This window comes from Lissotriton helveticus, chromosome 7 (assembly GCF_964261635.1).
Source record: "Lissotriton helveticus chromosome 7, aLisHel1.1, whole genome shotgun sequence".
NCBI classification, from domain to species: domain Eukaryota; kingdom Metazoa; phylum Chordata; class Amphibia; order Caudata; family Salamandridae; genus Lissotriton; species Lissotriton helveticus.
The window spans coordinates 1,691,171,111-1,691,747,826 of NC_136068.1; the positions used below are offsets into that span (position 1 = coordinate 1,691,171,111).

At 46.2% G+C, this 576,716-nt stretch overlaps 1 protein-coding gene and 1 non-coding gene across 3 annotated transcripts; both read left to right on the top strand.

The window, feature by feature from the left end:
• Window positions 1-39,742: 39,742 nt before the first annotated feature.
• On the top strand, window positions 39,743-389,485 carry LOC144770668 (phospholemman-like). Of its 2 annotated transcripts, none has more exons than XM_078655381.1 (8): window positions 39,743-39,968; window positions 228,170-228,234; window positions 291,595-291,633; window positions 294,538-294,612; window positions 296,170-296,206; window positions 340,038-340,087; window positions 361,433-361,477; window positions 384,393-389,485. In XM_078655381.1, exons 2-7 carry the CDS (start codon window positions 228,177-228,179, stop codon window positions 361,453-361,455), a joined length of 282 nt encoding a protein of 93 aa, XP_078511507.1. In that variant the 5' UTR covers window positions 39,743-39,968; window positions 228,170-228,176; the 3' UTR covers window positions 361,456-361,477; window positions 384,393-389,485. The 2 variants fall into 2 exon arrangements, with proteins under 2 accessions (XP_078511507.1, XP_078511508.1); XM_078655382.1 differs by having other exon boundaries at window positions 361,433-361,473.
• Window positions 389,486-573,890: 184,405 nt separating this feature from the next.
• On the top strand, window positions 573,891-573,963 carry TRNAR-ACG (transfer RNA arginine (anticodon ACG)). The gene has a single exon. It is a non-coding gene; the product is annotated as a tRNA-Arg (tRNA).
• The last annotated feature ends 2,753 nt before the right edge of the window (window positions 573,964-576,716 follow it).

Below are 576,716 nucleotides of genomic sequence, written 5' to 3' on the forward strand. Positions count from 1 at the left end.
GTGCGTCTGCCATTGGATGTTCCTACCTTCCTTCCAAGTGGGTCTCCCGAGTAAGGGTGGCATATGGTGTGGCATGAAGTGGTGCTGTTGTTTCTTAACTGGTACCCCCCTCCCTCCCCAATTCCCTTGTTCCCCCAACTTGCACGTGCAGAAAAACCATCCCCTCCCTTCCACCCCCTCCCCACCTCCCCCCCTTCCAGTTGCGTCCCAACCAGGGACCGAACCATCCGCGGGAGAAGGCCTGTCGCCCTCCCACTTAACCTCCCCATCACACACCTAACAACTGTATAAACAAGGCAAACAACATAAGAGGGCGTGTCAACTTGCGTGGTCCCGGGAACCGGGCTGCTATCTCATTGTCCCTCGGAGTTCTGTGCTCATGAATGTGAGTCCTGAGTGTCCGTTGCGGGACCCCTTCCCGACGAGTCCTGCTCCAGAAGCTGTATTTCAGTTACTAGAGGGTGGATTGAGTCTCCCCTACCACCTTCACCTTCCCTTCCGGATTCCTGTTCCTCTGAGTCGTCCTCCTCATCACCTTCAGAACGGATGCCATTTCTCAGGCTGCTGAACCTGGAGCCCGCCACCGAGGCGTTACTCGGGGACGTCGATCTGCCCCCTCTCCTTTCGTTGGTACCCCGTGTCTGATAAGGCGTCGCCGGCTTGTGCCCTCTAGACCTTCCAGATCGCCTACGTTGTGGTTTCGGCTGTTCCCAGCGCGTTTTTTCCCTTAGTGATCTGTCCACGGCTTCTCTTCCGGCTGACTCCCTACTGTTCAGGATAGGCCGTTCTTCAAGCCATTGCCAGGCGTCGTCTGGACATGTGAAAAAGATGGTTTTGTCCTTATAAATTACTTTGAGTTTTGCCGGAAACAGGAGCATGTAGGCTATATTCAAGGATCGCAGCTTCATCTTCACAGAGTCAAAGGAACGGCGCTGTTTGGACACTTCCTGGCTATAATCAGGGAAGATCATGATCGTGGTATTTTCGAAGCGGATTTCCCCCAGTTTCCTGGCTTCTCGAAGTATGAGGTCCCTATCAGCATAGTTCAGGAATCTCGCTATGACTGGTCTCGGTCGTGCCCCCTCCGGTGGCTTTGCCAGGAGCGCTCTGTGTGCCCTTTCGATGACAAAGCATGCTGAGAACTGTGTCGTTGGGAAGGTGGTCTTCAGCCAAGTATGTAGGAAGGAGGCCATGTCTCTCCCCTCGAGTCCCTCTCTAAAACCCACAAAGCGAAGGTTATTGCGTCGAGATCTGTTTTCGGCATCATCAACTTTCCATTGCAGGTGGCGATGTGAAGCCTGGAGCTCTGCCATGTCCCTTTTTAATGCAGTGATCGATGCCTCATTATCCGTGACTCGAGTTTCGGCCACTGTAACTCTCTCTGTTAGATTCCGAAAGTCCTGGCGCAGCAATGTTATCTCGGAACCTACTTCTCCGATTTTTACTTCCAGTGCCGCCCGCGATTCCTGAATATCACTCCGGGATGCTTGGATGGCCGCCAGCAGCATTGCCGTTTCTGTAAGTGGTCCAGGTGTTTCCGAACGCTGTTCCGTAACTGGTCTTGTTGTCGCGAAATTATCCATTGGACCCTGTTTCGGTGTCTTCGGCACTGTGTCTCTCTTCCCCATAGTAATGCTCGTGGCGGGGCTGGCTGCGCCACTGAGGTGCCGCCTGTTGCGTTCGAAGCTCTGTGAGCATAGAGGGCTATACTCCTGTTGTCCCCGCTCTTGCGTTCGTCCCCACTCCACCCTCGGCGGCTATGTGGCAGTATCTTCAGGGGTGGGTGGGTCGTGGCACACTCTGGCTAGTCTGGGTATACACCCTCCACAGGGCTCCGTGCGGGGCGACTCTGCCACTCCACCTCGTTGTCTCCAGGTGTCTTTCTATCCTGCACCCAGTCCCCAGCTGCTCCGAGGCCCATTTATCGGGACTGTCCCAGGCGCGTGTCCGGTACCAGGGGGGTATTGAGCGAGTTTGCGGAGGCCACCACCGTGTGGTCCCCGAGGTCAGGGTTGTCTGAGGTGGCTATCTCCTCTCCTCCTCCTCTCACCCGAGTCGCGGTCCCAACCCGGTCCTCCCCCCTGCAGCTCCCCACCACAGCGGTCCCTAGTGTAGGGGCAGTGATGATTGCCTCTGTTTTCAGTGCGAAGTATCCCCAGGAGTGTTGTAGGGTCTTCACCCCCGATTGGCTGTGATCAGTGATAGGTGCTGGTGGGAGCCATGGTCGAAATCTCGCCCCCCGCCATTCTCGTGGCCACGCCTCTATCCCGTTCCGTGCGGGCCAGGTTCCTTACGAATGCCTCCACTAGTGGGGGGGTCTGCTTCTACTGTTGGCAACCCCCTCGTGCTGCCGTCCGCCTCTGTGCCCCGGGGGGTCCGCTCTTCAGCGCAGTGGTGTTTACTGGCGGGAGAAGGGGGGAGGGGGGGAGAGGGCACCTCCGCCAATGTGAGTGGCACTGCTGGGGGGACAAGGTAGTTATCGGCCCCAAGGCCGCTACAACAAGGCCGTTCCCTTTTCTGTCACTTCCTCAGATGTGGCTCACCTCCCCCGCCGGTTGTCTGTGCTGTCTGCGGGCGCTTACCGGCTCCTCCGAGTTCGCCGCTCGCCTCCTTAGTCGTTTGGGGGGGGGGGCAAAGTGATCCCCCCCGCTCTCCGCTCCCGGGTACCTCCTCCGCAAAGTGCCGGGACTCGCTGGGTGGGAACCGCTCCGCTCCTCACCTGGACTCCGTGGCGGCTTACCGGCTCAGTCCTGAATTGGCCGCCATCTTGGTAAAGGCTGCCGATTCACGCTCTGGATCTGCCTCCGCTGCGCCGGTCCCGCTCACTGCACCAGCAGGGTTCCGGGTCCGGTCTCGGTCGCGCTGCGGTCCTGGCTCCGCCACGGCGCTCAGGCAGACTCACCGGTCAGGATCGCTTCACCATTACGGCCGCTCAGTCCCTCGGCGCCATTTTGACCTTCACAGGTGCTCCCGGTTTGTTGTCGATTCAGCTGGTGTTGGGTAGGTTCACGTATGTGTCTGTGTTCCAAAAACGGACCTCTGCTGCCGAGTGTGTTTGCTCACCTCCTGGTGCAAGGTGCTTTCTCCGGGATAGTGTTTAATGACGGATTAGTGTGCAGTCCGGCCGGAGCTCCGGCAAGACACGTCCTAGCCGGCCATGCTGCTGGCCACGCCCCCGGGAATAGTAATTTTTACCCCTACGCTATCCAACGCTTTCCCTACTGTTGCACCCACTGGAGTGGGAATAGTAATTTTTACCCCTACGCTATCCAACGCTTTCCCTACTCTTGCACCCACTGGAGGGGGAATAGTAATTTTTACCCCTACGCTGTCCAACGCTTTCCCTACTGTTGCACCCACTGGAGTGGGAATAGTAATTTTTACCCCTACGCTATCCAACGCTTTCCCTACTCTTGCACCCACTGGAGTGGGAATAGTAATTTTTACCCCTACGCTATCCAATGATCTCCCTAATTTAGCACCCACTGGAGTGGTTACATTAAATTTAAACCTTTTGCTATGCTACAGTAAATTTATTATATATGTTTTATTAATTAATATGTATTTATATATATATATGTATTAATTTTTTTATATATATTTTTTAAAGTTACGTTAATTATTTAATAATGTTACATGTATTTAATAATGTTAATAATGTTTATATTAAATATATTTATTAATATATTAGTTGTAATTTAATTTAAAGGCATATAAATATGTATTTATATATATATATATATATGTATTATATTTTTTTTAAAATTTTTAAAGTTACATTAAATATTTAATAATGTTACATTTCTTTAATAATTTTAATAATGTTTATATTAAATATATTTATTATTATAATACTTTTCAAATTATTTTAAAGACATATAAAAAACGATATTTTGACAGTCTATATTTTTAATACTCGATATTTTTGTACTTACCTTTGTAAAGATAGGAACTCGATATTATGTCCCTCGATATTTTTTACTCGATATTTTAGGTACTCGATATTTTGGTAGTCGATATAATTTCAGTGATCCACCTATATCTTATTGCCAGGCAGTCTTCACACGGTTTCCAGACTTAGCTTTGCTTTGCCATTACTTCGTCTCTCTTCTCTCCACAATATACTCCCATATGCTCAAGATCCCTGCCTAGACATGCACCAACTTTGAATTGCCATTAGCAACAAACTCTTTGAATGTAGAACCGTGCACATGTTTGATGGACATCAACCGAACAATGATGGCCAGGAGAACATACTATAGCACAGACTCGTGTAGTTTAAATCTTCCAAAATAACACAGAAACTAGTATGAAGTTGCCCACCTTAGATTATGGTTTGCCACGAATAAACCACAAATATTAAACATCAAACAAAAACTCTAAGAGGCAACATAAACAAGCAATTAAAGTATGAACAACACAAACCAAACACAAGCAATTAGGAAGAGAGGAAGTCTTTGAATTTTTAGATCCTTTATTTCAAATGATTAAGAGAAAAGCCAATACGGCTGTATTGTTCATACTTTGATTGCTTGTTTATGTTGCCTCTTAGAGTATTTGTTTGATGTTTGATGGACATGGTGTATACTGTGTCTATAACATATCATATATTGATTTCTATTCCCTGTGAAGAACAGTGCCCTTTCAGAAAAAACAATCCAACGTTTCCAAAACAGTGGCTGCTTGGAGGTTACATCAGAGAACCTTTCCACAGGCGCAAAACAAATAATAAGGCACATCTGCAAGTATCATTGTAGGTACTTGTGCTCTACACAAAGGTTTAAATGTTATTTAAATTTGGGAAATGCATTGCGCAAACCTCCCCTCAGCCTATTTGGCTGATTTTATGATAGCAATCTGGAATATTGGCTAGACTCCACAGTGCCGTATTATAACGCTGGCACTCGTGACAATCATACACGAGTGGTTCTAATCTCCAGACTTTCCTTATCCTGCTGCGAGCCGTGCAAGAATACACGCAGTTCTACAGTAGGCCGGAGGAAAGGGGGATGGGACCAGAGGGAAAGATAACAGACACCGGATAGCTTCACTCTGCCTGTTATTACAGCTGGGCTTAATCTGCACCGCAGATGCAAACAAATCTTACCAAAATCGCTCTCTGTAGCTGGTTGAAACAGTGTGACTTCAAAGAACGTCAGTGGTTCGTAAATAAAATCTATGATACAAATGATTTTCACAAAAAAATGAATTACCTCACAACCATACATGATTCAAAATGAATATATAAGTATATATAGAATATAAAAAATATTTTTAAAAAGTTATAGTGCATAATGCTTCCAAGGGTGACTCCATAAATAGTGCCTGATAGCAAAGTTATATTAATGACTTCAAGTATAGTTCCAGAATACTTTCTGTGTACAATAAATTGCTGGTGGAAATTATGCTCCATGACTCCAAGATGGCTGCCAGCATTTCACATCTTGTGAGAGTCCCATGGCACTCTGGGACATGTACTTTATCTTGACTCCACTTAAGTGTTTTGTGTAGTGCAAGTGTAACAGACACAATGTTCACACTCTGTGGACATGGCTGACCTCCTTTGCTACCAAAGACTCAAATACCTTATACATAGGAACGGGTACATCCCCCCTCATCTGTGGTGCACAGAGGTGAGTGCATGCCGTGGATCATGACAATTAGACCCAATTATTTTGTGAACGCCTGGCAGTATACTCGAGAACCCCACTCTGTGAGCAGAGGATTGGAATTGTACCAAGCTGTAACAAGTTACTGTCAGCAAAGACTGGTTAAACAACACAAGTAGGAATATTTCATGGGATAAGAGTACCCCGGAGAGTGGTTTGAAACTTTGATGACTTTTTTAGGGAATTAAGTTTAAAAAGAATTGTCAATGTCTATAACTTACATTCAGAGGGAGGACTGGAGGGGTCTGCTCACAGAATGTGGCAGTGCACTGACATGGTGTGAACAGTGTGACAGACATCCAAGATTTGAATGTCAAGGAAAGAGAGACTATCATGTTTCATTACTCCTGAGCTGGTGTAAGCACTCAATGGGTGTAAGTGTTTGATTGATTCAGATGCTCCGTCCATCACCACCCCCTTTTGTACCGCTTTTGCCCGCCATAAGTTGGCAGGGTATGCTCAGACGTGAGTCCCTTTCTCACTTTGCCACTGGATTCAAGCAAGCCGGGCTGAAGACGGCTGGAATGCAAGAAACCGGTCCTCGGAAGCTTGTTTCCGGTCCAGGGAAGACATGGCTTGGCAGTTCGGGCTGGACTGTTCCAATGAGGCACAGGGTCAGACTGATTTGCATATAGCCATGTCTGAACTGGGGTGGCAGAGTGGGCTAAAGAACAGTGATGGATTAAACCCAGATCTTTTGACTGGGTGTGAGTGTTTGATTGATTCAGATGCTCCGTCCATCACCACCCCCTTTTGTACCGCTTTTGACCGCCATAAGTGTGGCAGGGTATGCTCAGACGTGAGTCCCTTGCTCACTTTGCCACTGGATTCAAGCAAGCCGGGCTGAAGACGGCTGGAATGCCAGAAATCGGTCCTCGGAAGCTTGTTTCCGGTCCAGGGAAGACATGGCTTGGCAGTTCGGGCTGGACTGTTCCCATGAGGCACAGGGTCAGACTGATTTGCATATAGCCATGTCTAAACTGGGGTGGCAGAGTGGGCTAAAGAACGGTAATGGATTAAACCCAGATCTTTTGACTGGGTGTGAGTGTTTGATTGATTCAGATGCTCCGTCCATCAGCACCCACTTTTGTACCGTAAGCTCTCAATGGGCATTTTTAGGTCGAGGGACAATCGCACTGCGAAGCACTGGGCGGAGTCCCGAAGAATTAATGTTTTGGAGTAAGGGGGTTTGAACCCGCCTCTCTCCTCCATTCTACTCCATTGGCTGGCTTCCTAAACGGAGGCCAGCCATTGGAGGAGAAGGGAGTCACTCCAATAAAGCCCCATCTCTTTCGGATTCGGGGGCGTGTTTTTTGCGTTCTTTAGCCCTGTGACGTCATCTGTCACTCAGAGCGCAAAAAACACGCCCCCGAATCCGACATTTTTGGACCTTGGCGGCCGCCATCTTGGTTAAATCCCGGTTACTAAATGCTGCGTTTCTGCTGCTGTTGTGCGTCCCTTGTTTAGGAAACTGGTGAAGTAGCACAATAGAGCATGGTTCGGCTGCTTTTGAGCGACATGTTTCTAAATGCGTCCTCGTGTTTCCTTGGCAGATGCACGGAGCGCTGCGCCGTCGCCTCTGCTGCCGCTCACTCAGTATCTGTGCCTGGGCGGGTTCCTGGAAGCCTCTGCGAACGGGCCACAATAGAGCATGGTTCGGCTGCTTTTGAGCGACATGTTTCTAAATGCGTCCTCATGTTTCATTGGCAGCTGCACGGAGAGCTGCGCCGTCGCCTCTGCTGCCGCCCACTCGGTATCTGTGCCTGGGCGGGTTCCTGGAAGCCTCTGCGAACGGGCTCCACCGTTGCCTCTCCTTGGCCTTCTGCACTATAGAATCCATCTCCCGTAGGTGTTGTCGTTTGTGATCTGGGCTCAGGAAGGCATTCGCCATTCTAGGAACGGCTGTTACACCCCCCCCCGCCTTAGCTGTGTGGTGAAGGAAGATTGCAACCAGTGGGTAGGTCGGAGGTGGCTTTGGCCAGGGCTCTGGCCAGGGCTGGAACTCGATGCCGGAGCCAAGGGAGACCTCGGGGTGGGTGGGAGAGGGAGCTGGAGCCAACGGAGACCTCGTGGGTGGGTGAGGGGTGGGGGTTTAGTTTACCTCAGGGCTGTAGCCGAAAGCAGTAGCACTAAGGACTCTTTAAGGCCCCCGCTGCCAGTGTAAAGTCTGGCTTCCCGTAAGCAGCCTCAGGTCTCTTTCTCTCCTGTCAAGCAGACGATCCAACACGAGCTGACATCCCACACAGAGGGACTCGGCTCGCGCTGCCTGCATCCCTCTACTAAGGAAACAGCCCTTGAAATTATCATTCAGAATGTTTACATCCGGAGCAGCCTCTGTGGCACTCCTCCGAGCCCACCTGCCAGGGAAACAGTTATTCTCATTAACATCACCGATCGCCACGGACCATTGGCATCCTGTCACTAATCTCTGTTTTTCAGGAAAATGCGCCTCACTGCAGTGCATTTAGCATCAACTTGAGCAAGGAATGATAGGGGGTTTTGTGATGAACGCAGGTAGCCCTTGTGTGCCTTCTTTGAGAACGACCCGCTCTTAATTATGTGGAACACTCGTCCTCCGCAGCTGCCCGCATGTCATCTGTGACACTTCAGGAACCTCCGGCTCTCCCGCCACCTGAGCGTTGCATTCTGGGATGGGCATCGGCGCCCGGAGCCCCGCAGGCCGGCCGCGCCTTCCTCCGGAGTGGGTGAGTCCAGCTGTGTGTCATGTGTGTGCCATGTGTATGCCATGTTTCCACCCTCCATGGGCTCAGCGGCTCCTCAAGGCATTGCTGCTGCGGAAACTGATGCCCCTGGGCCCGTGAACCCTGGCCCACTGCAGCCTGTCAGTGCCCGGGGCGTGTTGGCAGTCAGGGTCATTGTTATGGGTTATTGCTTTGGATTTATAAGTCAGCATCGCGGCACTGAGGTACTTGGACTGTGAGGTAGGAGGCAGCAGTGTTGTCAGTCCATGTGTGTGCTGCCAGTCTGTTCCTGTCTGTCATTTCAGTCTGTGTGTGTTGTGTTCATTCTGTGTTTTGCTGTCAGAGTCTATCTTGTGTTGTCAGTCTGTGAAGGTGCCTCTGTCAGCCTTTGTCCCTCGTGTGTTGACAGGCCTTTCCTTTCTGTGTTGTCAGTCTGTGATATTATCCTGTGGGTGTCAGGTACGTCTGCTTTTGTCAGTCTGTGACTGGTCTGTGAGTCTGTGTTGTCACCCGTTGTATCTCGTCATAGATTGCCTCTCCCGTATCACCAGTCTGTCTGCCTTGGTTTGTCAGTTCGTTTCTCTGCTGTGTTGTTCGCCCCTGTCTCTTGTTGTTCTGTCTTGTGCAGTGTTGTTGGCCTGTCCGTTTGTGTGCGCATCAGCCTCTGTCTCTCTGGTGTTGTCAGCCTGTCCCTCTTGTGTCACTCTGTATTTGTCTAATGCTGTCTGTCTGCTTGTATTGCTCATCAGCCTCTGTATGTATGTATGTCTGTCCTTTGTGTCGGTCTCTCTTGCCTCCTGACTGTCGTACTGTGCATGTCTGCATCTTTGGCCAGCTTGTGTTTTTGCTTGTTAGTCACTCGCTGTGTGTCAGCATCTCTTGTGTGTCAGTCTGCCTTTCTGGCACTCTGTCTTCCCGACAGGTGCAGTGCACTCTTCACCCCCCCTTTCTCTTAACCCTCACCGAAACCCCCTCTCTCAAGGCGCCCTGGCTCTTCTATTTACCTTTGTGATCCGTTTTAGGTCTGGCGGTAGCCATACCACATGAACTTACCAAACTTAAGTAATTTAAAGGGACTTGTGACCTGCTATCTTCATCCATTGGTCTGTTTTTGTGTCATTTACATTTTTGTTCTGCCCACTACAGCGTGGGGCAATGGGTCAGCCCACTCCAGGCATTGGATAACTTCGCTTTGGATGACAGGGTTCTTTTCTTCGTGCCAGGGGCAATATGGCAGTGTGTGTTTTTTGAGACAAACTGCTTTGCGTTAAGCCATTTTTTTAAAATAATTTTTTTTATTAAGGGCAAATGCCCCCACCTCACCCAACAATAAAGTTTTACAAGAACAATAATGGAACATAACAAATAATTAAAAGCACAAGGCTGGTAGCCAATGTTAGACCGTCCGGCTTTGCCAATGCTTGTCTAGGTCTGGCTTGATGGTGCAGCTCATCGGAGACCTTTTGTTAACAATTATTTGGAATGCAAATGGGGATGGAGTTGGCTCCGTCCAGAGGAGTTCTTTCCAGTATTTTCATGCTATGTGGCTGTTTCATATATCATTCCGCCTCCAATGCAGCGCTTGCATTGCAATGCACGAGGGAATATTTTACATCTGAATAATACAATGAATCTTGGCATTAAATCATTTACCTTTATAGATGCACTGATTACAGAAATAACCATTTTTTGTTCCTTTTTTCACAGTAGCAGACTTAAAAAAGTATTTGAGTCGGTATTGAATTTGCAAGCCAGAACTATTCGCTTTGTAAATTGCATTTCTGTTCCTCTTCAAGTGCTGGGTGTGGGTAGCTCTGTCTGTATGAGGGTGGCGCTGTGTAGGTGGCTCCATGTGAATGACTCTGTGTGGGTGGCTCTGTGTGGGTGGCTTTGTGTGTGTGGCTCTGTGTGGGTGTAAATGCAATAGGTCATGCATTTGCGAGTGATTAAGCTATTGGCATTGTAAATGACAATGCCATTTATTTAACGATTAAGCTATTGGCAATGTAAATGACAATGCCATTTATTTATGATTTAAAATAAAAAAAGTCATGAGCAATGCCAATAGCTCTACCTTTAATAATGTAGAGACCATTGCATTGTGAATGCTTGTTGTTTGTGCTACTAGTTCCCAGGTAGTCCTGCACGGTCATGCATGCACAGGCGTCATCACCAAATAGCTCAATAGAATGGGAAGCTGACAGTCGCGTAGCTAGAGCTTGTTCTGATCGGGCGGTCCCTGAGTTTGCCGCCCGTTGACAGCAGTCCGACGAGGGAAAATAAAATTTATAAAAATGAAAACATACTTTGCTTTTGCCCCGTCCACAAAAAAGTACCGGCTGGGTTGTATGGTCCCCCCAGTCCCTCAGCTACGCCTCTGCAAGCCGACCAGCACAATAGACACGGTAACAGAGCTCTTACCTGGTACGCGGAGTCATAGTGAGTGACCACAGTCCAGCATGATTACCAGACAGCAGATCCTGGACAAAAAAAGGGACCTGAGTATAGAACAGTCTTGCAGATCAACAAAGATAGAACCCAAAACCTGAGTATTGTATTTGCACGGGTTGGCTAATAAGTGCATACTGTTTAACTACAGTGTGCCTTCACAAACTGATATGCACATACTCTTTAGATGCTGGTAAAGTAACAAAAAGTAAATATTCATCTAGTACTTCAGTGCCACATTTGTGTAAGATCATGATTCTTGTTTGTGAGCCAAATGACAGAAATCCTCAGAGCACAAGAAAACAGCGGAATATCCACAGACCATGATTCCTGGGAGTTGCAAGACCTAGCTTTTCGAGTATAAACCCCAAGATCAAGCAGAACTTTATAAGCCTTATGTTGGAAGTAGAGTTAGAAGTAGGTCAAGTTGGCACCAAATGAAGGCATAAAGGTACTGAAATGTGAGCATTCATCCCATTGGAGCAGGTCTCGGGCCCACCTCTCGCCATGCCGCTCTATCGCTCTTGTTGTCCCCTTGCCTTGTGGATGATTTGCCGCGCTTTATAAATCCTTGATTGATAGAAAAGGGAACATATTGAGACGACGAGGCTCTGTATATTTGCAGTAGTGACTTAGGGGTAATTAATTTGACATTGCATTGGCCAAGACGTTGCATTGGCCTACACACTCACTTTTAAAGAGATAAAAAAATAGTCAGAATTATTTATGCATGAATTGTTACTCTACCGCCATAAACAATGCTCATTTATATATAAGATAGAGGTCACACGCAGGGCCGGGAGATCTGATACACTTGTGCAGAGAATCGTCTCATCACTGCAAATGTGTCACTGTTGATGAAGTGTGCTGTGTCAAGGTGTGCTCTGTGCATTCCACAACAGGGAGCACTTGGCTAGCAGCTTGTGCTACTTGCATAATCGCTGTAATGCAAAAAGATTGTCTGCATATTATTGAGGATTTACTATTGCACTTGAGCAGTGAGAAAAATTCTGCTTGCCTCTGTCCACATATGAGCTCCAAACGTGGGGTACACAGCAAAAATAGATGGTGCATGGAGTGACTTTACCACCAGAATTATTGCTGAGGCAGTATTGTTGCAGATACAGTAGAAGGTTCAAATAATTCTAAATATATTATATGCCTCAACGTTTGCAGAACAATCATCTGGGGTGATTACTAATCAATGAAGTTGAACCACTAAGATTTAGTTGAAAATTGCACCCCCCATGACATTCTCCTATTCTGCACCCGAGTCCAAAAGTGGGCATCCTTTTCTTAACGGAGATCTGGTTCACACCTACTCTGCCCCAGATATGTCTGTGGCCATTGTGGAAGGCTAATCAGTCACTCACTCTGATGGTACCACAGGAGTGGGCGGTGGGATTGCCATCATATGTCATTCTAATTTCAGCATCACCTTCACGAAAATCGCAGGCGTAGACCTTATTGAGGGACTAGCCTTTTTGCTCCAGATATCTCCTAATTTCTCTCTCCAAGGAGCCCTAATTGTCCACCAACCCAAAGCCTCTGCCTCTGCCCTTGATGCTCTTATGACTGTACTTACCCCATTCGATCTACAATATTAAAACTTTGTAGTCCTTGGAGACTTCAATGTACACATAGATATCCCTAACTTCAGCTCAGCAAGGCAATTCAGAGAGGCAATGTATGACCTTAACGTTTCTCAACTGGTAACGGGTGCCACTCATAGTGGTGGATTTACCCTCCACCCGATATCCTCTAACTACCCTTCCTTTACGGTTGGCTCCCCCTTTTAACAAGTCTAGACAGATCACTTTCTTGCGCCCTTCCACGTAACTCTTCCTGTAGCCCAATCAGGTTCCACCAAATCCATGAACATCTCCAGACCCTGGTGGAATATCCCTGAGTCCAGCCTCTCACTGATGTTTTCCCAAATGTTAGAAACGACCTCAGAATAAATAGAGGATGCAATCAATTCCTTCAACAAATCCCTAGCACAAGGCTAGCACACACTGCCTCCTCCCAAATCTTTATCCAGTATGCGAACCACACCCTCCTTTAACTGGTTCACACCTGGTCTTCAGGAAGAAAAACTGAAACGCGAACAAATGGAAGGGAAGTGGTGCAGGAACTGACATTGAGGACAAGTGGGCTTATAGCACTGCCCTCAAACAGTTCCGGAGAAATATCAAGAAGGTAAAAATTGCTTTCTTTTCTTTGCAAATTGCAGCCACCGACAAAACCCGACAAAACCCCCAAAATCGTCAAAAGTTCTTGCAGCCAAAGGCCTGCAAACAAAGAATGCCTGCATTTCAGTCTCTAGCAGAGGACCTTTCCTTCTTCTTCCTCACAAAAGTGGAAATATCTATTCTAAGTTTAACAAGTGGTCTGACCTTCACAGCCAGCGTTAACCTCCACCACCCTCCAGTCAAGACCGCAGCATATTTTTGATAATTCGATCCAACCTCACTAGCTGACTCAGAACAAATAATTAATCAAATCAAATCTGTCCCCCCTTCATAGTTGCCAAAACGACACCTGTTATTAATCCACAAATCAATACCCTTTTTAACGTGTCCTTAGATTGTGGTGAGGTGCCTCTTAGCAGGAAAAATGCACTTGTGATTCCTCGGTTAAAAAAAGCAACCCCCACCCCTTGCACCGTGAGTAATTACAGGTCCATCTCTCTCCTTCCACACCGTGGCAAGATGTCAGAGTCCCTGCTGAACTGTCAGATCACCAGATTCTGCGCTGGGTTCAGCATAGACCTAAGCCTTCTTGGAGTCACTGAAAATGTCAGAAGCAACTTCGACGTAGGGCAGAAGGTGGAGGCCATCCTATTCGATCTCTCCTCTGCCTTCGACACAGTGTTGCACAAGATCCTGTTACAAAGGTTGGAGCAGACGAGTGCCATGGGCAGCGCTCTGATTTTGCTCCGCTCCTATCTTGCTGATAGACAACAAGCGGTCTTCCTCTCCCCTTTCTCTCCCTATCTAGGGCAATAGGTTGTGGTGTTCCCCTGCGATTGTCACTGAGCCCAACTCTGTTTAACATCTATCTGGCTCCTTTAGCTTTTGTTGCACAAAGTTGGTGCATGAACATCATCTCTTACCCCGATGACACTCACTAATGTTCTCCTTCCATCAGCTCAATGATACTGTAATTGGAGACTTACAGGGCTCTCTCGTCTATTACTCAATGTATTCACAACAGCTGCTTATGACTCAATTTAGACAAAACTGACATTTTGATGTTTGGGTCATCCTCCCCACTTCACACACTCTGACCTTCTGAAGGGGTCATGAAGGACATTGATTTTTCCTTCAAACCTAATGTCAACACTACTGCAGCTACCTGCTTTGGTCTGTTAAAATCGTTGAGTATGCTTTAAAAATATTTGCACCTTGACACACAAGAGTATTGTACATGCACTAATCACCTCCAGGATGGATTATGCCAACGTCCTCTATCTAGGTGCCCCCCAGAATCTGCTGTCTCGACTATAACGTGTTCAAAATGCCACAGCCAGGCTCATACTGAATATCCCCATTGCCTATTCCATCAGACTAGGGCTCAAAGAATTACACTGGCTACCAATCAATTCTAGGATTACATTTAAGGCACTTCTCATCACTCGCAGAGCCCACCACCAGAAGGGTCCTAGCTACATCCAAGGTAAGCTTAAACACTACTCACCCATTAGGGCATGTTGCTCTGCCAATCACAACCTTTTGTTCATATGAAGATTTCAAAAAGCCATATCTGGGGGCAGGTCTTTCTCCGTTCTGCCTCACAGTCTCTGGAATGCCCTCCCACCCCCCAAAGTCATATGTAGCGAAAGCCTGTTCAAGGCAAAGTTAAAAACAGTGCTGTTTGTTGAGCTGTTACCTTTCGATATTACCTGACATGTGCTAGCACCAGGACGCTTCTTCGGAAGGAGCAGTTGCTCTCTATAAATATCTTTTCATTCATTCATGTCAAACCACTATCTGAAATGGAAAGCTATGAAAATAGAATTCCTAATTATTTTACCTAAGAATTTGAGGCTCTCAGGTCAGGAGTGGATGGAATCCTTCCCGCTCTTTACCTGCAAATCAGTTCTTGCAGCGCAAAATGGCTGGGCTACATCATCAACAGCCAGCTCAAGCTCCAGAGTCTAATTTCAGCCACGGCCAAGAGTGCCCCCTCCAACGTACACTACTCTGCGGCATCAGGACATTCATTCCAGACCAGGAATTAGAGTCTGTAGTCAAAGCACTGGTCCTCTCAAGATTAGACTATGGGAATGCACTCCTCGCTGGGATCCCAAAAATGCACCTCATGGGAGTACTGCACTCTTGGCCACAAGAACTCTGAACACAACACTCCTGTCCTCCTAACATTGTTATGGCTCCCCCACACCCCCTTCCCCCCGGAAGCAGGAGCTCAAGTCCAGATTGCCTGCATCACCCACAAAGCCCTCCACTGCTCCTCCTCCGCCTACCAATAAACTGATAATCTCTGGCACCCATGAGCAATCCAGCAATGCAGAATGGTTTCTCCTGCAGACTCGCACCTTCAAGCACGAACCTTACAAGAAACAGACCGCTCTTCGCTCCACCCCCATCTCAACATAGAACTAAAAATCTTCCCCTTGCAAAGACACCTTGACCAACTCCTTGATTACCTCTTTAGCTGTTCGGTGTCTCGCTCAGTTATCCAGACTCAGGGCTTTAAGTGGGATGAAAAAACTGGGGGGTCTCTCAAAGGAGCGTGGCCAGTGTAATTAGGGGTGTGGCTTAAAAACACGCTGAAAATCTGTGTTTAGCAAAGACTTGTATTTTGCTGTTTCTGTCATTGCATCCAGATAAATGATATAACAAGTAATATCATACCTACAACAAGTGAGGAATATTGGCTTTGTCAATGGTTATTAATTGCATAAGATAAATAAGCTGCAACTATGGCTTGTTTCATATAATATTTAAAAAGCTTCCAATTAAAAGCCCTGGTGACACCTCGACAATGTTGCTGCTCTTGCGTTTCAGAAAGAGAGGGAACTCCAGAAAGAAAATGACTCTTTAAAGGATTTCTCTTCCCCTACAACGCTCACCGGGCATGACGTCATGTGGTAACTTCTCCACTAGTGAGAAGTGAGCAGTGTGAGCAGCACACATCGATGTGCTTGGTGTCTCGAAACGGGTCTCTATCGGGCTGTTTTGCGTCCTGGCACTTTTTTCTGGACTGCAATGACAGAAAACTTCTGTCACTTCAGGCCAGAAAAAAACGGACCGCCTCTGCCAGGGTTCAAAACAGAGACCGATAGAGACCCGTTTCGAGGCCCCATTTAAAAAACTGCCAGCGCTCAGACCTCTTGAGACCCGGCTCACTTAAAGCCCTGTCCAGACTGTTTTAATGTGATCGTTGTTATGATTTGTCTGTTGTTTATTCATTGATCCACGTGATTATCATACTCAGGTTGATTTGTAAAGCGCTCTAATGTCCTATTCGTACTATTTAAAACCGTCGCAAGTAAGTACCAAGTGCACACCTCAAGCAATGCACAGCGACTATGTGGAATGCTTGGTAGTTTAATGAAGTTGCATCACTGGTATCTATATCATGAATGAAAACACACACACTCACTTACTTTAGTGATACACAAATAAATAAAGGTTTTAGAGAGTTATTTGCCAATGTACAAAGTACAAAGTGCTGCCCATAAAAGAAGCACACAGACAATACAATCTCAAATCTTCAGTATTTAAAAAGAACAGTGGGGGCTGTGAAGTCACCTTAGATCAGGCGTAGAAAAACAGCTGCAATGACCTCCTTGTTTGCCGTAGTGTTTGCACACGTATTAAACTACTTCTCGGAGTTTCTGTTGACAACCCCTCCATAAGCTGTCATTATTCTTCTGCGCCCCAGGCAGATGCAGATATGCCCTCGTAAATGGTGATGCAGGTGGGAATCTGCCATTGCTCCCATCCCCCACAAAGTGAATTTTCCCCAACAATTATTAGATCAGGTGTTTTGACACACACAACAGTTTTACACCACCACCTACAAGTAACAACCCAAAGGCAGCAGATACAATGTGGGGCAAAAAAATCTACAATTAGTGGGTGTCGGCTTGTGTGGGCGACTCATAGCTGCCATTAGGCTTTTTCAAGAAAGGTTCACAAACTGACAGCCACCCCAAACAAAGAGCAGTGAGGGGGCCCAGGGGGGATAGCAAGGGGTGGTTGTAATAATATATATATATATTAAAGAACTTACCATGTAAACACGTATACATATGTATCTATGCAGGTATACAGTATTTCTTTAGCATGAACCTAGCCAAAAGGCAACAGAGTGATGCACTTGGTCAAAAGTAAGATTCATATATTTTTTTTCTTTTTTTTAAACTTTATTTTCATTTTATCAACCATACAATAGGCAGTCAAAGAATTCTCGATTATATCATGCAAATATAGAAAATACACTGGTACGGTTAGTATTACATATTCCAATGTTACATGGGAACAAGAATAAGGTCCCACACTCCCGGGGGTTTCATGTGGCATCCCTGGCCCCCAGTCAAGACAGTCCCATGTGCAATCATTTGGAAATACTAGCTTGTCTCTCCCCAATGTCGTGATGTTCAACCTCCCCAATAAAGGGCGTGCATCTTGGTCTGTCGTCTCCCTATAGGCGGGGCTAGGAGCTCATCCGTCAGAGCACGCCACGTGGTTATTACATCTTCAAGTTTGTCATCCTTTCTGCTCCTCAGCTAGGGCCCATCTTTGTGCCAAAGCTCTGTCGTTGGGTGGCGTTGAGACAGCCACGCGATAGCAACTCTAGGGCGAGCCAAATTTGTAAGTTGTCTTCCGGCCCCATCGACATCTAAATAGTCCTAACAGGCAGCATTGGGGAGTCAGTTCAATGCGTAGCCGCGTGGCACACACCAATTACTGGAGACTATGTCAGTGAGTTTGCATGCTCGCACCCAATCTGCATCCTCGATCGAGTGTCACTAGATTCCAGGCCACTAGCTCTTGCTAAGGAGCATCAATTGTGTCTGAACGCATTGCCCTTTAAAGATGCATGTTTAAGTGGCTGCTTGTGCCACATGTGAGGGGGATCTCGAGAGCGTGAGTAGATGGCAGAGCTGCTGGATAGCATTGCCAGGTGTGCTTGGCCATTTCTATCAAACCAGTGTGTTGTAGAAATTGTCCCTGGCCCAGACCAAACTCATCTTGAACGGTCTCAAAGGAGATGAAACACTCATCTGGGTATAGAGCGCCCCATTGTTCGCAACCCCCCTCCTTCCAGGTTTGGAAGGGCATATTAAATGCCATATGTTTGACTGGCTTGAGAATCCAGATTGGGAGCACCCTATGGAGTGGGCGCGACCATGGACAGTCACCACGAACCGCTGCCATCGCCCGGCTGTCTGTCCTACAATGCGTGGAGTGTCCCTTGGTGTGCCCTTCCCCTCCATTAAAAACTGGGAAGAGATGCCCTGCGTCCACCCTACCTTCCAGTAGCCGTGTTTCCTAGCTAAGGTCTGTGTTGAACCATTCAGCTGCGTGTTGCAGCTGAGCAGCATAATAACAGAGGTCCAGAGACGAACCATCCAACCCTACCGATGCATAGGGCCTGGCCAGCGTGGCCAGTGTCACTCTACTGTGCCCACCGGCCGGCAAGAGTGATGTAAGGAGTGAATCTAGTTGGCGAAACATTGATGTCGGGATACGGCACAGGGTATTTTGCAGTATGTACAGACATCTTGACAGGAGTACCATCTTGGAGATGGCCAGCCTACACATAAAGGACAGGGGTACTGTGTTCCAGAAAGCTATTGATTTCTTAAGAGAGTGCAATACTCTGCCCATATTAAGTCGCAATTGTTGTGCCCGATCGTGAGCAATCTGTATTCCCAGGTACCTAAATGACACCAGTTCCCAGTGTAGACCCGGGGGTGGGAAACAGCCGGCCGGGGTGCCAATCAGAGGAATAGGCAGGAATATAAGTGATTTTGGATTTTGATTGATTAATTCGGAGATCCGATATGTTGCCAAAGACCTCCCGGGGATGCAGGAGCTTAGGCATTGCTGTACGGGGCTACAAGATACAGAATAGCATGTTGTCTGCATACAAAGATATGACATGATGGACATTGCCTAGAAGTATGCTATATCGCCGCAAGGGTTGTCTGGCCTTGATGGGTAACGGTTCAATCGCCAGGGTGAACAAGAGTGGGGACAGGGAGCAACCTTGTCTGGTGCCACGGCCCAATGTCCAGGCCTCCGAGCGGACCTGACTCACTCAGACCCTGGCATCTGGGTCCGAGTAAAGCAGCTTGATCCATTTCCAGATTTGTGGGCCAAAACCGATTACTCTGAGAACCTCCAATAGGTATCCCAAGTCGACCGTGTCAAACTCTTTCGCTAGGTCGATAGAGACCTGCGCCATCTAAACACCTCGACCCTGGGTTTCGTGTAGTACATGTGTGTGTCTTCTAAGATTCATGCCTGTGTGTCTGCCTGGAATGAAGATGTACTGCTCCTCGTGGACCAGGGTCGAGGTGTGAGGGGCTACTCCATTTGCCAGCAAGTTACATAATATTTTACGTCCAAATTGATTATTTTTATTGGCCGATACGCAGCTGGGTTTGACTTGTCTCCTCCTGGGTATTGGAGCATACATATCTCCCCCTCCCGCATAGTTGGTAGGGGAAGCCCAGCATCTCTTGCTTCAAGAAAGACTTCAAGCAAGCGCTGAGTCATCTCCACCGGGCAGGTCTGCTAGAATTCGTCTGGAAACCCTTGTTCCATCCTCCCCCGGGGACTGCCTCCTGCTCAGAATCCATGCCAAGAGGCGGCCCATTTTGTCTATTTCCTGTGTAGTCGCTGCTTGTACTGTTTTAGGGTGTATTTGTCGAGATAGACCCAGAAGTCCTCTATGCGCCTACGTACTTCCTGTTCCGCTATCTGTATGTCCAGGTATGTCAAGTCCCCGGATTGTACTGTGGCTAACCATGTTTCCTCAGGATGTAGTTCTAGTTGTAGTTGCAGGCGTACGCAACAAGTTAATCCTATACAGGTCCCCCTCAGTACTGACTTTAGGGCCTCCCACTCAGAAGCCCTACACGTTGTGGAGCCCTAGTTTATAGTCATGGCCTGGATTAACGTTTCCCGTCCTACTGGATCAGTTAATACCTCTGCCCACAATCTCCAATGTCTGCACCCCTGCTGCTGATTGCCCCAGCTCTATTCACAACTGACAGGGGGGTGGTCAGAGAGGAAGCGTCCCAGGTGTGTTACTTGCATATCTTCCAATGTTCCATAGCCGAAGCATAGTGTTATATCTAGACTAGTAAAGGTGTTATGTGTTGTGGAATGGCATGTGTACACTCTCCGTGTTGGGTGCCTCTGTCTCCATATATCTGTGAGTACCGGGTTATGCATAACGTCCTGTAGTGTGGCTATAATAAGCGTCTTGGTGCCTGCTTTAGGGGGTGACCTGTCTAGGTCACCATCTAGGATACGATTAAAGTCCCCCATCCTTAGCATGGGAGTTTCCGTCTCCTGCATAACCAGGTCCTGCATATTCTGAAAGAATGTCAGGTCATCAGTGTTAGGGGCATAGGTGTTGAGGAGTGTGATCACTCTACCATCAATGGAGCCCTGCAAAAGTATGTATCATCCACCTACATCTGCTTCCAAATATGTCAGTGGAAACGGGACGCCAGGTGCCACCGATATCAGTGTTATCCGTTCATAAGTGAAATATGAGGAATGGTATATTTGACCTCGCCATTTCTTTGCCGTCCACGATGCACCTGCATCATCGAGGTGTGTTTCCTGTAAGAGTGCTATACTAATCTAGTGCATTTTGAGAAACAAACGCACCCTGTATCACTTCTTGTACGTGCCCAGACCCCTTAAGTTCCAGGTCAGGAACCTACAGGCACTCTCCATTGTACCTGAAATGTTGTTGTGTCATTTCCCCCCACCACATATAGCTCAGCATGTTTCCTGACTGCCTTGAGTAAAAACTTGCAACTAAACAACCTAAACAACAACAATAAACAATCCCCCTGGGACGGCGACTACCAAACAAAGTACTGACTCCCAGCCCGCACTCCTGTAGCAGCTCCGCCCTATTTAACCTTCACCATTCAGTATCAAGAATGCTGCGACAGTCTTGCTAAGTGAATATTTTAACTGTTAGAGCGGCACCCCCTGCAGTACTCAGTCCAAGAAGGAGGGCATACCCCCATTACTGAGTCCTCTCTGTGCTTGCACGGCCCCAAGCCCGCACCCAGAAGCAAGATTAAAGTTGACGAGGAATAGGAAACGAATCTGAGTTGTGGATGGTTAATGCATTGTAATGTAGTGTTTTTTAAAGGGTTGAATCTTCAACTCTTTCCTAAATTAGAGCAGCAGTGGGGCAGTCCTGGTGGATACAAGTATGTTGTTCCAGATCCTGGGTGCATAGATGGAAAGGGCCTGTTGTGTTGTATTTTTATTTTTTATACTTCTTAGTCTGCAGCCTGATGGTGTCTGGACTGAGGATGTGCAGAGAAGCACTGGAGATGGTGAGCTTGCCTGCAAGATTTGTGGCGGTGTCGCTTGTAATGGCTTTGTAAATTAGGTCACTGGTTTTGGAGATGGTGCTGGCTGGCAAAGGGAGGCAATGGAGTTCCATCAGGGTAGAGGTGATGTGATCATATTTCTTAAGACCCTGAATGAGTTGTGCTCCAGTATGTAGGACGCCTCTAAGGGGGTGCCAGTGTGCAATCTGGGAGGCCATGGAGTTGAGCATTACCACCATCCTGTTGAAAGAGTACAAGGGCTTAAACAGCAGTTCTGAAGTCACTTTCTGGAATAACCGGTGTAGGAGAGTAGGGTATGCTTTCCTATGGTCACCCCATTTTTTGCTTTTTGCTTCACTGGTTTTCGACTTAATGTGGCTGTGGGCCTGCTAATCAGACCCACAGCCCTGCTGTTCTCTCTCCAAATTTCACACCATGTACTTAAGGTACATCACCACTTGGGATTTGGGTCACTCTTATGGGTCCCTGTACAGTGTACTATAGGTACCCAGGGCATAGGTGCACCCAAGGCCTACCAGGGGCTGCAGCATATCTTATGCCACCCCTGGCTGGCCATCCAAACTGACACAACTGGCTGATCACTCAGCTGGGGCAGGGTCGTGTAATCACCCCTTGCTTAGGTATAGTATTCCTATAGCTACCCTTATATATAGACACATATACACCTATAAGTCACTCCTATGACAGGCCTTAACAATCCTGGAGGCAGAGTGCTTGGTTTTATGTGAGATGGTGCTCTAGCATGAGCTGAGCCTGTCTGCAGCTTTCGGAACCATGTACTTATAGCTGTTCTATGATATAGCCATACCATATACTCTTAAGTGCACTATGAACCTCACGGTTAAATGCTATCTTTGGTTTGGCTTTATTAAAACATGTCGTGTAAGGTGTCATATGCTTTGGAATACTACCCCTTCACCAGTTCTGGTGACGGGGGTAGCATTACACCCTTCTAGGGGGAGAAGACATGTTACTTCCATTAATCCCTGTTAAAGTTAACCAGAGCCTCAGCATCACAAAATGGATGCTGCTGCCACAGACACAAGTCTGACCTCCTGCTGCTGGGAGTCCTTCCAGCGAAGGAGGCTTGGACAATAGGTTTCCTGTCACAGGGAGGTGCTAGCACCACCCCAGACAGGCTATAGTGTATTGGGGCAGGGAGGGCTGAATGAAATGAGACACTGCCTCGGGCACACAAGGTGTCCCATGCATAGTCCAGTTCAAACCGGTGCTGGGGCACTCCAGCCCCAGCTCTGGTGCGAATCTGGACAAAGGGAAAGGGGTGTAACCACCCCCTTCCTGGGTCCCACCCATAGGAGGGACCTAGCAGGTAATCCAGCCCCTAGATTTGGTATATAGGTAGGAGCTGAGTCCCAAGACTTTAGATTTATCCTGACTGAAACTCTGATACAAAACTCTGGACCTTCGACATCCTACTCGACGTAGAAGACTGAAGAATCTCCCTTGTGGTCAAGGAGTAACCACCCTGCACAAGCAGGCACCGTCAAGCGATCAACGGTTTGCTTTGTCAACGCTCCTGCCGGAGCCCGAGCACAGAGCCTGACAAGACCCAGACTTCCAGACTTCCTTCAGCCCGATCCACAGCCACAGCAAAGCTGAGACCCGTGGAGGCGACGCGAGACAAGGGACCGGCCATCCTAGAAAGCCAGCTAATTTCTTTCCGTGCAACTTCTGAGGCACCCTCGAAGTTGTGCATTGGGGATTGAGAAGCCCCAGCCCCGAGCACCAACTGCACCGAAGATCAGCCCTCCACACTCCACGAGTTCTGCGTGGGGCCCTTCTGCATTTTCCTGCTCGACGCGTCTGTCCGGTCACTTGCCCGTTGGCTAGTGGCCTCTGTGACGACGAACCTTTGAATTTCCAATGCTGGTCTGGTTGCTCCAGACTGGCCCTTGCTCCCCTGAAAAGGAGCAGCCCATCAGACCTTGCTGGTCTGATTAAGAAGCCATCTTCCTTTTCTGCGTGGGTTGCCTTTGCCAAGGCTTGCTGACTCCAATCTGGAAGCCGACACCGTCGACAGCGAAATTCTTTGTGAGAAAGTCCGTATCCAGCTCCTGGTTGTCGTCGACATCTCCTGGTCCATGTGGCTACAGAGACAAGCTTCACGACATCACCTGATTGCTTCGCGACATTGCCTGGTTCCTTCCTGGTTCCATCCTGGTCACTGGCTAGTGACCCAGACTCTGTCCCCTCTGCTTTCAGGTACTCTTCATCCTTGATCCGCCCTTGGATCCACCTGGACACTTCTCTCCTGGTCGCCTGCAGCATCTTTCTCCAAGGCTCCATAGGAATCAGAAACGAAACGCGACACACTTTGACACCTATGCACCCGCTTCCTGAGGGTGAGGTAACGCGAGTATTTCGGTACTCCTGTGGGTATTGACTATCCTAGTGTCCTAGTTTCAAGTAGCTTTTCCCTAGTCCATCCGGAAGTGCCCTAAAAGAACTAGTTTCCATTTCTTTTGTTCCCATTCTAACTCTATGGTAACTTGCATCCCGTGGGCCTCCTGCTCTCCATCCATTGGTAGTACAGTGTAGCCCCAGCGATTCTCCAGGCCCTAGGCCTTTCCTTTGTTCGTGACGTGGTTCTTATACCACTATTTTAGTATATGGTTCGAAGTGCCCCTAGGGCATTACTGTATTTTGTGCAACTTATTGTATTTTAATTAAGTATCTTGTACTGTGCTGGTGCCTCTGACCTCATAAAGTGTTCAGAGGATTGTGTTAGAAATAAATACATATATATTTTGATAATACAACCTGTGTGGTGTCCTTTCACTTGGTATTAAAGGGATTGCATATGGTAAAACAGCTGGCTTCACATGCCCTCTTGAGTTTAGCCTAAGACTGCTTTGTCCATGCTACCACTAGGATAGCTGGTCTATAAGGTTGACTTTACAACCATCACCATAAGGTTTGTTTGGACTGGTGCAAGGTGCTCACTAGAATAGTGAACATCATATACCAGGCCAACTTCTCACAACCGGTACGACTTTCTTGAGAAGAGAGAGTTGGTACTGGGCCAACTTTGTTTTCTGGTAATGGCTTCCTTGAGGAAGAGGTTAGTTCTGGCATTCGGTGAGAGTGGAGTATAGAAGCCATCAAGGTTCAGGTCACGGAACCAGGTTTGTGCTGCATCTTATTGGTTTTTTGTTAAAAATGGGTTTTCTGGCTGGATAGGTAAAGGACCTAATCCTGGCAGAATCCACCACTCTAACTTGGACTTTGAGGTTTCCAGCCGATCCTCATCAAAAACCAATTCTAAGAATGTAACTGATAATTCTTTGTGACTGAGACATGATGAAGCAGTAGTTCAAGTTCAAAACAGGGAAAGACAAAAATAGACCAAAAAGGAAAAACCGAGTATGTGGTACGTAGTGGTCTGCGATATGGTAGTAGTGTACACCAATCATTGTAGGGCAAGTGGAAATGTAAGCCCTATCCTCACGGCTGACAACCAATGCTAGTAATGGGTTTTCTGGCTGGCTAGGGTATGCACCTAAGCCAGGCAGAAATCACAACTCTAGTCAAGATAAGGGGATGACACGTCTAAATAAATCCCGCTCACCCCCTTGGTAGCTGGTCAGGAGCAGCCAGGCTTATTTCAGAGGCAGTGTGTTAAGCATTTGCTCATAACCAACAGTAATACAGTTAAAACATTATAAAAGGATACCACACCAGTTTTAAAAACCATCCAATATGTATCTGTGTAAAACAAGACCAAAATGATAATAATCCAACATACAGTCATCAAAATGCTAATTAAGCAAAAATAGACTCTAAAGTCTTTGAAGCCGACAGCTCCATCCGGGGCTATCACAGCGGTGTATACACCCAAATCCATCGGTTCCGGCCGACCATGGCGCTGCGGGCAGGCTGCGGTGTCAGAAGATCCTCAAAACAGTATCTTTGTATTTTGGATGACCGTGGTGGTTCGAGACGGCTGTGGTGGGCATTGAGGCTGTGGTGTGAAGCGGAGCGGTGTGGCATGCTGTGCTCTCAGGTTGCAGTTCAGGGAGCAGCTCAGTGGTGGTCATCGAGGGGCGTCGGTGAGACCAGGGCTGTGGTTCGCAGTAGGGCAGTGCTCATCGCAGTGAGAGGTCAGGTGCAAGCCTCGGCACCAGTTGAGGATCTGGAGTCGTTGGGGCTGACATTGGTGGGCTAAGCCTGCGGTGTGGGACAGGGCGATACATTGTGTAACGTACGAGCCGTACCCCAAACCACGATGTAGGCGGTGGCGGGGATGTCAGCTTACAGCAGCATCGTCGGTGAGACCAGGGCAGTGGAGTGAAGCGAGGCGGTGCAGAGTGCAGTGCCACAGGTCAGGGTGCTAGCAGAGGCTCGTTAGCTGCAGCGGACGTTGGAGTCAGTATTCCAGTTTGAAGTAGCGGTCTTGGTGACGACGTCAGACTGTGGTTTCCCTCTGTGGCCAATGAAACACACAGTCTATGAGGCGGTACCCATAAGATATTGAAGTCTTTGATTTCCCTAAGACTTCCAACAGGAGGCAAGCTCTACAGCAAGCCCTGGGCGATACTTTGGCTGCAGAAAGAATAATCAAGTTCTTTCTCTGCCCAAAACAAAAGCAGTGACTGCCGGTCAACCCAACTATGCAACACCAACAAAGGGGCAATAATCATACTGACAGCTCTTCGAGCTCTTCTTCCTGGCTGGATCCTTAGTCCAGCAGTAATCTAAAGTTCTGGGGTCAGGGCTCCAATATTTATACCACATTTTCTTTTGAATTTGATATAAACAAATTTCCTCTTAAACACATAAACCAGTTCAGCCTGGCTCTGGCCAGGTTCTCGACAGGAAGTGGAGACAGCTATGTGAGAGGCAGCCAAAGTCTATTCAGGTGCAAGCAACGACTCCTCCCACTACTCTAAATGCAGCCTAGTCTATTCAGCCTGGTTATGAGTCACCCAGTAAAGGAAGGGCACTCTGCAACCCCCCTCCCTTGTGTCTGTCTAGTGTAAATGCTCATGTCCTGCTCCTGTCACTCTAAACCCAGACAGGGAATACACAAAAGGCAGAGGTACACTGGAAGGTTAAGCAAGAAAATGTCCACTTTCTAAAAGTGGCCTTTTCAAATACATAATATAAAAATCATCTTTACTAAAAGACATATCTTCAAATTCTGAGTTCAGGAAGCCTACACTCAATTTTTCTATCTTGTCTCAATAGAAAGTTATGCTTGTAAGATGTTACAAAGCTACTCCCATGTAAGCCTATAAGACAGATAGCCTTGCAATAGTGAAAAACGAAATGCATAGTATTTCACTTTCAGGACAAGTAATAAACACCAGTACATTTCCTACATTTCCTACACACTTCACTCTGCCCACAGGGGTACCTTGGGCCTACCGTAGGGGTGTCATATATGTGATAAAAGGGACAACCAAAGTGTGTGCACTTCCAGGTCAACATGGCAGTACAAACTGCATGCAGACACTGCAGTGGCAGGTCTGAGAACCCTTTGAAAGGCTACTTATGTGGGTGGCACAATCAGTGCTGCTGGATCACTAGCAGTATTTGATGTACAGGCCATGGGCACAGACAGTGCACAGTACTTGGGACTTTGTAGTATATCAAATAAGTCAATCATTGAAACCTAATCATAACACAATTTACTTGGAGAACATATGCACTTTAGCACTGAATAGCAGTGGAAAAGTGCCCAGAGTCTAAAAATAAAAAGCCAAAAAGCAAAAAGTCAGAGGGTGAACGTGATGAAAAAGCCAAGTCTAACATTGTTCATGGCAAATATTAGAAATTCTGTCTTACTTTGGTTGAGCTTTATGTGTGATGTACAACAGTCTTTGAGGTATTAGATGTATGATGCAGATGAGATTTTATTACTGGACGCTCTAAGGGTGAGAGAGGGGATGTGGTCTAATGGCCAGAGCTGGGCACCTTGGACTTTGGGCCGCAGGTTCGAGTCCCTTCCTCCACTCAACATCCTGTGATTCTGGGCAAATTACTTAATTTCCCTGTGCCTAAAGAAATTGTAATATAATTGTGTGCTCATGTAAACCCAAGTTTGTGCTATACAGAAATAAAAGAAAAAATGGCTATACACAGTAAGGTGCAGCCCTTGGCATTATCTGCTTGCCTTTACCCCTTCATCGAAGTTCTCTCTGGAGATGATTTCTTCCCCCTTCTTACCATTTTCAATGCTTCCCTCAATCAAGGTATCTTCCCAGCATACTGGTCAGATCCTCCCACTCCTAAATGAACCTACACTGATGACCTTGTCAAATATCTGTCCATCACTCACCTATCATTCATCAGTAAGATAATTGAAACCGCAGTCTATGTTCATCTCCAAGATCACATTAATGCTAATTATCTCCTCTATGGTTACCAGTCTGGCTTCAGATTGCACTGTAGCATTGAAACCATAATCGTACGTATCGTAGATGATGCCCTCTTTATCACAGATAAAGACGACTTCTGCCTCCTGATAATGCTGGACCTCTCAGCTGCCTTTGACACTGTCAACCATCCCGCCCTCATACGCACCTTCTAGTCGCAAATAGGATTTACAGGAAATATCCTTCAATGGTTCTCCTACCTTTCCAACCAACACCAGTTTAATCAAATGGACACCTCCAGCTCACAAAAGATCTCTGTCACATGTGGAGTCCCCCAGGGTTCCATACTGTCTCCTGTCATCTTCAATGTTTACATGGAGCCTGTTGGTGCTCTACTCATACATAACAGAATCAAGATTAGGGCTCACGATTTTATGGTATTTATTTGTTTAACATTTCTGTCTGTATTTATCCATATTTATTTTTGGGCCATTTTTTCTGTATTTATCCATATTTATGTCTTGTTTTGCGTATAAATCACGTTAAAAAACTGTACATTTCCATATTTATTTAACTGATAGACACGCACTCTTACTTTGATGTCTGTCATGTTTTAACTATTGAAGCTGTCAAATTTTACATAACAATACATCCACTGGTGAATACTAGCATTATACCATAAATGTATGTTGACAAATGCCATTATTTAAATACATTTCATCCTGTTTTTTAATTTCCCATACTGTCCATATGCTCAGCTGCTGGCCTATAATTAATCAAAGACTGCAGGGAGAGTCACTAAAAATGAGCACAATTTTCTGTATATATCCACTTTTAAAAATAAATGCAGACAGAAAACAAATTGTTTTCGGTCTGTATTTATCTGTAAAAATCAGTAACAATTGAAAACAGGGAGCCTTAATCAAGATTCACCTATATGCCCAACTTACACAACTCTAGTTGAAAATCAACAATATGAACCTCAGCATAGGTTTTAAAACCAGGTTATGCTCAGAATGAGTTGGCCCACCAGAGAAGGGAGTAGACCTGTGAACCGCCAGTAGAATTACAATTCATCACATTTTAAGCTCATCTTCCCGCTCACTATGAATTGTCAGATGTCATTAGCGAGGTGAGTGCAAGAGAGAAAGAGGAAAAGGAGGAAGGAGCCTCAATGTAGAGACATATTGAAATGCTTGACCAAGGCTGAAGTTAATTGAACAAAAACAGCGAGACACAAACATCAAAACAGACTTGGTAAGTTGATGTTTAAGTGGCCCTGACCTTCATCCTCCAGATAGCACAAATTCGCTGTAGACTGTTGTTTCATTTCTGGAACAAAGAGAGAGGGAGTAGAGACAGGATGCTTGGGACAACTGAAACATAAATGGAAACAATGTGCCAAATGTATATATGTTTTTTAACTAATCCATAATAAAACAATTGCAGATTAAATTCACCCCACCTACCTGGTGTTCTGGTAAGAACTTAGTAACAGAAGTCTGAAATTCGCACCAAGTCCTGTTGAGCGACACTGTCTCTGGGGTGTGTATGTCAACCACCATTGAAGTGTGATGCACCACAGGTAGGGTTGTAATGCAGGCCCCTGCGGTTCAGAGGGGTCTCTCAAACCTTCAGGGGTACTTCACTCAGCCGAAGAATAATGATCAAATGTGAGATATCTGGTATCAAAGCGACCACACGGAGGAGCAACGAAGGGGGTAAAGAGACGGCCTCACTTGGGACGTTTTAGAAAGCCCTCACTCACCACCTGGTGATGACATGCTTCATCATCGGGCCCCACTAAAGAGGCCGAGTGCCTCTTTAGTGTGCTTCAACACCAGATTTACTGCGGAGCAGGATTTGTGAGTTCAAGGCGTGCAGTGAAAAATAACAATTAGTGGTGAGAAGATTAAAAATGTCTTCAGTGTATCAAAAATGATTTATTATGTGATCACTTAGGACATGTTAATAAAATAGTGTGTAGGAAAGCAGTCCACATTTAATTGTATGGTTATTTCCTTAATTGTCAGTCAACATGTTTCTGCCTCTGAAATGGTGTAAAGTTACCAGGCATTCATCAGGACTCTATGAGTGTACTAAACCCTGGCAGTATGGGCACACTAAGGCCCACCCTTACTCAGGGACGTGCGAGTGAAAAAGGAAAAGTGAAAAAAGTGCAAATATTAGGAAGAAAAACTGTCTTCCTAATAACTCCTGGTTTAGGAGGCTTCTTGCGTTAGGTTTCTGCACTTTTGTGGTGTAACGGGGGTACACAGTGGGTCACAGGAGGGGGGTGGTAGCGTAATAGGCACACCGCCCTCGACGCTCGGCACCCTCAGTATACCTGCATTACCCTCAAACCGGACCCCAAAGGGGTCCGGTTTGAGGGTGTACCCATGGTGTACCCCCGTTACACCACAACAGTGCACCAATTCACCAACATGCCATGATAGCAGAAATGACATGATTCACCACATGAACCACATGACTTTGAATAATATCCTAGGGTTTCATTTTTTTTAGTATACCTCGTTTTTAAGTTGAGCCTAGTGGCAGTCCGCCTGCACTTCTCGCTATGCGAGATATGCTGTAGTAGAGTTGGCAGTGGAAGCCCCGTCCATATTTTTGATTGCCTGGTGTCGTTGTCCTTCGTAAATGCTGGATTCTGATTCATTAAGAGGCTTGTTAGTCCTTCCTGGGTACCGCCTAGTCTTCATTTGTTACCTCCCATAAAGACTGGACCTTTTACTGGTGGTGTTACACGGTCTGCATTATAAGTCGGTGAGGAGTATTTTATTTAATGCTTTTCCCCTATTCCACCCATGACCCTGCAGCACCCGCCTGCTTATATTATTAATGTATTTTTTACTTTACAGCATGGTCCGCTTCAACTGCGCTTATTTATTCATTTAATTTACGGCACGGTCTGCTTTCAAGCACCCATGCGCCTTTAATAGTTTTTTTATTTAATTTGCGGCGCGGTCCGCTTTCACGTAGCCACGCACCTGTAATAGTTTTTTATTTACTTTACGATGCGTCCGCTTTCAAGGGCTTGCATAACATTTTTCGCAGAATATGGGCTGGCCCATTCCCTTTATGGCCAGTTAAGTGGCAGAGGTTGATGGGTGAGTGGCTCCCCGAGGTGTGCGCGTTTATCAGGATTCAGTTGTCGCTCATTGAGGGGCTACACATAACACACGTACGCAGCACAGCTATTTGCAGCTGGAGGTGTGTCTCAATGGCGTGTCTGTGGTGAGGATTGACATTGTGCATAAACAGGAAATGATTGATTGGTAAATGTACAAATCTAGCAGCTAATCTCATAAATAAATTGCCACCAAAGACTTAACGAGTTCATCATAAGACAGGCAACAAGCATTTGCAATGCGTCTCGCATTTACACGAGTTTAAACTCTTGGCATTGTAAATAACAATGCCTTTTATTTATGTTTTAAAAACCAAAACATAAATAAAAGGCATTGCCATTTACAATGCCAATAGCTCAAACTCGCTTAAATGCGAGACCTATTGCATTGCAAATGCTTGTTTCTAAAGCTGTGTATTATTCCAGATGATTTACAGTGCTTTACCTATGAAAAATTCTTCTATAGCTTCACCCTAACTTGGATGGGTATGCCCAGACGTGGGTCCCTTGCTCACTATGCCACTGGATTCAAGCTAGCCTGGCTGAAGAAGGGTGACATACTGTGAAACTGGTCCCAGGATGCTTGTTTCCGTTCTGGACTGTTCCCATGGGACACAGGGTCAAGACTGATTTGCATATGGCTGGGTCCAAACTGGGTTGGCGTAGTGGGCAAAAGAACGATGGATTTAACCCAGATCTTTTGACTGGGGGAGAATGCATTGTCAGCATTCCGTCCTTCATTTATTTGCTGTATACCACTATGTAACATGAGAAATTGAGTACATAATCTCAAATTGAAGTGCTAGGTGAACGAATAAATCCATTTCTCCCTCTCATATGTAACATGAGTATAACACATATAGGTAGATTCACATGAGGAGAAATATTTGAAGACATTCTTTTATGTAGGCGTTTGTATATGCAGCACTTTATGAGATGTAGGAATCACGTTTAGTCGAAGTGAGAGTAGGTTGTGGGCTGTAGCAGAGCCAACAGTGCATTGGTGGGATTCTGCTCTGACCGACCTGGGTGTTTTGCTGTCAAACACGCCGATTTCCAGTGACTTGGCCTCCCTGTGTCCCTGGTGGGATTGACCGCCTCTGCCGCTGCTTGTTTACTGCTTGCAGCACTGCGCGGCGTGAGGTGTGGGGTCGAGGCTCAAGGAGGACTGCCCTGCGTGAGAGAGGAGGAGGGTGCTTCGTGAGGCTGAGGCGAGCGCGCGCCGCAGGGACTCAGAATACCAGGAGTCCCTGCGCAGCACAGGTGTGCTCGGCCGCGCCCCCAGCAGGACACACCCCCCGCCCGACCAGTTGATTAAAAGAAGGAGCTTGCTAACTGGCAGTGGGATTCTGCTCTGACCGACCTGGGTGTTTTGCTGTCAAACACGCCGATTTCCAGTGACTTGGCCTCCCTGTGTCCCTGGTGGGATTGACCGCCTCTGCCGCTGCTTGTTTACTGCTTGGAGCACCCGCTTCGCGGGTGCCGCTGCGCGGCGTGAGGTGTGGGGTCGAGGCTCAAGGAGGACTGCCCTGCGTGAGAGAGGAGGAGGGTGCTTCGTGAGGCTGAGGCGAGCGCGCGCCGCAGGTACTCAGAATACCAGGAGTCCCTGCGCATCACAGGTGTGCTCGGCCGCGCCCCCAGCAGGACACACCCCCCGCCCGCAACGTCTCTCTGAAAATCAGCGGCCTGACGCTCAGCGGGACGCCGAGCGAAGCCCGAGCAAAGGGCGGGCCGTCTGTGGCCGTCCGGGGCAGGAGGAGGCAGGGCTGGGCCACATCTGTCATCCATCCCCGAGTACAGGCGGGTTGCGTGGCTCACTAGGGTTTTCTGCCCTTCATCATGTCTACCCGCTCAGGTAAATTACTCAGGAGCGAGTGCGAAAGGGGAGTTGCCGGTGGGAGCCCAGTAATTGGAACCATGGACCGCTTCATAACTAGAGTGGCGGCAGTCATAGACAAGGAAATTGCTATCTCCGAACGTCGTCTCTCTGAGGTCTATCTTCCTCCTAGACGCTCATCCTTGGGGGCCTTAGCACAGGCATTGACACCGGCTTGTGTGCGAGACCAACGTGCCCTCCATCTTGCTGTCCAGAGTTGCCCCATTGACCCCCCTTCGCTGCACGAATTAGGGCAAAACACAGACGGGTTGGAGTATTCGGCCACGCTTCCTCCTAGTGGCATTGAGGAGGAGGGTAGCTTATTTGTACCACCGTTACCTGTATCACCTATGCCTCCAAATAATGGTGCAACCCAGTCACCGTTATCCATAGCCCCAGTCCCTACCACAGTAAATTTAGAAGTGGCGCAATTGACGCACAAGGCAAGTAAGCAAAAGAAAAGGGACAAAACTAAAAAGACAGCCAATTCTAATAAGAAGAGGCAGGTGAGACAGGCCGTGTTCTTTAAACAAACAAAAAAGCCTTCTGGTCAGGGTGGGAACAATGCAATGGGGCTGGTGCAAGAGGATAAGACAGAGGTGGGTGGGGATACTGTAGCCTCTCAAATGGGTTCAAATAACTGCACGCCCCCTTGCAATAGTACTGATAATGCCCCTGCAGATATTGTCTCCATGACTATTGATTCCATTCTGGAGAGGGTAAATAGTCTCTTGATGCCCTTGCTGACTCAGGTTAAGGGCTTGGGGGCTAGAATAGACAAGCTGGAGCAATCAACCCTAGATGGTTTTCACTCACTTAAAACCACTTTCAAACATCTAAATAGAGTAAGTAACAGCGAGGATATTGGCCTAGAGGGGAGTGCGCCCCAGGTAGTTCCTCTAGCTTCCTCGTCACCACAGGTAGACTCTAATTCCCTTACCAGGTCAAATAAGTCTGAACCTAGCAGAGTGCGAGCCCAAGTCCCTAAAATTTCTACCCCACCTGTAGTAGGGCCTCACCCTAAGGGAAAGACAACGCCCATAGTGGTTGCAAAATCTACACCTAAGCAAACTCCACAAAGGCAGCCCTTGGCAAGTAAGGATAAACCTAAAGAAAGTCAAATACATGGTAAACAAGACAAAATTAAGGGATCAGTGTCAGGAATGGTTGCCAAAACTGCCCCCTTAATTACAACCCCAGCTGTTACCACAGCGGTCCGCCCTAACTCACGACGACAGATCCCCCCCATAAACCTCCCCCCAGATTGCCAACCTTTTGTTGCAGTACTGGTAAATGTTCCCCCACTGAAGGAAGGTCAACTGGAAAACCACCAGTCACTTAAAAACAAGTGCATCCACTGGTTAAAATTAAACAAGCCTATTTCGACTGGAGTGGATGGGCTTATTTTAAGTGTTCGCAGAGTGGGGTGGATAGGGCAAGGGAAAAAAACACAGGAGGGGGACTGTGTAATAATAAACTTCCAAGATTCTAGAGTAGTGAGCTCAATCTGTGGCCCTATAAAAAGCATGGATTCTCAAGGGGTCAAAGTAGTGGACTTAACTTTTTTCTACCCCAGGCAAATTGCCACGCCGCCTTGGGAGGGTCCTAGTACCTTTGGCTTTTGCCAAATTTTGGACCCACAAAGGGCTGGGGGTCCTGGTGCCAACGGGTTGAACCCGCAGGGCCCAGGAAGCTGTTGACTGCAGGAGGGCGACATGAGGGTAATTGCAGTTACAGATGTGGTATCAGTTAACAGAATAGGCCCTAGGGTAGGGTCACCACCACGAACACCCTTTCCCTCATTAGTAAGCGACAGTGGGTCGGTAGTCTCTCTGCCAACCCCTCTTGAGTGTAATTTGCATGTTCCTTCTGTGAGGTCCCCGGCCAGTAGTGTTCTTGCGACCGGCGATATACCAACTGTGACGGACCAGGTCTTTAAGGTTCTCAGCTGGAATATCGCAGGGATCGCAAGAAAGTTGGCCCTTCCAGATTGGAATGCCCTGGTGGATGAGCATTCCTTATGCATTTTTCAAGAGACCTGGAGTTTGGAGCCGGTACATAGGGTGGGATTCTCTTCCCATTATGTGCCTGCCCTATCCTCTGAATCAGGGATAGGACGTCCTTCGGGTGGTCTGCTCATATGGGTAGCAGCCTCCCTAGACTGCAAAATAGAGGAAACACAGACAGGTTCCCCGGACATTCAAAATATTAGTTTAAGAGACCGTAGGGGACGAATTATAATGAATGTCTACAATGTGTATGCTAGAGGAACTAAGGGCGGGAGGAAGTCCTCTGTATTATCTCTCCTGGAGTCACTATTGAACATAACTCCACACAAGTCATGTATCCTCGTAGCGGGAGACATGAACTGCACGTTCGAGCCTCTGGGCTCGGATGTCGCCCTAGACCAGGACGAGGAGGATGCTAGACTAGGGATCCCTGTTTTAGAGATTCCACCAATCAGGAGATGGACAGAAGTGGCGCTACAATTATACTCCCTGACCCTAGAATCAAATCTAAGAGCAGTGAACGGAAGGACAGCTTCAGACAGGGTGGGGGCTCATACATACAATAGACCAGGTCACACCTCTAGAATAGATTATATCTTACTAGAGGTGTATCTCTGGAGCCAAGCGAGGGACATGGTGGTGGTCCCAACGATTGATAGTGACCACAACCCACTTTCCTTGACCTTGGCCCAGTGGTGGTGCTCTCTTAAAAAGGGTCCCTTTAATGCCGCAGTAGCTCCCCCTGACGAGTCTGTGGTCTCTCTCTGTGGTAGGCGCCTAAAATGGGCTAAACTGGTCCTCTCCGAGGAAAAAGTTGGAGAAATCTCAACCCTCTTAAATCAAGCTGAGTCAAATCTGGGGTCCTTCCCGACAGGGGTGGGTATGGCTAGTGGGGTTTTTGTCTCATTAGTAGAGGCCTTGACCAATGTGTTTACTATCCCCTCTGTTAAGTTAGGAAATAAACGAGGAAAAAAGCAGGGTAATGGATGGTACACGCAAACATGTAGGTTACACAAAACATTGCTCGTAGAGGCACTGAAACATAAATCCCACAGTGCTATACTGGAAGCAAGGAAGGCTTACAATAGTTCCCTTAAAAGTGCCAGGATGGAGTGGGAAGAGAAATTTTGGGAGGACCTACTCCGTGCTAGCAAAAGTAAAGACTCTAGGGAATTCTGGAACCTAGTAGGCTCCCGGAACAGGCCAGAGGAATCTATGAGACCATGTAGTATTCCCCCTCAAAGCTGGGTAAACCATTTTGGGGCTTTATACCTCCCGGCGGATGGGGAATTAAGTGAAAGGGCAACCTTCCCAGTGGTATCTGGTCCCCATACCTATAACCTCTTTACACCTTTAGAGATTGAAAAGGTAATAGGGTCGGTAGCCCCCCTCAAGGCAGCAGGCCCAGATGGTCTACCGGGGGATCTTATGCGGGCAAATCCAGTGGTATGGGGAAGGGTTATTGCAGCACTCCTCAATGACATTATGATGGGAGGGTCAGTGCCCGATTCCTGGAAGGGGGCGGTGGTGGTCCCGATTTATAAAAAAGGATGCAGAGAAATCCCGGGAAACTACCGCCCCATTAGCCTTATAGACTCCACCCAAAAGATAGCAGGAAAAGCCATACTTGGGAGGATCCTTCATTGGGTGGAGGAAAATAAAATATTATCAGACTTTCAGGCAGGTTTCAGGGCAGGAATGGGGACGATTGAGCAGGCGTTTAGGTTGGCACTCCTTGGGTGGAAGGTGGTGGAACTAGGCAAGGGCAGCCTATATCTGGCCTTTATAGACCTGAGGACTGCCTTTGACCTAGTTCCCCGGGAGGAGCTATGTAGGGTGCTTCATGGGCTGGGATTGCCTCCTTACATCCTGTCCCTCCTCATAAGCTTTCATGCTCATACCTTTGCTCAGGTCCGCTGGGGAAGAAATGGAGAACTAACAGAGAAAATCCCCGTGTCTAGGGGTGTGAGACAGGGATGTGTTTTGGCCCCCACCCTTTTCTCCTTATATGTGAATGGGGTGGTGGAATATCTCCAGCAAGAACCAGCCGACGCCCCCTGTCTCGGAGGAGTGAGGATCCCCACCCTGCTCTTTGCGGATGACACGCTCTTGATATCAAAGACTCCGCAAGGCCTGCAGAAACTGTTAACTCGTTTCCAGGACTTCTGCGGTGCAAAAGGCTTAGTAATCAACGTGGACAAAACTAAGTTTCTAGTTCTAAATCCTCCAAGGAAACTGGGCCGCCCCCCCACTCTCAACTCTGTCGCCTTGGAAAAAGTATCCGAATTTGACTACCTTGGAATTCGGATCACGGACAGCATGAACTGGACGCCCCACATTGCTAAGATGGTATTGAACCATAAAAGAGTGGGAGGTGCCCTCCTGAGGGAATTCCGGGCATCACCCAGGAGGTCGCTTGCCCCAGTAATCGACATCTACAAGGCTAAGGTAGTAACATCAGCCTTGTATGGGGCTGAACTGTGGGGGAATTGCTGTCTGGACTCCTTGGCAACAGCAGAGAGTAAGCTCCTGAAATCCCTAATTCCCATCCCATCAAGTACGCCAACAGTGCCTGTGCTGCTGGACACAGGATGTAAGAATATAAAAGACCAAGCCCGCCTTCGCCCACTGCTCTTATGGGCACGCATCTGGAGGGGCGAAGAGTTAAAATCGTATGCTGAAGGGTTGGCTGAGATTATGAGCTTGGGTGGTTGGGCAAAAATCAAGTGGCTGAGAGACGTTAAAAAAAATTTGGAGGATCTGTGTCTGGGGAATTGTTGGTTGTCTAGATCGGCTCCACCTAAAGAGGTCCTGAAAAGACTGTATTGGAATTGGGTTAAGGACCAGCTAGTTACAAACTCTGGACATTGTAAATCCACAGCTGCCTTTTTAATAGTAAAGGATACTGTGGTTTACGAGCCGTATCTGGACCTTATTACTCTACCATTTGATCGAGCATTGTATTTTAAATTTAGAGTGGGCTCCCTCCCAGTCGGTGCACTGGTGTCTAAGTGGAAATCATGTGCTCACACGTCTCCTTTTTGTGCATGCTGTCCCACCAGGATAGAATCCATTACGCATATCCTGTTCGAGTGTCCCGACTATGCTAAGTCTAGGAGTTTTTGGCTTAAACCCCTTTGTCGCAATATGGGCACGAGTAGTTATCTGGTAGCCATGCGCATCCTAATGACGGACACATCCCCCCCCATTGTTTGCGGTGTAGCTAAATTTTTAAAGCAGTCTTGGCTGATCCGATGCAAGAGATTGTCAATTGCGGTTTAATTCATTTTTAGCTAATTTATCTTGACATTACACGTCCTTTTATCTATTTTAAAGGTACATCTAAATACTGTTTTTTTTTTTAAATGTTCTTTTATTCTTGTATTTACTGTATTTTGTGTACGCTTATAAGATATCTTGCATATCGAATAAAAGCTTCTTGACTGACAAATAAAAGGCATTGCCATTTACAATGCCAATAGCTCAAACTCGCTTAAATGCGAGACCTATTGCATTGCAAATGCTTGTTTCTAAAGCTGTGTATTATTCCAGATGATTTACAGTGCTTTACCTATGAAAAATTCTTCTATAGCTTCACCCTAACTTGGATGGGTATGCCCAGACGTGGGTCCCTTGCTCACTATGCCACTGGATTCAAGCTAGCCTGGCTGAAGAAGGGTGACATACTGTGAAACTGGTCCCAGGATGCTTGTTTCCGTTCTGGACTGTTCCCATGGGACACAGGGTCAAGACTGATTTGCATATGGCTGGGTCCAAACTGGGTTGGCGTAGTGGGCAAAAGAACGATGGATTTAACCCAGATCTTTTGACTGGGGGAGAATGCATTGTCAGCATTCCGTCCTTCATTTATTTGCTGTATACCACTATGTAACATGAGAAATTGAGTACATAATCTCAAATTGAAGTGCTAGGTGAACGAATAAATCCATTTCTCCCTCTCATATGTAACATGAGTATAACACATATAGGTAGATTCACATGAGGAGAAATATTTGAAGACATTCTTTTATGTAGGCGTTTGTATATGCAGCACTTTACGAGATGTAGGAATCACGTTTAGTCGAAGTGAGAGTAGGTTGTGGGCTGTAGCAGAGCCAACAGTGCATTGGTGTAGAATGTTTCACACGCTGCATTAGGGTCTGTGGAGAGGTACAGGTCTGTTGGGGTATTTTCACGGATATGCTGTGGGTCCCGTCTGGAGCATCATTAGAGTGACCTGTGAACTTAATGTGAGGGTATAACATGTTGTAGAGTTATATGAGTTTATTGGCGATCTCATGAGGATATATTGTGAAGGTGTGTGTTAGGGACTCTTTTAGGTTCAGTTGACAAGTAGACACACATCTTTAAGGAGCGTGTTAGAGTTCTACTGCCTGCTATGTGAGCTGTGACTAGCACGGGGGCATGTGGCCCTAAAGGGAAGAAGTCAAATGGGCTCATCAGTCCAGCTGGGGAGTAAAAAAATAGCATAGCAACTAAGATACAGACAACCCCTAGACTCTGGCCCCGGGGTCACTATACTTGCTGCACCGACAGCAATGCCCCTGGGTGTGGGGGTCTGGGGTGCGCTATGGAGGCTAGGAGAACGTAGCACTTTTAATTCATAGCACACTTTTCCACATCTTGCATCGCTCAGGGTATTTTTGCACAGAATTCCAGGGCAGGACAAGCCGGGGATGCATGGACTACAAAAACACGAGCTTCCCATCCAGGCCTCATCTCTCTGGGCCTTGGCGTCCCGAGGCAGAGGGTGTCACTGGAGCCTGGCCTGTCTCCCGCCATTGTCCTCGGGCGGGCACCGCCACTAAGGGCCCTAAACTTTGATGGTGGTCGGAGGGGAGCGCGCTCTCTCCCTCCTCACCACCCTGCCACGCCCTCCGGCCTGCCCTCTCCCCCCTCCCCCTCCTCCATGGACTATATCCAGCAGTGGGGCCTGATTACGCACAGCACAGCTGCCTGCGAGGAGCGATAGAGCGGGAGAGGGCGGCAGATAAAGTCTGAAGTAAACACGGTCTGTTTAAATAGCCAGCCAGCTCTCCGAGGCGCCGGGAAGCAGCAGAGCCAGCAGCCCGCAGCAGCTCCCAGCACCCCCGGGCCACGCAGGCAGCGCACCCTCGGCTCCCGGGCACCGCGGTGGCACCTTGGCAGAGGGGGACTTTACACAGTGGGGTAAGACGGGCGCTTTCTGCACTTTCTGGGCTCTGGGACGGGGCCAGAGGCAGGCGCTGGAAACCGTTATGTCTGCGCAGGCAGCTGTGGGAAGCGTTGACCTTCTCGTCAAGTGATGGGGGTGGCTGTCGCCACACAGCTGGAGGGAGGGGGCGGTGCCCATAACTTAGTGGGTCAACGCTGCGGGTGCAGAGATGCGTGACATTATCCAGTTCTGCGTTAAACCTTTTCATGCTAAGCAGAAGTTTGCTACTGGAACAGAGCAGGCGTGTATACATGTTGCTTTTCCCATTACAAGTGCAAGAAGCAGAATTAAAAGGACAGAACGGGGCAGGAAGAGCCACTCACAGCGAACATGGGGAACATTGGTGTCTCTGATAGAAATACTTTTATGTAGCGCCGGGCCTCGAAACTGTTATTAGGCGCTACACGAAAACCAATGTGATTTTCCTAGGTTTACTTCAGAATGAGAAAACTAGTCACAGAAGTAAGAACGTTACAGGCTCGCCCAGTGGGTCGTGGTGGGTGGCAGGGAGGCGCAGTGGCTTGGGTTTACATTTCTATCGTTTTGTATCGTAATTGCATCTAGCGCGTACTCCCCTGAGAAGGTGTCGAAGCGCTTTTCGGAGCGTAGCACGCTACTCCGGGACCCAAAAAGGATTAGTAGTGGATTAGTATTAGTTATCTCTACAAACTTTAAGTGTGTTTCAGCAATCAAGCCCAGTGAGAATCATAGCTCAACATGAACACCAGAAAACGTATTAAGTTATGTATCCATTATGCATTTAAGTATCTAAACATTACCCACCTAGTATCAAGAGAACAGAATGGTGCACGTTAGTAACACAGTGGAGAATTAACAATTCGGACAGAGTCAAGCTCGGCAGTTTAAAAGCGCAGCATGCATGCAGTCTTTTAAGGCACAGCTATCGCTTCTGCCTGGGAGAGGCCAGTTTCAAGCAGGGGTTGATGGCTGCAAACAAGAAGTCTTCCGCCTGTGGTGTCCTACCCGTGTACCCCCAGCAGGTGGTACCTTAGAGTGTGTGACTTTGTATCATGCCGCACAACTCTCTCTTTCATCTGGATTATCAAGCTGAGTGTGTCACTCAGTGTTTTATAATTTCCAATAATTCGCACACATTTTCTGTGCCAGTGCGTGCCTTGCTTAGTGTCTGCTCTCGAGTCCTCTGAAATCGTGTGGTCGGTACTTGCGAGCATTTGATATAAAAGGGGTTACGTGGCTTGCTTGGCTCCACCGCCCGCAGGGGAAAGGAATGTCAAACTACACGCATGCGCAATATTCCTAGCAAAGGCAAAAACTAAACTCGCATATAACGTCGCAACCTTCGTGCATTTGTAGTAAATTATGTGAAGTTTGCTAGAAAAAAAACTGTATTCACTTCGCACACGAGACAGGGTATAGCTTACCCCTTCCCTGGCAAACAGGGCTGACAGACTTACTTCTCTCCTCTTTCCTCTCCTTACTCTTTTCACAAGTCCCAAACCATTTGTTACCAAAAATTATTCACCGTCTTATTAAACAGAGAGTCCTTGCCAAGACCCACGTATCTCCCTCACAAGCATTTTCCATGTTAAAGACCCCAACAGCAGCGCTTTTTCTGTTGTATAATTTTGCATAATTTAAAACAATTTTGGAAGCTTGTGTTTTGTATGGAGAAATGCACATTTACATATGTTTTTTTAGTAACTAAGTTAACTAAAAAGATAAATAGAGCGGGGCGCTGCACTAGCATAGGGGCGTGCCAATCCCTCATCATGTCAACTAGTCACTGGGGCCAGCTAGTGCAGCACTTGGGGAGAAGATTGTCCCAGTTAGTGGGGGAAAGGGGAGGGCAGAGGTTACCCTTATGTCCCTGGGTGACAGAGAGATGGGGCAGAGAACTCACATGTCTAGTAATACCAGAAATACAGGTAGTGGGTCACCATCAATTGGCAAAGGGTGGAGGCTCTGAGAGACACTGGAGTTAGTATGGCAACCGTCAGATGTCATTTGGGGACTTCAGAGTAGGTAGTCCCTAATGCATTCCCCTAAGTTGGTGCAGGCAACATTAATGCGTCACTATCCAGTGGCTCTAGTTCCCTTAGAGTGGGGGCAGGGTGGGGTGAGTGTTTCAGGTTTCTTGAGGGTAGCTGCAAGTCTGTCCGAGGTCTGTGGATTGTCTGCGTGGCAGTGACCTGAAGCACACCATCTGGAAGATGGTGGAGCTCAGGTCGCACTTGGAGATGTTAGGGTTGCCTGAGTGGGTGTGCCTGACCACAAAGTCCATGGCTGCCCAAGAGGGTAGTCAGGAGGACTTGGAGCCTGGGAGAGTGGCCAGCCAAAAAGAGGAAGGGGTGCGAAACCCGCTGCTGAAACTCCCACGGTCCGGGAGGAGGCTGAACCTGAGGGGGATGCCCCGGAGCCTTAAAGGGAGGATGTTGCCGCTCTGAGGAACCCACCTTAACTGGCCAACTGCCAACAGGAAGCGGGTCCCACCAGGGAGGAGTTCTGCAAGGCTCAAATGGAGTGTCCCACTCTTGAGGGACTATAGCGGCAGACAGACACCCAGGCAGCTGGTGAAACGGTGATCACTTGATCTACTGGGAGAATGGACTTAAGGCTAGCGAGCCTAAGGTTCCTGAGCCTGGTGCAACCCATGTGTTGGTGGTCCCCCAGTGCTATAGGGCTTCCTACTGAAGCAGGCTCACAATGTTGCCTTGGCAGGTCATCTAGGGCATGTCAAGACATTTGATATGCTTGCCACTAACTTTTATTGGCCGCAGATGACATGGCCCTCAGCCCCTTTGAGCTTTTGTATGGGCACCTGGTGTGAGGACCTCTCAATCTAGTAAAGGAGGGGTGGGAGCAAGCTCCCAGGAAGTCCCCCCATGATGTGGTCAGCTACATTCTTTCAATCTGTACCCAGATGAAGTGCTGCTGGAAGCAAGCTAAGACGAATCGAAAAGCCAGCCAGGAGGTCATGAAACAGTGGTATCACCAGAAGTCTACACTGGTCGAGTTTTAGCCTGGCAAAAAGTGTAGGTGATGGAGCTTGTGGAGCCCCGGGCCCTGCAAGACTCCTGGTCTGGGCCCTGTGAGGTGAAAAACCGCAAGTGTGAGATCACCTACCTGGAGGTCCTCAAAAATCCAGGAACCCTTTAAAGGTTTAGCACGTCAGCTGCCTTAAACCCCACTTCAAGAGGTTTGAGGTAACCATGCTCCTGGTCATGGGTGATATAGTGGAGGAGGAAAGTGAACCTTTCCTCAACCTTCTTTCCTTCAAGGACCAGGATGGGTCAGTGGAGGGTGTCAGTCTTTCCCCTACACTGACCGTACAGCAACATAGAGACTGCTGCCAGTTGTTGGGCAGTTCACCTCTTTATTCTCCCTTACCCCATGACTCACTTCATGGTGTAGCGATGATATTGACAGTGAGGACAGCATTTCTGCCAAAAGTAAAATATACAGGTTGTCTGATAAGTTGAGATCCAGCATCAAGGAGGAGGAATACAAGATGCTGGATGTTGAGTCCTCAAACAGTCCTTGGTCTGGCCCGGTGGTGTTGATCTCAAAGGCTGCCCCTCCAGGTGCCTTCCATGAACTCCGGTTCTGCGTGGATTACCGGGGGTTCAATGCAGTCATACCCAGAGCTGATAAGATCATAGAGTGGCTAAGAGCTGCCAAGTTCCTCAGTATGCTTGACTTAACAGACAAAATGCCTTGACCGAGGGGTGTGTTTTCTTTCCCAGAAGGACACTGCAGAATCTGGGTAATGCCCTTAAGGTTAAAGAACGCCCCTGCCACCTTCGAGAGGTTGATCAACCAGGTCCTGGCTGGATTGGAGAATGTTGTAATGGCTTGACATGTATTACATTCCACCTCGTGCCTTGTTCGAGACTGGGAGACCGACGAGCTGGCAGTGTTTGTTGGTGGTGCGACTAAATTGCATTAAACTCTTTCAAACTGTTCCACTGTATGTCATTTTAACACTGGTGACGAGTAAGGCTTGTGGGAGACAAGCGCTCATCACCAACTCCTCTGCGAACCCACGGATTTCAGATGAATTTCTACTTCAACATGTTTCTGCAGCAATCTAGAATAATCTACGTCTATTCAACTGATCCACTGGACGTCCTGCTGACATTCTATGCTACGGCTGGATGGTGGTGTAAATTGGTAAATTTTTACCTTGTTACGATCTCAGGGTGCTGTTAATGTCTTTCTTGTGGCACGCGCTCGCACTTGCACAGTCTCTCGTGCTTTGGACTCACACACGAGTCATCAAGCGTCATCATGCTGTGCACACTGTATCATGTAGGCCGCCATCTTTGTTTCCTTCACGTCGGGTTTCCATGGTAACGACTACATACAAAACGAAGCAAAAGCTCTGTTTTTCACAGCATTTTCACACAATTGGATGTTATGGATTTTCCTTCAACTTTTGGAAACAAAATTAACAAGTAAACAATTGCATGTATTTATTGGTTCAAATTCCAAGTATTTTATTTTGTTTAAATAACTGTTTTATTCTGCCAACATGTCTCCAACCTCTTGGGTCAACCTCAAGCAATTATATGTGAGAAAGGTAAACCTTTACTTCCATGCAAAAGATGGAAGAAGTTATTTGATACCTACCTAGCGGCAATAGGTGGTGAACAATTCTCTGCACATGGAAGACAAGCCATATTACTTCACAATTTGGGAATTGAAGGCCGCAGTATCTATGATTTAATTTGGCTCCTTATTTTTCAGGTGATATGTCGCTCTCTGCTCTTTGTGAGCCTATGTGCCCAATCCCTACCTTGGAAATCAACGCCATTTATTAGGCGCACCCTTGGTAATTATTTGCGATTCCTTACAATTTAGCCTGAATAGTTGTCTTCAATTAGCTAATATCAATTTTTATCTACTCTACGTGCCCCTATCACCCCCTCCACCACCCAAGTCCTGATGAGGACCCAGTCGTAAGGGAAATGTACCTACAACAAGCAGGGGTCGGAACGTCATGACCTATCCATGAACAACAGACTATTATTACTGTGTTCTATTGTATGGCCTAGGTTCAAAACTGTACATTGATGGTGCTAAGTAAACAAGTCATAGTGATGTCAACTATGCATTCTGTGACCTCACTGGATCTTTAAAACACCTATCACCAACCCCAATCCTCACCAAACCACTTACCTACCCCACCCTTTTATCCCCCTTTTCCTCTGGGCACAATTTTCGTCTATATTAAGAGATAGACTGTATGTCATACATGTGCTTTAATGAGGATGTGATAAAATACCATCTCTCTTTCCATGTTTGTTATTGCTTTCTGCTATAAATGTAGTACAATTATCTGTGTTTCTGAAAAGCATATATACTGGGGCAACTTTTCCTGTAACAGCAGTATCTATGAGAGCATTGATGTAGTACCTATGGTGAGGGTGATGGTGAACCTGGAGATGTCTTTGAAATGTCCATAAAAATGCTAGAAGCTTACTTTGGCCCACAAATTAATGTTGTGCTTAAACGGCACAAGTTTTTTAATGCGAGTCAGAGAACCTAACAAAAAAGGTTGGGACTTATATCGCTTCTTTGAAAACACTTGCCCGCACTTGTGAATTTGGTGACGTAATAGACTCTTTAATACGTGACCAGTTGGTCAGGAGAAGCTTCTATCAAGAAATCCCACACTTAAAGAAGCCATTGCCATTGTGGAGGGTGTAGAGAACACTTCTGGCTGGGTCAAAGAAATGAAGACGCATAAATCTGTAACTGAGGATGTTCCCACTCCCAGTAGCATTCACAGAGTGATCAATCAATCAATCAATCATTTGTAAAGCGCACTACATACCTGCGAGGGTCTAGGGGGCTGGGGGGAGGGGCGCTACTGATCGAACAGCTAGGTCTTCAGGATCCCCCTGAAGGTCAGCAGGTCTTGGGTCTGTCGTAGGCTCAGTGGGAGGGTGTTCCATGTCTTGGTGGCGAGGTGGAAGAAGGATCTCCCACCGGTGGTTGTTTTTCGGATGCGCGGGACGGTGGCGTGTGAGATGTCGGCGGAGCGTAGCTGGCGGTTGGGGATGTAAAAGGAGAGCCGCCTGTTGAGGTAGGCTGGGCCGGTCTTGTGGAGTGCCTTGTGTGCGTGGGTGAGGATCTTGAAGGATATCTTCTTGTTGAAGGGGAGCCAGTGCAGGTTTCTCAGGTGGGGTGATGTGGCCGTGGCGTGGTACGTCGAGGATCAGTCGTGCAGAGGCGTTTTGGATACATTGTAGTCATTTGATGAGCTTGGTCGTGGCTCCCGCGTAGAGGGCATTTCCGTAGTTGAGTCTGCTGCTGACGAGGGCCTGGGTGACTGTCTTTCTTGTATCTGTCGGGATCCATCTGTAGATCTTGCGGAGCATGTGGAGGGTGTTGAAGCAGGAGGAGGAGACGGCGTTGACTTGCCTGGTCATTGAAAGCATTGAGTCGAGGATGATTCCTAGGTTGCGTGCATGGTCGGTGGGTGTCGGGGCTGCCCCCAGTGGCGTCGGCCACCAGGAGTCGTCCCAGGCTGATGGGTTGGGGCAGAGGATGAGGACCTCCGTCTTGTCTGAGTTCAGCTTCAGACGGCTGGTCTTCATCCAGTCGGCGACTGCCTTCATTCCTTCGTGGAGGTTGGCTTTTGCGGTGATGGGGTCCTTGGTGAGGGAGAGGATCAGCTGAGTGTCGTTAGCGTAGGAGATTATGTTGAGGTCGTGCTGCCGGGCTACGTGTGCGAGCGGGGCCATGTAATCCTGGGGTTTTACATTTTTTTCGCCCCATCTCACTGCTCCCGGCTCCCGCGAAGATGTTAGAAGCTCACTTAAATAAACATCTTGCTGCCTTCGTGGAGAGTTCGGGCTGCTTGGATCCTTCCCAGCATGGGTTTAGGAGGGAACATAGCACCGAGTCTGCCCTCACCTTGGTGCTTGATTCTATCCGCACGTGTGTGGATGGGGGCCAGACCTCCCTCCTAGTCCTTCTAGACCTCACGGCTGCCTTCGATACCCTTTCCCCCCTAGTTCTAACATCTCGACTGGGTGAGATTGGGGTTCAGGGGGCAGGCCTATCTCCATCCCTGTCTGTGCAATGTGGGGTCCCTCAGGGGTCGGCGCTCAGCCCCACCCTTTTTAACATCTATGTGACCCCCCTTGCCAGACTAATTAGATCTTTTGGGATGGAGGTAGTTTCCTATGCGGATGATACCCAGATCCTCGTCTCTCTCTCCCAGTCAGCTACGTCGACTGCCTCCAATTTTAGATCTTGTATGGAGGCAGTCGGCCAGTGGATGATTTACAATTCACTGAAACTGAACGGGGAGAAGACCGAGGTGATGGTGTTTGGAGGAAAGGAAGAGATCTGGTCAGTGGAGTGGTGGCCAGATCCACTGGGTGCCTGCCCTGATCCTACCCCTTTGGCTAAAAATCTTGGGGTCATGATTGATCCCACCCTTAGTATGTGCCAACAGGTTAACAGGACTGATCAACCTGTTGGGGTATCATCCACATACTAAGGAAAATCAGGCACTATCTTTCTTTGCAGGCAAGAAAGCAACTTGCTGTTGCTCTCCTGGGCTCCCGCCTGGACTATTGCAATGCGCTGTATGCAGGACTGAATAAAAGCCAGCTGCAGCGCTTGCAGGTAGTCCAGAATGCGGCAGCCAGATTTGTCCTCGATCTACCTCGACGTGCCTCGGCCACTTTGGCCAGGAAGCAGCTTCATTGGCTTCCGATGGAGGATCGGATAGTCTTTAAAACCATGTGTATGGTCTATAAGGCTCTGGCTAAAAGTAGCCCTACGGGCGTTGGATCCATTGTGTCTCACTATAATCCTGGCAGGAACCTTCGCTCCTCAAACAGACTTCTTCTCTGTGTTCCGCGTATTCGGAAAACCAGATGGGGTGGGAAGGCTTTTTCTTACTTGGCTCCAAAGTGGTGGAACGCTCTTCCGCTTGAACTAAGGTCTCTCTCCTCCCTACTGTCATTTAGATCTGCCCTGAAGACCTGTCTCTTTGTACGCGCGTACTTGTAGTTGTGCCCTGCATTTTGATCTTTTTGGTAGGCGCCTTGATACCTTCGGGTTTAGTCTGCGCGGTATAAATTGCATAATAAATAAATGTTGAACAGCGTCGGACTGAGGGAGGATCCCTGGGGTACGCCGCAGATGATCTCAGAGGCTTTGGAACAGAATGGGGGGAGGCGGACGCTCTGGGTTCTGCAGGAGAGAAAGGAGGTGGTCTAATCCAGAGCCTTGTCTCGGATCCCTGCGGCGTGGAGGTGTGCGCATAGTGTGCGGTGGCAGACGGTGTCGAAGGTGGCAGAGAGGTCTAGGAGGATGAGTGCTGCGGTCTCGCCGTTGTCCAGCAGGGTCCTGATGTCGTCGGTGGCGACGATGAGGGCAGTCTAAGTGCTGTGGTTGCTGCAGAACCCTGACTGGGAAGGGTCCAGGATTCTGTTTTCTTCAAGTTATCGGGTTAGCTGTCTGTTGACGTTTTTCTCGATGATCTTGGCCGGGTAGGGAAGCAGAGAGATGGGCCGGAATTCTTGAGGTCTCTTGGGTCTGCCTTAGGTTTTTTGAGTAGGGCGTTGATCTCGCCGTGTTTCCAAATCTCTGGGAAGGTCGCGGTCTCGAGGGAGAGATTGATGATGTTGCGCAGGTGGGGTGCGATGGAGCTGCTTGCTCTTTTGAAGACGTGGTGCGGGAATAGGTCTGACGGAGAGCCGGAGTGGATTGTGCGCATGGTCTTGATGGTGTCATGGATGCTCATGCTGGCCAAGGCTAGCAGGGTTTCGTGGTCGATGGTGATGCTTAAAGAAGTCCTGCAAGACTCTCTTGACAATGTCTATAAAGTGGTCCAAACTCCAAGGGCCAAGGTTTCTAATGAATCATCTAAAGTCAAATGTTATCATTGTGGGAGTCTCAACCATACTTCCAATAACCCAAATTGTTATGCTAAAAACTCCACTTGTCACAAGTGTGGGATTAAGGGTCACTACACCAAGGTTTGTAGATCTGGGGGGAAGGTGCGCACTCTGGAGAATGTGGAAACCATAAAGGACAACCCAAGAACGGTGATGTTGAATGTGAGAAGTGATGGTGTGGTGGATGATGGCTCCTTTAGTATGCCTGAGTGTGAAATTGAGATTGGTGGTACATTTATGGTTGTGTTAGCAGATTCAGGTTCTCCCATCACAATGGTAGGCAATGAATTGTGGAAAAGGACGTTTCCTGATGTCCAACTTCTCTCTCCTGATATTAAACCAGTAAGTTATGGGGAGCGCATATTGATGTTATTGGTTATACTGTTATGAGGATACATTTTAAGGGCAGGGAAACCATTGTCAAAATTTATGTAGCAAAGTCAGGCGACAATCTCTTGGGTTGGAGGCACCACAGAGACTTGGGTATAATACTCAATCCAAATGCACCTACTCCCTCTGACCAGGTCATGTTAGTAGATGACTGTTCTAGCTCTAATAAATTCTTTGATGAATTTCCTCAAGTGTTTCGTGACAAACTTGGATTGTTGAAAGAGCAATGTGTGCATAAAGCGAGGAAGGTTCCCAATATGATGTTGGGGCCCCTGAAAGTTGAGCTTGATAGGCTGCTGGCTCTGAATCTCATTGAGGAGATTGAGTCCTCGGAATGGTTGGCCCCAGTGGTTTAGGCTTCTAACAATGGTGGGAAAAATATCAGGATGTGTGTGGACTTAAGAAGTCTGAACAAGTGGATATGGGTGGATCGTCAGCCTCTTCCTAACACTACTGAATCTTTTACAATGCTGAGTGGGGCAAACGTTTTTACCATGTTGGATGTGTCCTCAGCATATCACCAGGTACCCCTCCACCAAGATCCCAAACTTCTGACATCCTTCGTGATGCCGCTGGGTACTTTTTGTTTTGTCAGGATGCGTTTGGGTTAGCCTTGGCAGCTGCTAGTTTCCAGCGCGTCATGAAGATGTTTCTTGGTGCTATGTCTAACATCTTGCTCTTTCAAGATGACATCTTGATTTATGGTAAGAATGACACAGAACATGACAATGTACTGAAAAATGTTCTCAAGAGATTGTCTGACAGGGGACTTACTGTCAACAAAATGAAATGTAAGATTGGTGTATCATCTGTCACTTATCTGGAACATGTAATCTCTGGAGAGGGCATTCAACCGAAACTGGAATTAGCTAAGAGTATTTTCAACGCTCCTGCTCCAACTGACAAAGAACAAGTAAGGGCCTTTCTTGGGCTTGCTGAGTTTTACTCAGAGTTTATCAAGGGCTTTGCAGCTGTTGTTGAACCAATTAGGGTCCTACTCAAGAAAGGTACTCAATTTGCTTGGGCGGACGATTGCAATGCAGCTGTCATTTCTGTTAAGCACGCTATTGGAGAGATGCCCACCGTTGGTCATTTTGATGCAAATAAGAAAACTATCCTTACCACTGATGCCAGTCATTGTGGACTTGGTGCAATTCTTACACAGTTGGATGGTGGTGGTGAGAAAGTTGTTGCATTTGCGTCAACGGTGCTGAAGAAAGCGCAGCAACAATATTCTTGTATTGAGAGGGAGGCGTTTGCCATTACCTGGGCAATTAAGCATTACAAGTTCTACCTGTAGGGACTACCGTATGTGGTAAGGTCTGACCATCATCCCTGGTGCATGGGTTTTCCTGTATGGAGAGTGAGAGGTTAACGCCTAGGTTGAAGCGTTGGAGTGAAGGCTTAGAAGAATTCAATTTTCAAGTGCAATATCTTCCTGGTCTTGCAAATAAGGCTGTGGACTGTTTATCCAGGTTGCCAATTAAGGGCAGCTGTGAGGTTTGTGATGTTGAACCTATGGGAGTTTGTTGGGTCAAAGAACCTGCCATCACAGAGGATGAATGGGTGGAAGCAAAGTCTAAAGATGTGTTACAACCCGTTGTTTCTGACTTTGTAGGCAAGGGTTGGCTTGTGTGTAAAAATATTGAGTGTGTAACCACAAAACCCAGATCGTATCTGGGATGAGGGAACTAGAGGCATGGGGTACTGGGAGTCAGCAGCCTCCAACAATACTGTTAAAACACAACAGAGCTGCTCCCAGTGGGGGGAACTAGGTGCAAATGTTTCCTAGTTCGTGAGAGCAGACATCTCACAAAAAGAGAAGGACTGGTCTCACACACCTCCTGATGTCATGCTTCATCATAGACCAGTCCTCGCCCTCTAAAATCTCATTTTTATAGAGGGCATGTATACACCTGAAGACAGGGATGCACTTCTAAACTAAGTGGAGGCCCTTACAGAAAAAAGTGAGTTAAAAAGCCATTAGAGATGTCAAATTAAATTTAATATTGCTATCATCTATTTGGTGTTTAAAAAAAGGTTATGAATCTGTTGGGGATATAATTGTCCCCCCACCAATTTGAAAGGGTTGACATGTTTCTGCCAGGTGGCCCAGTAGGGTCCGTGGCATTCATCAGGACCTATGTGAGAAATATTACGGGCTCCGCTCTTACCAAACTGTGGTGGGATGATATCCTACTTCGAGGAGAGGAGGAGCACACACATAGGCGTAGCAGTGGAGATCACATCACGTAACACTATGAACCAAAGGGGTCTCCTGCCCTCACCCTCCTTTGGGGCACTCTGTCCCATCCCCAGGGCTTTAGATATTGAGGCCATTTCGCAGTGGAGTGCGATCCTGTTCACCCCACACAGTGGATACCCTCTCACCACAGTTTGGTAAGAGCGTAGCCCGTAATATTTCTCACATAGGGCCACCTGGCAGAAACATGTTGACCCTTTGACATCGGTGGGGGGACAATTACATCCCCAACACACCGATAACCTTTTTTTAAACACCATATAGATGCCAGCAATATTAAATTCAATTTGACACCTGTAATGGCTTTTTAACTCACTTTTTTCTGTTACGGACCCCCACTTATTTCAGAAGTGCATCCCTGTCATCAAGTGTATGCCCATCCTCTATCAAATCGAGTTTTTACAGGGCGAGAATTGGTCTATGATGAAGCATGACACCAGGTGGTGTGTACAAATATTGACTCTGATCTGTTGCCTTTGTGGTCTATCAGGGATGAATTCACTTTGCTTCATAATGAATTGATGCGGGGTGAAAGGGTTGTACCTCCCTGTAATTTGAGGCCCAAACTTGTAAATCTTGCTCATGAGGGACACTTGGGCTGAAGCCTTACTATGGCTCGGCTCCCAGAGAGGTATTGGTGGCCTGGGATGGACCGCCAGGTGGAAGAGGTGGTCAAAGAGTGTTATCAAAGTGCTATGAATGATAAGTCTCTTGTCACCAGCTCTGCTCCACTGTCCCCAGTGGAGGTTCCGCGTGAGCCTTGAACCAAATTGGGTTTAGATCCATTTGAGTTGTTGGAGCCTTCTGAGAAGTTTGTCATTCTCCTGGTGGATTACTCGTCAACGTGGGTTTCACAACGCGTGTGAGCACTGTCAGTACTAACGTGGTTTTGGATTTCCTCAAAGATGACTTTGCGAGTGAAGGTATTCCAATATTCCTGTCTACTTACAATGCAATGCATTTCCCTTCTCAAGAGATGCAAGACTTTTTTAGAGATTTTGGCATAATCATTCAAAGAACAGCCCTTTATGCGCCGCAGGCCAATGGTCTTGTGGAGGGTATGAATAGGCTGGTTAAAGCTTGTGTTCAGAGAGCCCTGGAAGCACGGGCTTCTCTTAAGGAAGTTTTGAGGGACACCTGGTGGGCACATCATACCACACTAAATTTTGTTATGCAGAGTTCTCCGTTTTAACTGTTGAGGTGTAGGTTTGCACTGTCTAAGCTGAACAAGGGTATTTCTTTGGATAAGGAGGAGGTTGATGCCAGGATTCAATCTTATCAAAGGAGATATAAGGAAAGGTACGATTCCATAAGATCAGTGAAGGAAAGGTCATGGTATGTTGGTGAGTGGGTGCTTATGAAGAAACCCAAGTGGCAAAAGAAGGGTGTTACTAAGTTTATGGCCCCCTTTGCTATAACTTCCGTTAAGATGAATGTAGTAAAGGTGCACAATGGTGGCATGTGGAGCATGTCTCGACTTGTGAAGTTCAAGGCTGATAAATTGTTACACCCTTCATGTTCTGGTGCTGGATTGCCTGGATCCAACGTATCAAAAGCTAATTCTTCTGGTTTACAGGCGAGGGGTTTTTCTTCCATGTTTCGCCATCTGCCAGGACATTTCAAGAATTATGAAATGTATTGATGTTATGACGTTTTGTTTTGCTTCTACCTGCAATTCTCTCCTGTGTTTTTCTTGTGTACTTTTGTTTTCATTTTCTCACTTGTCTTTCTTCTTGTTATCTTTCTTCTTTCCTCTTTCTTTTCATGTTCATTTTCTTCTCCAAGCTTTTGAATTTTTGGTAAGGGGGATGTGTTGTAATGGCTTGACATGTATTACATTCCAGCTCATGCTGTGTGATCTAGGTCTCCTTGGTAATGTCTCTGCTGAGACAGTTGGAGACTGGGGGACTGACGAGCCGGCAGTGTTTGTTGGTGATGCGACTAAATGGCATTAAACTATTGCAAACCTTTCCAGTGTATGTCATTTTAACTTCAGTTCCTCCTATCTAGACAACATTGCGGTCTTCAGCTCCAGCTGGGAGGACCATTTATGCCACCTCAGGAGTTGCTTCAGGCTCTGCAGAGGACAGGCCTGACTATCAGGAGGCCATGTGCCCAGCAACTATGATCAAGGCTCCTGACTTCTCCAAGGAGTTCATTGTATAGACATACGCCTCGGAGCATGTCATAGGGGCGGTGATCTTACAGCTAAATAAAGAGGGCCTGGGTCAACCTGTTGCCCTCATCAGTAAGAGGTTACTTCCCGGGAACAGAGGTGGAGTGTAATAGAGAGGGAAGCCTTTGCCGTAGCCTTGACATTGAAGAAGCTGAGACCATACCTGTTTGGTGCTTACTTCCGAGTTCAGACAGACCACAGGCCCCTGAGATGATGACTGCAGATGAGGGGTGATAATCCAAAATTGTTGAGGGGGTCCATCTCCTTACCGTGAATAGACTTTACTGTGGAACACTGTCCTGGAAAAGATCACACCAATGCTGATGGTCTCTCCAGGATTTTCTGCCTTAGTAAAGAGAACTCCCAAGGGGTTGGGTAGTACTCCTCACGTTCAGTTGGGGGGACACGTCTTAGACCTGGCATCCATGGCGTGGCTTCCCTCTAACCCTTTACCCTCAGACCTCCTGCTTTTGCTAACTACATTTTTGCTGACCATAGGACTCTGCACACTTTACCATGGCTAACCAGTGTAAAGTACTTATGCCCTCTCCTTCAAACATGTTAGATTGGCTTATTCCCAATTGGCATATTTAATTTACTTGTAAGTCCCTAGCAAGGTGGCACTACCTTTGCGAGGGCCTGTAAATAAATAGCTGCGAGTGGACCTGCAGCACTGATTGTGCCACCCATTTAAGTAGCACTTTAAACATGTATCAGGCCTACCATTGCAGCCTCTGTGTTTTAAACTGCCATTTGATCTGGCAAAGAAAATGTTTGAACAGGCCTAAACCTTCCTTTTCAATGCATATACGTCACTCCTATGGTAGGCCCTGGGCAGCACACAGGGCAGGGTTGCAATGTATTTAAAAGAATGACATGTACTTTCAAGTTTTTCATTTCCTGGTAGTGAAAAACTCTTGAATTTGTTTTTCACTACTGTAAGGCCTGCCTTTCCCATTGGAGAACATTGAAGTTACCTTATTATATTTAATACGTGATATCTTTAAATTGAGAGTAGGTAGGAATATTAAGTTTGGTCTCTAAAGAATTGTACTTTAAAACCCTTCTTAATAGTAAAGCTGACTTTGAAATCACAATTCTGGAAATGCCACTTTTGGAGCATTGGCATTTGGTGCCTGTATCCTGGGTCACATGACTAGGTGTAGCTGGCCTTTGTGTATTACTCCCAAACAGTGAGAGAAAGGGGGAATATGTTGTGGCCGGATGGGCCATATCTGACTTAATAGAGGGGCAGAGCTGTCAATTACCACACTTGCACATCACAATGGCTCTGCCTTAGCACACTCACAAAGCGTTTCACACTAGTCTTTTGTGCCACCAGAAAAGCTGGGGACAAGAAAGAGAGGCAGAAAATTCCAAATACCTCTAGGGGTGGAAACCTCCAGAAACTTCCCCTACTTCAAAGCTGGCACCAAGGAAAATTAGTGGACTCTCAGAACCAAGTCTTCAGTACACCTCTAGACCTGTGGAAGACTCAGAAAGTCTATTGTGCTGCTCTGCGTCAAGAAGGACTGCTACTTGGTTTCCCTGCTATTCTGCTGTCCTGTTGCCTAAGTGAGAAGGACTGGAACTGCATCTTGAACCCAGGACCACCATAGTGACTCCAAGGGCTAGTTGTCTGGCCTCTTGATCAGAGCCTCACAGACAGACAAGGTTCCAACCACCTTAAACCCATCACCTGGACTCTGTCTGCTGTGAGTCTTGCCCCCCAAGTGGTGCCACCCCGACGTTGACCATTAGAAGTGGGCCTGAAGGTGCTCTGCCAGTCCAAGCATAACCGACACACCGCGACAGATCATCTCGGAGCCTCGCATCGCAACAACCACTGTGCGATGCATCCCTGTCACAGGACTACGCAGTTCCTTGGAACTGCCTCTGCGGGAACGCATCCTTGATGCAGAACCTTGCATTTCAGCCCAGCAGCTCCTTGGAAATGCTGCTGCACTACACATCCTCAATGCTGGACCTTGCATCGCCGCCCAAAACACCACTGCGTGACGCATCCTCGCAAAAGGACTCGCCACAGGATCTTGCAATGCTTTGCAATTAGAATTTGAGGTAATTTGTTCAGCGAGCCTGACTTAGTCCCTGTATTTGGCTTGCAGCCTGAACTTGTGAATTTGTCCCGGTCCAGGGGAACCGATAACCACAGTTGGCGCTTTCTGCTTTTAAGCACTATTTGCGTCTGAATGTTTAAAATTGCATATTGCCAGTCCTACTGACTGTATTTTTGTCTGGTGTCAAGTATTTTATTACATTTTACGCTATTTTTCTAATTTGGTGTGGGGGTTTTCTTGCATTGTGTTTTCCCTTTATTTCTGTTTGTGTGCTGCATACATAATTTATACATTACCTCTAAGTTAAGCCTGGCTGCTTTTGTGTCAAGCTACTGTGGGGTTAAGCACAGATTAATGTGGGGTTTGCTTGTGTTTCACCCTGACAAGAATTGTGGTTACTGCTTGAGTAGGGTTTTAACCCCTCAACCAATATCCCCATTTCCTACACCACCCTCTCTCCCTCTTTTATTTCTATTGTTTTCTATTTTTTTTAATAATGTTGCTTCTGTGCGAAGGCATGGGAGATGTGCATTGATGCTGAGTTGCTTCCAATCCATTGCTCTCTACTTCTCCCCTTAACTCGGCTGATTTTTTTTTAATTAAGACTCTTTTTTTTAAATTTCTGTAACGTCCTTGTGGTTACCTTCTGCTCGTTCCGGAGTCCAGGGTACATGTGAACCTTGACCACCCCCAACATTCCAACCAAGGATGTCAGAATCAAAGAACCCTAGATGTAATCTAAAAATGTATTTATTGATTTATTTAGTAGATTTATATAGTGCCAGGTCACTGACCAGTATTCAAGCGCTTTAGTAGAACAATAGCCTGAGTACAGCAAACATTTCTTTGAACAGCTAGGGGTCTTCTGGAGGGCGGGGGGTGAAAAGTGGATGGGAACACTACGATGGGGAGCAGGGATGGAACAATGGAGAAAGACAGTAACTTCACAAGTAAAACATAACGATTTTTGCATCAATGAATGGGTACTGCAATAGGGTGATTGCAGCCACGGCCCGTTCAGGTAAGAGTTGTGGGGCAGGTTGGGGAGGGGGGGTTCCACAGATGATGACCAGGGAAAATTAATTATTTATAAAATTTTCCCTCCTGGTCATCTGTCGAATCCCCCCCAACCCGGCCTCACGGCCCTGCCTCTCTTACCTGCATGGGCCACTCCTGGGTGATTGGCCTGAGCAGTATCTACGGTCACCCTCATTCAGGGCTTAAGATCTGAGGGTCCATGGTCTCTGAAGTAGGTTATGAAGAGGTAAGTGTTGAAACCTTCTCTGTAGGAAAGGATGGTTTGCTCTAATCTCATGTGCATAGGTAAAGAGGTCCAAGTGCATTGAGCCGAAGCTGCAAAGGATTGTGTCAGGGCTAGATAGGGCTGACTTTTGGCGTTTCCAGGTAGAGAGAGTTTTCACTTCTGGAATATCCACCTCCTGGGAAGAGAAGTAAATCCGATAGGGAGGCGAGTTTGTGTTGCTGAAGTGCCGTTAATATGAGGCAACATGTTTTAAACTTTATCCTGGCCTCTAGAAGGAGCCAATGGAGATTTCTTAGGATTGGGGAGATGTGGTCATATCTCTTTTTTCTCCTTTATGAGTCGCGCTGTGGCATGTAAATTGGCTTTTAGAGGGGATAGTGTGACCACTGGAAGAACAGCCAGGATTACATTACCTAAGTTGATTCTGGATACAATCAAAGTATGCACTTCATTTATCAATTGGTTGTTAGACAATATTTCTTTTTTAGGTCGAAGCCTACCAGCACAAATGTCTAATTTTCTAAAGGCATCTTGGACAGTCGGCAAACTTCTGTGGAAATATATTCCGCCCACTGCTTGCCATTAACTTTGTGGTGTGTAACTCACATGTGCTTGCTTTCTATTTGCTGGCTTTATTTGTTTTAGGCTGTCCAGCTTCAGTTTATCCCTCTCGTGGAGCATACCCTATTTACTGTATTCTTCCAACTAGTGCTCCCTTTCTGTAAACAGGCATTTAAATCTTGTTCTTATCTTGTCATATTTGCTGTGCAATCAAAGGTGATGGTCAAATGACCGGCTCTCTCTTCCCAGAGAGCTTGATGTTTACTTTCCTTTCGCTGACTGAGAGCATTTATGTGACAATCTTGCTGTGAAAGAAAGGTTTTTTTCTAACACACAACATTTAAATGTCTGTAAATGAATTGTGCATATATTTCACAATGTATCAGAATTTGGATAGCACAAATAAAGCAATTTTTTATGTAATTCTGAATTCTGGTGGAAACAAATATTTTAATACAATCAAAACAAATCAATACACAGGTAATGACATTTCCACACGTTATCGTTTGTGCGCTGTGTACTTTAACCCCTTCCATGCTGATGACGAACCCCAGCCGTCACGCTCCACGGTGCTCGTGTGCGGATGACGGCTGGGGTTCGTCACGGCCCCGCCCTGTTCTTTTGTTTACCGCACAGCGGCGGAATCGGCCCAGCATGGAAGGTGTTAAAACTGTATGTCTGTGCAGATGTAATGGGCATTTCAATTGAAAATGTGTTGTCTGTAATAATAGTGTGCTACCACACCAGGCACACTCCACTTTACGCCACTCCACCCTGCGCCACTCCACTCTATGCCACACCTTTCTGCATCACTGCACTCTACTCTGCACAAGTCCACTTTACTCCACTATTTTTACCCCACTTCACTCTATGCCTCTCTACTCTAATATGCTCCACTCTACTTTATACCAATGCACTCGACGCCACTCTGCTCTACACCACTGAACTCTTTGCCACGGCTCTCTACACTTCTCCAGTCAAGGCCACTCCACTCTACTCTGCACCATTCCACTCAATGTCACTCCACTATACACCACTCTTCTCTACGCCACTCTACTCTATACCACTCTTCTTTACAACACTGCACTCTATCCCACTCCATTCTGCACCAATACACTCTACTCTATACTACACCATTCTATGTGACTGCACTCTACGCAGCTCTAATCTTCACTGTAAAGTAAATGTCAGTTCCGTAGTGTACTTTTTGAGATACATGATCCATACCTCTCAAACTTTTGAGCTTCCTGTGAGAGTGAGGTGACTAAACTTGTATCCTTGTAGTAGCTAAACTCTAGGGATGTGCAAGTTTCTGCCATCTCTGAAAACTTTTTTTTTCCTATGTGCGCCATCTCATTTTTTTTAATCAACTGCATTCAAGATTTCTATTAACAATGCCTTTTGCTCATTCTTGCATTGATTATGTCAATGTCATCCTACTCAGCTCTGGTAGAGAAAACCTTGCCAAACCTCAGATATTCAGAATGCATTAGCGAGGTTTTTGGCCTCTCCAAATTTTTCATGTTTCTAGGAAGATCGGATCATTGCATTGACTGTCCCATAGGACTGTCTTTAAATCCAAATTCTTATTCATGAACATTTAAACAACAGCCTCACTTGGTGCTTGGCTTTGAATCCCACGCACCATAATAGGCCTGTTTATAATTTGCATTTGGCTTCCCATAGACGCTTGTTAGTCCTTAAATTCAACTGTGCCTCCTTTAATGGCAAATCTTTAAGACGTCTTGAATCGACACTGTCGAGCATGCTTCCTCAATCTATCAGAGATGAAGAAAATCCTCCAAATTGCAGGAAGTTGTTAAAAACCTGTTTTTCTGATTCCGTTTTGCTACAGCCTCTGCTTTCTTGAGTTTTGACCTCTCCTTTTAAGTAGAGTTTCGGTGCTGAGAAGCTTCTTTTGGGTGTATATTTAGCGCTCAATGAATAGCTTTATGGATAAATAAGTCAAGTGGATTTGAAGGTCGACCCCTTTGAAATTCATCACCTTTTTAGGTCGAGCTGACGTTAGCATTCATGCGAAGCATGAATGCTGTCAGGTCGACAACTAATGCTATCCGTATTTGGGAGAGTGGACACCAAAGTGTCACGAGCTTTCCCAGTGTCGGATTTCACCGCGGGAGCGAGCGCGCTTGCGCAGACCGCAGGGCTTGCATGCAAACACGGCGCGCACACAGGCAGGCCCCATCCCCTGCACGCACAGGCACACGCGCGCGCGCGCGCACACACACACACGCAGACAGGCACAATACACGCAGGCACATACAAGCGTGCGCACCCCCTCTCCCCTGTTACAAACCCGCACACACACACTCCCAACCCCGCTCACCGGGCACAAGCAGGGCTTCCATCACGGGGGGGCGGGCACCGTCAATGTGCCCCGACGCCCCCCCTCACCGGCTCCTCTCGTCCTGTCCCTCCGTGTCAGACCAGACTCCGCAGCCCGCTCCGTTGTTTCTCCGCCCCTTCAGTGCGTGTCACGCCTCTCCTTTCTCCCGGCCGGAAATCCCTTTTGCGTGTCAGGCCTCGTTTTCGAAACTGAACTGTCCCGCAGCAGTGTATATAATATCGGCAGTCGTTCTGCGCACTTGGTATTGCGGTCCTCGGCATTTGCAACTTTACACCCTATTATGTGTCTGTTATGGTCGCTCATTATATGTGTATGTGTTACACATATTGTAAAAAGGTTCCTATATACATGTACGCGGCATTTGGGCAGGCCGTATTTCTGGGTTGCACGCTTAAGACAAAAACATTTTGATGAACAGAGAGATGGTAAACTTATTAGTGAAAACGGGTGTGCACTTGGACAACCCCTTGTTGAACTCACTGTATGTATTTACTGCCCTCCTTCCAAGTTGCACACATTGAGAAGTGTTAAAAAAGAGATTACTATGGAGGAAGTCACATGTGCGATGGCAAACTCAACAACTCGTCCCAGGAGAAGAAAACATCATGACAGATAGTTTTTCGGATCGGACTTTGTAGGAATATTCACGCAGCAACAGCGCTATGCACATACTCCTATGTACTGTGCCCTGCAGTGTGCCCCCCTCAGATGCAGTGTGTGCTCCCCGAGCTCCGGTGGCCTAGTCAGACTGCACTAGCAACACCTCACAAGCAGACACCCATGCACACGCTCCATGCTCTCCTTGCCTCTAGTGCCGCCACCTCCCTCCTGTATCTTTCAGTGAACAACGGAAACCCGAGCGGGGTGAAAACCTCCACCGGGCCGGACGCAGCACACCTTGAGGGGGGCCGCTGCGGCCCCTCCGCTCTCACTCGACATGGCACAGCTGGTGTGGCCGGCGGCCCTGCTGCTGCTCCTGGCCTCCACGTACACAGGTAAGGCGGATCAATGAATGTTGTTAGCAATGCCAGGCCGCGAGCGAGCCTCCAGGCAGCTGTGCACGACTCCGTGATAGCCCGACAGGTTAATGCACCTTTCGTGTTCATGCTTGTGGTCGGTAGCTAGCCTGGGGGCCATAATGTGGAATGCCCGACTTGGGCTTTCAGCAACCCAAAGCTGAAGAACTGCTTTTGTTATCCACCACCCTTCCGCAACAATATCTGCCTCTACACATGCTCTTTAGCACTAGCGCACGCAGCACAGTAACACAGTGACACATAAGCTAACATGCAGGTGTGTATGCATGTGTTTTAATGCGGGTATAAGCCCCAGGCACCTGCTTAAATTCTAACCATCAGAGATGTTTAAATAAATCGCAGATCACATCGAAAGTCCGGGACGACAGCTAATTTAGTTTGCGTGCTGTCTTCATCATTGTGTAACCTGCAGACATAGTTCGAATCTGAGTAAAACAGCTCGGTTGGTTGACTTGTTTTCTACAGTGGTGTAACTGTCCTGTCATATAGTTTAGTTGCAGGGTTGAACATTCTCGGCTCATGAAGTCACTAATTGAATCTTTGCCAACTTCACACTTCCGTTTTTGTTTAGTAGATTTTTGCTAAACAATTTCTCAGTTGCTTAAAAATAAATCCATGACAAGTTTAAAATATTAATGTTAATAGTTACAACCACCTTTTTAGCTGTATCATTTAGTCCATGATCAAATATTGGATTAGGGCTGCGTTGCTGCCATACTTTTCCTATCCACAAGCGTCGTTGCTTATTTTCCGAAACTATTTATACAGTCATTACAATGGCCTTTCTTGAATAGAATAAAACACTCCTTTCAACCACCTGGGATGTGTTTTTGGATCAGTGCTTCTTACCACATGGTTTCACATTTTGCACTGCTGTAACTGATGGTTTGTACAGACATGCATTCTTGTGGTAAAGCCCAATAGTGAAAATGGGTGAAAACGTGCTTCAGATAGTTATTGGCAAGAGTCCTTCATAAATATAAAAATATATTTCAGAACAAACACATTTAGGCACTGTGGTAATATGAGATTGCTTTGTTACATTTTTTTTTAACTAAACGACAAACGCTTTATTTTCTTCTTTGTATTCATTGTTATCATGCCACAGAGCTGCGTAGCAAGTCAAATGGAGCCAGTGTACTGTGTATCACAAGCTCAGATCACGTTTCAGACCGATTATAAATGTAGTACTCGTGAGTGCAAGCAATTAACTCTTGAGTACAGTGTGATAGAAGCAGTAGACTGTTGTTGCATTGATTCCACTTGACATTTGAGGCACACTTCCCAAGGTCATACTGAGTGGCTTGGCAATGCTTGTTTGTTTTAGCTAAATATATCTCTTAGCTATCTGTTGTCGAAGACCTATTGTGGACAGTATCCATATGAAGAATGGGCTTTGGGCTTACCAACTGCTCTTAATTTTTTGGCTTTCTAGTGAACTTCCTTTGTTTGCTTTGTATTCTTCTTTTTGTGTTTGTCCCTTCCCCGGAGCATAGCTTCTTTACTGTCTTTTTGATTGGATGACTTGTATCCTTCCACAGCTCACATTCAAGGAACAACTTATTTATTTTTCTTTCACCATTTCATGCGAGTGCATGTTGTTGGGACGGTATAGTCCTCTGCATGGGAAAGGATGTGTACCCCAGCCCTGAGTACCCAAATGTACTGTTGTCTGGATCCTTAATGGCAGATGTTTGGTTAAGATAGATAAACTCGGATCATGAGTGTGTGCGATGACATAGGTCTGTCTCATGGATTGCGGTCTATCTATCCATCCATCAATCTATCGCCCTCACTCTATCTATCTTTAGCCCTCCCTCTATCTATTGCCCTCTATCTATCGCCCTCCCTCTATCTATCGCCCTCCTTCTATCTATCGCCCTCCTTCTATCTATCGCCCTCACTCTATCTATCGCCCTCCCTCTATCTATCGCCCTCCCTCTATCTATCGCCCTCCCTCTATCTATCGCCCTCCCTCTATCTATCGCCCTCCCTCTATCTATCGCCCTCCCTCTATCTATCGCCCTCCCTCTATCTATCGCACCACCACAGCATCACTCAGGGGCACCACAACATCACTATGCGCTGCCACAGCATCACTGAACGCCACAGCATCACTGAACGCCACAGCATCACTGAACGCCACTACAGCATCACTGAACGCCACTACAGCATCACTGGTCGCCACTACAGCATCACTGGTCGCCACTACAGCATCACTGGTCGCCACTACAGCATCACTGGTCGCCACTACAGCATCACTGGTCGCCACTACAGCATCACTGGTCGCCACTACAGCATCACTGGTCGCCACTACAGCATCACTGGTCGCCACTACAACCTCACTGGTCGCCACTACAACCTCACTCGTCGCCACTACAACCTCACTCGTCGCCACTACAACCTCACTCGTCGCCACTACAACCTCACTCGTCGCCACTACAACCTCACTCGTCGCCACTACAACCTCACTCGTCGCCACTACAACCTCACTCGTCGCCACTACAATCTCACTCGTCGCCACTACAACCTCACTCGTCGCCACTACAACCTCACTCGTCGCCACTACAACCTCACTCAGCGCCACCACTGCATCAATCTGTGCAACCATTCAACAACAACTGGTTCAAATATGTTCTCTCAATGTTTCAAGCTGTATTACAAATGTCACAAAAAAAGTTAATATTTCCCTTCTGTTCTTGGATTTGTCACAATAAAATACACTGAACATAATCTTCACAAAATTTATTTACAAAAGTTTAAGCTATTGCCATTATAAATTACAATAACTTATTTAAGCATTAATTATTAAAAAAAAACATTAAAACATTTTTTTTTAAATATATTTTTATTGCAGAAAAGTGCAGTATACATCTAGTGCGATCAACAATCCAAACACTGGCATGCATAACGCACCCACCATTACAGTTTAGCACACGGCCATTCAACCCACAACCCGGAGGTCGGGCGGCTTAAATCAGGAGAGCAATGGCAGTCTGTATATCATAGAAAGGCAATTGTGATCAATCCACAAGATTCTTTGCATCCGCATTTCCTTTTTCTCCCAACCCCCCGCCCCCCAACCCTCAAACATCAACTCCTCCCATAATACCGAAAGTAGGTTAACTCCGCAGCTACTATCCATGTACGTATGAAAAAAATTAAAACATTGTTATTTGTAATATCAATACATCTAAGTCACGTAAATACAACACATATTGCATTAAAAATGCTATAGGTTTCACATTTGCAGAAGTTAAAACTATTGGCATTGTAAATGACAAAGCTATTAATTTCACTATTTTCAAAACCAACACATAAATAAAACATTTGTCATTTACAATACCAATAGCTCAAACTTTCCTAATGCGAGACCTATTGCATTGCAAATGCTTGTTTGGATGATGTGGTAGGTTTTCAGGGTAGATGATCCCACTAAAGTCCATTGGAGGCCTTGCTCTAATGGAGAGTGAAGTTGACTCCACAGAATGTAACCCTTTCCAAATTTGGATAGTTTCAGAGGTACCATGATTCCAACCTGTTCCCATGGCTAATAATTGACCAAAATGCTTGAGATACCTTGAAATACGATACAGGATGTTAAGCTGTTGAACTCAGAAGGATAATTCTGTGTCCATTACTCAGCCACTCACAGCCTCCTATCTGTGGCAGGGTGGCAGAGGAAGGACAATGAGTGTAAATCTCAGAAAATAAACATATGTTTGCTTTCTGTTAATATTGAACCACTCATTGTTTCAGAGACCAGAGGTACCAAGGGCAGGCTCAGGTGGGCCAAAGGGCAAGCCAGTGGTAGCATGTCACCCTTGGCAACCAGTAACTGACCTCAGTGCCTGCTCCCCCATCACAACCTGGCTTTTGTATCCTGCTCTTAACTGCAACCAACACACTATGAAGATCCAAAAAATGAGAACTATGTTGTATAAAATAAATAAAATATATCGAGGAGCCTAATTAGGTCTTTGAGGGAAGGGGTAGGTGTAATATGTGTGTGTGTGTGTGTGTGTGTGTGCACGTGTTTGTGTGTGTTTGTGTGTGTGTAAGTCAGAGGTTGTTCTAGCCCCGGCCTATGGTGTACACTGAAAGCCAGAACCAACTGGATGAATAGGGTCATTTCTTATTTCACAGCCTAGAGGTGACTCACTGCTGTTAACCTAACACATGCTCCAATGAGTCCGGTGTTTCTAAAAATATAAATATGTGTTTTTGTCGGGAATGGTGTGCCATGCTCCTGCAACCTTCTTCAGTACCACCTGTTTCATATATTCTATTTGCCAGTGCAGGAGGGTACAAAGTAACCGGAAGATCGAGCAGTTATGTACCACATTTAACAATCTGCACAGTTTGTTGTTTTGTACAGCTCTAATTACAATAACTCTCCTGGACCCCTCAAGCTGAACTGTTCTGTTTACTTGGTTATTCACCCTATAATCTTACCTTCGTACAGTGTAATATCCCCGGCTGCCAAGGCGCCTAGAAATGCCCCCCGGGGATGATTTGTGCGTCTTAATAAATAAATACATATATGACCTTGTGCTTCAGATGCTCCTGCTACAATCAACATGTTAAAAGTATTTTTTGTAAAACTCACTCACGCTGGAGCTAGGCCCACACTTTCCAAAATATCTTAAAATAAATGAATAAACTGACCCATCATAAGTGCTCCTGATGACGAAGCTCTCAATAATAGATCCTTTCATCCATACTAGTGACCTCACTCTCATATCCTGTGGGTATAGGCAGTTACATCCTAGAATGAACCAGTATCAAAACATTTTTTTTTCCACCCACATTGCATTCCAGACTCTTGCCAGCCAGGGCCCTTTCTGAAAGTGACGTATCCAGACCACGAAGCATTCTGTGCATCAACTTTGCCCATTATAAAAACTGAGACAATGACATTTCCATCCTGCAGGCCCGACTGTGTTCAGATGGCTGATGGCCGCCATTGGGGTGTTAGAACATGGTCCCAATGCCTCCCGCCAAAAGCGGCCCTAAATTATACCAAAGTCCAATTCAGTGTCCAGGCTCGAAATTAAGGCACAAGAAGATCGTATACAATTAGCTTTGGAGCTAAACTCCACTTTTAGTGAAATTATTGTTCCCTTGCTTCTGCTGACCCAAATAAGGGACAGGTGTAGCCCTGTGAGATTGTGCTACCATATTTGACTTTGATTCAGCATTTAATCGAAAGTAATGCCTGCATATTTATCTTATTTATGAATAACCCCACTTAACGAAGAAGTATTCGCTTCCACTCTTGAGCTGCTCAGACCACCCCAGTGTTGAAAACCCACAGTGCAGAGCCCGACAACTCACAAAACCTAAGAACAGTTTTCAAACTACTGTTCTTTGAAAACAATTATAGAAAATGCAATCATCATTCACCTCCAAACACACATCATGGGCAATGATCTAGTAAACATGTACTAATCTAGTTTCTGCCCTCCCTGCAACACACGGAGAGTTACCCTAAATGACACCCCATGCTCGCTAGATGGTAGAGATGCGTGCTCACCGGTGCTGCGGTATATATCAGCAGGGTTCAACACCATGCAGGAAGGTACACCACTGGAGCCACTCTCCACTACAGGTAAAAACTAGGAAAAAATATAGCACAGCCGTAAAATGTTTCAAATCGGTAATCACTTCCAGATCTCAATTTGCTAAGGTGCAGAACCACTTACCTCACCATCGACCTGAGGTTAGACCCTTTCCCTCTTTCTGTTCATGTACTTGCATGTAGCCGCCCTCATGGTCAAATGCTACATGTGGAAGGGATAGGAATGCACCGATAAACCAAAGATACTCATGTGCATGACGATCTATTACTAAGTTTCAGACATTGAAACCCCAAACATTTTTAAGGGAACATCTCTTGACCTAGATAAACACTTTAGTAAAACTTAATTTCTCCTTCACACGTTCACTACCCCCCTCCTGTACAGACTGGTTCTAAGCGACCTGGGCTTTACCCCAGCCTTGGCCCCGTCAAAAAAATCTCTAGGATTCACAATATTGCCCTGTCAGCACATATCTCTAAATCCTGGTTAAATCTGCTCAAATTCAGCTAATTTATCCAAGGAACCGTTGTTCGTCCATCCACCTAAAGATTTAGAACCACTGATCAGTTAATGTTCCTCTCACACTCAGTCTAGTGCCTTACTTGCTGGTCTGTCAAGAAATGCTCTATTTCCACTCAGTACCACAGAGCCACCTCGCTTATTGGAGGAGCTAACACGATGGACCACATCACTCCCATCTTGAGAGACCTCCATTCTCATCCTCAGGGGGCCAGAATCTGATCCATGAGAGCAAGCTCAAACTACAAAGCTCTTTAGGTCTATTGTCCTATCTTAATGATAGACTGTTGCTCATAGAAGGAGAAAATGCATCAGAAATACATCTCAACTACTGATGAGGATCCTAAAAGTAAGGAAAACAAAAGAAAACTCGGAATCAAGTCTACTCCTGTTTGGCCCCTGGATTTTGGCACTGTACTGCCACCCAAGATCTAGGATCAAATGACTTCCTACTTCAGAAGAATCTTCAGCACCCTATGTTCCAAACCTATCTAGAAGACACTAATGATTACATGTGTTCTCTCAACACTGTGTTTTCTATATCTTTCATCGCTACTCCACTTACAACTGCATACTACCCTCCAATGGGGTAGTGACGCTCTTAGCTTATTACATTGATTTCTTGTTGAATGTAAAGCCTTCAGTTGCACATATTGTTATATGAATATAGTTAATAGAAAAAATCAATAAGTATGGAAGAGGAAAAGGCAATGAGGTCCCAAGGAATAAGGCTTAGTACTGCTGGGATCTTTCCCCAAATTGTATTTTGTTGATGGCAGTGATAAGTTGTTCTGGGTAGGCGGCCCTATTTATCTTATAACACACTAGAGCTGCTCCCAGTGTTAAAAATGTGCACTTAATTCACATTTGTGAGTGTTGGCATCTCACAAAATGTAAAAGACTGGTCTCACACACCACCTGGTGTCATGCTTCATCATTGAGGGCGGGCATACACCTGACGACAGGGATGCACTTCTAAAATAAGTGGGGGCCCAAAGAAAACAAAAAATGTGTGAGTTAAAAGGCCATTACAGATGTCTCATTATTTTTAATATTACTGACAACTGTATGGTACTTTAAAATCATGAGTGGTGTATGGAGGAAATAATGTTCCTCTCACCAAGGTCAAAGGGTCAACATGTTTCTGCCTAGTGGCCCAGATGGGTCCATGGCATTCATCAGGACCTATGTGTAAGGGCTCCACTCTCACCGAACTGCGGAGGGAGAAGATCCTCTAGGTGGGGTGTAAGGACACACTCCACAGAAATGATAACTAAGGTTTCCAGAATCTGAAATGAAATGTAAAGGTTTTAAAAGAAAATGCACATGCTAGCCCATTATACAAAACGTTAGTTGTACAATGCTGTATATGTGCTCAGATGGTAAGTATATACATCTGTGCACAATGGTAAAATTGTTGCTTACCCTAAAGAAGGAGCTGATTGCCCCATTGGAGGGTGAGGGCACGGACCCCTTTGGTCCAAAGCTAGACTGTAAGTGAGGAGAAAGGAAAAAAGGCCTTATTTATCTCCCTGGCTGATAAGGGGTAAAGAATTTGGAGAGATACTCTGGAGATTTGATTTTATCTATGAAGTTTGACCACATCATCCCCATTTTGGGAGTCATTGATTGAAACAAACAAACAAAAAAAGCGATCATTTGCTTGTCAGATGCCAGTGCAGTGGTTTTAGTGCTGCTAATATGCGAGCCATTCTTTTTAAGCAGCGATTGAGTTTACCTGCAAGTTTTGGGTTTTGTAAAGTTTAGAACATTTTGTTGGGAAACCTTCCATACCAGCCATCGCAGAGTGCCATCTGTGAAAGGACCCAAGCAAGCATAGGAGCAGTGCAGCAATGAGTAGGGAGCATCCTACACATTTGATGGAGCAGAAAGAATACACACTTAGTGACACTGCTTGTGTGATGAAGGATAGCTCTTCACTGAAGAGGACCCCAGGATTTCTGGCAGGGCACGCTGAGTATGACTCAGCATTCCAGGAAGTGTGGTGGTGGCGGTGGGAGGAGGCGCTTTAAGCCTATGGACAGAAGCACAAATAGAGAGGGCAGGGGCGGAGGCCCTTCTGGTTAAATCTGTTCACAACTGTGTAATGCCATTGGATACCACCACTGATTGACAACCAAGTCAGACACTGCCTAAAGCCAGCTGAACCACAGGAGCCAATGGTCAAAAGGGGCATTCTAAAAGCCCCTTTTTGAATCTATATGCGTAGGTATGTGTGTGCATGTGTATGTTGTGTGATGACATTATCCCTCACCCAACAGCAAAAGCTTTTTGTAGGCCAGACGGACCTAAAAATAGAGAAGAAATGGAGTGTCAGAAGAGGAAACAACGATTCCACTTTGTGGGGATCATAGAACTGCTTGACTTTCTTGTCCTAGCATCCATGGATATATGGGATTAGGAGTACATGGGTTTTTGTTTACATTTTAATTTATAAGATGCAAGGGGGGGGGGTTAAGTGAGACATAATATGGAGTTACCACGCAGTTTTTGGGTACCAGTTTGCCTTGAAAAATGGGCACCTGCCTTTGCAATATATGCCAGCGTTTGTTGTGAAATGTTCTCAAAGAGGCAGGGCTGGACTTGTTATTCTCCCACTCTGGCAAGCTCCTGGTGGGCTGCAGGCTAAGGCCTAAGGGGGTGCTTTCATGGCTGGAAGTCTGCGATAACCTAACCATGAAAGCTCCAGTGGCCCAGTCCTTGGCATGACTTGCTGCAGTGGGGCTGTTTTGTACTTCCTTGTCAGGGTTGGCTTTCCAAACCAGCCCTGCAGAAAGGAGTGTAGCATTATTTAATTATATAGCTATGGGGGATAGCAGGCAACCCCAAATTCTATTTGGGGGATGATAGATTCCGGTGTGTCGAAGAGCTCAGATCATGCCATAGGGGAGGGGGAGGTGTATATCATGGTGGGTGGGTGGACATTGACCCATGGCTGCCTTGGGCAGCACTAACCAGAGAGATAGCAGTTCGACAGGTGTGCAGTGGTTTACCAGTGACACAGCAAAGCTTTCTCTGCCGCCCTCTGGCAGGTGAGGCATCCTGGGCTCCCACTAAATGTTTATGTGAAAGAACTCCTCACCATGTTGTTGAATTCTCAAGGTGAAAGAGCAGACATGCCCAAATGTAAAGATACAGCTGACTGTAGAATGGACCATATCCTGAAACCGGTCCCAGGAAGCTTGTTTCCAGTCGAGGGAGGATCTGGCTTGGCAGTTCAGTCTGGACTGTTCCCATGGGGCACAGGGTCAAGACTGATTTGCATATGGCTGGGTCCAAACTGGGGTGTCGTAGAGGGCAAAAGAACAATAGAATTAACCCAGATCTTTTGACTGGGGGAGAATGTTTGCATTGTCAGCATTCCGTCCATCATTTGTTTGCTGTAACAAGTAGAATGGACCAGGCTACGCGTTATGGAGAGGGGAGAGGGGTAAGGGATGGTGCATTATCCGGTTAGGGTAAGAAGGATAATGTCATGGCTGTCTGATGACTTATATGGACAGTGTGGGGAGGACGGATATGCGTTTATACTTCAGGATTGTAGATTGCTGTGGTCCCGTGTGCTGACCTCAGCATTCCCACCCAAGCACCACGTGAATACGAGCCAGCTAAGGAGCCCAGAAAATACAAATAATACTACGAAGAGTTGGGAGGTGGCCAGAAAACTTACTATAATAGAATAGGACTCAGAGACACCTACTATAGGAAAATAAAACATGGGTTACGCAAACAGAGACAGTAAGTATGCATATTTACAGTAGAGAAAATAAAGTTGATTTTTAGACACATTCTGCGGTATATTCAGAAGCCAGTGGCTCTGTTTCCTTTATCTGATTTTGCAATGTTTTAAGTGTCCATCTGTTTTGCAGCTTTTCTCGCGTTCATGACTCCTCCAACGATTTGGTTTTCTGTGTGATTTGTTTAGAGTAACCGTCTAAAGGGAAAGCATTTTCGTTTCAGCAAAGGTCGAAAGGGGAGCAGAGCTGTAATGCGCTGTTAGATTGCCACAGGGCTTTCTGTTTTTGGTTTTAACGGGTTATAATTTTGTATCATAAATAATTATTTCATCCCCATCTTTAAAGCAAATTCAGGACAGGGAGACTTATGTTCTAGAGGGATGTTGTTTTACATTCTAGGGGCTTTTTGATTGTTTTATTTATTTCTAAACTTCGCTATTCTTTGTTTGTTGAGTTTCTGTACACAGCGGATGGAGCCGAGACCCGCCAGCCCGCGCTGGCATGTTCGCTTAGGTTTGGTTAGTCTACTACGATGCTTTTGGGTGCATATCTTAAATCTGTGTGCCATACGTATGTAGAGAATTGTAGATTGGAACATACACATTTGCTTCTGTACATTACCCTGTGACTTAGGCCACACCTATAGTATTGCTCCGTCACTTTGTACATTCCAGACACGTCCAGTTATGCCAATCACACCCCTCCCCCCGCGACCCCCTCCCCCGTGAATGATGGACACCACTATCACCCATTAGGTCTGCTGGCATCGAGGAGCTATAGCGTATACTCATAAACATGTGTGGAAAGAAATGTGTGCACACTGTGAATGAAGTCCTGGAGGGAAGATGTCTGATGCTGCGATGTGCAGGAATGCACACTGTTCACTTCTGCTACTCGTTTAGTGACTGGAAGCACAGACTCAGGCCAGACAGGAATGTGCGATGTTTTATTCCACTAAGGAGCCCAACCCGTGGCCAATGAGAAAAGACCAGATGTACACACCTTTGTTGAGGAAGCAAACCCTCGAAATCAGAGTTAACATCTGCAAAATAGTTTTTGCCCCGGTACCAGGCCCATTTTAGGAGGTGGTAAAGTTTTACTGAGACCCAAAATAGGCCTGTGACTGGACGCCGAATGTTTGGGCCTCCCTTCCAAATTGTAATCCGGTCCCAGATGTATCAGTGACTTGTGTCCAGGATTCCGCGTACTGTTGGCAGGCACGAGAGACTCATTTACAGGCTTACTGACCAAACAGCAACCTTGAATGCACCCTAGGACTGCTCTCAGTAGAAGCTTTCTTGATCAACACAGACAGACACACGGACTACAGACACAGCTCAAGACACGTGGAAAAAGTAATGTTGTCCTTCGTGAAAGAGGGTTACTCCCACCATTAGACTGAATGTTGCCCATGGTGACTGAGTTAGCAGATCCGGGACCCCTCCGGTACAGGTTTGTAGTAACCCTATATTCTGGACCTCTCACACTCTTGACAGCAGCATCTATATCACTAACAGCGGTCTAGATGGGGTTTTAGATACTTAAATACACCGTGACTGTCATCAAAGGCCTCCTGATAACGCATCTATACATATATAGGGAGAATATTCCCCCTTCCATGTTCAAGGGTAGACGTTCACTGGTCCTAACCTATGCCCCATAAGCTCCTCTTAAAACCTGTAGTACAATATAGATCTTACCTTCCAATGTTTCTTCTTCCCTTCTTTTGTTTTCTTTTTCTCTTTGTGTGCTCACTGTCCTTGACTTCATTCAAGCCTGTGTTGCTACAAACTAATACACATTATTATGAAGCAGTAGCCAGGTTGGCACACAAGATATTAGGTGGCCGATTACGATGTGGTCAGAAACTCCGAGCCTCGGTTGGAGCCTTGCCGACCACATTGTAATATGCCGGTCTGATTCCTTTCCAACCGCCTCATTACGATGGAGGCGGTGGAAAGGAATCTGACCGGTCATGATGGCTGGCTTATGATGGGCTTGGAGAGCCCGTGGGCCAGTCGAAATGCGGCCAGTAATCCCAAGGGCAGCTCTTTCAGCCTTAGGAAATACTATGTCGGGTTTCGGGAGCTTTTTTGTGCCGGACTTTCCGACACAGAAAGGCTGTTGGAACGTTCATTTGGGGGCCCCCAGCAGGGCCCCCTTTGGGGAACAGCCTCCGGTTGGAACCTAGGGGCACCTATGGTTCCCCCTGTTGATCCCTGCACCCCATGGCAGGCACCTTAAGGTGCCTGTCACGGGGTGCAGGGATGAACTGCACCTCCAATTTCACAATGAGAGCATGCATTCCGGTCGGTGTACAGCCGGAATACATGCTCCCATTGTAAAATGTAGGAATGCGACCGAACAGCATTCAGTCGCATCCTAATGGGCCGGTCAGGACCGCGGACTGGGTGTCGGTCGGTCCCATGACCGAGACGATGCCAGGCGGAGGCAACTCCCCCCGACATGGTAATCAGCCCTTAAATGTCATGTTGTGTTAAAGTGTAGTGGAGTGAGAAATAGTGATACACAAGTTGTTAAAAAGTTATTTTTTATAAGCTTCTGCACTTACTGGTGTATGACGGTTGATTAAAATAAATTATTAAAACAAATAAAGCTCTATAAATGAGTATGGGCATAATCAAAATTCTGTAACCGTCGCCAGCTGTGCTATTCTGGAAAGGGAATTTGTGAGATTTTGTTCACGAATTTCTGCCACACTTACACTTTGTGCAGCACAACTTTTTATATTTAAAAAAGTGAATGATACAAAGAGTAAACAATTATAAAACACAGCATTCGTTTTATTTAGTGTTTTTGTGCAGCTCTATCGAAATTGAAAAGTTGTTTCAAAGTTGTCAAGGGAAGAAGGAGAGGGGGAAAGGAGGAATGGCAAGTCTTTAGGGAGAGCGAACTGATTGGAACACGTAAGCAGTAGGGAAGGAGGGAGTCTACAGGTGTGTACATTACACCAGCCCAGTCCTTCCATACAATAGTAAGTGCTGTGTGGGAATCCTCTTGGGAAGTCTAAACAGCTCTGAACATTTGTACCTCGGATTGGACATGGAGCATCCTAACCCAAGCCTGATCAGGAACAAGTTAAAAACCAGTTAATGAGGCTTTGGAGCCAAGTTCAGTGATTTACTGCAGGAAGACTAATCCACTGTGACCAGTGGGGGACAGCAAAGGGCACTGGAATTCAGCTTTTCTCTTAAGGCTCTCATCACAGTCGAACCCAAAGATAAACAAGCATTTGCAATGCAATCCGTCTCGCCTTTGGGACCTTATATGTATTTAGCTATGCAGCACATTAGCCTGGGTGCTGAAACATCTACTGTTCTTTAACATGGAGGTAAAGTAAGCAACAAACTGCGTGACATGCCAGGTATGGGAACGTATGGAGAGAAATATTGCCTTTCAGTGGGAAATGGTATAGTCCAAAGCTCTGTTTTTAATATAAAATCAGGGCCTTCAGAGGTCATATCACTAAAAATACAAGATTAAAAAAAAATATTATTGTCTACAGGTGCTTGTGGAAGACAATTTCTATGGACTGGAATCTAGAGAATGCTAAAGTGATTCTGGTATTTTACTGACCTCTGCTGGTCATTTTCTATCACAAAAGTTAAATAGAGGCAGTTGAACAGAAAAAAAAGTCCCTAAGCTGAAGCAGACAAGTCCTTGGGTTGATCTCCAGAGCCCACAGAATGCATACACATATAAGTATATAATAAAGTATATACAAGAGGTCTCGAATGCTCGACCTAAAAATTAAGTAACTATAAAAAATATGTCTGGATTTTCTTGTTAGACGGTTTACTTTGTCTTCAAATATGGATAAATAACAAAAGACTGTCCTACCATTGGAGCCTGCAGTACATTATGAACCACACAAGGTCTAATCTACACACTCTCAACAGAGTTAATTTATTTTGGCCATTGTCCAAAGTGCCACTGTGCCTCAACAGTTGCTGGACGAGTCGATTGTTTTATGAAACCATACATTAATTGGCTTTAAAAATCATAAACCTTATTTAGGCAAACATTTAATTGATAGGCGTGCAAAACATTTTCAATTCACCTAAAACCGTGCACACATTTAACAACCATTCCCATCAATCAGGTATAGAAGAGCTTAAAGTAGTACACTGCATTAGGTTCAGTCCATGCTATTGTCAAATACCTCTGAAAAATAACAATAGCAGTGGGGCTGAAAAAAGCCTACTTGGTCTGATGTCTTCGGAAAAAGAAACAAGTCTGAATACATTCAAGACTCATTGGGAGGTTGTGAATATTTGACCCAGATACATATCTTGATCTGGCCTTTTGCATGACAAACATATATTTAAGAGAACATAAAAGAGACCAATCCAAATTTACATAGCATCTGTATCTGAAATCTTAGAGTGCAGATATAAAAATGCACAAGTTAGCTTAAAAGTGGCACACATGAACCACATGATTAGTATAGTTTCGTAACAGAACCCTCTTTATCTGCTTCCTGATGGTAAATAAAAGCAGCAGGAAAAAATGATGAAATGCCTGCTGTGGAGGGAGTGTGGCCAGATGTTCCAAATAGTTACAATTCCACAAAATTAGATGAAGTTGAATCGACATCACAAGGAAACGAGAGCCTGCAAAAGCGTGCTAATAGTTGTACATAGAACCGCCAGGCTAAAGCTGCTGATCAGCAAATAACCTATGAAAATTACGCCCTCTATTGTAGGACATTACATCACACGAAGAAGACCCTCTTCATGGTGTGCAGCTGTGGGAGCCCATTGTCTACATATGTCTGTTCATAGGGAACCAGATGGCTAGAAGCTGAAAACCACTGGCATGCTCATCCAGAGCAGAACACGACACACCTATGGGTAGACAACCACTTAAGCTGTGCTCTTAAAAGCAATTGCTGATCACCTATAGGCAACTATAGTTACAAGTCTGGGTTCTAGAAAAGGTCATGGTCATTATGCTTGAGCTTGTATAATAATTATTAATGTATGCTCAGTTCCAAGACTCTCCTATGGTAAGTGTCTTCATGCCACAACAACGGGTGCAAAAATTCATACTATCTGGTTAACTTTAGAAAAGTCAACGTCATCCTTATGGCATATAGCCTTATTTTTCACAACCTTAAATCTGTTTGTATTCGTCATGACAAACTCGAATTCCAGATGCATTGACTCTGCTTTTGTAATCCTTACCTGTCAGTAAACTAGGTACAAGTGAGCTGGCTATTATTAACAACTGTTCTTTACAGTGCTGAAAAATTATAACACCAAGTTTGTTTCTACATGATAAAGTTATTAATTTCTCAGCCAGACAATAGCTAATCTAACCTGTCTTCTGTCGCAGAGCAAAACTCCTTCAAGGATAACCTTTCTCTGAACTGAAGCAATTGCATGGCTAATAAAACACAGAAGCCTATATTCTTCCTTTCCCCGTAACACTTATTCTAACCCCTCTTCTAAGAACATTTTCAAGGTAATGTATTTTAGGCTGTGATCAATGGAGTTGTAAACTAATTTCTTGAAAGTCCACATTGCCTTCACCCTATACAGGTTAACCCTCTTTGGTGAATAGAGCTGATTTCCAAGACCGGAGACTGTTGTATCTGTGTGTTGCCAGTCAGCCTTTAGGCCCTCTTCAGGTAGGATACAGCACTAACATACATATTTGAAGACCTCCTCACCTCCCTTGACAAGGTCCATCCGTTAGCATTGATCCCCCTCAACCCCTCTGCAGCCAATGACATGGCAGAGCATAGAAGCAGTTGAAATAGCTGCAAAAATGATGGTGGTTAACGGTCCCACCATGAGTGGATCAAGTCCCTTCTGACAGTGGTGTCAGTTCACCAAAAGTTGACATAACTTTTCAGGTGTTGTCATATAACTGTAAGACTAATGGCATCATGCAAATAAAATGTGGATGGCAACACCATTTGGCAGATCACCCTTCCCTTGGAAGGAGCACCGTTTCCTTGTAGAACACTTGGTGGACTTTAGAGCGCACGAGGTTACTTTGATGAAATATACTACCTCAACCCTTTATGCTCAGCACTCGCACATGCGAAACATTAGTGCTCTTTACATGTGTGCTAAAGTACCAGCCTTGGGGCCCACCAGTAGGAGGGGGGGAGGGGTACTGACCACAGACACAGTAATGGTGTAATAAAGGCCGCTTTATTGGAATCAGGTGCACCCTGCCTACTCCCAACCTTGGCCTGCGCCAAACTAAACTATGCCTCGCTAAATAAATGAATGCCTAACAACCCCCCACCCCTAAATGGATCCCCAACATTGCAAACTCATACAACATCATAGAACATCCCGTCCGCAACATACCCCCTGCCTACCAACTGTAAAAGACCTCAGTGTCCCCCACCGCCTACCAAAATCCAGCCCAGGCCTCTTCCAATACCCCCAACTACCCCCCTTTCTTAACTAGGAGAAGCGCCACTCGAAAGCCGCATTAGCGTCTTTCGACCCCCCCATAGGACTCCAACCTCCTCGGATACCTGAACACCCCCAAGGCCGCATCCAGCGCCTCCTTCAACTGAACGATGTATAACTCCATCCCATACCGAGAAAGGTGGACCCCATCCTCCCTAAAGAAATACACCGCCCCGTACCTAAGCTCGGGATGCTCCATCCTGCCTATCCCTTCTCTGGCACAGAAATCCTTCATCGCCCTGTTGATCTTTCTCCTCGTCCTGTCAATAGGTCCCGGGCGCTCAGCTCCCCTCCAACACCGTCTGGGAATAAAATTCGACCAAATCAAATGACAACCTGACCAATGCCTCTTAATCTCTAACAGATCTCGTTTCATCTGTTTGACCAGTGCCAAACCTTTACATTACACTAGGTCATTTTCACCCAGATGGATAACTAAAACATCCGGGCACAACCCCCCCCCCCCCGACCACATTATTCAGCAAGGGCATCAACTCGTGCCAACGTATTCCCCCCTTACCCCTCCAGTGACATCTAAACAATCTGTCATCCAATTCCAAGTTGAGCTTCCAGTGTTTGTCCCATTCAGCCCTCCAGCCCGCTTGACAAATGAGTGTCCCACAATGTAAATGTTCAGAAGCGCCGCCTCTGGCCCCGCCACAGCACCTGAAAAGACACACATGTAAGAGGGCGAAACACCAGGCTCAGAGCGTCCCTTCTACCCCCGCATTCTGACATATCACCTGTAGCAATCAGACTTCCACCGCCCCAGCCGCTTGATCTCTTCCGTCCCCCACCCACACCGCGCTGCCTCCGTCGCCGCCCCGATTCGAAAAGAATGCGTCCCAAACGCCTTCGGGTCCTCACCCATATTCCGCAGGGCGTGCCGCAGAACCCACAAAGCCTGAGCCGGCGTCACCCTGCCGCCTTCCTTTCGACCAAAGACCACGTCATCCATTGCACTCCGACCCGCTGCCAGCCGCCGACCCCACATCGCCGGACACACCCCTTCCCGTCCCCCAGGGCCCAACACCACCCACGTCCCCACCCCCCTTTGATCTGTCTTCGAGCGCCGCAAGCGCACCACCACCTCCCGGGCCTGCATCTCCACGTCCTCCCACAAGAGTCCCCGCCCCCCTCTCGCACCCACCAGCTCTGACACCCGAAAAGCTCCGAAGAACAGCCAGGACATAAGTGTGGAAAACAATACCTTCTCCTCCCCGTTCTGAAACACCGACGGCAATGCGGCAATCAAGTCCACCAGCAAAATCCCCGTGATTGGCTGACGCTGTACCACGCCCGCTCCCCTCTCCCTCGCCCACCCTTCCAGTAATCGAGTCCCGAACTCACCCGCCGATGGGGGATACCCCCACCACAAGTTCCCCATGAACGCCACCCCCGCCAGCTTGCCCGCAATCGTTACCCGCGACAAACCTTTGTCCATCAAGCTCAACATGAATCGCACCACTTTCTCCTCCCGCCGCCAGGGATCCCCCTGCCTTACCGCACCAGAGTGCCGAAACTCTTCCCATGCCTGTGCATAGGCCTTCCACGTGGACGCAGCCACCGACGCCCTCACCAGCTGAACGAACCACCGTCTCCCACCGACCAGAGCTCCCCCGTGACCGGCGCCTTGACCATCTCCACAACCGTGGCTAGCCCATGGAACCTCTGCCACTGTGAACGAGACAAGGCATCCACACTGTCATTGTCCACTACTGGAACGTGGCGAGCATGAAACATAATGTCATTCTCCAAACAGCGCAGCACAGAAACTCTCATCAGCTTCAAAACCTGGGGGTCCCGCGCCGACTGCCTGTTCACCACATGTACCACAGACATGTTATCCACCCGGAACAACACCCGCTTGTGTGCCAACTCTGCCACCCACACCATGACGGCCACCAACAATGGGAACAACTCCAGGAAAGCAATGCTCTGTCCCCCCGCCTGCCAATGAGTCGGCCATTGCTCCATGCACCATCTCCAGTCCCAATACAGTCCAAAACCACCGACACCCGCCGCATCGGAGTACAGCGTCACATCCCACTCCCAGTACTCCGACGGCACCATCGGCACACCATTGAACCGTTCCAGGAAAGTCCGCCACATCCGCAAATCCTCCTTCACCCCCACCGAGAGACACACGTGGTGATAGGGGAGTGCCAAGCCCGACAGCGCCAAACCCAACCGCCGACAGAAGGTACGACCCGCTCGCACCACGCGACATGCAAAGTTAAGATGCCCCAATAGCACTTGGACCTCCCGAACCAACACCTTATGTTTGCTTAACATGTCGCCCACCAAATACAACATGACCGACCTCTTGTCCTCCGGCAGGCGTGCTTCCATAGCCGCTGAGTCGAGCTCTATACCGAGAAAGGACAACACCGTACTGGGACCGTGTGTCTTCTCTGGCGCCAGGGGGACCCCAAATTCCTCCATCATCCCCGCCAAACTGTCCAGCAGCCGCTGGCAGTCTGTCGCACCGGGTCGCCCAACCAGGAAGAAGTCATCCAGGTAGTGCGTCACCGTCTCAGAGCCTGTGCGCCTGGAAAAAGCCCACTGCAAAAAGGAACTGAAGCGCTCACACAGCGCGCAGGAGATGGAACACCCCATCGGCAGTGCCTTGTCCACAAAAATGCCACCGTCAAACTGGATCCCTAGTAACTGGTGGTCCTCCGGGTGTACCGGGAGCAAGCGGAACGCTGACTTAATGTCAAACTTTGCCATCATAGCGCCCCGTCCCATCCCCGACACGAGCCTCCGCGCCACGTCCACCGACGAGTAGGACACCGACGCCACATCCACCAAGATGAAATCGTTGACTGACCCACCTGCCGGCCACGACAGGTGCTGTATCAGCCGGAATTGCCCCGGCTCCTTTTTGGGCACCACCCCGATTGGGGAGATGATCAACCCCGGCAGTGGCGGTTCCTCAAATGGGCCCACCATACGGCCCTCCTTGACCTCTTTAAACAGCTTCGTTCTCACAATGCCCTTGTGGGCCTGCACCGACTTCAGATTGTCCGCCCAGCGCACAATCCGCGGGCCCTCATTGCCCAGACGAAAACCAACCCGAAACCCTTGTCGCAACACGGCCGCATCGTCCGCCCGCGGATACGACGCCAGCCAGGGTTCCATCTGCGCCAGTCTAACCGGCGTACGAACCTTTTCCCAAAGCCCCAGACCCCCCCGGCCAACTCCCCTCTCCCCACTCTGCGACCCCCTGCCCTGCACTCCGCCTTGTGTGGGATGCTGTCCCGGCGGCCCCATGACACCCCAGCAGCGTACCACTGGGTGTCGCCGCCCACATTTTGAGCCCTCGTGCCAGAAACGGCACACCTGCCGGCCACACGCCCCCCTGTTGAAATCCCAGCAGGCCCCAACCGTGATCTGACCGGTGGGCTCACTCCACCCCACCCCCCGCGGGTGGGGCAGGCCGAAAAGGGGGCCGGCACGAGCAGCAAACCGCTGGCCGTATAGATGGTGCGACCAAACTTCGCACCACCCATCGTCTGCTGGTAAAGGCCAGAATCCAGCTCCCCCACTTTGCCTCTGGGTCGGCCGCCATCCGCGCCCAGAATTGCTTGTCATAGTGGGACCAGGCGTACCCGCCATACGTCACCTGCGCCCTTTGCACCACGTCCATGTACTTATATAGCGCGATGGACCGATCCGGAAATTTTTTGCAATATACGCTGGCATATATTAGGAAAGCCGCTGACCAATTGTCTATCATTAAGGGGACCTTGGGGTGCCGCGCCAACTCTTGCTCCTCCTCCTTGGACCCCTCCTTCGAAGTCAACTCCCTATGCAACAGCTTTAAAAGGTTAATGTACTCCACCTTCCAGATCTTTTCCTTCGTCGCCATCGACAAGTGCGCCCCCAGCGGCTTGGTCACCCCCATGTATGGAAGCTTGCGCACCATCACCACGCAACTCTCCTTCCCCCCAGCCGCGGCCGCCCCCGCCTCCGCGCCCCCCGACGCCGTCCCACCGCCAGCGCTCGACCAGACCACGCTCGCCAGTGCCCCGCCATCCGTACCCACCCCCGTGTCTTTCACATACCGGCCCTTCACCAGCCGCCCCCCCTTCATCCCCCTCAGTATCCGTCCCCACCGACACCTGCACACAGCGCCTCTTGCCCGCACCACTCCCCACTCCGTCTCCAACCTTACCCGGCGTCAGGGTCGGCGTCCGAACCGGATCCCGCCGCCTAACCAGTGGAACTGAGGGGGCCGTCACTCTGGGCGCGTCTTGCTGCGGCCGTACCTGTAACACACTGCCAACAATATTACTTGATCCCCCCTCCCGTATCTCCCCGTCTTCCTCAGACTCCCCCGCTCCAACATCCTGCAGCCCCCGGCCGTCCCCAATGGACTCCAGCCGGCTCAACCCCGCCTTCTTCCTGCACACTCGCATCAAATCCCCCAGGTCCATGCACTCGCCCCTTCCCTCCGCTGCACTCGCACCAACAGTCAAAGAAACTGGAGCCACATGTACCCCCCTACCCCCGGCGGCCGATGTGACCCTTCGGGTGGGGCTGGCGGTGACTCGTCCTGTCGCCGCCCAAAGCTGTCTCATGCATGTTCCACGTTGGAGCACGACCGCCCGTACCAGGCAGAGCCGGCCCATCCCCTCGGTGGAAGGGAGCCGCATGCTGCTCACCCAAGTCTCTCGCCAACATGTCCTGCCAATGAAAAAAGGTGGAGTCCAGCATGCCGGGGAAAAATAGCCCCTTCTGCCCCCCCACGGGCTGCCCCCGCTCCAACCCCGCTGTGCCCCCCGACCCCACCCTGCAGAGTGCCCCCCCGCCATGCCGGGTACCCCAAGCTCCCACCCCATCCCCCTGCCCCCCACCTATCCACCCGTCCTGGCCACCCCGGCCCCACCCCACCCCCCACCCTCCGTACCCCCATCCCGGTACTGCACCCCCAACCCGGCCCCCACCCCCACTCCCCTCCGCCTCCCCTCCGATCCTGCCCACAACCGAGTCCCCCCGCAACCTCTGCACCCCAGCTCACCTTCCCTCGGCGTCCAGCCCCCCCCGCCGCCCACCCTCTCCCTCCCCCTCCCTGGTGACGGAGACCTGCTCGGGCCCACCACGATTGCCCCTCCACGGAAGAAGACCCCCAGTCTAGCTCTCTCTCCGCCCCCCCAGGGCCGGCCTTAGGTATGTGCAAAGTGTGCACCTGCACAGGGCCGCCAAACCCCAGGGGCCGCCACCCACGACGAGGATCGGATCCGCGACGAGGATCGAAATCATACATATTCGTGGCACTGGCGGCCCCTGGCAGGATTTGGCGGCCCCTGGCAGGATTTGGCGGCCTCCGACCCCGGCTACCACTTTTACTGACTTCCGACCAGTTCCTAGCCCTGACAGTGAGTCACCTCCCCCCCTCCTCCCTTTCACATCCCTGGCCTCTGGCTCCGCAGACCGCACCGACCTCTTTCCTGATTGGGCAGCAGGGGCGCCGCTGCGCAGCAGCACGCAGACTCAACCTAACCTGCTTCCCGCGCGTGCGTAACTTGTGGCGTATGTGAGTCTCTCTGCAGCCATTTCTGTGGTGGTGGTGGTCGTCGGACTAAAGCTGAGCCTGAGCTCAGAGAATAAAGTGAAGAACGCACTTGGCGTGGGTAAGGGCAGATTTCAATGTTGATTGATATTTCTACAGCAGTGTTGGATTGTGGCACTATCGCGTCATGGCAAGCGACTCATATGAAGATAGCCGTGGCGCTGTTAATGCTTGAGGAGGGCGGCAGGGCGAATTTACTGCAGCCGGGAGTTTTGGAACGGACATGGGTGCCGCATCGAGGTAGGCCGCTGTCTGTCTTCCAGTGGCAGCGCCGCGGCCTCACATGTAAACTGATTTCCTTTAGGCCCCTCCGCCTGTGCGTGTCTTTGTAATAAATGTGGAGAGAAAGGGGGCTGTATTTGCATTAAGCGGCAGTGGATGAAATATGTCTCCTAGCGGAAGGCCTAATGCCGAGTAACCACATTTCAGAATCACTTTCTCCGAGGGGGGCCCGCCGCATTCAATTTGCCGGGGAACACAGGAAGAGGGATGTGTTTCTTCCATACACAAACACGAACAGAGATAATTCGATTCTGTGCTATTAGGCAATAAGACCGGATATTGAGAGACCTATGTTCTGTTACTCTAATAATAACTCGGAGTAATTGTACAGTGCACATTGCCGAATTTAGGCGCACAAATACCACGCGGGTCTTTAATGGCAGCTAAGTTGGAGACCATGATATTGGGCGTTTTTGCTATTACACACCAGCCCCAACAAATTATGCTAAATCCCCTTTAAAAGCAGTAAAGAAAATATTGCTGTAGTGTACCTCGATTTTAGGGCAACCAATACAGTGCAGGTAGCGCAGCCAACCAGGGCTGTGAATGCACAATAAGCATGGTCTGTTCATAGCGCTGTCGCACACTACAGGCACCAAGCCACAATAATGAATGTGTTTCTATCGCCAATCAAGAGCCCGCATTTATGAGTCTACAAGACCTGCTATTGGCTTAATGGTCACTAGAACCTCCATTACCAGGTTGTTATGTTCTATTTCCATTCCACATCCCTCCACCTGCCTCTCCCAGAAGCTGCTTTAATGAATATATTACTTACTAGTGATTTACATTTCCAGAAACCATTGTCCTCCCCATCGAAGAGGTGTCCTGACTTCTGAACAGACAACACGTTACCACTAGGCTGACCTCTTCTGTATCCATTCCTCTTGATATTTACCTTGTTTACTAAGCAGCCTTGAAACACATCTCACCCTCCCAGTCCCTCAAGAAAGTTTCCTTCTTGTTGTTCTTGGTACATTTTTATGTGTTAGAAAACGATGCCTAATTTAAACGTGTTTTAGTTAGCCTGACTAGGCCGCAGTCAGCTTGCATTGACAGCTATATATATTAGCAGAATAAGAACGCACGTTTATTGTATGGGAGTGGCCCTTTCACTCTTTCTATGTGCTTTTGTGTGTTTCCATTTCAGGAAAATCATCTAAAATGAAGTTCCCCATGTGGTGTCTGAATGAGCATACATTATTTTATACTTTCTTTTGTAACTTTCCAAGGTAGATTGCCAATGTTTTTTGAATGACCCTTAGCTGAACAAACCATTGTGATTGCTGACTTACATCAAATATCAATTTGTTTCCTTAATTGGTTACACATAACCTAGCCAATGAAATGCATTATGCATTAGGAAGTAGGTGCCTCTATAAGTATCATGCTTACCAGAATATTGATTGATTACGGTGTTTGAAACATTGTTAGTCCAACCCTGATATGGCACTTCATGCCATGAAACAAGCGTGGCTTCTGTACCGTGAAACATTATAAAAGCTGCTAGACCTATTGTTATTATAATTTTGTGGACTGTTGGAGGGGGCGATGAGGAAGAGTTTCCATTTTAATAGCCCGTTTGCCTGTTGTTGCACTAAATGATGGCCAATCCTGTCCATTTAGTGTTTACTGCTAGGTTCTATGTTTTTCTTTGGTTGTTGTGTAAATACCTTATGTGGGTCGTCATCACTATTAATGTCTGGTACATTCTGCAATTTCCCTGAGTCGTTGCTGTTTCTGCTTCCCTATACATGGTGCTTTGTTGTAATCATCTGCATTCCCGTGTAGAAGAGCGAATATCGAGGTATAGACGATGGACCATAGTAAATGTCATCTTACATTTCTAGACTAAAAGGGTAGAGAAAGATGACGTCGAGATATTGAGAGGTCAGGTAGACACATGTGAGATACATAGACAGGGAGGTTAAAGGTACATGGAGAAGTAGAACTAGAGTCAGGTTAAGAGAGAGGGTGAAGGTGTAAGTGAAGTAAGGAAATAAGGAAATCCCATAGAGTATTTTTTAAATTTAATTGCCACCAACTGCCGGAGAGTGCTAGGGTTAAGGCTAGATTGGGCACGCCAGGCATGCACACCAAGGGGCAGATTTTCTTTATCGCAATGCAGCACAGCAACAAAACACATTCCTGAGCTCCGCCCCGCCCGGACCCCCTCTTCCGGGGCCCCCACCTACGCTCCCTGCACAGGGCCACCATGAGCCTAGAGCCGCCCCTGGCCCCCCCAGTCCCCTCCTCCCCTCCCCACCCATTTCCTCCTCCATATCAGATTCCTCTATCAATAAAGGAGACCCCGCCCCCGCGTCCTGGCCAGCCCCCACTGTCCACCATCACCCCCACCCTCCAGCTCTTGAAACACCCCCGCACCCCTCCCGAGGCCCTCCCCCTCTCCTACTGCTCAGCTATCACTCCCCACTACTGGCTCCCCCCCGTTATCCCCCGTAGCCCCCACCCCCCTGCCCGGGACCTCACTGCTGTCTCCCCCAACCCCTTCCCGCCCCCCGGCCTCGCCTATGAACTGCAACGCAGGGCGCCCCCTCGGCCCCTTAGACCTCTCGCGCTCCTCCTCACACCCCTCCTCACACCCTTCTGCCTCGCAGCCTGACCCCGCTGGCCTCCTCCTCCCGCCTCCCCTCCACCCCTCCCGCCTCCCGGAGCCCTCCGCGGCCGAGACCGCAGAGGCCCACACGCCACTACCGCTGCCGCGGCGCCATTGGCAGCGCTCCTCGGCGGCCTTACCTGGAGGTCGGGCCGCACTATGTCCATGCGGCCCGCTTCCCCCAGCAGCCTCAACGCCTCCTGCACGCGGCGGTCCCCGAGCGCCACCATACCTCACTGCCCAAGTCACAGACCGTCCAAAGCACCGTGAAACCACCACTAGCAGCCGCGACGTCACTAAACCGCCTAAAATCGCCAAACAATAACACGTCCCCAACTTCCTGGTCCAGGCTGCTGTGTCACTGCACACCAAAATGGTGGACAGTGACACAAGATGTCCGGCTTTGTTTCCCCCCAGCCCAAAATCAGCCCAAAAGGCGCCCAACTGCCCTCCCACAGCCCAAAACAGCCCAAAACCCTTCCTGCTGTCGTGTGAGCCCCCTTCCCCTCCTACCGGCCCCAAAACTACCTGTGGGGGCAAGCCTCCCGCTGGTCGGCTGCCCCCCAAATCCCCATTTTAAAACTGGCTTCTTTTATTATCCAGATGCGTATTTGAATGATCTAATCCACCCCTTTTTAGCAGAAGCTGGAACAGTGCGTGTGGCAAGGCAGCGGAATCAATTTAATGATGCAAACAATGCACGTAGCACAGGGATCAAACGTTTTCTAGATTTTCCTAAAAAACAGAAATCGGATTAGTAGAATGCCTGGCACAGAGAACTCAGTCAGTGTGCCAACTCAAATAATAAAAACAATTGTACTGCAACCACGTCATACACCGTTGAGCAATGCATGAGTGAGATTTGTGTCAGGTCGTGAACAATCCCGTGAGTCATTAAGAGGATAGTTAGTGCATGCCTAAACTCGCTTTCGTCAAGGAATTACACACTCAAGAACACGAATGATACATTTTAAAGATGGATTTTTAAATCAAAATCCTACTCTAGTGCACACAATATGAACCGCAACCATAAAGAAGACAAAATGGATGCAGCAATGTTTACTAAAACATGAGTAAGAGGAACCATACCAACATGACTGCTGTTACACAATTTATCAATTCTATCTTTATTCTGCTACTTGAAAACTCTAATCTAATACTAGCACAGCTGAAAATGAAACCTATTTCTGATTTCAGAGTTGGTACAAAACTGCTTGTGTTCAATGGAACGGCAATTCTCATCTCGCAAGACCAGCTGCACTGATAAATCAGAGATTAAAGGCTACGGGCCAGATGTATCAAAGGGTTTTACCCATTCTGTGTCTATGGGAAAATGTGTTCGGTCGTATGGCCCTAAGTGTCTCCTGTCTCGGTACCAGAGATCTGATTTGGAACAGCCTGTTCCAGTGTTGCCTGCCATGAAGATTCCCCACTACCCTTCACTCTCTGTTCTCGTTTTTTTTATAACCTCATTGCTTTGTTGTTAAAATCTCTTAGCATAACCAGCAATTAATAGAAAGTGATCTGACGCCCTTGCATTTATTTGCATTTTGTTAGACTGCTCTCTCAAATAACAACAATAAATTCAAAACATAGTTGTCAACCCTCTAGGAACTCTTAGAATCCATAACAAACTAATGCAAAATATAGCATTTAGATTTAGATTAAATACTGCAACTATATTCACATAAGCAAAACATAACATTATAAACTAAATGTGTGTCATGTTAATCACACGTTTTCACTTTTGATTTATTGACTGGCACATATAACTCAAGCAGGGGAATACCCAGAATAGAACAGACATAATATACATAAGATCCCAGAAAGGAGAACAAGATATACATGATGAATATATTTGTAGATCAATGTACAGCTATATGCTTAAATATTAAGGAAGCTAGGTGATTATATTAACTTTCTAATTAATGCGTCTGGGTACAAAATTGTATATTGGCAAAAACTAAACGGTCCCTTTGACTGTACCTTTGTGGACTTTTTCTTCATGTAATTTCATAAGAAGATGAAATGTTACTTGCACATTGTGATGCAATTTTGTACTTGTCACTTTCTCCCAGATGCAGGGATCGACATGGATCTTCAAGGAATGTGGATTTTTAACTAGTAGATGGCAATATATTCATTGATTATAATACAGGGGCTGTAACAGCTTGCAGAACAGCATCAGTTGAGTTTGACAGCATTGGTCAGGTTGTTGACATTGAAGAAAGGGTGCACACATATTAGATTGCTGCATCATAGGACTCCAATGATGAAGACAATGTCTGCGGTGTAACTCATGCCAGAGCAGGTGTTGTGGGTACATCATATACTCCATTTTTCAAGATTGACAGGTGCATGACAGTGCAGTATGACTGGTGCAATCGTATTGGTTGAATCACTTCTCCATTGTGATAGGCACTATCAGTGGTAATTCCAATGGAATATCCAGGCAAATTCTTTCAAAACAGTTCATGCACAAAAATGAAGATCTCACGCAGGGTGCTTGGAACTTGTTGAATGATACAGTCCAATTTGTTCATATTACATATATTACATATTACATTCAATAATTCTCCCTCGAAGTAAAATGTCATATTTTCTTGCCACAGCTTGGATAGATGTCAGTTATGCCTCTTGTATTTGGTAAATGTAAAATGGTGTACAATAGGTCAGCAATGTAGGTGGGAAACTTTCTCTGGGGGAGCCTTTCAATTTCTGATGCAGTATGGACTGTTTGCAAGGCAAACGTTTTTGTCACAGAGGTTAAAGATACCTCTTTCTGTATTAATATTGTAACAAGCCTATTTAGCCTATCAAAGCCCATATTTATCCTGTCTATGTATGGCCATAGAACACTTTCAAACATTTGTTTGGAGGAAGATACAATGTAATATTACAGCATTTCAGTTTTTTGAAAAATTAACAAAAAGGAGAACCTGGGAAACATCCCATCAGAGCTTTCATTTGTTCTTCTTATTAAGAATTCATTTCCAAGTAGAGTGTGTCAAAAAGGAATTAATGGAGCATGTGCAGCCAACAATTTGCAGGTGGAACCTGGCATCAATGGGTTACAAACACCTTGCAGAGTGATGGAATCACCCACCTTGCAGAGTGATGGAATCACCCACCTTGCAGAGTGATGGAATCACCCACCTTGCAGTGTGATGGAATCACAGAGGAGTGCCCTAGATGATTGGTGGGTGCAGATGTGCTTATGAACGCCACCATGTCTTTTGTCTGACAATGGAATCCAAGCAGGAATTTCCATTCATTATAAAGGAGGGCATTGTGTACTTTTCATACCAAACTAAGGATGTATGTTTTTGACACTCAAAAACATTGAAAACAGTGCTTGGCAAGGATATTGCTTCTTTTAAAATGATATGTGGCTCTTCTGTTACAGAGAATGAGATGCTTCACATTTTTTCTTCAAGACTTAAAGGAGTATATGGTGCCTCTTTTTAGCCATTATTCTCTGGGCTGAGGTCCTTGGTAAAGTTAAAATACAGCACTTTCATTTATACGCTTCAGTATACTTAAAAAGCTTTTAAAATGTATAATACCCAACTGGATTGTATTATATAAAGTGATCAGCAACTTCAGAAAGAAACCTGTTCATGCCCACATCAGTAATTGACTGGCAGTAGGAAGCTGGTTCTATATAATATACCAAAATAAGGTTTAGTGTGCAGTGGAACCCCAAAGGTAGGCAGAGGTAAAAGTAGATAGCACCTTACTTTCTATTTGTGGTAGTGTGGGCGAGTAGTAAGGCTTTATCAGAGGGTAGTGTTAAGCATTTGTTGTAAACACTATATCAGCAAATGATGTCACACACTCACTGAACTCAGACCAATTTGATTTGCATAAAAATATTATTTAATTATATTTATTTTCTAGCACCAAGCAAGCCTGGTATAGGTGAGGGTAAGTGGTACTTTTCAAGGCAGGTTGAACAAAACAAGTAAGCTGAATGAAAATGTATTTGTTACAAGTTTGTAAATCTTTTCAATACAGTGGAAATTACTGTTAGATTACTTTTGATTACTTTGCCGATTACTTTATGGATTACTTTTCCTACTCAGTGTGATATGCCTAGATATCAAACTGGGACATTTCCTAGAGAAAAGGTAAGTAAAGCAGTTTTTAGTTATTTGCAGTTTTTCAAGTTCTTATACAAAGCCAACTCCACACACAACAAGTTTCAAGGAAAAACAGTCAATGTATTCCTATGGAGAAAATGTGGTTATTGGTTAACAGGTAAGTACTTGGTTGTGGGATTTGGTATTCTGGGGTTAGAACCAGGATTCCCTGTGGGTCAAGGATGCACTCTCAAAGCACCCTCAGCAGCACTAGGGCGGCCGGCAGCAGAGTGCTGAGGTCCAAAGTTATCCAATGGGAATAGGGGTCCTCTGCTTGGTGGCTGCTCACGAGTGGTCCACAAGGTTGTGGGAGCAAAGCTCCTGGTGTTAGGCTCAGGGCAAAGGGGAATCCGAGTTAGCCCACAAGGTGCACCTGCAGGAGCGGCTGGGTGCAGGGTGCTGTTTTGGCGTTGGGTGCCCTGTTGTTTTCGATGGAAGTTACCGGTTTGGGATTTTAGCTGCAGGCTCGGTCCAGATAGACTTCTGGGAGAAGCCAACAGCCGGGCAGGTAAGCTGGAGGGCTCGGGGACATGGGTGCACCTCAGGTTCCTTTCTCCAGGGAGCAGGGTGGCTGGATGCTGGGGTGTCTTTTGAGGTCCGATTTCAGCTTACCGGGCCACTCGCGTTTGGGGGTGTCTCCGTGCAGAGGCTGCAGGCAACTTCGGGGAGTCCTGGAGGGGTCAACCCATAGTGGAATGAGACTCTGGTGCCCTGGGGGACCTCGCTGGGACTGGTGGGCCACTCGGACTTGGGCCTTAGGCGTCGGGTGCAGTGGTGGTTCCAGGCATCAGGTTTCTTTGTCCTCAGCAGGCTCGGAGTATTTCTTGGCTGTTTCTTTTCAACTGAGCTGCTGTTCACAGGAGATCTACTCTTTGTTGAAGGCAGTCAGTCCTCCCAGGGGTTCTGGAGGTCGCTGGCTGCAGGACAAGGTGACTTTTGGCATAGGATCTCTGGAAATTGCAGACGGGTCTTCTTCGTAGGTTGACGGAATCTGTCTTCTTGGTTCAGGGCTGCCCCCTAATTACTGTATTTAGGTGACATATTTGGGGTCTCGAGGTCAGTAGCCAATGGGCTACTGATCTTAGGTGACTACGCCCTTTGTGCGCTCACCCCATGTGGGGGAGTGGGAACAATCCCTAATCCTGATTGAAGAGTGCCTGCTATCTGCAAGATGGCAGGCACTGAAGAGTGGGCTTCACCCCGCCTCCCCCACCTGAGGGGTGGGGTTGGCAGAGGTGGGCACACATCTTCTGGCCTGTGTTAATTTTTCTCACCTGTCTTCCTGCCAAAAAGCAGGAAGGGAGCCTGCTCCCGATAGCAAAAGAGGCTGGGGGTCACAAAGTCGTCAAGGCTTTTGAAGCTCCCCTGCCACAGATGGCTCTTTCTAGCTTGCGGGAGTTGTTACCACCTCCGCCCAGGAAAGTCTTTGTTCCTGGGCTCAGGGAGCGAAGGCTCCCACCCCAGGGGTCTAGAAACATGTCTCGTGGTGGTAGGCTGGTGTGTAACAGTCAGGTAACCCATCAGAGGCTAGTTATTTTTTAGGAGACATCTCTAAGAGGCCCTCAGAGTGCATTTTTCATTAAATCCCACACTGGCATCAGTGAGGGTTTAATGTGCTCAGAAGTTTGATACTAAACTTCCCAGTTTTCCGTAAAGCAATTATGGTGCTGTGGAGTTCATAATGACAAACTCCCAGCACCACATATTCTTAATGGCATTACTGCACTCACAATGTCTAGGGATTGGTCTAGACACTGTAGGGGTACAGGGCTCATGCACCTGTACAGTCAGCACTGCAATAGTGCACCCAGCTTGAGGGGTGGCTGACCTATGCCAGGGCAGTGGGTTTTAGGCATGGCACACAGGGATGTGTGCCATCTGGACTCTTCACTTTGTTCTGCACCAAAACACGCCGCCTGCAATGGCAGTGTGTGTGTGTAAAGGTACAGGCCCTCTAAGGGTGGCACAGTAAGTGCTGCAGTCCTTAGAGGCCTTCCCTGGTCGCAGTGCCCTTGGAACCCATGGTACCTTTTACAAGGGACTGACATGTGGCCAGAGAGGTGCTAGTTGGGGGTACAAGGTACAGTTTTGGGAAAGAACACAGGCCCTAGGAACCTGATTGGCAGGGACCCAGGGCAAATAGAGTCAAAGAGCATCAGCAGTCCGGCAAAAAGTGGGTGGGGGGGTTAAAGCAACAGAAACACAGCTTCCTACATTGGCTATAGGGAAATTCTATCTGGATCAAATACAGTCAGATTACAAATACCATTTAAATCCATAGTATTTCTCTCAGCATCAGTAATGTCCAACCCCAAGATTCTATACCTTTAATATGCCAAAACATGGTACTGCAGATACCTATTTCATTTATATTTTCCATCCAATATTTATAGTCTTGATCCTCGAGTGTTTCAATAACATGCGAAAAGTATATGAACCTGTGATTGGTAATTATATTTTTCTGAAATCTTTCTGATTTTGGTAAACAATAAAAAGCAGATGGATCTGACCTGTTGTTACTTTTAAAATAAGGGAATCGTTTCTGGAAATTCTGGGTACTGTTCATGGGCAGAGCCCAACACACACATATATATATATATATATATATATATATATATATATATATATATATATATATATATATATATATATATATATATATATATATATATATATATATATATATATATATATATATATATATATATATATATATATATATATATATATATATATATATATATATAAATGAGCAAAGCCCTTGAGCTGTGAGAGGGAACACTGCTCGCCACCTGCCCTCCGGCTCTGAACGCCTGTAGCTGCTCGCATTCTTGAGCTTCCTTGTTTAAAATCGATTCCGACGCATTTCAAGGCGATACACGCCCCTTAATCATGGATTTCAGCAACCAAGGGGAAACAGTAACTTCACCGCTTCTCTCTAACGGCCATTTATTGCTGTAGAGTATACCACGTGGTCGTGGCACATGCTGGTGCATGCTGGTGATGGTAGTCCTTTAGACGCGGTAGAAGAAAAAGTAGTAGAACCCTTAGTGGGCTGAGTCCCTTGGTAATATCTGCTTTCATTTATTGACAAACCTTGAGTAGGTTGAAGTTCAATTCTGCGTGCTTAGTTCGCTTGCGGTGGTGAGCATTCAGTGAAGCTTGCGAATCGTTTCGCCTTCTGTGCCCTTCTTTCCCCGGCTGCATTTCCTCCTGGGTAGAAAGAAGTGGTTCCCCTCTCCACGGCCAAGGAAGCCGTGTAAAATGTAAATGAGCAAAGCCCTTGAGCTGTGAGAGGGAACACTGCTCGCCACCTGCCCTCCGGCTCTGAACGCCTAGAGTGACGCATAAATTATGCAAAAAAGAAGAAGAGAACTCTGGGTAGGTCTCAGTTTAGGTGGAAAGCAGCTCCTGTTAGAGCACTCTCAACACCAGCGACACTCTAGATCTGCTCACCTCAAATGTCTGTTTTTCTATCAAAGTTTTTCAGCATAGGATTAGACAGTGCTATCCATGCCGAGATAGAAAATGACAAAGTCTTTCGCCATTTAAACAGCAAAGTCTTTAAGCATAGGACTAGTACAGTGCAGTCCTTGCCGAGCTGTCAAATAACAAAAGCCATTTATCACTCCAGGCACAATATTACAGCTTTGAATTGGTAAAATACCAACTCAAGCCAACCTGAAATGATTAAAAGCAACCCCTGACACAGTGTTTCGCTCTAATTAGAGCTCTTCAGAGAGGTATAGCTTTGTCCAGACACAAGGGAGCACCCAGTATTAAGTCAAAACAAAACCCTTTCAGGCATAGAGTGACGCATAAATTATGCAAAAAAGAAGAAGAGAACTCTGGGTAGGTCTCAGTTTAGGTGGAAAGCAGCTCCTGTTAGAGCACTCTCAACACCAGCGACACTCTAGATCTGCTCACCTCAAATGTCTGTTTTTCTATCAAAGTTTTTCAGCATAGGATTAGACAGTGCTATCCATGCCGAGATAGAAAATGACAAAGTCTTTCGCCATTTAAACAGCAAAGTCTTTAAGCATAGGACTAGTACAGTGCAGTCCTTGCCGAGCTGTCAAATAACAAAAGCCATTTATCACTCCAGGCACAATATTACAGCTTTGAATTGGTAAAATACCAACTCAAGCCAACCTGAAATGATTAAAAGCAACCCCTGACACAGTGTTTCGCTCTAATTAGAGCTCTTCAGAGAGGTATAGCTTTGTCCAGACACAAGGGAGCACCCAGTATTAAGTCAAAACAAAACCCTTTCAGGCATAGAGTGACGCATAAATTATGCAAAAAAGAAGAAGAGAACTCTGGGTAGGTCTCAGTTTAGGTGGAAAGCAGCTCCTGTTAGAGCACTCTCAACACCAGCGACACTCTAGATCTGCTCACCTCAAATGTCTGTTTTTCTATCAAAGTTTTTCAGCATAGGATTAGACAGTGCTATCCATGCCGAGATAGAAAATGACAAAGTCTTTCGCCATTTAAACAGCAAAGTCTTTAAGCATAGGACTAGTACAGTGCAGTCCTTGCCGAGCTGTCAAATAACAAAAGCCATTTATCACTCCAGGCACAATATTACAGCTTTGAATTGGTAAAATACCAACTCAAGCCAACCTGAAATGATTAAAAGCAACCCCTGACACAGTGTTTCGCTCTAATTAGAGCTCTTCAGAGAGGTATAGCTTTGTCCAGACACAAGGGAGCACCCAGTATTAAGTCAAAACAAAACCCTTTCAGGCATAGAGTGACGCATAAATTATGCAAAAAAGAAGAAGAGAACTCTGGGTAGGTCTCAGTTTAGGTGGAAAGCAGCTCCTGTTAGAGCACTCTCAACACCAGCGACACTCTAGATCTGCTCACCTCAAATGTCTGTTTTTCTATCAAAGTTTTTCAGCATAGGATTAGACAGTGCTATCCATGCCGAGATAGAAAATGACAAAGTCTTTCGCCATTTAAACAGCAAAGTCTTTAAGCATAGGACTAGTACAGTGCAGTCCTTGCCGAGCTGTCAAATAACAAAAGCCATTTATCACTCCAGGCACAATATTACAGCTTTGAATTGGTAAAATACCAACTCAAGCCAACCTGAAATGATTAAAAGCAACCCCTGACACAGTGTTTCGCTCTAATTAGAGCTCTTCAGAGAGGTATAGCTTTGTCCAGACACAAGGGAGCACCCAGTATTAAGTCAAAACAAAACCCTTTCAGGCATAGAGTGACGCATAAATTATGCAAAAAAGAAGAAGAGAACTCTGGGTAGGTCTCAGTTTAGGTGGAAAGCAGCTCCTGTTAGAGCACTCTCAACACCAGCGACACTCTAGATCTGCTCACCTCAAATGTCTGTTTTTCTATCAAAGTTTTTCAGCATAGGATTAGACAGTGCTATCCATGCCGAGATAGAAAATGACAAAGTCTTTCGCCATTTAAACAGCAAAGTCTTTAAGCATAGGACTAGTACAGTGCAGTCCTTGCCGAGCTGTCAAATAACAAAAGCCATTTATCACTCCAGGCACAATATTACAGCTTTGAATTGGTAAAATACCAACTCAAGCCAACCTGAAATGATTAAAAGCAACCCCTGACACAGTGTTTCGCTCTAATTAGAGCTCTTCAGAGAGGTATAGCTTTGTCCAGACACAAGGGAGCACCCAGTATTAAGTCAAAACAAAACCCTTTCAGGCATAGAGTGACGCATAAATTATGCAAAAAAGAAGAAGAGAACTCTGGGTAGGTCTCAGTTTAGGTGGAAAGCAGCTCCTGTTAGAGCACTCTCAACACCAGCGACACTCTAGATCTGCTCACCTCAAATGTCTGTTTTTCTATCAAAGTTTTTCAGCATAGGATTAGACAGTGCTATCCATGCCGAGATAGAAAATGACAAAGTCTTTCGCCATTTAAACAGCAAAGTCTTTAAGCATAGGACTAGTACAGTGCAGTCCTTGCCGAGCTGTCAAATAACAAAAGCCATTTATCACTCCAGGCACAATATTACAGCTTTGAATTGGTAAAATACCAACTCAAGCCAACCTGAAATGATTAAAAGCAACCCCTGACACAGTGTTTCGCTCTAATTAGAGCTCTTCAGAGAGGTATAGCTTTGTCCAGACACAAGGGAGCACCCAGTATTAAGTCAAAACAAAACCCTTTCAGGCATAGAGTGACGCATAAATTATGCAAAAAAGAAGAAGAGAACTCTGGGTAGGTCTCAGTTTAGGTGGAAAGCAGCTCCTGTTAGAGCACTCTCAACACCAGCGACACTCTAGATCTGCTCACCTCAAATGTCTGTTTTTCTATCAAAGTTTTTCAGCATAGGATTAGACAGTGCTATCCATGCCGAGATAGAAAATGACAAAGTCTTTCGCCATTTAAACAGCAAAGTCTTTAAGCATAGGACTAGTACAGTGCAGTCCTTGCCGAGCTGTCAAATAACAAAAGCCATTTATCACTCCAGGCACAATATTACAGCTTTGAATTGGTAAAATACCAACTCAAGCCAACCTGAAATGATTAAAAGCAACCCCTGACACAGTGTTTCGCTCTAATTAGAGCTCTTCAGAGAGGTATAGCTTTGTCCAGACACAAGGGAGCACCCAGTATTAAGTCAAAACAAAACCCTTTCAGGCATAGAGTGACGCATAAATTATGCAAAAAAGAAGAAAAGAACTCTGGGTAGGTCTCAGTTTAGGTGGAAAGCAGCTCCTGTTAGAGCACTCTCAACACCAGCGACACTCTAGATCTGCTCACCTCAAATGTCTGTTTTTCTATCAAAGTTTTTCAGCATAGGATTAGACAGTGCTATCCATGCCGAGATAGAAAATGACAAAGTCTTTCGCCATTTAAACAGCAAATATTCACTGAACTATATAGTTAGGAATTAGCATTTAGAAAACCTTATTTTACTCACACAAAACCATTGAAATTCCATATATAGTTAGTTGCACTAACTATATATGGAATTATATATCGCGCACCCGCAATCCACTGCTGATGATGTCACATATTACATCATTCATGACATGGTCAGTGACATCACTGATGACATCACTGATGACATCTCAAATGACATCACTGATGACATCACTGATAACAACATCCAGTGATTTTATGTTTCTGTAAAGTTTAAATATGTCTTACATATTGAAGAATGAGTGGATGTATAAGTGTCTGGACGAAGGATTTAGTAGGTGCATGACTGACTGTATGAGTGAGTGATTAAATGTGTCTCACTGAGTGCATGGGTTAGTGACTAAACTGTCTTAATTTGTGCATCATTATGTCTGTTGTTCTGTAAACTGTTGCATGTGTTGATCAATAGCTATATGAGTAACTATATGGGTTATTGATTGATTGTCCAAGTATTTGTATGGGAGACTGAGTGTGTGTGTGGCTGGCTGGGAGGTGTGTGACTCTGTGCAGATCAATGTGTACTTATATCAATGATTGTATAACAAGGTAAGTATGTGTTAGTATATGTTTGAAAATATAAGGTGCTCTATGTTTAACTATATAGACAAGAAAATGGAAGTGTGATTGATTCTTTACAGGACTGACTAGGTGTGTGAGTAACTCCATGGATGAGTGGCAGAGTGTGAGTGTCTGTATAGGTGTATGAGTGCATATGATAGTGTTGTAAAGATGAGTGATTGTATGTATGAATGATTGTATGGGTGAATGAGTGAATGTGTGTGTAGACGTAGGAATCAGTGAGTACATATGTAGTAACTAGTATTGGTGTGTCAATGGTTTCAAAAATTATACTCTGTATTTAACACTGGGTGAAACAGAGGTTATATTAAAATATGAGGAGATGCATTGTATTGTCACATGAATGATATCATCAGTGATGTGGTCATTGATGTCAAATGAGATGTCATCAGTGATGTCATCAGTGATGTCATTTGAGATGTCATCAGTGATGTCACTGACCATGTCATGAATGATGTTATATGTGACATCATCAGCAGTGGATTGCGGGTGCGCGATATATAGTTAGTGCAACTAACTATATATGGAATTTCAATGGTTTTGTGTGAGTAAAATAAGGTTTTCTAAATGCTAATTCCTAACTATATATGGTCTATAACCTATGGTTTTTTCAGTGAATTTTCAAGGTTTTGTAAATGCTAATTCCTAACTATATATGGTCTATAACCTATGGTTTTTTCAGTGAATTTCATTGGTTTTTTAACAGCTAATATCTGTAGCTGTAAAATGTATTCTTCTTTAAATCCAAAAATATATTTTATATGTTTATTAATAATTTTTTTTTAAAATATTTTTTTTTCTTCGTTCCCGCTTCGCGAATCGGGAAGCTTCCCGTTAGCTGACCTTGATGCCGCGAAATAGACCGCGAGCCGGTAAACGTTTCTTTACCGCAACTGCCGCGTTAGAAAACAACATCGTGACGCCTCCCGTCCGCATGACGTTTCGCGTTGTCGCGTGATACGTCATATGACGTGCTACGTTAGCGAACTGGTACGCTTACCGAGTCGCAAAGCACAGGTTTCTGGAAGCAAACCGGGAGGCCCTGCAAAGCGCTTAACGTAAACACAGCAGGTCATGTGACTTGGTAATAACACTTTTCATTGGTTCATTTCACTTTTGGTTTCCTAATGATGTAAGACTAGGTCATATAATCTAAAATGAACACTTTTCATTGGTTGAGAACTATTGTTTTTCCCAAATGATGAAAATCCCTCCTTCTTTCCTCACTCTGACTTTCATCATTGTGAGAGAAAGACCCTTTGTTACCAGTGAGCAATGGCTTCTTTAGTAGCTTCAGCTGGTGCTTCCCCACCACCTCCACCACATCCAAGGAAGAGTGGACCACCTGCTGAAGTTATAATTCAGCAAGAAGAGGAAGAAGAGGAACAGGACGACGAGCACGAAGAGAGGCACTTTTTGCCTGAGGAGCCCAGGACGTCTCACCGGAAAGAAAACTTAATTTGGCAATTTTTTTAAATTCCCAAAGGTCAGAAAAAAGTAAATGCAAGATACGTAACTTGCCTTATATGTCAAGATAGACTGTCCAGAGGGACCGACAAAAAATACAGTTTCGGAAACTACACAATGCATCGCCATATGACTAGGTGGCATCCTAACAACTACAGTGCTGCACAGTTTCGTAACGACCTAGATAATTCCCTATTATGGCCAGAAGATCTATTGTACCGGAAATAACGGGACCAGAGGGCAGGGAGATGGTGCCAAATATTCAAACGAGATTTCATGAAGTAAAACACGTCTGCGTACATTGCAATGGATTCATTTGCTACGGAGAAAGAAGCATCACTCTGATCAACAGAGCTATTGACTATCATATGCAAGTTTGTACGAAACGCCCCAAATAATAAATACTTTTTTTTTGTTTTGTTGCTCCTGTTGAGCCCTTTACAATGAATCGTTTTCATTGCCCCCTGCAAGAAAAACCCAAAAAAATATAAAACTGTTCAGAAAAATTCAAAAAAAGTAAAAAAATGTTCAGAAAAATAATTAAAAAAAATATAAAACAACAAAAACAATAAAAAAAAAAGTTCTTTTTAGAACTACCTCCCCGTTATTAAAAAATTGGTACAATATTTGGAACTGTGCCAACCTCTATTTCTCGTAGTTCGCTTCCCAGTTCGCTCGCCGGTACGCGAACCGGAAGTGAACCAAAAATTTTTTTTAAAAAAAAGAACAGTAAGTATAAGGGAAGGAAACAGACACTTATGTTAAAAGAAAGACAGCTATAGGGGAGTAAACTAGAGATACTATTACCCGTAATCCACTGCTGATGATGTCACATATTACATCATTCATGACATGCTCAGTGACATCATCAGCAGAGGATTGCGGGTTTTTTGGCAACGTGCCTTATCCACGGTTTAATAACGCTGCCTTTTGCTTTATATAAGTTTTCAAATTGTATGAAATATATACCAATAGGTCGTTATGAACCTTTAGGTAGTGCTTTTCTTCATGAGGTCTGGTCGCTTCCATACACATACAGATGTTTCAAAGATGATCAAGAAGTTTATCTGAATGGAGAGGAATGCACTGAGACGCCAGATCATTCACTAATGTGTAGGCACATACAGTTACACGGTTCATGCAACAAACACCGACCAAATATGGCTTGCGTGTTGCAAGGCACGCCAGTTCCTGCTATCATCCCCACGTTCAAGTTGTTGGAAAATGGTAGTTATTTGATGCTCAATAATGAAGATTGTTCTGGGTTAATTAAAAGTATTCCTTTTATCGTAACAGTAAGTGAACGGGTTATTTGCTGCAGAAATGTTCTATTTCCTCCCACACATGAACATAGGGAGTTTTCAATCTGGCCACAAATACCAACCTTGGGAGCATATTTCAACGGCATGGCAAGAATAAGAGCTCTTTTGTCTCAGAGAGGTGGCCTTGAGTTCGGCCCGTGAAACTTTCGTGCTTCACATAGCGAACACCCGTACAGAGGTGCAGACCCTTTTAAATACTGATTCGCCTTTGCATTTCAGCGACATGGTTCGGACTATCTTTAACGCGTCCTCCACAAAGGCCCTGGCGCACTTTTTTAAAGTTGTTACCAGTGGTCTCGTGACTTCATTTGAGAAAATCTTTGGATTCATCCCTGCTTTCTTTCATTCTATTTTTTCCACTCTGCTTCGTGGATTCCCATTTTTACTTGCATTACCAGCGGACGCTCTTGTGCTTTTTTACATTTTTAAATATGGATGTCCCTCCTGTGCAAGCTCCCGCCCTGCAGCTGCTGACACTGTTCCGCAATCGCATGCTAGAATATTATGGCACAATGCCGTTGGCGATATTAAGCACGGCATATGGATTATCTTTTCGATTCTCCTACTTCACCTGTGTCCAGCCTGTATTTCACTGCCTGACCTGTGATTTCGATTGGGCCATTGATTTGTGTCTCTGCGGACCGGTTTCTCCTGACGTCGACTTTAATCAGCTGATGACTCCTATCATTACTCACGAGTTGGTTTGTCCTGGCGAAAGGATTATAGCTGTGGCATTGATGCATGGACTAATTGGTCCCTGGAATTTACTGGCGGCAACACAGTCTTTCTTGGAACAGAGCTTTCTTGAAAACCCACCGAGCTGTCCTCTGATGGTGATAGAGGATCCGGTGCTGGGAGAGCACGTATGTTCTTTTCCGCTTTTAAATTGGATGGCTGAACTCTTTTCGGATGAAGACGGTGACTTCCTATTGGAGGCTGTTGCAGCTTATTTTGCATACACAGTTATGTCATAGACCTTTTTCATGTTTGATATGCTGAGTACTAGCATTTCATTGACAATTCATTGACTTATTTGTCAAGTTTTTATTATTTAGCTTGCCTATTGGCTTAAGACTCGATAAAGTACTTGGCTGTTTTATTTTTCTTTAGCATTAAATTTTCCTAGTTTTTAATGTTTTACCTTGCGGACCGTCCACATATAAAGTTGCAATCTGCTCTCATGAGATGGCACTTCTATTATCTTATTCAGTTCGTTTCCGGATCATGGGGAGGTGTCATCTAGGTCCTGGATATCTTTACACCGTGTTAAGTTAGCATGGGCTCATTACCGGTTTAAACGCCATTTTTCCTTTTTTGTAACTTCTGCACACGACACTTAGTTGTTGCTTTAGCTTTCAACCTAGTAGTTCATTGTGGTTTACATGAGAATAATATGTTATTGCTCTACTATCTGCTTTGCTTGTTAAACTATATCTGTACAGCGAGTGCTGAAGTTTCAAGAACAACACGATACAGAATTGTTATGAGGTCTGATCTCCACGACTTCATACTCATAACATAAGTGCAGCTTCTGCCAATTCTGGGCATGAGGCGGGTTTTATATTGCTTTGCCGAACACACATACACAACAGTTGATGCGGTTCACATGAAGAGAGAGCTGGTGTATGCTGATGTGATTCCTTCAAATCTAAGACACTAAAGTATGGGCACGCCCTAAACCAACACAAACAGACCTTCTTAGCAAATAATATAATATGTGTATTAGGGAGGGTGAGATATAAGCAGCCGCGGGCCGTCGAGGGAGTTACGGTGGGGCAGGGAGGCGGGGAGGGGGAGGGGCAGGGTGGAGCCCTCTCCACCCTTCCCCTCCCCCTCCCCGCCTCCCTGCCCCACCGTAACTCCCTCCACGGCCCGTGGCTGCTTATAAGTGTTGCTAACTCTTATTCATTTACAGCATGTTAACATACTGTCACCATTCGCTTTTTATGTACTAGTAACTATGCTGGTAATTTTGCTACTGATAATATGTGTACTTGTATTATCTAAGATACTACGCCTGAGAAGACGGCATTAGTAAATAAACATTTCAAATACACATGTGTTCTTCTTAACTCCATGTTCTGGTTTCTAAGAAATATATAACGACCGACTGTTCATGAGTTCCACGTATCCTGAGGTACTATAAGTTCATATTCTGGATTGTCTAAACATTGAGAGTTTGTTATATCCAATGTGACACTGTACCTAGCTTGCTAAGGGGTTTTTGATTACTAAGGTGAGTTTTGGGACACCCTAATTTGCCGAGGTTCCAATCCTCTGTCCACAGTTCTGTGTGAGAACAGAAACCCTGCGACAGGGGCACCCCGACCCTTGCTGGAGCTTCATCACACTTGCGATACAACTCCAGCAATGCGCCACCTTTACGGCACAGATACATCACGCATCTGTGCTGTTTTTGCCCCATGATGCGCCGCATTGTAAATGCAGCACACCATAGGTGACGGAACAGCGGCACAGAATGACTAACACATCCCTGGTGATGCGCCAGTCATCATAAATCTATCCCTATGCTTCTTATCTTGTTAGAGATGAACCGCCATATGTATCATCAAAGTTTTTTGCATTTCCTAAATAGCGAACTTTAAGGAATAAATAGCGATTCTTTACCATTCCTAGTTTGCGATGAGCTATTTGCTAATTACAAATTACCCATTCATTTCCTTCATTTCCATAGGGCGGTTGGACTCACTTTTAGCTCGAACGGCTGAATGGATTTCCACGAAACTTGGCAAAATTGTAGGGACTGGTAGCCCGATGTGCCTTTGCTATGTCTCAAGATATATGCTCCAGTGGTCTTTACGAAAATTAACTTTGAAAAATATATATTGGGCTACATTGGCCTATATATATGTTGGAGCCCAAATGTAGCCCAATGTAGCCCAATGAAGCCCAATGAAGCCCAATGTAGCCCAATGTAGCCCAAAGATGGCCGCCAGAGACAAAAAAAACAAATGTAGCCCAAATATCAGCCAGATGTAGCCCAACTATAGCCCAGTGACAGAATGACCAATCAGCTTCGCAAACCTCCGTTACGCGAAGCGGAGCGCTGTTACAGATATATATCTTTTTTTGAACGTTAATTTCTCAAAATCCACTGGAGCACATATATTGAGACCTAGCAAAGGCACATCGGGCTACCAGTCCCTAATATTTTACCAAGTTTCGTGCAAATCCATTCAGCCGTTCGATTATTATAATTATTTTTTTTTTTTGCCCCGCGGGGCCCTTTTAAAACCTCCACATCACACCTAGGGGGTCAGCGAGGATCTACTATGCCCCCTTATGGTCATTTGCCCCTTCGCTTTGGCCTCCTCTTGTCTCTCGATCCTACCGAGAGACAAGATGGCGGCCGCTACGGACTGTTTGGAATGTTTACAGACGCCGGAGAACAAAGCTCCGTTGCGCGAAAAGTACGCGTCCTGGAGCGCTGCCCGGTCCGCTGTTACAGATATATATCTTTTTTTGAACGTCAATTTCTCAAAATCCACTGTAGCACATATATTGAGACCTACAAAAGGCACATCGGGCTACCAGTCCCTACAATTTTGCCAAGTTTCGTGCAAATCCATTCAGCCGTTCGGGCTAAAAGTGAGGCCAACCGCCCTATGGAAAACTCAATGTTAAAAACACGTTTTGGGACCCCCCTTTTTTCTCGGCCCCCCTTGACGAACCCCCCCCCAAATTTCCAGGGGCTGCTCAGAAACAAAATGTTCCATTTTCCAGAAAATTTCAGCCAATTCCGTCAACAAACGCCAAAGTTATTAGACATAGAATTTTCAAAAATCCCATAGGGAAAAAATCCTAACTATATATACCTACTGGCGACCGCCAGTAGGTAATATATATATATATATATATATGGGAAACATCCTTTACAACAAAACTTTTACAACGCACTACCATTACAACGCAACTTTTACAACGCAAACCATTACAACGCATAGCGCTGGGGGCACTCTAGGATAGGGAATGTATTTAATATACTATCCAACACCTTCCCTACTATCCACGGGGACTGGAGTTGGAATAGTAAATTAAATAAATCACTAACCAGCGCCTAAAAGCATTATGCGTTGTAATGGTATGCGATGTAAAAACCGCGTTGTAAAGGCATGCGATGTAAAAGTATGCGTTGTAACGTCATATATCCGTATATATATATATATATATTCACTGAAAAAACCATAGGTTATAGACCATATATAGTTAGGAATTAGCATTTACAAAACCTTGAAAATTCACTGAAAAAACCATAGGGTATAGACCATATATAGTTAGGAATTAGCATTTACAAAACCTTATTTTACTCACACAAAACCATTGAAATTCCATATATAGTTAGTTGCACTAACTATATATCGCGCACCCGCAATCCACTGCTGATGATGTCACATATTACATCATTCATGACATGGTCAGTGACATCACTGATGACATCACTGATGACATCTCAAATGACATCACTGATGACATCACTGATGACATCATCCAGTGACTGTGTGTTTCTGTAAAGTTAAAATGTGTCTTACATATTGAAGAATGAGTGGAAGTATAAGTGTCTGGACAAAGGATTTAGTAGGTGCATGACTGAATGTATGAGTGAGTGATTAAATGTGTCTCACTGAGTGCATGGGTTAGTGACTAAACTATCTTAATTTGAGCATCATTATGTCTGTTGTTCTGTAAACTGCTGCACGTGTTGATCAGTAGCTGTATGATTAACTATATGGGTTACTGATTGATTGTCCAAGTATTTGTATGGGAGACTGAGTGTGTGTGTGGCTGGCTGGCTGGGAGGTGTGTGACTCTGTGCAGATCAATGTGTACTTGTATCAATGATTCTATAAGAAGGTAAGTATGTGTTAGTATATGTTTGAAAATGTAAGGTGCTCTATGTTTAACTGTATAGACAAGAAAATGGAAGTGTCATTGATTCTTTAACAGGACTGACTACGTGTGTGAGTAACTCCATGGATGAGTGGCAGACTGTGAGTGTCTGTATAGGTGTATGAGTGCATATGATAGTGTTGTAAAGATGAGTGATTGTATGTATGAATGATTGTATGGGTGAATGAGTGAATGTGTGTGTAGACATAGGAATCAGTGAGTGCGTATGTAGTAACTAGTATTGGTGTGTCAATGGTTTCAAAAATTATACTCTGTATTTAACACTGGGTAAACAGAGGTTATATTAAAATGTGAGGAGATACATTGTATTGTCACATGAATGATATCATCAGTGATGTGGTCATTGATGTCAAATCACATGTCATCAGTGATGTCATCAGTGATGTCATTTGAGATGTCATCAGTGATGTCATCAGTGATGTCACTGACCATGTCATGAAGGATGTAATATGTGACATCATCAGCAGTGGATTGCGGGTGCGCGATATATAGTTAGTGCAACTAACTATATATGGAATTTCAATGGTTTTGTGTGAGTAAAATAAGGTTTTGTAAATGCTAATTCCTAACTATATATGGTCTATAACCTATGGTTTTTTCAGTGAATTTTCAAGGTTTTGTAAATGCTAATTCCTAACTATATATGGTCTATAACCTATGGTTTTTTCAGTGAATTTCATTGGTTTTTTAACAGCTAATATCTGTAGCTGTAAAATGTATTCTTCTTTAAATCCAAAAATATATTTTATATGTTTATGAATAATTTTTTTTAAAAAATATTTTATTTTTCTTCGTTCCCGCTTCGCGAATCGGGAAGCTTCCCGTTAGCTGACCTTGATGCCGCGAAATAGACCGCGAGCCGGTAAACGTTTCTTTACCGCAACTGCCGCGTTACAAAACAACATCGTGACGCCTCCCGTCCGCATGACGTTTCACGTTGTCGCGTGATACGTCATATGACGTGCTACGTTAGCGAACTGGTACGCGAAGCGAGTCGCAAAGCGCAGGTTTCTGGAAGCAAACCGGGAGGCCCTGCAAAGCGCTTAACGTAAACACAGCAGGTCATGTGACTTGGTAATAACACTTTTCATTGGTTCATTTCACTTTTGGTTTCCTAATGATGTAAGACTAGGTCATATAATCTAAAATGAACACTTTTCATTGGTTGAGAACTCTTGTTTTTCCCAAATGATGAAAATCCCTCCTTCTTTCCTCACTCTGACTTTCATCATTGTGAGAGAAAGACCCTTTGTGATCACTGAGCAATGGCTTCTTTAGTAGCTTCAGCTGGTGCTTCCCCACCACCTCCACCACATCCAAGGAAGAGTGGACCACCTGCTCAAGTTATAATTCAACAAGAAGAGGAAGAAGAGGAACAGGACGACGAGCACGAAGAGAGGCAGTTTTTGCCTGAGGAGCCCAGGACGTCTCACCGGAAAGAAAACTTCATTTGGCAATTTTTTAAAATTCCCAAAGGTCAGAAAAAAGTAAATGCAAGATACGTAACTTGCCTTATATGTCAAGATAGACTGTCCAGAGGAACCGAGAAAAAATACAGTTTCGGAAACTACACAATGCATCGCCATATGACTAGGTGGCATCCTAACAACTACAGTGCTGCACAGTTTCGGAACGACCTAGATAATCTCCCTATTATGGCCAGAAGATCTGTTGTACCGGAAGTAACGGGACCAGAGGGCAGGGAGATGGTGCCAAATATACAAATGAGATTTGGTGAAGTAAAACACACCTGCGTATTTTGCGATGGATTCATTTGCTACGGAGAAAGAAGCATCACTCTGATCAACAGAGCTATTGACTATCATATGCAAGTTTGTACGAAACGCCCAAAATAATAAATACTTTTTTTTTGTTTTGTTGCTCCTGTTGAGCCCTTTACAATGAATCGTTTTCATTGCCCCCTCCAAGAAAAACCCAAAAAAATATAAAACTGTTCAGAAAAATTCAAAAAAAGTAAAAAACAATTCCGAAAAATAATAAAAAAGATATAAAACAACAAAAACAATAACAAAAAAGTTCTTTTCAGAACTACCTCCCCGTTATTAAAAAATTGGTACAATATTTGGAACTGTGCCAACCTCTATTTCTCTTAGTTCGCTTCCCAGTTCGCTCGCCGGTACGCGAACCGGAAGCGAACCAAAAACAGTAAGTATAAGGGAAGGAAACAGACACTTATGTTAAAAGAAAGACAGCTATAGGGGAGTAAACTAGAGATACTATTACCCGTAATCCACTGCTGATGATGTCACATATTACATCATTCATGACATGCTCAGTGACATCATCAGCAGAGGATTGCGGGTTTTTTGGCAACGTGCCTTATCCACGGTTTAATAACGCTGCCTTTTGCTTTATATAAGTTTTCAAATTGTATGAAATATATACCAATAGGTCGTTATGAACCTTTAGGTAGTGCTTTTCTTCATGAGGTCTGGTCGCTTCCATACACATACAGATGTTTCAAAGATGATCAAGAAGTTTATCTGAATGGAGAGGAATGCACTGAGACGCCAGATCATTCACTAATGTGTAGGCACATACAGTTACACGGTTCATGCAACAAACACCGACCAAATATGGCTTGCGTGTTGCAAGGCACGCCAGTTCCTGCTATCATCCCCACGTTCAAGTTGTTGGAAAATGGTAGTTATTTGATGCTCGATAATGAAGATTGTTCTGGGTTAATTAAAAGTATTCCTTTTATCGTAACAGTAAGTGAACGGGTTATTTGCCGCAGAAATGTTCTATTTCCTCCCACACATGAACATAAGGAGTTTTCAATCTCGCCACAAATACCAACCTTGGGAGCAGATTTCAACGGCATGGCAAGAATAAGAGCTCTTTTGTCTCAGAGAGAGGTGGCCTTGAGTTCGGCCCGTGAAACTTTCGTGCTTCACATAGCGAACACCCGTACAGAGGTGCAGACCCTTTTCAATTCAGATTTGCCTTTCCATTTCAGCAAGATGGTTCGGACTATCTTTAACGCATCCTCCACAAAGGCCCTGGCGCACTTTTTTAAAGTTGTTACCAGTGGTCTCGTGACTTCATTTGAGAAAATCTTTGGAGTCATCCCTGCTTTCTTTCATTCTATTTTTTCCACTCTGCTTCGTGGATTGCCATTTTTACTTGCATTACCAGCGGACGCTCTTGTGCTTTTTTACATTTTTAAATATGGATGTCCCTCCTATGCAACCTCCCGCCCTGCAGCTGCTGACACTGTTCGGCAATCGCATGCCAGAATATTATGGCACAATGCCGTTGGCGATATTAAGCACGGCATATGGATTATCTTTTCGATTCTCCTACTTCACCTGTGTCCAGCCTGTATTTCACTGCCTGACCTGTGATTTCGATTGGGCCATTGATTTGTGTCTCTGCGGACCGGTTTCTCCTGACGTCGACTTTAATCAGCTGATGACTCCTATCATTACTCACGAGTTGGTTTGTCCTGGCGAAAGGATTATGGCTGTGGCATTGATGCATGGACTAATTGGTCCCTGGAATTTACTGGCGGCAACACAGTCTTTCTTGGAACAGAGCTTTCTTGAAAACCCACCGAGCTGTCCTCTGATGGTGATAGAGGATCCGGTGCTGGGAGAGCACGTATGTTCTTTTCTGCTTTTAAATTGGATGGCTGAACTGTTTTCGGATGAAGACGGTGACTTCCTATTGGAGGCTGTTGCAGCTTATTTTGCATACACAGTTATGTCATAGACCTTTTTCATGTTTGATATGCTGAGTACTAGCATTTCATTGACAATTCATTGACTTATTTGTCAAGTTTTTATTATTTACCTTGCCTATTGGCTTAAGACTCGATAAAGTACTTGGCTGTTTTATTTTTCTTTAGCATTAAATTTTCCTAGTTTTTAATGCTTTACCTTGCGGACCGTCCACATATAAACTTGCAATCTGCTCTCATGAGATGGCACTTCTATTATCTTATTCAGTTCGTTTCCGGATCATGGGGAGGTGTCATCTAGGTCCTGGATATCTTTACACCGTGTTAAGTTAGCATGGGCTCATTACCGGTTTAAACGCCATTTTTCCTTTTTTGCAACTTCTGCACACGACACTTAGTTGTTGCTTTAGCTTTCAACCTAGTAGTTCATCGTGGTTTACATGAGAATAATATGTTATTGCTCTACTATCTGCTTTGCTTGTTAAACTATATCTGTACAGCGAGTGCTAAAGTTTCAAGAACAACACGATACAGAATTGTTATGAGGTCTGATTTCCACGACTTCATACTCATAACATAAGTGCAACTTCTGCCAATTCTGGGCATGAGGCGGGTTTTATATTGCTTTGCCGAACACACATACACAACACTTGATGCGGTTCACATGAAGAGAGAGCTGGTGTATGCTGATGTGATTCCTTCAAATCTAAGACACTAAAGTATGGGCACGCCCTAAACCAACACAAAGAGACCTTCTTAGCAAATAATATAATATGTGTATTAGGGAGGGTGAGATATAAGCAGCCGCGGGCCGTGGAGGGAGTTACGGTGAGGCAGGGAGGCGGGGAGGGGGAGAAGCAGGGTGGAGCCCTCTCCACCCTGCCCCTCCCCCTCCCCGCCTCCCTGCCCCACCGTAACTCCCTCCACGGCCCGCGGCTGCTTATAAGTGTTGCTAACTCTTATTCATTTACAGCATGTTAACATACTGTCACCATTCGCTTTTTATGTACTAGTAACTATGCTGGTAATTTTGCTACTGATAATATGTGTACTTGTATTATCTAAGATACTACGCCTGAGAAGACGGCATTAGTAAATAAACATTTCAAATACACATGTGTTCTTCTTAACTCCATGTTCTGGTTTCTAAGAAATATATAACGACCGACTGTTCATGAGTTCCACGTATCCTGAGGTACTATAAGTTCATATTCTGGATTGTCTAAACATTGAGAGTTTGTTATATCCAATGTGACACTGTACCTAGCTTGCTAAGGGGTTTTTGATTACTAAGGTGAGTTTTGGGACACCCTAATTCGCCGAGGTTCCAATCCTCTGTCCACAGTTCTGTGTGAGAACAGAAACCCTGCGACAGGGGCACCCCCGACCCTTGCTGGAGCTTCATCACACTTGCGATACAACTCCAGCAATGCGCCACCTTTACGGCACAGATACATCACGCATCTGTGCTGTTTTTGCCCCATGATGCGCCGCATTGTAAATGCAGCACACCATAGGTGACGGAACAGCGGCACAGAATGACTAACACATCCCTGGTGATGCGCCAGTCATCATAAATCTATCCCTATGCTTCTTATCTTGTTAGAGATGAACCGCCATATGTATCATCAAAGTTTTTTGCATTTCCTAAATAGCGAACTTTAAGGAATAAATAGCGATTCTTTACCATTCCTAGTTTGCGATGAGCTATTTGCTAATTACAAATTACCCATTCATTTCCTTCATTTCCATAGGGCGGTTGGACTCACTTTTAGCTCGAACGGCTGAATGGATTTCCACGAAACTTGGCAAAATTGTAGGGACTGGTAGCCCGATGTGCCTTTGCTATGTCTCAAGATATATGCTCCAGTGGTTTTTACGAAAATTAACTTTGAAAAATATATATTGGGCTACATTGGCCTATATATATGTTGGAGCCCAAATGTAGCCCAATGTAGCCCAATGTAGCCCAAAGATGGCCGCCAGAGACGAAAAAAAACAAATGTAGCCCAAATATCAGCCAGATGTAGCCCAACTATAGCCCAGTGACAGAATGACCAATCAGCTTCGCAAACCTCCGTTACGCGAAGCGGAGCGCTGTTACAGATATATATCTTTTTTTGAACGTTAATTTCTCAAAATCCACTGGAGCACACATATTGAGACCTAGCAAAGGCACATGGGGCTACCAGTCCCTAATATTTTACCAAGTTTCGTGCAAATCCATTCAGCCGTTCGATTATTATTATTATTTTATTTTTTTGCCCCGCGGGGCCCTTTTAAAACCTCCACATCAATCCTAGGGGGTCAGCGAGGATCTACTATTCCCCCTTATGGTCATTTGCCCCTTCGCTTTCGCCTCCTCTTGTCTCTCGATCCTACTGAGAGACAAGATGGCGGCCGCTACGGACTGTTTGGAATGTTGACAGACGCCGGAGAACCAATCAGCTTCGCTTCACAAAGCTCCGTTGCGCGAAAAGTACGCGTCCTGGAGCGCTGCCCGGTCCGCTGTTACAGATATATATCTTTTTTTAAACGTTAATTTCTCAAAATCCACTGTAGCACATATATTGAGACCTACAAAAGGCACATCGGGCTACCAGTCCCTACAATTTTGCCAAGTTTCGTGCAAATCCATTCAGCCGTTCGGGCTAAAAGTGAGGCCAACCGCCCTATGGAAAACTCAATGTTAAAAACACGTTTTGGGACCCCCCTTTTTTCTCGGCCCCCCCTTGACAAACCCCCCCCAAATTTTCAAGGGCTGCTCAGAAACAAAATGTGCCATTTTCCTGAAAATTTCAGCCAATTCCGTCCACAAACGCCAAAGTTATTAGACATAGAATTTTCAAAAATCCCATAGAGAAAAAATCCTAACTATATATACCTACTGGCGACCGCCAGTAGGTAATATATATATATATATATATATATATATATATATATATATATATGTATATATATATATATATATATATATATATATATATATATATATAGGCTTCTCAGAGTGATAATGTGGCAAGGAAGAGACTCAGAACTCAAGCAGTCAAGCAGAAGACACACAAACTTACTGACCAACCCACCACTCAGCTAAATAAAAAGAAAAGTACTCTAATCTCACATTAATGAGAATTCAGCTACAAGGTTCTAAATCCTGTCTTTTGGTCTCTAGCCAAATAAAGCATTGCCCACACCAATCACAGTGCCCAGAATTGCTAAAGTTCCTGCAGCACCACAACATTTGAGTACCGTTGCTGAAGCTCTGAAACTGCTATAGTGTTCCAGCAGCAAAGTAAAGATCAAGGGTGAAAATTGGCACAGACATGAGTTCACTATTTGGCTTATCTGAGTAGTTGCTAGATTTGGTGACCCATATCTCACTTCAATTCTTAGTTCAAAAGCATTCTTACTGGATATTGTTACTTCCTCTGACATGTAGATCCACCGTTTTAGTGCAAGACACAGTCCCCAGTCTTTAGCCTGTGTTACCTGTTTATGGTATGTGGCTCAGTACAGAGGTTGTTACGTTGCGCCCTTCAGAGATTCATACCCAGCATCTTTTCTCCACCAGCACAGGATAGTGGTCCTGACTCTGAGATCTTCCTCTGAACAGAAGTAGCATGGTGACTCCTCACAGCTCAAGCTGGAGTCGGTCACACTCCTGGTTCAAGTTGGCTTTTCTGGGAGCTCCGCATACTGGAAACCTGGCACTCTCTTTCCCTTTCTGAGCAGGCTGGCAGGCTTCTAAGCACCTGGCAGACCATACCTTCTTTAACATGTTTCACAGACTTCATGTGTTGTTCGTCCCTCTGGGAGACTGACTATCATGCATACACCAGCCATGGATCACAGCAGATCTTCGAGTGCTCTGTGGAACCCTCCCTTCCTTGGTCAAGATTAATTTGGAATTGGTACAGAGTGGGGTGTTTTGGGTCCAACCTTTACATCCATTTACCAGTCAGGGGATTTTGAGCCACTGTCTAAAGCACAGGAACCGGCTTGGGGTGCTTCGTTTTCAAATTCCATTAGCTGACTGCAGTGCAGACAGAGCCTATGAGCAATGTGATGGCTCTCACAATAGTTAGTGATGATTCTACTCCCAAGCAGGAGTATCAAAATGTGAGCATAGTGAAAGGCTGAATGTTCTGCACCTGGTAGTCATCAACCCTCGTGAAGAAGCAGTTAGGCAAGGACAAAATAAAAACTCTGCTCCGCTCCCTACCACCAACTAAATGGCAGTGCTCAGGAGGAACTAATCAGCGCTCCCCTGCTAAAATATCCTCATAGAATTTTTGAGCATTGTCTTGTCTACATAATCCCACACATCGGTGTGGGAGGATGTGGGATGTGGGAGCACTGGACGTTTTCACTGTCCAGTGCCTGGAGAAGTTGTATCGCTGCCTTCATCTTGAGCCATGTCAAAACAGGAGAAATCAAAAATGGATCCTACTGTTCCCAGCAACCACACTTTCACCACAACGTGGAGTCTTGCCGCCATCCATACCAGAAACACTTGCACTTGACAGGCACATGGAATGTCTGTGTATGGATCTGGGTGTCAGATCCAAGTGGAAGTTTACATGAGCGGGGCAGTAGAACAAAGGTCTGTTCAGTATCATGAATCCACAAAAATCAGTGCTCTGCCACTACCGATTTATGTCAACAGCCCAGGGCATGAACAATAGTTCAATGTCAACAAAGAAGGTACACTTTGTTTGCCCCTCCAGGTCGCAGAAAGGTTTCTGGACGTTAGACTCATCATGGACAGGCCAGGCACATGCTATATTAGTATGTCAGCTGCAGCGGCGGTCGCCATAAACAAAGGTTGGTGGGTGGGTCGGGTCATGCGGGAGGCGGTGCACACAGGTGGAATACAATATTTAAAAACAAAACGTACCTTTTGCCATCGGCTGACTCCAGCATCGCGTCTTGTCGCGCCGCTTTAGCACTTCTTCCTGGGTCCCAGCTGCCTCTGGGACAGATTCCCTGGCCAATCAACAGGAAAGACGCCCTTCTCAGACCAGGGAGTCTGAGGGGTTTCTCCAGCCCGGCTGCTCAATGCAGCTGGGGAGGAGAAAACCTAAGTGCGCATGTGTGTTTTGATCGGCCTGAGACGGCCGGCCAAACGCACAAGAGCTCTTAAGGAGTGGAGTGCACTGGATGTATGACGTTACACCGCATACTTTTACATCGCATGCCTTTACAACACGGTTTTTACATCGCATACCATTACAACGCATAATGCTTTTAGGCGCTGGATAGTGATTTATTTAATTTACTATTCCAACTCCAGTCCCCGTGGATAGTAGGGAAGGTGTTGGATAGTATATTAAATACATTCCCTATCCTAGAGCGCCCCCCAGCGCTATGCGTTGTAATGGTTAGCGTTGTAAAAGTTGCGTCGTAATGGTAGTGCGTTGTAAAAGTTTCGTTGTAAAGGATGTTTCCCAGTGCACTAGCACTCCTCCTCCCTCCTCCCATGCCTTTGCCCGCTCCTACCAACGCCACTGGCTAAGAGCCGCCAAATGTAAAATAAAACGATGCAAGAACATTTGCTGACTCTGAGTCAGGCAGTGGGGCGACGCTCCTACACCACTGCGGAGGAGCCACCACTGGTCAACTGGACCAACAAAATAATCAGGATAATAGCTTTACATGCAGTTAGGGCACTCAGGTCAGGGGGAAGCAGCCTTTTACCATGAAGTGACATTCTCATCTCAACAAAACACATTAGAAAGGTACTATCTGTACTAGAGGAGCATAGTTTCTGATAAATCCAAAAAAGGCATATCTAGCATCATAATAGGACCAAGCCTTCATTAGAGCAAGATTTAGGACTGACAAGGGTTTGGTGTCCCTTCCAGAAAGCAGTGAGGACAACATAACTGTGAAGTCCTATAACAACAGACAGTGAGGGACAATGTCTCCAGCCCTGTCTTAGATATTTGATCAGATTTTTGTCTGGACGGCGAACAGGATCAGCTCTTTAAGGGCAATTTACACTTAAGCCTTAGCAAATGTGGTGGCAGGCAGGCAGATTCCTTCCTAACATACATTTTTCCTGAATCTGCAGGTCTTTGCTCAGATATGTTGGAAAAGGGAACTTCCAGTGTTTGCATCGAGCCAGAATTCCTTGCTCCTGCATTTTTGTACAATAGGGAGAGCAGTTCTTGTGCCCTGGATGCACTCTCATACCCTTAGACGGCCGTCTCCTTTGTGTCATTCCTTCCTTTCATCCATTTCCTCAGCCTTCTGGTCAAAGTAAAGAGGGAGGGATGACAGTGTTTCTAATAGCACCAGCATGTCCCTGCTCATCCTGGTTTCCTCTCCTAGAAGTAATGAAGACCAACCAGGAATGGTGCCTTCCAATCATTCCATCTCCTCTGTCTGTCTAATTGCTCCAGGCCAAAACGTTAACGAGACTAACAACATGGAATTTAAAAGGGTACGGTTAGTTAGGGAGTGGTAGGTCAGAGCAGTTAGCTTCTTCCATTCAGGAGTCCAGAAGAGTTTCTTCTCTTTCTTCATATAAAGGCACTGGCTACCTTTAGAAAATGGTGCACAACAAAGCAGCTAGTGCCGCAGACTATGGATTTAGTATATGCAAAGAACTGATATCAAATTAAGGTATCTTTGAGCCGTGACTTGCAGTTGTCCTGGTTTTTTGTTGGTTGGGTATATCTCAAACTGTAATTAAGAAAAGTCAGAGGGACACGACAGTAATGCTGCGAATATTTACCGAGAATTGCATACTCAGAGTCTGTCTCTTGCTTTTATTAATTATCCCTTCTGATTTCGCCTGGCCAGCTGTACAGTCGACTCTTGAGTCAACTGAAGGTGTTTTGGACAGGGCCGGACTGGGAACCACAACCAGCCCTGGCAAAGTGCTCGGCCGGCCCCCCCTCCCCACTCGGGGGTGTTGGAGGTGCCGCCGAGCTCTTTGCCGGGCCGGTTTTTGGACGATTTTGGTACAGGGCTATGCTGCAAAAACGGCCCTGTATCAAAAAGGGCCCCCAGGGGCCCAAAACCGGGCCCCACCAGTGCGGCGGACTGGGGGATTGCCCGGTGCTCGTTATGGGCAGTCCGGCCCTGGTTGTGGATGGGGTGGAACAGGGTTTTATGGGGTTGGGGGACATTCATTAGAGGGGTGGGTCTAGGAGGCCCAGCAGCTTCTCTTATTGCAATTAAAGCGACGGACAGATAACTTACTTTGTTGTCCTCTACAGCAGAAGTTCTCTTGACTCTGGAGCTTCAGGGATTCAAAGGGCACTTTCCTTTAAATGTCAGAGCGTGCATAAAGTTACGAAATTCCAGTTGCTCAATAGTAACTAGTTTATTGTAAAATGTGCCCCAGAATGCAAATGTCTACTTGATTTCTCCACTCTGTTGTAGCAGGTGCCCCTCGCACTCAGAGCCGGACTGGGACCCACAACCGGCCCTGACAAAGTGCTCGGCCGGTCCCCTCTCCCCACTGGAGGTGCAGCCGAGCTCTTTGCCGGGGCCGGGTTTCGGCCGATTTTGGTACAGGGCCGATTTTGCAGCTATGCTGCAAAAACGGCCCTGTAACAAAAACGTCCCCCAGGGGCCCAAAACCGGCTCCCACCCGTGCGGCGCACCGGGGATTGCCCAGTGCCCGCTATGGCCAGTCCGGCCCTCCTCGCACATCTTCACCACACAAAGATCACAAGAACAGCAGCACACCTCCCAGCAGCTCCTGTGCAAGCAGCCCTCCTCGGTGCCACACAGGAGATAAGCACGGCTCACCCTGTAGACCTTGAAAACATAGAGAAAGCAGCGTCCTCTCAACAGGAAGTCATGTGTTTGATGTTGAGTACATCCGTGTCATTCCACAGCTGGCAAAGCTGTACTACAGCTCCTCCTTTTAATCAATGATTGTGGCCCTGAGACAGGTTTTCTTTCCACTCCTAAAGTTGCAGCTTCACATCTATTTGCAGTAGCTTAGTTTTGTTCCTCAAGTCAGTGAAAACACTTTTCTTTTCTCTAACCAGGCTTCATTATTTCGAAATATAGCTGGGTGGCAGGGAACTACCAGGATGTTATCCACCGACGGGGCCCTGAGTTATATCAAATAGACAAGGAGAGCAAAGCTCAAGTTATCAATATTGTCACATAAAACTCGGAGATGAAAAACATCTTCATAATTCCTTTTTTTATCTATCTATAATTTATGCTATGAATGTCCTCAAAATCATCTGCCCCTGCTTTCAACCAGGGCCGTACTGGCAATAGCGGGCATCAGGTGTTTTCCCGGTGGGCCGGAAGGGTGGGGGCCAGTTTTCAAGTGCTGGGGGCCGGGTTTGCAGCAGTGCAGCAATATTGGCCCCCTATTAAAAAAGTGGCCGGTGGCAGAAAGTGCTTCTCACTAGCAGCAAGAACCCCCCCACCTCCACCCCTGGCCCTGTTTTCAACTGTTATGCAGTGGAAGAGAAGTAATGGGGGAGCCATCCATAAAATAGCCTCTCCTCCCTGTCTTAAATGTTAACAAGCATTTACAATGCAACGGTCTCGCCTTTGCAAAAGTTAGAGTATTGGCATTGTTAACGACACATTTTTTATTTATGTGTTGGTTTTGTAAACAGATAAATAAATGGCATTGTCATTTACAATGCCAATAGCTTAATCTCTCGCAAATGCGAGACCTATTGCATTTGCACCCACACACACACACACAGAGCCACACACACGCAGAGCCACACACACACACAGAGCCACACACACAGAGCCACACACACAGAGCCACACACACACACACAGAGCCACACACACACACACACAGAGCCACACACACACAGAGCCACACACACACACAGCGTGAGTAGTAGAGAGCAGTAGAGAGTGAGTAGTAGAGAGTGAGTAGCAGAGAGTAGAGTAGTAGAGAGTGTGTTTAGAGAGTAGAGTAGCAGAGAGTGAGTAGTTGAGAGAGTGAGTAGTAGAGAGTGAGTAGTAGAGAGTAGTAAAGAGTGAGTAGGAGAGAGTGAGTAGTAGAGAGTGAGTAGTAAAGTGAGTAGTAGAGAATGAGTAGAGAGTAGAACATGCAAATTACATTTAAGGAGACGTCACCAATAGTAGGATTTTTTAATATAGACAATTAAGAATAATATAAGTCAGACAGTGATGGGGGATGTTTATTAAATAGATTAGTTTTGAGATCTTTTTGAACCTAGTAAAAAGATGGGCTTGTTTGCAAAATATACATTTTCCACTCTTACTGTGAGAAAATTAGAAGTGCTGCTGAATCACATTTGTGTCAACATTTGTTAGAGAATCTTCTCTAAAGTCTCATAAAAAATGCTGCCTAGATAGTACTGTTTTACATTACACAATTTTATTGTGAGTTATATAAAAAAACACCCCTGCACATCAATGCGCCTTAGACTTTTATAAAGGATCCTCAACCACGTCCTCATCCAATTTTATGTAGCTTGTTTGGAATATCTGACAATTGTATATGACTTGTGAGAAAATGGAAGCTGCTTTGCATTCAGAAGAGTTGGGGCGCAAACAATCATTGTTTCTGATCAAAGGGGTGGGGTTCAGCATCAAATGTCTAAAGATAGCTGGTAGAATAGATTTGCATCTTACAGCTTCCGAGGTTCTTTCTGATACACTTGGGTAAATCCTCACTAGAATAAACCATGGACGAGCACATTTTACAATGTCACGAAGTTAGGAGACTACATAAATAGAGCTTTAGTGATGAAGAAGGAAACAAAGTTTTATATGTGAAATCTCTCAAGTAAGAGAATAAAGCATGCTGGACTGGTTTGTTTTTGGTTCTATCAATCTAGTGTCTGAGTAAGCATCGCTACTCAGAACTGTCAGTAATGCTCTAGTATAACACTCAATCAGCTGTTTCAGTCATTAAACCATTAGTGTTCAGTGTTCAGAAGCAGCCTGGGCGGCCATCAGCTATTGGGTATGGACCTGTGCACATAATTTTCTCGCAGATCAAGTGAAAGATTAAGCATATTACAAGCTTGTATGATTTTAACTCAAAGCTTCCATTTAACTGAACCACAAATGTGCCATCCGCAATTTAACAAATAAGACGGCAGAACAAGAAATTGGAAGAGTACAGTTACATGGTTGCCGCTTGATATCAGTGCTCATGTCTATGTGCAAAAGGTGTATGCCACCTCTCCTCCTATTTGTAAACATGATTGAAGGAATGCATATACTGGCAAAACAGGTGGCTAAAGGTCAAAAACTAAGGTGCTACATATCCTGCAATTCTGCAAGCTTTACTAGAAAATTATTAATACTGTACACACTTTATTGGACGCTGGTACATTAGAGCGTTTATATACATATATAAATATTCACTGATTCAAGGGCCCACACTTGTCCACTGTCACCACAAATTGCGCTAGAATGCTATTTGACAAAGAGCTTAAATAAAAACAAGGGCCCGTGGCCAATTAACATTGGTTTACACTTTACAAATGCACCCTAGGTTATCATTTAGTTCAAGTCCAAATACCTATTTATTGGCCAACACTTTTTTAATACCAATATGACATCCCAAATACTTTTATAACGAGACCTAGGAGGTCTGTTCAATGAATATCTTTTAAAAGTCTGCAAATCAAAAGGCTTATCCCAACTGATGAGCCATTTATAAAAGAAAAAGACCTGCTGCAACTACCTGCCTGTAACAATTTACAGTCTGGTATGAAAAACCTTTTGTAAACTAATCTGCCAATAAATTACCTCATTGGCTTCCACGGGATCTAAATCCCTCTCCAATCACTACATACCCAGACATCCAAGCTCTTTTATATCTGTTCCTAGATCCTGGCGCACATGACTCAAGTTCTGAAGCTCATTCTCAAAGTCCTCCAAATCTTTCTAATCTCCTGACATTCTCCAAACTAGCAGGTTGACCATACCCGACTCCACCAAAGGATATTCCTCTCCTCCTGCACCTTGCAACACTTCCTTGCAAGGCGGGATTAAACAAAGCACTGCCACTGTAAATTCCATCATTGATGGGAACCAAAGCTCAGTCACCCAAAAAGATTTTAATAAAACTGTCTGACTGTTCTGCTTTCTCATCTGAACCAGAACTATCGGTTTCATTGCAAACGGTGGAAAGCATACCCTCTCAGATGTAACCAATTCTGGGTAAATGCACCCATCGCCATTGTTCCCAGATGGTTACCAACTGAACTGCCTCTCCTTTTAAAAGGTCAAACAGGACACAATCATATCCACATCTATTGGTCCCAGACAACCCTCTGATTTCAGGAATAAAACCTTCCTCAACTTCCAGTCGCTGCAATCTGTCAAATTGTGAGAATTCCAACCCACTGCTAAATTCTCCTTCCCAGGAAAATACTGAGGTCTCACTTAAAATCTTGTGTTCCTAACAAAATTCCCAAAACTCTATTGCGAGTTTTGACAGTTTCTTTAACTTGCTGCCTCGCAGGGTTTTTATAAATGTCACAGCTATAACATAGTCCATTTTCAATAATACTGATACTCCCTATAAGTGGTTCTTTAAGCTGCGAAGAGAAAATAGGCCTGCAGACATTTCTAAACAATTTATATGCTCCTCCCTTGCCTTCTAATTCCATCTCCCTCCAGTTTCTAGGCCCATTCACATCCCCCCATCTGAAAACTGCTCTTATACAATTCCGCTACAAAATCTGGTATCATTCCAAAAATTGCTCGATCATTCCACACATCCAAATTCTCTAACGACCATTCCAATTCTAATATCACTACCTCTGTCAACTCTATTTTGTCTCCATACCATAAACCATTTGCTAAACCAACGGTTTTCAGGCACTGCATAGCTCCGCAATGCTACGGACCAGGAAAGATGGCTGGTATCGATGATGACAGAAGCTAGTTTTCTCAAAGTTATCTTTTTCTTTCCCTACAAATGATGAACCTTTTACTTTATCATCTTTATTTTTTTCCTGGTTATTGAAGTTGTATCTTTTCTGTATAAATAATAAATAATGAAACCTAAAAACTGCATCCTTTGTGATGGCTGAAGAATTGATGTTTCCTGATTGTAAATAAAACCCAACCTCTCTCACAAATCCTCACCATAGTCAGTTGTTTTCTCAAAATCTCCACTTCCTGATTCATTATAAGAATGTAAGCTAAATACACAATCATTCTCACACCTAGTTCCCATAGATAACCTATTAGTGGTTTTAAGTCTTTCGTGAAGCACCATGGTGCTGATGAAAGTCCAAAGGAAAGACACTGGAACTGACACTAAAACTGATAAACTGGCTTTCCCCCTGAATTTAAGAAACAACTGACTTTCCTTATTTACTGGAATTACAAAATAGACATCTTTTAGATCCAACCAAACCATCCAATCCCTTTCTTGCAAAATGTCTCGTAACATATAAACACCCTCCATTCTGAAGTGTCTGTAGAGTATAAATCAATTTAATTGCCTTAGATTTTTCACTCGCGTCCAACTTTAGTCTTTCTTCTCCACTAGAAACAGTGGTCTAACAAATTGTCTTGCCTTGTCTGGAGCTCTTACAATTGCCTCTTTTTCAATCATTAATATGATTTCTGTGTCACTATCCCCTTTTGATCATGCCTGAATACAACCCCTTGGTTCCTTTTCCTGAAATGGCTCTTCCCTGAACTCTATGACATAGCCTTTTATGGTTGCAATTACCCAAAGGTTGTGAGTTTTCACTTTCCATTCTTCTGAAAAAAGTCTCAGCCTGTGACAAGCCTTAACCTGGGTAAAATCAGTCTAAATCCTCATAGTCGCCTTGGGTAGCTGCAGACTGCTGACCTCTTCCTCTTGAGGCCCTTTCTCTTCCATCTACAACTTTGAGGATAAAAGCCTCATCCTGCTTGATACCCTCTATATGCTACTCTTCCCTGATTATATTGGGTTCCTGCTGTTCTTTGGCCGAAGGTTTGCCCTCTCCTTCTGTCCCTGCCATACAAATTGTTTCCGCCAAACACTTTCCTCATAGAAGCTTGCGCTTTATCTAAAGCTGTGAAAGTACAGACGTACTTCCCAAGCAATCTGACCATCCCATTTCCAAATATAAGGCCTTTCACCTCCTCCAAAGACACGTTACGTGCCATATCACCCAATTTCAGGTTTGTTTTCAACAGATTTGCATTCCTGTTTTTAGAATCAAGCTGGCATTTTCAATTCCAAGAAAGCAAATAGCCTTCTGATTACAACCAAGTATACATTCTATATATACCTTGTTTCCATTTGTTAGAACTGAGGTCTCTAGTTGGCAGAGGTAGGTACCTTTTACCAAATAAGGACCCTTACTTCTAGTCAGGGTAAGGGGGATGCACTCTTTAGATAACCCCAGCTCACCCTCTTGGGAATTGGCACGAGCAGACAAGCTTATCCTAAAGGCAATGTGTAAAGTACTTGTACCAACACTCACAGTAACACAGTGAAAACACTACAAATGGACACCACACCAGTTTAGAAAAATAAAGTATAATTATCTAAACTACCCAAGACCAAACCAAAACAACAAAAAATTCAACATACACAATTTAAAAATATGACTTTAAAAAAGGTTTCAAGAACTTGTACCATAGAAATCTATGGATGCGTGACTTTGCACCAAAGTACCTGAAGATGCGACAAAAGTTCCCAAGCCAAACAGCTGCAGCGTCGAAAAACAGAGATGCGTCACTCCTGAGACCCTGAGAAGGCGATGCGACAGCCCTGCACACAGCTGGCGGGTTGCATCGAGTCCGGTCTGTAGGGGAAGCAATGCGTTGAGTCTTTTGCCGGTTCCAGTTCGCAGGTGATGCGTTGGGAAAGCGTCTCGCACAGGTACGATGCGTAGATCTTCGGGATGCAACAGCGATCGAAGCGGAGGCGTTGCGCGGTGTTGGTCCTCTTCCGCCGCGATCCCTCGGTGCGTCAGTTCTTGCAGCGGCGACAGGCACTGCCACGATCTTCGCAGCGGCATGGCGATGCAATGGAAATCTTCTTGCACCGGCGAGATGCCGGTGAAACGAGCCGCAAGAAGAGCGATGTGACGGGTTTTGCAATTCTTTTCACGCTTCTTCTTCTTCCAGCTCCCAAACAGCAGCAACAACCTCCAGAGGCCCCACAACTGGATCAAGCACTCTAGGCAGGTCAGAACTCACACAGCAGAGTTCAGGGGGAGCTGGGGGTGAAATCCGTTTGTTCCTTGGACTTCAAATCAGGAGGCCAGCTCTCTCCAGGCCCTTGGAGATCTTCTTCAAGCAGGGGACACAGCACACAGCAACGTCCTTCTCTTTTCCTTGGCAACTGCAGGTTAGCCCCAAAACACACAGCAAGGGCAGTCCTTCTCTTCATTTTCTCCAACTCTTCTCCTCGGCAAAGGTTCCTCTTGAATTCCAGGATGATCTAAAATTGAGGGGTTTCAGCTCTCATATCTATACCCCGAATGTCTTTGTTCTCTAGGTGTAAGGGGTCCTGGACCCAGTCCAAACCAGTTCTGGGTGCACTCTGCCAGTGCACAACTTCTTCCTTTGTGAATGTGGGCCAGGGTCTTCAGATGCACCGCGGGAGGTGGAGCCAGCATTGTGGAAGGCAGGCACAGCCCTATTCAGGCCCAAGTGCTACTCCTCCCACCACTCCAAACGCAGATCAGTCGCTTCAGCCTAGGGCTGACTCACCCAGACTCCTGGAGCCACCTCAGCTCCATTCACTCTCAAACCAGACAGTCAATCCATAAACCGGCAGATGCACACAGAAATGTGGAACAAAAAAATAGCCACTTTCTAAAAGTGCTATTTTCAACCACAGAATTTAAAAACCATCCTTACTAAAAGATGTGTTATTAAATTATGAGTTCAGGGATACCAGACTCCAATTTGCTATCCCACTCCTATGGGAAGATATGCAGGTAAACAGGTTACACAGCATTCCCCATTCTGGCCTATGGGCAAGATGGCCTTTCAATAGTGAAAAACGAAATTGGCAGTATTTCGCTATCAGGACATGTTACACACACTAGTACATGTTCTACCTCTCACCTACACTGCACCCTCCCAGGGGGGTACCTTGGGCCTATCACAGGGGTGTCCTATGTGTAAGAAAAGGGAAGAGTAAGGCCTGGCAAGTGGGTGCACTGGCCAGGTCAACATGGCAGTTAACAAACTGCACACAGGCACTGCGGTGACAGGCCTGAGACATCTTTTCAGGGCTACGTATGTGGGTGGTATAATCAGTGCTGCAAGCCCACTAGTAGCATTTGAGTTACCAGCCCTGGCACACTCAGGGCACTTTACTAGGGACCTACTGGTAAGACAAATATGCCAATCATGGATAACCAATCACAATAACAATTTACACAGAGAGGATATGCACTTAAGCACTGATCAGCAGTGGTAAAGGGCCCAGAGTCCACTAGCCAACAACCACAGGTCAGGAAAAACATAGGCAGAAGAAGCAAAACGTTTGGGGATAACCCTGCAAAAAGGACCATTTCCAACACCATTAATATAGACTTCTTCAAAAAAGTCAACAATCCTTGCTAAAGACCCCAACACATCCAATAGCTTACCCAAACTCTTTCTGAGGTATCTTCCCTGCTTAAAGGAATACCTTATTAAATCTGCGTTCAAATTTGAAGTCAATGTTTCTTTCTCACCCACAACTGGTCTTGAGCATTCAACTCTCATTAGATTCTTCTATTCCTTCTCTAGCAGTTTCCTAATCTGCTGTTTAATGTAATCCACCATATGTCTCAATGGCCACCAATCCGAACTTCTCGTATGTCTAACTTCTTTTGGGTCAAATAATGGACCTATCTGCAACCTCCTTGACCTCTTCTATCTCTCCAAACTAATTTCCTGAACTATTATCAATATCTAAATCAAAAATGTATTAATCCCGATATATCTGTATAGGTACGTTCAATTACCCCATCACCTACAGGGTTAACCCACCTTTTGGTCATGCTGCTACGGACACTTTCTCTCTGCAAGTCACTTGTGACTCCACTTCCAGAAACCTCAGCATTTTCCTCCACTGTAATATCATCTGTATTTTTAAAGGTTCTCCAATAATATATGTAATTTGGTCCATATTTGAACCCTTAAATAAATAGTGATTCGCACCAAATTCCACTTTTGTAATTTGAATTGTTAGACAGTGCTGAAATCACCAACTCCTAGGCTATGGGTTTCACCCCTTAACTGCCATTTCTTTTTACCTCTAACACTCACCTCAGTGCATTATTTTACCTGAATCCAAACTTCTTTCCTTTTAAGTCTTTTCAACCTTTAAGAATAGAGGCCTATTCCCTTTAAAAGCACATTCATATGCTTTTTGAAATGGCCGTTCGCAAGCTGTATCTATTGAATTCTGTTTTATCCGGGGTGCATGCCACTTTCAAACATGGCCGCCCGCGTTGTTATTTTGTGTGCACTCTTCCTGAACTTATTGCGCATTTCAAAGCCATGAGAGGGGCTCACATTCAAACGCCGCAGGACCAGCGTGTGCCACGCTCTTCCAACGCAGAGTTTTACCTGAACTGAAATTTACATGTTAGTAAATCTTATCTTTCACCCATCTCTAACTTTTTTAACAGATTCTTTATCCATTTTATAAAGTTTGTTCTCAACCTTCTTTAGAAACATGAATCTATTGACCTGTTTATAAAATATTTACCAAATTTAGCAACAAACACTTCAAATCAAACACAATCTCCTTAAACAACCAATAAAGTGGATTGATCCCTAGAATTTCTTAAACATAACATCCAACTTAAATACATAAATATGATAACAAAAAGTAGTATATTTATCTGCGCAGAAAAAGGAAGAAAAGAAAAGGGAGAAGATAGAATGTTGTGGGGTTTTATAGACAGAATGTTCTAAAGTTCATTATGAGTTATGCAATTTTCTTTTTATGGAACTTTGAAGCGTTTGCTGCCTGGAAGTGGCAAATAAAAGATAATGCATATTGCTAGGCTCCTGTTTTACCAAAAATCACGTGAGAGATTTGCCTTGAAATATTTTTGTCAAGTCGGATGTAACCTGCAAAGGACTTTAGAAAACCTCCCTTGCAACAAAGCAATCTCACACAGCAGGGTAGTGTCTAGCTCAGAACTGGATTGGGGTGCCTATTTTTGATATGCTAGTTTGACCAGTTAGAATTACTACTCAACCCACTGGACATTTGAAATAAGCTCAGGAGTGCAATAAGAAAGTGAGACCTTTGTACCTGCTGCCAAGAAGAATCAGTGTTGGCTTGCTGCTACAGAACTGGAAGAACTGCTTCAACCCCCTGCCTAAGTCCCTGTGCAAGGACTTGCTTTTCATTTTTCGATGACAATTTCTACTTTGACCCCAGATACAGAAGAGTCCAGGTCAAAAAAGTTCAAACCAGCCCCAGTCTTCTCTGGCTCCCTCTTTCCTCTTAATATCCCAAGGGTCTCCAGCATGTTGATTAGGAACCACAATTAGCTCCCAGCCTGTGTTGGAGTAGCTCGCATGTCTGTCAGACTGATCATCTGTTAATTATACCCTGTAAAACAGTGCACAATGGACCGAGGCTGGGAAAGTTGGCCATGCATAGGCAGCGCGCAGCACTGTGTTTGTTAAATACACAATGTGGTGCTGCTGCCTGGAAAAACGCCTGGCAATAAATAAACATCTGAGCTAAATAGATATCTATGTCATAAAAGACAATGGAAGTAAAATGTCTGGAGCGTTATTAGGATACAAACAAAGATGCATTTTTGACAGCCGCACTGTCTTTACATCTTTTTTTTCTTTCTGTTTCTTTCCTTCTGTCTCTTTCATATCTCTTTCTTGCTCTTTTTCTTTTTCCCTTTCTTTTTTCCATTGTTCCATTGATTTTCCTTGTCTTGCAGTCTTCTTCTTGCTACCTCTTTCTTTTTCTATTTTCTTGTTTTAAAATCCTCTTCTCTCTCTCCTATTCTAGCTTTTAATCTTTGTTTCTCTTCAAGCATTTTCTTCTTTGTTGCTTTCTTTCCACCGTCATTCCTTTTACCATCTCCTGTATTCCTTCTCCCTTTCTCTTCTGTTCCTTCTTTTATGTCTGTTTCAATTTCTTTCTTTTCCTTCTCTTTGCCTCATTCATTACTGCTTTTCCTTCTCTTTCCTTTCATTGCTTTCTCTTTCCTCCACTTCTTTCATGTCTTTCTCCCTCATTCACTCTTTCTCTTTCTTTCTTTCTTTTTCTCTCTTGTATCATTTATTTCTTCATATTCTTTAATATTGCTCAACTTTCTAAAATTATTCTTTCCATTCATAAAACTTTGTGGCATTTTTGCCTCAGAGGTGTGTTCAGAGTCATGGGATTGTAGAGATATCTTTACTTGTAGGAGTCTATTAGGTCTGCAAGTGATTATCCTTGTATACCATTCCTGCCACTAGTGCACATTAATATTGAATTATTTTGAAATATTTCTGGACATCAACCATTGGACTTTACACAATTAGTCAGTTTGGAGAAGTATTTCTGGCCCTCACAGACCCAACAAGAGTGCTGTCAACCAATGTTTTGCATGACCATGAGATCATAAACTTCAGGGAGACACTCACCCCTCATACGTGGCTCATTAACAAAAAGAAAAAGGAACACAAATGGGCATTTGTGACCCCACAGGAAACCCTATCTTGATATACCTTATATGCCATTAATGGTAGGTGCATAATGCAGCAGCACAGGGTAGAGTAGGTACATCGATTAAGTTGCTTGGCCTTTGGGCATCCTTAGCTAATCCACATATTTAGCAGTAGCTCAGGATGTTTTTTCTTGATTAGAAGTAGCTCTCCTACTGAAAAGGTTGGCATATCTCTCTCTCTTGCTCTCTCTCTCTCTTTCTCTCTCTCTCTCTTTCTCTCTCTCTGTCTCTCTCTCCCTCCTCCCCCACCCTCCCAAAAGCATCCTAAAGCCTGCTATAATTAAAGTAGGGGACCTGGAGAAAGTGGCAGAGTCCCTTTACCTTCAACAGCTCCAGCCCCCCAGTGAGGTGCCAGATGGAGTGAAAGAGCAGTATGGCCTTGGAGCTGTCTTGTTCTGCTGTGTCTAGACTCGCTCTGCTGGAGCTCTTTACTCCTATGAGGCGTGGGAGCCTGTGATATACACATACATTTAGAATGCCTTCTCTCCCATAATATTTATTAGTTACTTTTTTGACTGGAACCGATTCTTTTATGGTGTTGCTGGAGATGAGATGATCCTGTAAATATGAAAAACACTTGCTGAGCAGTACAACATTCCTTGTTAATTAGTGAAGTGCTGGGAAGATCTTGTAAATCTGTTGTGGTTGCTGGGAACCAGAGGAGGCTGTGTCAACTGAGGGCCCTTTGAAGTTCTACTCAGAAGTTGCATTGCCGCTGGCTTTTTCTACCTATCAATATGAACAGGGGAACCCGAATAACCCAAAGGCATCTGGGATTAAAGCAAAAAGTAAGAACAACGAGGCCCACGGTGCAATTTGTTTTGTATATATTAATTGTAGGACAGATACCACTAATTATCTTTACTTGACACAATATGTTATTTTATGAATTAAATCAATCTTGCATTTTGAATAAACTTCATTCCTATACATGCATGTTCATCAAATTAATGACTCAGAGAAAATTCCAAATGTTGGTTTTTTTGTAATGTTTATCTTTCTCCTTTTTCTCTTATTTTTGAAAACACATATATATATACAAACATTTAAAAAATATATCTACACATATATACAATATTTATACAAAATCACAAATTACAAACATAGAAAAAATTCAACCATGAATCAAGAACCTTACTTTTGGTTCAAATGCCCACAATCAATTCAAGTAAGGGATGTTTACCTATCATTATGTCAATATATTCCCTGTACTTAGGTCACCAACAAAAAGTATAATGGAACTTAAGGGGGTCTAATCTTTTCACCCTCCATTTGTATCCAGCTCCTTTCCTGTAATTTCATATACTTTATATCAATTATCTTATGCTGATGCCGTAAACAAGCAGTTGATGCGTTCAGCCTCTCTTTTGTTTCAGGCGTCTTCAGGACTTTAGGGCAAATCAAACAAATACTTCCTAGATTCCATCTCTCCCTGCGTGTACTATTCCATCATATTCTGTTCATCGTAGGTTAGATAACACCGCAATTTAATGTCTTGTTATCGGCTGCCGGGTTTCTCGAATCCACAAGCGATGCTTCTTAATTGTGCTAATCAAACAACGGGAGTCGCATTACACCCCTTCCCGCTTTCGCAGTTTCAAAAGGCTTTTTCTACCTATGCACTATTAATCGGTGGAGTCAGAGGATTTGGTAGACCTGTGCTGATTGTGGCGTATCCCTGCAACGTTTTCAAGAATGGCTGCCTTGAATGGGGCCAACCAAGAAGGAACTTACTTCTTGAGTCTACTCACGGCTGCAACATCACAGAGATACCATGTGCATCAAATCACGTAATAACTTGAATGTCCAATCAGTGCTAGATGTTCAAAGAGCAACATACCTTTTATTTACAGGAGGTAAAATAGTAGTTAAAAATAGGACACATACAGAAAGCCAGAAGGAGTTAGGATTATCAGGGCAGAGAAATTACCTCAGATGTCTGAATAGCTCCTTACAGTCAGCTGCAAGATTTTCTATGACTTGACCATATGGCCTATGTTATCCTAAAGGGGTGCTCTGAAAAGTTCTGAGAACTTTCTAACTCATCAGGTCTCTGTTTATACGTGGAGATATTTTCTCACAGGCGATTCATGTTTGCCCTCGTGCTACAGAGGTAGGGTTTGTCATGCCTTCCTGAACAACTCAGTAGGTGGAAGCCCCAGGTGAGGAGTTTCTAGCATTCAAAATAAGAATGATCCAAATATGCAAGAATTTTCCAGAGGTGCCGGCACTGGAGTACTCTTTTAGTGCAATTTCTACACCACTTGGAACTTGACTTAAGGATTAGGTCTCCAAAGCAACTTCAAATGAAGGCTCATACTGCTTTTAATTCTTCTCCGAGCATGCAGGTTGAGGGGCTCATGTTGCTGATGGGAGACGTTGGTCCATTGATATGTCCTCCACGGAATCAGCTGGATCTGGTACAAATCTTCCAGTTACCGTGACACTTCTCAGCCTCTGAGGCACATTCCAGCCCCTCATGCAGGCAGGTATGTTCTCTGTCGCTCTACAGGACAGAGCAGGTAGGACTACATGCATGAATCAAGACTTGATCCCAACAACCCAGGCTTCTGGTCTTGGAGGGATGTTAACTCTTCACTGTAAAGATACCCTAGATGCTCAAATGGGTATGAGTTTCTGTATCAAGAGCCCACTATATATCCCACTTTGTTGGGCAAATAGGGAAGCAAGAGCTAACCTAACTACTGTTATTTTGAAACGTCCACGCATGCCTCCAGTTGTGTAGAGTGTGCCTGCCCTTTGTTATCCATGTTTCTAAAGCAACAGGGGAAACAAGACACTGACCAGTCTGGTTTGGACTGCTGCTGAATTATTATTTGATGAGGACAAGTTTCCACCTCAAAGGATAAGGTCATCACCTACAAAATGTCACACAAACTAAACAAAATACACCTGTGTTTAATACCCTGTAACGTGGTACAAAGCAATCATGCTTAAATCAAAGCCAACGTGTGACGTATTTCAGAAGTGCATATCAGTATAAAAAGTCACATAAAATCCAATAAAATTCCACAACCAATTTCAAGAATAAAATAAGACCAAAACAACAAAAATCCAATAAGGGGAGCAATGATATACTTTAAAAATGTTTTAGGTGAAAAAGATAGTCTGTGAATGAGGTAGACCTGGACCTGTGCGCGATTTTAGGCTGACAGAGATGGAGCCCTAGTCAGATTTAACAAGTGTATGGGGGAAAGTGTGAAAGTCAAAAAAGTTTCTGAGTCCTAATGCAGAAAGAGACTTTGTCAATTTTTGAGAAGAAAAATCTTCCATGAGCGGGCTTTAGCGGAAATAATATAACAAAGCACATGTATTTGTAATGCGCACGTTTACCCAAGGGTATCTTGGCGCTGAATAGCAGATGTTTATTGTAGCTGACACCATGGAACTGAAGACTGTATACCTGGAACAGGTTGGTCCTGCTGGAGCCCTTGGGCTTTGGAGATTTCTTGCAGAAAATGTTCTCAGTCCCAATAAAGAATCGGACTTAGTTGTTTTTCAGGATGATGAGTACCTTGACTGGGACAAAGCTGAAATTCTATTGGATGCCATGGAACTGCCAGACGGATATTTTTTCCAAAAGGTCCACGAGAAGTTCTAGAGCTCTGAAGTTATTCAAAGTTTCCAAACTTTCTTCATGTCAACCACAGGAGTACACGTCTGTGGTCCCTAGAGAACCTCAGAGAAAGTCACTCAGAGACTCTCAGGGTGTCAGGCAGAGGTCAACAGCGAAGTCCAGGCCAGGTACAGTTGCCACTGGTCAGCTGGCACTTCTGGAAAAGGCGCCTTACAGCTTACCATGTCCATGTACCCTCACAGGAGGTCAGTCAGCCCGCCCCTGGAGCCCACTTCTTTGTCCCTAGCACAAGAGCGAGTAGATTTAGTCCTTGAAGTCACCTCGTAGGCTGCAGACGGCAGCTCCAGTCCTCTTCTGATCTTCTGTGAGTCCAGTAAGTGTTTTGAGGAGGTATCTTGGGGTGCCCCATGTAGCACTGGTACCAGGTAGTGGGTGGGGAAAGACTCCTCGGTAAACCCTAATCAATGGGGTAAAGGTTCCGGGGCTCAACCCTACCCACTGTTTCAGCTGTTCCTGGTTGCCCTATTGCAAACTATTACGCAGTGCCTCTCACTCTAAAAATCCAAGATAAGGAAGCCCTTCTCCCCGTGTGCAGAGCCTGTGTCCATCCAGAGGTGTGGCTAGGGTACTGAGCATTTCCTTCCTTTGTAGTCACTCAAAACCTGTTCTGGCAGTAGTTTTCCTCCATCTGAGTTCAGTGGCAGCCGAACTAGGATGTGAGGACAAAAGCTGGGGCCTTTGGTGTCACCTAACATTTACTGGTGACAGGGAAGGCCCTTTTTAAGTAAGTTAGGTAGGCTAACTGAACATGCCATTTCTAATGTCACACATGTGCCACTCTTAAATATTACAGTGCAAACAAACAAGGGAGCCCAAGGATGCATACAGACCATGGGTATGCGCTGTTTTAATGGAACACTGGTCCCAAAAAAAAATTGTTATTATTACAGATGCCAGAATCTCAGTTTCTTTTTTAAGAATTTGTTTTATTTTATAATCAAAAGATACTGGTTAGTGCCAAAGGTAAACGTTTTCCTTTTATAACTCAGGCAATTACTTACAAGTAACATAAAAACACAATAATCCTTATATGTCACAATATCATAAACCAGTTCTATCTCATTACATATACTTTACAGGGTCAATGTATGCAGTTGATAATGTTTCACTCCTCTTGCAATACAGAGATCTTCATCAGGACATTACAATTGAAATACCTGAGACACAACTGTTTAAAACCTTGCATGACAGCCAGAAGGAGGGTGGCACCCTCCTTAGCAGCCATCAACTGCAATGGATGCTCCTTATCTTCAATGAAGAGGGAATTTACAGATCAGGAAGATGGTAACAAGAGAAACAACCATCACATATATGGATTACCAGACGATATCTAAAAAATTGCGCGCTCTATGACCAACTTCCTAACTTCATGGATGCCAGAATTCCTTCAAATCTCGTTTATTAAAGCCTTGGAAATTGAAAGAGCCCACAGGGTACCAACATTTAGACAAATATACATGTCCTCTCCAAGACCTCTTATCTTTACACTACGTCATCAGCACACTGCACAAATCCTGGCTCAAAAGAGGAAATTTAGAACAATTAAATCAGGCCTGCCAAGTGTTCCCGCAACACCGCACTGAAATGCATTGTCACGCATTTGGGCACTAACTGGCACTTGCCAGACAGGGCTGAAACTGGCTGGCTATGCCAGCCTGGTGCTAGCGCGCGAGCCGGCACCTCTGACTCTGTGTGCCTTGCGCCGCGCCCGGTCCGCAGCAGACTTCACTTGCGGCTGCCAGCAGGCTCAGAAACCGTTAAAAATCATTGTGCCCTGCTACAATGTTATAATCTTATAGGCTGACTTGGCCTAGCGCCGTGGGGGGATGTGACCTCACACCGTAACAGGAAGGAAGTGGAGTGAGGTCCCGGTCAGAAGCAGCGGGGCCGGGGACTCAAGGAGTGCTTGTGCTGTTTCATCGGACCCACGCGGCGCGGCTTCAGTCCCTGCCCTCTCTCCCCGAGTCTGAGACTGTGGCAAATCATGGCAGTGCTGGTGCGCGTGGTGGTAAATTCAAAGCAATGATGACACCCAGCGACCGCCGGACACAACCCCACGGGACCCGAGGCGGCCAAATGGTAAGAGCATAAAATCTCGACTTCTCAGGAGTATGCGGGAGGAAAAGTCATACATCATAGAGGCTTCCTATCGCTTAGATAACAAGCTCACTGACCCGATTATTTTTGGAACCTTCAGAGCTAGCAACTTTCCTAGATAATAAATCGGAGCTGTAATAGTTATAAAGAAACTTAGTATGTTGTTTTTAACCATACTTTGTTTAGCATGTGTACTTTTGATTTTTTACTGACAAAGTTGTAAAAGCGTGGCAAGGTGCAGCACCATGCTGTGGGATGAAAATCATTTTATAAGTTATCTTTTTTGCTATAATTGTGGCGATTAGGAAAATATGTTGTACTGCGCCTCCTGTCCCAGTGTTCTCAGCTGAGGTACTACACCATGTGCTCTCGACTTGCGGGTGCCCAGGGGGGAGTTCTGTACTCAGGCCTCCATTTTTATTTGGCTGCAAATATCCGGGTGAATATATTTCTTTACAACGAATACACTACAAAACATTCTATTACAACGTGGTCGTTACACCAACCGCGTTGTTACGACGCAAACCATTACATCACAAGTTGTTACAATGACTTGCTGGAAGGGGTTTGCGCTAGACTTATGAATATTATAATTTACTAATCCTACTCCAGTTTGTGCAACAGCAGGGAAGCCTTCTGCCCCCTACAGCAATTCGTTGTAACGATTTGCAATGTAATGGTTTGCGTTGTAACAACGCGGTCATTGTAACGACCGCATTGTAACAAAACGGTTGTTGTAAAGCCCGCTTTGTAATGGAATGCGTTGTAGCGCATTCGTTCTAAACAATGTCTCCCATCCAAGCACAGTCGCCCACCCACTGAGGCAATTTCTATCTCTAGGTGTCTGCTTGCATGATTAGAGCCAAGTAAAACGTGTAATGAATTTTGCAAACTGCACAACACTCTAAGTTGCACACCTCGGAATGGCTAAAACAACACCCTGATTTAGTGAATACGCCACCATTCCGAAGTACGCCCCTTGTAAATACTCTGCAAGCAGTCACTGTATTCGTATTTACAAGGAGGTGCACCTTTGTATAAGCAATTCATGGGGATTATAATGAGACCCTTGGGAAATTCTTCGAGGGGGGAGTGGTGGGGGGAGGTGGCGGTGTATCTGTATGCTTTATCAAGGGCCTGAATGTTAAATGTTTCTGTGAAAGAGTCTGTACAGTAGAAGAGACGTTCTAAAATGAAACAAATAATAATAATAAACGTGAGAAAATGTTGATTTTAATTTATTAAGTGAATTATAAGAAGCAGTGGAGGAGCATGTAAAAGAGACTCGAGAAACAGCTGTCCAAAAATATGCACAACTAAGAAACACAAATTCTGCCCTTCTCCCGATCCACGTCCACAGTGAACCCTATTGTTTCACTTATGCCTTTCAGGATCCTCTTTGTGTGCTTTTATGTGCACAAACATTGTCATGTTTTGAGAGACAGACAAAGGGTCTATTTTCGAGGCAGAAGAAGAGGGAAGCTGTTATATGGGGTATGTGTTCTCGACAAGGGCATTTTTGTTTCCCTGGAGGAAGTAAGGAACTCAAACCTGCAGCTACAGGCAGGGGTAGCAGTCAGTCAGTGAAAACGTTTTTCTCCTCCAATTCAGAAGTAAACGAAGAAAGCACATGGACTCTAAGATTGGAAATGTTGTAGAAAGTAGTACAACATCCTCTTGAAGAGTGTGGCTGGTGTCTCCCCCCCTCCCTCAGCTACCGTGAGGCACTGAGATTGGACTTAAGGGCTCACTCACCTTGCACTCACTCCTCTTGCTCTACTCTCTTACTGTCGCATAGCTCACAGTGCACTCACCTGGACACTCCTGCCGCTCACACAGCCCAGAGGATTAATGTGCCTGCTACAAAGAACATGTACCATGCAGATCACAGAACTGAGTGTGAGTAAACTGTATCTCTTTACTTACTGGTAATCTTCATTACCCCGATTAAGGTCCTTCTCGTCCCAGTCCTTACGATGTGAGGCAATCCTGCCTCACACAGTCCAATCAAAACATCAGTGTTTCTTTTATGTTTACTATTTAAGCCCCTCCCAGCTACTGCCATACCTGTTATTAACTAGTCTGGACACAAACACAGCAGAAGGGAGAGAGGGAGGGAACAGGACTGTGATGAGGAGGACCTTAATTGGGTAACAAGACATTACCCCTCATATGTCCTCCTCATCCTAGTCCTTACTATCTGAGGACCTCACAAGCAGAAAAAACATGAAGAGAAATGCAGGACACAAGGAATCCATGAAAAAGTACAAAATGTTTAATCAAACAAACGATTAAGGTACAGCAGCGTTCAAGACGCCAACAGCAAAATTGTCCACAGAGGCATGCAAAACAACATGGTGATAATGCCGCACAAACATATGATGAGACTGCCAAGTAGCTGCCCTACAAATCTCCTGGATAGAAACCCCGCCACCTCAGCCCAGGAAGCGGACACAGAACATGTCGAACGTCCCTGCACCAGATATGGAGGAGGCAGACCCACAGACTTATAGAATTGGCAGACCGCCAAACATTTTAGGCAAAACAAAAACAAACTCACAGTACCGTGGCCCCCCTGCACAAACCGGCAGAAAACAGGAACAAAATACGGCACAGCAAACACCAACTTTCCGACGCCATGTCAGACAGTAAAAAAATAAATTCTTGGCCGTGGGTAGGAGGGGATTAAATGGTAAACATAAAAGAAACACTAACGTTTTGATTGGACTGTTGTGAGGCAGGATTGCCTCACATAGTAATGACTGGGACGAGGAGGATATATGAGGGGGGTATGACTAGCGCTATAAAAAACTTAAAATGTTTGTCAGGAAGGTGCTATAGAGAGATGAGGTGCATTGTTGGTGAGTGGTAGTGAGGGAATTAATGGAGGTGGAGGAAATGGGAAGGGAGCACCAAAAAAGACTGTTGCACCATGTGCGACCAGTGCTAGGGCCACCTATGGCTGGGAGTGTTACCCCTCCGCCCCGAAGTTCGGGTCTATTTGCGCCCCTGGCTGAAGCTACAGGATGGATTACTCAGCAACGCATCTGGCTGCTACGTCACACTTAAAAAATGTTCACAGGTACATTCGCTGTGTTTGCTTAAGGAATGTAATTTCCCATTTTCAGTGAGGCACTGCCTTCATTATTGTTTGCCCCAAACGCAAGCCTGCAATGACGGATGTATTCCAAGAGTCTGGTATTAGCTGTGAACGTTTTTTTTTATCTCATACCTTTCCCATTAACCAAAAAAATCTAAACCAAAGAGTCATATGATAAAGCAGCTACAATAAAACACACAGTGCTAGCCCCACCAGTCTGTAACAGAGACAGAGAAAGTAAATGTGGCGATGAATATCTGGCAATGAGTTTGCCATCACAAAAAAGTAAATTAACGTATTATGAAATTATAACATGTTTTAGTAATGTTTTTTTATATTTCGTAGTGCTGAGAGACCTTTCAGAACTTGCTAAGTTATTTTATTTGAAAATAAGAAAGGAAATGTTGTACTGCGACATCTGTTTAAATAATGTTTGTTATTTTATTTAACACCTCATACCACGATTCTGACTTTTCTAAGTGCTGGTGCAGGTGCTACTAAGACGCAATTTAATGCTCCTCAATTTACCTGCCGTAGAAGGATGAAAGGCTGATCCTGCCTTGCGGAAATCAACTTTTAGCCTCACAGTAACATTATATTTATGTAGAAAACATTCATCTGTAGGTGGTGTCAGTCATTCTACTTAATGCACTTGCTAAGTATGTGTAGATGTGTGTGCATACGGGTGGATCTCTAGGGTAGGCATATGTGTCGGTTCTGTACTGTCTGCTGAATTTCTATGCGATCTCCAGCGTTCGGTTAGAACCCAGCAGGGCATCTCAGCCTTTCATCTTCCTTAGACTGACAACACAGGTATCACCTAGTTAACTATGGGGCACTTGTTAATCACAGTGCGGTAAATCCTTAAACAAGTCGCATATATGTATAACACAAGGTAAACTGTATTTGTTAAATAAAATCAAAGTTGCAAATAAGAGCTAAGGTTACAATGAATACAGACTGAAAACCCAAAAAGAAACAGTACTGAAACACTTGTGGCAAGGTGACTTTTTTCTTTAAAATCAAGATAGTACTATATAAATAATCTTACTTTCCTGGAACAATATATATAGTCATGTGGTGAGTTATGAATTAATTGTGGTAATTCTGAATTGGACAAGGGTTTTGAAAAATTCTATAATCAGTGTTAGTGAAACACATCTTCACTGTTCTGCAGTTGCCTTATTGTGCTACCAGCAGGGGCAGCATACCACTGCAATAAAGGTGTGAGGTGCAAATGTGGCCACTTCACTCACGTCAAGTCAGGCAGACAGGGCTGCAGAGAAAAATATATTTTTTGCCCACAGCATTGATTATTCTCGCACTATTCCTGCTTGTGCTCATTGCACCCTTAACTCTAATTGGAAATATCATATTGTGCTGTTTGTGTTTATTGTCTGTTTTTATTAATTTCCAACAAACAGAAACAAAAACATTTAACAGTATATGTGTTAGGTTGTATACAAGGCCACTGGAATTATGTGTCAGAGGAGGAACAAATTATGCGGCTGCGTTGACTAAATTGCGCAGCTCTAAAAGGCACATTTTATGGCATAATGCAGCACATTTTGTGATAGTCCCAGTGGTAAAGATACTACTAGTAAAATACATTTATGGATAGCACACAATTGTAAAGTTTACCATTGTGAATCCGGCCCTCTATTGCAATATGCCTCAACTCGAGGTCAGTCATGCATTGCATGTAGGCCTGCATCGCCATAGACACTCACCTAGTATGATCTTTGCAAAATGTACAAGTTGTATGTGAGTACATTAGAGCTAATGCGGGGAAACATCCTTTACAACGAAACTTTTACAACGCACTACCATTACGACGCAACTTTTACAACGCAAACCATTACAACGCATAGCGCTGGGGGGCGCTCTAGGATAGGGAATGTATTTAATATACTATCCAACACCTTCCCTACTATCCACGGGGACTGGAGTTGGAATAGTAAATTAAATAAATCACTATCCAGCGCCTAAAAGCACTATGCGTTGTAATGGTATGCGATGTAAAAACCGCGTTGTAAAGGTAGGCGTTGTAAAAGTATGCGTTGTAACGTCATACATCCCTAATGCGTGATCTTTAATTGGACCAATCTGAACAACTCTTGTATTGCTACCTCTGAGGGATGTTTACATGCTTCTCCCCAATCTACATCTTCCGGTGCATCAGCATACCTTTCCCATTTTTCTCAGGCTCCCTAGTACCAGTGGTGTTGTAGAGTGATGCTTATTTAGTGCTTTTGATATTGCTTTAGACAGTAGTAATTTTAGAACATCCTGTATTTAAGTGAAGAACTATCCTAATGGCCTATCTACTTATCTTTATACCCTTGCAGGACTTGCCTCAAAATATAAATATATATATATAGATTTTGGAATTCTGGAAGAGAATATTCTGCATTCATGGTTTCAAAGAATTTAATCTCTCTGTCCCACACATCCTCTCTATACCTATAGTGTCCCATTTCCTAAGACAAGACATATGCCTCCTGAAGCAGAGCAATATCCCAGGAGTGTCCCTGCAGTAATTCTGCCTTCTGAAGCATTACATTTCATGGCCCACCTCCAAACCCAGAGAACCTCTACCGTGAGTCCTAGGAGAGCTCCCACTATATTCTCTAACCTCCACCGCATGTCTAGCAGTACACAGTTGGCTGATGCTGTGGAGAGAAGGCCTAATTTGCTACCTCCAACTGCGATGCCCAGTAATATTTTCTCATATCCAGAAATGCAGTTCCCCTTTTGTGTGGCTCCTATAGATTGCGGTCAATTATATTTGACCCAGGCCTCTATCCCAGAGCAATGAACAAAGTGCTGTGCCTACCGTTTTGAGTAAGTCTTCTGCTACACAATTATAGAAATTGTTGGTCATTTTGCACAATGTATAACCATTATAAGTCAGGAAATAGTTTTATACAAAACAGCCTTGCCTATTGAGGAATAATGGTAACCTTCCCTAGTGGGTCTCTTTCATTTGAAATCTCCTAAGAACAAACTCCAGTTTATTTTCAGCACGTGATGATGTCATCATTAGTAAAAATAGATGCCCAACTATAGACTTACCTGGTTACTTGCAGCATGCAATAACAGGTAAAGGGGGTAGGGTTCTGCTTAGTCAACAGTTTATTTTAATCTCTGAGTATGGACCAAACAGTTTATATATCTAACAACCTCAGAATCCATTAATCATTCTCAGCCACATATAATGATAAAGCATCCACATATAGGGAGATTCTTTTTTTGCATTGTGTACCTCCCTCCCACCCCCCCAAGTCCACTAACTAGCACATCTTTGCTCACCAAGCATTGCATTGGTTCACGTAGTGGTATAAATAGTAGCTGAGACAAGTGACAGGCTTGTCATAGCCTATGAACCAAACTAAAAGGGGGTAAGTGGCAGCATACCGTTAACCTTCACCCTCGCTTTTGAGGTAGTATACAGGATACTTTGAGCATAGTCCCATATATCAAATCAAAAGCCTTTTGGGCATATAGTGATAAAAGAACAATATATTCCCATACTCATTTAGCATATTTCAGAAAGCACTGCAATCTACACAGGCACAGTCTTGCTGACCAATAAGGCATACATTTAGACTAATCTGGATGCATGAGTCCATTTTACCATTGACATCCTAAATAATCGGTTGGCTGCAACCTTTGCCACAATGTTAATTTCAGTATTTTGTGGGGATGTGGCCTATACATGGTGCATTTCCCCGGTGCTTTCATGTCTTTATGCATTAAAGTTATTGTGACCATTCATGGCCACACTTAAGTCTGCTGGCACACGTCCCACCAGTCTAGCCTCTTCAAACAAGATATGTGCTGACATTTTACTAGAACAACCTACACATTTCAGCAGGGAACTTATTTGGACTCAGGACATTCCCGCCCTTACTTCCAGCCTTTTCCTGTCTTCTGTGCTCATTTGTAGAATTGGTTCCTGCAGAATCGTTCTTTGAAATCTGAAATACCTGGTCAGCACTCACTAAACTCATTATATGTATTTTCACAAGCTACTAAGGGTTAGTGACTTTCAATCAAAATTCATAAATTAGAACATTTACAAAAGTAGAATATTTATCCCAGTATATACCTGATTACTTTGTATTGTGGTCCTATATATTTCTATAATGCTGCTATATCTTAGTAGATGTAAAGTCAACTTTACGAATAGCAAGAGAAATACAACACAAGAGAGAGAATTTATGGAAACTGGGGGAGCAGATCTGGGAAGACAGATATAATCAGGTTTGGAGATGTAAGGTCTTTAAACAAGGTATACGAGGATGGGAAGAAAATTGTCCATTTAAGGGGAAGGGCAGTGCATGAATTTGAAAATATCATGTGTATGTTTTTGCTAACTTGTAGTAACTACTTCCTTACAGGAGATCACAAATCTGAAAATCAAATAAGGTTTGGGTTAGGATTGCCGGTGTGCCTACCTCATGCCTGCTACAAAACAACAGTTAAAAGAATAATTGCACATAACTCTTATCTTCCTATTACAATTGCTCCTGATTGGCCAGAATCTTTTTAAATGTAATTTCTACTTAGCTCTACCAATCCTGCTAGTTGGCAGGTGCATGCACTTACAATTCTTTCTGCAAGGACCTTGTTTTTTGCTAATACTTTGCCGCACACAACTTCTCAGAAATATCCTAGAATTTTTTACTCTTATAAAGAGTTTTTCTTTAGGCACAGTTTCCAAAAATGTTCATAATACTATAACGTAGTCTGCTGCTAACCAAAGTTCATGGCTATACGTCAAGTCTGGGTATCAAGTCCCTGCTGTGGGGGGACATTGGATAATGCACTCTGTGTCTGTGTTCCATGTGTGTTATTGTTAGTACAGCAGTATCTGTCAAAATGTATTTGAGTCTGTGGGAGTGCCCAAGTAAGTCCCAGCCCAAAAAACGTAATGGGAAAGCAAAACTCAAATATAGCTATTATGTATAACCATGTAGTACTGTGTGTTATAGTTATAGAGCCTTGACATGAGGAGCCCACTCCCCCAAGACTGCAAGAGAATTGTCTCCTTTATAAATCTCTGTCTTAAAATCGGTGAAGGTAGTGTATGCTGGGAAATGTAGTATGAACAAAATATATTAAGACATGTGCTTAAGTAGCACCATCCACTTTTCGGAAACTTGATTATGGGCCAGAGTACACAAATATCTCCTAAAGGTCTTTTCTATTTAGCCCTTTTAGGGCGTGCTGTGTGTTAGGGATTGCTGCTTGGCGCTCTACTGCTATAACAAATAAACATTCCCAAATGTTCAAATACCACTGAAAGTTTCTTTGTCTCTTCAAAAGTTTGGAGTTTGCTGTGATGTTGTCGTATGTCCATATGCTGAGGGGATTAGAAGTGCTTCTTCGTTGGCCCACCAAAGGGGGTCTTGGAGCTGTAACAGTTCTTCCTTGGGCATTCCTAGTTCCCTCTGCATTTGCGTATCATTCCATGTGATATAATCCTCTTCATGCTCTCTTTAACCTGAAAGAGACTATTCTGAACAGGGACATAATCCAATGGTGACTGTTTCACCTCCTCTCTCTGTGGAGATCATGGTCCCTTTTCGGTCTATCACTGTCCATGGTGGTCATCCTTATGGCTGCCGGACTTTGTTACTGGGCTGCCAATCTTTCACGAACACATGATCGCCAACAGGTGTGTCTGGACCCATTGCTCATCTTTTGCTAGAGGCGTCATCATTGTTCGACTGCTGTCTCCTCTGACTGATTTCAGTGATCTACTTTGTGGGGTCACCTTCACGAAGCTCTAGGAAATGTGTACCTCAGAGCTTTCTTTTCTGACACTACTGTTTGCAAGCATCTCGTTGTGCATTGTCTAGTGTTTCTATAAGCTCACTGGAATTTGTGAAGGGCCCACTCGACGTTATCGCCCCGCTTCATGGCTATCCATAGTGTTGTGTTCAGCATGCACAGGAAATGCTCAATTTCACTGTTGGCTTGAGACCAGCGGGGTGTTATCTTGTGGGGTTGAATGTTCAGTTCTTGCATGTACCCTCGAAATCCCTGCCCGTTGAATAGTGATATGCAACAACAGTGGTCAAATCAGAGAGGCCAACAGAAAGGACAAAGCTAAACAAATTGGCTCATCCTAATTTCATTTATCCAAATCAGCCTCTTCCACTTTGAGGTAGGGTGTGCAATATTGCTTCTATCAATATGCAAGAGTGTATATAACAGTACCAGTTCTTATCACACATAAGGAAGTAAATGCATGAATTCTAAACATACAAATTACCAGTATAAAAACATTATTATCACACTTTCTCCAGACAGAAAAATAAGACAAAAGAAGGTGCTCAAAAAGAGGACCCGTATGTGAAATTTCAATAGAGAACGAAAGGAGGAAATAGACTGCATACATATAATCATAATCATTACAGGGAAGCCTGTCCATTACATTCTTTTTACAGCATAAATGTGATCTCATAGAAAAAGGGTAATTGTCTAGATCATAATTGCCCCTTTATGGACCAACTATCTAATCCAGGCTTTGTAAAGTGTCGATGTTTCGACCTGGCGAAAGGGAGAAGGGCCAGTTTAAGCCTCATCAGCCGGTCTTCCTCAGGACTCGGTGACAGAATAGAGGGGGAGCAACCTGGAAATTTGATGTTTCTGTAAGGTTATCAATTTGTGGAAACCACACTTTCTACAGAAAACGGGCTTTAAACTTGACTATGCCTTAATGGGCAAGGGTAACTGTACAGTTCTGTATGGTTCTCAGAATGACTACTTTGTCACCATGCAGGAGGGCCGCGCCCCCAGTGAGACTCAGTTCATGACTGATTTTCCATGTATCAAATAGTTCCTGTGTGGCATTGCCCCTTGCAGCATGAAGGAAATGTTTTCCAGCAGTTGTCCTTCAACACTATTTTTGCAAGTAGCATACACGGTCAATGTCCTCTAGGGTAAGAGCGTTGGGACAAGCCCCATGGGAAATCCTTGCAGATTCGGTAAAGCGATGATCTTTTGGGCCAAACTCTGTAGGGTGCAAGGTCAGGTAGTTGGTAAGACTGTCCAAACCAGGTTTGTACTTGACGGCAAAGTTGTATCGGTGCAGCAGGATTACAGACTTTTTATTCTTGGTGGGGAAAACTGAGATGTTCCTCTGAACAGAGGCACCAAAGGCTTGTGATATGCAAGAACAGTAAAGTTTCTCAAAAATAGATGCATGTGAAAATGTTTACATGCACATCGGATTGCCAGGACTTTACACTCTGTTTGGGAGTACATATTCTTAGTGTCATCTGGACCTTGCTAGCGAATACCATAGGGTTCCATTGATATTGCTTGGGTTTTTCGAATATGACTTCCCTTACAATGAAGGGTTCTGGCTTCCACAATGAGCTGTGCATTGGCTTTTGTATCAAAGTAATGCATAGTGATGTCTTTCAAACTGGTTGATTTAATGGCATTGAATGATGCTTTGGGATCTGGCTGCCACTTCCATATGGCGCAGAATTGGTGAGGTTGCCAAGTGGCTACAAAGTGGTAACCAAGTTTGGGATGAAGTGATCACCGTCATTTATCATGTATACAAATCTATGGACTTTCTGTTATTGTGTGATTTCTTGATATCTTCCACTTTTTTGGATCTATCCTAAGCCATTCCGTAGAGAATGTATATACCAAGAATTTGATACTACTTTTTAGGAATGCACATTTATCTTTGTGGAGGGTCAACCCTGCTTCTCTCAGCCCTTGAATGGTGTCATGGAGTTGTTTGTTGTGCTCTGCAAGTGTCAAACCCTTGGCCGTGGCGCTGGGGTGGTGAGGCTCCGCGCGGTGCCGCCATGCTCGTGACGGAACCACTCCGTCACGAGCCACGGGCGCGCTGTGCTTGTGACCGAGTGGTTCCGTCACGGCCCCACCCTCTCAATAGAACGCCCACGCAGGCATGGAATTCCTGCAGCGTGGGAGGGGCGGCCTCCCCCTGACGGAACCACTCCGTCACCAGCACAGCGCGTCCGTGGCTCGTGACGGAGTGGTTCCGTCATGAGCACGGAAGAGGTTAAAGAATAAATGAGGCTATCATCAACATTCAGGTTGATGACACCTGCAGGTCCATTCAGAGTTTCTCTTGTAGTATCCTGGAAGACCTTGACAGCCAGTGACACCCAGAAACCCAGCCTTTTATTGTGTCAGAGTGTAAAATGGGTGGAGAAAGTGGTAATGTAGCAGCTGTCTTTAGAGAGTGCTGCTTGTGTTATCCAGCATCCAGTTTGGAAGACCAACTTGCACCATTTAAACCTGCCAAGATGTACTTGAAAATGATGTGCCGCTCCCATTTGGTTGTGGCATTTGACATTCTCATGTCAATTCAGATTCTAATGGCAGTAGGCTAATTGTGTTTTGTGGCTATCACCATGGAGTAGACCATGGTGTGAGAGCGGTAACCGTCTTGACTACTCCTATGTCTTCCAGCCGTTTTAATTTGGCCTCTGCTTTCTTTGGGAAGTGAAATGGGATCCTTCTATACCAGAGGATGATGGGTGGTGTCATTGACATTGAGGGTTATGGGTTTTGCCTGGAGGCCATTATCTACATAGACTCACTCAACTTCATATACATCCCCCTTACTATTTTTTTCGGGCCTCCCAGTTGCGTTTCTTTTTCTTAATCCAGCACGGTCTACATAGATGTTATTTCTTGACGCCGCGACCAGTTTGCAATTCAACGCTGCAGCTGTGTTTTCTCCAAACAAACGGACGATTTACTCTTTTTCCGCACGGAGGAACAAAACAACGGAGAAAGAAGCAACAGGAAGTATACCCAACTCCACGCCGCAATGCAGATGGAGATTAGTTGTTGAGACACTATTTGTGACTTCGTGGCGACCAATGCGCCCAAGGAAAGAATAAGGACATTGGGGGAGGTCTTTAGAATCACTGGTGAAGAACATTTAGAAATAAAGCCTTTGTTGTTCTCTGAGACACTGATCTTTTGTGGTCCTGAAGAGAATCCCAAGACTTTAGGGATTCGAAACGCGTAGACCATTGGTTCTGCCAAAATAGTTTGTTTTCTATTGAGTTGTGACAGAGCCACACTAAATTTAGAAGAGGATTTTTTGTTTAGAATTGTCAAGTTGTATTGATGCACATCTGTTATACATATGATGGAATTCTGTTGTTAATTCAGTGGTTTTGGCAGACCATGCGCTCTTCCATTGGTTTATTTTAACTACCTTTGCTGTGTGTGTGTACCTTCAAGGTTGGATGTGAGTGGTATGTTGTGTAACAGTAAATGTGATTGAATGTACGAGTGGTTGTGTGATTTTTCTATCGGTCCCCTTGTCTTCAATTTACCCCATTTTTTGGTGTTGTCTTTTTTATAAAGTGAAAACTATGTTGAATCCTTTATGAGATGAAAATATCAAATATTTGAAAAATAAAAAAGCTACTAATGAGCTTCCAAATGTGTATGGTCTATGCATTTTGGGTAAATAGTTTCTGAACAGCAATCAGTACTGCCACTATCTTTGTTGTAGCTTGTGTTATCCGGCATCCAGTTTGGAAGACCAACTTGCACCATTTAAACCTGCCAAGATGTACTTGAAAATGATGTGCCGCTCCCATTTGGTTTTGGCATTTGACATTCTCATGTCAATTCAGATTCTAATGGCAGTAGGCTAATTGTGTTTTGTGGCTATCACCATGGAGTAGACCATGGTGTGAGAGCGGTAACCTTCTTGACTACTCCTATGTCTTCCAGCCGTTTTAATTTGGCCTCTGCTTTCTTTGGGAAGTGAAATGGGATCCTTCTATACCAGAGGATGATGGGTGGTGTCATTGACATGGAGGGTTATGGGTTTTGCCAGGAGGCCATCATCTACATAGACTCACTCAACTTCATATACATCCCCCTTACTATTTTTTTCGGGCCTCCCAGTTGCGTTTCTTTTTCTTAATCCAGCACGGTCTACATAGATGTTATTTCTTGACGACGCGACCAGTTTGCAATTCAACGCTGCGGCTGTGTTTTCTCCAAACAAACGGACGATTTACTCTTTTTCCGCACGGAGGAACAAAACAACGGAGAAAGAAGCAACAGGAAGTATACCCAACTCCACGCCGCTATGCAGATGGAGATTAGTTGTTGAGACACTATTTGTGACTTCGTGGCGACCAATGCGCCCAAGGAAAGAATAAGGACATTGGGGGAGGTCTTTAGAATCACTGGTGAAGAACATTTAGAAATAAAGTCTTTGTTGTTCTCTGAGACACTGATCTTTTGTGGTCCTGAAGAGATCCCAAGACTTTAGGGATTCGAAACGCGTAGACCATTGGTTCTGCCAAAATAGTTTGTTTTCTATTGAGTTGTGACAGAGCCACACTAAATTTAGAAGAGGATTTTTTGTTTAGAATTGTCAAGTTGTATTGATGCACATCTGTTATACATATGATGGAATTCTGTTGTTAATTCAGTGGTTTTGGCAGACCATGCGCTCTTCCATTGGTTTATTTTAACTACCTTTGCTGTGTGTGTGTACCTTCAAGGTTGGATGTGAGTGGTATGTTGTGTAACAGTAAATGTGATTGAATGTACGAGTGGTTGTGTGATTTTCTATCGGTCCCCTTGTCTTCAATTTACCCCATTTTTTGGTGTTGTCTTTTTTATAAAGTGAAAACTATGTTGAATCCTTTATGAGATGAAAATATCAAATATTTGAAAAATAAAAAAGCTACTAATGAGCTTCCAAATGTGTATGGTCTATGCATTTTGGGTAAATAGTTTCTGAACAGCAATCAGTACTGGCACTATCTTTGTTGTAGCTTGTGTTATCCGGCATCCAGTTTGGAAGACCAACTTGCACCATTTAAACCTGCCAAGATGTACTTGAGAATGATGTGCCGCTCCCGTTTGGTTGTGGCATTTGACATTCTCATTTCAATTCAGATTCTAATGGCAGTAGGCTAATTGTGTTTTGTGGCTATCACCATGGAGTAGACCATGGTGTGAGAGCGGTAACCTTCTTGACTACCCCTATGTCTTCCAGCCATTTTAATTTGGCCTCTGCTTTGTTTGGGAAGTGAAATGGGATCCTTCTATACCAGAGGATTATGGGCGGTGTCATTGACATGGAGGGTTATGGGTTTCGCCCGGAGGCCATCATCTACATAGACTCACTCAACTGAATATACATTCCCCTTACTATTTTTTTCTGGCCTCCCAGTTGCGTTCCTTTTTCTTAATCCAGCACGGTCTACATAGGTGTCATTAATTGCTCGCCAGCATTCAAGTCCTGAGCAGGCCTCAGAATTCCTCTCCCTCAACTAATGATGTTAGCTGATAGAATAATCCTGGGGGTAAACGTCGTTTACACCGCGGTGTTTACACCGCACGACCTTTACCACGCTGCCATTACAACGTAAGTCATTACTACGACTTGCGCTGGATGGCGCTGTTGGTTAAGGAATATTGTGATTTTCTATTCCAACACCTTCCCTACTGTTACGTGGGCTGGAGTTGGAATAGAAAATTATAATAATCCTCAATCCGCGCCCTCCAACGCAAGTCGTTGTAACGACTTGCGTGGTAAAATCCGCGATGTAAAGTACCGCAATCAAAATGATCACGTTGTACTATCATACATCCATCCTGGGGATTTCATTACTGGTTGTAGAAATATTAAATGCAAGCCATTCAAACCACTAGAGAGCATTGTATCCCTCCTCAATATTGTCCAGCATTCATCCAAACCCTCTGCACAAAATAAGGCTGCTGGACCTCATCAAAGTTGTTTTAGGGATGATAATATATTGTACCTTCTTGAAACTGATTGGTCCGATCATTCCCCCCGCGTTCATACTCCTATTCACACCCCAAATTGCATGACAGTTGAAATGAAATGCAAATATGTTTTATAAAGCGCTTGAATGCCCTGGGGCATCTTGGAGCACACCAGATAGATGATATATAACAGCTACATACGAAGCATTGTGTTTTAAAAAAAACAGGGTCTCAAGATTCTTCCTAAAAACCATCAAGGAGGAGCAGGTCCTTAATTTGGTGGGTAGGGCGTTCCACCATTTGGCTGTGTGATCCATTAAGCTTCTACCCCCTGAACTTGGGCACTTTCAAGTTAACTGCTGAGGATGATCGCAGTGGCAGAGTAGGAATATATCTGGTCAATTTATTTTTAAAGTAGGTAGTCTGGGCCTTCTCCATGCAACGCCTTAAAGGCGATACACAACGCCTTACAGTCTATCCTCTTGACAACTGGTAGGCAATAAAGTTCTGCAAGAGTCTTAACTGCTGAGCTTTGTCTTGGTATCCCCAGCAATAGGCGGGCTGTCGAATTTTGCAGAATTTGTAGCTTGCCTAAGAGACGTTTCGGTATATTAATAAATAGGCCATTACAATCATCTATTTTAAATAAAGTAAGGGCAGTTACCACTAGTTTCTTCAGCTCTAAAGGGATAAAAGGTCAAATCTTTATCATGATTTTTAGCCTAAGGAATGCGCTTGTAGTAATGGCATTCACCTGTTTGTCAAACACCAGCTGGCTATCAAATATCACCCCCAGGTTTTTCACCTGGGTGACTGGGGTTGGAAGGGACCAGAGTTCCTCATGCCACCAGAATGAGGTATTATTTCCCAATAGCAGCACTTCGGTTTTATCGGTGTTCAATCTCAGACAGTTACACGACATCCAGTTGTTGGCTTGTTGTATGCAGTTGCTGAAAATAGCCGCTGACTCTTTGTGGTTTCCAGCAACTGAGATGGTAATTTGCGTGTCGTCAGAATAACAGACTACCGAAAAACCCAAACTTCTAATCGATGTGGCCAAAGGAGCCACCTAAAGATTAAACAGGGTCGGGCTTAGCGATGAGCCCTGCGGAACTCCACATGGGAGAGAAAAAGAGTCTGAGCGATAGCCATCCAAAGACAATGACTGAACTCTGTCTGTGAGAAAGGAAGCTAGTAGTTATAGAGCTACGCTACGGATGCCCAGAGATTCGACACAGTCGGTCAGACTTTTGTGACTGACCGTGTCGAATGCTACTGAAAGGTCAAGGAGGATAAGCACTGCAGAATTCCCACCATCAACGATGCCCTTAATTCCTCCGTGGACATAATTAGAGCCAGGTAATGGCTCTAACGATGAAATGATGATGATGAAATCCGAACTGTGCATGATCCAATAAAATGTTTGATTCCAAGAATGAAGTAAGCTCATTATTGATTGTCTTTTCTGCAATTTTGGCAATGAAGGGTAGCCTGGAAGTAGGGCAATAATTATTGGCAACAGAAGGATCTAAAACTGTTTTTTTTTTAAAGAGTGAGAGCACCGAGGCCACCGAGGCCACCTTCATTTTTGATGGAAAGGAACCCTGCCTAAACATTTTGTTAATAATTTGGTGTTAAAACACCCGTTATAGTTCTAGAAACCAGATGTAAACTCTCTGGAGGACAGGGATCCCATGGGGACCCAGAAACCAGATGTAAAGTCTCTGGAGGACAGGGATCCCATGGGGACCCAGAAACCAGATGTAAACTCTCTGGAGGACAGGGATCCAATGGGGACCCAGAGCGAGAGTTGAGGATTAGTTCCTGCACTTGTTCCATCAGTAAAGATGAAAAAGCCACGAGAGATGGAGAAGTATCCTTAACAGTACTGAGTGGTGGAGTCATCAAATGTATCTGCCCCATTCCGCCCATTTCAGTGGTGATGCTAGTAAAAGAGTTAAATATATCAATTACTTTTTTTGTAATGCCAACGCAATCTCATCGCACAACGACTGATTGCTTTCCGCTTTCTATTGGTTGTTACAGTTAGCCCGTTTTTTAATTGTAGAATACAATTCTTTACTAGAGTTTTTTGCTGCCACAATTTTCTGTGACAAATATGCCGATTTTTTCATCAGAATCTGACACCTTCTGCTTACAAGTAACCTTCCTTCCTAGACTTAACTAGATCACCCTTCAACTGAGATGGACATCACACAAAAAAGAATGCAAAAATACCATCTAAGTGGTATTTGACATTATTTCCCTACTACAATTGAAATGGCAGGGGGGAAACAAGCTAACCATAGTTCATGGACTTCCTTCATAAGAAAAGGACAATTATTAACCTAGAAAGAAGCATAGAACTCAAAGTCCTCTCTCTTTGTTACAAATCAGACTACTAGCAATAAAATGAGACCAAACTTACTATCCTCACCACCCAATCAAATTTAATACCGGAACAAATTACCACCTCACTCAACCATGCCAGGTCTTCATTCCACTGCATCTGTTCTAGCACCACTCCTCCTACTAGTGCTTCAGCACACTCTTCAGTCTTCGAGTGTAGCAAATTCCTCCATAATTTACTGACAAAAACAACTCTACAGAATGAAACCAATGCAAATGCATATTAGGGCGCATCACTCCTACCCAAAACCAACAATACCTAATAAGGTTTTCCATGATTGGTTGCAATAAGTTACCTGGATAGCCTTTACACTTACTCAGTTAAGAACAATTTCCCATGATTGAGCATAAAGTTACTTGATCGTGATTTGCTGTCCAACAGAGGCCTCCCTAAACAGGTAAATACTGAGTAAATCGCCTCGAAATTAAACAACAAATGTAACCTCTGCCTCAAACTCCTCTTCCAGTTCAGATCTATCTCCAACCCTCTGCGTAAAGTTAAACCAATAAACAAGTGTGCCTGCACTCTCAAGAGAGAAAATCTATTGATGAAATATGAAGCTAGCTTTTATGCTGGCCACAGTAGGGACCTTGCTGCTGTAAAAATATTAAAAGGCCTTGACACGTGCTGGACGACTATTGTCCGCTTGTTATTCTGGATCTTTCTGGAGCCTTTGATATAACTGATCATCACAGGCTAATACTAACCCTCGAGAAAGACATAAGCTTCTGTGGACTAGTCTTAAACATTCAGTTTCACCTCATTTCCAACTGATTATAATCAATTGGGCAAAATTGGCCATCACATTGTCAATAAACTAGCAGTTTTGTGCGGTGTGCCTCAAGGCTCTATGGGCCCGATGTAGGTAATCCTGATTTACCGACTCTAAAATACCGAATTTTACCGAATTGGTATTCTAGATTCGGTAAATGAGATGTAGCTAAAAATTCGGTATTTTTTACCGAATCGGTAGGATTCGGTAATTACCGAATCGGTATTTACCGATTCGGTAATTGCCATTGATTCCTATGGGCCTTGAGGCCCATAGGAATCAATGGCAATTACCGAATCGGTAAATACCGATTCGGTAAAAATACCGAATTGTCAAGGGGAACAGGGTGTCACTTTGACACCCTGTTGCACCCCTGATTTTGGCTTGTGTGCCATGTGACACACATACATGCCCTTGGCACATGGCACAGGTGTACATGCACAAATGCACAGATGTGCATGTACACAGGAATTCGTTATATACCATGCAATAGTATTACATGGTAAATAACGAATCGGTAAGGGCCTGTGGCACTGTTTGATGTGCCACCTACATCTGTATATACCGATTCGGTAAATTTACCGATTCGGTATTTTACAGAATCGGTAAATTTACCGAATCGGTAAATATACCGATTCTGTAAATATAAGGCCCCCTACATGTCAAACACCAAATACCGGTCGGTAACGGCCGAAATCGGCCGTTACCGACCGGAATTTGGTGTCCTACATCTGGCCCTATGTTGGCTCCCATTCAAGGTGTATCTTGAGCCTCTGAATCAGTGTTCAAATGGATGGAAGTGCCCATCCTTCTATAAACAGAGAGCACTCAACTCCACATAATGTAATTCATACTGGACATTCACACCCTCTACCACAGCCTTCTTCAGCTAGAAGTTTGACTCCTTTTTTTGCTTAGTCCCTTAAAACTCATTTTCTTATGCGCCCCAAAGAAACAAACTCAGCTCAGAATGGTATTGTTCCATCACTCTCAACATCTGAAAAATGGTTGGAATTTACAGTCAATCACTTATCCCAAGAATAACAAAGCAGCCAATTTTCATCACAAGTCGCCCAAAATGGTCAAACCTCTACTCTCACTGAACATCTGAAAACTGCTGCACAGGCTGCATCTTGGTGAGGCTCCTCAAACCTCACGTATCCCTATTAAAATAGTCCTTCCTTCAACAACCAAACTACTGATATGCACTAGCAATTTAACATCTCACCCATTCTTGTGGAAATACACTGCCTTCCCATCAAAGTGTATCTTGCACTTAAGATATTCTGCCTCACATGATCACTCCCAACTTTTTGGACTGATACTGCTCATTTTTTGTCACTGACACTGCACTGAGTCCAGCAAAACAGGCCTCAGTGCCAGTGCTTTTACCCTCAAAACATGTACGTCTAATTGGTTCATCCACAAGTGGCATAAATGAATGTACTTATATGTCCCTAGTATAAGGTACGAGGCGTACCCAGGGCCTGTGAGTTAAGATGCCCGTCGAGGACTGCAGCAATTATTGTGCTACCACAAGTGCGACAAAGCAAAGCTTGACTACCAGCCCATCATTGCAGTCAAGCAGAGCAGTTTTTCAACTGTTAACTCGGCTTTGTCATTTGAAGTAGCAGCAAAGGTCAAGCCTTTCTTATTAATATTTATATGTCACTCCTAAGGCAGTTTTATTGAGTCATAAAGACAGGGTGCATTATATTAAAAAGTTGAACATGTGTTTCCTAACTTTACATGTCCTGGTAGTAAAACCCCTGCATTGTTGTTTTTCCTTAAGCAGAGTTGTGTAGCCCCATTGGTGGGTACAGAGTTAAACGCTGTAAATTCAGCAGTGCTCACATTTGAATGGGACTACTACATATGGTACTTTGTGGTATCAAACAAATTGTTGCATTAAACCTGACTTAATGCCTAGGTCGAAGTATCTTGTGCACAAATGGCAACTTTAGAAAGTTGCCACTTTTTTGCCCAAAGGTTTTCCTGTGACCATTTACAGTTGCTGACCTCCAGACAGCTTTGTGTCCTCCTAGACGGGGGAGTGTGAATAGCTCTGAGGAAGGAACACAAAGGGGCTACCTTTGGAAGAGGTATGGTCTGCTCCTGGCAGGATGGCCGAGCATGGTGTGAACTCAAAAGGCAATCTTTAAAGATACTTTTGACGGACAAGTGGAAGTCACTCTAGAGAAGGGCTGCTCTTTTGTTTTTGCAGACAGGCTGGCAGCAGAACCAGAATGGAGGCAGCTGTGGCTAGGGAGCTCAGCATGACAAGAGAAGGGCTCTGCCATGCTGGGATGGCCGAAATGGTGCAATTCGAGCTGACTAGATGCCACACTTGCTGTCACTAGACGGGAAGGAAACTAATAGCCCATTGCCCAGTAGTCACCACATTCTCAGAGGGCTGGAACTGGGCATAAAAAGGGCACCTCTGGCACTCAGACCTCAGTTTATATCTGAACTTGAGGGAGGACCAAAAAAGGACTGCCCTCCTGTACCCAGCAAGGACAGGCTGAAGCAGAAGACTGGACTACACCTTCTGCTTCTTGGAGTACCTATGACAGGCTATGCTTGTGGTGCCCTACTTGAGAAAAATTAGTCCTTGACCGAGGGCTGTCGCCAGAAAGGCCTCCATCAGTGGCTCAGCCTACTCAGTATCCTTGAGCATCTTCAGCCTCTTGTATCCCTTGCCTGTGGACCACAGCATGACAAGAGAAGGGCTCTGCCATGCTGGGATGGCCGAAATGGTGCAATTCGAGCTGACTAGATGCCACACTTGCTGTCACTAGACGGGAAGGAAACTAATAGCCCATTGCCCAGTAGTCACCACATTCTCAGAGGGCTGGAACTGGGCATAAAAAGGGCACCTCTGGCACTCAGACCTCAGTTTATATCTGAACTTGAGGGAGGACCAAAAAAGGACTGCCCTCCTGTACCCAGCAAGGACAGGCTGAAGCAGAAGACTGGACTACACCTTCTGCTTCTTGGAGTACCTATGACAGGCTATGCTTGTGGTGCCCTACTTGAGAAAAATTAGTCCTTGACCGAGGGCTGTCGCCAGAAAGGCCTCCATCAGTGGCTCAGCCTACTCAGCATCCTTGAGCATCTTCAGCCTCTTGTATCCCTTGCCTGTGGACCACTCTAGGTATATGGCAATTCACCAATAGAGTCTCAACTGGCCTGGAGACTAATTTGACTGTGAGGAAACTATTCTACTCGAACTTACTTATTGGTCTAAATGACAGGCTCCCTGTCGCAGTCCATCACCACAAGTGAGCCCTTATAGCTGTTAATTGTCGTGGCTAACCCAAACCGCGAGTCATGTTTGTTTACAATGATTTATTGTGCTAAGTGAAAATCTGTGATTTATTATTTCCTTCAATATTCATATCTACGGAAACCTCTGGATGATTTTTGTTCTTGAGTTGTCTATTAAAGCTAAAAATACAGGGGAACATCCTTTTCGACGCGGATTTTACACCGCAGTACTTTTAGAACGCGTCCATTACAACGCAAGTCATAACCACGACTTGCGCTGGAGGGCGCTAGAGGATAAAGAATAGTACATTTACTATTCCAACACCTTCCCTAGTATCCACGGGGACTCGTGTTGGAATAGTAAATTATATTATTTACTATCCGCGCCCCCAACGCAAGTCGTGGTTATGACTTGCGTTGTAAAAGACGCGTTGTAAAAGCACGCGTTGTGACGGTACGCGTCGTACCGTCATACATCCAAAAATACAACCTATTTTTATAAATTGCTGTTGGATTTTTACTATGTAGGCATTTTCTTCTCATTCAGCTGTTTTGGTACTTTTTAATGCTTCACACTTTGATAAAGTCAGACTGTTCAAAGTCACAGTTACCCAGGGTTGAGCTAAGGTTTTTCAGACAACCTGACTGGACCCAATATAGATTTCTGCCTTTAATACACAGTGAGGTCGCACAGCCACACCATCAAATAAACCACTTTCCTCACACTCACTTATAAACCATTCAACTAAACTTAACACCTTTTTTATTGAACATACTAAACATCCCAGGTAAAAAAAGAGGGCACAGGAGGAAACATTATTTATATCTGGAAACACCTGGACTCACAACCTTCCAAGTACTGAACAAACCGTTCTCAGTAAATCCCTTCCAGCAGACATAAGAACTGAACATATGCTCCTGTTGTTGAAGTAGCAACCAAACTTCCACTTTTAACATACCGTGATGAGCATGTTTACCATTGGACCATCTTTTCATCAAAGTTACTGTTCTATGTTAAACTTTATTGAACACAAAGATGTGAACAACTAGCTCGGGCTACTGACTTTGGAACTGGGAAACCATACATAAGAAAAATGCATACCTTGTGGAAATGCTGGGTCCTAGCTGTCTTGATGGCACCTCAGGACATAATAATGGCTGGGCATTTTATGGGTACCATTGCTCTATTGAGTATCTGCTACTTTGGAATTCCGGAGGCTAGGCATAACATAATGATGACCCAGCCAAATTGAGGTAATTTTTGGCATACAGTATTCATCACGATGGCCCTTGCAAATTGTGTCCATCATTCACATGGTGGATTATGGTGGGCAAGCATTTCAGGGGTACTGGTGGCACATTGCTGGCCCAAGATAAAGGTGGTCCTTTCCTATTGGGGGCATCTTTTGGGTATTGTGACCCCCTTAGCATTATGTAAGCGTGCATTTGTTTGCATGCCTGTCTGTGAGGTTGTTCCGTAGGTGTCATATCCCAGTCGTATCAAGTCATTTTAGTGGTCATATGTGATCATTGTGATCTTAGCATATTTGTAGGTATCATTAGCATATTCTGCCTGACTTGGTGTTATGGTTGGTCTTGTTCCATGACGGGCTTAGCACATGGTGGTATTTTGGCAACTGTAGTCATGATGTTGGAAACTGTTGCCATAATGGTGACCCTAACCTCTTGAGGACCTCATTGACATATTGCGCTCAAATAGCATTATGGTAACCATCTGTATTATAAAATGTGACGGTTAAGATTGATAGTATTTTTGGAAAATTATGGTCCTTATGGTGGCCACTAATTTAATAATGGTAAAACAATAATATAGTAGGTCTCATAGTTTTATGCATCCTTGCATTATAGTGATCATCTAAGGCATAAGGGGGGCAATGCTGTTGGCATTATAGCGGCTTTGACATATAGTCATGCTTAGTTGAATGTGCCACATTTGGCATTATGGTGGCCACCCGTGGCAGAATCTGGCACCACCTACGTAAGGGGGGTGTCACATTTAAGATGTGTTAAAACTCCTAATAATGAATGTTCAATGGTGTTTTGACAATTTTGGCAAACAAATTTGTAAATAATGGCATATTGTGATACCGTAATAAAATGTGTTCCTACATAGGGCAATGTGACATGGCAGTGTTCGTCTAACTGGAGCAAATTAAAATGGCATGATAAAAAGAAGCTGTCACATACACACTCCGACCATCACAGCAACCCAACACCATCACGTCACAACACAGTTTATTAGGAATAAAGTACCCCCCTGCTGTACATTATAAGGATATTGGAGATCTCTGAGGTGCTCAATAACCATATAGAGGAACGAGGCCGAAGACTGAGTTCCATATGGTTATGGAACTCCTCAGAGACTTGCAATATTCTTATCATGTACACCAGGGGTACTTTATCCCATACAATGCATGGTCACACCATCACCTTTCCCACAAACCATAGCTTTCATTCGAAAGATTGAGCATGTTTGTAAACATGAAGAATAAAAATAAAACCTCTTGTGCAAAATTAAACACATCAAAAACCTGTTAGATATTTGATGCAAACAGATATTAGAAAGAGTTCAACAAAAGTTAGTTTAAGAAAGTAAAAGCTGTAGTAGCTCAGAATGTGTAGAAAAATACAGAAAGATTCTAGCTTTTCTCTAAGGAGTGCGAAAAATAAACATATATTCTCTGCTATTAAAATAGAGTAGGAAAAAGAAAAGCAAATGTATTTATTTATATAATTATTTGAAGAGTTTTATATAGCGCTGGCTAGACCTGGAGGTATCAGCTTTACATGAGGATAATGTAAAAATATAAAACAGAGTTACCTTAATTACATCAATAACTAGAGCATAGCAAAACACATAGACAAGTCCATGGAGAATCGAAGGCAGTGGGGGAGAATCTGGGGGCTGGAAAGTCGATCAGGTCTGGCAGACCGGCAGTGGAAGATAGAACTTCAGGGAAACATCAAAAAAAGACAGAGTTAAAGAGTCATTAAATTGGTTGGGGTCAAGTGGACACAAACATCCAGTGCCGGACTCCCTCATTGCATCGTATCACATAGGATATGGAGCGGGTCTGAGGGTGGGGGAAAAAAGGGTGCATCGCAGTGACTAAAGAAGATGAGCGGGGTGTAGCCGTCTCAGGGAGGGGTCGACTTGAGTCAAAGGTCAGTCAAACGACACAGGGAGCAGACCAGCGGCATGCATCAGTCAGAGAATCGGTCGAAGCAGCCAAGATGGAGGACCCAGGTCACGGACACCGGTCACTTCATCACAAGATGGCGGGATTGCAGATAAACAACAGATCCAATCCAACAGCCAAAAGGAAACCAACTCCACAGAGCAGGACTGGGTGAGGGAGGCAGCCACAGGATCAATGCGGGAGGAAGGTTGGAGATTGCCAATCTCAATCGGGTCGTCACATACAAGCACTCTGGCTACAGAGGCAGCAGTATCTTCATTCAGCATGTTGTAATGTCAGGGAAAGTCGGCTCGGGCGCCCAGGTAGCAACCCCGGAAGAGGGAGACAGCAGCGGTATCAGGAGGGTGTGCTACCTCATACTCAAAAAGTGAAAACAAGCTCGGGGGCACAGGCCAGCAGCGTTGCGGCATTCTCATTGCTGCATTGTCGGGGAGGAAAACAAGACTTGTGTGTCCCAGCCGCCGATTCTGGAAAGCGAAGTAGTAGGTCAATCAACCGTTTGTGCTTTAAACAGCTGCTTCAATTAAGCTCCATGACCTAACACTGCCTTTCCTCTGGCTGCTGGCTCTGGCAGTTAATCAATTTTATTGAACTGGAGGATCTATTTCATGAGATCTGTAGGAAGCTGGCTCTGTGTATATATACTAAAGTAAGGTATTGTGTGCACAAAGCCCAGGGAGTCCCCAGAGGTATAGCAGAGGCTAAATTAGGTAAGTACTAACAGCTCACTTTGTGGTGGTGTGGGCGTGCAGACAGGCTTATCCAGCGGGTGTGTTAAGCATTTATTGCATTCACTCAATCAAGGACTGATACACACACTCAGAGGCAGAATCCAAACCAATGAGTTAAGTATAAAAAATATATACTTATGTTTTATTTTATAACCAAGCAGGACTTTGCGCAGGTGAGTAAAATATGCTTTCAAATCCACGACTGTTCAGGGAAATGCAGCTGTGTTCGAAATTACAATTCTTGCAGGGTTGTATCACTTTTTCAATGCAGTTTATATTATACAGTAAATGCTTTTAGATTACTTTTGAGTTACTTTGGATTACTTTGAGTAGTGGGGTGGTATGCCTAGATACCACACCCTAAGAGTTCTACATACAAGGAAATTACAACTTTTTATACTTTGCAATTGAATTCACTTTTCTCCATACATTAGCAGTTCCACACTTGGAAATATTTTAGGCCAAAATCTTATAACTTTGGCTCCTATGGGAGAAAAATGGTTATCAGTTTTGGAGGTAAGTACTCAACTCATGGGGGTGAGCTTTGGGGGCTAGGACTAAGGTTCACCAAGGTCTAAGGGGGCACTCAAGTTGCACCACCAGTGGTACTGGGGCAGCCAGATGAAGAGTACAGGGGCCGAATGTTATCCAGTGGGGCAAAGGGGGGCTTTGGTTAGGGTCTGCTGACGAGCAGGCCACTCAGTTGTGGGAGCCAAGCTCCTGGAGTTAAGGTCAGCACTGCAGGGGCCAACGATCAGCACAGGAGCAGCACCACCAGCGGCACGCGGACAGCCAAGTGCAGGGTGCAAAATGGACGTCGGGGACCCTGTGTTTTCCAAAAGACAAGTTCTGTTTTGGAAATATGCTGCAGGCTCAGGCAGGGAGACTTCCTGGAGGTGGCCACCAGCTGGAGAGGTGAGTTGGGATCTTGGAGGATACCTGGATGGTGGTTGGTTGGGCCACACAAGGTCGTGGGGCGTCGGGTGCAGGGGTGTCTTCTGGCATCAGGTTTTTCTTACCAGCTCCAGTTGCGGTCGGGGGACCCTTCAAGTTGGGGCTGCAGGCATCATCTGGAGTCTAGAGGGAGGTCAGGGATAACCAGATCCCAGGTCAGGATTGCTGGGGAGACCTTCTTGGGTTGTTGGCCCACTCGAACTCAGGCCGTGGGCATTGGGTGCAGAATCACAAAGTCAACGGAATCTGGATTCTGAAGGTGAGCAAGTCCGGTGCTCACGAGAGACAGAGTCCGTGGGAAGACCGATGGGCAGGTCCTCCAGGCTCTGGGGGTTGCTGGCTATTGGACTCACCAGGATTCTTGCTGTAGGCAGGTCGTAGATGGGACAGGCTGGTAGGGCTGGGGCCAAGGCAGTTGGTGTCCTCTTCTTCTTCCTGGGTCAGCACAGCTCTTCGGCCCTTCTTCTTTCTTCCTTGAATCTGAGGAGGCATGGTTCAGGGTTGCCCCTAAATACTAAATGTATGGGTGTTAAAGAGGTGTGCAGGTCGGGACCAATGGGTTCCTTCCTTGCAGTGGGTACACCCCCTAGTATGCCACCCTCCAGTGGGAGGGGGCATTAGCCTCTTTCTAATTGGCTGAGTCACCTCATCTTCAGGATGGAGGGGACTGAGGACAAGGCAGACTGGCTAAACTTCAGAGAGTGCAGAATGCTGCTGCATGGCTGCTGCTTAACAACCTGAGGCAGGCGTCCATTAGATCTGCTTTTGACAATTTACACTGGCTCCCTGTGAGGAAGAGAGTTCCTTTCAGGGATCTGTGTTTGTGTCAAAAAATCCTGAATGGGAAGGGTCCCAGATACTTACACACTTTGGCAAAATTGTATGTTACGAGCAGAAATCTCACATCTGCTGGGGTCTCACTTATTGCTACTCCCAGGGCAATAAAGGCTTGACTAGGACGACGCTCTTTTGGCATTTTGGCCCCTAAAGTATGGAATTCTTTGCCTCTGTATCTGAGACAGGTGGGCTCGGAATTAACTTTCCATAGGAAACTTAAGACGTGGGTCGCTAGCAAACCATAGGGGCGAACTGGCCACTTTTTGGTTTGGAGATGGACACTGTTCATTGATATATATGGCAGCATGGATTGTGACACAAGAACTTAACTGTAATAACTTCTAATCAGCGACGTCGCTTCAGGAGGGGTGTTTGGGGTGTTAATAAATGTGTTTTCCGGGATATAGCTGGGTATAGGGGCTTTTAGACAAAGCGATGTGCCGATCCATAATGTGGCAAGGCTGCTGTGGGAGGTCCTTTAAAAGCCATTGTCGAGGATTCTGCCAACGAGGCTTGCAATGTGGTGCATAGCTGGTGATACGTCAGTCCCGAGGAGCTGCGATGCAGAGTCTGTCATCGTCATCGATGCTGACGTCGACTAGAGATGCGTAGACCTGGGCTGTGGATGTGCTGTGCCATGGGGGTGATGTGGGTTTTTGCAACATGTCCAACCCAAACAGCAGTGGCAAACTGTTGGTTCTGCTCAGGGATGCGCCGCTCAGCAGAGGAAATGCATCGATTCTGCTGGAAAGCACCTTAGTCCCACTTCCAGGAGTCCCGCACTGGGATAGTAACACTTGGCAGGGCAAGCAGTGATCAGGAAAGGCAAGAACACCCTATGGAACAACGAATGGTGGCCACCTGAGTTTGGCCCAAGCCACAATAACTCCTGTAACCTCTGCATCGTCCTCAACAGCCAGCTATCCATGAAGAAGCAGGTCAGCAGCATCTCCTTCACTTGCTTCCTCGACCTCCAAATGCTCTGGAAGGTTTTCAGTTGCCACCCACCCAACTACTGGTGAACTGTCACACAAGCTCTTGTCACCAGCAGACTCTACTATGGCAACACCCTTCACATAGGAATCACTGCCCAGCTCATGGGGAAACTCCAGACCATCCAGGACAACGCAGCCAGACACACTTTTAACCTCCCCAGACAGAGTCAAATCACCCCTCACCTCAGGTAACTCCATTGCCTACCAGTCGCAAAGTGATGCCGGTTTAAACTGCTCATTTCCGCTTACAAGGCACTATACAACGAAGGACCAGAGTACCTAAAAAACAAGTGACTTTCCACCAACCTACCAGGGAACTCTGTTCCAGATCCCTCTCCCTGGTAGCCACCCAATGCATCAACAGGGCAAACAGAGAAGGCTGCTCTTTCTTCCATGTGGCGGCTAGGACATGGAACACCCTCCCCCTGCACCTCAAAGCCCCACCATTGCTCCAACAGTTCAGGAACAACCTCAAGACCTGGATGTTCAACCATTAAGTACAGGCAGAATGATCCAGCAGCAGGACCCTACAGTGCCTCTAGACCCTCAAGTTGAAGCAGCCTTGTTCTACAAATCCTGACTGATTGATTGATAGACTCACAGCTGTCAGGTGCAGGTGCAAAGTGGTTGGAAGCCTGTTGTGTACCAAAGGCTTCAGCTCAGGGGGCCAGTCAATTAGCCCTTGGAGTCACTCTGGGGTACTGGTTCAAGAGATGCAAGTTAATTCACAACCAGGCAAGAGGGCAGCAGGTCAGCACAGCAGAAATCCAGCAGAGTGCAGTCCAGCAGAGTGGCTGTCCTTCAGCAGCACAGCAGCCTTTCTTCCTGGCAGAGTATTCACAAGTCCAGAAGTGTACTTAATAGGTGGAGTGTGATGTCCTTCTTTTGTACACAGCTGTGACTTTGAAGTGGGGAGAAGCTTCTAGATGCATGCCTTTGAAGTCCACATATGCTTTGCCTTCCATGCCCTGACTTCAGGCTAACTACAGGGGGTACGCAGCACTTTGTGTGTAGACTGGACACAGCCTAATCAGGTGTAAGTGAGGCTTGCCCCAGCTCCTTCCTCCCATCCTGTCAGTGATGGCCCAATCAGTCACACCTACGCTCCTATTGGGTGTGGCTGTCTAAGAGGAATACACAAAACCCAACTGCCAATTACACCCAGTCATGTGACCATAGCCAGGCTGCAGGCACTAAATGGCTAAGGCAGGAAAATGCCAACTTTCTAAAAGTAAACACACAGAGATGATAGAAGTAGCGCTGAAACTTTTCAGACACTCACTCCCAGTCACAGATCTGGGTTGAATCCATCATCGTTCTTTATTGCAACCCCAGTTCAGAGCCAGCTATATGCAAATCAGTCTTGACCCTATGCCTCATGGGAAAATCCCAGCCCGAACTGCCAAGCCAGGTCATCACTGGACCGAAAACAAACATTCTGGGACCGGTTTCAGGGTAACACACATTATCAGCCAGGCTAGCTTGAACCCCGTGGCAAAGTGAGCAAGGGACCGATGTCTGGGCATGCCCTGCCAACTTAGGGCAAACAAAGCAAACACCAGGAGATGATGAAAGGAGCAATGAAACTTTTCACACTCAACCCCAGTCACAGATCTGGGTTGAATCTGTCATCATTCTTTAGCTCACTTTGCCACAACAGTTCAAACCCAGCTATATGCAAATCAGTCTTGACCCTGTGCATCATGGGAACAGTCCAGTCCGAACTGCCAAGCCAGGTCATCACTGGACCGGAAACAAGCATCCTGGGACTGACTGGGCGCAGAGTCAAGACTGATTTGCATATGGCTGGGTTCAAACTGGAATGACATGGGGAGAAGAAAAATTATGGATTTAAGCCCAAATCTCTGTACTGGGGTGAATGTATGACTTTGTTCTGCCTTCTGTCCATCAATTGTTATTTTTACTTATTAAAAGTGGCGTTTTTGGAATTGTATTTTAAAATTCGACTTCACCAAATGTTAGTATTTTTAAATTCGGATTTCAGAGATAATAAACTTGAACTATTTATATCTTTCCATTGGATCTTACACTTATATAATACGCTCATACACACAAAACCCTCAGTAACATAATTTCACCTTCACACCCTGATACGTTCAAAATCATGAACAATATCACACATGCCCTCGCACAAACACCCAAAGACGCTTTAACTGCTACTGCACATGCTGTGCCCGATCTGCGTGTGTATAAACAGTGCACTACACCAGAATATGGGATAATATATCCGTAGCTGTGGGCAGGATTTTAAGTGTGCGGCGTCCTGCCGTGCTCAAAACCGGCAGTTCTTAAAGGCAGGTGCCGAGACGGATCCCTACATATTTGTTGTTAGAATCACAGCTCGAAAGTGGGCAGCTCTAGCCTTAGCCACAACCTTGCCCACAAGAACTGTGGCATTTTCAATATTATATACAACGAAGTTATAGTTGCTGCTTATTTATCTTATGCACTTTACAACCATTGACAAAGCCAATAGTCCTGGCTTGTTGTATGTGTAACGTTACTTGTGTTATATATCAGGATGGATGAACAGAAGCAGCAAAATAGCAATGGGGCAGCACACTATGCTAAGTACAGATGTTTAGATTGAGTGTTTTAAGTCACGCTCTTTATTACATCGGCCACGCCCCTATGGGAGACCCCCCCAGTTTTTTCATCCCACTGAAAGCGTGGGGTAAGCGTGAAATGCTTACAAATGCAGGACTGTCGCGTGCGCCTTTGCATTGTGCTGCCACGTGCCCCGCCATGCTCGTTTTCTAAGGGAGCATGGCACCCTGGCAAGCAATGTGCCAGTGACGCTTGGTAAAAAAACAAAACAAATACAGGATTAACTGTTGAACGCTAATACAATTAGGTTACCAAGACTGGTATTTGGGGGGGGGGGGGGGGTGGGGAGGGGGGCGAGAGAGCGGCGGTGGGGTACGGCAGAGTGTTTTCTGATCTTTTTATATTTTGCAACTTCTTGGATAGTGTGTGGGACACTCACAGATAGTATGAAGACAGGCCTGTCTGTGACAGCCCAGGGGAACACAGGGGGCACAGTACTTGACGTTTGTTCTTGAGATGTGGCTACCTTGGCATTGATGGGCCCCGCAACTCAACTTACTTTAAAAAAATGCCTCGGCATTGATAAATGAGTCAGATGCGTAATAGAACATTTTAATTTCATAAATTGTGGCAGAAATGTAAGGTAACGTGAAAGCTGTACGTGGCCACGCGGTGCCGGTGGTTTCCCAGCCGAAAGAGGCCTTCCAGGAGAGTGGAATTAAAGGTCACGGGGGAATGCTTCACCGGTCACTTCAGATAAGAACATGCCGCTCTTAGACCCTATTTATAGCCCGGCCTCGGAACAGGACCCCGGTAGCGCGGGCCTGCAGCGTGCGCCCGGGCCCTGCCCGCTGGCACGGGGTCTGGACCACGTCCCGCCTCGCCTCAGGCCCCTTCCCCGTGCGTGGCTAGAAGGGGCGCTGGGGCTGCGCGCGCCCTGCGCGTCACTGCGGGAGGCGGCGCGTGGACCAATGATTCAGGGCCAAAGGTCAGGGAAAGATCAAGGTCACGGGAGCCTGAGGCCTTGACAGAGCTGATTGTTCAGCAAGCAGTTCACAGAGGGGGCTCGCGCGACCTGATCAGGTGCAGCACCACGCGGCCAGGATCAGCGTAACGCGCAGCACGTGCACAGCGGCTTATCAAAGGGCCTCTGCTGTGATATATTTATTTGTATTAAGTTTTCCACTTTTTTCATAATATTTTCATAGATCGATTAGTTTTATTGCAAGAGAGGCAACATAAAGCCATTTCTGCTTTAGAAATCCGGAGCTTCCAGTATGAATCGGGCCCCTTGGCATGTATGCCCCTGCCCCAACAACTTTTTTCCACTGCTTTACTTGTTACAATTCGACAAGCAAGGTCACACGGGAGCTTAACATGGACAAAGCTACCGAGCATGCAAGAACCGTTGTGAAGTCACGAAGAACAAAAGTAAAGCATTAGTTTGTAGAACGATATTTGTGTCTAGAAATCAATGCCTCCCAGAAGCGCCCGTAGTCTCTCCTTAAAACTACATAAACAAGTGCAAGTAGTCTGTCTTTCAAATTAAAGACGACCGTTGGAGGTGGCCCGGGAGTCTTCATTATAATTATAATTATTCCCTGCACTCCTGTTTGGGAAGGGGTCAATATTTTGTCATGAAATGAAAAAACGTTTATTTCCATTTTTATGGTTAAACAGTGTTTACGGTGGAAAGCACTGCCACCTTGTTTTCAGTCTAGGGAATCAAGCACCATTTTCAACATTAAATCATTAATTTCTGATTTTATGTCAAACAAAAAAGAACAAACAAAAATATCGGCATTAATTTATTGTAATAGTTGTAGTGCAGTTTGAGTAGTTATCCATGAAAAATGTGGGATTTATTTGTCAAGAATATGGTTACATAGCCACTTTGTAGTGCTTTGAGTATCTGCAATGCGATTCAACCAGCTTTATGCTCTCCAAATTTTCGAGAATGAAAGGCTGAGTCAAGCTCACTTGAATTTGAAGCCACAGGCCAGCATTACCCAATCAATTAGTACTCAGCATATCAGTTCAGAAGAATGAAAGGCTTAGCTGGCCCTGGCAGAATTCAAACTCTAGATTTGCTGCTCACAGACTGATGTCAGAAGCAATTTAGAGCTTTTATGTTAACTAGCTATTTTGTATATACCTAATTTAAAAGTATTGTGCATACTGCTTTTCCTTACGGCCATTCTCAGCTAGATATCTAATTGGTGCCAAATGTGGGACTTCTTGGCATCTTTAGCCTCTTTTCAAGTGCTTTAAAGAACAATTCTGAGAGTTTTCACCAATGCATTTTTTGGCCACATCCATATGAATGCACCCTATCAGGCTGCATGTCCACACCAGGTAGTGCTTAATTTGTGCTACTGGCTGCAGATGGTGTACACCAGAGACCATACCTTTTTGTTTTCATTATTAGTCTTTGAGCAAGAGCGAGACCTGCATAAAGGGGGGACGGATGAAGAGAAAGATAGGAAAGCAGTGACAAAGGGAGAAAGAAGGGATAAACATAACACCACAAGAGTGAAACAAACATACAGAAAGTGTAGGGTGGTGGAAGAAACAGGTATGAAATATCCCGAGTACGAATGGATTGTTTTTGGCATATCCACAAACAATCTTCCATTTCTTTCAGTTCAGGGGATAATTCTTGGAAGCAGTTAAGCTCCTTAACATAGACTTAGCTGCATAAAGAAACTTTCCAAAGGGAAAGAAACTACACACAGTCCTCCTTTTCCAAGCATTAGCCTAAGTATGTCCACCCTTTCCTCTGTGACTGGAGGCAGAACTTAAGCAGTGGCTGCTGCCACCACAAATTACCTAAAATAATAATACAAAGCTACACTTGTTCTTCCTCTTGGCTGCTGAGATGTTAGTGAGGGTGGACTTGTTTGTAAGGGATGTTTCATAGACACTTTTGGAGGGGATCAGTCCCCAACTCAAGTGACTGGGGGGATCAAAATTCTCTTTCACTGTCACTCAGGCCATAAACCAGGAAGCCCCTTCAGCGGCCATGGCAGTCACTGGGATGTCAAATGTATAGTTTTAACTGAAGTCGTAGAATATTTGTGAAAAGTGCAGATCTCCCCATAATTGCACAGGAGCAAATTTACTAATCTAACTCTACCCCTGAAGTATTGTGGGGAAAGTTAAAATGACACCAAGTGGTTTACGAAAGGGTGGGAAAGTAGTAATTCTGTATTGCGGGAAGTCCTGCCCTGGGGGTAAAAAACTAGGCCCACCAAGGGCTTTCCCTCAAAAACGTAATGCATTCTGGGAGTTGTAATCTTGCTTTACTTTCTGGGTATCCATGAATGTAACAAACAAACCTGGCTACAAACTGTGCAGTCTGGGCTGATTTTAGAAGGATGAAAATAGTCGAGAACATGTTTGAATGTGTGTACCGAGTTCACCCCGCGGAAAGGCTTCTGGTTAAGGGAAGCTAGAAGGATGTTTGCAAACTTTAGAAAGGAATAATGCAGATCAGCCAAATGTGTCCGTTCACACCCCCTCCGCTCGCCTTGGCTGTCCTGCCAGGGTGCTCAGACCAACTCAATTCGATCATTGTTCGCCTGTCCCCTAGTGCCTGGGACGGCTCCAGGGAATGCACTGTGCCCGCCAGGGGTCTTTAGCAGCAGATTTATTGCTTTCGATCCCCTTATGTGACTGAGACTTCTAATGCCATTTTAATGAGACTCGGATTAGATTACATTTTTTTGTTAAAAAAGTACATAGGAAGATTTATATATATAGTTTAAAAATTCCTGTCAGAAATTGGGTTATTAAGTGGGAGGGGGTATCCGTATGAGCTAAATAAACTCGCTCGAGTTAATCAAAACACAGTTATGAGAGAATCTATGCTCAATCCTTGGTCGCTATGGAACAAGTAGCAGAAAATCACCAGAGAATTGTGTGCTAGGTTCAAGCAGAGCCAACAATTTTAAAGTAAAGAACACAGCACAATAAAATTCTCAAACCAATTTAGAAAAATAAAGAAAAGGTTTAATGAGCAAAAAGATAGAAAAATAATCAAAATAGGTCAAGGGGAAAGTGCCTAGAAAAATCAAGAAGCACTAAAAATAACAGGTCATGGTGGATCTCGACCTAGACGCAATTCCAGGCCAACAACAATGGAGCTGAGGGTGGATACACCAAGAGCGTTGTCCTAGTCAAAGGTTCTACCTTCAGACTTAGGGCCCAATTTAGAGTTTGGAGAAGAGTGTACAAAGACGATGGAGTACCCTCTCAGCCAAACTGAAGGTCTGCCAGCCTGAATTACAGACGGATGTACATTCAGTACATAGACTGCGAAGCCTACTCTGTCTACACTGCCTACATACCCCTATGATGCCCGACACAGTAAGGGGCGTCAGAGCTTTGACCATGTATCTGCCGCCCGATTAAGAGTGGGCAGACCAATGGCCAGTTTTTTCTTTTACAAACCGCCACCCAAAATGTGGCAGTATGTTAAAGTAAAAAAATGTCAGTGATCCCCAAGCCATGGCAGAAAACGCCCATCACAAGGGGAGGTCATTGCTTTTTTTTCCCAAACACAAAATCACGCTTTGGGATTTTGTTTTTGAAAATGAAAAAAAATTGAAGTGTGCAGTGCAGCACTGCCATGTTGGCAGAGACACATGGCTCACTTTCAATGCATTTACAGGAACCGCCATGACGGTGCTTCCTGCAAATGTAAGAGACATCTGCTGGACCAATGAACATCTCTTAATTTGGCCAGCAGAGTTCCCTCACCAGGCAGGAGTAAAGTACTCCTCCATGGTGACAGTACTACCACCATCCGTCACAATCAAAATCAGGCCCCTAGTGTCCAACTGCTGAGAAAGCTTCTTCCGGTCTGTCCTGCAGCCCCTATCTCCTCAGGACAAGCTCTGGGCACCAGGTCTCTCCTCAGTCAGGTCTTCTGCATATTTTAGTCTTCTTTACTTAGGTTGCCCTTCTTAGGATCAACAGTCCTTCAGCTTTTTTGTGTCACTGAATAGGTAAACAGGAGGCCATCTGCTTGATCCTTGGAGAGCAGTTCGAGTCCCTTGGTGCCAACTGGATTTAGGGGTTCTTGAGGTCTTGTTTGAGTCCTTCTTCTAGCAGAAGCCAGAAGCAGGGCCAGACTGGGAACACAAACCAGCCCTGGCAATTCAGCTGGACCGGCTGGTGTGTGGCGGTGTTAGTCAGAAGCAATGCTGCCGCGTTAGCACTGCTGCTTGCTGCTTTTCTTACACAAGGCCAATATTGCAGCACTGCTGCAAAACTGGCCCGAGTAATAAAACCGGCCCCCACTGCTTGAAAACCGCCGCCCCCACCCTTCTGGCCCACCGGGAAAACGTTGGTGCCCACTACGGCCAGTCCATCCCTGGCCAGAAGTCAGGATTCTTCCTCTAGCAGGACCTTCTTCTTCAGATGGAGTCTTCCTGGCTCAAATAATGTTCTGAGGAGGTGTTGGTTGAGGTGCCAGATTTATCCTTTACACTAGGTAGTGATTGGAGAAAATCTACCACCCAGTCCTATCCTTTTTTTCTCACAGTCCCCCTACCTCGTTTTGCAGCACCTTCTCTTTGCTTAACTGTAAAATTACCCACAATCCCCTGTTTCAAAATGGCAGGACCCAGCTGCTACCAGGTAGGCTAGTCCTCAACTTAATGGCCACTTCCATACCTAATAGGTTCAAAACTGATTTTCCTCTCTAATGTGGCTTTAGCCAGACTGTCTTTTGTGGTGCAGGGTATGACTAGGAGTAATGGCAAGTCTAAAGAGATAGTGCTTAAGTTGTCTTTTGTTCTGACAGCTGTTCCTATTCTCCCATAGATAGCTAATCCCTGCTAACTGGGGCACAGTTAACACCCATTGGCCTTTTCTAGGCCTAGAGGCAATTCATTGTCTTATGAGCCAGAGTCGTTAATTGTCCCAGCCAGGCATATGCATTCCAGCTCTGGTGTCACAAATGCTTTTTCCTCCTACTGTGACTCTAGAATGGCTGTCTAGGAGGATCCTGGCAATGAAAAGGAGAAGCCCACTCCAGATATGTCGAGTCAAAAGCTGTAGTGCTAAAGCTGCACTTTGTCTTGCTAACTTCTCCTGTTGTTAGAATTCTGCCATCCAGCCACAAGGTGGGGCTCATGAGGGCCCTGTGGGGTCCAGGTGTTACAGCAGTATATAACAGTACACTGTTCTGCACACCGAATGCCTAGCCCTTCTTCACACTCCACTCCAGGTATCCACACCACTCTCATGATGCAACAAGGTCCTTTTTGTTGCCAAACCCGGTCTAGATCATGTCCTCGTGGTTGATTTCTATTGACTATCTTCTTTCCTGGATCCCATGGGTATTCTGACCCTTTCATAAATGCATTTGGGACTCCTTTCTCTCTTGTCTCCAATCTTTACACTATTTCACGTTTTCTGTTTCCCTTATTGTTCCTTCTAGTTGTCCAGGTCCTCCATAATTCAGCCTTCCATTCATTGGTGGTTCCCTGGCTCCTAGCACCTGGTTTATTCCCTGCACATGGCTCTTTCCTTGCATTTGTGCCTCTCACCAGAGCCTTCACCTATTTAAGCCCTGTTTGCTCAATGTGCAATGGCTTGCAACAGCCGCTACTGCTGAGGCTCCTAGTACTCTGACGCATTCCTGCATATTGCTACTTCTCTTTTTTGTTTCTGTTCCTAATTATTTCTGCCTCTCTGTTTCTGTGGTTGCCTTCGTTTTTAGCTCAGCCTACACACATTGTGACCTGTCCTTATTGGATGCAGACTCATTGTGTCCCAGTATTTGTTGTCCTCTCTGCATACTTCTGCTGTACCCTTGTAAGTGAGCAGATATCTCAGTCTTGTTTCCAGCATTCATAGTTCTGCATGCTTATTTCTAGTTCTGTCCTGTTCCTGTTTTTTTGACAACTATCTATTGCCAGATATCTAATTTTCGTTCTAAGAGGACAGCATTTAACACTCGTTAGCGCATCCTATACTTAAAGGCAACTTATTGTCTTTCTCTCAGCCAAAGATGTATATGGTGTGATGAGTGGCAGAAATGATTTTATGCCGCTTCTGGCACAGGTAGCCTAAAGAAATTCTTTTTTTAATTATTATTTTGCTTAAGTTTAAGCCAAAAATAATGTTGAAGCGTATTTATAGCCTTTTCCAAAATAGAGATGGAAAATAAAGATTGTAATCCCACCTAGGACTATTAGAAAAAAGTCAAAGGCCTACAGAGTGAAATTGATTTTTATATCACTTTGAGAGCCCTGTAACTGTGGTGTAGTTTGACCTTTTTTTCTATATTAGCACCCTGCCCTATGGGATTACAAGGGCCACTTGGGGGGAATTGTGAATCTATACTAATATAATAAAGAGAGAGCCCAAACCTTTGAGGCGGGTAATCTCAGGAACCACCGCACCAATGACAACACCCAATACAGCGTTGGAAAGGGCAGGCGCAGCAGAAGGACATAGGCCATGCAGACGCCCACCATATACATTTAAAAGGTAAAAGAACCGTGCCAGCAAAGTAGTCCCTTGTGGGCGTGTCTGCGTTGTGGTGTGGGCGTGTGCTGGGGGTGTGACAAACGCTGGGGGTGTGTGGTACGTTCCGCCCTTCATGCCATGTCTCATATCGTGTGCTGTGGGCGTGTGCTAGGGGCGTGTGCGGGGTGCGGGATTACGGGAAAAAAAAGCGAGAGTTGTGCCCAATATTTCATTGTTTTTTCTTCCCAGTTCTGTACATTCCAGCTCCGGGTGTCCTCCCTGCTCCCTTTAAATACCCCTGCACCCCATAATCATAACCCACCCTAACTCCTTAAAATACCCCAACACCTTTAAACACTAACCCATCTTAACCCTACAAATATACCCTGTACCCCAAAACCCAAACCTATCCCTAAACCCTAAAAATACCCCTGTACCCCAAAACTCAAACCTAGACCTGAACCCTATAAATACCCCTGTACCTCAAAACCCAAACCTACCCCTGAACCCTAAAAATACCCCTGTACCCCAAAACCCAAACCTAGCCCTAAACCCTAAAAATACCCATGTACCCCCAAACCCAAACCCACCCCTGAACCCTAACATACCCCTGTACCCCAAAACCCAAACCTAGCCCTGAACCCCTTAAAAAACCCTGGACCCCAAAACCCAAACCTACCCCTGAACCCTAAAAATAACCCTGTACCCCAAAACCCAGGTAGCACGCGAAGGATTATTTGACTCTGCTCATGCCGATTTGCGATATGACGATAGCTTGGATGTACTAATTAGAATTTATGATGGTTGGACCCCTTTTACGCTGATATGCGTTTATTGATTTGATGACGCCCTGGATTTATGAACTCTTCAAATTTCAGAAGTGGTTGATTGTAATTTCGGTTGCTTTGGATTGATGAGATTATACAAGAAGTTGATTTACACGTGCTACACGAACTTTGTTCTTTATATTGGTTACTCGCTAAATAGCTCACCTTGTTACACAATTGACCTAGAAGTCCTTTAGCCCTGAAGAAGTCTGTTTTGTCATAGACTGACTAGACGAAACACGTGTTGGCTGGTGTTATGAAATACATTGGATGATGGAATCAAATGATATGAAGAAGGAATAAAATAACACAAGAACACTTGAAGAAATTGACTTTATTTTGAAGACGAGTGCTTGGTGGATAATTTATCTATGTTTAAAGTCACTTGTTGGCTTTATTTAGAGTAGTGGTAACCTACTCCTTCCGCTTAGAGCACCAACCTGACTTGAAACCTGTATACTTTACTTACACACGCTGTGCGCTCCTGTGTAACTGTTACCTTCATATTGTTGTACCCCAAAACCCAAACCTAGCCCTGAACCATAAAAATAACCCCGTACCCCAAAATCCAAACCTACCCCTAAACCCTAAAATACCCCTGTACCCCAAAACCCAAACCTAGCCCTGAACCCTAAAAATACCCCTGTACCCCAAACCTAGCCCTGAACCCTTAAAATACCCCTGTACCCCAAAACCCAAACCTACCCCTGAACCCTAAAAATACCCCTATGCCCCCAAACCCAAACCTAGCCCTGAACCCTAAAAATACCCCTGCCCCCCAAAACCAATACCTATTCCTAATCCCTAATCCCTAAAACTACCCCTGTACCCCATAACCCAAAACTATATCTGAACCCTTAAAATACCCAAACACCCCAAAACATATACCCCAGTACCCCAAAACATATACCCCTATACCCATACTTACCTTATCAAAACATTAATAAAAAACATGCTTTTACCATTCATGCATTTACAACTAATTTCGTTGTAAATGTATGCGTGGTAAAAGCATATAAAATATAATGCCATGCGTTATAATGGCATTGCGGAGTCATGGTACTTTCGTAATGGAAGTATGCGGAGTGATGGTATGCGGAAAGAAAGTTGCGGAATAATGGGTGTTTACCCTCCCCCTGTAAGTACATTGGTGACACGGCGGCCCACATCTCCAGCAACATACTCATATTTTTTCCCCACCGATTTGAAAAATGCACAGGTCTCTCTCATTGATGCCCCCTACCTCTCTTCTTTCTACTACTCTCTCATTGATGGCCAGCACCGACATACACTTTTAGACACACCTCCCGCCACAAGTTCTAGAATTGCGAACTTTAGAGCTGGGGAGCTACGTTCGAATCTCGGCATCAGCTCAACATCCTGTGATTCCAGGCAAATCGCTTTGTCTCCCCGTGCCTACCACAAATGAATGTGTTCTTCTGTAATGTAAATTGTGCTCATGCCATGTTGTCGAGTTCGCGCTATATAATATTGGAAGGAAAAATAAAGTAGGGAAACTCGAGTTCACACACTACTGAACGCGCACTCTTAAGTGCATCAGCAGTGCAGTGTGAATCGGAGCGTTTCACAGGCCTGTCACAGATAAGAAATGCTATCAAAACTAAATCCTACATAACAATATACTACTGGCCGGCAGCAATTCATACCCGGACAACGTTGGGACGGGCTGCTAGTATATAATAATAGACTTTTTCTGCATAGCAAAGGTAGTTCTCCCTGGGATGTTTCACTGCAGTCCATTTAAACTGCAGCCTCGCGAAAGCATACCGGTGCTCCTCGCAGAAATATGTTTTGTTGCAGATGTGTGTGCTGTAAATATATATTGCAGCCCAAATATGTTATGTAACTTTCCATGCCATTGGTTCACTTTAGGTACCATTTAAAATAGACTTATAGAAAAGTTAAGTAGGCCAAATAGAGAGTTCCAAAGTACAGCCATATTTTAGAATGGAAAAACGGGCACTTTACTACTACAGTCGTAGAGCTAGCAAAAATTGGACCCAGCCAAAATATGAAAAATCTGGTGTGATTTCAGTAGACACTAGGAGAAAATTTAAGGTGCTCTGTCTGCCCCATCCACAAATCGTACTGGGCTGTGCCAATAACTTGGAACCCACACTTCATTACATGCCCACCAGAAACCTTTGTTCGGGGTCCACTGTCTACCCCAATATTGGTTCTTTAAGAGAATGAAGAAGCATGGAGGCAGATTTCTAGTAATATAAAGGACTTGGAATATGGAATGCTCTCAACTCCAATTTGAGATCCGAATCCAGCCACAAGAGGCTTAGAATACTTGAAACTGAAGTATAAAACATGTTTTAATCAACTACTGCAAAGATTAAGGGGATGCTTCTGAAAACTTTGTGTACATATCCACATTGCTCTGAATGGCTGCATGCAGCATTTTAACAAACTTCTTTATAAAGAAATAAATAAATGGTTAACTACACAAACATCCACCCTTAAACTCTTTGTGTGTTCTCTTGTTGTTTTTAATGCCCATCGGGTGCAGTTATGTATAATGCATGCAACATCTGCATAGCAAAAAAGTAAATATGAAAATAAGCAGTTTGCAATTTGACACAAACATATATGCTACGCACTTTATTGCAACTGGAACAGTGCAACAAGTACCAGCATCATTTCGAGCAAAATGTTGAGAGAAAATTGAGCTAATCCTCAAGCTCTGCTTTATTTAATCAGGAGAATTAATTCTGCTCACTGTTCTGCCTTTCACACCCATCTACTGGCATGCAGTTTTGGCTTCACAGTTCAACTGTAGTACATTATAACAGAAGAGTACTTGTTTAACTTTCTTATTATAAGTGACATGTGATGTTCCAACCAAACTGAACTTATATAAGGATTGTAAACTGGCTTGTATTGTAAGACACTCACACAAACGCAATGGCTTCTTGGTGCTTTACAAGGGATACACACGGGCATTCAAGCCACAGTTGTTTACTCCTTTCTATAGCTGTAGTGATGAATAACCAGGCAAAATGGCGGCAGAGCTGCAGTCAAGCTCATTTTTAACATTGTTAAAAAACTCCAGAAATATAGTGCAGGAGGTGTGAGACTTCTATAGATTGCAATGTATTAAAAAAATTACTTCCATACTTTGAACCTTATTTCTAACTTGGGTGGGAAAGAAAAAAAGTGTTCAGTGCAATGCCTAAAGGGATTGGAATGCAGGCCCGAATAATTGCTAGTGGTGGAGATTAATTCAAAAATTCCACCCATCACTTTTTTGTTTTCCTCGGTGTGGCACGTGAAGTGGGACAGGTATGCCCAGACCTGAGTCCTATGATGACTGTGACACAGGAGTCAAGCTATATAATCTTTGCTAATGCCTAAGTGGGCTGAAACCAGTTTGCAGTTGCTTGTGTTCTTGTTCGGAGGGGACCTGGCCTTCCAGTTCAGTCTAGACTGTTCCAGTTCAAGCAGGACAAAGGCTGATTTGCACTACAGGTTCCTTGTTAACATTAATTTTTCCCAGTTCACTTTTTCCCAGTTCCCTATCTTCTTTCCTCCTGCTTTGACTGGGTCTTTAAAAATCTCATTGGTGCTTTGACTTTCTGTTTTACTCTGCTAATTGAAAAACATAATGGCACCTCTTTGAACTCACAATAATCATGTATTGTATATAGTGCTTCATACAGCACATCTTCTGTTTCTGTGCACGGTAACCAATAGATGGTACTTTTACCCAATTAAATGGTATTCAGTTTACTGACCTTGAAAGCATTGAAGGGGGAGTCTGCTTTTCCGGTTTACAAACTGTCGCCCTACAAATCATTGCAAATGTCAGCATTGAGCATCAACCCACTGAGCCATCTACTGCCTTTCATGGCATGCCTTATTTTAGGTTGGAACAATGATATCCCCAACCCCGCATACCTAAACAAGGCTGTCCGCGCATTGCTTTACCATGCATGCCTTTACCACAAATTTTCGTCGTGGTGAAGGCATGCATGGTAAAGGGGTATGCGTGGCTAAGGTCACCACCCCTCTCCCCACCGCCCTAAGGCACACACTGCCCCCACCCTCCTACCGCTCTGAGTTGCAAATACCCCTAACCCCTCCCAACCCCCACGCTGTGCCCTCCCTGTGCCCTAATGCCTAAAACCCTGTCCCTTAATCCTGTCCCTTAACCTGACCCAGCCAGCCCTTACACAGCCCTAAGAACTACACCACCCTCCCCTAAGCCGTAAAAACAACCCCAACTACCCATTCCCCTTCTCTGCTCTGAGGCCTAATACTTAACCCCTAATTAAAAAAACGACCTCAACACTCCCCCAGCCCTAAAAACTACTCCGACCCCCGGACCCTGAAAATGACCCTGACCTCCTCCAGCCCTAAAAACATGCCCACCACCAGCCCTGAAAACTAGCCCCACCCCCAGCCCTGAAGACTACCCACAAACCCCCCCATTAGCCCAGAAAAGTACCCCAATCCAACTCCAGCCCACAAAACTATGCCAACCCCCAGCCCACAAAACCACCCTTGACCAACCTCCCTGCCCACAAAATTACCCCAACCAACACCCCAGTCGCACTTAAATCAATCCCTACCCACTCCCAGCCCACAAAGGAACCCCGACCTCCAGCTCACAAAAGTACACGACCCACCCCCAGCCCCACTTACCTCACCGTGAATCTCTCTCTGCTTCCTGCTTCTTTCCGTCCGAAGGTAGACTGCCCGACCCACCCCAGCCTACAATACTACACCAACCCACCCCCCAGCCACACTTAAAACAACCCCAATCCACCCCCAGCCCACAAAACAACCCTGACCCTCCCAGCCCACAAACGTACCCCGCCCCACTCCCCAGCATCACATAAATAGCCCAACCCACCCCCAGCCCACAAAACAACCCGACCCCCCATCCCACAAAAGTACCCCGACTCACCCCCTAGCCTCACCGCAGATCTCTCCCTGCTTCCTGCTTTGGTCCATCCGCAAGCCCTACTGTGCATTTCCTTAACCACCCACGTGTGTGGTTAAGGCATATGCGTGGTGAAGGCATGCGTGGTAGGGCTTGCGGAGTTAAAACACTCATGGTTCAGACCACGGTGTTCCGACTGTTCCCCCTTATTTCATCATGGAAGACATATGCACACACAATGTCAAACACTGAATAACTTACTACCGCAAAAAAAGTAAAACGACTGCCAATATGTGAGTCATGGGACTTAATGACCACCTTTCCCCAAATGTTAACTGAAGTTCTAGTGGGGTGCGCTCTTGTGGAGGAAAGCTGGCAAAGGCAGCAGGTGTAATTGTTACACTATATTTCAGAAATCTGAATGGAAGGTCTCATAAAAGCTGTGGTTGTGCGTGATGTATTAAGGTGGACATAATTACGGTTACAATTCAAATCTAAATTTCAAATACAAAGGGCTTGCCGAAATCGTGGGCATTGACATCTGTACTGTTTTTTTTAGAGCGGCTTGCCTAAGTGAGAACACCAACATACGTGTTACATATGTTCACTTATACTGGTTCCTCTAAACTTTGAGCTTGCGTTAGCTTTAGTGTAGTCAAACCTAGTTGCATTAAGGCCATGGCATTATGTTAGCACAGTCTGCCAGGACCATTAAGTCAGGCTCAGCTTTATGGTAGAATGGCACCATCACGCTTTGCATGGCCATCCCAATGCAGGGGCAAGAATTTCAGCAGGTATGGGAGCATGTACACTGGGGATTCATGGCACTATGTGACTGAAAGCTACACCAGAGGTTGATAAGGACATAAACAACATCTTTAAAGACTTTACAGTTAAAAGGAAGAGTCGAATAAAAAAAAAGGTTTTACTGATGATTAATAGGCATGGAAGCACACATAAATCTAACAGCAGCGTGTCCTATTCCTTTGTCTCTGCCATTAATGTGGCCCTGTAATCGAACGAGAAACATTTCACTTCTAGGAATAGTCTGCAGAAATGTGTCAGCAAAACACATTACTCGTTAGGGATGTACAGCTGGAAATGTGTTGTCACGAAAGCTGGCGAAGTTAAATGGAATATGAGGTGCACAATTTTCAGGGATGTGAAGACTATGTTTTATTTCATAGTTAATCAATTAAGGTGTTTTAGGCGTAATATGATCTTGTTCACCTGACCCTTCTACAGGAGTCACCACAGCGTTTTATGAGAAGTTTTAACAGTTTATCATAAAGCCGGTGATAGATGAAGTTCCCGAAGTCCAAAGTCATTTGTGTGAGAGCCATTGTAACAGTAATGTGGAGAGCAAGAGGGATATATGGTGGAATGTTACTTAGGCTGCATGGTGGAGAAATAAATATACAGCATAATTTAAATTATTTGTTATCTTAACATAGTTGTAGTTTTCTATCACTTTTGTTAGCTGTCAATGATTGGTAAACTTACGTTGTGGTATTTAGTGTTTATTTGAAGTGTTGAAGTCTTCTACTGTAGCCTTGCAATCTGACAGACTGGCCCTGTCCTGCTGTAATTGTTCTTCAGGAAGCATTTCATTGTTCATTTTGTAGCCATCTATACTGTTTTTTAATTGGAAAATGGTTTTTTTATGTTAACTGTTTTTAAGTTTAATTTGATTGTTGTTATGTTTCCTTAGTTTAGTCTTCAGGTGTAAACGATATTTGGTATATCTTTATTTTTGTTTATGATATTTTTGTATTTTCGCTATCTTTTTGCAATCTTTTCACCATAGATGCGTGTCTTCACTGTTCAAGTACAGTGTTTTGATATTTAGCTTTTGATATTTTGGGGGCGATATTTGTGCCTGTTGATATTGCTTTTCTTGATGTAGTGTCTTACAAACGTTTGGAAAAAGCAATTAGGAACTAGTGTTAGAAACCATGGACAGAGACGGACTAGTGACAGCACAGACTATAGTAAGACAGAAAGCATGATACAAAATTATTTTATTAAATTTTCATTATAGTAAAAAGCACAGTTGTCATTTGGATGTACATGGTTATTATGTGCATGCCTTCATTATATATGTGACTAGTTATCTACATATACAGACTTATATTGTCAGATCCTATACAAATTTCATGATAGTGTAGCTAGAATTGGGATCTATGCGAAGGCTTATTGTAAAGATATTTATACATTAAAACATGGCTGAATATAACATCTACGCGCGTTTCGGCTGGAGGCCTTCATCAGGGAGCCATGTAGATATCCAAGTGGACCTGAACATGTGGTTGATGTTGGTTCTCACATAGGTGAAGTTGAATTAGTTATGCGGGATGGAGGATGGTCTATCTTGAAGATTTAAGCTTTGCAGTATATCGTTAGTCTGTGTTCTGCATTTCAATTTTCACATATCTTGTTATTTGGGGGTAGCCTCTGGTGTTTAAGCTGTGAAGTCGCTCTTAATTGGCAAGAGGCTGCATGCTATGGGTATCTAATAGCTGATGTATAGATGACCTGGTGAATCGATCTAGTGGTTCTGTAGATTGGGGTCTGTTGATGGTTCTGGTCACATTGGCAATCTTGGAGGTGCGTCAACGAAGTATCGCAAAGGGGGTCTGGAAGCTGCAGAGCGTACGCCGCCGGTTGCCGTCCCGTTGTTAGCAGTACGTCATCGCACTGGCACTCTTGATTATGCGTCAGCGCGGTATCATGCGCGGGGTCTGTCGGCTTCACGGTGTTAGCCGATGGTTGCCGTCCTGTTGTCAGCAGTACGTGGACGCATGGGGTAACTGGTATTTTTATTTTAATCGTCTTCCAATCGTGGGGTCTGGTCGGCGTCCGTCTGCATGCGATCACGGGAGGGTCTTACAAACGTGTCAGCAGCCTAAAGACACATACCCTGGAAGCCCTTCTAAAATGGTAAAATATATGTGTACCAAGAAAAAAACATAGCAGGATGCTACCTTCTGTAGGACATAACCATACAAATCATGCCGTTAACAGACTAATATGGAACTTTAGTATGTTCCAATCGTAAATTTGCAAGTTTGTCACAAGTCACCTAAATGACCTTAAAATGTGTATTAGCAGTATAAGATATTTCAGAATGCACAGAGGTATTGTCATGATGCAGATTGTTTCTCCCTAATGTTATTTGCTTTAACATATTGTTTCTTTCCTTATTTCATTACCTTGTCTGTCTCAAAATCAACTACAGTCAAAAATAAGCCTCGACAATTTTGAAAAATTTAATTAACTAAAGACTATGGGCATCATTACTATACCAGGTGGTTGGACCATTGGTTGCTATTGCGGCGGTCGGGAGACCCCCATTGGGCATGTGGCGGTCTGGCCACCGTATTCGGATTTGACCGCCAGGCTGGTGGTCAGAAAGTCGGCTGTCCCACCGCAGAGGCAAGTTTCGGCCATTAAGATGAGCCGCAGCAGATGCCACTAACGTGCAGTGACTTCTGCACATCTGTGCACCGTGTGCCATTCATGGCACACGGTGCACAGAGGTAAGTGCGGGCAGGCGCAATTTTCATTGGCCAGCGATGACCAGGTTCCCTGTTTGGGACCCCTCAGTACCCTTTCCAATAATCTTTTCATGGCATGGTTCCAGAAATGAAAAGGCTGTCGGAAAGGGATATCAGAATCCCTAGGCAGTGCCTGCCTCAGCACTGCTGCTCCAGCCTCCGCACAATTGGGATCTATGATGCTAGCGGAGGCAGCAATCTTGCGCCGACAGCTGTGGGTTAAATCGCCTGTATCATTATATGGCAGTCAAATCAATGACACCGGAATCAGGCCCTAAATCTCTTCCTGTACTATTGTCCTTCTAGATCTACCTCATCTTATATTTGTAAACATGAAAGCCACTTTCAAATTGACTAGAAGATGTTTGAGGTATTCTTTATAAGGGATTTCTATGTCGGCTCCTAGTTTTACCATCCGCTCTGCAAACCACCATCAGGCATTAACAACAACAGAAACAGGGTTCTTATCTGGCCAGTCTTTGTCGTACAATAGGGAAAGTAACTCTTCAAATGTGAAGCATGGGCAGGTTCAATTCCCAAAGATGACCTTAAGAACCACATCTTCATGAGGAATGCTGTGCAGACAAAGACAGCCTGGAACAGGCCTCTAAGGCATCTCTAATCACTCACTACCCATTGAGAAGGAAAGTCCAAGGGATTGTTTGTTTCTTGTAATTCACATATGGTCTGGTATCATTCCATGGCTGCATTCGTAATGAAGCGATCTGTGTACAGAACATTTCACGTGCTTCAAATCCACGCTTAATTGCATTATGTCTTAGTGGTGATTAACACTGCTGTGTACTACATTACAAATGTTCACTGTGGCTGACGGGTGCAGAATAAATGTACACCATTTTCTTGAGTTGCATCTGAGCAATAATCCCCAGCAGGAAAAGAACAATAGACCACGCGCTCTTGTACTTTCAACCCGTTATGCCGGCAAAACCGACTTAAATCCATAATTAATTACTTTTTCGCTGTAGCTCAGAATAATTCAGGTTCTGTGTCCCCGGAAATTGATCTGCATTATTGGTAACTCTACTTAAAAATGTATATTCACGGAGTAAAAAATGTTGCGTTTAACCCAGAAACTAGGGGACCCAGATCTGAAAACAATAGCCTACCCACCTCAGCCCGACACCCCCTCAACCTAGTAAGCAGCTAATAGTGAATGGTTGGGTGTGAGAAGTAGGTCTGAAAATATCAGAGCAGTGATACTATTGGTACCCACCTCTCTCGTCTTGTGGCAAACTGACAGGACACCGCTCTCGATGCTCAAATTCAAAATAAGCCGGTCCAGAAGGGGTTGAGTTTACTAGTTTTCAGCAGATAACTAATGTGAAACAGCTCGTACTGAGATGGGACTAATTGTAGTTAGTTTTAGTTCCAGGGAAGTATTCTTTTTGTAGGTTTTACAATAGTCTGATGGGACAAAGCCGGTGGAATATAAGCTGTTCACAAACGGGTGCAGGGCGTCAAACATTTGTCCCCATGGATTTATGAAATGGGGAATAGATCTTGTGGTGAACTGGTGCATCGCCTAGCAAAAAACAGATTATTAATGTTTAACTCTGGGACTGAGGTTGAGGTTGAATCTGGGAATATTGTTGTGTCGGTGATGTCAGAAGGAAGGCTGAAACCTTCAGCTTCAAAGTTTCTCCCAAATGTTTAAACTTTGGAAGGGACTCATAAACCTTTTTGAGAGTTTCAAGGAATGACAGAAAAGCTCCATGCTGAGGTAAATGAATCAGGTGTGATTACTGCAAAACAACGTGATGTGGTGGCAGAAATGGGTTGACCATTCCTGCTTGTTGTGCACTTCACAAAGTACGTTCACATAGAGATTTAAACACCACCCTTCAGCCATGTTGGTTTGTATGAGATCAAACGTGTAGCATCAATGAAGTACATGTGTGATATTTTAATCTTAATACATGCACTGCTACATCACAGCCCCACGTGCGGTATATACATAAATATTTAATAAAAGACTGTTGTTGGAGAGCATATCTGTCATATTTAAAAAACAAACTTGGAGTACACTTGAGGTGAAAGGCCATTTCTGAAAGGATGCATAAGACTTCTTTCTAGCATACAGCACTTGTCTTTAAAGGTGAAAGTGAACGAACCAGCCTCTTGTCTGCTAAGTCGCCTCAAGAAATGAACTGCCACTACTACAGAGCATGGTTAGAGTTGAACGTAGTATAGGTGCTTCAGTACTGTGGTCATCCTTCCACCCACATGTTGCAAAATTCCTGCACTGAAAAGAATGTGTACACTGTTCCATCTGAGGTTAGTTTCTGGTCTTTACATAGACCTTTACATAGACCTTTACAAAGATACTAAGAGCTTCATTTAGAGATGGGTGGTAACGGGACAGCCAATACTTGGCAGCAACAAGGCCTGTGTGTATGCTAGCTCTGAGGATTCAAAGGATGAGAAGCAAGGATAAACATTACAGTGCTCCAGGCACCTTTATCACCACAGTTAACCCAGCATTTCATATACATCATAATATTAATAATAATAATAAAGAAGCTTATAACGTGCACAGCTATCCCGTATGGGGTGTCCTGGCGCTAACACGGACATTGATAGAGGTAGTGGTCAATATACCTTAGTCATTATGACTAAAGAGCCAAGTTTTCAGGGCCTTTCTAAATTCTTGCTCAGACTGCAATGTGTGTAATTGAAGAGGAAGGTTATTCCAGCATTTAGAGGTCCCCACCTCGAAAGTCCTTCCGCCAATTCTGGCTTTCGCGAAACGGAGGGTGTTAAGGCATTGTTTGTGGTTAGACCTAACAGATCTGTTCTGCTGGTAAGGACGAAGTCTCTTACTCAAATAGTTGGACCCCCTTCCTTGAAATGCCCGTAAAGCAAACGTAAGAACCTTAAATTCAGTGCGCTTGGCCAAAGGAAGCCAGTGCAGTTGTCTCAGGTAAGGAGAAATACGTTTGCGAAGGGGAACCTTGCAGTCAGGCCGCTGAATTCTGCACTATTTGAAGCCTACGGATCAGACCAAGTGGCTGACCCATATGACAGATCCACAGATCTGGGAATGTTAAAGCGGATTTAAATGCCTTGAAAACACAGACTTTAACAGAGGGCCTCTTTTGTCTTCTTTACATTTACTAATCACATACTCAACACCTTTGGTGGGGTGCCAGCTGGCATTATTTTAGGGTCATTGATCATACTGTTCGTGAGAGTGGCAACAGGTTTCGACTCCTTAAAATGTGTTATATAATACAAAGAGTGGAAGTGCACCACATCGGAAGTAAAAAAAAAATTTCCAATCACATGTGAACTCAGACCTTTTGAGGCCCTAGGCACTTAAAAGATTTTGGTGCCCACATACATATCTAATTCAAAATATAAACAATAACAAACCGTAAAATAAAATGTTCTTTTTCTAAATGAAACAAAACTTACAGTGAGATGAAAAATAATGTTTATTTTTGTATACTTCCACTGTATTTATAGGTTCAGTTGCACCATTTGCACTTTTGCACCATGTAGTCCATGGTAAATCTGGTAGCGGAAAATGTCTGTGGTGCCCCCCTTAACATGATGACCTACACACAAACACGTACTTATTTTCAGCCATCCCTGTTGAAATATATGCAAATCGTGTCTTTATTTTATTGTCTTACAAGATTTCCATACAGTTCACATATGGGATTGGGAAATGTTTGTTTACTCCGATGTGGCGCACCTCTACGCTTTGTATTATTGTTCTAACCTTGTCTCAAGGATTGCACCTTGGCAGCAGGAGCTTGTAATGAGTGCACACAGCTAGAAAATTGATTGGTTGATAACTACACTCCAGGTGTGGCACTTTATGGCCCGCTCCCTTTTCTATATGGTACATTAAAATTAGTTATGGTTGGGTTATATTTCTCAAAGAATATATGGGTTAGTCATTAGTTCTTGCGATGCCTAACTAGTACCTTGATTGTTTTTTGTTGGATTTATAGAAACATTCTGCTTATGCTCAGTGTACATTAAAGGAACACACTGGCATTCGTTCTGACTTGCTCATGTTGATCCTGTAACTGGAAAGTGAGCTGTATCCTTGTGCTAGTATGGTGGCCTGGTGATTGCAAAAAGTATGCAAAACATTGTGTTCATAAAAGGATACGTTAGGAGTAGTTCTGGAAACTGTATACCAATCCTTTCTTGCAGACTGCCTCATGCCAGAATTAAGCTAGAGATGGGAATCAAGAATTATTCATCTGTGAGGACCAAGGAAGATATTCAGTTGTAAAAGATACGTTTTTTTATTGAAGCGGCTAAATAATGCTAAAGGTATTTCTTTCCTATTTGCTAGGACTGTGCAGGATTTTGGGCTTCCCAACCAACTAATGTTTACTTCACTTCTCCCTGAAATCAGTGCAGCTGAAACGAAAGGCGTAACCGAAGGTTGGCTGATGTACATATCCATGTATTTGGTGGTACTCGAATAGCGCCGAACGGGCTAAAGAGAGCAACGTGGAGGCATGGGGAGTGTAAACGGTGCGCCACTGCTTGCACCAAGAAGAAGCGCTTAGAGGGATTCAGTTCGTTCATTTATTTATTCAGTGTTTTATTTTTTCCACGTCAGCTCTGAATCTCCCGTGGCTGAATAAGTCCTATTACACGGGTTTCTCTTTGTTTAAATCAGGGTCGCTCTCCCACAGAGTAGAAGCATGCACGAGCCTCCGTGGGTGCAGAGCCTCGCGCACTCTAAAGACTGGGGGTCACACGGGGTCAGGCGCATTCGTGTACAACGGAGCGGGTAGAGCGCCCCCCAGCGGAAGCTATAGAGAGGGAAGCACTGACTCCAGTTATTGTCAGTCGTATTTTATGTACATGACCCGCTGTCCTCGCCTATAAGACATCTAAACAAAAGATGTCCAGGTTAGCACATTATTCAGGACTATGAAAGGCGGAATCAGCCCTTGATCTGTTGGAATAGCACAGGAATCGAACCTTGAAGTCGTGTAAATAAAAGATGACCAGGTTAGGTTACTAACGTCATGTTAACCCTCTCACAAGGATGAAAGACGGAATCAGCCCTTGATCTGCTCGGACTTGAGCCTTGAAGACATGTAAATAAAAGATGCACATTCACGTTCCTAAAGTAATTTTCTCACTGTCATAAGGATGAATGACGGAATCAACCCTTGATTTCCTGGGACTCGAACCTGTGACCCGTACGCGGTTTATTGCATGAGCCACGTTAACCAGGAACTGCCCTAGCCCCTCGGCCCTTAAATTGCATGTCCCTACTTGCACCCTCACCCCTCCGACCCCAGCAGTGCTAGGTGTATTAATACTGGAAGGACAGCAGGCCGAAACAGGATGATATGTTCTGCAGCCGTTCCTGCTTGTGATGGTTCAACATGTACGGGCGATTTATACTGCACAGTGAGTGCCAGGGGGCGGCTCATGGTGTCCAGCATCGGCCATATACATCTTGGGGGTTGGGCGTTACAAGTCCTTACGCCCCTCCCCCCAGATGCCCATGAACGGATTTATGGCAGCGTCCACTGTCACCTTCTGCGACCCCTGGCCTTGGAAGGAGGTGACAGAAAGTACATTTCTGCTTGTCTCTGTAAACAAAACCTAGTAATTCGACTCCAATGTCATGCTGAATTCTCGCCCCAAATACTTCATCCTTTATGGTCTGAATACATCTAGTAGTCAAATGTCACCTCTTAGTAAATACTCTGCTAGCACCACTATAGCTGGGGGTATATATTGGGTGTCGTCGCCTTGTTTTTTAGGCTCTGCAATCCTGTCAGTTCATGAAAGGACGGTGAGGGAGGAATCATTAGATTTAACGGAACAAGAGTTAAAACGTAAGCCCCAAAAAAATATGAGAGAGAGAGCGAACAAGGCAAGAATGGGAAGCATAGAGATGTCAGCAATAAATCGAGTAACAAATGATAATGGTGGTAGGAAACAAAATAACAAGGGGAGGCAACCTAATGAGAATGCCTATGAGGTTAAAACTAAAATACAACATTCACCTAGAGGGTCAAAGGTAAATGGAATGGAGTCTAAAGGAAATCAATGGCTGTATTTTGAGCAAGTAAAAATGGGAAGGGGAGGGAAAAAAACGAAGAAGAGTTCGTACTTAAATAGAGCACTTCTTCTTAATTCTTTCGCCCACTGCCCTAACCTAAAAGGAATCGGCACAAAAGATCTTAAACAGGTGGGCTTTCAAACAACCTTTGATGGAAAAGAGCTTACTAAGGTACAAGTTTACTCTGAGTTGGTAAAAATAGCCATTGAACGAGCGGGTAGTGAGATATTAAAAGCAGGGATCCGGCTAGTACCTATTGAAGAAGTAGGGACTGAAGAAAGTGTCCAGCAAGGAAAAGATTTCTTAAAGTACCATGCCGGTCTTGGTAAAAGACAAGTAAGATTTGTAGAAAGAGGGTTAGGGCAAGGCCCGGGAAACCGTAATATTATAATAAATACCTCCGCTCCGGAAGATTCTTGGAAGAACTGGAGCCTTAATACTAGCTTCCCAGGACCTTCCCAGTGGCACCTAGAGGAATCTAATAGGTTTGGGCCACTTAGTGACGTAGAATAGGTAAAGGGGCAGCCACATGGCTTAAAAATGGTCTCCTGGAACATAAACGGACTAGGAAATCAAATAAAAATTGAACGGCTAAAAGATCTGGCCAAAAATAATGCGATTATCTGTATCCAGGAGACCTGGCTATGTGGCGAGCCCCCTGTAGTGGAGGGGTTCTGTCAAATCTATCGACCGGCAGTAAAATCTAGGTCAGGACGCCCGGCAGGGGGTTTATTGACTTTACTATCTACAAATTTGGTGAAAAAATTCTTACGGCTCACTGTAACTTGTAAATGGCTGCTCTGCTGTAGAATAACTTTAATTGCAGCCAGTAATAAGAAAGAAAACGTGCTAATACTAAATGTATATATGCAATGGGGGGCCAAGGAGGAATATGGAGTGGAAATGAGTCTTTTTAAAAATGATTTAGATTTATTGTGTGAAAAGTACGATTCAGATTTGATCTTGTTGGTAGGAGATTTTAATCATAAACTTAACCCTAAGCGTCAGGATCTCATGTATCAGGATATTTTAGAATCTTATGACATAACACAAGCAAAGTTTCCCGAATGTCTGTGTTCGACGAATGATGTAAGCTTGGGGAACTATTTAGCGAATAAAAGTTTTTTTTGTCTGAACGGTAGGTTTCCACAAGATCGCCCGGCAAAGAAAACTTTTAAACAAGGTACACAAAATTGTCCCATAGATTATGTTTTTATTCCAGCATGGAACTTTAACAAAATAATGGGCTTTATGGTTAACCACATAGAAAATAGTGATCATAATATCCTAGAATTGGAACTGGTACACTCCCATCAGATAGTTGCTGAAAAAGTAATTATTCCACAGGTGGACTATCCCAGGCGCATCACAACACGGTTAACCGAAGAATATATAGAGAAACTAACCAGGCTCCAACATAACATCGTCTTAGGATGTGCAGCTGGTCTGGATCTAGCCTGGTACATTGAAAAGATAAACCAAGTGGTACAAAGTATCAAGGTCGAATTTAGAACAGACGTAAGGATTACCAAGAGTATACAAACCACACAGGTTAGGAAGAGAAGTTGGTACAATGTAGCCTGTTTAAATAAGAAAAGAGAACTAAGGCGAGAACAGCGCAGTTTGCGTAAAAAATTTGATAAATCTAGAGCTGAATATCTTGTAAAATTAAAGAAAGAATATACAATGCTTCTTTATAGTACAAGAAGAGCACATAAGAACAACTGCTGGGGGAAACTGCTGGAGGCAATAGAATCCAAGAATATACGATTATTCTGGAACCTCGTCCGTTCAGTAACTGAAGCCTCATCTGCTTCAATGAATTGTGTGGTAGCTGAGGGCGCCTGGGAGGATTATTTGAAAGAACTATACCCTCCGGGGAGAGAAACCGAAGAGGAAGTACAAGGGGACTGGAGAGGTCTAGTAGATGACCTAAAACCAGACTTCTCAGAAGAAAACGTACTTAACACAATAAAAACCCTAAATTTAACAAGAGCCTCAGGACCAGATAACTTGCCTGCCCTGATAATTAAGTCACGGACATCTTGGTGGGCTAAATTCTTCTCCCAAATGTTCTTAGTAATCCTAGAATCAGGGATACTTCCAAGCAATTGGAAGGGTGCGATAATTCGACCAATCCACAAAAAAGGGGACATCAATGCACCAAGGAACTATAGACTTATTAACCTACTTGATATTGGTGAAAAAATATTTGCTAAAATAATATTAGGCAGGTTAAAGACTTGGGCAGAAGAGAGAGCAATTATTCCAGTAGAACAAGGCGGGTTCAAAGAAGGCCATTCCACAATAGACCACTGCTTTGCCCTATGGGCCTTGGCCCGGAAATCAATAGAACAAAATGGGAAGTTGCATTGCTGCTTCGTTGATTTTCGGGCCGCGTTTGACTCAGTGGACCGTAATAAACTCTGGGAGGATCTGTCAGGATATGGAATTCCGGATGGCTTATTGATGATCTTGAGAGATCTGCACAGAGGGAACTGGGCCCAGGTTATTAGAGATTCGCATGGGTCACTAACTCATAAGATATTGGTAGGGAATGGCCTTAGACAGGGGTGCGTTTTGGCACCCCTGTTATTTTCAATCTTTCTGGCAGATCTCCCTGTGACACTTGAAGTAGAAAGAAGCGCAAGCCCTAGAATGAGCGGGCATAAAGTGCCTTGTCTCCTATATGCTGATGACCTAGTCATCTTGGACCAAACAGAACTAGGACTTCAAAGGAAACTAAATGTTTTTAAAAGCTATTGTGATAGGAAATTTCTGACTGTAAATATGGAAAAAACTAAGGTTTTATGTTTTGGAAGGAGTAAGAAGAACTTTAACTGGTTTTTGGGTAATGACAAACTAGAGGCAGTCAAGGAATATAGATATTTAGGCCTCTGGTTTGATAGTGCGCTAAAATGGCGCACTCATTTAGAGGCTCAAAGAGCCAAAGCATTTTCATCCACATGTGGGTTGAAAAGGTTTAACAAAGAATATGGTGACATGACTCACAAACCAATGTTAAAGGCTTTTGGAGCAATGATCCCCCCCCAAGTATTGTATGGGGCTGAAGTGTTATACTTGAGCGGTAAACATGAGTGGGACCAGGAAGAGGGAAAAATGTTAAAAACGCTATTGTCCTTACCGAACTGCACTATGGTTCAAGCAATAAGAATGGAGCTAGGGCTAACCTCATGGACTGTACAATCCCAAATGGCCCTGGTAAGATTCTGGAAGCGCCAAGACCCAGGAGTGACACTTAAAGTCTCACAATGGTGTAGAGATGAGATCCAAATAAGTAACCTTGCCTGGGCAAAGGATGTGAGTAAAACTCTCCAGAATGTAACAGGGCGACTTAATGTGAAATTCTCCCAGGACGCCTTGATAGCTGATTTTACTAAGAAATCTCTTAGGGAACAAGGCCAGTCACTCTCCAAGGCGCAGGACCTAGTTTATATGTCAGAGAAAAAATCAGTCCAGTGGGTAAAAAAGTCATGGGTTAATGATGGCTGGTTCCCGTATTTGGACATACTGCCCAACCAAGTTCTGAGATATGAAATTCTTAGAACTCGGGTTGGGGTTAACCCTTGGAAGATTGATGGAAAACTAAAGTCTGCTCTGATTGGCCCAGAAGGTAATTGTAACTGTGGCCGTGGCCTAAGCCAGGATATGCTGCATATTTTACTTGATTGCTTATTTGTACATGATATAAGGAAATTGTTCTTATGTCCTATATTCCTATCACATAAGATAACCTCACGTGCCCAGGCCATCTGCCTACTTACCGATATGCCCACGTTAGAAATTGCAATCGGATTGGGTAAATTTTTGAAGGGTTTAAAAGAATTTGGAAGGGAGACTTTGAAGGAGGGGCACTGATTTATTAAGGCATTTTAAAGTTTTATAAATGTAAATTTTCAATTTTATCCTTTTAGCGATTATGAGATTTCTGTAAAAATAGGGTGCATTGTATGTTGCATCTCTGAGGGCACCACCCTCTTTTAACTTTCCAATAACATGCAGTGAATTTTATCTATTTAAGTTGTTGTAGAATTTTATCTGTTCGTACTTCTTTCGATCCTGATCGTGTATGTTTTGTACTGTTTAAAAGACCAAGGTCTAAATAAACAAGTTTCTCTCTCTCTCTCTCTCTCTCAGTTCATGAAAGGTGGGAACACCCCCAAAAGGACTGATAGATAATAATAATAATAATAATCTTTATTTGGATAAAAGAAAATATCCTTAAACCGATAGATTCTTGATTCCTCTGGAGAAAAAAAAACATAATAGAGTTCAGGCCAATGGTCAAAAAGGTTGATGCACCTTTTTAGAGCACAGGTGCATTAATCAAACATTTCCTTTACAATAAGTAACACATACTTAGAGTGGGCTTTGGGTCTCTCCCTTGCTCGTGGATGGATACTTTAACAATCTCAGTTGTGTGCTCCTGATCTGATGCCTTGCCTCCCTATTTTGTGTTCCTCCCGCCCATAAGCATCTCAGTCTCAGTGTTCTGACGAATCAATTTATCCTTCCAGTGCAGTGCCTACTTAAGGGGACGAGCATTGGCAAAGCCTATAGTTCTGTGTTTTATAGTCATGAAATGTTAGTTTTGACAATGCTTTTTTTTTTTTTACAAGCCGTGCTGAAGAGTTGTTCCCTAGTGCACAGAAAAGACAATCCAGTAGAAAGTGCAATGCTTCTTGGATTTGCATATTACTGGAACACCACAGGAGAGAAGAGAACACATTTCACAGAGACAGCTTTCTCTAGGACAGGGGGCTATTAGCAGCTCCCAGCCTGTGTTGGAGTAGCTCGCATGTCGGTGAGACTGCTCACCTGCTAATTATGCCCTTTAAAACAGTGCACACTGGACCGAGGCCGAGAAAGTTGACAGTGCAATGGCATTGTTGACAGGCCCACGCGTTTCTTAAATAAACAACTTGGTGCTGCAGTCTGGAAAGACACCTAGATATAAACAAATGTCTTAGATAAACTGATGTTTATTTCCTAAAAGTCTCTGGCAGTAAAATGTCTAGGGCTTTATTAAACTACACACAAAGATTCATTTTTGAAAGTCACACTGCCTTTATATTTGTTTCTTTTCTCTTTCTTTCCTTTTTCTCTTTCATATTTCTTTCTTTCTTTCTTTCTCTTTTTTCTTTTTCCCATTGTTCCATTGATTTTCCTTTGTCTCCTTCTTGCTATTTCCTTCTGTCTATGTTTTCTTTCTTTTTTCTCTACCCTTTTTTCTTGCTTTTTAGGTCTCGGCTGCACGCGCGGAAGCGCGTGTCCGCCGACAGCCTATTGTTGCCGTGTCTCCTTTCCAGGAGACACTGCTGGCCGCGCGCATCGCCTTGGAGGCGATTTCAAACGAGCACGCGCACTCTCACACACACACACACACACAGAAGCGCCCATGCACGCACGCACGCACGCACATACAGCCTCCCACACACACATACACATACACACGCACACAGACACACGAGTGCTGCCCCCCTCGCCCCCCCCCCGCACACCGCACACCGCACCCCTCAGCCCTTTCTAACTTACCGGGGCAATCTCGGGGGACTCCGCCGCTGCAGCTCTCCTTTCACGGGGCTCCCTCTTGGTCAAGGGAGCCCCGCAACAGTCGCCTAACCTCCTGCTGGCGGGCCCGGGGTTCTCCACTGCTCACAGGAGCCCCGGGCCGCGATACGCATGCCTCCTCTTCCGGTCCGGACGCGGCCCCGCCCCCGTCACAGGCGACATTGCCTGACTTCCGGTGGGTGCGTAGATTTCCGTTTTCTTTCTTTATTTATTTATGCAAATTTAAATAGCGCGGACTTTACCCGAAGGTGTCAGAGCGCTTCCCAAAAGGACCAATATTGTTACGCTTTTCCTTTCAGTGATACTGTTACATCTGTTATTCGTGTACCACCATGCCGGTAGAGCAGCTGCACGCCCCCGCAGGTGAGGCATTGTAGTAGTGCGCACACCTCTTCTCATCCTTCAGCCTTAATGTGTGGTCGGAGTGTGAGGCGTGTATTTGGTATGCATTTGGAGTTGAGTCGGTGACACGTGTTTTACAGGAAGCACGGGTAGCCACGACTAGCCTGGGGGTAGAGGTGATACTTTGGGGCCCTACGGCGCTTGCTTTGCGTTTCCGTCCGTGCCTGCTAATTACGTTCGAATGACACTAACCGTGGTGACTGTGCTTTTAGACATTGCGTGTACTGTCTCGGTTGATTTAGCAATTGACATTATAATCGTGTGTCGACCAGAAGGTCAACGTCGGTGTCTCTCCACCCCCCCCCCACACTTATTGCAGAGATGCTGACCTACTCTTTTTTTCAAACCACAGCTCAGAATTTTTTTCTATAACTGTAGCTGTTCTCGGCATTTAGAAAATTGTTAAAATATTCTGAAATAGTTGCTTCAAAGTGACGTAAAATCTTCAGAAGTTAATGTTTCTTAGATGACCGATTACATATATATATATATCGATTGAACTGTATTTTCTCCATTAACGAATTAATGCTTTGTTTTAAGATGGTTGACAAAGGTAGAGGAAAAAGAAAGGGGCGTGAGGTCCGTAAAACGGGCGTATTTTAAAAACCTAACCAATGATCCAAGAAGCGTGGGCTGTGGTTAAGGGCGTGGTTTAAAGAACTTGCATTAAAAAAGAAAAAAGCTTGCCAGACGGCCAGTATTTGTTAGAACATATGCCTGAAACAATACAGACTTTTGGCTTTTCTAGTGCTTATTGGCAGTGCCATATAAATGAATAAAAACAATCATGTTGTTATGAAAAACTAGAATTGAGCATTTTGAAGCCATGCACACACAATACTGCTATTTAAACATTGTAAAGTTCTGTGGGACGGGTAGCAGTCTACAGTATATCCGTCACTCCAATTCGCCCGTTCTCTCCACTTTGTTTTGCATAATTTAGCTTTGTTAGGCACGTCTTCCCCCCCCTATATGTTTCTAAAATCCGTTATCTACATATCTTGCATGCAATCTTCATACTTTCCATACTGTTCTCACGGGCAAACACATTCATCACTGCTCTTGTGCTGCATGGAATATTACAGTTGATGTTGCAATATTTAGCAATGCCAATAGCTCAAACTTAATTAACCCGAGACCTATTGCATTGCAAATGCTTGTTTACTTTGTTTCTCTTCAATAATTTTCGAGGCTGTTTGTTGTTTTCCCTACTTCATTCAGTCTCTCATCTCCTGCATTCCTTCTTCCCTTCTCTTCTCCCCTTCTCTGCGCCAATACCATCGCCCCGCTTAAGACTCCCTCCAACAGCCACACCAACAAGAAAGCCACCTGGTTCACCGAAGACCTCCAGGCCTCCAAACGAACATGCTGAAAACTGGAGAAGAACTGGCTCCGCGAACGAACACCGGACAGCCACATAGCCCACAAGAGCGCCACCTGCAGACACCATCAACTCATCAGAGCCGCCAAGAGGGCCTCATTCAAAAAACGTCTGGAAAACAACGCACACAACAGCAAAGAGTTCTTCAACATCGTGAAGGAACTCTCGAACCCCAGCTCCAACACCAATGATATTCCGCCTTCGCAAGACCTCTGCGATGCACTGGCCACCTTCTTCCACCGAAAGATCACTGACATCCACAACAGCTTTAACACCATGACCGCCCCAACAACCATCGCCCAGACGATCACCACCTGCACCAACTGCCTGCTCTCATGGACCAGCATCAACAATGAGGACACCAGCGAGATCATGAACACCATCCACTCCGGATCACCGCGAGACCCATTCCCTCGCCATATCTTCAACAAATCCAGCACAGCACAGCCATCGACCCCATCTCCGGAAAGTAATCAACATCTCCTTCGAGACAGCAACCTTCCCAGAAAGCTGGAAGCACGCCGAGATCAAAGCCTTACTCAAGAATCCCAAGGCGGACCCCAAGGACCTCAAGAACTTAGACCCATCTTCCTGCTCCCGTTCCTGGCGAAGGTCACCGAGAAAATCGTCAACAAACAACTGACCCGCTTCCTCGAGGAGAACAACACCCTGGACCCGTCCCAGTCCGAGTTCCCCAGCAACCACAGCACCGAAACCACCCTCCTTGCCGCCACCGATGACATCAGGACCCTGCTTGACAACGGAGAAACAAAGGCCCTCATCCTCCTGGACCTGTCAGCCGCCTTCGACACGGCCTGCCACCGCACACTATGAACACGCCTACACGATGCCGGGATCCAAGAGAAGCCCCTGGACTGGACCACATCCAGAGCATCCGCCTCCCCCCCTTCCGCTTCACTGGCACCAAAATCATCTGCGGCGAACCCCAGGGCTCCTCCCTCAGCCCGACGCTTTTCAACATCTACATGGCACCGCTCACCCACGTCGCCTGACAGCAGAACCTCAACATTATCTCCTATGCCGACGAAACCCAGCTGATCATCTCCCTCACCAAAGACCCTCACACCGCCAAAACCAACCTCCACGAAGGAATGAAGGCCATCGCCGAATGGATGAGGAACAGCCGGCTGAAGCTGAACTCGGACAAAAGGGAGGTCCTCATCCTCGGCTCCATCCCCTCAGCCTGGGACGACTCCTGGTGGCCAACAACCCTAGGAACAGCCCCGACACCCAACGACCATGCACTCAACCTGGGGATCATCCTCAACTCCACCCTCTCCACCTCCACCCTCTCCATGACTGAACAGGTCAACTCCGTCTCCTCATCCTGCTTCAACAACCGCCGATTGCTCCGCAGGATCTTCAAGTGGATCCCCAGAGAGACGAGAAGAACAGTCAGCCAGGCCCTCGTCACCAGCACGCTGGACTATGGAAATGCTTTCTATGCAGGAACGTCGGCCAACCTCCTGAGACGATTGCAACGCAACCAGAACGCCGCGGCACGTCTAATCCTCGACATCCCCCTCCGCGGCCACATAACATCCCACCTGAGAGACCTGCACTGGCTCCCCATCAACAAGAGGATAACCTTCAAACTCCTCATTCACGCACACAAAGTTCGCCACAAGACAGGCCCAGCATACCTCAACAGACGACTCAACTTCTACTCCCCCACCCGCCAGCACTGCACCGCCAGCCTCACCCTCGCCACACTTCCCCGTATCCAAAGAACGACCGCCGGCCTTCAGAAGACTCCTCAAGATCTGGCTCTTCCATTGCTAGCAACAATCGCCCCCCCACACCCTCACCCCAGCGCCTTGAGAGCCTCACGGGTATGTAGTGCGCTTTATAAATGGCATGTTTGATTGATTGATTCTGCGTTCTTTCTTTTATATCTGTCTCACTTTTCTTTTTCTTCTCTTTCCTGTCTTTCATTATTGCCTTTCCTTCTCCTTTCCACTTTCATTCTTTTTTCTTTCCTTCTTGCTTGTCTTTCTCTTCCTCTATTGTTCTATTTCTTTCTCTTTTTCTTCATTTCTTTCCTTTTATTTTTTACTATTTGTCAACTTTCTAAATTATTATTTGAATTCATGAATTTGCGTTTTTTTTCTGCAGAGATGTGTTCAGCGTCATGAGGATTGGTGTGTAGATGTTACTTGTAGGAGTCTAATAGGCCTGTGTGTAAGAATCCTCGTACAATTTCTGACACTAGTGACTATTAGTCTTGGATTACTAAGGCAGGGCCAGTTTCTGAATATCAGCTATTGGACTTTATGCAATTAGTCAGTTTACAGAAGTCTTTCAGGCCTTAACTAGATTGCTATCAGCCAGTTTAATATTATAATGCATGAAAAATAGATTATAAACTCCAGTGAGACACTCACCCGCCAGATGTGACTTGTTAAAAGGGACAGAAATGGTATTTGGGACCCCACAGGAAAACCTTTCCTGATACACCTCTTATGTCATTAATGCTATGTGCTCAACACAGCAGCACAGGTTACACTAGGGACAGCGAATAAGTCGCTTGGCCTTTTATTTAACCCACATATTAGGGAGTAGCTCAGGAAGGATTTTAATTATTAGAAGTAGCCCTCCCTATCGAAAAGATTGCAATCCCCTGCACTAGGATGTCCGGTGCTCCTTGGATTGTGATATATAAGACAAAGCACATCACACACTTTCACCACACCACAGATATCAGTTGGATACTAATATAATTGTAAAAGCACTCCACAAAAGAACACCAAAGCATTCAACTCAACTTACTAGACAGAATATCTTAAACCTGTTCTACATGGTACAAATGTGTCATTGGGGCATATTCACAAGTCCCTATCACCACTGCAGCATCACTTTTCTTGACACTTTGGTGGTATAGCGCCATTTTCAATATTTACAACTCAGCGTGGCTTAAGGATGTGTCCTTGTGTAACGTAACTGGTGCTCATGTAAAGTGCTCCAATACATTCGGGTCGAGTTTGTGCTATATAGATACTGCCCTGACCCTTAACCATGGAGTTAGAGCCTGCAATGGGCGCATTAAATCTGACATACCGAGCAGACACACATACAACAGAGTGGGAAGGGAGTCCCGCTTGGACTATGTCCTTGTACAACTTTCCGAATGGTCGCATATCATTGACTTTAGGGTGGCAGAAAGAGCGGACAGCGACCACAATGCTCTTGAACTAGATTTTGTCCATCCTGGTTTGGGAGTCGGTGACCAAAGCATGGCGGCGACCAAACCAGAGCTTCTCCTTGAAAACCACAGAAGGAGAATTAAGTGAGAAAAACTTGTTGCTAGCCGAGAGAAGCTTCCAAAGCTCTATGATGGAATAATTCCAATCTTGGAAAAAGTGGGCGTTTTAACTGATGAAATCTGCAATGAGGACACCCGCAAATTAATATATCTGGCTCATGAGGATCTTACTAGGACCATGGCGGATGATCTCTTTACCAAAGTCCAACGCAAAAGGGGGGGACCACATTGTATGTCCTCATGGTACAATGCCGCATGCCGCAAGGCAAAGGGAGAACTCCTCTTATGTATCAAGGAGGGCAAAGGCAGAGGGGAGATACAGGCTAGTAGATGGGCGTATAAGAAACTTGTTGCCCAGGCCAAGATCGAATGGGAGGAGGGCCAGTGGGAGGAACTCTCTAGTTCCCTAGCTACCAGGGATTATCGCAAGTTTTGGCGAATTGTCAATGGGGGCTCCGAGAACTTACTCTCAGCAATTGAACCAAATATTGCAGCAGGGTGTGGCAGGCGCACTTTCAGTCGCTGTACACTTCGGACGCTGGGGATACCTGCAATCCATTCCCAAGTACCCCATTCACTGTAGGGGCGACTTGTTCACACTAAAGGAGGTGCGAGCAGCCATTGTAGGATTGGCATCTGGCAAGACCCCCGGATTGGATGGTATTCCGGGTGACCTGTTTAAACAGGAGCCTGACGTTTGGGCCCCCTATCTTGCCACAATATTCAACGCTGTCCTGTTGGGCATGGAGATTCCTAGTACTTGGCTGGGGGCAGAGGTGGTTCCTATATTTAAGAAGGGCTCGCCTCTGCTCCCAGCCAACTACAGACCCATTAGTTTAATAGACGTGTCCCAGAAGCTTTTTGGTAGGATTGTGCTGGATCGCCTTCAGGCCTGGCTGGAAGAAACTGACACTCTTAGTCCTTTCCAGGCGGGATTTAGAAAGGGGGTGTCCACAGTGGATCAGATTTTCCATTTAAGTCTCATCTACTGGAGGGGGGCAGCTTGTACACGGTTTTCGTGGACTTGCGAGCCGCCTTCGACTTGGTGCCCAGAATGAAACTGTGGAGTGTGCTTGCTGAGATGGGGGTTCCACCTGATATTCTTGAAATTCTACAGAGACTCCACCAGAACAACTTTGCACGTGTCAGGTGTGGAAAAAATGGCGAACTGACAGATAGATTCCCCGTTGACAGAGGGGTGAGACAGGGCTGTGTGCTCGCACCGACCCTTTTCTGCCTTTTTGTCAACGGGGTAATCGCCCACCTGAATGGGATTGAACACACCAATGCCCCCAAATTGGATGGCAGCAGGGTGCCCGCAATCATGTTTGCGGACGACACCCTGCTGCTGTCCAAAACCCCAATGGGGATCCAGCGAATCCTTGATTCTTTCTTGGTATTCTGTACGGAGAGGGGCTTAGAGATCAACGCACTAAAAACTAAATTCATGATCCTAAATCCCACTCCGAGGACACGTCCAAATCCATTGCTCGGCTCATCACGATTAGAGAGGGTTTCCACGTTTGAATATCTAGGTGTAACTTTAAATGAGAATATGACATGGGGGGCACATCGGACTAGGGCCAACCTGAAATTGGTGCAGACCGCGGGAGGCATATCAAGGATGATGACCAAATCAACACATCGCCCGCTGGGCCCAGTCATACAGATCTACAAAGCCCAGGCTCGGGGCGCTGTAACTTACGGGGCTGAACTCTGGGGACACACACCAGCACTAAACCTGATGACAACCGAAAATAAATTCATTAGACAATTGGTTGCACTTCCATCAAGCACGCTGCTGCTCCCCTTGAGGTTAGACCTAGGACTTAGACCAATCACAGAGGAACTGGGACTCAAACCTTTAACATTCTGGCGAAAGATATGGAGCAGCGAGGAACTTATCCAGGACAGGTCCGAGCTTAAGGAGTTTTTAACTCAACCGAAAGCTATGCAGATTCCTTGGCTGAAATATATAAAATCATCATGTGAGAATCTAGGGTTCCCAGAACTATGGACCGACCCACCCAAAGCGTCTGCCAGGATTCCGCGCAAAGTTCTGTCAAAGGCGTATTATGACCTAAAACTTACTATTGCTCTAGACAGCAAGCGTGAGGGTTCCCTGACGTCTCTATTTATCCGAAGCAAAGACTTCTATTGCCTGGAGAAGGTTCTAGATGGGATGACCCCTGTGTTGACCAGGAAGCTATTTCTCCAGTGGAGATATGGCACAGTGCCCCTTAGGTCTTTCACCAGCTCTTGGACAACGCCACCAACTACAAAGCAATGCACGGCATGTGCACTTGCCGTGGAAAGTGACTTACATGTGGTTCTATTTTGCAAGGCTTACCAAGTCATCAGAAAATACTGGCTTGTCCCCCTCATCAGAAATTTCGGCTGCAGACAGTTCTCTCCCATGTACAGAATTTTAAAAACCGATGTTTCACCTTCAACTGTCTTTGCACTGGCGAAATACCTCACAGCCATGTGGTTTATCCGCACCCGCATTTTGAAAGCGGAGTTGGGCCCATAACAATTTTATTATATTTTACTTAATTTTCTTTTCTACTCATTTTTCTTAAATTATTGCTGATGGACTATTTTTATATTGTTTGGCCTCATTTTTAATCAATGTTTCAAATGATTGTGTTTATTTGTATATCTTTGATGGTCTAATTGACCGAAATAAAGATTGAAACTTGAACTTGAACTTGAGATATGCAAAAAAATAAAACAAAAAAACAACACCTTGCAAATATACTTCATTCCGCCGCTCTCCTCTGCAGCAAAGGGTGTTGCTGTGGGCGTTCCACCGCATCACTCATTGCTTTTTGACACTGCCCCAGATTTACAAGGAGGTGTAAATCTGTGGCAGCGCCAAAACTAGCGCCATGCAAGAGCAGACGTTAGAATGGCACATGAGGAGAAATGCTTTTATTTTGCTATGTGTGCTGCATTCTGAAGTAGCAAGTCGTCATTATTTTATGATTGTTTATGAGCAGGAAGGGACACCTTCCTGCACATAAACAATTATTAGTGGCTGTTTGCTTTTTGCTTTGTTTTTTCTATGTGTGCATTGTGCAGCACACATAAAAAGAGGAAAATCCATTAATGTTTGTTTATGTGCAGGAAGGTGTCCCATCCTGCACATAAACAATCATAAAGTATTGACGACTTGCTACCTCAGACTACAGCACATATAGAAGTAACAAAAGGTCCATTATGGATTGTTTCTGTGCTGGAGAGGACACCTTCCTGGACATAAACAATCATTGCCTTCAACACAGGCATCCGGTGAAAGGGTGCGTGCGTTGGCGCTAGGCAGCTTATTTTAGCGCCAGTGCTAGGTAAAACATAGAGGTGCTCTGTATTGTAGTAAATGCGGCGCATCCCTACGTTTTGAAAATGTTGGAGCGTGGCTCTGCTAAAACTGGCACTGCTCCGCATTCTGACATTTTCTAGTAAATATGCTCTTTAGTTGGGTATAGTTACTCTATAGTAACAACATCATCCAACAACCGGTTTCTCCACACCACCACAACAAATAGACCATCTTAACCCCTTCGCCACAGGGCTAATTTCCCCACAGCACTGGGGGGAGGGCCGAATGACCATCCTAAGTATGGTTTACATTTGCACAAAGCATGCAGTGTCTCACTCTTTTTGAGGAGACACTGGGCTCGATACCCAGGCACATCCTCTAGGAGTGCATAGTTCAGCTGTAACGTTTATGTGTCGCAACTTAGCTGCTGGTCTGAACTTGTCATCAATGGATAGTTAGGTGCAGCAGCACTAGGGTCACTCTCCCAAGGAAGGACTGGCAGATCGCACATCTCCTTCAGCATGATGTATGTCATCTTGATAATCCTATGCGCCGAGACACTTTCGGGTATTTGTGCGCAATACAAATCCAATAAACATAAACATAAACATAAACATCATGCAGCCGTTTGAGGTAGCTTTTGGAGGATTTGGCAGAATACTCTCGAACAATAACTATGAACATGGAGTTTTACACCACCACACAATATTAGGGTGGAGGGTGGTGTATTACTATCCCCCTCACGTCTTTTTAATTGCAGTAATATTGGCATGGCTGGTCTATCGATCAATTGTTGACTATACTCGTATAATAAGTTTGCCGTCTTATTCCAGTATGTTGCCTTTCATATGAATGTGAGTCAAATAAAATATTCACTGAATACCTTTGAAATAGGGCAGTTGGTTCGAGGGGAACCACGGAACAGGCTCACCGCCATTGCTTAATTTGAGACAGGTGTTTCCGGTGCTGCACACTGGCACTTAATTACTAGCACTTAATTGCTGGAACCTGCACTTATAACAGCTGCCACATGGTGGCAGTGTTTGTTTAATTGAAATGTGAGCAGAAAAACAGTTGCTTGTTAATTCAATACACATTAAAAACAACTAATACTTGCCACCCAGGCCATTCTTAAAGCTTTAGTGGCTTCAAACAGTCTTAATCATCACCCCTGTCGCAGTGTGATGGTTAGCAGTTGTGTGAGTACAGTGGCGATATGTGGTGCAAACTGATGAGGGTCCTGCAACTTATTTATTTTACAAATTAAGCATTGCTCACCACGTGCCATCGCAAGGTGATGGAGGTATTGTAAGACAGACAACTAGCCCGGCCTCATGTTCTTCATCCAGGCTACTCAAACCTCTTGCTCTTCTTCAAGGTGTTCTCATCACTGACCACATATATGAGTGCTAGTATCTCCTGCATTCTCCATCTTTAATGGTTGATTGACGGCTTCTCCAACACACTGTTCTTGCAAATGTGTTATAGTGCACTTCAATACTGCTAGCTATTGGCTTATTTATTTGGTAAGATTGTAATTTCTATCATCTTAACCGCATGCGCGCTGCGGCCATTTTCGCGCTAGGCGGCTTTTTTCAAAAAGCCGCGTTAGATGACGAGCTCAGCTCGTCATCAGCATGCGAGCGGCGCAACTGATGACGAGCTGAGCTCGTCATCAGCGCCGAAGGGGTTAATAAACAGAATCTGGTCAGGTTAAAACAGAGTTTCGAAAGAATTGCTACTCAATCCCTGGAAGCCATGGCAGGAGCAGTAGTTGATGCCCAGAGAAGTGCCTCCTAATTTCAAGCAGTACCAATCATTTTACAGGTAAGAACACAATAAAATTCCCAAACCAATTTAGAAAAATATTCCACAATGTAAAGAGCCGAACAGCACCACGATCTTCCAAATCGGATAAGGGGGAACACATATATATTATATTTATAGGCAAAAAGTGCCTCGAAAGTGTTAAGTGCTATCAAAAGTTACAGTTCCACAGTTGACTGGGACCTAGGCACGATTTCAGTCTGACCACAATGGAGAGGAAGTCCGGTATACTAAGTCGGATGAAAACCAATCTCAGCAATATCATTTTAGGGCCTGAGCACACAACCAGTGGCACTGATTAGCAGTGTCCCAGGGCACACATTCCTAATAACAGCAAAAATAGTGTCCAGAAAAAGGTGAAAAATCTAGGATCACCATGCATCTAAGTTGAATTTGCTGCAAATACTGACTCTGGAATGCACATAATGCTGTTTATTACTGAGACATGACTGGATGAGGCTTCAGACCCAGATGTAGTAATTGCTGTACCGCAAGGTTACAAAATTTATCGACAGGACAGGGTACGGAAACGAGGAGGGGGACTGGCAATCATAGCCAGAGAACGCTTTCCCATTAGAACGACATCTATCCCAACCACGGCTTGCGAGGCATTGCAGTTTAGCATTATGTTTAGTGCCCTTCATAATTTTAAGGGATTACTTTTATATCGACCTCCTGGCACAAGAACTGCGTTCTTAAACAATCTAAGTATAATAATGGAATCGCTAGTTATGGAGGAATCTTTCTCAATTTTGGGTGACATGAACTTTCATTTGGATCAAGAGGATGATAAGGACACACAGGCCCTTATTGCGGACCTGGACATATTTGGGCTTAGACAAATGATTACCTCTCCGACCCACCAAGCTGGGCACATTTTAGATGCCTTCTTTTCAAATGAGGAAGGTTTGCAGATTTCTAAAATCTTACCTATGCCCTGGACTGACCATCATGCCATATTCAGCAAATTAACAATAAGGGAAACCTTAATGAAAAAGGCTATTTCTCCCACCTTAGCACCAATCAAAGTTTGGAAAAATATAAACCAGATTGATTTAACTAATATATTGGACAAAACTCGTCCTCTGCTGTCCTCGGATCCTAACACTGCTACCCAACAATTTTATGACTGGTTAGGCAACGCCACCAATAAGCTAGTACCAACTAAAACATTATCTAGGAATAGAATCACACCATCTGCCCCATGGTACACTGAGGAACTAAGGAGGCAAAAACAGCAGAATAGAAATAGGAAAAGGCAGTGGCGAAAAAACTATGCTCCTGAGGATAAGGCCAAATACAAAGAGTCTCTGACTGTTTATAAAGCGATGATTACCGAAGCTAAAAAATCTTTCTTCTCGCATAAAATAGAAAAAGCTAAAAACTCAAGCAGACAATTATATGATATCACAAGAACTTTATCCGGTAATGCTCCTGATCTGACCCCGCCAGTATCTCAATCATTCTGGGATGCATTGGCCAAATTCTTTTTTTCAAAAGTCAATGATATCTATCAGGCCTTTTCTCCAAATCCCACAACATTAGCTCCACCTGATCTGGCCTCTGACAAGGCCATGAGCAGCTTCAAGGCGATTACTGAAGATCAGACTAAAGCTATCGTATCTTCTATCAAAACTGGTTCAATATTAGATCCTTGCCCATTTTCAGTCCTTCCACCAGTGATGGATACCCTTATCCCAGTGATTACCTCAGTCTGTAATTTGATATTAGGCTCCGGAACTTTCCCCGATTCCTTAAAAAACACGCTGGTGAAGCCCTTGTTGAAGAAATCAACTTTAGATCAGGCCGAATTAAAGAACTGTAGGCCTATCGCGAGTTTACCATTCTTAGCCAAGGTGATTGAAAAGACCATGAATCAACAGTTAGTCGAGTTTGTAGAGAAACATCATCTACTGGATGAATCCCAATTTGGCTTTCGAAGATATCATGGCACTGAAACTGTCTTAATTATGGCTGCAGATGACATCAGGGCAATTCGAGACCAAGGAGGGACAGCAGTACTTGTACTGCTAGACCTATCGGCGGCCTTCGACGCGGTCGATCATAAGATTCTGGTCGACCGTGTCGAAAAGATGGGCAATCACCATCTAGCGAGAAATCTGATTGCATCCTTCCTGGCCGATAGATCCCAGGCAGTCACCCTGGGCCCATATCAATCCGCCAAATTGTCATTACCGTGTGGGGTTCCTCAAGGCTCATCCCTAAGTCTGACACTATTTAATATCTATGTGTCGGACCTTGCTAATGTCATCAAAGCATATGGGATGAGCGTAACCTCCTACACTGATGACACCCAACTGGTTTTGTCCATTAAAGATAATGGACTTGAGGTGGCTGACAGTTTCCAACATGGAATGATTGCAATCGGAGAGTGGATGGCATCTAATTGCCTTAAGCTTAACTCCGATAAGACGGAGGTGCTTATCTTTGTACCCCTCCGACCAGAGTGGTCAACAACCTGGTGGCCATCCGCCATGGGAGATCCCCCTAGCCCAGCTCTCAAGGTTAGGAACCTGGGAGTAATTTTTGATGTGGACATAAATTTTGTGGCACATGCCAATAAGGTAGCGGCAACAGCCCATTACAAACTAAGGATGATCAGGAAAATCATTCCGTATCTGCCTGACACCGCCGCTAAAACATTGATAAGCTCTTTAGTGTTATCATCTCTTGATTATTGTAACGGTCTGTTTTTAAATGCCCAAGTCAGGACAACGAACAAGCTTCAGTCTGTACAGAATGCAGCAGCTCGGCTGCTTTCTAGAACACCCAAGTTTTCCCCGATATCAGATACCATCAAGAGATACCACTGGCTAACGATCCATAATCGGATCAAATTTAAATCGCTTTGCATAATATACAAAGCACTCCATGACCAAGGCCCATTCTTTTTTAAGGATCAGTTGATACCTTACAAACCGGGTACACATCTTCGATCGGCCAGCCTGAACCAATTAGTGGTCCCTCGATCTAAAACAGTTTCATGGGGAGATCGTCGCTTTATAGTGCCGGCATCTAAACTATGGAACATATTGCCACAGTACATTAAGTTGTCCTCTTCACTTCTCCAGTTCCGTAAAGGATTAAAGACTTGGCTTTTCGATCAATAATTTACTCTAACATCACTATGAGCCTCCAGAGACTACTAGGGAATCTCTCAGCGCCAAGACGCCTACGGGTATTTGTTCGCGCTTAATAAATTGTAAAAAATAAATAAATAAATAAATAAATATACCCTAAAGTGCCCGAGCCATTGCAGGGCTATTAAAGGAGTTTTACAAAACACATAATTAAAATAAAATACAAATAATTATATGCAGCCGAACGTGAATATTGCACTGAAGCATCTTCACCACCCTCATTGCGCTCGAGTGCCAACAGGGAGGTAGCCAATGATCTGCGGAGAGGGGCGGGGCAATATGTTGAGATAATAACCAGACATTTTGCCTTTCTCCTGAAAATGGTTCTATAAATGCTAACATTTATAATTTATGTTCGGGTATTACTCAGATCTTCTGCAAACCCTCCTGGCCTGTCCTGTCCTTTTCCATGTACAGTCTGTTGTGACTTGGCAAATCCCTGCGCAGCAGTGATAAACAGGGCTCTCTTGGCCAAACCTTCCCTCCCTGACAAGATATATTCCCCTCCGTCAGCTCAGTATGTACGTGAGGTTCATGTAAATGAGTTTTAAAAGAGGTCTCTGGAGGAGCTGAGAGGACTGGCTGGAATGTTTGCACAAAAAGCGCCAGTGAGAGGAAACGAGGCTTGCAGAAAACACTGGAAGCGAAACTGTGCTCACAATTTTTATTAGTTTTGTCAAAGTGAACTTCGGCCTTTTCTGCCTTGTTGACCTAAATAAACAAAAACATCAGATTCCTTTCTCGAACAGGGTAGGCCAGGCCTGTGTTAAAAACGCGCAGAATTGTTATCTTTTGTTTGCCTGCCCTGTGGCACATTTTAATTCCTGAAAAATAACTGCATTTTCGGAGGATATGTGTAATCCACAGAAAAGGAAGCTCTACGCAGCACCAGTGTCTGAATATCTCAAAGAGCTTTCATATTGCCTACAGAAAAATACACTACATCAGTGCTAGTGCTTAATCCATACTAATATAATAAAGAGAGAGCCCAAACCTTTGAGGCGGGTAATCTCAGGAACCACAGCACCAATCACAACACCCAATACAGCGTTGGAAAGGGCAGTTGCAGCAGAAGGACATAGGCTATGCAGACGCCCACCATATACATTTAAAAGGTAAAAGAACCGTGCCAGCAAAGTAGTCCCTTGTGGGCGTGTCTGCGTTGTGCTGTGGGCGTGTGCTGGAGGTGTGACAAACACTGGGGGCTTGTGGTACGTTCCGCCCTTCATGCCATGTCTCATATCGTGTGCTAATCCCACCCTGCTCCCTTTAAATACCCCTGCACTCCATAATCATAACCCACCCTTACACCTTAAAATACCCCAACACCCTTTAACACTAACCCATCTTAACCCTATAAATATACCCTGTACCCCAAAACCCAAAGCTATCCCTAAACCCTAAAAATACCCCTGTACCCCAAAACCCAAACCTAGCCCTGAACCCTATAAATACCCCTGTACCTCAAAACCCAAACTTACCCCTGAACCCTAAAAATACCCCTGTACCCCAAAACCCAAACCTAGCCCTGAACCCTAAAAATACCACTGTACCCCAAAACCCAGACTTACCCCTGAACCCTAAAATACCCCTGTACCCCAAAACCCAAACCTAGCCCTGAACCCTTAAACTACCCCTGTACCCCTGTACTCCTGTACCCCAAAACCCAAACCTACCCCTGAACTCTAAAAATACCCCTGTACCCCAAAACCCAAATCTAGCCCTGCACCCTAAAAATAACCCTATACCCCAAAACCCAAATCTACCCCTGAACCCTAAAATACCCCTGTACCCCAAAACCCAAACCTAGCCCTGAACCCTAAAAATACCCCTGTACCCCAAAACCCAAACCTAGCCCTGAACCCTTAAAAAACCACTGTACCCCAAAACCCAAACCTACCCCTGAACCCTAAAAATACCCCTATACCCCAAAACCCTAACCTAGCCCTGAACCCTAAAAATACCCCTGTACTCAAAACCCATACCTATCCCTAAACCCTAAAACTACCCCTGTACCCCATAACTATATCTGAACCCTTAAAATACCCAAACACCCAAACACATATACCTCAGTACCCCAAAACATATACCCCTATACCCATACTTACCATATCCAAACATAAAGAAAACATGCTTTTACCATTCATGCATTTACAACAAATTTCGTTGTAAATGTATGCGTGGTAAAAGCATATAAAATGTAATGCCATGCGTTATAATGGCATTGCGGATTCATGGTACTTTCATAATGAAAGTATGTGGAGTTTTGGTATGCGGAAAGAAAGTTGCGTAATAATGGGTGTTTACCCTCCCCTGGTAAGTACATTGGTGGCACGGCGGCCCACATCTCCAGCAACATACTCATATTTTTTCACCTCCCATTTGAAAAATGCACAGGTCTCTCTCATTGATGGCCAGCACCGACATACACTTTTAGACACACCTCCCGCCACAAGTTCTAGAATTACGACCTTTAGAGCTGGGGAGCTACATTCGAATCTCGGCTTCAGCTCAACATCCTGTGATTCCAGGCAATTTGCTTTGTCCCGCCGTGCCTACCACAAATGAATGTGTTCTTCTGTAATGTAAATTGTGCTCATGCCATGTTGTCGAGTTCGCGCTATATAATATTGCAAGGAAAAATAAAGTAGGGAAACTCGAGTTCATACACTACTGAACGCGCACTCTTAAGTGCATCAGCAGTGCACTGTGAATCGGAGCGTTTCACAGGCCTGTCACAGATAAGAAATGCTATCAAATCGAAATCCCACAAAACAATATACTACTGGCCGGCAGCAATTCATACCCGGACGACATCGGGACGGGCTGCTAGTTTGTTATATAATGAGTGCCCAACGCACTGCAGGAACGGCTGTGCCATTAAATGTTTCCCTGCTGAATACCAAGGCTGTGTAGTCCAGAATCCACCTCAGGCCTCTTTAATCCAATGCAGACACTCCCGGACCCTTTAACTCACTCTTGCCATTCCTGCTTCCTCCCTTGATGACGTGTTTGCGTCTTTTCACTTCCTTTTTAGGTCTCGGCTAGTAAAGCGCTGAAAGCGTGTTCTCGCCAGAGAACTATAGTCGGTGTTTCAGCCGAAAGAACGCGACGAAGGGAGACAAGAGCTGGCCGCACGCCCAGCATTCCCTATGGCGGCGTCGGATTCCGCCGCGCACCTTCAGATCGGGTCGCGCGCTTGAGCTTCTACTGTAGACAGCTCACGTGACGTTGCGCGGGCCAATCCGAAGGCGCGCGTCGGAATCCGACGCCGCCATGTCTTAATGGTGCGCGTGACCAGTTTCGTTTTTCCTCGTTACTCGTGCGTGTGGCTGGCGGAGAGGAGCCGAGCGTCGCCGCCCGCGGCGGAGGCATTGCTAAGCGCAGCGTTTTACACAAGGACCGGGGTGTCTCTGAGTGCCTTCAAGCCGCCTCTTTCCCACTCTATCTGTGGCTTTCTGTGGCCCTGACGGTGTCTGTCAGTGAGCGTCTGCTAGGGCTTGTCTCTAGCTGCATATCAGAGCCTCTCTGTCGGTTTCTATCAGAGCCTTTTAGTGCCTGTCCATGTCTGTCGCTTTTTGCAGTCCTCCTGTGCCTACTTCTGGTGTTTATAAGTGATTCTGGCGGGATTCGGTTTGCTGCCCACCCGCTTTGAATGTGAATATGTCAGCTCCTCACTACGGTCGTCAGTCAGCATGAGTTTGGCTGTGCCTGTTGCCAATCTTTGTCTGCCCCTCCTCTTCCCTCAGCGCTCAGTGCCTGTCTGTCTCCATCTCCTCTTCCTCGGCCTTACCTTTTACCACCTAGTGTTTCTGTTTATCTGTGATTCAACATGCCCCCCCCCCAGCCATTCCATCAACTAGAGCCCTCAGACGCCTGCTCCTTTTCCTCGCTGGCTCAGCCTGTGTGTGCCTCTCCCTTCCTCCCGCCCCTGGCTCTCCTCAGCTCTGTCTTTACCCGCCTCTGTCACACGCTGTTTCCTGCCATCGGCCAATTCCTGATTTAAACCGTCCTGCCCATACTGCCTCTCTGGGTGTTCTGTCTGGCAGTGTCTCTCTGTTAAACCCTGCCCTTCTCCAGCGACCCTCCAATGGTATTCCGCCTGTCCATAGTCGCTCTCTTCCCCCATCCGGGTCTGTCTGTCCACGTCCCAACTGAGTCAGTCTATCCACGTCCCTCCCTCCGCAGCAATTTCCACCCTCCGTTTGAAATCGTATGTCAGACCCTTCCCCTCTATAAAGATCTGGGGAGCAATCCTAGCACCCTTTCCCAAGATTCTTGTCAGCCCATGCTTGCCCCTCCCCCCTCCACTGTCCACTGGACCCCTCCATCTGAGGTGATCTGTCTACCACACTAGACTATGCTCCTGCCCATGGACTCCCTCCGCCAGGTTTGCCCCGGGCTGCCCACCGCCAACATCCGCCCCCACCCTCTTTGTCTCCTGCCCTCCAGCGGTCTCTGTCATTTCAGATATTTTCGGTTGAGGAGCGGCATATTTGATATGAAATTCAGCTCAGACTAATGGCTATCAGTCTGAGTGTGCATGTGTTGGGGGAGGAGGGGCGTTTCATAGGAGATGGAGGAGTGGAGGTGCATACCTCAAAACAAAGGGCTAGCATTTTGACAGCAGAGAGGGGCGAACTGACCACGGCTGCTGCCCATTCCTGGCGCCTCCCGCTTTATTACCCCAACCTCTGTCTATCACCAGGGGAGCTCAGCCTTACCTTGTTCAGCAGCAAGGTTGCACTTGAATCAGAAAAAGACATAGAAGGCGCCGGGAAGCCCCGAGTCGAGGAGTCACAGGCTCTTCCACAGCACAGCTCCCACTCCCTTCACAACCCACGCTTCCCTCCTCACTCACAGCTTACCCCACACTTCTGACAGCTCTTCTCCCTCCCCACATTTCACCACCTATCCTCTCTACCCTCTCTCACCCACCCATCCTCAAGGCGTACCACTGCTGCCTACAGGCAGACCACCCCCCCTCACAGACCCCCAAACTCCACACACCGCTATTCTCACAGTTCTATCCCCTACCTTTCTCACAAACCACCCTCCTCACATACCACCCCCATTCCCACAGGCAGCTCTAAACTCCACTTTCCTCACCGCCCTCTTCACTCACGGCTCACCCTCCTCTGCAGTAAACTCCCATCTTCACCCCCACCACCCATAGGTCAACTCAGCACCCCACATCTCACCCTTTCCATTCAACCCCCCGCCGCCCTTCTCTCTGCCTGCGCGTGTTTCTTCCAGTAACGGACTCCTTGGACTCTAAGTGCTCTCTAATCACATCGACGTCTGGTTAATTTAGTGGGATCAAGCAGGATGGATAATATGTGTGCGTGTGTGGGTGGCTCTGTGTGTGTGTGTGGGTGGCTCTGTGTGAATGACTGTGGGTGGCTCTGTATGTGTGTGTGGGTGGCTTTGTGTGTGTGTGGCTGTGTGTGGGTGCAAATGTAATAGGCCTCGCATTTGCGAGCAATTAAGCTATTGGCATTGTAAATGACAATGTCATTTATTTATGTTTTAAAACAAAAACATAAATAAAAATAATGTCATGGGCAATGCCAATAGCTCTAACTTTAACAATGCCGAGACCATTGCATTGTAAATGCTTGTTCTTTCCTGTTTGTCTGTTTTCCACACTGCTGCTCTCAGGGAACATCTGATAAGGAAAAAGAAGTGCTAGTGGGCCCCACCGGTGCCAAAAATGAGTGCCGGTGGGCCCTACCTGCAACCGCCGGCTCAAATTAAGCACTTCACTACATTTTCAATAAGTAGGTCCTGATTAATCTGGTAACCCACGTTCAGCAGTCTCTTGCCCTGCCTTAGTCTGCTCTCACATAGGTTAACTTTACGAAGATATAAACCATACATAGATGAAATCATTGGTCACAGCACAGGTCATACATTAACATGTTTTGCAAAATGTGCATGTGAACTGTGTGCAGGAAAGGCGTTTGTTCTTGCATACACTTCACTTCTGATCCAGCCTTTCGTCCTGCTTGACATGAGCACACCCCAGTTTCCACCTAGGATCCGCCTTAATATCCACAGCACAGTCCAGCACTACCACGGGCCTGACTTAGAGCTGGGGGGCACTGGAACCTCCTCTGATATTCCGAGGGGTGCACATTCCACCTTGGATGTTCCCCCAGATTTATAAGTAGGTCGATTTTCCATTGACATCCAACTTCAGACCTGGGTATGAATAATTCTCTGATCAGAAATCCCTAGAGCCCCATGCTGTGTTGTGCTGTGTTGTGCTGTGCTGTGCTATGTAGAGTTTGTGGAGCACCCGGTCACAATCCTCACTGTCTCCTGATTCTGTGCTGGCAGTAGACGCCCAACTTGTTGATCAGTATGTCACACTAAGGAGAGAATGTGGCCCAAGGGCTAGGGCGGTCGACCTTGGAGTTGGGAAATGTTCGAGTCTCGGCAGGGACGCTCAACAGTCTGTGATTCTGGGCAAATCACGTATTCTCCCCGTGCCTAACACAAATGAATGTGTCCGTCTGTAACAAAACTGGTGCTCATGTAAAGCGCTCTGATTCTTCCGGGTCTAATTGGCGCTATAAACCCCCCCCCCCCCCAAAAAAAAAAAAGTTGAGCCATAGAAGCCTTGTCCCATTGTCTCTGAAAGTCGTGTCCAGAGGAGCCGACCACAGTTTTGGGTGTTTTTCGGGACAGTAGCTTTGTTCATGAACGGTTGACAGTAGTTATTGGTGCCTCACAGGGCAGTGAGGGTCGCCTTGTCCCACAGCGTCTGAAAACAGATCTATCAATCAATCAATCAATAGAATTTGTATAGCACGCTACTCACCCGTTAGGGTCTCAAGGCACTGAGGGGGAGGGGGGGTGGAGGGGGTCGCTACTGCTCGAACAGCCAGGTCTTGAGTTGTTTCCTGAAGGAGAGATGGTCCTGTGTCAGTCGGAGGTGAGTGGGGAGGGAGTTCCATGTCTTGGCTGCCAGGTAGGAGAAGGATCTTCCGCCGACGGTGGATTTGCGGATTCATGGGACGGAGGCGAGGGCGAGGCTGGCAGAATGGAGCTGGCGGGTGGGTGTGTAGAATGTGAGTCGGCTGTTGAGGTACTTCGGGCCCGTGTCGTGGAGAGCCTTGTGTGCGTGGGTGAGGAGTCTGAACGTGATCCTCTTGTTGACGGGGAGCCAGTGCAGGTCTTTCAGGTGGGCCGAGATGTGGCTGTGGTGAGGGATGTCCAGAATGAGTCGTGCTGAGGCGTTCTGAATGCGCTGGAGTCTTTTCTGGGGTTTGGCTGTGGTTCCAGCGTAGAAGGTGTTCCCGTAGTCCAGACGGATGGTGACGAGGGCCTGGGTGACCGTCTTCCTGGTTTCGGTGGGGATCCACCGGAAGATCTTTCGGAGCATGCGCAGGGTGTTGAAGCAGCATGACGAGACGGCGTTGACATGCTTGGTCATCGTGAGGGAGGAGTCCAGGATGAAGCCCAGGTTGCGTGCGTGGTCCGTTGGCTTCAGTGCGGTGCCCAGGGCAGGGGGCCCCCAGGAGTCATCCCAGGCAGAGGGAGATGGTCCGTGGATGAGGACTTCCGTCTTCTCTGAGTTCAGTTTCAGACGGCTGAGCTTCATCCATTCCGCGACGTCTTTCATTCCTTCCTGGAGGTTGGCTTTGGCGGTGGCGGGGTCGTTGGTGAGGGAGAGGATCAGCTGGGTGTCGTCGGCGTAGGAGATGATGTTGAGGTTGTGTTGGCGTGCGATGGCTGCGAGAGGGCTCATGTAGACGTTGAAGAGGGTGGGGCTGAGTGAGGATCCTTGCAGAACGCCGCAGATGACTTCGGTGGCCGAGGATCGGAACGGGGGGAGGCGGACTCTCTGGGTTCTTCCGTCGAGGAACGAGATGATCCACTCCAGGGCCGCTCCTTGGATTCCGGTGTTGCTGAGGTGCTGTATCAGGGTGCGGTGGCATACAGTGTCGAAAGCTGCTGAGAGGTCCAGGAGGATGAGGGCAGCAGTTTCTCTGTTGTCGAGCAGGGATCTGATGTCGTCGGTGGCTGCGATGAGGGCGGTCTCGGTGGTGTGGTTTGCTCGGAACCCAGACTGTGAGGGGTCTAGGGATTCGTTGGTCTCGAGGAAGGCAGAGAGTTGTCTGTTGACGGTCTTCTCGATGACTTTGGCTGGAAAGGGGAGGAGCGAGATGGGGCAGAAGTTCTTGAGGTCCGTGGGGTCCGCTGTGGGGTCTAGATGTTTCACAGGACAGTTAGGGTAGCCTTGTTCCTGGACGGTTGATGAGAGTTATTGGTGTCTTACAGGACAGTGGGAGCAACTATTAGAATCCAAAGGACAGAGAGATAAGTCTTGTTCCTTGTTGTCTGAGGACAGGTCTTGGTGTCTCATAGGACAGTGAGAGCAGCCTTGTCCCAGTGCGTCTGTGGACAGATATTAGAATTCATAGGACAGTGAGAGAAGTCTTGTTCCTTGTTGTCTAAGGACAGATCTTGGTGTCTCATAGGACAGTGAGAGCAGCCTTGTTCCAGTGCGTCTGTGGACAGATAGTAGAATTCATAGGACAGTGAGAGAAGTCTTGTTCCTTGTTGTCTGAGGACAGATCTTGGTGTCTCATAGGACAGTGAGAGTAGCCTTGTCCCAGTGCGTCTGTGGACAGATATTAGAATTCATAGGACAGTGAGAGAAGTCTTTTCCCTTGTTGTCTGAGGACAGATCTTGGTGTGTCACAGAATGATGAGTAGTCTTGTTCCATTATATGTCTGTGAGCATATTATATGATTCATAGGACAGTGAGATAAGTCTTGTCCCTTGTTGTCTGAGGACAGATCTTAGTGTCTCACAGAATGATGAGTAGTCTTGTTACATTATGTCTGTCAGCATATTCTATGATTCATAGGACAGTGAGAGAAGTCATGTCCCATGGAATCTAAGGACAGATCTTAGTGTCTTACAGAGCAGTGAGAGAAGCTTTGTCTCATTATGGGGCTCATTAGGATCGCGGACGGACTTGAGTCCGTCCGCGACCCCAGAGTAGGAGGGAACGTCCGCATGGGCAGTGGCGTTCCCTCCGTGAAGATTAGGATGTGACCGCCAGGGTGGCGGTCACATCCTCTATCTTTAACATTGCGGCGGGTGCAGCTTCAAGCTGCACCCGCCGCAATGTTAAAAATGTATACATTGCATTTGTATGCAGAAAGCGGCAGGCACCGCGCGGTGCCTGCCGATTTCTGCATACAAATGCAGGGGGGTACCATGGGTACCCCCCATGTGCACCCCCCACCCCCCTTCAACCAGGGGGCCCGCAACGGGCCCCCGCAGTGAAGTTACACATGCTTTTCCACGGCGGAAAAGCCGCCGTGGAAAAGCATCTCTTTTACGCCATCCTAATATGGCTGGCGGTGTCTGATAGACACCGCCAGCCATGTTACAGCTTTACCGCCGCAGTTGTAAGTCAACCGCGGCGGACTGAAACCAGGACCCACCAGCCATCCTAATGTGGCGGTGGGTGTTTGGTGGGTCCGCAGAGGATTTTCCGCATCCTCCGGGCCGGCGGTGGCTTCCGCCGGCCCGGAGAATGCGGAAAATCCTCTATCATAATGAGCCCCTATGTTTGTGGAAAGATATTAGAATTCATAGGACAGGGGGAGAAGTCTTGTCCCTTGCTGTCTGGGAACAGACCTTCGTGTCTCAGAGGACAGTGAGAGCAGCCTTGTCCCATATGTCTGTGAAAAGATATTAGAATTCATAGGACAGGGAGAGAAGTCTTGCCCATTGGTGCCTGGACTGAGGGCATATTTGGGTTTTCGTTTAGGCGATTCAAGAACATTTGCCAGTTTTTGGTGGGGAGGGCACGTCGGACAGGGTAGGTGGGTGAGGGAGGCGGGTCTTGTGGTGTTATGGGCAAGCTGCCTGATTGTGGCTTCAGTCCAGGCCACGCCCCGCGAGCCTGACTCGCCTCCTCTGTGGTGGCATGTGAGAGTTCAGTCCTTATAGTGCGTGATGAGGCTTCAGGCTGTCGAGAGCGACTCCCTCTACTGCAATTTGATTGGTCGTGGTATGTAAATTATGCAACCATCACGATGCTGTAGGCGTTACTTGGCCCAAGCAAAAGTTTAGTTCTAAAATAAACACTTACAGGCAGTGTCTTTTGAAGACAAGCCGTGAGCTTAACTTAGTTTTGACAGGACAAGGGAAACCCAAAAGAAATAACACTAGGGTCCTTGGGCAGTAATCTATTGTACAAGACAGAGAACCCCAGTAATTTAGGATCATGAGAATGATAGACATATACTGAATAGTATAATTGACCTCTGTCCTGCCGGACAGGATTTTATTCATCAAATTTTTCTGTATTGGTTCATATATTCAACATTTATACAAAAGTGGGCACAGCCTGTGACCCACAGGAGACAAGACAAAACAAGTGACAAAAAATTATGTAAAAAATGTACAAGGCGGTCTGTACTATTGTTCAGTTTTACAGACTAGGATTCATTTAAAGCAACCCATTGTTCTAGACATTTCGTGAATTCAAACAAACATATGGTGCAATAAGGTCGACGACGTTTCGATGCAGCTTGCGAATACATGCATCATCATCAGGACAACAACATATGTGTCATGTTTGTCTTGAGACTATTTCTACAATTACATAGCCTCTGATTTCAATTTATTTCGGTTTACGGTAAAATCGCCGCATGGATATGGCAATACATATAGACTTGGCTGGCATGGAGAAGGAATCGGGGTGATCACCGCCAGAACCCCATCCGTCCTGCCATCTAGCAAGACCACACCAAAATTCCCGAAGAGGAAGCATCGGACCGCCGCATCAGCGAGCCTGGAGCAACTATTCTAATTCCCTGATTCCTTCTCCATGCCAGCCAAGTCTATATGTATTGCCATATCCATGCGGCGATTTTAATATACCACCGTAAACCGAAATAAATTGAAATCAGAGGCTATGTAATTGTAGAAATAGTCTCAAGACAAACATGACACATATGTTGTTGTCCTGATGATGATGCATGTATTCGCAAGCTGCATCGAAACGTCGTCGACCTTATTGCACCATATGTTTGTTTGAATTCACGAAATGTCTAGAACAATGGGTTGCTTTAAATGAATCCTAGTCTGTAAAACTGAACAATAGTAAAGACCGCCTTGTACGTTTTTTACATAATTTTCTGTCACTTGTTTTGTCTTGTCTCCTGTGGGTCACAGGCTGTGCCCACTTTTGTATAAATGTTGAATATATGAACCAATACAGAAAAATTTGATGAAGAAAATCCTGTCCGGCTGGACAGAGGTCATATATACTATTCAGTATATGTCTATCATTCTCATGATCCTAAATTACTGGGGTTCTCTGTCTTGTACAATAGTGAGCTTAACTTAGGGCCCGAAACCTTACAGTCCCTAAAACAATTGTACTGTGCCTGCTTGCGAAGGACGCTTACACTGCTGATGAGTTACCTATTCTCTGATGGGAAAGCTTGTGCTACCTGTGCTCTGATAGGAAGCCAGCGCTACCTGTCCTCTGATAGGAAGCCAGCGCTACCTGTCCTCTGATAGGAAGCCAGCGCTACCTGTTCTCTGATAGGGAGCAAGCGCTACCTGTTCTCTGATGGAGAAGCTTGTGCCACCTGTTCTCTGCGCTAACTGTTCTCTGCGCTACTTGTTCTCTAATAGGGAAGATTGCGTTACCTGTTTTCTAATAGGAAACCAGCACTACCAATCCTCTGATAGGAAGAAAGCAGCATCTGTTCTCTGCGCTACCTGTCCTCTGATAGGAAACCAGCACTACCTGTCCTCTGATAGGAAGCCAGCGCTTCATGTTCTCTGCGCTACCTGTCCTCTGATAGGAAGCCAGCGCTACCTGTCCTCTGATAGGAAGCCAGCGCAATCAGTTCTCTCTGCGCTATCTGTCCTCTGATAGGAAGCCAGCGCTTCATGTTCTCTGCGCTACCTGTCCTCTGATAGCGAAGCTTGCACTACCTGTTTTCTAATAGGAAACCAGCGCAAATTGTTCTCTGATAGGGAAGACAGTGCTATATGCTCTCGCATAGGGAAGATTGCGGGACCTGTTCTCTGATAGTGAAGCTTGCACTACCTGTTTTCTAATAGGAAACCAGCGCGAATTGTTCTCTGATAGGGAAGACAGTGCTACGTGTCTCGGATAGGGAAGGTTGCGCGACCTGTTCTCTGATAGGGAATCTTGCACTACCTGTTTTCTAATAGGAAACCAGCGCTACCTGCCCTCTGATAGGAAGCCATCGCTACCTGTACTCTGACAGGGAAGCTTGCACTACCTGTTTTCTAATAGGAAACCAGTGCTACAAATCCTCTGATAGGAAGAAAGCACAATCTGTTCTCTACGCTACCTGTCCTCTGATAAGAAGCCAGCGCTACCTGTCCTCTGATAGGGAGCAAGTGCTACCTGTCCTCTGATAGGGAGCAAGCGCTACCTGTTCTCTGATAGGAAACAAGCGCTACCTGTCCTCTGATAGGAAGCAAGCGCTGCCTGTCCTCTGATAGGAAACAAGCGCTACCTGTCCTCTGATAGGAAGCAAGCGCAATCTGTTCTCTGCGCTACCTGTCCTCTGATAAGAAGCCAGCGCTGCCTGTCCTCTGATAGGAAGCCAGCGCAATCAGTTCTCTGCGCTACCTGTCCTCTGATAGGAAGCCAGCGCTACATGTTCTCTGCGCTACCTTTCCTCTGATAGGAAACCAGCGCTACCTGTCCTCTGATAGGAAGCCAGCGCAATCAGTTCTCTGCGCTACCTGTCCTCTGATAGGAAACCAGTACTACCTGTCCTCTGATAGGAAGCCAGCGCAATCTGTTCTCTGCGCTACCTGTTCTCTGATAGCGAAGCTTGCACTACCTGTTTTCTAATAGGAAACCAGCGCGAATTGTTCTCTGATAGGGAAGACAGTGCTACGTGTCTCGGATAGGGAAGGTTGCGCGACCTGTTCTCTGATAGGGAATCTTGCACTACCTGTTTTCTAATAGGAAGCCAGCGCTACCTGTTCTTTGATAGGGTAGACAGTGCTATGTGATCTCGGATAGGGAAGCTTGCACTACATGTTCTCTGCACTACCTGTTCTCTTATAGGGAAACCTGCCCTACTACCTGTACTTTAATAGTGAAGCTTGCACTGCTGCTGTAGGTGGTTAACTTATTCTCTAATAGGGAAGTTTGTGTTGCTGCTTCCAATCGTTCATTGGTTCCTTAATAAGGACGCTTGTGCTGCTACTGCAGGCGGTTTACTGTTCTATGATAGGGAAGCTTGTGCTGCTACTGCAGGCGGTTTACCTGTTCTCTGATAGGGAAGCTTGTGCTGCTGCTTCCAATCGTTCATTGGTTCCTTAATAAGGACGCTTGTGCCGCTACTGCAGGCGGTTTACTGTTCTATGATAGGGAAGCTTGGGCTGCTACTGCAGGCGGTTTACTGTTCTTTGATAGCGAAGCTTGTGCTGCTACTGCAGGCGGTTTACCTGTTCTCTGATAGGGAAGCTTGTGCTGCTGCTGGTTTGTTTATTGGTTCTCTAGTAGAGAAGCTTGCACTTATGCTGCTGGTGACTTTTCTGGTCTCTAATAGGGAAGCTTGCACTGCTGCTGGTGGCTTTCCTGCTTGTGCTGCTGATGCAGATCATTTATTGTTTTTTTAATATGGAAGCTTGCACTGCTGCTGCCGGTGGTTTACCTGTTCTCTGAGATGGTAGCTTGCATCAGTGGTTAACCTGTTCTCTGACATGGAAGCTTGCATCAGTGGTTTACCTGTTGTCTGACATGGAAGCTTCATCAGTGGTTTACCTGTTCTCTGACATGGAAGCTTGCATCAATGGTTTACCTGTTCAACGACAAGGAAGCTTGCATCAGTGGTTTACATGTTCTCGGATAGGGAAGCTTTTGATACTGCTATCTGTCATTTACTGGTTCTCTATTATGTAAACGTCCACTAATGCTGCTGGCAGCTGTCCTGTTCTCTAATAGGGAAGCTTGCACTGCTGCTGGTGGCTTTCCTATTCTCTAATAGGGAAGCTTGCACTGCTGCGGGTGGCTTTCCTGTTCTCTAATAGGGAAGCTTGCACTGCTGCTGGTGTCTTTCCTGTTCTCTAATAGGGAAGCTTGCACTGCTGGTGGTGGCTTTCATGTTCTCTAATAGGGAAACTTGCACTGCTGCTGGCAGCTTTCATGTTCTCTAATAGGGAAGTTTGCACTAATGCTGCTGGTGTCTTTCCTATTCTCTAATAGGGAACCTTGCTCTACTGCTGGGGTTTTTCCTGTTCTCTAATAAGGAAGCTTGCACTAATGCTGCTGGTGTCTTTCCTGTTCTCTAATAAGGATGCTAGCTGTGCTGCTGGTGTCTTTCCTGCTCTCTAATAGGGAAGCTTGCACTAATCCTGCTCGTGTCTTTCCTGTTCTCTAATAAAGAAGCTTGCACTAATGCTGCTGGTGTCTTTCCAATTCTCTAATAGCGAAGTTTGCACTGCTGCTGGTGGCTTTCCTGCTCTCTGATAGGGAATCTTGTCCTGCTGATGTATTGGTTCTCACTTTTAAGAGGGAAGTGTGTGCTGCTGCTGCAGGTTGGGTACATGTGCTCTAATAGGGAAGCTTGCACTGCTGCTGGTGGCTTTCCTGTTCTCTAACAGGAAAGCTTGTGCTGCAGCTTCCAGTGGTTTACCTGTTCTCTGATAGGAAAGCGTACACTGCTGCTGCAGGTGGGCTACCTGTTCTCTGATAGGGAAGCTTGTGCTGCTGCTGGCGGTCGTTTATTGGTTCTTTAATAGGGATGCTTGTGCTGCTGCTGCCGGTGGCTTTCCTGTTCTCTAATAGAGAAGCTTGTGCTGCTGCTGCAGGTGGGTTACCTGTTCTCTGATAGGGAAGCTTGTGCTGCGGATACCGGTTGTTTATTGTTTCTTCTATAGGAAGCTTGCACTGCTTCTTTTGGTCAGTTACCTCTTCTCTAACAGGGAAGCTTGCAATACTGCTACAGGTGGTTTACCTGTTTTCTGCTGGGAAACTTGTGCTGCTGCTGCCAGCAGTTTACATGTTGTCTGATAGGGACGCTTGCACTGCTGCTGTCGGTCGGTTACCTGTTCTCTGATAGGGAAGCTTGGGCTGCGGATACCGGTAGTTTTTTGTTTCTTGTATAGGAAGCTTGCACTGCTGCTGCGGGTGGCTTTCCTGTTCTCTAAAACAGAAGCTTGCACTACTGCTGTATGTGGTTTACCTGTTCTTTGCTGGGAAGCTTGTGCTGCTGCTGCCGGTGGTTTACCTGTTCTCTGATAGTGAAGCTTGTGCTGCTGCTAATGGTCGTTTACTGGTTCTCTAACAGGAAAGATTGCACTGCTGCTGGTGGTTTTCCTGTTCTCTGACAGGGAAGCCTGCACTACTGCTGCAGGTGTTTTGCCTGTTCTTTGCTGGGAAGCTTGTGCTGCTGCTGCCAGCGGTTTACTTGTTCTCTGATAGGGAAGCTTGCACTACTGCTGGTGGTTTACCTGTTCTTTGCTGGGATGCTTGTGCTGCTTCTGAGGGTTGTTTACCTGTTCTCTGATAGGGAAGCTTGCACTGCAGCTGCCGGTGGTTTACCTGTCCTTTGCTGGGATGCTTGTGCTGCTGCTGCCGGTGGTTTTTCTATTCTCTAACAGGGACGCTTGCACTGCTGCTGATCGTTTATTAGGTCTTACTTTAATAGGGAAGAGTGTGCTGCTGTTGCAGGTGGGTTACCTGTTCTCTGAAGTTTGTGCTGCTAGTCGTTTATTGGTTCTTTAATAGGGAAGCTTGCACTGCTGCTGCCTGTGGTTTACCTGTTATTTGCTGGGATGCTTGTGCTGCTGCTGCCGGTGGTTTACCTGTTCTTTGCTCGGATGCTTGTCCTGCTGCTGCCGGTGGTTTACCTGTTCTTTGCTGGGATGTTTGTCCTGCTGCTGCCGTTTGTTTACCTGTTCTTTGCTGGGATGCTTGTGCTGCTGCTGCCGGTGGTTTACCTGTTTTTTGCTGGGATGCTTGTGCTGCTGCTGCCGTTGAAAGCTCGTTCTGGAGACATAGCTTTTGTCAGTTGCTGCTGACAAACTTTGGAACGCTCTCTTGCTTTATCTCTGTGCATAACACTCTGTTTCAATCTTTTGGTAAGATTGGAAAACTTTGCTTTTCATTCAATAACTTTGTTTCCTTTTTTGTAGTAATTGGATTAGGTCAGTCAGCGCCTAGAAGCCTGGGTGCCAGTGCGGCCTATAAATTCGTAGTAATGTAACATAACGTAACCTGTGGTTTACCTATTTTTCAATAGAGAAGTTTACACTGAGGTTTTCGGTAGTTTCTTGTTCCTTGATTGGGAAGATTACAATGCTACTGTTGGTGTCGGAAATGTTACCTACAATGGAAGCTTGAGGGGCTGCTGTCTGTGGATAACTGAGAGTGGAGAAGAGAAGCGTGCACTGCTGCTGCCAGTGTATTACTGGTACTGGAACATAGAAGCTTGCACTGCTGCTGCTGCCAGTGTATTATTGGTACTGGAACATAGAAGCTTGCACCGCTGCTGCTGTCAGTGTATTATTGGTACTCGAACATAGAACCTTGCACTGCTGCTGCCAGTGTATTATTGGTACTCGAACATAGAACCTTGCACTGCTGCTGCCAGTGTATTACTGGTACTGGAACATAGAAGCTTGCACTGCTGCTGCTGCCAGTGTATTACTGGTACTGGAACATAGAACCTTGCACTGCTGCTGCCAGTGTATTACTGGTACTGGAACATAGAAGCTTGCACTGCTGCTGCTGCCAGTGTATTATTGGTACTCGAACATAGAACCTTGCACCGCTGCTGCTGCCAGTGTATTATTGGTACTCGAACATAGAACCTTGCACTGCTGCTGCCAGTGTATTATTGGTACTCGAACATAGAACCTTGCACTGCTGCTGCTGCCAGTGTATTATTGGTTCTCGAACATAGAACCTTGCACTGCTGCTGCTGCCAGTGTATTATTGGTACTGGAACATAGAACCTTGCACTGCTGCTGCTGCCAGTGTATTATTGGTACTGGAACATAGAAGCTTGCACTGCTGCTGCTGCCAGTGTATTATTGGTACTCGAACATAGAACCTTGCACTGCTGCTGCCAGTGTATTATTGGTATTGGAACATAGAAGCTTGCACTGCTGCTGCTGCCAGTGTATTACTGGTACTGGAACATAGAACCTTGCACTGCTGCTGCCAGTGTATTACTGGTACTGGAACATAGAAGCTTGCACTGCTGCTGCTGCCAGTGTATTATTGGTACTCGAACATAGAACCTTGCACTGCTGCTGCCAGTGTATTATTGGTACTCGAACATAGAACCTTGCACTGCTGCTGCTGCCAGTGTATTATTGGTACTCGAACATAGAACCTTGCACTGCTGCTGCTGCCAGTGTATTATTGGTACTGGAACATAGAACCTTGCACTGCTGCTGCTGCCAGTGTATTATTGGTACTGGAACATAGAAGCTTGCACTGCTGCTGCTGCCAGTGTATTATTGGTACTCGAACAATGAACCTTGCACTGCTGCTGCTGCCAGTGTATTATTGGTACTGGAACATAGAAGCTTGCACTGCTGCTGCTGCCAGTGTATTATTGGTACTCGAACATAGAACCTTGCACTGCTGCTGCTGCCAGTTTATTACTGGTACTGGAACATAAAAGCTTGCACTGCTGCTGCTGCCAGTGTATTATTGGTACTTGAACATAGAACCTTGCACTGCTGCTGCCAGTGTATTATTGGTACTCGAACATAGAACCTTGCACTGCTGCTGCTGCCAGTGTATTATTGGTACTGGAACATAGAAGCTTGCACTGCTGCTGCTGCCAGTGTATTATTGGTACTGGAACATAGAAGCTTGCACTGCTGCTGCTGCCAGTGTATTATTGGTACTCGAACATAGAACCTTGCACTGCTGCTGCTGCCAGTGTATTATTGGTACTGGAACATAGAAGCTTGCACTGCTGCTGCTGCCAGTGTATTATTGGTACTCGAACATAGAAGCTTGCACTGCTGCTGCTGCCAGTGTATTATTGGTACTCGAACATAGAACCTTGCACTGCTGCTGCTGCCAGTGTATTATTGGTACTGGAACATAGAAGCTTGCAATGCTGCTGCTGCTGCCAGTGTATTATTGGTACTCGAACATAGAAGCTTGCACTGCTGCTGCTGCCAGTGTATTATTGGTACTCGAACATAGAACCTTGCACTGCTGCTGCTGCAAGTGTATTATTGGTACTGGAACACAGAAGCTTGCACTGCTGCTGCTGCCAGTGTATTATTGGTACTGGAACATAGAAGCTTGCACTGCTGCTGCTGCCAGTGTATTATTGGTACTGGAACACAGAAGCTTGCACTGCTGCTGCTGCCAGTGTATTATTGGTACTGGAACATAGAAGCTTGCACTGCTGCTGCTGCCAGTGTATTATTGGTACTCGAACATAGAAGCTTGCACCGCTGCTGCTGCCAGTGTATTATTGGTACTGGAACATTGAAGCTTGCACTGCTGCTGCTGCCAGTGTATTATTGGTACTCGAACATAGAACCTTGCACTGCTGCTGCTGCCAGTGTATTATTGGTACTGGAACATAGAAGCTTGCACTGCTGCTGCTGCCAGTGTATTATTGGTACTCGAACATAGAACCTTGCGCTGCTGCTGCCATTGCATTATTGGTACTGGAACATAGAAGCTTGCACTGCTGCTGCTGCCAGTGTATTACTGGTACTGGAACATAGAAGCTTGCACTGCTGCTGCTGCCAGTGTATTATTGGTACTCAAACATAGAACCTTGCACTGCTGCTGCTGCCAGTGTATTATTGGTACTCAAATATAGAAGCTTGCACTGCTGCTGCTGCCAGTGTATTATTGGTACTCGAACATAGAACCTTGCACTGCTGCTGCTGCCAGTGTATTATTGGTACTGGAACATAGAAGCTTGCACTGCTGCTGCTGCCAGTGTATTATCGGTACTGGAACATAGAAGCTTGCACCGCTGCTGCTGCCAGTGTATTATTGGTACTCGAACATAGAAGCTTGCACTGCTGCTGCCGGTGTATTATTGGTACTCGAACATAGAAGCTTGCACTGCTGCTGCCAGTGTATTATTGGTACTGGAACATAGAAGCTTGCACTGCTGCCAGTGTATTATTGGTACTGGAACATAGAAGCTTGCACCGCTGCTGCTGCCAGTGTATTATTGGTACTCGAACATAGAAGCTTGCACTGCTGCTGCCAGTGTATTACTGGTACTCGAACATAGAACCTTGCACTGCTGCTGCTGCCAGTGTATTATTGGTACTCGAACATAGAAGCTTGCACCGCTGCTGCTGCCAGTGTATTATTGGTACTGGAACATTGAAGCTTGCACTGCTGCTGCTGCCAGTGTATTATTGGTACTCGAACATAGAACCTTGCACTGCTGCTGCTGCCAGTGTATTATTGGTACTGGAACATAGAAGCTTGCACTGCTGCTGCTGCCAGTGTATTATTGGTACTCGAACATAGAACCTTGCGCTGCTGCTGCCATTGCATTATTGGTACTGGAACATAGAAGCTTGCACTGCTGCTGCTGCCAGTGTATTACTGGTACTGGAACATAGAAGCTTGCACTGCTGCTGCTGCCAGTGTATTATTGGTACTCAAACATAGAACCTTGCACTGCTGCTGCTGCCAGTGTATTATTGGTACTCAAATATAGAAGCTTGCACTGCTGCTGCTGCCAGTGTATTATTGGTACTCGAACATAGAACCTTGCACTGCTGCTGCTGCCAGTGTATTATTGGTACTGGAACATAGAAGCTTGCACTGCTGCTGCTGCCAGTGTATTATCGGTACTGGAACATAGAAGCTTGCACCGCTGCTGCTGCCAGTGTATTATTGGTACTCGAACATAGAAGCTTGCACTGCTGCTGCCGGTGTATTATTGGTACTCGAACATAGAAGCTTGCACTGCTGCTGCCAGTGTATTATTGGTACTGGAACATAGAAGCTTGCACTGCTGCCAGTGTATTATTGATACTGGAACATCGAAGCTTGCACCGCTGCTGCTGCCAGTGTATTATTGGTACTCGAACATAGAAGCTTGCACTGCTGCTGCCAGTGTATTACTGGTACTCGAACATAGAAGCTTGCACCGCTGCTGCTGCCAGTGTGTTATTGGTACTGGAACATAGAAGCTTGCACTGCTGCTGCTGCCAGTGTATTACTGGTACTGGAACATAGAACCTTGCACTGCTGCTGCCAGTGTATTACTGGTACTGGAACATAGAAGCTTGCACCGCTGCTGCTGCCAGTGTATTATTGGTACTCGAACATAGAACCTTGCACCGCTGCTGCTGCCAGTGTATTATTGGTACTCGAACATAGAAGCTTGCACTGCTGCTGCCAGTGTATTATTGGTACTCGAACATAGAAGCTTGCACTGCTGCTGCCAGTGTATTTTTGGTACTGGAACATAGAAGCTTGCACTGCTGCTGCTGCCAGTGTATTATTGGTACTCGAACATAGAAGCTTGCACTGCTGCTGCCAGTGTATTACTGGTACCCGAATAGGAAAGATTGCATGGCTGCTGCTGGTGGATTACTGGGACTCTAACAGAGAACCAGTGGTCTAATGGCTAGGGCGGTTAACCTCAAATGTGGGAAAACGGGTTTGAGTCTCGGCAATGACGCTCAACATCCTGTGATTCTGGGCAAATCGTGTAATCTCCCAGTGCCTAACAACAAAAAAAAAAATCCTTTTGTAACACAACTTGTGCTCATGTAAAGCGCTCTGATACCTTCGGGTCAAGTTCACTCCATATAAAACTCGGGGAAAAAAAGCTACTGCGGCTGCTGCCAGTGGATTACTGGTACTGTAACAGAGAGGCTTGTGCCACTGCTGTCAGGGGAATACTGGTACCCTAACATAAAAGCTGCCATGTGTTTCTGGCATGACTCTGTGTAGTTTTTCCCTATGTTAGCCTATTTGTGTACATTGTAGGCAGCATTTTATTTTGCATACATTACTATATAAATCCACTTAATTTAATACACTTATTTTGTGCCACATTTTTCTTTCACACGGAACCTGCATATGTTTTCGTGTTCTCTTATTTTCCTGGGATTTAGTCTGAACAGCACAGACAAGGTCAAACAACAATACCCCTTGTTATTCTCTTTGGCCAGTCACTAGCACCTAGGCATAACACAAGACTGTGAGGCATTAAAGCTAGTCGGACTTGAGCTCATAGATACTGAGATGGTATGATGACTCAGTCGCTACATGCCGATGGTCTACGATCCCAAGCATAGCTCTGTTCCTCAGCAGAATCCATGGAACAAAGCTTGAGCTGCTGCCGCCAGTGGATTACTGGTCCTCTGACAGGGGAGCTTGAGTGCCTGCTGTTAGTAGATTGCTGCTGGTACTATAACAGAGACGCTTGTGTGGCTACTGCCTGTGAATTACTGGTATTCTAACAGAGGAGCTTGTGTTGTTGCTCCCTGTGGATTACTGGTGTTCTAATAGAGACGCTTGCCCTTCCTCTGACAGTGGATTACTGGTATTCTAATAGAGACGCTTGCCCTTCCTCTGACAGTGGATTACTGGTATTCTAATAGAGAAGCTTGCACTGCTGTTGCCAGTGGATTACTGGTATTCTAATAGGAAAGCTTGGATAGCTGCTGCCAGTGAATTACTGGTTCTTTAATAGAGAAGCTTGTGCTGCTGTTGCCAGTGGTTTATCCATTTTCTGCTTGCCTATGGGTTCGTTGAAAGGGAAGTACTCATTGCTGCTGGTAGATTACTTTTATTGGATAGTGAAGCTTGCACTGCTGCTGCCTGTGTTGCACCTGTTCTCTTTATGTGATGAACGCTTGTTGTACTGTTTTCTAACTTGTTCTGTTTGTGAAGGAAGCCTGCACTGGTTTTGCTCTTGTTTTACCAGTTCTATTTGTAGGTCCTGCTGCATATTCTGAATATGGTGTGTGTTTGTGGATGGGTGTGTGTGCATGTGTGTATGTGTGCCTGTGTGAGAGGATAGTGAGAAAGAGATACGCTTGCTGTGACTACCTCAGGCTGCACCTAAATGTTTTCTGAGCGATGCATGCATGTCTCATGTACAAACGACACCTGTGCTTTGCATGTGAGTATGTATGTGCGTGTATATACTCACACTGATGCCTTCTTTTGCTCAGGCTGAGCCTACTGTTTGTGTAGGGAGTGTGCCCTGCTGCTGACTGCTGCTTCTATTAATTTTGTGTCTGAGCGATGCTTGCATGTGGGCTGCATATGTTGTACTTCCTCTGTGTGTTAGAGAGCACACAATTAAAACCCCTTCCCTCCCCTTTTTGTGTGAGGGAAGCTTACACTGCTGATGCCACTGCTGTGAGTGATCTCTGTGAGGGATATTTGCTCTTCTCTCTCCCCACACTCACTCCTGTTTTTATTTCTCTTGCAGGGCCACAATGATGCACCCTCTCTTTCTGTTCCTGTGCTCCGCACTGATGGTCGAAGCAGCAGTCGGTAAGTTACCACTTACAATGAAACATCAGAAAGCAGTGCTATCTTTCAGGTTACACAATGTGTTTAGATGTATTAGAATGAGGAATGTATTGTGAAGCATTGATGATACTCTTGGAAGGGGGTGTCGAAAATGTTCTAGGAAAAAGCTGTTATCTGGTATACAGCTGGAGGTTCCTTACTTGGCAACTACATGTCTTGGAATAAAAGAGGGTGAAAAGCGACCCCCACACCCTACCTTATTTTACTGTTTCACACTGCTAAATCCAGCCAATCAAAGGCTAATGTTTTGATGAAATGTTTATTTTGAGCAGTTGAACCTCGCCCTGGAACATGCGACCAATTAGCATCAATCATAGTCTAAGCACACATCTTATTATATTGTATTATATTGTGTCAGATGTGTTGGTCTGTGCTAATATTTACACAAATAACAATGTAAATACCACTATTTTGTCTTATTTCTTTTATAGCGCTGCTCAACCCAATCCAGAGTGTCGGAGCGCTTTAAGTCACTCACACATTATACATTGACAATAAATCATATGTGTGTAAATCAATTTACATAGGATAGTGAGGGTTACAAGGTGTAGGAGTCACATTTCCTTTACTTCATAGTTCACTGTGCTATATTAGAAGGATTTCAATTTATGAACTGCAGGTAACTAAAGGATCTCTTTGTTAAAAGCAATCACCCACCTACCCATTTAAATTAAATAAAAATCCATCATCTGTGTGTCACATGATGTGCTTTACGGGAGACATATTAACCCTCTATGCTACTTTCTCTTATTCAAAACTGGGACTAGACAAAACACCTGTCCAAGTGCATTAACCTCCAGAGTTATCTTAACGTTGCTATTAATTCCTGAGATTTAGTGGGCACACAAAGATCTATGCAGCAGGTGCCTTAAACCCATAGGATATTTAGTTAGTGAGTTAGTGTTTAGTGGTTAGTTCTTTTTATAGGACTTGTGCCCTGATGGAAGAAGTATAATGGAGAACTGGTGTTTGCGGTTGTAGGAGGCTGGCTTAGTATAGGATGCACATTGTCAGAAGTGATGCACCTTACACTAATCCAGGCAACCTATATGGTGATATTAGTGGTCTTTGATACCATACAAATCTCTCAAGGAGGTAGCTGTGAAGAGCAGCCTCCAGCCTTATCTTGAAGGAGTGTAAAGCAGTTTGTTTTACCACATTTAAACAACAGTGTAGATTAGATGAAAAATAACCACACAGTGTTTATAAAAATTCGTCTATTTATTATGCAACACAATCACTAACACATTGGTATATATCCTGCTTGGAGATACGGAGAGAACAATACACACAAGAATACTTCAAAATAATCAGGTAAGTAGCTTAAATATATACTGGTCTCCAGGGTAAGACCAAACCATATACTAAGAAACTGGAACGCAAACTGCAAAGGAGAACGGTACTTGCACAAGAAGACTCAGAGGGGCTAGGGACACAAGGAGCCACCCAAGGTAAGTACCCAGAAACAGAGGCTGTGAGCTGAGTGGAAACACAGCCGCATGTCCAATGGAAGTCAATGGAGAAGTTGCGGTTCCAGTTTTAAAGAAGGACCCTTCCCAGAGGACCCTGATGAAACCCTTTGGAAGACGGGAGATTGGAGAACCCCTTCCCATCCATGAATGCCGCAGGTACCTGCACCAGGGAAGCCAGGTGCATAGGGGTGAAGTGATGTCGGAACCTGCCATAGATGACAATGGAAGACTTAGAAGAAGATGTTTCTGGAGACGCCTGTCAAGGAGTTCAGTGGAATCCAAGAATGGATTCTTGAAGAGGAGAACCTGCCAGCAGAAGGAACAGAGCCTGTGACACTCAGAAGTGACCAGGAGGCACAGAAGCACAATGCTCACCGATGTTGGAAGGTTCAGGAGTGAAAATGGTGACCTTGTTGTTGCAGCTGTGAGGACCAGGCAATGCTGAGGGAGACCAGGAGCCATGCACGAGCTGTCCTACGTCGGGTGTCGGTGTCCAGTTGGTTGGTGTCTGGCAGGAGCACCAACAAGCCTTGGGTAGCCATAACTGGTGGGGAAAATGAAAAGATGCAAACCTTGGGACCAGCATGGTCCAATGGACTCACCAAGTGCTGGAGAGTCATAGCTGGCTCTGAGCAAGCAGGGGAGCCCACTGAAGCAAAGAAAGATGCTCAAGAGGACCCACAGGCTGAAGGCACAGGAGTCGCAAGAGGACCTCAGGCCGCTCACCAAAGATTGAGGCCCACGGTGCAGTGGATGTAGTGACGATGCTAATCTTTGAGAGATGAGGTGCTAGAGGCTGGAGCTTCTTGTAGCCCGAAGATCTCTGGATTACAGAGATAACAAACCTTGGCAAAGGCAAGTCAACATAGTGCACAGAGGTTTGGGCCCAGCAGCTCTGATAAGGGATGCGGTCCTCAAAATTGCAGACAGACAGTGCAGGCCTCTAGGGAGCTCCAACACCACCACCTGTGTTGCTGGGCCTCAGGAAATCCATAGCACAGGAGGAGCAGCAGACCGGTCAGCTTCGATGCGGTGCCTGCAGATGCATGGGAGTGACTCCGTCACCCCAAGGGAGATTACTTTGAATGTCCTTGATGCCCACAGGACTTCTGGAGAACCTGCATGAAGGACAGACACAGATGACTCAGAAGATTTGAAGAACTGCGAGAGCAGGAGCAGTAGGAGTCTTGGTTCCAGCCAAAGTCCAAGTGTCCAGGCGGTTGAAGAGTGTCTTGGCATCAGAGGTAAGTATTGTTCCATGAGGAATCGGAGGACCCACCCACAGGGGAGACCTTAAGTACCCTAGGGATAGGGTTGTAAAGACGGGAGTCTCTCCTAGAGGAGGGGCTGTCCAGTTTCACGTCAGAGTGGGAACTAAGGGTTTCTGAACTGACTCAAACTGGAGTGTGCAAAAAGGGCCCCAAATGTGATTGCTCTTTTAATCAAACCCTTGACAGACAAGACCATGCAAATTTCTGTCCCATTTTTCTGCTGCCATCCATTACCAAGATTTTAGAGAAGTTCATAAACAAGCAGCTCTGTGCTTTTTGAGAACAAAATGTGCTTCTTCACCCTACTCATTCGGGCTCTCCAACCCCGAGTTTCAGCACCTTGACCACCCTGTTAGAGGTCTCAGATACAATTAGGCTGGCGGTAGATCAAGGGAAGCAGGTGGCACTGATCCTCTTTGATCTATCCGCGGCTTTTGACCCTGTCTCACATTCGGCACTCGTGCAGCATCTCGAAGCCATTGTCTGTGGTTCTGCTTTGGCATGGCTCCATTCCTTTTTGACAGACTGGTCCTAGTCAGTCTTGATGGTTCCATTCCCTCTGATCCTAAACCATTGGGTTATGGGGTCTTTCAGGGGTCTACACTAAGTCTCACGTTGTTTTCAATGAGGAGATGGCCCCTTTGGCAACCCTAATTAAAACCTTTGGAGTACAGAAAATATATTATGCAGATGATATGCAACAGCTCCTCACCCTTGACAGAAATTCACCTAATCAACTGCATTACTTCCCTGCCTTGCATGATGTCTGTGTTTCAGTGGATGAGCGATAGTGGCCTCTAATGTAACACTAACAAGACAGAAATTCTGCTCATTGGTGTCCCCCTGCTTAGCTGGGACAATGATCATTGGCCTAAGGATGTCCCCTGCCACCTCCAACTACCATGGCGGCACGCAATCTTGGGGTAAAATTATATTCTACTGCTTCTTTTGCCCCCCTGGTGGGGAGGTAGTAGGCACCTGCTTTGGCCTGTTAAGAATATTAAAGTTCCTCTAACTCCTCCCCCTCATGCAACAGGAAACAGTGATCCAGACCTTGATCACTACAAAGCTGGATTATGATAAATCTGTACTGGGACTTACCTGCTTATCTCTTGAAGAGATTACAACTGGTTCAGAATGCTGCTGCCAGGCTTCTTCTAACTCTTCACAAGAGAGCCCACATTTAGCCAGGCCTAAAGGAACGGCACTGGTTGCCTACGAAAGAATGTGTGAGGTTCACAGGTTTGGTTCTGGCACACAGAGCTTTTTACCACAAAGGCCCTCAGTATTTGTTAACCTTACCAACCAGCTTGGTCTCTTTCGGCTTCCAAGTCCTTGCTGGTAGTAATTCCTCATTTCATATGAAAAAGTGGAGCAGTAGCTCCTTCTCTTTTTCTGCCAACCAGGAAGTTAAATGCCCTCCCAGTTCAGCTCCCTGCTTCCAGGGACAATCTGACCGTTAAGAGACTTCTGAAGACCTGGCTCTTTGGTCCTACCACTGTTATTTAGGGATCAGACTTGCTACTTAGCGCCGGGACACTCTATTGAGTAGCTGTTGTGCTTTACAAATCTTTAAATAATAATAATAATGTGTAATTGCTTCAGAAGGTGGGCGGGAAGATATTTTTTTCTTGGAGAGGAACCGAATGATTTTTATTTTGTGGATTTAGAATAAATAAGTTCTTTAAATATTGTAAATGTTTACAAGAACAAAAGGAGCATTTTCCAGTGGTTAAGATGTGTTAAGGTAGTTTAGTGTGTTGTCTAGATATTGTTGGATGGGGACATCTCTTTCCACCAGTTACATAACTTAGTGACCATGGGTCCTAATTCAAACACGTAAAACGAGACCCCACTAAACCAGATAGCTATCTCAAATATTCAGCTAACCTTGCTACTCTTTAACCTTCCTCAGAATTTTGCACACAAGTCTTTCTGTCCTAGGAGTTGACGGCAGTGACATACTTTTACTTAAGATTAAAAATAATTGATGTCACTGCCAGCACATCACATTATCTTTGCTATTAGTGCTCATGATGGCTCAAGTTAGCACAAAACCATGATAAATACAAGCTCCATTATTAAAACATAATTTTACATTCTGAGCATAGTCCGAACAGAGTACCACACCATATCATGTATGTGTTATGTTTCTAGAATCATAAATGAATGATCATTAAGCATGGGCGGATTTTGTGAATTGGCAATCCGCAAAATTGCGTATTTACGGATTCGCAATCTGCAAAATCCGCGAACTCTCGCGAATTTTGCGGAATCCTTTTTTTTGTGTTCGCAAGTGTTTCTGCCATTTCGCAAGGGTTTTTTACCAGTTCGCAAACGCGAACTTACTTGTCGGGTAGCAACGGTTGCGACCATGTTTTTTCTACGTCTGGTTCATCACAGCACCCTCTGTTTCACCACTGCCACCCTCTGTTTCACCACTGCGACCCTCGGGCTCACCCATGCCACCCTCTGGCTCACCCATGCCACCCTCTAGTTCATCACTGTAGATTATGGGGGGGAAAGCACACCTGCCCTGCCTCAACTGACATGAATGAATTAGGGGCTGATTAATGTGTCACTGAATTTGAACTTCCAGGCTGCCTGGCACCTGCTTCCTTATCTGTAATTGCTTTCTGTTGCAGTGTAAAATTTTTTAACAGGACCTTTGTTGTATACTTGTAGCTATTCTCTGAGCCTGCTGTGAGGGTCAGAGCAGGGTCATAGAATAGTTGCAAGTAGGCAACTGAACTCTGAAGGGGCCCCTCAGGAAGCAGTACAGGGAATGGTTACTAATGATAAGATTGAACTTTTGCACCTGCTGAGTGCTTTCAGTTTTGCAAAAATCCAAATATCCAGCAGCATCCACAAAAAGTAATCCTTCCAGGCACTACAGGGAATGGTTACTAATGATAAGATTGAACTTTTGCACCTGCTGAGTGCTTTCAGTTTTGCAAAAATCCAAATATCCAGCAGCATCCACAAAAAGTAATCCTTCCAGGTCAAGATCCAAATCAAAGTGACCAGCACATGAAGAAAGCACTGGGAGGAGCCTGCTGGACAGGAACAGGAAGTTGGAGACTGTGGGGCACTTCCTTCCTCCCACCCCTCCCCCCCCCCCCCCCAAATGGACTCCTTGCAAAAAAAAGTGCAGGCAAATGTCAACCTGAGGAGTTATTCTGATAAAAATTCATAATTTTCAAGATTTATGCTGCCTGCTGGTGGATTTCTTGTGCGAAATTGCGAATTTTGCAATCTAGCAATTGCGAGATTGTCGCTGCCCGCCGCATCTACGTGTTCGCAAGTGTTTACTCCCGCAAAATTGTATAGTATTCTAGTTGGCAAGTGCGACCAAGCAAAAAATCCGCTTCGCACGGATTTACGAATTTTCTGTAAGTTCGCGAGAGTTTGCGGATTGCGAATTTACCGAAAATCCGCAAAATCTGCGAGCGGAACGGATTTTACATCCATGCTTAATGATCATCTGCTTAGGTTTATACTATCCAAAGGCGAGCAATAGGGCACTTTTTAGGTCGAACCTAGCGTTGCAGCGCATACGCTGTCCGCTTTGCGAGGCATGCTGTGTTAGGGGTATGTTTTAGAAGGGGTGTGGAAGCCCCGCCCATATTTTCCATTGGCTGGCGTCATCGTCCATGGTAAATGCTGGCTTCCGATTGATAATTCTTAGTCCTTTCTTGTTACCGCCCTGTCTCTTTTTGGGACCGCCCATCAGGACTGGATCTTTTACTTGCAGCGTTATACTGTCTCCTTCAATTAGTCGGTAAGCACTTTTTTTCATTTGTGCAATGGCGACAGCTTGTTTCATTATTTTCATATGTTGGCAAACACTTCCAGCGCAGCACACTACGCTGTCAAGGCTCTTCTGGGGTGCGTTTCACAAAAGCGTTGTTTCTTTCTGGTACGAGGCGTCTCACCTTCCATTTCAGCAGAGGGTTTGCTATGAAGACTCTGCCTTTTCTCTGTGACTACCCGCCTCCGGCAGCGATATGGCGCTGTTCCGGGAAGGTGAAGAGCTTGGTGCCACTAGCCTTGCACGGGAACAGATGGTAAATGCCACGTTGCTGGACACAACTGCGGTTCTTTTCCAAAGACGAGCTGCCCTCGGGTCAGCATTTACTCATCAGCCAGAACTGGCTTTTTAATTTGGAAGAGGCGTCTGTGGCACTGTGCTGTTTATACATTTAATTGTTTTTAGTTTTACAGTACCCTCGGGCAGAACCCCATTAGCTATGGGGCTCTAAAAACACAATTTGCCAACAGTTACTAAACTGTGTAGCTTGCCTCCGGCTGCAAAATTATATTTGTATATACCGCGAGTGCTTAGAAAAAATGGAGAGCTGTGCTTTGTTTGTAAATATTCGCTCACAATCCAAAGATTACAATTTCCCATTTTGGTGGGCAAATCAGCTCTTCACCCATTTAAGGTCAATACAATCAATTGGGTTGGAGGAACATTAATACCTGTTTTCAGAGAGCAGGGCACATTGTAGTGTATGTTATAGACCAGGCGTGTAACACCCATTGAGCTCACCGGGTTTCCGGCCCCCCATCGTGTGTGTCAGCCAGGGCTCAGACAGCTTCGCGGGCTGACGACACTTTAATTGCAGCCGCCCCTGAGTACTTCACAGGTCTTTAAAATACCATTGACTTGTTAATGAGGCTTTTGTTTTTGTTTTTGCCACTTCTTAGAGCCACTCTACCTATGGCTGGAATAATTACCCCCTCCCCACAAAATCTTTTTCAACCCCCCCACTTTCCCCCCCCGAAAATTGGCTCTATTACTTAAATAATCTAGAATTTTTGTATGTTTAACTGGATGGCGCAAACCTTTAACATTTAATGAAACTACTTTAAGATTTTGTGTATTAGCCATAATAGAAGGAAAGAGAAAAGCGATCAAGAAGAGGAAGATAAAAGAAGATCAAGAGAATAAGAAAAAGGTAGCTTCAGAGAAAGAAGGAAAGGAGAAATGAAAAAACATGGAAAAAATGACAAACAGAAGACATGAATGTGAAACGTGAAACACACACACGCTTTACAAGCATGACCGGAACCGCTGGAGCCCAATATAAGAAAATTTCAGTTTTGTGTCAGAAAGGACATAACTGGCATAAATCAGCAGAGTCATTGGTATCCATTAAATGCTGAGACTGATGATCTAAAAAAGGTCTCAAATCTTCAGGACGTTGAAAAGATTTCAAGAAACTATCCTTCAAATGCGCATTGTCGATGGATCAAAAAGTCCATATTTGTAGCCAAGACTTCGTAATTGAGGATGAAGAACAGTGAATTATTTGCGAATTGAGACAGTTTCTTTGGCAAAGTCTTGAGGAATAAATATTTCATTCCCATTTACCATCAATAAAGGTATTTCTCTTGCTGCTTTTCTGATTAAAACCAAATTATGGTGGCGAAGAACTTTAAAGATCATTTGTCGCGGTTTTGTGTGATGAGGGTTCCGATGTGAGAGAATCCTATAAACCTTATCAATTTCAAACTTTTCGGGAAATTTAATTTGTAAAAGGCCAGGAATTAGATTTTCCAAATATAATCTACAGTTATTTCCCGGCTATACAATATATGTGGTATTTACTCATAGTAAACTTGATGTACATTATTTGTCGCACAATACACAAATTATCAGCCTAAGTGCAACACACACAGTTCTACAAAAAGGTGGTTAAATGCACAAGGCCATCAAGTACCACAGCCACAAACGAGAAGTTATTTGCTTGTATCTATATTTTTCATATTTTGTCTAATTACTTTGTGAATGTAAATAGCAATTGAAGCATACTTGCAAACTGTGACTACATGCCTGCCTTTATCAATGTTTCACTACAATACTGTGCAATTGTATTTGTTTAACGGAGTGTACGGCTCTCAGACAATGGGTGATTCGTATCGGGTCACTGGAAGGTTCAAAAGGTTGTCCTTGTCCCCCCAGAAATGTAGTGTCTCCTACGCCCCTGAAGCTACTGCTCCCTTTTATAGAGCTTCTGGATCCAGACATTAGACAGCAGAGCTATGTTTCTGCTTACACAAATCCTACAGACCCAGTGCTGTAAAAGCAGAGCTACCCCTCCAGTTACAGCGACATATGCAGGCACAGAGGTTTGACATCTGGATCTGGCACATAGCTGGCTAGAGAGGGAGATTCAAGGTGAGACACGGAGAGAGGAAGACTCAAGGAGAGACAGAGAGAGAGGGAAACTCTAGGAGAGACACAAAGATTGGGAGACTCGACACAAGACACAGAGAGGATGGGAGACTGCAGGAGAGACTGAAGAGAGATGGGAGGCTGGATGATTAATGAAGAGAGGAAAGGCTGGAGGACAGACACAGAGGGAGGCCGGAGGAGAGACACAGAGGGAGACTGGAGTAGAGTCACATAGGGAGGCCGGAGGAGAGACACAGAGGGAGAAGGGGAGAGTTACATAGGGAGGCCTGAGGACAGACACAGAGGGAGACTGGAGGACAGACACAGAGGGAGACTTGGGGACAGACACAGAGGGAGCCCTGAGGACAGACAAAGAGGGAGACTGGAGTAGAGTCACATAGGGAGGCTGGAGGAGAGACACAGAGGGAGAAGGGGAGAGTTACATAGGGAGGCCGGAGGAGAGACACAGAGGGAGGTTGGAGGAGAGACACAGAGGGAGGTCACAGGAGGAGAGACACAGAGGGAGGTCGCAGGAGGAGAGACACAGAGGGAGGTCACAGGAGGAGAGACACAGAGGGAGGCCGGAGGAGAGACACAGAGGGAGAAGGGGAGAGACACAGAGGGAGGTCGCAGGAGGAGAGACACAGAGGGAGGTCGCAGGAGGAGAGACACAGAGGGAGGTTGGAGGGGAGACACAGAGAGAGGCCGGTGGAGAAACAGATAGGATGGGAGTCTGCAGGAAAGACTGAAAGGAGATGGGAGGCTGGAGGAGCGATGGGGAGAGCAGGACAGGCTGCAGGGAAGAAACACAGGGAGGCTGGAGGAGAAACAAGATGTGAGGATGGAGGAAAGAAAGTGACTATATAGTAGTCTAGAGGAGTGTCAGAGAGAGCAGGATTGGAGGAAAGATAGAAGAGAGGGAAGCTGTGGAAGAGAGAGCAGGTAACAAAAGGAGCAAAGAGAAGAGACAGAAGAGAAATGTGAGGGAGGAGGAGAGGCCGAGAGGGGTTCAGCAGGGGAGACACAGAGCTGATGAGAGAGGAAGACTGATAGAGAGAGGGGATGAAAGGCTGGAAGAGAGGGAAGGATGGAGAGGGATGAGAGGCTGGAAGAGAGGAAAGGATGGAGCGGGGTGAGAGGGTGGAAGAGCGGGAAGGATGGAGAGGGATGAGAGGCTGGAAGAGAGGGAAGGACGGAGAGGGGTGAGAGGCTGGAAGAGGGATGGAGAGGGGAGAGAGGCTGGAAGAGAGGGAAGGATGGAGAGGGATGAGAGGCTGGAAGAGAGGAAAGGATGGAGCGGGGTGAGAGGGTGGAAGAGAGGGAACGCCGGAGAGGGGTGAGATGCTGGAGGAAGAATGGATGGGGAGAGAGGCTGGAAGAGAGGGAAGGATGGAGAGGGGTGATAGGCTGGAAGAGAGGGAAGGATGGAGAGGGTGAGAGGCTGAAAGAGAGGGAAGGATGGAGTGGGTGAGAGGCTGGAAGAGAGGGAAGGATGGATAGGGGTGAGAGGCTGGAAGAGAGGGAAGGACGGAGAGGGGTGAGAGGCTGGAGGAAGGGATGGAGAGGGGAGAGAGGCTGGAAGAGAGGGAAGGATGGAGAGGGGAGAGAGGCTGGAAGAGAGGGAAGGATGGAGAGGGGTGAGAGGCTGGGAGAGGGATGGAGAGGGGAGAGAGTGTAGTGGGTATGAATTGGAACTTGTTGGAATGTTAGTATGTAACCACGTTAGGAATGCTGCTACAACTTGCGAATTTGGTCCTACAGTTGATGATATGATTAGGGACCAGTTTGTTTTTAATTGTGCCTCACATAAAATTCAAGAAAGAATTCTAAGTTGTAAAAAACCTCCTCTTTCTGAAGTGATTGGCTTGGCTCTAGGTATTGAAAAGTCTTCAATTTCTACTAAAGCTCTGCAAGCTAGTTCCTCTTCCAAAGTTAATATGGTCTATCATCAAGAGGATTCTTTCGATGAAGGGGTTTTAGCTATAGGAGGAAAGTTTGGTGTAAAAAAATCAATTTCAGTTCAAAAGAAGGCCTACATTTTTAGCTATAGATGTGGTTCAAAGTTTCACATAGGTAATTTCCCCAATTGTCCTGCTTTAATTAAGCGGTGTTCAAATTGCAAGAGGTTTGGCCACTTTCAAAAATTTTGTAAGGATCTAAAAAGAGCGGTTCAAGTCAACAATGTTAGCAGTGACTTTGAGATATGTTCAAAGTCTTTTGACAATTTACTGTTAACCCTGGATCATAAAGATGATTTGTTGGAAATTAAAGGACCTTTTTGTGAAGCCTTGATCGATGGAATTCATACTAGAGTAATGGCAGATTCCGGATCACCAGTAACCATCCTATGTGACTCTTATTTTTACAAAAATTACAGCAAAGATGTCCCATTAGCTTCTCCTGATATCAATCCAAAGGTTAACGTGGTGGTTCTTGGTCGCTGTATAATGACAAAAGTTTATGCCGCAGTTAAAGGGAAAAACATTGTGGGGTGGAAGGATCTCGCTAAAATGGGTCTGTATTGGTGCCAGGGGATGATAACCCCATTAAGGTGAGATGTATTGAAGTCATGAATGTTGGGAATTCTGAAATTGACTGCAAGCGCTTACTTGAGGATTTTAAGGAAGTTTTTAAAGATCAGGTGGGTTGCATAAAAAATTACAAACATAAAATCAGATTGGTTCCAAACGCTCAACCCGTCACGCATAAGGTTAGGCCTGTGCCGTTGAGTGCTAGGGAGGAGTTGAAAAAAATGTTGAATGATTTGTGTGATCAAAAAATTATACAGTCCATTGAATCTTCTCAATGGGTTGCCCCGATTGTCGTTGCAAGAAAAAAATCTGGAGAGATTAGGCTCTGTGCGGATTTGAGGGGTTTAAACAAAAATATTGTGGTGGATTGCCTTCCCCTTCCGAAGATTCATGAGCTTCTAGCAAATTTGGGGGGGGCTAAGTGGTTTTCCCTCATTGACTTGAAGTCTGCATACCACCAGATCCCTCTGAGACTCCGCTTCGGGCTGGCCTCAGCAGCCAGTATTTTTCAGAGATTGATGGATTCTTTGTTCGTGGGGATGGTGGGAGTCCAAGCCTACTTGGATGATATCCTGGTTTTTACGAAAAATGCTGATGAACATTTAATTTTGTTAAAAAATGTTTTGGGGACTTGGTGGAATAAGAGACAGGTGGTTAAGTTGAGAGAGGATCAAGCTAACTTAATTAGGAAGAAAAAGAAGAGTAGTTGTCCTAGTGAATTGGAATGGACATTTTGGTTACAGGACCAGGGTGGCAGAAGTGTGAATGTGGTCCCAGCTTCTAATGTTGCTGTTTCACAAGAAAGGAGTAATGGTGTTGGCAGGTCTGTTAGGAGTGGTTGCACTATTAAATTGCCTGTTAGGTTTGAGAATTTTGTTACTTACTGAAATTATTGTTTAGCTTTTGCATATGTTCCATGTTTTATTATTATTTTTATATATATATATTTTTTTTTTGTTTTTTGCATATTAAAGGGGGAGGTGTTGTAGTGGGTCTGAATTGGAACTTGTTGGAATGTTAGTATGTAACCACGTTAGGAAGGCTGCCTATGTATTGAGCTTGGAGTGTGCGTCCCCGAGGATTCGATCAGTTGTGTCTGTTGGAGATCGAGATCCAAGGGAACGCACTGCTCCGCGCTGTGGCTGATGAACTTTGATACAATAAAGAAGAATTTGGTTATTTAACCAACCTGTGTTTCCTAAAATACATCTTATTACAGAGAGGCTGGAGGAAGGATGGAGAGGCCGAGAGGCTAGATGAAGATGAGAGGGAGGCTGGAGTAAGGATGGAGAGGGGAGAGAGGGTGGAGGGAGGATGGAGAGAGTGAGAGGCTAGAGGAGAGGGAAGGATGGAGATGGGTGAGAGACTAGAAGAGAGGGAATGATGGTGAGGGTGAAAGGCTGGTGGAAGTATGGAGAGGGTGAGAGGCTGGAGGAAGAATGGAGAAGGGAGAGAGGCTGGAGGGAGGATGGAGAAGGTGAGAGAGGCTGGAAGAGAGCGAAGGATGGAGAGGGTGTGAAGCTGGAGGGAGGACGGAGAGAGGAGAGAGACTGAGGGGTGGGAGGGTGAATGAAGGAAGGAGAAAAGAGGCAAGAGGGGGTGGGAGGCTGGAAGAGGAATGGAGCGGGTGAGAGACTAAAGGAAGGATGGAGAAAAAGGAGTGAGAGGCTGGAGGAAGGATGGAGAGAGGTGAGAGGCTGGAGAAAGGATGGTGAGAGAGAGTGGTGAAAGACTGAAGAGAAGATGGTGAGGGGTGGGAGCCTGGAGGTATGATGGAGAGGGGTTAGAGGCTGGAGGAAGGATCAAGAAGAAGGGATGAAAGGGGGGGTAAAGGAAGGATTGAGAATGATGAGAGGCTGAAGGGAGAATAGAGGGAGAGAGGGTAGAGAGGCTGATGGGAGGATGGAGAGAGATTGGAAGGCTGGAGTAGAGACAGAGGAGGGTAGGAGGCTGGAGGAAAGATAGAGAGGAGTTGGGGGCTAAAGACAAGTGAGAGGCTAGAGGACAGCAAGATTGGAAGGCTGGAGTCGGCAAAGAGGACTGAGAGGCTGGAGGAGAGATACAGAGGGCTGGAAGTCTGGAAGAAGGATGCAGAGAGTTGAGAGGCTGGAGGGAGGATGCATAGGGGAAAGATACAGAAAAATGGGAACCTGCAGGAAGGATGGAAAGGAGTGAGAGGGGTGAGAGGCAGGAGGAAGGATGTTGAGGGGTGGGTGTCTGGAGGAAGGATGATGAGGGGGAAGGATTGGAGGACGGATGCAGAGAGTAAGAGGCTGGAGGAAGAACACTGAGGAGTGGGAGCAGGGCGAGGGATGCAGAGGAGTCAGAGGCCCAAGGAGAGACAGAGTAGGGTGTCAGGCTGGCGGAAAGATGGAGAGGGGTCAAAGGTTGGAGGAAGGATGCCCAGAGATGGGAAGGTGGGGACGGTAGAAACCTTCAAAAGAACAGAGAGGGTGGTATGTAGATGGATGACACTGAGGGGGAAGAAACCCCGGATATAGGTAAAGTGAGAGGAAGAAACAGGGAAGGAAATGAAGAGGAAAAGGATGTGCCTAATTTGAGCCGGTGGTTGCAGGTGCCCCCCTCCGCCCCCAAGCCATCAGTTTTGGGGCCTGGGACTTATTTGTCATTATCAGACTTTGATCCAGAAGAAAAGAGAGAAAGGCAGAAAAGGGGGAAAGAAGGAGAATGATAAATATGGAAATAACAGTGACAAGAAGAGAAAGCACAGATGAAAAATAACCTCAAAGAGTGAGATAAATGGTGAAGGAGTGTAAGGTGCTGGATGAAAGAGCCATGAGGAGGATTTAGGTCTAGGAAGTATTGCTATCCCGTATGCGAGACATTCGGCAGAGGCAACTGCAGGCCTTCTAAGAAAAACTTTGGGCCCATTGATAAAGATCAATTCAAAATGGTCAGGCGCTTTCAGTAGATGTTTCCTAAGTTAAATTTGCCCGGCGTAAAACGCCTCTAATACCATACGAAGTTATTCAATAAAGAGGCAGGCGCTGGAGACAGGAAGACAGGAAACAAGTTTTATTCCGTCGGAGTAGAACACATCAGATCAGACAACAAGGTATCGTCTCGAGGTGCTCTCTCAACCTCTCTGAGACCTCTTTTATCCCCTGGGTTAAGACATGTGAACGCTCTTTATTACAACAAGGGCATTGTGAAGTATGAGAACGACATCCCCGGCACCCCCCCAGTTCCGGCCCATTCCAACACATGACAACAGTAGAAGCCCTTTCCCCTCATATGATTGGGAGGGGGTTATCACGCAGCTGAGTGTTCTGCCGATTCCTTTGGAATGTGTGCGCCTGATCGAATCTCAGGGGGCGGGGACGTCATGATCAATAGTGGTCTCTTTCAGGAGAGGCGAGTGCATACAGTAGTGGGCAATAAACTGTATCCTCGGGCTAAGGGATGACCAGCGGTTCGTACAGGCAGTCGGGCTCAGAGGAAGGGGTCATCAAAGGAGGGGTATTCATGGACGGAAAGGAGGTGTTGGTCAGGCGCGGGGTGTGATTCCCTGAGACAGAGTCATGGGGGGGGGGTTCATGACTTGTGCATGTGAGCGCGGGGGCAGCCAGGAGGCGCGGGGAAGGCTTGCAAGGTTCAGGGAAGTGTGCTGACGGGCGATCGTGAACAGGGAGACCATGGTACCTAAAATGGCTGTCGTGTATGTTCATACGTGAATCGGCAAGATGGCGTAGATGATGTTTAGTACACGAACTAAAATTCCACAGTCCTCCCTTTAACATGTCTCGCCAGCTTGTCAGTTCGGATCGATCCCCATGAGACCACGCACCTCTATCTCGTATAGGGGACTCATGTGCTCAGGTTTAAAGTTCAAAGTCTTTGGGCACATACAGTTGGAAATGAGTGCACATAAAGGTGGTAAACATTGAATACCTAGGCAACACCCACACAGTATCATGATTGGTATCAATAAAAACGTGAACAATCTCCATCCCCAGTTCTTCAAAGTGTCCCAGAACCAGCCTCCAAGCGACCATCCTTCCTGCTCCTGGTGAACCTCTGAGGACAGTCTGTGGAGGTGTTCGATTGCTTTGTAGACTGAAGGTGAGTTATCTGGCACGTAGGTGCAACAGCTGGAGCCGATGATGCGGCATGCTCCTCTGCGGTCGGCCAGAACCACATCTAGAACAAGACGGTTTTGAAGAGCCACCAGGCGGACGGCCTGAAGCTCAGCCGTGTTGTTGGCGAGGATGCCAGCGGTGATGTTAATGGTTGTTTCTAATGCCTGAGTCAGGTATCGGATAGCGCGGCTATTTGCCATTGGTCCCCACAGAGGAACAAGTCCCTTTGCTGCATCCAGGAACTGTGCTCCGGTGGAGTCGGCTTGTTCAACATCTCCGGCGCGCTTTTGCCGGTGGTGGTTGGCTGAAGCGACATACGTGGGAGGAAGAATGAAGGCGATGTAGCACGTACCCCTCCAGCCTCTTGGGAGCCAAGTGTAAGCTTTGGTGCCACAAACAAAGTACATATTCGGGGAAGCAACAAAGGAGGGGGGGTCAGCTGAGACCAATGTTTTGGTGATGCGACAAGAACTGTGACCCACCAGCTGCGTTCCTTGTCCTTCGAGGCATACGAGTCCTGTGACATTGATGACAGACAGGGCCACGGTCAGGGTGGCAGCCGTTTGTTTCCGCAGGTGGGAGAAGGTGGGTCTGGCTGGATTGTGGAGCACTTGCATTTCGACCCTTTCTTTGGCAGGGATGTTCGTGAGGAAGGTTGAACCTGAAATTGCAGGACAAAAGGGAGCAGACGTCTTTTTTATTTTGTTCAGCCAGAACCCATAGTAGAAGTGTGACACGGTTTGACCAGAAGCGGCGTTGTCCTTGTGGCTTTCCTGCATGAGGATCAACCAGGCGAGGCAGGAGCCGTGAACTGAGAAAGGAGAAGGGATGAAGGGGATGGAGTGTCCGGTAGCATGTGGGAGCAACCCACAGATCCAGCAGTTCGTGGCATTTGCAGCAAGGTTGTGCTGGTGCAACAGTTGTACGAAGGAATTGTTCCAGAACTCCCTACGCCTTTCTCGGAGCTGAGGTGAAAGGGTGATCAGGTGGTGCTCTTTCGTGGTAGTTGGCTGGACAGTGGTTGGCAACATCTAGTGAGCGGGTGTGCTTTCCTCCAAGATCCAGAAGGAAGTCATGAGGAGGAGGCAGAAGAGGAAGACAATAAAGAAAGCGATTGTCTTTGATTTGTGCAACTTGTCAGTCTTTGGGTTCCTGTAGTGGGTATTTCCTGTTGCTTCCGACGTCTTCTTATCTGGCGCTTCCATCATCTTCTTATCTGGCGCTTCCATCATCTTCATCTTCAAGGTGCTCGGTAGTGGGCAGAACCACAGACTTTGTTTAGCTTCTCTCCGGGTAACCCTTGGTTGCTTTGGGTCACCGTTCTGAGATTTTTAACTTAGTCAGTGGCCTACTTAGCCGAAGCTCCCTCCTTTCGACGCAGGAAATACCCTTCTCGGGATGGCACAGTGGGATCAGAGTGTTTTGCAAGTTCAAGTGCCTCGGTATCAGGATAGCAGTTCAGTGATGGTCGGTCTTTGTTCAGGAGCTCTTCTTGGGTGCTGACGTTGTCTGTCGTGGCCAGGGTCGAGGAAACCTTCTTGCAGTGGTGTGCATGCAGCCAGTTCTTTTTCCCCTCCACTCGAAGAGCCGTCCGAGTGGTGATCAGTACTTGCCAGGGGCCCGACCACCGGGGTTCCAGACTCTTCGCTCGTTGAAAGTTCCGGATTAGGATGTAGTCCCCCGGTTGGATATCGTGACCGGGACCCCTGGAAGCATCGGGGATGGCCTGCTGCACCTGTTGATGAATGACAGACAACGTTTTAGTTAATTTGCATAAATAATCTGACAGCAGGACGTCGGGGACGTCGTGAATGGAGGTCGGTTTGGGGGCAGTCCAGAGGTTCATAGGCCGCCCAAACACAACTTCGTAGGGGGTCAAGTGATGCTTAGTGGGAGTGGAGCGCATCGATAGTAATGCCAGTGGAAGGGCATCTGGCCACTTAAGTCCTGTGGTGGCCACTATTTTTGACAGTTTCAGTTTCAGTGTAGCGTTGTGTCGTTCAACCAGGCCAGCAGATTGGGGGTGGAAGACTGCGTGGAACCTCTGTTTTACCCCCAACCCCTTCAGGATTAGTTGGATAACTTCAGCTACGAAGTGGGGGCCATTGTCGCTCCATAAAATTCGACAAAGGCCGTAGCGAGGGAAAAACTCTTTCAGTAGTACTTTGGCAGTAGTCATGGCAGTGTTATCACGGGTCGGATAGGCTTCCACCCATTTGCTGAAGGCACATACAATGACCAATACATACTTCAAGCCTTGGCACCTCTCTAATTGGATGTAATCCATCTGAAGGACCTCAAAGGTGTGGTCGGGGATCCCAAACCCTCCCCGGGGTACCACAGTTCCTTTCCCGGGGTTGTGTTGTAGGCAGATAAGGCACTGCTGGACCAGGCGTTTGGCTGAGTCGGGGATCTTGTTGTTGTGCCAGACTCTGGAGATGAGTTCAATCATGGGGGCAGAACCTATGTGTGCAGGGCAGTGTGCCATGATCAGTATGGGGATCAAGTATGCATCAGGCAGCAACCATTTGTTCGTGTCTTTTGTCCGCCAGCAGTCCTCATCGTCCCTTAGACCCACCCGCGCCCACTCAGTCAGTTCGTGTGGTGTGCTGGCCGATTGGATGTCCCTGATTGTTTCCCTAGCGTCGGTCCATTTTTCTGCTTGTGACCTGGTCACATACATGCGTGTCGTTGTCCTATTCTCAGCTGTGGTTCGGGCAGTGGTGTCGGCCAGTGCGTTTCCCTGTCCGACTAGGTCTGTCACCTTCTTGTGTGCTTGGCATTTGATCACTGCTAATCGTTTGGGGAGAAGAACTGCTTCAATCAGGGCGGAGACTAAATCTCCGTGAAGGATGGGCGTACCGTGGGACGTCAGGAATCCCCTTTCCCTCCATAGGAGCCCAAAATGATGAACAACCCCGAAGGCATACTGGCTGTCCGTGTAAATGTTTGCCGTGGTTCCTGCTGCTATGATACATGCTCGTGTGAGGGCAATTAGCTCTGCTGCCTGTGCGGATCGTTGTGTGATGCGAGCTGTTTCAACAACTGTTCGAGCTGTCGTCACCGCATAGGCAGCAGAGGTGGTGCCGTCTGGGAGTTTGATACAAGAGCCATCTACCCATAGTTCTCCATCAGGATCTGTGAAAGCAATGTCTCGGAGGTCAATTCTACTCCTGGTCTGTTCGTCCGTGAGGGTCACACAGTCGTGTATAGGGGGCACATCGGGGTCATTTTCGGGCAAGGGTAACAGTGTAGCAGGGTTCAATGTCGTGCATCTCTTCAGGGTGATGTGGGGTGCAAGTAGAGTCAATTCGTACCCTGTTAGTCGTGCGCTAGTCAGGTGTTGAGTCTTAGTCTGGTTCAAAAGGGTGTCAACTGCATGGGGCACTAATACCGTGAGGGAGTTTGAAAGCACAATTCCCTCACTCTGGCGGATAGAGACAGCAGCAGCGGCTACTGCTCGAAGGCAGGCAGGTAGAGCTCTGGCGACTGGATCAAGAGTGGCAGAGAAGTAGGCACAAGGGCGTTGTTTGGCGCCGATGGGCTGAGTTAGAACAGACAATGCGCATCCCTCCCTTTCGTGAGTGAAGAGGGAGAAGGGCTTGGAGTAATCTGGTGTTCCTAGAACGGGTGCCGAGCAAAGGGCATCCCGCAACTCCTTAAAGGATGCTTGGCATTCGGGAGTCCACGGGAGTGGGAACGGAACATCTTTGGCCAACAGGGAAAGTAGGGGTTTTATAATGAGACTGAAATTTGGTAACCATTGTCGGCAGAAAGAAGTAAGGCCCACTAATGAACGGACTTGCTTCTGTGTTTTTGGAATGGGGGTGTCTAGGATGGTTTGGATTCGGTCGGGCGTAAGTTTCCTCCCTTCTTTGGACAGGAGATGGCCTAGGTATGTTACTTGGGGCTGGCAGAACTGCAGTTTCTTTTTGGAGACTTTGTGGCCATTCTCCGCAAGAAAGTGCAAGAGTTGGATAGTGGCTGTGATTGCAAGTGGAGTGGTGTCGGCTGCCAAAAGGATATCGTCAACATATTGGATCAACACCACTCCATCTGGTAGCTGGACGGCGTCCAGCTGTCTTTTGAGGGCCTGGCTGTAAATGCTGGGACTTTCAGTGTAGCCCTGGGGAGCTCTACAAAATCGGTATGAACGGTTTTTTAAAGTGAAGCCGAAGAGATAACGGCTGTCTGGATGGATGGGGATAGAGAAAAATGCATTTTTAAGATCAATAACGGTGAAGATGGTGGCAGTGGACGGGATGAGAGTCAGGATGGTGGCGATGTCTGAGACTACGGGGAACTGTGGTACCACCACTTTGTTGACTTCTCGCAGGTCGATGATGAAGCGGTACGCTTTCTCATCTCCCTCACCTTGCTTCTTAACAATGGGTAGGATAGGGCTATTGCAGACATTACTAACCACTTCCTCTACCACTCCTGCATCTATCAAGGACTGGATAATCGCTACCAATGCCTTCTCGCCTTCGGGCGATATCCGGTACTGTGGGAGTTTCGGGAGTATTGCATCTGGTCGAACAGTTATGTGTACAGGATCGATCATCATTCGTCCTACATCCGAGTCGTTTCTGGCCCATAGGTACAGGGGTAGGGTATCGAGCAAGGATAGGTCAGCATCTGTTATGGCGTACATATGTCGTGCGGGGTAGGGTCTGGACATGCTCGGGTTGTCGTACAGGATGACTTGGACTCCATCCGGGGAACACCTAATAGTAGCTCGGAAATGTTTCAGTAAATCAATACCCATAATGGCGTCAGGGGAGTTGGAGGAGAGCAGAAATGTTGTGTCAGTGGGATTGTTTCCTAGGTCAAAGGAGATAGGTACAGACAGGGGATTAGTGGAGGGCGTTCCATCGAAACCTATCGAGGTAATGTGTGACCCAGACAAGGGTGCCCTTGGAATCAGTCGTTTTGATAATACACTACATGTCGCTCCAGTGTCTACCAAAAATGGAGACTTTGTACCCAGGACCTTAGCAGTGACGTAAGGACCTTGCTGGTCAACACAGAGCTCGACTGGATCCCTCCCTTGCCCCTGGCAGTCCTATGCAGAGTCATGAGCATTGTTGCAGTCGGACTGTTGGCACTGATTCTGTCGGGGGCGGTCAAATGTGTTTGGTCTGCCAGATCGGTCATTGGTGGTGTCGCGGGTCTGCCCTCGTCCCTGCCCTCCAGTTTTGGAGCCATTTGTCATGTCCCTTGTTTCTTTATTTTTAATCATTTCCCGAAGGGCCAGGCATTGAGACTTCCAATGCCCAAATTCTTTGCAAAATGCACACTGGTTCTCATCGAGGTCGGTTCGTGGAGCGCCAGGTGTGGGGTTGCGGTCTCTAGGGGCCGAATTCCTAGGGGCATTCGACTGGTAGTTTCCCCTATATCGTTCCCTTCCTGTAGTCACTTCATGCAATTGAGCAATCATCACTCGTTCCTTTAAGTCCTTTTTCTTTTTCTCATACGCCCTCTCGTTCTCGTTCTTTTGGTGTTCATAATACTGAGCCATCTGAAGGATAGCTGCAGGTTTGGAGGCTCCCCAACTACTCTCACTCGTCTGTAACTTTTGGGAGACCTCTTGCGATAGCCCTTTTACGTAGTTTTGCACGAATAGGTGTTGTCCGGTTGCGGTGGTCATGTCTTGGCCACTGTAGTCGGAGAACACTGTTTCAAATCGGGAGAAATATTCTGATACATCTTCCTGAGGTTTCTGACGACAAGCCGTGACTACCGACCAGTCTACCTTCTTTTCTGGGATCAACGTCTTTAGCTTCTGTACTATTTTGTCGGGGAGTTCCAGTATGTCTTTTACAGGTTTCTTTCCGGGCTCTCGCTGCCTATCTAGGTCATCGAGTTGTTTCCAGGTGTGTCCGAACAGGTCTGTGTGGTCGGCTTTCCGGATTTGCTTCCACACATCAGCCGGCAGACACAACCCGAAAAACAAATCAATGTCCGATGGAGTCATTATGGTTGAGCCCAAGGCTGTGCCTAGTTCTGTATAAAATGCTGTAGGGTTCTTTCGTAGATCGGGCAGGGTTTGCCTAAAAGTTAAAATATCTTGCCGATCCCATGGTTGGTAAACCCAGTTGTACACAACCCTCCCTTTTGCATCTGCGTGGTTGATATCATCGTTTGTTCCCTGACCTCTTGGGGGAACCCAATAGGGGGCGGCTTCTCTGATAGGCATCATCGTGTTGGCTGCTTCTAATGAGGACTCAATCGTCTCAGGGACTGTGATCTTGACCTCTGGTTTCTGTTCCGCGAGGTGGCGGAAGACCTCAAGCGTTTGCATGAAGAGGTCCGTCACATCGCTCTCAGTTCCATCTCCAACATCGACCCTTCTATATAGAGTCGTCAGCTTTGCAGGACCCTTATTCTGGTACCTATCCTCATATGCGTTCAGGGTGTGGTAGCTGAACCGTAAAATGAAATGCCGTCTGTGACTACCGGCATGTGAATTGTGCATATTCATCGTATATTCTTCGCTCTCCTTCCGTTCTACCAATGTTTTTGCTATCTTGTCGATTCCATCCCGCTCATCTTTGCTCAACCTATTTGGTCTGGCTGTTAGGTGCCTGCTAGTCTCATGTTCATCTGCTGTTGTTACCAATGCGGCTGGTGCGAAGGCCGTAAGAGCCGGGGCACTAGCGCTAGGGTCACCCACACCTGCACTTTGAACTGGTGAGTGTTGTGCTAGAGGCTGGCTGGGAGCATAAGGAGGAGGCATGTAGATAATTGGAGGACCGAGCAGTAACTCGTCATTTGCCCGCTGTTTGGAGGGCATCTCCGGGTAGAGCGCAGAGGTGGTCCTGACAGGGCATTGGCCTGCCAGTCCTGATTCTTGCGTTTGTTTAACTTCCTCTCTTCTTCTTATTTCTTCATCTAGTTCTTTTGCGGCCAGATGGGCGGCTTTTCGTAACTCTTTCACTATTTTCGCTTCCTCTCGTTTCCTGCGATGTTCTGCTTCTTTGCGCCACATGCCAATACTATCAAGCATAGTGGGCGTTGCCTTGTTTATTTTTACAGCTGCTTCTAGTGTTTTTATTTTATTTTCATCAAAAGAACCTATCAGTGGCCACTGACTTTCAGGATCCTTTTTTGTATATTTATGCCATAACTTACTATAAGCTATAGCGACTAGTCCTTGCTTAGTAAACATGTCCTTATTAGGGGTGCCTTCCAGTGGAGCTGGATGGTTCATCTCTAATAAGCGGTCCGGGTTGACCCAACTATTAACCAATGGGGAGAAGATAGGCATGACGGATTACAATGGGAGCAAAAGCCTGCACTACCTATCTTTTCACTATTTGCAAAGACTGGACAGAATATTCTATTCTACGCTATTTGCAAACAGAGAATACCTCCAGAAAGAACCAATTCCAAACAGTCAATGTTTGGACAAACAATCAATCAATGATATAGGCACGACGTGTTAAAGGCTTGTGTTGCCTACCCTTCACTATCTGCAAAGGGAGAGAGAATATTCCTATTCTTCCCCGTTTGTAGGCAGAGAAGATCCTTAAGAGAACCAACTTCGAACAATTCAATGCTCGATTCAATCAATCAATCAATGAGGAGAAAAATAGGCACGACGTGTTAAAGGCTTGCGTTGCCTACCCTTCACTATCTGCAAAGACTAAACAGAGTATGGCAATTCTGTGCTTGTTTGCAAATAGAGAATTTCTCAGAAACAGTCAATAAGTAATACTAGTATTTTCAAACAATCAATCAATCAATTTCGCAATTTGTCGTATGCCATGACCTTACCCGGACCGCATGGACAGTTTCTCGTCTTCCGCTTCCAGCGCCCGATTGTCCTCTATTCTCTTGTTGCTATCGCGGCACTCCTGGTGGTTCCCAGTCAGGACCGTAGATCACTCGGGAGAGGTCTGCTCGGAATCAGTGAAGTTCAGATGATCGGCTGTCAGACGAGGGTCTATCGGACAGGAGCTCTCCCGATCGTTGCAATTGTTCACTCTGTCGTCGGGACCTCTCCCACTGGATCCACGTGTCGCTGATGGGCCCCGCGTTTGGGACGCCAATTGATAAAGATCAATTCAAAATGGTCAGGCGCTTTCAGTAGATGTTTCCTAAGTTAAATTTGCCCGGCGTAAAACGCCTCTAATACCATACGAAGTTATTCAATAAAGAGGCAGGCGCTGGAGACAGGAAGACAGGAAACAAGTTTTATTCCGTCGGAGTAGAACACATCAGATCAGACAACAAGGTATCGTCTCGAGGTGCTCTCTCAACCTCTCTGACACCTGGTCTTTTATCCCCTGGGTTAAGACATGTGAACGCTCTTTATTACAACAAGGGCATTGTGAAGTATGAGAACGACATCCCCGGCACCCCCCCAGTTCCGGCCCATTCCAACACATGACAACAGTAGAAGCCCTTTCCCCTCATATGATTGGGAGGGGGTTATCACGCAGCTGAGTGTTCTGCCGATTCCTTTGGAATGTGTGCGCCTGATCGAATCTCAGGGGGTGGGGACGTCATGATCAATAGTGGTCTCTTTCAGGAGAGGCGAGTGCATACAGTAGTGGGCAATAAACTGTATCCTCGGGCTAAGGGATGACCAGCGGTTCGTACAGGCAGTCGGGCTCAGAGGAAGGGGTCATCAAAGGAGGGGTATTCATGGACGTAAAGGAGGTGTTGGTCAGGCGCGGGGTGTGATTCCCTGAGACAGAGTCATGGGGGGGGGGTTCATGACTTGTGCATGTGAGCGCGGGGGCAGCCAGGAGGCGCGGGGAAGGCTTGCAAGGTTCAGGGAAGTGTGCTGACGGGCGATCGTGAACAGGGAGACCATGGTACCTAAAATGGCTGTCGTGTATGTTCATACGTGAATCGGCAAGATGGCGTAGATGATGTTTAGTACACGAACTAAAATTCCACACCCGGCATATATTCTTTTACAAATGAAGCACTGGGAAAAGGAGTGAGAGAGAGACTATGTCCTGAGAGAACATAGGAATAAAGAGAGTGCAAGGGGCTACAATGACTAGGGGGACTTGTCAGAAATAGACAAGAGGGAAACCAACGAAAGAAAGCGTGGAGGAAGAACGTGAAAGAGAATAAAAATCAGACAATTAAGGAATGTGCAAGAGAACAAGCAAGGATAAAATATGGAGTGGTGAGCTAGCAGGGCGAATAAAAATAACTTGTTAGGTGGCACTTTAGGCTTGCACTCCTTCAGCTCTATTAATAACAGGTGATTCAGTTTTCCAGTTCCCAGTACTAAACTTACAGACCCTTTAAAGTTTGAAAGACTGAATTGATGTCACTCAATCTGAACCTGTGACTGTCCTGTTGCAACTGATTTCAGCAGCAAGTCTTTAACACAGTGAGAAATCTTACTAACATAACACAAGGGGCACAAGAGAAGTGGAAGGAGGGAGAAAGGTGTCATTGGAAGAACAAGTGCATTAGCAAAGACAGAAGGGAAGGGAACAGAAAGAAAGCAAAAGAAAGGAATTAATTGGAAGAAAGAGAGACACAAGACAAAGCAGAGAATGGGAAGGGAAGGAGTCAAGCGGCAGAAAGTGTGTAAGGTAAGATGAATGATTAGATGGAGATTAAAAGAGTGTGATTGTAAAATACAGAGTAAGACAGGTGGAGAGTAATATAAAGCAGAGAAGGGAGCGAGAGAGAGATTGAAGGCAGCAACTCCATCGTCTCCCTAGCAGCACCCTCAAAAACTTGAAAAATAGAACAATAATAATATGGGTTTGAAACTAGTTTTATTATCGTTTTATTCTTTATCTAAGTGGCTTGTGCTGTGTGTTTGAGGTGGGCCCAGTGGGATGACAGTACTGGAGGGGGAGTGGGCACTGTTATCAGTGCTCATGACAGTTTGGTCAACTGTCTCAGGACGGCCACACCGTCATGCGCTCTGAAGCTCTCACAAATGCGAGTTGCGTTGCCGTATTGGAGACAGCAGGCACAGGCTCCCAGTCTGTCTGGGAGTGCAAATTTACAGCGCTCAGCCCAATCCTGAAGCTGCTCACATGCATGAGAGAGGCTTCAGGATTGGGCCGCGGGGCAGTCTGGGAGCTTGTGCCTGCAGTTGAGAGGTGCAGAAGAGCACAACGCTGGAGGGTGGCGGTACGTTTTTTTAAATTTTGTATTTCTTTTATTTATCTTTGTCGTCCCCCTTCCACCCACCCAAAACTCCCTGCCCCACCTCTTTTTCCTGATATGAGCTGCTCCTGGAGATTGTATACATTTTTAATTGCTTCATCTTCAAAACAACTGGAACAATCCTAGGCCCTAAAATAGAGAGACATTAACCAGGACAGTGTTTGACATCTGGGTTAAACACACCAGCTATACATACTAATAATCCATCAAAAAGAGGCACAGGCACTGGCTGAATACACCTGACCAACCACAAAGAATCAATCTAGAACACACCTGCTAGTAAACAAGAGACTGGGAAACAAAGTGATATATGAAATTACAACTCAAAGAAAACAATTGCAAAACACAAGGCAAAGATCCGTACAATACTCAAGGAAAACAACACAACATGGAACAAAACAGGACCCCTCCACACCCAAACCCACAATGATTAAAGGAGCAACAACTCAGAGTTTCACTACTTAGACCTAGAATATGAGTGCCTTGTTATATTGTGACGCCTCTTTGTGCATAGATTGCTGTTATAAGTGACGTGATATTTATCACATCCGGTAATTACTGGGCGCAATAATGTTATAAATTGTGGCATGTCAAACCTGCCACTATTTACTAGTGTAAAAAGAACCAGTGGACATGTGGATTTTGATGCAAAAAATACCAAAGGCTCCTTCTTATGTCCCATTTTTATGGGCTTAATTCAGACACTTAATACATTTGTTGGATTTTATTGGTGTGGTATGTATGTATATGTTATTTCTATAGCGTGAACCTAATCAAAAGGCAGCGTAGTGCTGTTAACTATGTCGCCTGACACAGAGGCTCTCAATAGCTGGCTCCTGGAGTCCATTAGGAAGGCAAAAGAAAGACTTGTAGAGACACAACAATAAGACGAAGATTGAAACACTTAACATTGTGTAACTACATCCAACACTGGGGCACAGAACCAAGATAAACCCTGTATTCTGCAATCAGGCAGAGTCACACGTCTAACCTTTAAATATATGAAAATGGAAGCTGGCCAATCTAGGATGCAGGTTAGGATCTATGAGGAACAGTAGAAATGAGAAAATAACACCCCAACAATTTTGACCCAGCTCATCCTCTCAATATCAGAAGAGCCCTCCACCACGAGGACCAACTTCCACAGGTGCATGACATACATCTCCGACTGTGTGAAACACAACTGCCTGTAACTCAGCACTGAAGAAACAGAGGTACTGCTCTTCAGGAGCAACACCTCTCCGTGGAACAACTCTACCAGACACCTCCAGGGCAACAACGCCTGGTGGCTTTCAAAACAAGGACCTTCACCCACACCAACAGACCAGGTCCACAACCTCGGCATTATCCTGGATGGCAAGCTCACCATGAAAAACCAAATCAATGCAGTCTCCTCTTCCTGCTTCCTCACTCTCTGCCTTTTCCAGAAGATCTTCAGATGGTTCCCGGTTAACACCAGACGTACCATCACACAAGCCCTAGTCACCACCTGGCTAGACTACAACAATGTCTATACAGGAATCCCCTCGCACCTCCTAAAGATACTGCAGACCATACAGAACTCTGCAGCCAGACTCATCCTCGACCTCCCTTAGCGGATCCACATCACCCCCTCCATCAGGAAGCTCCACTGATTCCCCATTCAGAAGAGATGCCACTTCACGATGCTGACCCACACCTACAAAGCCATGCATAACCAAGAACCAGCATACATCAACCACCGACTAAATCTCCACCAACCCTCCAGACACCTGCCCTCTGTCTCCCTCCACCACACTCACACCTCACTCATAAGCCGAAGCCACAGTGGAAGCAGATACTTCTTCTACCGGTAGCACAAAACTTCCTCGAGAAATTTGAATAAAAAATCCAGAAGTCCACATTAATAATGGAGTAAATTAAAGACCGAATTAAAAAGGTGACAATTACGGTAATGGCATCAGAGAAAATGAAAATAAGAACACAGTCACAGTGCACCCAGCCATTAATGCCACCCTCACCATAATACAAACTATCTTAGTAGACTGTTTCAGATTACTATAGTCTCAATTTATACAAATCAACAGTCAACATGAACTCAGTAGAACAACTGATAACCCACATAATCAACATTAAAAAAGCACAACTCGGAGACCTAAGCCAAGAGACTGGAGAGCAAAAGCTGAGACTAAACCTGTGGCAGGATTCTGCTTCTCTGCCATCAGGTTGTGTTCACAAAGGACTTGTGGGATCCTTCCTTTAGACTAGTTCAAGCCTGAAAGCTCTCCAGAACACTACATATCGTACTTTACATTACAGTCCCAAAACCATTCTGAGACGTTATGGTCCATGTCTGTTGCCTAGTTCATAAGTCCGGCAGGTGGGGTGTTGTTCAGTTTAATATTTACTGGCTCCTATGGTGATATTAACCCATTTGTACATGCTTTCTGCACTTTTCCCATTTTCATTGACAATCCGTAGTCCATTCCCAGTTTCCCTTGTTGTGCTTGCTGGCTCTCCTAATCTTTTCTTCCACGAATCCCATTTCAGCCATCCCTCTATTGGTGGTTCCATGATTCTCAGCATCTAGTTAATTATTCACCTCTGGCTCTCCCTCTCTGCACCTGTGGTCTGCCCTTGATCTTTGAACTATTTCTACCCTGTGAGCTCAGTGCTCAACTTTCTCATAGCCGTCTTTACTGCTAACACTCAACATGAACCAGTGCTGTCTTGCTGCTTTGCTTTCAGGCTTTCCCCTATTTCTATGTTCTTTGGCTGTCTTTATTACTCATTACCTGTTTGCTACTTTAGCCTCTGTGTTACTGCTTCTTGTGGTTACACCCAATCTGTCCCCAGTGGATACCAGTGCTCATATTGCAATCTGCATACCTCCAGCCCTGTCCTTGTAGTATTCAAATCCCTTGTCTTGTGTTCCAGTGTTCCTGGTTCAGTCTGCCTACCTCAGACCTGCACTGCTTTGTGTGCTGATTGCTAGTCTTGTATTACAGTGTTCCTAATTATGGGGCCCGATTCACAGAACTAACCTAAGACAAAATCCTAAACTTACTACCATTTTGGTATTCACAGAAAGCACTTACTCATTTTGGTATTCACCGAAGGCACTTACTCATTTTGATATTCACAGAAGTTAGGAGTTCTAACTTTAGGACTCCTAAATGCCTTCTGTGAATACCGAAAGTCTTAAAGTTAGGATATTTCTCAGTTTAGGAGTCCTAAATTTAGGAGTCCTAACTTTACTACTCCTAAAATGAGAAAAATCCTAACTTTAAGTCTTTCAGTATTCACAGAAGGCATTTAGGAGTCCCAAAGTTAGGAGTCCTAACTTTCCTACTCCTAAAATAAGAAAAATCCTAACTTTGAGACTTTCGGTATTCACAGAAGGCATTTAGGAGTCCTAAAGTTAGGAGTCCTACATTTACTGCTCCTAAACTGAGAACAATCCTAACTTTAAAACTTTCGGTATTCACAGAAGGCATTTAGGAGTCCTAAAGTTAGAACTCCTAACTTCTGTGAATACCAAAATGAGTAAGTGCCTTCTGTGATTACCAAAATGGTAGTAAGTTTAGGATTTTGTCTTATGTTAGTTCTGTGAATCGGCCCCTCTGTATGTATATTTACAATCTTGTTGTTTGTGCACAGATTTCTTGTCTTGTATTTCAATGTCCCTTGATCAGCATACTTCCAGTTCTTGCTTCTTAGAACCGGCACTACTTTTGTTGGAGCCCTGCATCTGAATTCGGTTCCACTTGTTCTCTACCCTTTTTCCTCACTTGTGTTTATGTTGAAATACTAGTTATTGTTACCAATGGTGCCAGTGAGTTTCTCTTGGTTCATTCCTGGTTCCTCTTGCGCAGAGAGTAATTTAGCACTTTTCTTCCATAAGACTTGCTGACTATCTTTCAGGACACAGTGAGAGTGACTGCTTCTTGCATTATTGTTATTGCATTGTTGTTTTCCATTAGATCCCTTTCTACTGAGCATTGAAACTATCATAAATTATATTCTGATGGATATGTCTAATCATGAATTCATCAATTTTAGAATATCCCCAGATGCCAGACTGGATCTGGAAGAATTTACAGCATAGCACCTCCATGCTGATAGGCGCTCTCATGCAGCTCTGTGTCAACCCTGCTCTGCCCTGGAAGTGATGACTGGACGTATATAGGTGACGCCTAAGCGTACTGATATCAGTTCCTTTTTTCCACGCCTGTGTACATGATTTCAGAGCTAGCTTCTAACTTTTTCTCATTGGTTCACAAGTTTTTTTATTACAATAAGTTTCTCTTGTGTGTAGAGGACAGGTTTTAAACCTAGTAAGAATTGTCACAAACAAACATCCCCATGAGGTGTTTCTTTGGTGTCGGACCATGTCGTGCCCTGATGCACCTCAAGGTAATCCGAAAGTGAGAAGCCCAGCCAACCTTCTCTAGTCCTCAGCTTTTGTTCGGTTTTTCTCATAAAATTTCTGTCCAGTTGTGCAAGGAACTGTGGGGCATATTACCAACGATTAGCGATATTTATCGCTAACTAGGCTTAGTAACACATTTTTTATCGCTAAGCATCACTGGAAATTATCGCTGAGATAACGTGCTATTAGCAATGTTTATCTCCAAAGCAATAAATTTTCCGGCGATAGCGTGAATATCGTTGAGAATACAGCGATATTCACGCATTAGCGACAAAATGCTCTTAGCCATGTTATCCACCTCCCATTGGGGGGTCCAAACTGCATCAGGGCCATACCGGCAGCAAGCCACTTACCCGCAGCCTTCCTGGGTATTCTTGTGCCTCCGCCGCCGCAGGACACACGCGGCCGCCGAGTGGGGCGCTTCAAGGCGAACTACATCTCCCAGCGTCCCCTGCTGTACGGGGACGCCGATTGACTGCTGGGGCTCCCGTAGGGAGGCGGACAAAACCGAGCCCTTCCTCCGGTGGAGCGGGGGTCCAAACTGCATCAGGGCCATACCGGCAGCAAGCCACTTACCCGCAGCCTTCCTGGGTATTCTTGTGCCTCCGCCGCCGCAGGACACACGCGGCCGCCGAGTGGGGCGCTTCAAGGCGAACTACATCTCCCAGCGTCCCCTGCTGTGCGGGGACGCCGATTGACTGCTGGGGCTCCCGTAGGGAGGCGGACAAAACCGAGCCCTTCCTCCGGTGGAGCGGGGGTCCAAACTGCATCAGGGCCATACCGGCAGCAAGCCACTTACCCGCAGCCTTCCTGGGTATTCTTGTGCCTCCGCCGCCGCAGGACACACGCGGCCGCCGAGTGGGGCGCTTCAAGGCGAACTACATCTCCCAGCGTCCCCTGCTGTGCGGGGACGCCGATTGACTGCTGGGGCTCCCGTAGGGATGCGGACAAAACCGAGCCCTTCCTCCGGTGGAGCGGGGGTCCAAACTGCATCAGGGCCATACCGGCAGCAAGCCACTTACCCGCAGCCTTCCTGGGTATTCTTGTGCCTCCGCCGCCGCAGGACACACGCGGCCGCCGAGTGGGGCGCTTCAAGGCGAACTACATCTCCCAGCGTCCCCTGCTGTGCGGGGACGCCGATTGACTGCTGGGGCTCCCGTAGGGAGGCGGACAAAACCGAGCCCTTACTCCCGCGTCGCGGGACGCGCGCGGGCGACACCGGGCGGAGGCCGGGCAGAGGGCGGGCCGTCTGTGGCCGTCCGGGGACGACGAGGGACGGGACGGGCCACCCCCCTTGGTCTGCACGTCTATGATACTACACACAGGTACTGTACTCTGGCCATAGGGAATTTGCTTAGGGCAGTGGAGCCCTTGAAAGTTACTCGCTAGCACGCAGGAGGATTGGCAGAAACCAACGCCGAACATTGTTGTGGCAATAAGGAAGGAGACCACAGGGGAATGATGTCCACTCACCCCAACACACGCTCGACCGGGATTAAGTCTTCTAAGAGAACAACCCCTAAGTCAACACGGGGGGAAATAAAGGAGGTAGTCCAAGCAAAGGGGAAAAAACCTACAGCAATTGACCTAATGCTAAAAAAAGTTACAGGGGAAATTGAACGAATGGAACGGAGCTTATCCTCTTCACCCAATCTCAATGCCATCACTCAAACACCCCCTAGAGACGCTTCTCTGATTAATAGCTTAAACGCTCAGGGCAGTGTGTCACAAACAAACTATGATACAGGGGATGTCCCTTGTGCCCAAACCTCAGGGCTAGAATCCCCTGAACCTATTGACACGGCCCCTCGGAAAGCAAGGAAGCGAGTGGGGAGGAATAAGGGTCAGCAGAGGCAGAGGAAAGCACCCCCAAGAACTAATTCCCCAATAAGCCTTCAAGAATATAACTCATTAGAAATTAATTCCCGAGTAGATACTATTCCCCCAGGGTGGATCGAGCAAGTAGTAATAGATATTAAAAAACAGTTAGAATCCTTCATTGTGGCACAACTAAAACCCATTACAAGCAAGGTAGATAAATTATTGTGTGAGTTCTCCAAACAATCCAAGGCATTAGAACACGCACTTGTAAAAACTTCCACTGACCAACCACAACCGACGGAGGAAATCACAAATGATAAGGCAAATTCAAAGAGGGCCCAAAATAACAACTGTGTTAGCCATGTTCAACAGGCTATAGTCCAGATTCATGAGGCCCCCAACTCTGTCCAAAACCCCAAAGGGGGTACAAATGATAATTCTAGAGGGAGACAAAACCATGGTGCGAATAACACTCAGAGGGAGAAACCTCCCATACAACCACTAATGCAATGGAGACAAGATGAGCGCCTGCAGAGAGAAGGGAATTACAATCACTGTTATACAGACTCTGATCCCTTTCACAACACCAATACTCAGGCACCACACTTAGATTTACCTCCCGAGGCGAATCCCTTTGTAGTAATCTTTGCAGGGGTTCCTGAAAATAGGCCTAACGAAAGAGAAACACACCCACAATTGCTTTCAAAAATTTCCAAATGGTTGAACATCCACAGACCCTTAAATAGCGGGGAAAGAGGAGAGATTCTAAGCGTAAGAAGGGTAAACTGGGTTGGGGGGAGAAAGAAAGATATTAGAGGAGACTGTATAGTCGCAAACTTCACGAACACTAGTCTGGTAGAGTACATCCTGAAGAATTCCAATATGAACCAAACCAGCACGATTCGTGCTCTCCCACTTGGATATTTTTATCCAAGGACACGAAATAACAATCGTGTGGAGGATGAGGGAGGATGGACGCTGGTTAGATCACAGCGCACATATAGACCCAGACTAGCAAGCCACCTCGAACAGCCCTATGCCCAGCGTGATTACCCTCAATGGAGAAACAGATATGCCCCATTTCAATCTTTAGAGGACATAGATTGACTCAATTTCACTCCACCCACTAAAAAGAACTTTACAGGAAGCCCGGCCAGTAGTAGTTATCTTGGCCCACAAGTAGGGATTATAGGGGGGAGTGAGGAGATTATATCAACTAGGGGACTAGACTCACCCCGGCCCCAGAGGGAAAAGGTAAAAACAACTAAATTGGATTTACCATCAGATGGGGTGGTGAGAGCAATTGAAACCCATAAGGCAAGAGGCACAGGAAAGCGGGAGGGCCTGACCATTCTATCTTGGAATGTTGCAGGGCTGGAAGCCAAATTAAAAAACAAGGAATGGCTAGAATTTATTAAATGTTTTCATTTGATAGCGCTGCAGGAAACATGGGCAAGAGACCCGGGCCCATGTCAATTGGAGGGCTACAAATGTTTCTTTAAACCCGCACAGGGCACAAACTCGGGAAGAGCAAAGGGAGGCTTAGTTTTATACGCAGACTTAGACCTGAAAGGTTCCTGGTCATATACTGATTTCCCCTCAGATAATTTATAAGCAGTTAGACTTACTCATCAGGGGGAGTGTCTACTGTTTGTGAATTTCTACAATTCCGGTCCGGTGGAGGGAAATTACCCAATCTTAGAGCAGCTGGAGAGCTGCCTATCCGAGGAATTAGATCAAAGGACGACGGGGATTGAACCAACTGTCCTGTTGATGGGGGATTTTAATTGCCATCTATGCCCCAAATTATTCCCCTTAACTCCCGATTGGTCAGCTTGCCCCCTAGAAAAGGGCCCCCACTTCTCACATACTAAAGAGGGCATATTATTGATGAAGTTACTAGACAACTTTGCCCTCACTAAGGTCATGGATCTAGCCGCTTATAAGGCAGGCGAATCCCCAATACCAACATTCAAGGGTAAAGGCGGGGGTTCTATAATAGATTACGTTATGATATCCACCTGGGCTAGGGAAAGGATCATAAATACCAGGACAGAGTGGAGTCCCTTTAGCGACCACAACCCTATTATAATAGAAATTAAAGGGAATGATTTTATTAAAAAAGTACCAGGGGTGATCCAACAAGCAGAAATCCAACCAATAGATCGAGGGAGACGCCTAAGGTGGTCAGTGATTAACCCCCAAGATTTTTATGTTAAATTAGTTAGTGAAGGGAAAGATCACATAGAGACCTGTCTAGATGTTACAATAGAGGGCAGAGGAGTAGTAGAGGCGTTTGAATCCTTAACTAAAATCACAAAGAAACTCCTGACAACCAAGAAGCCCGTAAACCTGCAATCCACGCCCAGATGGTTTGATGCCAACTGCTCTAAAGCGCTAAGAGACTTAAAACAGAGCCTGAAAATGACACCAAGGGACAAAAATGAAATCATTCGCTGTAGACTGAACTACAAAACCCAGCTTAAGATCAGAAAAAGCACCCTCCAAAAGGAGATCTGGGCAGACTTAAGGGAGGCTGGTGAAAACAAGGACTACATCCAGTTCTGGAAAATTATAAATAAACCATGCTTTCATGATTCAAGCTCGCCAGTCACCAGCTCGAACATTCTGCCGGAACAATGGATTGCCCATTTTAAATCCCTTTACAACCAGCAGGATGTAGACATTGGTGACGGAATATGGAGGGGGCCAAGGGCGGAAAAATTTGAATTATCCCTGGATGAAGTTCTTAAGGCAATCCTAGGGTTAACACGAAACAAAGCCCCGGGCCCAGATGGAACCCCTCCGGATCTATATCTCAGCAACACGGACCTTTGGGCCCCAATGGTAATGAGAGTATTGAATGCAGCCATCAAAACGGGCCTGCCGAGATCATGGTCCACTGCGGTGATTGTCCCGATCTACAAGAAAGGCTGTAGGGACAGCCCGCAGTGTTATAGACCAATCTCGCTTATCGACGTCTCTGCCAAGGTACTGGGGAGGGCACTTCTCAACCGCTTACTGGATTGGACTGACACCCATAACATCTTGGTGGACACTCAGTATGGGTTCAGAATGGGGAGGTCAACCACCGACCAGTGCATCAACCTGTACCTGCTCACTGCTAAGTATACGAAGGCGTCTGAAGGTACCATGTATATGGGGTTCATGGACTTAGCAGCGGCGTTTGACAATGTTAACAGAGCCAAATTATGGTCGATCATGTCCAATCTGGGAATTGACCCGGATCTTATCAACATCCTGAGGGAACTTCACTGGAACACCACTGCCAAGGTCCGCTACAGTGCGGGGGGGGTGAGTACCGATCCCTTCCTGTGCTCGGGCGGGGTCAGGCAGGGGTGTATCCTGGCACCTTTTTTGTTTTCCCTCTACATAAACGGCCTGGAGAGCGACCTTATGGCATTGGGAACTGATTGCCCAAAGGTGGGCTCACGTCATCTGCCAGTACTTTTGTACGCCGATGACGCCGTCCTCTTAGCCCGGACGGCGGTCGGCCTGCAGCTCCTAATCAAGGGTTTCGCAGATTTCATGACAAAATTGGACTTATCTGTAAACATGACAAAATCCTTCATCATGATAGTGGGGAAGAAACCTCAGAAGAAATTCGTTTTTAAACTGGGGGATCATGTCTTGGACAGTGTTAAAACATTCCCATATCTGGGTCTTTTATTCGACGAGAAGCTAAAGTTCGCCCCGCTGATAGAGGAGAGGGCGAGGAGACTTGTCTCAGCTAATGGAGCCATATTAAATTTTGCTCGTCGAATGGGAAGGTGGTCCCCAGAGCAGGTGTTGACTTTGTACAGATCAGTCAGCACCTCAAAGACTATTTACGGATCTGAAGTCTGGGGTTTCAGAGACGCTCAACTAATCCAAAGCGAGGAAGAGAAATTTCTAAAAAAATTGTTAAAACTTCCGCTGAGCACCTCCGCTGCAGTAACACATAATGAGCTGGGAATAACATATATAGCGGACTCGATTAGACTGAGACCTATACTGGCCTGGATTAAAATTTGGTTAAATCCCAACGCGGAATTATCCAGACAGATTATCCAGGATTGTTTGACGAAAGAAAAATGCCTCCAAATCCCCTGGCTAAAATACATTAAAGATACTCTGGGGGAAATAGATGAACAAAGATTATTTTTGGACCCATCCCTGGTGGACATATACACTAGTCATTCGGTACAAGGGCAATTGCTGGACAAATTTAGTGGCAGGAGGAGGGAGCTTGACTCTATTAAATCCTCGGTAGTTGCTCACTCGTTAGTCTCGAATCAAGTTGGCATGGAACCTTACCTCTTTTTATTAAATAGTCAGCACGAGAGGTTTTTAATGACTCGTTTTAGGCTTAATTTGTTGCACCACAAGTTAGCTCATCCATCAGGGTTTACTGCAACAATTGAGCAGAAGGGTGCCTGCGGCTGCGACAATAGGTCTCCGCAGGACACCCTTCATTTTGTATTATTGTGTCCTTTTTTTAAAATACCTCGCCAAAGATTTTTAGTAGGGATTTTAAAAGACTCCAAAATAATCCATGCCAAATCTGCCTTATTGTTTCTGCAAAGAGCCACTGAAACGCGAACCCTATGTGCCATTATAAGCTTTCTTAAAACTGCTTTTAAATTGAGAAATACTAGGGGCTGTTGAAATTGGCAGGCAAGGGAGGTTTCTATTATGTGATTCGGGGCTTTTGTATGTTATCTGCACTTTGGTCCTATTACTCTCAAAAACTCTTCTTTTTTAAATGTGATGTCACTTTTCCCTTTTAATGATATGTTGTTGAGAAAGTTTGTAACCATGTATTTTACTGTGATGTATTTTCATGATGGTTTTTTAACCTTCGAAATAAATAAACAAACTGAAACTAAACTGAAACACCTCCCATTGGATAACATGGCTAAGAACTGGTCAGAGCAGGCATTGGTTTTTGGCAATAGCGGAAATATTTCCATCGCTACGCCTGCCTTGCTAATAGGCGATAGCGACGTTAGCGACTGCTTTCAGTCGCTAACAGGTTGGGTACGCCCACTTTGCATGTAATTAGCGATAAATATCGCTGACATGCAAAGCGGGACCCAAACCGCTCGCTATCGCCTAAAGCTGTCGCTAACTGCTGTTAGCGACAGCTTGCTAATAGAGCGATAGAATTATCGCCGCTTAGCGGACGAAAACGGCCGCTAAAGCGGCGATAATTGCCTATCGCCCTGCTCGGTAATATGCCCCTGTGTCCCCTCCTAAAACTATAGGGGTTAAACCTTGTAGAGACTGTTGCAAACAAATGTCTATGAAAGATGTCTATGAAGTGTGTCTTTAGTGTTTTGTTTTTGGGCCATGAGTCTTGTGAGTAGTTCGCCTTGAAGCACCAGAAGACGGTCCTGAAGCATGAATCAAAGCCAGCCTTCTCCTGTCATCAGCTTCTGTCCTTGCAAGCTTTTACATACGTCCTTCTGTATGCTAAACCCCTGCTCCGGAATTACCTTTTCCCTGCTAGGAGCAAGTTCTTCCTGTTAGTTAGCCTTGACACGGTCTCAGCAGAGCGTCTGACATGTAAATAAAAATAGAACTAAAGGAGAAGAGAAGACTAGATACAGGAATGGAAGGCTAGACGAGGTGAAAAATAATATAATACATGGGATTCTGTAATCACTATGTAAACGCCTGCCTCTTATTTCTATACAATCGGCGACTTGTGACGCACCCACTTGCCGGTTATAAAGCAAAGACGTCTAAACTTGAGTATTATAAGTTATTACAGTTGAGTTCTGACGTCACAATGCCTGCTGCCAGAGCCAGCAGCAAAGGTGAAGGCAGATGAAAACACACAGCATAAATGAAGGAGCTGTTAAATGTAGGGAAAAAGGGAAGGTTGCTTTATTTCTTCAGCTATATTTTTTAGCTTACAATGACAAGCAGAGAGTACTTGTTTAATTATTGCACTCCTTAGATATTTAGAGTCTAGAATATTTCTGCATGTTTATACACATTTTGAGCTACTGCAGCTTTGTTTTTTGTTTTATTCAACTGATATGTTTTGAACTGTTTCTAATCTCTGTTTGCAACAAATATCTAACTGGGTTTTGATGTGTTTAATTTTCTACTACATGTTTTATTATTTTTCATGTTTGCAAACATACTAACTCCTTGATATGAACGAGGTATGCAGCAGGGTTTTAGGTGGTTTGTGGGAAAGGTGATGGTGTGACAATGTATTATATGGGATAAAGTACCCCTGGTGTATATGATAGGGATATTGCAAGTCACCTTGGTGTTCCATTATCTTATAAAGGAACTCGGCCTTCAGTTTTGTTTCTCTATATGGTTATGGATCTCCTTGGTGACTTGCAATTTCCTTATCATGTTCCTCATATATAATAAAAATTATACAAAAACACAAGCATATGGCACCTCATTGGAAACTACTGAGGATATCAGAGCCGATATTTTGCCAATGGTAAGACAACCCAGAAAGTCATCAAAGTTCTCTATTTTTCCCTCTGTGAAAAAAATAAAAACAAAAACAAGGAAGACAATCTGGTGCTATAAACATTTAGTATAAATACTAATTAGCAGATATTTGACATTGTTAAAAAGTGTCCTCGGCCATATATGGATTCATAGCCACAGGAAGTATGGCAACACAAGTCAGACACTTTGTGACCCTTGACCCTGACTTGGGTAGGTCGCTTCCCCACACTGCACAGCACCACCTGTGTGACCGTGTTCTCCTGCTCTGCTCTGCTCGGCTTGGGCTCCTCAGCCTGAGCTGTGTGCCTCTGTTGTTCGCATTGCTGATTCTGTTGTTCTGTTTTTGTGCTTTTTGTTTCCTTAATTCTGTTATTCTGTTTTTGTGCCTTTTGTTTTCTTTCTCTCCGTGCCCCGTTTTTCCGCCACTGCTACCTCTGCGGCCGACCCCCTGCTGCCCATTCACTGCCCGCTCCCGCCTCCCAGCTGCTCCTCCCTCCCACTTCCCCTCATAATGGCGGCAGCTGCGCGGCCGCACCAACAGGCGCACCAAAGGCATGCCTAAGGCAAGCCAGTCTGCGCCAGTCCGTGCCTGGACCACAGCTAGCGCCATATCCCCTGGTCCCCACGAACGCCACACCGAGCGCCGCCACTACACTGCCAGCACCATCCACGCACTCAACACCGGACAACCGCACACTTGCTTCCTGGCCGCCCCGAAGCACGAGTCGCCAAACCATCCACCACGACAGAACGCAACCACCTCAGATGCATACTACTGAACACCCGCTTCGCACGCAAACACACCATCGAAATCTGGGACCTGCTTGACACATCCTCCCCGGACTTCGCCTTCCTGACAGAGACCTGGATGAACGCCTCCTCGGCACCCGACATCACCATAGCCATCCCGAATGGCTACAAGATTAGCCCCGCAGGGTCAGCACCAATGGAGTAGGAGGTGGAATCGCCATCATCCACAAGAACACCCTCAGGGTCTAAACCAGCACCGACAACACCCTCAACACAGCCTAACACCTGCACTTCCAGATCCACACTGACCCCAACACCACCCTCAGAGGAACTCTCGTCTACAGACCCCCCGGACCCTGGCCGTAGTTCAGCGACTCCATCGCCGACTTCGTCAGCATGCGCGCGCTTGTCTCCGCAGACAACATCCTCCTCGGAGACCTGAACTTCCACCTCGAGAACAACAACAACACCAACTCCACCACCCTGATTGTCAACCTCGCCAACCCTGGACTCAGACAGCTCGTCACAATGTACACCAACTCCACCGTCCACACGCTGGACCCCATCTTCTCCGCAAGCTCCCACATCACCTTCAACCACACCACTGAACTCCACTGGACCGACCATCGTTGTATCCACTTCACCTTCCGGAAAACCACCACGCACCACCGCACTCAACAGATCCCCCGTAGCAGTTGGAGCAAAGTCACCGAAGATCAGCTAAACACAACCCTCGCCCGAAGCCCTCCCGCCGACCCTACCGACTCTGACACCGCCGCCCACAACCTCAGGTGAGTGATCGACAACTGCGCCAACACTCTCGCCCCAATCAAGAAACCCTCCAACAGGCGCACTAACAAGAAAGCCAGCTGGTTCACCGCGGACCTCCTGGCCTCCAAGCAAACCTACCGAAAACTAGAGAAGAAATTGGCACTGCTAACAGACACCGGACAACTACACAGCCCACAAGAACGCCATCCGCAGACACCATCACCTCATCAGATCTGCAAAAAGGGCCTCCTTCAAGGACCACCTCGACAACAACGCTTACAACAGCAAAGAGCTCTTCAACATCGTGAAGGAACTCTCTAACCCCAGCTCCAACACCAACGACATCCCACCATCGCAAGACCTGTGCGACTCCCTTGCCACCTTCTTCCATCGCAAGATCACAGACATCCACTTCAGGGGTGCACTGAAGACCTGGTTATTCAAGCAAGCGCACGGTTATGGTACTGTTTACCATCTTTCTCACCTGTAGCGCCATGAAACCCCTGGGTGCCCGTGCGCTTGATAAATTTTGAATAACATAACACGACAGCTTCAACAACCGGGCCGCCACGACATTCACCGACACCTATGACCCCACGGCCACCACCCACATCAATCCCCTGCTCACCTGGACCAACATAAACGACAACGACACCATCAAAATCATGAACACCATCCACTCCGGCTCTCCGTCAGAACCAGGGTAACCATGCGCTCTATAAATCCAACATTCATTCATTGGTGAATCCCTCACTTTCCAGAATACTGAGGAGTGCCATCTTTGGTGTAAGGGTGTGCCCCCGTTCCAGGCCATCTTCAAGCCCCACCCTGATCTTGTTCCAATAAGGTCGGAGAACCAGGCAGCTCTAGACAGTATGAAAGAAGTCTCTCACCACTTCTCCGCACTGCAAACAGTCTGGGTCGTCTGATCGGTTCATGCTCCATAGGCACTGCGGGGTCAAATATACTTAGTGTAAGAACTTGAACTGCATAAGACAGAACCTCACCAATGAGGCAGTATACCTGGGGCCTAATGACGGAGGTAGTCCTTTCTTCCTCCTCAAACTTCCCCAGGTCGCCATCCTATTTTTCCCTCAATGTGTGAAAAGAGGCTGGGGTGTTGACCACTAGGGGCTCCGTCCCCATGTTCCCCTCTAGGATGTCCTTGCACCTTCGGAGCGACAGACTCAGGGCATGGCATAGCCATAGATATTTGTAGAATTGAAACTTTACCAGCCTGAAGCTTTGTTAAGGACCTAAGGTCCAATGCCATCAGGGCATTACCCATGGTAGTTATCGCTAGCGTGTCCCATCTCCAAAACCCCTCCAGTCTCAATACATCTGGCATGAGGGTTCCACACCAGAGGATTGTCCTACACTCCCAGCATATGTCTTTGAGTTTGATTGTCCACATTTTTAACTCCGCCTGTGTTAGTGGGAGGATCCTGGAGGCATCCTGCCTCCTTATATATGGTGAAGATGGGATTGATCGCCCATGAACAATCTTTCTAGACGGTGTGTCTGGTCATCAGGCAGCCCATAGACCCAGTCATTTAGGACCATGAGGTGAGAAGCAAGCTAATACGACAATAGATCAATCATCACCAGGCCACCGTCCAAAGTGGATGTGCAGCTTTGGCACAGGCCACATATTGGGGCTGGTCACCCCCCAGATGAAAGCCATGCACTTATGACTTCGGTATGTAGTAGGGATAGTTTTGTAATGTATGGAGCAGTGTCGGGAGAGTGATCATCTTCAGTAGTGCCACTCTCCTTAGTTTAGAAAATGGCAGCGACTACCATCATTGCAGATCGCTCCAAGTGGCAGTGAGTTGAGAGATAAGGTTGTCTACAATTATCAGTGTCACAATAGTACGTATATTTACCCAAGATATCAGAACACTGGCACTGCCAGAGCCATACTCTTACACTTTGAGCAACTTTACTACTTTTGACTATTATATTAATCTTTTACAAGTGTAAATCTATTCAAAAGTGTAGACTTTTTTTTTTTTTTAAGTTCAAAATAAGCTTTATTAAAAGTTTTGAAAAGTCATATACACAATTTAAATACACGAAAGCATGAACTTGATACAGAAAGAATAAAAGTGTAGACTTATATGTTCCCTCTCTGTGAAATGGGGGTGGAGTCAGTAAAAACGATAATTATGACTTTTAGTACTATTAGTCGTGGCTTTATGACTTTTTTCGTGCCATACACTTGTTATGTGACCCATGTGTGAGGAGGGTGTTGCAGTACCAGTGTTTGGTCATGTGTGGTGCTGGACTTACTATTCCTTTTTTTGCAGTAGTAACTTACACTTGTAAATGTGGCTCCACCTCCTTTTGCAGGGGTGGAGATGTGTAAGTTTATACGTTTGAGTAACTTTACACTGCAATTTTGTGAATAGCCAAAAGTAGTAAAGTTACTCAAAAGTGTAACAGTAAATTATAGGTGTAAATTACTTACAAGTGTAAGTTACCCTCCGGAATGGCCCCAATGAATGCCATAAGCACCTCAAAGAAAGATAAGAGTATTTCCTTAACTACAACAGATCTAGAGCGGAAAAGAAAAGACAACCTCAAAATACCAATATTGACAAACTAAGCTGTAAGGAATGAATGCTACAAAAAAATCCAAAAGATTCAAGCACATATGAGAAATAAGAAAACTATGTAGGATGCACAACAACATAGAGAAACGGGAACAGCATTCATGTGAAGCCTTTGTGAAGTAAATGGGGGGTGTACACAGAACAAGGGTAAAGAGTCAGACATCATGGTTACAAATGTACAAAGAAAAAAATAGTGCAACTCACACTCAGCCACATAAAAATAGAGAAAAGCTACATAAACTGAAAAGAACAATTGAAGAATTTCAGAAAAGTGGCTTTAGTGCAAGACAAGAAAACACCCAAACCAAGGTGTAATTCTCAAACATGACTTTCCCAAACTACAGTTAGCAATGAAAACAAGCATTAGCAAAGCCAATAGCACTGGCCTTTCACATAGCTGCAGTATCTCAAGTCATTACTATAAGTAGCGATCGAGTCACAACTAGGTACACGTTGCAGGCCTTTAACAAGGATGCAGTCACTCAAGATGTTATTAGACATGCCTGTTGAGTCGAAACAAAGCAACTTCTTGAGAAGTCTTTCACAGAGCTGCAGTATCTCAGACAGCCGTCCCATGCTATTGTAAATAGGAGCAGTCACACATTAAAGTGAAAGCAGTACAAGCTTCATCACAGAACGACTAACCATATATAGACCTCACAGCAACTAATAAATAAACATGTTCTCACATCAACTAATAAATAAACATGCTAACAAAGTATAGAAATAAAAACTGTTTGCATACTTCGTAAATTTCCAGAAAACAACTACCTTAGACTGGTGGAGAAGACACTTACCAAAACACCTTGAAGTGGCAGGGAGAAAGTTTCATTTTTTTCACCAACAAAATGTAACCAGCTCAAAATCAGACAGATTCAAAAAGGAACAGAAGCTGAGAAGTGAATTCTGCCTTCGCCCAGCTGTGTTTCACATGTGCACAAACAACCTAACAGTCACTTTGAGTGAATCACCAGCCCCACTACTAGAAGATAAAACATTACCTGCCAGATTAGATAATGTCTGTTTCTTGCTGATGAACCGTCTATCAACTCCTATACAGCAAGGACTCAACAATGCCTGAATATACTGCTAAACCACTGAAGACTGTGGCATCTGAAAATTAGCAAAACAAAAAGTAAGGCCATGATCTTCTAAGCCAAGTACAACTAACAACTATCAGTTTACGTTAAATGAACAGACTGTCAAAGTCAGGAAAAATACACCTATTTTAGAACAACAGTCAGCAAATTGTTAAAAGCCAAAACCGAAAGTATACATGCCCTGAGATAAACTAATTGCGCTATATAAAACTTTATAAATAAATAGTAAGTCATTATACCAGCAAACCTTGGGACCCTAAGAATGTCATCAGTTACACCCAGTGGAGATACCGCCCAATAGAAAGCATGTACCTGCTGCTATGCCACCAGTCACACCCAGTGGAGATACCGCCCAATAGAAAGCATGTACCTGCTGCTATGCCACCAGTCACACCCAGTGGAGATACCGCCCAATAGAAAGCATGTACCTGCTGCTATGCCACCAGTCACACCCAGTGGAGATACCGCCCAATAGAAAGCATGTACCTGCTGCTATGCCACCAGTCACACCCAGTGGAGATACCGCCCAATAGAAAGCATGCACCTGCTGCTCTGCAAACACATACTCCGTGTTCTATGTATACAAGCGTGTTTATGTGGCACAAACTAGCTGGGGACCAGCGGAGGCCTGGACAGCTGGTGCGCGCCCTCAGATATCAGTGGCCTGTTTACGAGAGACAAGAACAGGTTTCTTTTGTGTGAGTTGGTCATGCTCTTTGATGAAAGGAGTCTTCAGTTTCTCTCTGAATGCTGGTAGTGCTCGTTCTGATATGACTGGTTCTGTTGTCCCAGACCTGGTTTGGAGAGGTGGAGAAGGCCTGTCCTCTAGTCTTTTCCTTCTTGCATTTCTTTGTTTCCAAACTGCTGTCCTAGCTCCTGGTGTTGTGCTGTACTCCTGAAGTTAAGTTTGCATCCAAGTGTGCCAAGTGCGGTTTCTGATGGCTTTATTGAGTGACGCAGCTGGCCTTGGATGTCCTGAGGGGGGCTAAGATGATCCTTTCAGTGGTTGACTGATGTGGTAAAGCATCTTCTAGCTCTCGATAAGACATGGCGCAAAGTGTAGAATGCCAGTGTGGTGCCAGGGAGGCAGTAGAATCACCCCCATCTAGCTGGGGGAAATTCAAGGCTTAAACTGTTGTCTGAATTCAATTTTAGTTAAGGAGTTTGCTTTTTAAAAGGGAGAGCTGATGCTGCAATGTCTTGATTTTCTTGCCGTGTCTTGTTTGTAGGAGGGGTCTCTTTCAAGTTTGAATCCAGTTGATTTTCCTATGGTTGCCAGCTAAGGGGGGCACTGAACTGGGTTTATTTTAGTGCTGTTGGCGGGCAGCAGACTCCAAACACTGCTAGCTAAGAGGATCTATGACATTTTCGCCCCCCTCAAAAAATGAACAGTGTGAGGCGCCCTCAGTGAAATAAAACCAGGTGCTGTCAGTGTGAAGCCCTAGAAAATAGAAGAAGAAATGTCCTGCTAATGGAATGGATCTGCTATCAAACGAAGCCAAACATCGTTTTTCAGCCAACTGGGAAAACAAAATTGTGGAATGAAATTAAATGCTACAAGCAACTTAAAGGTACAACGCATAATTGGAATATTTGCTCTCTATAAACCATCCCAAACACAGACAACCAAAGTCAGCTCTCGTATCCTTGAGATGGAAAGCAGAATAAGCTGGAATGCATCAACAATAAGCCCTGGCTGTATAGAAAACGAGATACACCTGCTCCTGCACTGCTCTAAATGGAAGTAAATAAGGAACTTTTACTACTGGGAATCCTTCCATAGGGTTACGGGCTTCACAAAGCTGAAACAAACAACTGGTCCTCCTCCACCTCCTCAGAGACAAACTAGAGATGGCAGAAATGGCAGCAGAACACTTATGAGCGCCGTCAAAGACCCAATGTTCATATGTAAACCTGTGCTGTCGTACCTCAGTAGTCTCTAGCATTTCTAATACTCGCTAGCCAACCAAGTATTCTGAATGAAATTAGATTGAAATGAGTGAGGGCCGGTCTCGGTGTAAGATGGCCTCTTCGTTGTGATTCTCCAAAGAGCCGACGGCATCAGGCGGATCCATGGCATAAGGGGGCAAACCTGACGACCACAAACAACAGATATCAGTGCTGGAGGGCATGTTTGGAATAGAGACATTCCTGCAACTCAGATACAAGGTGTGAAACCCAGTCCTTGGAAGGTTTCAGAGTCATCTATACCAGGAAAGGGAACTGCAGCAAAGAAGATCCCGAGATGGCGCACACCTGGGTAGCTAAATCCTGGACACACAATCTTAAGATGTGAAGGCTCTTAGGTTTCACTGGAGTAAGCGGGGGTTCACAATGACCTGTGAGACACCAAGGGCCAGATGTAGGTAAATATATTTTACCGACTCATAAATACCGAATTTTACCGATTCGGTATTTATGAATCGGTAAAATATAAGGAGGGAGATGTAGGTAAATCCAGATGTGGATTTACCGAATCTGTAAAAGTCGGTATTTACCGATTCGGTAAATACCGACCGGTAATGCCCATTCATTCCTATGGGCTTTGAAGCCCATAGGAATGAATGGGCATTACCGATTCGGTAAATACCGAATTTCACAAGGGTGCAGGGGGTGTCACTTTGACACCCTCTAGCACCCCCAAAACAGGTTCGGGTACCATGTGGCAGGCATACCTGCCCTAAGGGCAGGTCTGCCTGTCATATGGCACAGGTGTGCATGTACACATGTGCATGCACACCGGAATCGGTATTTTACCATCAAATTGAATTTGATGGTAAAATACCGATTCTGTAAGGCTTGTGGGACTCAGAAGAGTCCCACCTACATATCAATTTTACCGAATCGGTAAAAATACCGATTCGGTATTTTACAGAATCGGTAAATTTACCGATCGGTAAATTTACCGATTCTGTAAAATAAGGGCCCTACATACCATTTCTCAAATACCGGTCGGTAACGGCCGAAAATACCGATTTTCTGCTGTTACCGACAGACCTACATCTGGCCCCAAGTCACTGAGAAACCAAAGATGACCATTGACATAAGATGACAATGAAGTGAATGAATGTGCACCTTCCTTAGTTGGAGTCAAAATGGGGAGAAGTCCCTGGAGGTTGGACCACGGCATCCTGCGGAAGGCTTCAACTGCTCCCGCCTCCGGTACATCACGGAGCAGCCCCGCCAGGTGCAGCTGAATATCAACGCCTGGACATCCTGGGTGCATGGTAGTGAGAAACACCCAGCAGAAACAGTGGGCGACCCAAGACTATACCTACCTCCATCATATGGCTTCATCACCACAAGACCCAGAGATCCTGCTGACAATGAGCATATCTCCTCTGCATCCAAATGACAGAAACAAAGAGTGCCCACAGAATCACAATCGCCAGTAACAGATCATCAAGATAATTCCTTGTTGCTGAAGCTGGAGAAGAAAATAGACACAAGCATTAGAACCTGCAAAACAGACTGAAGTAAAAGGCAACACTGTTCTCAGGGTATTCACAGGAATGGGCACTGCTATCACCACCATGGTGAATAAGTTGGGTGAAATGCCAGTAGACATACTCTCAAGGCGCTACAGGCTTGTGATGAAATTCGTTTTCTTTGCCTATTATGGTTTTTGTCAGTTCTGTGATCGGGTAGAACAGAGACATTATTTATTATAAAATATGTGCTTATTGTATTAGGGAGATATTTCATAGTGATTCAATTTTACTTACAGTATGAACAATGGTTTAAATTTCTTTTTAGAATTGATACAATATTGTATTATATTAATGAAATACTGGATACAGTATGTTTCAAATTATGATAGTAATTTTGGATATGTAAAAGGTTGATTATATTGAATAAATTAGACATGTTTACATTAAACAGTGTTCAGCGTTAAGATAGTAGAGTGGATGAAAGTCAATGGTGGGTTTCCCTTTATGAATATATCATTTTTATTAATATACAGTGATGACAGTAAGAGTGTGTGGTGCAAAAGTGATCCTTTCTTGTGTTTATTGATACTCTCAATATGCAACATTTCAAAAACACCATCATCATTCCATAAAATTGCCACTTTGGAAACTTCCTTTGGGAATTTCTCAGAATGGGGACAAGACAACTAGGGCCAGATGTACGCCCATTTCTTGTGGTCACAAATGGGAAATTGTGATCAAACAACACGGGTATAACCAAATAACCCTTCGATACCTGGTTAAATAACAAGTTGTTATACAAACAAAAGTGGTATAAAAAGGAAATAATACTGGAAATTATAAATGAGTTGAGTACATTTAATTACTCTCTCAAAGGGTGAACAACCTTTACAACGAAACTTTTACAACGCACTACCATTACAACGCGGTCATTACAATGCAAACCATTACATTACAGCATTGCGCTGGGGGGCGCTCTAGGATAGGGAATACGTTTAATTTACTATCCAACACCTTCCCTAGTGTCCACGGGGACTGGAGTTGGAATAGTAAATGAAACTATTCACTATCCAGCACCCCAAAGCGCTATGCGTTGTAATGGATTGCGATGTAAAAACCGCGTTGTAAAGGCAGGCGTTGTAATAGCCTGCGTTGTAACATCATACATCCCTCTCAAAGATGACTATTGTTCATCATGAATATATCTTATACATACACAAAGGCACTAATGCCCGTCAGCAGTGGTAAAAGACCACACAATACAATAATTTACACATACATGAGACCAATACACAATCCAACACATAATATAACCCACAAGAAAACAAGCGAGTGTCCCCTTATAAAGTTCAGGAGGACCACTCTAAGGAAATCTGACCAGGGTGCCTTAATTTTGCTATTCAATAAATAGACCTAACTCTAATGTGGCACACAACAATTCAATGTATTTATAATTTATGAAGATTCCTCCAACTGAGTGTCGACGCGACCACGTTTCAGCCTTATCCTCATTGGCCTCTTCAGGACAGGGTTATACACATTAATGAAGCGATCAGGAGATAAACAAGATCCAGTCCACGTGCTAGTCGGTCACTCTTAATTGTGACTAAAGTACTCCCTCTTTCTTTATGAGCCCTTCCCATTGATTCGACGGAGCCTATCACCATTTTCAATGTCAATGAAGGAGTTGCCCAAGCTAAGAAAAGTGAATTAGGTTTCGGTTGTAAATTGTAGACGTGTGCCTCCGCTGCTCAGCGGAGGCACACGTCTACTGTGAGACGGCGAGGACACAGTAGAGGGAGCACATTTACAACCGATACCTAATTCACTTTTCTTGGCTCGGGCAACTCCTTCATTCAGTTCAGGGTAAGTAATGTTTAAAAAGGACACTAACACAGATGAACTCAGAGATATATACACCTGGGGCTACTTAGACACTCAAATAAATGTAGACACAGCATTAAATGGGTACGAAAACATGCAGAAGGCTGAGTAAATAGAGGGAGTGGCAGTCATAAAGTGTAAATGTCAAAGTCTAAGCTGCAATACCAGTGTACAGTCTGGGCAGAGGACCCACCATAAACTATTTCTTACCTCCCTGCTCAGTTAGGAAGAGGGAGGTAAGGTTATTATGGATCATCATTTCACTTTCTGTGATGTCACTGTATTACGCTCAATGGTTGGTTGTGTGACGTCACTGAGAGCCATGTCAATGGGTCAATGGCCGTGTGACATCATTGGACCTGGATGTCACCCTTCAGGCTGCTCTGGAAGGCTGAGTAGTATGCATTTGTGGATGAGAGTGGGGTTTACAGGTTTGCACACGCACACAATCAACACACAGACCTTTAAAATTGGAATTTAAGTCTTGCTTGGTTCTGGCATCCTCTGCTACTTACCATGAAGCATACATGAACAATTTATAAACAAGTATGTAAGAAAAAATCCATGCTGCTGAGACACTGTTGTAAATTACATTTTGCGAGTCACAAAACGACACGATTTGCGAATCGTACATTGTAAGGGTCGTACATCTGGCCCCTGATACCTACAGCATAGTCTTACAAATATGGAAGACAAATCAAGGTGAGCTAGTTTATGCTTTTATGGCATTTCAGAAGGGCTCGAAATAGAATCAATGGATGACTTTCTCTGATCATTTATCCACCGATAACAGTTGTTGTCTTCCCTCCAAAACCATCGCATTCAAAAAACGTCAGCCAACCACAAGCAATCATTACCTGCTTATTATGGCACTAACAAGCCTGACATGTCATCCTAGCTACAAAGTAGAAAGAGACCATATATGTTTAAGGGTCAGAAGATGCTAATAACAGGAGACTTCTCAATGGACGCCATTATCGAGCGAAAGACGTTAATGGCATTGAGACTAAGGCACTAGCTCCAGGATGGACTACTACTTAGTCATGTGCATGATATTGCACAGATTTCTACAATGTACCATTATGGAACCCATTCTCTCTGACCATGTGCCTGTTAGGTTAGAAACACATACCAGTAAAATAAGTCCCAGGAACCTAGCTAAATTTAGACTAGCAAAAGAGCAGAAACAGTTGTGCGCCCACCTCTAATAATTTATTGAGGACAACAATGACTCAGTTGTCTCTCAACAAACCTTCTGAGCAGTGGCGAAGCTACTTACAGAGGAAAGCTAATGAACAAAACCAAGAAACAGGCCATTGATATACAGACTGCCCCAAGCATCAGTACCCATCTTAACACAAAGATATATTGCCACCACAACTAGGGAACCACCAATAGAAATAGAGGCAAATTGACCCTAAATTCACCACTTACTGTGCATTACACAAACTTCGATGCTGGCATAGTGAGTAGGGTGAAAAGACAAGTAAATTATTAACTGCACAAAAACATGAGACTTTCACTTTCCCCCACACACTGTTGGGGAGGCCGTGGCTTCCTGGGGTGTCCGCCATTTACATCCTTAGACATCTGCAACGTGTCCGCCATAAAACACATAAGATTTGGAACATTGGAGCCCGTTATACAGAAAGAACAATCCTCCTAAAAACATTTTCCATTTGGCAGTGAGACAAGAAAAACAAAGACCTGCCAGGGCCCTAATGGGTGTTTCTGTGCTTGGAATAAGTAACGTAAACAAGAACCTCTCATGTTATCTGCTTTGCTCTTACACCTGGAGATAACCTTAGAACTCTTTCAGTAGCTCCTCAGCTGCACAAATATTGAGCTGGGAGCAGAGGATTCTGGGAGTATGAGCTGAGACATAGTTATCATTTAGAGGATGGCTTCTTCTTTGAATTTTCCATTTTGCTTTCATTACACTTGTCTAAATAGTGTGTGTGTCTAGGGTAAAATGTACGTTTTAAATACATGGATGGGTCAAAGCTCTAGGTCAAAAAAAGTGGCAAGTCATGAAGCTTTAAATTTTGAAAAACATACTTGAAAACTTGTGTCTTTTTTTAGTGCCATTTCTTTGCTGAGATATACATGGACGACTACAAAGCCTACAAAAAAGTACAATGAATACCCAGATTTAGGGGCAGATTACGATGGCGGTTTTCCCGCATCCTCCGGGGCGGCGGAAGCCACCGCCGGCCCGGAGGATGCGGGAAAACCGCTGCGGACTGAAAAAGACCCCCCGCCAGATTAGGATGGCTGGGGGATCGTTTTTCAGTCTGCACTTTTCTGCCGCGGTCGCCTTCCGACCGCGGCGGAAAAGCTTTAACATGGCTGGCGGTGTCTCTCAGACACCGCCAGCCATATTAGGATGTCTGACTTTCTATGCCTTTACACGGTGGCATGTCCGCCGTGCAAAGGCATACGGAGCCTTGTTTGGGGGCCCGTTGCGGGCCCCCTGGGGTGAAGGGGGGTGGGGGGTGCACATGGAGGGTACCTATGGTACCCCACTGCATTTGCGTGAACAGAGCGGCAGGCACTGCGCGGTGCCTGCCGCTTTGTGCATGCAAATTCACAACTCACATTTTTAACATTGCGGCGGGTGCTGCTTCAAGCAGCACCCGCCGCAATGTTAAAAATACAGGATGTGACCGCCAGGGTGGAGGTCACATCCTAATTGCCATGGAGGGACCGCCGCTGCCCATGCGGACGGTCCCTCATGCTCAGTGGTGGCGGACGGACGCAAGTCCGTCCGCCATCATAATCGACCCCTATGTGTGTTGTCAGTACGGCTTGGAGAGTTAAATATTTGCTTTTAAAATCAGTCTGCCTTGCTAGTGACAATCCAGGCAGGACCAAACCAGCCTTTCATCCTTTACGGTGTTGAGAAAGTGCCTGTAAATTTGGTAATAGTAAACCCTGTTATTTAGAGAACCTAGGTTTGAGAACACTTCATTATGAAAAACTATATAAAAACAGGTAATTATTGTAATCCTACAACTGTAATGACCTCAAGTGCTTCAGCTCACAATGCACCTCGAAACTTTTTGTCTCCATACAATGTAATGCTTGGGTATAATGAAGGAGTCTGCCCCCTAGTAGCAGGACTGTGTAGTGCACCTCTCTGCTGGGCAAAATATAAATAATAAGTGATTTCATTGGTGGTCGCAGTGCCCGCATAAAACAAGCAGGCAGTATCCTTATCACAGTTCATGCTCACTAATGCCTGACAGAGAACCCACAACAACCCTGGCAAAAACTATCATAACTAAATTACAGGTATTTCCTGCTGTTCATTTGGAATCAAGAAAGGTTGCAATTCACAACTCTTCCATTTGGCCTCTCATCAGTCCCGTGGTGTTTTACGAAGGTGATGAAACCAATGACAGCTTTACTCAGATCATAAGGGATTGGAGTAATAGTTTATCTGGGTGAAATGTAGGTTAAACCTCAGTTACAAGCTCAGGTTGTTTGCATGTCCTCTCTCTTACATGATATAGATTTTATGATAAACAAGAAGAAATCTTGTTTAGTACCAACCCAGATAATAAAATGTTGGTGTTGTGTGATACGTTCTTTAAAAGCCTCTCTCTTTCTGCCCAGACAGAATATCAAGACCAACAAGCATTTGCAATGCAATAGGTCTCGCATTAGGAAAGTTTGAGCTATTGGTATTGTAAATGACACATTTTTTATTTATGTGTTGGTTTTGAAAATAGCGAAATGAATAGCTTTGTCATTTACAATGCCAATAGTTATAACTTTCGCAAATGTGACACCTATAGCATTTGTAATGCAATATGTGTTGTATTTACATGACTTAGATGTATTGTTAATACACATAACAATGGCTTTTATTTTTTTTATAATTAATACTTAAAAAAAAGTTATTGTATTTTATAATGGCACTAGCGTAAGTTTTTGTAATTAACTTTTGTGAAGATTATGTTCAGTGTATTTTATTGAGACGAAAACCCAAGAACAGAAGTGAAATATTAACATCTTTTTGTGGGCTTGAAAAAAGTACAGACGGACAGGAGGACGGTGTTGCAGCTGCTGAGATGGGGTTCAGGAGCATAGGGTGTGGTGTAACAGGACAGTGGGGGGATGGTGGGGTTTGGGGGGATGTGAGGCTTAGGTTCGGAGCTGCCGTCTTTGGAGGGGGTGGGGTTGGGTTTGGGTCTAGGTGTGGTTTATCGTCCTGGGGCTCATGTGGAAGGGTGCAAGGGGGGACGACACCATGTTTAGGCAGCCTGGGGAGGAGGCAGCGAGGAGTTTTCATTGCTGAGTTAGGGGGAGCGCTGCATTTCTGCTGTTTTGCCACTGGAGGTTCGTGGTTAGGATGGAGGAGACGGATTGGGGGTTGGGACGGAGGCGCACCTGGGTGTGCGGTGGGGGAGGGGCAATAAGTTGGACAGCTGGGGAGGAGATAGCAAGGGGTCTGGCGGCAGGACGGATGGGGAGGCGATGCTGTAGACAGAGGGGACCGTTGCGGCAGGGGGGGGAGGGGGTAGTCATCATGCCAATGCCTTTATCCTTCAGAGGCCAGTTGGGTACAGTGTCTCCGGGCACTCGAGAGACATGCAGGCGCTGTCTGGGAGGGGTGAAGGGGGTATTGCAAGGGAGGATGTGGGGAGGGCTGAGGGTGATGGGTGCAGGTATTGCCGAGCAGATTGTCACCTTCAGAGGTGGCATGGATGGAGTGACCTGGGTTAACCGGGCAGAGGGTGTGCGGTTTCACGGGGCGGAGGGGTGTGGGGCTCCAATTTGGATGAGTGAGGGAGTGTCGCAATGCTCGGGAGCAAGGGGGGGGACCTGTAAGGTGATTGTGTCCCGGACAGCGGGAGGTTGAATGGCGGTATAGGAATGCTGGCTGGGGGGGGGGGGGTTGTCGGGGAGCACGTAGGGGTGGAAGAAGCAGGTAACAGTGGGCAGGGTCTCAGTGGAGGGGACGAGCCTTCTGGGATAGGCTGGTAAATCAAAATAGCAAACACTTACACGCTGACTAGGGTTAGAAGGTGGAAAAAGCGCGCCAGGGGCAGCAATTTACGTAGCTGAGGTAGAGATAGCAAAGGGTCTGATTACAGGGTAAAGGAGGGAGGGGACTGGGTTGGGGGGATGAGGTCGTCCAGGAGAAGGACTGTCTCAGATAAAGATATCTGGGCGTGCGGTAGTTATTAAGGAGCTTTTATCGGGGGTCAATGGGTGGGGCAGAATCAAGACAAGAACCGCATGTGGGGGAAGCAAGGTGGGGTCAGGGAGCCTGAAGCAAGAGGGAGGGTACAGTGGAAGTCAGGCGGAGGAGCGGCAGCCTTTGAAGTCTGATGCGAGGCACAGACAAATGGGGCAGTGGGGAAGAGCCTATCGGGGAGAGCACTCCGAAGTGAACTCGAGCGGCCATATGGAGAGGGAGGGGGTGGGATGCCTGGTGAGTTTAATGCCCGTGGCAACAGAGGGAGAGCGCGGCGCGCGCGCACAAAGTCTCTGGGAGCAAATGGAAGCTCTTAAAACAAGCTTGGAGAATATGTAGGAGCGAGAATTGATTAGCATAATATGATTATGTCACAGGGGGCGATGGCACACAAAATTTTACATTAATGGCAAGAGAAGGAGGGGCATCAATGAAATGATTAAATCAAGGCAAGTTTAAAATACCGTCAAAGATGTAATAAAAGTAAACTTACTGCTTACAAAAATAGTGGAGAAACATAACCTGAGTAAATGTTGGCCTGGGCAAGGGTGCTGCTCATCAGGGACGTAACTACCATTGGTACAGCTGGGGCAGTGGCACCAGGGTCAATCAATCAATCAATCAATCAGTGACACTTGTAAAGCGCGCTACATACCCGTAGGGTCTCAAGGCGCTTGGGGGGGGGGGGTGCCGCTACTGCTCGAACAGCCAGGTCTTCAGCTTCTTCCGGAAGGAGAGGTGGTCTTGGGTCAGGCGCAGGTCGGACGGGAGGGAGTTCCAGGTCTTGGCGGCCAGGTAGGAGAAGGACCTTCCTCCTGTAGTCGCTCTTCGGATGCGGGGGACGGCGGCGAGGGCGTGGTTGGCTGATCGGAGGTGGCGTTTGGGAGCGTAGAAGTTGACTCGGCTGTTGAGGTAGCTCGGGCCTTGGTCGTGTAGGGCTTTGTGTGCGTGGGTGAGGAGGCGGAAGGTGATTCTCTTGTTGATGGGGAGCCAGTGAAGGTCTCTCAGATGTCCGGAGATGTGGCTGGATCGTGGGATGTCGAGGATGAGTCTGGCTGAGGCGTTTTGGATCCGCTGGAGTCTCTTCTGGAGCTTGGCGGTGGTCCCGGCGTAGAGGGCGTTGCCGTAGTCCAGTCGGCTGGTGACGAGGGCCTGGGTGACGGTCTTCCTGGTCTCTGTGGGGATCCACCAGAAGATCTTCCGTAGCATGCGTAGGATGTTGAAGCACGCCGAGGAGACGCTGTTGACTTGCCTGGTCATGGAGAGGGAGGAGTCCAGGATGAAGCCCAGGTTTCGTGCATGGTCTGTCGGTTTGGGTGCGGTGCCCAGGGCGGGAGGCCACCAGGAGTCGTCCCAGGCGGAGGGTGAGGAGCCCAGGATGAGGACCTCCGTCTTGTCCGAGTTCAGTTTCAGGCGGCTGGTCGTCATCCACTCGGCTACCTCTTTCATCCCTTCGTGCAGATTGGCTCTGGCGGCGGCGGGGTCGTTGGTCAGGGAGAGGATCAGCTGGGTGTCGTCGGCGTAGGAGATGATGCTGAGGTGGTGTTTGCGTACGATGGCCGCGAGGGGGCTCATGTAGACGTTGAAGAGGGTGGGGCTCAGGGATGATCCTTGGGGGACGCCGCAGATGACTTTGGAGGCCTCTGACTTGTACGGTGGTAGGCGGACTCGCTGTGTTCTTCCGTCGAGGAAGGAGATGATCCATTCCAGCGCCTTGTCCTGGATTCCGATGTTGCTGAGGCGCTGTATTAGGGTGCGGTGGCAGACCGTGTCGAATGCCGCGGAGAGGTCTAGGAGGATGAGGGCCGCTGTTTCTCCATTGTCCATCAGGGCTCGGATGTCATCGGTGGCGGCGATGAGGGCGGTCTCGGTGCTGTGTTTGGCTCGGAAGCCGGACTGTGAGGGGTCGAGGGATCCGTTCGTCTCGAGGAAGGCGGCCATCTGCTTGTTGACGGTCTTCTCGATGACTTTGGCTGGAAACGGGAGAAGCGAGATGGGGCGGTAATTCTTGAGGTCGGTGGGGTCCGCTGTTGGTTTCTTGAGTAGAGCGCTGAGTTCGGCGTGTTTCCAGCTTTCAGGGAAGATGGCGGTGTCGAAGGATGTGTTGATGATGTCTCGCAGGTGGGGTGCGATGACAGCGTCGGCCTTGTTGAAGACGTGGTGAGGGCAGGGGTCGGTTGGTGATCCGGAGTGGATGGAGTTCATCGTGCGGATGGTGTCTTCGGTGCTGATCGGGGTCCAGGCGTGGAGGGTGGTGGTGGGGGGGGGTGGCTGGTCGGTCGTGGTGTGCGTTGGTTGGCTGTTGAAACTGCTGTGTATGTCCGTGATCTTGTTGTGGAAGTATGAGGCGAGGGAGTTGCAGAGGTCTTGCGATGGGGTGATGTCGTTGTTTCCTGCGCTGGGGTTGGAGAGCTCTTTCACGATGTTGAAGAGTTCCTTGCTGTTGTGTGCGTTGTTGTCCAACCGGTCCTTGAATGCTGTTCTCTTGGCGGCGCGGATTAGCTGGTGGTGTTTCCGGGTGGCAAGTTTGTAGGAGGTCCTGTTGTCCGGTGTCGGTTCCCTTTTCCAGACTTTCTCGAGGGCTCGGCAGGTCTTCTTGGAGCTCTTGAGTTCGTCGGTGAACCATGGGGCCTTCTTGCTGCCGGGTCTGCTAGGCGGGGTCCTCAGCGGGGCGAGTTCGTCCGCGCAGTTGCTGATCCACTTCGTGATGTTATCGGCGGCCTGGCTAGGGTTCGCCGAGCTGGCAGGAGGGTGTTGGCTCAAGGAGGTGGCGAGCTGGTCTGCTGTGATCTTGTTCCAGCTTCTGCGGGCGGTGTGTTGCTGGTGTTGGTGGGTCGTCGTTCTCTTGAAGGTGAAGTGGACGCAGCTGTGGTCCGTCCATTGAAGCTCTGTGGCGTGGCTGAAGTCGATGTCTGTGCTGGATGAGAAGACGGCGTCGAGTGTGTGTCCGGCGAGGTGGGTGGGGGTGGACACCAGTTGCTTGAGTCCCAGGTTGGCGAGGTTGTCGAGCAGGGTGCTGGTGTTGCGGTCGTTGTTGTTCTCCAGATGGAAGTTGAGGTCTCCCAGGAGGATGTAGTCAGCGGAGGGGAGGGCATGCGGGCTGATGAAGTCGGCGATGTCCTCGCTGAATTGCGTGCGTGGTCCAGGGGGTCGGTAGATCAGGGTGCCTCTGAGGGTGGTGTTCGGGTTGGTGTGGATCTGGAAATGCAGGTGTTCGGCGCTGGTCAGGGTGTTGTCGGTGCTGGTCGTGAGACGGATGGTGTTCCTGTGGATGATGGCGATGCCTCCTCCCATCTGGTTGGCGTTGCGGTCCCTCCGGACGATCTTGTAGCCCTCTGGGATAGCGATGGCGATGTCGGGGGCTGAAGAGGCGTTCATCCAGGTCTCCGTGAGGAAGGCGACGTCAGGGGCTGTGGCGTCTAGAAGGTTCCAGAGTTCGATGGCGTGTCTGTGGACGGAGCGGGTGTTGAGCAGGATGCACTTGAGGTGGGTGCTGCTGGCGTTCGACTTGGTGGGTGCTGGTGCTAGGCAGGTCCGGATGCAGGTGAACTTGCAGGCGTGGCAGCTGAAGGGTCCGTGGGTGCGCCGTGGGGTGGCTTGATGGCATTCTGGGAGTCGGCCGGTGTTGAGAGCGATGAGGGTGGCGGCGGAGTACGTCAGGCGGGTCGGCCGGGGTCTTCGGGGGCCAGGGGTCCTGGCGCTGGTCGCGATCCGGTCGCGGACGGGCGCAGACGGGCTTACCTTTGGCGCGCCTTCGGCGCACAATCGGCGCGCCCGCTGCGCGTGACCGCTGCGCGTTCGCACGGTCGCCATTTAAGGCGAAGTGCGCGGGTGGGCGGGGCAGCTGGGAGGCGGGAGCGGGGAGGGATACAGAAGACAAAAGGGGCGGGGACAAGCGGCGGTGGCGGGAAGGGAGGGCGGGGGGCGGCGCGGTAGGCGGAGAACAAGGAAGGAGAGCTAACACGGAAATAAATGCTAAAACAGGCACAAATTACCGCAAAAACGGGGAAAAAGAGAGTTACACAGAGATTCCACAAAGCAAGCACAAAAAACAGGCAAAACAAGGGAAAAAACACTCGCAGCGGCGGCAGCCGGCAAACGAGGCAGCGCGAGGCAGAGGGCAGGCAGGGGCACACGCAGCAGCTGGTGGCCGTGCGGCGCGGGGGTGTCCCACAAGTGGGTCACACTCACCTGCGTCGCACGGTCGCCATTTAAGGCCAAGTGCGCGGGTGGGCGGGGCAGCTGGGAGGCGGGAGCGGGGAGGGATACAGAATACAAAAGGGGCGGGGACAAGCGGCGGTGGCGGGAAGGGAGGGCGGGGGGCGGCGCGGTAGGCGGAGAACAAGGAAGGAGAGCTAACACGGAAATAAATGCTAAAACAGGCACAAATTACCGCAAAAACGGGGAAAAAGAGAGTTACACAGAGATTCCACAAAGCAAGCACAAAAAACAGGCAAAACAAGGGAAAAAACACTCGCAGCGGCGGCAGCCGGCAAACGAGGCAGCGCGAGGCAGAGGGCAGGCAGGGGCACACGCAGCAGCTGGTGGCCGTGCGGCGCGGGGGTGTCCCACAAGTGGGTCACACTCACCTGCGTCGCACGGTCGCCATTTAAGGCCAAGTGCGCGGGTGGGCGGGGCAGCTGGGAGGCGGGAGCGGGGAGGGATACAGAAGACAAAAGGGGCGGGGACAAGCGGCGGTGGCGGGAAGGGAGGGCGGGGGGCGGCGCGGTAGGCGGAGAACAAGGAAGGAGAGCTAACACGGAAATAAATGCTAAAACAGGCACAAATTACCGCAAAAACGGGGAAAAAGAGAGTTACACAGAGATTCCACAAAGCAAGCACAAAAAACAGGCAAAACAAGGGAAAAAACACTCGCAGCGGCGGCAGCCGGCAAACGAGGCAGCGCGAGGCAGAGGGCAGGCAGGGGCACACGCAGCAGCTGGTGGCCGTGCGGCGCGGGGGTGTCCCACAAGTGGGTCACACTCACCTGCGTCGCACGGTCGCCATTTAAGGCCAAGTGCGCGGGTGGGCGGGGCAGCTGGGAGGCGGGAGCGGGGAGGGATACAGAAGACAAAAGGGGCGGGGACAAGCGGCGGTGGCGGGAAGGGAGGGCGGGGGGCGGCGCGGTAGGCGGAGAACAAGGAAGGAGAGCTAACACGGAAATAAATGCTAAAACAGGCACAAATTACCGCAAAAACGGGGAAAAAGAGAGTTACACAGAGATTCCACAAAGCAAGCACAAAAAACAGGCAAAACAAGGGTCCAGAGCCCTGAGTAGCTAACCCAAACCCAGATAATTGCTGTTTTACAACACGAACAGCAGTCAAAGGGGTGTTGTTTGCCTGTCTTGTATCAGGGGGCATGGCATCCTCGCCACACTACTGCCGCCGAGGTGCCGCCTGGACTCTGGTGCATGTCACTGCATATGATTCACTTATGGCAGTTGTTATTGAAGGTCGCCAAAGTTCATGTTTAAAAACATTTTCTCAGATGTCCATGTAGAGGCAAATTGTGTTATCTTAAAGTGAAACAAAGCATTCAGAAGTAACAGATATGATCCAGGGCATTGCTGGAGCCACGTGTTAGGCCGAGTCTCTCTCACCGGGAGCGGACTGGTTGCAGTGTGCAGGGGCCGCGGCAGAGAAGTTATACTGTCCTCCCTTCCCCGCCACCCTCGGTCGAGCTGCATCAGTTCCGACAACTCAAGCCCCTTGTCCTGAGCGACAGCTGCCCATGACGTCGAGCCTGGAAACGTCCCGAAAGAGCACGTTTACCAAAAGTCATAGCCCACTCTGATTGGTTGTAATATTAGCCTTTACACTGAGTAATGAGCCCTTCTGCCTGCCAACATGCTGTATTCAGTTTCATTGCGACTGTATTTCAAGGGTTCTTTGTGTGTTGCAATGACTTTCTCGGCGTGACAGCTGATTCTTAGCCCAGTTTACGTGATTCTCATGCACAATGCGTTAGGCTTGGTCTCTGCAAAATTATTTCTAACTGCTCGTGGTCAGTAAACATATCTACCATGTTTGTGTGTTTCAACGTATTCACGGTATGTGTAACAGAAACAATGACCCTCGAAAAAGGAGAGCGACTCAGTGGGGAGCCTTTTGGTTAGCGGTACTGGTGGGAAACGGGAGCCGTGGGCCAGCCAACCGAGCAAATCGCAAGCTTTAATCTGCGTACTAAACTAGCATACATACCGGGCTTTGAATAGTGGTGACCTATGACCCGGCAGCATTGTAGTGGACTGGCTTGGATCATTTTAAGGAAGGCTGTCTTTGTGGCAATGCTAACTTCGGTTCTCGTCGCTTGAAAGACACTTGCACGTTTTATGTTATTTACAGTACGGGTGGTACTTCAAGCCCCACTGTGTGTTTTGTGGAGTACGAAGATGTTTTCGGAGCATCACTGATGAGAGGCTAAACTGCGGAGCTAAAGGCAACGCCGCTTAATGATCTGCCACAGTCACGTGATCGCTGGGTTTTCTCTGTGATCATTAACAGCTGCTTATCAGACAAAGGCACCGCTGACGAGCTTTTGAAAACACCAACGAGGGAAACATTGAAAGAAACATCGCTGCGATCCCTACCACCGTTCACATGCATTGGAGGGATGAGATTCTTTTTCTTTTTTCATATATTTATATTCGGGAAGACTACAAAGAAATATAGCATTTGTGAAAAGTAGGCATGAAAATCGTTAGGCCGTAGATCAGGTATTTACAAACAAAAAAGGGACACTGCTCGGTGCTGTTGGTTAAAACAAACAAGCTCTCGGCATTGCGTGGCGGGGGGAACGTCGAGTCGGAACAAAAAACAAGTGAAAGCGGGATGTAAGTAGGGGGGAGGAGAAGTCTGGGCAGGCAGGATGACTCAGGGGAGGGGGCGGAGCGGGGCAGAGCGGCATGTGGGTGTGAAGAAGCCGGGCCTTTGAAGTGAAGCTAAGCTTCACTTCAAAGGTGTCGGAGGAATGCGGGCGGCTGTGCACGCGCTTTTAAGCTCAATGCACATGCGCATTGAGCTTAAAAGTCACGGGCACTGCAAGGAATCGCCACGATTCCTTGCAAGTTAGATAAAGAGTCGATGAGCCCCTATAGTCTCGCTTGCTCGATGCGCATGCGCATCGACAGGCGAGACCTAAAAAGAATGAGATGGTGTCAGTCTTGAAGAAAGACAGGTTCTCTTTGAATGCTTGCGTCCATTTAGGCTATTTCCGCAGCTCTTCAAATTTACAGGGCTCTACAGAGCCTCAAAGCACCTCAGTTTTGGAGAGGTCTCCTCTACTCAGCTTTAACTACTTGATCGGAAGACGCAAGGGAGGGCTTGGATTGGTGGCTATCCCAGATGGAGCATTAAATGGAAAATGTATTTTTGCCCCAACTCTAGATATCACCTTAGACTCAGACACAAGCAAGTTATGCTGGGGAGCCCATAGCGGGCAGGTTCTTACTGTAGGAAAAGGGTCTCAAGGAGAAACATGGTGGCATTTAAATTACTTAGAGCTTCTCACAGGTTCCTTTGCAGTCAAAAGTTTGGTACATGGCAAGGGAAACTGCTGTGTTCCTCTATGTATGGAAAACATATCTGCGGTTTGAGATATAAACAAATTAAGAAAGGCCTTAGCAAAAGACCTGGCCGATCAAGCCAGGGACCTTTGGCTCTTTTGACTGCACAGGAATATTACAAAATACATTACCATGCCTTCGGCCCCCCAAATATGTCTGTGAGTCTCTCCATCTGGGGCTTTGCTCCTGAGCATTAGCTCATGCAGCCGGGAAACATCCTTTACAACAAAACTTTTACAACGCACTACCATTACGACGCAACTTTTACAACGCAAACTATTACAACGCATAGCACTTGGGGGCGCTCTAGGATAGGGAATAGGTTAATGTACTATCCAATAACCTTCCCTAGTGTCCACGGGGACTGGAGTTGGAATAGTAAATTAAACTATTCACTATCCAGCACCCAAAAGCATTATGCGTTGTAATGGTATGCGTTGTAAAACTTGCGATGTAAAGGTAGGCGTTGTAAAAGTATGCGTTGTAACGTCATACATCCCATGCAGCCTGCTGTGTACCTTGCTCTGCACATATTGGAGGCAGGCAGGGTGAACTGGTGCAATAAGAAGGCACAGTGACTGCCAACCTGTGAGACCTGATATCGGAAAGTCACACAGGGGAGTTAATTGTCTAAATTGTAATCTTATACATGGGTTGGTTACTTATGAAAGTGCCATGTCATACAAAAAACAGCTCATGACATCTGTTTGACATGTTTGTGATAGGTTTGATCCCAGTGGCAGCTCCTCCGCTAAGGCGGAGGAGCGTCGCCCTACTGCTTTTCAGCAGTGGAAGGAAAAATAAAATGGTAATAACTCCAAGTTATTATCATTGGATTCCTTCCTATTGCAGGCACTGCATCTTTGCCATTCGGAGCAGGGCTGCTCTGCTGACTAAAGTTGGGTGAGGAGGAGTGGTTTGCACTCCCTAAAGAGCGCATGAATGTTTGGTCGGCCCTCTGGGGCTGGCCAAACATTCATGCACACATAGCATGTTCTCCACCCAGGCTTCATTACAGCCTGTTTGGAGAACATGCCCAGGCTCCCTATCGCCATCTGAGCGCTGTGGTTTGCTGCTCAGACCAATCACAATGCAGCAATGCAACATTGTGACTGGGTCAGGGGAACTTCAGCCAGGGTACTTCGAAGACTTTTTCCGGCCAGCATAGGAGAGACGCGGCGAGGGAGGACGCGAGGGAGGACTCGGCGAGGAGGTAAGTTGATTTGTGCCGGCCGCCACTGTTTGATCCATGCAGAACCAACAGAGCTGTTCATCTTTCTGAAAGGAATAAACTGAGCACCATTACATAGGGTAACTGCAGCTCCTGTTATATACAATGCTCAGAAGTGTGAAAAGCACAATAGAAAGCAATAAGTTATATTTATTTGTATGTAATAAAAAGTAAAGTGGTTGTTCTGTAATCAACTTTGCTGTATGTTCTTCCAGACAGACATTCTAATAAACCTGCTTTTTACCATAGACGTCACAAGAAAGAGACTTACTTTCCAAAACCATCCAGTAGAAATATTTTAACACAGTCACCTGATCAACACTGTTTCTCTTTTACAGAACCAGGCAAAGCAGATGAGCGGGACCCCTTCACCTATGGTAAGTAACAGAGGAGGGTAGTGTGACCGCGGAGAGTGCTAGGCGTTATCATCAGGTGAGTCCTCCAGTACTGTTACGACACAGACACCACGTGGTTTATGAACATCGCTGTTCCTTCACACGTCAGCAGCCATGGTTCCGTGTCACAATGCTGCTGGGGGAGACCACTCTTACACTGCGCTAGCGTATGTTTTTAGGTGGAGCTGGCAGAATAACGCGAGGATACACACTGTACGTAAGAGGATACTCCTTTTGACTTGCAGGGTTCCAACATTACTCCTCCTTTCTCCCCAGGCTTCCCTCAATTCATTTATCATATCTGAGACCCCCTCTGGTCCTTGTTTGACATGTGACTTAAAATATGCACCATTGTGCTCACAGTCTCTGGACTGTCCCAACTCTGGAAGACATGAAGAAAATAAGAGGGGCCCAGTGACATGGATGGGATTTCATGATAGAAAATGTTGGCCCCGGAAGGCGGGGAGACCAAGCCCCGCCTCCCTAAAACACATTGCAGACACGAGTTCCACCCTAGGAAAGGCCCTATTTTAACACGTATCTGTTGGTGGTGTTCTATATGGGCACCTGTAATTACCTGGTCATAGGCGTAGAACTACTTGAGTCCTGGTAGCACAGGACTGTGTGAACTGGCCAATAATAAAGCTCGCTGCAGTCCAGCCCACAGAGGTCAAATGTTTCACTATGTAAACCCTTGCCTGTGCCAGCCTGGCCTCAGCAGCAAGGACTTCCCCAAAGCAGCGCCAAAGCTATTGTGGATAAGAAACGTACCACTGCAACACCAGAGTCAGACACAGAAGAACTTCTCTGTCCACACCAAGATTAACGAAAGCCATCAAATGTAATAAGGGTAATAAAGCAAATATGTAATAAACACCACAAGATGTTAAAAAGGCATCCCACAGGAATAGTTCCACTGATAAGCCTTTATTGGTAAACGATGGCCTCAAACTCCAGTAGAAAAATAAAACTAATACCAAATGTAGGCAATGATATATGCATGGTAACAGGTTACTTTTACTGATATACAATATTGATGCCAACCCAGAGAAAAAAATAAATGTGACCCAATGAGACTACTCAGAAGTAGCGTCATAATAAATGCAGATTCAGACATATATCACTACAGTGTAAAGGCCGAATCCCCTTTCAGTGCCTTAGGAGATCTGCAGCCTCTGGAGTTTACACTACTCTTGGATTCTTGCTGCTCAATGTGTCAGTCCTGGGAGACAGTGCCCTGCTGATGCCAAAGAGGCATCTTTATGATAAATGCACGTGAAGAAACTCAGTAGCATACACCACACATGCAGATGCATTGAGTGTAATTGGCTTACTGTTCACCATTTTGTTGAGGGTGGGGTGTGAGGGGTCGCAGCGTCCACAGTGTATCCCCCGCGGGCTGCACTACGACCCACCCTTTATTGGCGAGACTGATATGTCTCCAATGATGTTCCCAGAATGGATGGATTTCTGTTTATGCCCGAGTTGTGATCAGCTTAATGTAAACAACTGGTCTACCTCACCTGCTAATCAGGCAATTGCTAGAGATATAGAACATGTTCAAATGGACAAGAGGAGAACACATAGTACCATTGTCAGTAAGATTCCCAAAGGTAAAGAGCGACGAAGAGCTAAAGAGGGTCATCAAAAAGGGTGAAATATTTGCCACCACTTCTCTTTTATCCTGGGTTACCCCCTCATGTTAAAGCCCACTTAAATCTGCACATTAAGGCAAAAGGAACCTCATTCCTGAATCCTGGCATGATATTAATGAATCGATTTTCTGCCCCTGCGAGAAACAGGATAAAAGTTTCTTCTAACCTGACTATGGCCAGTAGTTCCAGCCCTTCAGCTTTAGAGACTATAATGCTCCCTCACTAGTCCAGCCACAGTGTTTGTATTTTTCACTCATGGACCGTATCATATAAAAGTTAAAAAGACCTTAAAATAAGATGATGTATCAAAAGCATGAAAGGGGAGAGGGACCCTTAGATATGAGGTGTTGGCCATGCTGGAACGTTTCAGTATGAATAGTAGTGACGCTTGCAATGTAGTGTAATTCTTCATCGATGATCCTTCCTGTGCTCTTGCTGAGACTCACTGTGTTGTGTATCTTCAGCCTTGAGGAAAGGTGTTTACAGTGAGCTCTCCCTCTGCATGGGCACTGCAGAATGTGCTCTATTCTCCCATAGGCTGGACAGACCCCTTACACTGTGATCTGCACCAATCAGATGACTCCATTCAGCGCGATGTCCTCCCTGCTGGCCGGTATATAACAGGCACTGCTTGGTCTCCGGGTTTTTATTTGCTCTGCCCTGGCACATAAATGGTTAGATTACTTTTATTAAAACATCCCTTAAAACCACTAGAGAACGGAGACCCGGATTTTCCCTGTTGGCTCCCTCCTGCACCCCACTCCATAAGATACAATGCCTGACGTTGACGTGCTCAGAAAGTGTAGGGTTTTCTCCCTAAGGTCACCCTAGTGGTTCCTCCTGCAGGAGTGTCATACTGCAGACTCCCTCTCTCCTTCAGCCTCGTTTCTGCAGGGTCCTCCCTTCTTTTCTCTCAGCTCTGGCATCATCTACCCAGGTCTGGGCTCCAAGGCCTAATGAACAGGGAGCAGATGGGTTTCACGTGTGGACCCTGGCCCCTCTCTCTATGTAGAGCGGATCTGGAAGGAGTTAAGGCATTCTCCTCCCTACACAGAAGCTGCATAGGTCCTCTGTACATCTAAATACCCCTACAGTCTTGTACATTTCCTTGCATAGCAAACACTTTTTGAACAGCGATGCAACACCTGTCAGTAGTATAATGTTGGCAGTGCCACTTGAGGAAAGTGTGAGGGAGTGAAGGACCCCAAAATGATTCCCTTTTCTCCCCCAGATTATCGAACGCTGCGGATCGGGGGCCTGGTGTGTGCAGGAGTCCTCTTCATCCTGGGCATCCTGATCATTCTGAGTAAGTATTGAATGTATTCCTTCTCTCCCAGCCCCCAATGGCCCTACCACATCCCAAACTCTGATCACCTGGACAAACCCAGTATCGATACTGGGGGATTGGACTGTTCCTGGGACAGATGCTTGTCATAACGCCACACCCGCTGACATGCGCGTCATAATTTGTGTTGCTTCGGAATGCCTACCCTGTTAATGGAATGCTCTGAATGCTCTGATGGTTTGGGGATGTTGGGCTTCCGTCTCATTTTTCTTCCTAGGCCAGGGTGGCGAAACAATGGTTCTTAAAGAGAAAAGTCATCAGGTTTTCAGGATATCCGCTTAAGATAAATGCGCATGCATGCAATGTAAACTGAAGTGATTGCCCATTTCAAATATATCTTGTAAATCTCAGGAGTGTAAAAAATAAAAAGCCTCATTTTGAGAGAGCAATTGACAAAACATTGTCCAGGGGGTGAAAACTATCCTTCAGCAGATCCCACCTTGTGTCTCCTGATTGAAGAGTTGTGCAGATCACCTGGGCTATAGCTTCCTTCTGCACTGCTGCTTTTTAATAGATGATTTTAACATCTTTAACCCCAGCTCTGTAATCAAAAACTCACAAATGACTTGCTCAGTAAACCTAATCTGTACCTGTCATTGAGCAGCCATCCTGATCGGATTACCTGTAAAAATGAATTAACATACATCAACATTGGAATTATATTTGGCAGAGGAATAATTTTATAAACTCCAACTGCTACCTAAAATGATCTAATCTTTGTCAAATGAAAATGTGATTATGCATCGTATGACATTTATGAACTCATATTTTACAAGGCTAAACCGTGCTCTCGCAATGCACACTTTCTTTTTCATTTTCCTGTATTATATTCAGGTTGACCATGTATACAAATGTCCTTTTCACATAGATAGACCGACCCGCCCCATGCATTAAGCCCCAGAATGCAATCTGTATCTAGTCCTTGTCATTTTAGATTCAGATCTAAATTCACTTCACATGCATTGTCAAAGGGTTGATGACTGGGATCTGATCTCAGCTGCATCCTTTTGGTGGTAAGGCTGTATCCCCAACATAGATTTGGTGCACAACTTACCATAGAAGATAATTGAGAAAATGTCTGCAATCATAACTACTATATCTGAGGCCCTATAAAAGTACATACTGAATATTAATCTTTGTATAAGCAATGTCCTACTCGTTTGAAGTCAAGTGACCCTGTAGTGAGAGGTAGTGGATTGAATAGGCAATGCAATTTCACCCAACTTTCACCCTAATACTGAACCTCCTGAGGAAGGTTAAGATTGTAGGGCTAATGCTACATCACCCCTAAAAGAGATACCTAAAGAAACTGCATGGGCATGGAGCCTGAATGCCTCATCACAATGATAGACAGTCATGTCCACATGTCATATCTGCAGGTCATGTATGTTTCCCAGGCTGGCCAGGAAAGTTGTGGGTTCAGGGGCAGACAGCAGGGGGTGGGCTGTGCCTGATTTATCTGCTGTGTTCATTCGCTTCTTCCCTGAGTTTGTTATTAATCTTCTTCACTTTATTTAGGCAGAAAATGCCGGTGCAAATTCAACCAGCACCAGAGGTAAGCGTGTTTCTTCTCTTTCATGACCCACTCAGTCATCGTGTGTTATATGTGTGGTCCGCTCTGTAAAGTCCTCGCTGCTGGAATATGATCCACGTTCACAGAAAGAGTTAATGTCATGATTCATGCCTCAGGATTGGATATGGTCACTGACACACTTGCATCAAACAGGAGCGGAGACATGTCTTGCAACCCGGCTTCGCATCCTGGCTTGGGAACTTTGAAAAAAAACTGTGTGGCCAGAACCAATGGCTTTAGCTTCCTGTGCAACAAACTGTACACATAAGAATGTCTGGTGTAATAAATATATAAATAGCACATGGACATTATGCTGCAGAGCACTTTCCCACCTGTGTGATCCCACCTACCTCCCTTTCTGTCACATCCTCGATCCCAGATGGGCTGAGACCCTACAATGTCCATACCCAGCACATCATGTCGAAGGTGCTCCACTTACTATAAACCGGTCCCTGTAAAGCGCTCCTTCACTGCTTGCTGTTTGGTGTGTGGTACATCCACTGTCTGATATTAATAAATGACAAGCATGGGCTCAGATTCCAAGATGACTGCAAACAAATCAGCTAATTAAGTTAGGTAAATAAGCAGGGCACGAGTCGGGGGTACACATGGGTACACCGCGTCCACCCACTCTTTTCACAGGGTGGACACCGTCCCCCTGCTAAGAAGTTGGGCCCCACAGAAACATGTTGAACTTGTCCCAGTATAATTTTGAAAAACCGGGACACGTTCAAGAGCTCCTGCATGTTGTCTGCTTTCCCTTCCCAGCAGCAATGTGCAGGCAGCGAGGGGGCTTTTTTTTCCACCTCCAGATGGATTACGATAAAGACAGAAGTTCATAAATAAATACAATAAGGGGCCATCAGGCCTCCTTTTGATGAATTATGGGACCGGAGGCGTCCTGGAACCTCACAAATGCACGAGTGAGAAAACGAAAGCACACAGCTTGTTATCTCTTCACAGGTACTTAAGAGATGGATGCGTTTTACTTTGTTTTAAATAAGTGCATGCAATGTCAGATGGGTTGGTCTGCCCCAGAATTTAGACAAATAACAATTTAAATAGAACTATTTTATTTATTTTATAGCGCTACTCATCCCAATGCAGAGTGTTAGAGCACTTTACATAACATTCACATTATCCATTCCAAATAAATCATATACGTGTATAAATTAACGTACAAAATGTGTTACCTGAGACAGTCAGGGTTACAAGGTGTAGGAGTCAAATACACTTCATAGCTCACTGTGGTCTACTAGAAGGATTACAATGTATTAACTGCAAGTAACAAAAGGATCTCTGTGTTGTAATCCACTTACCTATCTACTTAAAATACAAATCTGTGATCTGCATGTTACATGATATGTTTTGAAAATAAAAAACGTCTCCTGCAAAGCATATTATTGCATTTTCAGTTGGAATATGTTATAGCATACACATATCAGAGCATCACTTCCTGTGATGTCACGCCTCGTGATATCACGTGCTTTGATAGCACGTGTCATGAAGTCACTTAAATGCTGCCTGACTTGGTCAGTCCCCCCACTTATTTTTTAGGACTTTTGCCCTGTAAATGATTAACTACTATAATTCTGACACTCTTTAAAGGTGGAACAACGTCAACGTTTATTTATTCCCTCAAAAATGAAGATATCTGGAGACGTAACGTAGTCACTTCCCTCACGACACATTCCTTGAGCTTCAGGGAAGGGCAAACCATCTCCCACTGACTTTACGCTTCTAAAATGTTGGGGCCTTATTTATGAAAAGTGACGCATCGCTGCGTGAAAACAGCGATGCGTCACTTTTCACTGCGCTCTCCCTGCGACATGATTGATGCGTCATATTTATAACATGACGCATCATGTCGCAAGGAGTTACAGATACGTCAGTATTTCTGACGTATCTGTAAGCGCAAAAGTCACGCATTGCTGCGGTGTGTCACAAAAGTGACGCAACTACATCAATGCGTCCTTTCACATGGGGAAAGCCCCATGTGAAAGGGCTTGCGTCAGTCTTACGCCTGCTGTGAGGCAGGCGCAAGATTTTGATGCAACAGCGTCCTAAAAGTGACGCAGTGAAATCTCATAGATTTCACTGCGTCACTATTACGAGGCTTTTTGCGTGTGAACGCCCCCTCTGCATACATTATACCTGACGCAGGTATAATGTAGCGCAGGGGTTTACAAAGTGACGCATCTGCTTAGATGCGTCACTTTGTAAATAGTGTGCATCAGGAGGCAAGTTTTACGCCGCCGATGCGTCACAAAAAGTGACGCATCGGAAGTGCAAAACTCACGCAAGGCCTCATAAATGAGGCCCTTGGCATGTATGGGTGAGGTGTTTAGCCCACAACGCAACAATAATTAAAGCTTAGGTTGGTGGCAATGGCATACCACAGTGGACTAATATTTCTCTTTGGGTCCTTGTGCCACTGCACCTACACCACCACTATAGCTGCGCCTTAGTTGCTCTCATAGACTGAGACACATAAATCGATCAATTTAAACTAAGGAATAGGCTCAGATCCTAGTAAAACAGTGAGAAAATCGGAACTGGGTTGAAAGATAAGCACCATCGTTTCATGTATAAAAGTCCTAAGGAACAATTTCATGTATTGCCACTAGGTGGCAGAGGTACTCCAATTATGGCAAAAAAAACATTGCCTTCTAGAAAGGCGCTTACAATATTTTTTCGTATTTTGTATAGTGCGAATTTATCCCGATAGCATTAAACCAATCAGGGCCGTCTTTAGCCCTGTGCATCAGTGTTTTTTGGAGCCCTCCTCCACCCCGATAACCTCCTTCTCTCCAGATTCCCTCACTACCACCATTAAACAGTGCCCTTCGGCTCTCCATAGCACCTCTCTAACATGCATTACACCTGTTTTACAGCGCTACTGATGCCAGTGTATGGTGTCGGAGCACTTCAGAGCACACACACATTATTCAGAGACAATGAATCACATTAATAGTCTCATTTTCTAGACAGTCTCTAGAAAATGTTACATAAGACAGTTAGGAGTGCAAGTGTAGGAATTACATTATCGATACTAGTAGGCGGTATATTTTAGGAGTGTTTGGTCTGGAGATTGGCTTCACTAATAACCCACTGAGCTATCCTCATAAATGCATGTCTGTGATCTGCATGGTACACGTTCTTTGCAGCAGGCATATTAACCCATTGCGCTACTTTATTATTTGTCAAAACTGTCACTAGACAAAGCCCCGATCTCTCTTGAGCAACAACATTAAACAACATCAGATTTGTTAAGTCACAGTGAGATTAGGTGATTCATCGAGGATCACAGGATGTGTAGCAGGCGACAGGTTTTGAACCTGGCTCCCCAGTTCCAAAGTCAGCATATCTCTCCCCCCCCCCCCCCCCCCCCATATCGTTCTGAATGGTCCTTCTCCTCAATACTGTCGAATTTCACTTCCATGCATTGTGACGTATGGAACTTTAAGATTCCCTAGGAAAAAGTTATCAGAAAAAAGCTTCTCAGCAACATAACCCATACACCAGTCTGGTGTCCCAGCGTGGAAAGCACATGATTCACATCTGAGGCTAGAATCAAACTATGTATGCTGCAGAGAGGGCCTGAAATCTAAAGTTCTGTAACATGCCAACAAGTGAAGTCCGCACAAGCAGTTCAGCGAACCTTTGGACTGGGCTCACTTCTTACCAGCTTCTGCGGATACCAGAGAACTCTATGGCTCTCAGTTTGAATCACCTGACTCCCGGATTTACGCACCCGGCAAAAGCAAATCACTTTCTGCCCACGTGTTTCTCTTGCTGAGAGCAGGGGGGAAAATGTGTTTGCAAAAGGGGCCCAGAACCAGGGAATCGCATTCTGTAAAGGATGCAGCAATTCCAGTTCATATGTTTCCATGTCTCAGGCCTGTAACTTATGATGGCCGGCAGGGCCGGAATGGGAGCCTAAAGCAGCCCTGGCAATTTTGTCAGACCAGCCTCTCCGGGTTTGGGGGAGGGCAGGGGTGCAAGTGTGAATCACTGCTGCATTTTTACTGGGGGGCGATATTGCAGCAATGCTGTAAAACAGGCCCCCAGTAACGAAACCGGACCCAACAGCTGTAAAACCGACCCCCAGTAACAAAACGGACCCAACTGCTGCAAAACCGGCCCTCAGTAACAAAACCGGTCCCCCTTTGCTACAAAACCATCCCCCAACCTCCCTGGGAAACGCCCTATGCCAGCGACGGCGTGATGGCCAGTAACTCAGGTGGCGATACCATCCATGTTACACCTCCCCCGAGGGGCCACCGGGCAGGCAGGGTCTTCTGAATCTGAACCATGTGGTTTGAGCAGTGGTCGAAGTGGGAAAAAAAAGTTGGGGAACTGTGGGTGGAGAATCAGGGGGCGGGAATAACCGAAGATTGAATCAGTTGGCGGAGTCAGGGGTGTGGCTTGAAATAGCAAAACATACCAATTTTTAGTACGTTTAGCATTTCACTGACCAGTTACAGCTTATAACGTTATTTAATTAAAACAATGGATAAACAGTTTATTTGAGGTTTAATTCAGGAAAAGGCAAACACTCATAGGGAATACAGGTTTATGTAAAGCGTGTGAAATATAAGCAGGAACAACATGTTACCTTAATGCTTTTACTCTCATTGTTCACAAATCCATGAATTTTTTTTGTCTCAAACATTGAGGTCATGAATACAGGGTTCCTCCTGTACACATGTGTTAAGCAGGGCTCAGAAGAGAAAGGGACTCTTCAGGAGAATCTAGACTCACGGAAACCCGCAAAGGCTCCTTCATATTCATGTCAGCCAGCTAGCTGCTCAATCATAATATAGCAAAAAGAACAACTGGTGGACAGAATGCAGAACAATATCATACATTCACCCCAGTACAGAGATCTGGGCCTAAATCCATTGTTTCTTTGCTCACCATGCCATTCCAGTTTGGAGCCGGCCATATGCAAGTCAGTCTTGATCCTGCACCCAATGTGAACAGTCCAGCTCGAACTGCCAGGCCAGGTCTTCCCTGGACTGGAAACGAGCTACTGACCCGGCTTCAATCTGGCTCGCCTCTGGACGTATGTCCAGCAAGGTGTTTGGGCAGGGTGGCTCCGGTACTTAACAACTTGCTGAACCCCCTGCTCAATGTATCCTTGAGTTCCGGAGTGGTGCCGCGGGAGTGGAAACATGCCCTTATTCTGCCGCTTATCAAAAAGCCTCAGTTAGATCCGTTGCAGCTGGCTAACTATAGACCGATCTCCCTCCTCCCTGCTCTGGCGAAGGTAGTTGAGAAGCATGTTCAACTCACACTTACCACCTTTATTGAGAAGAATAACATTCTGCATGATTCTCAATCTGGTTTCCGTGCGAATTACAGCACGGAGACGGCCCTCTTGGAGGTGACCGACGCCATCAGGGAGACGCTCGATCTTGGGGGTAAGGCTATGTTAGTCCTTTTGGACTTGTCGGCGGCCTTTGACACCGTCCCTCATGCTGGCCTCCTTTTAAGACTCCGGGAGATCGGATTGCGGGGGACGGTGTTGGATTGGTTCCATTCTTTCCTATCAGACCGCCGGCAGGTGATCTGGGCTCCCCCGTTCTCCGCCGAAATGCAAGCGCTAGAGGTTGGGGTTCCTCAAGGGTCCATTCTGAGCCCCACCATATTTAATATCTATATGGCCCCTCTGGCGCTTGTAGCGGAGGCTTATGGGGCCCGGGTCATCTCATACGCTGATGACACCCAGCTTTTGTTCACCTGCAGCAAAGGCGAGGCTTTTGACGGCGACAGGATTAAGAGCTGTTTGAGCGCAGTTTTTGCGTGGTTTCAGCGACACAGCCTGAAGTGCAACTCGGATAAGTCTGAGTTGCTTTTCTTCGGCTGTGCCCCTGACCCGGGCTGGAAGTCCTGGTGGCCCCAGGATATGTTCCCCCCTGAGAAATCATCTTCCCAAGTGAAAAATCTGGGAGTGGTGCTTGATGATGATCTCTCCTTTCGCCCCCATATCATGGGGATATCCGGGAAATGTTTTGGCATCCTCAAGATGCTGAGGAAGTTTCTTCCTCTGCTGTCCCTACAATACCGGAAGACAGTAGTCCAGGCGTTAGTGGGATCTAGGTTAGATTACGCTAACGCGCTCTTTGCAGGTCTGCCCAAGTATCTTCTGGCCAGACTGCAAATTGTCCAAAATTCGGCGGCCAGAGCCATCTTCGGCCTGCCAAGAAGAGCCAGCGCTCAACTGCTTTTGAATAGGCTGCATTGGCTGCCTATTTCTAAAAGAATCAGATTTAAAATTCTTACGCTGGCCTTCAAAGCCCTTCATTGCATCGGTCCTAATTATATTAGGAAGAGGATTGCCTTCTATGTGCCGCGGAGGGTGTTACGATCCGCCGATTTGGCTAAACTGGAGGTGCCCCCGGCTAAGCGTGTTCGGATGGGAGAGCGATCCTTTCAATTTGTGGCAGCTCGATGTTGGAATGAGCTCCCTCTCCCCCTACGTAAAGCTACGAACCTCCTGGCTTTCAGAAAAGAGCTGAAGACTCTGCTCTTTTCTGTGTAATCATTGTGACAGTAGTGCTGTTTCCCTTTGCGTTTTTGGGTTTCAGGTCTCTTTGCCAAAGTGCCGGGACGCCCTCTTGGGCAGCCGTGCGCTCTAAAAGTACGGCCTTAACAAGCATCCTAGGACCGGTTTTGGGTTTTCAGCCCTCATCAGCCAGGATAGCTTGATTCCAGTGGCATGGAGAGCACGGGACTCTTGTCTGAGCATACCCGTCCCACTCGGGGTGACAAATGCAACAAGCATTGGAAATGCAATAGGTCTCGCAGCGTTAGAGTTAGTGCATTTAGAATTGTTTATGGGTTTTTTGTTGTAAATCTTTTGCATTTTTATTTTTTGTAGCCAATGCTAAAGAATTACAAATCAAAAAAGCAATAAACATTTGTAAAAGCTTTAACTAAAAATCACTAGTAGATATGCTATATGCTATGCTGATGAAAACGCTTGCATATGGTGGGTGGATTAAGGGCCAGAGACTCCTTTTTGTCATGGAAATGTTTTTGGTTACTTGGCGTTGCGTGGGTGAGTGGCGTTGCGTGGGTGAGTGGCGTTGCGTGGGTGAGTGGCGTTGCGTGGGTGTGTGGCGTTGCGTGGGTGAGTGGCGTTGCGTGGATGAGTGGCGTTGCGTGGATGAGTGGCGTTGCGTGGATGAGTGGCTACAGCAATTAATACAATCAGTTGCATAGATGAGGTATGAATCAGTGATACAAATTGGGGGTTGGCGGGTCAGTGGTCATTAGTTCTTGAAAGTAAATAAATGGATAGGAGGGGTCATTAATGTCCCCTTTCTTTGAACAGCCTCTGGAAAGGTAATCTCGCGGATCAGTAGCAGATGAAAAAACTCTTATGAATGATTTATGCAGTGTTAACTCATGAGTAAGAGCCACCCATTGTTAAATTAGTACACACTGTCTCTTTAGCCATTGCCTTAATGAAAACATGATGTGAACGTTGAAGCCTTTAAGGTGTAAAAGTAAAACTTAGTAAATACAAGCACTCTCAGCCGCCTTACTGACTAGCTCTCACACTGAAACGATTCTTACGCTCATCACATACTAGCAGACAACAATCCCACACTGAGTAGCATTCACATACTACTGACGCACTCGGCATCTCTCAAATACCAGGTCTCTAGCAAAGACCTAAGAGGGATCGGTAGGAATGAATGCAAGTTGGTCTGGCAGGTCTCCCTAAATCACGCGACAGTAGCAGCCCAGAATAGAGACACGAACAGTCAGAGGCAATAGAGCAAGTTTGTATTTTCATGTACAACTCAAGCCAAAACGATTAACATTGCCGATGATTTAGTTGCGAACATCTGGTCACCGTAGAACTACCGGAAACCGTTGTGACATGGGGCCGGTTTTCTATGTCCAAGCGATTGCAAAAACGAAGTTGCCACTGACAAAACTGTTATTGGCAAATGACAGCTTTATACCACTGGATGACTAAGAATCCCTAAATTCGTGTATGTTTGCAGTACGATCGAGGCGACTCCTGTGCCTGCATTCCCTGGTGTCAACTCAACCCAACCCATCGGCTGCACACCTCTCCCCATGTTACCTGAATAGACGTTTTCTGCTCCCTTAATATAACAGCTGCAGAGGTTCCAGTACGGTTTTAAAAAAAACTGAAATTGGCGCCTCTAGTAAACATAGAGAGTGGACTGTGTTACTCAAGTCTCCGATTGCTACAGCCGAGCGGCCATATTGGAACCACCACAATTTATCTCTCGAAGTCCCTGAACGGCAAGATATCGATTTCTGGTGTTTCAGTTCTTTGGGGGAAAACGCCTGCTCTTGATTATGCCTGAGTAATTGTTTATTTGCTATGCAATGCTTACTCATACGTATTTGTTAATGAATTTTTCTCGTTAGCAAGTGTGCCTCCGTGCGATTTAACTTTGATTAGTTATACTGCTGATCGAACACAAATCACATCTTATGGCTTTTTTTCCAATTTCAGCACATATTAGACCTGTCATTATAAAAGGACAAAGCTTCGGGTGCCTGATTTTTTCACCCAGTATTTCTTCATCGCTTCCTCAATCAGTCTTTCCTTCGTTTTTACTGGACATTCGACTCCGATGTGAGTAAGCGTCACAAGGCTCAACTAGGGGGAGGGGGCGGGAGGCGGAGAGTTGAGGCAGGCAGGCATGGGAGGAGAGGAGGAGGGGGGAGGAGAGTAGGGGAGGCACGGCCTAGCGGCCGTGCAGGGGGAGGGGGCGGGAGGCGGAGAGTTGAGGCAGGCAGGCATGGGAGGAGAGGAGGAGGGGGGAGGAGAGTAGGGGAGGCACGGCCTAGCGGCCGTGCAGGGGGAGGGGGCGGGAGGCGGAGAGTTGAGGCAGGCAGGCATGGGAGGAGAGGAGGAGGGGGGAGGAGAGTAGGGGAGGCACGGCCTAGCGGCCGTGCAATCAAGTAGTGAGGGGGCGGAGTTGTGGGAAGGCTGAGAGAGAGAGTAGGCGGCTGGGTGCATGTGCACGCGCTTTTAAGCTCAATGCACATGCGCATTGAGCTTAAAAGTCACGGGCACTGCAAGGAATCGCCACGATTCCTTGCAAGTTAGATAAAGTCTGGATGAGCCCCTATAGTCTCGCTTGCTCGATGCGCATGCGCATCGACAGGCGAGACCTAAAAAGGAACAATTGATGGACAGAATGCAGAACAATGTCATACATTCACCCCAGTACAGAGATCTAGGCCTAAATCCATTGTTTTTTTGCTCACCATGTCATTCCAGTTTGGACCCAGCCATAGGCAAATCAGTCTTGATCCTGCGCCCAATGTGAACAGTCCAGCCCGAACTGCCAGGCCATATGTATTCAAGTATCCTTTCATTCGGGAAGTGAACACAAAGCAGTACCCACTGAACTTTGCACATAACATATTGCTCTTTGATATGCATGGTACATGTTCTTTGCAGCAGGCATATAACCTCTCTCTGCTACCTTAGATGAGTAAAACAGCCACTAGACAAAACATGCTCCCATCTCTCTCCAGCAGGTACATTGATCACCAAAGTTATCTTGGCTCTTGTATTGTTGACCGATACCTGCTGAATATACAAAGAACTTTGCACTTGTACAAAACTGGTCCCTCAAAACTAAACTGGCCCCCTACCCTTCGAGTCGCCCTGCCCTTTCACTGCTCCTGTCCAGTCAGTACTCCTGCTCATGCTCGATCAACACTCCTGCTTCGTCAATTCCCCTGCCCCTCCCTTCTCCTGGCCCGTCACTTCTCCTGGCCTGTCACTTCTCCTGGCCTGTCACTTCTCCTGCCCTGTACACTGCTCCTGCCCCGTTCACTGCTCCTGCCCCATTCACTGCTCCTGCCCCGTTCACTGCTCCTGCCCCCTTTACTGCACCTGCCCCATTCACTGCTCCTGTCCGTTCACCGCTCCTGCCCCGTTACCACTCCTACTCATGCCTAATCACCGCTCCTGCCCTATAACTTCTACTGCTTCGTCACTTCTCCTGCCCCGTCACCTCTCCTGCCCCATCACCTCTCCTGCCCATCACTTCTCCTGCCCATCGGATCACCTGCCTGTCATGTCACCTGCCCGTCACTTCCTGTGCCCGTTCACTTCTCCTGCCCTGTTGCCTCTCCTTCCACGTCACCTCTCCTGCCCTGTCGCCTCTCCTGCCCCATCACTTCTCCTGCCCCGACACTGTTCCTGCCCCGGCACTGCTCCTTCCCTGTTCACTGCTCCTGCCCTGTTCACTGCTCCTGCCCCGTTCACCGCTCCTGTCCTTTCCCCGCTCCTGTCCTTTCACCGCTCCCGCCCGGTTACCGCTCTAGCTCATGCCCCGTCACCAGTCCTGCCCGTCACCTCTCCTGCCCCGTCACCTCTCCTGCCCGTCACCTCCCCTGCCCCATCACCTCTCCCGCCCCGTCATCTCTCCTGCCCCGTCACCTCTCCTGCCCCGTCACCTCTCCTACCCCGTCACCTCTCCTGCCCCGTCACTTCTCCTGCCCGTCACTTCTCCTGCCGGGTCACCTCTCCTGTCCAGTTACCGCTCCTGCCCAGTCACCTCTCCTTTCCTGTTGCCTGTCCTGCCCCGTCACTGCTCCTGGCCCGTCGTTTTTCTTGCCTCGTCACATTTCCTACCCCGTCACTTTTCCTGCCCCGTCACCGCTCCTGCCCGTTCACTGCTCCTGCCCGTTCACTGCTCCTGTCCGGTTAGCACTCCTGCCCGATCACTGCTCCAGCCCAATCACTTCTCCTGTCCCACCACTTCTCCTGCCCCGTTCACTGCCCCTATTCGTTCACTGCTCCTGCCGGTTACCGCTCCTGCCCATGCCTAATTACCGCTCCTGCCCCTTCACTTCTCCTGCCCCATCACTTCTCCTGCCCCGTCAACTCTCCTTTCCTGTCACCTCTCCTGTCCCGTCACTGCTCCTGACACGTCAACTCTCCTGCCCCGTCACTTCTCCTATCTGTTACTTCTCCTGCCCATCACTTCTCCTGCCTGTCACTTCTCCTGCCCGTTACTTCTCCTTCCCGGTCACCTCTCCTGCCCTAGTACCTCTCCTTTCCTGTCATCTCTTCTGTCCAGTCACTGCTCCTGCCCAGTTCACTCTGTGTACAACATTGACAAATTACACAAGGTGTCAAGTTCCCCACAGTACTCTGTCTGGGGAAAGCTCCTCTGTAATCCCTAACTCAGATCTCACTGACACTTGATATGCTAAAGGCAAAGGGCAGGCGCATTGTCATTCGAAAGGGGATAATCTGCCTCAATCGGAATGACAATGGGCCTGCCCTCGGTCTGTGGGAGCTCAGGGAGGGGCTGCTGCAGCCTCTGGAGTTCAACCGAGAAGTGCGAGCAGCACCTGGAAGCTTTGAATGAAAAAAGTTATTGTTTTAGGTAGGACTATTCTTGCCGTCCCGGGATGCTTTTTTGAAAGTAAGAAGTAGGGGAACGGACTGAAATAATTTTTAGAAGTAGGGGCACGCCGTGCCGTTCCGTCCCCGCCCACTTCTACCACTGGGTTTGAGTTCATCTACCATTGATTTTCCCTTGCATGCCATAGTATGGCTCTACAAACTGGGCCAAGTACAACCCCTTCCACACTTCAACAGGTAGTGGGGGTGAGCAGTCACAGGCTCAGGGAGGTAGTGCGGGTATGCCTAAGCACTCGACCAACAAACCCAGTAAAGTGAATGTTCAGTGCTTAACTTTGCAAGAAAAACTAGAAGTTTCATCACACCGTTGTACTAAATACTACACATGTTAATCCTTATATACAAGTCAGTATCTCTGGGTGCTATGTCTTAATGGTAAGGCTTCTGGTTTTCTGTTTTTACAGATAATACAGACAGTAAACAATGTATTTCCTGTCTGTATTTATTTTTAAAAGTGGAAAAATACTGAAAATGGTACTTCTTTTGAGAGACTCTCCATGCTGTCTTTCATGAATTCCAGGCAAAAACTAAGCAGATAGACAGCATGGAAAGTTAAACAAGCATTGAAAATGCAATAGGTCTCGCAATAGAAGAGTTTGACATTTTTCGTTTTGCATATGGATGAGTGGCGTTGCGTGGATGAGTGGCGTTGCGTGGATGAGTGGCGTTGCGTGGGTGAGTGGCGTTGCGTGGGTGAGCGGCGTTGCGTGGGTGAGCGGCGTTGCGTGGATGAGCGGCGTTGCGTGGGTGAGCGGCGTTGCGTGGGTGAGCGGCGTTGCGTGGGTGAGCGGCGTTGCGTGGGTGAGCGGCGTTGCGTGGGTGAGCGGCGTTGCGTGGGTGAGCGGCGTTGCGTGTGTGAGCGGCGTTGCGTGTGTGTGCGGCGTTGCGTGGGTGAGCGGCGTTGCGTGGGTGAGTGGCGTTGCGTGGGTGAGTGGCGTTGCGTGGGTGAGTGGCATTGCGTGGGTGAGTGGCGTTGCGTGGGTGAGTGGCGTTGCGTGGGTGAGTGGCGTTGCGTGGGTGAGTGGCGTTGCGTGGGTGAGTGGCGTTGCGTGTGTGAGTGGCGTTGCGCGTGTGAGTGGCGTTGCGCGTGTGTGTGGCGTTGCGCATGTGTGTGGCGTTGCGTGTGTGTGTGGCGTTGCGTGGGTGAGTGGCGTTGCGTGGGTGAGTGGCGTTGCGTGGGTGAGTGGCGTTGCGTGGGTGAGTGGCGTTGCGTGGGTGAGTGGCGTTGCGTGGTTGAGTGGCGTTGCATGTGTGAGTGGCGTTGCGTGTGTGAGTGGCGTTGCGTGTGTGTGTGGCGTTGCGTGTGTGTGTGGCGTTGCGTGTGTGTGTGGCGTTGCGTGTGTGTGTGGCGTTGCGTGTGTGTGTGGCGTTGCGTGGCTGAGTGGCGTTGCGTGGCTGAGTGGCGTTGCGTGGCTGAGTGGCGTTGCGTGGCTGAGTGGCGTTGCGTGGCTGAGTGGCGTTGCGTGGCTGAGTGGCGTTGCGTGGCTGAGTGGCGTTGCGTGGCTGAGTGGCGTTGCGTGGCTGAGTGGCGTTGCGTGGCTGAGTGGCGTTGCGTGGCTGAGTGGCGTTGCGTGGGTGAGTGGCGTTGCGTGGCTGAGTGGCGTTGCGTGGGTGAGTGGCGTTGCGTGGGTGAGTGGCGTTGCGTGGGTGAGTGGCGTTGCGTGGGTGAGTGGCGTTGCATGTGTGAGTGGCGTTGCATGTGTGAGTGGCGTTGCATGTGTGAGTGGCGTTGCATGTGTGAGTGGCGTTGCATGTGTGAGTGGCGTTGCATGTGTGAGTGGCGTTGCATGTGTGAGTGGCGTTGCATGTGTGAGTGGCGTTGCGTGTGTGAGTGGCGTTGCGTGTGTGAGTGGCGTTGCGTGTGTGAGTGGCGTTGCGTGTGTGTGTGGCGTTGCGTGTGTGTGGCGTTGCGTGTGTGTGTGGCGTTGCGTGTGTGTGTGGCGTTGCGTGTGTGAGTGGTGTTGCGTGTGTGAGTGGCGTTGCGTGGCTGAGTGGCGTTGCGTGGCTGAGTGGCGTTGCGTGGCTGAGTGGCGTTGCGTGGCTGAGTGGCGTTGCGTGGGTGAGTGGCGTTGCGTGGGTGAGTGGCGTTGCGTGGTTGAGTGGCGTTGCGTGTGTGAGTGGCGTTGAGTGGCGTTGCATGTGTGAGTGGCGTTGCATGTGTGAGTGGCGTTGCATGTGTGAGTGGCGTTGCATGTGTGAGTGGCGTTGCATGTGTGAGTGGCGTTGCATGTGTGTGTGGCGTTGCATGTGTGTGTGGCGTTGCATGTGTGAGTGGCGTTGCATGTGTGAGTGGCGTTGCATGTGTGAGTGGCGTTGCATGTGTGAGTGGCGTTGCATGTGTGTGTGGCGTTGCATGTGTGTGTGGCGTTGCGTGTGTGGCGTTGCGTGTGTGAGTGGCGTTGCGTGTGTGAGTGGCGTTGCGTGTGTGAGTGGCGTTGCGTGTGTGAGTGGTGTTGCGTGGGTGAGTGGCGTTGCGTGGGTGAGTGGCGTTGCGTGGGTGAGTGGCGTTGCGTGGGTGAGTGGCGTTGCATGGGTGAGTGGCGTTGCGTGGGTGAGTGAATGGTTAGCTGTTGCTTATGCGACGTATAGCACTTAATACTAAAGTAGGCAGACCTTCTTAGCCTTTGTGAGAATAATAGCAAAATAAAAATAAAAACCAGATCAAGTCAAGGACGCAAACGGCACCATGCTATTGTTTATTTACTCAGATGATATGCATAAAAATGTAACTTGTGAGCACGTTTCTCTAACTCTCCAATAATCCCATTACAACACTTTGTACAAATGAGATTGGGACTCATCCTTCCGAAGTCGAGAAAAATGTGCAACGCTGTGTTGAAGTTAATTTTTTTAATTAACAAAATGCAAATAATGTGGAGAGATTTCAAGTGATTCAGGAATGGGGGCCCTTGTAAAGAGAAAGTATGGCCGGCCTGGGCAGTGATAGGGGAGGAGGGAGGAGAAATGCGAGTCACGGCAGCAGCAGCCTTTGATGTGCCTGCCGGCCGGCCGTGAATAATTAGGGGGTGAGAAATGCGCTCGGAGGGCTGCCTTTGATGTGGTAATGCGAGGCAGGCAGGCAGGCGGCTGGTGGCATTGTGCACGCGCTTTTTAGGGCTTGCGCAAGCGCAATGACCTAAAAAGCACATGCACTTGAAGGAATCGCCAGTGGAATCGCCAGTGGATAAACACTGGATAAGCCCCTATAGAGCTTCGCCAGCTATGCGCTGAAGCGCATCAGCAGGCGAGCCCTAAAAACACGTATATTGTACGATGAGATTTCCTTAAATACAGGCATATGTTAACATATATTTGTAATATAGCGCTAATATATACCCATGAGTGTAGTGTTTTGTTATATGTAGTTGCTTAATTTGCTAAAACATGACAGGCAACAATGTATGAGTGCACATCGAAGAGTTAAATAAATGTGGAAATATACCATTTTACGGCTCCGTTTATTCTCAAAACACAAAATAAATATGGATAAACAACAAGAAGTTGGCCGAAAATTAATATGGATAAATACAGACAGAAATGTTGGAAAAAAATAGCATAAAACCGGGAGCCCTACTTATAGGTGATCAGGCTGAGGTGAAGCTCAATCATCAACAGTTTAGGATGCGCTCATTCTGAAGTTTTACCCCTTGGTGGGTTTGAAGAGTCCTCTCAAGATCTTTTCAGTGCCCCTTGTGTTCTCTGCAAACGCTTGAGCCGCCCCAGCCGTCTTCAGTGTTGAACCTGAGCACTGCAAAACCAAAGGTGGTGATGGACGGAGCGTTGACAATACAAGCACTCACCCCCAGTCAACTCATCTGGGTTTAATCCATCACCGTTCTTTAGCCCACTCAGCCACCCCAGTTCAGACATGGCCATATGCAAATCAGTCTGACCCTGTGCCTCATGGGAACAGTCCAGCCCGAACTGCCAAGCCATGTCGAACCTGAGCACTGGACGCAGGTCCCCTTTCGGCAGTGCCCACCCACCCTTTCTTTCGTGGTCTTGGGTGGCCTGGTAAGGGCGGCTGCACTGTGACCGGTGCGGACCCTTGGGTAGATGCAGCCATAGGATCGAGTTCATTGAGGGTAGAGCCCACACTGGTGTTTTTTTCCACCTATGTGAAGAGTGGCCCCATTATGACTCATGCCACCTATGGGTGGGTGAGGGCTTTTGAAAAACACCGCCCCCCCCCCCCCTTTCGCCTTTCGCCTTTCTTTTCCTTTCCTTCCCAAATCACATCCCTTTAGTGGCCTCATTTTCTAATCAGCCTCGCCTCTCTCCCTCCCTTCCCCATCTATCTTCATGGCTTTCCTCTCCCTTTCTCTCCTCATGTCCTTTTAACATCTCCCCCTTCTATTCCTCACTCCTCTCTCTCCTTCTGGTGTGTCTCACACCTTCATCCCACCCCCTCTGTTCCACTTCTGTCCTGGGTTCCCTCCACTCTCCGCTCCAGCCCCTCCCCCCCCCCGCACTCCCCTGTCAGTTTGCCACTTTCTTCATTTCCACGTATAGATTTTCCTCTCTCATCTGACCTCCTTCCGTAGCCTCCCCTGACACCAAAATAGAAACAAAATAATGACAGAAAACCTAAATATACATGAAACGGAGCCGAGGAGCGAGGGAGGCGGCCGCGAGAAGATAACGAGTCCGGGGCGGGAGTGGAGGCCCGGTGCGGGAAGATGGCTGAAGCATAGAGGGGCGGGAGTGGAGGCCCGGTGCGGGAAGATGGCAGAAGCATAGAGGGGCGGGAGTGGAGGCCCGGAGGAGGAAGATGGCTGAAGCATAGAGGGCGGGAGTGGAGGCCCGGTGCGGGAAGATGGCAGAAGCATAGAGGGGCGGGAGTGGAGGCCCGGGGGAGGAAGATGGCAGAGGCATAGAGGGGCGGGAGTGGAGGCCCGATGGAGGAAGATGGCAGAGGCATAGAGGGCGGGAGTGGAGGCCCGGTGGAGGAAGATGGCAGAGGCATACAGGGGCGGGAGTGGAGGCCCGATGCAGGAAGATGGCGGTGGCATTGAGGGGTGGGAGTGGAGGCCCGGTGCGGGAAGATGGCAGAGGCATAGAGGGGCGGGAGTGGAGGCCCGATGGTGGAAGATGGCAGAGGCATAGAGGGGCGGGAGTGGAGGCCCAGTGGAGGCAAGGTGGCAGAGGCATAGAGGGGCGGGAGTGGAGGCCCGGTGCGGGAAGATGGCAGACGCATAGTGGGGCGTGAGTGGAGGCCCGGAGGAGGAAGATGGCAGAGGCATAGAGGGGTGGGAGTGGAGCTCCGGGGCAGAACGATGGGCAGAGGCGTAGAGGGGCGGGAGTGGAGGCCCGGTGGAGGAAGATGGCAGAGGGATAGAGGGGCGGGAGTGGAGGCCCGTTGAAGGAAGATGGCAGAGGCATAGAGGGGCGGGAGTGGAGGCCCGGTGGAGGAAGATGGCAGAGGCATAGAGGGGCGAGAGTGGAGGCCCGGTGGAGGACGATGGCAGAGGCATAGAGGGGTGGGAGTGGAGACCCGGTGCAGGACAATGGCAGAGGCAGAGAGGGCGGGAGTGGAGGCCCGGTGGAGGAAGATGGCAGAGGCATAGAGGGGCGGGAGTGGAGGCCCGGAGGAGGAAGATGGCAGAGGCATAGAGGGGCGGGAGTGGAGGCCCGGAGGACGAAGATGGCAGAGGCATAGAGGGGTGGGAGTGGAGCCCCGGGGCAGAATGATGGGCAGAGGAGTAGAGGGGCGGGAGTGGAGGCCCGGTGGAGGAAGATGGCAGAGGGATAGAGGGGCGGGAGTGGAGGCCCGTTGAAGGAAGATGGCAGAGGCATAGAGGGGCGGGAGTGGAGGCCCGGTGGAGGAAGATGGCAGAGGCATAGAGGGGCGAGAGTGGAGGCCCGGTGGAGGAAGATGGCAGAGGCATAGAGGGGTGGGAGTAGAGGCCTGGTGCAGGACGATGGCAGAGGCATAGAGGGGCGGGAGTGGAGGCCCGGTGGAGGAAGATGGCAGAGGCATAGAGGGGCGGGAGTGGAGGCCCGGTGGAGGAAGATGGCAGAGGCATAGAGGGGTGGGAGTAGAGGCCCGGTGCAGGACGATGGCAGAGGCATAGAGGGACGGGAGTGGAGGCCCGGTGGAGGAAGATGGCAGAGGCATAGAGGGGCGGGAGTGGAGGCCCGGTGGAGGAAGATGGCAGAAGCATAGAGGGCCGGGAGTGGAGGCCCGGTGGAGGAAGATGGCAGAGGGATAGAGGGGCGGGAGTGGAGGCCCGTTGAAGGAAGATGGCAGAGGGATAGAGGGGCGGGAGTGGAGGCCTGGTGGAGGAAGATGGCAGAGGGATAGAGGGGCGGGAGCGGAGGCCCGGTGGAGGAAGATGACAGAAGCATAGAGGGGCGGGAGTGGAGGCCCGTTGAAGGAAGATGGCTGAGGGATAGAGGGACGGGAGTGGAGGCCCGTTGAAGGAAGATGGCAGAGGGATAGAGGGGCGGGAGTGGAGGCCCGGTGGAGGAAGATGGCAGAAGCATAGAGGGGCGGGAGTGGAGGCCCGGTGGAGGAAGATGGCAGAGGGATAGAGGGGCGGGGTGGAGGCCCGTTGAAGGAAGATGGCAGAGGGATAGAGGGGCGGGAGCGGAGGCCCGGTGGAGGAAGATGACAGAAGCATAGAGGGGCGGGAGTGGAGGCCCGTTGAAGGAAGATGGCTGAGGGATAGAGGGGCGGGAGTGTCTGGAGGAAATGGTGGAGAGCAGGAAGGAGAGGTGATGAGGAGGGAGGGCAGGGAACATGCAGGGAGGGAGAAGGGTGGGGAGGAGGCGATGGGCATAAAGGAGGGCTGTGGATGGATGGGGAGGAGATGAGTCAGAAATGGAGAGAGGAGAGTGTTGAGGAGGAAACAGGAGTGAGAGGTGGAGAGACGGAAGGGACAGACGTGAAGAGGGGTTGGATATGAGGCAGGGATCAGAAGGAGAGAGAAGAGATGGAGAAATAGGGATGAGCGAGAGACAACAGTGGCATAGAGGTGAGGTTGTGGAGCAAAGAGGAGAGGGTGCGACATTACGGCAAGAATCGCCCACTCTAGAACTGGGGAACCGGGTTCGATTCTCGGCGTCAGCTCAACGTCCTGTGATTCTGGGCTAATTAATTACTCTACCGGTGCCTAAAATAATGTGTTCTTCCATAATGTAACTGGTGCTTATATAAAGCCTCCAAAACCTTTCGGTCGCGTTCGTGCTATATGAAACTGAAGAAAAATGCAATAAAATAAATATAACAAAACCATGGGATCGGGACGGTAAGGGTGGGAGAGGATGGAGAGGGCGAAGAGAAGGAGTACAGGCACAACGAGACGAGAGAAGACGAGGGAAACAAAATTGTGAGGACAGAGAGATGGAAACGAGAGAAACGTAGGAAGAAAATAGGCGGTGAGAGGTAGTGAGGAGGGCGTGAGGGCGAGGTGGAGAAGAGAGATAAAGGGAAACAGATGGGGAGAACGGGGCAGGCGAGGCAGTGAGACGGGGCAGAGACAATGGGAAAGAAAGAGAGGGAGGGTGAGGGACAGATGTGACGGGCAGCGAAGTGAGGAGGGTAGAGACGGAACTAAGGATAGAGAGTAGACAGATGGGGTGAGATGAGGGATGGTGCGCAGGGGATGAAGAGGAGACTGAGGGGGTCAGTACTATGAGGACGCAGAGCTAGACAAGGAGCAGGGAGGCATCTAGGGGCATATTATCAAGACAGGCGATACAATTATCGACGTTTTAGCGGCAGAAAACTGCCGCTAAAACGGCGGTAATGGGCTTGATAATATGCTCTATTGAATTCCAATTGAATCCCATGTGAAATGTGAAGGACATCTAACATGGGCTTCAATTGGAATTCCATGGAGCATATTATCAAGCCCATTGTCGCCGTTTTAGCTGTTTCTGCCGCTAAAACGGCGATAATTGTATCGCCTGTTTTGATAATATGCCCCCAAGAGAGAGATCGTTGGGAGTGGAGGTGAAGTGTGAAATGAGAAAGGGGAGGGAAAGGTGGAGAGAAGAGAGACTGGTGGAGGGAGAGATGGGGCGGAGCAAGAGTTTAGCTAAGAAGGCTAACGGGAGAGGAGTGGAGAGAGACATACAAGGATGAGGGATGGAGAAGAGAGAGATATACAGATAAGAGAGATGGAAAACAAGGAGACATACAGATAAGTAAGCAGGAAAACAAGGAGACACAGATAAGTAAGATTGAAAACAAGGAGGCATACAAATACAGATATAGAAGAGAGAGAGACATACAAATAAGACGGATGGAGAAGATGGAGATGTTCTGATAAGTAAGATGGAAAACAAGGACACATACAGATAAACAAGAGACATACAGATAAGAGAGATGGAGAAGAGGGAGACATACAGAAAAGAGAGATGGAGAAGAGGGAGACATACAGAAAAGAGAGATGGAGAAGAGGGAGACATACAGAAAAGAGAGATGGAGAAGAGGGAGACATACAGATAAGAGAGATGTAGAAGATAAGAGGGATGGAGCAATGCAAGCATACAAATAAGAGAGAAAGGGAAGAAATCGCTATGGAGAAAAGAGAGGAAGCTCAGGGAAGAGGGATAATGAGAAAATAGATGGAGAAGAGGGAGATACAAATAAGAGAAATGGAGAAAACGGAGACATAGAGATAAGGGAGATGGAGAAGAGGGCGACATACAGTAAAGTGTGCCTCAGTAATTGACTAATAGTGTCCATTTTAAATCCATCCGTCAGTAGGGGAGCCATGGTGCTTCGCCACTCAGTGGGGGCGGACCGGTCTCTGTTTTGATGCAGCTCTGTGAGCGGGACTAGTGTGGGTCACTCTAGGTTCAGCACTCGACGAAGGGCCGATATTACTCCTTATGCAGCCTGCGCTCGCTCGGGTGAAGGACTGCTACATCCAGTTTTTCTCATGAACTGATATTGCCATGACTGGGATACCCTTATTACCAATGATCCAGCGCTCAGCATGCGTTCATCCAGTCAGAAGTCAGTGTTCACTGGCAACCAATCCCCGCTCCTTCATAATTCAGCGCCCAGAAGTGTGAGAGTATTTGTCACTCTAGGATCAGCAGTCAAAAGGGTGACAATGTGACCTGTTCTGGTTTCAGCTGCCTGTGGGGACCTGTAATTCACAGTCAAGATTTAACATTAAAAGGAGGTTAGTAGAAGCCGATCTAGATTTAACACTCAGGCACTTTTTCTGCGGTCTGGTGGCACTCGTGCCCTGCCAGCCCCGCAGTTACCGCACTCTATTCAGAGTTGAGGAAACCTCTGAGATACTGCCTGCGGAGCCTCCACTGGCCCTATGGAGAGCAGGATGAGGCATGGAAGAAATGGAAACAGAAACATGTCAATGGTCCCTGCACACAGGGAAAACGCTCCCTGTGTGCAGATGTGGCCTGTCGCTAACAATGGAAGGGCACCGCCTCCCCACCTTTTTCCAAAGCATGAAAAATGTCTATCAGGCTAAGGAAAGGTCAATTCTTCATGTTCGGTCAGGCAGCAAGTGTTGTACGTGCGCTGAATGTGCAGGCGTCTGGCTGCCTGAGCTCAACTTTGCTGGGTTAAGGAGTCCACAGCCGAGAGGGTGTGACCGACTCAGTGCTGCAAAGCTCTGGGAGGTCCTCTCCCTCGTGACGAGGGGGCATGTCACTGATAGACATCAGCTGAGTAACCTGCGTGGACCGGCGGCCATATTGAAGACGTTGATGCCGAGTCCGGCGGCGGTCAAGGTTGCTCTGTCCTTGTGATTTTAAACGATGGCTTGCTGTTAGGACTTCCCCCTGGCAAGTACCTGGTCCAGTGCTACCTTGAGGTGGAATTGGATCCCTGTGCCCTGATGAAATTGCAACAAAATCATTGGCAATGAAACATGTCTGCCATTCAGGTTAAAATGGTCTAAATGTGACACTGTTGTTTTAATTGAGTACGGACACAACGAAAATTAAAGACAGATGTTTTGTGTTTCCGTAACTCAATTTGAGCCTATTGGGAGTAGCACAACTGGACGCCTTTCTCAACGGGGGTATTTAGAGAATGTATTATTTGGATTTGGACAAATATCACTTTAGGTGACACATTGCTTTTCCTTATTCACATATTTTTGGAAGTTGTTGTCAGTTCCTGTCTGGGAAGTGCCAATGATGACACAGTGAGCTAATTGCTGTGTACCTGCCAATTGCTCCTAAGATGTTGCTTACGTGAGGCACATCCTAGACTCAGCTCACATTTTAGTTTTGAGCACCTGTCAAGCGTCACTGTGGTATACCTGCCTGCTTTTAATGTATTCTCTTAAAAAGACACACATCAAACCTTGTCCCGCGAAAATTATAACATTGTGTGACATTCCCCTGTAAATTTGATGTATATGTGTGATACATAACTAGGGCTTTGTATGTTAATAATATTGAGTGGTTTATTTCCCCTTCCTTGCTCCCATTTTGAAATATGGACTGTTAGACTCGTACCTGGGCACTTCAGTATTAAACCCTCAAGTGCCCTGGGGTGACTGCCATGATGTCTCATCACAGAGTGGAGTGGGGTCAGCAAGTTTCACTGGCTCCATCCCACTCTGTGACGAGTAAGGCAAGGTCCTCTCTCATTGGCTGATCTACGACAAGGCCAGCCAATGAGAGGAGGCGGCTGAATCTTCTGATAGTTTCTTCCCAAAGTCTCCAGGAACCAAGGAAACACTGAGGCTTTCCTGCTACCACCCGATGTCACCACCACGGTTGGTACATTTTTTTGTTAATGTTTGGTGCATGTGTGTAAGTATGAATGCATATATATTTGTGCGTGCGTGCTGGGTATGGGTGTGTGCAAGTGTATGTGCTTGTGAATGGTGGGTGTATGTGTGCACGCTTGTGAAAGGATGTGTAAGAGTGAGAGTGCATGTGGACAGTTGAGGTGAGTGTCAGTATGTATGCATGTGTGCATGACCTGCCCCACTGCTCGGGCACATTACTGGCTGCATACTCTTTCTTCAGAAAAAACATACCCCTGCTTTGTCACTTTGTTTTTTCTTAACAAGAAAGTTAGCCGAGAAGGTGCTTTAAACATGGCGCATGCTCTGCAAACATTCATTGCTGTGAAGGGAGCTGCAGCGTTTAGATACAGGGTGGATGGTGCTATGCTCTCCCAGGGGGCAGCAGGACCACCGGCCGCCAGGGTCTAAATAAGATCCCCTGTGGCCAATACCACCCAGTCCCAATTAAGATATTTAGGACAGATTTGTCCCAGTGTGATTTTGCACCCCGTGGGCACTTATTGGTCCTGCTCGGATTCAGAGCTCAACCAGGGGCTGGAATGGCTCAGTCTGGATAATGCATACTGTTTGGGAATTACATTGAATAACAAATGAATACTCTGAATTTAATACTAAATAGACATCCAGTCTAGGTTCAACACTGAGGCCCATTAACTCTGGTAGGCCGAGTAACACAAGTTACCAGACCCATTGGAATTATGAGTTTATGGGGGTCAATGCTGGTGAGTTGTGTCCCTTGCAGAGATTTGACGATGTACACATCCTGATTTCTGCAGAGGAGGTCGCTCCCCACGCTCCCTGCTACCGCAGCGCTGGTCTTCTACATTGCCTGCATTAATATCGAGGCAGATTGGTATCGTAGCGCTGCGCTGGACTATTACATTGATTGCTTCCAAATTGTGCCAGATTGAGATCTTAGTACTGTTTACATTGCCTGCATACATATTGTGCCAAATTGATATCGTAGCACTGCGCTGGACTGCTTCATTGGCTGCATTTAAATTGTTCCATATCGTAGCGCTATATCGTAGCGCTATAACGCATTGCCTGAGTGATTGATTCGCCTGGTTTTGCTTTTGTTTCTGCCATTTTGTTGTTTGTTTGCCTCCCAGCCCGTCCCTCCACCCCGCTCCCGCCTCCCAGCTGCTCCTCCCTCCCACAGATAGCATTTGATTCGCCCTGCCTGCCCTAGCGCTGTGACCATCCAGACTCCTGCAGAGGAGGTCGCTCCCCACGCTCCCTGCTACCGCAGCGCTGGTCTTCTACATTGCCTGCATTAATATCTAGGCAGATTGGTATCGTAGCGCTGCGCTGGACTATTAAATTGATTGCTTCCAAATTGTGCCAGATTGAGATCGTAGTACTGTTTACATTGCCTGCATACATATTGTGCCAAATTGATATCGTAGCACTGCGCTGGACTGCTTCATTGGCTGCATTTAAATTGTTCCATATCGTAGCACTATATCGTAGCACTATATCGCATTGCCTGAGTTATTGATTCGCCTGGTTTCGCTTTTGTTTCTGCCATTTTGTTGTTTGTTTGCCTCCCAGCCCGTCCCTCCACCCCGCTCCCGCCTCCCAGCTGCTCCTCCCTCGCCCCCCTCCACTAACCACTTATGACAGATGCTATTACGCGCAGCGTTCACGCGCAGCGGACGCGCCCCATGCGCGCCGAAGGTGTGCCAAAGGTAAGCCCGTCTACGCCCGTCCGCGCCTGGACCGCGCCCAGCGCCATACCCCCTGGCCCCCGCAAATTCCACTTCGCCCGCATAACATACGACGCCTCAACCCTCTCAGCCCTTAACCCCGGCCGCCCACCAAACTGCTACCAAGCCGCCCCAGGACACACACATGGACCCTTCACCTGCCACTCCTGCAAATTTGACTGCATCAGGACCCACACCAAATCCACAAACTCCAAACAGAGCTCAGACACTAACCACCTAAAATGCATCCTGCTCAACACCCGCTCGGTCCACAGACATGCCATTGAACTCTGGAACCTACTCGACACTACATCGCCGGACGTCGCCTTCCTTACAGAAACCTGGATGAACGCCTCATCAGCTCCCGACATCGCCATTGCCATCCCGGATGGCTACAAGATCATCCGAAAGGACCGCACCAACCAAACAGGAGGAGGCATCGCCATCATCCACAAGAACACCATCCGCATCACGACCAGTTCCGACGATTACCTCGCTACCGCCGAACACCTTCACTTCCAGATCCACACCGACCCCAAGACCACACTCAGAGGCACCCTCATCTACAGACCACCAGGACCCCGCACACAATTCAGCGAAGACATCACTGACTTCATCAGCCCACTCGCCAACCCTCCGAGGACTACATTCTACTGGGAGACCTCAACTTCCACCTGGAAAAGAAAAACGACAGCAACACCACCACCCTTCTGGCCAACCTGGCCAACCTCGGACTCGAACAACTTGTCAATACCCCCACCCACTATGCCGGACACACGCTCGACCCAATCTTCACCTCCAGCAAGCACATCTCCTTCAATCACACCACAGCTCTCCACTGGACGGACCACAGCTGCGTTCACTTCAACTACAAAAAGATCACGACCCACAACCCCCCACAACCTATTCCCCGAAGAAACTGGAACAAAATTACTACCGACCAGCTCTTCACATCGCTTCACCAAAACCCTCCCGCCATATCATCGGACCCAAACCAAGCAGCCACCAACCTCACAGAATGGATCACCCACAGCGCTGACGAACTAGCACCCTTGAAAAACCATGAAATCAAGCAAGGTAGCAAAAAAGCCCCCTGGTTCAACGATGACCTTAAGAAATCCAAAAAGCTCTGTCGTACCCTCGAGAAAACCTGGAGAAAAAACCCAACCACTGACAACCTGGCCACCTTCAAGAACGCCACCCGCAAACACCACCAACTGATCCGATCTACCAAGAAATCAGCAATCAAGGATCGCCTTGACAACAACGCCCAAAACAGCAAGGAACTATTCAACATCGTCAAAGAATTTACCAACCCCACCGCCGGCTCCAACGACATCACTCCCTCCCAAGACCTTTGCGACTCCCTGGCCTCATTCTTCCACAACAAAATCGCCGACATACATAACAGCTTTGGAATCCAGTCCGAAGACCAGTCCTCTCCACCCACCTCCGAACCAAAACCGCCCTCTAACAACCTTTGCGCCTGGAACCCAATCACCACTGAAGACACCGTCCGCCTGATGAACTCCATTCACTCGGGATCGCCAACCGACCCATGTCCCCATCACATTTTCAACAAAGCAGACTCCATTATCGCACCCCATCTCCGTGACGTCATCAACTGCTCCTTCAACTCCGCTACCTTCCTGGAAAGCTGGAAACATGCCGAACTCAGCGCCCTTCTGAAGAAACCCACAGCAGACCCCACTGAACTTAAGAACTACCGCCCCATCTTGCTCCTCCCATTCCCTGCCAAAGTCATTGAGAAAGCCGTCAACAGTCAGCTTGCCGCCTTCCTCGAATCCAACAAATCCCTCGACCCCTCACAGTCCGGCTTCCGAGCCAAACACAGCACCGAAACCGCCCTCATCGCAGCAACAGACGACAGTCGAACTCTACTGGACAACGAAGAAACAGCGGCCCTCATCCTACTGGACCTCTCCGCAGCATTCGACACAGTCTGTCATAGCACCCTCATACAACGCCTCAGCAACTTCGGAATACAAGGAAAAGCATTGGACTGGATCATCTCGTTCCTCGCCGGAAGAACCCAGAGAGTCCGCCTCCCCCCTTTCAGATCAGAGGCTACCGAAGTCATCTGCGGCGTACCACAAGGATCATCACTCAGTCCCACCCTCTTCAACATATACATGAGTCCCCTCGCATCCATCGCACGCCGACACAACCTCAACATCATCTCCTACGCAGACGACACCCAGCTGATCCTCTCCCTCACCAAAGACCCAAACAAAGCCAAAACCAACTTACACGAAGGAATGAAAGAAGTAGCCGAGTGGATGAAGAACAGCCGTTTAAAACTGATCTCGGACAAAACGGAAGTCCTCATCTTAGGTTCATCCCCCGCTGCCTGGGACGACTCATGGTGGCCACCGGCCCTGGGAACCGCACCCATACCTACTGACCACGCACGTAACCTGGGCTTCATCCTGGACTCCTCCCTCTCGATGACCAGACAAGTCAACTCCGTCTCATCATCATGCTTCAACACCCTACGCATGCTAAAAAAAATCTTCCGCTGGATCCCCACCGAAACAAGAAAGACGGTCACCCACGCACTGGTCACAAGCCGACTGGATTACGGAAACACCGTTTATGCCGGAACCACAGCCAAACTACAGAAAAAACTCCAACGCATCCAAAACGCATCAGCCAGACTCATCCTAGACATCCCCCGCCAAGCTCACATTTCCGGCCACCTGAAAGATCTCCACTGGCTCCCCGTCAACAAGAGAATAACGTTCCGTCTCCTCACCCACGCACACAAAGCCCTCTACGACCTAGGACCCAAATGCCTCAACTCGCGTCTGTCCTTCTACACCCCCACCCGCCAACTACGATCGTCCAATTAAGCCCTCGCCGCAATTCCGCGTATCCATAGATCCACCATGGGGGGAAGATCCTTCTCCTACTTAGCGGCCAAAACCTGGAATTCTCTCCCCACCCACCTCCGCCTTACACAGAACCACCTCTCCTTCAGAAAGCAACTAAAAACTTGGATATTTGATAAGTAATGTACCCCCCTCCCCCAAGCGCCTTGAGACCCTCTGGGTGAGTAGTGCGCTATACAAAGTTTTGAACTTGAACTACACAGGGTAAGCAGGACACAACCTCAGAATTAGGGGCGCGGTGGTGACTATTAGTTGGTTTGCATTCAGATGATATTTTAGAACTAATGTGGCCCAGCGCTGCCTCTGGGACTACCATGACCTGGCCTAGACTTAGAGTACAGTCTGGGACATATGCTGTCTGGTCTGGATTCAGAACTCAGCTTGGAGCAGATATTGCCCAGAACTAAGTCTTGCACAGATAATCACACTCCGTATCAAGAACTCCGCTTGAGGCAGATACTGAATCTAAATCCAAAGCTCAGCTTGTAGCAGATTTAATCAGTCCAGATTCAATGCTCTGTTTGGGACAGATTTCCACAGTCTGTATTCAGAACTTTGAATGGAACAAATAATTATGAGTCGGAATTCAGAACGAAGGCCCTAGTTTACGGGGATTTGGCGTAGGGCAGCAAAGCAAGTCAGCTTGTTGCACTGCTCTACACCAAAGTGAATCAGCAAGAATGCGCTTAATCTGTGCAATACTGTGCATTCCTGTCCTTTCCTCCTGCACTGGTGCCATTTCAGCAGCCTCGCCCAACACAGTTACCCTTGCATCATGCACATGCATAGTGGCTTTGTGTGGCTATATAGATATGAGTTTGTGATTTACACCCCGGAGCATCACAAAAAGTGAAGGTCCAGCAGCTCATGGGGTCCTAAATATGCCCTTCTGATTGGAACAAATATTACTGAATCTAAATTCAGAGCTCAGTTATGAAGAGATATGCCATGGTCTGCATTCAAATCCAGGTCTTACATAGATATAGTATGGATTCAGAGTTTCATTTCTGACAGATATATGCACTCTGTATTCATTGGTCAGTTTGGAACAAAATAAGTTTGCATTCAGAGCCCATCTTGGAAACGATAGTGATAATCTGGAATTAGAGCTGTTCTTGGAAAAGTTATTCACAGTCTAGATTTACAGATCTGATTAGGATAGATGTGTATGGCTTGACTTCAGAGCTTGCCTTGGGTAGATATAGCCTGCCTGAATTCAGAGCTCTGCCTAGGATAGATTGTTCACAGTCTGGAATCAGAACTCATCTTGTGAAAGATGATTCGCAGTCTGGAATCAGGGCTCAATTTGGGGTAGATTATTTGCAGTCTGGAATCAAAGCTCACTTTGGGTAGATAGTCACAGTCTCAATTCAGAGCTCTGCCAAGGATAGATTATTCACAGTCTGGAATCAAAGCTCACTTTGGGTAGATAGTCACAGTCTCAATTCAGAGCTCTGCCAAGGATAGATTATTCACAGTCTCAATTCAGAGCTCTGCATTGGATAGATTATTCACAGTCTCAATTCAGAGCTCTGCATTGGATAGATTATTCACAGTCTCAATTCAGAGCTCTGCATTGGATAGATTATTCACAGTCTCAATTCAGAGCTCTGCATTGGATAGATTATTCACAGTCTCAATTCAGAGCTCTGCATTGGATAGATTATTCACAGTGTCAATTCAGAGCTCTGCCTTGGATAGATTATTCACAGTGTCAATTCAGAGCTCTGCCTTGGATAGATTATTCACAGTCTCAATTCAGAGCTCTGCCAAGGATAGATTATTCACAGTCGGGAATCAGGGCTCTGCCTAGGATAGATTGTTCACAGTCGGGAATCAGATCTCTGCCTAGGATAGATTATTCACAGTCTCAATTCAGAGCTCTGCCTAGGATAGATTATTCACAGTCTCAATTCAGAGCTCTGCCAAGGATAGATTGTTCACAGTCGGGAATCAGAGCTCTGCTTAGGATAGATTGTTCACAGTCGGGAATCAGAGCTCTGCCTAGGATAGATCATTCACAGTCAGGAATCATAGTCGGAAATCAGAGCTCTGCCTAGGACAGATTGTTCACAGTCAGGAATCAGGGCTCCGCCTAGGATAGATTATTCACAGTCAGGAATCAGGGCTCCGCCTAGGATAGATTATTCACAGTCGGGAATCAGAGCTCTGCCTATGATAGATTATTCACAGTCTCAATTCAGAGCTCTACCTAGGATAGATTATTCACAGTCTCAATTCAGAGCTCTGCCATGGATAGATTATTCACAGTCTCAATTCAGAGCTCTGCCAAGGATAGATTATTCACAGTCTCAATTCCAAGCTCTGCCAAGGATAGATTGTCCACAGTCGGGAATCAGAGCTCTGCCTAGGATAGATTGTTCACAGTCGGGAATCAGAGCTCTGCCTAGGACAGCTTATTCACAGTCTCAATTCAGAGTTCTGCCAAGGAATGATTATTCACATTCTCAATTCAGAGCTCTGCCTAGGATAGATTATTCACAGTCAGGATTCAGAGCTCCGCCTAGGATAGATTGTTCATATTCGGGAATCAGAGCTCTGCCTAGGATAGATTATTCACAGTCAGGAATCAGAGCTCTGCCTACGATAGATTATTCACAGTCTCAATTCAGAGCTCTGCCTAGGATAGATTATTCACAGTCTCAATTCAGAGCTCTGCCAAGGATAGATTATTCACAGTCTCAATTCAGAGCTCTGCCAAGGATAGATTATTCACAGTCTCAATTCCAAGCTCTGCCAAGGCTAGATTGTTCACAGTCGGGAATCAGAGCTCTGCCTAGGATAGATTGTTCACAGTCGGGAATCAGAGCTCTCCCTAGGATAGATTATTCACAGTCAGGAATCAGGGCTCCGCCTAGGATAGATTGTTCATATTCGGGAATCAGGGCTCTGCCTAGGATAGATTGTTCACAGTCTGGAATCAGAGCTCTGCCTAGGACACATTGTTCACAGTCTGGAATCAGAGCTCTGCCTAGGACAGATTGTTCACAGTCTGGAATCAGAGCTCTGCCTAAGATAGATTTTTCACAGTTTGTAATCAGGGCTCTGCCCAGGATAGATTGTTCACAGTCGGGAATCAGGGCTCTGCCCAGGATAGATTGTTCACAGTCGGGAATCAGAGCTTTGCCTAAGACAGATTGTTCACAGTCGGGAATCAGAGCTCTGCCTAGGATAGATTGTTCACAGTCGGGAATTAGATCTCTGCCTAGGATAGATAATTCACAGTCTCAATTCAGAGCTCTGCCTTGGATAGATTATTCACGGTCTCAATTCAGAGCTCTGCCAAGGATAGATTATTCACAGTCTCAATTCAAAGCTCTGCCAAGGATAGATTATTCACAGTCAGGAATCAGGGCTCCGCCTAGGATAGATTGTTCATATTCGGGAACCAGGGCTCTGCCTACGATAGATTGTTCACAGTCTGGAATCAGAGCTCTGCCTAGGATAGATAGTTCACAGTCGGGAATCATAGTCGGAAATCAGAGCTCTACCTAGGACAGATTGTTCACAGTCTGGAATCAGAGCTCTGCCTAGGATAGATTGTTCACAGTCTGGAATCAGAGCTCTGCCTAAGATAGATTTTTCACAGTCTGTAATCAGGGCTCTGCCTAGGATAGATTGTTCACAGTCGGGAATCAGGGCTCTGCCTAGGATAGATTGTTCACAGTCGGGAATCAGAGCTCTGCCTAAGATAGAATGTTCACAGTCTCAATTCAGAGCTCTGCCCAGGATAGATTGTTCAGAGTCGGGAATCAGAGCTCTGCGTAGGATAGATTATTCACAGTCTCGATTCAGAGCTCTGCCTAGGATAGATTATTCACAGTCGGGAATCAGAGCTCTGCCTAGGATAGATTGTTCACAGTCGGGAATCAGAGCTCTGCCTAGGATAGATTGTTCACAGTCTGGAATCAGAGCTCTGCCTAGGATAGATTATTCACAGTCTCAATTCAGAGCTCTGCAAAGGATAGATTATTCACAATCTCAATTCAGAGCTCTGCAAAGGATAGATTATTCACATTCAGGAATCAGGGCTCTGCCTAGGATAGATTGTTCACAGTCGGGAATCAGAGCTCTGCCTAGGATAGATTGTTCACAGTCGGGAATCAGAGCTCTGCCTAGGATAGATTATTCACAGTGTAAAATCAGAACTCTGCCTACGATAGATTATTTACAGTCTAAAATCAGAACTCTGCCTACGATAGATTATTCACAGTCTCAATTCAGAGATCTGCCTAGGATAGATAATTCACAATCTCAATTCAGAGCTCTGCAAAGGATAGATTATTCACATTCAGGAATCAGGGCTCTGCCTAGGATAGATTATTCACAGTCTAAAATCAGAACTCTGCCTACGATAAATTATTTACAGTATGGATTTAGAGGTCTGTTTAAAAAAGACATTCACAGATAGGATTCAGAGGTGATAGATTATTCAGTCTGGAGCGCCCATTGGGGACTTAAATGGAAAATCCAGTCTGGGTTTCCTGATCACTTTGGATTGTTTTACCTGGTTTATTATCAGTTGTGAGTCTGGTGTAGCAGTGATCTCTCGTTTATATGGTATACTTATCGATGTGTTCTCTGTGTCACGCTTTGAGAACAGAGACAACAGGGAGTATTGTATCACCACAGTACCAAAGGACTATTGGCCATTGTGCTTGAACAGCTCTAGCAATACTGATACAAAGTCATGGCAATAACTCTGAGACCACACTGCCATACTTGTCAACTCCATTCCAATCTGACTCTGCAGTGTCTCAGGGCTCTCTCATTTTTCTGTTTATTTATTTATTTATAAAGTTTTGTTTTCTGTGCTCACCTCTGTTCTTTATGTTCTGTGCCATAACCTGTGCTAGCGGCCCCCAGATCCTCCTCACGCCAGAGAGCCCGCCAGGCTTACCTTCCTCTGACCTAAATCATCACCTCTGCCTCATGGGCCATTATATGCTAGGCACACATCAGAAAGTCATCTCAACCAAAACAGAGACCTTCACATGCAAACAATGAGGAAACTACAAGCCACGACTATCTGGCTTGGGCGCCTCAGTTGAAGTAAGAAACTTTGGAACGATCATGGACTCCTACCTATGACTGACCCGTAAAGCGAACCAAGTTACCGGAAGCACTTAGTTCACCATGCAAGCCCTTCAACGCATTGAAGCCCTTAGACTTTTCACAGTATGTGCAGGAAACCATAAACCTAGTTCTGTTGCATCTGGACTGTGCAATCAGACTTTACCTGGGTGCACCACTGACCCTTCTGTGAAAACTACAAAATACAGAATAAAACAGGAGGACAACTTCTTCATGTGCCCCTATACTCCACATCACTCCATCCCCTCAAGTGCTTCACTGGTTGCTCATAGCTAGCCGCTCCTCCTTGAAAAGATTTTTCATTCTTCACATAGCCATCCACAACACCGTCTTTTATCCAAGTAATGCATGTGTTCACGTCTGCTCTAAGAGCGGTTCATTCATTGTAATCAGGCACACTGTTCATGTTTGCGCCCAGTGCACCTGCTCAAAGGTACGCCTTGGCGCAGACGTGAATAGAGCACCCGATACATAATACGGGCCAAGGTGTTGCACAGTGTCCCCTTTCCAGCTTGTGTAGTTAGTCATCTGCATGTTGTCACTGGTCTCACACGTGTCATAGACTTGCCTATGTTTGGCATTTTTTTTTTAGGGTTAATGAGTGGAAATTTGTGAATAATATCAGATTTCCACCTGTTTCTCTTGGCGGAATTTTGGAGAGCAAGAAAATAAAGCAGGCTGTTTTGTGTTCAGTTGCACAGGGCTCGTGCAATGGCTCTCCGTCCACGCATCACACCAGTCCACAAGCATGGACTTCATGTTTCCCCGCGGACGCCACATTTCCCCGTGGAGGCCATGTTTCCCTGTGGACGCGTTCCCTTCGTCTGAGGAGCGCGCGTGTTTTTTCATTCCAGAAATCGACGGTCTCTGGTGACATCTTTTACGGTGCAAAGGAAACTGGACGTGTATTCCCAGGGGCCGCATCTGTCTCAGCAGAGGTAGCAGAGACAGCGTGGTCCGCAGGGAAATCAAAGGAATCCCTCTATGCTAACCTTCCTCTGTGCACACTCAGCTGAAGGTAGAAAATAGCTGGAAGCGAAGGTAAGAGACAAAAGGCTCAACACCTCCAAGGGATCGTCCATATCTAGGAAAGGCATATAATATACACGTATGTATCGTATACACTGGGTTATCTCCTACTAGCTCGAAGCCCTTGAGAACGTTTAGAGACGCTTTTGATAAATGAGCTGACTTCATACACTGATGCATCTATATCATATTGTATGGAGTGCCTACACAAAACATTGGGGCATATTATCAAGGGGGTTTATCTCCGCTTTTTTGGCTTTAAAAGCCAAGAAAGCGGAGATAAAATTATCTCCCTATTACCAAGCTGTCGCTAACACCAGTTAGCGACAGCAATAGGAGATAGCGACCATCTTGGGCCCCGCTTTGCATGTCAGTGATATTTATCACTAATGACATGCAAAGTGGGCGTGCCAAGATGTTAGCGACTGGAAACAGTCGCTAACATCGCTATCTCCTATTACCAACTTTGGGAGATATTCGCGCTAGGCGCGAATATCTCCAAAAGCTAACACCTGCCCTGAGCAGTTCTTAGCCATGTTAACCAATGGGAGGTGGATAACATGGCTAAGAGCATTTGCTCGATAATGCATGAATATCGCTGACTTTTCAGCGATATTCATGCATTGCGGCCGTTTTTTATCGCATTTGCGATAAACCTTACTAATAGCAAGGTTTATCTGCGATAAAAATCGCCGATTTGCGGCGATAATTTTTGTCTCTAAACAAGTTAGAGACAAAAATGATCTCTATTGGTTGGTAATATGCCCCATTGTTTTTTTACATCCTCCATACATGGGTTATATTTAAAACAATCTACACATTAGGTACCAGTCGCCCCCCAGAGGATGGGCGGTAGATTGCGACCCTATGACCCCGAATGAAGGCGAAGTTACTCAAAAGGTGGGAGGTTTGGGCCCAGGGGCCTAACAAAACTCGATGGGGCCCTCCTGCTGCCTGCAAAGGGTATGGGGGACCCCTACACCTGCACACAGCTGTCACAGGTCACCTGCAAGCACACACCCCGTGATCAGTGACTCAGTGCATTGTGCCTGTGCGCTGCACGTGTGCTGTGTTTGTAGCTCATGTGCAGGAGACCACACGTGTGTATTTTTTCTCAGCATCAGTAAGGCCTACTGCCATATGACAGCCATACAAAGGTTGTCCAAACAGTGGGGTACACAGCGTTGGCTGAACTTTAAGACAGATGGTGGCCTCATAACGCTGGGTATTGAGGACTACAGAAAGGTATTTTAGCTGGTGTGTCCAACATATGTCCTTATCTTAAGTGGATATCCTAAAAACACATTGCATGGGTCTGCCTCCTTGGATGTATGTGGGACATCCTGAGCTAAGACATGCGCGTGCCACTGCGCTGCTGCTCTGTATGCACCAGACGCCTGGGGTAATGCAAGGGCAGCTGAGCTGGCATTACTGGAACATGCATGTCTCAGACAAGCACCAGACCTCCAAGTAATGCCCCTGCCGCTCTAGAGCCTGGATTACTTATTCATCCATCCATTCAATCTAAGAGTGCGGCTCTTAAACCCACCAAATAGCATAGATCCAGTCAAGCTCTTAGGACATCCGCGATGAATATGTATGAGAAATATTTACATATAATGATTGTCAGTGGAGATGATTTGCAAATATATTAAAGACCCGTCAGAATGTTGCTATTTAGCCGGTCAACAAGGCCTGTCCTGATTTATGAACATGTTTACAATAGTTTTAAAGTGTACACTATAAACTCTGTCGTTTGTTAAGGTGGAAACACTGGAGTGTTCACTATACAATGCAACATGAGGGTAGGCCCTTTAGACAGAAGCACTCAATTCTTTATCTCACAAAACTAAAGGCATTTATTTCTTGAAAGGTACATTGGATCCTAATTTTCTAGGCGGCATCTGAATGTATGAATCTACCCAGTAGAGAAGAGATACAAATAGTGTAAGAAAAGCAACGAAAAAAATGGTAATGGGAAATCAATTCAATTAAAATAAAAAATAAAAAAAATAAAAAAACTCATTATCGCCTCTTAGCTAGGATGCTGGAATTGAATTAGTCCCCGTTATGCAATGGGACCCCTGGGAGCTGTCCTAATAGAAATGGACGTAATAAATCACAAGAAGCTGCTGGAAGCTCCTGAAGCTTGGAGTGAAATGTGATAAACGCAAGAGGGCGGGACTAAAGCGCCTACCTGGGTTGGTTCACTGCACCCGCAAGGTCAGACTCATATACACTGGATTGGCAGCCTGGTGACGTGAAATGACACTCATGACTGTGGTCCATCCCACACCAGGTGGTGTGAAGGTCGCCCCAGGAGGGCCTATTATTACACACAATCCAGGATCCGCCTTGTATGCGCGGTTATGCAGTACTGTGTATGTGTAAGAGGGTATTTCTTGTACTTAGAGGGTTTGGGAGTGGATGTGCTGGGCAAATATTACAAACAGGTTTGTAAGGCAACCAGAATGTATTAAGCGGTTGCTTAAGGGCCCTATGTAGAGTTGCTCTGTAATGGGAAGTCTTTCTAGCTATGAAACAAACAGGAGCCGCGGTGCCCCCGCGTATCTTGTCATTCCAAAGAGCCCAATGCATTTCCTTACTAGTCCTGTTAGAATGACAGGGGGCCCCTTAATGGACTTACCAGAGATGGGGTACATGGGCGAAGGTCAAGTCCTACATACATAACCGTATAATATATCTCACATAAACTATGGGGCAATCAGGAGGCTGTGACTACCAATACTAATCCTGAGAAGTCTCCCGCTGTAGTACGCGCAGGCCTGCTTCCACAATCTTTTATCTTCTGGATAGCTTCCCCAGTGCATTGTGGGATTCGTAGTCCAATCAATACCCCTTCTGGCTTTAGGACCCTTTCCTGGGTAACCCTACCTCGTGAGGCTATTCTAGCCAAACCCGCACCTCTGAGAGTCCTTTGTCAGGTTCTCTTTTCAGTTCTTTCTGTGTTGTCGCTATAGATGGATGTCTGTCGATGTTAATAGTCCATACTGTGCAGGAGAGGACAGAGTGCTTCATTGTCATCAGGACATTACATTTGCAGTCCTTCAGCTTTGTAGGTAATGCGGAAGCTGGTGACTTCCTTTAGGGGACCATTCTGGACCAACACAAAACCCCTGCCCAAACAGAGAGCCAACCTCAAAAGCGCCTTGATGGCAGGTTGCTATGCCCGAATCCTGGGACTCAGCTATGGGTTGCTCTAATAAGCAGCACTTTGCTGTGAGTGTACCTCCAGTGCCATCTTCTATTCTGTGAAAGCCCCTACCCGCAGGGAGCTGGCTGCCAGAAGCACCAGGCCTGAAATTCAGAACCTTCTCTAGTCTATCGCTGTGAACTGCCTGACTGTGGTGACTGAAAATCCCTGAAGCACTGAATATATGTGTGTATATATAATGACATTCCTGCAACTGTAGTCATGTGTTTTACATGTTATTGTTAAAGGCACTACCTACGCCGAGAATCGACCACAACCTCTCTCCTGCTTGTTTACTTTTACCGTCCGTAGCTGTCTCATAAATCTGGGACTTGCAGTCTTATTTGACCCAGTATAAAACTGGGAAACTTGGCAGCTATGTGCCATCTGCATCCGAAGGTTATTTAAGGCATACTCACCCGGTGGGCGAGAGGTGTGCGATGCACTTTCTGTCTTGAGGTTCCCTGCGAGACACATTCTGCCTGCAGTGGAACTCTACCATCCACCGTGGTTTCCACACCATTTCTGCCCTGAGTGCTGAAGAATGTCTGTAGGACCAAGCTCATCTCTTCCTAGTAGCCCTGGACTGGACTAGAAGAATGCGGTACTCTGTCTTGCTGAGCCTGAGCATTTTCCTCCAGTCTGACTACCTCTTCAGTAGCTCCTCCTGCCTCTACAACAGGGTAAGTCATGCACCCGAATCTCCACAAGGTGTATCTCTATTTGAGACATCGAGTGACTCCGTTCAAGTCTGATCTGCCTGCAGACATATTGGATGTTATTCTTGCAGCTCGGGCCTGGCTTATAAATCCATTTATTCTGGTCATTGAGTTAATGGCCGGGTGCAGAGACCATCAGGTTGACCCTCTTCATGCCAAGTTGTTTCATGTCATGATGTTTGTTTCGTCACTGGTCCAGCAAGGCTTTGCGCTGCTATATGATATTTGTTAGCCCTTTTGTCCTTTCTACATCTTCCTGAACAACCATCCTTATTCAAGCACTGGTTGTGATGTGTTTCTAAAAATGGCTCACATATATGGCCTCATGTTCCCTTTATTATACTCCAATGGGACTTTAACATGGACTTTTAACATGACCTTTACGTCCTTGATGTGCAAATGTGGGCCGCGTGTTCCTGATGTGCATGCCCTTCGAACTTATGAACATCTCTTTGAAAGTACTTCATTGTGCTGTGTTAGTGAACTAGAGGCCCTTTCAGTACAACCTCTGTATACCACCTTCTTCCCTGACAAATTGATGTTGCAAACTCACGCTTGCTTTCTACAGAAGGAAATGTCTCTCTTCCATGTGGGACCGTCCATCACTATCCCTGCCTTTTTTTGGTCTGCTGCAGCAACAAATGATGGACGGAATGCTGAATAAATCAAACATTCAGCCCCAGTCAAGAGATCTGGGTTAAATCCATTGTTCTTTTGCTCACTGTGCCACCCCAGTTTGGACCTAGCCCTATGTAAGTTAGTCTTGACCCTTCTCCTCATTGGAACAGCCCAGCCCGAACTGCCAACCTGGGTCCTCTCTGGCCCAAAAATAAGCATTTTGCAGCAATTTATTTGTTTGTGACACACCCATAAGGAGAATGAGAGTCTTTATCGATTAGACCTAAAAAAAGCCCTTAGGTTTGCATCAAACACATTATTGATTACTGAGGGCATAAACAGTTTTTTATCGACTTTGCTGGCGCTAAGCAGGAAAGGTGATTCAGAAGTGAACCTTGTGTAGGTTGTTCATCCTGCATAATATAACATGCTTTTCATTGGCTAAAAGGGAGCCTCTCAAATACCTTTGGTCTTATTCTACCAGTCAAGGCCGCCACTATGGCATTGGTGAGAGGTACTCTGTGTTGGACATCCGCCAGGCTGTGTCATTGGCATGTGTACATACCATCACCAGGTATTACTGTCCCGGAAATCAAGTCCGAAGGGAGGGCCCTTTTGCGCATCTGGTCCATTAGGACTTCCTGGTGTCGGTCCCTCCCTCAGACCCTTCACCTGTTGGGAGGTGCTGCTTTGGTATCTATTCAAAAGGTGGGGAATCAGAAGAACAAGTCACTTACATTAAGTAATGCTCTTTCTGGTGGACATTCTACCTATCAATAACAACAAGAGAGGAAGGGCATCAAAGGACACTCCTATACCCCAAATAATTATATATTAGCAACAAAGGAGTGACTGAGATATATAGCAAACATAAAAGTGATGTTGTCCCGCTTAGTGTCGCAGATGTGGTCAAAACTCACACTTGCATGCTGGCACCCAGCAGGAGAAAGCAAACTGTCTCCCTTTGTATGCCCGATGGCTCCTATTTGAAGGAAGAAACCAAAAGGGCCTGAAAGTCACCATGTGCTCAAAACAAAGAGTATCCTTATTTGTTTAGAAGGACCCTCACTCACCACTAGTTGGTGACTTGCTTCATCATCGGGTCCCCGCTGGGGTGACCGAATGTCCCCCCAGCGTGCTACAACGCCTGATTACAGCGGAGCAGGATGTGGTGAGTGTACCAGTGCCGAAATTAGGAGGTGACTAATAGTGAAGGTGTGAGTGTATTAAAAAATGCAAGGTTGTGCCTTTACAAAAGTCTTTAATATAGACCAACCTGCATCGCATAAAAACAGAGTGGGCGGATTCCAGCGGGTTCTGAATTAAGGAACCGGGATCCTGGTCAATAATAAACAATGGTCAACATGTTTCTGCTGTCAGTTGCTTTTTGCTCAGCATTCGTCAGGACCTTAACCAAAGTCCTCCGGTGGTGTGCGCGCGCTAAGGCGCACCCTCCCTGGAGGCTCGAAGTGTGAAAAAATATTTACAGTGATGAGGATCAAGACATTTTTTTGATTTAATCACTACAAATTCAGTAGTGAAAAATACAAAAACCTGTAAATGAAAAGGAGACAGACAGACAAACATACATGAAAAGAAATTAGCCAATAATTTTCTTTTGTCAGACGCACATCTGATCACTGTTGATTACAGTTTATGGCGTCAAAATTAAGTAGTATCGTGCCAGGACACGGGGTGTTGCCCCAAATCGAGAGGTTAATTGTACCTGAATGAGATAGACTGCCCGCCCACACGATGTGGCGAGCATATCTCACTACCTCGATTGTGTCAATCATGGCGAGTAGTGCGTTTTACCATTATAAAACGATGTGGTTGGACAAATTGCAGTGCTTAGGATGGTATTTATATTTATGAGACTCATAAGTGGAGAATATCAATCACCATGGGTAGTCAAGGTAACCCCCCTACAAAGTTTAGAAAAATATGAGTACACCCACCGCATTCGAGGCGGAATCATGCCCCGTCGGAAAAGGCAACGCGGGACATCTTCACGCGGTGGTAGTCTATCAAAAACCAAAGCCGTACAACATTAAGCCGGGACCAAGCCCCGCAAAGACTTAGAGTCGGCGATGGTCATTTTTTGTTTGAAAAAACGGGAAGGAAGAGAGACTTACTTTCACCTCCGCGGCTCCCCGTGAAACACCTACTTACTCGGCTGCTGCCTTCCGGGTGTGCCGGGAGGGGTGAGGGGAGTGGCTTAAGAGCAAACCCCCGGTGGTTGGTTCAGAGGCACACGTGGGTCGATTGGTGACGCGCCCTCCGCGTTAAAGGGAGACTACCCTGGAAACCTGTGTACACGGACCAGGGTTCGAGTCCCGGTACCGGTGCATGGGTATTTTTTCAAAAGAGGAGTATTTTGCATTCCATCTACCCACAAGACTTCGCTGCCCTCCCTTCTCCCTGGTCTATGAAGTGAACTTTTAGGGTCCCAAAATGGTCAGATTTCGCACACTGTTTCTCTTGTAATTTGTCACGATCGATACGCATCTACTCCCAGCGCTGGCTCTGCCTTGGACAGACCACTTTATGGTGCCTGCCCAGTGGCAGTTTGATGTCCCAGTTGCATCGGCCCCCAGGGTATACACCGTGGAAAGAGCTTGGTCCAGGCTCCCAGTGGATACCTGGGCGGTACATCTGGAGGCGTCTCGGCCTCCCCTTGGGTCCAATCCGTTAGCTGCCGATGAGAAATTAAACATCTGGCTCACCAATTCGCTTGATGCTCTCCTCCCCAAGAAGAAACAACTTACCAGGGGTAAGAGAGTGGGATCTGCGCCGTGGTACACATTGGAGCTGAGAACTTTGAGGAAGGGCTGCAAGAGGTTGGAGCGGACCTGGAGGAAAGATTGGAGCGAAACGAGCCGGAGAGAATATCGTGCGGCTCTTAGTACCTACAAATCTGCTATTCGGGTAGCTAAATCTGTGTTCTTTGAGGAGAGAATAGGCTCTGCGGCCAACTCCTCAAAAGAATCATTTAGGGTCATCAAAGAACTCCTTAAAACTCCCGAACCTCAGGTCATCCACGATGACCCCCGTGAGAAATGCTCCGAACTTGCCTCCTTCTTCAAAACCAAAATAGATAACATCTTGGCATCTCTCCCTCGGCTAGCCGAGGAGACCCCCTCTGGTGGTAACCCAGAGTCTCAGCCCAGGGTGCGGCCAGCGGGGTTGGTTTCCTTAGGCCCTGTCACTGTGGAAGAAGTTCTCACAGTTCTGATGACCATGAAAAGTGATTCCCCTAAAGACCCTGCACCTATGAAATATCTTAAGCAGGTAGCCCCCACCATCGGTGGCCCAGTGACGGATTTGATAAATTTATCTTTTATCCAAGGAGTGGTGCCCCCTAGTTGGAAGGGAGCGGTTGTCAAGGCTCTATTGAAGAAGCCTAACTTGGACCCCGTTGACCTTGCCAACTTTAGGCCTATTTCCCTGCTCCCCGGCCTAAGCAAGGTGGCGGAGAAGTTGGTGAATCGTCGCCTCTCGGGCTTCCTGGAGTCCAATTCCCTTCTGGGTGACTCCCAAACGGGTTTTCGCCCCGGTCAGGGGACTGATACTGCCCTGCTGGCAGTCGTGGAGAATGCCAGGAGCATTTTGGATTCAGGGGGATCGGTGGCAGTGATCCTCCTGGACCTCAGTGCGGCATTTGACACCGTAGACCATCAGGTGCTTCTCCAACGGCTGGCGGGGGTCTCTGGGACGGCCCTGAAGTGGTTTGCGTCCTTTTTGGATGGCCGGACGTTTGAGGTGTGGGAAGGCCACGAGAAATCATCATCGGTCCCTCTCCAGTGTGGTGTGCCACAGGGCTCATCGTTGAGCCCTACCTTATTTAACATTTATATGGCCCCCTGGAGAGTGTGATACTGCCCCTGGGTATCAAGATTATCAGCTATGCTGATGATACCCAGCTGGTGGTAGGGCTTCCCCAGTCGGCTTACCATCCCGACCAGCTGCACACGTGTTTGGATAAGATCTTCACGTGGATGTGTAGCTCAGCACTCAAGCTTAACGGCTCCAAAACGGAACTGATGATGCTGGGGAATTCCCCTCCCTCCTTATCTCCGAGCAGCTGGCCTAGCTGCCTGGGAGCGGCTCCCACCCCCAAACAGGAGATCAAGAGCTTGGGGGTGTGGTTGGAGCAGGACCTTTCTTTTAAGACACACGCTAAAAAGACCACAGGCGTGTGCTTTGGGCTGCTCCGATCAGCCCGGAAGATCCTACCTCTCCTCCCAGTGGCCTCTAGGAGGTTACTCATCCAGGGGCTTATCATCTCTCGGCTGGACTTTAGTAACACATTGTTTCTGGGGGCTCCAGAGTCCACCCTAAATAAACTGCAGCAAGTGCAGAATGCGGCCGCTAGGCTCCTGATGGATCTTCCCAGGCGTCAGTCTGCCCGACCTGCGCTGAAGGCGCTGCACTGGCTCCCTGTTAGGGAGAGGGTGAAATTCAAGGCACTCTGTATGGCCCATAAAATCTTGCAGGGGAAAGGTCCACCTATCCTACGGGACATGGTTCAATCTTATAAGGCTTCCCGTTCCCTCCGCTCAGACCATCAACATCTGCTGCAGGTCATGAGGGTAAGGAAGGCAAGAACTGGTGGCAGAAGATTTTCCATCAACGTGGCCATCTTGTGGAACTCCCTTCCTCTGCACTTGCGCTTGGAATCAAGCTTCTTACGCTTTCGCAAGCTGTTAAAAACCCATCTGTTTCCTGCTTAATTCCTGTGTTGCGTGTCATGGCGTCTCTTTCTGGATAAGCGCGGGGATGCCCAAGGGTAACCAGGCGCGGTATAAAACTCCTTAATAATAATAATAATAATAATAATAATAATAATCTACGAGTGTGAAAGAGTTTCAAAGGTAAGCCGTGGTCAGTGCCCAGGGTGGCGCCTCTATATATGGCTTTACATTGTGACGCTGCCATGGAGCCTGATGCTGCTACCTATCTGCGCTTGGGAGCAATTGCTAGCAAAAGCTCCGGTTCCAGTTTGCACTTGGGGAAATTTCAAGGTGAGTAATCTGTAATTAGATGGAGTATCCAGTGGAAAGAGTTATACCAAAGGTAGGTAACTTGTTCATCTGATTTCAAGGGAGATAGTTCACCTTCTACTTAGCCACAGGTAATTGTTGGGTACCTTTTGTTGAGGGTAGAGTCTTGAGTACCCTGATAGAGTCTCCATGTGGAAATGAAGCTTGGAACTTATGGTGCAGACACTTGACCATCACCATTACAAAACATTGAGGCCACAGATGGGAAGTGCACTATAAAGGTGCACACAGCAGTGAATTCAAGAGTAAAGTGCCTTGTGCAACTGTCACACATACCCGGCAAGAACACAGTCTTGATACTGCTTTAGAAAAACACAAAGAACAAGTCACAAGCTTGGTAAAAAGCTATGCTTAGAGGTCCTTTTTCGGGCTTTTAAATAAACCCCAAATCCCACACTCATGGCCCAAAAATGTAAAATAAAGTTAATTCCCATTGTGTAGCAGGCCTGCGGTCCTTAGCTTTTTCCTCAGATTGTTGGTGCTGCATGTTTGGTTACTCCTTTTTGGGTGAGGACATAATTGATAAATGTGTGCTGGGACGCCACCCATACTATGGGTATTTCCGAAGTACAGTTCTGGTGGGATCCTTGATATCCTCTACCGTATTTCATAATGCAGGTCTCAAATGTATGTTTCTAACCTGATTTATTGATATATCTTTAATCAGCACCTCTGTTGCCTATATGGGTAGTGCTCTGCAGTAGATTAATGACAATAAGGAGGATTAGTTTGCTTTTTTTTCTTGGGAGGTGGGGTCTACTATGTCTGTTTTGTTTCATTCACCAGCTTTTGTGGCCTTTTCGATTTTGCCTCCTTATTTGTGCAGGTCATTAGGTACTGTGTGGAGGATGTCTTTTGGTTGCTGATTCTGAGTTTTTAGCGAAGTTTTCTTTTCTAGTTTCAATGTCCTGACATACTCTCTGGAGTTTTTTTTCCGATCACATGTATTCCACATCCAGATATTTCCAGGCTGAAATGTAATAATGCCACTTACGTGATTTATGCTATGTTTCTCCCCTCTCCTGTGTTATTGTTTTATTGTCCGTCCACAATACAAAGACCAGAATGTCCTCTATGTCCCCAATGTTACTGCCTTTCTGTGTAGTTGTGTCATCTGTCTTTCTTACAGTTTGTTCTCTAGTCACATTCACTTTCTGAAGTGGTTTCTGCATTGGGTCTCTTCTGTGTTTTATGCTGGATTCAGACTTATACATATACTTGTCTCCTTTTCCCACAGGACCGGTGAGCCTGACGAGGAAGCGGGGACTCTGAGAGCCTCCATCAGGCGTAAGTTGAAGCTGCCTCTTCTTTGAGATGCTTTCTCTGATACCTTCACTATGGCCTGCCACCTGAGTAGCTTTACGCAGTCATCTGGGTCATCAATTGTCCCCATTACTGAAGTCATTTAATGTCTCAATGCTGCTGCCCTAGAACGTTAAAGCTCTAGATGTCCCACTTTGATTTTTCCAGTAGGCATATGATGCTCCAACAAGACAGAGAGCCCCCTCAATTGTGGGCGCTGTTAGTGGGCGTTCTCAGGCACCACATCTTGAAATCACGTACCTTGTAAAATTCATTGAAGCCCTCTAGACCCATATAGCAATTGTCTCACATACTTTAGGGGAGTCTAGGAAATTTACAGATCCCTGACCCCATGCAGATACAGACTCGGCCATTCCTTCAAGAATTTAATTCAGGCAACCTCGCTGCTCTTCTGACCCTCTAAACTCATTTATCTCTGTTGTCTTACGAGGATGTCTCACCCATTTGTACTGCTTCATCCTCATCCTCTTACACCTCTGGACACAGGCACCAGGAGTCCCATTCACTCACACATCTACTACTCAATACTCTTACAGTCTCGCTCATTCTCACTCATTTGCCCCTACACACTTAACAAGTTCTTGCGGCCACCTCTGTTCTGATAAATGTATGTTTCAATCTTTCTTATTCCTCTGCCCTTTGTGCCCTTGCAATCTTACTCCTTCACCGCCCGGACTCGTTCCTGACCGGTTGCTCCCTCCTCGCTCCTCTCCCATTACTCCTGCTGCCTGCCTGCCCTGGTGATCATCGCAGCCCTCACAGAACTATACGGTATCGCCTGCGATCAGCTGCATTAGCGTAGTGTCATATCAGAAGCTGCTTATAATTACGTAGGCTCCGCAATTTATCAGACCGACTCTCATAGCGCTTGAAATTGTAGCGCCGCCCGCCCTGCGTTATATTTGAGTGTGTTTGCTCTCTTCTACCAGCAACTGCATTACACCGATTTCTCTCTCTGTGACTCAGGCTATTTACTGCCCCTGCCTCGCCTCCCCTTTGACCTCCATTTTGTATTCCGTGTTGTTGTTTCCAGGCTCGCCCCTCCTCCCCGCTACCGCCTCCCAGCTGCTGACCCTCCCACGCTCCGCCCCCTCCACCAACCTTTAAATGTCAGATGTCCCAACGCGCAGCGTCCACGCGCCTCGGCCGCGCCGAAGGTGCGCCAAAGGTAAGCCCGTCTACGCCCGTCCGCGCCTGGACCGCGCCCAGCGCCAGACCCCCTGGCCCCCGCATTAACTACGATGCCACCACCCTCCTAGCCCTTAACCCCGGCCGCTCCCCCAACTGCGTCCAAGCCGCTCCTGGACACACCCATGGACCTTTCTCATGCTACTCCTGCAAATTCATCGGCACCGTCAACAACTCCGCTAAGATCACACCACAGATTCCCGACCCCAACCACCTACAATGCATCTTGCTCAACACCCGATCGGTCCACAGGCACGCCATTGACCTATGGAATCTACTAGACACCATCTCTCCGGACATCGCCTTCCTAACAGAAACATGGATGAACGCCTCCTCCGCCCCAGACATCACCATTGCCATCCCTGAAGATTATAAGATCACACGCAAGGACCGTACCGGCCACACTGGAGGAGGAATCGCTATCGTCCATAAAAAATCAATCCGCATCACAACCAGCTCTGACGCCAACCTCGCCAACTCCGAACACCTTCACTTCCAGATCCACACCGACCCCAAGACCACACTCAGAGGCACCCTCCTTTACAGACCACCAGGACCCCGCGCAAAATTCAGTGAAGACATCACAGACTTCATCACTCCACACGCGCTCCCCTCCAAAGATTACATCCTTCTGGGAGACCTCAACTTTCACCTTGAAAAGATCAACGACCGCAACACCACCACCCTCTTGGACAACCTCGCCAACCTCGGACTTAAACAACTGGTCACATCCCCCACCCACATCGCAGGTCACACACTCGACCCCATCTTCACCTCCAGCAATCATGTCTCCTTCAGCCACACTACGGATCTCCTCTGGACTGACCACAGCTGCGTTCACTTCACCTACAACAAGCCGAAACCCATCAACCACCTCCAACCAACTCTGCAAAGAAACTGGAACAAAATCACCATCGACCAGATCTCCTCATCGCTCCTTCTAAACACCCCAGCCCACTCTTCTAACCCAAACCAAGCCGCCGCCAACTTCACCCTATGGTTATCCAACACCGCCGACACCTTAGCACCATTGAAAAAACGTCAAAGCAAACCTGGCAGCAAGAAGGCCTCATGGTTCAACGATGATCTTAAGAAGTCCAAGAAACTCTGCCGCTCCCTTGAAAAGGCCTGGAAAAAGGACCCATCCACCAGCACCAAGGACGCCTTCAAAAACGCCACCCGCACACACCACCAACTAATCCGAAAGGCCAAGAAAACAGCATTCAAGGACCGACTCGACAACAACGCCAACAACAGCAAGGAACTTTTCAACATCGTCAAGGAATTTACCAATCCCTCGGCCAACTCCAACGACATCACCCCCTCTCAAGCCCTTTGCGACTCCCTAGCCTCATTCTTCCACAACAAAATTGCAGACATCCACAACAGCTTCGACAACCAACCCGAAGACCAACCCACCCAACCATATGCTGAACATTCTCCCCCCTTGAACACCCTTATCGACTGGAACCCAATCTCCACTGAGGACACCATCCGCCTGATGAACTCCATCCACTCAGGATCCCCCACAGACCCATGTCCTCACCACATCTTCAACAAAGCAGACTCCGTCATAGCACCGCACCTCCGAGACGTCATCAACTGCTCCTTCAACTCCGCCACCTTCCCGGAAAGCTGGAAACACGCTGAACTCACCGCCCTTCTGAAAAAACCCACAGCGGACCCCACCGAACTCAAAAATTACCGCCCCATTTCGCTCCTTCCATTCCCGGCCAAAGTTATCGAGAAAGCTGTCAACAACCAGCTCGCCGCTTTCCTCGAAGCCAACAAATCCCTCGACTCCTCACAATCTGGCTTCCGAGCAAAACACAGCACTGAGACCGCCCTTATCGCAGCAACAGACGACATTCGAACTCTACTGGACAATGGAGACACAGTCGCCCTCATCCTCCTCGACCTCTCTGCAGCCTTCGACACAGTCTGCCACAGCACCCTTTTACAACGCCTCAGAAACATCGGAATACAAGGAAAAGCACTTGAATGGATCACCTCGTTCCTCACCGGAAGAACCCAGAGAGTCCGCCTTCCACCATTCAAGTCCGAGGCCACTGAAGTCATCTGTGGCGTACCACAAGGATCCTCACTCAGTCCCACCCTCTTCAACGTATACATGAGCCCCCTCGCGGCCATCGCCCGCCAACACAACCTCAACATCATCTCTTACGCGGATGACACTCAACTGATCCTGTCTCTCACCAATGACCCCAGCACCGCCAAAACTAACCTACACGAAGGAATGAAAGAAGTTGCCGAATGGATGAAACACAGCCGTCTGAAGCTGAACTCAGATAAAACAGAAGTCCTCATCTTAGGTACATCCCCCTCTGCATGGGACGACTCTTGGTGGCCGGAAGCCCTTGGAAAAGCCCCCATCCCGACAGACCACGCACGGAACCTAGGCGTTATCCTGGATTCTTCACTTTCAATGAACAGACAAGTCAGCGCCGTATCCTCATCCTGCTTCAACATTCTCCGCATGCTCAAAAAAACATTTCGCTGGATCCCCACCGAAACCAGAAAAACAGTCACCCATGCTCTGGTCACGAGCCGACTGGACTACGGAAACACCCTCTACGCAGGTACTACCGCTAAACTCCAGAAGAAACTCCAACGAATCCAAAACGCCTCAGCCAGGATCATATTAGACATCCCGCGCAACGAACACATCTCTGGTCACCTGAAAGACCTCCACTGGCTACCCGTCAATAAGAGGATCACTTTCCGACTGCTAACCCACGCACACAAATCACTCTACGACATCGGACCAGAATGCCTCAACTCACGACTGTCCTTCTACACCCCCTCCCGCCAACTACGTTCTTCCAGCCAAGCCCTCGCCACTGTACCTCGCATCAACAAGACCACCATGGGAGGCAGATCCTTCTCTTACCTGGCTGCTAAAACATGGAACTCACTCCCCACTGACCTTCGCCTTACCCAGAACCACCTAGCATTCAGAAAACAACTGAAAACTTGGATATTTGACTAGTAATCCTCCTCCCCTCCCTAAGCGCCTTGAGACCCTCTGGGTATGTAGTGCGCTATATAAATTCTTTGACTTGACTTGACTTCATCTCTGTTCTCCCTCATATAAGTCGTACTCACCCTCACTCATTAAACATTGACTAGTCTGGCTGTGGGCACAAATCGACCATTCATAAACCTCCAACTCCTCACTCTTCAGTTTCACTTATTCCTACACCTGGGACCTCTTTCTAGCTACAGTTTCACATATTCTCAGGAATGTACACAATCACTCTTTCTCACAGCTTTGTTCTCCTACACTGATAGTCTCATACTTCTGATTGTAGGTATTATAGACTACGTTCATTCTTAGAGTGAATTCATAGTTGCTGTAGTTGGGTGCCGCCCATTCACTACACCTGGGTTTTTTGCTCTTTTGATCACCCGGTTTTGGACTTTTTACTGCAGGTGAGTCTCACTACAGGTGGTTCAACCACAGAAATCACGTAGCAAATGGACTGCATGTGTTTACTGCCAGTGTCCGCCTTTTAAGATAAGGCTGATGTGATGCAGCAAGGGTAAAGGGAACGTGGCTGGTTGCCCAGTAACTGCTGGGACCACCATGAATATTTGGAAGGAAGAACCTCCTGATGCCCTTAAATGACTACGGACTCTATCCAGTTTACACCAGGACCAGTGTGTATCTCCAAGGGCCAGTGAGCCCACTATCATCAAAATTGGCTCAATGGGGCTCGAGTTATGGCTTTTAAAAGTTTGGCATCCTTTCACCTTTCTTAACATTGGAGCACATGGGCTCTGCTGCCTCTCCAAATAATACCCCTGGGGTGGGCCAGGGCCTGTCACAGAATTTGTTTACTGCAGGGAGGCGGCATGCATTGGGCCCCCTCCCCGGGCATTCCACTAGCCCAGGGACCCCATCCCCCTGGCCATTTTTACTAAAAATGCGGGCCAGGATCCCATTCCCTGCCCCCCAAGTTAGAGGATGGCTGTGCAGTTTGCGTCCAGTGCCTTTGTCTGGAGGAGCTGGGCGGCCACTGCTGAAGAGTACACCCTACCTGAGAAAGAAGCTGCCGGCTCCTGCAGCTGCACTCAGAGGTGCGAGATGTATGGTAGCTTGCGGGACAGCCGGAGATGGGTTCCCTTCTGCTACCCACAATGTTTGTCGGCTTGTGGGTGCCCAGGTGGACCGGGAACCCCCAAATGAGATGTAAACATGATGCAAAACTGCATGGCACAAAGCAGCGCAGCACAGAAAATGCAGCATCTCTCCGCGGCACAGCAGGAGAATCGACTATTAGATATTCACTGCTCCCAGAGGAGCACACCATACTGCCCTGAGGGGCTTCGTCATGGTGCACTCTTTTTGACCCTGATTTTGGTGGTTTCTCCCTTTGTGGTGGCCCCAGGATGACGAGGTCTCAACAATGTTAGGTGGGACTCAACAAGAGTGACTAACCTAGGATTTCTATCATACTTTCAAGCACTCCCCATGCTGGGGCTTTGCTCTACAGCTGAAAGTGCTGCACACCTAGGGGTTATGTTTATGGTTGCGGTTGTTGTGGCCTGAAAGACCTAGGGTAAAGTAGATACATGTCTTGAATCACCCTCTAGTGGCCAGGTTAATGGGTGCAATGATGTCATTACAATGTAATGCTCTCTAGGGGCTGCTTTTATAAATAATGCTTAATTGTTTTCGCATAATGTTGACAAGGATTATTGCTCAAAGTGCATATGTTGTATTAGCATTAATAAGTGCATTTACACAGGGTTATTGTTTTTGATGATTGCATTTACGTGCAAAATGATGATTTTAACATTTGGTTTGTTGCTCTTGAATTTTGACCAAGCAAATAGACTTACTTGATATTTTTGTATGACCTCTTTAGGGGGTCAAAGGTAATGGTGCAATGCCATTGTACATATTTGTAAATTATTGTGTAGTATTTAGTAGTGTGTGTGTAATAAATGTACTTTTCCTTTTTCTAAAAGACAATCATTTATTGAGTGAAATTATTGTATGCCAGTGAACGGGGCTTACTAGTCCACACCACCTACCCTGAGTAGGCCTTGGACCGTTCTGCCTCGCTTCCCTGAGAGAGTCGAGAGCTACAATGGGGTGCTTATTTCCCAGCAAAGACAATTGTGGGCCTAGTACTTGTGCAGGCCAGACAACTAATAACCCAATTATCTACAATAGTTATATTCTCCTTCATCCCCATGTCATCATGCATGTTCCATTTTACTCATTCCGCACATCCAGACTTGTACTCGTGTATCACACCTACAACCTCTCTTATTACTTATGCTCTGAGGTGCCAATCACGAGTCGTACAGAGAAGTATCCCTGGGTGGGACAACACTCTACGCAATCACGCCTGGCCCAGTGTTCTTGCATCTGGATTTCTCAGGAGCAGGAACATCGGACCCTATTTTAGCAGCCTGAAAATATGGCTTCTAAGTAACTTTGGATTTGAGCTTCTCAGGTACGTGGGAGCATGTAATGCTCTCCCAGACAGGCCCCATCCTCCCCTTTCCTCTGCCACATATGCCCCCTCGCTCCAGATAGTACTGGCAAGGTGTATGGACCTGATTCACAAAGGGCCTCTGCAGTCGTGGCGGATGCTCCTCAGTCGTGGGGGAATCTGCGCACATGGGGCAGAATCTCCTCAATGAGAAATCTTAATGCGGAGATTCCTTCCCGAGCGCAGAGACTCCCCCACAACTGTGGGGCCTCCGCCACAAGTGTGTTGACCGCGGAGGCCTTTTGTGTATCAGGCCATTTTTCTTTATGGGTGCGGAGTTCCCCTTCCGCTAATACCGCGCAGCTTGTAATCAGGCCCTTCGAGTCTCACCGTCTCTTCCTCTTTTGACTACAGGCTCTCATACTCCCATTCATTGTCACACATTTGCCCATCAACACTTATGGTTTCACTCAGTCTAACTCCTGTGTAATGATGTAGCACTTCCTTTGACACATCTGCCTGTTAATAGTATATGGTGCAATTGGCCAATATCTCACTCCTCAAACGTTTGAAGTCTCATTCATTCTCACACCTCTGAGCTCACACACTTACTATTTACCTTATTCCCATACTTATGACATACTATTTTAGTCTCATTCGTTTGTGCTCATTGATTCAATGGTTCACCCATTACAACACTTGTGGCCTTGGGTGTAAATAGACTCATGCATTTCTCTCATACTTCCAGTCATACTCTATCTCCATAGGCTGGCAGTCTTACTCCTTGCCATGCCCCCAGCCTTGTAAGCCTGCACGTCACTCATTCATGTAGAATCACACTCATATGCATACCTCTGTCCTCTACGCCTACCGTGCCACTGATTCCCACGCTTGTGGCCGGCTTCATGGAGGGAGGGGACGGGACATGTGTTAGAAAAAGGTAGCCACCACATTCCCACTCCCTCCCAACCTCTGCATCATTAAGATATGGTGTTGTGATGTTGTAGCCTCTGCCTGCTCTGCTATGGGGAGCATCAGTTTGGCAGAAAAAATTGCATCAGGAATAGCGCTGGATTTGCCACTCAATTTAGGCTGGCCCACCCAATGATAGTTCTGCCAGTGGCACTTCTGTGTGGCAGAGCAGTGGTGACAAAGATGGATGTTTGCAGAAACAAAAAGAATTCTTGACATGTTGGGAGAAAACTCCACAAACGACAGAGACTTTCAGAATGTTGACCTTGGAAATGCACCCTCTTGTGAGTCTACATTTTTAGGACCTGGACAGCATGGGGTGTCCTGGGACAATGAGGCACAGACAGGTGGTTTTGGGCCCAGGGACCAGAGTCACTCACATGAGACGTGGGTCAATGGGGACTGAAGTAAAGAGGGGGGCAAAGAGGCTAGAGCACTGGGGTAGTTAGCGAAGTCAGGGGCACAGATATACAGGGACATGCCAGGAACCAGGAGAGAAACAGAAGAGAAAAATGCTTCAAATGGAACAGAAGTTTTCATCTGTGCCAAGTTCCGCCATGCCCATGGGTGCCACCTTGGGTGCAAAATAATTCAACGGACCCTTGTGGCAAAGGCCTTGCCTCAGTTACACCACCAGTTTGAAGGCCTGTCTGTCAACTTCTAAAAGTCCCTGTTATTTTGCACATTGCCCCAGGAATTTCGTCATACATTTGCAGTCTCACTCATTTGCAGACCTTTACTCTGGTCTTATCCACTTTGTTTCACTCATAGGGTTGGTACCTTTATACCTGCAATCCTGTGCCAAGTCAAGTTGATCTTACTATTGTGGTTGTGTTGAGTTCAATGCTAGAATCTTATGGACAATGGATAGTAAGGTGCCTGAGAAAGGTAGAGTGAGTTTTAAGGACCTAATAGGGGAAACCGTAATACTTGGGGTAGGCTGAAAAAGAAAGGGGACTATAGATGTATTTCCCAGTTAGACATTGTGTGGGGAATTGTTCAGGGTTGTTTCAGTAGTTTTAGAACTGCCAATATGTAGTCCTTGAGACTAGATGAGACACATACTGCAGCTCGTTTGTGGATATGTAAGGATGCTAAAACTAAAATTAACTAGGGATCTTGAGAAACAGATGTTATTGGACACTCTCGATGTACATCCCATTTGTCATTGCCAAAGGCAGAAGGCACATTTGGGTATAAACATCTCCTATCTTGGCCATATGGTGTCCTATTGAATTATAAAGGAAACCAGGCTCATTGCTGCTTTGAGGGGTGTTGAGGGGCCAGAGAGCCAGCACCCTGGAATAGCACTATAGGAAAGAGTTACTCAGGGAGGTCAAGTGCTTCTATAATCAAACAAGCACTGTATGCTTTCACCACCCAGACATTATGTCTCGCTGTTAGTGGTTGTTCAGCGAGACTGGAAACACTGGTATTTTTGGCAACCAACAAATACATTGTGATGTGAAGGGCATAGTAGAAACGACGTGAAAGTGTTAGATGACTGGGGGGGAGATAGTATTACAAACCAGTCCCATCAGTTTACTGGAAACAGACTGTGAATGGTATTAGTGCATGAGTGGCAACAACTAAGGGGCATATTCACAAGGAGCTATCACCAAATTAACGTCCCTTTATCGCAGCCAAAGTCGTGATAAATTTACCACCCCATTCACAAGCTGGTGCTAACGGCCCACAGCACCGGTTTACCTGCGATAGCAGCCGCCAAACAAATCGCCACAGAGGACCACCGCAACTATCTCTAATGAGATGCAGAGTAGGAGTTTCTCATGCAAAACCCGTGAAAACATGACACCTCAACATTCACAACGACCAGCCAGAACTACGATAAGAACACAAACACGCAATAAGGCACGTTAGCAGCTGGAAATTAACACCTGCTCTGACCTGGTGTAAAGTCGGACAGCAGCCTGCACCACAAAAGGGAGCCCAGCCCAGTGCGTCATCGGAAGGGCAACAGATGCCATGGAGCCACTCATCCAGCACACCCAAGAGGACCACAACACTCACCCGGCACCCCCCACCCGCCAGACCACCACAGGGGCAGTGCAGACAAAGACAGCGGCCCCCCTGGAAATGCATCTGCCTCACAGGCCCAACAACTGACAATGTCTCTGTCCACTACAGGCGGAAAGGGACAACCATCCTACGCATCCTGCCCATCATCACCTAACAGGCCTACGGCACCAACGCATCAGACAACCAACATCCCATCCCACACCAAGCTGCTGGCTGTGCTGCACATGTTGGTCCCTGGCACACCCCAACCAAAACCCCGCCAGAGTTGGCAGAGTCTCACAGCCAGCCACATCCAAGTCCCCCACACCTGTCCTGGACATCACCATCACCCTGGCACCCCAGTCCCCATATGTCCAATACAATGCGCAGGAACCCGCTCGAGACCAAGCAAGGACAATACGCCATAGCCGGATGCACGCACGTGTTGGGGCACTGCACACATGTCCCACCTGTGCCCCCTGGTGACACAGCACACAATCAGCACTACAGGAACCACACGTCACACATCAAAGTGCAGGCAACATCCGAACAACATGGGACCTTCACCAATGTCGCCTCCAAATACACAGCCAGTGTGCATGATCCCTTCACCCTCTGACAGTCCATCAGCAAACAGCATCCCCAGGATGGGACCAAGGGAAATGCACAGCCCCTTGGCAAGTGCCAAATTAACACCCCACTCACCTCAACTCCGCAACCATGCAATGCACAACTCTGGCAATGCACATGTCACAAAATCATAACCAAAATGCACAACAACATGCCCACCCATCACACATGATAGAACAACTCACAATGGCAACCTGGACAAGCCGTGAACATGACCAATCAACGGCATGGCACCTCAGCGACAGCCACACAATAGCCAAATGCGGGGAGAGGTGGCTACCAGGCATGTGTGAAGGATGCAGCAGAACCATGATCGGGAAAGTACATGATGCCAAGAGCGGCGGCAATGTGCTGGTCAGACCACAGCATGCAGAACACACCCATATCCACGGCGACATACACCTTTGGTGTTTGGAGTGTAGTGGACAGTGAGCACAACCATGTCACCCCAGCCAGTAAGGGTCCTTGTGGAAATGTTGCCTGTTACGACCCCCCGTAAGCATGATCAGTTTGGGATGGCCCAGCGTACGCCAGGCCAGCGTAGGGGTGTAAATAAAAAGCACGTAGCCCTGGGCATGGTCCTCTTTTGGAAAGCCCAACATCTCTGCCAGGGCGGCGCCTCCCACTCCGCCACGAGGCTGATGCCGTCTTCGTTTGCGGAGTTGCCTGCGATTCTGCGCCTCCTGTACTCCAGCCCGTTGGACCACGAACCCGTCAGGCCTGACGCTGTGCAGCCAGGCCACACTGATCACCAGTCAGCACCGGCATGTGTCAAGGAGGGCTAACCAAGTGCCTGTGTAAGCTTCAAGCCCGAGGCCCGCGACCCTGCCAGCCTCACAGACCATCGCTGGCCACCCGACGCTGGCCTACATTACTCCTTCCTCATTTACATATTCCACCGGTGTCCTCTGTGGCCCAGCAGGCCCCAAATGTGAAACTGTGGGGAACAGCGTTTACTACGCAACTTTTACAACGCTGTGCCTTTACGACGCAACTTTTACAACGCAAGCCGTTACAACGACTTGCGCTGGGGGGCGCTCAAGGATAGGGAATAGTTTAATTTACTAAACAACTCCTTCCCTACTATCCACGGGGACTGGAGTTGGAATAGTAAATTAAACTATTCACTATCCAGCGCCTTTACGTTGTAAAAGCTGTGTCGTAAAGGAATGCCTTGTAAATGCATGCGTAGTAACGACATACATCCGAAACTGTGCACTGCCTCCTGAATGGCAGTGACACCAAATCCGGGCCAACGCCCACAGCACCCGACCCACCCTTATCAGTGCGCCATAGTTCCATATAGGATACTTGCGACACATGGTGCCCCAAACTCTGTTCAACGCCAGCCGATGACACGTGGATGAGGGACCAGGACTACCCTGTGGACCAGTAGGTCTCACATCCAGCAGCTAGTCGTGAATCACGAATGGCAGAGTCCACACCAGTGGTCGAACGGAGAGGAGTAAGAGGAAGATGCGGCTCAGTCCGGACGAAAGCCGGGTCACCGTCACGGAGGTGACCGAACACGTGGTGCCACTGAACCTGAACTACGCAGGCCGGTGGGGCCATCACCTATGCCGACGACACTCGGTGAATGGCCCATGCTGACCGCTCCCTCCGGCCTACACTGCTCAAGGCCTAGTCTGCACTCGGATAGGTCACAGATTTGGAACTGAACATCGAGTATGCAATGGCAGATTACACATCATTGCATGCAAGGAGAGGCGTAAGTGGATGATGTCTTGCATCTTAGCTGAGAGGAAAGGATCATCGTTACAGAGGTGTTCGTACACTACCGACAACTGCCTGGTGTCACTAGCGCTGTGCATCGTGAGCCAGTGACACGTGGCTGTGGGCCACTGCTGACTGCTGCCTCCGGCCTACACTGTGGTCCAGTAGGTCACAGAGTCATGATTTAGCAATGGCTGAGTTCATATCAGTGTACCGGCATCATCGCAGACTGCATCCCCTCTCGGCCCCGGTGCCACTAAGTCTGTTCCCCGACATTCATGGACACTTTCTGCTCGAACTTTCGTGGCGTCTGAGCCTGTGGACTAGTGGGCAGTTTTCAGCCTCATGTAGCTGATGCCGAATTGGTGGTGGCCATGAGGCTGTCGCATTCCAATCCTCCATCTGCTGCTTCCTGATAAAATCAAACCTTCCAGCGTCTTGCCCTGGAGGAGACCTTCTACTGTCCCCTGCAACCCCTCCGCAACATACACCTCGGACATTGATGGTGACCCGCTCAAGTCGCATGGCCCAACTGACTGCACCGCAAGTCACCGTCCCATGGCTGGGTGCCTGTGCCGGCTGCTGTGCATCCGGGGCCACTAACTGTGCTGGTCAGGACCGGGACCCCTTCTCCGGGGATATTGGATGGCCCATGAAGCGTAGGCCTTGGGGTCATCAATGCCATTTCTCTGTGGCCTTGCTCTGTATGCTGCTTCCGGTCCCAAATGTGTCCCACCAGGGCTCAAACACCAAAGCGAGTCCAAGGCAGGCCAGGACGTCGCATCACCACAGGAGACACATGCCACCTCCACAAGGACCAGCTCAAAGCGCCATCTGCCAGAGTCGAAACGGTGGTCCTGACTATTTACGGAGTTGCTCGGACCTGTCATGGATGCCATCATCGGCCTGAACCTCTGCTCAGCACACTCCAGGTGCCTGTGGCTCAGTGCACCGCAGGCCATTGTCCGTTGCTGATTGTGTTTTGTGCTGTGGAGCGGTTGCGCAGCCATGTCTGCTCAAATAGTGTGGTGGCCCTGAGAGGTTGATGGGGAAGATGATGCAGGTCTCACACACCCCACTGCATCTGCATGCATCAGGAATATATCGAAGGGGACACTATCCGAGACTTTTTCTTCACATGAGCGCGCTCTACTCTAGTGTCCCAAACCCAGTCCACTGCAACTCACGCACACTTCTGTTTGCATATTGGCTGTGTTATAGATTTTCTCCAGCTCACTCCATGTTGATCAACAGTTGTATCTGTTAGGCATGTGTAGGCTGTCCGGAATTCGGTTAAAACCGAATCTAAACGAGAATACCCTACCGGTGTGAAAATCAGCTGACCCGGTTTAAACCGAGTGTCACTGATTTTCTTTGCTATTGCATGACTTGTCCACTTGATGGAGCTAAAGCATTAGAAGCAAAGCTCCAATTTAGGCCCGAGAACAACGCAGTTTGGAATGTGTTTAGTGCTGATGAAAATTACGGCGCTTCTGCAGGCCTCACCTCCTCGTTTTTAGGTTTCGCCTGGCGTCCGCTGCGCAGCAGCGTTCGCGCAGGCGAAATCTGTTGAGCTACACTATGTGACAATGTCCCGCCTTAGTCTATCATTGGCTAGCTCCATAAATGGAGCCTAGCCATTGGCAGACATTGTTGTCCGTCACTCTTTCCCCCGTCCGGACGCGAATCGGGGGCGTTCCCGTGCCTTTTTTTAAGTCCCGCCCCTTTTTTCGTCACCCGCCCCTCACCCGCCCCTTTTTTCGTCATGGCATTCGTCACGGCATTTTGTTTTTGTGTTCATTACGAGTATGAGAGGTAAGACCTTTTTTATGATTTATTTTTAGTAACTGCATATGCTAATGTATGTTTAATGCTGACTTTACTGATAATGTGCGCTTATTTCCGTCGTGCCTGGCTGTCGTCTCCGTCCCGCCCCCTTTTTTCGTCACCCGCCCCTCACCCGCCCCTTTTTTCGTCATGGCATTCGTCACGGCATTTTGTTTTTGGGTTCATTATTCCCCGGGCCGCGCTGTGATTGGCTGGCCGGCCCGGGACCTGACTTGTTTGTCTCTAGGGGTGGGCGGGCCAAATGAGTGATTCTGGCTCAGCTCAAAATCTTCTTGGACCCTCAAGCTACACGAGCCAAGCCTTCAGGTGGCTCCTACCGCCCACCCTCTTACCTCTTACCTCATGGCTCCCCGCTCCCTTACGCAGCAGAGGAGATGCTGCCCAGAACTGTGCCATGTTCGCTTTGTAGATGAGCTGGGAGTGAAGTCCCTGCAAAGTCCTGTTAAAGTTCTTAGAGCGGAGCGTTATGTTAATGATTTTCTTCAAGCTCTCTCATAGCACGCTCAAGGCTGTGATTGTCAATACAACTGATCGACAACCCGCCACTTCAGAGGGTAATGAAAAATGTAATACACTTGCACAGTGTGGGCTCTGAGTGAAAGTTGCTTGCAGCTGAACTTTGCCCATCATTGGTTACAGGTAAACTCCATGGACTCTCCTAAAATATCCTTGATCCCTTTGTTAAGACAGGGGAAGAAGGCGTTATCAACATTAAAACAGTCAGCTACCTTCACTTTACAGGGGAAGAAGGCTTTATCAACATTAAAAGAGTTAGCTACCTTCACTTTTTTCTAAAAGAACCTCTTGTTTCACCTTGATTTGGCTTGTGTCTCCTTTCCCGCCCCCGCCTCCCGCTGACCGTGTCTCCTTTCCCGCCGTCTCCTTTCCCGCCCCCCTCCCGCTGACCGTGTCTCCTTTCCTGCCGTCTCCTTTCCCGCCCCCCCCTCCCGCTGACCGTGCCCCCCCTCCCGCTGTCCGTGTCTCGTTTCCCGCCCACCCCCTCCCGCTGACCGTGTCTCCTTTCCCGCCGTCTCCTTTCCTTTCCCGGGATTTGTTTTGTGTAAGGCACGCTTTAAAATTATTGTGTCGTTTATCTAATCTCATCTTGTTCAAATATTTTCATCACATAACCTTGAAGCCTGAAGACACAGTCTGTGATAATCTGTGCAAACTGCCTTTGTGGTTATCACAGAGAAAAGACACGCTTAAAAAAAAGAGAGAACGCTCATGCAAAGCCACCTTTTAAGTCGCGCTGCAGCCGCGGTTCAATCAAAGCCTCATTATTCGCACTCATCAGACGGAAAGTGTTCCCCAGCAGTGGGGGTATTGACTTTAAAAATTCACTGGCGAGGCGTTTAGAGCCTGCAGGAATGTCAAAACTCCAAGCTGCATTCTGATGTTTTCGCCTCAGGTTAGCCTTGACTGACATGCTCGGAGCGCCCATGTTTGTGCTCGGGCATCCATTAACTGTCCTTGACTCAATGTTAGGCGGCCCTAACGGTCACCTCTGCGCCTAACGGCGCCACGAGGCGCGAGGACAGCAGTACATACGCCTCACTTTAGGAGATCACATTGGCCGTTCGCGGCTTCATTAAGGGAATGGCGTTTGATCCCAAATTAATGAGAACCTGTTAATTAAAGACGGCTCAGATGATTTTGTGCGCGCAATATCTTTCATATAGTTTCTTTGCCTTTGATTGATCTGGTACTCCGGCCGCCTGTACGTGGTAACAGTTTGTGGTGATTGACGTGTGATGCCGAGCGCGCCCCCTGCGCGCCCCTGTTGTCAGTCATGCTTGCCTCCTTCACGCCCCCTGCGTGCCCACGTTGTCAGTCCTGCGTACCTCCTGCGTGCCCATGTTGTCTGTCATGCTTGCCCCCTGCGTGCCAATGTTGTCTGTCATGCTTGCCCCCTGCGCGCCCATGTTGTCAGTCATGCTTGCCTCCTGCGCGCCCATGTTGTCTGTCATGCTTGCCCCCTGCGCGCCCATGTTGTCTGTCATGCTTGCCCCCTGTGCGCCCATGTTGTCAGTCATGCTTGCCCCTTGCGCGCCCATGTTGTCAGTCATGCTTGCCCCCTGCGCGCCCATGTTGTCAGTCATGCTTGCCCCCTGCGCGCCCATGTTGTCAGTCATGCTTGCCCCCTGCGTGCCCATTTTTGTCAGTCATGCTTGCCTCCTGCTCGCCCATGTTGTCAGTCCTGCTTGCCTCCTGCGTGCTCATGTTGTCAGTCATGCTTGCCTCCTGCGCGCCCATGTTGTCAGTCATGCTTGCCTCCTGCGCGCGCGGGTGTCTGTGTGTGTGGCTCTGTGTGTGTGTTTGTGCTCTGTGTGTGTGTGTGCAAATGCAATAGGTCTCGCATTTGTGAGAGATTAAGCTATTGGCATTGTAAATGACAATGCCATTTATTTATCTGTTTTCAAAACCAACACATAAATACAAAATTTGTCATTTACAATGCCAATAGCTCTAACTTTTACAAAGGCGAAACCGTTGCATTGTAAATGCTTGTTTAAATGTGTATTTTATGGGTTCAGCAGGGCCCTGCGGCCCTTCACACCATGCGCTGATGCAGCAGCCACCAGCGCCACACCAGCGAGTCCGCAACAGTTTGATTTGCCCCAGGTAGGCCTCCGAGTACCAGGCAGAGCCCTGCTGCCCCCGCGAGTCCCCACTGCCAGCTCACCTTCCACAAGCATTGGTGAGCAGGACCCCCCCCCCCATGCTGCATGCCGCCTTAGATCCAGTAGTGTAGATCAGTGCCATGTGTAGTCCATGTGTAGTCCGTTGTGCCAGTCCGGGATCTCTTCGCTGCACAAGTCAGGACGAGCAGTCCGCCAGCACCTAGTAGGTGAAAAATGCAGCATTTCTGACAGCGAGTGCCACGCTTGGGTAGTTCGAAGTATCCCCATGCACAACTACACAGGCCTCAGATTACACATTCTGGGGTGCATTTATAGCGATTCTGTGATTGCCTGCATGTGGAGACTGGTGTGCATTTATTAACGGGACGGTATGATTGCTGGCTGCGGCGATGCTCTAAAGAGGTTTCTGTGTCTAACAAATCAGTGACAGATCATTATGCATTTTTAGGGGGGAGGGTTTTATATAGCGCACACAAAACCCGGAGGTATCAGAGTGCTTTACATGAGCGCCAGAGTGCAGGGGGAGAAGACAGACAAGAGAATGGGGTGCAGAGGTGTGAAAGGCCAAAGGGCCAGAGCAACACCAGGCCCCCTGCCTGGCTCACGTGGGGGTGTTCTGGCGTCAGAGATTTCCAACCAGAGATACAACTCACAAGTGCTGCCTCTGTCCGAAGCTGCCCTACAGCGGAATGTCGTTTCTGAAGCCTCTCTTAGACCGGTTTCTTCCTGATATTGTTATTGTATTATCCTGTCTGTGAATGGTCTTTGCTGTAGGAAGAGAAGGTCTGTGTGGAATCTAAAACGTACATCAGTTTCTGTCTTGCTTTTTAATATTCCTGAGGCAGTGTGTGTGGTCATCTTCTTGTTGAGTTCTCACTACATGGCAAGGTGTTTACCTTCAGTGGGAGTTCTCACTGCATGGCTAGGTGTTGCCCTTCTGTCTGTCCACATGTATTACAGAGATGGATAGAACAACAGACAGAGGGAGAGCGAGGGAGGGAAAGGGAGGCAGACAGAGGGAGGGAGGGAGGGAAAGGGAGAGGGAGGGAGGGAAAGGGAGGCAGAGCGAGGGAGGGAAAGGGAGGCAGAGGGGGAGCGAGGTAGGGAGGTTGAGGGTGGGAGACAGTGAGGAAGGGGAAGGGAGAGGGAGGGAGAGAAAGGGAGGCAGACAGAGGGAGAGCGAGGGAGGGAGACAGGGAGGGAGGGGGGGGAGACAGAGGGTGAAAGACAGAGGGAGGAGGGGGGGAGGAGGGTGACAGACAGAGGGAGGGAGGAGGGTGACAGACAGAGGGAGGGAGGAGGGTGACAGAGTGAGGGAGGAGGTGGGGAGAAGGGTGACAGACAGAGGGAGGAGGGTGACAGAGTGAGGAGGGAGACAGAGTGAGGAGGGAGGGAGAGTGAGGAGGGAGACAGAGGGAGAGGGAAGGAGAGAGAGGGAGAGGGAAGGAGAGAGAGGGAGACGGAGAGAGAGGGAGACAGAGAGAGAGAGAGGGAGTGAGACAGTCAGGGTGAGTGAGACAGAGCGAGTCAGGGAGAGAGAGAGAGTGCGATAGAGGGAGATAGAGGGAGAGAGAGGGAGTAAGAGGGAGTGAGACAGAGGGAGAAATAGCTGGTGGTTGCCAGTGGGGACACTTACTCTTGGGGAACCCACACTTATTTTTCCACATCATTTATGTACCTATTACACATAGCAGAAAGACGGTGGAAGACGGCAAAACCGTCACAAAATGAAAATTCAGGAACCCCAAGGAGTGAGATAAAGGGGAGGGGATTGTCTAGTAGTGGATTAAAGAGGTATGAGGTGGCATTAAAACTACCAGCCTTGGTATTCCTCGCGCCCATGTTTCACTGCACTGGCCGCGGGCTTCTAAGCAGAGTTTCAGGCCCTGACACTCTCTTTCACAAATGAAGCACTGGTCTACACACTTATATATTGCTTGCTCTTATGCTTCTTAGAAGGTGCTACTAACTCACAGGTGTTTTGTTTGCAACTGCATGCCTTGCGTAGCGTTTTATCGTGAGTACTGTGAAACTGTTGCACCAGTATTACTTGTGAGTAGGTTGAACTTTTGCAGTACCATCCTTAGATTTTTCTAAGGAGTACTCTAACAGCGCCAGCAATATACCTGTATTTCATACTCTTGTGTACATCCCTTGCTTAGCTTTTCCTCATGAGTGGCTCATGACCACTTACACTACCATACAATATGCTGAAGAAAAATTGAAAAAACAAACATAAAAGCAAAGCGTTCCATAAACACCGGCAAAACACCGTTTCAGTTGTTTTTTATGACGCGAAAATGAGTAAACACTGAAAAGTACTGTTTTTTTGAGGTATGGAAATCACTGGAAAGCACTGAAAAAACACCACCAGAATTTACCAAAAATAGAAATTGAAAACAGGAAAGCCTAGGCATGTGTTTTCTGTTTCCGTTGCACTGATGTCCGATGTTCAGGTGGTTGCCAGCACCAGGCAATATGTGCGGACTGGCTTACACTCACCCCACACACATCCAGCACAGGCGTCACTGTACATGTGACCCTGCCAATAAAGGGGCCGGGCGCATGTGCCCATAGCCAGTTCAACATAATATCTGCTTGAGTCCCTGTGGTCTTGTTGTATGCATTGGGGCCCTGGGCCCTACGACATTACATTGTGCTGTGTACATTGGATGCAGACATGTCAACGTAGGCAGCGGGTTGGAACTTGGACTTGTAGCTTTGTTGTCACCCACTCAATTTGTGAGGGGAGTGGCCAGGGCCATCGTACGCAGAGCCAACATGGGTATGTGACTGCTATTTGGGCAGACCTGGGCGTGGTTCTGTACTGCATCTGCATGTGTCTCAATGGCAGTGTGGGTCTCCTTAGTGGGTGTGGGTGGGCACTGAAGGGTGATAGACACCTACGCATGTGTTCTGGTTCGCATCCCAGGGTTTCGGCCCCCACCCACACCTGTTGGGCCACCTCCTTTTGGCATGCTGACACATGGCATTGGAATGCCGTGGGTGGGTGAAGTGTTGTGAGCCAGCTGTGCTTGCGGGTGCCTCCTGCTCTGTGGTCTGTTGCAGGCTCGTGTTCCCCCCTGAGTGGCTTGGCTGGACGGGTCCTGGTGGGGGGTTGCGTGAGATATCCATGGGATGTTGTAGGGTGTCAGGGGCGATGGCTGAAGGCGTTGTGTTCCCCCCTGCGATGTGAAGGGGAGGTGCATGTTGACTTTGTGTTGTCATGTTTGTTTGCACATTGTGCTGGTTTGCATGCAGACTGTATAGCAATGTACATTGTATCTGTTTGGGGGGTGCTGTATTCCTCTGCGGGACAGTGTAAATTTGGACTACATGACGGATGTAAGGTCGTTGGCGTACATTTCCATTTCACAGTTTCCGGCTCTGTCAGATGTAGTTTGCATGTTTCTGTGCATGTGCGGAGCCAGTTGTGTCCTCTGTTCTACAGTGTCGGCTATGAGCATTGTTCCACGTTGTCGTCAATGTGGCTGTGCTGTTCATGCTATGTGTGCGTGCTGCAATGTGCCAAGGGTATCTGGGACATGATCCTGGGTGATTGTGGGTGTGCAGTGTGCTACACCTCGCTGTGCATGTATGCCATTGTGCCCATCTCCCCCCCGTCACCCCAGTCGCTGTTCGATGATGTTGTGTCAGGTCCTTGCAAGCTGTGTCCGAACTCCCTACTCCTTGCACCGTCTCCACACTAATGACTGTGGCCTGGGTTTCCTCCACCTCCACCAGTGGTGCTGGATTGCCACCTCCTGTCGCTGTTGCTGCCTTCCTGTTGGCAGCGGGTTGGTGCCTGGTTTCGGTAGTCATGTCATGCCGGCGCCTATTGACCTCCTGGTTTGGCCTCCTCGGCACTCCGACTGCATTCCGGGTGGTCTACTTGTGGGTCAGTTGCTGGTAGTGTTCTGTCACCTCCGTGACGCTGGTCTTGTTTTCCTGCGGACTGCACCCCGTCTTCCTCTCCCTCTCCTCCTTGTCCTTCCCCGGCCTGTTGTTCCTTGCTGGTAGTCTGTGGGGTTCGAGTTGGCCTCTGCGCTGGGTTAGGGGGCATACATGTTGCTACATGTTTTCGCTTGTTTCTGGCTTTTTGTTTTCTGTGGTTTTTATGGGGCATTGTCCCACCAGACGCGTGGGGTTTGCAGGGCTGTGGCTGTTTTTAGCTACTTTTTGTACAGCGGTTGGCCTCATCGCCTGCAATGTTGAAAGTTGCTTTACGCTACTCATGCGGGAGTTATCAAACCTTCTTGTGAATATACCCCTAAAATTGTAAAGGACGTTGAAAGAGGAGCCTTTCTAATCTTAAGGAGCCATGAGACACTGCCTCCTGATCAGACCTGTACAGCCAGTGACTAGCTGGTGTGTCCCTCGCAAATGAAAAAGTCACTGACTAACCCCAGATAAAGTAACAGATTGGTGCAGAGAAGTTCAAGGGCGATCAGAAGTTGATATCTGATGACCTGGTGGGATCTAATGACCTTCCTGCCATGTGACTGACTAGCATTTCAAAGGCCATGACCTGTGGCTAATGCTCACCTTTTCACTATAGGCCAGAGTCGAGTCCCTTCCAGCAGCTCGCACCTTGCAATAGGAACTAGATAAGTGCTCTATGGCGGTAATGCCTAACTAAACTATATTGACCAAACTAAAATAACTATACTAAAGCTAACTTGTTGTGTGTGAATAAAATGAGAAAGGTAGTTTCCAGTGTCCCATTTAAGGGCAACTGTGGTATTTGTTGCCAAAGTATGTTCTCTGTTCAATGCTAATGGGGTCTTACTATCCTTTTCTCCTAGGTTTATCAACCAGAAGATTCTAGGAAGCCCTCTCAGCCAAGGTTGGTAAGTGCCCTCCCCTACCCTCTGATCCCCTAGTTTCCCCATTCCCTAATTCTGGACAAATGTTTTAAGTCTCCTGTTGCCTCTAACTATCTAGTCAACTTCTGACATTGCAGTTTCCACCCACTCTCTCGTCTTGTGCTTGTGTCTTCTCTCTTGCCATCTGGTGTTCCCATTGCCCCTGTAGTATCTTGTTCTGTGGGTCTCCTCTTCTCATCCGACCCAGGGCCGTCTTTAGGGGGTAAGACTGGTGAGGCTGCACTGGGCGCTAACCCGGAAGGGGGGCTCTGATGTGGGGTGGGGCGCTATGTTTTGCAATAAGGTATGATTTAAAAGCACCTGCTGCAGAGTTCCCAGCAATAAAAATGCTGTGATACCTCTTTCGATTAATGTTCCTGCTAGAAAGAGAGGGGTCAGACTTTTATCTAGTGGCAGTTTTGACTTGTCATAAAGTAGAGCAGAGAGTTAATATGCCTTCTGCAAAGAAAATATCTGTATATTATGTGGCTAGCTGAGTAGACTGGTAAAGTCAGCCTTTTCCAGTGCTTGAAAACAAATTAAATGTATTTGAGGGCGAGGATATGGAGAGGTGGTTGCAGAGCGTTGCGAGGACCCGCATTAAGGATTCACCGTGCAGCTGAGGCGATGCTTCGTTTCAGAGGAGTTGCAGAGCTTTGATGCAAGGTCTTGCGTCATCATCGAGGTTCCCGTCGATGAAGGTTTGAGAAACAAAGTCTGGCATCAGGGATGTGTCGTGCAATTGAGGCAATGTGCCGGTTCTGAAGAGCTGTGAGGCTGCGATGCACAAGCCTGAGTCATTGTCGAGGCTACCATTGATGAGAGATTTGCTAATAGAGGTCCAGCATTGGTCAAGCTTCGATCAGCAGTGTTTCTGATGTGGACTGCAATGTCGATGTGCAGTCCTTGTGCTGGAGAATTCTCGCAGGAGAGGCGATGCATCGGTTCTGCTTGGGATTGCTCCGTATAGCAGAGAAGATGCAGCAGTTCTGCTGGATCCAAAGATGGGCTGGCAGAACACCTTCAGGCCCACTTCCAAGAATTAAAGAATGGGGGGCACCACTTGGCAAGGTAAAAATAACAGTTGCAGAGTCCAGGTGCTGGTTGCAAGAGACTAGCCTTTTGAGTAACTCTTGTGGTCAAGGGTTGATGTTGAAGAGCCAGTACTTCTTACCCAAGTAAAAGGGCAGAAGGCAGCAGGTCAGCACAGCAGGCAGCAGTCCTTCAGGACACCAGTCCAGTCGAGTGGCAGTCATTTCATCAGCACAGCAGTCCTTCTTCCTGGCAGAATCTCCACAGGTCCAGAAGTGAAATGAATAGTTAGTGTCTGAGGTCCAATACTTATATCCGGTTCTGCTTTCGAATTGGGAGAAGCTTCTAGAGGATTCCATTTGAAATGCACAGGTGTCCTGCCTTCTTAGCTCTGGCTCCAGACTAACTAAAGGGGGCCTGTAGCCCTTAGTGTGGAGGTTGGACACAGCCATTTCAAGTGTAAGTGGGGCTGTGCCCAGTGATGGCCCATCAAAGCACACCTAATCCCTCTATTGTGTGTGGCTCTCTAGGTGGAATACACACAGCCCAGGGATAGGCTGCTAACACCAAAAGGCTACAGCAAAAAAGTCAATTTTCTAAAGGTGGCATTTTCAAATTTGTATTTTAAATTTGGACTTCACCATAAGAGAGGATTTCCATTACAATTCCAAAGACACCAAACATGAACTGCCTAGCTGTTCCAATTTGGAAGTTACAGCTTATAAAATGTAATAATGTAACTCCAATGTTATACTATGGAAGAGGTAGGACTTGCAGTAGTAAAAAGCGAATTGAAGGTGTTTTCACTACCAGGACATCAAAAACTTAAATGCACATGTTCAACTTTTTAAATACACTACACCCTGTGCTCTGGGCTGTCCAGGGCCTATCCTAGGGGGCACTTCTATGTATTAAAAAGGAAGGATTGGGCCTGGCAAAAGGTATATTTTGCCAGGTTGAAAGGGCAGTTTAACACTGCACACGCAGGCTGCAGTGGCAGGCCTGATAAATGTTTAAGGGAATACTTAAGTGGGTGGCACATTAAGTGCTGCAGGCCCACTTGTAGCATTTATTTACAGGGTCTGGGTTCATGTAATACCACTTGTCTCGGGACATATAAGTAAATTGAATATACCAGCTGGAGATAAGCCAATGTTAGTGTGTTTAAGGAGTAAGCACATGCACTTTAGCACTGTTTATCAGTGGTAAAGTGCACAGAGTCCTAAGGCCACCAAAAATGAGACCAGCAAAAATGGAGGAAAGGCAAAAACTTTTGGGGAAGACCACCCTAAGGCTGACAGGTCTAACAAGCACCTTCTCTCTCACTGTTGATGTTCTTATCTTCCATCTCTGATTCCATCCTCAGATTGTCCACTTTCTTTAACTCCATTTCTCTGACTCTCTCTTAGTTTCCCTTCCGTGTTCTTAGCTATCTCTTTCCCTCTCCTGATGCTTGTTAGTTGAGTGTTTCATTCAACTATTTCAGTCATTGGACCTTACTTTTCCACACATATGTACATATATATTACAAATGAAAATGATAGGGAAAGAAAGCAAAATTACATTGATTATAAAAGCACAGGCACAAATAAATTAAAGATTCAAGGTTTCAAATGGCATATCATTGAAAATTTACAGAAAACTGCATACTTTTAGATAGCATTCGTCTGTAACAGTAAGCATAGAAAGCCCATAGAATAGGTCATAAGGAATTCCACAGCAAGGGCAGTAGGTACTCTATCCAACAGCAGTCACAAACCATCTGCATTCAGACCTAGTCACTGGTTCCATGTAATGGCCGAAATTTCATTTAAGGTGCTTTATTGTGGACCCTTGATATGAACCTAAAACAGAAAGGCCATTGAAGAGCATGAATTTGGATCTATTTGAGCCTGTGGTTGCAGGGCTTTCGGCGGTGGCACTCATTTTTGGGACTGGGATCTACTTTTCATCACCAGACTTTGACACAGAGAAGGAGACAGTAAAGGAGGGGAGGGAGAAAGAAGAAAGAACAGAAAGAAAGCAAAACACTGTCAAAGGGGGAAAGAACCTGCAAGAGTGACATAAAGCTATTGCAAGTGGAGGAGGCTGGTGCACAAAAGAGGTATGAGCTTAAATCAAGTCTGCTCAGTCTTGGCATTCAGCATTCGGATTCCGGCAGAAAGTTCCTGACAAATCTTTGCCTACATTAATTTTTTCACAAATTAAGCACTGGCAAGAAAACTCTTTGTAGGACGAAGTCACATCTATCAAGACTGTGATAGTGTTTCCGGTTCAGGGAGGAAGAGGATAACCTCACTCACGCCTGCAGCCAGTTTGTTGTCGCAGTCATCGTCATGGCTGCGCCTCTTGTTGGGTGATTGCTGCCTGGCACTGGTGAATGTTTCTAGCATCATCAGAAGCAGGAGTGGTGATAATGGGCCTCTGTGCCTCTGCTCCTCGCGTCTTATTGATCGGCATAGGCACGCACACTGGCAGGCTATGCCAAGGCCTCATAAAACCTTATGAGAAACAGGGGAGAAGCAGACGGGAAAATAAACCACACAGAGAAGCCACATAGAGACTTGCAGACCCAGAGGACCTCAGAAAGCCCTCTCCTGGCTGTGTGCCAGGATAAGGGCGCACACATAATCATTGTACCGCGGAGTTAGTGCAGATGGCTGGTACTGCTGTTCCTCGCTGCCAGGGCACAAGTGCAGAGACAGACTGACAGACAGAGTGGGCAGTGCTGTCAGAGGCACCTGTCCTTGAGGGCCACTCCATCACCTCAGAAGGCTACTGTGACCAGTCCAGATGCCATATTAGTGCACCTAACTTATGAGAAACCAGGTCAAGTTCAAAGAGGCCAAGCCAGAGCTTGGGGCTGTCTCTAAAAGTGGCGTGGCTAGACAGGTGTTTCTACGAATCCTTTCAGAGGCGAGGCCAAAGTAATCAATCAATCAATCAATCATTTTTTGTAAAAATGTGGCTTATCACTTGAGAGAGTATCCAGGAACTTGCTGTAGGTCTCATTCGAAGAGCCAGGTCTTGAGCCCCTTCCTGAAGTCGGTCAGTGAGGGCAAGGTGCAGAAGAGGAGGGTGATCCAGGCTTTGGCGGCGAGAAAGGAGAAGGAGCGTACTCCAGCGCAAGGGATCTGCGTGATGTTTGCAGAGCAGAGGTTCCTCGGGCAATGCTGGAAGTACAGATGGTGGATCAAGCGGGCAGTTCCTTGGTCATGGAGGGCTTTGTAGGTGTGAATCAGGAGCTTGAAATGGCATCTCTTCTGGACCGGGAGCCAGTGGGGGTCTTTTAGGTGCTGGGTGATGTGGGATCTCTTGGGCAGGTTGAGGATCAGTCTGGCGGCTGTGTTCTGGATCGTTGAAGTTCAAGTTCAAGTTCAGGTATTTGTATAGCGCACTACTCACCCATAGGGTCTCAAGGCGCTTGTGGGAGGGGGTGCATTATTTATCGTTATCCTTTCTGAAGGAAATGTGGTTCTGTGTGAGGCGGAGGTGGGTGGGGAGAGAGTTCCAGGCCTTGGCCGCCAGGTAGGAGAAGGATCTTCCTCCCATGGTGGATCTGTGGATGCGCGTAACTGCGGCAAGCGCTTGGTTGGAGGATCTTAGTTGGCGGGAGGGTGTGTAGAAGGACAGTCGTGTGTTGAGGCATTCGGGTCCTAGTTTGTAGAGGGCCTTGTGAGCGTGGGTGAGGAGACGGAACGTTATTCTCTTGTTGACGGGAAGCCAGTGGAGGTCTTTCAAGTGGCCAGTAATGTGAGCTTGGCGAGGGATGTCCAATATGAGTCTGGCGGATGCGTTTTGTATGCGTTGGAGTTTTTTCTGTAATTTGGCTGTGGTTCCGGCGTAGAGGGTGTTTCCATAGTCCAGTCGGCTAGTAACCAGTGCGTGGGTGACAGTCTTTCTTGTTTCGGTGGGGATCCAGCGGAAGATTTTTTTGAGCATACGGAGTACGTTGAAGCAGGAGGATGAGACGGCGTTAACTTGTCTGGTCATCGAGAGGGAGGAGTCTAGGATGAAGCCCAGGTTGCGTGCGTGATCTGTGGGTATGGGTGCTGTGCCCAGGGCCGATGGCCACCATGAGTCGTCCCAGGCAGAGGGGGAAGATCCTAGGATGAGAACTTCTGTTTTGTCTGAGTTAAGTTTAGGCGGCTGTTTTTCATCCATTCGGCTACTTCTTTCATGCCTTCATGAAGATTGGTTTTGGCGGTGTTAGGGTCCTTGGTGAGGGAAAGGATCAGCTGGGTGTCGTCGGCGTAGGAGATGATGTTGAGGTTGTGTTTTCGCGCGATGGATGCGAGAGGGCTCATGTAAACATTGAAGAGGGTGGGACTGAGTGATGATCCTTAAGGGACTCCACAGATGACTTTGGTGGCTTCTGATTTGAATGGGGGGAGTCGGACTCTCTGTGTTCTCCCGGCGAGGAACGAAATAATCCAGTCCAAGGCTTTTCCTTGTATTCCGACGTTGCTGAGTCGTTGAATGAGGGTGCTATGACAGACTGTGTCGAAGGCGGCGGAGAGGTCGAGTAGGATGAGGGCAACTGTTTCTCCGTTGTCTAGCAGCGTTCGGATGTCATCTGTCGCTGCAATGAGGGCGCTTCGGTGCTGTGTTTGGCTCGAAAGCCGGACTGTGAAGAGTCGAGGGAGTTGTTGGATTCAAGGAAGGCGGCGAGCTGGCTATTGACGGTTTTTGTCAATGACCTTGGCAGGGAATGGGAGGAGGGAAATGGGGCGGTAGTTCTTAAGCTCAGAAGGGTCAGCTGTGGGTTTCTTCAGGAGGTCACTGAGTTCGGCGTGTTTCCAGCTTTCCGGGAAGGTAGCGGAGTTGAATGAGCAGTTGATGAGATCACGGAGATGGGGTGCGATGATGGAGTCTGCTTTGTTGAAGATGTGGTGGGGACAGGGGTCCGTTGGCGAACCTGAATGGATGGAGTTCATTAGGCGGATGGTGTCTTCAGTGGTGATTGGGTTCCAGGCGCTAAGCTTGTTAGCGAGCGTTTCGGTTTTGGGAGTGGGTGGGGTGGGCTGTTCTTTCGAGCTGTAGTTAAAGCTGTTATGTATGTCGGCGATTTTGTTGTAGAAGAAAGAGGATAACGAGTTGCAGAGGTCTTGGGAGGGAGTAATGTCGTTTGAGGCTGCGGTGGGGTTGGTAAATTCTTTGACGAGGTTGAATAGTTCCTTGCTGTTGTGGGCATTGTTGTCGAGTCGATCCTTGAATGCTGATTTCTTGGTGGATCGGATCAATTGATGGTGTTTGCGGATGGCTGCCTTGAAGGTGGTCAAGTTGTCAGTGGTTGGGATTTTTCTCCATGTTTTTTCGAGAGTGCGGCATAGTTTCTTTGAGTTCTTAAGGTCATCGTTGAACCAGGGTGCCTTTTTGCTGCCTTGTTTGATCTGGTGGTTTTTTAGGGGTGCTAATTCGTCAACGCTGTGAGTGATCCATTGTTTGAGTTTGGTGGCAGCTACGTTTGGATCCGATGAGAGGGCTGGAGGATTTTGGTTGAGAGATGTGAGGAGTTGGTCAGTGGTGATTTTGTTCCATTTTCTTCGAGGAATGGGTTGTGGGGGGTTGTGAGTTGTGGTCGTTTTGTAGCTAAAGTGAACGCAGCTGTGGTCCGTCCAATGGAGAGCTGTGGTATGATTGAAGGAGATGTGTTTGCTGGAGGTGAAGAGAGGGTCGAGCGTGTGTCCGGCTAAGTGGGTGGGGGTGTCGACAAGTTGTTTGAGTCCGAGTCTGGAGTCTGGAGTCTTTGCATGAGTTTGGTGGTGGTGTCTGCATAGAGTGCGTTGCTGTAGTCAAGTTGGCTGGTGACGAGGGCAGGCTTTCACATGTAAACTAAAATCCTGCGCTTCCGCAGCGTGATATCTGAAAAGTATTTGGTTGCTTTTCACTGAGTTTTCTACTATTGTGGCCAGACATATCACCAGTACTAAATTTGCAAAAAAATATGTGCCAGGGCCCTCGTTAGGAGGCCACTACCACCTGCACTGCCCATTGTCACTGTCAGCGCTGCCAACTACAGTAACAACACAACTTCTAACAATCACACTCCTACAGTTGTGACAATTCTGACTACTCCAGGCCCCGAAAGAGATAAGAATCACTTTGGCAGCAAGTATTCCTCATTTTTAAAGTATTTTGAATTAATAAACAACTATTGTTCTGCTGGTCTCTAAATTAGACAAACAGCGTCACCATGTGGCAGACTGTTATAAGTGAGGGTGTTGACAATAAAGTGTTGTTGCTGAGCACCACCGGCTCAAATTAAGCAATGCAAATAGCACACCAATGCACATACACCAAAAACAAACCACAGCCACTAGCTTTGCCAAGGCTTGTTAGCTGCATCAAATTAACAAGTAACTTCATATACTGACAATACCCTGACTACCTAACCACAGGAAGACAATGATGAGACCAGGCTACCCAAATGCCATTGCTGTGAGTTCCCTTTTTCATATAAAAACGGCCTCTTGTAGAATTTTCAAGCAGAGAAGAGGTTCACGCTAAGTCTCTTCTGGTGTCACGAAAGTGAAAAATGCACAACTTACCTTTCTGTGCATTTCTATTAAATGCATGTATATAAACACTCTCTAGCAATAGGATGATACATACCTGTGTGTGGCAAGTTATTTGTATTAATAGTTGTTTCATTCAATTACACTGGCCATTAAAATTCCTAATGGGAAGAAAGGGAATATTAAACATTCACGATCTTATAATTAAAATATATACCTCCCCGTCGGGCTTCAAGGGCAAACAGTAAGACGTCTTTGCAGTAAAACATGACTGGCCATTAGCCCCCTGGCTTTCAGGCCTGCTCTGTTGCCAAGCAGAAGTCACATCGCCTAGGAACAAGTTCGTCTGCAGACATACTGGTACTGCAAGATGGTTTATATGGGCTAAAAATAGCAAACCTATGTAGCCAGAGAGCAGCGCTGTGATGTGCCACTGCACAATAACTATCCTGTGCTGGGTTATACAGACCTGGGACCGTATTACGCCTAAAAGCAGATTTAATAAAAACGCAGCTAAAAAAAACGCAGCAATCAAATTTGCAGCGCCGCGTCGAGCAAGGGAGAGTGAGCAGTGCAGAGCCACATAAAGTAAATATGGCCTGCTGTAGCTCTCTTCCCCTGCACTGGTGCAGAAACAGGCCGCTTATCACCATGTACACATCCTTGCACAATAGTAATAAGCTGTTTCTGCGACGTCTAGCATAGGTTTTGTACTGGAAGAATACCTTTCCAGTGTAAAATCCTATTTCTAGACAACATCTAAAGCAATTCACGCATTGTCTGAACAGGGCTTCACAGGTACAATGTGTGACCTACTTGGAGAAATAGATATCTTTCTTCAACTATTCACCTGCCGCTGGTAGGTGATATTTGTTGACATAAAGCCTGGCCTGACAATTTTAGTAGCTAGGACTTTGCATCAAAAAGCATGGGTGTCTGCGTTAAATCTCCCATATAAAGCTCTCTTTATGTGTGAAGTAGCACACACACTATTTGTGCGAAACAAATACATTTTTCCAGTGCACAAAGGATTTGCTCTGAAAGGTACATAGCCTTGAAAGACATTGCACCACTTTGCATTGCTTTGGGATGGCTCAGTCTTGATAAATCTATTGGGGTGCAATGTCTCTGTTTGGGCCACAGCGCACCTTTAAAGAACTTTGAGCTGCTCGCAAACAGGAATAGTGCAGACTACTACATATAATAGGCACCATCACGAGGGCAGGATATTAGTAAACATCAGAGCTGCTGTTTGAAGTAGCCGGTCCATCTTTCACACTCCAGGCAGCACCCGGCCTGCACTTCCCTGCAGGGGTGTGTCGGGGCAGTCCTTTGGAATCCCTCTCCCCAGAGGACTCAGAAGTACAGTTTTTCCCTCATTGGATGGAGCCAAGCTACCATTCTAATTAGTGAACGCCCCCTTAAGATAGTGTTGCCGTTATAAGTGCTTTGGCACCATATATATATTAAACAAGGTGCCGCATAAGTATCTGCTCCCCCTTGTGCAATATTACAGTTTCCTGAGAGAGAAAATGGGCGCACGCACGTATTACACCCTCAGAGTACTGTATGTACTACGAGCCATGGTGTCAGTGTGCAACAAACCTCGTCTTAACCACCTAATGAGGGAAACAACCCTTACAACGCAACTATTACAACGCACACCGTTACAACGCACACCATTACAACGCAGGATCCATTACAACGTATGCCTTTACAACGCATGACATTACATAGCAGATGCTATTACAACGCATGCCATTACAACGTAAGTATTGGTAAGTATGTTATTTTTTTAAATCATTTTTTTTAATGTAAATTAAATAAATTATTTTAAGTAATAGTATATATTTAGTTTTGGGTTATGGGGTACAGGGGTATTTTTAGGTTTCAGGGCTAGGTTTGGGTTTTGGGGTACAGGGGTATTTTTAGGTTTCAGGGCTAGGTTTGGGTTTTGGGGTACAGGGGTATTTTTAGGTTTCAGGGCTAGGTATGGGTTTTGGGGTACAGGGGTATTTTTAGGTTTCAGGGCTAGGTTTGGGTTTTGGGGTACAGGGGTATTTTTAGGTTTCAGGGCTAGGTTTGGGTTTTGGGGTACAGGGGTATTTTTAGGTTTCATGGCTAGGTTTGGGTTTTGGGGTACAGGGGTATTTTTAGGTTTCAGGGCTAGGTTTGGGTTTTGGGGTACAGGGGTATTTTTAGGTTTCAGGGCTAGGTTTGGGTTTTGGGATACATGGGTATTTTTAGGTTTCAGGGCTAGGTTTGGGTTTTGGGGTACATGGGTATTTTTAGGTTTCAGGGCTAGGTATGAGTTTTGGGGTACAGGGGTATTTTTAGGTTTCAGGGTTAGGTTTGGGTTTTGGGGTACTTGGGTATTTTTAGGTTTCAGGGCTAGGTTTGGGTTTTGGGGTACAGGGGTATTTTTAGGTTTCAGGGCTAGGTTTGGGTTTTGGGGTACAGGGGTATTTTTAGTTTTTAGGGCTAGGTTTGGGTTTTGGGGTACAGGGGTATTTTTAGGTTTCATGGCTAGGTTTGGGTTTTGGGGTACATGGGTATTTTTAGGTTTCAGGGCTAGGTTTGGGTTTTGGGGTACAGGGGTATTTTTAGGTTTCAGGGCAAGGTTTGGGTTTTAGGGTACATGGGTATTTTTAGGTTTCAGGGCTAGATATGGGTTATGGGGTACATGGGTATTTTAAGGGTTCAGGGTAACGGGTATTTTTAGGGTTCAGTGTTTAAATAAATAATTTTAAATAATGTAAATAATTAATTTTAATAATTTTATTATTTTTTAATATTAGTTCTTTAATAATAATTGTTCTTTTTAAAATAAACTATTTTTTAAAGTATATATATTTACAAATTAATTATTAAAAAATAATTTAATTTATTAAATTAATTAAATTTTAATAAATTACATTTTTTTTAAAAATAATATACTTACCTATACTTACGTTGTAATGGCATGCGTTGTAATAGCATCTGCTATGTAATGTCATGCGTTGTAAAAGCATTCGTTGTAAATGTATATGCGTTGTAAAAATTGCGTTGTAACGGTGTGCGTTGTAAAAGTTCGCGATGTAACGTTATACATCCCCTAATGATAATCCATTTCTGAATCTGGCGAAGATGGCTTGCATTTCAAGTGGACAACAGTACTTGAATTAGTCACAATGCAACAGCCGGCAAGTAATAATAATAATAATAATACTATGATTTATAAAGCGCGAACAGCTACCTCCTAGGAGGTGTCCCGGCGCTGTAGCAACAGGTGGCTTGCAGGATGGCCTGCGTACAGCCGAGAGTCCAGCAGATTATTCCAAATTGAAAAGCCAAGTTTTATTTGATTTCCTAAAAATGGTTTCAGAGGTGATTTGTCGCATGGTGTTGGGCAGAGTGTTCCAAAGCATGGCAGCCCTAACTGTAAAGGATCTGCCCCCCAGTTGAGCTTTCCTAACTCGGGAGGTGCATAACAGGTTCTGGGAAGCAAGGCTGTTTGTACACACCAAGCCTCTGCTTCAGATAATTTGGGCAGGATCCATGGAGTGCCCGAAAGGCTAAGGTAAGGGACTTAAACTTTATTCTGTTGGTGACCGGCAGCTAGTGCAATTCTTTGAGATGCGGAGAGATATGTTGCTTGAATGGGACGTGTTTGAGCAATCTCGCAGCCATATTCTGGACCAACTGCAATTTCTTTATCTGGTACGCTGGAAGGCCTAGATATAGGCCATTCGCATAGTCCAGGCGAGAGGTTACTGTAGCATGAACCACTGAGCGACTGCAGTTTTCTGGGAAAAGGTGTAAAACTTTGAGCAGGTTCTTCAAACTACCAAAGCAAGCACCTGTCACCTGTTGTATTTGGGCAGAGAATGATAGGTCCGCCTGCCATTTTACACCCAGGTTTTTTGCACAGCCTACGGGCGAGGGGGGACAACTCATTTCCTCCGGCCACCAAAGGTCTGTGGCGGGGGTTGGCTATTACCGAAGAGCAGCACCTTCGTCTTTTTCGACATTCAGCTTGAGTTTGTTATTGTTCATCCATTGCGCTATGTCTTTTAAGCAACTCGTAAAATTCAAGAAAGAGGCACTCGACAAATCTTTGACATGAAATACCAGCTGGGTATCATCGGCGTACGAGATCGCCTTCACCCCTCCGTTGCCAATCAATACAAATAAAGGTGCCAAATAGATGTTAAAAAAGCAGTGGATTCAGTGCCGGCCCTTGTGGGACCCCACACCAAAGGTGCTTGCGTTTGGACTGATGAGGTTGAAGCGCCACCCTCTGCGTGCTTCCAGAAAGGAAAGATTTAAGCCACCGCAGGGATGTGTCCTCAAACCCCAGGTCCTGAAGGCGCTGGGCCAGGAAGGAGTGGTCCACTGTATCAAATCCTGCAGAGAGATCCAGGAGCACCAGAATAGCTGATGCCCCTGAATACAACTCCATCCTGACTGAGTCCGCCACTTCTATTAGCGCGGTTTCTGTACTAAATCCTGCGCGGAACCCTGATTGCGTGTCATGCAGGATGTTGTGGCTCTCAAAGTTTGCCAGCCGTTTCTGCACTATTTTTTCAAGCATCTATGCTGGTGCAGACAAAAGAGAAATCGGTCTATAGTTTTTGAGATCCCCTGAATCAACATTAGATTTCTTCTTAAGGGGGAGGAGCTCTGTATGCTTCCATAAGTCCGGAAAAATGCCTGCATTCAGGGAGGTGTTCCAAATTTCAGACAGCGCCTGAAAGGAGGAGTTAGCCAGCTCCTTCCACAATTTTGGAGGGCATGGGTCCTCCGGTGATCCTGACTTGCAGCTCTGAATGGCCGCCAGAGCTTCCTTCTGCGTTATCAGCGCGAAATTAGAGAGGAAAGTTCTAGGATTTTTCCTTATCAATATGTCAGGTTTAACAGTTTCAACTGTGGCCGAAAAAGAGTTGTCAATCTTCCGGATTTTATTATCGAGGAACTCTGATAATTCCTCGCATAGTGCCGCTGAGGGTTGACCGTCAATCAGCAACTCGCGAGGTTTAAGAAAGGAATTAACAACCTTAAAAATAGCTTTATGAGGTTTATCGGCTTCCTCAATGCAGTTAGCTATATGATCTTTCCTGGCTTTCTTCATAGATTTGTGCATTTCTTTTCATGATTTTTTGTATGCGTCTTTAGCTGAGCTATCATAATTCACTCTCCAGTGTCTCTCCAGCTGCTTACCTCTACTTTTCATGTTTCTCAGCTTCTCCGGAAACCAAGGGGCGGAAGGTGATTTCCTGAAGGATTTCATAATTTTTGCTGGGGCAGTGGCCTCCACTGCCTCCGCAATCCACTTGTGAAGGGTCACGGTGTAGGTGCTACCTGTCCTATAGTGCATTTTGGTGCCGCACATAAAGATATTAAGCACTATATTAATGTAATTACAATCAGTGTTACCATTCTGATGCCTGAATGCTGTAGGTAAATGTAGGCGTATTTATAGAGCGCACTGATACTCAGGAGTGTCCTGGCGCTGTACTCATACCGCTAGGGAACCCATCCTGGCTTTTCCCCGTGAAATGTCCACTCCTGGGCATCCCCGGGGTGCAACCAGGCATCCCCAGCGCTGTAGGGGGCCGTTGTGGAGACTAAGCAAGCTATTGCCCAGAGTTGCAGCGTGGGACTCGTGCTCAGAGTAGGCACCGAGGCGAGAAATCAGGTCCGAGGAATTATGAGCCCAAGAACCGCCGAGATCAGCCGAGGCGGGATTTGAAACCTGGTCCCGGGCCAGGCCAGGCCTCTACACCTGGGACTGCCGCTCTAAGCAGTGAGCCACACTTCTCCACACTGCTCCACTGGTCCTTATTCCTTTGGAGTACCCAGCTGCAGGGGTTCACCATAACCCATTTCTATGTTACCCTAACCAATGGTCTCTTTCCATCAGCAAGATCAGGCACATCTAGAATTCTGATGCGAAAATTTCACAGCCAGAATGACTGAGACGTGACATTTCTCCAGGATTACAAGAAATCTGCCATGCAATGGTAAATCACATCACACTGATTTACCAGTGTGATTCCCAAAATGTGGCTCATTCTTAGAAGAAATTTCCTTCAGGTTCATCCTGGCAAATTTGTTCCAGAATATACCAAGAGTAATTTTAGGTGAAAGAAAAATTCCAAGGCACTTGTAGCAAGGATTATAGTTATAGTTCTGTTAGAATAGCCGACATATATTTCACGATCCTGTTTTCCATCTCACCAACACAGTACTTCTAGGGCTAGACTAAAAGCTCCCCAGCATATACACAATCTAGTCAATCCAGGGTGAGGTGGAGGCGAAAAGTCTGATCCAACGATTTTGCTGCGCTCAAAAAAGAGGGTGCTAAGACTTAAACCTTAGTTGATTTCTCCTTGAACCTCAATCTTTTGGTGGAAAAATTAAAAATGTTGACAGAAGAGGAAATCCTGTCCTTTATTCAGCGTTGAGAGTGGCTCCAAAGAATGTGAGCTTTCTGAATCTTTTACCGGGAAGCCTTCCTTATCAGAGATATTTTATCTGTGGCATGGAGTGTTAGCAATAACATTTAAGAAGAAGCATCCTTAAGCAGAAAACAACTTTTAAAACCAGATGATGTCTCCCAACTGGTCAATATTGATTTAGGCCCTTATTGGACTTTCCCAAACAGAAAACCTAGAATTTATCTCACCCAATAAATTTTGATACCCGATAGTTTCAGAATTTATCTGGTACAATAAACTTCACCTAGGTCCACCTTTTGGGGAATAACGTGGATTTTGGTGCTTACATGCTGTAAGCATCAAAATATACATGTCCTGCTAAAATATTAGGCATTTTCCCCCTTTTAAGGTCTAGCAGATCTGGCCTGCCAAAATTTAAGGGAGGGTGTGAAGTTTCTTACACACAGTAATTACTGGGTGTGATACACATCTCACCACTTAATGTTTGCCCATGGATTGCAGTTTTATGGGCCAGTTGTAATCTGGCTCTAAGAGATGCACATTCAAACTTAAACACTATCCTACATTCTGAACTTTTTAGAGATTACCAAACAGTGCCTCTTTTCGCTGCAAAGCATCAGTGCTTTACCCTGAACAATTGTTTTCTGTTAGGAATGATGTCTTTCTTATTGATTTCCAGTTTCTGGTCATTTCATTGCTTTTTCTTCTTTTTGTACCATAATGCAGTGTTATTTGTCCCTGTCCCTTCCAGGGGTTCATGTTGACCTTCATGGTTTATTTCAGACTGTGGAACACAGTGCATGCTACATCTGAAGTTTCATCCTCGGTTTTGAAGCCCCAGTCCTGTGATGCAAGCTTCAAAAAATCAGTACCACTAGATTCCAACCTCATGCCTGAGGAAAGAGAAGGCAGAATTGTTTTCTAATGTGTAAGGTCTTCGTCTTGAGGCAGCCAAGTCTAACACAGAAGGTCGTTGTGATCCAGTGGGAAACATGGATAATGGCAATGGAAATTCAGCAAAAATGTGTTCTGCCTATATCTGAAACTCCAAAATATCTATAAAGCACAGAAAATAGTGTAGATTCATAGACATGGAGTTTCTCATGTTACTGAGTCTCAATGTCCAAAGCACAGGAAGCGGCAGAGGAAGTTCTCGGTTCCGATGACCTGCTTCCATTGATCCGTTGGTGATTTTGTTTGTTACTCATTTCTGAAAACACCAACTTTAAATGGTGTTTTGAGAGATGTGTTTTAATTTCGACTGCCAATATATTTTTGAGCTAAATATTGGAAAACCAAAACTGTAGATAGTAGATATGTTGAAGGGCGTTACGGGCTCAGTGATGGCATCATTATGAGTCATAGAAGCTACGCCTATCGTCGATGACAATAATCCTTTATTCTAGATTCTTTTTCGACCCACCCACTAGATTGCGAGATGCTATTCAATAAATGTAGAGAAGCCTCAAGTTGCAAGACTAAAGTTTAATTTAAGTATCATTTTCTAGAGTAGGGTGGGAATATCAAATCCCGAATATTGACAGGGCAGAATATCGTTACAACAATATCAAGGAACATAATATTGAAAAGGTAAGTTTCTATAATTAACTCAACATATACCTACCTTGGTGTTATATACATCCTCAAAGTATAGTAAATCCTTACCTCCCTCTGTGCACTAACCTTTTGTTATTTTGTTCCTCAATATTGTTGTAACAATAAAATTTCCCGTTGATGTTTGATATTCCCAGTTACAATCTAATCTTCCATATCTTTGTAGCCCCAAAAAGGGAGTCTCTGATATTCATTCAGTGTGACGGGCTGGTGTTGCATGTTTCATTCATTGGCCTTGTCTCCAAGTCTTAAAACAGTTGCTCAGGTACTTCCTGATTGCTATTTCATGTTCTCTCTGCTTAGAAGATGCTGTTTCATTGTTAATGTCCCCTATTCAGCCCCTCCGCCCCCATCAGCCCCTATAATTTTGCTTTCCTGATGTGATCTGTCTATCAAAGCAGTTTCTATCTGGGTCTCTCCATATTTTTCTAGCCTGGGTTCAGAGTGTCTACTTAACAACTGATTGTTCCAGCAGGTTTAATAAAATTATCTTAGTCCTTAAATTGCTGTGCTATCTACTCATTCGACTGCAAAGTTATATGCAGCTCTTGACATCATCTGATTATTTTTCAGGCTGTTATTTTCACTCTCCATTCCATTTTATGTTTTTCAGAAAATGTGTCAGTGGGAAATGCCTAGTTCTATTTGCAGTCACCCCCTAACATAAAGGATACTGAAGACCAATCTGAGATACTGTTAAGACCTATAAAGGAATTTTATGCCTTGGGTCCCCATGTTGTGATGTTGTAATAATAAGTGTGTGATAGTGTTGAAAGGCTACCATTGCGCAGCAGTTTTTAGTGCTTTACAAATAATTTAACAGGACACCGCTTTCTATTAAAATTGGTCGAGCAAGAATTAAGATTATGCAAATCGCAACAAAACTGATACTGGTCAATTTGTATTCAGAGATTAGAAACGTGGAATAAAGCTTTTTACTGTTTGATCTGTTACTTGTAATATCTTGAGAGGTGATCGGGATACCAGAATTGGCCGATGGTTGGAATCATCTGGTTAGAACAGCAGTTTTTATAGAACTGTTTTAATTCTAAAAGCATTCAGTTTAGGAAAAAGAACATTGAAATTGAACTTTGACCATTACAAAAACTTGTAATTACAATTACCATGACTTGGCTCTCGCAACCAAATTGATTAGGATTGAAGTTGAGGTAATGGCAAAACAATATAATGGCCACGGTTGAAGTTTTAGGGAGATCGTGGTTGAAAAAAGTTTTTTTTATATTTTTTCAAACTTTTTCTATCTAAATATTTGTAAGGTAAGCGCAAAATAGGTACCATGTAATCTATTTGAACTAATGTTTCTCAATAAATATTTGGCACTACAAACATTTTACAAACAACCATGGGTATTCGAGCGCTCTATGAGTTATTTTAACATAATATAACATAAACAGTAGGTTTTGACCGCTCTGTCTAGACTTTGGGAGAACACTTTGTGCAAGTTAAGTCCAGTTTGAAGGATATTCTCTTTTAGTTCTGACAAGGGCTGTTTTATCTCAACACAGCCCACAAGTGGACGAGGCACCTTTGGGAAGCGTTCCTCCCCCCTGTGACATAACCTGCATCCAACTTGACTTCTGATTCTGTGATTGACATGTAAATTTATCTTCAGCTGGTTTATCAGAGATAATGGAGTTTGGGTCTGAGGACTGACTAGGTTGTGTCCAGCCTCAGAGCCAATGAGCATCTATAATTGATTAGACAACTCAAGAAGTCAGAATGAAGGAAAACTCTTCCTGCTTTCTAAATCAGGGAGTTTCTTTGAGTTTCAATCCATCCACCAATGTGGAGCCCAACCAGGATGTCTGTAACCGAACTACGGATAATCCAGATGTGGTCTTGTGTTGGTACTTGACTCTAATATATTCCACCAAGGTCTCACAAGTGTGATGTCCAGCATAAACAAATGCAGAGGAGTCTAAGGTGCTTTATTTATTTATTTATTTTGCAATTTTTAAAGCGCATCAAATACCCATACGGGTGTCTCGGCGCTGCAGAACTAAGAACTCGCTACTGAAGACGAAGGGTTAGGAGGTAGAGAAAAGCCATGTTTTAAGGCTTTTTCGAAATTTAAGAAGCGTAGGGGCAGATTTGATATGGAATGGGAGAGTGTTCCATAATTTAGCTGTGGCAGTGGTGAAACATCTATCTCCCCAGGTGGCCTTTCTTGTACGAGGTACATTCAGCAAGAGGGCTGTGGAAGATCGTAACGTCCTGAGTTGTTCCACTGGACGAAGAGCTTCTTTTAGATACTGGGGCCCTGGGTGGTTTAGGGATTTATAGGCTATACATAGGGCCTTGAATTTAATTCTGCTCCTAATTGGAAGCCAGTGGAGCCTTTTGATGTGGTGGGAAGTGGGAGTGAATTTAGGAATGGAAAGTAAGGTTCTAGCCGCCGCATTTTGCACGGTCTGCAACTTGTTGAGAACCCCTTCCTGCGCATTCAGAAGGAGTGAGTTGCAGTAGTCTGTTCTTGAAAAGACTAGTGTGCTGATGAGGGTTTTGCCGGCTGATTGAGGTAGATATGGCAGAAGCTTTTTGATTTTTTTTAGGGTAAAAAAGGCGGAAGATACGACAGCGTTAGCATGATGGTGAAAAGTCAGCTTATTGTCGAAGATGACTCCTAGGTTCCGGACTTTTTCCACTGGTTGGGGGGGGGAGCCCAACTCAGGTGGCCACCACTGTGGGGACCATGCTGGCTGCAAGCTCCCGAATGTCATCACCTCCGTTTTATCGGAGTTAAGTTTGAGGCAGTTTGATGACATCCAGGAGCTTATCGCCTTCATTCCTTCCTGAAAGTTGGATGCGACACTGGCTCCGTTGTTGTGCACCGATAGCACTAGTTGCGTGTCATCGGCGTACGTGGTAAGGGCTATTCCGTAGGTTTTTATTACTCTCGCTAAGTCCGATACGTAGATATTAAAAAGCGTCGGACTTAGCGAGGAGCCCTGAGGAACACCACAGGGGAGAGAGAAGGTCTGAGAAGTGAAATTCCCTACCCTAACAGTCTGCGGACGATTGGCAAGGAATGAGGCAATTAGATCTTTAGCTGTGCCTCCTATGCCCAGGGCCGAGACACGGTCGATCAGTGTGACATGGTCGACCGTGTCAAATGCGGCAGAGAGATCTAGGAGTATCAGAACAGCTGCCCCTCCTGTGTCCATGGTTGTTCTGATTTCGTCCGCAGCTTTCAAAAGAGCTGTTTCCGTCCCGTGTCCCTGTCTAAACCCAAACTGGGTGTCATCCAGCAAGTTGTTATCGTTAATGAACTTCGAGAGTTGGATATTCATGGACTTCTCGAAAATCTTAGCTGGGAATGGAAGGCAGGCGATGGGTCTATAGCTTGCAGGGAGGAGAGGGTCCAGAGTAGGTTTTTTCAGTAGTGGCTTAATTATGGCTTCTTTCCAAACTGCAGGGTATATGCCTGTTGAAAACATGGCATTGCAAATGGTAGCTAGTGCGGGGGAGATTGCTTCCGGGATGAGATTCAGAACGGAGGGTGGGCAGGGATCCAGAGGGGATCCTGATTTGGTACTAGCTGCCAGGCGTTGAATGAGATTTTGATCTACAGGAGTGAAAGATGATAAGGTAGGCCGAGTATCCATGTGAAATGCCTGTGGAGTAGCAGGGGGGGCGGAATGGGAAAAAGTATCAAAAATAGAGCTGACTTTTTCCTTGAAGAAACTGGCCAAGGCATCTGCCAGTAACTGAGTGCCTTCTATGCGAGGCGTGGGGGGATTGGATAGAGTATTAACTACCCGAAATAATTGTCCTGTTGAATTTTTTGCCTGATCGATTTGAGTGGTGAAATAGTTACTTTTCTCGGTAGTTAACAGTCTTTTATAGGTAGAGAGGGCAGTTTTGTAATTCAGTTTGTCTACCGTACTATAATTGCGGCGCCAGTGCCTTTCAAGGTTCCTACAGTGTTGTTTTTGCAAGCGTAGGGCTTCAGTAAACCATGGGGCTGATGGTGTTTTCCTGTTCCGGTGTGAACTTTTTGTCGGAGCTAGCTTATTGCATGCTGTGTCTACGTTTATCAGGTAGTTGGAGGATGCTTTGATAGGATCTTGCTCGTTGGGAATATGGTTATCCTGTATTATCTCGGCTAGTGCGGTTAGATTAATATTTTTCCAGTCTCTGTAAGATGGAGGAGGTGGTGAAGTGGAGTTTAGTTTAACAGAGTCTGTTAGAACTGTGAAGCAGATGGCTGAGTGGTCAGTCCAGACGAGTGGGATTATTTGAGTGACATTTACAAGGGGACTGTTGGAGAAAATACCGTCTAATGTATGGCCTGCCTGGTGCGTGGGGGAGGTTATTAGTTGTTTTAGGCCTGCGGCTAAAAGGTCTGTGAGAAGTTGTGTAGTATCTTTGTTGTTCAAAGTCTCTAGATGAAAATTGAAGTCACCTAGTAGGGTAAAATGCGGGGTGTCTGCAGCCGCCTCAATTAGACTGCCTATGTTTGCTAAGAACTTAGCTCTTGACCCCGGAGGGCGGTAAATCAGCAAGCCCTTGAAGGAAAATTTAGCCGAGAGGCCGAGTGTAAAAAGCATAGACTCGTATTCTGGGCAGGTAAATGTTTTCGTAGTAAGTTTAAAGAGGTCTTTATAAATTATGGCAATGCCACCGCCTCTTTTTTTTGGCCTGTCTAGTCTGCATACATTGTAGTTGGTGGGGGTGGCTTCTGTAAAGTCGGGTCCCGAGGCATCATCTCCCCAAGTCTCGGTAATGAACAGGAGGTCCAATTTGTGTGCGTCAATGAAGTCAGCTATTTCTAATTTGTGTTTGGGGAGAGATCTGGCGTTTATAAGCGCTGCTTGGATCGATAGAGGGCAATTATTGGATAAGTTTGCCCTAGGTTTATTGCATGTGGGACAGCGAAGTGGGCCAAAGCTATGGTTGGAATAGGCTAGGATCGGTGGTTCGTGGGGTTGGTTGACTGTGTACCTCAGTTTTAGTAGGTTGACAGCAGAGTAGGTCAATCTCATCGTGTCAGAGGGAGGCCATGCTGTTGGGCCTGCATGGGGGTTGGCCGTTGGCCCGTCCTCGGCGCGGACGAGCGCAGACGAGCTTGCCTTATGCGCGCCTTCGGCGCGCATTCGTCGCGCCCGCTGCGCTCGTCCGCTGCGCTTCCGGGAAGAACACATAATTTATAGAAGATGTCGACGGGCATTAGGGGGTGTAGCCGACCGAGGGGGGCGTGTCTCGTGGCTTCCCTCAGCAGGGTGATGGCGCCAAGAAAACGAGCGTTTTTTGGCTGTAGCAGCGCTCACACAGCTGCTTGTTGGTGATTTTAAAGCATGCCAGGAGGTCAGTGCAAAATTACAAACACAGTATTACAGTTTTAAAACAATTAAAATCACGAAGCAAATCTCCCGGCTTCCGCCTCAGGAGTGGTCTCAGTTATGCAATAGTGCGCGCTAGTGGTCAGCGCGACCTATTAGTACCTGTAGGGGGCGTGGCCGACCGAGGGGGGCGTGTCTCGTGGCTTCAGCAACAAAGTGATTGAGAACATGATTATGTTATGTTATGTTATTAATACTTGTAGAGTGTGTGGTTACCTTAGGGTGTCCTGGCGCTAAGTACTGATTGCCTGAGAAACACAGGGCCTAACAATAAGAGAAAAGCCATGTTTTAAGGCCCTCGCGGAAGGAGATGAGGTCTGGGGCATTTCTGAGTTGGATGGTGATGGTGATGGAATTGCATTACATCAGCATTAAAATACTAGCTCTGGGCCTCGTTATATTAAGATTCAGACATAAATATTACTACAAAAAGCCATTTGGACATTTAAATTGGTAGTTGTGTAAATGCTAGAAACCGTTCCACCGCAGATGGTTTTTAAGAACAAGAAACATTACAGCAAAACCCACCCTTAAATTTCGTACTGCTCGTTATCGGGCCCTAAACAGATGTAAGTGCATTCAATCGTAGAACAAACTTTCACATCATGGTGCATAGGCTTTCCTTGTGTTGAGATCCTGCATATGTCTACAACTGCTAAGGCAGCAACATCTAAATCTATTCAGTGATGATTCAACCATTTTTTACACAAATTATATGTTGTTATGCAACTGCAGTTTCAGAAACTAGTAAACCTTCTTAGAGACATGGAAATAGAAGCAGTTGACATGGTACTCATATACTCATGCAGTTGAAGGTGGACTAGAGATTTAGATATATTCCAACCCAAAAGCTACGGTACCGATATCATTCTCTTTTTGTACCTTCCCCTATAGGCTTCCTTCCCCCTGGGGACAAAATGCAGGCACAGAGTGATGACATACAAGCGCCACCATAGCTGGAAAAGAAAAGTCAATGTGGTGATTGAGCACTGTAAAGAAAACCTATATGAATCTTCCTTGTAAATAGAATATAGCTTATTAATGTATTTCATGTGGTTCTCTTCACTTCCGGTTTGAGACTTGAGGCATCCTGGGCATTAGGAGATAAAATGGGTTGTCCAGAGAAGAGCAGTTTGGTCAAGCAAGTACACTTGCATTAGAACTCTCTTCTCAGCAGTGGATTCTTGAATAATTTCCTGTTGTCAAAAGAAGAGTCACACTTCAATAAGAGGGAATGATTCAAGCGTGTGAATCTATGAAAGTTCCCAACACTGGAGGACCACAGTAACAGGTAAGTAACTTGTTTTATCTCCTTGGTCTACAGTTAGTAACTCAGTGACTACCCAGTTATGGCAGACCTTCCTATTCCTTCTCTGTCAACTCTGACTGTCTTTTCCCTGAAGTCATGGAATGGAAATAGCATGGCAACAAAACACTCTGGCAAAACCTGGAAACCCTTCCATCCGTCCACATCCACCCCATCTGTCTCCTTATCTCACAGTGTATGGAACATAAATGCCACTTTTACCTATTATTTTAGGGAAATTAAGCACAGAATATCCTACCTCTAAAATGTGAGAAGTAGTTAATGTTCCATGCAAGAGTTGCCTTCAGGGAGACACAATGCCTAAGACAACAGTAACCCGGACACAATTGTCCAATCCTAAGCAAGGATTCACATGACACCACTCCGAGACCTGCATCAAACATTTGTCATATATAGTGGAATGTACATAACTAAGGTTATAGCTATTGATGTCTGTAGTAAGACTGGCTGGAATAAGACCAGGAAATGATATCCTTGTTCATAAAAAATGCAGCACCACACACAAAAAGAATCAAACTTCATCAATGCGCATGTACTTATGTTAATATTTGTATTTTTTTTATGTGCCTCTTTTAACCTTAAATATTTTCTTTTCCCCCCAAACAGGTCCGGGCTGGAGAACAGAGTGGTCTTGAGTTTTGTTATAAGCTTCACTGTCCGGCATACTTAACGGAAGAGAAAGAGACGCCTTGTGCTTCCTAAACCTAGATGTAGCTGGTTCTGCACGCAGCGATGGCGGCGCTTGACCATGTCTGCATTTAACCACTATTGTACGGCTTGACCTGCACAGTTCCTGCACCACTCACTAAGGACAACGTCACCCACTAGGCCTAATTGCCTGACTTGTGCTTGTACCTAATAATGTTAACTGTGTGATTAGAAGAGGAGAACAGATTACTCTGTCCTTGAGATAAGCAGCCATCAGGTCAAACAGAAAATGGCCCTATAATACTCTGCTTCTACCTTCCCAGGACCTCCAACACGTGTATCCACTCAGCTACCTTATGGTGCACATTTTTTTAAATACTGTTTTATTCATTTATCCCACTTTCAGGGAACAATGTCTTGTGTTTCCTGCATGGCAATCTTCTATGCTGGGTATAGTCCCAGATACAGCTTTCATTTTCCTTGTCCGTAACTTGATATTTGAGTTTGTCCCCAACTTTGAATCAATCTCTAGCTTCTTGTCTCCTATGTTGTCATCTAGCTTCCGGTTTCCCAACCTCTCCTCCAACATGTGGCAACTCTATGTTCCAGCATTAGCCCTTGTCTCTCTACCTCCTATTCCATATACATCCCTACTTCTCTTTGCTAATTGCTTCCTGTTTCAGGATCCTACCATGTCTCTACCATCCTGTCCCTGCATTCCCTACTTCCTCAGGATTCACCCTTTCATGATTTCCTGTTCCAAAGTGATCCCCTCCATTTGATTTTCTGTGCCAGGATTCTCTCTTGTCTCTGGCTCCACTACATTATTTAGCATCACTTTCTGTTCCTGTATTCTGACTCACCTTCAGTCCCCCGGAACTCTACAGTGCATCTGACTTCCTGTATCCTCTATCATCTAGTTCCAGAATGATCACATGGCTTTGACTTTCTGTACCTGTATTCTTCTATTCCTGTGGCTTCCTGTACCAGGATTCTGGCATTTCATTTGCTGTTCCACGATTCCTTATTCCCGACTACCTACTGCACCATTTGTCCTCAGATCTCTAACTTCTATTGAATCATTCTCCCGCTTTGGCTTGCAGTTGCAATATTCTCCCACGCTGTCAATTCCCTTCCCCTTCCATGGAGTATTTCTTTCCTCCTGCACCTTCGGTCCTTCTTGAACAGCTCTCCCTCTGACTTGCTGTTTCCTCTGCACCCTATTTTGCCTTTTCACGAGACATGCGTCGACTCATTCGGTTTTGGTAAGAGGTTCTCTAAAGGACAAGGTTGTTTATCTTGTTCATCACCAACAGAATGGAATTTCTCAATAGCCTGTCAGTATGAGATTGCAGATTCCACAAGATGCTTCCTCCAGAACCTTCTTGGGATTCCCAAATCCTGGAAACATTGATCCACTCAAACTAGATATTTTAGGAATGACTGAAATGGCCTTTGGGTGCCAAGTTGTGAGCGGTCACCCTAAAAAGTACCCTCTTCGGAATGCATATGAACAGTATGATCCTTTCTTAAGTTGGCAACTGGTAAAGCAAGGCTTACTATTTTGAATGTGTTTCCTTAAACCACTGTGGCTTTCTGTTACCAGACACAAGTCTAGGTGTCTTTCAGTTCCCAGTACACTTCTAGCTTCCTGTGTCCCCTGGTCCTTTTTCCTCTCCACCAAATATTAATTTCATCTTGCTTCAGCTTTTTGTTCATCTTGCCCCATGTGGCACTGATTGTCGCCACCTCTCGCTTCCTGTTTTCCTTTCTAGTTTATTGTTCACTTCATGTGTGATTATCCTGTTTGCACTACTCCTTATATCTGCATTCCTGTGCTGCAGCCTCTGCAGATTCTCACTATCCACTTTACCGACTATTAATGTCTCATTTGACATTTATAAAAGAACAACACTGATCCTAGTCGGGAACAGCGTCTCCTCTCTGCACTACTCATGTTCCCCATAATAGAAGAATTGCTCCGTTAAACCTCAAAGGGAAGCACAGAGCAAATACTCTTGTTTTGAGGAACATTATATTTTGTAGTGTTATGTCCCCTCACCCTCAGGCTCGAATACCTGAGGGTGTCTTGGCACTAGCAACATTGTGGCAGGAAGATCGGGATAAGACTGAGAATCATTATAAAGACGTGAATAGCCAAGTCTTGAGGGTCTTTCCGAAGATCAGAACATTTGGGGAAGTTTTGATATGTAAAGGAAGCTTATTCCAGGCTTGAGCATTAGTAGTGCAGAGAGGAGATGCTGTTCGCGACTATGATCATTGCTGCTCTTTTATGTTCATCCACACCTAGGATCAGCAGGTGATACGTCTCTGTACACATCAAACCTAACAAAGGATTGGGCAGGTGTTTGTTGAGAAGGAGTGATGTCACCTATAATACTTTATTCATATGTCATCCATGTCACCTCTGTGTCTGCAGATACAAGATGCCTGCTTCTGCAGTGTCATCTTTTTATTTTTGATGGTTATGTCCATCTCTATACCTCCGTCCCTTGAACCAATAGCTGTCCATCCAGGTGCATCACTTTCTCACTCTTTTGCCTCTTGCTCTGTGTATGCATCACACCACCCGTGTAAGTTTCTCACATTATTTTCCATCCATGCCCTCTCTGCAATACCTCAGATTCTGCCGTCCTGCCTGCTCTGCCTTCACTATGCCTTGAATTTCCTCCTCGCCAAGGAAGTGTTGTAAAAGAATTGTGACTTATGGAAAGGGATCATGTTATGTAAAATATTAACAGAAATGCAGGCTCTAGCAGTCACTGCAAACATAATTATAATTGTTGCAATTTATATGTAATATCCATATAATCCCAAAGTTGTACCTTGGGCAGTTAACAGAATGATGAGATCTTTTCTAGTGGGGCGTGTACATGTTTCTTTGAGATGAGGGCTAAAAAGGTACATATTCAAATGTGTTTCACTTCTGTGTCTGGCTCCGTCCTGTTCTAACAGCACTGACCTATGTCAAGGTTACCATGTGAACTTTTCAAGGTAAGACCCACTGATGAGGTCTAGCATTGGCACTGACATGCAGGTCTTAGCGGTGCCACTGAATCATGGGAGATAAAGTCCTGGCAGTGGGATTTTATGAGTAACAACTCTGACACCCAACAAAGAACTTCTAGACTCACAAATAAGGTTGATATCAGCGCCTGGAGACCCTTGACTGAATAGTTCTATTGAGAGAAGACATGTGGTGTATTGACTCACTCTTTATTCCACTTGCCAGAGTCTGCACACATGTCCAGTCTCCTGCTACAGGAGAAGCATACTCTGTCCTGATGGAGGCGCAAGAGAGCCTCCAGCTCCAAAAGTCAGCTCTGGAGTCTTGGACAAAGTTGGACTCCACTTTCTAAACAAATATAGGTTTGCATTGAAGGACTGAGAAGTAGATATTAAGAAACTTGTCTGACCTTCTGGGCCCCAGAAGACAAAAAAGAGACGTGCATGGATTTAAACATGTCAACCTTGCATCAGATCACATAGGAACAGTGCTATTTCCCGCTAACAGTTATCAGGCTTCTGCTTTATTTGATATTGACGTAAAGTATTTTTTTTTCTGTTGTATGTGATATGGAATTATTCAGATAAGCTGAGAAGAGCCTTTTGTTAAGGCCACATATAGCAGAGTAGTAAGCTAGATCCCAAGGGTTTGACGATTACTACACTTCAAACGTTGCCCCCTAAAGATCAGTACAACAGGGCAGCAGAACGAGGTTGCACCTAATGTAGGCAAAGACTGTGATCCTGCACAAGCTTGCTGAATCACGTCTGAAACTGATCATTTAGGATTCGATGTGTGCAGTTGTTGTCCGCTAATAAATCCCTTAAGACGAACTCCCAAACAATCATCTGGGGCTGCATTGCTAAGGATTCGATGTGTGCAGTTGTTGTCGGCTAATAAATCCCACAAGATCAACTCCCAAACAATCATCTGGGGCTGTATTGCTTAGGATTCGATGTGTGCAGATGTTGCCCGCTAATAAATCCCATAAAACGAACTCCCAAACAATCATCTGGGGACTGGGGCTGTATGCTGAACCTTTCTGTGATCCGCTCCCCTTCTTGAACTTCTTACATTTGCTTGAGTGCGGAATAGTCACCTGCTTATTGAACCTTCCTGAAAAGGAAACACTGCAGCAAAGAGTAAACCAAAAGCACAGAGGGCACCACCTCCTTCTTTGCTTCCACTAAAGTGGTAAAGAGGTTGCTTTGAAGGGATTTATCTGAGCCAAGATCCATCTTTTCAGATGGGTCAATCCCAATGAGCCCGACAGACAGGTCTGGCCTTCCATTGATCCTGCCATAGATAGATGGTTGTAGAGCTGGCTAGTCATTATTTACTGAAGGTGTGAAAACCTATGAAGCAATTTGTTTTTTTGCAATGTGGGGACTCAGTTTTTAGTATGAAGGCTGTTGCCTTCTGCAGTGCTTCGCCCAATACACCAACCATCTGTTATTGCTGTCCAATGGTCAAGGTGAAGTTGATCCTTATGGAGTCAGGCCTTACCCTTCAATGTGCATCTTCTAAAAGAGGTCTATATGGTGAGTGGTGGTAAACTGGCACAAAATGACCAAAAATTAACTAATAGACCAGGGGCACGCGTTTCTGTGTTACACCAGTGAGAGTCCTTGCTTCAATTTAAAGAAAGAACATATTTTTGTACAAGGAAAGCTGGAACTAAGGTGGAGGCATTTAGAATTCCTGTATCTGCAGAGCAGCAGCACAGACCGGACAAGAATATTCAGCAAAAAATGTTCTGCTATGAGCCATGATGGAGTTAATCGTCTTCTTAAAATATATGCTAGAGTAAACCTGCCTTCCCCCTCGAAGGCCTTCAACTTATATCAAAAGTATTATAGCTGCATTGATGTTGGCTCACAGATGTCACAAGGGTTTAACTCACAAAGTTACAATGTCAAACCATGAATAGTCACTTGTATGTGATTACATATTGATTCCTGTCAGTGAAAATTCACATTTTAATGTATAGTTTGTATAAAGGAAATAAACATTTTTAAGTGTTTTAGCTGAACAACTCTGCTTCATTGACCATGCTTAAAGATATGTAATTTGAGTGTAAGCAATGAATTATGAAAGTAGCATAATTTAAGATGTCCTTCAAAACAGCCTTTCCTCAAAAACATCCTCGTGTACTACTTTGTTAGTTTCTGATTTTTTACTACTGGACAATCATAAATCCCCAAGAAACCTATACGTATAACTTAACACATTGTGCAGAGAAATCAAATAATTTAATCACACACATAGAAGGTTATCCAGATACAATGTGGTCCCAAATGTATTTCATGAAATCCAGCAAATATCCACACAAGCACTTATCAAAACATTTCACAAACTGAAAGTGTCAAGGCCCAGGAGCAGAAACAATAAATAGCTATGAAGAGTTACAGTAGGTGCAATGGGTTTTTATAAATCTGTTAGTTTGCGCTGTTTCCCACTACAACGCGTCTTCAGTTGGATTCCATTGTAGCCCTTTTATGGACTCCTTAAAAGATCTTCTAACATCAGGATTCTACTTTGCAACTGGTGCGGCCATCTTTTTTTTAGTTACATGATTTTTATTAAGGAAAAAAACACAGAAAATGCAAAAAACAGTAAGTATTTTCGAACAGTGCAATAAATCAATAACAAATCAGAACAATAGATGAAAAACATAGTGAAAATAAGGATATAATAATATACGATTGCATAAGCAGTTCACAAAATAATCATAATCAAGCAACTGATCATTTAAAAAAAAGGAAGAGTGATGAAAACAAGCATTTCTGTGAAACAACTAGTATATAACACCTACTTGAGATATTTTATTATAAAAAAGGGAGAGGGAAAGGAAAAAGAATGAGAAAAAGGAAGAAAGGAAGAAAGGAGAAAAAGAAATAGCAAAGAAAGAAGAAAAAAGAAAAGGAAAAGAAAAGAGGATAAAAGAGGCAATTATGTAGAAGGCAAGTTTGAAGATAAATAAGTAGTAAACGGTAACAATAACAAATCAGATTTGATCTTTAAGTGAGTTGAAGCAATTCTGTGTTCACTACAAACGAGATTCCACCAATGCAAAACAGACAATTTAGAATCATCTTTCCAATAAGTTAATATAACCTTAAAGGCAACAGCAAGAAACAGATCAAACACAATAGATTTGGGAGAGACTTAATCAAAATCTGGAGATAAGGGGCCTCATTTATGAGAAATGACGCATCGCTGCGTGAAAGCAGCGGTGCGTCACTTCTCAGTGCGCACTCCTTGCGTCATGATTGATGCGTCATATTTATAATATGACGCATCATGTCGCAAGGAGTTACAGATACGCCAGTATTTCTGACGTATCTGTAGGCGCAAAAGTGACGCATTGCTGGAGTGTGTCACAAAAGTGACGCAACTCCAGCAATGTGTACTTTCACATGGGCAAGTCCCATGTTGTTAGTGCCTACGTCAGTCTTACGCCTGCCATGAAGCAGGAGTAAGATTTTGACGCATTTGCGGCCAAGAAATGGCGCAGTGAAATCCTATAGATTTCACTGTGCCACTTCCATGACCCCTTTCTTGCGTCAAAACGCCCCCCTTGCATACATTATACCTGGCGCAGGTATAATGTGGCGCAGGGGTTTACAAAGTGACGCATCTACCTAGATGCGGCACTTTGTAAATATGGCGCAACAAGGCGCATTTTTTACGTCTTCAAAAAGAATTAACTTTAGGACAATGAAAAAGTAGATGTATTAATGAGCCTTCCACAAGAAGGCATGACCAACAAGAGGCTGAAATTGAGTGATTACATTTATGAAGGAGAGATGAACTACTCTATTATAAATAAAATATAGTGATTGTGTTATGTTGGCAGCCTTTGAGGTTTTAAATAGTTTCTGACATAATTTGTCCCATTTAGAAATGGACAGAGTTTGGGATAAATCGTGTTCAACCTTAGACTTACTACGAGGAGAAGATACAGCAGATAAGATTTTATATAGAAAAGAGGCGCTAGGTACAACGTTAGAAGAAATATCAGAAAGAGGAGTATCAGGTGAAAGTGAAAGCGGAAAAGGTTGAGAATTGAACTCCTGTAGAGAGGTTTCGAGAGGTGAAACTAAAGTTGTGTATTGTTGAATACATGAGCGGGTAGGTTATAAAGCTCTTTTTTTTTTTTTTTTTTTAGTAAAATCAAAGTTTATTTAGACAATAGTCTATAAACCATACACAAGACCATGGATCCACTTAGCAATAGAAATTTTACATCATAATTCATTTTAACACCCAATACACATTTAAAACCATAAAAGCACTAAATTGACATTTTCCATTTTTTTTAAATCTTAAAATTTCCCAACTTCCTTGGTTGTCTCCATTACAGCTTCTCTTATTGCTTTCAAAAATTTCCCCAACGCAATTGTGATATCTAAAAACGACATTTCAGTAAGGAGAACAACAGCCTCTGATCGTGTATTCACCTTATACTTTAAAAATATTGGACGTAGAAACATTTTACGCACTGTTAAAATCCATGTACAGTCCAGTAGTATATGTAAAATATCATTCTTCACACCTAGGCCACATTTACAAATACCAATACCATCAGGTTGGATCAGGGCTACTTTTAATTTACTATCGATCTTCCATGGATTTAAGCCTACCCGAACCTTCATGATTTCGTACCTTAACCATTTACTGGGTAACACATCCAAATAAGGAAACCGGACCTCCTTTTCCCATTCATTCCTTACCCAGTTCACTGATTTTTTCAACTTCAGGTACTCTAGATCTTGTGATCTAGAATATTCATGCCCTCGGTCCCTGAGCATTTTCTTAGTAAAAACTAAGTCCAATAAAGGTTGTTCGAGGGTCAACTTTAATTGCGCAGTTACTTGCTGAAGGGTTTTCCTCACTTCCCTTGCCCAATGTAAACTGCTTGCTTGTATTTCCTTTCTGCTCCAAATTGACACCTTCTGTTCACCACCGGGCGTCTGACGGTTCCAAAATCTTAGCAATGACATTTGTGCCTTTACCTCCCATGCTGTCAAGCCTACCTCCAATCTAATAGCTTGCAACATGGAACCGTTAGGTAGAGATAACAGCATTTTAATTATCTTTCCTTCCTCCCGGTCCCAACCCCTTTTACCACTCAGATAGTGCACTTCAGCGCCGTAGAGAACTTGTGGGGGTATCATAGCTTCAAATGCCTTTAGTAGCGGTCTGTGAGACATGTCACCATAGTCCTTATTGAATTTTTTCAATCCACAGACCGATGAGGATGCCTTTGAAGTTTGTGCCACCACGTGGATATTCCACTTTAATGCACTGTCAAACCAAAGGCCTAGATATTTATATTCACCTCTAATTTGTCTAAACCTAAAAACCATTTAAAATTTTTTACCCTCTTCCCGAAACATAGGATCTTTGTTTTCTCCATATTCACCGATAGAAACTTTTTCTCACAATATATTTTAAAGGCATTTAATTTCCTTTGGAGGCCCATTTCAGTTTGGTCCACGATCACCAAATCATCAGCATATAAAAGGCATGCAACTTTATTATTATTCATGCGTGGGCTCGCACTCTTTTCAACTTCCAAAACCACGGGAAGATCTGCTAGGAAGATTGAAAAGAGCAAGGGTGCCAAAATAAAGCTCTTGCAATCTATGGAAAGACAAAATCACATAATTTGCACAAACAGTTGATAAACATAAAACATAACCTTTCTTTGTAGTAAAAGGATTTGTGCCGAAATCTAATGTGACTATTAAACCATAATGAGGAAGCTAGAAAGGATTGATATCCATCAAAAGGTGAAAAGAAAAGTGTTCATAATATGTGATGGGAATAATTCAAAATTGGATATTTAGAAATAAAAGTACAATTGGACATAAAAATCACATCCTGAAAAGAGAAATCATTTAACAGTGAATATTCAACAGAAACCCATGAAGGTTTAGATGCATCTTGATAATCTTTAGACAAAGCATAAAATTGGTGAATTAAAAATGCATTATGACACAATCTAAAATTAGGAAATCAGACACCTCCTTCAGATTTAGGACGGGACAATTTGGAAAGAGCAATACGGGCACACTTATTGTTCCAAAGGAACTTAGTACATATAGAATTAATCTGAGAAAAATAATAATTGGGAATTTTAAAAGGCAACATTGACAAAATAAATAATATCTGAGGAACAATCATCATTTTAATTGTATCAAGTCTACCCCACCAAGATAAAAATAAGGGAGACCAAGAGGATAGCAAATTGGTAATTTTAAGTTTCAGGGCAGAAAAATTATGGGACAGTGTGTCACGAATATTGGAGGAAAACCAAATTCCTAGATATTTAATTTTTCGGGGACACCATGTAAAATGAGTAGGCTCAAACAAATGTTGATAACAAGAAACATTCAATGGCAAAATCTCTGTTTTGAAGAAATTTTATTTGAATCCAGAAACTTGAGAAAATGAGAACATTTCTTGTAAAAAATGTGAAAGAGGATACAAGATCAGACATATAAATAAGAATATCATCAGCATATGCAGATAATTTAATATGATGGGATTTTAACTTAAAACCAGAAATCTGCTAATTATTCCTGATTCGTTGAAGAAAAGGTTCCAGACATAGTAGAAAGAGTAAAGGGGAAAAGGGACATCCTTGACGTGTGCCCCTTTGCAGGCAAAAATATGGGGAAAAGAGGCCAAGCCTTCGGATCTATAATATACAACATTCTAACATAAGAAATAAACTTGGGACCAAAACCATACCAATGTAAAGTATGTAACATAAACTTCCAATTAATCCGGTCAAAAGCTTTTTCAGCATCTAATGATAGAGCTGCTAAGGGGGAAGGGTATTTTTTGCTGAGAGTGAGAATATTAGAAAACATTCTAGCATTATCAGAGGCCAAACGACCTTTAACAAAACCTGTCTGATCTGGATGAATAAGAGTCGGGATAACATTCTCCAATCTGGTGGCTAAGATTTTAGCAAAAACGTTACAATCATAATTGATTAGAGATATAGGGCGGAAATTCTTACATAGGAAAGAGTCTTTATTTGGTTTGGGAATAACTATAATGAGTGCTTCTAAAAAAGACCCAGAGGCTTTACAATCGGATAGAAAGGAATTGAAGAGTTCCAATAGTTTAGGGGCAAAAACAGCACAAAAAGTGGAAAATAATTCTACTGAAAAACCATCAGGACCAGGGGCTTTGGACCTTTTCAAAGACTTAAGAGCAACAATGATTTCCTGAAGAGAGATATGTTCCTCAAGGGAGGTAAATATATCAGGAGGGGTAGCAGGTTTGGGAATGTTTTGGAAAAAAGAAGTGAAGTCCTCCTCAGTTCGGTTAGTTTTTCTGTATATAGGTTATTATAATATGATTGAAAAGTACTAATAATGTCAGAGTCAGAGGATAGAAGCCGAGCGTCTAATTCTGAACGGATGGGGCCAATATTTTTTCATTCAGATTTAATTTTTAAATAGTTTGCCAACAGCCTCCCAGCTTTATTTTGACCCCCATGGTATTTTGATTTAATTTTAGGAGGGACATTACATGCATCTACAGTGGCAATTTTATTCAACGTAGATTTAGATTTAATTAGTTCTTGTAATGAAGAGGGAGATTTAGATGAGAAGTAACTATGTTCCAAAGTTTTGATTAAACTAAGCATGTCAGTATATTCTTCACTCAATAATTATTTCTTTTTAGCTGAATAAGCAATAGTAAAGGCTCTGAATGATGCCTTAAAGGCATCCCAGTTGTTATGTACTGAGGTATCAAGAGAGCTGTTAAGTTAAAAAAATTCTTTAATAAAAAAGGTCGCTTCTGAAATAAAGGTTTGGTCAGAGAAAAGATAATTATTAAAACGCCAGCAACCTTGTTTGTGAGGGGAAAGGGATGTATCAATACGGGAAGAAACAGGAGCATGGTCAGAGATAAAAATAGAACCAATGTCGGAGGATTGTAGACAAGGCAACAATGATTGTGAAATTAAAATATAAACAATACGGGAACGTGTGTGGTGAACAGGGGAGAAAAAGGTGAATTCAGAGGCATCAGGGTTACATGTTTTCCAAGAGTCAAATAGGGAACGGCAGGAAATGGATGATTGGAATGATTTATGGGTCTTGTCAGGTTTAAATTTATAATTTGACACTCTTATCAGAGAAGGGATCAAGCCAATTATTAAAATCAGCACCAATTATCACATTAGGATTAGAAATAGACATCAATTTCAATTTGATAGAATGCCAAAATTCAGGATCAGGTTTCACAGGACCATAGACATTAAAGTAATAAGTGTTTTGTTAATGGTGGCGTCAACTATCACCCAACGACCATTAGAATCACTGTTGGATGATACAATTTGGACTTGAATGGATTTGTGAAATAATATGGCAACACCCCCATGACAATCAATAGCTGGTGAAAAAACAATTTGATTAACCCAATTGCGCTTAAGTTTTAGAGATTCAACATCATTACAATGGGTTTCCTGCAAAAAAGCAACTTGAGCTTTTAGTTTAGCTAGGTGAGACAATACTTTTTGACGTTTGATAGGATGACCTAGACCATGTACATTCCACGAGACGACATTAACCATGGAGATGGATTATGGAATATGGAAGGAAACAGGAACACGAGACTGCATATTCAACAGAAAGAAAACTGTGGGAAAAATAAGAAAGACAAGAGAAACAACAATTATGCAATGATGAAAAAAGAATATTATAAAAAACAAACCATGTAGAGAACAACAAAATCGCCAGTAAAAAGCAAATATAGAAGAAAGGTAAAAAGAAAGAGGGAAAAGGATAGGAAGATGGAGAGAAGAAATAAGTAGACAGATCAAGGAGGAAAATCCAGATCTGAATAAAGCAAGAAATATAAGTTAAGAGAAGCATGGTGACAGCGAAGGACACGGACACCCATAAGAGAATAATAATTGAAAAAAGAACCTCAAGAAGAACAACGAAAACGAGCAACTAGGAAAATATAATACAATACAGAAATAATGGAGATAAGATAACAACCCTGGAAAGGAACAGTAGATCATACAGACAGCAAACAATGGCAAGATACTGAAAGAAAAAAGACATTAGTCATTAGTTTCCATACCCTTTGATGAAAGCGTGTCGAGGAAAATCTTCAGTTTTGCAGGATCATCAAAGGAACGTGACCGACCATCATGTGTGATTTTGCAAAGGCAGGGATGAAGAATTCCATAATTGATGTTGAGTCGCCTCATTTGTGGGCGTAGGGCAATGAATTCTTTTCGGCGAGCATTGGTAGAATTGGAAACATCCTGGGAGATAAAGATGTTGTGGCCTGACCAAGTTAGATGACGCTTTAGTCTCATTGCCCTCAAGACATGCATAAGTTCTGTAAATTCCCAAAAGAGCATTATGATACCACGCGGTTAGTTAGACATGGAATTGAGACGACCTAAGTGATGGCCCCTTTGAATTTTGAGAGGAGATGACGTAGCTTGAAGATCCAGCAATTCTGGGAGAAAATTCTGTAAAAAAGCAAGCAAGTCAGTCCCTTCAATATTTTCCGGAAGACCAAAAAGGCATAGGTTGTTCCTTCGATTACGATTTTCAAGATCCTCAGCGTGAAGCTTCAATTTGTGAATTTCTAGTTCAAGTATTGGAATTTTCACAGAGACATCCTGAATATCACTAACGCTTTGCTCCAAATCCAGTACCTTACCCTCCATGACAATCCATCTCTCCTCAATCTGTTTTAGTTTTTCATTAGTAGTAGTCATAAACAGCTGTAGACCACAAATCTCATCCAATATAGAGTCCAACACAGTGTTCAGTGAGGAAAGGATAGGAGAGGGAGGGTCATTCTTATGTCTCTTCGGTTTGGTACCAGTGGAGGAGGATCTCGCAGAGTGAAAATCATTAGCCATAGTGAACACTGGAGATAAAACAAGGGAACTTTTAAGGCAATAGAGAGAAGACAGCTGGAAATTACTGTACAGATGCTGGTGAAGAGGGCGTTGAAGCGAAAAAGCGTGAAAGAAGGGCTAGAAGCTCACATTATCACAGAAGTGAGAGGAGCCCACATTGAATAGTGACTGAAAAGCTTGAGGTCAGCAACGTCAAAACTCCCCTCAAGGAAATCGCAGAGAGCACTGTTAAGAATACCTCAGAACCGGTGCAACCAAGTAAGCCAGTCAAAAATGGAAAGACCGTCTATCAATGGACAATGCGACACTCTTCACACAGGATACAGGTATAAGCTTTCACTGATCTGCTGTACTTGTCAATCCATTAAACCGTTGAAAAAAGCAAAAAACCCAGGTCTGCATAGACATTGCCTTAATTTATATGTTCGAGGCATGTGGGCTGCTGAATTCATATCTTAGCATAGATCGCCGCCTAGTGTTGGGTCCGGATGTTTGCACCTTGTTGTCTTGGAAGAGTCTTTGAAGTATCACGAGATAGGTGACTCCTCCCCTGGACTACAGTGCGCATGGGCATCTTCTCCATCCTCAAATTGTTTTTCTCCGCCATTGGGTTCGGATGCACTTCGACAACTCCAACTTCGGGATCGAAGTTTTCCTAATTTCTAAGGCCAAAAACCTCATAATTTCGACGGTATTGTTTCCACTCGGTATCCCTCGACTCGACAACTCTTTCCATCCATCTTTGGTAGTCGACGCGGGCCGTTGGGCCTTTTCGACCCCACGTGGGCCTCCTGCCGATGGAAAGAACCCTGTTTAAAAGATTATACATTCCAGCGTAAAAATACTAATTACCTGCTCTCTATGTCAATGTCAATGTCAAAGGTTCTTATATAGCGCCTTATCACCGCAAGGTCTCAAGGCGCTTGCTTTGGGAACCCGTCCTGGCTTTTTCCCTGTGAGATAACCCGTACTGGGCATCCCCAAGGTGAAAGCCAGGCATCCCGCCGCGGGGGGACCATAGTGGAGATTAAGCAAACTATTGCCCAGAGTTGCAGAGTGTGAACTCATGATTCGAGTAGGCACCGAAGCGAGAAGTATCGAGTCCGTGGACATTTGGGCTCAAGACCCTCTATGGTATTATAAACTTCACCAGAGTGACAGAAAAGCTGTTTATTTGTCATTCAAACATGAAAAAAAGAAAATGCCATAGTATTCATCAAAATGCATTGAGCAGGCAAAAATTCATTAAAAAAAGGAGGAGCGTTCATATTGATGGCACAAAACAGCAAGCAGAGCGGTCAAAATAAACAAAACACGAGCGCGAGCGCCACAGTAGGGAATGGTGGGCGCTCGCGCTATGCTGAAGAGAGAATAATGCTGCGATGCAAAACTCCGCATTACAAGTCGGCAGCGCCCATCAAAGCACTCCGGTCGACTCACCCCTCCTTCACATCACAGCAGGTACCAGAGGAAAGACCGAGTGCGGGCAATAGTGGCTCGGAAAGTAGCGCCGAGTTCCGTGAAGAGACGGAGCTCACACGGGGTCCGCCATGTCGCTTTGGCGGCCAAGCCACGCCCCCGGTGTGGCCATCTTTAAATCTAAATCGATACATTGCTCTCAGTGGTGTTGACTGTGATTCACATGAGTGGCGCGTTGAACCCATCGCCCATTCCCTATGTTTTAATCCAGCTACAAATATACTTATGAAATATTTGTTGTGTTGTTGCTTTTTATTAAAATGAACAGTTCCTGAACAAGTACAAAATTAAAAAAAATAATACTTAGAGATCCAAGTAGAAAGCTTAGTAGCTGAATAATGCTAGCTGCAAGTGCATTCACAAATTCTTAATCTTATGCGCTTCTGCACATCAGTGCATATGTTATGCATTTTAAAATGGATGAACCTTTCTCTTATTAACAAGGGTTCAGCATTTTTAGAGACTTTCTTATGGCAGTAATCCGTATCTATGAAAGGGTTTTCCCATTCTGTGTCTAAACGAAGAATGCATTAGTACATATGGGTCTAATTCATCGAAAATCCAGGGGAAACTGAATTGACATAATGTGCCCTTTCACCCCTGATGACATCACAGTAAGTGACATTAACTTGCATTTTCTCCAGATAATACAGTAAGTGACATCACTAAAGTTGAGAAAAATACAATAAAGATTAATACCATATCAAAAAGGTTACTAAGACAGGTAATAGTTTGTTTCAAATTTCATCTTTATATTACAGAGAGCTCTGCCTTGCTATACCAGCAGCACATTCATCACCCCCACACACATTAGATAATAGACACAGCTCTCTAAAGCACAAGTATATCTTCGTATGCCAAGGAACAGGCACAAATGAGCCAGGCACAGCTTTCCACATCCGGAAATTGCTTCCAAATGTCCAGGCTCAAGAAACACATACAGAGGAACAGCCTAATTATGCTTAGGTATATTGTTAAATACTCCTTTAATCAAGATAGGGAGGGAGAAGCCGAGATTAATTCGGCTTCCGTTAGTTGACTATCTTGTTAAATCCCTCATGCAGCCTCACAATCCACACCTATAGGCTCACATGGCCCCAGATCTTTCCTCATGTGTATTCATTTAAACTCAAATGTACAGTGTAGATTCCTTTATAGGTATTACCGCAAATTCATATAAGGGTGCAAACACCAGTGCCTAGTGCATTTTCTCATGAACTGGTTAAGCTACAAATGCATTTGTGTAGCCTCCGTGTGTTCAGTTATAGTCTCCAATGTTCATGACAGCTTCCCTGTGTCCAGGTACATCCTCAAATGTTCAGTACAGTTTGCCTCTGTTCAGGAATAGCCTTGTTTGTTCAGTACATGTTACCTGAATGGGGCTTTGCGGGGGGGGGGGGCCGACCGGAGGGAGGCTCGCCCCCCCCCCCCCCGGGGAGGTTTGGGGCCCCGGGAGGAAGGGGAGGGGAGGGAATAGGAAGGGGACAGGAAGGCGAGTTGGGCTGGTTGGGCTTGTTGGGCGGCATTGGGCTGGTTTGGGCTCCTTTTGGGCTGGGTTTTCATAAAGACGGCCATTTTGGGTCACTGTGCACCATTTTAGGGACAGTGACCCAGCAGCCGAGTTAGGCAGGGAAGTTGTTGTTCAGTTAGGGTGACTGTTGCAGTGCATCCATTGTAGTTAGCAGGGGGGATTTAGATTCGGTAGCAGTGCGGTTAAATTTAGGCGGCGGCGAGTGGCGGTAGCAGTGAGACTTGGGACGCGGCAGGTCGGCAGGTGCTGAGTGTCGACGCAGACGGCCGGAGCGGTGGTTACCTGGTGCGGCATGGCGGCTGAAGCGCTGGCGGATCCCCGAGTGCGAGAGGCTCTGCGCCTCTTGGGGGAAGCCGGCCGGATGGATCTCCTGCGTGGGGGATTGCGGGTAAGGCCACCGCGGCACGCTGCTGACGGTGCCGCGGCGGCGGTTCTGGCCTGTGAGCCACCGAGGTCGAGGGTGAGGAGGGAGGAGGGGGCGGGGAGCAGAGGCGGAGCAGCGCGCGGTGGCGGCCAGCGGGTGGTTGGTGCGCCGCAGAAAAAGAGAGGTGCGGCGAAGAGGCGTGGGGGGGTTGCGAAGGTGCCGCTTCAGTTCATGGGGGGGGGTGGGGGGGCGGGGGGGGATCGGGGAGAAAGGCTTTGGGGGAGTGAAGGGGGTGAGCAGTGGTGTGAGGGGCAGAGGGGGGGCAAAGAAGCCGAGGAGGAGTGCCAGGTTGGGGGGGTGGCAGGGGGGACAGGGGAGCATGGACATGTGGTGCAAGATGGGGGGGTGCCCGGTAGGGGAGGGGGTCTGGAGGGGCTGCCAGGAAATCAAGTGGGGGGGGTGGGGGAGGTGGGGGGAGGGGGGGAGCCAGGATGCAGAGGTGGGAGCCGGGGGGCAGGGGGAAGGGGGGTTGTCTCCATTGCTTATTGAGGACTCGGAGGGGGAAGGGGAGGGGGAGGGGGAAGGGGGGTGGGGGGAGGGGGGAGAGAGTGACCTGGATTGGGGGTCATCGTCAGGAGGGGAGGGGGGCGAGGTGGGGCCAAGCAGGCCGGTGTCGCCACGGGGCGGGGGGGGGTAGAGGCAGGCCAGAGGGGGGGGTGAGGAAAGAGGGGGACGGGGAGGGGCAAGGGGCTGCTCAGGGGGAGGGGGGCAGGTGGGGGGAGGTGGGAGGGGGGGTGCGGTGAGTGGAGCCATGAAGGTGGTGGGGTAGTGGGGGGAAGCGGGGGTGGATCGCGGGGATGTGGGGCGTGTGGGGGTTTTGGGGGGCGCAGGGGGGGACGAGGGGGAGCGGGGTGGGGGGGAAGGGGGGTGGTGGGGACGACCGGCACGGCGGGGTGGGCATTCGGCGGCGTGGGGAAGAGGGGCGCCTAGGGGTTGGGGAGGCGAAGGGGGTGAGTTTACCTCGGCATGCTGGACTTCCCCGCTTTTTTCTCGGCAGGAGCAGTTGGCAGGGGGCTCGGGTGAGCAGCATGCGGCTCCAACCCGCCGAGAGGATGGGCCGGCTCAGCTTTGTACGGGCAGCCGCGCTCCACCGAGGGACCAGGCACGTGCGGACAGCAGATGGCACGATTATAGGTCTCCGCCGCCCCCCTCCCGATGGGTCGAGATGGCCGCCGTGGGACGGGGATGGAGCGCAAATGTGACCGGATACACGGACTATCATGCTGAGAGTTGGAGGAGAGAGAGTGTGGACCTGGGGGCATTGATGAGGGCTTGCAGGGACAAGGCAGGATTGAGCAGGAGCACGGGCAGTGGTCTGCTGAGGCAATGGAGGGATGGAGAAGGAGAAATGGAGTCGGAGGAGGAGGGGGAGATCAGGGAGGGGGAGGGGGAGATGAGTAATGTTGTTGGCAGTGAAAGGGCGAGATTTTGATCGATACCTTATATCTATTGATCTAAACCTCGATCTGGTCGACTGAACCTTTGTTGCCTGTCTTTGAGGAAGAAAGTACATCCATTTCCAAGTTAGTTCACCCAATAAAGGACTCTGCTCCCAAAGATCACAAACAACTTCTAGCTTTCAAAAGTTTATTGTAAGGATATGATAAGCTGCAAATACAGGCATCTCAGAATGAGATTCACGAGATACACAGGTCCAATTACATACATGTGCTCTCGGAAAGCCCTCAGACGAGCAACGGAAATCACTAACACAAGTTCTAAGAATAATAAAGCTATCAGCATTGACGCATATCTCTCCTTCATTTAAGTTGGAGGAAAACGCACAGGTTAGGCTGTCCCTACCCTGCTCTAGATGGTATCCCTACTTAACCAAGTCCCAACCTAACAAAGGTGTCAGCAGTGAATGACCCCCAAGGGAAGTCACTCACTCTAAGTCTCTTGGTGAAAACCTATAGTTCTCCAGTCATGACCCCTCTCTGCCTACCCATCCGCTCTCTAAAGGGTCCTCAGGTATCTGCCCTAACTCCACCCAGGGGTGCTGTCCCTAATACAAAACAGTCAACAACATTTGAGACGCCCCTTGCGAGACGCCCCTCACGTGGTGTAGCTTCTGGCTTTTTCCATGATGCTTTGTATTGGGCCTCATACGTTAGAGTTGACCTTGCTTCTCAGACTCTTCTCCGGCCCGCTGATACCCCTTAAACATTCCGGAACCCTCCTCCATGTCTGGGCCGTCTACTGAACAGACCTCTATTCATTCATTTATAATTGGATCCCCCCTTTCCTTGCAGACAGACATCTGCAGCCAAGAACCCAACTCTCATAGACCTCCAAAAAGGCTTGCAACATTTCTTGGCCCAGACATGTACGTGTAAATCAATGTTAAAACATTTCAGGCCTACAATATTTCTCATCATGATTATAGCATTCAACTTCTTCATTAATTAAAGCATGTTAATACTCTTATTCTATTATTCAGTAAACATCTCTATAAATCATGGCCCATTTAATGCAATGACCAAAACATTAATACAATCTATGTCGTGAAAAGAAACACCTTCCCTTTTAGCTCTGGCCCTGAGGCCTACCACATTCTGCGTTTAACCACATACCATCTTACATTTTAACAGCTACACGACATGGATTCAGAAATAATCACATCTACTAAAATCATATAGTGTCACACATTTCTGTATTAGTTCCACTTCTACTTAAATCTCTACATTAGCTATACATTCAGAATATAATTACAGATACTATTAGCACTCATGGCATTTCTCCTCATGATTTGTGCTTACTACAGATAAGTGTGATGTACTCATACATTTAGGTCAGTTTGCGCTCTCTCAGTTCCCCCCTTTGATGACCTCTCGGGGTCATCACTAACATCTAAACTGCAGTTATTGGTAGCATAACTTGTCTCTGCGCTTCCAGAGCCCTCAGACTCCTGTACTGATTATCTTGTATGGCAGCCAATCTCTGCAGCTGCTCTCTTTGGGCCCTTTCTGACCTTCTTGCTCTGTACCATTTGAATACCCTCACCAATCCCCACAATATGATCCCACAGATCAATATTATGATGACAGGTTTTAGTATATACCACACAAAGCTTTTGCCTAAGGTGGAAATCCACCCTCCAACTGCACTCATTCCGTGGCCCACCTTTTCCCAGACATTTTCTCTACTCAAATCTTCGATCTCCTTGTGAATATCAGTTATGTTCCTAATAACCTTCTCAAGGGGTTTTGAATTGTCTGGAATGTAAGTGCAGCATTCCTGGACCTTCAAAGCCTTACAGACTCCGCCCTCTTTTGCTAGTAGGACATCTAACGCAAGACGGTTCTGAAGAACCATAGCCCTTATCGATTGCATCTCTCCTTCTACCAGCATTAAGGACTGAGCAGTGCTGGCAGACAACCTGTCGACGACTGTTGCCAGCCGTCTAATTTTAACATCATTAAGGATTAGACCCAAAAGAGGGAACATAGCTCCAAAGACATCTCCAACCATTTCTGCATCTCCTACATCTCTCCTTCCCCTCGAAGATGTCTTGCCCTCAATGATCACTAAGTCTTGTGCATGATATATTTTGGGGAAGACAATTGCTAAGTAACATGATCCATACCAGTTGTCAGGTAGTCTCACATAGGCATTTCTTCCACATACAAAATACACATTTGGAATCACTTGCATTCCCTTCAGGAAATCTTTAGTATAGTACTCTATATTGAAAGCATGTTCACAGTCGACTTCTCCCACGTATACATTTTCATAATACGTTTTGGCTCGGTGAAGACATAGCTTTCCTCTCTGCGTCTTATCTAAAGCTATTGGACCACTACTACCCTTTCTCTTGTGTGCCTTCTCTTCCTCGGTCCAATCTGTTTTCCATTGTCCTGATTTTTTCAAAATCTTTTGTCTCCTGTAACGATCATCCACCTGCCCTATGAACTTCTTCTCGACTTCTGACACCTTGCATGTCAGGTTATTTCTACGGGCATGTGAAGTATCTAAGGTAATCCAAGGAATGAAGAACTTGGCCAATCTGTCTTCACTCTTCCAGTAATCCCATTTGTTCATCTGCTTATAATTTGGGACTTCTGGCAACACTGAATCATAATTGGAGAAATAGTATTCAAAACTATCTCTCTCATAAAATATACTAAGCAATAAGCTACATGTAATGCCATATGTCAGCGGGAGGTGATGATATCGAATGCCTTCATCTACAGACGCCGGCAACTGCATGCAGACGTAACAATCCTTAACCTCCATGGCATCCACGTATTCATATAAAAGTTTAGCATAAGCATTTGACCTAAAGTCTCCTTGGGACTCATCTACGTGTAACCTGCGGGCTTCTGCAGCTAATAACGCTTTCTCTTGAGTGTTTTCCCTTTTCTCACCAGCAACAGTAGGTGTAAGCGTTTCTACAGAATTCACATCAGTTACCTTTGCCTCTTCCTCATGTCCCTTTACATAAGAAATTGTTACCACTAAAGCTATTAATATTATCACTCCTACTATTAGTGTACCTATTATACATTTAGCTCTGCGGTTCTGGGTGCCGGCTTCCATTTCGTCAGACAATATGGCTCTCTCTTATCTTAGCAAAAAGTTCTTTTCTTCTCGTTCCTTTACAGTCTCTTTTTAATCCTTTTATCTTTAGAATCCACACAACTGGAAGCTGACAACCTTCTTCGCAAAAGTCCTTTAACAGTTCAATAAAGACAACCCTAGCCCTTCTCCATCAACTCAAGGGAAGTTCCCTAATATTCTCTGCTTCCTGGGCGCTAGGTAATCTTCTTTTTCTGCTTGCTTTATTTACAAAGTCCTTTAACAGTCTACTATCAGGTTTGTGCCTGTAGCTTCAATAGCATAGTTCAGTATTTCCAAACGAAGATTGTGCTCTTCATGTGCTGTTATCGTTGTACCAAAGTCGGGGAATTGCAATTCTGAGAGAAACATGTGTTTTAACTTGCTGAGGCGGGGAGGTCTGGGGAGCATGAATGTTAGTGACCCTTCTTGTTCGACTCCGGGTACCAACAGTCGTATTTCCACGGTGACAATGGGCTCAGAACTGGACACCACCACCGCTCGGATCCTCCCTGTCTCCGGTTTCACAGACATTTGTCGCCAGATATGTCCACTCAGGTGTGGAGTATCTTCTGTTAGGCACACGCACTCTTCTTGACCTTCTTCGGTCCGGTGCTTCAGCGCCCTGAGCACCTTCTTCCGGGTCTGAGTCTTCTGATATCGGAGGAAGGGTTACCTCTGGAGTTGACCTCAGGCTAGAGCTCCTTCTTTGTGGCCAATTAGCTTCTCCACGTGCCCTTCTACTCCTTCTTCTTCTTGTCTGTTCTCGCTCTCTGTCAGACCTGTCAGTGTCTGACTCGTACTCCCAGCTACTTTCTCCTTCTGTAGCGTCTTCCGTTTCGCTGTTGTACTGACCGTCCTCAGCTTGGTCAGACTCGTTCCCTGCTTCCGCTGGCACCTCTACAGCTTGGCTAGCCCCCTCTATGGCTTCTCGGTCCTCTGCTGGACGTCTATCCGAGAGAGGAGCTGTTTCTTCCCGAGGTGCTGGAACCCTTCGCGTATGTGACGCGTGGATCCAATTGGGCAGGCCTCCCACCTTCACAGCTGTGTTCGTGATCAGGATGATCTGGAAGGGCCCACGCCAACGAATATCCAAGCAGCTTCTTCTCACATGTTTTTTCACCAGGACCCAGTCCCCAGGGTACAGGTCATGGCACGGGCCCTGGCACGATGGAACCTCGGCAGCCTGCACCTGAAGGGACACAGAACGAATGGCGTCAGACAGCCCCTTACAATAGTCCAGGATCATATCATCTGTGATATTTAACAGTGCAGTAGTTGGGACAGATGGCAGCCTCATTGCTCTCCCCATTAACACCTCATGTGGTGATAACCCCGTTCTTCTGTCTGGGGTACTACGAAGGCTCATGAGAACCAATGGCAGGGCGTCAGGCCAACTCAGGGTCGTTGAGGAACAAACTTTAGCTATTCTGGCCTTGATCGTGCCATTGATCTGCTCCACAATTCCTGAGGCTTCTGGTCGGTAACTGCAATGCAACTTCTGATCGATATTCAGAGCTGCACAAATCATTTTCACAAGCTCGCTGTTAAAATGTGTTCCCCTATCTGATTCCAAAAAGGCCGGCACCCCGAAGCGCGGAATGAGTTCCCTAAGCAGTAACTTGGCCACTGTGAGGGTGTCGCACCTACGTGTAGGGTATGCCTCAACCCATCTGGAGAACACACAAACAACCACCAGGACATAGCGGAGGCGGTTGCACCTTGGCATTTCAATGAAATCTATCTGCATTCTATTGAATGGACCTCCAGACCTTCCTATGTGGCTCAGTGCAACTGGTGTTCTTTTTCCTACGTTCAGCTGCTGACAGGTCACACAACGCTGGCACACTGCTTCTGCTGCTATTCTAAACTTAGGATTGTACCAAGTCTGTCTAAACACTCTCAGCATAGCATCTCTCCCTAAGTGTACGGGACCATGTATGAGTCTGGCCATTGGACTCACCATCTCATTGGGCAACACTGCTCTGCCGTCTGCTGAGACCCAAAAATGGGACTCACCCATTACACATCCTGCCTTTTCCCATGTTTCTTTTTCAGAATCAGGAGCATTTTCTTGCATGTTTGACAGTTCATCCCAAGTATCAACAGTTTCCAGTATCATGGCTAATTCAGTCCTTACATTTATTCCACCCACTTCCACCTCTGTGAAAGAGTACCCTTGTTCCGCGCAATACCGCGCAACTTCATCAGCATATCTATTGCCTTTCGAAACGAAGTCCTCATTTCTGGTATGTGCGGTGCACTTTACAACTGCGATACCTGCTGGGCATTGCAACGCCTCTAACAACAGGCGCACAAACTCTCCATTGCGAATGGGAGAGCCTGAAGAGGTCATGAACCCTCTTTGAGACCATAACTGCCCGTAATCATGAACTACCCCATAACCATATTGGCTGTCGGTGTATATGGTGACTCGAATTTGATTGCTTGCCAAGCAAGCACGTGTCAAGGCAACAATCTCGGCTACCTGAGCGGAGTGTACTCCTTCCAGGCACCCAGCTTCCACAACTCCAGCAATTGTACAAACAGCATAAGCTGCTCTCAACTGCCCAACTTCGTCTCTTACACCTGAGCCATCGACAAAGAAAATTTCGTCTGGGTCGGTCAGTGGCTCATCTACGATGTCGGGTCTGGGTTTGGTGCATAGTTCAGTCACATCAAGGCAGTCATGGTCTGTACATTCATCATCATCCTCGATATCATTTGGGAGTGGCATCAAGGTAGCAGGGTTCAAAACAGAGCATCTCTTGAGGGTCACATTCTCTGCAGCAAGAATAACTTGTTCATAGCGCGTGAGCCTGCTGTTGGTCAGATGCTGTGTTTTGGTCCTGGTCATCAACAGTTCAACAGAATGGGGCACGCACACCTCTAACGGGTGCCCCATGACGATATTTTCACATCCCTCAATGCTGACACCCGTTGCAGCAACGGATTTGAGACATCCGGGCAACGCTGCGGCTACTGGGTCTAAAGTAGCCGAGAAATAAGCAACTGGTCTACGGGCATTCCCATGGATTTGGACTAACACAGACAACGCGCAACCTTCTCTCTCACAACAGTAAAGAAAAAATGGTTTATTGTAATCAGGCATTCCCAATGCCGGAGCACGACACAGGTCCTCTCGCAGCTGTAGGAATGCCATCAAACAGTCTTTGTCCCATGGTACCGGATCGCTCACCTCCTTGTGCGTCAGTTTTTGCAAGGGCTTTGCTTTCAGTGAAAAGTTCACGATCCACTGTCGGCAATAACCCACCATCCCTAGGAACATCCTGACCTCTCTCTGTGTCTTAGGCGCATTCATTTTCATGATCGCCTCTATCCTGTCTGGTGACACCTTTCGTTTGCCTTTCTCTATTCTGTGTCCCAAGTACTGCACTTCTGTCAGGCAGTACTGCAATTTTCCCGGGGACACCTTGTGCCCATTGGCAGCTAGGTGATTTAACAGAGCAATGGAGTCCTCCCTGCAAGCTTCTTCTGTTTCTGACGCCACGAGGAGGTCGTCTATGTACTGGACCAGAACTGACTTCTGGGGCAGCACTAGACTTTCAAGATTTTTCTTCAAAAGCTGGTTAAAGATCGATGGGCTCTCTGTATACCCCTGAGGGATACGACACCATGTTAGGACGCGATTTTCCAGCTTAAATGCGAAAAGAAAATGGCTTTCTTCGTCCAGAGGGATCGAAAAGAAAGCCTGACAAAGATCGATCACAGTGAACCACTCAGCTTGGAATGGAATCTGAAACAGTATCACTGATGGATTCGGTACCACTGGACAACACGAAACGACTATGTTATTAATCTTTCGAAGGTCCTGTACTATCCGAAATTTCCCATTTGGTTTCTGCAGACCCATAATCGGGGAGTTGCATGGACTACCCACGATTTCTTTCAGTATTCCCTGTTTAATCATGGACTCGATCACGGGTTTTATGCCTGCAATCGTTTCTGGAGTCAATTTATATTGGGGTGTTCTTGGGAACTCAGCATGCGGTTTCACTACAATTTTCACTGGGTCCACCCCTTTGACCAATCCAATCTCTTCCCCAGTGAAATCCCATACTTCTGATGCCACTGTCTCTCTCAAGTCCCAGGGGAGCTCATCTACTGTCAAAGTAGGGTACAGCTCCACGCATATTCTTGAGTTTGCAACTTTGAAATCTGCGTCATCATCATTGGTCAATACCTCCACTCCCTGAGGTGTACAGTATATAGTACAATTCAATTTACACAACAGGTCTCTCCCTAGCAGACACACAGGACTTGAATCGCAAACCACAAACTGGTGCTCATCGCTGTACTTCCCTATTTTCACCTGTACCGGTTCTGTCAATTGGCTGGTTATTCTCCTGTTTGCGACCCCTACCACTTGTATGGTCTCTCCAGACATGGGCAGGTCTGGAACTGCAGCTGATCTGATCGTGGATCTAGTGGCTCCGGTGTCCACCAGAAATGTCGTAGGGCACCCTGCTACTTCTGCTTCAACATAAGGTCCCCTCTGGTCCACCTCCAAGGCTGCCCCGAGGGTGCAGTCTTCCCTTTCCACTCTCTGTCCGGTTAATGGGTCCACATAATAGCACTCTTCTCCCTCTACAAACAGGGGCATTTGTCTATAGGTCTTACCCATAGTCCCTACTCGAGGAGGTTGCGGGAACTGGGCTCGGGGAGGAGCCCCCCCCCCTTTGAGCACCTTTCCTTGGTATGGCGTCACCCCTCTTGTAGGCGCGCTCTGGACCTCTTCCTCCTCTATCTCTTGTTCTCCTATCTCTACATTGTAGGGACACTCGCGTTTCCAATGCCCCACCTCGTTACACTGGTGGCACCTAGTCGTTTTCTTCAAGGCAGCTATATCTATTCTGGGTCTAAAGGTGGAACTCTCCTCATTGCCCTTGTTCTGACTGTACTGCTTCTTTCCTCCTGTACCTGTTCCTTGCTGCTGTTGCTGTTGTCCCCCCTTCCCTGCTGCCTGCATCTGTACCACCATCAACTTTTCTTTTAGTTTCTTAGCCTTGGAGTCTATCTCATCACAGCAGTACCTGGCATATCTCAGTATTTCGTCTAGGGGTTTACTTTGCCAACAAATCGAGTGTTGCTGTATCATTAAACTAATATCCGGTCTCAGTCCCAGGACGAACTTGGACACAAATTGCCCTATGTCTTTTGGATCCATTACATCCAAGCCGCTATACTGTTTAAACGCCTTCAGCAATCTCTCGTAATATTCGTGGACTGTCTCTTTGGGTTCCTGTCTTGTTCGGTCTATTCTGACCCAATCTATGTCTTGCATTGGCACTTTCTCTTTCAGCCAAGTCATCACTCTCTCGAATTTTGCCATCACAATCTCGGACGGCCCATTAGTCTTAGCATCTCTCTCTGGCTCCGTTGTGGGCCACTCAGCGCTAACCTTGCATGCTGTCCACAGATCTCCTGGTACTACAATGTCAAACAGCGTGTTCAGATCTATCCAAAGGACCTTTGAGATTTTTACAAATCTCTCCACTTGCTTGTACCACTCCACTGGGTTTTCCCGCAATTTGGGGAAGGAGGTGGTAAAAGCAGCTAAATCTCCCCTACTCCAAGGGACATGTACATAGTTCCCATTTGCGACTTCACGCAAAGGGTAAGCTTCTATTCCCTGCTGTCCTCCTGGTGTCATACCAAGCGTGCTTCTCCTGCCGGTCCCTTTCTTGGACCACCTCTCTTCCCACTTATCTAGTGCCCTCCATGTCCTTATTCCAGCGATCAGTTCCCTTATGTGCGTTTTCAGCCCAATCGTTCTCCTCTCATCTAGGTCTCGATCTGTATAATGTAGCCTGTGGTTACCCTGTAATGCTTTGGTTCTTGACAAGTCCACCATATATTTGCCTGCTAGTTCGACTAACTTCTCATGGACTGCTCTCGCTTTTCGAGTAATGTCCTTTGCCATATACAATATTTCATCCTGTTCATACATTTCCATTCTTTCTAAAGGCAGGGTACCATCTACCATGTCATCCAGGTCTGACCTTAAACTGGCGACATCGAGTCTCTTGGCTTTTATCTCAGCTCGCAATATGTCTTTCGAAGGGGGCTCACTGGTCTCCCTACCATCCCAACTTCGAGCTCTACGTTTGGGCTCGGGAGAGTTAATGGGTGCCCTCCCTTGCTCCCATCTCTCCAGGTCCCATGCTCGGCCATCCGATCTTGGAAGGTGATGGAACACGGGCCTGTTACCCCTACTCTTGCTCTGCCCACTCTCTTCTTCTTCTCTCCTTTCACCGTACGCCTCTCTGTTATTTTCCCTCTGGTCGCTACTCTCCCTTTGCCTAGTATCGCTCAGTATCCGATACGCTCCTTCCTGGTTCCCCATATTCCCTGGGCTGCGCTTATTTCCGTCATCACAGGGACTATGGTGCGACCTCTCACAACTCCCATTCAGTTCTCTGGTGCCGGGCACACAGTGTGGACACTTAAAGCTGTTTCTGTACTCTTGCGCTCTCCTCTCCCCTTCACTGAGTATTGGGCGCGCCACCCCTCCACTCCCGGGGCCCCCGTTTTCCAGGTCTGTTCTATCTCCTCTCCGGGCCCAATGGGTGACTCCCCTACTATCTCTCTCTCTACAGTCCCACTCCGGGCTGCTCTCCCCAGCCCCGCAGTGAGTCCGAGCTCGGCTGTCCTGACTTTCCCTTTCAGCTTCCGCAGCTATGATGCTCTTTTGAGCCTCCACTGCCTCATCCCACTGCTTCATGTACTCATTTAGCTCTTGAAAGGATTTTCGTCCAGATCCCCTCAGATCCACTGGCCATCTAGGGCCCCCGGGATCCCCTCCTGGATCCCCTGCTGTGTGCATCGGGGTGCTCCACTCTCTGGGTATCGGCATCTGACTTGGGGAATTAATCGTATCGTTCCTCCTTGCCGTCCCTGCTCTTTCTCTGTCTTTCCGTACCCGTTCTTCCCCTCTTGCTCTCTCTTGGTCATATATCGATATTATAGGACCTATGGTAACAGGTACCTGTAGTGCATCTGGTAATGCGTAGGATGTGGCGCTCTCCGTTTCCGGCGCTCTTTGTACCACAAACCTCCCGACTACCTGTTGCACCTGACTAGGCTGGGACAGCTCTTTCTTTGCCTCAGGATCCCACTCTGAACTGGGAAGCGGTCCATGCTCTCCTGCATTGCCCCCCTTTTCTCTTTCACTATGCTCGACCTCTCCCCCTGCCCTATTATACGGGGGTGGCCTGTCTGTCAATAATCTGTTTATCAGGCTATCCTCTGTTTCGCTCTCATCATCTTCTTCTAGGGGGCTTTTATTTACGGGCACCTCTAACACTGGGTACAGTTTATTTACTTCCATGTTATGCACTCTCCATCTTTTAGCATCCGCATCCCACCTGGCATCCTGCACTGCCCTTACCGATCGTTTCACCCTTTCTTGTCGTCTGTTCATATTCTTTTCATGCGCTGCCCTAATCCATGCATCAAGAGCTTCAAACTGGGTCGGTCTAGGCAAGGGTCTCATTGAGGTCATGACTGATTTTAATCGATGTAACACCTCTAATCTGAACGTCCCGTACTTCGGGAACGTCAGTTCCTCATTTCCTTCCGTAATCTTACTCCACTCTGAAATCCAAAGGATCGTATGCAGCCCAACATTCACTGCCATATAACGAGCCGGCGTACCCTCCGGCGGGGCTTCTTCCCCTTCATACGATCCCCGCTTCTCTTTTTTAAACACCGCTCTCAGCCATTTAAAACACTTCATAATTATGCGCACAATATCCAGCCTCGCTACTCTGTTTACTTCCTGATGACAATCCACCAATCCTGTCGCGGCTTTGCTAACTTGGCCTATCGCAGCGCGGTCTTTCTCCGGTCGGCCAATCACGTCGCGACCCTGTCTGACGTCTTTGCTAGCTGGCCTATCACAGCGCGGTCTTTCTCCGGTCGGCCAATCACGTCGCGACCCTTTCTGACGTCACTTTTCTCCGCTTCGCAGCAGCACCCCTCCTTTCTCAACTCGTCTCCCGGTTATGCATGCGTCCCATTCATACACCGAAAAATGACTACTTCCGACCAAGCGGTCACTTCTCTCGACTGTACGTCCACAGTCTATATGTAATTGTCAACACAACTGACGAAATGTCTATCGTCTCTCTGATAGGTTGCTTACACACACAGTACCTTCCGACCAGCGTCCGTTACTCACGCACTCACTCTTACGGTCCCCCTATCTCGGTCTTTCGGGTGATCAATGGTACCTCATGACCCCCTTCACACTAGTTGACAATTACTCTGGGTGTCCGATACACCCGAACCACTTAAGCTCTCCTTGAACTTAAGATTTCCACCGGTTGCGCGCGCTCACAACCTGTTCCACAGTCACTCTACAGACATTCAACTCCGCCAGACATTACAACATAGATACAATACAAAACACCGCAATCTAACACGCATAACCCTTTATACTCACTCTCGACCGATACTGCTGCTTTTTCTGTCTCACGTCATCCGGATCTTCTTCGGCGGGCTGTTCTTCCGATCATCGATTTCTAGGGGCCTTGGGGTAAGCTAACCTGGCCTAGGTCACCGTCCTCAAGAAGGCAACCATCCTCTATAGCTACCAACTGAAAGGGCGAGATTTTGATCGATACCTTATATCTATTGATCTAAACCTCGATCTGGTCGACTGAACCTTTGTTGCCTGTCTTTGAGGAAGAAAGTACATCCATTTCCAAGTTAGTTCACCCAATAAAGGACTCTGCTCCCAAAGATCACAAACAACTTCTAGCTTTCAAAAGTTTATTGTAAGGATATGATAAGCTGCAAATACAGGCATCTCAGAATGAGATTCACGAGATACACAGGTCCAATTACATACATGTGCTCTCGGAAAGCCCTCAGACGAGCAACGGAAATCACTAACACAAGTTCTAAGAATAATAAAGCTATCAGCATTGACGCATATCTCTCCTTCATTTAAGTTGGAGGAAAACGCACAGGTTAGGCTGTCCCTACCCTGCTCTAGATGGTATCCCTACTTAACCAAGTCCCAACCTAACAAAGGTGTCAGCAGTGAATGACCCCCAAGGGAAGTCACTCACTCTAAGTCTCTTGGTGAAAACCTATAGTTCTCCAGTCATGACCCCTCTCTGCCTACCCATCCGCTCTCTAAAGGGTCCTCAGGTATCTGCCCTAACTCCACCCAGGGGTGCTGTCCCTAATACAAAACAGTCAACAACATTTGAGACGCCCCTTGCGAGACGCCCCTCACGTGGTGTAGCTTCTGGCTTTTTCCATGATGCTTTGTATTGGGCCTCATACGTTAGAGTTGACCTTGCTTCTCAGACTCTTCTCCGGCCCGCTGATACCCCTTAAACATTCCGGAACCCTCCTCCATGTCTGGGCCGTCTACTGAACAGACCTCTATTCATTCATTTATAATTGGATCCCCCCTTTCCTTGCAGACAGACATCTGCAGCCAAGAACCCAACTCTCATAGACCTCCAAAAAGGCTTGCAACATTTCTTGGCCCAGACATGTACGTGTAAATCAATGTTAAAACATTTCAGGCCTACAATATTTCTCATCATGATTATAGCATTCAACTTCTTCATTAATTAAAGCATGTTAATACTCTTATTCTATTATTCAGTAAACATCTCTATAAATCATGGCCCATTTAATGCAATGACCAAAACATTAATACAATCTATGTCGTGAAAAGAAACACCTTCCCTTTTAGCTCTGGCCCTGAGGCCTACCACATTCTGCGTTTAACCACATACCATCTTACATTTTAACAGCTACACGACATGGATTCAGAAATAATCACATCTACTAAAATCATATAGTGTCACACATTTCTGTATTAGTTCCACTTCTACTTAAATCTCTACATTAGCTATACATTCAGAATATAATTACAGATACTATTAGCACTCATGGCATTTCTCCTCATGATTTGTGCTTACTACAGATAAGTGTGATGTACTCATACATTTAGGTCAGTTTGCGCTCTCTCAGCAGTATTTTGCAGGAACGCCCCCGGTAGACGGTGACGCGAGTGACGGCCCCCCCAGTGGAACTGGTTAGGCGGCGGGATCCGGTGCGGATGCCAGCCTTGACGCCAGGTAAGGATGGTGCACGGTTGGGGAGTGGCTTGGGCGAGCCTCATGGAGGCCGGGTGTCCGGTGGAGGCCAGGTGTCGGTGGGCACGGATGCCGAGGCAGGGGAGGCAGTGCGATTGGTGAAGGGCAGGTATGTGATGGATGCGGGGGTAGGTAGGGAGACGAAGGAGGCGGCGGGCGACACGGCGTCGGGTAGCGCTGCGAGCGGAGATGCGGGGAAGGCAGGGGGGTCGGCGGCGGCTGGCGTCGGGGCAAAGGAGAGTTGTGAGGTGCCAATCAAGAAGATGCCCTATATGGGGGTGGCGAAGCCACTGGGGGCGCACATGTCCTTGGCGATGAAGGAGAAAATTTGGAAAGGGGAATACGTGGAGATCTTGAAGTTACTTCACAGGGAATTGATGGCCAAGGAGGGTTCGAAGGAGGAGGAGCAGGAGTTAGCTAGGCGCCCCAAGGTCCCGGTGACCATTGAAAATTGGTCAGCTGCCTTCCTGATCTACGCTAGTGTATACTGCGAAAAGTATCCGGACCGGTCGGTTGCGTTGTTCAAATATATGGACGTGGTGCGGCGGGCTCAAATGACGTACGAAGGTTACGCCTGGTCGCATTACGATGAGGAGTTCCGGGCGCGCATGGCGTCGGATCCGGAGGCACAGTGGGGCGAGTTGGATGCGGATTTGTATCAGCAGACGATGAGTGGGGCGAAATTTGGCCGCACCATCTATACAGCCAGTGGGCTTCCGCTGGCATCGACCCCCTTTACAGCCCGCCCCACCCGTGGGGGGGTGGGGTCGGGAGACGCCGGAAGTACCAACAGCGTCGGGGCCTGCTGGGACTTCAATAGGGGGTCCTGTCTCAGGCAGACGTGCCGTTTTCGGCACGAATGTTCCAAGTGCGGGAGGAGACACTCAGTGGTGCGCTGCTGGGGGCTCGGAGGAGGGCCCGCTCAGGGGCAACTGCCGGCGGCTCACAGTGGGGGGAGAGGAGGCGGCAGGGGAGGGGGCAGTGCCTTGGGAAAAGGCTCGTACACCAGTTAGGTTGGACAGGCTCGAACCTCTACTGGCGGCGTATCCGCGGGCGGACGATGCGGCGGTGTTGCGTCGGGGCTTCAGGGAGGGTTTCCGTTTGGGGTACGAGGGTCCACGGATCGCTCGGTGGGCGGAGAATCTGAAGTCCGTGAACGCACACAGGGGCATCATCCGGGAGAAGCTCTTTAAGGAGCGGAAGGAAGGGCGGATGGTGGGGCCTTTTCAGGAGCCGCCCCTGCCGGACTTGATCATTTTGCCGATTGGAGTGGTTCCAAAGAAGGAGCCGGGTCAGTTCCGGCTGATCCAGCATCTGTCTTGGCCAGAGGGCACGTCGGTGAATGATTACATATCCGCAGAGTTGGCGTCGGTGTCGTACTCGTCGTTGGACGTGGCAAGGAGGTTGGTGACGACGGCGGGGCAGGGTGCACTCATGGCAAAATGTGATGTGAAGTCTGGGTTCAGGTTGTTGCCGGTGCATCCGGCAGATCATCAGCTGTTGGGGATCCAGTTTGACGGACTCATTTTCGTGGATAGGGCACTTCCTATGGGGTGCTCGGTGTCATGTGCATTGTTTGAGAGGTTCAGCTCCTCCTTGCAGTGGGCTTTTTCCTGGCGCACAGGCTCTGAGGTGGTGACGCACTACGTGGACGACTTCTTCCTGGTGGGTCGGCCCGGTTCGACGGACTGCCAGCTGCAGCTGGACGGTTTTACGGACCTAGGGGTTCCCTTGGCGCTGGAGAAGACTCAGGGTCCGAGCACGGTACTGTCCTTCCTCGGGATAGAGCGCGACTCAGCGGCCATGGAAGCACGCCTACCGGAGGATAAGCGGGTGGTGATGATGGACTTGGTGAGGGGCATGTTGGCCAGGCCGAAAGTGAAAGTGCGGGAGGTGCAGGTGTTGCTCGGGCATTTGAACTTTGCGTGCCGCGTGGTGTGGGCGGGGAGGACATTCTGCCGTCGTTTGGGGCTGGCATTGTCCGGACTGACGTTGCCTCATCATCATGTGCGCTTGTCGGCGGGTTCGAGAGAGGACTTGAGCATGTGGATGGCTTCCCTGGGGCGTTTTAATGGAGTGCCGATGGCGCCACCGGAGGACTGGCAGTGGGACGTCACGATGTCATCGGACGCGGCGGGAGTCGGCGGCTTCGGTTTGTACTGAGCAGGGAGGTGGTGTGCGGAGCAGTGGCCGGCTCAGTGGCAGGCGGGGGGGAGGAGCATTGCTTTCCTGGAGCTTTTCCCGTTGGTGGTGGCGGTGACGGTGTGGCACACAAGCGAGTCTTGTTCAGGGTGGACAACAAGTCGGTGGTGCAGGTGGTGAATCGGCAGTCCGCAAGGGAGCCACAGGTGCTGAAGCTGATGTGCGTTTTTGTCCTGCAGTGTCTGGAACATGACATTCTGTTTCAAGCTCAGCATGTGCCGGGGGTGGACAATGACATTGCGGATGCTTTGTCTCGTTCACAGTGGCAGAGGTTCCATGGGCTAGCCACGGAGGCGGCCGCAGTCAAGACGCCGGTGCCGGAGGAGCTTTGGTTGGTGGGAGAGCGCGGGTCGTTCAGTTGGTGAGGTCGTCTGTGGCGGCATCCACGTGGAAGGCGTATGACCAAGCTTGGCTGGAGTTTCTACGTTTCGGAGCGGTAAGGCAGCGTGGCAAGTGGCGTCGGGAGGAGCAGGTAGTGCGGTTCATGCTCAGTTTGATGGACAAAGGGCTGGCGAGGGTGACGATCGCAGGGAAATTGGCAGGAGTGGCGCTCATGGGGAAGCTCTGGTGGGGTTATATGCCTTCGGCAGGAGAGTTGGGGGGGCGTCTCTTGGAGGGTTGGGAGCGGGAGAAGGGGGCGCGGGCGCGGCAGCGACGTCCGATTACCGCGGTGATGCTGGAGGGCTTAGTGCGCCTTTTACCGGGAGTGTGCAGAGATCAGGCGGAGACGGTGTTGTTTTCCACGCTTATGTCGTGGATGTTTTTTGGAGCTTTCCGGGTGTCGGAGTTGGTGGGGTTGCAAGGACGGCCGGGAGTGAAGTGGGGGGAAGTAGAGTTGCGAGGCCGGGAGGTGGCGGTGCGGCTGCGACAGTCAAAGACAGATCAGCGTGGTGAGGGTACATGGGTGGTGCTGGGTCCCGGGACGGAGGCGGTTTGTCCGGTGGAGTGGGGAAGGCGACTGGCGAGGGGGCAGGCGCAGGACGGGGCGGAGGTTTTTTGCCGGGGAGAGGCCGGTCGGGTGACGGAGGCTCAGCTACTGTGGGTCCTGCGGTCTATGGGTGAGGACCCGAAGGAATTCAGAACGCATTCCTTCCGCATTGGTGCGGCGATAGAGGCGGCGCGAAGGGGTTGGGGAAAGGAGGAGATAAAAAGGCTGGGGCGCTGGAAATCGGACTGTTATAAGACGTACGTCAGGATGCGGGGGGAAGGAGTGGAGTGAGGGCATTTTTGGCCCATTACTTATATATGTATCTTTGCAGGTGCGGTGGCGGGGCCTACAGCGGCAACGATGAGCATTTACGTGGTGGGCCATTCCTTTGTAAAGAGAGCTGAGAGGGCTGAATGGGAAAATCACAGGAGCCTCAATTTAGAGTTGGATGCCCAGTTGTTTAGGTGTCATTGGTTGGGAAAAGGGGGCATGCGTTGGCACGAGTTGGTGCCGGTTTTGAGTAATGTTGTGCGGGGGGGGTCTGTCCGGATGTGGGAGAATGATTTGGTGCAGTGTAAAGGACTGGCACTGGTAAAACAAATGAAGAGGGATTTGCTGGAAATTAAGAGACAGTGGGCGGTGTGTCACGTCATTTGGTCGGAATTCATCCCCAGACGATGCTGGAGGGGGGCAGAGAGGCCTGCGGCTATTGACAGGACACGGAGGAAGATTAATAGGGAAATGCGGGTTTTCTGTGAGAAGGAAGATATGGGTAGGATGGAACACCCGGAGCTGTGGTATGGGGCAGTGTATTTCTTCAGGGAGGATGGGGTGCATTTATCACGTTATGGGATGGAGCTATACATTGTGCAGCTGAAGGAGGCAGTGGATCGGGTTGTAGGGGTGCGCAGGTATCCGAAGGTGCAGGGGCCCTAGGGGGGGGTCGGAAGCCGTATGGGGCTTCCGAGTGGTGCTTTTTCCTAGTTAAGGGGGGGGGGTAGGTTAGGAGGAATGAGTTTCCTGGACAGAGGGGGAGGGAGTGTACAGATGGCAAGAGTTAAACAGTTGAGGCAGGTGTTTGGAGAGTTGGTACTTATGTTTATGTTTGTTTGCGGGGGCAATGTTTTAGGGGTGGGGGTGGGGGGTTTGGTCAGGTATGTGCATATTTAGTTAGGCCTAGTTTTGTACGGCAAAGGCCAAGGATGTGGTATGGTTAAGATGCACCTGTTTCCCAATAAAGCGGCCTTTATCACACCTTATCTTGTCTCCGGTCAGTCTTTCCCCTCCCCGTCTGCCGATGGGCCCCAATATTTTCTCAAACCTCAGTGCAGCCTTCTTGTGCCCTGTTCCAATTCAAGTGCTCAGTTCGGCATTCCCTGGCACTTTTAAGTGTTCAAAAGCACAATGTAGCCTCCTCTGAGGACTCTAATGGCAAGTGCAGGCTCCAGCATGGCCAAAACTAGTCACGCTTCTAAGAAGCCTCATTTACTGCTTCCCTTATTACCACATGTGCCAATTAATGTTCCACTATGATCTCAAATTAGGAACGAAGTCTCGCGGGAAGCCCAGAGCAAGCTGTCTTGTGGACAAACATATGCCAGACAGCATCACTTACTTTCCTAAGATGGTCAGTGCAGCCTTCCCTGTAAATGTACATTCCATGTGCAGTCTCCCCTCTGGCCTCACCTACCCAGAGTACCTGCCTCAACAACAAACATGGCCACAGCATGCCCCAGTGCCCTTCATTTTCCCACTTGCCTTTGCTCCACCACCCAGTACTATGATGATGGGGCCAGTATGAAGTATTGACCACACACTGGCGTGGTCCAGAGCTCACTCCTCTCCCCCCCTCAATATTAAATAGCAGCGGCACAGTGGCAGAGTTTAGGCAAGGTAAACACGGGCCAAGGTGTGGACGAACTGTAAAGTAGGGTTGGTGCTTACGATGGCAGGAGTTTACTGTTCCTTGGGTCAATACTCGTGCCTTTTAGGAGAAAATGTTTGAAAGTGTTAGCTTTGTTTCATTATTTCAACAAGAGGAACCCTGCCTATATAGAACTTTTATTGTCAGGGCACTGGTGGGAGGAAGATATGCTCTTAGGATTGAAACATGTGGCATGCAGGGTACATTCAGATCACTGCTGTGTGTGCATTAACCCACTGAGATCTATCTCACTATCATTGGAATTTGTGACCAATGCATTACACGCAAATCTCGGTAGTAGGTGCATTAATAGTGAACCTCCTCATTGGATCTGCAAGATGCAAACATATCCTGCTAAACTGAGTTTAGTATTGGGCTTGTGACACATGTCCCACAGGTTACACCCAGATTCGGCAATAGGTGCATGTATCTACTGTGTTAAATACTGGGATTATCACTCTTGTCCTAATAGCTACACACAGATCTCTTCAGTCAGTTTTTTAACTATCGAACAAAGGACTATAACCAGTGGCTTGCACATTACATCCATGGGCTTTGAAACAGGTGCATCATTTGAGTATTTATTTGAACACAGAAGGCACTGTTTGGAAGCAAATGTAAGCATGTGCATCAATAAGTCTTTCAGAGGAGCTGCTATGCTCCAGGGTGACTAGTAAGAACTCGAAGTGTAGTAGTGAATGGAGCAAGTACCAGAGCAAGTACTTTACGGGGATAGCACAGAGGTTACCATATGGTGCCTCGCTCACTTTGTAATCTAAAGCAAACAGGGCATGGTCATTACTCAGCAGTTTTCCTACTTTTACTATCTCTCACCTGTGTGCAATACCAATTTTATTACAGTTGGCTTTGGGTCAGCCCTTTCCTTATCTTTGGTTGCCTTTCTTGTCAGTCTCACTTGTCTGCTTCCTATTTGATGGGTTTCCTTTATATGCTTGAGTCTGTCCCCTGTCTTGAGGATAACTTCTTTACCATCCTTTTTATTTGATTAGTTGTATCCTTGATTCTATCCACTGCTTACATTCATGGAACTTGTTTACTTTCTTTTGCCATCACTAGCACTCCATCGGAATGCATGTTTTTCTTCTTCTCTCACCTGTGTGCCAATCAGTCTTGAGTCCTCACAAATAAGGTTTAATTGGAATATTGGAATGTTGGGAGCTCCATTGCAGACAATGGAGTGCTCCATCCTTTAACGGGCCGGTAAATGCCCGCAGAGCAACATTCCAATGTTGTTTTCAAAGACCTCTCGGAGCCCGAGGGAATTTAAATCCCCGAACTCCGAGAGGCCTTTGTTTTATTTGTTGGAACATTCTGCCCTCTTGTGGCAGAATGTTCTAATAGCCTTATAGCCCGCCGTAGCGGGCTATACCGGCTAGTAAAGGCCCGCTCCAGCGTTAAAGGCCCGAGCCGAAGGTGAGGGACTTTAACAAGGAAGCAGGACTTTAATGGCCGGTATAGCCCAGCTACGAATGCGACGAGCAGGGCCTCCCCCCCCCTAAGCCTGGGGGACCCGATCTTCCAGTGGCTGGCACAGGTACGGTATCTCTTGGTCCCCAACCCCCGATACACAATCTATTTGCCTGCCTGCGGGAAGGGAAAGTGCAATGTTCTTCCACGCAAAATCTTTTTACTGCTCTTGGGCAGGGCAAATGCTGCCAATTGCTACCACTCCATGGGAGCAAAGTAAAAACGGCTTCTGTGGGGTGGGAGCAATGCCAGCTCCTGCTGCACCCGCAATGTATGCAAGCAGTGGAGCCAGCAGGGTTGCGGGGCCCTGGGCCTGCCCCTACAGTGCCCAACGAGGGTTGTGCTGTGTGGTGCACCGTGTGGTCACCAGGACACTCCAATTACACATTTAAAAACAAAAATTAAAAATGAATGCCAGTTCCTGCAGAGAAAGTGAGGAAGAGCCAGTGGCTCCCAAAATGAATAATGGTCTGGGGAGCCCCATTTGAGCATCTGGGCAAGCCATAAATAAAAATAAATGGGTCCTGCGAGGCCCCATAGAGCCACTTGCAGTGAGCCGACAGGGCCGCAAGGGCCATGGGGTTCCCTCTGCATCCCCTATAAACTAAACAGTGGATATCCTGGGTGGGAGAAGGACACACAGACAATTTTAAAGGAAAAGCAAAAAGTCAATAATAAATGTGCGGCCGCAGTTACTCATTTTTTAGTCACTGCTCCTTCAAGGAGTGCCCCATAATGCCCAGTGAGGGAAATTTACATATTTTTCAGTTTTTGGTGTTGTCCTTAAAAGGGGCAGACCCCAGCTCCCACTTACCTTGACTGGTTCTTTGAACAGTCTAAGGCCCTTTTGGACCCAGCTGTATGCTTCACGATCCCGCCTCTTTGTGCTCCTCCTCTCTCCCTCTCCCACAGCTGTCCTCTTACTCTCACTCACTCTTTGACTCTTCTAGTACTCTTGTTCTCGCTTCTTTCCACTCTCTCATGTGCTCCCTTTCACTCTTGCTTCACCTCGTTTTTGTGCCAGTTTTGTGCTCTCCCTCGTCTTTTGTGTTCCACATCATCTTTTGTGCCAATTTTGTTTGGTTACGTCTTTTGTGCCCATTTTGTGCTCTGCCTTTTTTTGTGACCATTTTGTGTTTTGACTCGTTTCGGTGCCTGTGACTGTTCTTCTCCTCTTTTTTTCTCTCGTTTCTCCCCTCACTCCAGGGACTCTCCCACTGCTCTCTCTTTCCCGCCTCCCTTCTCTCTGTACCAGTTTCTCCCGCGTCTTCCTCATGCCTTCTGATTCCTGCCCCTCGCTAGCCCGACCTATTTAATGCCAACCACTGTGCTACTGCACCACTGGTGTTCCAAAGGCAAGCCTATCTGTGCTTCTCCGCTCCTGGAACACGTACAGCACCAAAGGCCCTGTTCTGTCTACACTGGAATGCCAAAGGCAAGCCCATCTGCGACTGGTCCGCGTTCAGCAGCTCAGACCCTGGTCTGTCCGACCGCTGCAGCTACACTTCCTCCGATTTGCAAACACTCAACACTGGACACCGCCATTACTGGTGCCCCCACTTCACACTTCACTCAATGGTAGAACTGTTCTCATGCACTCATTGCCAAATCTCATGCAGCATCACTCCTACACCACCCGCCACGTACGCCTCGCTCCACATCGCATGCATGTTCCTCAACATCAGATCTGTCTGCAATCACACCACCGAGGTCTGGGAACTCATTGATATGCACTACTCAGACATCCTTTTTCTCACTGAAACCTGGCTCATTTAGTCCTGCCATCGCCAAGGCCATCCCTACTAGCGACAAGATCATCTTCCAAAACAGACACCACAAACCTGGAGGGGTCTGACTATTATCCACAGAGATACCATCACCAGTATTACTTCCAAATACAAGCCCACCATGTTCATGGAATACATGCATTTCCAAATACCAGTGAGCCACGCTATGACCACCACAGGCACTATGGCCTACCATCCGCCAGGACCACGCACCACTTTCAGCAACTTCCTCATTGACTTCATCACTCCCATGTCCTTCAGGTAATGACTTCTTACTACTCAGTAACCTCAATCTTCAATGTGAGGACTCAACGGACCACAACTCCACCGCCTTTCTCAAAAACCTTGCCAACATTGGACTCACACTGCTCGTTCGAAGCCTTTCTCACAACGCTGGTCATTCCCTTGTCCCCCATCTTCACAGCCAGCAACAAGATCACCTTTAGCCACCTCACCTGGCTCACAAGAACGGACTAATCCACTATACATTTACAAATCAACACACCCCACGCTGGCAAGCTGTAGCTAGCAAGCAACTTCAGATGCAACTGGATAGCTGAGGCAAACTGGACCCACAACCTCAATTCCAACCAGCCTCTCCTCATCTGTGACCAACAGAACTACTTGACCACATTCAACAACTGGATCTCAGACTGTGCTAACACACTGGCTCCCCTGAGGAAAAGTGGGCAAGCAAGAACAAATATTCAAGCCTGCTGTTTCACAGAAGATCTAAGAAACTCAAAACGTTATTGTAAGCAATTAGAGAGAAGACGGAGAACCAGCCGAGACAGCACTGCAAGAGACACTTACAAATCTGCACTTAGAAAGTATCATGCCCAGGTCAAAGCAGCCCTCGTACTGAGACTAGAATCCTGCTCAAACTCCGGCAAAGAACTTATCAACATTGTCAAAGAATTCTCCAACACACCTGCAGTCATCAACACCATTAACCCTTACCAGGACCTATGCAACAGCCTCTCCTACTTTTTCAACTATAAAATACTCAATATCTACAGTAACTTTGCACCTCAAACCACCGCAGAAGTCATCATAAGGCAGCTGCCCATCAGCACCAAGAGCATCCATCAACTAACAAACTAAAGTTCCCTCACCACAGAAGACTCTGCCAGAATAAGAAAGACCACCCTACCAGGGGCCTCCACTAACCCCTTCCCTCACCACATCTACAACTTAGGAAGAACACTGATCAGCCCCAACCTCACCACCATCATCAACACCTCAATCCTTAGGGGAACTTTACCAGATAATTGGAAACATGCAGATGTGGCAGCTCTCTTGAAGAAACCCTTAGCAGACTGTGAAGAACATTTTTATTTATTTATTTATTTAATTTATATAGCGCGTAATCACCCCGGGGTCTCTAAGCGCTTTTCCAGGTAAAATGGCAACCAAATTCTACAGCTGATAATCAAATTTACAGCGCACCCCATGCTTGCTGAAAAAGCACTGTTTTTAATTTTTTCCGAAAAGGCAACAAGTTGGATTCTTTGTGCAATTCAGTGGGTAAGTTATTCCAAACAGCTGGGAAGATGTTAGAAAAAGCACGGCCACCCAGGGTGGATAATTTATAGCGCGGTTGAACTAACAGGAAAGCATCTGAGGAGCGCAGCCGTCTGCCAGGTTTGTACGAGGCCAGACGGGCTTTGATGTAACTTGGCGCCTTTCCATACAGGGCTTTATGCGTGATGCAAAGCCCTTTGAACAGAACCCTTTGTTTGACCGGTAGCCAGTGGAGTTCACGCAATAGAGGGGAAGCATGCGATCTCCGAGGTTTCTTAAAAATCAATCTGGCCGCATCATTCATAACAATCTGCAGGCGGTTCAACTGTTTTTGAGGGAGCCCTGCATATAGTGAATTACCATAATCCATCCTACCTAGGATCATGGCAGAAACGGCGCGCCTTAGGGTGGTAAAGGACAAGAGTGAGGAAATTTTCCTGAGTTGTCGAAGAAGACCTAAACACGTGCCCACCACCCCAGAGACTTGCCTTTGCATCGACAAACTACCATCCAAGGAGATGCCCAGGCTTTTCACTACTACTGCGGGTTCTGGAGGTGTTCAAAGATCTTCTGGCCAGAACCGATCGTTCCAGGGGTTGCCTGCGATTGTGATTGGCAACACTTCTGTTTTGTCCGGATTGATTTTCAATGAATTCAGAGACATCCAATTAGTAGTGTATCTTAGGATATTCTGCATTCTTACGTGTGCATCCGAGCAGTCCTCCATTTGGATGACGATTTGGGTATCGTCGGCATAGTTATAGATTTGACAGTCCATCTGGTTATGGGCCGAGATCAGGGGTTGCAAATAAACATTAAATAAAAGAGGGGAAAGGGCAGAGCCTTGTGGAACACCACAAGTAATTGGCACTGTGGTGGAAGATAGATCCGCCAGTTGAACTCTCTGAGTTCTCCCTTGGAGAAAAGAAGAGAGCCAGACAAGGGATGTATGACGTTACAACGCATACTTTTACCACGCCTACCATTACCACTCATTTTTTACAACGCAGGATCCATTACAACGCATACCATTACCACGCATGTATTTACAACGCATATACCTTTACAACGCATACAATTACAACGTAAGTATTGGTAAGTATATAATATTTTTTTATATTTAATTTAATTAAAATTAATATAATGTAATTTAATTTAATTTAATTTAATTTAATTAATTTAATTTAATTTAATTTAATCAATTTAATTTAATGTAATTTAAATTTAATTATATTTAATTTTTACCCTGTACCCTTTTACCCAAAAACCCAAAACTGACCCTGAACCCAAAAAATACCCCTTTTACCCAAAAACCCAAAACTGACCCTGAACCCTAAAAATACCCCTTTACCCAAAAACCCAAAACTGACCCTGAACCCTAAAAATACCCCTTTACCCAAAAACCCAAAACTGACCCTGAACCCTAAAAATACCCCTTTACCCAAAAACTAAAAACTGACCTTGAACCCTAAAAATACCCCTTTACCCAAAAACTGAAAACTGACCCTAAACCCTAAAAATACCCCTTTACCCAAAAACTGAAAACTGACCCTAAACCCTAAAAATACCCCTTTACCCAAAAACTGAAAACTGACCCTAAACCCTAAAAATACCCCTTTACCCAAAAACCCAAAACTGACCCTGAACCCTAAAAATACCCCTTTACCAAAAAACCCAAATAATATTTTTAATAAAATAATATACTTACCAATACTTACGTTGTAATGGTATGCGTTGTAAAAGTACCTGCGTTGTAAATACATGCGTGGTAATGGTATGCGTTGTAATGGATCCTGCGTTGTAAAAGATGCGTGGTAATGGTAGGTCGTGGTAAAAGTTGCGTTGTAAAGGTTGTATACCCAGACAAGTGCTGTACCCTGGATGCCTGAGTCCCTCAACCGCAGCATCAATTGGCTATGACAAACGGTGTCAAAAGCCGAGGAGAGGTCTACTAGCACCAGGGCCCCAGGAAGTTTCTTGTCAGCTCTGTTCCTTAACTCATCTAGGATGGATAACATCACTAGCTCCGTGCTATGATGCGCACGGAACCCAGCCTGGTTTTGCTCGAGTAGGCCATTTTTCTCCAGATGGTCAGCGAGAAACGTAAGGACATGCTGCTCCAGAACTTTGGCCAAGAATGGTAGCTGAGAGATCGGCCTAAAGTTCTTTAAGTTCTTTACGTCTGCCCCCATCTTTTTCAGCAGGGGGATCAACCGTGCCTCCTTAAAGGAGGAGGGGACTTGTCCTAGTTGTAGGGAACTGTTGAGGAGAGTTAAAACATCTTCCTCGATACCTGGCATGGCTAATTTGAAGACCTCCGGGGGACAGGGGTCGGCCCGAGAGCCAGATTTAACCCGCCCCACAAGATTTGTCAATCTGTCCTTTGTAATCAAGGGCAAGGTGACCAAGGGGTCATCAACAGGATGGATGACCGGGACCATCTGCAAAGGACAGTCCAGAATTGGAGTGGTAGCAATTTCCGATAAGAGATCTTCAATCTTAGTGGAAAAATAGTCCTGAAATTTTTGGCAGTCTTCTTGCTTAAACTCAGGACTCTGCTCCTTGTTTTTCCTGAGTTCAGTGAGGACCTTAAAAATTTCTTTCTGTGGATCCGGGGCTCTAGAGATCCTGTCCTCATAAAACTCAGCTTTCCTTATCAAGATCGCCTGTTTATAGGAAGCGAGGTCCTGCAAGTACAGACTCCGTGCGTTGAGGCTATAGCCCTTCCGCCATGCTCTCTCAGATTTACGTAGCGCCCTCTTTTTTTCCCTAAGGGATTCATTATACCACGGGGCCCCCGCTCCTCTGTCTATCAGCTTCATTCGTCAAGCTGGTGCCACGAGATCCACTACCCTGTTTAGTTTGTCTGTTAGATCTTTATACAAGATGTCTGGATTCTGATCCGTCTTATTGATCAGAGGACGAGCTAGGAGATGAGCTACCATATCATCCCAATCTATATGCTTCCATTTCCTCACGACCTTCCATCCTGCTCCGGGCTTCCCCCTCTGTTCGTCTACCAATATCCTACCTTTCACCAGATAATGGTCTGACCATGCACAAGGCTGTGCCTCTGCTAGGCCATGATCCCGGCCATTTTCTGGGGTTGTGATCCAGACGAGATCCAGGGTATGGCCCTTCTCGTGCGTAGGGCCCATTACACTTTTACAGATCCATCTTGCTCTTACCATTCCCATCCAAAGTCATAGAGAAAGAAATCAAGAAGCCACTCTCCTACCACTTAGAATGCTGTGCTGCCATTTACCATGGGCATCACAAAGTCTCTTCGAGCAGGAGCACAGTCCCTATCTCATTCAGATCCAGTGATTCTGCCTGACTCCTCTTTGAAGAACCCTGATAAAAAGGACACCATCCTTCAGGCAAGAACATCCACTTGGAGGTGAAAGTAGATGTGGATATTGATATAAATCTACTGAGGGATGATCTTAAAAACTTAGGGAAAGGGTCACCCAGTCCACAAAAATGCTAGCAGACCTGCAACCATGCACTATAGAACTCCAGCAACAAGTGCTCTGGGTCGTAACGGAGCGGGTCCTTTTCCTTGAAGGCTGGGCAGATGATGCTGAGGGCCGCTCCCATAGTAGCAATCTTAATATTGTGGGCCTCCCGGAGTGAGGGCCACAAAATGGTGGACTATTTGGACTCATGGCTTAGGTAGCAGATGATTTAATCAAAAGGAGACTAGCTCATGATTTATATTATTTACAACAAGTAAAAAGACTCAAGTATGTTTCGTCATGGGGTGGGAACACCTGGTGAGTGTGTTCATAAAGCCCTCACCCACCAACCTAGTTGGTGGCATGCTTCATCATCGGGCCCACCCAGTGACACCTAGCGTGTCCCGGGTGTGCTTTGACGCCTGATTACAGCGGAGCAGGTATATTGCTGAGTGTGCAGTGAAGGGTGTTATGAAAGTGATGTTAAAACGGCTTGGCGGGGTCCCAGTACCCGAGGGTGAATTAGACTTTAATACCTGGGCCTCCGTCAGCGGTTTGAAAATAAGGCTGGAGGATGTTAGAGGCGAGTTACGACCTCCCACATCCGATGGGTCAACATGTTTCAGCCAGTGCCTTATGTGTATGCTGGCTTTCTTCAGGACCTATATTAAAAAAGTGAGTGTAATTAAACTAGTGGGTGTGTGGTTCAGACTATGTGTCTACACGCCCTAAAGTGTTTATCTATGTGTGAGAGGGGGATTCCCTTCTCAAAGACACGCTAGTTTTAGCAGGGTCGGGCCTCAAGGTTGAGAGGTGGCAGGGGCTTGACCAGCTTTTCTGGGCAGAGCCTGCTCTGGACCTGTAGTGCCTCCTTCGCATACCTCGAGAGCCCCAGCCATGCTAACTGCTTTTGGTGTCCCCCCACTACCCCATTCCAATTACAGACATTCGTTTATATGGTTTGGACAGTCTGCAGTTGGCCTTCTGACTTTAATGCTCCCTGTGAATTTGGTTATGTTTCTATGGTCCTTAATCGTTGTTACCCACCCCGGCCCTCCTGGTTCACCTTCAAGCCAGGCTGGGAGATGAAAGTATACACAGATAGCAGATGGCCATAAAGGACTTCACACCTTTCTTTTCCATCGAGAGGGCCCACCGGGCCACACATGTAGACACCCAGAGGGGGCCCCTTTGCATCCAATAGTAGCCAAAATCCTGCTATTCAAGGACTGCAACACTATCCTTATGACGGCAAAACAAACTGACCCACTTCTCAAGAACAACCATCATTTATTCATATTCCCGGATTATACGCTGGTGGTACATGACTTTGACTTTAGGAGTCAAAAGAAAGCTGCAGGAGATGGACATTACATACGCTCTGCTCTTTTGCGCTAAGCTAAACATTATAATAGACCAAGGGTACACTTCTTCTACGATTTTGCTGAGGCCTGAGACTGGGTGAAAAAGCAGGGCTCTTCATCGCAAGCTTTGGTGCATCATAGCTGGAAGTTGGGAACACCTGACAGTCACCGTCGCTCCAGGAGATGACATGGAGGTGGCCCCCACCCTCATCAGCAGCCCAACACCAGGAGCTGGGTCAAAGCTGCAGATGTTTGGCCCTTGATGCTGTAGCTAGCTTTTGAGATCTACTCAAAATACTTCCTCGGATGACTCAGATGATGAGAGCTCATCTTCTCACTGACTCCAGGACACAACCCCCATCCAGTGTACCTCTAAAGACAGCAGGTGATCTCATTTGACGCAGGACTTCACCAGTGTTCCCATGGCAAACCCTTCCTCATTGGTTACTCCACTATTGCTGCCTAGTGGTTGGGCGGAGAAATAGTGGCCCTTTCATTTCTAAATATGGAGTCCTGCATTCCTACCAAGCCCAAACCTAATGATGGCCATTTTGTTTGAGAGTCTCCTTCGACACAGACTCGCTTTCCCTGAGGGGTGTCACTCTGTACTGATCTTTGGGGTGGGTTCCTCCGCCTGGACTCTTGGGGCCCGTGGGGGCCCCACCCTCACAAGGACTAGTTGCTCTACGTGGATTGCTTACCTCGAGAGCCCCAGCCATGCTAACTGCTTTTGGTGTCCCCCCACTACCCCATTCCAATTACAGACATTCGTTTATATGGTTTGGACAGTTTGCAGTTGGCCTTCTGACTTTAATGCTCCCTGTGAATTTGGTTATGTTTCTATGGTCCTTAATCGTTGTTACCCACCCCGGCCCTCCTGGTTCACCTTCAAGCCAGGCTGGGAGATGAAAGTATACACCTACATGGGAATGTAAAGGGGTATCTTGCTCTAATAAATGCCAGCTGTGCAGATTTATCACATAATCTCCTGGAATATTCGTGGGATGCAGACACCAATTAAGTGCTATAGAATTCACACATACCTTAAAAATAAAGGTGCCCATTTAGTACTATTGCACCACTCACATATTGACCATCAACTTCTCTGCTTCTGATAGTGGGACTCTGCTTTGATATATTGCAGGAACCCCCTCCTCCCCCCCTTATAGTACTGTTCACAGAAATTGACCCGGAGGACAGATTTGTCCTTGTTGAGGCCCTACTGGATGGCTCCCCTACTATTCTTAGCATTTACCCACCCAATGTAGATCAACCAACATTTCTGCAAAGACTAACATCTCATTTAGCTAAATGGGCTCACATTACAATGTTGTTGGGAAACAACTTCAACTGTGTCATGGACAACTCAGTGAACCATTCACACCTCCCACTCCCTTGTGCTCCTACTATCTTGAACACCCAGAGGTTAGTTCCCAATGGTCTATGCAAGATGCCTAGTGCCGCCATAACAATGGGATCAATCTCTACTCCTTTTACTCTTCAGTGCATAATTTATATGCACGCCTGGACAGAATAGTATGCTCCTCCACACTCTGCCAGTCTAGCTCTTCTCCGGGTTCTAGGTAGGGACATTTCTCATCACAACCCTTTGATATAGGGTTTGACCTCGGGGGGATCCCTTCCCCAATCCCTTCCCTCCGTGTTGGAATACCCAGTCTTTAGTGGGACATTGTCAGATAACATAAATGAATATTTCAAACACAATGATGAGTCTGACTCCAACCCTAAAGTGCATTGAAAGGCTTTTAAAATTGTTATCAAACTATATGGACTGAACTAAAGCCACTTCTACAGGAGCTCAATAGAATTGAAAGGGATATATTGACATTGAGATGTGGGCAGTGAGAATCAAGACTTTCACTCCTCTCTGTCTCAGCTAAATGAGGATGAAGTGGTACTATTGGAGCTGTTACGGTGACCAGATGACATGACACATGCAGCCCGCACACCTTCTGAAGGTGATAAACTGGGCTAATTATTGACAAGAGTTGCTAATAAAAAGTTTAATGAATCTCCAGTGGTCTCACTCCGGGACATGGATGGTACCCTACTCTTCTCCCAAAAAGCAATCCATGAAACATTAGTAACATTTTATAGGGCCATGAATTGTCCCACGATAGGTAGCTCTCTGGACGATGTACGACTCTTCTTAGCGACCACCCCTCTCCACAGACTGTTGGGTCGGGAAAAGATAGATGCATCTATCCCAATCTAAAATGTTAGGGTGGTGAACCTCGAATAAGCAACAGGCAAATCCCATGGACTTGATGGTCTTCTGGGAGAATTTTGTACGATTTTTGCGAGCTCCCTAGCCCTGAAACTCGTTATACTCTTTCACACAGTACTTAGATGCCTCCCTGCCACACTCCATGAGGCCACTTTGGTCCTCTTGTTGAAACCAGAGTAAGATCCTGGCCAATCATATCCAGTGAGTGCTCCAAACCCTCATACACCCGGACCAAAATGGGTATGTCCCTGGTGGAAGTACTTCCTTCAATATCCGTGGCAGCATGGGGACAATGGCATGCAAGCCACGGCTCTTGTGCTCGACTTCCAGAAGGCATTTGACAACTTGAGTGAGGGCTACCAGTTTCGAGTGCTGTTTAGATTCAGCTTCCGAGCCCAGACTAATGGGCTGATCCAACTACTTTATATAGACCCCACAATACGAGTCCACTCCACGGTCTTGACTTCTGCCACAATTCTGGTCAGTTGGGGCACCAGACAGACATGCTCCCTTTTCCCTTTACTCTTAGCTTTGGTGATGGAGCCTTTAGCAGCTCATGACTGGGTGGTGCGGAGTGGGAAATTCCCTTGCCGGTCACATCCCACGCAGTCTCACTCTATGCCTACGATATTCTGCTCTACTTAACAATCTCTCAGGGGGTTATTCTGGCATCTCCTGCCTTTTTGCAACCTTTGGAGAATTATCAGGCCTTCGGGTAAGCTGGGATAAGTCCTGTTCATTCCAATTGGCCCCTAATACACCTCCATAATGTTTGAATTTAGTGGAGACCCAGGTATGTTGGCAGGGGCCCTCCTTCCACTATTCACACTGATTGAGACCTTCTTGATGGCAGCCTGACTGCAGCAGTTTCATCGGTCCATCACAAGTCGCCTTTTGGCGATTCCTCCCTCTTTCTGTCATCGGTTGCATAGCCATCTCAAAGATAGCCATGCTCCCTCGCCTCCTATACTACTTAGCTAACCTTCCTATATAACTCCCCAGGAAATTCATTAAAGATCTTAACAAACTGCTGAGCACGCTCATTTGGCATAGCTCCCTCCGTAGGGTCGCTCTTCCTCAACTGAGACTCACGCCGGACCAGGGAGGCCTAAGAACTCCAAGATTTGAATGCTATTATTTGGCAGCTCTGTTGCAATGGCTCACCCACTGAATAGCCTAATGATCACTCTAGGAGGGGGAACATCACTTACAACGCAACTTTTACCACGCGATGCTTTTACATCGCAGCTTTTACAACGCAAACCATTACAACGCATTGCTCTTGGGGTGCTCTAGGATAGGGAATATATTTAATTTACTATCCAACACCTTCCCTACTATCCACGGGGACTGGAGTTGGAATAGTAAATTAAATAATTCACTATCCAGCGCCCCAAAGCACTATGTGTTGTAATGGTATGCGTTGTAAAACTCGCGTTGTAAAAGCATGCGATGTAAAAGCATGCGTTGTAATGTCGTACATCCCTCTAGGATGCATGCACTCCCAGTCCCCATCTCAACCGTGTCAATATATTGGTGCTCACGGTTCCAGGAGTTCGGCCTGATCTCAATCTTCCCCATCTTCTCCGGGTAGCTCTAAATTGCCTATCTAGAGCATTACAGGTTAACAAGAACCTTATCCCCTACACCCCCACCATTCCTCTCCCAGTGCTTCCCAATCAACGAGGACACTTGACTAGCCAAGAGTTGCATTTATGTGACGAGGTTGGTCTCACAACTTCTTTTAAGGCGGTCAGCTGCTCCTGTTATTCCCCCTTGGGAACAATGTGATCTCTATGAGGGCCAAGTTCTTCTTATACATGGTTCCCTAATCTCATTGCTACGGAACATTTGGTCAGTCCGAGACTCTGAGTCATCTACTGATCAACTAATGCAAGCCTTACATATTGTAGATGTATTATTTGGCTTCCCAGAGCTCTGGTTCCCATACTTTACTTTTGTCCCTCTGAGAGGACTGGAAAAAGGAATTAGGCGAGGTGCTATATGACAAAGAATATGTGAGTGCACTGAAGTACCCACAGAAGATTTCCAGAAATGCACATCTATAGCTCATAAAAATGTGTATCCTACAAAGGACGTGTCAGTCCCCAGAGCGCCTGAAAATAATCTTTCCTGCAACCTCAGACTCATGTACTAGATGCAGCTCCCCAGCTGCAAGACTCAAGCATATGCTCTGGGATTGTAATCTCTCGCATCCATTCTGAAACGAGTTTTCGTAGAAACTGGGGACTATCCCTGGATTGCCAAGAGCTGATTCCTGGTTAGGGGAGGCTCTAGGGATTGTCAAACGCCCAAAGAAACATAGAATTTCATTATGCTTTCAAGCCCTTACCTTTATCCTAAAAGGCCAAGTACCCTGAAATGGAAAAACCCACTGCCCCTTCATGTGAGGCTTGGTACTGGGTGCTGATTCTATGGGCAAGGGCGCAGGTGACGACCTGACACAAAGAAGATGCTCAGGCCTTCATCGCCTCCTGATAACCCACGAATGGGACCTTTTGCTCTCCGTGCTGATGGAGCCTCACTGTGGCTCAGTCTCTCCTTCATATGCTTCTCTTGGAGCCCTAAGCAGCTCGTGCAAATTTGGCCTCCTCCCTACTGTCCTTCACCCATGACCCCAGCTGGGATTTACCTTTTGATCTACTTACCTCCTGACTGCTTGAGACACCCTTCAAATTCCTGGTTCCCCCATGGTCATAGTATCTTGTTGAGGACACCATCCCGCCTGGCTTTAGGTCATCTCCCAAGAAGCGCAATCTGAAGCTCCTGAATGCCATTCTGATTGTGATCTCATTTGGTAAACCTACCTTCCCCTATTTGATTGTCCGTATCAGCCATTCTTTCTGACTTCAAATTCTCTTAGGTCACTGTGTTCTTCTTTTTATGTGTTAGTCATACTAACAAGCTTTGTCGGTTACTACTGCCTCTCTCTACACGTCGTTAAGAATACTGCAAGATTGGCTCATTATAATGCTCATTTGGATTGATCTCTACCCAGTTTTTATGTTGCCAGTAGATTATACTCCTGGGGCTATGCTATAGAACGTGCCCTGGGGGGCGCAATAGACATGTGTGCCCGCTTTGTGTGCCCCTGGTGCACTTTGGTATTACAGAAGGGGCTGCATCTGAAATACTGAAAGCTCTGGCGCACATGTTGCACTGGCGCTTTTTCAAGAGGGTACTTCCTCATTTGCATGGGGGTGTGAAATGAAATGAAATTAAATGAAATTGGATTTATAGAGCGCATGGCTGCCCGCGAGCGTCCCAGTGCTATAGAACAAGGATACCAAAGACAGTGCCAGCGGCTAGGGGTCCAGGGGAAACAGAAAGATTTTAAGAAGCTTTCGGAACTTCGGATGGCTCGGCTCCATCCGAATCCTGGGTGGAAGAGCTTTCCACAAGGTCGCTGAGTTCACTGAAAAGCGGCGACCCCCAGTCCGAGTCCGCCTCACTCTCTGGACAATTGCCAGACTGGCATGAGTGGAGCGAAGCGATCTAGTGGCCTTGTATGGGCGAACAAAATGCCCTAAAATAGGGGGGCCATTCCCCTGTAGGGACTTGTGAGCAATGCATAGGGCCTTAAATTTTACCCATTCATGAATTGGTAGCCAGTGGAGGGCTTTGAGTGCCGGTCTGGCTGACGATCTGCGTGAAGTACCAGTCAAGAGTCTCGCTGCCGAGTTCTGGACTCGTTGAAGAGTGTTAATTGTACATTCAGGGGCTGCCAGGAGGAGAGTGTTACTATAATCCAGTCTTGATAAAATCAGACCCTTGATAAGTAGCCTCCTTGAGAGTTCTCGCAGTAGGGGGAGTATTTTCCAAGCAGAACGGAGTAACCCTATGCAGAGGCCCGCTGTCTTTTTTTCTTGGGTCTTAAATGTCAGGTCCTGCTCCAGCCATACTCCCAGACTTTTTAGTTCATTCTTTGGGGTTGGTGCAGGTCCCAGACAGGCAGGCCAGATGGAATTTGGTAGGGATGTTATATGGTGGCCTAGCAACATAAGCTCTGTTTTAGTCCCATTCAATTTGAGACGTGAGACGTTCATCCAAGAATGGATTGCTGAGAGGCAGGTGTGAAGGTTTTCCGTGCACTGTTTTTCTTGGGAGAGCGCGACGACCAGTCGGGTGTCGTCGGCGTACATGACTATTTTAATCCTAAATGGATTCACCACATCTTCGAGGGGGGCCATATAAACATTGAATAAGGTAGGGCTCAGTGATGAGCCCTGTGGGACCCCACACTCGAGGGGGGTTATCTTGGAGCGTGCTGATCCCTCCCAAACCTGGAAGGTACGATTCTCCAAGAAAGATGTGAGCCATTGCCGCGCTATGCCTGACACTCCCAATTTGCTCAAACGATGGATTAAGATCTTATGGTCCACCGTATCGAAAGCAGCGCTCAGATCCAGGAGGATCACCAACATTGATCCCCCTGAATCCAAAATGCACCTTGCCTCCTCTACAACTGCTAATAAGGCGGACTCTGTTCGCTGCCCTGGGCGAAAGCCAGTCTGGGAATTACGAAGCAGCTTATTAATTTCTAAGAAAGAAGAAAGCTGCTGATTGGCTATTTTTTCTGCCATTTTGCTTACGCACGGCAGCAGCGAAATTGGTCGGAAATTAGCCAACTCTGCGGGGTCGAGCTCAGGTTTTTTAAGAAGCGCTTTAACCATGGCCCGCTTCCAGCTGGGCGGAACAATTCCCTGAGTGAAGGAGGCATTGAGTAGGTCTGTGATTATTGGGGCGGTGGTGGCAGCTACCTGATTCATAATATGCATGGGGGCAGGGTCATTGGGAGAGCCACTCTTTATGGCGTGCGAAATTTTTAGGAGGTCCTCCCTTGAAATCGAGGCAAACGAGTCAAGGCGAGGGCCGGAGAAGGGGCCAAAGAATGAGCCCAGTCAGAGGCTTAGGCGCTCTGCGGCAGAGTTTTGAGTATAGTTTGAATTTTGTTTTCAAAGAAAGCGGCCAATTGATTGCACCTAGCTTCGGATGCCACTTGCACCGTCGGAGGAGTTGGTGCTTTGAGGAGATCTTTAACGATTTTAAATGTCTCTCTAGATGAATTAGAGGAGGTTCTAATTTTCTCCTGATAATAAGTAGCTTGGGCCAGTTTCCGGGAGGATGAGGTGTGGCCCCATGAAAATAAGAGAATCTCTTTGCTTTTGCACCCGAGCCGTATTATAGATGTGGGCGCATAGGCAAAGAAGCCGTCAGGGGGCGTATTGACAGTGGACCACAAAAAGGTGGTGCATTGTGAATGCGCCCCCTGATGGCAGTCCTCTGGAGCAGGATAGGGGGTCCTATGGAAATCCCAGACATCCCCTTGCAGGCAGGTGCAGTCACTCACTGCACCCCCCTGCAAGGGGATCTCTCTTCCTTCTTCACAGTGCAAGAGGGTTGCCACCTGCACTGTGAAACATGGAGCGGCTGCTTCAAAGCCACACTGTATTTCACTTGAATGTGCTGCTCTGGAGGCAGTGCGAGTTTACGCCTGACCTGGGGGGCAGTGCATTCAATATATTAGGGCACACTTCCACTGTTTGCCCCAGGTGCACCTGTTGTACGGTGCACTGTGGCACAGACAGGGAAAGTGTGCCCTATGTGTATTAGGGTCCCGGGTGCCTCACTGAATGATACAATTGTTTACTGGTAATGTCAAAACCTAAATAACTGAAAGTGAGACTCCATGGTACAGACAATTTGCTTAGTTCAAGTGGATCTTCTTTTAAACTCCAAGATGTAATAAGATATGCCATAGAGTCGGCATGTAAAAGGCACATTTTGTCACTTGATTTACTTACAGAGTCCGAATTCAACTTCAGGTTTGGTTAGGGTTTGTTTTAGGTTCATGGAGTACCAAGTGTATTTGGCCAAGGTGCGGAGGGTTATAGTTACCCCAATCTCCAATTTTGAGCACTTCTGTTTTGCATTCTCTGAGTTTGAAGTGATTTGCTAGCATCTCGGGGACAACAGCTTGTAGACAGTCATCTTGTTTTATGTTATCAAGATTGCTTGGCTTTGTATGTATGAGATGCAATTAGATGGACAACATGGGTGCCTCCGGGCACGGGGTATTCGAATCTCCGAATTATGAAGTAATCTTTGGACTTTGGGGGGGGGGGAAGAAGTGAAATTGCTGCTGCCTTCTTGCCTGTAATGTTGAGTTTGAAAAAATGCAAATAAAAATAAATTTAGAATAAGATTGCTTGGCTTTTTCAGTTTCATGTTGTAGCATGTGAGATTACAAACTTTGATAAGGGTAGTCAGTGCTTTTCAGTGTGTTGAGATAGGAGATCTCCAAATGAGTCGTTTCCTAGGAGCATAATAACTAAGAATGTTTTGGGGGGATCGGACCTTTGTTACTGTCTAACCCTAAAAACATCCATGCCACCCAAATACCATTACTCACCCAAAGCCCTAAGAACATCTTTCCACCCAAATACCTTTACCCATCCTAAATCTTAAAAATACCCTTGCCACCCAAATACCCTTCCACACCCTAAACCCTAAAATTGCCCTTGCCACCCAAATAATTTTTTTTATTTATGGTTTTGTAAAGCGCACATATGCCCATGGGCGTCTTGGCGCTGGAGGTACAGAGAGACTGGAGCAGCCATGAGAGACCGGCTAACCAGATGTAAACAACCATGTTTTTACCAATTTCCTGAAGGAAAGCAGGGAGGTGCTGTTTTTGATTGCAAGTGGGATCAGGTTCCAGTCTTTAGCTGTGTGTAGCAGGAAGCCTCTTCCTCCCCACCTAACCTGTTTGAAACGGGGGATCTGGATACATTTTACATGGCTGGAACGCAATTTCCTGGGTGGCTCGTAAAATTTGAGGTGCGTTCTTAAGAAATGAGAGCCAGAGCCATGAAGGGCTTTGTATGCTAGACAAACAGATTTAAATTTAATTATTTTTACCATGTAGGGCACCTAGGTGATGAGAAATGGGTTCAGACCTGGGAATGTCCAGTACCAGCTTTGCTGCAGAATTTTGCAGGCGCTGTAGTTTAGCTAAGTGCTGGGCTTGCATTCCGGCGTACAGGGCATTCCCATAGTCTAACCTCGACAGAGCCAGCGTCGGGACTACCGTTTTGCGGGAGTCAGTGGGAATGTATGGCAGGAGCTTCCTAATCAGTTTCAGGATATACCACATGGTGGATATTAGTATGTTAGTCTGGGCGTCAAATGTTAATCTATTATCAAGTGTCATGCCCAAATTTTTCACTTTGTTAACTGGGGATGGGCAGTTGCTGAGATTAGCTCGCCACCATTACGGGGACCAGACTTCTTAACTTGCACCTAGTATTATGACCTCACTTTTGTCCCAATTCGATTTCAGGCAGTTTCTCTACATCCACTGGCTGACCTGCAGCATACAGTTTTTGAATTTCTCCTCTGTATCTGAGGTGTCGTTTGTGATTGAGACTGGAAGGAAACCACAGGTCCTAATAATTCCTGCCAGAGACGGTACTTACAAATTAAAGAGAGTGGGGCTTAACGATGATCCCAGAGGAACCCCACAGGGGGAGCTGAAAGGTTTGGATTTTGCTTCTCCCAGCTCGACTGTAAAAGTCCTAATGCGCAGATACGATGCCAGCAGTTTTCTTGCATCTGGATGTACGCCGACCACTGCGAGTCGACCCAAAGAGTGTATCATGGCTGACCGTGTCAAAGGCCGCCGAAAGATCCAACAGGATCAAGGCGGCCCTGCCTTCGGCATCCAGTACACTCCTTCTACTTCTACTGCAATAAGCAGGGCTGTTTCAGTTCCGTGTCCCTCTCGGAAGCCGTACTGAGAGTGGTCTAAGACGTTTGTCTCTGCGAGATATTGGGCCAGTTGTTTGTTCAGCAATATCTCCAGAACCTTAGCACCAAAAGGTATCCTTGCAATAGGCCTGTAGTTCCCTGGTTCTTGTGGATCTAAGTTGGGTATCTTTAGTAGTGGTAGTACTGATGTGGATTTCCACAGATCAGGGCAGTGACCTGAGTTCACTATGTGGAACATAAGCCTGACCAATTGTTCGCTTAGGAGCTCAGGGAATAGGTGCAGTACTTTCGGTGGACATGGGTCCAGAAGTGCACCCGAATTAGTGTTCATAACTGCCTGAGATACCTGTTCTAGTGAGGGTGGCGAAAATTGAAACAGTGGTTTCAGTTTTGTTGGAGAAATTTCTTCACTGAGTTCGGGTTTTGCAAATGTAAAAGGGTCTGCATGTCAGTAGATTTGAATGACTCATATACCGAGGTCACTTTATCTATAAAAAATTGACCTAAGATGTTACAGAAATCAGAGCTGATCGAAGCCTGTTTATCGGTATCTATTTTGGATATTTTTTGACCGTAGTAAACAGTTCTTTACTAGAGTTTTTGGCCTCCTCTATTTTCTGAATGAAGTAGATACTTTTTTCTGTAAAAATAATTTTTTTATATACGCTCAGTGAGGTTTTGTATTCAGTTTTCATCTCTTGGTCGTAATTGACTCTCCATTTCCTTTCCAATTTTCTACAATATCGTTGGGACGGCTTTTTTTCCCTAAAGATAGCTTTTTTTAGCGGTACTGCTATTCTAATGGCAGAAGTTATCCAGTTTGAAATTTGAGATGTGGCGCCGTTACTCTCTGGTATCAGGTCAGGAATTGTAGATGAGAGTTCTTCTTTTAGTTTAAGGGAGTCTAGTCTAGACCAGTCTAAATATGACGTTGTTCTGGGTGGTGGGGTGGGGGAAACTAAATTCTTTTTCACCTTTATGGAAAAGGTTATTACCTTGTGGTCTGACCACGGAACCGGTAGAATTTCAATTATCTCAATGTTCTTATTGGACATAAAGATTCCGTCAAGGGTATGCCCCGCTTTGTGTGTATTCTTTTTAACAATCTGTTCCAATGCTAAATTGGTGAATGCATCTATCAGGGTGGCCGTGCCTGCATCTGCACTCTTCTCTAGGTGTAGGTTAAAGTCACCTAGGATGGTAAAATCTGAGCTCCTTACACTGGATTCCAGGAACGGGCTAAGTAGTTGGGTCAGAGGAGTTTTGGCTTTTGGTGGCCTATATATTTAAAGGCCATTAAAAGTATAGTTATTCGTAATGTTAATTTGGAAAGATAGAGTTTTACAGTCCGGATTGCTGCCTTGGTCTGAGCCTTTCACCTTTAAATCATTTCTGGCAATGATAGCCAAGCCACCCCCGTTTCCCTTTTCTATCTGCTTTGATGATTGTAAACCCCTCAGGAATGGCTAGTACTAGATCAGTGTCTGAAGACTTCATCAGCCCAAGTCTCGGTGATGAAGATAATATCTAGGTTTTGCGATTCTATTAGTTCTGCTGTTTCGGAATTATGTTTCACTAATGAACGAGAATAGATTAGCCCAGCCTTGAAAGTTTTGCTATCTGGCCTGATAGAGAGGGCCGAGGGTGTAGTTAGTCTACTGCAGTGTGAAAACTCGAAAGTGCGCTGGCATTTCGGGCAGTGTTTAACTTCCATCAACGGCTGCAGTGTGGGGCAGCAGGGCTTTGGTCTCAGTAAGAGTAGCTCCTGCTTAGAGTAACTTACCCTCTCATGTTCTGTCTTTATTTTTGTTTATTTGCCTTTGGCTTACCTTTGGCTGCGTCCTGACATGGACTAGACCGCTCATCGCCGGAAGTGCCACCCCACCCGGAGGTGTGTCCGCTCTAACCCCTTCGGCACCCTCTGTTCAATCGGCACTTGCCGTGACGGACCTGGGTGCCTGGGGCATAGCTCCACCAGGGGTGCGGGATGTGCAAAGAGCAGGTAAGTTAGCAAAATAGCAGCAGGAAGGACAAAAAGTGCAAAGAGCAAGAAGTTAAAAGTACGGTGAACTTGTTTTAAAAATGCTTTAAAATTTCTATGGTTACCAACAGTGCGTTAGCTCCAGCCTTGCCGAGCCGCGTAGTCTCTAAACCCTAAATATACCCTTACCACCCAATACCCTTGCCCACCCTAAACCTAAAATCACCCTTGCCACCCAATTACCCTCACTAACCCTGAAAATACCCTAGCCACTCAATACCCTCACCCCAAACCCTAAAAACGCCCTTACCCTAATATAGATATTTAGATAGATAGATAGATAGATAGATAGATAGATAGATAGATAGATAGATAGATAGATAGATAGATAGATAGATAGATAGATAGATAGATAGAAATACTTACCAGCAAAATACTTACACTTGCGTTGCAAAGGAATGCATGATAACTATATTTGTGTGGTAAAGACATGCATGGTAGAGGCCTATGCATGGCATTGGATGCCTGGTAAAGGTATTGTATAGCAATGAGTGCGTTATAAATGCTGTTTCCCTTCTTCTCCTAATCTGCTTGATCCTCCTTTTGGGCCTCCTCCAGTACTCCTATTAATCCTCCTGGTCTTCCTTCTCCTCTTCCTGGCTTCCCCCCTTTCCAGGTCCTCCTAGTAATGCAGGTTCGCTTGGGGGTCTAGTCCTTTTTCTCATTTTGCTCCTGGTCTTTCTCATGGTCACAGTCCTAGTATTCCTAGTCATCCTGTTGGTCTTAGTCCCCTCCTCTAGGCTTTATTAATCCTCTCCCTCTTCTTCATCTGCCTTTTGGTTCCCCCCTTTACCTCCTAGTCTTCAACTCAGCAGTTCATCATCTGGTTTCCTCCACTCTTTTTACCCGACTGAAGTCATAAAATGATGACCGTCCCACGCTTCTGCAATTTAGGAAAGAGCTGGAGGCTCACCTCTTTAAAGAACACTAGATCACAATGCATTAACTGTCCAGAACCAAGCTAGCTCTTCTATCAGTTGGTAATCCTGCACAGCTATGTTGGCACTATAGAAATACCATATACATGAACTTCAACAGCAGTTAGTTCACATGACACCCCCAGGTCACAAAAGATCCCTATCACATGCGGAGTCCCCCATGGTTAAATTCTGCTGCCTGTCATAGATAACCTCTTCATGAAGCCACTTGGTGCTCTACTCACAGATAACAGTATCAAGATTCACCAATATGCCGATGTTACACAACTCTACTTGGAAGACTCCTCTGCTTCAGACATCCAACCTCTCAACACTGATCGCACACTATCCAGACCTGGATGCCCAGTACCTACCTGAAGCTCAAAACATCCAGGATATAATTGCTGTTATTTGCGAAAAACAACAAACAAGATTCAGTACAAATCTGGCTAAATGGTATTTACCTTGATGGGTACGAACCCTAACTCTCACTGAATGACAAATCACTTGGATTCGCCCTGGACACCAATGTCTCACCCATGGACCACATCGCCAAAAAAACAACGTCGTACTGATACCAGCTCTCTCTTTCAAAGAAACCCAAACTCTTTCTTCCAGAAAGTGACTTCATATCTGCTGTTCAAGACCTCACACTCATGCATCTGGATGGTGGTAATGCCCTACTTCATAACCTCCCAGACACCACACTGGCACCTCTAAGGGACATCCTCCATGCCACTTTATATTTCATCCAGTACCTGAAAAAATATGATCATGTCAACCTCACCCTGTTGGAAATTGATTGGCTTCTATTGCCGGCACGTACCATCTTCAAATCTGGCTGCATCATTTCCAGAGGCATCACAGCCAGCATCCCTGCTTATCTTGCAGACAAACTCACCAAATCTGGTAGTTCCTGCCACACCCATACTATGGACACCATCAGACTGCAAACTAAGAAGCGTGAAAAAGAATAAACAAGACAACAGCCATTTTGCATCTATGCACTCAGGAATGGGAACAACATTCATATATCCATGAGAACTGGACCAAAGCTGCTCTAATTTAAGAAAGAGTTGAAGAGACACCTTTTTAAAGAACATTATATCGCATTGTATTACCTATCTGCTTCCCAGCTTCCTATTACTCGCCGACTTCAAGCTTGCCTTTGACCATGTACGGTGACAAAAGCAAAAAGAACAAATGGTGGTCGAAATGCAGAACAAATCAAACAATCACCACCAATCACAGATCTGGGTTAAATAAGTTGTTTTTTGTTCACCACACCATCAAAGTTTGGACCCAGCTATATACAAACAGTCCAGCCCGAACGCCCGAACGTCCAGGCCAGGTCATCCTTGGAGCCGAAGCTAGAATCCAGGACTGGTTTTTGGGTATCACCCATCATCAGTCAGGCTAACTTGAATCCAGTGGCACAACTTGCGCCCTAAGTGGGAAAGGTATGCCTAGATGTGGGTCCCATGCATCTATGCCACTGAATTCAAAATTGAAACCAGAGGAATGGATTTTTTTCCATTCCTCTGGTTTTACTGGCATTCCCCTTTCATCTTAAATCCATAATGCATGCCAAGCACTCTTAAATGTTCTTCCTCGTCTTTAGTGACTATGAGTGAGTCATCTTGGAAAGCTTGAACATTATCAAGCTCCCCAAACAATGTGTACATCATTTTCAGTTGTTATATCATGATGTAGTTTGGCTTATTTCCTTGTATCTTGAATTTGTAATAAATTGTGTGCGTTTTGCTGATTTGTGGATTCAATTTGAAGTAGCTTCAGTTTGAAAACATTGTCAAGTTAGTAAGAATTGGGACTAGAATGTTGATGAGGACAATATGCCTCATTGGCTTGATGGTATGCACATTACTCTGATTCAATCTTCGTTAGTTGCCCCTGTCCTCACAATCCTCATATGTGTTCATTGCTTCGCTCTAGGAGTAAGTTGGGGGAGATACCATCTATTAAGTATAGTCCTCCTTATAGGATGAGCCTACACAACACCCAAGGCGAACATGAAAAAACTTTAAGGTAAACAGTAAAATGTCTATCAAGAAGGAAGACACATCTTGTGTTAATAGGGACAGAGATGAGCAGTGCTGAAGAGTGATGGAAAGGGAAATGGGGTGTTTAAAAGGAGTGCCCAAAAAAGCCGGACTAGGAATTTTGTACAGAAGGTGTAAAGTATGTAATTATGGCTGTGCCTAAAACATGTGAAGTAGAATTCTGTGGACACAGGATGCCTTCTAGAAATAGTTGGGTTCCTCTAACTGTGTTTTCTGTCAGTGCCTCTAAATCTATGCAGATAACAATGACCACATACATCTAAAATAAGCCAGCCCTACTGCCTTTACCAATGCTTGTTAGCACTGGTGTTTATTCAATGTAATATAAATGAGTAATAAACTTCAATTCTTCCCTTTACATCGCTTGCAATATCTTTTTCTGAGTTAGTCACTTAGGTCCACTGTTCTCCACACATCTCGCTTTCAGAAGTTCCTCCAAATGCATGTCCCTTGACCAAGGAAAACTTGTCTCCTAATCCTCCTGGATTTATCCTCGGCCTTCGACACGGTCAACCATGAAAAACTACTTGATTACCTCAAACTCAGGATGGGATTGGATGGCACTGTTGTAGATTGGTTTAGGTCCTTCCTCCACAACCGGTCACAGAGATTCCTAATCAACGGCAACCTTTCATCACCCTCCCCGTTCACGGTTGGAGTCCCTCAAGGATCAACCCTATCCCCCTCCCTTTTCAACCTCTACCTAGAAACGCTTACCGAAGTATTACGGGCAGCTAATTTGTCCTATCATATGTACGCTGAGGAGACCCAGATCTACATCAAAACCTCTTCTCTCAAAGAGATTCTCTCCCTGAACGAAGCCCTGAAACTCACCATCCAATGGCTCGCATCCAATCAACTTAAACTCAATGCAAAGAAAACAGAATTTCTCCTGATCGCCCCTCCCAATACCAACCTCGAGATTCAATCATGGATTAAGGCTATCACAGCCTTAAATTGCCCACTGACCATTGTGAACTCAGCTAAATCCCTGGGAATTACCCTTCACACCAACCTGAACATGCGGGACCACATCAATTCGATGGCCAAAACAGCCAGATTCCACCTGAGCTACCTTAGGAAATTGAAACCCTTCCTCGAAGCTCCTGACCTAAAAATGGCAGTCCAAGCACTCGTCATCTCTAGACTGGAATACGGCTGCTCAACCCTCTCTGGTTTACCCAAGATCTCCCTGGCACCTCTTAAAGCATGTCTCAACGCGGACGCCAGACTACTTACCGGCTCAAGGAAATACGATCATATTTCTCCATACCTGAAAGCTCTCAACTGGTTTCCCCTGGAGGCAAGAATACAGCTCAAACTAGCACGCATCACGCACAAAGCTTTATACTCTAACTCCCCGGCATATCTGTCACAGAAACCTGTGATCTCGGGAGAATCTCCAGATCTGCCAGAGACCTTTTGCTCCAACCTGCATGCTTTTGGAGAAAAAAAACTTACAATCGGGCCTTCTCAGGGGCTGCTCCAAGAACATGGAAGTCCCTTCCACCCAACATCAGAAGAATCCCCTCACTGACTCGCTTCAAAAAGGATGCCAAAACCTTCCTTATGGGCAAATTTCTCGGCTAAATATTGCCTCAACCACCACCATAGCCCGACCGAGGGCCATCCACTACCTCCCTTGGGGCTACCTTGTCACCCCATCAGAAACCTGGGGCCTGGCTTGAATAATTGTAAACGTATTCTGTAAATATGGTATCTCGCCTTGAGTAACTGGTTATGTAAACTGTAAATACATGCCCTTCTTTCCCTTATGTATCAGGCACCCCCCCCTTACTACTCGAGCTGTTACTGGTTTGATTCTAAGTCTGTCTGTATATTGCTTTGCTCTCCTGTAAAGCGCTCTAATACCCTAACGGGTCAAGTTTGCGCTCTATAAAACACTTAAATTAAATTAAAATAAATAAATGTCCCAGACTTAACCTGCGTCCATTCTATCGCTGTCTTTTCACTCTCTCCTTCTGCATGTACTTCCTTTCCTTTGCTCTTCTCCACCCCACCATCCTCTGTCATTCTCACACACACATAGCCTGCATTTTCTATCTTTGGGTGTCATCAATATTTCAACAGCTGTGCTCCTCCTTCACACAAGTTTGTATAGAATCCTAATTGCAACATGGCACATATATGACCATCACTCAGAGGGCTAAACAGAGAGGCCAAGAATTGAATGAGTTGGTAGTATGGTCACATGTATGGCCCAGTAGAAGACAGTGTGAGAAAATCGCTCCACCTTTAGTTTGAATTGTAGTGCTGCCAGTCCCAGACTTTCATAAACATCAATTCGCCGCCTGAACACCTTGGGGCATATGTACAAGCCCCTAGTACCACCACAATGTCACTTTTTATGAACTTGTGGTGGTGATAGGGGCTTTGCCTTATTTACAAGGCAGCGTTATGCCACGTAATGTGGCTTAACGATGCCTTGTAAATAAGGCCCCCTTTCACGCTATACTTAGCGTGAAAGGGGTGAGCAATGGGTGTTGCCGTGGGCGTTCCACCGGAACACCCATTGATTTTGACACTGCCCCCTATTTACAAGAGCAGCGTAAATAGGAGGCAGCACCAAAATTAAGACCAAGGAAAACCTGGTCTTAACTTGACGAAACGAGGAGAAATGCTTTATTTCTCCTCGTGTTTGCTTTTTCCATGTGTACTGCTTTGTGCAGCAGCACACATGTATAAACCAAAATGCCTTGGACTGTTTATGTTCAGGAAGGTCCCCCTTCCTGTACATAAACAATCTTTCCCCTGCTCGCAGACACCTTTGCACTGCGGTGCAAGGGGGGCTGCGTTGGCGCTACACTGCTAATTGTAGCACCAGCGCAGGGGGAAACGCAAGGCTTGTAAATCTGGTGCAGCCTTGCGTTTCTGAAGTCGCGGAGTGAGGCGTTAAGCTAACGCCTCACTCCTCCACTTCCTTGAACATATCCCCCCTAGAGTCGACTAATTTCACAGAAAGCTCTTGCCAAGACCCATACTGCACGACATTTAAGGAGAATACGGTAAATAATCAAAGCATCGATCACCTAACTGCTAGGCCCAAGTGCATTCTACTCTGCTTGGGGGTGCAGCTAGGGGGGTTCTCCTAGAAGCACCAATCACTTAAGTGCATGCATGCTCCAACATCGCCACTGAATGTCAGAAGTTATTATTAATAAAGAACGTATCTCTCTTACTACCTGTCCCCTACCTCTTTTTTTTCACTCCTTGATTTCCTTGCTTTTTTCTGCCTGCCTTTCTCTCTTCTTCGACAATAAGGTCACGTGGGGTAAGCTAAACAAACACCGATGTCTAATCTGTAATTGACTCAACATATGCTATCCCTGTAACGTTTGCGAATGTTTTCTTCTATAAAAATAAAAAATAGAAATGTTTAAAAAAAATTACTGCTAAACAAGTAAGCTCTATCTAAAAGGTATTACAATACAGTACAATACACATGTGCCGGTAAACTCGTTGGAGTGGGATTGTAATTGAATTTGGATTTATAGAGCGCTTACTACCCCTGACCAGGCATAGCAAGTTACTCCGGAACCAAAAAGGATTACTGGTGAATTAGTATAAGGAAATATGAAATTAATCTGAGCGGTGGACATATTAGTCTGTTATTTGGATTGAAAAGGATAGTGGAGGGAAAGAAGCTGCAAGAGTTTGCATTTACATAGTGCTTGGTACCTCTGATGAGGTGTCGAAGCGTTTTTCAGGGGATAGCGATCTACTCCAAAATCCAACAAGGATTAGTGGTGAATTCGTATAGGGTTCAGGAGACACAGGCAAAAAAAACGGAGGATGTAGAATCATGCGCAGTATTTTTAGAGAACAAGCTTTGTCCTCCGAAAATCGATGCCTCGTAATTTACATAGCAATTGTCATGCAGACTCAAAGGCACTCCTTTTATCAGCATATGAAAGATGAAAGGCGAAGGCCAGGTTATTCGAGCCTGCTACTGTTGCTTCCGCAAAACATCCAAGCAGCAGCCAGTTAACCCTCTGAACTATCTCTTCTCACCAGCTGAGACGGTACAGGCTGTGATCTTTCTCCTGCTCTCCGCTGTCACCGCTCGTTAGGTGGACGCAGCGCTCGGGAAGTGTAGAAGGCAGAACAATCCACTCGAGGAAACCGGATCCTGCCGCGGGGAGGCCCGGCTGATTGTGTTTATACGTGAGGAAGGGTAAACAGAAAGCCGAGCTCCCCGGGGAGAGGCAGGCGGGGGAGCACGGGGGAGCGGGGGATTAATGATCCGGGAGGAGGGGGCGGGGGGCGACTGCTGCGACTGTGATCGTTTTCAGCCACAGAATGAATGAAGCGAGCCCTACTCCAAACTTCACTGCGAAAGAAATCCATATAAACATCCTTTAATACGGGATACTTTAAAGGTGGTGACAAGAACCGTGGCGGATCTTCAAATTTAAGGACGTCCTCCGTCAGCACCATTCATCCAAACTCCTATTTTTAAAACATTCTCGTATTCTCACTCCAAACAGAGCTAAACGAGGGTCACAAGTAGCGTGGACGTGTGAGCTTCAAAGCTTTCACTGGTGATGACACAGAACTGTATCCTGACAAGCTACTGCTAGAACATGTCCTCTGACCCTCCCGGTGAGCTTGGGCTTCTTTGCCAGAGCAGAACATTACCCACTCCTTGCCTGGTATCTGCACCCTGGCAACATCCTCCTTTGCTTAACTAAGGGGCTCCATCTATTCGTCCCTAGCTTAAACAAGCATTAGAAAAGCCAATAGGCCTGGTGTTTATGTTAGGAGAACTGTTTGGTAGTAGCTGGTTGTCTTTACCTAGGCTGCTGTCCTAGAATCAAAGTCCCCTAGTGAAACAGCATCTTGGGTCGCGACATAGCTATGGGACTGACCCTTGCTGAACAGACTGCGTTAGCAGAGTTAAGTGTTACCCTCAGAGAAGAGTGTTCTAAAGAGTCCAAAGATATCATTTGCCTTGTAGTGGTGCTGCACTTAAAAAGGCAGCCGCGGCCCGTGCAGGTAAGACCGGTGGGGCCCGGTTGGGGGGATTCGACAGATGACCACGAGGGAAAATTATAACAATAATACATTTTCCCTTGTTGCGTCTGTTGAAATCTCCCCCCCCCCCCCAACCCGGCCTCACCGCTCTTACCTGCACAGGCCACAACTGTTAAAAGGAATACACAACAAAACCCTGCATAGTAGATACTTTTCACAGTGGGATGGCATGTATCTATTTATGTTATAACTTCAAGAAAGTCTCTATGCACATAGGGTTTTACTTTATGAAAAAAAGCTGTAAACCCAGTGGCAGATTTACCTGAAAGTGACGCATATATAGAGATGAGTCACTTTTCCTGCACCACCATGCAAAACCCTTGCGTCACAATGGATGCACCGTATTTACAATACGACGCACCATGGCGCAAGGATTGACAGATGAGTCAGAAATTCTGACGCATCTGTTGACGGAAAAGTCACGCATTGCTGGAGTCGTGTCGCAAGCACGACGCAACTCCAGCAAAGCCTGTTGCGGCCTATTCCCAATACACTGCGTCACTCCTTACGCTTCAAGCAGGCATAAGGTTTTGACGCAGTAGCGTCCTAAAAGTCACAGAGTGAAATCTTGTAGATTTCACGGCATCACTTTTACAAGGCTTTCCTGCGTGGGAACGCCTATCCTGCATACATTATACCTGAAGCAGGTACAATGTCACGCAGGGCTTTATAGCGTGACTCATCTCCCTAGATGCGTCACGTTGTAAATAGGCCGCAACTTATACGCCACCGCTGCGTCACAAAAGTGACGCAACTATGGCGCAAAAGTGATGCAAGGGGCTTGTAAATCTCCCCCCCCCCATGTTTAAATGACAGCAAATTAAACTATAGAAATTAACATCGATGGCCGATTAGTGAATTACTCTGTGCCTTCATGAGAGGCATTCAAGAACGGCAAGCTATTCACAAACAAAACCAAAAACCATAAACCGACAATTAAAATGTCAGATCAGCAAAGAAGATAAATCAAAGAACACATTATAGGTCACCAAGTAGATATTTCATCCTTAGTGTAGAAACCCTCTACTGAACACCCCATCAGTAAAACCTAAAGGAAACAACCTTGATGGACAGCACGTCCAAATAATAGCAAACCTTGAAAAAACATGAAAGCCATAGGTGAAAGGGGCTGACACAAAGCCCACTCTCTCTGTACTTCATATTGAACCTTTTTGTGTAGAATCAAATAAATAAGATGTACAGGCGGCTAAATCTCTCTCCAGCCAGACCCAGACAGTCAAATCCATGATGCCCAAAGCTGAAAGTGGCTGCAAGCCGTCGTGAGTTCCCACCAGCCTGACCCTTAAGTAGATGGTGGCCTCCGCTGGAAGTGATACCAAGGAGTCCTTCTCTTACCTCCAATCCTATCCTCAAGGGGTATTTGTCTTACCCGCATCCCTGACCCTCAAGTAAATGATGGCCTTCACTGAAAGTGGTATCAAGGGGTCCTTGTCTTATCTCCATCCCTACCCTGAATTATGTTATGACCTCAACTGGTAGAGGTACTAAGGCTCCATGTCTTACCTTCATCCCTACCCTCAAGGGGTTCTTGTTTTACCATCACCCCTATCCATGAAGTACATAATGGCCTCCACTGGAAGTGGTATCAAGCGGTCCTTGTCTTACCACCATCCCTACCTCAAGGAGATAATGGGCTCCTCTGGAAGTGGTTCCAAGGGGTTCCTTGTCCTACCTCCATCCCTCCCCTCAAGGGGTCCTCGTCTTACCTCCATCCCTACCTCAAGTAGATGATGGCTTCCACTGGAAGTGGTTCCAAGGGGTCCTTGTCTTTCCTCCATCTCTACCCTCAAAGGGTACTTGTCTCACCTCAATCTATATCCCTCAATTAGATGATGGCCTCCAATGGAAGTGGTACCAAAGAATCATTGTTCTAACTTCATCCCTCCCATCAAGGGGTCCTAGTCTTACCTCCATCCCTACCTCAAGTGGATGATGGCCTCCACTGGAAGTGGTTCCAAGGGGTCCTTGTCTTTCCTCCATCTCTACCCTCAAAGGGTACTTGTCTTACCTCAATCTATATCCCTCAATTAGATGATGGCCTCCAATGGAAGTGGTACCAAAGAATCATTGTTCTAACTTCATCCCTCCCATCAAGGGGTCCTAGTCTTACCTCCATCCCTACCTCAAGTGGATGATGGCCTCCACTGGAAGTGGTACAAAGGGTCCTTGTCTTACTTCTATCCCTCTCCTTAAGGAGTTTTGTCTTACCTCCATCCCACCATCAAGAAGATGATGGCTTCCAGTAGAAGTGGTAGCAAGGGATCCTGGTCTTCCTTCCATCCCTATGCTCAAGGAGGTGATGCCCAACACTGGAAGTGATAACACACAGGCCTTTGTCCCATCTGTACCCACAGAGGATGCCCACCACCAGACATAGTTCCATTTGGTTTGTCTCCTCGATCCATTCTTAACCTCAAGAAGGTGATGCTATTGCTGGAAGAAGTATTAATCAGACCCTCATCTTTCCTTTGTCCTTGCCCAGAAGCAGTGACAGCATCTACTGGATGGTATATCAGGGGTGCTTCCCCTCTGCCTTTCTATCGTCCTGCCACTCCAGGCTGTTTCTGCAATAATTCTATGTTTTTGTGTAGTACAAGTAGGCTTTCTCCTTGCCAAAGTTCCTCAAAACCTCACTCTTTTGTGATTGTGTAACATGTGCCAAAAGATGCCAACCATTGGCAAGAGGTCTCTGCCAGTAGTCAAAGAATGACCAGGAATTACAACCTGCTGCCACTCATTCCTGCTGTTGCAGAAACTGTGCTTTCCTGGACAGCCACGAAGGAGGCAAAAGGGCATTCTGTTGGTATACCACCACAATTTTCTAGTTCACACGTCTTGTAGTGACTAACAGAAGCAGACGCCCGCTTCGCTACTAGATCTTCTTGGGGGAGTTTGAAAGAGGCCTTTAAACTCACAGAGGCGCCAAGTAATTGTGGGAAAACATACCTTGCTAACCAAGAGTGGAAGTAGTCACACCTTCTCCCATTGGTACTCATTAAATATGGTTACTGTCATGAAATTTATGTAGTGCACTTTCACCCGAAGGTATCATGGCGCTAATAATCCTGGGAGAGCAGAAATTATGTATCAGAGCCTAACACTTTCTTGAATACCCAAGTTTTAAGTGAGCACCTAAATATATCAAATGAAGGCAATGACCAAATATATAGGGGAAGGGAGTTCCATGCTTTCAGGGCTAAAACAGAGAACCTATGCCCACCCATCCTGACCTTATAAAAACGTAGAACTGCTAACAAATTGGCCTTAGAGGAGCACAAGGTTCTATTAGGAATTAATCTGTAAATCAACAAGGAAATCCAGAACTATACCACAAATAGCCTTAAAAAGTAAACAGCACATCTTAAATTGAATGCATTGTGCCACAGGGAGTCAATGAAGTTGTTTTGGCAGTGGACAAGTATGTGTTCTTAAGAGGGCCCTACATGTCAGCCTAGCAGCAGCATTTGGAGATATCTCAGATCACATTCTGGCAGTCCCAAAAAGCATCTGCTTTTTGCCTAATCTAAGCACCCACCAATAATGGCCAACATAATTGCTTTCATGGCTTCTGCAAAAAAGTAAGAATTACATTTCCTCATTGTCCGGAAGATAAACATCTCTTTAGAGACCACACTGTTAATTTGTTGGCTCAAAGACAGCTGCTGTTCCACTTTTCATTGTGTCTTTAGGTGTAGGAAACAGACCGAACTCACAAGGCCAGTACTGATTGGTCCATGCCCTTGGGAACTCAGTGAAGACCATTATTTTAGTCTTCTCCTCTTTAAGCTTCAAATAATTGGCCTTCATCAATCCATAGATAAAACCCATTAGTCCTTGAAACAGTGATTGCGACCCGCTGTGGTCATTCAAACAAATAGAATCTAGGGGCCATCAGCAAAGTTAAAAATGCAAAAAATCTCTTTTTACCAGTTCCTTAATCAAAGGTTGCACATAGCTATTAAACAAATGTGACGAGAGAGTGGAGCCTTGAAGTACTCCACAATCAATATGTACTTCTACCACTTTAAGGGGGCGAGGGGGGGGGTTAATGTACTACATAAGTTCTATTGCAGAGAAACATGCTGAGCCAATTATATGTTGTTCCTACAAAACCAGCCACCATCACACGTTGAAGAAGAATCCCATGGTCTACCATATAGCAAGTTGCGGGTGGGTCTAGTAATGTCCGGCCATAGTTTGGCCTGTGTGTGTCTGGGTACATCATCAGCTTATCATTGACCCAAACCAGAACTGTTTCAGTATTGTGCTTTGGCTGAAACCCTGCTTGTGGAGTGTCCAGGAATTTCAAAGATTGTAAATGATTTCATATCTCCTGGGCTATGTGGGATTCCAACATTTTAGCACAATAAAGCAACAATAATATGGGGCTATAATTCTTCAGCTGTTCTGGTTCATCATTCATTTTTTTTCAACAAAGGGACAACAACTGCCTTTTTAAAAACACTCTGAACCACCCCAGTATGTAAGAAAGTGTTAAGCACTTTACTAAGTGGGTCTAATGTCCTAGGGGTTAAAGCTTGCATACTCTGGGGGGAGAAGGGTTATTTGGAGAGCATGATTTAAATGTATTCATTAGCCTCCTAAAGAGTCATCACCCACCAGAGTAAAGTCTTCCATGGTGTTATCTGCATTAACATTGTTCCCTGGCTCTAGCCCTCCCACTAGTGGACTGTCTCTAATAGCCTCCCTGATCAAGTAAAGCTGTTCTTTTTAAAAAAATTGAATGGGCAACACCAATTTTGTGAGGCCACCTCTGGTCAGTCGTGAGGCCACCGCTGATCAGTCGTGAGGTCCCCTATTTCAAAACTATTTTTCTGAGGATTGTGAGCTAGACTAATCCTATTCAAGCACGAAGACTGCTTAGCTTGAATGATTAACTTCTTATAGTTCATCAGCGCTGCCTTAAACATTTCTTTATGTCACTTCTTATTTTTTCACTGTTGCCTTTCTAGTTGTCTCAGTTTCAGTTTCAGTTTAAAATGCTTTATTAGGTTTATAAGACATAACCATATAAGAAAAACAGGTACATAAACATTTCAATGAATTAATTATTAAAAAAGTCATCAATTAGCCGAAAATGGATATTTCATTTATAAATCCTTTTGACACGATGTTTCATGAACAATTTGTCATTTGATAATCAGTACAAAAAACAGTTTATATCGCATTAAAACCCTATAATGAATTAAGAATTGTGTCATACAAATGTAATAAATCCAAGAAATTAGCCAGAAATATACCCTGAATCAAAGTATACATACAATTTAGAATGTACAGACAGGTCAAATTTCATACAACACAGTCAAATAATATCAGATGACTATGGATTTCCTGGCAGCTGTACATTTCAATATATATTGGAAAGCATGTGTCTGAGCTTTCCAAAGAACATAACGGGTTCATTGCTGTTTTTGTGGAACAAACATGGTTTTTTAAAAAGACAGGTTTTAGATAAAATTTCCTGAGTGAGGTATAAAATTTACAAAATAATAAAAAGTGGCAGCTGCTCTGTCTTGAAGTGTTATCACATGGGCATACAGAGTCTGATCGAGATTTCATTTTAGGAAGAGCTACTAGATGGTGTGCAATACCCAATCTTAAGCGCGTTAAAACAAAACGGTGGGAATTTCGAGTCACAATGGAAAGATAAGATTGAAAAACAATATTCAATTGAAGGTCCCTGTAAAAGGCCAAACTGGATAACTTTCCAGACATCTTTTCACGGTTCTCCCTTTTATATATGGGAAACCTTGTTTTTATTTCTTTTTTGGAGAATTGAACTACATTCTCAGGTTCGAGAAAAATATTACAATCGAACATGTGTTTGGTGCATCCGCAGGAATCCCGCTCAAAATTGAGTCGACTTGATTAATAAATAATGAAAATAAAAAAGGAGCTAAAACACAACCCTGTCGAATGCCTCTTGAAACTTTAAGGGAGGGGGTACATTCATCAAAGGGTCCATAACGTACTTTACATGATAGTTTCTCATAAAGCCTAGCTAAAAAGTGTATGATTTCATTGGGTGCGCCTAAGTCGGTTAAAATGTGCCATAATATAGAGTGATCCACAAGATCAAAGGCACTGCTCAGATCCGCAAAACAGAGAAACAGTGATCCATCCTTAGCAGTGGTATATTTGTTAATAAGGAGATCCAAGTTGACACACTGCTCTAATGTCCCCAAGCCTTTTCTAAAACCATATTGTACTTTAGTTAAAATTGCGTTTTCAGCCGCCAAGGTTTCTATCCTTTTCAACATTATCCTGCTCATAATTTTGATTGATGCACCTAAAAGGGAGATCGGGCGGTATTTACACGCTTCGGATTTTGATCCTTTCTTAAAAAGGTGTATGACTACCAACTGACTCCATGAAATTGGTAGGCTTCCTTCCGCTGCCACATTAAAAAGCTTTACTAAAAGTGGCGCCCAGAGGTTCATTTCGGTTTTGAACAAGTCTACCGGGACCCCATCTGGGCCCGGCGCTTTCCCTCCTTTGCTATCAATTAAACCCTCATATACCTCCTCAACGCTTATTCCGAGGGACACGGGCAGCCATACAGGATCCTCCTGAAGAACAGTTTCTAAAATAATCCTATCTGAGTTAAAAATGTTAGTAAAATGTTTGATCCACGCTTTGCAATCGACAAATTATGTTATTTCTGGTATGTTATCGTTCTTTAAAAAGGGACTATTTATAATCTCCCAATAAAGTTTACTATTATTCGTTTCGGAAGCTAAATTAAGGTTTTGCCATGCCTCTTCTTGGAGCTCTTTTTTCCTTTTGATCAAGGATATTTTGTACTTATTACGTAACATCTGGATATTTATGTTATTCCGGGGCTTTGTGCTCAGTGCGTGTTTTAACTCGTGTAGTGCCCTTGTACAACTTTTGTCAAACCAGCCCCTCCTAGCATCTCTTTTCCCCCTAGTTTTTTTAGTGAAAATACCTTCTATAGTTTTGTTAATCCTAATGAAATTTGAAAGCAAAATTTCTGGGTTAACTTCGTCGCAAAGGCAATACTCTATCTCAGTTCTACATTTGTCCACTACCTCTTTATGTATTTTGGAGGGATCAATGCCAGCCCATTTGATCCTCATTCCATTTGGTCTTGAAGCTACTATATCCTTAGAGCAGACATTAGTATCAAGGGGCTTATACCCCCAACAAAGTAGTAGTATAGATATGCTATTATGATCACTCAGAGCTTCTTCATTAACCCATAAATTAGAGTATTCACTATTACAGGAAATTAGGATGTGGTCTATATTAGTATGCGCGTTCCTACCTGTGAACGTAGGGCAACTGATGTTATTCTTGTTCCTATTACAGGCTAGTAATTCCAGATCAAACTTAACTATCAGTTTATTCAATGACGAGCCATAATTACAATGGGGAAAGTGCAGATGATCTAAGCCTTCCCCTTCGTAATTATCCATTTCTTTCCTAAATCCACATGGGTTCCCCAGTGCCAATGGGCATGGTTGAATATTAACTATTGCCTTTCTAGTTGTCTCAATTCCAATTAGTTCTTAAATCTATTTGGTCACTTGCTTTTATTGGAAAGCTACTACAGGTTTAGAGGTATTCCAATTCAAGAGCAGGTATTACCAAAAAGCGAAGTGAATGGGCGGACTTATAGTTTTAGGAGCTTTCCACAAACCCTGAACAGACAAGGAAAGCCCTATCAATTCACATGAGAGTCCTTACAACTAATAACCCAGAGTTCAAAATGCCATTCCTGCATAGAAGAGAGACAAGACAAGAAATGCCGGGGCATATTTATGAGCCCTTGCGCCACTGTAGCCAGTCACGGCCCGTGTAGGGCGTTACACCGGGCGGTGATGTCAGGCGGGGGTGGGGGGTTGTAAAATGCGGGATATGGATGATTTCAGTTAAGTCCAGAAAAAAAAAACGAATTTTGCTGCGCGCGCTGCATGTCTTTTGGCGATGCAGCGCACGGAACAAAATTCGTTTTATTTATTTTTTCTGGTACTTACCTGAAATTGTCCATATCCCGCATTTTACAACCCATGCCTGACTGTAGCATCACTTTTTGTGATGCTCTGGCAGCACGAACTACAAAATCATATTTATGAGGTCACAAAGGCAGCTCAAATCGATGTGTTACCTTACTCTGCACTAGGGAGTCATTCCATGGGCGTTGCAGAGGGTGTTCTCATGCTACACCCATGGATGTTGACGCTTCCCCAGAATTAAAAAATCATGTAAACCTGAGGACACGCCAAAACCTTACGCCTCCCCAGGGGAGGCGCAACGAGGAGAAATAACTCTCCTCGCTTTTTCCGCAGTGAGAAAAAGTCTCCCACAATATTTTTTGTGCAGGAAGGTGGCCCTTCTTGCACAAAAACAATCCTGCCGACAACTCAGTCACCCATGTACCATTGTGCAAAGATGCCTGCGTTTGCGCTAAGCTGCCAAAACAGTGCCAGAGCAGGGGGAAAAAGGACAGAAATGCACAGTATTGGTTAAATACGGTTCATACCTGCCCCTTCACTTAGACGTAGGGACACACAGCAAGGGGACCTGCTGCTCTGCCCTTCGCCAAATCTCCATAAATGAGGCCCGCAGTCTCTAGTGTTATGAAGGCAGAGGCCATCCTTTTGTGGCCACAGGAAAAAATACTGAAATTGATTTTTCAAACAAGTGCCAAATAATAACAATAAAAGAAAAATGACAAAACACTAGCAATACCAACAACAATGGCAATAGTAGTAACTGGTAAAATTGTCTGAGATCATTCTTCCTTTATAGAGCATGTGTCAGGTGTGTCACCACCATTCCAGATTGGTTTACAAGTGCAATCAGATTGGTCTAAATGCAGGGTCAGTTTTCAGGTTGAGTGGTAAACGAAAAATTCTAAGTCCAGGAAAAAATCATGATGGGATTTAATTCACTACACTATCCAGTAAAATTGGGCTGGTGGATTGTCGCCCAACTCCAAATCATGCCATGAACCAGTACGTTTAACTGGAAAGTCAAATAGAGGAGCCATCACCATCACCTCAGATCTAAAGACCAGAATAATATAAATAAGAGTTGTAACTGGACTGTGTGGAGCTGATCTCAAAGCCTCGTTCTGATGATGGTTTTTAGGTTTAAATCTTTTTATTGATACAGAGCCACATATAGAAGATGCATAGTGAACAAGCCACACAGGGCTTGACTTGTGCATGTTGATATGGGGTAAGCCATGTAACTTTCAAATATAAAAGGGAACAACTTTTTTCAAGGAAACGTAATTCAGAGCCCCAGACAGAAATGACTATGAGTCACTTGGCTGACTTCTGTTACAGCTACAGGTTTACAAAATCTGAAGAAGCCTGCGTCGGTGAGTTGGTAGCCAAGAAATCTTGACTGCCACTGACTGCCGAAGTGCAGCCTAGGAGATGAGTTTGAAAGGGCGAGATTTTGATCGATACCTTATATCTATTGATCTAAACCTCGATCTGGTCGACTGAACCTTTATTGCCTGTCTTGGAGGAAAACAGTACACCCATCTGCAAGTTAGTTCACCCAATTAAGGACTCCGCTCTCAAAGATCACGGACAACTTCTAGGTTTCAAAAGTTTATTGTAAAGATATAATGAGCTGCAAATACAAACATCTCAGAATGAGATTCACGAGATACACAGGTCCAATTACATACATGTGCTCTCGAAAAGCCCTCAGACGAGCAACAGAAATCACTAACACAAGTTCTAAGAATAGCAAAGCTATCAGCATTGACGCATATCGCTCCTTCATTTAGGTTGGAGGAAAACACACACACAGGTTAGGCGTCCCTACCCTGTTCTAGATGGTATCCCTACTTAACCAAATCCCAACCTAACAAAGGTGTCAGCAGTAAATGACCCCCAAGGAAGTCACTCACTCTAAGTCTCTTGGTGAAAGCCTATATTTCTCCAGTCATGACCCCTCTCTGCCTACCCATCCACTCTCTTAGGGGTCCTCAGGTCTCTGCTCTAACTCCACCCAGGGGTGCTGTCCCTAATACAAAACAGTCAACAACATTTGAGACGCCCCTTGTGGAACGCCCCTCACGTGGTGCAACTTCAGGCTTTTTCCATGATGCTTTGTATTGGGCCTCAGACGTTAGAGTTGACCTTGCTTCTCAGACTCTTCTCCGGCCCGCTGATACCCCTTAAACATTCCAAAACCCTCCTCCATGTCTGGGCCGTCTACTGAACAGACCTCTATTCATTCATTTATAATTGGATCCCCCCTTTCCTGTTGCAGACAGATATCTGTAGCCAAGAACCCAACTCTCATATACTTCTAAAAAGAAAAAAGGCTTGCAACATTTCTCAGCCCAGACATGTACGTGTAAATCAATGCTAAAACATTTCAGGCCTACAATATTTCTCATTATGATTATAGCATTCAACTTCTTCATTTAATTAAAGCATGTTAATACTCTTATTCTATTATTAAGTAAACATTTCTATAAATCATGGCCTATTTAATGCAATGGCCAAAAACCTTAATACAATCTATGTCGTGAAAAGAACCACCTTCCCTTTCCCTTCAGCTCTGGCCCTGAGGCCTACCACGTTCTGCGTTTAACCGCATACCATCTTATGTTTTAGCAGCTTCACGACATGGATTCAAAAATAATCACGTCTAATAAAGTCATATAATGTCACACATTTCTGTATTAGTTCCACTTCTACTTAAATCTCTACATTAGCTATACATTCAGAATATAATTGCAGATACTATTAGCACTCATGGCATTTCTCCTCATGATTTGTGCTTACTACAGGTAAGTGTGATGTACTCATACATTTAAATCAGTTTGCGCTCTCTCAGTTCCCCCCTTTGATGACCTCTCGGGGTCATCACTAACATTTAAACTGCAGTTATTGCTGGCATTCTCTGCGCTTCCAGAGCTCTCAGGCTCCTGTACTGATTATCTTGTATGGCAGCCAATCTCTGCAGCTGCTCTCTTTGGGCCCTTTCTGACCTTCTTGCTCTGTACCATTTGAATACCCTCACCAATCCCCACAATATTATCCCACAGATCAATATTATGATGATAGGCTTTAGGATATACCATATAAAGCTTTTTCCTAAGGTGGAAAACCACCCTCCAACTGTACTCATTCCGTGGCCCACCTTTTCCCAGACATTTTCTCTACTCAAGTCTTCGATCTCCTTGTGAATATTAGTTATGTTCTTAATAACTTTCTCAAGGGGTTTTGAAAGGTCTGGAATATAAGTGCAACATTCCTGAACCTTCAAAGCCTTACAGACTCCGCCCTCTTTTGCTAATAGGACATCTAATGCAAGACGATTTTGAAGAACCATAGCCCTTATCGATTGCATCTCTCCTTCTACCAGCATTAAGGACTGAGCAGTGCTGGCAGACAACCTATCGACAACTGTTGCCAGTCGTCTAATTTTAACATCATTAAGGATTATTCCCAAAAGAGGAAACATAGCTCCAAAGACATCTCCAACCATTTCCGCATCGCCTAAATCTCTCCTTCCCCTCGATGATGTCTGACCCTCAATGATCACTAAGTCCTGTGCATGATATATTTTGGGGAAGACAATTGCCAAGTAACATGATCCATACCAGTTGTCAGGTAGTCTCACGTAAGCATTTCTTCCACATACAAAATACACATTTGGAATCACTTGCATTCCCTTCAGGAAATCCTTAGTGTAGTACTCTAAATTAAAAGCATGTTCACAGTCAACTTCACCCACGTATACATTTTCATAATACGTTTTGGCTCGGTGAAGACATAACTTTCCTCTCTGCGCTTTATCTAAAGCTATTGGACCACTACTACCCTTTCTCTTGTGTGACTTCTCTTCCTCGGTCCAATCTATTTTCCCTTGTCCTGATTTTTTCAAAATCTTTTGTCTCCTGTAACGATCATCCACCTGCCCTATGAACTTCTTCTCGACTTCTGACACCTTACATGTCAGGTTATTTCTACGGGCATGTGAAGTATCTAAGGTAATCCAAGGAATGAAGAACTTGGCCAATCTGTCTTCACTCTTCCAGTAGTCCCATTTGTTCATCTGCTTATAATTTGGGACTTCTGGCAACACTGAATCATAATTAGAGAAATAGTATTCAAAACTATCTCTCTCATAAAATATACTAAGCAATAAGCTACATGTAATGCCATATGTCAGAGGGAGGTGATGGTATCTAATACCCTCGTCTACAGATGCCGGCAACTGCATGCAGACATAGCAATCCTTAACCTCCATGGCATCCACGTATTCATACAAAAGTTTAGCATAAGCATTTGACCTAAAGTCTCCTTGGGACTCGTCTACATGTAACCTGCGGGCTTCTGCAGCCAATAACGCTTTCTCCTGAGTGTTTTCCCTTTTTTCACCAGCAACAGTGGGTGTAAGCGTTCCTGCAGAACTCACATCAGTTACCTTTACCTCTTCTTCATGTCCCTTTACATAAGAAATTGTTACCACTAAAGCTATTAATATTATCACTCCTACTATTAGTGTACCTATTATACATTTAGCTCTGCGGTTCGGGGTGCCGGCCTCCATTTCGTCAGACAATCTAGTTCTCTCTTTATCTTTGCAAAAAGTTCTTTTCCTCTCGTTCCTTTACAGTCTCTTTTCAATCCTTTTGTCTTTAGAATCCACACAACTGGAGGCTGACAACCTTCTTCGCAAAAGTCCTTTAACAGTTCAAAAAGACAACCCTAGCCCTTCTCCATCAACTCAAGGGAAGTTCCCTACAATTCACTGCTTCCTGGGCGCTAGGTAATCTTCTTTTTTCGGCTTGCTTTATTTACAAAGTCCTTTAACAATCTACTATCAGATTTGTGGTTGCGGCTTCAATAGCATAGTTCAGTATTTCCAAGCGAAGATTGTGCTCTTCATGTGCTGTTATCGTTGTACCAAAGTCGGGGAATTGCAATTCTGTAAGAAACATATGTTTTAACTTGCTGAGGCGGGGAGGTCTGGGGAGCATGAATGTTAGTGACCCTTCTTGTTCTACACCGGGTACCAACAGTCTAATTTCCACGGTGATAATGGGCTCAGAACTGGACACCACCACCGCTCGGATCCTCCCTGTCTCCGGTTTCACAGACATTTGTCGCCAGATATGTCCACTCAGGTGTGGAGTATCTTCTGTTAGGCACACGCACTCTTCTTGACCTTCTTCGGTCCGGTGCTTCAGCGCCCTGAGCACCTTCTTCTGGGTCTGAGTCTTCTGATATCGGAGGAAGGGTTAACTCTGGAGTTGACCTCAGGCTAGAGCTCCGTCTTTGCGGCCAATTAGCTTCTCCACGTGCCCTTCTACTCCTTCTCCTTCTGGTCTGTTCTCGCTCTCTTTCAGACCTGTCAGGGTCAGACTCGTACTCCCAACTGCTTTCTCCTTCTGTAGCGTCGTCTGTTTCACTGTTGTACTGACCGTCCTCAGCTGGGTCAGACTCGTTCCCTGCTTCCGCTGGCACCTCTACAGCTTGGCTAGCCCCCTCTATGGCTTCTCGGTCCTCTACTGGACGTCTATCCGAGAGAGGAGCTGTTTCCAGAGGTGCTGGAACCCTTTTCGTATGTGACGCGTGGATCCAATTGGGCAGGCCTCCCACCTTTACAGCTGTGTTGGTGATCAGGATGACCTGGAAGGGCCCACGCCAACGAATATCCAAGCAGCTTCTTCTCACATGTTTCTTCACCAGGACCCAGTCCCCAGGATACAGGTCATGGCAAGGGCCCTGGCACGCTGGAACCTCGGCAGCCTGTACCTGAAGAGACACAGAACGCATTGCGTCAGACAGCCCCTTACAATAGTCCAGGATCATATCATCTGTGATATTTAACAGTGCAGTAGCTGGAATAGATGGCAGCCTCATTGCTCTCCCCATTAACACCTCATGTGGTGACAACCCTGTTCTTCTGTCTGGGGTACTACGAAGGCTCATGAGGACTAATGGCAGGGCATCAGGCCAACTCAGGGTCGTTGAGGAACAGACTTTAGCTATTCTGGACTTGATCGTTCCATTGATCTGTTCCACAATTCCTGAGGCTTCTGGTCGGTAACTGCAATGCAGCTTTTGATCAATATTTAGCGCAACACAAATCATCTTCACAAGCTCGCTGTTAAAATGTGTTCCCCTATCTGATTCCAAAAAGGCCGGCACCCCGAAGCGAGGAATGAGTTCTCTGAGCAGTAACTTGGCCACTGTGAGGGTGTCGCACCTACGTGTAGGGTATGCCTCAACCCATCTGGAGAACACACAAACAACCACCAGGACATAGCGGAGGCGGTTGCACCTTGGCATTTCAATGAAATCTATCTGCATTCGATTGAATGGACCTCCAGACCTTCCTATGTGACTTAGTGCAACTGGTGTTCTTTTCCCTACGTTCAGCTGCTGACAGGTCACACAACGCTGGCACACTGCTTCTGCTGCTATTCTAAACTTAGGGTTGTACCAAGTCTGTCTAAACACTCTCAGCATAGCATCTCTCCCTAAGTGTACGGGACCATGTATGAGTCTAGCCATTGGACTCACCATCTCATTGGGCAACACTGCTCTGCCGTCTGCTGAGACCCAAAAATGGGTCTCACCCATTACACATCCTGCCTTTTCCCATGTTTCTTTTTCAGAATCAGGAGCATTTTCTTGCATGGTTGACAGTTCATCCCAAGTATCAACAGTTTCCAGTATCATGGCTAATTCAGTTCTTACATTTATTCCACCCACTTCCACCTCTGTGAAAGAGTAACCTTGTTCCGCGCAATACCGTGCAACTTCATCAGCATATCTATTGCCTTTCGAAACAAAGTCCTCATTTTTGGTATGTGCGATGCACTTTACAACTGCGATACTTGCTGGACATTGCAATGCTTCTAACAACAAGCGCACAAACTCTCCATTGCGAATGGGAGAGCCTGAAGAAGTCATGAACCCTCTTTGAGACCATAACTGCCCGTAATCATGAACTACCCCAAACCCGTATTGGCTGTCGGTGTAGATGGTGACTCGAATTTGATTGCCTGCTAAGCAAGCACGTGTCAGGGCAATAATCTCGGCTACCTGAGCGGAGTTTACTCCTTCCAGGCACCCTGCTTCCACAACTCCTTCAATTGTACAAACAGCATACGCTGCTCTCAACTGCCCAACTTCGTCTCTTACACATGAGCCATCGACAAAGAAAACTTCGTCTGGGTCGGTCAGTGGCTCATCTACGATGTCAGGTCTGGGTTTGGTGCATAGTTCAGTCACATCGAGACAGTCATGGTCTGTATATTCATCATCATCATCGATATCATTTGGAAGTGGCATCAATGTAGCAGGGTTCAAAACAGAGCATCTCTTGAGGGTCACGTTCTCTGCAGCAAGAATAACTTGCTCATAGCGCGTGAGCCTGCTGTTGGTCAGATGCTGTGTTTTGGTCCTGGTCATCAACAGTTCAACAGAATGTGGCACGCACACCTCTAACGGGTGCCCCATGACGATATTTTCACATCTCTCAATGCTGACACCCGTTGCAGCAACGGATTTGAGACATCCGGGCAACGCTGCGGCTACTGGGTCTAAAGTAGCCGAGAAATAAGCAACTGGTCTACGGGCATTCCCATGGATTTGGACCAACACAGACAACGCGCAACCTTCTCTCTCACAACAGTAAAGAAAAAATTGTTTATTGTAATCAGGCATTCCCAATGCCGGAGCACGACACAGGTCCTCTCGCAACTGTAGGAACGCCATCAAACAGTCTTTGTCCCATGGTACCGGATCACTCACCTCCTTGTGCGTCAGTTTTTGCAAAGGTTTTGCTTTCAGTGAAAAGTTCACGATCCACTGTCGGCAATAACCCACCATCCCTAGGAACATCCTGACCTCTCTCTGGGTCTGAGGCGCATTCATTTTCATGATCGCCTCTATCCTGTCTGGTGACACTTTTCGTTTGCCTTTCTCAATTCTGTGTCCCAAGTACTGCACTTCTGTCAGGCAGTACTGCAATTTTCCCGGGGACACCTTGTGCCCATTGGCAGCTAGGTGATTTAACAAAGCAATGGAGTCTTCCCTGCAAGCTTCTTCTGTTTCTGACGCCACAAGGAGGTCGTCTATGTACTGGACCAGAACTGACTTCTGGGGCAGCACTAGACTTTCAAGATTTTTCTTCAAAAGCTGATTAAAGATCGATGGGCTCTCTGTATACCCCTGAGGGATACGACACCATGTTAGGACGCGATTTTCCAGCTTAAATGCGAAAAGAAAATGGCTATCTTCGTCCAGAGGGATCGAAAAGAAAGCCTGGCAAAGATCGATCACAGTGAACCACTCTGCTTGGAATGGAATCTGAAACAGTATCACTGATGGATTCGGTACCACTGGACAACATGAAACGACTATGTTATTAATCTTTCGAAGGTCCTGTACTATCCGAAATTTCCCATTTGGTTTCTGTAGACCCATAATCGGGGAGTTGCATGGACTACCCACGATTTCTTTCAGTATTCCCTGTTTAATCATGGACTCGATCACGGGTTTTATGCCTGCAATCGTTTCTGGAGTCAATTTATATTGGGGTGTTCTTGGGAACTCAGCATGCGGTTTCACTACTATTTTCACTGGGTCTACCCCTTTGACCAGTCCAATCTCTTCCCCAGTGAAATCCCATACCTCTGGTGCCACTGTCTCTCTCAAGTCCCAGGGGAGCTCGTCTACTGTCAAAGTAGGATACAGCTCCACGCATATTCTAGAGTTTGCAACTTTGAAATCTGCATCATCATCATTGGTCAATACCTCCACTCCCTGAGGTGTACAGTATATAGTACAATTCAATTTACACAACAGGTCTCTTCCTAGCAGACACACAGGACTTGAATCGCAAACCACAAACTGGTGCTCATCGCTGTACTTCCCTATTTTCACCTGCACCGGTTCTGTCAATTGGCTGGTTATTCTCCTGTTTGCGACCCCTACCACCTGTATGGTCTCTCCAGACATGGGCAGGTCTGGAACTGCAGCTGATCTGATCGTGGATCTAGTGGCTCCTGTGTCCACCAGAAATGTCGTAGGGCACCCTGCTACTTCTGCTTCCACATAGGGTCCCCTCTGATCTACCTCTAAGGCTGCCCCGAGGGTGCAGTCTTCTCTTTCCACTCTCTGTCCGGTTAATGGGTCCACATAATAGCACTCTTCACCTTCCACAAACAGGGGCATTTGTCTATAGGTCTTACCCATACTCCCTACTCGAGGAGGTTGCGGGAACTGGGCTCGGGGAGGAGCCCCCCCCCCTTTGAGCACCTTTCCTTGATATGGCGTTACCCCTCTCATAGGTGCGCTCTGGACCTCTTCCTCCTCTATCTCTTGCTCGCCTATCTCTACATTGTAAGGGCACTCGCGTTTCCAATGCCCCAACTCGTTGCACTGGTGGCACCTAGTCGTTTTCTTCAAGGTAGCTATGTCTATTCTAGGTCTAAAGGTGGAACTCTCCTCATTACCCTTGTTCTGACTGTACTGCTTCTTTCCTCCTGTACCTGTCCCTTGCTGCTGTTGCTGCGGTCCCCCCTTTCCTGCTGCCTGCATCTGTACCACCATCAGCTTTTCTTTTAGTTTCTTAGCCTTGGAGTCTATCTCATCACAGCAGTACCTGGCATATCTCAGTATTTCATCTAGGGGTTTAGTTTGCCAACAAATCGAGTGTTGCTGAATCATTAAACTAATATCCGGTCTCAGTCCCAGGACGAACTTGGACACAAATTGCCCTATGTCTTTTGGATCCATTACATCCAAACCGCTATACTGTTTAAACGCCTTCAGCAGTCTCTCATAATATTCATGAACTGTCTCTTTGGGTTCCTGTCTCGTTCGGTCTATTCTGACCCAATCTATGTCTTGCATTGGCACCTTCTCTTTCAGCCAAGTCATCACTCTCTCGAATTTTGCCATCACAATCTCGGACGGCCCATTAGTCTTGGCATCTCTCTCTGGCTCCGTTGTGGGCCACTCAGCGCTAACCTTGCATGCTGTCCACAGATCGCCTGGTACTACAATGTCAAACAGCGTGTTCAGATCTATCCAAAGGACCTTTGAGATTTTTACAAATCTCTCCACTTGCTTGTACCACTCCACTGGGTTCTCTCGTAACTTGGGGAAAGAGGTGGTAAAAGCAGCTAAATCTCCCCTACTCCAAGGGACATGTACATAGTTCCCATTTGCAACTTCACGCAAAGGGTAAGCTTCTATTCCCTGCTGTCCTGGTGTCATACCAATCATGCTTCTCCTGCCGGTCCCTTTCTTAGACCACCTCTCTTCCCATTTATCTAGTGCTCTCCATGTCCTTATTCCAGTAATCAGTTCCCTTATGTGTGTTTTCAGCCCAATCGTTCTCCTCTCATCTAGGTCTCGATCTGAGTAATGTAGCCTGTGGTTACCCTGTAATGCTTTGGTTCTTGTCAAGTCCACCATATATTTGCCTGCTAGTTCGACTAACTTCTCATGGACTGCTCTCGCTTTTCGAGTAATGTCCTTTGCCATATACAGTATTTCATCCTGTTCATACATTTCCATTCTTTCTAAAGGCAGGGTACCATCTACCATGTCATCCAGGTCTGACCTTAAACTGGAGACATCGAGTCTCTTGGCTTTTATCTCAGCTCGCAACATGTCTTTCGGAGGGGGTTCACTGGTCTCCCTCCCATCCCAACTTCTAGCTCTGCGTTTGGGCTCGGGAGAGTTAATGGGTGGTCTCCCTCGCTCCCATCTCTCCAGGTCCCATGCTCGTCCATCCGATCTAGGAAGGTGATGGAACACGGGCCTGTTACCCCCACTCTCTCTCTGCCCACTCTCTTCTTCTTCTCTCCTCTCTCCGCACACCTCTCTGTTATTTTCCCTCTGGTCGCTACACTCCCTTTGCCTCGTATCGCTCAGTATCCGATACGATCCTTCCTGGTTCCCCATATTCCCTGGGCTGCGCTCATTTCTGTCATCACAGGGACTATGGTGCGTCCTCTCACAACTCCCATTCTGTTCTCTGGTGCCGGGCACACAGTGTGGACATTTAAAGCTGTTTCTGTACTCTTGCGCTCTCCTCTCCCCTTCACTGAGTATTGGGCGCGCCACCCCTTCATTCCCGGGGCCCCCGTTTTCCAGGTCTGTTCTACCTCCACTCCGGGCCCAATGGGTGACTCCCCTACTCCCTCTACAGTCCCACTCCGGGCTACTCTCCCCAGCCCCGCAGTGAGTCCGTGCTCTGCTGTCCTGACTTTCCCTTTCAGCTTCTGCAGCATTGATGCACTTTTGAGCCTTCACTGCCTCATCCCACTGCTTCATGTACTCATTTAGCTCTTGAAAGGATTTTCGTCCAGATCCCCTCAGATCCATTGGCCATCTAGGGCCCCCAGGATCTCCTCCCGGGTCCCCTGCTGTGTGCATCGGTGTACTCCACTCTCTGGGTATCGGCATCTGACTTGGGGAATTAGTGGTATCGTTCCTCCTTGCCTTCTCTGCTCTTTCTCTGTCCTTCCGTACCCGTTCCTCCCCTCTTGCTCTTTCTTGGTCATATATCGATATTATAGGACCTATGGTAACAGGTACTTGTAGTGCATCTGGTAATGGGTAGGATGTGGCACTTTCCGTTTCCGGCGCTCTTTGTACCACAAACCTACCGACTACCTGTTGCACCTGATTAGGCTGGGACAGCTCTTTCTTTGGCTCAGGATCCCACTGTGAACTGGGAAGCGGTCTATGCTCTCCTGCATTGCCCCCCTTTTCTCCTTCAGTATTCTCGACCTCTCCCCTTTCCTTATTATACGGGGGTGGCCTGTCTGTCAATAATCTGTTTATCAGGCTATCCTCTGTTTCGCTCTCATCATCTTCTTCTATGGGGCTTTTATTTACTGGCGCCTCTAACACTGGGTACAGTTTATTTATTTCCAAATTATGCACTCTCCATCTTTTAGCATCTGCATCCCACCTGGCATCCTGTACTGCCCTTACCGATCGTTTCACCCTTTCTTGTCGTCTGTTCATATTCTTTTCATGCGCTGCCCTAAGCCATGCATCAAGAGCTTCAAACTGGGTTGGTCTAGGCAAGGGTCTCATTGAGGTCATGACTGATTTTAATCGATGTAACACCTCTAATCTGAACGTCCCGTACTTCGGGAACGTCAGTTCCTCATTTCCTTCTGTAATCTTACTCCACTCTGATATCCAAAGGATCGTATGCAACCCAACATTTACTGCCATGTAACGAGCTGGCGTACCCTCCGGCGGGGCTTCTTCCCCTTCATACGATCCCCGCTTCTCTTTCTTAAACAACGCTTTCAACCATTTAAAACACTTCATAATTATGCGCACAAAATCCAGCCTCGCTACTCTGTTTACTTCCTGATGACAATCCACCAATCCTGTCGCGGCTTTGCTAGCTTGGCCTATCACAGCGCGGTCTTTCTCCTGTCGGCCAATCACGTCGCGACCCTGTTCTGACGTCTTCGCTAGCTGGCCTATCACAGCGCGGTCTTTCTCCGGTCAGCCAATCACTGCGCGACACCACCTGACGTCTCTTTTCTCCGCTTCGCAGCAGCACCCCTCCTTTCTCAACTCGTCTCCCGGTTATGCATGCGTCCCATTCATACACCGAAAAATGACTACTTCCGACCAAGCGGTCACTTCTCTCGACTGTACGTCCACAGTCTATCTGTAATTGTCAACACAACTGACGAGATGTCTTATCGTCTCTCTGATAGGTTGCTTACACACACAGTAACTTCCGACCAGCGTCCGTTACTCACGCACTCACTCTTACGTTCCCCCTATCTCGGTCTCTTGGGTGATCAATGGTACCTCATGACCCCCTTCACACTAGTTGACAATTACTCTGGGTGTCCGATACACCCGAACCACTTAAGCTCTCCTTGAACTTAAGATTTCCACCGGTTGCGCGCGCTCACAACCTGTTCCACAGTCACTCTACAGACATTCAACTCCGCCAGACATTACAACATAGATACAATACAAAACACCGCAATCTAACACGCATAACCCTTTATACTCACTCTCAACCGATACTGCTGCTTTTTCTGTCTCACGTCATCCGGATCTTCTCCAGCGGGCTGTTCTTCCAATCATCGATCTCTAGGGGCCTTGGGGTAAGCTAACCTGGCCTAGGTCACCGTCCTCAAGAAGGCAACCATCCTCTATAGCTACCAACTGAAAGGGCGAGATTTTGATCGATACCTTATATCTATTGATCTAAACCTCGATCTGGTCGACTGAACCTTTATTGCCTGTCTTGGAGGAAAACAGTACACCCATCTGCAAGTTAGTTCACCCAATTAAGGACTCCGCTCTCAAAGATCACGGACAACTTCTAGGTTTCAAAAGTTTATTGTAAAGATATAATGAGCTGCAAATACAAACATCTCAGAATGAGATTCACGAGATACACAGGTCCAATTACATACATGTGCTCTCGAAAAGCCCTCAGACGAGCAACAGAAATCACTAACACAAGTTCTAAGAATAGCAAAGCTATCAGCATTGACGCATATCGCTCCTTCATTTAGGTTGGAGGAAAACACACACACAGGTTAGGCGTCCCTACCCTGTTCTAGATGGTATCCCTACTTAACCAAATCCCAACCTAACAAAGGTGTCAGCAGTAAATGACCCCCAAGGAAGTCACTCACTCTAAGTCTCTTGGTGAAAGCCTATATTTCTCCAGTCATGACCCCTCTCTGCCTACCCATCCACTCTCTTAGGGGTCCTCAGGTCTCTGCTCTAACTCCACCCAGGGGTGCTGTCCCTAATACAAAACAGTCAACAACATTTGAGACGCCCCTTGTGGAACGCCCCTCACGTGGTGCAACTTCAGGCTTTTTCCATGATGCTTTGTATTGGGCCTCAGACGTTAGAGTTGACCTTGCTTCTCAGACTCTTCTCCGGCCCGCTGATACCCCTTAAACATTCCAAAACCCTCCTCCATGTCTGGGCCGTCTACTGAACAGACCTCTATTCATTCATTTATAATTGGATCCCCCCTTTCCTGTTGCAGACAGATATCTGTAGCCAAGAACCCAACTCTCATATACTTCTAAAAAGAAAAAAGGCTTGCAACATTTCTCAGCCCAGACATGTACGTGTAAATCAATGCTAAAACATTTCAGGCCTACAATATTTCTCATTATGATTATAGCATTCAACTTCTTCATTTAATTAAAGCATGTTAATACTCTTATTCTATTATTAAGTAAACATTTCTATAAATCATGGCCTATTTAATGCAATGGCCAAAAACCTTAATACAATCTATGTCGTGAAAAGAACCACCTTCCCTTTCCCTTCAGCTCTGGCCCTGAGGCCTACCACGTTCTGCGTTTAACCGCATACCATCTTATGTTTTAGCAGCTTCACGACATGGATTCAAAAATAATCACGTCTAATAAAGTCATATAATGTCACACATTTCTGTATTAGTTCCACTTCTACTTAAATCTCTACATTAGCTATACATTCAGAATATAATTGCAGATACTATTAGCACTCATGGCATTTCTCCTCATGATTTGTGCTTACTACAGGTAAGTGTGATGTACTCATACATTTAAATCAGTTTGCGCTCTCTCAAGTTCCAACCCTCAAAAGTTGCATCTGAGTCTGCTCGGCCCAGGGGAGTTATCAGAGGGTAGTTTGGTTACCCTACAAGGAAGTTATAGCCAGTTAAAGAGAGGCCCCTGTTTTGCTGCAAGCAGGCACCAGTATACTAGTGGCAACTGGTTTTTGGCTGGACTTCACCCAGACTTCATGGGACATCGACCCCAGTGGCCAAAGTCACTCCACCATGTTTGTAGATCGAGGGGTGTCCCAAGGAAGAGCCCCATCACCGGATCAGCATCCTCAGCATCCTTGAGCATCTTCAGCATCCTGTCTCCTTTGGATAAGGACAACTCCATTAAAGTCAATGGCAGTTGGCCCATAGAGCCAGGAACTGGACTGGAGACTGCTTTGACCGCATTGTAACTGTTCAACTAGACCTCTTTCTCCTGAAGACAATAATACTTCTTTACACATATAAACAACTATGCCATTTCCAAGAAACCTATTACATTTATTAAAAGACGTTTTCCAGCAACTGAGAGGCTACACTGAAGGCTGGCTTCAGTCCTTTCTGTGGGACAGAATCTTCCATCAACACCACCTGAGATGACCTATGAAATCAAGGCTAAAGCTTTGGGCTAGATTTTCCACTTCCTCTTAAATCATAGACAGATAATCCTGAAAACTCCTTTCTCCTCATCTTCTCATCAAACACACTGCAGCATATCAGCATATCACAGAGTGCGGCGATTGCTCCAATATTTCTTACATCTATCTGAGACCCCTGCCTTATCTCAATCACCTTTTATACCTAAACCTTTCCTCTACTATGTTGATGAGTCATATCTTGCTGAAAGGTATACCCCATTGAGACTCTGACTGTTTTACCCTCACACCGTACCCCTTTACCATCCATGATTCCATTATTGTATGATCAGTAAACATTTGAAAAGAAGTGACGGAAGAACAGAAATGTTAATCTCTGTGAGGCCCAGATTTACTATTTTTTGGTGCAACGCAATGCAGCAAGACGTGCTGCAGTGCATTCAATGGAGAGAGCTGGAATGCACCATATTTACTAATATATGGTGCATTCCTGCTCTCTTTCTCTCTGCATGTGCGCACACAGTGTAGCCTAGTGCCAATGCAGGCACCCTGCCTGTAGCCCTTGTGTTACAGGCAGGATTCTTTTTATGCAGGAAGGTGCACTTCCTCAGATCCTCAGTGGCATTTGCCTCTTTCTGTAAATGCTGCAGAATGCAGCACATGTAGAAAGGGGAAATAATAAGGAGAAATAAACGTATTTCACCTTGTTACGCATCTGTTGGGAATGCGTAGCATTTGACACATTCCCAGGTTTATTAGTCTTAGTAAATCTGGGTATGCACCAAAATCCATGGATGAATGTGTGGGAACATCCATGCTCCACCCATGGAACGCCTTACCAATGCAGAGTAACGCAAGGTACCTTGAGCTACCTTATGTAGCTCGAGATTTACTAAGCCACAAAAAGCGACGCAAGGTGGCTTTGTGTGGATTAGCAAATCTCACTAAAGCCATTGCGGTGCCTTGTGCCATCTTGCATAATGAAAAGGCAATGCAAGGGCTTAATAAATCTGGGCCTAGGTCTCTGAGTGACTTGATGTCAACAGACTGGTGGCCCATGGAACTTGACACACTGGACTATGACACACACAGTGAAACGGTTTGAAGTCATCATCAGCCTTAGAGCCTCAAGTGCACCAGCACAGGGAAAGAGCTGAAGAATACCATATCTCTCTCATAGCTCTCAATCATTCACCCAATGCAGCACGATAACTTCCCTTGCTGCACTGCATTGTGTGAATTCTAAGTAAATCTGCCCCTAGATAAAGGTTGAAAAAAGGAGCCTCCAAGACCTTCTACATCACTCATCATGCTGCATATGACCCTCCTTTCTACAGAGAAAACCTCATATGTGTGTCCCAGATGAAATCTCCATTCAATGATTCACTTCCTAATTGAAATTCCAATAATCAACAGTTGGAAGAATAACCAAATCTTTGGAATTCTCTCCTTCCCTAGATGCAAAACATTCATGACCTCCTGACCATTCACAAAATATTGAAACACTGGCTGTCTACTACTTTTGAGCCACACGTTGTGTTGATTATTCAGGCATGGTTCTATAGAGTTATAGGCAAAGCCAAGCCTCTTGCTCTGTAAGTAGACAACTGGTCCTACTGCTTAATGCATAACAACTATGGATATCTATCAAACAATGGACTCAGCTCCCTTAAACTTGGGCTCAGCATCAAGGGGAATGAATGGTAGATACAGGTGCCTAGGAAATACTTGCTGTGCCAACATTTAAGTACAAAGCTGATCCTCTGGCATGTCATTTATATTTCAATATAGCTCCCCATTCGCTCATCCGCCCAGGTCTCATGAACTACATTTTCGATGTTTGCCTTGACCACTTTGTAGTGTTTATATGGTGTGGTCTTTCTGCACAGCTTCCACTTCACGCAATCACTATTTAACACTTCTACTAAAAAATACTCATGCAACTCTCCAGTAGTCTCTAAACAGCACAGCTGCTCATGCACAGGCAGAACTATCCAAGACTTCTCTCATTTCAAAGATGCTCCAGCATTCTCTTGAAATAGGGCGGATTGACTATTTTCCCAACCTGGCATACTCCAAAGGGGCTTGAGCCACTGGAATGAAAGATACTGGAATGGGGATGGGGGCAAGCTCTAAGTTGACTGTAACGACCACACTCTGCTGAAGCTCGACCACAGTGCTATCTGCCCCTGCTGTGCAGCTTCCTAGAGGATGGCTGTTCTTTTCTTCCAAGTGGCAGATATCGCCCTCACTCCTTGGATGCAGGGTGGAGCCATTTTGCTCTTGCCAGAGAGCTGACTTTGACGGTGGCCGCAATCTCATTTCGGGTGGTGACCATCATCCTGGTACAGGTCCAGCACTGCCTGTCCCTAACCCACAGCTCTTCATTGGGGGATTGCTGCCCTCTTCTTCTTGATGGTGGCTGCAGCACTGACTCACTCAGTGCTGAGGAGAGCCAGATTACTCTTGTGGCAGAGATTCCTTGGCTGTCTAGCAACTGTGCCTGCACTTTGGGTAGTTGCTGCCCTCCTGGTTTTGGTGAAGGCCCAGATGATGGTGCGGCCTTCATCTTTCGTCCTCTACAGCCTGTTGTCGTAGGGATTCTGCTGGTAAACATAACTGTTCCTTGGGATGGCAGGACAAGGTAGGGACTGTGTTTCTGTCCCATGTCAGTTCCTGGAAGCACACACCCGGACTAGGACACGGTGCCTTACCTGAACTCCTAACCTAATTGTTGGCAAACATAGAAATTTAAACAGATTGTCACCCTTTGTATCTCACCAAGCACGCCCATAGTAAACAAAGGAAAGACGTGATGAAAGTTGAGAATACACATTGTGGTATTCTATGTCTTGATGTCATTTGATGTCATTTAGAATGACCTTATGTCACTGAGAATGTTTATACTCGAGGCACTGTGTCAGTTGCTGGGGAATTGGACTGGAAGGCAGCTCCATTCTCCTTGTGGTTGTTAAGCTGTTTCTGTCTTCAGAATAAATCTACTCTGAACCTACTACGGTGTGGTAACTCCTTACTACACGTTTACTGGCGACGATTGGGAGATTCCAGTACCAGGGAAGACAGCATTCACACGTTATTTAACGAAGAAAAGCTTGCTACCCTTCAAGTTATTTACGGCTTAAGACTCAAGAAGAAGTCATAAGAGAAGTAGTCTGCGGTAATTCTTTTGAGATTTCAACTCTACTAATGTGAGTAGAAAGACTTTAAATTTTTTTCCCTCATTTGCGCTAGCAGTCTACCAACTAGCGTCTCTCAACTAGCGCTGATGTCACTTTGTCATATTTCTTTTCAACCGCATTTACCGAGCAGTGTTTGATACATTTCATTTAATTTTTTTAGTGATATTCAGCACTGTTTGGCTAGTTTGAGCGCACGTTGAGGCTTGAAAAGAACTATTTATTTTTAAACTGGCAGGAGCTTACCTCGAGCCTTCGAACTTCTTCCTTGGAATCTACTCGCTGTCCGAGTTGCTCGAGGTGGATTCTGGGTATTTTGACGTCATCACGCACGTCTACCGCCGCCATCTTAGTTAAACTTGAAGTTCTTTTAGCGCGAAGCTAAGTATTTTCCTGAACCAAGGAATAAATTGAGGAACAGGCATCGTAAAGATTTAAACGTCGTTCTGGCCACGCAGGAACAGACATTGTTGAATATTATTCATTGTTCAACCTTTCTTCTGATTTATACTGTTGCAAGTCAGTACCACGGTGATTTGCACACCTGTTTAAGACTTCACTACACTTTGGCAAGTCAATATCTATGGTAAAATTCACATTGACAAGTCAATTACTACGGTGACTTGCACACCAATTTTCCAAAACATTTTTTTAATTTTTTTCATTTCTGCATGATTGTTGTACTAGTTATTTAAATTAATTTAACCCTTGCAAATTTTATTATAAAATGTCTAACATAGCTGCACCTCCACATTTTCTTCAGGTCGCAGGTGAACCTAAAATAGAGTGGGATCTTTGGTATCCTATGTTCATCGCGTACGTAGATGTGTTGGAAAAGGATGATTGTTCTGCCAAAAGGAAATTAGCTCTTCTAAGACATTGCCTTGGAGGTGCTGGGATTAAAGAATTTAATAATTTACCACCGTTGGAGGAAGCTGGTGATTTGAATGTGTTTGATAAAGCTGCAAAACAAATGAAAATTCGTTTTGGCAGAAGAATAAACACTGTAATGGAAAGATTTAAATTCTATTCTCGTGAACAGAAGGCCGACGAAACAATTGAAGATTATGTTGCAGCATTACGTTCTCTTGCTTGTTCTTGTTCTTTTGAGACTATATCTTACGAACAAGTTCTCAGAGATCAAATTATGATGAAGACCAAACGCAAAAAGATCCAAGAGAGACTTTGGTTAGGAACAGAGACTACATTAGCTGCAGTGGTGAACATAGCTAAGGGCATAGAACACTCCGAATTATTCGTGTCAGAAATTAGAGGGAAGAATCAGAAGGCACATGTACCTGAAACCGAAGTAGCCATTGTCAAAAGTTAACCGACCTCGAGTGTTTCTAGTAGAAAAAGTAATTTTAAGAAAGAATATGTAAGAAATGCTAATGAAAACAGGGGTTTTGTGAAAAGAGGTACGATTCTTTGTTATAGATGCGGAAGTTCCAACCACGTAGGCAATTACAGAGGTTGCCCTGCTTGGGACAAAGTTTGTGTAAAATGCAAGAAAAAAGGGCATTTTGGTAACGTATGCAAGTCAGGGCAGAAAATTAATTACATATCACCTGAAGAGGAGGAGGTTTTTAATAGTTTGAATTGTATACTTACTGTGGATGAGTGCGTCCAAAAGAATTTTCCCTCTTGTACAGTCTTCATGGATGATAAACCTGTTGAGATTTTTGTCGATTCATGTGCATGGTACACCATTATCGGCAAAAATATCTTTGAACAATTGTGGTGTCAAAGAGAATTATTTAGCCCAGACATATATCCTGGTGGGTACACTGGACAAAAGATTTCTCTCGAGGGATTTTTCTGGGCGCAGATTTCCTTTAAGAATAGGGACACCAGAGCTAAGGTTTACGTTGCTACCAAGGGAGTGTCCATTCTTAGTTGGCCTCATCAACGTGATTTGGGAATAAAATTAGACCCTAATGCCAATCCTCCAGTCTACGTTGATGACTCTTCTTGTGTAGAACCGAAAATTGCCTCTACGGTGAATTTAACCCTGAATTCATCTAGTAACGCTGAGTTCACTGAAAAGGTTTTAGAAAAGTTTCCGGAAATCTTTAATGAAAAACTGGGGAAATATGTTGATTTTAAACATAAAATTATACTGAACGATAAGGCCGTTCCCGTCAGGCATAAGGTGAGAAATGTTCCCTTAGCTTACAGACCAAAATTAAAGGAAATGTTGGATGACTTGGTCAAAAGGAACATTATTGAGCCAATTGAATCATCCCCTTGGGTTTCGCCTATAGTACTATCACTTAAGAGTTCAGGTGATCTTCGTTTGTGTGCGGATCTTCGCAGCCTTAACAAAGAAATTTGGATAGATAAACATCCTTTACCTAATATCCACGAGTTGATTGCCGCATTGTCTGGAGCCACTGTATTTTCAACCATTGACCTAGCTAGCGCCTACCACCAAGTGGAGTTGCATCATGACTCCAGGAAGTTAACCGCGTTCGTTACTCCAGAAGGCATGTTTCAATATCTACGTATGCCTTTTGGTCTAGCGAGTGCGGCTTCCGTATTCCAACGTTTAATGAAAGAGTTGTTATTGGAATGCAAAGGGGCTATCGCTTTCCAGGATGACATATTGATTTTTGGGAAGGATAGCTGTGAACATGATGAGAATTTAGTTTCTGTCTTGGGAAAAGTTAGGTCTAAAGGTCTTACTTTGAAATTCAATAAATGCAAATTCAGGCAGGAGAAGGTGGAGTATTTAGGCCATGAAATTTCGAAGGATGGTATCAAGCCTAAAGTTAACCATGTACAATGAATTGCCAATGCTCCTACACCTACATCTAAAGAACAACTGCTTTCTTTTTTAGGACTAACCGAATTTTATGGAAAATTTGTACGTAATTATTCAGACATTGTACATCCACTTAGGATTTTGTTAAAAAAGAATGCAAAGTTTGAATGGGGTAAGGAACAACAGAAGTCTTTTGAAATTTTGAAATGTAAAATCGTTGAAGCTCCATTTTTGAGGCCGTACTCAGTTGGTAAGGAGTGCATTGTTTATGTGGCTATCCAGTTAAGATCGGACACTCTAATCAAGCCTTTCTGTATGAATGAACTAGATTTAAAACTTGCTTTATACGCGGACGATCTTTTATTGTTTACATGCAATCCCGAAATATCAATCCCTCGACTATTTCATCATGCAGAAGCTTTTGGGGAGGCTTCAGGGTATAGAATCAATAAAGAGAAAACCGAGGTCATGCAATGGAATCAGGTGGTTCAATTCCCTGGAACAAAGCCTCGGATGAGATATCTAGGTGTACATCTGCTACAGAACATCTCTGAGATTTCCAAAGTCAATTTGGACAGAGTGTACAAGGACATAAGTGTACTTCTACATCGATGGTCGGGACTGCCATTGAACATTTTCGGGAGGGTAAACCTAATTAAAATGGTTATTTTGCCAAAGATCACATTCCTTTTTAACTCGATACCTCTGTCATTTAATTCCAAGGATATTGCCAAATTGCAGGGACGAATAGGATCTTTCATCTGGAACTCTAAATCGCCCAGAATTTCCCTGAAAAAATTGAGAAGAAAGCTGAAGACAGGTGGACTTGCTATGCCTGACATCCTTCATTATTGCCATGCTTTTCACTTTAAAAATTTTAGACTAATGGCCGACAAAGCTGATACATCTTGCTTGGGTCGGCTATTTCAGGCATAGCATCCCCCTAGGGCATGAATCCTTTTTATTTAAGTTTGGAGATCCAAAATTCTACAAGAAGGTCAGACTAAAGGTATTGGGCACGGCCCTGAGAAATTGGGTGTTTCTGAGAAAAAAACTAGATATCCCTTATTATACACCACTGGCCCCTATATGGGACTCTCCGGGAACACCCGAATGTCTCAGGGATCAATTATCACTCCCCCTCAGAACAGCTGGTATCATGCAGTGGAAGGATCTCCTCGATGACTCAGACTTACTGGGGTGGGATTCACTTTCCCGTCTGACAAACGGAACTCTTACCAGGTTCAAATTTTATCAGTTATCTAGCTGGTGGAGTACTATAGCTTGGGGTTTAACAGCTAATCCTAAGTTTGATCTGGTAAAGAAAAAAGGGAGCTGGAAAAAAGAGATCTCCTTCTGGTACGAGGCTTTAAATGAGAAGGATGAGGTCACAGAATTTGAACTTAATAAACTATGGGGAGAAGCAGCAGCTTTGCAGGGCGATAAATTACCAGCTCTATGGGGAGATTCTTTTAAATTACTACATACAGTCGTGAAATCAGCCCCCTTAAAACGAAATCATCTGTTCACCCTGTACAGAGTGTATATATCCCCTAAGAAACTGGTTAAGTTTACGAACCTTGAACATTGCTGCCCACGTTGTAAGGCTTCTACTGCGGACGATTTGCATATGTTTGTTGAGTGCCCAAGACTATCGCTTTTCTGGACTAAAATCGAAGAATTTATAACAGAAGTTTTGGGTACACATATAGTCATTACACTCATGATTATCCTTTTTGGTCTAGGGGAAGAGTACCAGCTTTATTTATTTGTGGTATTTGTAGAGCGCGACACTCATCCCAAGGGATATCACGGCGCTGAAAGAAAAAGGGGACTGCTGAAATCATAAGGGGGGAGTTAATCTTTAGGGAAGAGGTGAGTTTTGAGTTTTTGCCGGAACTGGAGGAGGTCTGTGGTGTGTCTAAGATCCATGGGTAGTTCATTCCATCGTTTGGCCGCCAGGTGTGAGAAGGCTCGTCCACCCGTTCTTGTTTTGTAGATGCGTTTAGGTTTAGCTAGGGCTGAGTTGTTGGATCTTAGGTTCCTGTTTGGAATATAAAACTCAATTTTCCCTTGCAGGATTGTAGGGCCTGTTATGTGGAGGGCTTTGTGCGCATGACAGAGTAGTTTGAAGGTGGCTCGCTGGCGCATTGGCAGCCAGTGGAGTTGTTTCAGGCATGCTGATGCTGAGTCTCGTTTGCCCTTGTTGCATACCAGTTTGGCTGCCTGATTCTGAAGGACCTGTAAGCGGGAGAACAGTTGCTCGTTCATCCCTTCGAATAGGGCATTGCCATAATCCAGGCGACTAACCAGAAGGGCATGAGTAATTGTGCGCCGACAGTCCAGTGGGATCCAGGCGAAGATTTTAGCCAGGAGTTTCAGGATTGCAAATCCTTTACCCCAGAGTATGCGTACGTGGTCTTTCATGGATAATGCATTGTCCATCATGATGCCGAGGTTTCTGGCATACTGTTTCGGGGTGGGGGCTGTTCCCAGTGTCGGTGGCCACCATGTATCATTCCATGATAGTTTTGCTCCTCCGAACAGTAATATTTCAGATTTTCCGGCATTAAGTTTGAGGCAGTGGTTGCGCAACCACTCTGCCATTTCAGAGAGGCAGCTATGTCGTTTTTTTTTGGTTGTTTCCGATCTTTCCGATCTTTCATCCATGGTCACCATCAGCTGTGTGTCGTCGGCGTATGAACATACGCCGATGCCCCACTTTCTTCCAATGTCAGCCAGAGATGAGACGTAGACATTGAAGAGAGTGGGGCTTAAAGAGGCCCCTTGTGGGACTCCACAGCCAATGTGACGGGGTTTAGAGTGGAATTGGCCCATGTGCACAGCTTGAGAGCGGTTGCTCAGGAAAGATTCAATCCATTTTAACGCTGTGTCTTGTACTCCTTTGCTCTGGAGGATGTTTAACAGGCATTCGTGCGACACCGTGTCAAACGCTGCCGACAGGTCTAGCAGTATCAGAGCCACCGATCCCCCTTGATCAGTGATGCATCTGATACTGTCCGACACTGCCAGCAGCGTAGCCTCGGTGCTGTTGTTAGATCTAAAGCCGGTTTGGGTGGGGTCCAGAAGCGAGTTGTCCTCCAAGTATTTGGACAGTTGTAGGTTTACCATTTTCTCCAGTGCTTTGGAGAGGTAAGGGAGCTGTGAGATCGGCCTGTAGTTTTCTGGGTTGAGGATGTCAGAACCGGCTTTCTTCAGGAGAGGGGTTACAGATGCGTGTTTCCAGGAGTCTGGGAAGGACGCGGTGGCGAGGGATTGATTGAAGAGTTTGGTGATGAGGGGGCAGAGTGTCGGTGCAATTTCCGAGAACACAAAGTGCGGACAGGGGTCTGCAGGAGAGCCGGATTTAATTGCTTTAAGAACTGCCAACACTCCCTCTTCGGAGAGTGGTTGGAAGTTGGATAGACGTGGGGAGTTGCCTATGTCTGGATGGGCGTTGTTTTTATCGTGAGTAGGGGGATCTACATCAGAGTTATCGTAATGGGTGGTGGGATGGGAGGGGGTGAAGGTGGAGTAAATCTTGTCGATTTTCTCAGAAAAGAAAGTGCTAATCCGTTCGCATGCTTCTGTTGAGGGGGTGAGGGTTTGCGAAGTGCTGGTTGGATTGGTGAGCTCTTTCACGATTTTGAACAACTCTTTTGCCGAGTTGTGGTTTCCGTGAATTCGTTGCGTAAGAAATTCTTTTTTTGCCTCTCGAATGGCAAGGATATATTGTCTCCTTATGGTAGTATAGTTGGCTCTGGTTTCAGAGTCTTTGGTTTGTCTCCATTGGTGTTCTGCTTTTTGACATTCTCTTTTAAGGCTCTTAAGGGTGGGGATGTACCATTTTTCGTTGGTGGATGTTTTTTTCCTAACTTCTCGCAGAGGTGCTATTTTATCCAGCGTTTGGCGAATTCCTGTTGCTAACCGGATGGCATTGTTACCAGTAGATGAATTGTCTGGTAGGGAGATGTCTATTTCACGGAAGTGATTTTGGAAATTGGTGTCGTTAATTAATCTCCAGGCTCTATTGGAGGTGAGGGGGGTGGGTCTGGTCTTTACGGGTTTGCCGGGAAGTTTAAATGAAAATGAAAGCATGAAGTGATCGGACCAGGACAGGGGGAGAATTTCCTTGAGGGTGGCTGACTCGATGTTGGTGAAAAGGAGATCCAGGGTGTGCCCTGCTATGTGCGTAGGGCCATCGATCAGCTGCTTGAGTTGCAGAATTTCCATGTCGTACTTGAGCTGTGTCGATCCAGGGGCATTGGTATTTTCGTAATGGACATTAAAGTCCCCAATGACCATGTAGTTTTTGTGTTTAAGGCACAAAGGGAGTAGTTGGTTCAGAAGTTTGGCGCTGACGCTGGTTTGTTGTCCAGGAGGATTATAGACAACTGCGCCTGCTAGAATAATAAAATTCTCTGCGAGAATTTTGAATGATAGTAGCTCATGTTCGGGATATGCATTGATTGTCTCTGTGAGACATGTTAGATGGTCCCTGAAAATCACAGCAACTCCACCTCCTTTTTTCTTGTTTTGCCTGTTATGTGTGATTATTTTATAATCAGGGGGGAGGGCGTTGGCTAGGTCTGGGGCATTGGCGTCTGTTAGCCACGTTTCGGTGATGAAGACCAGATCTGGAGTCTTAAAGTTTAAGATGTCCCATATGTCTAATGCATGCTTGGGAAGGGATCTGGCGTTAAAGTATAAACATTTAAGTTCCCGCTGGTAGCTGGTAGGGATTGTATAAAAATCCGTTGGGGATTGACCTAAGCTAGTCCATTGACATGAGCGGCATGAGATAGGTCCGTAAGATAGGCCTGGGCCGGTATGACTACAATTGGTCGTAACGGTGGATTTGGTCATGGCTAGCAGTTCGCTACGATTGTAGCGGATGATATCTGTCCTGGATGGGTTGGAGCCTGCAGGGGGTATGGCCCCTGGTCCCGGTCGGTCGCGGACGGGCGCAGACGGGCTTGCCTTAGGTGCGCATCCGTCGCGCCCGCTGCGCGACCGAGGGTTACACATATTTTTTGTTGTTCTGGGGTTATTGGCAGAGGGGCGTGGCCTAAAAAGGGGCGTGGCCTCCGCTCGTGGCGGGAGGGTGGGAGGCGTGTGACGTCAGCGCTGGCTCCGCTGAGTACACGGCAGGCTTGACCGGTGAGTCGATTTTATATGCACAAGTATTCTGTGACAGTATAATTTTACAAAGCACAAGTATTCTGTGACAGTTAGTTTTAAAAACAAGTTATTCAGTGACACAAAGTAATTTTAAAATTCAATAGCCTTACTCCCGGCTTTCCGCCTCAGGAGTCGATCCTTAGGGGCAGATTTATGTTAACTGGCGCATCCCCAGGGATGCGCCAGTTAATGTGCGCCACAGTGCGCCACAGCTCCGCCACCCATGGTGCGCCGCATTTACAATGCGGCGCACCATGGGGCAAAAACGGCACAGATGCGTGACGCATCTGTGCCGTAAAGGTGTCGCATTGCTGGAGTTGCGTCGCAAGCGCGACGCAGCTCCAGCAAGGCTCGGGGGTGCCCCATCTTAACAATGCTGCGTCAAGACCTACGCCTGCTTCAAGCAGGCGCAGGCTTTTGGCGCAGCATTGGCCTGAAAGTGACTGAGTGAAATCTTATAGATTTCACTCAGCCACTTTTGCGAGGCGCACCTGCCCCGGAACGCCCACCCTGCGCCGGAACGCCCACAAGCGGCGCAGGGCTTTACAACGTGACGCATCTGCCTAGATGCGTCACGTTGTAAATCGTTCGTAGGGATGCGCCACGTTTACGCCGCCTTGCGTGACGCAACTGCGGCGTAAACGTGGCGCAAGTGCCTCATAAATCTGCCCCTAAGTCTTTGCTGATAGCCCTGGTGCGGCGCTTTTTATGCGCGAGTGTTTGTTGGGGGCGTGGCCTAAAAAGGGGCGTGGCCTCCGCTCGTGGCGGGAGGGTGGGAGGCGTGTGACGTCAGCGCTGGCTCCGCTGAGTACACGGCAGGTTTGACCGGTGAGTCGATTTTATATGCACAAGTATTCTGTGACAGTATAATTTTACAAAGCACAAGTATTCTGTGACAGTTAGTTTTAAAAACAAGTTATTCAGTGATACAAAGTAATTTTAAAATTCAATAGCCTTACTCCCGGCTTTCCGCCTCAGGAGTCGATCCTTAGTCTTTGCTGATAGCCCTGGTGCGGCGCTTTTTATGCGCGAGTGTTTGTTGGGGGCGTGGCCTAAAAAGGGGCGTGGCCTCCGCTCGTGGCGGGAGGGTGGGAGGCGTGTGACGTCAGCGCTGGCTCCGCTGAGTACACGGCAGGTTTGACCGGTGAGTCGATTTTATATGCACAAGTATTCTGTGACAGTATAATTTTACAAAGCACAAGTATTCTGTGACAGTTAGTTTTAAAAACAAGTTATTCAGTGATACAAAGTAATTTTAAAATTCAATAGCCTTACTCCCGGCTTTCCGCCTCAGGAGTCGATCCTTAGTCTTTGCTGATAGCCCTGGTGCGGCGCTTAATGAGATGAGGACCAAATTCTTATTTTATATAATGGTATTGGCTAGACGGGAAATATGTAAGTCCTGGAAATCAGAGAAGGCTCCCACCTATAACCAAGTTATATCATATATGTCAGTGAATCTGATATTGCTTGTGATGGCTCAAGCCTTGTTAAGATCTGGGCGGCCTTGGTGGCTTGGCGGAACAGATGAGAGGATTCCTATGATTTTACCTGGGTACTGTCGGTGCTTTGTCTCCTACCCAACCAAGGGTCTTCCAGATTAAAGGGTATGGAGTTGACATAGCAAACAGTCCAACCTGGAGGGGGATTCTCTTTTCTCTCCTATTTTTCGATTGAATTCTTCGAATTTAATCCTGGTGGCCGGTACATCGTAATGGCGAGAGGAGGAGATACCCTATCTAGAATACCCATCATTGGTATATGAGGAATTACAAAAAAAAAAACAAAAAAAACTGTTAAGAGCTGTTGCTGACGAGCAGAAAACAGTACAACATGGTGTTATGTATTCAAAACGTCCTTGTATGAAATGTGTAGATGAAATTCCAAGAAGAGTCACTGAATAAAAAATCAACATCCATTGCGTATTTCTAAAATAATGTCACAAAACAAGGTGATATGTGCTGCTGTGCAAGCAGAAGCAGCCTAAAACATCTAATATGTTAAACTAAGGGAGAACCAAATTGGGCCCAGAAAGGACTTCACTACACCATCATCTCATGTACCTTACTTGAGAATCCTGCAAAGCACCCCTGGCGGTGGCCAATAGGGGTGCTCTTGGCAGAGCACCCTACCTTTGTCTGTTGAATATTACACACCAGTGCCAGTTTCACCGAGACGGGACTTGCAGAGCCCAGAACTGTGAAGAATCAGTGTGATCTAGTCCATGGCGAAATGAGTCCGGCGTCGCCTGGCTAGAGGCTTTCATTCCATCATCATAAGGATGACCACATAAATAGGAGTACTCACTTCCACCTTATTGCAGGCAGATGGACTGCACCTAAACTGTCCTTTCTTCTAATATACAATGTGGGAATATCCTGAATCAATGACGTTTGGGTATTATGAAGGCCTCAGCAACCCATGTATAGCTCACGCAGGACTATGTAGGGTTCTCTTGTCTTCTCAGGCTTTCGGTGCTCTGGGCTGTCCAAGTCTAACCTGAATTTCCCCACCAATACTGTGAGATCTGCAGGGACTACCGCACCTCATATTGCCTGGCTCTAAGACCCGTGTGATGTCACCTACTTTACTCTTATCTGCTCTTGCACATCGGACAACGACTGAGTTATGGGGGCACAAGACCATTGTCACCAGATTACATCCTCAGAGTTCTCCACTCCAGTATCTACCGTCTCCGGAAGTGGATACTCATACAGTTGACAATCATATGCTGCCACCCCTCTAGTGCAGGCCAGATGCTCTACGTAGCCAATATATGATGTAACAAAGACCAGTAGTCCATCAACTGCTGTTCACTGAAGCTGTCACCTGCCCTAAAACAGGGCAAGGGACGACTGTTACCAATCCAACAGATTTTGGGATGGATATGCTCCTGAAGGAAATTACAACAGCAGGCAGAACTCTGTCAGCTATGAACTACAAAATGACTGATGTAACAGTGGAGGTGAAATCATTATGACAAAAGGTCTCCACCTTTTAGATTTGGCTGGATAAAGTTGATCAAAGACTCAATGGTGTGAACTCTTGCTACAATGCTTTACCCTACTGGGGTAGGCATATCAACTTCCTATGCTGTAAGGTTACAGACCTGGAAGATAGATTGCAACATAATAACTTTCATATGTATGGCATCTCAGAGAGGTGGAGAAGAGGAAAATACTGCACTTCTTATGTGATGTACTTCCAAACCTATTTCTATTTCTATTTCTGGTATTTGTAGAGCGCGACACTCATCCCAAGGAATATCACGGCGCTAAAAAGAACAAGGGGACTGCTGAAATTATACGGGGGGAGTTAGTTTTTAGGGAAAAGGTGAGTTTTGAGTTTTTGCCGGAATTGGAGAAGGTTTGTAGTGTGTCTAAGATCCATGGGTAATTCATTCCATCGTTTGGCCGCCAGGTGTGAGAAGGCTCGTCCACCCGTTCTTGTTTTGTAAATGCGCTTGGGTTTTGCTAGGGCTGAGTTGTTGGATCTTAAGTTCCGGTTTGGAATGTAAAACTCAATTTTCTCTTGCAGGATTGTGGGGCCGGTTTTGTGGAGGGCTTTGTGCGCGTGGCAGAGTAGCTTGAAGGTGGCTCGCTGGTGCATTGGCAGCCAGTGGAGTTGTTTCAGGCATGCTGAAGCTGAGTCTCGTTTGCCCTTGTTGCATACCAGTTTCGCTGCCTGATTTTGAAGGACCTGTAAGCGGGAGAACAGTTGCTCGTTCATCCCGTCAAATAGGGCATTGCCATAATCCAGGCGACTGACCAGGAGGGCATGGGTGATTGTACGCCGACAGTCCAGTGGGATCCAGGAGAAGATTTTGGCTAGGAGTTTCAGGATTGCAAATCCTTTACCCCAGAGTATGCGTACGTGGTCTTTCATGGATAGTGCGTCGTCCATCATGATGCCAAGGTTTCTGGCATACTGTTTCGGGGTGGGGGCTGTTCCCAGTGTCGGTGGCCACCACGTATCATTCCATGATAGTTTAGCTCCTCCGAACAGCAATATTTCAGATTTTCCGGCATTGAGCATAAGGCAGTGGTTGCGCATCCACTCTGCCATTTCGGAGAGGCAACTATGTAGTTTATTTTTAGTTGTTTCCGAACTTTCCAATCTTTCATCCAAGGTCACCATCAGCTGTGTGTCGTCGGCGTATGAACATACGCCGATGCCCCACTTTCTTCCAATGTCAGCCAGAGATGAAACGTAGACATTAAAGAGAGTGGGGCTTAGAGAGGCCCCTTGTGGGACTCCACAGCCAATGTGACGGGGTTTAGAGTGGAATTGGCTCATGTGCACTGCTTGAGAGCGATTGCTCAGGAAAGATTCAATCCATTTAAACGCTGTGTCTTGTACTCCTTTGCCCTGGAGGATGTTTAGCAGGCATTTGTGCGACACCGTGTCAAACGCTGCCGACAGGTCTAGCAGTATCAGAGCCACCGATCCCCCTTGATCAGTGATGCATCTGACACTGTCCGACACTGCCAGCAGCGTAGCCTCGGTGCTGTTGTTAGATCTGAAGCCGGTTTGGGTGGGGTCGAGAAGCGAGTTGTCCTCCAAGTATTTGGACAGTTGTAAGTTTACCATTTTCTCCAGTGCTTTGGAGAGGTAGGGGAGCTGTGAGATCGGCCTGTAGTTTTCTGGGTTGAGGATGTCAGAGCCGGCTTTCTTCAGGAGAGGGGTTACAGATGCGTGTTTCCAGGAATCTGGAAAGGACGCGGAGGCGAGGGATTGATTAAAAAGTTTGGTAATGAGGGGGCAGAGTGTCGGAGCAAATTCTGAGAACACAAAGTGCGTGCAGGGGTCTGCAGGAGAGCCGGATTTAATTGCTTTAAGAACTGCCAACACTCCCTCTTCGGAGAGTGGTTGGAAGTTGGTTAGACGTGGGGAGTTGCCTATATCTAAATGGACGTTGTTTTTGTCGGATGTAGGTGGATGTACCTCAGAGTTATCGTGAGGGGTGGTGGGATGGGATGGGGTAAAGGTGGAGTAAATTTTGTTGATTTTATCGGAGAAGAAGATACTAATCCGTTCGCATGCTTCTGTTGAGGGGGTGAGGGTTTGCGAAGTGCTGGTTGGATTGGCGAGCTCTTTCACGATTTTGAACAACTCTTTTGCAGAGTTGTGGTTTTCGTGAATTCGTTGCGTAAAGAATTCTTTTTTTGCCTCTCGAATGGCGAGAATGTATTGCCTCCTTTTGGTAGTATAGTTAGCTCTGGTTTCAGAGTCTTTGGTTTGTCTCCATTGGTGTTCTGTTTTTTGACATTCCCTTTTAAGGCTCTTGAGGGAGGGGGTGTACCATTTTTCGTTGGTGGATGTTTTTTTCCTGACTTCTCGCAGGGGTGCTATTTTATCCAACGTTTGGCGGATTCCTGTTTCTAGCCGGATGACGTTGTTACAAATAGACGAATTGTCTGGTAAGGAAATGTCTATTTCACGGAAGTGATTTTGGAAATTGGAGTCGTTAATTAATCTCCAGGCTCTATTGGAGGTGCGGGGGGTGGATCTGGTCTTTACGGGTTTGCCTGGAAGTTTAAACGAAAATGAGAGCAGGAAGTGATCGGACCATGACAAGGGAAGGATTTCCTTGAGGGTGGTTGACTCGATGTTGGTGAAAAGGAGATCCAGGGTGTGCCCTGCTATGTGCGTAGGGCCATCGACCAGCTGCTTGAGTTGCAGGATTTCCATGTCGTACTTGAGCTGTGTCGATCCAGGGGCATTGGTATTTTCGTAATGGACATTAAAGTCCACAATGACCATGTCGTTTTTGTGTTTTAAGCACAAAGGGAGTAGTTGGTTCAGAAGTTTGGCGCTGACGCTGTTTTGTTGCCCTGGTGGATTATAGACAACAGCGCCTGCTAGTATAGTAAAATTCTCTGCGAGAATTTCGAATGATAGTAGCTCATGTTCGGGATATGCATTAGTTGTCTCCGTGAGACATGTTAGGTGGTCCCTGAAAATTACAGCAACTCCACCTCCTTTTTTCTTGTTTTGCCTGTTTTGTGTGATTATTTTATAATCAGGGGGGAGGGCGTTGGCTAGATCAGGAGCATTGGCGTCTGATAGCCCCGTTTCGGTGATAAAGACCAGGTCTGGAGACTTAGAGGTTAAAGTGTCCCATATATCTAATGCATGCTTGGGTAGGGATCTGGCGTTAAAGTATAGGCATTTTAGTTCCCGCTGGTGGCTAGTAGGGATTGTGTAAAGATCCGTTGGGAGTTGACCCAGGCTGGTCCATTGACATGAGCGGCATGAGATAGGTCCGTAAGATAGGCCTGGGCCGGTATGACTGCAGTTGGTCGTGGTGGCGAGTTTGGTCATGGCTAGTAGTTCGCTGCGATTGTAGCGAATGGTATCTGTCCTGGATGGGCTGGAGCCTGTAGGGGGTATGGCCCCTGGTCCCGGTCGGTCGCGGACGGGCGCAGACGGGCTTGCCTTAGGCGCGCCTTCGTCGCGCAAACGTCGCGCCCGCTGCGCTCGCCCGCTGCGCGACCGAGATTGACACATATTTTATACTGTTCTGAGGTTGTAGAACAGAGGGGCGTGGCCTAAAGTGGGCGTGGCCTCCGCTCGTGGCGGGAGGGCGCGAGGGGGAGAACGCGTGTGACGTCAGCGCTGGGTCCGCTGAGTACACGAGCGTTCTGTCCGGTAAGTGAAGCACTGCACAAGTAATCTGTGGCAATAAGTAACACAAGTATTCTGTGACTTCAAAGATTAAAAGTTATGAAAGTTTAAAATGCAGGTTATTCAGTGACACAATATTTACAATTTAAATCGCCTTACTCCCGGCTTCCGCCTCAGGAGTCAACCCTTTATCTTTGCTGGGTGCTCTAACACGGCGCTTTTAAGCGCGAGTGTTTGTTTGGGGGCGTGGCCTAAAGTGGGCGTGGCCTCCGCTCGTGGCGGGAGGGCGCGAGGGGGAGAACGCGTGTGACGTCAGCGCTGGCTCCGCTGAGTACACGAGCGTTCTGTCCGGTAAGTGAAGCACTGCACAAGTAATCTGTGGCAATAAGTAACAGAAGTATTCTGTGACTTCAAAGATTAAAAGTTATGAAAGTTTAAAATGCAGGTTATTCAGTGACACAATATTTACAATTTAAATCGCCTTACTCCCGGCTTCCGCCTCAGGAGTCAACCCTTTATCTTTGCTGGGTGCTCTAACACGGCGCTTTTAAGCGCGAGTGTTTGTTTGGGGGCGTGGCCTAAAGTGGGCGTGGCCTCCGCTCGTGGCGGGAGGGCGCGAGGGGGAGAACGCGTGTGACGTCAGCACTGGCTCCGCTGAGTACACGAGCGTTCTGTCCGGTAAGTGAAGCACTGCACAAGTAATCTGTGGCAATAAGTAACACAAGTATTCTGTGACTTCAAAGATTAAAAGTTATGAAAGTTTAAAATGCAGGTTATTCAGTGACACAATATTTACAATTTAAATCGCCTTACTCCCGGCTTCCGCCTCAGGAGTCAACCCTTTATCTTTATCTTTACCTTTCAAGTCTCCAACTCCCCGAGCCTTTGGAGTTTCAAAGGCCCCATCACATTTGCACATTTGAACTTGTTCAGCTGCCTAGCTGCTCTCCCCATGGCCAATCCTCACCTGTGCTCAATGGCATTAACATTCCAGGGGCAGTCTACAAATGGCACAAAGTTCCAAAGATCTGCTTCTATATGAGGGACACCACATCATCTAGGCTGACTAATCCTTAGTAACCATTATCAAACAGAAAGAATTTGTAGTAGTCAGACCGCAACTTCGATGCTGGGATCTCAATAATGGCCTTTAGGATCCTGTACACATGCTTGTGACTATTGATGGCAAGCAAAATACTTTTTGTAGCCGGATGATCTATAGTGGTTCCTGAATGAGTTTGATGAATCTAATGTGAATATCCCTGCCTTACAAGGCACATCTGATTTCTCTGCTGCTGAAGAAGATCCTCCCCACTGGTGGCCTCCCCGGCAGCAGGCAAAGCAACAAAGATCTCTTCCTAGGACATGTACATAATTGGACCAAGCTGCTATCCAATAGTGGGCTGCCTCTCCCAGGATAAAGAAAGAGACAAGTTGAGATCATCTCTCAAGGCGACGCACACTGACGGTGTACCTGAGAGACAGGATGAATGATGGAGACGTATTTACTTGCGGGCCTGGAGGAAGCACTGGTTGTCTCTGTTATCAGGTGCTGGGGTATGGTGAGACCTCCTCTACTGTCCTGCTTGTTTGAGGATTCCGATAGGCTCTCTATTTTCTATTCTATCTCCACCTTCTCTCTAGTGAATAGGCCCCGATTGGAGGGCCACCGACATTAGGTGCAACCGTCCTGCATGCAAACAGAATTGGACTCTCTACCTCCTTTCACCCTATGATTCATATGTAGCACTCAGGTTATATGCTTCTTTTCACTGAAAGTTGAATCCCAACTGTGGAACCGATTGCTGTTAAATACTGCACCTCATACATATGGTTGTGAATATCGACTCCACCTTTACAATTGGGCTGGGCATTGATTGGCGCTGCTTGAGTGGTGCAGGAGTTGGCTTGCGACCTTAAAAGTATTTTCTCTTTCTTTTCTTTATTTTTTTTCCTTTTACTTTCCTCTTCTTCCCTACCACACTCCCTCTCTCTTTTTTATTAGGCAGATCACATTCTCCGAGGTTTCAAGGGCTTTGAATAGATGAAAATATGACTTCCACCTTTAAGGGCCCACTTGTTATTCCATCCCTATCTTTTCCACTCCTGGTCTAGAGGGTCGTTAGTATCCTTATATCCTGTCAATAGGCAACATTTGTAAGATGTCCAATTCCTCATCACTGCTTACCTGACATATCGTCAGTTGTCACATTACATTAAACATAAGAACATTTTTACACTACTGCAAGTTGATGGTGCACAGACATAATATCGACTCCAAAATATCGTTTGGACATAATATCAACTCCAAAATATCGTTTGGAGAAAATATCGACAGGACAGAATATAGACAGCCAAAATATCGTTTTTAAGGTAAGTGAAGTAATATCGTTTTTAAGGTAAGTGAAGTAATATCGTTTTTATTTTTAGGGTTCAGGGTCAGTTTTGGGTTTTAGGGTAAAGGGGTATTTTTAGGGTTCAGGGTCAGTTTTGGGTTTTTGGGTAAAGGGGTATTTTTAGGGTTCAGGGTCAGTTTTCAGTTTTTGGGCAAAGGGGTATTTTTAGGGTTCAGGGTCAGTTTTCAGTTTTTGGGTAAAGGGGTATTTTTAGGGTTCAGGGTCAGTTTTCAGTTTTTGGGTAAAGGGGTATTTTTAGGGTTCAGGGTCAGTTTTCAGTTTTTGGGTATTATTTTATTATATTTTATTACTATATATATATATATATATATATATATATATATGTTTAATAAATATGAAATAAAAAAATATTTATTTAACTTTCATTAATTATTTAATTATTATAAGTTAATTTAAGTAATCGTAAGTATATTTTAGTAATTAATTATTAATATTAATTTAATTTAACACTGTTTTTAGTAAATACGATATTTTTTACAACTATATTTTTGTAAACGATATTTTTAACTCAATATTTTTGTACTTACCTGTTTGTAGATAGAAACTCGATATTTTGACTGTCGATATTTTCTCAACGATATTTTTAATGGTCGATATTCTGTCCGTCGATATTCTTTCAGTGATCCCAAGTTGATATTACACTCATTGAGGAAATACACCTTTCCCCAGAGGAATCCCAAAAGTTAAAAAGTGATGGGTGGGCACAGTGGCGATTAGCAGTAGGATGAGAGAGCAAGATGTGAGATGTTTCTGTCTCGTAGATCATCCAAGAAGAGTGGGGTGGCCATTCTTATGGGGTGGAGACTTCCATGTCTGGTCCTCAAAACCTGGGAAGACCACTAAGGCAGGTGGGTCTTTGCCAAACTACGTATCAGGAGGAGGGCACTGAGAGCAGGTACCATTAACACCGCTAATGTGGACAAGTATATTTCTAGCACCTCCCAGACCCCTAACTTCCTATCTTAAGAAACATTTGCTATTTTGCAGGGATTTGAACCTATCCCCTAATCCTATTATAGATCGTACTTGACGTCCCAACTGCTGCCACCGGCCTGATAGAGCCCTTCTACTGGACTTAATGGCAGATCATGCCCTATTAGATGTATGATACCTGCTTCACCCCACGACCAAGAGGGCAGATTTACAAAAACTGGTGCATCTCTTATATTAGCAGCGATACGTCAACTAAATTGCGTGACGGAAAAAATCCTTGTGTCACATTGGATGCATCGCATTTACAATGCGGCGCACTGTGGCGCAAGGATAGACAGATGCGTGACGCATCTTTAGGTGGAAAAGCAGCGCATTGCTGGAGTCGTGTCGTAAGCACAACACAACTCCAGCAATAGTCAGGAATGCCTATTTCCATCATACTGCGTCACTCCTTATGCCTGCCTCAAGCAGGCGCAAGGTTTTGACGCAGTGGCGTCATAAAAGTGACCCAGTGAAATCTTGTAGATTTCACTGCGTCACTTTTATGAGGCTTCCTTGCGACGGAACCCCCACCCTGCATACATTATACCTGACGCAGGTATAATGTAGCGCAGGGCTTTACAACATGAAGCATCTCCCTAGATGTGTCACATTGTAACTATGTCGCATTGTGGTGCATTGTTTACGACGCCCTGTGTCACAGAAGTGATGCAATGGCAGGGTAAAGTTGTCGTTTGGGGCTTGTAAATCGACCTTCTTTTCCTGTACACTGATTACTTTCTCGTAAAGGGGACATTTCTCCCAAATGTGCCGGATATGACATCCTGGAAGCTGGACTTTCAGAACATAGACTTGTACAGTTGGATCTTGATACTGATCTAGTGCAACTCCCCCCACAACCCATCCACATCCAGAATGAAGGTGTTTGCATACAAGCAGCCCAAGCAGAAGGAGCAGCTTCCATATCAGTTCTTACATCACAGACATTGAAGACTCAGTGGGATCCTCAAGGACACAATGGGCAGAGGGAAAGGTGACTCTAAGAGGGGTGATGATGCGGGACTCTGCTGTGGGGAAACGTAAGACTCGGACATCAATACACCACCTGAAGCGGGACATCCAGGATCCCCACAGTCCATACGTACTAGCTCCCGCACAGTAGAAAGAGCTTGAACTAGCCTAAACATTCATAAAATCTCACTTTACTGAAGCGGCTGAAAAGGCCCTGGTCAAGCCGCAGTGGCAGAGGTACAATTATGGCAAAAAGGTTGGTTGTCTCCTGGGTGCCCAATTGTGACAGAGTCCCAAATGATCATTCCTGTGATCCAAGATGAACAAAGCACTGTGTTAATCCACACTTTTTGTTTCAGACCGTTTTGCCTCATTTTATTCTTGCCTCTATACCTCAGAGTATCAAACCACGCATGAGCACATTGATACCTTCTTGGTGCCTGTGCACCTCCCCACCCTTATTACTGAGGGTCAGGAGTATTTGCAGGACACCGTCATGGCAGAAGAGGTTACCAAAGAGGTTGCCAAAGCCATCTTCACTCTCCCAACATGTAAATCGCCTGGAGATGAAGGTCATCCAAGTAAGTTTTATAGGACTCCGATAGCTTTCGATCAGCTACTGTTGCTGCCTCCTCAAGTGAAGATCTCTATTAAAGCTACCATCACCCTCCTTCTCAAGGAAAATAAGCATTCTTTAGATTGTGCAGTTACTGTCCAATTTCCCTAATCAGTGTTGATCTGAAAATAATTGGCAAAATACTTGCCAAATTGCTGCGTAAGGTGATCCCACAACTAATTCATAAATCGCAAGTAGGTTATATCCCTGGCCGATGCTCCCTCAACAGTCTACCGACACTTGCTCTGGCATTTGAAGGATGATGCAGAGCTCAAATCGACCCTTTCATTAGATACTGAGAAGTTGTTTGATAATGTGTAATGCCCATATTTGTTTCCTGGGATGACCAAGATGGATTTAGGTGAGGACTTCATTGCCAAGGTCTAATTCCTGTATGATTCTCCCACAGAAGATGTCAACTGCAGAGGTTTTCTGTCACATGCATTCCAAATTCACCAAGGCACCTGAGACAGGAGTGCCCCCAAGCCCTGCTACTCTTCCTTTTGGTGCTTGAAACCCTTAAAACAGCAGTGTGCCTTTACCCGGCAGTGGAGAGTATTCATCTTGACAGTGAAGTAAATTGTTACTATATGCTGACCATAATCTACTCCTTTTATCTAGCCCGGCGGTGATATCGATCATCGATCATTTTTCAAATGTATCCAGATATAAGTTCAACTGGACTAAATGTGAGGTTCTCCCTATGTCTAAGGTCACCATTTACACAGGCATACAAAATGTAATGAGTCCCTAAGTCCATAATTGGGTATCCGTATCAACAGAGGGCTCACTGGAATGGTAGAAGGCTGCTGATGGAGAGGACTAGGCTTGACTTGGAAACATCTGTGGGGTAGAGTGCAAATGGTCAAGACGGTGATGGCTCCCGGTACAACTAAGTTTTGGGAATGCTTCCCCTCTGGGTACCCCAATCTCTCCCCCACGGAATAGAGGTGGATATCAGGTTGTGCATTTGAAGTGGGAGAATACCAAGAATTTATGCGTCACAATTTTGAATAGATACTACGGCGTGGGCATATGTCTCCCACGCATGACTTTCCACCTTTCACAGTTGTCCCTATATATATGTGATCTGAAGGAAGCCCAGATGTGGGTACGTATTGTATGCCATGTCACAGGACACCCGGATATCTCCCTTCCTGTATACCTCACTTCCAACCATGGTGAGAGCTTGGTGCTCCGCACATTAGCTTCTAGGAATCCCCCATTTCTCCACAGCAAGCCAATGCTGTGGCCCTATGCATTGCCAACAAGCCATTCTATTGTGCATCTTGGTATAAAAGAGGGGTACGATGCACAGACCACTTATATCACAATGGTCTCCTTAAATCATTTCAGGCATTGAGAAAGGAATTTAGCCTCCCAGCCACAGATCATTGGAGATACCAACATCTGTTCCCTCGCCTCATCTTGTACTTCTTCAGGACACGACTGATATCTCACTGGGATAGAGATTCTCATACCAATAGATGGTTAGCCACTCCTTTGGCGGTCTCGAAAGGATGCATTCTCCACCACTGACATCAGTCCACAGCCCTTACGGACTAGGAGTGGCTTATAGAATTACATAGGATGGCACTGCATGAACACACTACATACAAACTTGACAACAGACTGGAAACCAATGACATTGTCTGGGGCATATTCCTTTTGTTCTTTCTGGTGGATAATCCCTGTCCCTAATATTTAGCTGCACTAATACCTTGACATCATTACGAATCTCACTCTCCTTGCGACTTGGCACTGGAGTGCTACCAGGGACGGCTCATCCGCTATGATGGAGAAGCGTAGCCCCACTGCTTTCATGCAGTCCGAAGTAGAAACTTAAACTTTGAGTTATTATCCTTTCATGCTTGTGCTGCTTTGGTGGTGGGCATGTGGGCGGGGCTGCTCTGCTCTCGGAGCAGGGCAGAGGAGGAGTGGTTTGCCCACTCCTAAGTGCACATGACTATGGCCGGCCCTCTCGGGCTGCCCAAAACAGCCATGCGTACTTTCCCTATTCTCCATGCAGGCTGCATTACAGCCAACCTGGAGAACATACCCAGGCCCCTATTCTCTTGCTGAGCGTCGAACCAGGACGCTCAGACTAATCACAATGCTGCATTGCAGTGTTGTGATTGGTCAGGGGCACCTGGGTGCTTACCAAACACAATGCTGCATTGCAGCGTTGCGATTGGTCAGTGGAGCCTGGTGGTGCTTCCTGTTCCTCAAGTTCAACGAGGAGAGCAGGAGCAGAGACGCGGGACTCGGCGGCAATGTAGGTTTATTTATTTATTTTTAAACAATTATATTCCCCCCGCCCATCCCCTGCACCCACCCCTTCCTCGTCACCCCTGAGCCATGCCGGCTGCTAATGATTGCTACAGATCCATTACAGTTCCCTCTATTGTTTTTTCCCCGTACACATGTTTTCCTGAGCTGATATACTGTCCGATAGGCCCACGTCCGGATTGGGAACAGCAACCAGCCCAGGCAATCTGCTCGACCGGCCCCGGTAGTGAGGTGGGGGGAATGGGAGAGGAGGGTAGTGCTAGTGAGAAGCACCGCTCCCGCTTTTGTTACAGGGGGCCAATATTGCAGCACTTCTGCAAAACCGGCCACTGAGAAAACACGTGGTGCTCGCTACAGCCAGTCTGGCCCTGGATAGGCCACCCGGTCAGACCAGATGTCTCAGATTTCCTCCTGAAGGACACAGCAGCAGTGGCACTACTCACATGTTGGTTCCCTGCTGTGTTGATTGAGGGTGCAGTCTGGGGAGAGATAGTTCACTTCCTGTCAATCCACTCAACTTCCTTTTTAGGTCTCGCCTAGAGTTGCAGCGCGCATGCGTTGCTCCGCTCGGCGAGCTATATTGTGGATGAGGACTTTCAGAAAGGGGCTTGAAGCCCCGCCCCTCATTTCCATTGGTTGGCATCACCATTTATGCTAAATGATGGCCTGCCATTGAAAATTAGCTTTTTTGGTTGCCACCCTTTCGAATTTTTGGGACGGCCCCTCTAGACTGGATGGCTTGGTTTACGGCTGTTGTGACGATCTTTCTTATCTTTGGAGGCGTGTAATCACGGGTCATGTTTCCGAAGTGCGGTCATTTTTTTTTTTGGGGCGAAATGTTGCCTGCTTCACTTGCAGCTACGCTCTGCGAGCATCGAACGCTCAAGCGGATCACTCCCTTCCCCATAAGCAGTTCACGCATTTAATAAAACTTCTCGTACTGTACAGGTATGTGTTTTGGAATCCGACCTGGTCCTCATCTTCCATGTACCTAGTCTGAGGAACATGTGATTTGAATGGCACCAAAACTGGGTCACCAGCTATCTACCTGGGCTGGAGTTGTGATTTAATCCCTGTAGAGCTGAACGTGAAGCTCGTAGTGTAGTCGCTGCAGTGAAGGTGTCGGGCCATAATACACAGTTTGGTGATCACAAAGCTTTGTTAGCATGTCCATTTCCGGATGAGGAATCATTATTCAGTGTGTGAGGGCTCGGCAGGCATAAGCAATGGAGCAAAGAGACCCGTTCACTACTCTTTGGATGAGGATTAGGCAGAGTCCCCAATGCTAGAATCGGCAGATACTGTGTTGATTTGTTGGGCTCACTGCTGCCCGGTGAGCGCTGCTTTGAATGCTTTTGATACCCACTGATGGCCCGGAGTCCAAGGCGCTGTGACAAGCTTATGGAGGACTTTGGTGTAAGTGAGTTGTAGATTTGACGTGAAGTGGTCACAGCTGCTGACCTGCCCAAACATGTGACAATGGAAAGTGACATTAATACTGGCAAAAGTTGAAACAGAAGGTGTAAGCAGGCGGGGGTATTTGGTCTGCGAAGAACTCATATTTCACATTGCCGCAGTAGTGTCAATTGGTTGTGGGCTCTGCTTCCTGAAGGCCTTGTAAAGCCACCACCGGAGGGGGGCACAGTCCAGAGTGTTGGCTCTGTTAAAGGGTGGAGATTATCTCCACGGTGGTACTTGAAAGTTATCATCCGATGAACTGTTTGTCTCTACCAGGCCCAAACACATGTTTCGATGTTGTTGAGCTGATGACAGCTGCCAGCGCCATCGAGTTGGAGAATGCACTTGTATTGGTGAAATCCATAAGCCCGTCCTCATGTAAGGGAGATGTTTGCTGGACTTTGCATGAGGGTTGTGACCTTGTTTTAAGATGGCCGATTGTACAGTCTTGGCAAGGGGGAGGTGCCTTCGCTTAACTGTCAGTTTGCTGTCCCCTTCCACCATTAATGGTTTGTATTGCTCTGTAGCCAGGGTGAGCTGGTTGAGTCCTTCAAAGATCAGAAACTGCACTAGATTGGGGACAGAAGCTGAAGCAGAGCTCACAAACTGAATCGCCTGCCATGAGACACAATATTACCCTTTGACATGTGCTGTGAGTGTAGTCAGCAACTCGCCAGCACTGCAGCATTGCAGTTTACATGTGTTTATTTCACTGGCATCTGAAGGAAACTGTGCAAGCTTTTCCAGTTACTATCTGTGCATTTTGTTTATATTTAGTGTAGTAGAAAGTGGCAGAATCTAGGGTCTGTGTTTAGTGAGAAAGATGTTGCATGTTAGCACCTAGTGTGAAATGGGATATTCACGCAGGCACCCATGTTAGTCGAGCGCCCTCTAGGAGCACAGGCCACTTTGTCACAACAGAACCTGTTTGTGGTGGAAATTGCATTGTCAAGGCTGTTGGGGGTTGTGAATGTAGCAAGAGTACTTTTCTGCCTACTTGTTTGACACAAGCAGTGGCTGCAGATGGTCCAGTGATGACAAGACACCATTTTGGTTGTCACTGTTTTGCTGCTGAGGTTAAGACAGTAGCTTCTGTGAAGATCTGCAGGTTACACAGGATGGTTGAAGAGCTGCTGCTTTAAAAACATTTTGCTACAAGTTGGATGGGAATGGCAAAGGCCTAAACCCGTTGCAGTAAAAAAAAATGGTTTGAAAAAGGAAACCCAAACAAACTCACGGGGACATCAATCCAATGTAATTATTCATATATAAAGATTGTGTGGATACGTTCTGAAATTATTTGGCTCCTAGACCAAGCATGGCAATGCTCACTACTCCGTTTTATTGATTATTTGTGCGAAGGGGCATTATTACTTGTTAATGGACTGGGGTTTCTACTAGCAGCTCGCGCAGGGTCAGATGTTCTATCAATCAATCGTACAATCGATCAAGCATCCTATTGATTAGTTGTAAACATCTTCCCACTGGTTAGTAGCTTGACCAATAAGAATGTGTAAGTGGCACTGGGTTTAACAGTGCAGGAAGTACTGAAATGAAAGAAAATACATTTTACAAACCCGCCTTCTGACCCCATGTCTTCAGGGTCTCTCACAGACAGGACTGACATTTTACAGCACAATGGATTCTGGGACTTAAAGTTTCAATTTTCTTATAACAATTATTAAACTGCAGATGCAGTGCTAATATCTGCAGATTTCATAGGAGAGCATGTATTTCTTAAGATGCCGTTCCAGTTGCCTGGTACACCCTGTGTCATATATTACAAATGACTATATTGCCTGTGTGTGTGATCACGTGCTTCGGTGCACCCGTGTGCCTCTATGTATTAGTGTGTCTGTCTCACGGGGTGCGTGTGTTTCTCAGCCTGTGCATGCATGTGTGCCCGTTTGTAGTGCGGTTTCTATGAATGTCTGCATGCGGGGGTCAACAGGGGGTAAAAGTCATTGTCATTTGCAAAGCCATTCCTTGATTAATGCTACACGAAGGGGAAAAAACAATAACAATTTAAATGCCAATAGCTCAAAACAATGTCATTGCGAGACCTATTGCATTGTAAATGCGTGTTCTTCATAAGGTACTCTCTATTTTTCTGATTTCCTCACCACATGTTTATTTTTTAGAACCAACCGTACTCTTAATTTTTGGACGATTATAATCAATTGAGCCTCATTTGTGACAGTCACTGATTTTGATGAAGCCCTTCCCCCACTCCGACACATGTTGTTGTTATTATCGCGATAACGGGAATTTGGTATCATCTATGTGTTCGCACTGTCGCTCTGTCGGGGGCGGGGCCGCTGTGCTGCGGACACTGATGCAAGATCCGTTCCTCCATGTCTGAGATACATTTGCGGTTTCCTCAACAGGGAGCTATAAAATACAAGTTTGTGTTCACAAAGCAATATTTCAAGGCAGCAGACATTTCAGTAAAGCACTCATAATTTAAAAGCGTGACAAATGGTTTATTTCTCAGAACAAGAATTAATGTCAACATTTTAATTGCTTGCTACCAAGACACTTACGTGTTAAACGTGTAATGAACAACAGCATTTTGTCTGCCTGTTTGTTTTTGGAATCAGGAGTTTCTGAACGTCTCAAAGTGCGAAAACAGAAGGAATATTATACTGAGATCGAGAGCAGGTTTAAAACAAGCATTGAAAGAGCCAACAGATCTGGCGAGATTCGATGTGAGGCTTTGTAACTGTATGAATGTTCGAATGGCTTAATGAATGGACGAATGAGTGCATGGGTGAGTGACTGAATGCAGCGAAGAATAGGCGAGTGACTGAGTGCACTGATGCATGAATGATTGAGTGAGTTTATAGATGGTAGGGGATTGGATGACTTCATTGAGTGAAGAAAGAGTAAGTAAATACACACATGAATGGGTAATTTGACAAGTAAGTGCATGGTATTATAGATGAGCGGGCTCTCCATCCAGCTACAAATATACATTTATATTCTTATCTGTCTTTCTACCTATTTACTCACTCAGACATACTCATCCCTCCAAGCACCTGCACTTCATCCATCCATCCATCCTTCCATTCATATATTCGCACATACCATCCGTCTAAAAATCCATTTACTCACTCACACTCATGTATTCATCTTGACATCCATGCATGTGCTTACATTCAAGCATCCAGGGCTCATTCACTCACAAGGCGTTGCATGAGCCACCCACCTGTGTGGGCAGCAGTGCCTGTGTGCATGTAGTCCACGGCTCTATAGGTGCTTGCATAGATGTTGTCTCTCTCTGCATTTGTCTCCTATGCATGTGATTGTGTATGCATGGGGGTATATCTGTGAGCGTTTGGGGGTGTGCATTGTGCCCTTGGGTCCCTGAAGGTGCCCATGCTCCCTTTGTATCGGTTAGTCTGTGTGCATTGATATCTTCATGCATGTTGGTCTATTTGTATATGGGTGCCTGTAGGTGTTCTGATCTGTCTCTACATGTGAACAGTAACATGTGCAATGTGTAAGCTTAAGTACTGTGGGCCTCATTTATGAAAAGTGACGCATCGCTGTGTGAAAACAGCGATGCGTCACTTTTAACTGCGCCCTCCTTGCAAAACCAATGATGCGTCATATTTACAGTATGACGCATCAAGGCGCAAGGAATTACAGATACGTCAGTATTTTTGACGTATCTGTATGGCGCAAAAGTGACGCATTGCTGGAGTGTATCACAAAAGTGACGCAACTCCAGCAATGTGTCCGTTCACATGGGGCAAACCCCATGTGAAAGGGCCTGCGTCAGTCTTACGCCTGCTGTGAGGCAGGCGTAAGAAATTGACGCATTTGTGTCCTAGAAGTGGTGCAGTGAAATCTTATAGATTTCACTGCGCCACTTCTATGACCCTGTCTTGCGTCAGACCGCCCCCCCCCCCCTGCATATATTATACCTGGCGTAGGTACAATGTAGCGCAGGGGTTTACAAAGTGACGCATCTACCTAGATGCGTCACTTTGTAAATATGGTGCAACAAGGCAAGTTTTTTACGCTGCTGGTGCGTCACAAAAAGAGACGCACCGGCGGGGTAAAAGTGACGCTCGGCCTCATAAATGAGGCCCTGTATGTTTGCAGGTATCTGAGAATATGAGAGCTTCAATATGTGTTTTTGCACATGTATAGGTTTTGTAGGTCTGTGTGCATTGAACCACAGATAAATTGTTCTGTGAGTCTTCATGGATAACTCCTATTGCCCCCCATGACTGATGAGGCCCATCTCAGCCCTTGCATTCTCAATTTTGTTTCGTTGGGACCTTCAGTGGGCGGGACTCGGTTGCATCTTGTTTCGTTGGGGCCTTCAGTGGGCGGCCTCTAGTGCATCTTGTTTCATAGGGACCTTCAGAGGGCGGCGTCTAGTGCATCTTGTTTCATAGGCACCTTCATTGGGCGGCCTCTAGTACATCTTGTTTCATAGGGACCTTCAGTGGGCGGGTCTTAGTGCATCTTGTTTCATAAGGATCTTCAGTGGGCGGGACTCGGTTGCATCATGTTTCGTTGGGGCGTTCAGTGGGCGGCCTCTAGTGCATTTTGTTTCATAGGGACCTTCAGTTGGCGGCCTCTAGTACATCTTGTTTCATAGGGACCTTCAGTGGGCGGGTCTTAGTGCATCTTGTTTCATAGGGACCTTCAGTGGGCGGCCTCTAGTGCATTTTGTTTCATAGGGACCTTCAGTGGGCGGCCTCTAGTACATCTTGTTTCATAGGGACCTTCAGTGGGTGGGTCTTAGTGCATCTTGTTTCATAGGGACCTTCAGTGGGCGGCCTCTAGTACATCTTGTTTCATAGGGACCTTCAGTGGACGGGTCTTAGTGCATCTTGTTTCTTTGGGGCCTTCAGTGGACGGGCCTCTGCTGCATCTTGTTTCATAGGGACCATCAGTGGGAGGCCTCTAGTGCATCTTGTTTCATAGGGACCTTCAGTGGGCGGCCCTTAGTGCATCTTGTTACATAGGGACCTTCAGTTGGCGGCCTCTAGTGCATCTTGTTTCATAGGGATCTTCAGTGGGCGGGACTCGGTTGCATCTTGTTTTGTTGGGACCATCAGTGGGAGGCCTCTAGTGCATCTTGTTTCATAGGGACCTTCAGTGGGTGGGTCTTAGTGCATCTTGTTTCATAGGGACCTTCAGTGGGCGGCCTCTAGTACATCTTGTTTCATAGGGACCTTCAGTGGACGGGTCTTAGTGCATCTTGTTTCTTTGGGGCCTTCAGTGGACGGGCCTCTGCTGCATCTTGTTTCATAGGGACCATCAGTGGGCGGCCTCTAATGCATCTTGTTTCATAGGGACCTTCAGTGGGCGGGTCTTAGTGCATCTTGTTTCATAGAGACCTTCAGTTGGCGGCCTCTGCTGCATCTTGTTTCATAGGGACCTTCAGTGGGTGGCCTGTAGCGCATCTTGTTACATAGGGGCCTTCAGTGGGCGGCCTCTAGTGCATCTTGTTTCATAGGGATCTTCAATGGGCGGCCTCTAGTGCAGCTTGTTTCATAGGGACCTTCGGTGGGCGGGCCTCTAGTGCATCTTGTTTCATAGGGACCCTTCATTGGGCGGGTCTTATTGTATCTTGTTTCATAGGGACCTTCAGTGGGCGGCCTCTAGTGCATCTTGTTTCATAGGGACCTTCGGTGGGCGGGCCTCTAGTGCATCTTCTTTGTTTGGGGCCTTCAGTGGACGGGCCTTTGCTGCATCGTGTATCATAGGGACCTTCAGTGGGCGGCCTCTAGTGCATTTTGTTTCATAGGGACCTTCAGTGGGCGGCCTCTAATGCATCTTGTTTCATAGGGACCTTCAGTGGGCGGGTCTTAGTGTATCTTGTTTCATAGGGACCTTCAGTGGGCGGGTCTTAGTGCATCTTGTTTCATAGGGACCTTCAGTGGGAGGCCTCTAGTGCATCTTGTTTCATAGGGACCTTAAGTTGGCGGCCTCTGCTGCATCTTGTTTCATAGGGACCTTCAGTGGCTGGCCTGTAGCGCATCTTGTTACATAGGGACCTTCAGTTGGCGGCCTCTAGTGTATCTTGCTTCATAGGGACCTTCAGTGGGCGGGACTCGGTTGCATCTTGTTTTGTTGGGGCCTACAGTGGGCGGCCTCTAGTGCATCTTGTTTCATAGGGACCTTCTGTGGGCGGCCTCTAGTGCATCTTGTTTCATAGGGACCTTCCGTAGGCGGGACTCGGTTGCATCTTGTTTCGTTGGGGCCTTCAGTGGGCGGCCTCTAGTGCATCTTGTTTCATAGGGACCTTCAGTGGGCGGCCTCTAGTGCATCTTGTTTCCTAGGGACCTTCAGTGGGCGGGTCTTAGTGCATCTTGTTTCATAGGGACCTTCAGTGGGCGGCCTCTAGTGCATCTTGTTTCATAGGGACCTTCAGAGGCCGGATCTTAGTGCATCTTGTTTCATAGGGACCTTCAGTGGGCGGGCCTCTAGTGCATCTTCTTTCTTTGGGGCCTTCAGTGGACGGGTCTTAGTGCATCTTGTTTCATAGGGACCTTCAGTGGACGGGACTCGGTTGCATCATGTTTCGTTGGGGCCTTCAGTGGGCGTCCTCTAGTGCATTTTGTTTCATAGGGACCTTCAGTGGGCGGCCTCTAGTACATCTTGTTTCATAGGGACCTTCAGTGGGCGGGTCTTAGTGCATCTTGTTTCATAGGGACCTTCAGTGGGCGGCCTCTAGTGCATTTTGTTTCATAGGGACCTTCAGTGGGCGGCCTCTAGTACATCTTGTTTCATAGGGACCTTCAGTGGGCGGGTCTTAGTTCATCTTGTTTCATAGAGTCCTTCAGTGGGCGGCCTCTAGTGCATCGTGTTTCTTTGGGGCCTTCAGTGGACGGGCCTCAGCTGCATCTTGTTTCATAGGACCTTCAGTGGGAGGCCTCTAGTGCATCTTGTTTCATAGTGACCTTCAGTTGGCGGCCTCTGCTGCATCTTGTTTCATAGGGACCTTCAGTGGGCGGCATGTAGTGCATCTTGTTAGATAGGGACCTTCAGTGGGCGGGACTCGGTTGCATCTTGTTTTGTTGGGGCCTTCAGTGGGCGGCCTCTAGTGCATCTTGTTTCATAGGGACCTTCAGTGGGCGGCTTCAAGTGCATCTTGTTTCATAGGGACCTTCGGTGGGCGGGCCTCTAGTGCATCTTGTTTCATAGGGACCCTTCAGTGGGCGGGTCTTATTGCATCTTGTTTCATAGGGACCTTCAGTGGGCGGCCTCTAGTGCATCTTGTTTCATAGGGACCTTCGGTGGGCGGGCCTCTAGTGCATCTTCTTTCTTTGGGGCTTTCAGTGGACGGGCCTTTGCTGCATCGTGTATCATATGGACCTTCAGTGGTCGGCCTCTAGTGCATTTTGTTTCATAGGGACCTTCAGTGGGCGGCCTCTAATGCATCTTGTTTCATAGGGACCTTCAGTGGGCGGGTCTTAGTGCATCTTGTTTCATAGAGACCTTCAGTTGGCGGCCTCTGCTGCATCTTGTTTCATAGGGACCTTCAGTGGGTGGCCTGTAGCGCATCTTGTTACATAGGGACCTTCAGTTGGCGGCCTCTAGTGCATCTTGTTTCATAGGGACCTTCAGTGGGCGGGACTCGGTTGCATCTTGTTTTGTTGGGGCCTTCAGTGGGCGGCCTGTAGTGCATCTTGTTTCATAGGGACCTTCTGTGGGCGGCCTCTAGTGCATCTTGTTTCATAGGGACCTTTCGTGGGCGGGACTCGGTTGCATCTTGTTTCGTTTGGGGCCTTCAGTGGGTGGCCTCTAGTGCATCTTGTTTCATAGGGACCTTCAATGGGCGGCCTCTAGTGCATCTTATTTCATAGGGACCTTCAATGGGCGGGTCTTAGTGCATCTTGTTTCATAGGGACCTTCAGTGGGCGGCCTCTAGTGCATCTTGTTTCATAGGGACCTTCAGTGGGCGGATCTTAGTGCATCTTGTTTCATAGGGCCCTTCAGTGGGCGGCCTCTAGTGCATCTTGTTTCTTTGGGGCCTTCAGTGGACGGGTCTCTGCTGCATCTTGTTTCATAGGGACCTTCAGAGGGTGGCCTCTTATGCATCTTGTTCCTTTGGGACATTTGGTGGGTGGGCCTCTAGTCAGGCGCGCATGCCCATTGGGCACAAAGGGCTTCAGCCACCCTTTTTGTGTGTCAGCCCGGGCTGAGACAGCTTTCTGGGCACACACACACACAGTTGCACCCGAGTACTTCACAGGTCTTTAAAAGACCATTTAATTGTTAACAAGGCTTTGTTGTTTTTCACCCCTTATTAGAGCCCCTGCATCTTCACGCTGCCTATTGCTGGAAAAATTAGCCCCCACCGAATTTTTATTAGTCCCCCTCCCTCGAAATTTGGCTCTAGTTGCACCTCTGCTCCTAGTGCATCTTGTTTCTTTGGGGCCTTCAGTGGGCGGCCTCTAGTGCATCTCGTTTCATAGGGATCTTCAGTGGGCGGCCTCTAGTGCATTTTGTTTCATAGGGACCTTCAGTGGGCGGCCTCTAATGCATCTTGTTTCATAGGGACCCTTCAGTGGGCGGGTCTTATTGCATCTTGTTTCATAGGGACCTTCAGTGGGCGGCCTCTAGTGCATCTTGTTTCATAGGGACCTTCAGTGGGCGGGTCTTAGTGCATCTTGTTTCATAGGGACCTTCAGTGGGCGGCCTCTAGTGCATTTTGTTTCATAGGGACCTTCAGTGGGCGGCCTCTAGTACATCTTGTTTCATAGGGACCTTCAGTGGGTGGGTCTTAGTGCATCTTGTTTCATAGGGACCTTCAGTGGGCGGCCTCTAGTACATCTTGTTTCATAGGGACCTTCAGTGGACGGGTCTTAGTGCATCTTGTTTCTTTGGGGCCTTCAGTGGACGGGCCTCTGCTGCATCTTGTTTCATAGGGACCATCAGTGGGCGGCCTCTAGTACATCTTGTTTCATAGGGACCTTCAGTGGGCGGCCTCTAGTGCATTTTGTTTCATAGGGACCTTCAGTGGGCGGCCTCTAGTACATCTTGTTTCATAGGGACCTTCAGTGGGCGGGTCTTAGTTCATCTTGTTTCATAGAGTCCTTCAGTGGGCGGCCTCTAGTGCATCGTGTTTCTTTGGGGCCTTCAGTGGACGGGCCTCTGCTGCATCTTGTTTCATAGGGACCTTCAGTGGGAGGCCTCTAGTGCATCTTGTTTCATAGGGACCTTCAGTTGGCGGCCTCTGCTGCATCTTGTTTCATAGGGACCTTCAGTGGGCGGCATGTAGTGCATCTTGTTAGATAGGGACCTTCAGTGGGCGGGACTCGGTTGCATCTTGTTTTGTTGGGGCCTTCAGTGGGCGGCCTCTAGTGCATCTTGTTTCATAGGGACCTTCAGTGGGCGGCTTCAAGTGCATCCTGTTTCATAGGGACCTTCGGTGGGCGGGCCTCTAGTGCATCTTGTTTCATAGGGACCCTTCAGTGGGCGGGTCTTATTGCATCTTGTTTCATAGGGACCTTCAGTGGGCGGCCTCTAGTGCATCTTGTTTCATAGGGACCTTCGGTGGGCGGGCCTCTAGTGCATCTTCTTTCTTTGGGGCTTTCAGTGGACGGGCCTTTGCTGCATCGTGTATCATATGGACCTTCAGTGGTCGGCCTCTAGTGCATTTTGTTTCATAGGGACCTTCAGTGGGCGGCCTCTAATGCATCTTGTTTCATAGGGACCTTCAGTGGGCGGGTCTTAGTGCATCTTGTTTCATAGAGACCTTCAGTTGGCGGCCTCTGCTGCATCTTGTTTCATAGGGACCTTCAGTGGGTGGCCTGTAGCGCATCTTGTTACATAGGGACCTTCAGTTGGCGGCCTCTAGTGCATCTTGTTTCATAGGGACCTTCAGTGGGCGGGACTCGTTGCATCTTGTTTTGTTGGGGCCTTCAGTGGGCGGCCTCTAGTGCATCTTGTTTCATAGGGACCTTCTGTGGGCGGCCTCTAGTGCATCTTGTTTCATAGGGACCTTCCGTGGGCGGGACTCGGTTGCATCTTGTTTCGTTTGGGGCCTTCAGTGGGTGGCCTCTAGTGCATCTTGTTTCATAGGGACCTTCAGTGGGCGGCCTCTAGTGCATCTTATTTCATAGGGACCTTCAATGGGCGGGTCTTAGTGCATCTTGTTTCATAGGGACCTTCAGTGGGCGGCCTCTAGTGCATCTTGTTTCATAGGGACCTTCAGTGGGCGGATCTTAGTGCATCTTGTTTCATAGGGCCCTTCAGTGGGCGGCCTCTAGTGCATCTTGTTTCTTTGGGGCCTTCAGTGGACGGGTCTCTGCTGCATCTTGTTTCATAGGGACCTTCAGAGGGTGGCCTCTTATGCATCTTGTTCCTTTGGGACCTTTGGTGGGTGGGCCTCTAGTCAGGCGCGCATGCTCATTGGGCACAAAGGGCTTCAGCCACCCTTTTTGTGTGTCAGCCCGGGCTGAGACAGCTTTCTGGGCACACACACACACAGTTGCACCCGAGTACTTCACAGGTCTTTAAAAGACCATTTAATTGTTAACAAGGCTTTGTTGTTTTTCACCCCTTCTTAGAGCCCCTGCATCTTCACGCTGCCTATTGCTGGAAAAATTAGCCCCCACCGAATTTTTATTAGTCCCCCTCCCTCGAAATTTGGCTCTAGTTGCACCTCTGCTCCTAGTGCATCTTGTTTCTTTGGGGCCTTCAGTGGGCGGCCTCTAGTGCATCTCGTTTCATAGGGATCTTCAGTGGGTGGCCTCTAGTGCATTTTGTTTCATAGGGACCTTCAGTGGGCGGCCTCTAATGCATCTTGTTTCATAGGGACCCTTCAGTGGGCGGGTCTTATTGCATCTTGTTTCATAGGGACCTTCAGTGGGCGGCCTCTAGTGCATCTTGTTTCATAGGGACCTTCAGTGGGCGGGTCTTAGTGCACCTTGTTTCATAGGGACCTTCAGTGGGCGGCCTCTAGTGCATTTTGTTTCATAGGGACCTTCAGTGGGCGGCCTCTAGTACATCTTGTTTCATAGGGACCTTTAGTGGGTGGGTCTTAGTGCATCTTGTTTCATAGGGACCTTCAGTGGGCGGCCTCTAGTACATCTTGTTTCATAGGGACCTTCAGTGGACGGGTCTTAGTGCATCTTGTTTCTTTGGGGCCTTCAGTGGACGGGCCTCTGCTGCATCTTGTTTCATAGGTACCATCAGTGGGAGGCCTCTAGTGCATCTTGTTTCATAGGGACCTTCAGTGGGCGGCCCTTAGTGCATCTTGTTACATAGGGACCTTCAGTTGGCGGCCTCTAGTGCATCTTGTTTCATAGGGATCTTCAGTGGGCGGGACTCGGTTGCATCTTGTTTTGTTGGGGCCTTCAGTGGGCGGCCTCTAGTGCATCTTGTTTAATAGGGATCTTCAGTGGGCGGCCTCTAGTGCAGCTTGTTTCATAGGGACCTTCGGTGGGCGGGCCTCTAGTGCATCTTGTTTCATAGGGACCCTTCATTGGGCGGGTCTTATTGTATCTTGTTTCATAGGGACCTTCAGTGGGCGGCCTCTAGTGCATCTTGTTTCATAGGGACCTTCGGTGGGCGGGCCTCTAGTGCATCTTCTTTGTTTGGGGCCTTCAGTGGACGGGCCTTTGCTGCATCGTGTATCATAGGGACCTTCAGTGGGCGGCCTCTAGTGCATTTTGTTTCATAGGGACCTTCAGTGGGCGGCCTCTAATGCATCTTGTTTCATAGGGACCTTCAGTGGGCGGGTCTTAGTGTATCTTGTTTCATAGGGACCTTCAGTGGGCGGGTCTTAGTGCATCTTGTTTTATAGGGACCTTCAGTGGGAGGCCTCTAGTGCATCTTGTTTCATAGGGACCTTAAGTTGGCGGCCTCTGCTGCATCTTGTTTCATAGGGACCTTCAGTGGCTGGCCTGTAGCGCATCTTGTTACATAGGGACCTTCAGTTGGCGGCCTCTAGTGCATCTTGTTTCATAGGGACCTTCAGTGGGCGGGACTCGGTTGCATCTTGTTTTGTTGGGGCCTTCAGTGGGCGGCCTCTAGTGCATCTTGTTTCATAGGGACCTTCTGTGGGCGGCCTCTAGTGCATCTTGTTTCATAGGGACCTTCCGTAGGCGGGACTCGGTTGCATCTTGTTTCGTTGGGGCCTTCAGTGGGCGGCCTCTAGTGCATCTTGTTTCATAGGGACCTTCAGTGGGCGGCCTCTAGTGCATCTTGTTTCCTAGGGACCTTCAGTGGGCGGGTCTTAGTGCATCTTGTTTCATAGGGACCTTCAGTGGGCGGCCTCTAGTGCATCTTGTTTCATAGGGACCTTCAGAGGGCGGATCTTAGTGCATCTTGTTTCATAGGGACCTTCAGTGGGCGGGCCTCTAGTGCATCTTGTTTCATAGGGACCTTCAGTGGACGGGACTCGGTTGCATCATGTTTCGTTGGGGCCTTCAGTGGGCGTCCTCTAGTGCATTTTGTTTCATAGGGACCTTCAGTGGGCGGCCTCTAGTACATCTTGTTTCATAGGGACCTTCAGTGGGCGGGTCTTAGTTCATCTTGTTTCATAGAGTCCTTCAGTGGGCGGCCTCTAGTGCATCGTGTTTCTTTGGGGCCTTCAGTGGACGGGCCTCTGCTGCATCTTGTTTCATAGGGACCTTCAGTGGGAGGCCTCTAGTGCATCTTGTTTCATAGGGACCTTCAGTTGGCGGCCTCTGCTGCATCTTGTTTCATAGGGACCTTCAGTGGGCGGCATGTAGTGCATCTTGTTAGATAGGGACCTTCAGTGGGCGGGACTCGGTTGCATCTTGTTTTGTTGGGGCCTTCAGTGGGCGGCCTCTAGTGCATCTTGTTTCATAGGGACCTTCAGTGGGCGGCTTCAAGTGCATCTTGTTTCATAGGGACCTTCGGTGGGCGGGCCTCTAGTGCATCTTGTTTCATAGGGACCCTTCAGTGGGCGGGTCTTATTGCATCTTGTTTCATAGGGACCTTCAGTGGGCGGCCTCTAGTGCATCTTGTTTCATAGGGACCTTCGGTGGGCGGGCCTCTAGTGCATCTTCTTTCTTTGGGGCTTTCAGTGGACGGGCCTTTGCTGCCTCGTGTATCATATGGACCTTCAGTGGTCGGCCTCTAGTGCATTTTGTTTCATAGGGACCTTCAGTGGGCGGCCTCTAATGCATCTTGTTTCATAGGGACCTTCAGTGGGCGGGTCTTAGTGCATCTTGCTTCATAGAGACCTTCAGTTGGCGGCCTCTGCTGCATCTTGTTTCATAGGGACCTTCAGTGAGTGGCCTGTAGCGCATCTTGTTACATAGGGACCTTCAGTTGGCGGCCTCTAGTGCATCTTGTTTCATAGGGACCTTCAGTGGGCGGGACTCGGTTGCATCTTGTTTTGTTGGGGCCTTCAGTGGGCGGCCTCTAGTGCATCTTGTTTCATAGGGACCTTCCGTGGGCGGGACTCGGTTGCATCTTGTTTCGTTTGGGGCCTTCAGTGGGTGGCTTCTAGTGCATCTTGTTTCATAGGGACCTTCAGTGGGCGGCCTCTAGTGCATCTTATTTCATAGGGACCTTCAATGGGCGGGTCTTAGTGCATCTTGTTTCATAGGGACCTTCAGTGGGCGGCCTCTAGTGCATCTTGTTTCATAGGGACCTTCAGTGGGCGGATCTTAGTGCATCTTGTTTCATAGGGCCCTTCAGTGGGCGGCCTCTAGTGCATCTTGTTTCTTTGGGGCCTTCAGTGGACGGGTCTCTGCTGCATCTTGTTTCATAGGGACCTTCAGAGGGTGGCCTCTTATGCATCTTGTTCCTTTGGGACCTTTGGTGGGTGGGCCTCTAGTCAGGCGCGCATGCCCATTGGGCACAAAGGGCTTCAGCCACCCTTTTTGTGTGTCAGCCCGGGCTGAGACAGCTTTCTGGGCACACACACACACAGTTGCACTCGAGTACTTCACAGGTCTTTAAAAGACCATTTAATTGTTAACAAGGCTTTGTTGTTTTTCACCCCTTCTTAGAGCCCCGCATCTTCACGCTGCCTATTGCTGGAAAAATTAGCCCCCACCGAATTTTTATTAGTCCCCCTCCCTCGAAATTTGGCTCTAGTTGCACCTCTGCTCCTAGTGCATCTTGTTTCTTTGGGGCCTTCAGTGGGCGGCCTCTAGTGCATCTCGTTTCATAGGGATCTTCAGTGGGCGGCCTCTAGTGCATTTTGTTTCATAGGGACATTCAGTGGGCGGCCTCTAATGCATCTTGTTTCATAGGGACCCTTCAGTGGGCGGGTCTTATTGCATCTTGTTTCATAGGGACCTTCAGTGGGCGGCCTCTAGTGCATCTTGTTTCATAGGGACCTTCAGTGGGCGGCCTCTAGTGCATCTTATTTCATAGGGACCCTTCAGTGGGCGGGTCTAATTGCATCTTGTTTCATAGGGACCTTCAGTGGGCGGCCTCTAGTGCATCTTGTTTTATAGGGACCTTCGGTGGGCGGGCCTCTAGTGCATCTTGTTTCATAGGGACCCTTCAGTGGGCGGGTCTTATTGCATCTTGTTTCATAGGGACCTTCAGTGGGTGGCCTCTAGTGCATCTTGTTTCATAGGGACCTTCGGTGGGCGGGCCTCTAGTGCATCTTCTTTTTTTGGGGCCTTCAGTGGACGGGCCTTTGCTGCATCGTCTATCATAGGGACCTTCAGTCGGCGGCCTCTAGTGCATTTTGTTTCATAGGGACCTTCAGTGGGCAGCCTCTAATGCATCTTGTTTCATAGGGACCCTTTATTGGGCGGGTCTTATTGCATCTTGTTTCATAGGGACCTTCAGTGGGCGGCCTCTAGTGCCTCTTGTTTCATAGGGACCCTCAGTGGGCGGCCTCTAGTGCATCTTATTTCTTGGGGACCCTTCAGTGGGCGGGTCTTATTGCATCTTGTTTCATAGGGACCTTCAGTGGGCGGCCTCTAGTCCATCTTATTTCATAGGGACCTTCGGTGGGCGGGCCTCTAGTGCATCTTGTTTCATAGGGACCCTTCAGTGGGCGGGTCTTATTGCATCTTGTTTCATAGGGACCTTCAGTGGGCGGCCTCTAGTGCATCTTGTTTCATAGGGACCTTCGGTGGGCGGGCCTCTAGTGCATCTTCTTTCTTTGGGGCCTTCAGTGGACGGGCCTTTGCTGCATCGTGTATCATAGGGACCTTCAGTGGGCGGCCTCTAGTGCATCTTGTTTCATTAGGACCTTCAGTGGGCGGCCTCTAGTGCATCTTGTTCCTTTGGGACCTTCGATGGGTGGGCCTCTAGTCAGGCGCGCATGCCCATTGGGCACAAAGGGCTTCAGCCCCCTTCGTCGTGTGTGTCAGCCCGGGGTGAGACACCTTCCTTGGCACACACACACACAGCTGCACCCGAGTACTTCACAGGTCTTTAAAAGGCCTTTTACTTGGTAACGAGGCTTTGTTGTTTTTCACCCCTTCTTAGAGCCCCTGAATCTACACGCTGCCTATTGCTGGAAAAATTAGCCCCCACACAAATTTTTATTAGTCCCCTCTCCCCCGACATTTGTCTCTAGTTGCACCTCTGCCCCTAGTGCATCTAATTTCTTTGGGGCCTTCAGTGGGCAGGCCTCAGTTGCATCTTTTTTCATTGGGGCCTTTGATGGGCGGGACTCTTCTGCATCTTGTTTCATTGTGACCTTCAGTGGATGTGCCTCTGCTTCATCTTATTTTATAGGGACCTTCAGTGGGCGGCCTCTAGTGCATCTTGTTTCTTTGGGATCTTCAGTGGGCAGGCCTCGGCTGCATCATTTTTCATTGGGACCTTTGATGGGCGGGCTTCTGATGCATCTTGTTTCATTGGATCCTTTGATGCGTGGGCCTCTGCTGCATCTTGTTTAACTGTAGCCTTCAGTGGACGGGCCTCAGCTGCATCCTGTTTCATTGGGACTTTTAATCGGCGTGCCTCTGCTGCATCTTATTTCATTGGGACCTTTGATGGGAAGGCCTCTGCTGCCTCTTGTTTCATTAGGACCTTTTGTGGGTGGGCCCCTGCTGCACCTTGTTTCATTAGGACCTTCTAGAGGTGGGCCTCTAGTGCAACTTGTTTCTTTAGGACCTTCAGTGGGCGGGCCTCTAGTGCATCTTGTTTCTTTGGGACCTTCGGTGGGCAGGACTCTAGTGATTCTTGTTTCTTTGGGACCTTCCGTGGGCGGGCCTCTAGTGCATCTTGTTTTTTTTGGGACCTTCGGTGGGGGGGCCTCTAGTACATATTGTTTCTTTGGGATCTTTGGTCGGCGGGTCTCTAGTGCATCTTGTTTCTTTGGGACCATTAGTTAGCAGGTTTCGGCTGCATCTTTATTCGTTGTTACTTTTAATGGGTGGGCCTCTGCTGCATCTTGTTTCATTAGGGCCTTCTGAGGGCGGGCATCTACTGCATCTTCTTTCATTTGGACTTTCTGTGCACAGGCCTCTGCTGCATCTTCTTTCTTTGGGACCTTTGATTGGCGGGCCTCTGCTGCATCTTGTTTCATTGGGACCTTATGTGGGAGGGCCTCTCCTGCATCTTGTTTCATTGGAACCTTTGATGGGCGTGCCTCTGCTGCATCTTGTTACGTTGGGACCTTTGATGGACGGGCCTCTGCTGCATCTTGTTTTGTTGGGACCTTCTGTGGGAGGGCCTCTGCTGCATCTTGTGTTATTGTATCCTTTGATGGGTGGGCCTCTGCTGCATCTTGTTTAACTGTAGCCTTCAGTGGATGGGCCTCAGTTGCATCCTGTTTCATTGCGACTTTTAATCGGCGTGCCTCTACTGCATCCTATTTTTTTGGGAACTTTGATGGGTGGGCCTCTGCTGCATCTTGTTTCATTAGGACCTTCTGTGAGTGGGCCTCTGATGCATCTTGTTTCATTAGGACCTTCTGTGGGTGGGCCTCTGCTGCATCTTGTTTCATTGGATCCTTTGATGGGCAGGCCTCTCCTACATCTTGTTTAACTGCAGCCTTCAGTGGACGGGCCTCAGCTGCATCTTATTTCATTGGGACCTTTGATGGGTGGGCCTCTGCTGTATCTTATTTCATTGGGACCTTCTGTGGGAGGGCCTCTGCTGCATCTTGTTTCATCGATACTTAGATTAGCGGGCCTCTGCTGCAACCTGTTTTATTTGGTCTATTAGTGTGGACCTCTGTAGCGTTGTATCTTGTTTGCTTGGGACCCTTAGCGTGCGGGTCCCTGCTGCCTTCTCTTTCATTGGGACCTTTATTGGGCGGAACTCTACAGCATTCTCTTTCATTGGGACCTTTATTGGGCGGGCATCTGCTGCATCTTGTTTCATTGGATCCTTTGATGCGTGGGCCTCTGCTGCATCTTGTTTAACTGTAGGCTTTAGTGGATGGGCCTCAGCTGCATCCTGTTTCATTATGACTTTTAATCGGCGTGCCTCTACTACATCTTATTTCATTGGGACCTTTGATGGGTGGGCCTCTGCAGCATCTTGTTTCATTAGGAACTTCTGTGAGTGGGCCTCTGCTGCATCTTGTTTCATTAGGATCTTCTGTAGGTGGACCTCTGCTGCATCTTGTTTCATGGAACGTTTGATTAGCGGGCCTCTGCTGCAACCTGTTTCAGTTGGACTATTAGTGTGGGCCACTGTTGCGTTGCATCTTGTTTTCTTGGGACACTTAGCGTGCGGGTCCCTGCTGCCTTCTCTTTCATTGGGACCGTTATTGGGCGAGCCTCTACAGCTTCTTCTTTCATTGGTACCTCTAAAGGACGGGCCTCTGCTGCATCTCGGTTCATTGGGACCTTTATTGAGCGGCTCTTCTGCATCTTGTTTCATTGGGACCTTTGACGAGCGGGCCTCTGCTGCATTCTATTTCACTGGGACCAATAGTGTGGGCCTCTGTTGCGTTGCATCTTTTTTGCTTGGGACCCTTTGCGTGCAGGTCCCTGCTGCACTATCTTTCATGGGGACCTTTGTTGGGCGGGCCACTGCTGCATCTTCTTTCATTGGGACCTTTGTTGGGCGGGTCTCTGCTGCATCTTCTTTCATTGGGACCTTTGTTGGGCGGGCCACTGCTGCATCTTCTTTCATTGGGACCTTTGTTGGGCGGGTCTCTGCTGCATCTTCTTTCATTGAGACCTTTGTTGGGCGGGCCACTGCTGCATCTTCTTTCATTGGGACCTTTGTTGGGCGGGCCATTGCTGCATCTTCTTTCATTGGGACCTTTGTTGGGCGGGTCTCTGCTGCATCTTCTTTCATTGGGACCTTTGATGGGCGGGTCACTGCTGCATCTTCTTTCATTGGGACCTTTGATGGGCGGGTCTCTGCTGCATCTTCTTTCATTGGGACTTTTATTAGGCGGGCCTCGGCTGCATCTTCTTTCATTGGGACGTTCAACGGGTTGGCCCGCTGCTGCATCATTGGTTAGTTTTGAATGCTCAGAAATAGTGAATTATTTTTTCATTAAAACAAGCTGGATTCAGTTGTAACACTCAGATGTCTATCCACATGACGTTTGTAGCAGCTGGCGTTCCTCAATGTTTTCCTTTCCTTTCCATGTGCAAAGAATACGAGTAATTTCCATTACAGTCTGATCTTGAACACTAACCAATAATTAGAAAATATCCAACATCCAATCCTTTTTCAAAATGTAATATCTTAGTTTCCTGCAAACATTCTCAGAGCTCCTCATCCAAGAATGCATTAGTTTTCTTGACTAGAGAAGTCTCGTCCCTCGGTCTATCAATGTCCCTATGGAGATGAGAAGACGAGGTTTCCTCCCACTTACCAGTGCTTGATCTGGTGTTTCCCTCCTTCTGGGGGTGCAGACAAAAAGTCTAGGATGGCTCATAAGGTTTTGGGGCCATATTATCAAGAAAGGGCGATACATTATCGCCGCTTTTATCGGCAGGAAACTGCCACTAAAGCGGTGATAATGGGCTTGATAATTTGCCCTTGTGAATTCCCATAGAAGCCCAGGTTAACACCAGAACCTGGGCTTCTATGGGAATTCACAAGAGCATATTATCAAGCCCATTATCGCTGCTTTAGCTGCAGTTACCTGCAGATAAAAGCGGCGATAATGTTTTGCCCTTTCTTGATAATATGGCCCTTAGTTCCTGGTAGTTTCAATGCTTTCTCCAGCTGTGAAAGCTGTTTCATTGGGGTGGAGTATCTGTCATCCAAAGTGGCAAACATTTGCCCATTGCACCTACATTAGAAGCTCCATATCTATCGATGTGCTTAAACCCAATCTAAGATGGCCACCATAGTGTCATGAGAACAAGGGTCCCACTAGACAAGCAAGATAGGCTTGTCAGTGACTATCCTACAGCTCCCTAGGCAATCCATGAACTGATGCACTCATTCTTTATTCCATCATGCAATGATTGAGGGCCATTCTCCGCCCCACACATCACTACAGCTGTACAAGATCTGTGCACAAAGCTTGTAATGCTGTCAAGTACCACAGTGTGCTAGTAAAACAAAGCCACTTTCAAACTGTAAGTATCATCTAATAACAAGGCAACTTTATAGCAACCTAACAAGGAAAATACTAACTTGGTCTCCTGTGGGTTCTGGCAAATGTTGTCACTGGCTTCTGTCATTGGTTTCATGTTAGCTTAAGACCTTCCATAGACTATCCTGATAGGCAGAGGAACGAATGTGAAAAGTAAATGGCAGAAGTCCATAAGATTTAAAGTAGGTGGTTTAGTTTACAACCCACTGCACCCAGAACCATTGAATCCATCATGTAAGGTGATGGTGGGACTAGTATGCCAAGGTAGTGCATGCACCTTAACCAGTCACTGACTCAGTTAAAACACACACCTGTTAGATTCATTGTGAGTCAAGTGCTCCATATAAACAGTAATATTTAAAGTTGCGTTCAGCTATGAGTGGAGCAACCTTTGTGCATATAGCGGCGGATTCACAAAGGCACATAAGAGTGCATAAAACTACTCTTGCGGTACTCTTTTACGTGCAAAACATCTATAATGGAAATAAAATCGGCTATTCAGTGAGGGTTCATATACAGTTAGTACAAATAGACAATATTGTAATCTTTCTGCACTTTTTAAGTTTTTGGGACTACTCACAAGCGAATGTAAGACACCTAAAAAGTACTCCTGTGTTACTTCCTGTACTCACAAATGCTTATGTGAATCAGCTCCATGTACTGTGTCATTGCCTTAAACTTTTTTTTAGGGCTAATCACTTTTATGTGAAGGTTTGATATTTCTAAGAAAGCGTTAGATGTCCTCTGTTTGATCTCCTTAGAGGTCACCCAAGCAACAGCAATAGAAATACAACTATTTTCTGCTGGGCTTGCCCCCCAAAAATTGAGTTTTAGGCAGAGAACATTGTTTTGGAGAAAAGCAGGTGTGGTTTTCAGCTTTTGGGTTAGGAAAACTGGCAGGATTAGAGCAAACTGTCTTTAAACTCAGGAGCGGCTCGTGCAGGTAAGAGCGATGGAGTGGTGGGTTGGGGTGGGGAGAGACTCGACAGACGACGAGGAGGTAAAATTAAATAAATAATATGTTTTCCCTCAACGTCGTCTAAGTCCCCCTACTCCACCCCGTCCCACCTCTCTTACCTGCACTGGCCTCTGCTGTTTGAACTATTTTCCAAATCCATTTCAAATGCAAACACCAACAATTCAATGGTACGACTTAGGTTCCAGTAGAAAAGACCCTTAGAACCATTAGCATCTCTTTGGTGTGTACATTTTAACATTGGAAATTAACTTTGGAGATATAATCATTAGCCCAGGGTTCAAAAATCTTTCAACTGGCCGAACCAAAAAGCAGATACACGGGTCTCTAGTGTCTAAGGCTATGAAAACTCTGAATCAGAAACGGGGGATAGATAAGAGGTATTATAGAGGAGGGCTCATCCTCCTTGACCATGAAAGTACATCAAAAACCAGGAGCCCTTTTTGTAATTGTGGGCTAATCCTCCCTTATGACAAAAAGCAAAAAAAGTTTTTTATAGTGTAACCCTGACCCACCAGGGTTACCCCTTGGTGGCATGCTTCATCATTGGGTTCCTATTTTTCCGCTGTGGAATGGGGCATTCTGCGACCTGAGGGTGATACGGGAGCACTGTGTTATATTTAATCCACCGTATGATGGAGGATAGGAGTTGGAGGCGGTTGCAAAGTAACAATAAAAATACCTGTCTGGTAGGAAAAACTGTGTTTTATTCTGTCATCCAGGAGGTGTGATTAAATTAGGAGAAGAAATTGTAGACATTAATTTCGGAGTTAATGAGCCTACTTTCTTTCAACTCAGTCTATACGTTTCTGCTACCCTTCCATGTGGCTTTCATCAGAACCATACATCTCCCTCCCTGAGATCACTCTTTATTTTATAATCACAAAGTGTTACTGCATCACACACTCTGCCTGCAAATAGAAACCATACACCTACTTAGTATTTTATTTCACAACATATATATAAAAAACACTAATAGTGCTTTATAGGCCCCGCGGTGATGAGGCAAGCCTGTTGTCACAATTTCATCAAGGTCTTGCCTAGGGGACCTCTGAGACACTGTTGGTGCTTTTTATGTATACTGCAGAACAAAACACCAAGTAGGTGTATGATTTCTATTTGTATGCAGAGTGTGGGATGTAAAACATTTTGAGCTTATAAAATAAGGAGTTGTCTCAAAGCCACAGGGAAGGATGGCAGAAACATGTAGACTGAGTTTAGAGAAAGCAGGCCTCGAAACACTCGCAATTGTGAGGAGAATTTTATCAGGTCGAGCTATTTTTAGCACCTACTTGTCACATCTGGTAAATGTAGGCTGGAAAGGAGCAGGTGTTCTGTTCATTCAGAAAGTGAATGAGCAATAAAGATGCCATTAAATCTTGTTTTCATCTTGACACATTTGCTATCTGTTCAAGGAACACTTTCAAATGTCAGTTTAACTTTTAACTAATTGTTGCTTGGAAAATTAGGTTTATTTTTCTCTCTCTTACTAGAGTTAGAGGTTTTTGTCAAGTGAGCTGTCTGAAGATGTAGGTTATTTTTCTATAACACATAGCATTTAAATAGATAGCCTCTAAATCAATATTGCAAATATATCAAAATAAATTAGGAATTACAAAAGCAATTATTTTTGTAATTCAGAAGTGAGATGCAAACAAAGAGTCGAATAGGAGCAAAACAAACCAAACACATTAATTGGTGATTTGCAAGTGACAAATATTTGCAGAAACTTTATTTCTAAACATGTACACTTTATAGTTTTATAACCACATGCCCGTGACAAAGGTAGTGTCTATTTCAATGTAAAATCTGCAGATTACAAATGACAGTGTGCTACCACTTCATGCTTTAGTTATGTATTTATTAAAAGTGATAGGGTTTAAACATGATTTTAGAAACTTTCCTGCACCCACCAAGATGAAAATGCTGTTATTAGAGGCAAGCCATGGGTCATGTGTATTCTATATGTGGCTAGATTTGTATTGTATATGGAAAAAAAGTGTAATCTATTAAATCCAACAAAATAGTTTTTTGTACAGCAGACATACTGAACCCCTACATTTGTAGGTGCTCTCGTATGTGATGATGAAGAAAATGTTGACTCAATTAATTAAATTATTTTCCCACGATTACATCATTTGAAACCAGTTTATGGATCAAGAACATTACAAATAGGTCGAGTAGATTATTTAAGTCACTAATCCTGCAAGCCTAGTAAAATTTTTATGATTTTTCGAGGCCTGTAGGGTGAATAATCTAGAGATTACTTTTTACGTTTTCTTCCCCTATTTTAATCAAACTGCTTGGAGGACAGAATAAAACACAGTTTTTCGTACCAGACAGATATTTTTTACGTTACTTTACAAACCCGTCCAACTCCTATCCTCCATCACTCTGGTGGATTAAATATGACACGGTGCTCCTGTGTAACCCTCAGGTCCCCGAACGCCGCATTCCACAGCGGAACATGAAGAACCCAATGATGAAGCATGCCACCAAGGGGTAACCCTGGTGAGTGACGTTACACTATAAAAAGCTTTTTGCTTTTTGTCTCAAGGTAGGATTAGCCTACATGTACGAGTAGGGCTCTTGGTTTTAGATGGATGAAAAACTCTGAGCCAAGTGGTTCAGTAATCATTTCAAGATATACCATTTCAAATTTACTGACAGCTGAACTTTGTATGCAGCATGGGGTAGAATTGTTTACAGGGTTCTCTCCCTCACAGGAGAAAAATGACACTACAGGATTCCTGATCTGACTCTTCTTTCTGCACTCAGTAGTGATGGTAGGGGGCATAAAACACTCTATAAAACTGCCCAGTAACCAGATAAGTAACAGCTACTCAAACTGTATAAATAACATTGGAGTTAATGGATTATTATTATTGTATGGTATAAAAATATTGAGGTTTAAATACAATCTGGTTAAAATACTGTGTCCTAGATATTATTTGCAGAAATATTGCCCCAATGGAGTTACTAACAGGAAATGTTCACCCAACTAAAAACTATATTTTTGATTCTGTTATCAATATTCTAATATGCAACCTTTCAGACACTCTCCCAAGCACCACAGTGGATTTAGACAATGGTGCAGCTCTGTTCTCTGGTTACCAGAGCAATCCTAGGAGCAGAATAGTACAGGTGTCCTGCCTCAATGCATAACAGCTCTCCTACTGGCACTGCCTGCACCTTGTTAACATCCATTTGTTTTTTCATTTCATAGTCTCCAATACCCTGAACTCACTGGGGTATATTCACAAGAAGGTGTGATAATCATCGTCATAATAGGTTAACGCAATTTCACATATCGCAGTCTATTGCGGGAAAATAACTGTGTCAACATCACATTATCAACATTGAGGTAACATGCGATAGTTTCCTCATAACGTTTGCGATAACATTACCGGGACTGCGATACTAATACAAACCCGAACGCGAAAATAGTTACGTTGGGCCCAACTGCGATAAAAAAGTCAGCGATACTTAGCGCCAGGCCTGCAAGTCCCAAAAGTCACGCTGCAAAAATCAGTATAAAAGCGGCGACATAAAACACAAACAGAAGCACCATGGAAGTAGCAGGAGCAAGTACAGAGGACAACCAGAACCCCACAAGCCCCACGAAGGACCAGCCTGGGACCCCGGGGTCAGGGAAGGGCAAGAAGAAGAAGAAGAGGAAGACGCGGTTCAGTCCGCAGGGAAACAGGATCCGATAACGGAGGTGACACTGCCACCATCTAATTGCCATTGATGAAATTGTCAGCACTAAAAGTTGCACTTACACTTGTCAGAGTGATGTGCTAATGCAGAGGAGTGACATGCACACTGGGAATGTGTCTTGGAATGAATTTATTTGCACATGCTGTGGGTGTGGTCATTTTGTCCTGTCCCATGATTGCTAAGGACAGTCCCAATGTGACATGCTCATAAGAAGACATTTTTAATGAGAGTGTCCCTTCGGGCTATTCCTGCTGCTGCTGCACTGGGGTGTGGTCCACCTGCCTCATCCTCATCATCATCGTCCGGTGCATCTGGCACATGGATCCATGAGGCATTGGTGCGTACACATATGTTGTGCAACACACAACATGCAATGATCATCTTACACACTATTTGCGGGCTGTACAGGAGTCTTCCACCAGTGATGTCAAGGCACCTGAAACGTGACTTCAAGACACCAAACAAGCGCTCCACAAAGCCCCTGGTGCGTTTGTGGGCCGCATTGTACTGCCTCTGGGCTTGGAGGGGTGTCATCATCCATGGGCAGACTGCATATCCTTGATCACCTGTGACAGGGGAGAGAGATGTGTCAATCGGTGGTTCTGCATTCTGTGTTGGCAAGCTTATTAGTATATTGGTGTGTGATGTGTGGGACTTTGGGATTCGTGTTTGACATGTCTTGCATGTGGCAAATGAGCGGCCTCCAAGTGTATTACGTTGCCTCACAGCTGCTCCTCACTCCCCCGGGCCTATTTATTTGTGTTAGCTGTGCGGTTGCATCATTTGCACTCCTAAGACACACCATTGTCATGACTGTCTGCGCATGTCCACCAGCCTGACAACGACACTGTGATATTGGCCTTCGAAGGTGGTCGGCCACATGTGTGTAGGCCTATGGTGAGGATATAAATTATGAACAAGGGAACCCGTTAGGTAGCATCGGACCAAGGGTATCAATTATTACAAGGAACAATGGTCCTGTGCTAATTGGGAAAATAGTGCAAGCATTAATGATATATAGACCACAATGAGTACTATATATGTTCTTCCAATGTCCAGCCGGACAGAGGATTTTAATTGAGTACATTTTCAAGAGTAAATTTCAGGAATATAAATACAAACAATTATACAAGGGCACAGTCCTGTACCCCACATGAGGGAGAAGGTGAAAGGAGAGGACAATAAACTTGTGCACAAAACACAGAATAATAAAAGAAAATTAAAGAAAAATTAATAGTCAGGCAAAACTGTGGAGCAAAATAGGCTTGCATACGAAATATAATAATGCAAACTCTACAAAACAATAGTCCACATCATTTTCATTCAATAGTTCATATGTGGTATTGTTTCAAAAACAGTCGACGTTTTGATCCCTAGCTCCTAAGTAAATGGGATCATCATCAGGACTAAATTACATTACAATTGCCTGATTGTTAAAGTGAAAGCCTGTTGAAGTAAAGGGATAAAAAACAGGGGAGAAAAAAGAAACAAAACCTAGACAGGGATATATACATAAGGAGGTCAACATTACTTCTTAATATCCATATGAGTGACCTGCACCACAATTTGAAAGAACGACTAAAAGTTTACATCTTCAGTTTACATCAGGATTACCTGTGACAATTTATCAGAAACCGGTTTTTGACTGCAACATTCAAACACGATGTCATGGTTAACGTGCTTAGGTGCGTGATGAGTGACATGGCTGGAGGCATACCTAATGTGCAGGAGGTCACGGCGTGCCCGAGTCGAAGTTACCGTGTTCTAGTGAGTCAAGGCTGTCGAAGTTGCCTGATTCCGGCTGTGGGAGTCAGACTAAAAGGGTGTATGTTCCAATTCTGGAGAGGATGCCTAACCTTACCCGAAAACAGGCGTAGGACAACGCGTTGGTTGGTGTTCCAGGATAGGGTCCTGCAACTTACGAGTTGTCTGTTCGGAGTAAAGGAGGGGTTGGTGTCTAGATAAGACGGTGGGGTGAGGGTGGATGTGATCTGTGAGCGCCGGTAATTACCTGTTCTCCACTGAATAATGGTCCTTAGAAGGGTTTCCGAACGGTGATTTCAAGGGGTGGGTGGAGGGGAATCCAATGAGCCAATTAAGCTTTCCAAGGTCCCCGCTTAATTGCGGATTGGTAGCCTTGTTGGAGCTGGAGAAAAGGAGAGGGCAATGAGTGGCTCTGTTGGCAAGGGAGGCCTGGCCTGGGAGCTGAACGCATGGCTCGGCTTACCTTTGATGAGACTCCTCGATGTGCGATCAATACGGCGTCCTCAGCACGATGGCCGGAAAAAGTGTGCTCACGAACCGGTGTGGTTTTTATGCTGTCTCATTTCCGAGACATAGAAATCGATCGGTGAGGATATGGCGGACACAGAGACACATGCAGTAGTCACTTTGGTGGCAAGTAAACCACGCTCTGAGCCCCGGGCTATTAATTTCCACTTCTACGCTGGCCCAGCCCATTCAGCTTACGCTTGCAGGGGTGGGCGACATAGCTACATGTGGTCTACCCCACTGCCTGAGGTAACATGGTTGCGTCCACTGTCTACGAAACTACATACACCAGCAGTATATGTCAACATGGACATGTCTGTGCTCTGCATACTTGAGTCTGTCCAGCACATGACCACCTCACTTGGCATTGTGTTCATTCTGATTCATGGGTCACTTGCCTCCTTCGCACATACTTGTTTCCCACCTCTCACCACATCCTGCTATTGTGTTGCAGAAGTGCCATGACGTGGATGGTTTGTCTCCATGGCTGGCCTCTGTTCTACAGTTCCTTGTGTTGTTGTGTCGGGCAGGTGGGCATGTTGTTTGGCATGTTGTAACATGTGCATTCCCACAGTTGTGAGTTGCATGACTGTGGAGTTGCGGTGTGTGGTGTGTTCTTACCAAGGAGCAGTGCATTTCCATAGGTGCCATCCTCGAAGCGCTGGTTGATGATGGACTGTCGGAAGATGTAGGAATCATGCACACTGCCTGGGTAGTTGGCGACAACGTTGGTGAAGAGTCCCCGGTGGTTCACTGTTGCCTGCACATTGATGGAATGCGTGTGCTTTCTGTTATGGTAAATATGTGCAGTGTCGCCAGGGGGGCACAAATAGGACACGTGTGCAGTCAATTGCTCCCAACACGTGCGGGAAGCCAGCTATGGCGAAGAAGACGTGCTTGGTCTCCAGGTGTTCCTGCGCAGTGCTGGGGTACCAAGCTGATGATGGCGTCCAAGACAGTTGTGATTAACTTTGATAGGGCTGGATTTGAGACTCCTCCGACTCTGGCGGTTGTTGATTGGAAGGTACCAGAGGCCAACAGGTGCAGCACAGCCAGCAGCTTTGTCTGCGGTGGGATGTTGGTTGTCCGTTGTGTTAGTACCATCATCCTGTGGGCAATGTGGGTCAGGATGCGGAGGATGGTTGTCCTTTTGAGCCTGTAGTGGGCAATGACTTCCTATGGTGTTAAGTCTGTGAGGCTGGTGCGTTTTCGGAAGCACCGCTGTCTTATTCTGCACTGCCTCAGTGGTAGTCCGGAGGGAGTGGTCCGGGGAAGGGTGGGGGGTTCCTGGGACTGATGGCGAAGGGTGTTGTGGGCCTCTTGGGTCTCTCAGCTGCATTATCAGTAGCTCCATGACATGTGTTGGTCTGCAGATGTGGCTCTGGGCTGGGCTCCCTTTTGCAGGTAGTCGTCCTTCTTAACACCAGTAAAAGGCAGGTGTTCATTCCCTGCTGCTAATGCGCCTAATCGCCTGTTTTTGGATCGCTTCGCCGATCTTGCAGATCATTTAGAATATTGCGAAGTGGTGTATTCATGTGTTTTTGCACAGGAACGCCTACTCTGCATATCATTAGCGTTAGTTATCACTCTCATCCAGGGCGATGTTTTTTGCTGAAGCTATCGCTGGAAAACTGGCGATTTCGGCTGTTTGCACCAGCTTGAAAATGGGACGATGAATATTTCGCCAATTTTGCGGCACTCAAGTGCCGATAACTCGGTGATAAGTCCTTGAGAATATGCCCCACTATGCTTTGTTCTTAACCTGGTTAAGCGCAAAACCCCCAGTGTGAAAAACAGCACTGGAAATATTACACTTCTGTGTTAGAATAGTCTAGGTGGAAGGGTTTCGGCAGTGCACTAGCAGAGCTGTGCATTTGGAAAGGATCATTGAGTGGAGCACTGGTAGAGCTGTGTGCATTTGATGAGGTTGGCCTAGTAGTGCATTGGTAGAGCTGTGTGAAATCTGTTGCTGCATTGGTAAAGCCATGTGCATTTGGTGAGGGCAGTCTAGCAGTGCACTGGCAAAGCTGTGTGGAGTGTGTTGGTGCACTGGTAGAGCTGTGAACATTTTGTGAGGGTGGCCTAGCGGTGCCTTAGTAGAGCTGTGTGGAGTCTGTCGATGCACTGGTAGAGCTGTGTGCATTTGGTTAGGGCAGTCTAGCGGTGCACTGGTAGAGCTATGTGAAATCTGTTGCTGCATTTCTAGAGCAATGTGCATTTGGTGAGGGTAGTCTCGCATTGCACTGGCAGAACTGTATGCATTGAGAGTGAAGCCTGTCACTGCACTAGTAAACCAGGCACATTTGGTGTGGGGAGATTAGCGATGCACTAGTTGAGCCGTGTACATTTGGTGAGGGTGGCCTAGCGGTGACTTGATAGAGATGTGTGGAGCCTGTTGATGCACTAGTTGAGCTGTGTGCATATGATGAGGGTGGCCTAGTGGTGCCTTGGTAGAGCTGTGTAGAGTCTGTGGGTGCACTGGTAGAGCCAGGTGCATTTGATGAGGGTGGCCTAGCTGTGCCTTGGTAGAGTTGTGTGAAGTCTGGCGATGCACTGGTAGAGCCAGGTGCATGTGGAGAGGGTGGCCTAACGGTGACTTGGTAGAGCTGTGTGGAGTCTGGCGACGCACTGGTGGAGCCAGGTGCATTTTGTGAATGTAGCCTACCAGTGCATTGGTAGAGCTGCGTGGAGTCTGGCGATGCACTGGCAGAGCTATGTGCATTTGGTGAGGGTGGCCTAGCGATACCATGTTAGAGCTGCATGGAATCTGGTGATGCACTGGTCGGAACGCTTACATTTGGTGAGGGTGGCCTAGCGGTGCCTTGGTAGAGCTGCGTGGAGTCTGTTGATCCACTGGTAGAGCTGTGTGCATTTGGTGAGGATGGCCTAGCGGTGCCTTGGTAGAGCTACGAGGAGTCTGTCGATGCACTGGCAGAGCTGTGTGCATTTGGTGAGGGCAGTCTAGCGGTGCACTGGTAGAGCTGTGTGGAGTCAGTTGGTGCACTGGTCAAGCCATAAGCATTTGGTGAGGGCAGACTAGCGGTGCACTGGTAGAGCTGTGTGAAATCTGTTGCTGCATTGGTAGAACAATGTGCATTTGGTGACAGTAGTCTCGCATTGCACTGGCAGATCTGTGTGCATTGAGAGTGGAGCCTGTCACTGCAGTAGTACACCATGCACATTTGGTGTGTGGAGATTAGCGGTGCACTAGTTGAGCCCTGTGCATCGGCTGAGGGTGGCCTAGTGGTGCCTTGGTAGAGCTGCGTGAAGTATGCTGATTCACTGGTATACCCGTGTGCATTTGGTGAGGGTGGCCTGTCGGTGCCTTGGTAGAGCTGCGTGGAGTCTGTTGATGCACTGGTAGAGCTGTGTGCATTTGGTAAGTGTGGCCTAGCGGTGCCTTGGTAGAGCTGTGTGGAGTCTGTCGATGCACTTGTAGAGTCAGGTGCATTTAATGAGGGTGGCCTAGCGGTGCCTTGGTAAAGCTGTGTGGCGTCTGTCGATGCACTGTTAGAGCCAGGTGCATTATGTGAATGTGCCCTAGCGGTACCTTGGTAAAGCTGCGTGGAATCTAGCAATGCACTGGTCGAACCATTTGCATTTGGTGAGGGTGGCCTAGCAGTGCCTTGGTATAGCTGCGTGGACTCTGTTGGTGCACTGATAAAGCCATGTGCCATTGGTGAGGGCAGACTAGAGGTACACTGGTAGAGCTGTGTGAAATCTGTTGCTGCATTGGTAGAGCAATGTGAATTTGGTGAGGGTAGTCTCGCTTTGCACTGGGAGACCTGTGTGCATTGAGAGTGGTGACTGTCACTGCACTAGTACACCATGCACATTTGGTGTGTGGTGATTAGAGATGCACTAGTTGAGCCGTGTGCATTTGGTGAGGGTGGCATAACGGTGCCTTGGTAGAGCTGTGTGGAGTCTCTCGATGCACTGGTAGAGTCATGTGCATTTGATGAGGGTGGCCTAGCCGTGCCTTGATAGAACTGAGTGGAGTCTGTTGATGCACTGGTAGAGCCAGGTGCATTTGATGAGGGTGGCCTAGCAGTGCCTTGGTAGAGTTGCGTGGAATCTGTTGATGCACTGGTAGAGCCAGGTGCATTTGATGAGGGTGGCCTAGCGGTGCCTTGGTAGAGATATGTGGAGTCTGTCGATGCACTGGTAGAGCCAGGTGCATTTGGAGAGGGTGTCATAGTAGTGCCTTGGTAGAGTTGTGGGGTGTCTGGCGATGCACTGGTAGAGCCAGGTGCATTTTGTGAATGTGGCCTAGCAGTGCATTGTTAGAGCTGCGTGTAGTCTGTTGATGCACTGGTAGAGCCAGGTGCATTTGGAGAGGGTGTCCTAGTAGTGCCTTGGTAGAGTTGTGTGGAGTCTGGCGATGCACTGGTAGAGCCAGATGCATTTTGTGAATGTAGCCTAGCAGTGCATTGGTAGAGCTGCGTGTAGTCTGTCGATGCCCTGGTAGAGCTATGTGCATTCGGTGAGGGCGGCATAGCGGTACCTTGGTAGAGCTGCATGGAATCTGGCGATGCACTGGTCGGACCATTTGCATTTGGTGAGGGTGGCCTAGCGGTGCCTTGGTAGAGCTGCGTGGAGTCTGTTGATGCACTGGTAGAGCTGTGTGCATTTGGGGAGGGTGGCCTAGCGTTGAATTGGTAGAGCTGCGTGGAGTATGGCGATGCATTGGTAGAGCTGTGTACATTTGGTGAGGGTGACCTAGCGGTGCCTTTGTAGAGCTGCATGGAGTCTGTTGATGCACTGGTAGGGCTGTGTGCATTTGGTAAGGATGGCCTTGCGGTGCCTTGGTAGAGCTGCATGGTGTCTGTTGATGCACTGGTAGAGCCAGAAGCATTTTGTGAGGGTGGCCTAGCAGTGCCTTGGTAGAGCTGTGTGGATTCTGGTGATGCACTGGTAGAGACAGGAGCATTTTGTGAATGTGGCCTAGCAGTGAATTGGTAGAGCTGCGTGTAGTCTGTTGATGCACTGGTAGAGCTATGTGCATTTGGTGGGTGTGGAAATAGCGGTACCTTGGTAGAGCTGCGTGGAATCTGGCGATGCACTGGTCGGACCATTTGCATTTGGTGAGGGTGGCCTAGCAGTGCCTTGGTAGAGCTGCGTGGAGTCTGTCGATGCACTGGTAGAGTTGTGTGCATTTGGTGAGGGTGGCTTACCGGTGCATTGGTAGAGCTGCGTGGAGTCTAGCAATTCACTGGTACGAGGTGTGTGCATTTTTTGAGGGTGGCCCAGCGGTGCCTTGGTAGAGCTGCGTGGAGTCTGTCGCTGCACTGGTAGGGCTGTGGCAATTTGGTGAGGATGGCCTAGCGGTGCCTTGGTAGAGCTGCATGGTGTCTGTTGATGCACTGGTAGAGCCAGAAACATTTTGTGTGGGTGGCCTAGCAGAGCCTTGGTAAAGCTGTCTGGAGTCTGCTGATGCACTGGTAGAGCCAGGTGCATTTGGAGAGGGTGGCCTAGCGGTGCCTTGGTTGAGCTGTGTAGAGTCTGGTGATGCACTTGTAGAGCCAGGTGCATTTTGTGAATGTGGCCTAGCAGTGCATTGGTAGAGCTGCGTGTAGTCTGTCGATGCCCTGGTAGAGCTATGTGCATTTGGTGAGTGTGGCATAGCGGTACCTTGGTAGAGCTGCGTGGAATCTGGCGATGCACTGGTCGGACCCTTTGCATTTGGTGAGGGTGGCCTAGCAGTGCCTTGGTAGAGCTGCGTGGAGTCTGTCGATGCACTAGTAGAGCTGTGTGCATTTGATGAGGGTGGCCTACCGGTGCATTGGTAGAGCTGCGTGGAGTCTGGCAATGCACTGGTAGAGCTGTGTTTATTTGGTGAGGGTGGCCTAGCGGTGCCTTGGTAGAGCTGCGTGGAGTCTGTTGATACACTGGTAGAGCTGTATCCATTTGGTGAGAGTAGCCTAGCGGTGCCTTGGTAGAGCTGCATGGTGTCTGTCGATGCACTGGTAGAGCCGGGAGTATTTTGTGAGGGTGGCCTAGCAGTGCCTTGGTGGAGCTGTGTAGAGTCTGTCAAGGCACTGGTAGAGCTGTGTGCATATGGTGAGGGTGGCCTAGCGGTGCCTTGGTAGAGCTGTGTAGAGTCTTTTGAGGCACTGGTAGAGCTGTGTGCATTTGGTGAGGGTGGCCTAGCGGTGCCTTGGTAGAGCTGTGTAGAGTCTGTTGAGGCACTGGTAGAGCTGTGTGCATTTGGTGAGGGTGGCCTAGCAGTGCCTTGGTAGAGCTGCGTGGAGTCTGTCGATGCACTAGTCGAAACTTGCATTTGTTGAGACTGCCCTAGAGGTGCCTTGGTAGAGCTGTGTGGAGTCTGGTGGTGCACTGGTAGAGCTGTGTGCCTTTGGTGAGGGTGGCCTGGCGGTGCCTTGTTAGAGCTGTGTGTGTTTGGGGTAAGCAGTCTAGCTGAGGGATAATCAAAGCCTGTGATAGCAGGAGCCCTGAGAGGGTTCCTTTGTCCCAGAGTCAACCAGTGTGTTGCCAACATGAGCACACACAACTACATCAGTTAAGTGTTGCCAGCTTAACCAGAACCTAAGATTGAAGTGCGCCCCACTACCCTATGCACACGTGAAACCAAAGTGAACCACTTGCCTATATACATATATTTAAACATGTGCAACTCTGGCATGACCACCAACACCTGTATAAAGACTTATCCCGCGGGATTTGTATAAACCAAAGGTAAGCCAGTGACAGGTCTGAAGCTTTAGGGATACCACTGCTTTCTACAGCTTGAGACTGGAACATCTTTGTTACCTGAGAGATTACTGCCATATCTAATGCTTGATTCAAGGTCAATGTTTAGGGTCACCAGTGATAGCAGCTGCTAACCCAGACCTTTCCTTTGTCAACTCTGGCACCACCCCTACTAGCCATAGCCTCAGGGGCAAACAGAGCTGTTGTTGTAAGAGAATATCTATAAGGCTCTAAAAGCTCAGTTTTCTTCATTTATGACTCATTGCCCTTTCCATAGCCATGGGTGTAAGGTTTAGGGGTGGGTGTAACTTGCGTAATTCTCTCAAGCTTAATTTCCGCAAAATACTCAGACTTTTGCACAGTTACGTGTGAAGCATGATCCAGCATTTACTTCTATTTTCTTAGCGCAAAATGCACCTTTGTGTCCAAAATGGGCCGGAGGGTGCATTTTGCCCTATAAAAATAGCACTAAATTATAAAGGACATGAACAGCAGTAGCCAAGAGCTGCTCGCTCTCGCTTAGTTTATTGTTCCTGTGATAGAATTTCACAAAGGTAAACATAGACCTGAAATCTAAGTTTAGACCTGACGTCTAAAGGCCTGTTTTACAAACGCACACTTAGGCCTTAAGTACGGGCCTTATACTTCAGGTCTATAGTTAGACTTCAGATTTAATTTTCCTTTTTGAATCGCGACCTTAGACTTCAGGTCAAAATTTATACTTCAGGTCTAAAGTTATACTTCAGGTCTAAGTTAGAATTCAGGTCTAAAGTTAGACTTTAGATCTAAGTTTACCTTTGTAAATCAGGCCTTGAGTGTGGATCCAGGAAGAGCAGCCAACTGCTGACTTGAGAGGGTGTGTGGACTGAAGAAGAAGGCCTTACATTTCTAACTTGTTAAGACAACCCTACCAGGCAACACAAACTGTCCAGTTGCAAAAAAACGATTGTCTGCTTATAGTGGGCATACAGCTCCCCATTGCTTATCTGTGGTTGGGTTTATTATCACTCTAGTTTGTTTAACTTTTATTCAAAGCACTACTTGTCCATCTTGTATGTATGTGTTCCTTCCCTGGAGCATAGCCACTTTTCTTGTGTCCTCATACTACTCACTTTTAGAAACCTACTTTTTTATTTTTCCTTAATCGCTACTTGAGACTAGATATGTTCCAGCTGCCTCCCTTGTGTGCTTCTCTCCTGCCTGAGCTACTTGTTGCTTTCTCTTGCACATGTGCTTCACTTTCCCCATGCTCAATATTGCTCTTTCCTTGTTCTTCCCCCTTAGCCTCCCTTGTGTGTTTCTTTTCCTTTCCTCCCCATCCTATCCTCACCCACTACCCCATTGCCTCAAGTGCATGCATTTTCTTTCTCTTGTTGCCCCCAGTCCCACCCTACCATCCTCCGTTGTTGTAGTGCTCTCCACTCACCCTTCCTTCCTCCCACCACATTGCCTGCCGACCAACCCTAGCTCTATAATAAGCATCAGAAAAGTGACACGGTAATGTAATGTAATGTAACGTGCACTTATATAGCGCTACTAGCATGCTATAGCACGTCTTGCCTACCAGCCCCATTATCATCCATCCACATGCTCTGCCTCAGTTTGCCCCCAGACCTCCCTCTTACCCACAATTTAAAAAAAACGCTATGAAGCAGCCAGCGCTGGTCCTGTCCTAACACTTAAAAAACGGGCATTGGCATAGCCAATAGGTCTCGCCTATAGGACCTTATAAGTGTTTAGCCACGCAACAGTTGGATAATGTGCTGCATAACTAAATACGTATAAGGTCCCGAAGGCGAGACCTATCGGCTATGCCAATGCTTTTTTGGGATTGTTTCTTAAAAAGGCTGCATGTGCATTGCTCCCAGTGTAGTCAGGAAGAATTTTACAGTACAACAAATTAAGTAAGCAAAAGCAAAGAAAAAAATGTAACCAAGTGGTGTATTTTTAGGGCGAGGCCTCCGCCCACGTAAGTGGGAGGAGTTTCGAGATCCTAATGTTAAAGAAGAGAAAAAAAAAGTATCTCCTAGGGCTTTGGCGAGACAAATTCCACACATTCCTTAGAGTGTTCTGTCATCTGGCCAGTGATTCGTCTTCGTTGTGGTGTCGTTTTAATAGGCTTGAAGTGATAGGGTAAATGTAGTTTTCGGACGCCATGTTGGGCATTTTTCGTGCGTGCTCGCGCAAAGAAGTACATTAATTATAATTAGGAGCTGTCAGGGTGCCTCCGTAAGTGAATCCAGATGGCCGGGCGCGTTCACCATTCAGCAGCGCTCCGCGCGCTGCTGCTGCATGCCAGGCCGGGAAAGGGCTTCATTAGCCTCACTCATCCGGCGCTGAGACAGCAAGACACGGGGGCCCACGCCCCCCTCCCTCATCGGTATCGGCGAAGCTCGGCCCACCCTGCCTACCACTTGCCATGCAAACGAGAAGCACCAGTATCGAACGACAACCCTCCTGCTTCTGGGCGCTATCGAAATACAGACGTTACTTTGGTGCAGTTGATGGCGACAGAACAGCGCAGCTGCCCCCTCGTGAGCTGGGTACTAGTGAGACTGCGCCCTCGTGAACTGTGCAATAGTGAAACTTTGCTACAGCTGTGGCGACCAGCGCAGCTGCCCCCTCGTGTGCTCCGTGGCGTACAATCACCTGGTGGTTAGTTGGCATGGTTTGTTCATTCGTTCTGTCGCTTGTGACTGGAGCTGACCACGCCGCTGGTGAACAGCGCAGCTGCGCTCCCTACTGGCAGATATTAGTGAAACTGTGAGTAGCTGATGACGCGTGGTGCACGTTCACCAATTTCCATCTACACTGTGTCAGCGCGTAGAAATCCTCACCGGTGAGTGGTGCCACTACAAATCCTTGACTGAATGTCTGTCAGGAATGTAGTGACTGCGGGTCGTGTAGATTCGAGGAGGGCAAAGGTCACGTACTCAATGAGAGGTGGCAGCGGCTGAAGGCACGGAGTACAGCGGCTCCACTGTGTGGTCTGAGGCGCACTGAGCCCACAAGCACCTACCTCTTTTCCAATGGGTGAGAGTTTTGACTGACTGGTGTCAAACAGAGCAGCTGCACCTCAGCCTTCGGGCACAATTAAAGTTTTCTCGTCGTGTATGAAGCCAAAAACAAACACAAAGCGCCTAATTTGGGCTGGGTGCGTTTAAACCTCAAAGGGCACCGGCGAACACAAAGCACGGCTGCGTGACAATGTGAAAGCGACGACATTTTGTCATGTTGTGGCCCGAGTTTGCATCCTGGGGGGTTTTAAAGCTCTCTCCGCACCTTTACAAATTGAAATAAACGGACGGGGGTTTGCCCAAGATCACAACGTGTGGCCGAGGCTACCAGAGGCTCGCCATGCGTCCTCGACGCCACGAAGTAGGAGCCCCGTTGATGGTGGGATGCGCGAGTGACTACGTTTAAGCGCCTCGAAGCCCCTCGCCATCCTCATATAGGAGCTTCCAGGGCCCAGTACATATGTCTATAGGATAAGGCTGCCGAGGGGCCCTAGACCTCCCCCCCTGAGGGTGAGTATAGCTCCCTCGCTTGAGCCTCTCCCGCCAAAAGTTGGGCGCTGCCCTCCACCGACCACCCGCCCCCTGTCCACCCGCTGTCACACCCGCAGATGAGAGCAACCGCCGCCGCGAGACTCCCCACCCTCCCTCCAGGCAGCGGCATTTTATTGTAGCGCCTTGAAGCAGGCCGGTATTCTGTATACATTCCCCATTTACTGCACGCGCAGTCCAGCTTCACTTTGAAAAGGGCGCCTCAGGTCACTCTCGAAAGACAGAACCACCAGTTTCTGCGTACCATCAAAGAGAAAATACCAACTGCCCCGCCCCTACCCCCCCCCATACCCAAGTTGGAAGCCATCCACACCATGGTGTTATTGGAAGGGAGGAGCATTAATAACTTTCAGCTGCCTTTGAAATACAGAACTGTCTTATTCTGGGCGCAATCCAGGCAGTTTGAGGGTTAAATTCAGCTGTTCTTTTTCAACACGTTCTGGCAGGCACCCAGCTCTGTATTTATAATACCTACACGAACAACTCCTGCTCTCATACAATGTACTTAAAACCAACATAATTCCACGGCATTTTAGACGTATTTATTTGTGAAGGCTGGGAAAGGATTAGTAATGTTGAAGAAAAAAACAAATTTACATAAACGCAGCATTTACATTCTTAAGTTTATGCCTTGCAAGGAGGCAAAGATGGCCATTTGTGCCAAACCGAGAAGTTGATTTAACTAGAGTAGTGGGCATGGCTTCTGGGCTTATTATTCTATGTTCCTAATTTTAATTTCGAGCCGTGCACGACGAGTGCGAGTTGTGCAGCACGTTCTAAACATGGGTGTCCAAAGTAGGCCCAAGAGGCAAAACCGCGCCAGATTTTAAGGCAACAAAGGTAAAATGATTTTATATGCAATTGATCAGAATCGAACTCTTTTACCTGGTTAGCAGTTAAACTAACAAACTTCCATGAATCCGGCTTATGGACAAATGCTGAACGCCACTGCTGCACATATTTGACCCACTGTTAAAATCAGTTTTTGATCTTTATTTGGGGTAGGAGGGCTTTTGACAGTGAGTGCAGAGTGACAGCAAGTGACAATGAATGCAAAGTGACAGCAAGTGACAGTGAATGCAGAGTGACAGCAAGTGACAGTGAATGCAGAGTGACAGCAAGTGACAGTGAGTGCAGAGTGACAGCAATTGACAGTGAGAGCAGAGTGACAGTGACTGCAAACTGAGTGCAGAGTGACAGTGACTGCAGACTGAGTGCAGAGTGACAGTGAGTGCAGAGTGACAGTGAGTGCAGAGTGACAGTGAGTGCAGAGTGACAGTGAGTGCAGAGTGACACTGATTGCAGAGTGACAGTGAGTGCAGAGTGACAGTGAGTGCAGAGTGACACTGATTGCAGAGTGACACTGATTGCAGAGTGACACTGAGTGCAGAGTGACACTGAGTGCAGAGTGACACTGAGTGCAGAGTGACAGCAGAGTGACACTGATTGCAGAGTGACACTGATTGCAGAGTGACACTGAGTGCAGAGTGACACTGAGCGCAGAGTGACACTGAGCGCAGAGTGACACTGAGCGCAGAGTGACAGTGAGCGCAGAGTGACAGTGAGTGCAGAGTGACAGTGAGTGCAGAGTGACAGTGAGTGCAGAGTGACACTGATTGCAGAGTGACAGCAGAGTGACAGTAAGTGCAGAGTGACACTGATTGCAGAGTGACAGCAGAGTGACAGTGAGTGCAGAGTGACACTGATTGCAGAGTGACAGCAGAGTGACAGTGAGTGCAGAGTGACACTGATTGCAGAGTGACAGCAGAGTGACAGTGAGTGCAGAGTGACAGTGAGTGCAGAGTGACAGTGAGTGCAGAGTGACAGTGATTGCAGAGTGACAGTGATTGCAGAGTGACAGTGATTGCAGAGTGACACGGATTGCAGAGTGACACTGATTGCAGAGTGACAGCAGAGTGACACTGATTGCAGAGTGACAGCAGAGTGACACTGATTGCAGAGTGACACTGATTGCAGAGTGACCTAGAGTGACACTGATTGCAGAGTGACACTGATTGCAGAGTGACACCAGTGACACTGATTGCAGAGTGACACTAGAGTGACACTGATTGCAGAGTGACACTAGAGTGACACTGATTGCAGAGTGACAGCAGAGTGACACTGATTGCAGAGTGACAGCAGAGTGACACTGATTGCAGAGTGACAGCAGAGTGACACTGATTGCAGAGTGACACTGATTGCAGAGTGACACTAGAGTGACACTGATTGCAGAGTGACACTAGAGTGACACTGATTGCAGAGTGACACTAGAGTGACACTGATTGCAGAGTGACACTAGAGTGACACTGATTGCAGAGTGACACTAGAGTGACACTGATTGCAGAGTGACACTAGAGTGACACTGATTGCAGAGTGACAGCAGAGTGACACTGATTGCAGAGTGACAGCAGAGTGACACTGATTGCAGAGTGACAGCAGAGTGACACTGATTGCAGAGTGTGAGTAGTGTGAACAGTGTGTAAGTGTGCAGGGTGCACATTGTGTGAGTGTGCAAGATGAGTCTGCAGGATGAACATTGTGTGACTATGCAGGGTGAACAGTGTGAGTGTGCAGTGTCAGCAGTGTGTGAATGTGTAGGGGCAGTGTGTGAGTGTGCAGGAAACAAACACTCAAAGTAAGTCCACCACACACATACATACTACCACACACAAGAAGACACACACACCATACACACACATACACCACACACACATACCACACACACACATACCACACACACACACACACACACACCACACACACACCATATACACACCACACACACATACACGACACACACATACCACACATACACACCACACTCATCACCACTCATACACACCACACTCATCACCACTCACCCCCACAGACTCACCCCCACAGACTCACCACTACAAACACAACCACACACACAACAACACCAGCCGTCAGTACATGCTTTCACCAGGGCCAAACACCACCAGGCATCAATGCACTTTTTCACCAAACACAAACACCATCAGGCGTACAACACCAGGCAGCCGTCAGTGCATGCTTTTACAAGGCGCACTCAGCAGCAACCGTCGGTGCACGCTTTCACCAAACACACACCATCAGCCATCTCTGCACGCTTTTACCAAACACACACCCACCAGCCGTCAGTGCACCCTTCCACCAGGCACACACACCTCCAGGCGCCAGTGCACTCTTCCACCAAACACACACACCAACAGCCATCAGTCCACGCATCAATTGTTAACGCATCCACAATTAACTATTGTAGCAATCGCTGTATGATACACTTTACTTTTAAACATATTCATCTAAAGCACAGCATGCAACCATTGGTAAAATTACAATCTAACCCACATAATTCCACTACACACCACATGCACACACTCCATAACACATGGCAAAAAGACATTGGCATTTACAATGCCATTAGCTCAAACTCAAATAAATCCGAGCCCGATTGCATTTCTAATGCTTGTTTTCCTTATGCAGTGCACAGCAGTTCCTGCTTCACCCTGCTGTGCATGGTCAGTTAAGCTGCCCCTCCAACCAGAGAGTCTGAGGATGGACAAAGGGTGATTCCCAAAAGAGTTACTTCCGCCTCCCTCATGTCCCACCTGTGGCCATGTTTTGGAAAAATGCAAAGAGACTGACAAGCACGGTTCTTTTTATTTGTGCAGCTCATGGCAGTGATTTACACAGACTAACTATACAAATATAACACAGCCAACCGTAAATCTTATATCCTAAATGCACATGTATTATTTTTCTTATAACCCCTGAATCCAAAGAAATGCACCTGTATCACTCTTAAACTAGTCCTTTTTGTGATGTGTATTTGCTGGTCATGTGCACAAGTTCCAAGACTTTTGGGGTGTTTCTGAAAGTATACAGATAATAGTTTTCCATTTTGGGTGTTTCTTACACAGTGTCTAAAGACACGAGTAAGTGCCCCTGCCAATGTGCTGTGATGCACGAGGGTCGTATTGGTTGGCAATGTTTTAAATTTGAGTTCGTGAGAGGCATATTTTCGTTGTTACCATCCTTTAGGATCTGATAGAAACACTGTTTGTTGTCTAAACCTAGGGCCTCATTTATGAAAAGTGACGCATCGCTGCGTGAAAACAGCGATGCGTCACTTTTCACTGCGCTCTCCCTGCGACATGATTGATGCGTCATATTTATAATATGACGCATCATGTCGCAAGGAGTTACAGATACGTCAGTATTTCTGACGTATCTGTAGGCACAGTAGTGACGCATTGCTGGAGTGTGTCACAAAAGTGACAAGCCCCATGTGAAAGGGCTTGCGTCAGTCTTACGCCTGCTGTGAGGCAGGCGCAAGATTTTGAAGCAACAGCATCCTAAAAGTGACGCAGTGAAATCTCATAGATTTCACTGCGTCACTATTACGAGGCTTTTTGCGGGTGAACGCCCCCTCTGCATACATTATACCTGACACAGGTATTGTAGTGTAGTTCCTATTATCCCAATAGGCTCTGCGCATTGGAATAATACCTTCAATAGTATAGGCCTAGACCAGACGTTAACTAGGTCTACTACTGTCGATATTAGACTTAAAGTTTTGGGTTTGCCAGCTAGCTCAGAGTTCACTAGAAACTTTCTCGAATAGGCAAGGAGGAGTTGAACCTCCCTGGATAGACAAGAAGGGATTTAGTTTCTGACAACCATAGAACATGACAACTTTGCTCTCCCCTAATCAAGAGTGTATCTCTAGAGTCGTGTGAACAAAAGGCAATTTATTTTACTCAGTCAGTACGTGCATTCTTAGTCTCATCTGATTGTAGAGAAAAGGAAGAGACGGGCGTGTTCAATAAAAGATGGTATTTATTGATCAGTCTCTTTTCTCATACAAGAGAAATGGATCGATATTATTGCAATACTTATGGTTAAGTAAAGTGCATACATTAAAAGCAGAAGTATAAAATGATACTGTAAAAACATTGATATGGTTTCTAAGACATAAGATGGTTTAAAATGAATAAAATATATACATACACATTTACATTTGACTAATCGTACTCAACTGGTGTTTCTAGCTACGCCTACCCCGTGTACCTGACCTAAGCCTAATACGTGGGCGGGAGTAGAAAGTTACAGTTTAAGTTAAGTTTGTTTTGCCAAGTGACTGACTAAAGAATTCTCTGCGAGGGGTTATTCAGTTCTGTACCTGGAATTTAGGATGAATGAGGGATGGTATCTCTCGTCTCTGGTCTCGATATTCCAGGCTGCCTGCGAGGGCTACCCGGAAGCGCCGGTGCTGGATTTCTCGGCAGGAGAAAAACGGCTTCTCGTTCTCAGCGTGTCAGGAAGGCGGGGCTGCGCCAGCGGGGTCTGCTCTGCTCTGGGCTTCGGTAAGTCTGGCTGCTCCGATCTCGTCACCACCGCGTGTGTTTGCATAGGGCAATATCGGTAATATTTATACCTTTAAGGTGCCGAGATTGACGTAAGGATGGACATAGATACGTCAATAAGGATGTCATACGACCAGGTCATTAGCACATTCTTTTGCTGAAGTTCTCGGTGAAATCAAAACAATGGCCGCAGGGTTTTTCCCAGGTCTGTCATAGGTTTGATTTGTTTTGAGAACTCCGTATGCCTTATCAGGGGCTGGAGGAATATCGCTTGTCTAATTAGATGGCAAGCGTTATGACCTAATCAGATAACACGTTCCTGTGCCGTAGTGTGGCTTTATCAGATAACGGTTCCTGCATCATGGGGGTTTTCTGCCTCATGGGATGGCTGCTAGTTAACTTGTTAGTTTGTTAACCAGAATAGGGTCAGGAATAGGGGGATCGATACAGAACCTATAGGAATACATCACACCCACTCCACGCTAACTATGGACATATTTACTAATCTATGCATAGTAAAACATACTGTAGAGTATCGTGTATACCTTACCACCCCAAAATACATAAATGCATTTTGAAATTATCAAATATACGGAAAAATGCAGTCATATGTAATATATGCACTCAAGCTGTAGAATAATGCTAAAGTAATCACGCATATCTATACATTATCACTAATCTGTATATGAAAATCTACACATGAAATGGCTCTTAATACAGAAAAAAGGTTCGAGACCATTCCATCACAGAATAAAATAATTATGAACATACCAGCGGGCAGCTAATGTCTATAAGCTATCTAAAATTAGAAATTTTAGTTCTCTAAGAATAGTTCTTACTTTAAGCAGAAGATAGTGTCCCGAAAAATTCGTAAAAATATTTTTGGGGCTGCTGAAAAAAATTGCTGTCCGTGAACTGGAGGGAAAATTGTTCATGGTATTTTGCTTTTCTAGTTGAAGGTCAAATTCAGGGAACGCCGTGTATGAGCTTGCTCAAAAGTCTCTATTTCTGCTCTGGTGAGAACATCATATCATTTAGGCTTTCGAAAAGGTTGTCAACAGCTTCCTGGGAGAGTTCCACTAACTCGGAAATAGGTGTAACCATGCATTCGTGCGCATGATTGTCTCCAGTGACGTTCTGATTTGCATTGCTGACAGAAGGTCGTACCTGATCGATGCTGCTTTCATCTTGAACTTCACTACCCCTAATCGTAGTGGTGAAGCTTCCACGAATGCCGTCATCAGGATTGGTAGCCTTTGAGGGCAGGACAAAGCATGAGCCTTTGTTGGACTCAACAATGTTTCTGCATCCATTGGCGCATCCGATTGTAGCGTCAGACAGGTGTCTAACACGCATTCTTCTCCGCATAGCAGGCACCTTAATACAGGTAAAACGCATCGTTGCCACATTGGTCGAAATGATAGAAACCAAGTCATGTTCAGGTCTCAGGATTTTTGATATCCGGTCCCGGTATCCAATGGCTAGGATTGTTTCTTCCCTTGTCGCAGGTGTTTTGTCTGTGACATGGTTTGCCATAACGAAATATAAGGACTAGGAATAGGATTCCTGCAATTAGTCCCAAAATGAGGGGAAGTCCGCCAAAAATCGAATGGACGAAATCTGAAAAAATACCCAGTATGGCTTTGAATGGTGTTAATGCCATCGAAAATACTGTCTTAAATACTTTTGAGACTCCACTGGTATCAGAAATATTTAAGATTTCATTCAGGATTTCTGCGAAATGTATGGGGGAATTAGTTGATAATAAAGAGTGTATCTCTGCAGTCGTCCTTGCGACTTGGAGATCATAAGTTTCTTTTGATGACGTGAGCCTGGTCGGCGTCTGAAGAAGCACTGTTTTCATTCTGCTTAAAGTATCTATTCGAATAGAAGTAATTTTCAAGTTGGGCCATGCCCTTGCCTCCCTGTCTGGAAAAGAGCTGGGGAACAATGAGCGTCCACAGCACTTGACCTTCGCAGTCGTAGTTACGAGATAAGGAGTCCCGGGCATAAGACTACAACATCTGCGATCTATAATTAGAATGTAACTCCCATTATAGAGTCTTTGAAAGAATGGTTCTATCTCTGTTGCAGGTGTGCCTTGCTGGTGACATGAAAGGTTATATGAATTCCCTTCACAGGCTCCATGCAAACTAATTCCATTACACAGAAGTGTACCGCTTAGTGACATTGCACAATTATTGCCACTAAGAAACACTTTCTGTCCTTTATTACTGACACATGCATGTGAATAGGGCAGGTTCCATGTTGTTTTAATGTACCCTTTTCCCAATTTTTCGTACTTGCCAGCCTGTATATATTTTTGGCAGTATTGAAACCTGAAGGTTGAAATTGGAATATTAATTATCCCATGTATTATCCATTCACTGACAGGTCGTTCTGACATTGTCACTGGTAATCTTTCGAGTTTCTCAATGCTCAGGATTGTATAATCAGCACCCTTTTGTGCCATACTGATTTGTCTATCAGTAAGGTTAAAGATATTGAATAGTGACGTTGTGTTGATTAAACGCCAGGGCACATAGCCTGAATGCAGATTTTGTAACGTCCAGCCAAGCTGTACAATAGAACGCAATTGAGACTGACCGTGTTGTAGCAACAGTAAGTCTTGCGATAATATGTCGATTGCTGAAGACACAATGCTGTCCAAAGAAAAAATTCTGGAGGACAGAGTCATTAACCCATTGTCCACTACAGAAAGTGATTTTTCCAAATTGATACGGTCAATTTCCCGTATACTCTCTGCTGTTTCAATTTGAGTTACCTTCCAGGCCTCGTTGTATGCTGCATATACAGAGGCTGCTATGAAACGTTTTTGACGCTGTTTGCGTGGTCCCATAATGAAATCACGCAAGTCAGCACCATCAGTAAGTAAAGTTAGGTGTTGCTTAATTTCTGCCAGTGTGGAAGTTTGTAGCCATTGAAGGCATAATTTGCCCACAATGTAGGTGGTTATTATCCCTGGGTGATGTCTTTGGGGATATCTAGGGTCTGGTCTGGTCATTTTGAACCCCTGTGTTTTGTTCAGGAATCTGTCTTGACAGTTATTAGTATCTGTGGGCCAGATCAACCACTGTTTCCAATCAGGATGTGTTCTGTTTTGGTTTAATACATAACTTACGTCTATCTCTTCATCTGTAGAGCTATTGCTGTTCATTGTTGGTTTTGGAATAGACGGTTTATTTAAGTCTTTGATTTTGGCTAGGCCAAGACAGGTGGTTTGTTGAACAGTGTCATTTAAAAATATAATTTGTTCTGGGATCATGCAGGCTCTAAACAAAGATTCTATACCCTGTACTTGCCATTCTTTCGTACCCCAAACACTTTTTAATTCAACATTTTTGTCCCAATAATCAAAACCAAAAGTATTCATTTGTTCAAAGAATGAGTCTGAATATATCAATTTCGTGTTTGTTATCATGGTCTTTGTCCCTGTCTTATTTGACAATTTGAAATAAAATGTTTCAGCATTACTTGTGTTAAAACCTGAAAAGTATGAATATTTGTCATAAAAGGTTCTTGAGCTTCCTTTTGGAGGTGTTGCACAATGTTCCCATTGATTATAATTTAAAACATTTCTAGGTTGTGCAGATCTATGTAGAAAATGGTTACCATAGTGGTTATAACAGTACATACTATCATAATTTGTCGAACCCTGCAAATAATCATGTTTGGTAAATTTAGAAGACATTACTAAGTCAGACATCATATTATTTATACTTTCGAAGTCCCAATCATCAGCAAATGAGCTTGGTTTTACAAAGTCACTCAATGAGATCTTAATTTGGTGTGGATATTTCAGGATTTCAACCGGACCATAGATTTCGTAGTCAGTGTTGTCCCATGCTACCCCACCCGGTATAGGATTGGCTGTGAAGTTGACTGAAGAAAGTTCTCTTTTCTCGATGTGTGAAGATGTGTGTGGTTTGAGGATCAAGTTGATTTTCTGACTTGCTGTGTCCATTTTAGCATATTTTCCCTCAATGAAGCGTCCCAAAGTAAGTACCATGATGAGCCAAAGTATGAGGATAAATGCACCAAAACCCACCCAAAATTTGATCCATGGAGAAATCAGATATGTTTCTTTCAGTTGTTTCAAAAGTTCTTTAGCTTTATCTTTAAAGGTTTTTGTTGATGGATGTGTCTTTGATTCACTGAAGCCTTCAGAGGAATCATCGAAGTTTATGAAGTAGCCGGATGCAGTTCTGTCAATTGTTCCAATTGCTTCAGGATTACTGTTTCTTGCATAGTCATTTGTTACTTCATTATAAGTTGGTGTGTCTCTGCTAAATGTTTTTATTTGGGTTTTCAGAGGTTTAAGTTCCATTGCATTGTTGCATAGTCCTTGTTGTTCTTCTGTAGGCGTTTCGAATGTGATTAGCCTCTTTGTTAGGACCTCTGTACTGGTAGCAAACCTTGGTGTTCTGCTACTTATTGGGAGTCCACTTGGCCTACTATTTGTTATCGGCCACATGATTGTGGTTTTACCAGGTCGATGGATACAACTCGGTTCTCCTTTTTACCAGCAAGCGGCGGTAGTACAACTGATCTTGTCCCGTTGACAGACAAGACAGGAACTGCTTTTCTGTAAGAAGGCCCAAATTCCTTCTTTACCGCGATCTTTTCTCTGACTAGATCCCCGACTTTTGGAATCCAGACAGGTCTTGCTGGGACAGGTGGTGGTTCTTCAGTGGTTGTTGGCTGCTGTTTCAACTTTATGTTGCTCAGGTCTTTTCTTGTTTCATTTAAGTCCTGTAAAATAGCCAAACGGTCTTTGATATCAAAGCTTTTTTCCTTTACCACTGAAGTCTGACTGTCAAGGTCAGAGATTAACATCCTAGTTCCAAATAATAATTCGTACGGACTGAATCCCTTCAGAGAATTTCTTGGCAAGTTATTTAGACTACGTTGGACACTTATTAGATGTTTGACCCACCCAGCTCCCGAACCTAATATCCTTTCCGTTATAGATTGCTTTCTGCCTTGGTTTTTTCTTTACACCATCCCGTATCCCTCAGGAAGGAAGTGAGAAGATTCCCGCTGTGCTATGCTCATTTGGCCATGTTTCCCCACACGCTGGAGGGCTAGAGTGAAAACAATGGTCAAACGTAGCATGCTCTTAGCTTATATGCCATGTAGACTCGCAAATCTTTGTATAACAGTCCAGACGTCAGCCGAGTGCTGGTGATCTACATTATAAGTGGAAACTAGCCTGTATATGTTAATCGCAAGCCTTGCTTTTTACTGTTGATTTTTTCTGGAGTGAAACGACACGGTATTACACCGTTTCTCTCACCACTGCGATTCCTGTTGCAGTTCGGGCAGTTCTTTACAAACATGGTGTGATGCAGGCGCATGCCTGGCCACCAGTACCTTGATTGTAATTCTTCCAGAGAATCTTTTAGTTTGAGGTGTCTGAGACCCTCGCCCATATGTGCGTCTGCGATTAACAAGTTTCTCCTGTCCATGTTTGGAATCACTCTATCCCCCACTCCAGGGATTCGAGCAAAAGGGACGGAATTTGCATCGATTATGTATATATAATTGAGTGGATAGTTGATCGGTAGCGCTGAGCAGTCGCCTTTTGATGACGTTTTCACTGCCAGCACTGTTTCACCGTCAATGTATTTTAATGTACGCTTTTTTCTGACAATGGAAGCCGATTTAGTTGCTGCCGCTGTGGTTGTCTCAGCCAATGAATTCCCTGCAACGTGAACGCCATCACGCTGATGACTCAGTGAGTGTGTCACGTGAGTCTTTGGTAGTTCTTTTTGTAAAGCAGTTTTTGCTTTATTGTTGCATCTGTGTCATCTTTGTAACCTTTTTGAATCCATGTCTGCAAATCGTTGTTATATGATTTGACGCAGTAATATGAATCGGACACTATAAGTGTCGGGAATTCGCGATCCGCATTATCTAGCGCCATTTTCAATGCTATTATTTCAGTCTGTTGTTCTGAATTAGTTTCTACTGAGTGTGTTTTTGTTAATAGAGGTCTTAGTTTACCTCCGCGCCACACTTCTTTTGTAATCCCACATGTGGGGTTGTATGCTTGTTCTCCCCAAACGGAGGGTTGAGCATGTCCGTCTGTATAGATTACACAAGCGTATTGTCGTAAGGGCAGAATGTCGATTGGCAGAGGGAATGTTCTTTCATATTCTAGATTTTTCAGTTCCTCTAGTTCTGGATCAAAGTAGTAGTATACTTTGTCCGTTGTAATTGAATTTACCCATTGTATCCATTCCGGATTCAATGTTGTTGTTGGTAAATTACACGGTGTTGTTAGTGCCTCAAAGGCTGGTTCTGCTGTTCTGACTGTGTTATGTCTACCGTCAGCTTGATCTTTTTCTCTAGCTATTGCGGTTTGAACTGCATGAACAATGTTTTCTTTAATGCTGAATTTCTTTTCAGCTTCTGTGTACAAGTGTGATTTGAATGCAATTGGTACCTTTTCTCCCTCATTAGAGGTCAGGTATGTGAATCCGCATCTTCCTGGGATGACTCGAATCACAAGATTGCGTGTGTTATCACGTGTTTCTAATTTTGTTTTAATTAACATGTCTGTTTGTAAGGATCTCAAAATTTCTGTGTGCATTTGAGTCCAATTGGTTCTTTTAAAATCTGGTTTTATTAGATCATAAAGGGGTTTGACCCTTTCTGCGTAATTTGCAATGTATGTTCTTCCGAAATTTAGGAAGCCTAGAATTGACTGTAGGTTTTTTAGTGTTCTAGGTGCTTGGAGTACGGCACATTTCTCTAGAAAATTGTCAGCCAGGCTTTTGCCTTCACTTGATAATTCATATCCTAAGAACAGGACTGTCAGATGGGCAATTCTGGATTTTTTAAAGTTGAATTTGTAACCCTCTGCTGCGAACCCAAGTATTATGGTGTTCACTCTCTTCAAGTGAGTCTCCAAGTCATCATCTGTTAAGTATATGTCGTCGACATACGATAATGCTTCGTCATCATATGTTTGTAGTAATTCTGTTACTCTCGCTGAGAATACTCCCGGGCTGTTCTTGTTCCCCCTGGGCTAACCGACAGAATTGTTTTTGAGTGCCATTTATGGAGAACGCAGACAAATATCTGCTCTCTGGTGCTATGTTTTGACAAAAGAATCCATTAGAGATGTCTAAGGTTGTTTTGTATTTTTTGCGCACTATGTTATTCATTAGTGCAGCACTATGCGAATTTTGCACTGCAAAAGTTTTGCAACATGAGTTAAGGTGTCGGTAATCCAAAACTAGACGATATGAATTGTCTGGTTTGGAGACCGGAAACAAAGGGTTGTTCATTTGTGAGGTGCAAGTTTCAATCACCCCCTGGTATTCTAGCTGATCTAGTATTTCTTTTACCTGTTTTTTAGCTTCTTGCTTAATTGGGTACTGCCTTTGTGCAGTAGGTTGTGATTTTAACTGGATTTTGTGAGGAGGAGAGTCCTCATCCCATCCTACATGATTTTTATATAAAGCAGGAGCTAGAGCTACTGCCCACTTTCCAGCAAGTGTGTATTTTTTATGAATTGGGATATGATTTGAGAAGGCAGGCATAATTATTTCTTCGCCATGAGGGCAATCCCTGACAAACTCTGGTGGCCAGTCTTTTTCAGCTAGAAGGATGTCATAGCCCTTGGAGAGATTATCCCAAAATAGTCCCCTTATTTTTCTAGTCTTATCCCCTTCTATACGTAAAGTTATTTCATATATTTTATGAGGTTTGCTAACTCTGGTGTCTGCAGTTTCCACTTGAAGATATTCATTCGTGTCCACTGTCTCCAGATGATTCATAAGGACTTTGCGAGCTATGCTCACTTCTGCTGCGCTGTCTAGCATTGTCTGAGCCCATCCTCCGTTTTTCAGTTGTGTCCTCAGAATTCTCGGCATTGTTAACTATTTTAATGCTGGCTACCTTCTTTTTTGGAAATTGTAATTTCTTTTTTAGCTGAGCAGGTTCCTTGTCTTTGGACTTGGCGTGCTCTTCTCTTTGTTCTGATCGTCCTCTTCTTTCCGATTTCTGCGAGGAAGTCTGAAAAGATTGAGAGGGACGTGTATCAATGTCTTGATATCTATCAGGCTTCTTTATATTATCCCTATTGCTAAGGTTATATCTTTTCCCAGAGGGGTCACTTTGGGGTGACCTGTGTCTTTGGTTCGGAGATTTCTCTCTTCGCCTAGGAGACCTTCCTCTGGACTGGAATTTCTTTTCTTTAGGATTGGATTGTTTGTTTCCATCCCAGCTCTTTTTCTGTGATGTTGAATTATTATTAAAAAATATTTTTTCAGGACTTTCAATCAGTTGTGGTTTTACTGGTATTCCACCTAAGCTATCTCTACCTAATTCCTCATAGGATTTTTCTATGATTCTGGCAATCTCAGCAGGTTGGTCTGCTATATCTGTCTCCTTTAACTTTTGGCGGATCGCCACGTTTGCTGCTTCTCCCTTTATGTTGGCTAATAATATAGCCGAGACCTGCTTGAAGTCTTTTAGTAATTTCATACCAAGAGTTAAAGCGGGTTCTGGACCGTATTCGTCTTGAATTTGTTTTAGCACATCTGGTATTACCGAAATGGATGGAACACCGTGCGTTTTTGTGTAGATGGAAGCAAAGACTGTACCCCAAGTGTCACAGTCCTCAATGTGTGGTGCGATTCTCATTGGAAGACAGATAGTCAGAATCCTGTGTTTTTCTAACGGGGTGGTGTCTGGAAACACCGCCTCTATCTGGGTGATTTTCTGTGCTAGCCAGAATGGTATTTGTTCCCGTTTAGCCGGTACTTTACCTAGGCAGGACTGTATGTTCTGTGGTGTAATTTTATTTGTGTTCCCCTGGTGAGGGGTCAGCTGTGGAATTTTAATTGCTGGTTGAATTGTTGAAGTCCGCATCACATACTGGACTAATTGTCTATGTATCTTTATTAATTGTTTTAGTTGTGTTAAAAGCTCTGGTGCAGGCATTCTTTCGATGTCTGGATGTGGTGTGTATCCGGCTAGGACCGGCCACGTTGCTCCTGGTCTACCTAAAGGACCGAGCCTGGTGATGTGATTATTATGTTTTAGGGCGCCATTAAATAAGAGCAAATGCTCTTGAAATTTAAGTGGTACTTCCACCTCCTCGAAAGGAGTGTACATTTCAGGAGGTTCCTCTATTTTGTAATAGTGGAAGTACTTTGTTACAGCATTTGCTGCTGGAAAATGTATCCATGAATAGTATACCTCTGTCTGCCGATATTCGTGTGCCTCAATTACGAATATGACTGTACCACCTCTAGGTGTCAGTCCATTTTCTATAAGTTTTAAGGTTATAGATTTCCTTTTGATGACCGGGATGAGTATTATATCCTGGTCTGCTTCTTACAGTGCAGTATCAGCTGCTGCGAGTTCAGTTGCTAATCTAACTGCCTCTCTTTCATCATCACTGTCTACCATTTTACCGACAGGATGGTTATTTCTTTTGTTTGCAGATCAGGTTTCTTATGGAAACAAAGATTAGATGCACAATATTTTGGAACGGTGTATCCTTCAACGTTGACTATACCAAGAACCATACATAGGAGTTCCCTCCTGCGAGGTCTGGCGGATATTACCTTTCACCCACTCCAGACGTCTTTGGAGTATTATGGGGAAAAAAGGGGTCTGAGTGAGAAAGCATGACTGAGTTACTCTAAATGTCTTACGTTAGTTTTATCGCCCTTCCAAACGAGTTGGGCGCCATGTAGTGTCGTTCCTATTATCCCAATAGGCTCTGCGCATTGGAATAATACCTTCAATAGTATAGGCCTAGACCAGACGTTAACTAGGTCTACTACTGTCGATATTAGACTTAAAGTTTTGGGTTTGCCAGCTAGCTCAGAGTTCACTAGAAACTTTCTCTAATAGGCAAGGAGGAGTTGAACCTCCCTGGATAGACAAGAAGGGATTTAGTTTCTGACAACCATAGAACATGACAACTTTGCTCTCCCCTAATCAAGAGTGTATCTCTAGAGTCGTGTGAACAAAAGGCAATTTATTTTACTCAGTCAGTACGTGCATTCTTAGTCTCATCAGATTGTAGAGAAAAGGAAGAGACGGGCGTGTTCAATAAAAGATGGTATTTATTGATCAGTCTCTTTTCTCATACAAGAGAAATGGATCGATATTATTGCAATACTTATGGTTAAGTAAAGTGCATACATTAAAAGCAGAAGTATAAAATGATACTGTAAAAACATTGATATGGTTTCTAAGCCATAAGATGGTTTAAAATGAATAAAATATATACATACACATTTACATTTGACTAATCGTACTCAACTGGTGTTTCTAGCTACGCCTACCCCGTGTACCTGACCTAAGCCTAATACGTGGGCGGGAGTAGAAAGTTACAGTTTAAGTTAAGTTTGTTTTGCCAAGTGACTGACTAAACAATTCTCTGCGAGGGGTTATTCAGTTCTGTACCTGGAATTTAGGATGAATGAGGGATGGTATCTCTCGTCTCTGGTCTCGATATTCCAGGCTGCCTGCGAGGGCTACCCGGAAGCGCCGGTGCTGGATTTCTCTGCAGGAGAAAAACGGCTTCTCGTTCTCAGCGTGTCAGGAAGGCGGGGCTGCGCCAGCGGGGTCTGCTCTGCTCTGGGCTTCGGCAAGTCTGGCTGCTCCGATCTCGTCACCACCGCGTGTGTTTGCATAGGGCAATATCGGTAATATTTATACCTTTAAGGTGCCGAGATTGACGTAAGGATGGACATAGATACGCCAATAAGGATGTCATACGACCAGGTCGTTAGCACATTCTTTTGCTGAAGTTCTCGGTGAAATCAAAACAATGGCCGCAGGGTTTTTCCCAGGTCTGTCATAGGTTTGATTTCTTTTGAGAACTCCGTATGCCTTATCAGGGGCTGGAGGAATATCGCTTGTCTAATTAGATGGCAAGCGTTATGACCTAATCAGATAACACGTTCCTGTGCCGTAGTGTGGTTTTATCAGATAACGGTTCCTGCATCATGGGGGTGAGAGAGCACAAGTTTGAAAAAAATGTATAAGTACGCCATATTTACAAGCACGTAGTTAGTTAACATGTACTTTGCACCAGAGTGTTTATATTTAGAAGTGAAATACACCGAGTGTCTTATATTCAGTGGTGAAATGCATAGAATGTTTAAGTAGAGTAACAATAATCATAACTGTGTGAGACTAATGTAGAAATGTTTGGGATGAATATGAAAACCTCACGTTCTCATGTTAAAGGAATAATGTAAGAGTTGAATGTAACTCTAAAAACCAGTATTTTGTGTAGGCCTCATGGCAATTCACAAGCAAATCTAAACGTGCTGCTAAAATAATGTGAGACAAGGTTGACATGGTTCTTTCAAAATGTACTATTGAACTTAGGGTTAAAAGTATATGCTTTATAGATGTGTTATTTTAGAAACGTATGCTAGTTAAGAATGTTTGCTGTTTAAATCAAGTTAACGTTTTAAGAGTGCAGGAACCTGCTGCATGTAAATCAAGTAGGCCAGAGCCGATAATGTCATGTAGTTCAAATCGTCATGTGCTCGTTAGAGGAGAGGTCGTGAGGTGTCCAGTATGAAGCTCTGAGAGTGTTTTATGGCCTAAGATATGGTGAAGTCTGGAATTTGAGGCCCACTGCAGGAAGAGCTGTATGCAGGTGCGAGGGTCCTAATCAGCTCGAATGAAAGGGACTTTGTTCAGTGGCGCCTTGCGCAGGCCTGTAGGAGTTTCCAGGAATTTCAGGGGGTATCAGCGCACGGAAGAAGAAGCCTGGGAACCAAGGTCAACTTTAACGAGGGTCTTCAAGAGTACCATCATGGAGTTTGCCGCGCAAAGATGTACCACGTGAGGGGCGTCCCAAGGGGCGTTTCTATTGGAAATGTGATTTGGTATTAGGGAAAGTGACCCGGGAGGAGAGCAGAGCAGATGATTTTGGGAGCCTAAGGAAGCGGATGGGTAGGCAGATAGGCTGATCAGGAGAGACCCATTATCTGAGAAGAGACAACGAGAAGTGCGTGATCTTCTTAGGAAATCACCACGGCTGACACCTAGAGGGTTAAGATCTTGCTAAGTAGGGATGTCATTTAGTGTAGTGTAGGGACAGACTAACCTTAATTTTCTTTTCTGTAATGACTTTGAGGTTGCAACTTGTATCCATTTTAGCAACCCTGATGGTATTCGAACTTGTACTTATTATTTTGTTCTTCAGACTCAGACTATTCAAGAAGTTCATGTTCATAGTGATTCCGATATACCTTTTGAATCTCATCTTGAGAAGTTTGTATCTTCAGTTATCTTTGACTTTATATTAAATCTTTAAAACTTAATTTTGGTCAGTGGTCATTTAGAGTGGTGTAAGTTCTTAAATTGATTGTTTATTGTGAGATTACCTTTTACTCAAGACAGGTACCAACGATTCAGTCGACAGGAAATGGGATTTGGTAAGATAATTAGTAACCAGTAATCCCGCGTTAGCAGTTGGTAGCAGAGTGAGGATGGTTATCTTCTTGAGGAAGGTAATCTAGAGAGGTTAGTTTACCCCAAGGCCCGAGACGTCGAGAGACGAGCAGCGGAAGAATCGTGTGCCGAAAGGTGCAGACGGTGCGAGAAAAGCAGCAGTATCGGAGAGTGAGTATAAAAAGGGTCATGCGTGAACAGATTGCGGTGTTTTGTGTTGTATTTGTATTGTAATGTCTTGCGGAGTTGAATGCCTGTAGTGTGAATGAGAGAAGGTTGTGAGCGCGCGCAACCTGGTAAACTGGTAACCTGGTAAACGGGTGAACTGGTGAAATCTTAAGTTCAGGCCAGAGCTTAAGTGGTTTTGGGTGTATCGAACATCCAGGGTAGTTGTCGACCATAGTACGGAGGTCACGAGGTACCATTGACCGCCGTGGATCCAAGATAGGGGGAGTGTAAGAGTGAGTGTATGAGTAACGGACACTGGTCGAAAGTTACTGCGTGTGAGTAACCTATCGGAGAAGGCGATCGTCTGGAAGTAAACGGAAAGACATTTCGCCAAGTTAGGGTGACAACTACAGAAAGACTGTGGGCGTACAGTCAAAGAAAGGTGATCGCTTGGACGGAAGTAATCATTTTTCAGAGTATGAATGGGATGCGTGCATGACCGAGGAGACGAGCTGAGAAAGGAGGGGAACTGCTGCGAAGGGGGACGGGTGACGTCGGCTAGAGCCGCGCTGTGATTGAGCGGTTGGTGTGACGTTAGCTAGAGCCGCGCTCTGGTTGGGCGGCTAGCGTGACGTCGGAGGAAAGTCGCGTACGGATAGGCCAGTTAGTGAGAACGGCGCTGAGATTGGTGGAATATCATCAGGAAGTAAACAAACGCGGAGAAAAGAGAAATCATGAAGTGTTTTAAGTGTTTGAAAGGGATTTTTAAACGTAAACGAAGTGAACATTATTACGGGGAAGAGGCTCCCCCAGAGGGTACGCCAGCTCATTATATGGCAACGAATGTTGGGCTGCATACGATATTGTGGATCGGGGCTTGGAATAAGCTTACGGAAGGAAATGAGGAAATGCAGTTCCCGAAGTACGGGACGTTTAAGTTAGAGGTGTTACATCGGCTAAAAGCAACCATGTCCTCATTGAAACCTTCACCTAGACCAACACAGTTTGAGGCTCTTAATGCATGGATTAAGGCTGCACACGACCGAAATTTGAACAGGCGTCAACAAAGGCTGACGCGATCGGTAAGGGCAGTGCGAGATTCCAAATGGGATGAGGAGGAAAAGCGTTGGAGAGTACAGACTATTGAGGTGGAGAAAATGTATCCGATGAGGGAGGTGTCAGGAGGAGGAAACCTCATGGAAGAAGACGAGGAAAGCGAGTCGGAGGACAATCTGATAAACAGATTGTTAATGGATAGACCACCTCCGAGAGTGGGGTTAATAGAAGATAGAGGGCTCGCAAGGGAAGATGGAAATGACATAGAGGGATATACACCACTCCCTATATCGGAATGGACACCTATCAAAGGCGGAGAAACACCTCCAAACAACACTGTACAGAGTGTAGTGGGAAGGTTTGTGGTGCAGAAAACGCCAACCACAGAAAGGGTTGAGTCTGTGGGATTGCCAGACGCTCTTCAAGTGCCTGTTACCATAGGACCCATAGTTTCGATCTATAATTCCGAGAGAGATAGAGGGGAACAACAAAGGCAATTGGATAGGGAAAGGATTGAGATGGAAAGGAGGAATAATGTGACAAATGCATGGAAACAATTGCCAGGTTCGGTAACATGGAACACCCCATTAGACACAACTGTCGGTCCCAATTCAGAACAGGGAGGTCCGAGAGGACCAATGGATCTAAGGGGACCACGGCCAAGATCTTTTTCAGAGTTAAGAGCTGATTTGAGGGAATGGGACGGGTCCGTAGTATCTCCAAGTAACAGGACAAGAACAGAACCAGAGTGGGAAAGCAGGGGTAACGGGACTGTATCTCATTGTGGGGCCAGCGAAAGCAGTCAGGGCCGGGAAGGCCAAAGTCAAGAGAATTTAGGGGATGCAGGTCCTACAAATCAGAGAGAACAGCCGGAACAAAATACTAGGATTGTAGAATGTGAGGAAATGTCCCGTCTCTGGGGGAACGGAGGAGATGAGGCGGTACGGAATTTTCAGAATAGGTTTAGGTGCCTTCATCATACGCTTGGGGAAGATGTCCAACATTGGAGGAAGGAGAATAGTGACAGGTCCCGTCATGCTTCAAGTAATCAAGAATCACAGGGAAGTAGGGAAGAAAGAGGGAGTAAGGGAACATCTTACCCTGCATCCCGTGAAACTAGCCAGGATGGAGAGAGAGAGGCTGGGAGGCATGAAGGAGTGTTTCACCACCCACCCCGAGAAGACGGAAAGGCATGGGATCTAGAGAGATGGGAACAGGGGAGGACTCCCTATAATTCACCAATACCTAAACGTAGATCTCGGAGCTGGGATGGGAGAGATGCGGATGGAGGAGCTAAATTGAGTGTCTTGAAAGCTGAAATAAAGGCAAAAAGGCTTGATGTTACCAGTCTAAAATCAGATGTAGATGAGATAATAGATGGAACATTGCCTTTGGAGAGGATAGAATTGTATGAACAGGATGAGTTATTGTTCATGGCAAAGGATATTACTAGGAAAGCTAGAGCGGTTCATGAAAAACTGACTGATTTGGCAGACAAGTATGCCGTGGATTTGTCTAGGACAAGGGCATTACAGAGTAACCACAGATTACAGTACGCAGACCAAGATCTAGATGAGAAGAGAACTGCTGGATTAAAAACACACATAAGAGAGCTGGTAACAGGGATAAGAGTGTGGAGAGAACTGGATAAATGGGAAGAAAGGTGGTCGAAAAAGGGCACAGTTAGGCGAAGTACAAACGTGATGACCCCTGAGGGAAGGGTAATGCAGATGGAGGCATTCCCTTTGCGAGAAATATCAAATGGAAATTATGTACATGTACCCTGGAGTAGAGGAGACTTAGCCGCATTTACCAACTCATTTCCGAAGTTGCGGGACAACCCAGTCGAGTGGTATAAGCAGGTAGAGAGGTTTGTTAAAATTTCGAAAGTATTGTGGATAGATTTGAACACGTTGTTTGACATCGTGGTCCCATCTGATTTGTGGACCCCTTGTAAGACTAGTGTCGAATGGCCAAATGCTGAACCATTGAGAGATGTTCGAACTAATGGACCATCTGAGATAGTCATGCGAAAGTATGAAAGGGTAATAGCATGGCTGAAAGATAAGGTACCACCACAGGATATAGATTGGGTAAAAATAGACCGAACAAGGCAGGAACCCAAGGAGACAGTTCACGAGTTTTATGAAAGATTGTTGAAAACATTCAAGCAATACAGTGGACTAGATGTAATGGATCCCAAAGACATAGGGCAGTTCGTGTCAAAGTTTGTATTGGGGTTGAGGCCTGATATTTGTTTGATGATACAGCAACATTTAATCTGTTGGCAGAACAAACCACTAGATGAGATTTTACGCTATGCGAGGTACTGCAGTGACGAGATAGATTCTAAAGCCAAGAATTTAAAGGAGAAATTGATGGTGGCGCAAATGCAGTCCGCTGGGAAGGGTGGCCAGCAGAAGCAGGGGATGGGACGAAAACCAAATGGTCAGAACAAAGATAATGAAGAAGGGCAGAGACCTAGGATAGACTTTGCCACTTTAAAGAAAACGACAAAGTGTCATCTGTGTCATCAGGTGGGGCATTGGCGACGCGAGTGTCCCTTTAACCCTGAAAACGGAGAGCAAGAAGTAGAAGAGCAGGTCCAAGAAGACCCAGTGCAAAAAGTGACAGTCCCAAGCAGTAAGGTGGCCAAAGGGGGGACTTCGGCTCCACGGGCCCAATTCCCACAGCCACCGAAGATAGCAGCTGGAGGAAAGGTCTTTAAACAAATGCCTCTGTTTATCGAGGAAGAAAAATGTTATTACATTGATCCATTGACAGGACAACGGGTGAGCAGTGAAGAAGACTGTACCCTCGGGGCAGTTCTAGAAGTGGATCAGAGAGGGCCATTTGTTGAGGCAGAAGTGGCAGGGTGTCCCACTACGTTCTTAGTGGACACTGGGGCTACTCGTTCGACTCTGAGATCAGCGGTAGTTCCAGACTTGCCAATGTCAGGGGAAACAATTCAGGTGGTAGGAGTTGCAAATAAGAGAATGACTAGTCCCTTGACAGAACCAGTGTCTGTGAAAATTGGAAACCACATGAACGAACATCAGTTTGTGGTTTGTGACTCGAGTCCGGTATGTCTGTTAGGTAGGGATTTGTTATGCAAATTGAATTGCACCATATACTGCACCCCACAAGGAGTGGAGGTACAGACTACCGACGATGATGCTACCTTTAAGGTGGCCAATTCAAAATTCTGTGTAGAACTATATCCTACTCTGACTGTAGAAGATCTTCCACAAGACTTAAGAGATGCAGTGGCGTCAGAGGTGTGGGATTTCACAGGAGAAGATATAGGATTGATTAAAGGGGTAGAACCGGTAAAAATTCTGGTAAAACCAAATGTTGAGTTTCCAAGAACGCCTCAATACAAATTGTCACAGGAAACGATTGCGGGAATAAAGCCTGTGATCGAGTCAATGATACAGCAGGGAATACTGAAGGAAATCGTGGGCAGTCCTTGTAACTCCCCGATTATGGGTTTGCAGAAACCTAGTGGGAAGTTTAGGATAGTTCAGGATTTACGAAAGATTAACAACATAGTCGTTTCATGTTGTCCCGTGGTACCGAATCCATCAGTAATATTGTTTCAAATACCATGTCAAGCAGAATGGTTCACAGTGATAGATCTTTGTCAGGCTTTCTTTTCAATCCCATTGGATGAAGAGAGCAGGTACCTTTTTGCGTTTAAAATGGAAGATCGCGTTTTAACATGGTGTCGAATTCCACAAGGATTCACAGACAGTCCATCCATCTTTAATCAGTTGTTGAAGAAGAATCTTGAGAATCTAGTACTGCCACAGAACTCGGTTCTGGTACAGTACATAGATGACCTACTTGTTGCGTCAGAAACAGAGGAAGCTTGTAAAGTAGATTCAATTGCCTTACTGAATCATTTAGCTGAAAATGGACATAAGGTATCTCCGAGCAAGTTACAGTATTGTCTGACAGAAGTACAGTATCTAGGGCACAGGTTAGAAAAAGGGAAACGTAAGGTGTCCCCAGAGAGGATTGAGGCGATAATGAAAATGAATGTGCCTACAACTCAGAGAGAGGTTAGAATGTTCCTAGGAATGGTGGGTTACTGCCGACAGTGGATAGTTAACTTTTCACTGAAAGCAAAGCCCTTACAGAAACTGACGCACAAGGAGGTGAGTGATCCGGTACCATGGGATGAAGAATGTCTGGTGGCGTTTTTACAGCTGAGAGACGATTTATGTCGTGCTCCGGCTCTGGGAATGCCAGATTATGAAAAGTCGTTTTCACTCTATTGCTGTGAGAGAGAGGGATGTGCTTTGTCAGTCTTGGCACAGACCCACGGTAATGCCCGTAGACCAGTTGCATACTTTTCGGCTACATTAGATCCAGTAGCCGCAGCGTTGCCCGGATGTCTCAAATCCGTTGCTGCAACGGGTGTCAGCATTGAAAGGAGCGAAAGTATTGTAATGGGACATCCAGTAGTGGTGTATGTACCACATTCAGTTGAATTGTTAATGACCAGGACGAAGACGCAGCATCTGACCAATAGCAGGCTCACGCGTTATGAGCAAGTTATACTTGCCGCAGAAAACGTGACTCTCAGGAGATGCTCTGTCTTGAATCCTGCTACTTTGATGCCATTACCTACGGTAATAGAAGGCGAAGGATGTGAAGACCACGATTGCCTTGATGTGACTGAACTATGCACGAAACCCAGACCAGATATTGTGGATGAGCCATTGTCTGACCCCGATGAAATTTACTTTGTTGATGGCTCATGTTTAAGGGACGATACTGGTCGGTTGAGAGCAGCTTATGCTGTTTGTACCATTACTGGAGTTGTGGAAGCCGCTTGCCTGGAAGGAGTACATTCCGCACAGGTAGCAGAGATTATCGCCCTAACTCGTGCCTGCATAGCAGGAAATGGAAAGAGAGTCACCATCTACACGGACAGCCAATATGGTTTCGGTGTGGTTCATGATTTCGGGCAGTTGTGGTCTCAGAGGGGTTACATGACCTCCTCTGGTTCGCCCATTCGAAATGGAGAATTTGTGCGATTGCTGATAGAAGCATTACAAGGTCCTGTTGATATTGCAGTAGTGAAGTGTGTAGCTCATACTAAGAATACAGATTTTGTGTCACAAGGTAATAGATATGCTGATGAAGTCGCACGCTATTGTGCGGAACAAAGTTATTCTTTCTCAAAGGTGGAAATAGAAGGTGCAGAAGAAAAGACAGAATTAAGTATGATGTTAGAAACTGTAGACACTTGGGAGGATTTAAGAATAATGCAGGAGAACGCACCTGAAAAAGAGAAAAAGGCATGGGAAATAGCAGGCTGTGTGCGAAGTGAAATGGATTTTTGGGTTTCAGCAGATGGGAGAGCTGTGTTACCTGAAGAATTAGCTAATCCCATGGCGAGAGAAATACATGGTCCAGTACATCTAGGAAGGGATGCTATGATGAGAGTTTTTAGGCAGACTTGGTATTGCCCGAAATTCAGAATAGCAGCAGAATCAGTATGTAAGCGATGTGTTACCTGCCAACAACTGAACGTAGGCAAACGAACACCAGTCACACTGAGTCACATTGGGAGGTCAGGGGGGCCTTTCAATAGAATGCAACTAGATTTCATCGAAATGCCAAGAGTAAATCGCCTTCGGTATGTGTTGGTGATTGTATGCGTATTTTCCAGATGGGTTGAGGCGTACCCTACACGTAGGTGCGATACACTCACAGTGGCTAAATTGCTGCTCAGGGAGTTGATACCGCGCTTCGGGGTGCCTGCCTCTTTGGAATCGGACAGAGGAAAACATTTTAACAGCGAAATAGTGAAGATGTTGTGCTCCACACTGAATATCGATCAAAAGCTGCATTGTAGTTATCGACCAGAAGCTTCAGGAATTGTGGAACAAGTGAATGGCACTTTGAAGAATAGATTGGCTAAAGTAGTGGCATCCACATCTTTGAGTTGGCCAGATGCTCTTCCATTGGTGCTCATGAGCATGCGCAGCACACCTGATAGGAGGACAGGTCTCTCTCCCCACGAGATCCTGATGGGGAGGGCCATGAGACTTCCTACAGTTCCAACTACTGCTCTATTGAATATTACAGATGATCTGATCTTGGATTATTGTAAAGTACTGTCTGACGCCATCCATTCTGTGTCCCTTCAGGTGCATGCGGCTGAAGTTCCAACAGCGAGGAACCTGTGTCATGACCTGAACCCAGGGGACTGGGTCCTGGTTAAAAAACACGTCCGGAAGAACTGCCTAGATGTTCGCTGGCGTGGGCCCTTTCAGGTAATCCTGATCACGAACACCGCGGTGAAGTGCGGGGGGCTGCCAAATTGGATCCATGCATCCCATACTAGAAGAGTTCCAGCACCTCTAGAAGGAACAGCTCCCATCCCAGACGAAAGCCCGGAAGTGGAAGAAGAGTCGCAAGAAGGGATTGAGGCAGCTGAGGAGGTGTCGGAAGAAGTTGGGAACGCATCGGATTCAGAAGAAGAGCGAAGGCAGGACGGCAGTGAGACAGAAGACGCAACTGAAGGAGAGAGCAGAAGTGAATACGACTCAGACTCAGATCCGTATCGGAGCGATCAAGAACCAAGCGGGAGGACAAGGAATAGGAGAATAAGGCTTGGAGCTGCCACTTGGCCAATAAGAAGAAGAAGGCTAAGTTTGAGGTCGGCCCAAGAAGAAACGCTTACTCCTATATCCGAAGACTCAGATCCAGAAGAAGATATCCAGGATCAAGCCGAGGAGGGTCTTAGAAGATCAAGTAGGGTGCGAGTGCCTAGCAGAAGATACTCTACTCCCGACTGGACCTACCTTGTTGCAGATGTCTGGGAGACACAGAACAGGGAGGATCAGGGAAGTGGAACTGATCAGAACTGACCCGATCATCACAGTGCAAATAAAGTTTCTACTGCCAGGAGCGGAGACCGAAAGGTTGCTGACACTCAACATCGTTCATCCTGCTCTCCTGAGTGGAATAAGAAAATTGCTCTTAGAGACAGTTGAGTTTCCAGTTTGCTGTTCACGATATCCAATATTGGAGGGAACTCTTCTTCGTTTGGAAATGCTTGAACGAGTAGTAGAATTGCTAGGAGTGCTTATTGTTGTGGATTAAAACCATACTGCGAATGTCTTCAAAGGGGTGCAGATCTGGAAAAGTGAAGAAAGTGATCTTGATTAGAACGGACCCCTTTGTAATTGTGGATATAGAACTGATAGTACCAGGATTGGAAATTGAAAAAACGCTAACTCTCAATTTCGTCCGTCCACTTGTCTTGAGCGAAATAAGGAGAATAATCCTAGAAAAGGTTGACTTTCCATGGTGTGGTACGAACTGTCCAGAACCTGAGGGAATGATACTTCGGATGGACGTTTATGAAGAAGTAGTGTCACTCCTTGAGTCATACATAACTTCAGACGAAAATAAGACTTTTGAAAAGAAATTGTAAACTTGTTGCAAGATAACCTAGCGCCGAGTGGAAGAAGAAAAGTGATAGGGGTTTCATTTTAGTGGATGGAGAAGGGCTAGGGTTGTCTATTTTCTACTGAACTTTGAATTGTTTTGCGGAAATAAATTGTCAAGCTTCCAAGTGTTCCAAGAAAGACATTGCAAGAGAGAAAGACTTTGTTTGAAAAGAAGAGGAAGTGAATGCTGGAAGATAGTCGAAAACTACACTGTTTGAGAACATGGAGGCTGGCAGCCCGAACCGCAGGGCAAAATGTATAGCTGTTACATTTTTAGGAGTAGTGGTTTCTCTTATAATTTTAGTGGTAACTGTTTCATTCCTAGCGGGACACGAAGGGGATGGAACCACAGTTAAGGAGGATAAGGGAGTGTCAACACCGAGAACTACCATTATTAAGGAGAAGGGAAACATCAATGAGAAAGACAAAGCGTTGTTAGATGCAGAAGTAAAAAGGTTACACATGGATGAGTCACAGGGGAATTACAAGTCAAATGCTTATGCTAAGTTGCTTTATGAATATGTTGATGCCATGGAAGTAAAGGACTGCTATGTATGTATGCAATTACCAATTTCGGTGGAGGAGGGTATCAAATACCATCATCTCCCGTTGACATATGGAATAACGTGCAGTTTATTGTTAAGTATGTTTTATGGACGAGACGGATTTGAGTATTACTTCTCGAATTTCGACTCGACATTGCCAGAGGTTCCGAATTTCAAGCATTTGAACAAATGGGACTACTACAAAAGCGAAGACAGGTTACACAAATGGTTTATTCCGTGGAAAACGTTAGATACTTCACATGCTCGAAACAACAATCTGACTTGTCAAATATCAGAAGTTGAGAAAAAGTTTATAGCTCAGGTAGATACTAGATACAGGAAGCAGAAGGCATTGAAGGCATCAGGACAAGGAGAAACAGATTGGACCAAGGAGGAAAGGGCACAACAACGAAAAGGAAGTATTGGTCCAATTGCTTTGGATAAGGAGAAACGGGGGAAACTGTGCATTCACAGGAGTTACTCCTACTATGAAAACGTTTATGTAGGACAAGTCAATTGCGAACATGCTTTTCAATTGGAGTACTACTCTAAGAACTTCATGAAAGGGATGCAAGCAATACCAAATGTATATTTTGTATGTGGAAGATATGCCTATGTGAAGTTACCAGATAATTGGTACGGATCATGCTATCTGGCTGTTGTCTTCCCTAAAATATATCATGTTGAGAATTTAGACACGCCTAAGAAAGAAATATCAACTAGATGGAAGCGAGGGCTGGGTGCAGCAGAAGTAATCGGAGATGTAATAGGTGCTGCATTCCCTTTCTTAGGATTGATAATGAATGACATTAAGATCAGGAGGTTAGCTACAGTCGTAGATAGACTGTCTGCCAGTACTGCAAGATCCTTGATGCTGATAGAAGGGGAGATGCAATCGATTAGGGCAATGGTTCTTCAGAACCGACTTGCTTTAGATGTTCTGTTAGCAAAAGAGGGAGGAGTCTGTAGGGCCTTGAAGGTCCAGGAATGTTGTACTTACATTCCAGACAATTCAAAGCCTCTAGAGAAGTATATACAAAACATTACTGCCATACACTACGAAATTGAGGACCTAGCAAAGGTAAATGTGTGGGAAAAAGTAGGCCATGGAATGGGTAAAGTTGGAAGTTGGTTTGCCAACTTAGGAAAGGGTATCGTTTGGTACATATTGAAACCCATCATCATAGTAGTGATTTGTGTAATCACTTTGTGGGGATTGGTGCGTTTGTATCAATGGTATAGAGCAAATAGGTTACAGAGAGCTATGAAGAAACAGGAAGAAGAGTTGACAGCGATGCAGGACACTCAATATAAGAGTCTGAAAGCATTAGAGAGTATGAAAAGAAGTGGTACTGCCCTGTCTTCACTTTAAAGGTTCTACATTTTTGGTGTCATGGTAATGATGACCCCTAAAGGTCATCAAAGGGGGGACTGAGAGAGCACAAGTTTGAAAAAAATGTATAAGTACGCCATATTTACAAGCACGTAGTTAGTTAACATGTACTTTGCACCAGAGTGTTTATATTTAGAAGTGAAATACACCGAGTGTCTTATATTCAGTGGTGAAATGCATAGAATGTTTAAGTAGAGTAACAATAATCATAACTGTGTGAGACTAATGTAGAAATGTTTGGGATGAATATGAAAACCTCACGTTCTCATGTTAAAGGAATAATGTAAGAGTTGAATGTAACTCTAAAAACCAGTATTTTGTGTAGGCCTCATGGCAATTCACAAGCAAATCTAAACGTGCTGCTAAAATAATGTGAGACAAGGTTGACATGGTTCTTTCAAAATGTACTATTGAACTTAGGGTTAAAAGTATATGCTTTATAGATGTGTTATTTTAGAAACGTATGCTAGTTAAGAATGTTTGCTGTTTAAATCAAGTTAACGTTTTAAGAGTGCAGGAACCTGCTGCATGTAAATCAAGTAGGCCAGAGCCGATAATGTCATGTAGTTCAAATCGTCATGTGCTCGTTAGAGGAGAGGTCGTGAGGTGTCCAGTATGAAGCTCTGAGAGTGTTTTATGGCCTAAGATATGGTGAAGTCTGGAATTTGAGGCCCACTGCAGGAAGAGCTGTATGCAGGTGCGAGGGTCCTAATCAGCTCGAATGAAAGGGACTTTGTTCAGTGGCGCCTTGCGCAGGCCTGTAGGAGTTTCCAGGAATTTCAGGGGGTATCAGCGCACGGAAGAAGAAGCCTGGGAACCAAGGTCAACTTTAACGAGGGTCTTCAAGAGTACCATCATGGAGTTTGCCGCGCAAAGATGTACCACGTGAGGGGCGTCCCAAGGGGCGTTTCTATTGGAAATGTGATTTGGTATTAGGGAAAGTGACCCGGGAGGAGAGCAGAGCAGATGATTTTGGGAGCCTAAGGAAGCGGATGGGTAGGCAGATAGGCTGATCAGGAGAGACCCATTATCTGAGAAGAGACAAAGAGAAGTGCGTGATCTTCTTAGGAAATCACCACGGCTGACACCTAGAGGGTTAAGATCTTGCTAAGTAGGGATGTCATTTAGTGTAGTGTAGGGACAGACTAACCTTAATTTTCTTTTCTGTAATGACTTTGAGGTTGCAACTTGTATCCATTTTAGCAACCCTGATGGTATTCGAACTTGTACTTATTATTTTGTTCTTCAGACTCAGACTATTCAAGAAGTTCATGTTCATAGTGATTCCGATATACCTTTTGAATCTCATCTTGAGAAGTTTGTATCTTCAGTTATCTTTGACTTTATATTAAATCTTTAAAACTTAATTTTGGTCAGTGGTCATTTAGAGTGGTGTAAGTTCTTAAATTGATTGTTTATTGTGAGATTACCTTTTACTCAAGACAGGTACCAACGATTCAGTCGACAGGAAATGGGATTTGGTAAGATAATTAGTAACCAGTAATCCCGCGTTAGCAGTGGTTTTCTGCCTCATCGGATGGCTGCTAGTTAACTTGTTAGTTTGTTAACCAGAATAGGGTCAGGAATAGGGGGATCGATACAGAACCTATAGGAATACATCACAGTATAATGTAGCGCAGGGGTTTACAAAGTGACGCATCTGCTTAGATGCGTCACTTTGTAAATAGTGCGCATCAGGAGGCATGTTTTACGCCACCGATGCGTCACAAAAAGTGACGCATCGGAAGCGCAAAACTCACGCAAGGCCTGATAAATGAGGCCCCTAGTACCCTAACTGAACGTAACCTGCGCTGCCATAGAAGGGAGACTACAACTCCCAGAATGCAACAGGCCGTTAAAGTGGAAAGCCAGGACTCGAATATTGTGCACCTGATGACATGAAGCTACCTGTTGACCCCATTAATCAACATGGTTCTAACAGTGACAAGATAAGCTGCTATCCTCTGCAGGCCCCTGCGAAAAGGGCTTTGAGTGATGTGCCACACTTTCAAGGCAGTTCTTGTTAAATGCTAAAATAATTCCTAAAAAATTGATTGTCGTGGGTGTTCATAGCAAACCTGCTAAATTCCAGTGCAACCTGCACTTGCAACAAACTGTCTCCATTTTATGAACAACCCTCCCATTCCCTGTGGCTACTTGTATGACTTGTGTGGTCCTCAGAGGCCCCATGTTTTAATTGACAATCCTTCTCATTGCGGAGCTCAGAGCTCACCCACTTTCTCCTTCTTAGCCTCCATGCAGACAAGCTCAGAAACGAGCACTCTGAGATAATTACCTACAGTACAGCTACTAAAATCTCATGGCAGAACTATACAAAAAGAAATGTCATATGGTCAGTCAGATGGGGGAGGGAGAGAGAAGGGAGCATGAGAGATATGGTGACCAGGCGCCCCTCCCTGGGGGCAAGCCTCACCGGCCTAAAACTGGCTGCTTCTGCACTGCGCGGGGGAGCCCGCGGCTCTGTGCCTCACCTGATCTCTTGGCGCTGCCCTCACCACCTCTCTCCGCTCTCACTGGCTCGCCTCGCCTTTTCTCTCGCTGACAGTGATCTCGGCTGCAATCCTGAGATAATGATGGCATTGGCGGCAGGCTGCAAGTCCATAAGGCGTACAAGTGACAGCAGGGCACACAGCTCCCTGTTTTCTGTGCCGCTGGTCTCTGACCTTTGAGTAGGGGGCGGGAGCCAGAGGCCGAGTTCTGACCAACGACAACTGCAACCATCTATCAACCCACGACACTGCAGTCTCAAAAATAATTGCATAACAATTTGTGAGATGTGTGATGCGAGCATCACTGTACTGGTCTTAAGATGGGCATGCTAAAGATTTGGCAGGAGAGGAGTGTCTTTCCATTGGTACAAGCTAGTAAACAACTTGAGAGTGGACTGGCTCTGCACCACTCATAGATCTGTGCAGGTTTTTGAGGAAATAAATACAAGTGTGACCTCCGACAAAACAGCGTTTGGGTTGCTGCGGGCCTCTAAAAGCCCGGTGCCACCGCAGGGCTGATAGCTGCGCCCCTGCTGATCTGTAGACGCTGAGGGGGGAGGAGTGAGGGGAGGGGAGGGGAGGGCGGCTGAGAGCACACAAAGCATTTCCCTTGCAGGAGCGAGCAGAGGCACCATCTGTTTGCAAGTTAATTACTAACAGATGGTGTCAAAGCTCGCTCCCGCAAGGGAATCGCCAAACGTGCACACGTTGCCATTGAAAGCAAAGCAAAGCGTGCACGTTTTTGACGAAAAAGTGAATCGATTCCTAAAGGTCGCCTCCTATGCAGCGCATGCGCGCTGCGTAAGCGAGACCTAAACAGCAGTAACCCTTTCATGGAAATCTTCTCTATTGTGAATAACCTGATTAAGCCTACATCCACCTCAAATAGCCATGCAACAAACTTGCAGATCATTTTGTAAATAAGGTTAATGATATTTATATTTACTTTTACAAGGGTGAGAAAACAGTTAAGCCTGTCCCTCCTGACACAGGGACCAGCCACACGCAATGGGCATCCTTGGACCAACTGGCTTTTCTTGACGTAGATTCTATCTCTATCTAAATCTGGATTTCCTGATGAAACATTAAACCTTGATTATATTTTGAAATTCCAGAAGAGCATCTCACCTATTTTCCTAGAATTGGCCAATCTCTCACTGAGCACTGTGGAAGTACAAGTGTTATTGAAACAGGCCGAGGTTATTCCCCTTTTAAAGAAGCCTTCGCTGGATGCTACTCAGCCAGAAAACTATTGTCCCATTTCCCTTCTGCAATTTTTATCCAAGGTTGTGGAGAAACAAGTAAATAAACTCCTAAACAATTTTTTAGAACAAAATCACCCAAAATGGATTTAAACCATCACACCACTCTGAAACTGCTCTATTACCAGTTACCGAAGATCTTCCAGCACTGCAGATGTTGGCAAATTCCATAAACTGATACCCCTCGATTTAAGTGCGACCTTCAACACTGTCTCACATGTGATTCACCTAACTCGCCTTACTGAACCAGGAGTACAGGGCAAGGCTCTGACCTGGTTTACCTTCTTTTTAGGCCTCACTTAATCAGCGCTTGTGCAGTCTCTTCGAGACAAACTGTATTCAGGTATGGACTTTAAGCTACACCCATCTTTTCAATTGGCTCCTGTTACTGTCCTTTGTAAATGGTGGCTTTTGATTCGTCAATAGGCATAGTAGTCCCTCCTTAGCACCTCATTTTCTCCTGTTGTAACCTCCCATGAGGACTGCCCCTGTTACATGTGTTGTTACTCTAGATGTTACTCTGGAGCTTGTGCTCGTTTTTTTAAGCCTCTGGGTAATGGAATTTAAATATTAGGTCTTAAGAAAAGAGTGCAGTACCAGAGGCTGTTACTAGGTGTCCCCGGGACACCTAATAACAGCCTCTGTTACTGCACCCTTTCCTTAAGACCTAATATAGGAATTCCATCACCCAGTGGCTTAAGGAACGAGCGCGAGCATTTACGAGCGCGAGCAATTGCGAGCATTTTGTTTTTAGGCTTTTGTGGCCTTTGCGATAAAAAAAGAAATTCCACTAATGAAGGAAATGCTCCCATTCGTTCCTTAAGCCATTGGGTAACGGAATTTAAATCTTAGGTCTTAAAGAAAGGGTACAGTACCACAGGCTGTTACTAGGTGTCCCTGGGACACCTAGTAGCAGCCTGTGGAACTGCACCCTTTCCTTTATAAGTGGAATCTCTTTTCTTATTCTGCTACTGCTGGCATAATTTTAAACGGAAAAAAAAGAATTGCATTTGCAACACCAATAGCTCACATTTTCACTAATATGAGACTATTGCATTGCAGATGCTTGTTAAATGAGCGTTCTCTTCAAGTAATATCCTCCCTTTTGCCTCATCCCAAAGAGTGCTGGTACATGGAGTCCCCCAGGGTTTGGCACTTAGTAAATTGATAGTAAAGTAAATTGATACATGTATAGCGCACTACTCACCCGCAAGGGTCTCAAGGCGCTTGTACGAATACCGCTGTGGAACCCATCCTCGCTTTCCCTGTGAGGTGTCCACTCCTGGGCACCCCCAAGGTGGAGGCCAGGCATCCTTAGCGTTGTGGAGATTAAGCAATCTATTGCCCAGAGTTGCAGAGTGGGACTCCATGATTGGAATAGGCACCAAGGTGAGAATTATCAGGTCCGTGGAATTTTTGAGCCCAAGACCCGCCGAGGCGGGGAATTGAACCCTGGTCCCGGGCTAGACCTCTGCCACACTTCTCCACCAAGCCCTGCCCTTTTTTAATATCTATGGCAGACCTCTGACAGAGGTAGTAAAATCTTTGGGAACTCACTAGTGTCCTATGCCGACAACACTCAGCTAATCATCCCCCTATCGGAAGAGTCGACTGACAGCTGTGTTAACTTTAAAAACTGCCTAACAGGGGTTGCCAGTGGGATGCACAACAACTGTTTAAAACATATCACCAATTAAACAGAAATCCTGCTGTTGGGCAGGCATACCTATCTGTGGAGTGCTCAATGGAGGCCAGACATACTAGTGTCCCCCCAACCTTAAACATGTGGTAAAGAATTCTTGGGGGATTGGATCCTTTGAAAAACCAAGCTGAGGCTCTATCAGGTCACTGTTTTGGCCTCCTAAGGAAAGGTAAGCCCATCTTGGGACTTTTCTCTCGGCAAGTCTGCCAACTGATTATACAATCCCTTTTAATGTATTGCCTAGACTACTGTAACATTCTCTATTTGGGCTACAAAAATCTATCCTGAATTGATTGAATGAATTCTATGCCACCTCGCCTCAGTAAATTCCAAAATCGCAGTCGCATCTGGCATGTCTCGCGGGTGAGGGGTTTGTGCTGTGGGAGGGGCATGGGGGGAGTTGCGTGGGGGGGGTCAATTTTATTAATAATAACAAAAATATTGAAACCTACCTTTTCGCCAGCCGGGTCCCGAATCTTGTCTTCAGGAAGCAGGCAGCCTCCCTCCCCTCCCCTAAGCCAATCACATTGCTCTAGTGGTGCGTTGTGATTGGTCAGGACACCGGCCAGGAAGGGGCTTACGGGCAAGCCATGTTCCCTTGTAGGCTGCATTGCAGCCTACATGAAGAACTATAGAGTGCACATGACTTGTTTGTGCGGCCCCACAGGGCCGACCAAACAGTCAGCGCCTTCAGCATTAGGCAAGCCACTCTCCCCCTGCCCCAGAGCAAACCCGCCCACCCGCCTGCCCTCAACCAAACCCATAAACTTTCGCGCAGTGCAAGAAGCAGAAACATAAAATGGTAGTTTACCTTTTTTATGTTTCTGCTTCTCGCACTGCAAGAAAGCAGTGGGGCGACGCTCCTCCGCCTTAGCGGAGGAGCCACCCCTGCCAAATCGCCTACAAATCCGGAAACAGTTGAATGCCTGGCTGTTCTCCATCTAGTTTGATGCTCTTGCTCCCATCCAGGGCACATGTCCTAAAAAAAGAAGTGGGGAGACGCTGTCACTGAAGTGACGTCACGACAGGAAGTGACGTCACGAAAGGTGGCTTGCAACATCGGGCTCATTGCCTCCCCTCGCTCACCCCTTAGATGCGATTGCATCTGAGAAGTCAGCTTGTGAGCAGCGTGCTATGAGCTCCGAGCTCCTCGTCCCAGAGAGGCCAAAGAGTGAAGTCCAGCTGTTTGGCAGGGGGGACGGCGTCCACCCATTATAATAAGTGGGGAGACGCCGTCCACCCGCGTGGTACCCCGACTCGAGCCCTGCTCCCATCGCTGCTTTATCTCTTCTGTGATTAATCCTCTATGGGTCCCGGAGTAGCGTACCACTCGCCGAAAAAGCGCTTCAACGCCTTGTCAGGGGTAGTAAGCGCTATATAAATGCAATTACAATAAAATACAATTTGTGCTGGGAAGCCCGTTCTGGAGCCGCTGTGCGCTTTAGAAATCATTTGATGACATACAGAGGTACTTTAAAGGCATGTAGATTAGCAAAGTCCCGGGCATCCCATACCGATCTCAAACACACAACTGCACTCTGAAGATGATGATGGAAGTGGAAGAAGGGAAAGGGCTGAGACTACAATAAAGAAACACATCCCTCCCTACAGCAAACACAACCCTCCTCCTATCTGTGCTGCTGCCAGACAAACACTGTCATTATCTAGGACTAGGAGATGTCTTTCAATAGTATCACAGTGGGATGTGTGTGAGCAAACAGCAGCCCAATCCCATAGTGTTAGTACAAACTGACGGTGACACTTCACTCCCTTTCTGCTGCGACGCCCGCATCTAGACCCACAATTTCTGGGATCCTGGAGTATTTTTTTTCCATTTCTACAACTGTTTACCGAGCAAACAAATTAACTATGTCGACATACAGCTTAGGTGCTATTTTGTAGATATTAAGGCTCCTGTGAAAGTTCACTTAATTTTTTTACCATTAACCGCTTGCCACGAGATTGAACTGTCTCTGGTCCCTTAAACTGTTATCACATTTTAATTGGCCTAGCCTTCGATAACAATGACGGCTTCCTTGTGTCACAATTAGTTTGACCATAAAAGACACACTTGATATATACTTACAGCTTTAAGGCTGGACTTGAGTAACATCGCGCTCTCTATGCACACTTTAAGACGCACGGAAAACTTTAAATAAAAGGAAGCCATCAGTCGATCCAGACAGGAATCTTCGGATTCGTAGTCAGACGCGTGATCCATTGCGCCACTGGCCCACTGCTAAAAAATGTCGTCACGACAAGGATCTGAGAAAATAGAGTCAAGGGAGACAGAAGCGTCAACCCATTCATCTAATCGTTGGAGCTTGAAGTACAGAACACCAAATTCAAAAATAGAACACGTAAAAAAAGGCAGAATTTGAATAAGAGAGCGGTGGGAGGTCACAGCACGTGCCCGCAGCGGGGCCAGGCTGTAGGATTCGATTTACCCCTACACACTCCAGCTGCCTTCCCTCATGGAGAGAATATTCGCCCTTATAAAGAGGATTACAGTTTAAAGGATTTCATGGCTACTTTATTATACGAACGTCCTCGCTGTCCACCGCAATAATTATTGTCACGAGATGAGGAGGACACTGTACATCTCTAAAAGTAGTAGTAAGAGGAAGCATACTGATACCGAGTGTTTTATTATCATTACATTCAGCTAGCAGTAAATACGTTTGGCCTCTGCAAGTCGTGAGGAGATTATTTCACGTAACAACACCTGCCAGATCTCCTCAGCCCTCTAGTATAGTAATGATCAGATATTCTCCGCAAAGAATCTGTTCTCTTCCCGTTTGTCTCCGGTGCTCTGAAGTACTGACCTCAGACAGATCAACGTTCATACATCTGCCAGGCCCAGGATCCCCTTCTAGGTGCTGTGTCACTCTCGCCCGGTACCCCCAGAGGCTATGGGCAGTGGCGCAATGGAAAACGTGTGTCACTACGAGCCCTCCCCTCATGATAAGACTGATGAGATAACGACGCTGTCTTGTTTTCGTCTGTCAGATTCCTTCTGACAGTGATGAGTTTTTGGATACCGAGGCAGTAGCCTCATTACTCTACATTCATTTCGAATTTTTTTAGTCGCTGTTTAGGTTGTCATATTGATGTGTGACTCTTTGTCACAGTTGAGGTTGTATCACATGGTCAGCTCAGTGAGCCTGATGAGATAACGCTTGTGTCTTCTTTCTTACATACTCTTGTTGGGACGTCACCCATCATCGGCGGGCCAGTGGCGCAATGGATAACGCGTCTGACTACGGATCAGAAGATTCCAGGGTCGACTCCTGGCTGGCTCGGTATTTACTTTTCGCACTTTCATTTATCAAAAAATCACGTCTATTCAACTGCTTCGATAAAAAAAAATACGTCCTGAAGCAGATCTTGTTTAGAATTACATCTAACTGAACAAAACAGTATCACAAAATGAAACAAGTGAACTTTGCAGTGGTCTCAGCTGTTATATACTTGGGTGTCATTTAAACTTTGAAAATAATCCTACATATAATCTTGGAAAAAGGCAAGACTGAGATTTTATTTGCTTACTAAGTATTGGTAAAATGAACATATGTGTCTAGGATCACAAAATGGTTGGGACCGTAGTTTGATGAGGCAATGAAGGAATGAGAATTTGTCAAGAACATTTTAAAGAATAAAAGACTGAATTAAGTGTTTTATACGTGGAAAAATTAAAAGGCTTTGGCAAAAAGCTGCCTTTGAATGGAAAATTAAGTTATTGCATGTAAGGCAAAAAGCGGCGCACTCGTCTATGCTGTTTGTTTCTATCAGAATCTCTACACTCTGTGGTAAGAGGCGAGTGAAGCTTGCAGAAGTAACTAACAACTCGTCTGTCCCACCGGCCCCTCCTATCTCTTCCGTGTTCCTTGACAAGGACATGACAAACAAAACCAAAAGCAATACAAAGAAAGGAAAGTGTAGGTGAGCGCGGACCAAGCGAAATCAATGGCAAAAATCTCAGCCTAAGTATTGTATTTCGTGGATGCCCCCTGTAGCATTGCAAAACAAGCGCTCGCCATTCCCGCTGTTTATTTTTGCATTGCGCTTTTGCTTTAAAGTGAAAGCGTGATGCAAAGATAAATACGGTGTCAAAGTGAAGAAGCTGTTGGTGTTGAGTGAAAAACATAGTGCGTCCTAGCTAATGAAGGAGAGTGTCTAACGGCGTAAGTGAGAGATCCAATCCCGGTGGGCGGGGCCACAAGGAGACAAGGCAGCAATAAGGAGGGACTAATGAAGCCTCCTTTACAATGAGAAGCTTGCGTTTAGCCTAAGCTATGATGCGAGCCAATGGGAAGAGGGGGCGGGGCTTCAAGTCCCCTTCCTCGATTGTATTGATTTCAAGAAGCTCTCGGATGCCGAGAGCAGCGCATGCGCACTGTTATCAACAGCCGAGACCTAAAAAGTCAGCCATGTTTCTCAGTGGCCAATTCTCAGAAAAGGAGAGACATAATTATTTCCGGTTAATAAGTTCAGCGTCTGCCCACGAGTGAGACTTCTTTATCACTACATGCACCTTTGCATAGTAAGTCAAAGTTCAATGCTTGGTACTGGGCTCCTGTCTAAAGTGCTAAAGACTGAAGTTATGCTTCTGGGCAAGCAATGGACCACCATCCCTACATCGGTCTGGCCAGATGTATTCGGGGAAATCCCCGCCCCGAAACAAGAAATTAAGACCTTAGGAGTATGGCTAGAACCCGAGCTGTCGATGAAAACTCAAGCTATCAAGACAGCAGGGACCTGCTTTGGCCTAATGCGCTCCACTCGGAAGATCCTCCCTCTACTTCCGCCCCTATCCAGGAAACTCCTGGTCCAGGGCTTGGTGCTGGCGCGGCTGGACTACAGCAACATGGTATACCTGGGAGCCCCTGAAGCTACCATGGCTAAACTCCAGCGCACGCAGAACGCTGCTGCCCGGTTACTTTTAAATCTCCCTCCCAGAGTATCAGCCAAACCAGCAATTCAGGCGCTCCACTGGCTTCCAATACGCCAAAGGGTCGAATTTAAGGCCCTGTGCACTGCACACAAATTGCTTAATGGTTCTGGCCCTGCTATTCTGAGAGACATGGTTACGCCTTACAAGGCTCCCAGGTCCCTTCGCTCGGAGAATGAGAACCTGGCCAATGTCCCCAGACACAGGAAGACGCGTACTGGCGGCCGTCGCTTTTCGGTTAAAGCATCCACCAGATGGAATGCACTCCCCCTCACCCTTCGGCTTGAACCCAACCATCTGATTTTTAGGAAAAAACTGAAAACGCTGTTGTTCCCGAAATAAAGTCCCTCCTTATTTGTCCTCTGGTCTCCATAAATATCATAGCGCGGGGATGCCCTTGGGTCACCAGGCGCTTTACAAATCGCTAAAATAAAAAATAAATAAAATAAATCATGGAAGACTGTAGAGACTCATTGGCTCTCTAGTAGGATATAATTTACTTACCAGCCTTTACTTGTATTGCCTGCTTATTCAGTTGAAGTCCTGCAAGAGAGGAATATGGGCTCCTGCCCCAGTTTGGCTTTAAAAAAATATGCTCAATAATTAGGGTGAACTGGGTCCCGGTGTCGCTGCACTTACTTCACTGAGCTTCATACATATATGAGTTGCCATAACACTGCTCTTTTACAGTTGAATAAGGCCCTTTGAGGCTCTGACAGCTGCTTTAGATTCTGTGACCAGCAGCTGCCGCGTCATTGTTCTTTTTCCCACTCCCTCCGTTGTTAGTGTTGCTAGTCCACATGATACCAGCAATAAAAAAAACATCATGATGTGGTCAGCGCTAGCCGTATCACAGCAGTTTTTAGGTTTCGCCCTGGCGTTGCAACTACGTAGCAGTTGCTCCGCCCAGGGCGAAATCTCATGATCCTACATATGGGCTTTGGTCCCGCTTCTGTCTCCCATTGGCTAGCTCCATAAATGGAGGCTAGCCATTGGGAGACAGAGGCTGTCAATCACGCTTTCCCCTGAAAACGCGATTCGGGGGCGTTAACGTGTGCTTTTTTAAGTCCCGCCCTCTCCTCTTCCCATTGGCTGGAATTTTAC

Excerpts from the sequence above, each read along its gene's own strand:
- LOC144770668 (XM_078655381.1), top strand. The coding sequence starts at position 228,177 with ATGATGCACCCTCTCTTTCTGTTCCTGTGCTCCGCACTGATGGTCGAA. Across the intron at positions 291,634-294,537 it reads GCGGGACCCCTTCACCTATG|ATTATCGAACGCTGCGGATC; the intron begins GTAAGTAACAGA and ends TTTCTCCCCCAG. Across the intron at positions 296,207-340,037 it reads AAATTCAACCAGCACCAGAG|GACCGGTGAGCCTGACGAGG; the intron begins GTAAGCGTGTTT and ends CTTTTCCCACAG.